We start from the raw sequence: 576,716 nt of genomic DNA, 5'->3' as shown, positions 1-576,716 counted from the left end.
TTTTAGGCTCCCCCACCCGCAAGAAAAGAATTTGGCTATTTACCATATCCATGCCCCTCATGATTTTAATAAACGTCTACAAAGGTCACCGCTCAGCCTCTGATACTCCAGGGAAAATACCCACCCAGCTTATTCAGCCTCTCCCTATAGCTCAAAACCTCCAACCCTGGTAACATCCTTGTAAATCTTTTCTGAACCGTTTCAAGTTTCACAACATCTTTCCTACAGCAGGGAGATTAGAATTGAATGCAGCATTCCAAAAGTGGCCTAATCAATCTCCTATACTCAATGCACTGACTAATAAAGGCAAGTGTACCAAACATAGTCTTCCCAATCCAGTCTACCTGCAATGCCATTTTCAAAGGAAAGTGTGAACCTACACTCCAAGGTTTCTTTGCTCAGCAACACTCCCCAGGAACTTCCCACTAAGTGTATAAATTCTGTCCTGATTTTCCTTTCCAAAATCCTTCTAAATTTCTGCCCCAACATAAGTAACACTTTTTTTAATTTCTTTGATGAAGAGGCCATAATGCAGTGAAGGATTATAAACATTCAGTTATATAAATTGCACATTCACAAATATTCCATATTACATTTTTTTCCTTCAATCACCTACTTAGCAACAATGGTATTCCTTTGGTCACCATGCAAATAAGCTGGCTGATCCAGCTATGTTACAAATAATGACTACTCTTAAAATATTTTAGTACATTATCACCCTCAATTCTGAACAGACAGAACTCAAATTCTTTAACATTGAGTAATGAGAAGCGAAACAGAGTCAAGGAAGCATTTCAACCAGACTATTCCATACATTGTAGACATGCACCTGCTGTCTAATCCTGCACACACTGATCCGCACTGAAACTTATGACTGATTTAATTCCTACTCTTTGATCCATATTTCCATTTTCTTCTGAAACTTCTGTTTAATATTTAGCTTTGAATACTATTAAATTCACCACTTACCTGGACAAGCACAGATCTAACATTTTTTTAAAAATTCAATAATACTCTGGGGGAAATCTTTCCACTGGCTGGAGTCATAACTGGCGCACAGGAAGATGGCTGTGGTTGTTGAGAGTCAATCATTTTAGCTGCAGAGATTTCTGCAGGAGTGTCCAGAGCCCAACCTTCTTCGGCTGCTTCACCAATGATCTTTTCCCAGTCATGAAAAGATCAGAATTCGCAATGTTCCCCAATGATTGCACAAGTGTTCAGCACCATTTGAAACTTCAGGTTACTGAAATAGTCCATACCCAAAAATCACAAGACTCTGACAATACTCAGGCTTGGGCTGAAAAGTGGCAAATAACATTTACCCCAATGTCAGACAATGACCATTCCATTACCACCCCTTGACATTCAATGTCATTACCATTGCTGAATCCTCCATTATGAACATTGAGGGTTACCACAGGCCAGAAGCTCAACTGGAGTAGTCACATAAATGCAATGGTTACAAGAGCACATTGGAAGGTAGGAATACTGCAGCAAGTACCTCATCCCCTGATTCCCCGAAACCATGACCTAACTTATGCCTTGTAGATGGATTGCGATGGAATATTCCCCACTCGCCTGGATGAGTGCAACTCCAACAACACTCAAGAGGCTTGACACCATCCAGAACAATGCAACCTGCTCGACTGCCATCACCTCCACAAATATCCATCCCCCCCATTACCAATTCTGAGCAGCAGCAGTATGTACTATCTACAAAATGCATTGGAAAAATTCACAAAGGCTCCTTAGAAGGCACTCTTCAATCCATGACCATAATATTCTAGAAGGACAAGGGAAGCAAACTTGGAAATACAAAGTTAAAAATCACAACACCAGGCTATCGCCAACCTTGTGTTGTATGATTTTTAACTTTGTACACCCCAGTCCAACATTGGCATCTCCAAAACATGGAAATACCACCACATGCAAGTAGCCACCAAATCACTCACCATCTGGATTTGGAAATAGATACAGTTCCTCTAATATCAATGGGTTGAAATCCTAGAACTCACTCCCCAGAGCACACCAAATAATTTGCAGCAACTCTAGGCAGCACCTCACCACCACCCTCTCAAGACCAACAAGGAATGGGTAATAAATCCTGGCCCAGGCAGTGTCGTCCACATCCCATGAATGAATAAAAGTAAGTAAATACCACCCACTCTTTGCCTCCATCAAAACAGAAAGGTTCTGCCCTGTTGAACAATGTCAGATGATGCTGTCAGAAGCTAGATTTACATAAGAGTTGTGAAGTCCCAAGGTTAGATCATTGAATACACCAGTAACACAGCTTTTAAAACACTGTGATATTAAGTTTCGAAGTTAATAGACTCAACTAGCTCTAAATGTCTCCCCTAATTAGTGTTTAATTTTACGGGCAGAACAAATGCATCCACATGGTAAAATTATTTCATATAAATAGTTTATCAAAGATACAGACAAATTTAAAGTTGTGATCATGACTTCCTTTGGTTATTCGCTGTTCTATAAGCACGTACATTGTACACTGTACCACCAAAATTCAACTTGTTAACTGGCAAATTTGATACTGGATTCATATATTAAAACAAATACTTTTTTTTTAATATCTATTACTTGAATACCATTAATCTTCAAATTATTATTGCATTCCTCTATTCTTGGGTCCACAAAAATACAAACTACCCACTAGTTTGCGATGGCAAATTGATTAAAATCAATGCATTTGAAATGATATTATTGTAGATTCCCAAATTCTCAAACTGAGAGGTCGATGTATAATTGTTTAGTTGCCCAGAAACATCAAGCATTACTTTGTGAATGCTTGATGTTGAATGTGTTAAAATTCAACAATACAATCTATAACTTCATAGAAAGACACAGCCACTCACTCTATTATTGTCAAGCAGGATAAGAACCCTGGTTCAAAGTAAAAGGCATGCCTTCCTGCACACCAAGCATATTTAAAATGAAGGGCCAACCTCATGAAAGTATATCAAATACGCAGAATGGATCCATTCCACAACCTACAGATTAAACCTAAGCTCTGCATCCTGCCATACCTACTCATGAATGGTGGTGGGCAAGTAAGTCATTAACAGGAGGAACTAAAAGTTCCACAACTGCAGCCCATTACATATGACAAACCTGAAATTTTTACATCCAACTTCAGCCAGCAACATCAAGTGGATGATCTATTTCAATCTCTTCCCAAGTGACAGTTTTCAATGTAATTCACCCCTCTGTAGATCAAGAAATAGCCGAAAGCACGAATACCGCAAAGGCTGTGGGTCTTGACAACATTCCAGCAGTTCTAGTGAAGTCTTGCACTCCAGAAGCTCTAGCTTAACAATCCTAGTATAGCCACAACAATAGCATTTATCCAACAAGGTGAAAATTGCTCAACTGTTTCCATGCACAAAGAGTAGGACAAATACAACGTAACTGCCACAAATATCAGTCTACTTTTATCATCATTATCAAAGTGATGAAAGTGGTGATCATCAGTGCTATTAGCTAGCACTTGCAAAAGTAATAAACTATTCATTAACACTCAGTTTCAGTCTGTCAGGGACACTCAGGTTCTGGTGTTACTTGAATCAAACATGAACAAAAAAAAAGTACGTGAACTTGTGGGTGAGATAAGAATGACATCAAGGCAGCATTTGATCAATAATGGCATCAAGGAGCCCTAACAAAACTGGAGTCAATGGGAATCCCAGAAAATGCTGCACTGGTTGGAGACGTATCTAATACAAAAGGAAGATGGTTGTGGTTGTTGGAAATATGCTAACTCTTCCAAATTAACCTTTTGTTAAATGATCAATTCTAACATGTCCTCTATGATAGACCAGAGACTTTAGTTTGTCTTTTAGACTCCCCACCTCACCACACCCAACCCCCACCCTTGTAAAATGCAATTCATTTTGTTAATTTCCAGCTTGACAACACCTTTCCAGAATGTAATGCATTTTGGAAAATTGAGATATCTATCCCAATTTTTGACACAAATCCATAGATGTTATTAAAGGGACTTTGCAGGATTGACTACATTGGATTTATGGAGTTTGCATTGTTTCTGTTGGTGGTGTTCGTGGCACCTAGGTCAATATCACGTAGGCCATTCAGTTTCATTCCTTTAAGCTTTGTAGCGGTTTTGATACAACAGAGTTATTTGCTTTGCCATAAGACACTGTTTAAGAACCACATGGACGTGGGAGTCACAAGTTAGCAAGACCAGAAAAGACAACAAACTTTCTTCTTTAAAGCACATTAGTGAACCAGTTGTGTTTATAAAATAAGACAATAGACCAATTTTTAATTCCAGAGTTTTACTGAATTCAAGTTTGATCTGCCACAGTGAGATTTGAACTGATGTCCCTAAAACATTAGTCTGGAGCTCTAGATTACTAGACCAGTCACGTTATCACGAACCATTGCTGCCACCCTCTAAAAACAAAAGAAACAGTGTGCTGGGAAGGAAATTTCAAAATTAGGTGGAGGTTCTGGATTTAGGTTTGCTCACGGAGCTGGAAGGTTCATTTTCATACATTTCATCACCATACGAGGTAACATCTTCAGTGAGCCTCCGGATGAAGCAGTGCTGATGTTTCCTGCTTTCTATTTATATGTTTGGGTTTCCTAGAGTTGGTGATGGAATTTCCTGGTTTTTTTTTCCCTCAGGGGGTGGTAGATGGGGTCCAAGTTAATGTGTTTGTTGATAGAGTTCCGGTTGGAATACCATGCTTCTAGGAATTCTCATGCATGTCTCTGTTTGGCTTATCCTAGGATGGATGTGTTGTCCCAACCAAAGTGGCGTCCTTCCTCATCGGTATGAAAGGATACTAGTGAGAGAGGGTCATGTCGTTTTGTGGCTAGTTGATGTCCATGTATCCTGGTGTCTAGTTTTCTGCCTGTTTGTCCAACTTAGTGTTTGTTACAGTCCTTGCACAGTATTTTGTAAATTGCGCTAGTTTTGCTTGTTGTCTGTATAGGGTCATTAGCTGCTGTTTTAGTGTGCTGCTCGGTTTGTGGGCTACCATGATGCCAAGGGGTCTGAGTAGTCTGGCAGTCACTTCAGAGATGTCTTTGATGCAGGAGCGATTGGCTAGGGTTTCACCAACCCAAGGAAACCCAAACATATGAATAGAAAGCATGAAACATCAGCAGTGCTCTGTGCGGAGGCTCAATGAAGAGGTTACCTAGTATGGTGACAAAATGTCTGAAAATGAACCTTCCAGCTCAGTCAGCAAACCTACATCCTATCCTTGTTTGTTGTACGGAAATGCAATGCCTCGCATTTATCCAGATTGAACTCCATCTGTCATTTATCAGCCCCCCATTGACCCATTTGCAATCTTAGATAGCCTTCTTCACCGACTACTATACCACCAATTTTAAGGTCATCGCCAAATTTACTAACCATGCCTTCTATAGTCTCATCCAAATTATTTATATAAATGACATCAAGAGGACCCATAACCAATCCCTGTGGAACATCACTGGTGACAGGCCTCCAGTTCGAAAATCAACCCTCCACTACCATTCAACCATTATGTATCCAATTGGCAAGCTCACACTGAATCCCATGTGACTTAACTTTATTAATTAGTCTACCATGTGGAACCTGGTCAAAGACTTTACCAAAATTCAAATAAACATCAACTATCTTCTTCGTAACTTCCTCAAAGAAAAACTCAATCAGGTTTGAGAGATGATTTTCCTTGAATAAAACCATGCTGACTATCCCTGATCAATTTTTGCCTCTCTAATTCGGAGGTTTAAACTCTACACCAACTTATTGTCAGATAGTTTGAAACTCCACATATCTAGGACATTTTTCTGGGCAGTAAGTGACGGTCTTTGAAATATACATTGTTGAACAGGTAGTTGCATATTAAATCAAACTCACTTTCTACAGTGATTTATGAAAGGTGCAAATGCCACAATTTCCATAAAAACTCTCAGAATCACAGAAGGGTCTATGGTGCAGAAGCAGGCCATTCTGCAAATTAAGGGCCAGTTGTCATTTTTTTCAACCAGTGGAAACATGCTCCCCTCAATCTTCTAAATTAGTGGGTTTAAAGTACTCAACCTCTCTTGATAGGACAAACCCCTTCACCGTTGGACTCACTCTAGTGAAACTGCTGTGAAGTGCCTCCAATGCAAGTATATACCTCAAATAAGGGGATCACAAATGGTTGCAATACTCGAAGTGTGGTCTCACTAATGTCTTGCACAGTTGCAGCAAGACTCACCAACTCTAATCCTTGAGCAATAAATGCCAAAATTCCATTTATCTTCCTTATTGCATAATATACTTGCATACTAGTTTTCTGTAATTCACGTATGAAGACACCCAGATCTTTCTGCACCCAAACAGTGAAGTTGTTCTCAATCTGGATAAGGAGTTGCCTTTCTAATCTTCTGACCAAAATGGATAAAGTCACACTTGCCCACATTAAAAATCTGCCAAAGTTTGACCCATTCACCTCACCTCTCCATATCCATTTGTAAATTTCTTATTTTTTCATTTCCACTTACACTATTTTTGTGGAACCTGCAAATATAGTTATACTTTCTATCCCTGCATCCAAGTCTTTAATAGATCATGAATAGTTAAGGCCCAAGGACCAAAGCCTGTGACACTAAAACTAGTTACATTTTGTCCACAAATAAAAGACCCATTTATCCCAACTTTTGCTTTCCGTTGGTTAGCCAATCTTCTATTTAAGCTAGTAGAATTACCACAAATCCTGAGAGATCCCACTTTGCATATTAGTCGTTTATGCGGCACCTTATCAAATGCCTTTGAGGAGGTCCAGACATACTGCATCTACAGGATCCCCATTATCCACTTTGCTTGTTACATCTTCAATGAACTTCAGCGAATTAGTCAAACACAATTTACTCTTTATAAAACAATGTTGACTAAGATTGCGTTTTGACTTTCCAAATGTCCTTTAATTACTTCCTTAACAATAGATTCTTACAACTTTGCAACAATAGATGTTAAACTAATTGATCTGTTGCTTCCCACTTCCCTTCAGAATACAGGCCAGAGCCTCAGTCTTGTCTATCTTCAATCCCAACAGTTTGCTCAGTACTTTGTCCCCTAAATGACAATGGCTGTTCTAAGTTCCTCCCTTTCTATAACCTCATTCTGTATGAAGTATTTTAGGTTGTTTACGAACAGTACACAATATCAGTGATTTGGATCCCACAAAATCATTTACAGCATTTTAGCCTCATTTAATGCTTGTCTTGAATTTAAAATGTATACTGCCTGTTATGTTTCAAATGTTACTCATGGCTGGGAAAGTGGTAGGGAGGCTCCGAGAGAAGGCAAGTGTAATTAGCATTAAGCACTCGTCATTCAACAATCAATATTGAGAGTTTACAAACGTAATAAAATTGCAACTTCTCTACATGATACAATGTGTTCAATGATATAACTGAAAAAGGTAAATAGTGTACAGGCAGATTTTTTTTTTTAAACTAGAGTTCAACACAATTAAACTAAACCAGCATGCTAAAAATGTAGCTTTGTGATTCTACAATTAAAGCTTCTACTTTATCCTAATGCATAGGTGATAATCCATTTTAACTGGAACAAAATCATTTAAAAGTAGTATTATGAATGGTTAAGATCTTTCCGTGATCTAGCCAAATGGAATGCGGGGAGTTAAATCATTTTTAAATTCATGTCACAATATGTTTGTATTGTTATTCATTCATTGTTCCTTACTGTAATAAAATTACAAAGCAAGCTACTTATCTAAGCATGACTCTATTCTCATTACTCCATGACTCACCAAGGAAATAAAAATAGGCTTCCATGGTAACAAAGCAATTCAGAATCTTGTTGCAATGAATAGATATGACCCAGTAGCTATATAATAATAGTTCTGATACTTTTAAAGAAAGTCTTAGTTACCATTAACATAAAATAGGTTAGTAACCTTTCTACATATTTCTCATATTAAATAACATACACACCTAAACCGTTCATTATTGCACTCAGGTGAGTGACCAAGAGATAGGATTTATTTTCATTCTGTATGAAGTATTTTAGGTTGTTTACGAACAATAGACAATATCAGCGATGTAGACCCCACAAAATCATTTACAGTATTTTAGCCTCATTTAATGTCGGTCTTGAATTTAAAATGTAAATAACTAGCCAGATTATGTAATCATAAAATTGTGACATGATAAAACATTTGGTCCATCATACCTTTGCCAACTAATGGCAATCAATATATAAATACAACAGAAGTAACTGTACAGGAGGTAAAGAAAGAATCATTCTAGCTTAATAAGGGACAAGATTTTCTTTTTAAAAAACAGGCAGAAAAGGACAGTTGAAGGATGGTTGGTAATCAATTGTTGGCATTTGCTGTAACCATGCAAACTCCTTGTCAGCTCCCTCAGCAGATCGAACTCTAACATTTCTTATCACCATTCTACACTTTTAAAGTTAAATTCTGAATCTGTACTTGCCAGTGCACACCCTGTGCGATGCAACTTGTATGTCACTGTCTAGTTTTTTTTCCACCCTATGATCTGTATATCCTTGCTTACTATGATCTGCTTGTAAACAAAGCTCTTCATTGTACTTACATACATGTGACAATAAATTAAATCAAAATCACATTCTTTTGGACATATCATAACTTCAAAAGATTGGGATCAAACCGATTACTGAAGGGAGAAAAGCCCAGAAGTTGCCAGGAACTTTGGCTGAGACTATGCCAAGGCTCCTCCTACCATTTAAATCAGCAAGTCATACAACATAGAAACAGGCTCTTTAGCCCAACAAGTCTGACCAACAAACACCAAACTGCATTAATTCCATTTACCTGCGCTTCGTCCATAGCCTATGCCTTGGCATTTTAAGTGCTTGCCCAGTTGAAATTATCTGCCCCAACCATCCTCTCAGGCAACAGGTTACACATTTCTATTATTCTCTTGGTGAAAAACAAATCTCAGATCTCCTCGAAACCACTTACATCTCATCTCAAACTCAGGCCCGCTGGTCTTGGACACATCTGTCATGGGTAAAAGATTTTCACAATCCAACCTATCTATGCCCTCCACGACACTCAATACTCCAATCAGATCCCCCAATCAGCCTCCTCCACACTAGGGAAAACCAACCCAGCCTATTCAGTCTCTCATCATAAAGGAGATTTTTCATCGCAGGCAACATCCTTGTGAAACACCTTTGATCAACATCCACATGCATGAAGTTTTGAATATATTACTGCCAGCCAACCATGTGCCATCAACTGAACAGCTTCTAATTGGCATAATTTCAAATTGGGGGTAATGTGCTCTCCCAAAAGGGAAAACAAAAATGAAATCTGTAAATGAAATGAAATCTGCAGACGGATGGTTTCTGAAAATGGTAAGCAATTATACCATTCCCATTGTATTAAATAACTGGTTTACATCAGCAACAAAAAAAACGTAGGAACAACGAACTCAAAAAAAGTCAAGGATGAGACATATCAAATGGCTTCCTCTTGGACATTATATTAAGAAAATAAAAGCATCAGCAAATGTCAGCAGATTGTAGTTCAATCGTGATCAGTGGCTTGATGCAGAAAACAAAAACAGTAAGCCTGGTATCAGTCAGAAATTTCATGAAATTCAGTGATGCAATTAGTACCTGACTGGGTATTCAAAGCATAATAGGATAAGAAAAATCAATCTCAAATATTGTGCTGGACCCAGTATTTCAACACTTTAGCAATATCCCCTTCAACAGCTCAAGGGGATCAACACTGCAGCAAGTACTCATCTTCTACCTCCACAGAGCCTATCCAAAATCAAAGGGCCCAAATCGGAGTATGATTAAATACCTCTTACTTGACTGATCAGATGCAGATCCAACAACATTCAATAAACTTCACACCATCCATGACAAAGCAACTCAATTGAATGGCACTCTATTCACCACTTTCAAAACGACAGCAGTGTACACTACTTGCAAGGTGAACTGCAGCAACTTGCCTGAGCTCTTTCAACAGCACTTTCCAAAGCCATGATCTCTTAGTACCTTTAAAAAGAGAAATGCAGCAGATACATGAAAACACAACCACCTACATGTTCCCCTCAAAATGAACTTCACTGTGACTTGGAACTATATAGTCACTCCTTAATTTTCGCAAGTTCAAAATCCTAGAATTCTCTTCCTACTCGTGGTTTCAGCATGAATGACCGAAGAAAGCAGCTCATCATCACCTTCTTAAGGGCAGGTGGGGATGGGCATTAAATATTAGCTTAGCCAGAGACATCCACATCCCATAACTAAATTTTTAAAAATTGCCCTTACCCCATTCCACAATAAAAGAAACATTAGACTGCTGATTTCTATGCAGTAAAGTTGTCTGATGGCAATTCAATTATTTAGCTTCAATTTAAATGACACAAATGTATGTCAATTAGGACACAAGAACATTGCCAGAATTTTGACTTACCACGTGGAAAGTGACCATCTCGTGAAGGCTCTCGGAAAACCTCATCAGACTGTTCTATTGGAAGCAAACAAAACCAACAAAGATGTCAATTTTGACTAGTTTTCATACAAGGAATTCTTAATTCATTAGCTAAAAATGTAACTGATTGTATTTAAAATTGCGATATTGTGCAAAGTTAAACACACTAAGAACCCACAAAATGACAAGAGGAAAAGAATTAGTGAGCCAAAGGATGAAGTCAAGAAAGTTGCTCAAAATTAGGAAACTTTAGGAAACTCTCAGACTGTACAAGATAGAGAGCAGGTGACCTGGAAAAAGAGAGCTATCATCTGTTAAAGCATATAGAGCAGAAGGAGGACTTAAATACAAGAAAAATAATTGGGTGTTCAGTAGCCAATGCACGTCTAGAACAACAGACATAGCAAAGAATTGGGACCTATTGAGGGATAGACTACAGGAAACAACTTTGGGTGAGCTATAATTTACAAAAAGTGAAGATAGAAGGTTGGCTATTCCAACTTTGTGCTGACCAAGTCTGGAAGTGACAAAGGCTCAGGATCAAGTCGGATTTCAAGATAGTCCAGATTATTCTCAGACAGAAGTAAAGAATGGGAACGGAAATGGGAACTCTGGACATTTGCCACTGATTCTAGTGAGATTCAAAACAAAAATTCAACACTTGTCAAACTGAAGTACAGGTAGTTCTCCTATAACACTATAGTTGACCCCCAGTGAAACCTCACTTAATATAAATAATGGGGCCTATGAGAATAAAAAGTGATGTTAGGACAGACCAACAAAAAAAAACACTCTCAAATCACTCAAAAATCACCCAAAAGTTAAACACAAAGTATAGCACAGCCTGAATGAAGGTATAAATTATATTTATCAATGAAATAAAAAGTAATTTTAACACTTCATTAGAAGTATTGTTAATGCCAGGATAGAGGGTCATCATGGTGTAGAAGGTAGACCCTCATTCGTCTTAAGCGAGCTATATGACATTCTCTCCTTAAGTTCACAACACTTATAATATCTAGCTTCTTTTACAGTGTTGTAGCCTGTCTTTTGTATTCACTACCTACAGTTTCATCACCAGGGCACTTCTTGCTAAGATCCTTGTCACTATGCCTCTCCAATTTTCAAAACAAGGGATAATTTAGGAGCAGCGTACCTTTCACAGGAAGCTGCTCAATGTATCCCTCTCGGAAGGCTGCTCTCTGTACAGTACTTCTCACAGAAAGCTGTGCTGTCAGCAGCTGACATCAGCACATGCACAAAACAGCACGAAGATCTGCACTGACATCAGCACATGCGCAGAACAGCACGAAGATCAGCACTGACATTGGCATATGTGCAGAACAATGCGGAAACTTTGGTGCAGATATCAGCACATACGCAGAACAAAGTGCATGAAATCATCACTGCTGGAATCGCGCTTTTATGAACACAGGCAAGTGTCCTCAAAACTCCCGTTGCTTAATCCCTCAGCAAAGTTTAAGCAAATTGCACTGCCCGAACACGCATTATCAAAGAACTACCCATAGTTCAAAAGAGAAGCCATTTTGTCAAAGCTTTTCTCTTGCACTCGTGAGGACATTTTAGTAAAAACACAAATTCAAGAGAAAACCAAGATTTATATTGCAGAAGAGGAGACGGTTAATTAGCCGAAAGTGGAATCTGATTGACGGATGTTGCCATGGAGAACACGTTGATTAATGCTGATTGACAATTAACAGTCAAGCTTTGTTAAATCTTAAGCTAGGTGTAGTGTGTGTGTGTGTCTGTATGGTCTACAAAAGAACAGGGCCCTGTGTATTTCTATATGTTGCTTCCAGTGCATGCACGCTTTCTATACTGAGCCCAATTTACAATTCGTTGCCACCATAATTCCACACAAATTTTGAATTAACCAAATGTTGCTCAATTGCTGAATCAGACCTCTTATTGATGACTCCCAGTGCAATTTGAAACCACAGGCTGGTTGGGTATAGTCAGAACCTTCTTTGTTGCAAACCGCCTAAGGGAAAAGGTGTTTGATAGAACTTGGGATAAACAGTCTAACATACCTGGCATCACACTGGCACTAAAACTATACCACGTTGCTCATTTGCATACATACGTTTTCTCTTCACAACAGAAAATTGTTAGTGGTGAACACCTAACTGATTGGCTGAATGGAGAACTTCAAAATAGACCCCAAGTTATTTGCTCTCTGTACAACTCAAAGTTGAAACAGGGCACATCAACACCACCCTATGGGATAATAATGACTCCAGATTATTTCTCGCTATATACTGTATGCCACAAGGCCAGTACTTTTATGCTAAAACATGCCCAATTTATCTCCCATTACCCTGGAAGTACGACAGAGCCCAAACATTTCAGCAACAAATGAAGCTAGCTGTTTCACACTATTAACAAGTAGCAGCAGCACTTGTCACAAGACCATAAGAAATAGGAGTGGAAGTAAGACCATTCAGCCTTCGAGTCCACTCCGCCATTCAATCATGGCTGATGCGCATTTCAATGCCACTTACCCACATTCGCCCTGTATCCCTTTATTCCTTTCGAGATTAAGAATTTATCAATCTCTGCCTTGAAGACATTTAATGTCCTGGCCTCCAATGCACTCCATGGCAATGAATTCCACAGGCCCACCACTCTCTGGCTGAAGAAATGTCTCCTCATTTCAGTTCTAAATTGACCCCCTCTAATTCTAAGGCTGTGCCCACAGTCCTAGTATCCCCGCCTGACGGGAACAAATTCCCAGCATCCACCCTTTCTAAGCCATGCATTATCTTGTAAGTTTCTATTAGATCTCCCCTCAACCTTCTAAACTCTAATGAATACAATCCCAGGGTCCTCAGCCATTCATCATATGTTAGGCCTACCATTCCAAGGATCATCCATGTGAATCTCCGCTGGACACGCTCCAGTGCCAATATGTCCTTACTGAGGTGTGGGGCCCAAAACTGGACACCGTATTCTAAATGGGGTCCATCCAGAGCTTTATAAAAAGTCTCAGAAGCACATAGTTACTTTTACATTACAAATCTCAAGATAAATGACAACATTACATTTGCTTTTTTAACCACGGACTCAACCTGCAAGTCAACCTTAAAGAGAACCGTGGACTAGCACTCCCAGATCCCTTTGCACTTTGGCTTTATGAATTTTCTCAGTTTAGAAAATAGTCCATGCCTGGACTATTTTTTCCAAAGTGCAAGACCTCACATTTGCTCACATTGAAGATTAGATTACTTAGTGTGGAAACAGGTCCTTCGACCCAATAAGTCCACACCGACCCGCCGAAGCGCAACCCACCCAGACCCATTCCCCTACATTTACCCATTCACCCAACACTACAGGCAATTTAGCCTGGCTAATTCACCTAACCTGCACATTTTGGGATTGTGGGAGGAAACCGGAGCACCTGGAGGAAATCCACGCAGACATGGGGAGAATGTGCAGAGAGTCGCCTGAGGCAGGAATTGAACCCGGGTCTCTAGCGCTGTGAGGCAACAGTGCTAACCACTGTGCCACCGTGCCGCCCATCAGCCATTTCTTGGATCACTCTCCGAAACTGTCTAAATCTTTCTGCAGCCTCCCCATCACCTCAGAACCACGTGCCTGTCTACCTACCCTCAGAACTCTAGGCCAGGAGATTTATCAATTTTTAGACCTTTTAGCTTTTCTAGCACTCTCTCTTTTGTAATGGCTACCATACACAACTCTGCCCCTTGACTCTCCTTATTTGTTGGGATATTACTCATGTCTTCCACCATGAAGAGTGACACAAAGTACTTAAGTTCTTCAGCTATTTCCTTATCGCCCATCACTAGCCTTCCTGCATCAATTTGGAACAGTTCAATTTCTACTTTTGCCTCTCATTTTGTTTCTTATGTACTGAAAGAAACTTTTACTATCATTTCTAATATTACTGGCTAGCTTACCTACATTTTTGATCCTCTCCTTCCTTATTTCTCTGTTATCCTCGGTTTGTTTTTGTAGTCTTCCCAATCTTCTGATTTCTCAGTGCTCTTGGCCACTTTATAGGCTCTCTCTTTTTCTATTACACATTTCCTGACTTCCTTTATCAGCCATGGCTGTTTAATCCCACCTCCCCCCACCCCTGCTCACTGCGATAAAGTTTCTTTTCTTTAAGATGAACCTCTGTACTTTGCCCTCAATTACACTCGGAAATTCCTGCCATTGTTGCTCTACTACCTTCCCCACTAGGCTCTGCTTCCAGTCAATTTTCATCAGTTCTTCTCTCATGCCCCTATAATTACTTGTATTTAAATATAACACTATTACATCAGATTTTGTCTTCTCTCTTTCAAACTGCCTACTGAACTCTACCATATTATGATCGCAGACTCCTAAGTATTCCTTTACTTTAAGATATTTTATAAAGTCTGGCTCATTACATAGCACTAAGTCCAGAATAGCCTGTTCCCTTATGGGCTCCATCACAAGCTGCACCAAAAAGCCATCCTGTAAGCATTCCATGAATTCCCCTTCTCTGGATCCACCAGCCAGTCCATTTGCTTATTGAAGTCCCCATAATCACCATGACCTGGCCTTTCTGAAATGCCCTATTTCCTGGTACATTTTGCGCCCCTGGTCCTGACCATTGCTGGGAGGTCTGTACATAACTCCTATTATGGTTTTTATGCCTTTGTGGTTCCTCAACTCCACCCACACAGGCTCCACATCATCTGACCCTTTGTCATTCAGTGCCATAGATTTAATTTCATTCTTAACTAACAAGACAACGCTGCCTCCACTGCCTACCTCACTCTCTTTTTAATAAGTTGTAAATCCTTGGATGTTTAACAGCATTCCTGAACCCCCACCAAACACCGGTTCCAAAACTGATGCCAATGCCCCATGAAGTAGAATCCCTCTTTCCCAAACCAATCTAAGCCACGTGTTTACTTCTCTAGTTGTCTTATCCCTATGCCAATTAGCACGTGGTTTGGGCAGTAATCCAGAGATTATGACCCTCGAAAAACCTGTTCTGCAATTTCCTTCCTACTGTTTGATACACCCCAAACAGGTCCTCCTTCCCAGCCTTGCCTATGTTATTTGTGCCAACGTAGGTCACAACAACTGGATCCTCCCCCTCCAATATCCTTTCAAGCGGTCGGAGATGTCCGGCACCCTGGCACCGGGCAGGCAAGACACACCATGCGGTACTCCCGATCCGGCTCACAAAGGATACTATTTGTCCCCCTAATTATAGAATCCCCTATAACAACTACTTGTCTTTTTGCTCCCCCTTCTTAAATAGCCTTCTGCACCATGGTGCCATGGCCAGCTGGCTCATCCCATCCACAGCCCCTTTCCTCATCCATACAGGGACAAAAATTTCATACCTGTTGAGCAAAGTCAAGGACTGAGGCTCCTCCACTCCTGAACTCAGAATCCCCCTACCTGCCTCACTTACTCTCACTAGAACATTTCTGATGAATCAAACTCTTAAAATAACCCAAAGAAATGACAAATATTGACTGCAAGTCAAGTGAGTTATTCATGCCTTAATAATTTGGCGCCACGCTTTTAAAATATTAAAGTATGTACTCAGAATGATGAATGCTCTCACTCTGCAACTTTTTACTGTGCCGTTATTTCCTATGATCAAACATTTCTCAAATACAAATCAATTACTTGGAAGAACATTATGGAGGATAAAGATGATGGCTCAAGTCTAACCAATGCTTGCAGAAAGTTTTATCTTGTCCAGGACTGGATATCACAAGCAACTTGACAGCAGAAAGACAACATATTGAGATATTGTCAAGAGGCAGCATGTTGATGAAAAACAGGAGACAGCCAAAGATTGTCATCTGTTGAAGTTTTCCCAAGAATCAGTGCAAACTGGAGAGAAGGCATCACTCAAAATGCTCTGTCTCCACTCAAATGTAGCTTTGTCAAAAAGAAAACAAGTTAGGTCTATGCAATTGAGTTGGACATGGGAGACTTATCACGCCATTATTTTCTAAACACTCTTCAATTTTTTTTCTCTAATTGAATTATAATTTAATCGAATGATGTCACATTTTACATTAAGAAAACTGTAAAACAGTGAAAAAGGTTTCAAATGTCACCACAATCTGACGCCATCTTTCATAATTTAAGAATAGGGAAAAAAAGATAGACCTTAAAGACAGTAAATCAATCCTGAGCCAGCTTGTCACCAAGGGCAGTTATCCCACTTCCACCACCTCACTGACATCTACACTGGACCCAACAAATGGCAAAGTCACTGATCTTCAGGTGCTCTCTTGCTGCTGGGCTGATTCTCCTCCACCTGCACCGGACCTACCAATGGACCACTTCGATGTCAATGTTATGCCATCCTGCCACTGCTTCGCTGCCGCCAGTGTCGGACCCAACAATCATGTCACCAATCCTCAGGTGCCATCTTTTACCGCTAAGTCTACATCGCCGATGTCACTTTCACAGATTCAGACGCCAGATCCCGTGCTCATCCCAGAAAGGAAGGAAGGGTTCACTTAAGTCCACACTAGGCTCTTTCAAGGTCTGTCACTGATCAAGCTCAAGTGGTAAGCAAGGAAAACGAAAGATAAAAGATGCAGTCAGGCTAGATGAGCTCTAGCTTAGAAGCTCTAATCGATCGCCATCTTGCAGGAAGTTTAAATAGAAATCTTACGAAATAGTAGCAGAAATAGACAATTCAACCCTTCGAGCCTGCTCAGCCATTCAATGAGATTGCGACTGTTATGTATTTCAAGTTGCACACGATCACAACTATCCCCAATAAAACCTTTGATAATGCAATTACAGCCTTACATAAATGAAAAAAGAAGAAAACTGCACACAGCATTCGAAATGCAGTCTCACCAAGGTCCTATATAACTAGGACATAATATTTTTACTTTTATCCTCAACTCTTCTCAAAAGGATAACATTTCATTTGCTTTAATGGCACTTTACCTGCATACAAATGCTGTATGACTCATACACTACAACACCCAAATCCCTTTGCACCTTGCAATTTCACATTTGGTCACTTAAGTGACATTCTGCTCTTTCATTCTGCATGCCAAAATGAATCACTTCATATTTTCCCATATTACGTTCCATCTGTTGGGTTCTTGCCCATATATTATCTGTATCCTTCTGTAAGCTCCTATGTCACTAAACTATCAGCCTGCAACTATCTTTCAAAAGAAACTCAGCCACTATTCTAATATCAATTTATTCAGAACAGGGTCTTACCTCAATAACTTCATCTTTGGTAGACTGATGGGCAAGCTCACGAATTCCATTTACAAACTGCTTGTTAGCATTACAAAAGTTCTTTCCAGCATCTATCATTCCAGCACACAGCTTAACAACCTATAACAGGAAAAAAAGTTATAATTTAATTACCTCAAGTTTAAAAAAAGTTACAATACAGGAGAGAAAATCAGAACTGCAAGAATACTCACGTTCAGAGGTAACAAAAAGGTTTCAAGAGAAGTTGTGTGGAAGTAGGAGGTTAAATGTAACACCAAGCTTGTGAGAAGACTAGCTTAATGTCAGATTGTTTCCAGGGAAGGGGATGGAGTAAATAAACAAAAGAACAGAGCTTGGAACAGGCACAAAAACATCAGCATTTCCAATATTTAATTAGAGAAACTTTCTGCTCATCTAGTAAGGGATGGTGGTTAAGCAATTAGACAACTTGGCAGTAGTAGAGACGTCTAAAGAAATCATGGTGAGGTAAAACTGGTACTTGTCAGTGTACATATGAAAAGTAATTTTGCATTTTGTATCCTAACACCAAGGGCAGCACGCAAATGAGAAATAAGAGCAGTCAAGGATAAATCCTTGCGATACGAAGGTAACTCAAGAAATAAAAGTGAGAGAAATATAAATAATGTTTTGCAGTGATAACAGGACACAGTGAATCCAATTATATCCAACTCAATTAAAAACTAAAAATGCTACAAACATTTGTAGTGGGGGGGGAGAAGAGAAGGGGGGCAGAGGAAAGAGATGGGGAGGATGAGAGATGAGATGAGATGAGAGGGGAGGGAGAGAGGGGAGGGAGGGAGGGAGGGAGAGAGAGATAAGGGACAGGGTGAGAAAGAAGGAAGAGGAAGAGAAGTTGGAGGAGAGTTATCAGGATGAGGAATGGAGTTGGTGGTAGAAACTGTCACAAGAATTAGAGACAGGGTTTTACATCTACCTAATTTTTAAACTGGATGAAATTTCTGGCAAAATCCTGCTATAGAATTTAAAGACAGTAGAGATAACAAAGTGCTAAGCAGGTAACGCTCAGTGTTGGTGAAAAACACTACCAATGTGCAAGGGAAGAAAAGTCAGTGGTGACAAATATCTGGCAACAATTAAATAGTTAAAACTGGAACCACATAACAAAAGCTTCAAAAGTAGACCACAGGATGATGGTGCAGAAGGATGAGGATGCTGTGATTAATTGCATCAAAAGCTGCAAACTGGCTGAGAAGGATGAGGCGAGGTAGCCTACTTTTAATCACGATTGCATCAGAGTCACAAGTGACATTCTGTAAGAGCTGTTTCAGTACTGGGCCAGGGCAATGCGATCAGAAAGGACTCAAAGTTTGAGCTTCAGGAAAGACTGACATGAAATTTAGGAAACAGAGTTAAGGACATCAGAGAAAGAAAGGAGATTGGAGATAGACCAACAATTGCAAGGACAGAGAGAGAGATCAGAAATTGACTTCATGAGAAACCAAGGTGATGATGGCAGATTTGAAGAACAAGATGGAGCAGACAGAAGCATTAGTAACATTAAATTTCCCTTCCTGACTCCAGTGTGAGGTAGTGATTTCTAATTTTGTAGGGTCCTGTAGCGTCAAGAGGATAGCAGGCAGGTCTCATGGAAAGTATAATTTCAGAAAGGGAACAAGGGAGATGGGAAATTTGACAATGATGCAATTTCAAGATGGAGGGATGAGGGCAATGGGGGTTTCTTAGTGAGTTAGGGAAGTGGCAACAATTGATCAATCTGGTCTCAATCTTGACAGCAAATGAAATCCACAAATTTCTCACCCTTGGAACTCCAGACAAAGGGCCAAGATAGTAGTTTAGGAAAGTGGGATGTGGGGCGGGATGCAGAAAAAAAAAAGGCTTGGTGTTATCTTTGATTTCAGGAATGTTCCAACAGGAAGCAGTTCTGGCAGACAAGCGCATGGCTTATCACTTTTTTTGCAATAGCTGGATCTGCTAGCAAATAAATAATAGGGCAAAAAGAGACATGAGATCACTTTGGCAAATAGGGTTAAGGAGAATCGAAAGGGATTCGACAATACATTAAAGGACAAATCAGTAACTAGGGAAAAGAACAGGGCCCCTGCAAACCCACTTATGTGTGGAACCACAGGAGGTGGGGGGAGATACTAAACAAGTATTTTGCAGCGTTTACTGTGGACAAGAATATGGAAGCTAGAGAACATGGGGAAATAAATAGCCACACCTCAAAAAATGTCCATATTAGAGAAGGGATGGTGCTGGACGCCTTCAAATGCAAAAAGGTGAATAAAGCCCCCAGGACCTGCTTGGTGTACCTGAGAAGTCTGCGAGAAGCTAGCGAAGCAATTACATGGTCCCGTGCTGAGATTTTTGGATCAGCAATAGTCACAGATGAGGTGTCAGAATACTGAAGGTTGGTCAACATGGTGCCACTATTTAAGCAACATGGTAAGAAAAAGCCAGGAAACTACAGGCCAGTGAGCCTGCCATCAGTCATGGCAGGTTGTTGGAGAGGATCCTGAGGGATAGAATTTATCATGTATTTGGAAAGGCAAGGACCGATTCGGGATAGTCAGCATGGCTTTGGACATGGGAAATCATTACTCACAAGCTTGATTGTTATGTAGTCTTCAAAAAATCAGAGAGGTTTGATGGAGGCAGAGGAGTGGGCATGATACATATGGACTTCAGCAAGGCATTCGACAAGGTTCTGGTAAACTGGTTAACAAGGTTAGATCACATAGAATACAGAGATAACTAGCCATTGGGATATACAACTGGATTGAAGGTAGGGTGATGTGGAGGTGCTAGAGTGTGACTGGGGCAGACAAAGTCAGAAGTTGCATGACACCAGGTTTAGTCGAAGAGATTTATCTGAAAAACACAAGCTTTTGGAGCACTGCTCTTTCGTCAGGTTTGAAAGCAGAAGACAGTGGCTGGTGATAGAGGGTTGCTTTTCGGACCGGAGGCCTATGACCAGTGGTGTGTCACCAAGATAGTGCTGGGTCCAATGGGGTTTTGTTATTTATATAAATGATTTAGATGTGAACATAGGAGGTACGGTTAATAAGTTTGCAGGTGACACCAAAATTGGTGGTGAGGTGGACAGTGAAGAAGATTACCTCAGATTACAACAGGATCTTGATCAGAATGGCAGAGGAGTGACAGATGGAGTTTAATTCAGATAAATGTGAGTTGATCCATTTTGGAAAGGCAAATCAAGGCAAGATTTATACACTTAATAGTAAATGTCCTGAAAGTGTTGCTGAATGAAGACCTTAGAGTGAGTGCAGGTTCATAATTCCTTAAAAGTGGAGTCACAGGGAAACAACATAGTAAAGGCGGCGTTTGGTCAGCACGTTGAGTATAGGAGTTAGGAGGTCATGTTGCAGCTGTATAGGACATTGGTTAGGCCACCTTTGGAATACGGTGTTCAATTCTGGTCTCCCTGCTCTAGGATGGATGTTGTGAAACTTGAAAGGTTCAGAAAAGATGGTTCCAGGGTTGAAGGGTTTGAGCTATAGTGGGAGGCTGAATGATTTGATTACTTAGTGTGGAAACAGACCCTTTGGCCCAACAGGTCCACACCGACCCACCGAAGCGCATCCACCCAGACCGATTCCCCTACATTTACCCCTTCACCTAAAACTACGGGCAATTTAGCATGGCCAATTCACCTAACCTGCACATTGCTTTGGACAGTGGGAGGAAACCTGAGCACCCAGAAGAAACCCACGTAGACACGGGGAGAATGTGCAAACTCCACACACTCAGTCGCCTGAGGCAGGAATTGAACCTGGGTCTCTGGCGCTGTGAGGCAGCAGTGCTAACCACTGTGCCACCGTGCTGCCCACGGACTTGGGCTATTTTCCCTGAAGTGTCAGAGGTTGAGGGGTGACCTTATCCAGGTTTATAAAATCAGGAGGGTCACAGACTTGATAAATAGACAGGGTCTTTTCCCCCCCAATGTAGCAGAGTCTAAAACTCGAGGGCATAGTTTTTAGGACAGCACGGTGGTTCAGTGGTTAGCACTGCTGCCTCATAGCACCAAGGTCCCAGGTTCAATTCCAGCCTTGAGCAACTGTCTGTATGGAGTTTGCACATTCTCCCAGTGACTGTGGGGGTTTCCTCCGGTTTCCTCCCACAGTCCAAAGATGTGCAGGTTAGGTGAATTGGCCAGGCTAAATTGCCTATAGTGTTAGGTGCATTAGTCAGAGGGAAATGGGTCTGAGTGGGTTACTCTTCAGAGGGTCGGTGTGGACCAGTTGGGCCAAAGGTCTTGTTTCCACACTGCAGGGAATCCAATCGTAAAAAAAAATTAAGGGACCTGTTCACATCCAAATCATGCAGAGGGTGGTGCATGTATAAAATGGGCTGCAAGAGAAAGTGGTGGATGCTGGTACAAATACAATATTTAAAAAGCATCTGGATGGGTATATGAATAGGAAAGGTTTGGAGGGATATGGGCCAAATGCTAACAAATGGGACTCTCAGTTTAGGATATCCGGTTGCATTGACAAGTTGGACTGAAGGGTCTGTTTCCATGCAGTACAACTCTGACTTGAATTGTACATAATATTCTTTTAAAATCTTTAATCCTTGGACTTGAGAGCGCAGAGATCAGGGCCTGGAGGAATCCTCAGAAAGTAATGCTGAGGCCAAAAGGTAGCGGTATGAGAGAGTCAAGCAGATCAGGAAGTGCAATAATATCATGGTGAACAAAACAGCTAGAGTCGAGGATAGCTGTGGTTCTGACTGCAACTGCAAGCAAGCTTCCCTGCCAAAGGTGTATGAAGAAGAAGGGTTTGACAGTAGCAACGAGAGAGTGGAAGGCGATTCAAGAAAAGCAAGCAGAGATTACCTTATTGGTATTACGAATTACTGCAGTCTTGAGGGCAGCAGTCAATAGAAGCATGGCGGCTGATTGGTTAGTACCGCTGCTTCAGAGCATCAAGGGCTCAGGTTGGATTCCAGCCCTGTGTCTATCTACAAGTTTGCACATTCTCCTGTGTCTGCGCAGGTACTTCAGTTTCCACCCACATTCCAGGAACGTGGGGGTTACATGGACTAATCATGCCAAATTGCCCATAGTGTCCAAGGATTGCAGGCTCAGTGAATTAGCCATGACAAATGAAAGGTTACAAGATTGGGTGAAGGGCTGAGTCTGGATGGGAGGCTTGACAGAGCATCTCCAGTGTAAGGAATCTAATGACATTGAGGGTGAAGTTACAGGAGAATAGCAGAGCGGTAAACCCAGAAGAGAACAGGAAGAAATGATTGGCTGTTGAAATCATTTGAAATAAAAAAAATCAATGCAGAGGCTAGGAAGGAAAGCTGTGAAAATAACCGAGAACATCAGAATGATATTCGGAGTGCATCAGAATGTCAAACAGGGATTTAACCTACAGCTTGGGGGCCACATGATACGAAGTGTTAGGAGGGAGGAATAAAAAAGGACCCAAAAGTGCAAAGCAGCAACAAGGAACTATACTGTGGCAGGAAAGAACAGAGTACAACTTTAAACAGTTCTTCAGCAAAAAGGCCCAGAGTAGGAAAGAAAATGCACTTAAGCAGTTGCAACTACTTAGATGAATTAACAGCACAACTGAAATAAGCGAGCACGTATACAAAATAGTCATTGCAGAAGCATAGTTGCAAGATGTGCAAAACATGAACTGCATATTCAAAAGATATTTGACATTTTGGAAAACTATTAAGAAAGGATAAAGGATATTGGACTGCTCAGTAGTACAGCAGAGAGAAACGATCTTAGCTCAAAAAGATGTAGAATCAATTTTAGTCAGATGAGTAGCAAGCGAAGAAAGTCACTGGTGACTGGTAGTCCTTCAGTAGCTAACAGTAGCTAACTGTTGAACAGAGTACACTTCAAGAAATCATGAAAGCGTATATTAAAAGGTACTGCATTAATCATAGCAAAATTTACCTTCAGGTGATTGGATGAATTAAATTGGCAAAGGTAGTCCAGGAGATGAGTTCACAGAGTGTATTCAAGTTAATTTCTTAGAAAAACAATTTTAGAATGAAATCAGTGAACAGGCCAATTTAGACCTGCTAATGTAAAATAAAAACAGGATTAAAATGAATGAGCTCATAGAAAAGGATTCTTTGGGCAAGAGTGGTTGCAGCATGACAGAATTTCATTTTCAGTTTGATAATCAGAAACTTGGGTCTGAAACTAAACTAGTGTCTTAAACTCAATAACACAGTCATGTCTTGCCATTTGCAGGCATGTATTCATGAGAATTCCACAGTTGATTTTTGAAAATTGTGAAAATGGCCGACTACACAAGCTCAATATGCAACTCAAGCACAGTGCACATTTACTCCTGGAAAACCATGGATTAGCAAACACGAGTCACTGTGGCAAACAGATACACAGTAAGTATTGCATAAATGAAGAATGCATTTAAATGGAAGGACTTCACATTTTTCTAATTTTCAGTAAGACTGACTTGCTATAGTAGACTGCAAAGTTAAAAGGCACAACAGTAGAAAAACAAATCAAGGTAACACCAAAAGACATATTCCACTTCTAAAGAATAATTTGATTTATTGTAGTCACACGTATCTAAATACAGTGAAAAGCAGTACAGGCAGATCATAACAAACAAGGCCACACAGATCACAGGGTGTAGAGAGCAAGACATACAAGCTTACGGTTACACAGGAGGTGCACAAAGCAAGACCAACATCATTTGAAGTTAGAGGAGGTCCATTCAGCAGTTTAATAGCAGGGAAGATGTTCCTGAACCTGTTTGTGCATGTATTCAAACTCTATACTGCTTTTTGCAGCAGAGAATGGCGGGTGCTGGGCAGAAGTGAAGCCAGAGCGCAAAGCTGGTTGGGAAGGTAAGTGATTGTTATTTGAATGGGTGTGTTTTAGACCCCAGGTCCTACAAAGTAGGGCCTCCCTCCCACCCTCTTCCAACCTAAATTAAAAGCCCACAGACTTGCCCCAAAAAGAGGGTCCAAGGAAGTTCCTGTGGATTGAAGTGTGAGGCTTTAGCTCAAGAGTCTTTGACAAGGAGGTTAAGTGAAGTGATTACGCCACAATTGAAAAGGGTGAAGACATGACTGCCAAGCTGGTTCAGTGTGCTACGTGCTTGATGTGATGTGGGAGGTCAACGACTGTGGTGTGTCTGGCTCATATAAGTGTGGAAAGTGCGTGCACGTTCAGCTACTGACAGAGCATATTGCAGCACTGATGAAAGAACTCGAGGACCTTAGGCTCATCCGAGAGAACGAGATCTTTCTGGACAAGACCTTCAGCGAGGTTATTATACCAATCGTACCAGAAGAGAGCAGACAATGAGGAAGGCAGAGAGGAGACAGGTGCAAGAGACCCCGGGGGAAGTACCTGTCAGGAACAAGTTGAATCTTTTGGAAACAATAGAGACAGATGACACTGCCAGTCCACGAGGCGGCCAGGTCTGTCAATCACAAGTTGGCATGGAGGCAGAGCGGAAGAGTCAGACATCGCACAGAGCCGTGGTAATAGGGGACTCCATAGTAAGAGGAACTGACCGAGGTTTTTGTGGCGGGACTTAAGGATGGTGCGTTGCCTTCCTGGTGCCAGGGTTAAAGACATCACAGACAGAGTGCAGGAAATCCTCAAGGACGAAGGTGAAGAGCCAGAGGTGGTGGTACATGTCGGCACAAATGATGTCAGGAAGAAGAGTAGGAACATACTACAGTGGGACTTCGGAGAACTAGGAAGAAGGCTGATAGGAAAATGTCCAGGGTGGTTATCTCCAGTTTGTTTCCAGTTCCTCAGGCTGGTGAGGCCAGAAACAGGGAGATAATGGATCTGAACCTGTGGCTGGGGAACAGGTGCAGGAAGTAAGGATTTAAATTCTTGGATCACCGGGGTATGTTTTCTGGTAAGCATAAATTATACAAGAGAGACGGTTTGCACCTTAATAGGTTGGGGACCAGCATTCTGGCAGGCAGGTTTGCAACTGCAACACAGCTATGTTTAAACTAATTACCGGGGGTGGACAAACTGGACGTTGAAGGAGGAAATTGAAGGGAAAGTTAGAACAAGGGAAGTCAAGAAAGACAACTGTATCAATGAAGCAGAAAACTCAAAAAAGGGATCATGCTGTAAGGTTGAGTGAAATAGGATTGATAGGAAGGTGAGGGCAGTAACAAATTAAAAATACTATATATGAATGCACGAAGCATTAGAAATAAGATGGATGAGCTTGAGGCTCTTTTGGAAATTGGCAGATACGATATTGTGAGGATAACTGAGACGTGGCTTCAAGTGGACAGGGCCTGGGAAATGAATATTCAAGGCTACACGTGCTATCGTAAGGACAGACTGACAGGCAGAGGGGGTGGGGTGGCCGTGTTGGTAAGGGATGATACTCAGTCCCTTGCCCAGGGGGACCTAGAGTCAGGGGATGTAGAGTCATTATGGATAGAGCTGAGAAATTCTAAGGGTAAAAAGACCCTCTTGGGAGTTATCTACAGGCCCCCAAACAGTAGTCTGGATGTCGGATGGAAGTTGAATCAGGAGCTGAAACTGGCCTGTCGCAAAGATGTTACTACAGTTGTTATGGGGAATTTCAACATGCAGGTAGACTGGGAGAATCAGGATGGTATTGGACCTCAAGAAAGAGACTTTGTGGAGTGCCTCAGAGATGGATTCTTAGAACAGCTGGTGCTGGAGCCTACCAGGGAGAAGGCAATTCTGGATCTGGTATTGTGTAACGAACCAGAATTGATCAGGGACCTCGAAGTAAAGGAGCCATTGGGAAGTAGTGACCATAATACAATAAGCTTCAATCTGCAATTTGAGAGGGAGAGGGTACAATTGGAAGTGACAATATTTCTGTTGAATAAAGGGAACTATGGAGCAATGGAGGAGGAGCTGGCCAACATTCAATGGTGCAATACCTTAGCAGGGATGACAGTAGAGGAACAATGGCGGATATTTCTATGTATAATGCAGAAGATGCAGGATCAGTTCATTCCAAAAAGGAAGAAAGATCCTAGGAGGCGGCATGGGTGGCCGTGGCTGACGAGGGAAGTTAAGAAACATATAAAGTTAAAAGAGAAAAAGTATAACATAGCAAAGATAAGTGGGAAAACGGAGGACTGGGAAGGTTTTAAAGTACAACAGAAGATTACTAAGGAGGAAATACGCAGAGAAAAAGTGAGGTATGAAGGTAAACTGGCCAAAAATATAAAAGGAGGATAGTAAAAGCTTTTTTAGGTATGTGAAAGGCAAAAAAATGGTTAAGACTAAAATTGGGCCCTTGAAGACAGCAACAGGGGAATATATTACGGGGAACAAAGAAATGGCAGAAGAATTGAATTGGTACTTCAGATCTGTGTTCACTGGGGAAGACACAAGCAATCTCCCTGAGGCAACTGTGGCTGAAGGACCTGAACTGAAGGGAATTTATATTTGCCAGGAATTGGTGTTGGAGAGACTGTTAGGTCTGAAGGTTGATAAGTCCCCGGGGCCTGATGGTCGACATCCCAGGGTACTGAAGGAGGTGGCTCGAGAAATCGTGGATGCGTTGATGAAAATTTTCCAGAGTTCAATAGATTCGGGATCAGTTCCTGTGGATTGGAGGGTGACTAATGTTGTACCACTTTTTAAGAAAGGTGGGAGAGAGAAAGCAGGAAATTATAGACCAGTTAGTCTGACCTCAGTGGTGGGAAAGATGCTGGAGTCTATTGTAAAGGATGAAATTACAACATCTGGATAGTAGTAACAGGATAGGTCAGAGTCAGCATGGATTTATGAAGGGGAAATCATGCTTGACTAATCTTCTGGAATTTTTTGAGGATGTAACTCTGAAAGTGGACAAGAGAGATCCAGTAGATGTAGTGCACCTGGACTTTCAGAAAGCTTTTGCTAAAGTCCCACATAGGAGGTTAGTGAGCAAAATTAGGGCGCATGGTATTGGGGGCAAAGTACTAACTTGGATTGAAAGTTGGTTGGCTGACAGGAAACAAAGAGTAGTGATAAACAGCTCCATTTCGGAATGGCAGGCAGTGACCAGGAGTACCGCAGGGATCAGTGCTGGGACTGCAGCTTTTTACAATATATATTAATGACATAGAAGATAGTATTAGTAATAACATTAGCAAATTTGATGATACTAAACTGGGTGGCAGGGTGAAATGTGAGGAGGATGTTAGGAGATTACAGGGTGACCTGGACAGGTTAGGTGAGTGGTCAGATGCATGGCAGATGCAGTTTAATGTGGATAAATGGATGGTTATCCACTTTGGTGGCAAGAACAGGAAGGCAGATTACCTAAATTGATTCCATTTAGGTAGTAAAGGGGCAGTACAAAGAGATCTGGGTGTTCTTGTGCACCAGTCAGTCAATGAAGATAAGCATGCAGGTACAGCAGGTAGTGAAGGCAGCTAATAGCATGCTGGCCTTCATAATAAGAGGGATTGAGTACAGAAGCAATGAGGTTCTTCTGCAGCTGTACAGGGCCCTGGTGAGACCACATCTGGAGTATTGTGTGCAGTTCTGGTCTCCAAATTTGAGGAAAGACATTCTGGCTATTGAGGGAGTGCAGCATAGGTTCACGAGGTCAATTCCTGGATTGGCGGGACTACCTTACGCTGAAAGACTGGAGCGACTGGCTTGTATACCCTTGAGTTTAGAAGACTAAGAGCGGATCTGATTGAGACATAAGATTATTAAAGGATTGGGCACTCTGGAGGCAGGAAACATGTTTCCGTTGATGGGTGAGTGCCGAACCAGAGGACACAGCTTAAAAATACGGGGTAGACCATTTAGGACAGAGATGAGGAGAAACTTCTTCACCCAGAGAGTGGTTGCTGTGTGGAATGCTCTTCCCCAAGGGCAGTGGAGGCCCAGTCTCTGGATTCATTTAAGAAAGAGTTGGATAGAGCTCTCAAGGATAGTGGAATCAAGGGTTCTGGAGATAAGGCAGGAACAGGATACTGATTAAGGATGATCAGCCATGATCATATTGAATGGTGGTGCAGGCTCGAAGGGCAGAATGGCCTACTCCTGCACCTATTGTCTATTCTCTGACCAGAGGTTGGAAGCGAGCATGAAATCGGGGCAGGAGGCCTTTGATGTTGGCAGCCTTTCTGCAGGGTTGGGAGGTTGTCTGTGATGGTCTGGATATCTGTGATGGTCTGGGTATGCACACAATCTTCTGTGGTTTCTTACTGTCCTGGACACACCAGCTTTTCCCTCATCACCTGTGGATTTGTTTTTTCACCAAATTCTATCCCTCAGACAGAAATGGATTTTGAAAGCCAAACTTTGATTTATAAACCAACCCAGCAGCCATTTCCGCTGCTAAACTTGCAGTTTTGACTTTGCTCTTCCACATGAGTTCTCACTGCCTTGTGAACTGAATTTTTGAACTCCTCCAAAGTAACCACCTCAATCAGAGCATCATATGTTTGATCTATTTTCAATGCCCTTATCCACCTATCAAAATTACTTTGCTTTGATCTCTTTCAAACTCCATGTACATTTAATCAGGTTTTTTCCTTAGATTCTTGAAATATTGTTTATCGGCTTCGGGCATGAGTTCATATGCACTTCAGATGGCTTTCTTTACCTCCTCTGATAATGATGCAAATAGCTCACAAGCTTTACCGATCAACACCACCCACATGGTCACCGGCCATTTCATTTGTTTAGCCACTTTCGGCATCCTTCTTGTTGAAATATTGGACATATTTAACAGATACACAATGATGGATTTGCTTGTCATCACTATCCTCCTCACTAAGCCCACCATCTACCTTCAGCTCTACCGTTTTGAGTCGACTTTTGTCTCTAAATGCCAATCTTTAAAGTTCAAACTCTCTTTCTGCTTTTATTTTGCTAAAGCAATTCTTTCCTTTTCATCTCATTCAAGAGGTTTCATTTCCTAATGAATTTTAGCCATGTCTAAAGATTTCAGATGGCATTTCTAGCAATTGTAAATGTTGAACTATTGCTGCAATTACTTCGCCTTTTCACACGGACAAAGGCAACCCCAACTCCAGCTGGTCTGCCAATTCTAAACGTTTTGCCTTGCTAACTTTCTGTAAAACTCCTGATTGTGATTTCTTCCACTCTCCAGAAACTTTTAATGGCTCCCAGCCACTACTAAACAAGGCAAACCCTGTCAACACCAATTGAATTCAAAAGAAACTAAAACTTACAACTTGCTGACTTTGAGTTCAATAATCCTAAACCTAACCTGGAATTAGAGATTTTGATCCCAAGAAGAATCCCAAATTTGTTTTGGACCAGACCAGTCCCCCTCAATATGGTAAGAAGGTAGCCTAGACCCTAACCTCTTATTTTAAAGGCAAATATAAAGTGCTGTGTTTCAGATGCAATGTGACTGGTCAAACTACTTGACTTTAAGCAAAATATAATTTATTCAAACAATATAGTTAAAATACAACAAAGAAGAACTTAGATAGTTTAACTCTATTAGAAAACTTAACAGAACAAATATAGTAAGTTACTAGTTAATTGTTCCATATAGCAGAATCTCAAAACACACCCCCTTGACCAAAAAGGCAAACTCTGAAGTCAAATTTTCTCACATGCAACACCTGCAGGAGGAAGAGAAACTCCAGCTTCTAGCTGTAACCGGAGGTTGCATGCTGCTGCTTCAAAATTCCAGTTGTTTCACCTGGATCTATAAATGTTAAAAAAAAAAGAACATCCTGTTCTGACAGCTGACTAGACCCATCCAGGCTGCTTCTATTGTTCCAACTGTTAAAAAAAAACAAGGCCACACAAGCTGTTTTTAATTACCATATTGAACAAGATGTAATCTCTCTCAAGAAAGATGAGAAATTACACCTCTTAAAGCCACAGCATTATCACACCCTCATTCTGTACATGCAGCCAGTTATTACATTGTCATACTATATGAGGGATAAAAATAAATTAGTAGCAAAAAAAAAGCTCTGAACAAAGCCAGATAAGATCACCATCTCTATCTCTAACTTAAGTTAATGAGCTCCACACAGTCTAGAATGATAGAGTGCTGAGACGAAATATGAGGTACTGTTCCTCCAGCTCGCACTGACTTCATTAGAACTGAGTAGCAGGCCATGGACAGAGGTCACAATAGGAACACTGTGGAGAATTGAACTGATAGGTACAGGGAGTCCAGGTCATGCTCCCAAATAAAGCAGAAGTATCTGCAAAGTGGTTGCTTAGTCTACATCAACTGTAGACGAAATGACATTTAGAAAATCAGGTGCAGTGTTCACAATCAAAAGGTGTACAAGCAAATAACCAAACTAGTAGTCAACCTCATATTTCCACCCATTAACAACTCCCACGTCATTTGTTTTCCACCCCACACTCACAACTTAGCTATGTCCCTTTGTAGATTGCGTCCTCCTCATAACTTTCTCTCCCTTTTTTTAGTAGGTGTATCATCTGGCCATGATTCACCAGGTCCTTTCAGGCAAGTCATTAATATACATGTTAAAATAGTCCCCCGCACTGATCCCTGTATCCCACTCTTACAATCTGCCATCCTGAAAGTGATGCATTGGTCCTAACACTTACTATTTTCCAGAATTATTGAGATGCCTTTTGTCTCTTCAATTGTGAAAATCGATACCAAATACTTGTTCCAAGCATCTGCCATTCATTTGTTTCCTATGGTTAACCCACAGTATCATCCGAGGCCAGCATTCACTAACTTACAGAAGTTCTTGATTTTTGTTTTTGTATTTTGTGCTAGTTTCCCAGACATTTTCTGATTTCTCCCCATAATACTCTAAATATCCTTTTGATTTTTAAAAATTCTGTCTTCTGGTCTACCGTGAACCTTTGATACGATCCTTAACTTCCTTAATTAACTACACTCGTCCATGGAACATCTGGACAACAAAGCCATCTAAGTCAGGCTCCTACCCCAACTACAGCTCTGCCTTTAACACCATAATCCCTACCAGGCTAATCTCAATTACACGATCTAGGTCTTGGCTCCACCCTTTGCAACTGGATCCTCAGCTCCCTCATCCACAGACCACAGTGAAAGATCGACAACAGTACCTCCATGATAATCCTCAACACTGGCACCACTGAAGAATAATGTTCTCAGCCCTCTACTCTACTCCCTGTACACCCACGATTGCTGACGACACCACTGTGGTACACATATCAAACACCAATGAGTAAGAATTCAGGAAGGAGTGTGTGCTTGGTGTCATGGTGTAACGATAACCATCTCTATCTCTCTCAAAGTTGGCAAAACAAAAGAAATGATCATAGACTTCAGGAAGAAAGGAGTACACACTACTATCTACATCAGTGGAGCCGAGATGGAGAAGGTAGAGAATATGAAGTTTCTAACGAGTGACGATAACGGACAATCTGTCCTGAACCTCCCATGTAGATGTGATGGTCATGAAGGCACAATGCCTCCTCCTCAGGAAGCTTTGAAAATTCAGCAAGCCCACAAAAGGATCCTCTCCAACTTTTACAGATGCACCATAGAAAGTCTTCCATCTGCGTGCATAATAGCCAGGTACAAAAGGACATCTCATTTAAGATAGTTTACCAAAGGTTAAAAAAAAGAAAAGCCATGAGGGGGAAAGTGAAGTAAAAAAGCTCAGGTGTTTTCACTGCAATAAAGTCTGCCACAGGAGTAAGTCGCGGTGTTGGTGGTTTAGAAAACGTACTGGCTAAATGAATGGGAGAGAAACAGGAAAAGCCAATGAGTTTTATTTGAAGGGGTAACAGGAAACCATGATGAGGGGGATGCAAAGCTGCATCAGAATGTACTATCTGGTCAAGGGCCGGTTCAGAAGAAAGTACCAGATCTCTTTAAAAGAATTTCCTTACAAGGGTAAGGGTTACTTATATGCCAGGAGGAACAGGTAAAGAAGTTAAGATTTTATGACATATGGGAGCATGTCAATCTCTGATGAGAGATGAGGAGACAGACAATTCAGAAGGGCTATTGAGAGAATAGAAGAATTGGTAATATGTGGAATTCATGGTGAGAACAGAAGTGTCTATTAAGTGAGGTTGCAGAATCCAGTGAAAAATGTGAAATGGTGGTAGCAGTACTAGAGAAACTCTTGGTTCCAGTTTTACAATTTGTCCTTGGTAATGATATAGCTGATCACAGGTGGGAGTGATGCCTATTGCGGTTGAAAAGTCTGTGGGGAAAAAAAAAAATCAAACAACTGAGTTATTATAGGAAGTATATCCTGGAATTTTACCTGACTGTTTGATAACAAGGTCAAAAAGCCACAGTATAAATAAGAGGAGAAATCAAAGAACAAAAAAAGTAGGGTGATTAAAGTTCAATTGTCAGAGATGATGTTTGATCAAGTAATTGAGAGAGAAAAACACTAAACCAATAGGTGGAGGACAAAGTGGATATTTTTAGTTCTGAGAATTACAACAGAAAGAAGGAAAACTAAAGCCATTATATTAAAAAGCATACACAGGAAGAATCTGAGTGTCTCCCAAAATGTTATTATCTTAAAAATGAGTGTTGAGAAGGAAACAGAGACCATACGGCAATATTGTGTCCAGTTTTGGGCCCCACACCTCAGGAAGGACATACTGACACCGGAGCGTGTCCAGCAGAGATTCACACGGATGATCCCTGGAATGGTAGACCTAACATATGATGATCAGCTGAGGATCCTGGGATTGTATACATTAGAGTTTAGAAGGTTGAGGGGAGATCTAATAGAAACTTACAAGATAATGCATGGCTTAGAAAGGATGGACGCTGGGAAGTTGTTTCCGTCAGGCAGGGAAACGAGGACCCGTGGGCAAAGCCTTAGAATTAGAGGGGGTCAAATTAGAACTGAAATGAGGAGACATTTATTCAGCCAGAAAGTGGTGGGCCTATGGAATTCATTGCCATTGAGCACAATGGAGGCTGAGATGTTGTGTGTCTTCAAGGCAGAGATTGATAAATTCTTGATCTCGCAAGGAATTAAGGGCTACGGGGAAGAGCGCGGGTAAGTGGAATTGAAATGCCCATCAGCCATGATTAAATGTGGAGGGGACCCGATCAGTCAAATGGCCTCACTTCCACTCCTATGTCGTATGGTGTTATCACATATTCAGTAATGTGAGAAAAATCAGCAGAAATTCATCAAGTTGTATTACCAGTGGGACATGGAAAGGCAGTGTTGAACGTAGACCATGCATTACCAGTAGGCCATTTGGGTGTAAGCTAAAATCCAAAAACAAAACAAAAAAAAAATTTTGGACCTGGACTGCATAAGGATGTGGTTGAATTTTGTCAGATATGTCATACATGTCAGGTAATTGGAAAACCTCAGGCAGCGATAAAGCCATTCTTAATACCCATTCCTGCATTTGAGGAACCTTTTACAAAAAGGTCTTGATTGCATAGGACCCTTACCTAAAACAAAAAAAGTGGTAATCAGTATTTGTTGACCACAATGGATGTGTCTACTAAATTTCTAAAGGCCATTCCATTATGCAGTACTAAGGCTAAATAGAATTGTAGTAGAGAGTTCATCCAGTTAAACTAGATATGGACTACCCACAGACATATACAATCAGATCAAGGGTCAAATTTTACATCCATGTCATTCAAGGATGTCATGGATAGTTTCGGACAAAAACAATTCAAATCCACTATGTGCCATCCAGAATCACAGGCAGCATTAGAACAGTGGCATCAAACTTTAAAGATCATTTTGAAGGCTTACAGTCAAGACTATTCAGAGGATTGGTATAAAGGAATTCCATTTGTACTTTTTTGCAATTAGGGATGCATCTAATGTTTTAATCAATTTGAATTAGTTTTGGGGCATGAGGTGTGAGGACCAATTAAATTAATTAAGGAGAAATTGGTGAATCTGAGTTCAGGGACCAGATATTTGGACTTGGTGTCACGTTTTAAGGAAAGATTAAACAGAGCAGGTGAGTTGCTCAACAGCATTTTATGGTAGCACAGCATGTGATGAAACAGGAACTCGACAAGAAATCAAAAATTTTGTAATTTTGCTGGTGGAAATAAAGTGTTGGTGTTACTTCAAGATGTAGGTGAACCTTTAAAAGCAAGGTTTAGTGGACCTTATTAAATCTAAAGGAAGTTGGGTGAGGTGAATTATTTAGTAAGAACGCCAGATAAGAAGAAATCTCTGTGTCACGTAATGTGTTCAAAGGGTAATTTAATAGGGAAGGAAAGTAGAAGGCAAATGTGTTACTGGTTACAAAACAAAGTGAAGACCCAAATTCAGATGATTCTGAATTGGACAACGAGGAAGTTCTCAAAAACTAGCATAAGTTATTTAGTTACCTTTCAGAGGGAAATCGAAATGACCTAAAGAAGTTTTACAACCACATGGGGAGAGATGTGGGAACACACTGGGAAGTATTAGACTATTTATGTATGGTGTAGAAGAAAATGTTGTTCCAATTAAGCAATATCCTTATGGGCTAAACTGTCTAAAATGGTGCTATAACCAGATGGTACCCAACGATTGGGTGGACTGTTGCAAAGTCAATGCAGTCACAAAATCAGGACTCCAACCACAATGCTGTGCTTCTTCTCCCAGCTTACAGGCTTAAGCAGGAGACCTCCTCGCGGATACAGGTCGGGTGCCAATCGGAGAAGACAGAGGATCAACTCCAGCGCTGTCGGGAATCAGCCGATTGTTCGAATATGTCCCAATCTGCAGGTATTTTGGTCGAATACGCTACAGACTTTATCAGCAAGTGTGTGGAGGACTGCATACCGAGGAAGTCAATCCAAGTGTTCCCCAACAGGAAACCCTGGATGAATCAGGACATACAGAACCTGCTAAAAACCAAATATGAGGCCTTCAGATCAGGAGACCCACTCAAATATAAGGAATCTAAGTATGACCTTCGCAGAGCCATTAAGACAGCCAAGGACCAATAATGATCCAAACTAGAGACCCAGACAGATACCCAGCAACTATGGCAAGGACTGAAGGACATCACAAATTCTTAAAAGAGGCAGTGCAAGATAGCAGAGTATGATGACACATCCCTCCCAGATCATCTAAATGCCTTTCGTGCTCACTTTGAGCAGAAATTTGGCAGAGAGGTAACACCTATTCCGACAAGTCCTGACAAACCTATCCTAACAGTCATTGCGTCAGAGGTCAGATCAGTTTTCCTTCATGTGGATCCAAGGAAAGCGATGGGACTAGATGAAGCACAAGGCCGTGAACTCAAAACATGAGCAAATGAACTGGCAGAGGTCTTCTCGGACATCTTCAACCTCTCCCCGCAGCAGGCCACTGTCCCTGCCTGTTTCACGAGAGCCAACATTATCCCTACATGGCATGTCTCAATGACTACCGCACAGTAGCCTTAACTTCAGCAGTCACAAAGTGCTTTGGAAGGCTGGTCATGGCATTAATCAAATTCAGCCTCCCCACTACTCTTGACCCACTCCAATTTGCCTATCAGACCGACAGATCCATGTCAGATGCCATATCACTTGCCCTTCACTCCTCCCTAGAGGACCTTGACACCAAGAACAGCTACATAAGAATCCTACTCATTGGCTACAATCCAGCCTTCAACACTACTATTCCCTCGAGACCAATTACTCAACTTAGTGATCGCAGACTAAGCCCCACTCTCTGCAACTGGATCCTCAGGCCACAATCGGTGAAGACTGGGGACAAAATTTCATCCTCACTAACACTCAACACTGGAGCCTCCTGGGAGTGCGTACTCAGCCCCCTACTGTACTCACTGTATACCCATGACTGCGTCGCAAAATACCAGACTGATGCCATTTATAAGTTCGCGGAAGACACCAAGGTCAGTCGAATCTCGGATGGCGACAAAACAGACTACAGACAGGAGGTGGAAGACCTGGAAAAATGGTGCACTGAGAACAACCTAGGTCTCAAAGCTGACAAAACCAAGGAACTGATTATTGACTTTGGGCGGGATCTTACTCATGCACCCCCTACACATTAACAGCAGAGCTGGAATGAGTGGAGAGTGTCAAGCTCCTGGGAGTGATCATCCACAACAAACAAGCTTTCTTGGACTCCTCATGTGGACCCGTTGGTTACAAAGACCCAACAACAACGTCTCTCCTTCCTCAAGCAGCTGAGGAAATTTGGCATAATGGCAAATTCCCTTGCCAACTTTTATAGGTGCGCCATAGACAGCATTCTGTCTGGATGTATTGGCATGGGTTGGCAAAACTAGATGGCATGGGTTTAAGGGTAGAGAGAAAAATTTTAAAAGGGACCTAAGGGGCAACTTTTTTCATGCAGAGCATGTATGGTGTATGGAATGAGCTGCCAGAGGAAGTAGCGGAAGTTGGTATAATTATTGCATTTAAAAATCATTTGGATGATATGATTAGGAAGGAATATGGGCCAAATGGAACTAAATTTATTTAGGATATCTGGATGACATGGACAAGTTAGACCGAAGGGTCAGTTTCCATGCTGAATATCTCGGACTTCAGGAGACATGCTTGGTGATAAAAGCTGGCTAACAATGAGTTCACAAAAGCCCAAGTCACATTCCTGGACATGGGCAGAGGGCCCCACGGGATGTGAAAGTGAGAAAAGGTTATTGGGGAAGGTTCCCATGTCAAAGATGAGGAGGGCAGTACTAGAATTCCTGGGATTGGGTGGGTTTTATTGGTTGTTAGCACCAAACTTTAGCATTGTGGATGCTCCACCGATTTAAATAAATCAAATCAATGCAGAAAATTTCAGTGGGCGGGGGACTGTCAGAAGGCATTTGACAGTTTGAAAGCTGTGTTAACCACTGCCCAAAATGTTAGCGACACCTAATTATACCAAGCCATCCAAGGTGGCTATTGTTGCAAGTGACGTGGGTGTCAGTGCTGTACTCTTGCAAGATGATGGAAAAACAATTGGGTATTTTTCTGAGAAAACTAAATGATCACCAACAGCAGTATCCCACAACTGAGAAGGAAACCTCAAGCTTGGTGTTGGCATCACAACATTTATATTGTTAATAGTGCATCTGAGAAGTGTTTAAGTCGATCAATCATAACCCCTTAATTTTTGGAGGAAATTTAAAGAAAGATTCCAGACTGTTGTTTCAATGGAGCTTATTATTGCATCCATTCAATTTGAAAATTTTACACGTCAAGACAAGAGAACGTAATTGTTGACTCATTATCATGACTTTGGTGAAGATAGATGGAAAAGCATTCGGTGGCAGGAATTAAATGGACCAAAACAGAACGTAGTAGTGAATGATTCTGAGCATGCAAACAATGTACTGTTGTGTATGAATAACGCAAGAAATCCTTGTGCTTTTAACCCTCGGTTTTTAAAAAAAAAATCCTTGTGTTTCTTGCCCTCAGTTTTTGAAAATCCTGGTGCTTTTTTCCCCTCACTGCTTTGTTTAAAATCCTTGTGCTTTTTACCCTCACTTTTTAAAAAATGTTTGTGCTTTTTACCTTTTTAAAAAAATCCTTGTGCTTTTTACCTTTGGTTCTTTTAAAATCCTTGTGATATTTTGCCCTCAGTATTTTTTTAAAAAATCCTTGTGCTTTTTGCCCTGAGTTTTTTTTTTAAATCCTTGTGCTTTTTACTGGCACTTTTTTAAAAAATCGTTGTGCTTTTTAACCTTTATTGAAAAATTCTTATGCTTTTTACCGTCACTGTTGTTTTGAATCTTGTGATTTTACCCTCACTTTTTTTAAATTCCTTGTGCTTTTTGCCCTCACTTTAAAAATTCCTGGTGCTTTTTACCCATTTTTTTGAAAAATCCTTTGCTATTTACCCTCTGTTTTTAAATCACTGTGCTTTTTACCCTCTTTTTTGAAAATCCTTGTACTTTTTGCCCTCACTGTTCTTTTGAAAATCCTGGTGTCTTTTATCCTCACTGCTTTGTTTAACATCCTTGTGCTTTTTACCCACGGTTCTTTTAAAGTCCAAATGTTTTTTACCCACACTGTTTATTTCAATCCTTGTGCTTGTAACCCTCACGTTTTAAAAAATCCTTGTGCTTTTTACCCACGGTTCTTTTTAAAATCCTTGCGCTTTTTGCCCTCCCTGTTTTGTTTTTAAAATCGTAGTGTTTTTTACCCACATTGTTTATTTAAATCCTTGCGCTTTTTACCCTCTGTTTTCAAAAAAAAAATCCTTGTGCTTTTTACCCTTTTTTTGAAAAATCCTTGTGCTCTTTGCCCTCACGGTTTTTAAAATCCTTGTTCATTTTACCCTTTTTTACCCTCTGTTCTTTTAAAATCCTTCTGCTTTTTACCCTCAGTAGTTTTTAAAATCCTTATGGGTTTTACCCTCACTTTTTTTGAAACATCCTTGTGCTTTTTCCCCCACGGTTCTTTTTAAAATCCTTGTGCTTTTTAACTTTTTTGAAAAATCTTTATGCTTTTTACCCTCACTGTTGTTTTAAATCTTGTGTTTTCCCCCTGTTTTTTTAGAATCCTTGTACTTTCTACCCTATTTTTATTTAACATCCTTGTGCTTTTTACCCTCACTGTTTTTTTTTTAAATCCTGCAAAGAAGATTGATGAGGGCAGAGCAGTAGATGTGATCTATATGGACTTCAGTAAGGCGTTCGACAAGGTTCCCCATGGGAGACTGGTTAGCAAGGTTAGATCTCATGGAATACAGGGAGAGCTAGCCATTTGGATACAGAACTGGCTCAAAAGGTAGAAGACAGAGGGTGGTGGTGGAGGGTTGTTTTTCAGACTGGAGACCTGTGACCAGTGGAGTGCCACAAGGATAGGTGCTGGGCCCTCTACTTCTTGTCATTTACATAAATGATTTGGATGCGAGCATAAGAGGTACAGTCAGTAAGTTTGCAGATGACACCAAAACTAGAGGTGTAGTGGACAGCAGAGGGTTACCTCAGATTACAACAGGATCTGGACCAGTCACATTGCAACTGAAACAACACTTACATTCATCGTTAAAAGTAGTTGTAGTTTTGGTCTAAGCTAAGACTTAACATATAACAAAGGGGTCTGGTCCATAACATGAGGCAGGAAAATACAGTACAAGCTCAAAGAATAACTCTGGGAAAGAACATGCCCCAGAAAAAGATCACAAATTATTGAAAAGGAATTCAAAGACATGGTCATAAACTGGTTTCAATCAGAATTTACAATTAAAAGCTCAGATTTCTGGGGGTTTCAAGTAATTGGATTGGAAACCAAGAAGAATGGATTCAGAGTAGCATCAACGTAAATCCAAAAACTGTTAGCAAACTGCAGTTAGTAAAAATAGGGCCTAACGTAAGACCATACAACACAGGAACAGAAGTAGGCCATTCAACCCATTCAATCTGCTCCGTATTGAAATCATGGCATTTCTATAAAACTCTTGATTCCCTTACGATTAAGATTTTGTCTATCTCAGCCTTGAATAACATAAATGACCCAGACTACTCTCCAAGAGATGATGTTCTTTGTTGTCTCTGTCTTAAATGTGCAATCCCTCAGTCTGAGATTTTAGGACCAGCGGACATATTCACCCACGTTTGGAGAAAGACAACCTTTCCATAGCTAACCTATCAACTCCTTCAGGAATCCTGTATATTTCAGTAATTATGCCTCTTATTTTTCTCTATTCCAAAGGAGTACAGGCACAACCTATCCTTATTAAGACAGTCCCTCCATACCAACCTTCTCTGGACTGCCACCAATGCCAGTACTTTGTGTCATCCACAAACCTGGCTATAGTATATTCACTTTCCTCATCAAATGCATGATAAATATTCTTCATATACAATTGCAGCCCCAGCGTTGAGTCCTCTGACCCACGAAGAGTTACAGGGTGCCATCTGGGGAAAACACTCCCCTCCCCTTATATCAACTGTCTATTAGTTAGCCAATCCTTTCTCCAAGTTAATATACTGCCTCCACCAATGGGCTCTTATTCAGCAACATCATGTGCAGTACCTCAAAAAGTTTGAAGTGGGATTGGCTGGGCAGCCAAACAAAGTCAAATACCATTTTTCAGATTTTCCAGTTGAGTCAGACTATGAAAAATGCATATATTACTTGGAAACAAAAAAAAATTAAAATTGGAGCACTGTTTTAAAATTTCCATAATTGGGAGATGTCAATAAGAATATCCTGTTGGGTATTGTAATTAAACAAAAATGCACAAATTTAAAAAGACAAGGACAACATTGGAGTTTTAAAACAGATGCTGGAGAACAGAGAATTCTTCAAAGTGAAAATGAGTGAACAGCAGTAGTCAGCTTTTTGACATCTTTCAGAAGAAAGGAGCAAGTTCTAAGGAACTGCTAGAAAGTTTAGCAAAAGGATGTTTTGAACTGTAATGCACACGAAGAAAAAGCAAAAAAAGAGTATGATGTGTTGTTACTTTGTATTTTGTGTTTTCATCATTATTTGTATATATCTTGATTCAAATAGAAAAGATAGAAGCTACTATCATCTGGTAGGATCTGGAAGGGATGTCTGAAACCAAATGGAGCTAGAGAACAAGTGATGAATATATTAAAGGGTTAGTTGAATGAGAACTGGGTGCAAAAATATGGTAAGCAAGTAATTGTGGTTGGAGTTTGTGGTATATGAACTAGAAATAAAATTCCTACCAAAGTAGATAACTGGACTTTGATATTTAACACAGAATGCATCATGAATGTTGTCGGTGCTATCGGGATGTTGCCGGAGGTCTGATTTAGTGAAAGTAACTATGTCTGCTGCTTGCAGGACAGCTCTCCCAATTTCAGCAGAAGCTCATAAATGTTAGGAGTGTCAATAGGGTTAGGGGTGTCATGATCATTTCTGACGCCTCGGTCGATGTCACATGGTCTGCCTGCCTGGTTTAATTCCTTTTGACTTCAGACAAAAGAAAAAGTCTGATACTACTGTCTGGTTTGCAAGACCATCTCAGGAGGCCAGTCAAGAGTCAACCACATTGCTGTTACTCACACTTATCACACATAAGCCAGTCCAGGGAAGGACTACAGATTTCCTTCCCTGAAGGGCAACAGTGAAAATATTTTTACAATAATCAATGACTTTATGGTCACAATTACTGAAGCTAGCTTTTTAATCCACATTTATGATTTGACTTCAAAAAGTTCAAAGCTACCATGGTAGAATGTGAACCACTCTCCCCAGAGCATTAGCTCAGTGATGTAACCACTATATCAGTCTTCCCACCTCACATTATTGGTTGTACATATTCACAATCAAAGGCAAATTATTTCAAAGGCCATCATAATTTTGTAAGATTAAAATACTTAACTGGACAATCTACACTTATCTTTAGAAATTCTTAACAGTCTTCAAGAAGATATGGTTCTGAATGTGTATATATTGACATTTTAGCATGATATATACATCCTGTTAAATATTTCTTGCTGAGAGCAAAGGATCTTTGGCTCATTATTTCTGAGACCTTGTTGGCATTACTGTGGCACAATGTCCCAACACTTACTGCAAGGAAATTTGCACGTAACTACACCAGTTTCTTACTTAGATATTATCATTTCCTCAATTATTTACCAATGCAAGGTAACATTGGTGTCACAAGTACCAAAGGTGATGGCAAATGATCCATAAAAAGATGTAACACTGTCACTTAAGTGTGACGATACACACCTTGTCTAGTTTTGACTCCAATTCAGCAAAATCCCCTTCAACATCTTCTAATCCAGCTCTGCAAAGGAAAGAACATAATTAGACTATTGTTGTCATTTTGCTTTGCTAATAGGCCAAATTGCCTCCTTCGTCATTAATACTATTATATAATGCTCACCAATTTTTAATCCTGCTATAAAATTGGTTACCATATTCCCAAACAATGGTTAGATGCATGATGTTCTCAAAGCATGCACCTGCCATAAATTACACTAATCAGCCAAAGAAAGAGCTTCCAACCAACCTTAACAATGATGTCAAAAGAAAATGTACTTGATAATACATATTAGTCTACTCACGAATACTGTCATTATCATTACTGGCCACTACTAAAAGGACGCAGAAACAAAGACAAGGTTTTGATGCACAAACTCAATTGACTGAACAGCAAAGAAGAAAAAAAATAAAATGACAAATCTAAGGTACACATATTGCTAGTCCAATCAATCAGCTTTTTAGACTCAGCTTGAAAATTTACAATATGGAACTGGTGATAAAAAACATTGCTGAGAAGTCAATTTGCAGCTGTTCAGGATATTGGTCAGACCACTGGTGGAATACTGTGTGCAATTCTGGTCTCCTATCGGAAGCATGTTGTGAAACTTGAAAGGGTTCAGAAAAGATTTACAAGGATGCTGCCAGGGTTGGAGGAGTGAGCTATAAAGAGGAGGTTGAATAGGCTGGGCTGTTTTCCCTGGAGTGTCAGAGGCTGAGGGGTAACCTTAGAGGTTTATAAAATCACGAGGGGCATGGATAGGGTAAATAAACAAAGTCTCTTCCCTGGGTTGGGGGAGTCCAGAACTATGTGGCAACTTTTTCATGCAGTGTGGAACTTGTATGGAATGAGCTGCCAGAAGTAGTGGTGGAGGCTAGTACAATTGCAACATTTAAAAGGCGTCTGGATGGATGTATGAATAGGAAGGATTTAGAGGGATTTGGGCCAGGCGCCGGCAAGTGGCACTAGATTGGGTTGGGATGTCTGGTCGGCATGGACACATTGGACCAAAAGATCTGTTGTTTCCATGCTGTACATCTCTATGACTCTATCTACCAACATAGGAGGCTGCCATTTAGCCCACTGTGTCTTCTCCATCATTCATGGCACACTATCCATACAAGACGCGTCTGGGCTGGAGGGTTTCAGCTGTGAGCAAAGTTCACACTTCCTTTCTTAGATTACTTAAGATTGCAGGTAGCACCTGATGGAGATGTACAAGGTTATGAAGAAAATGGACGAGGTGGATAGAAAGCCCATTTACCATTAGAAGAGGGTTCAATAACCCAAGGGCATAAATTTAAGCTAGGAGATAAAAGGCTAAGAGCAGAGTTGAGGAAAAATGTTTTTCCACTGGGGAAAAAAAAATCACTATCCAAAAAACAAAGGGCAGTTCAACCAGCAGTTAATTTAAAGCAGTATTTAGATATTCACTTGCATTGCCAGTCTCCAGAGCTATGGACCATAAGCTAGAAAATGGAATTAGTATAGTCAGATCTTTGAATTGTGCAGACAAATGAGCCACACAGCCTCCTTTTGTGTTGCAAATATTGAGGAGATCCAAAACAATTACAATATTTAAAAGGCATTTGGATGAGTACACGAATTGGAAGTGTTTAACAGGAATATGAACCAAATGCTAGCAAATGGGACTAGATTAGAATATCTGGTCGGCACGGACAAGCTGGACCAAAAAAGGGTCTATTTCTGTGCTGTATCTCTCTGATCAAGTAGCTCTGCCAATCTTTTGCACTAACATCCACATTTATCAATACTTGTAATATCCAGCAATCTACAGACCTCTTCCTTGAAGACACACAATAACATAATCTCTTTAATCCTCAGAAGTAGATAATTCCCAATATTTACAACACCCACCCCCCCCAACCCAATGAAGAAATTACTCTATATCTCAGTAGAGTACTAAGTAGTCTGTTATTCTAATATTGATCCATCTGGTTCTGGAGTCAAGTCAGACAGGGGAAGCCTCTCTATCCTCCAACTTCCCTATCAAGCCTTAAGAATTTATGTTTCAATAAGATCACCTCTCATTCTTCTAATCTAAAACTTAAGAGCAGGGTTTCCCAAATTGTAGGTTTCAACCCCCAGTGTAAAAAGATTCTGCAGTCACAAGATCCAAGGTAGCAATGGAGTTCAGAAGAAGGAGTGTAAAGAGCTGATTAGCCCCTTAAATCCACTCTTAAAGTGTTTGGCACAGTCCAGTGGACAGATTAGATCACTTAGTGTGGAAACAGGCCCTTCGGCCCAACAAGTCCACACAACAACCCACCCAGACCCATTCTCCTAACTCTACGGGCAATTTAGCATGGCCAATTCATCTAACCTGCACATTTTTGGACTGTGGGAGGAAACCAGAGCACCCGGAGGAAACCCACGCAGACACAGGGAGAATGTGCAGATCTTTGAAAGCTATCCCTGCTCCAAAAGTGGCCCATGAAAAAATGTAATTTTTTAAAAATAAAGACGCTGAAGTTTAAACACTTCCCACCATGCTCCACCTAACTACCACACTCCACCCACTTGTTCAAATGCATGTAGTTATTTGACATTCCTTATCATCAGGTGGAGAGAATCCAATTAGTGTGAAACTAACATGTTATATTGTGGATCTGAAAAGCCAAATTTGCGCTCCCAGCTGAAGATGAATGTTAATACTTCAACATTTCCTTTTGCACTCTCATACTGGATGCTTCCATCATTGGCAAAAGAATATTTTGCAAAAATCATATCTCTAGCCTCAAAAATCTTGTTATTGGATATTGCAAAATCAAAATAGTTAAAAATCCCTGCAGGTTAGGAATAATTATGTTGCCATGGAGACAGTTAGAAAATACAGAGATGCTATTTTGGCCCATACAAATCTGAGTCAGATGGCATTTATTTTCTCTCTCTCTCAACTGTAACTGGAATATTAAATCAAAGTAAATACCAAACCACACAGAGATTATCCATATAATAGGAAAACCGAGACTAGTACGAACTGATGGTGACATCAGCTAGTGGCTGATGACTTAATATTGCCCCAAAACAAAGAATACAGTCAGAACTGGGATAAAATAGTTGCATTGAGGAGCTCTTAAATAAAGAAGGTTATAAATAGCACCCGAAAAAAAAAAGTCATACTCTGGATAGAACATATTGTATCACAAATGAAATGTATATCTTCTAATTGGGTGTTTACATGCTAAAACTAAAATCAAAATAACCCCAGAGCCTTAATATAGTGAAACACTGCCATCATAGCGACTTCTTGAGTGAAAAACAGTGATCTGCTCTCATGCTGGAAACTTTGGCAATTTACCTTTGTCAAACATTTAAGCAGTGACAAAGGTCATTGCCCTGAACTCTGTTTCTAACATTTCCAATTCATTTTACATTTAAAACCATAGCAAACAGTTTGCTTCAAACGTTTTGCCAGCTTAGCCATTTTAGTCAACATTATTCAATTATCATTTTGTTATAGCTCTTTGGTACTATTTCATTGACAAAGCATTATTAAACAAAATACTTTTCACAACCCTCCTAATGCCAGATGTCACTGATGCAAAGGGTTGCACAATTCAAGAGGCCAACAGAAATCTAATCTGTTTTCTCTCAATGCGGTAGTATATTACACAAGTAACTTTTCAACGAGAGCAAAAGTATCAAGGCATAAAGCATACATGGAAGTATTTTGAAATATCAGCAATATGTAATCATTAATCCCAATATTAATCATGACAATAAATAGGGTGTAGGTTTGCTCACTGAGCTGTAGGTTTGATATCCAGACGTTTCATTACTTGGCTAGGTAACATGATCAGTGGGGACCTCCAAGAGAAGCGAAGCTGTTGTCTCCTGCTTTCTATATCTTTCTCCTGGATGGGGTTCCTGGGGTTTGTGGTGATGTCATTTCCTGTTCGTTTTCTGAGGGGTTGATTGATGGCATCTAGATCTATGTGTTTGTTTATGGCGTTTGTGGTTGGAGTGCCAGGCCTCTAGGAATTCTCTGGCATGTCTATGCTTAGCCTGTCCCAGGATAGATGTGTTGTCCCAGTCGAAATGGTGGTTGTTTTCATTCGCGTGTAGCCCTACACGCTAAGCAAAGACATGTCAGAGAATTCCTAGAGGCCTAGCACTCCAACCACAAACGCCATAAACAAACACATAGATCTAGATACCATGTATCAACCCCTCAGAAAACAAATAGAAAATGACATCACCACAAACCCCAGGAACCCCATCCAGGAGAAAGATACAAATAGAAAGCAGGAGACAACAGCTTCGCTTCACTTGGAGGTCGCCACTGATGATGTTACCTAGCCAGGTAATGAAACGTCTGGATATCAAACCTACAGCTCAGCGAACAAACCTACACCCTAAACCTCAACTTGAGCTACAAACCTTCACAAACCTTGCATGACAATAAATAAAAGCTATTCTCTTCATTATACTTCAGAATCAAAGTTCAAATTTGCAAAAAAAATGTCATTGGCAACATTTTGTTCAGCTCCTACACTTGTGCTTTCAGCATATTTGCAATTTTGTATTGTATCACTATGCATAAGTAATTTTGCCTCGTCAGTTGGGATAATAGTCAGTCAATGCTGTTAGTTAGGGATTAAAAAGATTCTAATTTTTAAATATTCTAATTAGTTTACTCACCTCTTGCCATTAATGCTTTCCCCTCAACCAACTCCACATTAACTGTAATCATGTTGCCATTTGTGGGTCAATGGGTTGTGCAATATATAGCAAATTTTTTTTTAAATTTCAAAGAAATTAATTATGCAAAAGAACTTTCAGTTGTTTCCATGTGTCACAACACTATACAAATGCCAAATATTAGTTTTTTTCTTAAATAATAACTTCATTTAGAATACCAACAAATGCAATAGCTGCACTATCTTGGTGAAACTACAGTATTCAATAACTCATTAAAAGTGGACATTTTTCAAGTGCAATCCAGCAACACAGGTTCAATTCCCCCACCTGCTGAGGTGCCATGAAGTTCCCATTTCTCAACTTCACCCCTTGCCTGAGGCATGGTGATCCTCCGTGTTAACTCACCGGCAGTTGTCTCTCCAACGACAGAACAGCCCTCTGATCCTCTGGGACTATAATGACTAACATGAGGACCTTGATAACAAATACAGTTGGTTCTGCTATAGTGCGATTTCTTCAACGCCAATTGGCTTTAACACGACTGAAGAATTTAGACTGTTTTGTAGAACATGAACTTTCCTTATCTATATTTGCTGTAATGCAATTCCGGCCCCATTAGTTCAAATGGGGTGGCTACTGCTCGACTTTCTTATGAGAGATCACACAAGTACGGAACTATCATGTCATATCAAAACATATTCTACACCTTCCATCAGATAGAGATTAAAGGAATAAACAGAAAAAAATTAAATTAGATATATGTTAATTAAAAGCACTAAATGGCATGCTCACAATATTTAGAAGGGTCACGCTTCTCAAAATCAAGTAAATAACAGGACATGTAGGCCATTCAACCAGCAAGGATATATGTTTCTCCTGCACTAAATCTTGGCATAAAATTGATCCATGAAACAGTAACACATTCCTACCAGAAGATATTGGAGTAGAAGTAGTCATTTGGTCCATACAGTCTGTTCTGCCATTTGATCATGGCTTATATGGTTCTCAAACCCATGCTCCTGCCTGCTCCCCATAATCCTGGAAAATAGGTGGCCCCTCTGTCTTAAATACACGATAACTTGGTATCCACCGCCTTCTACAGCAGTAAGTTCCACAGATTCACCACACTCTGAATGAAGAAATTCCTCATCTCTGTTTTAAAGGGTTGTCCCTTCAGTGACTGAATACCTAACATCACTCCATACTTTGATTCAGTCTTTCCTGGATATTGCAAGAAAGAATCTCAGAGGTGGGCAGAAAGCATGACAGGATCCAATAGGAAATGCATGATGGACTTAAGACACCCTCCACCACCACTCCCTCACCACCTGACGCCTGGAGGAAGAACGCCTCATCTTCCGCCTCGGAACACTTCAACCCCAGGGCATCAGTGTGGACTTTGCCAGTTTCCTCATTTCCTCTTCCCCTACCCTCGCCCCAGTTCCAACACTCCAGCTCAGCACCATCCCCATGATCTGTCCTACTGCCTATCTTCCTTTCCACCTATCCACTCTGACCTATCACCTTCATCCCTACCTCCATTCACCATTGTATTCTTTGCTACCTTCCCCAACCCTCCTCTCTGACCTATCACCTCCATCCCCACCCCCACTCACCTATTGTACTCTATGCTACTTTCTCCCCACCCCCACCCCCCTCTCATTTATCTCTCCACACTGCAGGCAGCCTGCCTCTATTCCTGATGAAGGGCTTTTGCCCGAAATGTCGATTTTCCTGCTCCTCGGATCCTGCCTGACCTGCTGTGCTTTTCCAGCAACACTCTAATCTAGAGACTCTGGTTTCCAGCATCTGCAGTCCTTGTTTTTACCTTAAGACACTTGGAGCCAATTACAGCTCATCAGAGCAGAGCCTCCGAGTCATGCTCCTCGCATCACCCAGGACTGAATATAGCCTCATTTCTCCTTCTTAAGAATATTAAGAATGAAAAGTTTAGGTAGCAAAACACCTTGTGCCTCAAGTACAACAAGCAGCTGTTCACATCAAGTCTCTGCAGATGATTAATTCTGTCAGGTGAAACATGATCATTTAGAACATATTACTGGAACCTTCAAAAAGGTTAGTAGCAAGGACTTTCCTAACAACGCTCATATACAGAACTGGAGTCTCAGCATTACTGTTTGCTGACCTTGGAGGTGGTTGTAGTGCTGAAGAGATAGACACCCACTTTCTCCTCGAATATGACTTTGCATTGTGCTCTGCAGATTGTTACAAGGATCACAGATATTTTAAAATTCTTTTGCAGAATGCTGACACCACTGGTTAGGAGAGCATTTATTCCCCTGAAAATGGCTTTGAATGTCTTGAACTTCTGCAATCTGTGGTGTTGATAAACCTACTATACTGTTAGGACAAGAGTTTTAGGATTTTGACTGAGCAAAAAGGAAAAGCTATATAGTTCCAAGTCAGGATGGCAGGCAACTCAGTTAGGAACTTAGGAGGTGGTGTTCAGATCCCTTTCCCTTTACAGTGGTAGAAATTGTGGGTTTGAAGATGCTGCCAAAGTAGCCTGAGAGTTGATGCAGTACATCTTGAAGATGTTGCGATTGTGGCAATGGTAATGGAGGGAGTGAATGACTGGGGATGTTGGAAAGTGCAGTGTTGAGTTCTTGAAGCTGCACTAATACAGGCAAGTAGAGAGAATTTCAAATCAATCATTCTCCCAATTTACGTCTTATAGATGAATAGGCTTTGGGGACTCAGGAGGCAAGTTACTAACCTATTGCTGACCTGTCCCTGTCGACGTGTATGGCTGATACAGTTCAGACTACTCCTACAACAAGAGCCAATATGGAGACACCTTTTGGCCTTGCTGATCTTCTAATATAGACCAAAGTCAAGCTTGTGGTTACTTCTGCAAAGGCTTAATGAGGAACTATGGCCCTCTGACGATAAAACAAAATGGACTAGAACCTGTGAAAAGACAGCCTTGGGCTGCATGCAGTAGATAAAATGTTTAACATATGGTATTGCACTTTAGCAGTTCACATTATCTATTTTATACAGATTTTAATACTATAAAAAAGTATAATAAAGGAGGGAAAAAGTCCAGGCAGGCCAATTACTGCTCCATCAGCCTACTCTCAAAACAGCAAAATAATAAAAAGGGATCATTAATAGTGCCAACATGTATTATTGAATATAGTGTCCACTGACACTTTGTATTGCATTACATAGACAATCCTTTATCCGAAATCTGATGGATTTTTTGTCAAGTTTTTTTCTCATTAACAAGGTTGTTTGGCTTGCAAACAGTTAACCTAACTCCACACCCACTCGGTGTGTCATTCAGATGCAATGTGTGGGAGTGTGGCCCAGCACTGGCAGGCCTCAATTCTGTTTCAGGGCCCATTTTACTCGGTGCATCTGCTGTTTGGTAAGATTTTTTTAAATTTCACCAAGCTGTCACTTATTCTGAAATTCAAAAACCAGCTGGTCCCTAGCATTTCGGATAAAGGATGGTGCACCTGCAACTGGATTTCAGAGATGAACCATGGTGAGAAGGATTCATCAGAGTGCAGCAGCTAGAATTACCGGTTTCACAAATTCCTTAGCAACTCTGTCACGTTTAAAGGACAGTACAGGTTGCTGTATACCAATCATCTCAGTATTAGAGAAGCATTGCAAGACTTAAGGCAGTGTCCTGGGTCTAAACAGCTTTAGCAGATTCAGAAGTGACTTTGCCCAATTGCACAACCTAAAAGTGAGATTAATCATTAAGTGAATATAATGTTTAGCTCTATTCACAATTCCTCAGATAAAGCATCAACTCCTAAAGCCGTTTAAATGATGTACAAGTTACACATCCGCTGCGAGGCAAACTATTCTTCACTTGCCAGGATGGATGCATAAGCAACAACTTTCAAACAAGCTCAACCTCATCCACACCAAAACACAATGAACAACATTTCAAATGGGCTAAGCATCTAATCCCCACCAGTGATGTACCCAGACTACAATGTGCATCATTTAAAAGATGCATTGTAGTAATGCTCCAAGGTTTCTTCATTAGCTCCTCCCAAACAACTACCTAGAAGAATTAAATTACAGTACTCCAATTTCCCCAAGAGATTCACATGTCATTGTCCTTTCATCATCGCTGGGTTAAAATCCTAAACTCCCTACTCAAAAACATAGAAACACTTTTCCTTCATTACACAATTGTAGCATGGCAGCAGTTCTACGTAGACATCTCAAAGCAATTATGGTAAATTCCAGCATTACGAGCAATACCAAGATCCAACAAATAAATAAAGAGATGTACTTACCTGTATTCTTTCTGAATTTACAATTAGCATTACCGAAAAGCACTTTGTCACACAAACTGTAAATCAAAAGGTTAGAATCTGGAATCACATGGAGCTATGGTATGATGCAGCATAAATTAAGGCAAGAGAATTGGGTTATTACCTGAAAAAGCAGCATGTGCAGGGCTACTGGCAGAAGGCATGGAAATGCTTCGAGGTGCCTTGCTCCTCCACAGAACCAAAAAACAACAGGCCAATGGCATCCCTTTGTAACTAATTATGATCTGCAGAACTAACTATGGAGGCTACACATTTTAGATAGATCAAGAGAAGGGTACACAACACAGGTGGCATAGTAGTTAGCATTGCTGCCTCAACGCCAGGGATCTAGGCTTGATTCCACTTTCTCCCTGTCTGCCTGGGTTTTCTCTGGGTGCTCTGGCTTCCTCTCACAGTCCAAAAAGATGCTCAGGTTAAGTGAATTGGCCATGCTAAATTGCTTAATAGTGTCCAGGGATATGCAGGCTAGGTGGATTAGCCAGAGTTACAGGGAGAGGGTAGGATACTCAGTCAGTGGCTGACTCGATGGGCTGAATGGCATGCTTCCACACTCTAGGGATTCAATGAAAATAAATGATAACTTTGAGAAGTACTTAAGAACCTTAGACAGCATGTGCATAAATTCCAGAAAGTAACATGACAGACAACATGATTAAGGTGGCATGTAGGGTACTTTTCTTTGCTAGCAGAGGAACAAAAAAAAACCCAAAAAAAAAAATCTAATATACAGACAGTTAGCACTCCAAGCAGTGACCTGTGTGAAATTGTGATCACTACATGTCAGAAGGATTTGATCACACAGACAAGGGTACAGAGGAGATTATTGAAAGGTCACCAATAACATTAGCTTTCAGAAAAGCATTGGATTGGCTCTCTGAAACTGTTGAGGTTGTGAGCAGATTTAGTTAAGGTACCGTCTGTTCTGATAGGAACTGAACTATGTTAAGAAAATAGCATAAAATCAGCACCATTTAAACCTATGGGACCAGAATCACATTATAGCCAATACAGGTAAGGAAAATTTGTGTTCTACAAATAATGGTCCAAATTTTTCAACTGCATTATAGCCAATTTGCATTGAAGAAACACGTTATAGCAGAACCGATTATATATAAAAATGGAGAGTGGCATAGATAGAGTGGATAAGGGATTTATTTACCTTAGCAAAGAGGTCAGTAGATATAGCTCATAGATCTGAAGTAATGACAGACGAGTAGGGAATTCAAGAAAAATCATGTTTCACCCAGAGGGTGGTGAAATTCTGGAACTCAGTGTCTGTAGGAAGGTCAATATTAAACGTCAATGAAGATGGGTGAATATTCTCGTTGGAGAGAGTAATTGCCGAGCAGTTGTGTACAATGCACAATACTTGCCATTTTTCAGCCAAAGCCGGAATAGTGTCCCTAAATAACTTGCTGAATATTATCCAAGTCTCCTACATGTGGGCAAGAACTGATTCTGAATCTTAGGACTTGCAAATGAAGTCTGTGCAATCATTAGTAAAGCTCCACTGCCCATTTGTGATGAGAAGGTAATCATGACGTTGCGAGGATGACAGGATATAGTGTCCTTGATCCTGAGGTGACTGGCATCCAATAACCCAAAATTATTAAACCATTGGTGAGCTTGGCCCCCCAACTCCCAGTGACTCCTGTTTTGGTAGGACAAAGGCTACCCTTAATCAAATGATGCCTTGATGTCAAGGGCAGTCACCTCCGGAATTCTGCTGAATAAAAACAGCCTGTCTTCAGCCAAGCTTTAGTTCGAATGTTTGAATCAATCCACCCAAATGGTTTGCTCTGGTCAATGGGTCGGTTAACAGATTTTGTAACGCTATGCTATGATTATCTATCGCAAGTTGTTTACAGTGGGACAAATTAGGCAACACTATCTGATTTGTTCCTTCCCTCCATAATTGTTTATTTTGAGAATAAATTAAAGAAATTTCTTTCAAGTTGGAATACAGTACCAGATCTGAAAGCTGGACAATTCTAAATTATTTCAATTTTAGGGTGTAGGTTTGCTCACTGAGCTGTGGCTTTGCTATCCAGACGTTTCATTGCTTGGCTAGGTAACATCATCAGTGGCGACCTCCAAGTGAAGCAAAGCTGTTGTCTCCTGCTTTCTATTTATATCTTTCTCCTGGATGGGGTTCCTGGGGTTTGTAGTGATGTCATTTTCTGTTCGTTTTCTGAGGGGTTGATACATGGTATCGAGATCTATGTGTTTGTTTATGGCGTTGTGGTTGGAGTGCCAGGCCTCTAGGAATTCTCTGGCATGTCTTTGCTTAGCCTGTCCCAGGATAGATGTGTTGTCCCAGTCGAATTGGTGTTTTTTTTCATCAGTGTATAGGGCTACAAGGGAGAGAGGGTCATGTCTTTTTGTGGCTAGCTGATGTTAGTGTATCCTGGTGGCTAACTTTCTTCCTGTTGGCCCTACGTAGTGTTTGTGGCAGTCCTTGCATGGAATTTTGTAGATGACGTTGGTTTTGTCCATGGGTTGTACTGAGTCTTTTAAGTTTGTTAGTTTTTGTTTGAGAGTGTTGGTGGGTTTGTGTGCTACTAGGATTCAGAGGGGTCTTAGTAGTCTGGCTGTCATTTCTGAAATTTCAATTTTAATATTATCAATTACAAAAGAGCACGGTGATAGAAAATGAATTAAAAACTCCATTCATATGTTACTGTGTTCAAACAAGAATTGTCTGTCCTTATTGATATACTATACAGAGGAACCGCGATTATCCGAATTTTGGATTATCTGAACAAGACTGCAAGATTGGCTAAACCGTGTTCTCCGGCATTCGATTATCCGAACAACAGCCCATCCACATCGTTCAGATAATTGAGGTTCCTCTGTACACAGATGTTTAAAATATTTAAGACCATGAATTTTATATCTTGTTGTGTACAATAATACCATTTCTTATGAATCACATTGACTCATAGATACCATGCCTTGAGGACCTGGCCTTAAAATCAACCCTTTACATTCAGGCAGAGAAAGTTTGGGAAAATTGTAGAGGCATTGGTTATGATTTTCAGTCTGCAGTACATCCAAGGATGGTTGCACATGATGAGAATTGCACTTACACCCTTGCTGAAATACAGGTGTAAAGAAAAGCCAGGAAGTTAAAGGCCAAAAAAGAACATCTTGTCTAAGTGGCACTAATTTTGTTCCAAAATTTGATTGATTATGGAAAGCCAATATTGATTTTAATAGGAAATCATGTTTAACTAACTTGCTGAATTTTTCAAATAACAGAGGGCTGATGAGGGCAATGATCTTAATACAGTGAACATGGAAGTCCAAAAGGCGTTAGGTCTGTAGTTCAGCACTGAATCTGTGTGCAAAGGGCTCATGAAACAAAGTAACAGTGGCAACATGGACACTTAATTAAAAAGATTTAAAGAAAACAGGTTAATTGATGTTATTGGAGCTGGAGGTGGATATGTTTTTGAAGTAGAGTTCCCTGGGAGTCAGTGTTGAGACTCTTATTTTCCATGACTAATATTAATGATCTGGATCTTGACGTATAGGACCCAATTTCAAAATTTGCAGATAATATGAAACTTTAAAGCATTGTAAACTGATGAGGATAATGCAGAACTTTGGAGAGGCAACAGATAAAGTTAGTGAAATGGGCAAAGAGGCATCAAATGCAATTCAAATATGAAAAAAAGGGGAGGTGACTCACTTTGCTAAGGAGAAAATGGAGAGGCAATACAAAATAAAAAAAGGGAGCTCAAAAGCAGAAAGACCTGGGGTGTACGCATACATAAGTCTCTAGTTGGCAGAATAAGTTGACAGCACAGTTAAAGATTAAACCACTTGGCTTTATTAATAGGAACATGTAGTCTACAACAGCAAAAGGAGGTTATTTTGAATTTGCATAAAGACACTAGTGTTGGTTGTCTTCAGTTGGGGCACTGAATCCATTTCTGGCCACCACACTTTTGGAAGGATCTGACAGCATTACAGAGGGTGCAAACAAAAATTAAAAGATTGCTTCCAGCATAAGAAAGACAAAATTGAAGAGGTTTAACACCTGAGCCATGTCAAAGTATAATTGGCTTTTCTGGTGCCTAATCAACATTACAATTTCTAATACTACCCTCGTGCTTATAAAAAGGAAATAAAAAAAAAAGGACCTCTTTAATGGCCAGTTTGTTTCATAGTCCCAAATTGCTTTCTGTACTTACTTTTTAAACTCCTTTTTGGATCTTCTACAGTCAGCTAATGCAGTTAAGATTTTGTGACACCAGTCAGAAGCAACTATTGTTCCAGTCTATTTAAGTCCATTCCCTGTCAGTTGATTATTCCTAACGTGGAATGACCAATTTAATTTTCTATAGTCATCATCCTAAAGCTTCAGACAATGATCAATGTCTCCTAAATATTTCCCCACTAACACAAACTATTTGGTCCACCTCATCCAAGAATGGAGTCAGAGTGTTTCCTAACTTCCACTGGATACTGTCGAAAATACTTCTGAACACAAAATGGAAAACACTTGTTCCTCAGTGCCCCTTTCATCATCATTATCCCAGTCAATGAGGGTAAAGTTCCATGATTGTGGGTGTAGGTTTGCTTGCGGAGCTGAAAAGGTTCATTCCCAGATGTTTCGTTACCTTACTAGGTAACATCTTCAGTGGACCTTGTGCCGGTACAATTGCAACATTTAAAAGGCATCTGGATGGGTATATGGATTTGGAAGGATAGGGGCTGGGTGCTGGCAGGTGGGCCGAGATTGGATTGGGATGTCTGGTCGGCATGGACAAGTTGGACCGAAGGGTCTTTTTCTGTGCTGTACAGCTCTATGACTATGTGAAGCAATGCTGAAAATTCCAGCTTTCTATTTATAGGTTTGGGTTTCTTTGGGTTGGTGATGTAATTTCCTGTGGTGAAGTCACTTCCTGTTCCTTTTCTCAGGGGGTGGTAGATGGAGTCTAACTCGATGTCTCTCAAAACTCACTATTACTTTATGGTGTTTACACTATTCTGGAATTTCCTTACAAATTGCTTCTCAATCATTCCCAATAGCTGATGATCTGTATATAAATGTTAAGGAATGTAGTTGCATTCCTTCCTAATCCATACCTCTAGCCAAAAAAAAAAAAACACTTCTATCTTTGCATCCTCAAAACATCCTTTTTCTTCAGTGCTACAATGCACTCAGAGCCCCTTTAGACCACTTAACCTATCAAGTCTGCTCCACCATTCAATGAGATTGTGGCTGATCCGATAATATTCAACTCCACTTTTCTGTCTTATTCCCATGACCATCAATCCCTTACTAATTAAAATTTTAATTTAACCCTTTGTCTAAAGGAAAGATATACCTAAGGCAGTCCATCAGAAGGTTCATTAGGTTGATTCCAGGTTTGTATAAATTCTAATGAGAGGAGGTTAAGCATGTTGGGCTTGTACTCATGATTTAATTTTACATATTTCAACAGGGCTTTACAGAGTAGATTTCTGAGAGAGTCGAGGACCAGAAGGCAAAATGTTGAGCAAGGGGTTACCCATTTAAAAACAGCAATCCAAGAGACTTCCACTACCTTCGGAAGATACACAAAACCAACACTCCCAGACGCCCATTCATATCATGCAACAGGACCCTGTGAGAGAATCTCTCTGGCTATGTCAAAGGCATCTTGAAACCCATCATACAAGGAATCCCTTTTTGTCATGACACTACAGACTGCTTACAGAAACTCCACACCCACAGACCAGTCAAACCAGGAACACTCCAGTACTCTAGACTGGTAACTATACAACAGTCTCAGTACTCAATACTGACAGCCAAATTTCCAGATACCATCCTAAAACTCATCCATTTCATCCTCAAAAGCCAGCCCTTCATACTGACACACGGAACAGCTATGGGGACGAAACGTGTACCCCAATACACCAACATTTTCATGCACATGTTCAAGGCTCCTTTTCCATGCAGGTCCTCCAACCAACACCATACAATCAGCATTTTCTTCTTTTGGACTCAGAAGAATCTCTGAAATCACTACGTGACGACAAAAGCTTCCCATCAGGATCACTCTTCAGAATCAGTCTCATTCTTGGACACGTCTCCAAGGAGGACAGACAGCTCAGTACTTCACTCTACTGCAAGCCCACAGACAACCTCAAAGCCTCACTTCTTTAGCTTCCATTCAAAACACATTCAAGAATCCATCCCTTACAGACAAGCCCTGCATATACATAGAATCTCAAACAAACAGAGGAAAGTAACAGATACCTACAACCCTCACAAGAATGGGACAGAACATTCAACTCCTCAAAAATCGGTATTTCTGACATGCCACAGTGAAAAAAATCACAATGGCCCCTCAGACAGACACAGGATAGACGAGTACTTCCCTGGAGCAGAGAAACTATGCCAGTTCTTTGCAACCTTCAGCAGGTCATTAATGATGACATCTCACCAAGACTACCCTTATGTCTCCACTATTTGCCTTCAAACAGCCAGCTAGCCTCAAAGCAAACTAGCCCCCTGTAAAAACGCCATCCCATATTCCCAATTCCTTCATCTCCGCCGCATCTGCTCCCAGGAGGACCAGTTCCAATACCGTACAACCCAGATGGCCTCCTTCTTCAAAGACCGCAATTTCCCCCCAGACGTGATCGACGATGCCCTCCACCGCATCTCCTCCACTTCCCGCTCCTCCGCCCTTGAGCCCCACCCCTCCAACCGCCACCAGGACAGAACCCCATTGGTCCTCACCGACCACCCCACCAACCTCCATATACAGCGTATCATCCGCCGTCATTCCGCCACCTCCAAACGGACCCCACCACCAGGGATATATTTCCCTCCCCTATCAGCGTTCCGAAAAGACCACTCCCTCCGTGACTCCTTCGTCAGGTCCACACCCCCCAGCAAGCCAACCTCCACTCCCGGCACCTTCCCCTGCAACCGCAAGAAATGCCAAACTTGCGCCCACACCTTCCCCCTTACTTCCCTCCAAGGCCCCAAGGGATCCTTCCATATCCACCACAAATTCACCTGCACCTCCACACACCATTTATTGCAGCCGCTGCACCCGATGTGGCCTCCTCTATATTGGAGAGACAGGCCGCCTACTTGCGGAACGTTTCAGAGAACACCTCTGGGACACCCGGACCAACCAACCCAACCACCCCGTGGCTCAACACTTCAACTCCACCTCCCACTCCACCAAGGACATGCAGGTCCTTGGACTCCTCCATCGCCAGACCATAGCAACACGACGGTTGGAGGAAGAACGCCTCATCTTCCGCCTAGGAACCCTCCAACCACAAGGGTTGAAGTCAGATTTCTCCGGTTTCCTCATTTCTCCTCCCCCGACCTTGTCTCAGTCAAATCCCTCGAACTCAGCACCGCCTTCCTAACCTGCAATCTTCTTCCTGATCTCTCCGCCCCCACCCCGGCCTATCACCCTCACCTTGACCTCCTTCCACCTATCGCATTTCCAACGCCCCTCCCCCAAGTCCCTCCTCCCTACCTTTTATCTTAGCCTGCTGGACACACTTTCCTCATTCCTGAAGAAGGGCTCATGCCCGAAACGTTGATTCTGCTGCTCCTTGGATGCTGCCTGACCTACTGCGCTTTTCCAGCAACACATTTTCAGCTCAAAGCAAACTACCCAGCCTTCAGGAGAACAGTGGCCATGACACCACACAATCCTGCCATGGCAACCTCTGCAAGATATGTCAGATGATCAATGTGGATACTATGTGAACATGTTAACACAACCCACCAGGTGCGCAGTACATACACATGTGACTCAACCAAGGTAGTCTACCCCATACACTGCAGGAAAGGATGCACTGAGGCATGGCATATCAGCAAGACTATGCAGACACTATGACAGCGTACAAACTAACACTGCACAACAATCAGGCAGGAGTGTTCCCCCGCATTTAGGGAACATTTCAGTGGTCAAGGACATTCACCCTTCAGTCTTCAGCTAAGCATCCCTCAAGGCAGCCTTAGAGATACACGGCAACGCAGAAATTGCTGAATTCATGAGGGCAGCCTCAATGATCTTGGGTTCATGCCATGCTATATGTAATTGCATGCTGTTCTGGGTTTGTAAGTTATTCCTTACTGTTCCGTTTTGACATCATTACCTTGATTACTTGTGATTACCTCTCTACCTTAGTAGGTACAGTTTTGATTATTTGTTACCTTGGTTAGAACCTCTTGTGATTAATATCTACCCATGTTATTCCAGCCATCTGGCTGGCCTGTAGAGATTATTTGTAATTATCTCTGCCTTAATTAAGCAGTTCATAGGTATTCCCTTCAATGGTCATTCAGCTATTGACACTTTAATCACACCATCTGATACTCTTGATCATCTGCAAAGACTTATTATTCAGCCTGTCGACACTCTACTCACACTGTTTGTACTAATCTGTTGACTCAATAACCTGCAATTACCTTGCCATTATCTCTGTGCCTATATATTCTGTGCCTGTGTGCTTCCCTCCACCTCACCTGGAGGAAGGAGCAGCACCCTGAAATCTTGTGATTTTAAATAACCCTGTTGGACTATAAACCTAGTGTCGTGCAACTTCTGACTTTGTCCACTCCAGCCCAACATTGGCATCTCCACAGTCTTTCACAATCGGTCATGTGCCTTGTAAACTTTTCAAAACACCTCCCTGTTTTTATATTCTATTCCCTTTGTAATTAAAAAAGGGAACATTTTATTTGCCTTCCCTATTACCTGCTGAACTCATATTCTAGCTTTGTGATTTATGCTCAGAGACACAATTTTCTGCTACAACGGAACTGGTCCAAAAAGCTGGAACTAAAGTTTGCTACGACAGGTGTCATGTAAAAATATGGTTGAGAACCAGAGTGAATTCAGAAGGTCAAAAAGGGAGGTTAAAAAGCAAATATGGAGATCCAAGATGGCGGCGACCCAGCAAGTCTGAGTCTACAGTGCTCTTCCCAAGACTTGGGTAAAGTGGGTAAATTGGGTCACCCACCCCCACCACACTCACCAAATCATTTATAATAGCTGTTTAATTTAATTAGTTGTTTAATTTTAAAATTTAAACAATCTAATCTTTAGTAAAAATGACTAAAGGGAAGGGAGCCCGCAGCTCTCAATAAGCAGGAACCTCTCCCCCACCCTCTCCAGCCGCAGCAGAGGCGTCCACAGCCGCCCCGGGGGACTTACCTACGGTGACAAGCCTTGTAGAAATGATCTCCAAACTGGGCGTGAAGATCGAAGAATCCCGAAGTCGATGGGACTCACTCTCAGCCGCGCTGCAAAAGCACGACCGAGACATTAAAGAAATCAAGCGCCGAGTCGGAGGGGCGGAGTTAAAGGCCGCGACCTCCGAAACGACAGCACAATCGGCCGTGGATCAGGTCCGGACTCTCGAACAGCGAGTCCGGACCTTAGAGAATCACATTGACGACCTCGATAATCGAGGTAGTCGAAAAAATATTCGTTTGCTAGGCCTTCCCAAACAGGAAGAGGAAGGCCAGCTTACAGCATTTCTCGAGCAGTGGCTGCCACAGATTTTAAATCTGGAAGCTGGATCAGGCCAGGTAAGGGTAGAATGGGCCTACCAGGTCGCAATACGCGGGCCCGGCTCGAACCAGCGCCCACGCCCGGTCCTGTTCCAGCTGCAGAGCTACAAGGAGAGGCAGATACTCCTAGAAGCCTCTAGAAATTTTGGAAAAGACCCCCAAGCTATAAAAGATCCAAGATCATGTTATTCCAGGACTTTTCCCCAGCTCTGGTCCAAAAGAGGAAGGCATTCAACAAGGCGAAGAAGCGTATAAGGGACTTAAATATTCAGTACTCCTTACGCTACCCAGCGATGTTACGCTTTAACCATGAAGGATCCGTATATAACTTCGGATCGCCAGAAGAGGCTAAGGAATTCTTGGACTCTCTAAGATAAACTGTAAGACATAATGGATGTTGGTTTGCCTTTCCCCTCACTTTGGTTTATATCCCCCCCTCTTTTTTTTTTCCTTACCTTACTGTTTAATATTATCATGGGGGGTGGGGAGAGGGATTTGATTTTCTCCCCCCCCCCCCTTGGGGTTGTTTTCTTTTATTATTTTATGTATATATATGTGGGATGGAGAGGTGTGTGGGGGGAGGTGGTTACCTTATTCAATTTTACCTCTGTCTTTAGGAGCAGGGTTGTTTGTCCCTTGTTATTTTGTATTAGTATATTTAATTATTATTTGTTGAGGTTGTAATTTTATAGTTATATGTTTATATATGGTATTAACATTACCAAATGTTGGTATGGATGGGGGTAGGGTGCTCACTGTTAACTCTAGCTTTGTATTATATCTGAATTCTCCTCATTTTATTGAGGAGCGCCTGAGTCAAGGGTGGGGCATTGGTTGGGAGAGGATATGATGGACTTTTGGAGAGGAAGTGACACCCCCTGGGAACAAGGGGGAAAATCTCCACTTAGATACATTTTATATTTTTTTTATTTAGAAATAGTTTTTTATTGTATTGTTGTGAGTGTATTAGAGAGGCTTTATTTTTGTAAATTTTATATGCTCTACGCTCGGGATGTTCTGGATAGGGTTTCCCCTCCCGAGGGGTCTCGGATTTGCCCAGATGATTATGGTTGATCAGTCGGTTAAGTGGTGCACCTGGAATGTCAAGGGAGTAATTCGCCAGTCAAAAGGAAGAAAATATTATCAAATCTTAAGAAGGAAAGAGTTGATATAGCTCTCCTACAGGAGACACACCTGTCGGATAAAGGACACTTGAAATTACGACAGGGTGGATTTGATCAGGCCTTTTTTTCTTCTTTTAGCTCAAAAAAGCAGGGGAGTTGTTATTCTTGTTCGGAAGAATTTCCCTTTCAAAATCCTAAAGCAGATAAAAGACGAATCTGGACGATATATTTTGATTAAAGCCCTCATAAATGGAGAGGAATATGGGATTTTAAATTTGTACTGCCCCCCCCGGCACACCCCTTTAAATTTATAACGGAAGCCTTTTCAAAATTGATGGCTTTTGGTGCCCGTCATACAATTATAGGGGGAGACTTTAATTGTATTATGGATCCGGAAATAGATAGGATTCCCAAAGGTACTGCAGGAGTATCTCCCAGATCTAGACAATTGATGGATCTGAACAAAGAATTAGGATTAGTAGATGTATGGAGATGTCTTCATCCACAGGGCAGAGATTTTTCTTTCTACTCCAATCCATATAAATGTCAGACCAGAATGGATATGTTTTTTGCCCCCTCGATTTTTTTAAATTCCATATCATCCTGTAATTTAGGAGTATAGCAATTTCCGACCACGCTGCTGTATATATGAAAACTAAGGCGAGGAACAATGGGACATCCCCTCGGCATTGGCGTATGGACCCCTTCCTAATAAAAGATAGTAAATTTGTAAAGTACTTCTCTCAAGAATTTAAAACTTTTTTAGAAATTAATTCAGGTACAGCTAGCAACCCATCAATGATGTGGGAGACCATCAAAGCTTACACGCGAGGTTTGATCATCTCCTACTCAGCGACCCAGAAGAAATTGAAGGGAGAATAACAGTGTCTGCTTGAAGCTTGCTTAAAAGCAGCTGAAACAGCATAGACCTTCTATTATTAAATTGCAAAGGATTACGGCTCTTAGGACAGCTCTAAACACTGCGCTTACTCAAACGGCTAAGAGGGAAATATTGTTTGCGAAACAAAGGTTATATGAATATGGCGACAAACCGGGTAGATACTTAGCATTTCTTGCAAAGAAAAAAAAAGGCCCCTCAGACTATTACGTCTATCAAGGAAAGTACAGGTATTTTGACTCCTGATCATAAAAAGATTAATGCGATCTTTCGAGAATTTTATTCTGAGTTCTATAAATCGCAGGATTGTGAAGATAGGACGAGGAGGATGCAGTCATTTTTAAAAAATTTGACCTTTCCAGGCCAAACTCCGGAACAGGTATCGGTCCTAAATGCTCCTCTAACAGTCCAAGTAATACTTGATGCAATTAGGCAACTTCAGAGTGGTAAGGCACTGGGCCCAGATGGTTTTCAAGCTGAATTCTATAAAGAATTTACAGAAATATTGGCTGATCCACTTATGGACATGTATAACTATGCATATAGTCAGGGCTGTCTCCCGCCTTCGCTGAAAGAGGCAAATATCTCTCTTATCCTTAAAAAAGGAAAGGATCCAGAAGATTGTACATCATATAGACCAATATCCTTGCTAAATGTAGATTTTAAAATCCTTTCTAAAACGTTAGCACTGAGACTAGAAAGGGTACTGCCACATATTATAAAGGAGGATCAGACGGGGTTTATTAAGGGCCATAGATCATCCAATACTATTAGAAGGGTTTTGAATATGATTCAAGCCTGTCATCAGGGAAAGATACCAGGAGTAGTAGTTTCATTAGACGCGGAAAAAGCATTTGATAGGGTTGAATGGTCATATTTGTTTTACACATTGGAAAGGTTTGGCGTTGGACAGGTGTTTACCAAATGGGTCTCAACATTGTACAGTGATCCCAAAGCAGTTGTGGTTACCAATAGATTAGGTTCGGATAGCTTCAGTGTGGGTCGGGGCTGCCGTCAGGGATGTCCCCTCTCGCCATTGTTATTTACGCTAATAATTGAACCACTAACAGATGCTATACGAGTTGATCCTAATATAACGGCCCCGAGGATTGGTACAGGTAAACATAAAATTACTCTGTTGTGGTTCTGTTCGCCGAGCTGGAAGTTTTTGTTGCAAACGTTTCGTCCCCTGGCTAGGCGACATCAGTGCTTGGGAGCCTCCTGCGAAGCGCTTCTTTGATGTTTCCTTCAGTGTTTATGGTGGTCTGTCCCTGCCGCTTCCGGTTGTCAGTTTCAGCTGTCCGCTGTAGTGGTTGGTATATTGGGTCCAGGTCGATGTTTTTGTTGATGGAGTTTGTGGATGAATGCCATGCCTCTAGGAATTCCCTGGCTGTTCTCTGTCTGGCTTGCCCTATGATAGTAGTGTTGTCCCAGTCGAATTCATGTTGCTTGTTGTCTGCGTGTGTGGCTACTAAGGATAGCTGGTCGTGTCGTTTCGTGGCTAGTTGATGTTCATGTATGCGGATTGTTAGCTGTCTTCCTGTTTGTCCTTCGCAGGAGGCTCCCAAGCACTGATGATGTCGCCTAGCCAGGGGACGAAACGTTTGCAACAAAAACTTCCAGCTCGGCGAACAGAACCACAACAACGAGCACCCGAGCTACAAATCTTCGTACAAACTTTGAATAAAATTACTCTTTATGCAGATGATGTTCTTCTATTCCTCAGTAATCCTCTGATGTCCGTACCTCGCCTAATCCAAGTTATTAATACATTTAGTGCATTCTCAGGCTATAAAATTAATTTTTCAAAACCGGAGGCTATGCCAATGGGTGGCCTTGCTATGACACCCCACTTAGTGGACGGATCCCTTTTTCCCTTTCGTTGATCCCTGGAGGGCTTCTTATATTTAGGCATTTTTATTACTCCAGTATTTGGTCAGTTGTATAAGGCTAATTTTGTGCATTTACTGGAAAGGATAAGGCAGGACCTCCAGCGATGGGGAGACCTTCCAATTTCCTGGTTGGGTAGAATAGCACTAATCAAAATGAAAGTCCTGCCCCGTCTCCTATATCCTATGAGAATGCTTCCGGTGATGCTGCCGAGGACGGCTCTATGTAAATTATATGGCTGGCTGGGTTCTTTTATCTGGAATCATAGACGGCCCCTCATTAAGCTGAAGAAGCTTCCACAGACAAGGGGAGGATTGGACTTCCCAGACTTTAGGAAATATCAGTTAAGTTCCCTATTAATTACATAGCTGATTGGGTCTTGTCTGATCCACAATCAATCTGGTTGGACATCGAGGCCTCTCAAATAAAATACCCACTTATTAACCTTTTATTCTCAGACAAGAGGAAAATCATTACAGATCACTATAAAAACCCTATAATACTAAACACAATTAAGGCTTGGAATATAATGCGGCAAAATGAAGGCAACTCACATAAAACATCCCCCTATGCACCGATAGTGGGAGCATGGGGATTCCAACCGGGGTTTACAGATGCCACTTTTAAACTCTGGAGATCCAGGGGTATCTCATGTTTAGGGGATCTATTTAAAGATGGGGTCCTGATGTCTTTTGAACAGCTGCGTCAGAAATTCGGATTACCAAATGGAGACCTCTTTCGATACTTCCAAATTCGAGATTATATACAGAAGAAGACTACGTTATTATTTAGTCTTTATAAATCAGATAGAGAATGTAGTGTCCTACGACCAGTGGGGGTATCTTCCGTCAATACTATTTATCATTCACTACATGATGAAGTATCGGGAGATATGGATAATCTGCTTAAAACATGGGATCAGGATTTGGGACTAGAAATCTATATAGAAACGTGGAATGATATTTGGGAAAACACTAGAAGAATTACTATCTGTAACAGAACCCAGGCTATCCAGCTGAAGATACTTCATAGAGCCCATATAGCACCGGTTCGACTGGCAAAATTTAAGGCAGGAGCATCTCCAATGTGTCCCAAATGCAAAATAGAGGTGGGCACTCTTGTTCATTGCCTATGGACTGTCATAAGATCTGTAGATATTGGACTAAAGTAGCAAGTACCCTGACAGAAATTTTAGGAACGGAAATTAAAGTGGACCCTGTATCTCTCCTTTTGAGTTTTTCGAACTTTCCCTCCCTGGACATGTACGGGAAGAGACTATTTTCTATTCTTTTTTTCTGTGCAAGGAAAAATATTTTGGTGAACTGGGTGGCTGAGGGCCCCCCTGGACTTTCAAATTGGCACAGATTAATTATGGAATGTATTCCCCTTGACTTCCTTACAAATATGGTGCACCGAAAGACCGAATTATTTTATAAAATATGGCAGCCCTTCTTGAATTACATAAATACAGATATTTCGGCTATCCTAACAAGGGCTTTTATTTAATTGAGATTACAAACCTGGCTGGTCCAGGGCCCCTTAGGAGAGGAATCCCGCACGAATACGGGTTTTATTACATCTGATGTTAACACATTCCGAGCATGTAAGAGACTTAAATATACACTCTGGTTAGTTGTAGGTTAGATTAGTAGATAGTTGAGTTTTATTTTTTTTTTTCTTTTTTGTTTTTTTTCCTTTTGTTAAATTTTGGCTATTGTATATTTGATTTAATTCTACATCAATGTTTATATTTGAGAGTTTTGTTTATTTTTGTAAACTTGTAAAAATGTTAAATTTCTAATAAAAATATCTATTAAAAAAAGCAAATATGAGACAATGAAAAACTGCCATTCCTCATTTAAATAATATTAAACACTCTTATTCTTCCAAGCAGAAAGTGCAGAACAACGCTCCCATATTATACTTCATCTGCCAAGCGTTAGCACTCCTCATGCCTACAGACTTCATGTTGTCCTTACAACATGTCTTGCCACTTCTTGTAAGGTCCACAAACCAGGGATGTACATTCATTTCCATCATCCAAGTCATGAATATATTGTAAATAGTTATGGTCTTAGCACAGATCTTTGTGGTATTCCACTAGTTATATAGTTTACCAACTGAAATGCCCCCTTTGTTCCAACTCTTTGTTCCTAGTTAGCCAATCTGTTGTCCGTGCTAATAAGTTTATTTCCTGCATCACAGTCTCTTCTTAAGTAGCTACATGTATAGTGCATTATGGAACACCACATTTCAGAAATCCAAATATTATATAGACTGTTGCCCTTTATCTATCTTGACTGTAACCTTAACATATTTTAACAAAACATGTACTGCATGATTTCCTATTCATGAAGCAATTTTGATTGCTTGATTGCATTATGCACTAAATGTTTGACTGTTACATCTTTTATAAAAAGAGACTCTGATCCTTTCCCAAAATCAGATGTGAAGCTGATTGGCCGACAGTTAACAGCTTTTTGACTCCCTACCTTTATTTTAGCAGTTTTTCAATTCTGGTCAGACTTTACCAGAATCTAAGGACTCTTGCAAGATTACATTGCATTACTATTGCCATTTTACCTGTTTTTTTTCCCCCGATTTGATACTATCCTTAACTTTACTGGCACTCTTAATTCACTGATTTTATTCTGAATGCACAAAGCATTCAAATACAAAGCCTTTAAATTAGTTCTATTTTCAAAATCTCCCTCCTGACATGATTCCTTGGTCAAATAGGACATCCACACATGCCTTTTTTTAAATTTTTTGCAAACAAATCAGCCTCATCTGCAACAAATCAACCTGCACTCTTGCCTTCTCCTTTAAAGATTGCTCATTGTGCCAGAAATAAGAAGCCTAAAGAAAGTAAACACAATGGAGTGAAGGGAAGTTTTGTGTCTACATTGGAGAAGCAGTGATAATGATGGATCTGAATGCAAGAAAAATAGTTCACAAGAGTAATAATTTACCTTGTCAGTCAGCACAGGGGCATAAAGGAAAAGATGGATGGTCAACAAATTGTGTGCAAATTACCACAGGTCTCAAATGACCTGAACTTGGAAGATAGTAGGCTTGAACAAGAAACCACAGAAAGCTCTGGGTTAAAAAGGACAGCGGAGAGTCTGGGGAATTTGGCTTTGTGGGCAAGTCAACAGAAGAGGCCAGCAGAAACTGCTGAACAAAATGGTCATAAGCATAGCCATTAAGTAGTTGTTTAACAACCTGTGTATACTGTTTCAGGTAAAGATGGAGAGAGCAAAGCAGTCAAAAGAGATTATTGTTTGTGTGAAAAGAAAGAGTACATGCTATACTTTCTCTCCAGGATCTTTCTTAAGTAAAACAATCACAAAAAAAAAAGAAGTGTGGGTTGCGACAGTGCCCGATTTGATCTAGTGAGACCTAGTGATGGATGTTTAAACCAGTTGTGCCTCAGATACACTTTCACCCCTTGAACTTGAGCATGGAGACAAAGCTACACCTGGGATTTAAAGATTTTCCTGGGAGTCAAAAAAAAGCCTGAAAATGGAGCAATTAGACCCATGATACAATAGACAAAGCAAAAACGGTGAACATCTGGTAGATCTAAATGAATAAAACACCAATAGACCGTAAGAGAACTGCGCAATTACATGATAGTGCTGGCTGTAGTCACCGGATATCTATAAAGATGTAAAATTACTCTCAGATGTTTGGCAGAATTCTTTTCCAAACTACCAAATGATCAGATAAAAAAAGTTTTCCAACAAATTCTGCCAAAAGCAATTCCAAACATTTAAGCTGCAACAATAATGTAAAGTTCATAACTAAATTGTTTTAATAACTAATTCAGTTAACTGAACAAAGTTAACAATGCATGAAGACCACTGAATATTCACTACCTTATAAATTTTAATTCTTTGAGCAATCAGTTCAATGCTTAACATCTGTAAAAAACATTACTCTGGAGAGGAGAGAAACCAACATACATGAAGATTGAATACCTCAATTTTCAGTATAAAATTATTAAATCATTGCAGGTATTTTTGCACGGCAACTAGTGATGGACAATAAATGCTGAATTAGTCAGTGACACACAATCCTTTGAATGATGAAAATTAAAAATTAAAACATTTGCAAAATGGAATAGTCATTTGTCAGACTATGCTGCGAAGTAATTAATCAGAAAAGCAAGGCTAGATTATAACTTCTGTTTTGTCGATCTTTGATCACATAGAAGGAGATAATGAGCCACCCCTCAGAAAAAGGGTTTAATCTTACTCAAGATTCCAACAACCACATCAAGCTGTCCCCCAGTAAAAAGAGAAAGATGCGCAACAGGAAGAAAATATAAGCTCTCTCTCTCTCTCTATTAAAATGTACAATACATGCATCAATGAGTCATTAAACTGTCAGCAGTAACTTGTCACCGCAACAAAATTTGGAGCTTCAAAACTACATCGTTGCACAACGGCTGTGGTATGAAAATCAGCAGCACTAGATAAGGAACATGTTCCAAACTTAGTCAAATTTTTTTTTAACTTGAATTTTAAAACACATTTTAAGTGTTGTACTTCTCATTTTTCAGTTAATTATAGCATTATGACAACACTGCAATTCCAGGCAAAATCCAAACTAATCAAAAGTGAAAAACAGAATTCACTGGAAGTATTCAGCAGATCAGATAGGATGTGCAAACAGGAACAGGAATTAGCATTTCAAATTGACAGACTTTCAATCAGAACTTTAAAACTGATAAAAAGAAAAGAATACATGCACTATGTTCCAGTTATGTTTTCCTCTATGATTTAATGCAGTTATAACATCAGAGAGAACTAGCATTCATGAAATGCAACTGATGATTATTATAAACAATCAACTGATGCTCATCCATAAGGAAATCTCTTATTCTCAAAAAAGGAGGAGAATGACTATGCTGGACATTTAATAGTAATTTTAAGCCAATTTCTGATGTCATAGTTTAAACAAAATATTAATGCCCAATTTTGTTCAAATAAATTTATGTATCAAGCTCAAATACATGCATTGCAAGGCTAAAATTGTATCATTAAAATGGATAGGTCAATGAAGTGGCTAGTTTTTTTTTCTTAAGGCAAATTATTAAACATTACAAAGAGATGTCAATGTAAAAAAAACTACAAAAAAGGTATTATTTGACTCATGTTCTCCACTTGAAAACCTACTCCAAAAATGTTTAAAAATTGAATCAATTAATGCCCATCAACATGTAGAAAACTCTCCTTGGGGTTAGTGATTTTTCATTTTGGAGATAAGATCATGGTAGCTCATTTATTGACTCAAGTGATTCATGGTCAACAAACACCAACAGGACAAGTGCTCTGATCAAGTGACAAGTCTTAAGTATACTATATTATGAATTGCTTTGCAGCTTTAATGTATTTCTAATTATTTTAACCCAATACTACAACCAGCAATCAAATTTGCAAACTCAACAAGTGACATTTCCCATAAATTGTTCAACGTCGTTGCTTGCAACTTAACAAGTCACACTCATTTGAGATCACTACACTATTAAACAGGAAATATCTTAGTTTCACATTTATAAACTGAACAGGCAAAATAAGGAATTAATTTTCTCCACTAACTTTGAAAGTAATGCAAAATGGAAGGGATGCTTCTTGGTGGGTTTTTTTGCTTGCTTGGAATAAAAGTATGATTGGACAATCTCCAAGACACAAAAAAAAATTCCATATACACAACTTTGAGACATTGAAGTAGTTAACAGTGCTCTTTTATCTCCAGAACCAGAGTACAAATCAAATAAACAGATTGAGAACATTTTCATATTTTACTTCATACTGCACATGGCCACACTTGCCAAAGTGAATAACCATCTCATGGTAAAACAAGGTTGACTGGTGTGAGACACTGCAATGTATACTGCCACTAAAAGAATTGGAACATTTCTTCGAGCCTAATGTCAAGGTATTTGGCCAACTTACAACTTGACTACAAGAACTGATATTGATACTGAAAAATAAAATGGGATTACCAACTGAATGACACTGACATTCGGGATCAGATCAAATTACACTTCAGAGTTTGAAATCAAAATATACACTATTAATTAATACTATGAATGTTCTTGCCAATAAAGATCCACAATCAACACTGCCAAAAATGAACATAAGAAATACAAGCAGGAATGGGCCATCCAGCCCATCAAGCCTCATCTGCCATTCAATAAGATAATGGCTGATCTTTTCATGTACTCAGCTCCACTTACCTACCTGCTCACTGTAACCCCTACATTTTTGAACAGTAAAAATTATCTTTGCCTTAAAATATTCAACAAGATAGCTTCAACTGCTTCACTGAGCAGGGAATACCACAGATTCACAACTCTCCAGGAAAACAAGTTCCTCCTTGACTCAGTCTTGAATGTGCTCCACCTTTTGAGACGACACTCCCTAGTTCTAGTTTCATCCAATGGAAACAATTTCCCTGCTTCTATCTTATCTATTCCCCTCAATTTTGTTTCAATAAATGATCCCCCCACCCCATAATTCTTCTAAATTCCAATGAATATAGACACAAACTACTCAGTTTCTCACAAACCAACCCTCTCAACTCCAGAATGAGTGAACCCCCTCCACTGGCAGTATATTCTCTCTTAAGTAAGGAGACCAAAACTGTACACAGCACCCTATACAGATGCAACATAACCTCCCGATGTTTAAATTCCATCCTTCTAGCAATGAAGGACAATATTCCGTTTGCCTGCAGCACCTGCAAAGCAACACTTTGTGAATCATGCAGAAGGACACCCAGGCCCTCTGCATGCTGCAAGTTTTCACCATTTAAATAAGTCAATTTTGCTGTTATTCCTTCCAAAATGAATCACCTCATATTTACCAACATTGTACTCCACCTGCGAGACCTTTGCCCACTCACTTAACCTATCTATATCCCTCTGCAGACTTTGGTGTCCTCTGCACACTTTGCTCCACCACTTAGTTTTTTTTTGCAAATGGTGACACACTACACTTGGTCAAAAGTGTGGTACTGGAAAAGCACAGGTCAGGCAGCATCCGAGGAGCAGGGGAATTGACGTTGAGGCATCAGCCCTTCATCAGATTCCTAATTACTAGTGACTAGTCTACAATCCTCACTTTCACCACACTACACTTGGTTTACACCTCCAAATCATCTAATTGTAAACAATTGCAATCCCAACATCGATTCAAACACTCACTACTGATCACCAACCAGAAAAATACCCATTTATCCCCACTCTTCCTTTCTGTTAGTTTACCAGATCAAAAAAGATCAAATGCTCATCTATGATGTTGTTTAGTGAAATCGTGCCAAGAAAGATGGCTGTCAAATTATTCACATCAGTCTGCTTACAACAGTTAAAGTTAATTTGAATGTGATGAAAAAAAATTTAAAGGGACATTTAAAAAGTTAACATTTTAGGTTTATTGTAAATTCAAGAATTACTTCCAAAGTCATTAAGTGCAACAAAATACTAATGCCAATGACATCAAAAAGATAGTTCACAGACTTCAAAAGTCCACAGTAGAAGCTAACAATGACTTTAACAATTTCAGCCATACAAAGTTCTTCACAATGAAATGTACAATAGGCACCTGTACTGACTAAACACTCGAATGTTAGCAAGGATAATAGGATTGGCACTACAAGAACCATCCCACTAAAAAAATGTTGATGGGATCAAACATTTACACTATAAACATGAGCCCAAAACATGGCCAAAAAAACTGACAGTTAACTTTAAAAAACTCAATAAATCTAAATTTACAACAAGAGTTTACAATTAAAACTTAACTCAATTATTTTTGATTAATTTGTGGAATTTTCTGAAATACGATTTAAAACTATGAAATAACAAACGTTAAACAAGATGGAAATAAAGCACTGATTCTCCACTTCAGGAGAGGCAGCCGGAGAGAGGGCATCAAGCGACAGAACATTCCTGCCCACAGAGACCGGGGATCATTCCTGGGACAACGGCCTACCTGAAACGGGGAGAGTCCTTCAGACACTCATCGAAATCCACCATCAACTTCATGGCGCCTGTGTACAACCAACCGTTTACCGCCGCCCTCGCTCACCGTCCGTCGTCGGTTTAAGGCGTGACCCCGTCCTCGGTCCCCGCCCGTGCCCCGCTCGCTCCCGTGCACCCGGACTCACAGGCACTGTGACTGACAGTGAACCAACCAATCAGAGCCGCCCCCTCCAACCAAGCCAACCAACCAGTTGGCGGGAGGCCGCACTAACCCCGCTCCCGAAGGAATTGACTCCAGCAGTCCGATCCAGTTCTATCCTGATCCTGTCCGGGATTCCGCTAGGGGTAGGTCCGATCCAGCTCGGCGTCTGGATCCAGTCCGGGATTTAGCCCTGGGGTCTGGCTCCACTCCCAGTTCGGGACTGGGATGCAGACCTGATTCGGAATTCTTAAAGAGTTAATGTTTCAAATACAAAACACGGCGATTAATCCGTCAAGAGATACATCAATGTCTACACCAAAACAACCGTGTGGGTAAAGGAAAAGTAACAATATTTACAAATAATGTTTTTAAGAATGATGTCATGCACAAACCATTTAAGAAGTAACAGTAAATAATGATTACCTATTAATGTTAGAATCATAGAGATGTACAGCATGGAAACAGACCCTTCGGTCCAACCCGTCCATGCCGACTAGATATCCCAACCCAATCTAGTCCCACCTGCCAGCACCCGGCCCATATCCCTCCAAACCCTTCCTATTCATATACCCATCCAAATGCCTCTTGAATGTTGCAATTGTACCAGCCTCCAACTATCTGCTGGGATATTTGCATTGTATCAGGTGTGTCTTCAGGACCTCTGAAACATCCTTAGGTTGAATAAGAACAAATTGCTGGAGAAACTCAGCAGGTCTGGCAGCATCAGTGCAGAGAAAGCAGAGTTAACGTTTCAAGTCCAGAGTCACCCAGCAATATTTGTTTCAGATTTTCAGCATCCGTTGTATTTTTTTCTTTTGTTGGTTGATGTAAAGCTATCTAGCTCACGGAAGTTTATTTTCATTTTATACATTTGCGCCGTCACCTACTTAACGCACAAACCATTCAAAAGTGTTAAAGCTGCAATGAAATCTCAGCTCTTTTATATGTTAGTTCTAACAAATTCCAGAATTTGGACAGAATTGCACATGAATTAGGAGAGTGAGTGATAATATGCTTTTACACAGGTTTGCAGTCAGTTGGGCAGCAAAATTCTAAATTAAGATGCTTGACGATACTGAAAAAACTATTGATAGAAAAAATACAGATTGTACACAAAATCTAAACAAGACCAATAGCTTTAAGATTGCCTACTATTGCTCCCATATTTCAACAGTCCTGTTAACAATAACATTAATGTTTACAACAAATTTTGAGCCAAACATTTTGGCTCCGTATAACATGTACAAAACTCAGCAATGCAAATACAGTAGTTCGCAGCAGTAGCGAAGGCATGGAGAAAGAAACATTGTACTGAAAAGTGAGCGTCCACTTTATTGATTTCTTACGATGAAATCGTTACACGGGCTGCAGGATTATGTTGGACTTGTAATGTCAATAGTTCAAACATACGCATTGTGCACAATGCTATGCAGCTGCAGTGCGATTTCCTATCCCACGATATCAGATTGTTACAGATATGAAAACATTTTGACCAGCTTCGTTCAACCGTGCAGTCTTAATTCGACCTGCGGTAATTGTTTCTTTAAATATTTTAAAGTTTTATTTTCACGCGGCTTCTTAGAACGCTACACGTTGATCAATGTGGGTGTAAAGAAAGATTTCCTCCTCTCAGTTAAACTAACCTTCGACGAGTTTACGTCCCTCTCTATCTTAGTGTCAATATGAAACTATTAATTTGAATTTAATAAACATAGATATATAGAAATACATTGTAGTTCATAAACAAGACTTTCATTCAACATAAAAGGGTTGATCTGTGTGGATTATAAACTGTGCGTGTGAATGTGCGTCTGTATAATGTCCCCAAGAAGGCAAGGTGAACTGGGAATTATCCTGAAAGACGGTTAATTGGTTTCCTGTTCATGACAGCATGAGGTTCCAAAAAATGCCCAATTGACCCTTGGTTGGAATGGGGATGACTAGTGAGAAAATGAGGGAATCAAGAACTACAACAATGCAAGAACGTAGATAAGTAAAAACACAAACAAAAGCAGAAGTTTTTGGAAAAGCTCAGCAAGTCTGGCAGCACCTGTGCAGCAAAATCAAAGCTAACGTTTTAGGTCTGGAGACATTCCTCAAAACTGGATAAGTAAAAACACATACTGAAAAGGAAACGTTCTGAGGAAGAGTGACCGGACCCGAAATATTAATTTTGATTTCTCTGTACAGATGCTGCAAGAGATGGAAATGTGTTGCTGGAAAAGCGCAGCAGGTCAGGCAGCATCTAGGGAACAGGAGAATCGAAGTTTCGGGCATTAGTCCTTCTTCAGGAAAGGGCTAATGCCCGAAGAAGGGCTAATGCCTGAAGAAGGGCTAATGCCCGAAACGTCGATTCTCCTGTTCCCTAGATGCTGCCTGACCTGCTGCGCTTTTCCAGCAACACATTTCCATCTCTGATCTCCAGCATCTGCAGACCTCACTTTCTCCTCACAGATGCTGCAAGACCTGCTAAGCTTTTCCAGCAATTTCTGTTTTGTTTCTGATAAGGAAACTCTATGCTATTATCTCACTGTCATACTGGAGGCAGTACCATCACAAAAAAAGTCACCCAACTTGATTGTTTATCCAAAATAAATTTTAAAATCTTGGAAACTGGACAGGTAACCTAATTACAATGGGATAATTACAATTATGGGATAACAATTACAGGTGGTTTATTATCAATCAAATGACCATCTTCTATGCCACTTTTTAATTAGATAACACCAGAAGATCCATTCATTATAGATATTTCACCTAATGTAAATGATTACATTCATTAAGGAAGAGATGTTAGTATCGGTTACCTTCACTTCAAACTCATTCTGAACCTAACACTTTGAAGGATCAAGGTAACATTATTTTGATGTTTGATGAATATCCTAACTTAATTTTAAAGTCTTGTACTTGTATTGAATAGAAGTTTAGATTTGCTCATAGAAATCAGAACAAATTATCTTATCCTTTTCAGGCAATGGGGTTTTGATTGCTGTATCTGAGAAGTGACTCTGAGCAAACCTGTACAAGAGAAAGACTTTTCACTGAACAGTCAGTAAGGAGCACAGTCAATTGTGAAGGAGATTTCTGTTGAGTGACATAAAGGCTGAGTAGTGAACTGGAAATTTGATTCGTGGGAAATTTTTGCAAGGTGAATCAGGTGCTTTAACTAACGTTTAGTGCAAGAAGTGAATGCAATAGAAAGAACTTGACTGGTAGAGAATAAAAGGAATGGATCGAGTGAGACAAGAGGCAGATAGAACGACAACGTAATATGAGAACCTGATTGATGAGTAGAATTGATGAATATTTCTAGGCTTTAAAGAAAACAAAAGATCTTCAGGTATCCAGTGTTTTTCTTCTCTCTTTTCTTAAAAAATGCTGGGTAAGTATAAAATCATGGTGGGTTTTTTTTAATTAAAACTATGATTATGGTAAAGTCTATAGAGCAGAAAAACTGGGGTAATTAATTTATAAATTAACTCATTACAGGAGTGATGGCAGGATAGGTGATGTGTTGCTGCTGTAACATGTGGAAGATTCTGGGCACCAATGTGAACCAGAGCGAACACATCTAGTAGTAAGTGTTTGCAGTTGAAGAATTTCAGATCAGAGTTGCGGAGCTGGACGCTAAGCTGCAGATATTGCACCACATCAGGGAAGGGGGAAGTTATCTGATCGCATTGTTCGAAAAAGTGATCCTATCCCTGCAGACTAAATAATTTAACTTTGTCTGTGACCAGGGACAGGAAGTTGTGACAGTCACTGAGGAAGGTATAGGGATGCAGAGGTTGCATTTGAGGAACCTTGGTCCTTACATTTGTCCAATAGTTACAAGGATTCTTGCTAGCTGTGTGGACATGAGTGGGGACTCCTGGGAGAATAAGACCACAGCACAATGGTCCAGGAAGCCATTCAATTGAGGAGAGGAAATAGAAATGTAGTGGTGGTAGAGCCACAACATTATTGGAGGGCTACATCATTTCCCTGCAGCTGTAACAGGGAGTCCGAAGGCTGTGTTACCTGCCTGGTGCCAGGCTTAAGCACAACTCCATAGGGATGGAGAAGAACATGGAGTGGGAGGGAAGGGATTAGAAAACTGCCAATGTAACATCTTTATTCAAAAATGAAAGGGGACAAAAATAGCAACTATAGGCCAGTTAGCTTAACATCTGTAATTAAGATAATGTTAGTATTGTAATGTAATAAATAAGTGATGTAATAGCAGAGTATTTAAAATTGCATAATATAATCAAGCAAAGTCAGCATAGCTCCATAAAGGGGAAATCAGTCCGAACAAATTTATTGGTATTCTTTGAGGAGGTAATGAGCAAGATAGATAAAGGTGGATTTAATACATTTGGTTTTCCAGAAGGCATTTTATTAGGTACCAGAACATGAGGCTACTTAATACAGTAAGAGACCTTGGTTCTGGAGGTGGTATGTTAGCATGAGTAGAGGATTGGCTAACTCATAGAAGACAGGGAGTTGGGATAAGGGTGGGGCATTTTCAGGATGACAACCTGTAATTGGTGGAATGCCACAGGGATCAGTGCTGGTGCCACAAATATTCACAATATGTTTAATGGCTTGGGTGAGGTGTGGTGATGCTGCTCCTTTAACAGGTTTATGGTGTCATTTGGCTTTTTTTTCCAGAGAGGTCATAAAAGACACAGGTTCTGAAAAGTCTGAGTTGGTTGGGTTTTGGGGCCAATTTGATTATAGCTAACAGACACTCTCCCAGGAAAAAGGTTTCAAGTTTAAAAAAAACACTTGTACAATGAAAGGGGAGTGGCCAGTTCTCCTGGTGTGATTTGAGTTTTGGCAGTTGTGAAGCTGCTGGACCCAATGAAACAGGTCCAGGCTGATCCTCTCTCTCCCTGACATCACTTCTCTAAGACCCTGTTTTTGATTTTACCTTTTGTGCCAAAGGGTGTTTATGGGGACTGTTGCAAGTATTTGGAACCGCATCATTCAGTTGGTATAATCTGTTTTTGGATAGATTAAGTTATTCTGTATTCTGTTCTCTTTTGTGTTTCAATCAGTATTTTGTAAATAAATTCTGTTTTCTTTGAAACCATGTGGTTTGACCAGCTGCATCCCTCATGGAATATCTGCAATATATCTGTTTAAAACAACTGGCAAAGTTAGGGTCGGGTCTACTTTCTTGAAATGTTTTGAAGGGGGTCTGGCCTGGTCCGTATCAGAGGTAAGTGAATATACTACCAAAAATAGATGGAAAGTCAACTGCTGAAGATGATGCCAAGAGTCTGCAGAGGGATAAAGTCAAGTTAAACAAGCAGGCAAAAAAACCTGGTAGATCAGATGGTTAGTACTGCTGCCTCACAGCATCAGGATACCAGGTTCGATTCTAGCCTCAGGCGACTGTCTGTGTGGAGTTTGCATGTTCTCCCTGTCTTTGTGTGGGTTTCCTCCGGTTTCCTCCCACAGTCCAAAAATATGCAGGCCAGGTGAATTGGTCATGTTAAATTGCCCATAGTGTTAGATGCACTCGTCAGAGGGAGGTGGGTCTGGGTGGGTTGCTCTCCGGCGTATTGGTGTGGACTTGTTGGGCCGAAGGGCCTGTTTCCACACTGTTGGGAATCGAATATAATGCAGGAAACTGAGAGATTACACACTAGAGGAGCTGAATATTATTCAAGTAGAAAACGTTTACAGAAAGAGACAGCACAGATGTCATGATTGAATCATAAAAAGCTAGCATATAAGTTCAACAGGTATTAGAGAAGGAAAATGAAATATTGGCCTTTATTTGAAAGGGAATAGAGTATAAATAGAGAGGTCTTGCAAAAACTATACAAGGTGGTAGTTATTGTACAATGGTAGTACCCCTATCTGTGAGCCAGGAGGCCTGGATTCAAGTCTCACCTCTGCCAGAGATATGTAATATCCCCTTTGAACCAGGTTGTTGTTTAGAAAATATACAAGGCACTGGTTAGGCCACACTTAGAACATAGAACATAGAACAATACAGCACAGAACAGGCCCTTCGGCCCACAATGTTGTGCCGAACATTTGTCCTGGCTTAAGCACCCATCCATGTACCTATCCAATTGCCGCTTAAAGGTCACCAAAGATTCTGACTCTACCACTCCCACAGGCAGCGCATTCCATGCCCCCACCACTCTCTGGGTAAAGAACCCACCCCTGACATCTCCCCTCTACCTTCCACCCTTCACCTTAAATTTATGTCCCCTTGTAACACTCTGTTGTACCCGGGGGAAAAGTTTCTGACTGTCTACTCTATCTATTCCTCTGATCATCTTATAAACCTCTATCAAGTCACCCCTCATCCTTCGCCGTTCCAATGAGAAAAGGCCTAGCACTCTCAACCTATCCTCGTACGACCTATTCTCCATTCCAGGCAACATCCTGGTAAATCTTCTCTGCACCCTCTCCAAAGCTTCCACATCTTTCCTAAAGTGAGGCGACCAGAACTGCACACAGTACTCCAAATGTGGCCTAACCAAAGTCCTGTACAGTTGCAACATCACTTCACGACTCTTGAATTCAATCCCTCTGCTAATGAACGCTAATACACCATAGACCTTCTTACAAGCTCTATCCACCTGAGTGGCAACTTTCAAAGACCTATGAACATAGACCCCAAGATCCTTCTGTTCCTCCACCTCACTAAGAACCCTACCGTTAACCCTGTATTCCGCATTCTTATTTGTCTTTCCAAAATGGACCACCTCACACTTGGCAGGGTTGAACTCCATCTGCCACTCCTCAGCCCAGCTCTGCATCATATCCAAGTCCCTTTGCAGCCGACAAGAGCCCTCCCCACTATCCACAACTCTACCAATCTTCGTATCATCTGCAAATTTACTGACCCACCCTTCGACTCCCTCATCCAAGTCATTAATAAAAATTATGAACAGCAGAGGACCCAGAACTGATCCCTGCGGAACTCCACTTGTAACTGGGCTCCAGGCTGAATATTTACCATCTGCCACCACTCTCTGACTTCGACCGGTTAGCCAGTTTTCTATCCAATTGGCCAAATTTCCCTCTATCCCATGCCTCCTGACTTTCCGCATAAGCCTACCATGGGGAACCTTATCAAATGCCTTACTAAAATCCATGTATACTACATCCACTGCTCTACCCTCATCCACATGCTTGGTCACCTCCTCAAAGAATTCAATCAGACTTGTAAGGCAAGACCTACCCTTCTCAAATCCGTGCTGGCTGTCCCTAATCAAGCAGTGCCTTTCCAGATACTCATAAATCCTATCTCTCAGTACCCTTTCCATTACTTTACCTACCACCGAAGTAAGACTAACTGGCCTGTAATTCCCGGGGTTATCCCTATTCCCTTTTTTGAACAGGGGCACAACATTTGCCACTCTCCAGTCCCCTGGTACCACCCCCGTTGACAGTGAAGATGAAAAGATCATTGCCAACGGTACTGCAATTTCCTCTCCTGCTTCCCACATAATCCTAGGATATATCCCATCAGGCCCGGGGGACTTGTCTATCCTCAAGTTGTTCAAAATGTCCAACACATCTTCCTTCCTAACATGTATCTCCTCTAGCTTACCAGTCCGTTTCACACTCTCCTCTTCAACAATACGGTTCCTCTCATTCGTAAACACTGAAGAAAAGTACTCATTCAAGACCTCTCCTATCTCTTCCGACTCAATACACAGTCTCCCACTACTGTCCTTGATTGGACCTACCCTCGTTCTCGTCATTCTCATGTTTCTCACATACGCATAAAATGCCTTTGGGTTATCCTTGATCCTATCCGCCAGAGATTTTTCATGCCCTCTCTTGGCTCTCCTAATCCCTTTCTTCAGGTCCCTTCTGGCTATCCTGTATCCCTCCAATGCTCTGTCTGAACCCGCTTTCCTCAACCTTATGTAAGCCTCCTTCTTGCTCTTTACAAGACATTCAACCTCCCTCGTCAACCAAGGTTCCCTCACACGACCATTTCTTTCCTGCCTGACCGGTACATACATATCAAGGACACGTCGTATCTGTTCCTTGAAAAAGTTCCACATTTCCACGACATCCTTCCCCGACAGCCTATGCTCCCAACTTATGCTCCTCAGATCCTGTCTTACAGCATCGTAATTACCCTTCCCCCAATTGTAAAACCTACCCTGTTGCACGCACCTATCTCTCTCCATAACCAAGGTGAAAGTCACAGAATTGTGGTCACCATCACCAAAATGTTCACCCACTAACAAGCCCATCACTTGTCCCGGTTCATTACCGAGTACCAAATCCAAAATGGCCTCCCCTCTGGTCGGACAATCTACATACTGTGTTAGAAACGCTTCCTGGACACACTGCACAAACACCGCCCCATCCAATCTACTTGATCTAAAGAGCTTCCAATCAATATTTGGGAAGTTGAAATCGCCCATGACTACTACCCTGTGGCTTCTGCACCTTTCCAAAATCTGTTTCCCAATCTGTTTCTCCACATCTCTACTGCTATTGGGGGGCCTATAGTAAACACCCAACAAGGTGACTGCACCTTTCCTATTTCTGACTTCAGCCCATACTACCTCCAAAGGCAGATCCCCCTCGAACTGCCTTTCTGCAGCTGTTATACCACTTCTAATTAGCAATGCCACCCCCCCTCCTTTTTTACCACCCTCCCTAATTCTACTGAAACATCTGTAACCAGGAACCTCCAACAATCATTCCTGTCCCTCTTCTATTCACGTTTCCATGATGGCCACAACATCGTAGTCCCAGGTACCTATCCACGCCTTAAGTTCACCGACCTTATTTCTGATACTCCTTGCGTTGAAGTATACGCACTTGAACCCATCTCTGTGTCCGCAAGTATTCCCTGTCAGTGCTACATTCTTCACAGCCTCCCCACACACTTGGACATCCTGACAAACAGCTAGCCTACTTGCTGGACTACAAGTCCGGATCCCATCCCCCTGCCAAATTAGTTTAAACCCCCCCGAAGATAGCTAGCAAACCTACCCCCCAGGATATTGGTGCCCTTCTGGTTCAGGTGCAACCCGTCCTGCTTGTACAGGTCCCACCTTCCCCAGAATGCAGTCCAATTGTCCAAATACCTGAAGCCCTCCCTCCTACACCATCCTTGCAGCCACGTGTTCAACTGCACTCTCTCCCTATTCCTTGCCTCACTGTCACGTGGCACCGGCAACAACCCAGAGATGACGACTCTGTCTGTCCTAGCTTTTAGCTTCCAGCCTAACTCCCTGAGCTCTTGAATGACCTCCCCACCTTTCTTCCTACCTATGTCATTGGTGCCAACGTGCACCACGACTTCTGGCTGCACACCCTCCCCCTTAAGGATTCTGAAGACACAGTCCGAGACGTCTCGGACCCTGGCACCCGGGAGGCAACAAACCATCCGAGAATCTCGCCTATGCCCACAGAATCGCCTGTCCGTCCCTCTAACTAGACTAGAAATACAATTTTGGGCCACTTATCTAATGAAAGTTATTCTGGCATTGGCGTCAGTGCAGATAAAGTTCACTGAGTTCATCTTTGGTATGAATGGACTGTGCTGTGGGGAGAGATGGAGTACATTGAGTCTGTACTCATTGGAGTTTAGAAGAATGAACATTATATAATTTAATAAACAAAATTCTTAGGGGAATTCACAGGATAGATACAGAGGGGTTGTTTCCACTTGTGGGAGAGTCTGGGACTAGTGTCCCAGTGTAAGGGGTCACCCAGTTGGGATAGAGATGAAAACACATTTCTTCTCTCAGAAGGTAATGGATATTGCTCGTTGGATATTGCGGACTCCAAGTTCCATGTCCTGGAGTTTACTGCCCTCTGGTGGAAGATGATGGAAATTAATTGAGAGACACTCAATTGCTAGGCTCCAAATAAGGGGCTAATAATGTATAAAACACCTCACTCAAACACTTCCTCTTTCTCAAGTATGGCAATGTGCTCCTTAATCAATATTGCCACCCCTCCTCATTTTTGTCCTTGACCATCCTTCCTAAACACTTTGTATTTTTTATAACAAAGTTGGAAGAATCTACTGTCTCTTTCTAGTCACATTAATGCATACTCTAAAGCATATATTTTAATGTTTAACCCAGTTGTCTGTTTGGCTATGTATATTATGTTCTGAATTTTAAAAATCTATCAAACAGATTTCTTTAGTAACAAAAAATTATTGATTCATTATAAATACAAAATTTATACACTAAGATGCAAAGCTTGAATTATGAAAGAATATTTATCTTCCTAAGTAACCCACACACAATCTAGCTAATAGAGTCATGGGGTTTTAGAGTCCTACAACACAGAGATAGGCCCTTTGGCCCAAACTGTTCCATACTGACCAAAATGTCTGCCCACGCTAGCCCCATTTCCCTGCACTTGGCCCATATCCTTCTACTGTGGAAAATAAAGACATTTCTTTGTGGAGATTTTTTTGTAGAAATATCTACCCAAATATTTGTTAATTCTTAGAGAATACAATGATAGGACGTGATATATTCCAGGTGAGTTTTGTCTGGTATCCTTGCACAAATAGATGCACGTCACTAGGGATTTTCACAGAAGCAGTACTTGCAGGAGATGTCAAAAGGATGTCTTCCAAAAGGAAGGAGAATAGCTGTTTCAGTTTCTCAGCTCTCACATGGGATCTTTAAGTTGGTCTTTTCAAAAAGCGCACAAAGGCTGAGCTGAGGATTTAATCTCTTCACAAGCTACACCCCCAACTGAACTTAAAATAAAATCAAATAGCCACAACTATCGCTAATCATAAACTCAGATTATGAATTCCACTAGGTTCAAACAATTAGCTGAACTCATGGACTTTAAGTTAGTGTCTTTCAAAAGAAAAGGATCCCATTATGTCCTTTCAGTGACCTTTTTTAAAAAAATGAACCAATTATCACAATCAATTAGACATGAATTGTGAAAAGATTTTCATAATGGTAGAGCCTTCATAAGTGTCCAACATTATTTAAATCCAGTCCAGCCTTTCTCGAGACAAGTCTCTCAAATAGTCACATTTCCATGGTAATGAACCTGTAACTCACAATCTCATTATCCTCGCTTTGCATTCAGATAAATGCACAGTAATCCTGATTTATCTTTCATTATTTTCTCCCTTGCTTTGACCTCAGCTTTCAAATGACTATTCTCTATTGTAGTGTTATCTACCTTCCCCTGGATTCTGTGGACCACAGTACTACTCTCTGATATTATCTACTGGTTCCCACCCCAAAGCTGAGTTAATTTAAAATATACCCCCACCCCCCCCCCCCAACAGGCCCATTAAGAATTCAATCCCCCAGCTCTGATCATTGTGTAGGTCTGCATATATCCCACCTTCCCAAAGCCTATCGACCATCGCCAAGGCACAAGTCAGGAGTGTGAGTGAATATTCCTCACTTGCCTAGATGCATGCAGCTCCAACAACACTCAAGGAACTCAACACCATTCAGGACAAAGCAGTCGACTTAATTGGCACCAATCCATAAACATCCACTCCCTCCACCACACCATCTAACTGCAGTGTGTACCATCTACACGTTGCACTGCAGCAATTCGCTAAGACTCCTTAGACAATCCCATAGCGACCTGGACTACACTTTCTCCCACCAAGCCCCTGTAAAAATGCCACCCCTTACTCCTAATTCCTCCAGCTCCGCCGTATCTGCTCTAAGGAGGAGCAATTTCACTCCAGGATATCCCAGATGGCCTCCTATTTCAAGGACCGCAATTTCCCCTCCCACGTGAACAACAATGCCCTCCCGTGCATCTCCTCCATTTCCCACCCCTCCACCCTTGAACTCCACCCCTCCAATCGCAACAAGGATAGAACACCCCGATCCCCACCTTCCACTCACTAATCTCCAGATACAGCACATTATCCTCTGCCATTTCCACCACCTACAATCAGACTCCACCACCAGAGATATATTTCCCTCCCCACCCTTAACTACATTCCGCAGAGACCATTCTCTCAGTGACTCCCTCCTCAGGTTCATGCCTGCCACCAACTCACCCTCCACTCCCAGCACCTTTCCTCGCAGCTGCAAAAGGTGTAAAATCTGTGCCCACAACTCCATCCAAGGCACCAAAGGATCTTTACACATCTGGCAGAGATTTCCCTGCACATCCAAACACTTCATCGACCGTGTCCGTTGCTCTCTATGCGGGTTCCTCTACATTGGAGAGACAGGATGCCAACTCGTGGAGTGCTTCAGGGAACATCTTTGGGACACATGCACCCAACAACCCCTCCGCCCTGTGGCCGACCACTTCAACTCCTCCAAGGATATGCAAATCCTGGGCCTTTTCCACTGTCAAATCCAAGCCACCCAATGCCGAGAGGAAGATCACTTCACCTTCCACCTTAGGACCCTTCAACCACATGGCATCAACATTGATTTCACCAATTTCCATATCTCCCCTCCCCCAACCTCATCCCAGATCCAACCCTCCAACTTGACACCACCCTCTTGACCTGTCCTACCTGCCTATCTTCCTTCCCACCAATCCACTCTACCTTCCCCGACTTATCATAATTACCCTCCACCTATCACCTTCCCACAACCTCCTATTTATCTCTCATCTCCACCTCTCTCCCCCCCCCCCCCCACATTCCTGATGAAAGGCCTATGTGCAAAATGTTGATTCTCCTGCACCTCAGTTGCTGCCTGACCTGCTGTACAATTCTAGTGCCACCCTTTTCTACTCTGACTTGCCAGCAACTGCAGTCCTCACTTTCGCCTAGTACTTTCCAAACCGACAACCTAGGAGGGCAACAGTCACACATACACAGGAACACCATCACCTGCAAATAAGACAGCTATTTTGCTGACGTCAAAAGTAAAGTAATTGGTTTATCGTTTTAGTGCTGTTTAATGGTTTGAGCTAATGTAAACAGGCTAAAACACAATAATGTTTTGAGGTAAAATGCTTTTACTTGAAGACACAGTTATGTTTTAAACTTGCTTAGTTATTGGTGTAGAAAAGGTCAAAACAATTACAAGGCTACAAGACTCACTGCAGAACCCGTGTTACCATTGGCCAGAAAGTGAACTGGACTAGCTATGTAAGTACTATGATGGAAGCTTGCAGTGAATAACTTCTTTCTGGACTCCCCTAAAGCCTGTCCACCATCTACAAGGCAGAGTCAGGAATGTGATGAAAGCTGCCCTATTTGTCTGAATGAGTGCAGCTCCAACAATATTCAAGAACCTTGATAACACAAATACTTTAGAAATAGTTCTGCAGTATTATACTCTTCTAGTTGCTTTGACCATTTTAGGTTTATCATTTGGGATGTTAGTTAATTGCTAGATAATGACACCAATGTAAAGTACTAGAAGGAAATTAATTTTCCATTCATGATCTCATTTGTTGATTAGTTATTTTTAAAAAACTCTCAATACATTTCATCCATAGCATATGTAATAAAGCATTTGGCTTTTATGCATCTTAATCATGAATGAGTGCGCATTTTGGGGATTTAAGGGGTATATTTACAGCTAGCAGTTAGAAATCTTTATTTTTGCTGTTCTTGTTAATTGAATTTTTGTTGCAAATTGCTTTTGTCCTGAGTAGCAGTTAGTTATGCAAAAGGGTTATTTTGCTGATCTCATGTCATGTTTTATAGATATCCACATATTGTGACAACTTGTGAAACAGTGAGGCATGATTATTTGTGTACTCTTTACAGTTAAGTCATGACACTAACATAAATGGCCTCATTGATGCCATTTCTGTGGAGATTTATGGAGCTAGTGAGCCAAGAGGAACAAGCTGTCATCAAAGTAATTCAAATGCTCTTACAAAAAGTGATTAGCAAGTCAAAGAATCACTCAGGAGACAATAGAACATGATATCACTAATACAACTATTACTTTTAAAGAAATCAATCAGAAATTGAGCACTTACTGTTCATTAAACTGCTTGCACATTAAAAAGCCAATTAGAGTTCAAGAGGTCTATGAGACAAGGGATCAATAAGTGTTGGTTTTTGGTGGTTCGATATACAAGGAAGAAAAAAGAACTTCAGTCAACAGAATAGAACGAAGAGACCTTGCCCAGTCACCAGTGTTGTGAACTGGCATCTAAAAAAAAGTGAAGTGACTGAAAGCACTACTTTTATTAACTTTTCTTCTACTTAGGATAAACATAATTTCAAAAGTAAACTTGGAATTGCTCTTTTAACTAATCAGGACAGTATAATTGATATCCATTGTCTCAAATTCAGTCTTTAATTGTAAAGAAGGGCTCTTGTGACACTGTGGTAGTGTCCTTATTTCTGACCAGGAGGCCAAGATTCAAGTCCCACCTGCTCCAGAGGTGTGTAACGACATCACTGAACATGTTTATTAGAAAACAATTGTAATTAGCTTTAATCACAAAACCTTGTCAAAGTTAGCCCAATTTATTTTTTATTCATGGGTGTCACTCGCTAGCCCAGCATTTATTGACCATCCCTAATTACCCAGAAAGCAGTTGAGTCAATCAAATTGCTATGGGTCTGGAGTCACATGTAGGCCAGGATAGGTAAGGAGGGTTGTTTCTTTCCCTAAAGGACATTTGTGTACCAGATTGAGTTTTATTCCCCCTAAGAGTTTTATGATCACAATTAGACTCTTAGTTTCAGATTTTTATCGAATTCAAATTCCACCATCTACCATGATGGGATTTGAATCCAGGACCCCAAAACATTTCCCAGGTCTCAGGATTAACAGTTTAGTAATAATAGCACAAGGTCATCACCTCCATTTTACATGTGTTAGATATTCACCTTTAGCCTATGTGTAAATGCTTTGAGATAAATTCTATTACCCAAAGACACAAGTTATGTTTTACAATAGTTCAGTTTTGTAATTTAAAATATAGGTCTATCTGTATTAGTTTTATTGGTTATTTAGAGCTTTACATATTTTTGTTATATGTTGCAATAGTACTTTAACTTTAGTTTAATATATTCAGTTTAGCAATAAGATATGATCTTGATTGTTGAGATCAGAAGAAGCTAGAATTATTTTTGAAAACAACTCTAGTTAATTTGCTTTAGACATACAGTACTCTGGAATCACACATGGTTCATTTAATCAAAGAATATTGATAGTTTTTTGTGAATACTTATTGTCACCTGGTGATACGACATAAATTGCTCTCCTGGTGTGACACTATCTTGTTGTGAAATTATGACATTTGGAGTGACAAGGTGTCCTACAAAGGGATGTGACTTACACTTTAGAGAATAAAGCAGGAAATAGTAGGAAATGTGTCAATAAGATTGTTATCTTTAACAAAACCAATTAGGAATTGGGAATACAATAATTAACCAAGCTAAGACGTCAATTAGAGTCTCTGATCATATGCAGGAGGTAATAGCTTGCACAGGTTAACATACATTATTAGCAGTGAGAGATTTTTAGTGGCACAGGGAGGACCGTCAGTTTTAGTCAACAGAAGGCGAGACTTGTACCCAGCCAGTTAAAGTGAATCCCAAAATCTTAAACGCACTGTGGGTGGAGCCCACCACAACGTCTAGAGCTTTCTCAATGGCAGTGCTCTCCTGAGGATATTACTTAAGGTAGGGTTTCACACACCTTTCCACCTGTTTATTGCAGTTGGTGATGGTCTCCCCTGCCTTTGTTTTCAAAGTAACAGTTTCCTTTGTTGATGGACTTACTGCCCTTTTATTCCTTTGTGCCCTTAGCATTCATTGTCAAAGACCACTTGGATATTCTAGCAGAGTTGTAAACAGTAATCACTGGTCTGTTAAACTTGTGGTTTGCAGAGTCACTTTGATTCCTCTTGTAATTAATAAGAGCAGATCACTTGTCTTCAATAACAGATTTGATCATGAGGTTAGCAGTCAGTATTTTTCCCCACACATTTCCCATAGGCTGCAAGTGCAGTATTTTGTAGATGATATTTCGAAATACTCTGTGGGAGAGTACCGGAATTGAAAATCATTAGACTGAAGAACCGTTCTTGTTTATCTTGGCCAGCACTGACATGACGACAGCATTTCTGCTTTGAAAAAAAGCTTCAAGGGTTGTATTCTAATCCTACTGCACACCAGGTAGCAATTTGTATCACAGTCAGCACTGTGTAGCTGCTTCTGTTAAGTACACTGCTGATGCTCAGATCCAGCTGGTGCAAATGTTATGATCTTAGATGTCTCCACGCTGTGGTATGGTATGTCCTGGAAAGAAGTGTAATACACAGTTTGTGGAAGTCTCTTCCTTTTCACAATGATCATTTGCAGGTCAAAACACAAGAGGCAGGAACACGTTGTCCGATGGCCAGTTTCAATCTTGCACTGAAAACCCCCAATAGGTTATGGCTTGGTATTCCAGAAGAATTGTCAATCTCCTCATAGAGATGTTCTTTTATCCCTGTAGTGAAGACAACATATTCATAAGGTAACTGTAGGAGTTGACAGGCAATGAGAGAGAATATGTTCTGACCTATTTCTTGCTGGAGTGGTACTACCATTCGGGAATAATGAGTTTCTAAGAGGCCTATTCCTTGTTCACATATTTCCTCTGATCATTACCCTTCTGATGTAATGTTGTTTGTTTCAGCAACCAATTGTTGGTGAGCCTGGATTCTTGTAGGGAAGTGAAATGTGTTCAAGCTATGAAGTTTTTGATTGATCACAACTATCTGACATACATGTTCAATCAGCTGCAAATCATCTGTCAGTCCTCAGCACAAAGGCAGGCTGGGACTTAAAAGCAATTGAAAATTTGACAACTTGAATTTTGTTTCTTTCCCCCCCAATCTGTTTACTAGGTCCATTCACCTTCTGAGCAGACTGTGATAATTGGTCACTGAACCAGCCCGGCATTGCCAATAAGGTGCTGCCAGTTACTGTGGCTGAGCAGTGAGGCACATGGGTCCTTACCACCAAAACAAATAACCTTCAGCATTAAATCTGTGCACCGATCTTGTTACTTCTAACTGCTGTCACCAAGTGTCAATAATCTCCAGTGATACTGCAGCATTGTCTCCAGGGTACATAAAAATTTAAAACTTCATGGTCCTCTCTCTTTCTCCCCCACCAATCTCCACTTTAACCTCCCCTGTTGAGTCAAAATGAATAAAAAGCACCACATTTGGCACTAAACTAGTTGCAGGTGTTCACAAAAAACAAAATAATTTAAACATTGTGGACCTTTGAGATCCACTCCAGATTTTTGTCAGCTATGAAGAATCCAGTTCCATCAAGTTACAAGGAGAACATGCATTTCAACAGGGAGAGTTTTACACTTTGACTTGTTTTTTTTTGGCATTGCTACTAGCCAGAAGTGTGTACTGAAAAAGGAGAAACACACAAAAGCACAAGCATTCCATCTTCACCCACATTCTAGATGCAATACAATGATTTGTTGGACAGGTAATTCAATCCTACAAACTCCTGACACCATCAGGCTAAATATGGCCAGGTAATAATTAGTCCTAAGCCCAGTACAGTGATATCATATAATTAGGCTGCAGGTCTTCATGTTGTTAACAAAGATCTATTATTAAAACAAATTTCAGATTAAAGCAAATGGCAAAACAAAAAAATAATTTGAAGAAATCTTATTCTGTTGCGCAGAGATAGAAAACACAAGTCTTAAAATCCAGCCTCAAAATGTTCCTGTTATAATCGAGACATTTTCTTTTGAATATGGAAAGGTTGGTCCTGTTCGGTGCTCATTGAATCCTTTTCTCCATCCACCATATTGTATGCAAAATCACATTACTGGCAATGAAAATTCTGAGTTCCTTTGATGAATCACTTTAATGACTTTTATTCACCCCATCCCCGTAAACATGTACGCCACCAGTGATCAAAAATCTCTGTAACCTTAAACATACTCAAAACATTGAGCCTCAACAGCCCCCTGTGGTAGGGAATGCTAAAGGTTTAAATTTCTCATCAATTTTAAAAGACAGCCTTCTGGTTATTAAATTGTATTCCCTCGATTGGGGTAACATTTTACCTGCACCAACCTAGTCTTTCCCTTAAAGAATTTTGAAAGTTTTGATGAGATCACCTTTAATTCTTTGAAATTCTGGAGAATACTGGCTCGGTTTACCCAATTTTTCTTTTACAAAGGACAGTCCCACAAACCCAGGAAGAATACTGGAGAACCTTTGTAGTATTCCTTCTATGGCAATAATATTGTTCTTCAGATAATACAATACTCAGACCAATGCAGACTAACCAAGGTCATATACAATTGAAGCAATAATTCAGTACTCTTTACTCAGATCCTCTTGCTATAATAAGGTCATGTAGGTCCCTTTGTACATCTACATTTTCCAAAGTCTTAGCATTTATGAAATACTCTGCCCACCTGCTTCTCTAACCAAAATGGATAAACTTTGTTACAACACATTGACAGACCACCAAATCAAATCAGCCACCTATCCCTATATACACACAGTACAATAAAATACTCAATGACCATCAAAATTGACACAAATGGTTCCTAAATTGACTTTTTGAAGAACCAAACTTTATATGAATAATTAATTCTGGACACCAGATTTATATCTTTGGCAAAAGACTTACTAGTTTATTAATAATGGCTTTAGCAAAGTTAAATCACATGGTAACCTAATTAATGTCAATGATTTAAATCCAGTCTTTTATTATTCTAGACCCCACATTCTAAAATACAAAGACACAGTTATGGGATAAATCAAAAACAAAAATGAAATGGAATTGGCCGGTTCACCGAAGCAAACACCACAATCTGCAAAATCACAGGCACATGGGATAATATCTTGTTTGGTTTCTGAAGACACCGATGCTTGCAGATAGCTACCAGTCAGCTCTGAGGATTTATTCAGCCTGTCGAAATCTCCACAAGCCACTTTACATCTTCCTTGCAACACACATTCCTAGTTAGCTTTGCAAATTTGGAAATATTACCTTTGGGTTCCAAATCCAAAACAATAAATATATGAACAGCTGGAGTCTCAAACACTGACACTTGCCATATCCCAATTGTAATGCATGCCTGCCAATGAGCAAATGACTTATTTATTCCTACACACTGGCTTTCAGACAGAAAACAAGTTTTAATCCATACCAGTACTTTACCTCCTATTCTGTTTTCTTTCGGGCTTCTCCCCAGCCTACTGTGGGGCTCTTTATCAAAAGTGTTCTGAAAATCTAAATATACTGTATCCAATGTATCTCCTTTATCAATTTCTTAGTAACAGCTTCAAAAATCAAAGTTCACCAAACACAATTTCCCAATCAAATCCATGCCGACTATGCCTAGTTGTTATTTACTTGTCTATTTAACCCATCCTTTATAATAATTCTATTATTTCCCTACTACTGATGTTAAGGGTAACAAATTCAGTCGCTCTGTTTTCTCTCTCGCTCCCTTCTTTAATAGTGGAGTGACATTTGCTATCTTCCAATCTTCAAAAATCATTCCAGTATAAGATGAGTTTTGGAAGATAATTACCAGTGCATCAACGATCTGTATAACCACCTTCGTCAATATTCTGGATGACAGCCATCAGATCCTGATGAGTCCCTTTAATTTCTCCAGTACTACCTTCTTATTAATGCTAATTTCCTTTAATATTTCATTCTCTCCAGACTTGGATCTCTACTCCTGGCAACTTCCTTAGTGAAATAGACACCACATAGTCAACTAGTCTGCCATTTCTCCATTCCCTTTATCAATTTTCCTAATCTGGCTGTAATGGACCCAAACTCATTTTAGCCAAATGTTTCCTTTGTACATATCTATCGAAGCTTTTAGTCCATTTTTATGTCTGTTGTTAGATTGCAAACAAATTTTATTCTCATCTTCCTTATCATTTTCTTAGTCCTCCTTTATTAAATCAATATAAAGCTCCCAACAGTCAGAATTGCTGCTATTTCTGAAAATCTTTATCGGCCTTTTCTTTTAAGCTTAGGTAATCCTGAACTTCCTTTGTTAGCCACATTTGGCTTAGATTGTGCAACTTTTATTACATAACTGACCCATGTTAGAGTCAAACTGAGTTTCATGTTAAACTATCTAGTTAAGAAAATTTATTGCATGCTGATCTAGGAGTAATCAATGTAGCATTACTTCAATACATTCAACTAATTTTGTAAAAGTTGTACTTAGGGAAATACACAGTACAGACTTTTGTTGCAAGTGCACAATTAAGTAAAACTACCAAGTCATAAATAATCTTGCTTTGTAATCACCATTATATTGCTTAATATAGGGGTACAAATTTGGGTTCTTTTGTAAAATTGAACAAATTGTAATTAAATTATTAACTTTAAAAAGTTTTCCTGGACAGAGTTGCACATAATTTTGGCTAGAAAATTTATACTCAAGTTCGGAAAGTTCGATGCATTTCTTAATTTAGTATCCTACTACTTTATTAACTAAGTTATTCATTAATGTTGACCAAGTGTGAAAATCTTATACATCAATTTTGTTTTATCTCATTATAAACATGCATTCAAAAGTTTGCTACTTCACACTTTTATAACAATTTACGCTGAACCGCATGGCGTGCAATTGGTGAATAATAACCTTTTCATTCTCAAACAAACCAGACAATAAAATCTTCAGTAAATCTACTCAAAGTGGAGGTACGTTTTTATTTTATATTGCTATTCACACAATAGTAGAGTTTTCTTATACTGAAATGAATACAATACTGGGTGAAGATCATAGGAACCAATGCTGTCAAGTCTAGAATTATAACATTGAGTACAGATTTGATAATTAGATGAAATACTGCAGGACAACTGTGATTTGTTAAACAGTGAAAATAGATGTTCAGGGAGTGTGCATATCTGTAAAATAAATTCACCTCAAAATGTTCCATCGAAAACCACAGACAAAATATTCCAGAGAAAACTACCCTTTGGACAATGGGACTATATAATCTATTTTGAATTATACAAATGGTTTGCATTACAATGGGTTTATCAATGATGTGCCTTTCAAATCTACAGGTCACAAAGAATTTCAAGGATTAAAATACAAACTTTGAGAAGCATAAACATTTTCAAAAAAACAAAACTACCATTTGAATCAAAAGTATGAAGAGTCATTATCCCTTTCATTGCCCTACATAAAACTGTACATTACACCAAATACACGTGACTTCATTTGAATTTTAATCCACTACCCAAAATAAAGTTTAGATACGTCTTGACAACGGTGGCACTTAGTAAACATTTTTACACTTGGTATTTGATTAGATTTTGAGCATTCAAAAACCGTTTATCAGTATCTTTAAGTGAATCCTATTAACATGAACACAAGTACAAATTATTAACTTATACCATCAGCAGCATTAAAGTGTTTTCAAAGTTTCAAAGACAAAATATTGCATTCTGTTGGCCAGTTATCAGTACTTTCATCTTGAGCATTTTCCAAATGTAAGCCCCACAGAAACCAAAATTACAAAATCCTCAAATATAAAAATATGAACTGGAACTGGTTACCTGATGCAAAACATGGAAGAAAAGTACTCTGCAACAAACCTGCAAAAGTGTATCAATGTGAATTGAACATGTGCACATAGCATTACACAGATATGAATATATTACAGGCTGATTATTGGGCTGAGAGCTGCTGGAAAAAGTGTTCTGTGCTACATATTACTGCATGAATTCTATGCTACTGTGGTTTCCAGGAAACAAGTTCTTTCAGTGATCCAACCGCAGTGCAAGCACAAAAAAAACAGGTAGACAGACAAATCCTGCCCACCTCTCAAGAGGATTTTTATTTACATTACTGCAGAAACACACCGACTGCAAAATTCTGAGTGCACAGGTAGAACGAGACTTCTCTGAATGTAAGGGAGATTGTAATTGAAACACCCCGGTGTTTGAATAAATTAAAACCCTTCATGGTAATTGCTGCTAGCTTGGATATTTTTGGGCCAGATTTAAAACATGGCTCTGTTCTATGAATCAATGTCCTCACTTTCAGAAAGGTCTTCATCTGTATCTGGTGGTAAAGAAAACACAAAAGGCAGAAAATTAAAATGTTTGAAAAATAGTACTGAGCATATTTTTATTTTAGTGATTTGTCCTAATCTGCAATTAAGCTATTAACATATTAAAGCTGGGCAATGTTGCTTTGTCTCAATTTAGTTATTGCAAGTACATTGTTACCCATGTTGGTCATATTTTATTTATTGTTGTCAATATGTTATCCCATAGAAATTCAGTACTAATTGGATTACAGACCAAATAGATTTTCTTTTAAAGTCACAAATTGGACTAAGTGCCTGATGGATAGATAATTGTAGTATGTTATTGTGGATCAAATAGCTGTTTGCGGTAGTGTTTAACAAGTTAGGGAGTCAGTTAACCCAAATCATCCATTTAAACTAATTTCAATTGGTTTTAATGCTGTACATCATTTAGTTTACTATTTGAAATTCTGTAGCTAATTTTATGACGACATATCTGGTCAGAGAATACAGACATGTATCATTTCATTACTATGTTCCTCGCTTCTTTATGTTTCCACTGACAACATATTATTTTCATTGAACCACCTACATCATTGGGTCTTGCAGATTAGCAAACATTATATATTCCAAAACCAGCAAAATAAGGTGAAGAATTACAACAGTGCATAATAAAAATAATTTTGAAAAGATGTGGATAAAATTAGTTCAATATCTTAATAATAAAGCTTCAGGGTAGGACCAAGGTAGTTAAAGTAGTCTTAAGACGACAGTACGAACAGGAAACAGTCAACTGCTTAGAGGGAATACTTTGGTACAGAGGGCTGGAGGCAGTTGCAGAGGCAGGTGAGAGGAAGACATTTGCACTCAAACGGAATGGGAACAGGGAACTAGTGAAGGTTAGTGCAAAAAAAACGTCAAGCAGAACTTAGAAAGGATGGCAAACAAGATTTATACAAATTGGACTACAATCTCAGCTGAAGACAACATTAAAGCAGGTAAGCTAGGAGGCAAGATGATGATTAATATGTCACCAAGTGAGATTAAAAATGCTACATGGGATATTGGGTGATGGAGCAGAATCAAAGAGCAATCTGAGTTATTCCTATGTGTTTACCTCAAGCAAGGAGCCAGGGAAAAGCAAAGCATTTGTGCTTGTGTGTGCAGTTTACAAAGAGATTAAGTAGAATGGTTTTAGCCTTGCAGATATTAAGTGAAAGCAAATACAGATATATCCTCAATGTTGTCACAATTGTCAGGTCTAGGAATTGTAGTCATATTTCAAATGAGTAAGCAATAATTCAGACTGGTGGGAGGAGGTAGCAATAGTGTTTAATTTTTTTTGCTGATTAGGCTAACATTTGCTGTCCATCCAAACTGCAACTTAAAATAGTGAGACCTTCTTGAATTGCTAATCCATGTGACAAAGGTACAGCACACAATAGGGCTTGTGGGGGTGGGTGGAGATCAAGATTGACTTTGGAACAGTGATGGAATATGATATTATTTTGAGTCAGGATGATGTGTAGCTTGAATGGAGTTGGTTGCATTCTTTTGCACCTGCTGACCTTTTCCTTTCAGGTGGTAAATATCACGGGTTTGATTGTAGCCACTGTACATTATATCAACAGAAGTCTTGAAACTTCGAATCAAGCTACAGCATCGTAACTTATCAAAATTTAGGGATAATGCTGAACAAGTTTTAACTCAAATGCTTGCACTTCTGAAGGACATGCATAGTATGCTTAGGCAGGTGAATGTACTCGTTTATTGGCTTAATATTGTTTAAAAATCAGTCCTCAGATGCATTAAATATTTGCAGTTGTTTCTTAAATGCATAAATGTGACATTATATCAGTCTACATTTGACATGGGTTTGAAGATTTGAATAGTCAGGAATAAATTTTCACTTTTGATCTGTGAAACTACTGTGAATTTTAAAACTGACACAATCAAATTTGTCCCAAATCATTTTAGTTTCAAAACAGATTATAAACAATATATTTAACATAAAAATGAGGCATTTTACTATTACCATCTTCAAAGTCCTTTTCCAGGTCATCAGCTCCTTTCATGCCATCTTCTTCTTCATCATCTAGCTCCTTGGCAATTAACTGTCTTGCTAATTTGATATTCATGCCTTCGTTGTAATGCATTTTTCTCTTCATCTCAAACTGCTTCTTGTTTTCTTCAAAGAAATGAAATATTTAAGTCTCATTGTGAAATTCTTTTTTTCTTCTTCAGCACAGATTGGCATCACATTTATTTACTGATTCTACAGAACTTTGCAAGGTTTAATCAAAGTATTTAATTTATTGTGAAGTAACTGAAAGATGGGCATCAGAATGCACACATCATATTCCACAAAAGGATACTGTGAATTGTAAGTAATTAAAACGTTAAGGAAAAAGATAGTTCATCTTCCAATGGCTTCACCAGCAAATCAACTATAAATAATACAACCAATTCAATTACCAAGTGACAGACAGTTGATAAAATAATACAGAAATCTCTCATGAAGTGCGAAACATAAATACCAATTCACACCCTGAATAATCACATATATTTGAGTTCTCAACTGCTCTCATAAGACAAGCCCTTCATTCCTTGGATCTTTCTTGTGATCCTATTCCAGACCCCGCCCCCCCCCCCAAACAAACCTGTTGGACTATAACCCGGTGTGGTGAGATGTTTAACTTTGTCCACCCCGGTCCAACACCAGCTCCTCCAAATCGTGACTGGGGGAAGGGAGGGGGGTCACTTCGGAAGTTTTACAGAAAATGAGCAAGGCAAAGTTTTTGGAACTGGCAGACCAGCTGGAATTGAAATTGCTTTCGTTTGTGAGGAAAAGGGGGTTAATTGCAGTAATAACTTGACATTTACAATTGTCAGAAATGCCAGTGGAATCTTTGGAAATGGCTAAAATTCAATTGCCAATGAAGCAGCTTCAACATAAATCAGAAATGAAACAGTATGAATTATGATTGAAAGCAGAAGAAAGGGAGAAAGACTTTTGAATTTCAAAATTTTAGAACAGAAAACTCAAAGTCGACTTAAAATTATGAAGCTGAAGGTGAAAGGTAGAAGTAGTGACGAGGAGTGATTGAAAGCAATTACATTATCGCTAAAGTCCTGGTGGGATTGGTTTAAAAATATCTGAACATTGCCTAAATTCGACGAGAAGGATGTAGAAGCCTTTTTCATTTCATTTGAGAAAGTGACTATGTGGGTATTGTTGATCAAAACAAAGTTGGTAGGTACAGCTGGTGTGGTATTTGCATCACTATCTGGGGAACATTAAGAGGTTTAAAAAAAAAAGCCGTCTGAAATGCATATGAACTAGTGCCAGAAGCCGACTTGACATTTTTGGAATCTAAGGAGAGAATGTGGTCAAGCATACATAGAGTTTGAAAGGATCAAACAAAGTAACTTTGACAGGTGGATAAAAGGACTGAAAACAGATCAAACACACAATACTCTTAGACTATTATTTTGGAGTTCAAAAATTCACTTTCTGAAGTAGTAAGAAATCATGTGGAAGAGCAGAGAGATAAGATTAATACTGGAAATGGCAGATGATTGAGTTGATTCATGAATCAAAGCTTGGCTTCCGACAGCAATTTCTATTTGAGAGGGATATAAATTGGGGCAAAGAGAAATCCTCAGGTAATAAGGGAAGTAAAAAAAACTTAGATGTTTTCATTGTTATAAAGTAGGCCACACAAAATTGCTGTGTGGTGGTTTAGTAAAAGCACTGACAAGACAGATATGGGGAAGCAGGATAAACCAGTGCGTTTTGTTGAAATGGTAAAGGAAAGCACAGTGGAAGCTAAAAAGCTGCAGAGAAACAGGAATAAATCAATATTTCATGGTGACAGAAGATAAGTAATTCAAAAGGAATATTGCCATAAAAGGTGGTTACTTGTGGAATTCATGGTGAGAAGAGCAGTGTTCCATTATATTGAGTGAGGTTGGAGAATCCAGTGAAAAATATATAAGTAGGAGCAATAGAAAAAAAATCTCAATTCCAGAAGTACAGAAATACATTCCTTTTTCCGAAATCCACAAAGCTCTGAAATCTGGCCTTTGTTGAGAGGTTCTTTCCTCTATAACAAAGCTGTTTGGTGTGCAAACAGTAAAGCCAACTCTACAACCACTCGACCCACTTCACTCATGTGACGTGGAGGCGTGGCCCAATTCTGTCTCAGCACTCTTAATACTCACAGGTGTGTCTGCTGTTCAATAAGACTTTTAAAAATTTCACCGTGAAACTGTCACTTATTCCAAAATCTGAAAAATTCCAAATTCCAAAAACCAGCTAGCCCAAGGGTTTCAGATAAAGGATTGTGTATCTGCATTGTTTATCCTTCGTAATGATATGCTGGATCACAGATGGGAGTGATGCCTGCTGTGGTTGAAAAAAACAGTGGAAAATCAGGCAACTAAGCATATTCTGGGACATTTTCCTGACTGTGCGGTAACAAGGTCAGAACGCTACATATTGAAACAGTAGTAGAAATCAAGGAGTAAAAGTAAGGAAGTTGAATTTCAATCAGAGACAAAATGGTTAAGAAAAAACAAGAACAGGTGGAGGATAAAGTGGATATTTTTAGTTCAGAAAGGCTAGCTGAATTACAGAGATGAAAAATTAAAGCGGTTGTATCAAACAGCATATCCAGAAGAATCTGAGCATATCCCAGAACATTACTATCTTAAAGTAAGATCTTGATAAGGAAATGGGAGACCATCACATCTTCAAGTAGAAGAAAAATGGGCAGATGTTCATCAAGTTGTATGCTGGTGTGTTATAGAAAAGCGATGTAATGTGTAGCACATAAATTACTAGTAGATGGTCATTTGGAGTAAGGTAAACATTTTTATTGGTCTCCACTGCAAAGAGATTTGCTTGAATTAAACATGGCGTACTTCCTGTAACACCTCAGCTGCCTGATTTTTCCCACTGACCTTTCAACCAAAGCAGGCATCACTCCCATCTGTGATCCAGCAGTATGGGCGGAGGTTAGAAACAAGATAGGAGAGTTGGGAGTTTTCTATAGGCCTCCAAAAAGGTCCAGAGATGTAGAGGAAAGGATTACAAAGTTAATACTGGATAGGAAAGAAACAGGATAGTTGTTATGGGATCTTTAACTTTCCAAATATTGACTGGAAACGCTATAGTTATTTACTTTAGATGGGTTAGTTTTTGTCCAATACGGGCAGGAGGCTTTCTTGACAGTATGTAGACAGGCCAACAAGAGGCAACGCTATATTGGATTTGGTACTGGGAAATGAACCAGGCCAGGTGTTAGATTTGGAGGTAGGCGAGCACTTTGGTGATAGTGACCACTATTCAGAAATGGAAAGGGATAGGTATATAACTCAGCACAAGAGTTATTGCTGGGGGAACGGCAATTATGATGCAATTAGGCAAGATTTAGGATGCATAGGATGGTGAAGGAAACTGCAGGGATGGGCACAATTGAAATGTGGAGCTTGTTCAAGGAACAGCTACTGCATGTCCTTGATAAGTATGTGCCTGTCAGGCAAGGAGGAAGGGGTTGAGTGAGGGAACTGTGGTTTATTAAAGAAGTTGAATCTCTTGTCAAGAGGAAGGAGGCGGCTTATGTAAACATGAATTGTGAAGGCTAGGTAAGGCAGCTTGAGAGTTATAAGGTGGCCAGGAAGGACCTAAAGACAGAGCTAAGAAGAATCAGGAGGGGACATGAGAAGTTTTTAGCAGGTAGGATCAAGGAAAACCCTAAAGCTTTCTATCGGTATGTCAGGAGTAAAAAAACCAGAGTAAGATTAGGGCCAGTCAAGGGCAATAGTGGGAAGTTATCCGTGGAGTCCAAAGAATATTTTTCATCAGTATTCACACTGGGAAAAAGACAATGTTATCAAGGAGAATACTGAGAAACAGGTTACTAGACTAAATGGGATTGAGGTTCATAAGGAGGTGGTGTTAGCAATTCTGGAAAGTGTGAAAATAGATGGGATAGGAGTCCTGGGCCAGATGGGATTTATTGGGAAGCTAGGATGGAGACTGCAGAGCCTTTGGCTTTGACTTTTGTCATCATTGTCTACAGGAATCGTGCCAGAAAACTGGAGGACAGCAAATGCTGTTCCCTTGTTCAAGAAGGGGAGTAGAGACAACCTTAGTAATTATACAGCAGTAAGCTTTGCTTCAATTGTGGGTTAAGTGTTGGAAAGGATTATAAGAGATAGGATTAATTTGATTAGGGATAGTCAACACAGTTTTGTGAAGGGTAGGTTGTGCTTCACAAACTTTATTGAGTTCTTTGAGAAAGTGACCAAACAGGTAGATGAGGGTACAGCAGTTGATGTGGTGTATACAGATTTCAGTAAAGCATTTGACAAGTAGGCAATTGCAAAAAATACAGAGGCATGGGATTGAGGGTGATTTAGCAATTTGAATCAGAAATTGGCTAGCTGAAAGACAACAGGGTGGTGGTTGATGTGAAATGTTCATCCTGGAGTTCAGTTATTAGTGGTGTACCACAAGGATCGGTTTTGGGGTCGCTGCTGTGTGTCATTTTCATAAGTGATCTAGATGAGGGCATAGAAGGATGGATTAGTAAATTTGTAGGTGACATTAAGGTCAGTGGAGTTGTGGACAATGCGGAAGGATGTTGCAGGTAGCAAAGGCACATAGATAAGCTGCAGAGCTGGGCTGAGAGGTGGCAAATGGAGTTCAATGCAGAAAAGTGTGAGGTTATTCATTTTGGAAGGAGCAACAGGAATAAAGAGTACTGGGCTAATGGTATATTCTTGGTAGTGTGGATGAGCAAAGATCTCGGTGTCCATGTCCATAAACCCCTGAAATTTGCCACCTAGGTTGATAGGGCTGTTAAGGCAGCATACAGTGTATTAGCTTTTATTGACAGAGGGACTGAATTTCCGAGCCATGAGGTCTGGTGCCGCCGCACCTGGGAGTATTGCGTACAGTTCTGGTAACAGTTTTATAAGAAGAATGCAGAAGCATTGAAAAGGGTGCAGAGAAGATTTACCAGGATGTTGCCTAGTATGAAGGGAAAGTCTTATGAGGAAAGACTGAGGGATTGGAGGCTGTTTTTGTTAAAGGGAAGGTTGAGAGGTGACTTAATAGAGACATACAAGATGATCATTGGATCAGAGGTTGGACAGTGACAGCCTTTTTCCTCAGATGACGATGGCTAGTACAAGGGGACATTGCTTTAAATTGAAGGATGATAGATATAGGTCAGATGTCAGAAGTAGGTTCTTTACTAAGAGTAGTAAGGGTACGGAACACCCTGCCTGCAACACTAGTAGACTTGCCAACTTTAAGGGCATTTAAATGGTCAGTGGATACACATATGGATGATAATGGAATAGTGTAGGTTAGATGGGCTTCAGATCGATTTCACAGGTCAGCGCAACATCAAGGGCCGAAGGGATCCCCCCGTAAAACACATCCATGCTGACCAGAATGCATGTGTCCACGAGGTTTCTAGAGACCATGCCATTATGTGGTATCCCGGCTAAAAGGATTGTAGAAGGTGTAATCAAACTTTTTCTCGCTAGATATGGCCTGTCTAAAGAAATATAATCAGATCGAGGATCAGATTTTACATCAAAATCAAAGAAGTTATGGATGGCTTCGGAATAAAACAATTCAAATTCACTGTGTACCATCCAGAATCAGAGGGAGAATTAGAATAGTGGCAAACTTTCAAGACCATGTTGAAGGCTTTTAGTCAAGACTATCCAGAGGATTGCGATAAAGGAATTCCATTTATACTTTTTGCAATTAGGGTTGCACCTAATGAATCAGTCCACTTGAATTAGTTTTGCAGCAGGTGAGAGGACCACTAAAATTAATTAAGGAGAAATTGGTGAGTCAGAGTTCAGAGACCATATATTTGGATTGTGTGTCAAATTTGACGGAAAGATTAAATAGAGCAGATAAATTGGCTTGACAACATTTAAAAGGTGGTGATGAAATAGGAAGCTGACAGAAAATCAAACAGTCATTGTCTTGCTAGCAGAAATAAAGTGTTAGTATTACTACCAGTGGTTCATGAACCTTTAAAAGCAAGGTTTAGTGGGTTTTATCAAATCAAAAGGAAATTAAGTGAGGGGAATTATTTGGCAAGAACGTCAGATAGAAAGAAATCTCAGTATGTCACGTGAATATGCTCAAATAGTATTCTAATGCAGGAGAAAGCAAAAGGAGAATGTGTTACTGGTGACAACACAAAGTGAGGAAACAAGTTCAGATTATTCTGAATTTGGCATTCCTCAAATTAAACTAGACAATGAAGAAGTTCCAAAAAAAATTGTAATAAATTAGTGAGTCATCTTCCAGAAGAAAATCAAAATGACTGGAAGAGTTACTACAATCCCATGGGGAGATATGTGGGAATAAGCTGGGAAGTACTAAAACAACATTGCAGGATGTAGACATAGGAAATGCTATTCCAATTCATCAACATCCTTATAGACCTAATACTCTAATGTTGGCACAGGTTTTAAAAAGTTGAATGCATGCTCAAAGATGATATAATCGAAGTTATAGTGATGGAGCTCACCCTTTGTAATGGTGCCAAAACCAGGACGTACTCAACGAATGAGTAGACTGTCCCAAAGTCAGTACTGTTAGAATTGGATATCTGTTACATATTGTATGTTTGGAAGATTGTATTGAGAAGGGCCGAGCAAGCAACTTACATTCAAAGTTGGACTTACTCAGAGGATGCTGGTATTCAAAAGAGTGAAGAAAAGTTTGGCTTTCATGACACCCAAATGGTCTGTACCAGTTCAAAGTCATGCCATTTAATATGAAGAGTATGCCAGACTAAACAATAGGCATTTCTGGATTACCCAATTGTGTGGCGTACATTGAAGATCTGGTGATTTTTAGTGATACATGGAAAGAACATTTGGAGTTTCTATTGGAATCACCCAGTCGATTTTGGGATGCAAGTTTTGTGATGAACCTGGCAAAGAGTGAGTTTACAAAAGCCCAAGTCACACTCCTGGACCATGTCATCAGACATGGACAAATGGCCCCTCAGCATGTGAAAACAAAGTTTATTGGGGAGCTTTCCAAGCCATTGAAGAAGGAAATACTATGAATCCTGGGGCTGAGTGGCTCGTATTGGAAGTTTGCACCAAATTTTAGCAGTGTGGTTGCTCCACTGTCTGCCCTGTTGAAGAATTGCAGAAACTTTCAATGGACAGAAAAGTGTCAAAAGGCAGTTGACAGCCTGAAAGCTGTGATAATCACTGCCCAATGTTAGCCACACCTAATTGTGCAAAGCCACTGACGGTGGCTATCGATGCGTGTGATGTGGGTGTTCGTGGGTACTGTTCCAAGATGAGGATGAAAAGATTGAAAAACGTATTGGATATTTTTCCAAAAAGCCCTTTCCTGGTGAAGGGCTTATGCCTGAAATGTCAATTCTCCTGCTCCTCGAATGCAGCCTGACCTGCAGTTCCTTTCCAAAACCACACACACACTACTATTTTTTTCAAATAATACTGGTGCTACAGACTGGTATATACAGATATTGGAACACATGGACACACAGATTCTTCCCTCCTGGGCTGGAGGATTGTCTTTGAAACAATCTATTTTACTGAATTTCTCTTTGCCAAGGGTGCGTTTATGTTATGTTACTATATTGGAACAGTTGCTGTTTAGTATTTAAATCATTCATTATTCTGTCAAGTTTTCCAATCGAGTGAAGTTATTCCAATTCTTCCTACCTTTGTTTGTATTCTTACCTTATAGCTAAAGTGTGTTTTGCTTCAAGCCTGGTAGTTTAATCAAACTGCATCCAGAACATACTACTTTACACTTGCCTTTAAAAATAAGAAAATGTTGGGGTCTAGGTTATCTTGATATATGTTGAGGGGGTTTTACTCTGGTCCAATACACTGGCAGCCAGCCTGAAAAAGACCCCTTTGTCCCCACTCTCTGCCTTCTGCCAGTCAGCCAATTCTCTATCCATACCAGCACCTTGCCCCTAATACCATAGAACATTATTTAGCAGCCTTCTCGACTTATCATAGGCCTTATGGTTTAACCATGAACAGGCATTAGAAACTTAAAAAACAAAGTGAAACACATTGCCTCAATATGAAAATATAGTTGGCTTGCCTTGTTCTTCTGGAGTTAGCTCTTCCTCCTCATCACTACTTTCTTCCTTTGGTTCAAAGATTTTAGGATTAACCCCCTCAGCTGCTGTAAGTCTAAAAAGGTAAAAGATCTGTAGTTTTACAAACAGTTTGAAAGTAGACCTGTTCATATGCTGTATGACAACAAAAAAAACGTACATTGACTTTTAAGTAGACTTACAAGCAATTTTGCAAGGGTATCTTTTCCATTTGAGAAGAACATAAGGGAATAGGCCATTCAGCCCTTCAAGCCCACTGTGTCATTCAATGGGATGAAGGCTGATCTTCTACTTAATTACTTATTTTCTTGGACTATTCCTATATCACTTTTTTTTTAAAAACCTTTAGAAATCTTTGCTTTGTCACTGCTTGCTAAAGTTACATGTCAGAAACATAGGAACAGGAAGTTATTCAGCCACTCAGTCCTGTTCTTCAATTCTAGATCATGGTTGATCATTTACCTCTATGCTACATTCCCAGATTATTCCTATTTTCCTTGCTATCATTACTAACTATAAATCTTTTAATGTCCATCTTGAACTGACTGACTGACTCAGCTTCCACTCCCCTGGGTTAGAGAATTCAAAAGGTTAACCTTTGAGTGAAGAAGTTTCCTCACATCTCACTCCGAAATAACTAGTCTTTTATTCTGAAACTGCCCCTTGGCTGTAAACCCCATTGCCAGGGGGAGTATTCTTTTTGCACCTACTCAATTATCATTTTAAGAATGTTGAGAGTTTTTAATGAGGTTGCCTCGACTTCTTCTAAACATCAGAGAGAGTACAAGTCCAATCTCCTCATCAGACATTTCCAACATCCCAGGAATCAAACTAGTGAACCTTGGATACACTCACCACAGGGGGAGTGTAGCATTCTTTAGGCAAGGGGACCAGAACCATACACAATATTAAAGAACGGTCTCATGAATACTCTAAGAGTTCTTTGCTTCTGTACTCAAATCTTCTTGCAATGATGACTAACATACCGGCTTGCCTTTCAAATTGCTTCCTATACCTGCTGGTAGGCTTTCAATTGCTTATGAACAAGACTATCTAGGTCGGTTTGGACTTCAACACTTTCTTGATCTCTCATTTAAGAAACCTGCATCCCATATATCAAAGCAGAAAACAACACATTTATTCAGATTGTATTTTATGAACCAAGCTCTTGCCCACTCACTTTGCCTGTCTAAATACGCTTGAAGTCTCTTTGCATCCTCCTTACAAATACATTTCCACCAAACTTTATACAATCTATAAACTTCACAATATTATAAAATGGACCTCACATCTAAATGATTGGCAGATTATGAATAGGTTAAGTTCAAAGCTGAAGATTGTGTCAACTTGTGGTCTCATTAATTACTCCAAAACTAGCCTTTTTACTAATATTTTATTTCAGTTTCAAGTTCTCACTAGACCCTTGAATCTTAATACTTGCAGGGAGATATCCTGTGTCTTTAACTATTTATTTCATTGCTTCACCACTTCTATCACAAATTACAGTTGGTTCTGCCATTCTTGTGCAACCCCGTGTTAAGGAAATCATGTTATAATAACACTATTTAAACTACTGTGGCCAGAATCACACTATAGCCAGTACACGCTTTAAAATTTCGTGCTTCAGAAAGTGTACCCAATTTGTCACTCACAATCCAACAAATCTGTATTAGCAAAACACGCGTTACAGAAGAACGACCTATATCCTGTTCTGCATGTAATGGATTCATATGTCTTTGTTACGGTTTTCTTTTATACATACCTATAAAAAATATAATCAATTATTTCTTGCTATTTTACATTTTTTTTTATTCTCTCATTCCTTACCATTTCTTCATTCTTTGAATTCTAACAATCCTCAGGATTACAGCTTTTTTTTAAGCACCTTTGTAAGTCTTTGATGTTATTTACTTAATGCTTAAAAATCCAGCATTAATTCTTTAAATGCTAACTATTGTTTATCTACTGTCATAATTTTTCAATGATTGGCTGTGGTAGATTGAACAATGTCCACATAGCTTCATAATTGCCTTTGTTTCGATTGTTAGACCCATAATTTCAGATTGAAGTACAACGTATTCAAATTTAAATGGAATGCTCAATCATTTTACGATCATTTTCACCAGTTTCTAAGGTTTCTTTTAAAAACAATGATGTTATTAGATCATTCCCATAGCATAATATTGAATCTAAAATAGTGCTGGTTCCTCAACATGTCACTCTTGGATTATCACAATCATGTCAAACAAATTCCAGGAATAACTCTTCCACAATATTGGTACTAATTAGATTAACCAGTCTATATGTAAATTGAAACCATTGATAAGGATTGTATTTCCCTTTTTACATGCACTTACATTTCCCGATTTATACTATGCCTATATTACCAAGGAGCAGGAGAATCGACGTTTCGGGCATGAGTCCTTCTTCAGGAATGAGTAAAGTGTAGAGGTAAAAACAATGACTGCAGATGCTGGAAACCAGATTCTGGATCAGTGGTGCTGGAAGAGCACAGCAATTCAGGCAGCATCCGAGGACAGGCAAAATCGACGTTTCGGGCAAAAGCCCTTCATCAGGAATAAAGGCAGAGAGCCTGAAGCATGGAGAGATAAGCTAGAGGAGGGTGGGGGTGGGAGAGAGTGGCATGCAATGAGAGAGAGACTCCCTGAGATTCTTGTAGAGAGAGGAGGAAAACTTCTTCAAGGCAGGCATCCTTGCAAGAGGATTCGCAGTAGGGTTAAAATCAACGAGGTAAAAACAATGACTGCAGATGCTGGAAACCAGATTCTGGATCAGTGGTGCTGGAAGAGCACAGCAATTCAGGCAGCATCCGAGGACAGGCAAAATCGACGTTTCGGGCAAAAGCCCTTCATCAGGAATAAAGGCAGAGAGCCTGAAGCATGGAGAGATAAGCTAGAGGAGGGTGGGGGTGGGAGAGAGTGGCATGCAATGAGAGAGAGACTCCCTGAGATTCTTGTAGAGAGAGGAGGAAAACTTCTTCAAGGCAGGCATCCTTGCAAGAGGATTCGCAGTAGGGTTAAAATCAACGAGGTAAAAACAATGACTGCAGATGCTGGAAACCAGATTCTGGATCAGTGGTGCTGGAAGAGCACAGCAATTCAGGCAGCATCCGAGGACAGGCAAAATCGACGTTTCGGGCAAAAGCCCTTCATCAGGAATAAAGGCAGAGAGCCTGAAGCATGGAGAGATAAGCTAGAGGAGGGTGGGGGTGGGAGAGAGTGGCATGCAATGAGAGAGAGACTCCCTGAGATTCTTGTAGAGAGAGGAGGAAAACTTCTTCAAGGCAGGCATCCTTGCAAGAGGATTCGCAGTAGGGTTAAAATCAACGAGGTAAAAACAATGACTGCAGATGCTGGAAACCAGATTCTGGATCAGTGGTGCTGGAAGAGCACAGCAATTCAGGCAGCATCCGAGGACAGGCAAAATCGACGTTTCGGGCAAAAGCCCTTCATCAGGAATAAAGGCAGAGAGCCTGAAGCATGGAGAGATAAGCTAGAGGAGGGTGGGGGTGGGAGAGAGTGGCATGCAATGAGAGAGAGACTCCCTGAGATTCTTGTCGAGAGAGGAGGAAAACTTCTTCAAGGCAGGCATCCTTGCAAGAGGATTCGCAGTAGGGTTAAAATCAACGAGGTAAAAACAATGACTGCAGATGCTGGAAACCAGATTCTGGATCAGTGGTGCTGGAAGAGCACAGCAATTCAGGCAGCATCCGAGGACAGGCAAAATCGACGTTTCGGGCAAAAGCCCTTCATCAGGAATAAAGGCAGAGAGCCTGAAGCATGGAGAGATAAGCTAGAGGAGGGTGGGGGTGGGAGAGAGTGGCATGCAATGAGAGAGAGACTCCCTGAGATTCTTGTAGAGAGAGGATGAGTAAAGTGTGCCAAGCAGGCTAAGATTAAAGGTAGGGAGGAGGGACTTGGGGGAGGGGCGTTGGATACCTATCGCATTTCCAACGCCCATCCCCCAAGTCCCTCCTCCCTACCTTTTATTTTAGCCTGCTTGGCACACTTTCTTCATTCCTGAAGAAGGGCTCATGCCCGAAACGTCGATTCTCCTGCTCCTTGGATGCTGTCTGACCTGCTGCGCTTTTCCACCAACACATTTTCAGCTCTGATCGCCAGCACCTGCAGTCCTCACTTTCTCCGAAATTACCACCACTGTTTGGTGACCTAGAAAACATTCCTATCAATGCAGGTTTTTTTTTTTTTTAAGATTACTTCACAGTGTGGAAACAGGCCCTCCGGCCCAACAAGTCCACACCGACCCGCCGAAGCGCAAACCACCCATACCCCTACATTTACCCCTTACCTAACATTACGGACAATTTAACATGGCCAATTCACCTAACCTGCACATCTTTGTGACTGTGGGAGGAAACCGGAGGAAACCCACGCAGACACGGGGAGAATGTGCAAACTCCACACAGTCAGTCGCCTGAGGCGGGAATTGAACCCGGGTCTCTGGCGCTGCGAGGCAGCAGTGCTAACCACTGTGCCACCGTGCCGCCCACCCAGAGTTTCTACATCTTATTCTTTCATTGCAAATTTTCTTTTGTCAACATACTGATCCCATTCTTTATTATTAACACTACTCACATCTTTCATTTTTGCCTAATCCTTCCAAAATATTAAATATTCTTTAATATTCAGTTCCCAGTTTTGGTCACCCTACGGTCAAATATGCATAATGGCAATGAAATCAAACCCTTTCTCTTTCATTAGAGTGATCAATTCAGCTATCTTGTGAGAATGTTGTTGGCATTCAAACTAAGTTAAATTCGTGATTCATGAACAAAGACATTCAAATCTCTTTGAGACTCAACATTTCCCAGCCTATCACCACTTAAGAAATATTCGGTGTTTCTGTTTTCCCTGCAAAAGTGAACAAACCATTCCTCTACATTGTATTCCTTCTGTCAATTTTTTGCCCGCTCACTTAATTGGCTGGCAAATCCCACTGAAGTGTCTTTGTATCCTCCTCACAACTCATACTTCTACCTAGTTCTGTGCCATCTCTAAATTTGGAAAATGTTAATGATTAATCTTGGAATCTAAATAAATGTTCGAGACTTGAAAAGTTGAAACCCAAACAACGATCATTTGCTATCCCATTAGTCACAGCCTGCCAATCCAAAAAGATTCATTTTTCCTGTTATCTCTTTTCTGTCCATTAAACAGTTTGCAATATTCTCTCCAATGTTGTAATATTGTTTATTAAACTCTTGTGTGGGACTTTTCAAAAGCTTGCTGAAAATCTAAACATACCACATTCACTGGTCATCTCTTATCTCTTCTGCTAGTCACATTCTCAAAAACACCACCAGATTTGTTAAACTTTAATTTTTTCATTAATGGATGTTGACTCTGCCCAATTCTATCATTATATTTTAAGTATATTGTTATCATGTGCTTTACTCAAGATTTTCACATTTTCTTTATGATTGATATTGGCTAAAAGATGTGGAAATCTTCTGTTTTCTCCCTCCCTCCTTAAATAGTGGGGTTATACTAGTCACCCTCCAATATGCAAGAATCGCTCCAAAGTCATTAGAATTTTGAAACAAAACTATTAATGCATTGACTATCTCCACATTCACTTCTTTCAACAGTGAGGATATAGATGATCAAATTCAAATAATTTGTCTACTTAAAACCTATTATTTTAGTAGTACATTCTTTTAAAAACAAAAATGAGTATTTCACAGCTCCTGGTTTATACTAGAAGCCTTATTATTTTGGGAGTTTTTTTTTAGTAATTTCCTCTTCTCTGCCTTTTCCTTTCTCTCTCCTGACTTGGCTTATAAAGAGTCCATATTTGCTTTTGCTAATCTTTTCCTTTCAGACTTATGAAGGCTTTTACTCACCATTTTTGTTTCTTACTAGTTTACTCTAATTCTATTTTGTTTACTCACAGCAGAAATTCAGTGTCATTCTGAAACTGTACGTTCAAAGCAATGTTAAACTTGCACTGTAAACTTTCTGCCAAGATCCAAATTGATTCCAGTGTCAAACAGGATGGAACTCCACCTTTGGAGAATCGCTTTCTTACAGGTTGGACATGAATGTCACCATCACTAGACAAGTAGCAGAAGACAAATAAATGGGGCTAAAGGCAGACAAGTACCCTGATTTGCATCCTAGGATACTTAAAGAGTGTGTGCACATTGGGTTGTAATTTTCCTAAAAATTCTTGAATTCTGAAGAAGTACCAAGGGATTGGAAAACTGCCAATGCAATACCCGTTTTCAAAAAACGAGGTAAAAAGTCAGTAACTATAGGCCAATTAGCCTCGCATCAATTGTTGAAAGAGTAGTGGACTCGGGCATTAAGGAAGCAATAGCAGAACATTTGGAAGATCAGACTAATCAAGCAAAGTCAACACAGCTTCATGAAAGAGAAATAGTGTCAGACTGTCTTTAGTTTATTGAGGAAGTCTCAACCAGAGTGGACAGAAGGGAAACCAGTAAACGTGTTGTATTTGGACTTAAAGAAGACCTTCAACAAGGTACATCACTAAAGCTCAAGTCATTAGTAAAGAGCCTCTGGTATTAGAGGTAATATAGATAGAGAATTGGCTAATTGGCCGGAAACAGCAAGTGGGGATAAGGGGTTCTTTTTCAGGTTGGCAACCCATAACCAGTGGGATTGCACAGGGATCAATACTCAGACCGCAGCTGTTTACAATATATGTTAGTGACTTGAAGAAAGTGAATATACTGTAGTCAAATGTGCAGATGACAAAAATACATGGAAAGGCAGGTTGCAAGAAGGATACCAACAGTTGAGAGAGACATCGATAGGTTAAATAAGTAGGCAAACGATGACAAATAGAACATGGCAAAATGTGAAATTGCTCATTTTGTAAGGGAGAGCAGAATATTGTTTAAATGGAGAAAAATTGCAACACAAAGGGTCTTATCAATGAAAAACAAAAAGCTAGCACAAATGTACTGTTGGTAAACACTAAGATTAATGAAACGTTGACCCTTAATTCAAAAGGGTTGGAGTATAAGAGTAGGGAGGTCTTACTGCAACTGCACGAGGTGCAAGTGAGACTACATCCAGTGTTCTGTCAAAGGTTACACAACACCAGGTGAGAGTCCAACATGTTTGTTTGGAAGCACTAGCTTTCAAAGTGCTGCTTCTTCATCAGGTGGTTGTCCAGAGTACTGTGAGCAGTTTTGGTCCCTTTATTTCAGTAAATACATCACTTCATTAGAAGCAGTTCACTAGGATGATCCTGTGGATGCAGGGATTGTCTAAATGGCAACGGCTAAACAGATTGGGATTCTACTCATTGACACTTAGAAGAATGAGAGGTGATCGCATTAGAACGTAACATTTTTACAGGGATTGAGAGGGTAAATGCTAAGAGGGTGCTTCCCCTCATGGGAAGTTTAGGACTGGAGTGTATACTTTCAGAATAAAGGGCCGCCAATTTAATACCGAGGTCAGGACAAATTTATTTTCTCAAAGGAATGTCTATGGAATTCTTGGCAACAGAGAGCTGTGGCCTAAGAGTCCTGGTGTACGTTTAAGGTTGAAATTGTTAGATTCTTAATCAGTAAGGGCATCAAGAGTTTTTTTTAGGATTACATTACAATGTGGAAACAGGCCCTTCGGCCCAACAAGTCCACACCGACCCGCCGAAGCGCAACCCACCCAGACCCCTACATTTACCCCTTACCTAACACTACGGGCAATTTAGCACGGCCAATTCACCTAACCTGCACATCTTTGGACTGTGGGAGGAAACTGGAGCACCCGGAGGAAACCCACGCAGACACGGGGAGAACGTGCAAACTCCACACAGTCAGTCGCCTGAGGCGGGAATTGAACCCGGGTCTCTGGCGCTGTGAGGCAACAGTGCTAACCACTGTGCCACCGTGCCGCCCACAGTTATGGGAAAAGTGCAGGAAAGTTGTCATGAGGAATGTCAGGTCAGCCATGATCCTACTGGATGAGCAGCAGGCTCCAGGGGCGAAACGGCCTAATTCTGTTCCTATTTCTTATGGTCTTACCATTGAATTGTAGTGCCTTTTGCACTGAACATTCAACGGCAGTGCAAAAGGAAAGGGTTTCATGTCTCTCTGGGGGAGCATACTGGAAATCAAGCCTAGTTATTCCAGGAGCCATAAGAAAATTTATCCAAGCATGTAAAGACCTGAAATTACCAATCAAATAGACCTAGGTTAATATAACATACGGATCGGGGACTCGACAAGATGGTGGAATTATTAGTTTAAAACCTTACAGAACACATTCATTAATATTTGGGAGTGGGAAGGATGCCAAAAGGAAAAGCAGCAAGCAAACTGCAGCAGGGAGGACACTTCCTTGGAGCACCGGGTACACCAGAGGCCGCAGCAGCAGCCTTTCCCAAACCCCCAGCGGACCTGACAGACTCACAGGAATTGGCAGCGGCGATGGCAAGACTTGCCTCGAAGGTTGGAACTACGATTGGGGAGATCAGTGAGGAGATCTGTGCCCAAGTCCAACCCATCACATCCATGCTGCAGAAGCATGAACGTGAGCTCCAGGGCCTCAGGGAGCAGATGGAGGGTCGAACCACAGCCTCAAAAGCGGCGATCGATTCCACAGCCAGTCAGATCCAGGTACTGGAGCGGGAGGTGCGGGCCTTACGAGGAGACCAGGTCGGAGGACAAATCTTCAGATTGTTAGACTCCCGGAGAGTGAAGGTGGGTAGCCAGTCAGCTTCTTTGAAAACTGGCTGCCGTAGATCCTAGGCCTTCAAATCGGGTCCAGCCAGCTGAAGATCGAAAGTTGCCTACGGATCGCAGTGCACAGGTCTGGTGGGCCTGCCCACTCCTAGTGCACTTCCACTCATACAAGGACAAGCAGAAAGTGATAGAATCCTCATCACTGGGAAAAGACCCACAGGCACTGCTGCACAAGGGGTCAAAAATCATGTTTTTTCAGGATTTCTCAGCAGCTGTAATTCAAAAGAGGAAGCCCTTTGATGAAGTTAAAAAGAGGCTGAGGAACCTAGGCATCCAGTACTCCATGAGGTACCCCGCAGTGCTCCATTTCAGCCACGAGGACTCAGTTTATACATTTGACTCAGCCGATAAAGCTAAGAACTTTGTAGATACTTTAAAATAGACAGTCTCCCTTTCAAGGTTTTATAATTGGTTTTCTTTGTAGTTATTTGGTAGCAATAGTTGTTTGCAGTTATGATAGAGTAGTTTTTGTATACACAATTCTGCGACTCTGTCTTTATTTACTTGCACCCGGCACCTTGTAAGGCTCTCCCTCCTGGGGGCGCAAGGGTGTCTTAAAAGGATGCGGCTAAGTGTCTTGTTAAATGGTGCAGCTGGTACATCAAGGGAAGTAATTTGCCTGTTAAAAGGAAAAAAGTGCTTTCTAGCTTTAAGAGCAAAATGGTTGATATCGCTCTGTTACATGGAACCCAGGGTCCTTACATACAATTCTAAAAAGGATTAATGAGGCATTTTTTAGTTTTTACTCTGAATTGCATCGGTCTGAAGGTTGTGAGGACAGGTGGACCAAAATAGAGCCTTTTTTAAAGAGACTGGACCTCCCAGAGGTAACCTTGGAACAGGCTTCTTAATGCCCCCATGACAGTTCAGGAAATACAGGAGGTAGTGAGGCAACTGCAGAGTGGGAAATCCTGGCCCAGATGGTCTCCCGGGTGAGTTTATAGGGATTCTGTCAGGGCCGATGCTGGAGATGTACAATCACTCCTATATACACGAATGCTTACCAACACCTTTGAGAGAAGCTAATATTTCCCTCATTCTTAAGGAGGAGGAGGTTCCTGAGGATCGCATCTCATACAGATCCATCTCTCTATTAAAATCAGATTTCAAGATTCTGTCTAAGATCTTGGCGCTGAGATTGAAGGAGGTGTTGGCCCATTTTTTCCAAAGAGAACCAGACAGGTTTCATAAGATGCCGTAGGTCTTCTAATAATTGCTGAATATACGGTTGCTGAATATACTCCAAGTTATGTCAGCAATGGTTGATTCAGGGGTTGGAGATTTCCTTAGATGCAGAGAAAGCATTTGACCGGGTGGAATGGCCATATCTCTTATGCTTTAGAGTTGTTTGGGTTGGGTAGGGCCTTTGCTAGGTGGGTGGAGGTTTTATATTGCCACCCTCTAGCCACAGTCATCACTAGCAGGGTGAAGTCTGGGAACTTTAGGATTGATAAGGGTAGTCATTAAGGTTGCCCCCTTTCACCATTGTTGTTTACGTTGATTTCAGAGCTGCTAGCAGAGGTCATGCGACAGACTGTCCACGTAACTGCTCCAGAAGTGAGATTGAGGGTATACAAGATTACACTGTATGCAGATGATGTCCTTCTGTTTTTAATCGGACCCGATGACCCCTGTACCCAATTTGATACAATGCATCAATTCATTTAGGGCTACTTCAGGATATAGGATCAACTTTGCAAAATCGGAGGCTATGTCTTTGGGGAACCTCAAGGAAGTACCAGAGATTGAAGGTGGCCCTAGCTTACCTTGTAAGTGGTCACAGGCAAGGTTCAGATATCTAGGCAATTTTACTATCACCCCCATGGTTGATCAGTAATTTCCGACTAACTTTGCTCACTTGCTTGACAATATTAGTCGGGATCTCCAGAGATGGGAGGCTCTTCCAATTTCATGGTTGGGCCGAATAATCCTCATTAAGATGAATATGCTTCCGCGTTTGCTTTATCCCATGCGTATGCACCCTATAATGTTTCCCAGGTCAACGCTGCGGAAACGTATGGGGTGGGTTAATTCCTTTGTCTGGCATCATAAGCGGCCCCTCAAACTTACTAAATTGCAGTTGCCTCAAAGATGGGGAGGAATTGATTTCCCAGACATCAGGTATCAATTGAGTTCCCTGCTATCTTTTGTGTGCGACTGGGCAGGTAACAATCCAGGCTGGATAAAGAGGCCTCCAGCAAAGTGCCCTCTCATTAACCTGTTGTTCATGGATAAGATGAGGACAGTTATGGACCACTGCCGAACCCAGTGTTATTAGTACAGTCAAGGCATGGATGGCGACGTGTCAGAGTGAGGGTTGCTTCTCCAAGACTTCACCACTCACCCCCATAGTTGGTATGTCGGGGTACCGACCAGGGATGATGGACTCAGGGTTCAAACTATGGGCAGTGAGAGGAGTTTCCAGTTTGGGAGAATTATTAGAGGGGGGAGGTTCTGATGTCTTTCGAGCAATTGAGCTGCAAATACGGGTTACCCAGCAGAGACCTTTACCGGTTTTATTCAGGTTAGGGATTTCATCCAGAAGACGACTTCACTTCTCACTAAGCCCTATAAGCCTGATACAGAGAGGTTGTTGCTACATTCCATAAGCATTCTCTCGGTTAGTGCCCTCTATCGCCTGCTGGGTGGCAGGGCCTGGCAGGATATTAACCGGTTATGAGGGGTCTGGGAGCAAGAGCTAGGAGTGGAGATCTCTTCTGAGACATGGGAGGACATATGGGAGAACATGCGAAAGATCTCAATCTTTAGTAGGACATGCGCTATGCAGTTAAAAGTTGTGCACCATCTGGCAAAGTTTAAAAAAAAGCAATGTGCTCCAAATGTAAAATAAGTGAAGATGCTCTTACCCATTGTTTCCAGACATATCAAAGACTGTTTATTGGAGCACTGTGGCGGGAGAGATAGGGAGGGTATTGAGGACCGAAGTTAAAATAGACCCGATATCTCCCCTCCTAGGTCTACTGTGTTTATCGTCTTTAAATGGGCATGGGAAGAAACTACATAATACTCTTACTTACTGTGCACTGAAGAATATTCTGATGAATTGGGTGTGTGAGAACCCACCAGGCTTGCTGGGATGGCGGAAATTAATTATGGAGCATATTCCCACTGATTTTGTTTTACAAACGTGATGCACCACACAACAGACCTTTTTTTATAAGGCACCGAAGCCCTTTGAGTTATTTGGATACAGATTTGTCTACTATCTTAACTTTGGCATTTGTTTAACCAGGATGGTTAGGTTTCCTGAGCCCTGGACCTTGGAAGGGGAACTCCTCAGTTAATACTGGTATATATACAACGCTCCCATTCTTTTGTTTGGGAGCTTTGCGCTGAGCATTGCTGTTGTGTTTTTGTGTGTTCTTTTGGTTTTTTTTGTTTTATTCATCACATTTATTGATGCTGTTTTACACAATGTTAGGTTTTGTTTTGTATTATACGATAGGTTAGTAGTTAGTAGATAGTAGTTGCATTGTAATTTGCATTTTTATTATACTAGTATTTGTTACATTTTCAATAACTTTATATTTTTGTAAAGTCAAAAAATGTTTTTCTCGCAAAATAAAACTACGGACCACGCTTCGGTACTTGACCGAGAACTATTATTTATTAGAAATAAGCAGATTCTAACCACGATAAACAACTATGAACTGTCAACATACATATTAGTTAAAACTCTAAACCTCTTTTAGCCCTAAATCCCTTACATACATACAGACAAAACAAAATTGGTGCTATATCAGTAAAATTGATCCTAGGCCAATACCTAGAACTCAACAACTTCAAGAAGGGTAATCAAAATCATCAGACAGCACACTTTCTTCCACAGCAAAAAAACTTAAATCATATGTTGGAAAAGATTCAAAAGAAACAAACATGAATGTTACCAAGTTATTTCAGAAAACGCGAACGGGTGTAGACCATTCAGCCGGTTGAGCTTGTCCTACCATTCGATTTGATCATGGCTGATCAAATACTTCAATGTCCTTTACCCACCCACCCAACACCTTTGCCCTGTATACCACTGGTAACCTATACCTTAAACGTACACAAAGTCTGAGCTTCTATCACTCTCGATGGTAGCAAATTCCAAAGATTCTCAACCCTCTAACTAAAAATATATTTGCCTCAGCTCAGATTATGTGGCATCCCCTTATTTTAAAATGCTGTCTCCTGGTTCTAGACTCCCACTCGGGGGGGGGGGGGGGGGGGGAGGAGATCTTATTTGCAAGAAGCCTTCAAGTATTTGTAAGTTTTAACAAGATAATTTCTCATTCTTTGAGATTAGTGAGAATACTGGTCCAATCTCTCCTCCTACCTTTCCCAGAAGAAGTCTGAACTTTTGTTGCACTCTCTCTATGGCAATAATCTTTCTTGAGATAAGCACATCAAACTTCTAGGTGTGTACTACCCAAGTTCACATGCAACTGAAATAACACTTTACTATTGCTGTACTCAAATCCTCTTGCAATAAAGACTAAATGTTTCATTAGCCTTCCCAAAAGCTTGCTATCCTGGTGTAAGTTTGCTCACTGAGCTGGAAGGTTCATTTTCAGACGTTTCATCACCATGCTAGGGAACATCAGTGAGCCTCTGGTGAAGCCTATCTGAAAATGAACCTTTCAGCTCAGCGAGCAAACTTACATCCAGAACCTCAACCTGAGCTACAGGTCTTCCCATAACTCGCTAGCTTGCTAGTCTTGAATGATTTATCTATAACATTCCCTAGCTTCCTTTGTACATCGACATTTTTCAATTTTTTTTACCATTTAAGAAATATCGGCACATCTACTTCTCCAACCAATGTGGATTTTTCCACATTATATTGTATATGCCATGATCTAAACCATTCATGAAGCTTCTCCCAAATCCTCCGAATGCTATTTTACAGCTTCCTGATAATCTGAATTTCCACTTAGCTTTGTATGTTCCACAAACTTGTAAATATTAAATTTGGTCCCAACTCTAAATTGTTGACATACATTGTGAACACCTAGGGCCAAATGCCGATCCTTATGGTTCCCATCTAATCATAGTCCGCTAAAACAAGAATGACCGATTTAATTCTATACTTAGTTTTCGGTCTGTTAGCCAATTATTCATCCACACCAGTACACTGACTCATTTCCAATGTGCTTTAACTTTTATAGCCAGGTCTTCTGGGGGACTTCATCAAAAGCCTTGTGAAAACCTAAAGACAATACACCATCGACCTCCTTTACCAATTTTGTCAGTAACATCTTCAAAAACCTCCATCAAGTTCACCCAACAAAATTTCCCACTCAATTGGCAGCTTGCCAATCAGTTCATTATCAGCCAACTATGTATCTTGTCCTCGATAATAGATTGTAACATTTTCCCTATTACTGATGCAAGAGTAACAGGTCTGCAATTCCAAGTTTTCTCTGTCACTCCTTTCTTAAACACTGGGTAAACATTTGCTACCTCCCAATCCGGAGGAATAGTTTCAGAATCTACAGAATTTTGGAAGACAATCACTACTGCATCAAATATTTCTCTACCTACCTCCTTCAACACCCTGGGCATTTACCAGTATAAAAAGTTTTTACTGACATTAATTTCCTTTAACCCCTCATTCCCCTAGCCATGGGGACCTCTCATTCTGGGAAATTTCTCCTATCTTCCTCAGTGAAAACAGACAAAGTTATCATTTAGCTTCTGGGCCATTTCTCTATTCCTCATAATGCATTTTCTTGACTGTGTTTTAATGGACTGATATTTATTTTACCCAAACATTTCCTTTTTACATACCTATACCTATGCAGGCCTTTATTAGTTTTTCTGCTAGATTGTATTCACATTTTATTCTCCCTTTCATTATCAGTTTCTTAGTCTTCCTTTGTTGCATTCTATAAACCTCCCAATCCTCAATTAATTATCATTTAGAACAAAAAGTAATTTCTCTGGACTTAGTTTCCAGTTCACTTTCATAAATCTACAGATGAGAAGATATTCTCACAAATCTGATGCAATAGGATCGGAATAGCATATACTGAAAAGTAAATTCTGAGGAAGGATCACCGCACTCAACGTTAACTTTGATTTCTGTTCACAAAGGCTTCGAGACCTGCTGAGCTTTTCCACGAACTTCTGTTTTTGTTATGGAAAAGTAGAACTGGGTTTTAGCCAGAGATTTTATATACTTGAGAATTAACTGTATACAACGGCAGAGAGAACCAGATTCTACTGTATAGAAAAGATGCCTGATTAGTAAATAAGCTTACTGGAAACCAATACGGTGCCCATTAGCACTAGTATTTGCAAACTAAATAATACCTTTCCACAACCAAACCTTTCAAAAGAAACTAATGTCGTCTTGGATACAGGGTTTAAACTTAAATTGTGTTAATCCAACATCTGGATTTGCAACAGTGCCTTTCAGCACACACCCATATTCCGATGGGTCCTATCTACCCATCTTAGGCAATCCTAAACTAAAGATGAAGGAACAAAGAAATCAGCAGGGATACTGGCACCTTAAAAAGATCTCACTACAGGCACAAACACTACAATATTAATATTTTTGTCAAGACTTTTGGTTTCATTATAATTTTTAGATTAAATATTCCTTAACTATATAAAGACTTTCAATTCTGCCACCGTAGATTCGTTCTATTTTCAAATTTACCAAACTTGCGAAAGCCAAAACCTAAATATTAAAAGTTTCCATCACATCTTTTAAACAGTTGCAGTTGTGTTCCCTTCAGTGTTATGGAATATAAACGCTGTAAATCTAAGAACACCAAAACAAGCACACAGTCATTTCCAACTGATCTAGTTCTGTACAATACAAAACGTGCAGCAAGGAAATATGAAACATGTTAATTGAGTTTACTTTATTTCCAGCCTAATGTTTTTAGTCAACATAATACAAAACTGCAAAAGAGAGAAATTCTTTTGCAACATCTTTCACTGAACACTAACCTCAAAGCATCCAAGTATATATATTTTTCAATACTATTTCACATCTCAAATCTGAAATAAAATAAATTACAGGAGGGCAACTTCACTGAAACCAAACAGAATTTTTTTAATATCAAAGGAATGTAACTCACACCAAGGAGATTCAGACCTTGAACAGATTACATACTCACTTTTTTGCTAGAATTTCTGCGGTAATATTTACATTTGATTCAGAGTCACTCATTGCAGATTCATCATCATCACCTACTATCATCCTGTGCAAAGAAGACACAAAAAAAAATTGTTCCCAATGACAATACAACATCATTAACAATTTGAAAAGTTAAGACTTCAAAATTCTTATAATAACATTTCATTCTGTTAGTATACATCTTTAAACCTATTCAAAACATTGGTTCTACTGTGACCTTCAATCCCTGCATATTGAAGTATTGCATATTACACAGTACACTTGTACTTTTTAATGAATGAATTATAAAAATTCAGTTTAACAAACCTAAAAGCAGAATGATTTAGTGGTAAAAAAATATTATTCGTGAATTTCTGGGTTTTCTGATTACTTAGTGTATATCTGGATGTATCATTTGGACATGAGTTCTTGCATGCTATAGAAAGAAGTCTTATGTTCCCGCGAGAAGAAAAAGCATTCAGAATCATGCCAGCAAAATCAAAGATTTTATGAAATCAAGGTATATGCATATCTTGGAGATGCATACCACTAAGTCCTGAAACTCCCAATAGATCTATTTGATTTTTCATCAATATAATATGAATAGTTACTTTCAAATGTGGGTTGAATCATAATGCTTAATACATAAAAATCAGAGTTTCAAAGAGATTCAAATGGAAAGGCTTCTAATGGGATAATTAAAAGAAAACTCAAGTACTACTTAATACTGGAGAAAAACAATTTTTAGGTTTACAGAATTCTTCTAAATTCTGATCGCTGTTTGCTCAAATTAAAATGTAATATATTTGCTAATGGAGTGTATGCTGGTGTAGTTCTTTAATTCTTATACAATATTTTATAAGTATTTTACCCAAAGTGTGCACTACTATTCAGCTATACATGCATACTAACAGACTTTGAACATATATATGGACGGCATGGTGGCACAGTGGTTAGCACTGGTGCCCTCACAGCGCCAGAGACCCGGGTTCAATTCCCGCCTCAGGCGACTGACTGTGTGGAGTTTGCACGTTCTCCCGGTGTCTGCGTGGGTTTCCTCCGGGTGCTCCGGTTTCCTCCCACAGTCCAAAGATGTGCAGGGCCAGGTGAAGGCCATGCTAAATTGCCCGAAGTGTTAGGTCAGGGGTAAATGTAGGGGTATGGGTGGGTTGCGCCTCGGCGGGGCGGTGTGGACTTGTTGGGCCGAATGGCCGGTTTCCACACTGTAAGTAATCTAACATATGTTTAAGAGGCTATTCAGGTTTACTTGGAAGCCATGCAAGAGAACTGTGCGATACAGAAATGAAAAAGCAGCAAATATTAAATTGTACCGCTTCCACTTAAACTATTGTATGCAATTGCGGCTAGAGGCCATGATAATACCCGTTTATTGGTTAAATGTTTTATTCACCCACGGAAGCTATGGAAAAAATACTCACATTCACTTATTCAGAATTATTCTCATCATAAACATACTGAAGGGGAAATTATCTTTCATTTGATGTTTTTTGTAACATAAACCAGCCAATCAAAATATTATCCTTTACAGTATAAATTTCTTTATTTTTTTCTTGGTCCAAATGTGAAAGTACTATGAGATAAAGAGCAATCAGTTCTTTCCATGATTCAATAAAATTACCATTGTGAAAAACTCTTTTTGAAAATAGTTGCTTTTTATGTTTGTTTTGAAAACCGTAATACTTAGCAATGTAACAAAGTGTGTTTGACAAAACTTTAAATATTCAAAATAAAAGAATGTAATAAAGTTTAAATCAGTACTTGTTTTTCCAATTGAAAAGAATCCCACTATCAGCTCAGAGTTCGTTAGATGAAAAAACAAATCACATTGACTTGTGCTCAATTGTCTAGTGCACATAGAAGTCCAACCAGCTTGGTATAATGTTAAAAGATTAAATGGAAATTTCTCTCTGGACATTAAAGTAATGTTAAACTGCACTGACTGAACATTCTGGAAGTGGGTGGGGGACAACAGGCAGGAATGCGAATGGCTCCCACTCCAATTAGACAGTCATTTATTACTATTACCCCAACTATTATAAGTTAAACTATCATTTTAATCTCTTCCATACTTTCATAGCCATCCCCAGCCAATCAGGTTCGCTTGCATGATCATCCCCGATGCCGAGACCCATCAAACCTACATTAGCAGAGGAAGACACAGAGCCAGAACTTACTTGCAGGGCCACCCCGAAGCTAGGACACATCTCACCTACATTTTCTTGGGGAGTCAGAGTCAGGAGATTGTCTGCATAACGATTCCCCAGGACTAGAGCATTAGCATTTGCATTATCCTAGAGAATGATCTCATCCTATCATTGCATCTGGGGTAACGTGTGGCGTTTCTTTGAGGGGGAGAATTGGCCAGAGCATCGGTAAGCATTGCCAACTGATATGTAAAAAGGGGATGCATTTTCTTTATTCAGAATCCTTTTTCTAACTCGACTTTGCACGCTTGCGAAGAGTATCAGAGGGGTCACCTAGCTTGTACAGCTTTAATAAACTTTAACTGTTTGCAGAAGCTGGTGTGCGCGAATTGCATCTCGTGTGTGAAACCTTGGGAAAAGAACCTAACGTTACCAGCTAGAGATAAAAAGTAAACGGTACCAACCAGTGAACCAGTGTGGAAGTGTCAAGTGAGGAAGGATCACATTGGACGGAGTGTCTATTAAAAACTGCCATTCTCTCCAATTAAGTTACTTTTCACAACTACAGAAATCTAGAAGTTGCAAGTTAAACTTGAATCAATTATTTGTAAAGGTATTTAATCCCGAAAGTAAAATCTGCATAACACAATGGTTCCAGGTTAAATTCACTGTTATACTTAGAAATATAAAAGAATATTGTTGTGGTGCTGTTCGCCGAGCTGGGAATTTGTGTTGCAGACGTTTCGTCCCGTCTAGGTGACATCCTCAGTGCTTGGGAGCCTCCTGTGAAGCGCTTCTGTGATGTTTCCTCTGGCATTTGTAGTGGTTTGTCTCTGCCGCTTCCGGTTGTCAGTTCCAGCTGTCCGTTGCAGTGGTCGGTATATTGGGTCCAGGTCGATGTGCTTATTGATTGAATTGATTGATTGTACACTACAGTACAAACTCCCATGCAAAGACTGCACAAAACACTACATAGGACAAACAGGAAGACAGCTAACGATCCGCATCCATGAACACCAACTAGCCTCGAAACGCCACGACCAGCTATCCTTAGTAGCCACACATGCAGATGACAAGCAACATGAGTTCGACTGGGACAACACTATTATCATAGGACAAGACAAACAGAGGACAGCCAGGGAATTCCTAGAAGCATGGCACTCATCCACAGATTAAATCAAACCACTATAAATGCCAGAGGAAACATCACAGAAGCGCTTCACAGGAGGCTCCCAAGCACTGAGGATGTCACCTAGACAAGAGATGTAACGTCTGCAACACAAATTCCCAACTCGACGAACAGAACCACAACAACGAGCACCCGAGCCTACAAATCTTCTCACAAACTTTGAATAAAAGAACCTATCTGCTCTATCAGACCTTCAGGATTTTGTCCTTTGTCTTATTGTTAAAGCTATAAGCATAAACATAAATTGTAATGATTTGTAACATTCAGTATTCAAACACTTCATACTACAGGAGTGCAATTTAAATTGTGCTTTTTTAAAATTTTTCTGAACTTAAGAGTCACTTTGTTGAGTTTGGAGATGCTTGCAACTTAAATAATGTATTTACCTGTTGTATGGCGTACTAGGTTCATCGATTTTCATTAATCCATAGTCCTTCCCTTCTGGATGATAAGTGGCAAGAATGTTCATTTCATCCCATTTTTGAGACTTTTTACTGCAAAGGATATATGTTCAAACATCAATAAAATCCACTAATTTGCTGCTGTACACTTCAAATCCTAGATCTGGAAAGATTACCACTGACGAAAATTCCCTTTTCATATTCTATTCAGTTATTTAACTACCTTTTAAAACACTAATTTGACAATGAATGATGTGTCTTCTCAAAAGTCCATTCATCCTCAAAACCCTACTCCATTCTCAAATATAAAATGATTGTCCAATTAGTTTCTTTTTTTTCCTATTAAGATCAGCTGAATTGTATATAATGTGATTTATGCCTTAAATGGTCGACAAAACATCAAATAACAGCATAGATATTGTTCAATTTTTAAAGTTAATAGAATTCCAACAGATTGCACCTGACTATTGTGACGCTAAACCTCAATTTATATCAAGCCATATGTACTGTAAATGTATGGAGCAATCTTACATCATTTTATATAACAATTGATTCCTGACCATATGAAATCAAAGCTGCAATGTAACTGTAACCACCTAGAGTAAAATTAAAATCTAAAAAGTTCCAGAAGCCAGACATGGTATTATTTAAAAAGTACCAATGATTCTATCCAAGCCAACCATTCCATTTCTTGGGAGTGTAAAAGTGCCAAAACAACTGTCATAACCCAACTTCTAACCCTTAGTATAGGGCAGTCATCTGAACAGCTCAGTAACCATCATTAATTTAGCCTTTTAGGGATTGAGAGTGTGTGGGATATTGGGTCTGAGGAAATAATGAGAATTTTTTTTATAACATTGATTTTCAGTTGTGGTCTTTTGCTCTGACAGCTACTTTTAGCATGACACAAAGAGAACAACAAAAATTACCATTTACCTTTCATTATCTGTCAGCATTTAAAAGCACTTCAGTCAATAAGTTAGAAATTATGGTCGCAAGGAGAAACTGCATAGTGAGCAAGTGTTCTTTGCTTCCTTTCACATGAACACAACCCAGCAAAGGTCACATTATTCTTGTCAGTATTGACATAATCTTATATTACATGCACTAACTATATTAAAACCTGAGCTCACTCTGGTGGTTTCATGTGGACGCATCAGTCCAGACTTTGCTGTATAAAGAGGCAAACAACAGAAAGATAATGTTTGTACACTTGAAATCTCATAATTCCACCCTTTTGAAGTGGTTTAGAATCATCTGTGACTTACCACAGGTCATAAAAGTGCTATAATTACATGATTGTTTATTTCAAGAAATGTCAGACTTTGCCTTCTTTGGTCGCTTTCATATAACCTGAAGCTCCAATAAATAGCCAAAAGCAGAGTATGGACCTCCTGTCAAGGTTTTAGATCCAAGCAAGTAGACGATTGAGTAGTAGCAATTGACATTTATAGAGTCATAGAGATGTACAGCATGGAAACAGACCCTTCGGTCCAACCATTCCATGCGAACCAGATATCCCAACCCAATCTCGTCCCCTGTACAGGACATGGGTTCAGCCATTGTCGGAATATTGCGTGCAATTCTGGTCTCCTTCCTATCAGAAAGATGTTGCAAAATTTGAAAGGGTTCAGAAAAGATTTACAAGGATGTAGCCAGGGTTGGAGGATTTGAGCTATAGGGAGAGGCTGAACAGGCTGGGGCTGTTTTCCCTGGAGTGATTTGGCATGAACTGTGATACTTTGCAGTTCAGACATAGTGCTTTGGACAGTTTGAACCAGAGATCAGCTAAAAACATGCAAGTTGAAAATCAAAAGTGCAGCAAGATGAAAGTCAGAAAATTATTTTGAAGGTGGAATCATATACAGTACTTGAAACATTAGAAATTTCTAATCCCCACTATGTGTCAGTCACTGTACAGTACAATAGACAAGCTGAACACAGCAAGACGCAACAAATAGCAATCAGACTGGTGACTGGAATGTTGATTGGGAGTTAAGTGTTGGCCAGAGCTCCCCTGGATTTGAAAAGTGTAATGGGGTCTTTTACATTCACCCGAGAGCTGAACTGCCTGTGACTAAGGAATAACAAAATATAGCAACAACAATGCTCAGTACTGCACTGAAATGCCATCCTATCTGAAAGTTTCAGGATGAGGAAGCCAAGATCTTCTGACTGAGGCAATCATGTAACCAATTCATGTTGCACCTCAGACCACAATTCATTATTGTGATCGCCAAGCAGTCAGTTGAGGATGCGAATGAGAATGCTCCCTGCTAGTGTCTTATTTAAGGCAAAGCTACATTATTATTTAACAAAGTTATATTGTAAATAAAGTATAACAGTGATGCATATACCTCCTAAAATTTGTTTCTCTCACTTAGTGTGTGTTTTTACGTTGATGACGTGGACCTCTTGACCAACCAGAATATTCAATATCCTGGTCCCATAGGTGCCAGTTATTAAAAAGTATGCTGCATTAACATACAAGCCAAACAAGAGGAAACTGCAATTAGGTACCAGAAACCAATATACATGCATGTCAAAAGAGGGTACGGTAGTACAATGGCAGCATCCCTAACTCTGGGCTCAAGTCCCATCTGCCCTGGCAATTATATGTCTGAAGACAGAGGAACCTCAATTATCCAGCAATCGATCATCCAAATATGGATTATCCAGCAAGATCACAAGGTTTCCAATGCTCGGCTAAACTGTGTTCCGGCATTCGATTAACCGAATGAAGAACCATGTCCTTCAGATAATCGATCTGTATACAGATCAAAAATAACTGTACACAATAAAAACATGCCAGACGTGAACAGATTTTAAATTTGGGCAGGTGCCACAACCTTAAAATTATCGTGGATTTATCGAGAGAATCATTTCGAAGCAATTGAAGTGCATGCTAAGCTACAGGACAAAGTGACTAACAATGGAAGTGCTGAGCAGCAGCTGCCTGAGGAATGATAAAAGAGTCTGCTGGGTAACGAAGAAAGCAGCGAGTGAGTTAAAGACATGCATCACTGCACAGTTCATTAACTCTTAGAAGATGACAGAAAGGGCAGGCAAGGTCAAAGCTGAGAACATGGTTTGCCAGAAGAAATCATTCAGTAATCAGTACATCAACTGCCTGCTAAAAATTCCTGCGTTCAAGTAATGGCTAAATCTAATGGGCAGCTTATCAAGGGTCTTAGTGTTACAAGTGAAGCAGATTTTATTTCAGGAACTCCAACCTCAGATGGGTGGCACCAGTCGGCATTGGTAACTCCCTCTTGATCCTTCACTCCCCTCATGATGCACTTTCTCCCTTACACACATTTAAATCAGTCTGCCTCTGATTCCCTCCATCTGATCAATCATTCCCTCCCACTCTGCACCTTAAACCGCACTTCAGCTGACACACCCACTCTCTCCCGATTGAATCTGGAAGGGGGGGGTGGGGAAGGAGTCATTCTCCAACTACCCTCCCTGCCCACCACATTTCACTCCAGGCTCTCCCCAACCCATCTCCACGCAGATCCCCTCCCTGCGCCCTCGCGCATCTCCCTCCACATTCCCTCCCTGCACCCCCTCCTACATTGCCTCCCCTCCTACACTCCCTCCACATTCCCTCCCTGCGCCCCCTCCTACATTGCCTCCCCTCCTACACTCCCCCCACCTCCCCTCCCTGCGCCCCCTCCTACATTGCCTCCCCTCCTACACTCCCCCCACCTCCCCTCCCTGCGCCGCCTCCTACACTCCCCCCCCCCCCACCTCCCCTCCCTGCGCCGCCTCCTACATTGCCTCCCCTCCTACACTCCCCCCCCCCCCACCTCCCCTCCCTGCGCCGCCTCCTACATTGCCTCCCCTCCTACACTCCCCCCACCTCCCCTCCCTGCGCCGCCTCCTACACTCCCCCCCCCCCCCACCTCCCCTCCCTGCGCCGCCTCCTACACTCCCCCCCCCGCCTCCCCTCCCTGCGCCGCCTCCTACACTCCCCCCCCCCCACCTCCCCTCCCTGCGCCGCCTCCTACACTCCCCCCCCCCGCCTCCCCTCCCTGCGCCGCCTCCTACACTCCCCCCCCCCGCCTCCCCTCCCTGCGCCGCCTCCTACACTCCCCCCCCGCCTCCCCTCCCTGCGCCGCCTCCTACACTCCCCCCCCGCCTCCCCTCCCTGCGCCGCCTCCTACACTCCCCCCCCGCCTCCCCTCCCTGCGCCGCCTCCTACACTCCCCCCCCCGCCTCCCCTCCCTGCGCCGGCTCCTACACTCCCGCCCCCCCCCGCCTCCCCTCCCTGCGCCGCCTCCTACACTCCCCCCCCGCCTCCCCTCCCTGCGCCGCCTCCTACACTCCCCCCCCGCCTCCCCTCCCTGCGCCGCCTCCTACACTCCCCCCCCGCCTCCCCTCCCTGCGCCGCCTCCTACACTCCCCCCCCGCCTCCCCTCCCTGCGCCGCCTCCTACACTCCCCCCCCGCCTCCCCTCCCTGCGCCGCCTCCTACACTCCCCCCCCGCCTCCCCTCCCTGCGCCGCCTCCTACACTCCCCCCCCGCCTCCCCTCCCTGCGCCGCCTCCTACACTCCCCCCCCGCCTCCCCTCCCTGCGCCGCCTCCTACACTCCCCCCCCGCCTCCCCTCCCTGCGCCGCCTCCTACACTCCCCCCCGCCTCCCCTCCCTGCGCCGCCTCCTACACTCCCCCCCCGCCTCCCCTCCCTGCGCCGCCTCCTACACTCCCCCCCCGCCTCCCCTCCCTGCGCCGCCTCCTACACTCCCCCCCCGCCTCCCCTCCCTGCGCCGCCTCCTACACTCCCCCCCCCCGCCTCCCCTCCCTGCGCCGCCTCCTACACTCCCCCCCCCCCCGCCTCCCCTCCCTGCGCCGCCTCCTACACTCCCCCCCCCCCGCCTCCCCTCCCTGCGCCGCCTCCTACACTCCCCCCCCGCCTCCCCTCCCTGCGCCGCCTCCTACACTCCCCCCGCCTCCCCTCCCTGCGCCGCCTCCTACACTCCCCCCGCCTCCCCTCCCTGCGCCGCCTCACTACACTCCCCCCGCCTCCCATCACAGCGCCTCACTACACACCCCCTCCCCGCCACACCCACCACTCCCCACCCCCGCTACACCCCCCTACACCCACCCCTCCCCGCCCCACTACACCCACCCCTCCCCCACTACACCCACCCACCACACACCCCCATCCCCGCTACAACCCTCTACACCCATCCCCCCCCGACCCACCGCCCACCCCCACGTTCCCACCCTGTACTTGCCCCCTACACCCATCCCCCCACGTTCCCTCCCTGTACTTGCCCCCTACACCCATCTTCCCTCCCTGTACTTGCCCCCTACACCCATCTTCCCTCCCTGTACTTGCCCCCTACACCCACCCCCCCCACGTTCCCTCCCTGTACTTGCCCCCTACACCCGCCCCCTCACATTCCCTCCCTGTACCTTCCCCCCCGCCCCTCACGTTCCCTCCCAGTCCCTCCCCCTCGCCCTTCACGTTCCCTCCCAGTCCCCCTCGCCCTTCACGTTCCCTCCCAGTCCCTCCCCCTCGCCCTTCACGTTCCCTCCCAGTCCCTCCCCCTCGCCCTTCACGTTCCCTCCCTGTACCTCCCCCCGCCCCCCACCTTCCCTCCCTGTACTTCCCCCCCCCCACCTTCCCTCCCTGTACTTCCCCCCCCGCCCCCCACCTTCCCTCCCTGTACTTCCCCCCCCGCCCCCCACCTTCCCTCCCTGTACCTTCCCCCCCGCCCCTCACGTTCCCTCCCAGTCCCTCCCCCTCGCCCTTCACGTTCCCTCCCAGTCCCTCCCCTCGCCCTTCACGTTCCCTCCCTGTACCTCCCCCCGCCCCTCACGTTCTCTCCCTGTACTGCCCCCACGTTCCCTCCCTGTACTGCCCTCCCGCCCCCCACGTTCCCTCCCTGTACTTCCCCCCCGCCCCCCACATTCCCTCCCTGTAACCACACCCCCCCCCTACATCTCCCTCCAGGTTCCCTCCCTGTAACCCCCCGCCCATCTATACATCTCCCTCCAGGTTCCCTCCCTGTAACCCCCCCCCCCCCCATCTATACATCTCCCTCCAGGTTCCCTCCCTGTAACCCCCCCCCCCCATCTATACATCTCCCTCCAGGTTCCCTCCCTGTAACCCCCCCCCCCCCCCTCTATACATCTCCCTCCAGGTTCCCTCCCTGTAACCCCCCCCCCCCATCTATACATCTCCCTCCAGGTTCCCTCCCTGTAACCCCCCCCCCCCCATCTATACATCTCCCTCCAGGTTCCCTCCCTGTAACCCCCCCCCCCCCCCATCTATACATCTCCCTCCAGGTTCCCTCCCTGTAACCCCCCCCCCCCCCATCTATACATCTCCCTCCAGGTTCCCTCCCTGTAACCCCCCCCCCCCCATCTATACATCTCCCTCCAGGTTCCCTCCCTGTAAACCCCCCCCCCCCCTCTATACATCTCCCTCCAGGTTCCCTCCCTGTAACCCCCCCCCCCCATCTATACATCTCCCTCCAGGTTCCCTCCCTGTAACCCCCCCCCCCCCCATCTATACATCTCCCTCCAGGTTCCCTCCCTGTAACCCCCCCCCCTCCCCCATCTATACATCTCCCTCCAGGTTCCCTCCCTGTAACCCCCCCCCCTCCCCCATCTATACATCTCCCTCCAGGTTCCCTCCCTGTAACCCCCCCCCCATCTCTCCATCTCCCTCCAGGTTCCCTCCCTGTAAACCCCCCCCCCCCCCATATCTATACATCTCCTTCCAGGTTCCCTCCCTGTAAACACCCCCCCATCTATACATCTCCCTCCAGGTTCCCTCCCTGTAAACCCCCCCCCATCTATACATCTCCCTCCAGGTTCCCTCCCTGTAACACCCCCCCCCCCCCCCCCCCCCCCCCCCATCTCTACATCTCCCTCCAGGTTCCCTCCCTGTAACACCCCCCCCCCCCATCTCTACATCTCCCTCCAGGTTCCCTCTAATTCAGTCTCCCCTATCCCAGTTACCCCCCATTGTTTCCCCTCATCCCCCCGATCGTTTCCGTTCACACTCCTCCCCCTCCCCTCCTGCCATTTGATCTCTCCATCCCTCCCTCCCTCCATCCTCTGGCCTGATTCCAGCAGCTCACTTGTACTCCTCCTCCTCGTCGGGACACAGATCCAACGCCGAGTTTTGCTGGGAAGGGACCGAGTTTCTGTTTTTTAAAATCCCTTTGATGGGTGCGGGAGTGGCCATGGCAGAGCGGTGTTCCGTGTCCTGGGAAAGCTGGCTCTGGAATCCGGGACAGGAGAAGCTATTTCGAGCTATTCCCCTCCTCCTCCTCCTGAACAACAACAACTTGGAGCAGCGCCCCTCAGGCGCTCCTCATTCTCCGATGGCACTAACTCTCGCGAGAGCGCTCAAGCCCTGCCCGGTGACGGCACAGGTTCTCGCGAGAACAAGGAGAAAGGGGGTGACGCGCATTGTGAGGCACCGGAACTGAGGACGAGAGCGTAGCTGTGCCTGCTCTCAGCCAGGCCTGATGATTGCTGCTTGGGTGTATCAACCTGCTGTGGTCACATGATTGCCGGTCTCATAGTATCACACATGACTTCTACTCCCAACCCTTGCAGGCCTAGTTAGGGCGAATACAAACAAAATACTTAGGATTGTGGATGAAAAAGTGTCACAACAGACTGCAAAAATGAACTGTGACCCCAGATCTTGACAGATGTGCTGACTTATCCTACAAAACATTAACACCTGCAACAATCTGATTGCTGCAAGATTTTTTTTATCACTGTCTAAGTGCCAGTCAAGACAGCTGGAGAATCCACATTCAGCTGTTTGTAATGTCGTACAGTCAGAGGTATATAGCATGGAAACAGACCATTCAGCCCAACGTAACCATGCCAACAAAGTTTCCTAAACTGAACTACTGAAATATGTGTTGCTGGAAAAGCACAGCAGGTCAGGCAGCATCTAAGGAGCAGCAGAATCGACGTTTCGGGCATAAGCCCTTCTTCAGGAGCAGCTCTCCTGGTCCTTGGATGCTGCCTGACCTGTTGCCCTTTTCCAGCAACACATTTTCAGCTCCCAACTCCTGTACTCAATATTCTGACCGATAAAGGAAAGCATACCAAACGCCTTCTTCACTATCCTATCTACCTGCGACTCCACTTTCAAGGAGCTATGAACTTGCACTCCAAGGTCTCTTTGTTCAGCAACATTCCCTAGGACCTTACCATTAAGTGTATAAGTTCTGCTAAGATTTCCATTCCCAAAATGCAGCACCTCGCATTTATCTGAATTAAACTCCATCTGCCATTTCTCTGCCCATTGGCCCATATGGTCCAGATCCCATTGTAATCTGAGGTAACCCTCTTCACTGTCCACTACACCTATAATTTTGATGTCCACTGGTCACAGGCCTCCAGTCTGAAAAACAACCCTCCTCCACCACCCTCTGTTTTCTACCTTTGAGCCAGTTCTGAATCCAAATGGCTAGTTCTCCCTGTATTCCATGAGATCTAACCTTGCTAATCAGTCTCCCATGGGGAACCTTGTCGAACGCCTTACTGAAGTCCATATAGATCACATCTACTGCTCTGCCCTCATCAATCTTCTTTGTTACTTCTTCAAAATACTCAGTCAAGTTTGTGAGACATGATTTCCCATGCACAAAGCCATGTTGACTATTCCTAATCAGTCCTTGCCTTTCCAAATACATGTACATCCTGTCCCTCAGGATTCCCTCCAACAACTTGCCCCCACTGATGTCAGGCTCATCGGACTATAGTTCCCTGGCTTGTGTTTACTACCCTTCTTAAACAGTGGCACCACATTTGCCAACCTCAAGTCTTCCGGCACCTCACCTGTGACTATCGATGATACAAATATCTCAGCAACAGACCCAACAATCACTTCTCTAGCTTGCCACAGAGTTCTCGGATACACCTGATCAGGTCCTGGGGATTTATCCACCTTTAACCATTTCAAGACATCCAGCACTTCCTCCTCTGTAATCTGGACATTTTGCAAGATGTCACCATCTACTTCCCTACAGTCTATATCTTCCATATCCTTTTCCACAGTAAATATTGATGCAAAATATTCATTTAGTATCTCCCCGATTTTCTGTGGCTCCACACAAAGGCCGCCTTGCTGATCTTTGAGGGGCCCTATTCTCTCCCTAATTATCCTTTTGTCCTTAATGTATTTGTAAAAACCCTTTGGATTCTCCGTAATTCTATTTGCTAAAGCTATCTCATGTCCCCGTTTTGCCCTCCTGATTTCCCTCTTAAATACACTCCAACTTTCTTTATACTCTTCTAAGTATTCACTCGATGTATCCTGTCTATACCTGACATATGCTTCCTTCTTTTTCTTAACCAAACCCTCAATTTTTTTAGTCATCCAACATTCCCTATACTACCAGCCTTCCCTTTCACTCTGACAGGAATATACTTTCTCTGGATTCTTGTTATCTCATTTCTGAAGGCTTCCCATTTTCCAGTGTCCCTTTACCTACAAACATCTGCCTCCAATCAGCTTTCGAAAGTTCTTGCCTAATACTGTCAAAGTTAGCTTTTCTCCAATTTAGAACTTCAACTTTTAGATCTAGTCTATCCTTTTCCATCACTATTTTAAAACAAATAGAATTATGGTCGCTGGCCCCAAAGTGCTCCCCCACTGACACCTCAGTCACTTGCCCTGCCTTATTTCCCAAGAGTAGGTCAAGTTTTGCACCTTCTCTAGTAGATATATCCACATACTGAATCAGAAAATTGTCTTGTACTTCCATGTACCTGACCAAATGTTTTTTTAATTTTGTAATTGCGTCCCCCTCTACCATTTGGTGTCTTCCTATACATACCAATCTCTGTGTGAAAATGTTGTCTGTCAGGTCCCTTTTAAATCTCTCTCCTTTTCACTTTAAACCTTCTCGCTTTAGACTTGCCTATTCTGGGGAAAAGACCTTGACTATTCACCTTACTTGGTAATAACAAGGACTGCAGATGCTGGAAACCAGAGTCTAGATTAGAGTAGTGCTGGAAAAGCACAGTAGGTCAGGCAGCATCCGAGGAGCAGGAAAATCGTCGTTTTGGGCAAAAGCCCTTCATCAGGAATAGAGGCAGAGTGCCCGCAGAGTGGAGAGGTAAATGAGGGGGGTGGGGGTGGGGAGAAAGTAGTATAGAGTACAATAGGTGAATGGGGGTGGGGCTGGAGGTAATAGGTCAGAGAGGAGGGTGAAGTGGATAGGTGGAAAGGAAGACAGGCAGGTAGAACAGGTCATGAGGGCGGTGCTGAACTGAAAGGTTGGAGCTGGAGTGAGGTGGGAGGTGGGAGGTGGGGGGAGGGGAAATGAGGAAACTGGTGAAGTCCTCATTGATGCCATGGGGTTGAACGACAAACCTCCCCGAGGTCCTACCATTAACTCTGCAAGTCTTACCCTGATTTGTCTTTCCAAAATGCAATACCTTGCATTAATCTGAATTAAACCCCATTTGCCATCGCTTGGCGCAGTTGATCAAGATTCCATTGTACTTTTAGATAACCTTCTTCACTGTCAATTTGGTGACATCCACAAGCCTCCTAAACATGCCTCCTCTATTCTCATCCAAATTATTTATATAAATAACAGTGAACCCAGCACTGATCATTGCATAGATTGGTCATAGGTCTCCAACCTAAAACGTCAACCCTTCACCACCACCCTCTGTCTTCTACCATCAAGCCAATTTTGTATCCAGCTGGTTAGTTCTTCATGGATCCCATTTCATCTAACCTGACTATCCAGTCTCCAGCTGAAAATGTGTTGCTGGAAAAGCGCAGCAGGTCAGGCAGCATCCAAGGAACAGGAGAATCAACGTTTCGGGCATAAGCCCTTCTTCAGAAATGAGGAAAGTGTGTCCAGCAGGCTAAGATAAAGGGTAGGGAGGAGGGACTTGGAGGAGGGGCGTTAGAAATGCGATTGGTGGAGGGAGATCAAGGTGAGGGTGATAGGCCGGAGTGGGGTGGGGGCGGAGAGGTCAGGAAGAAGATTGCAGGTTAGGAAGGCGGTGCCGAGTTCGACTGAGACAAGGTGGGGGGAGGGGAAATGAGGAAACTGGAGAAATCTGAGTTCATCCCTTGTGGTTGGAGGGTTCCCAGGCAGAAGATGAGGCGCTCTTCCTCCAACTGTCATGTTGCCATGGTCTGGCAATGAAGGAGTCCAAGGACCTGCATGTCCTTGGTGGAGTGGGAGGGGGAGTTAAAGTGTTGGGCTACGGGGTAGTTGGGTTGGTTGGTCCGGGTGTCCCAGAGGTGTTCTCTGAAACGTTCCGCAAGTAGGCGGCCTGTCTCCCCAATATAGAAGAGGCCACATCGGGTGCAGCGGATGCAATAGATGATGTGTGTGGAGGTGCAGGTGAATTTGTGGCAGATATGGAAGTGTCCCTTGGGGCCTTGGAGGGAAGTAAGGGGGGAGGTGTGGGCGCAAGTTTTGTATTTCTTGCGGTTGCAGGGGAAGGTGCCGGGAGTGGAGGTTGGGTTGGTGGGGAGTGTGGACCTGATGAGGGAGTCACGGAGGGAATGGTCTTTTCGGAATGCTGATAGGGGAGGGGAGGGAAATATATCCCTGGTGGTGGGGTCCGTTTGGAGGTGGCAGAAATGACGGTGGATGATACGTTGTACATGGAGGTTGGTGGGGTGGTAGGTGAGGACCAGTGGGGTTCTGTCCTGGTGGCGGTTGGAGGGACAGGGCTCAAGGGCGGAGGAGCGGGAAGTGGAAGAGATGCGGTGGAGGGCATCGTCGACTACGTCTGGGGGGAAATTGCGGTCCTTGAAGAAGGAGGCCAGCTGGGTTGTACGGTTTTGGAACTGGTCCTCCTGGGAGCAGATGCGGCGGAGACGAAGGAATTGGGAATATGGGATGGCTTTTTTACAGGGGGCAGGGTGGGAGGAGGTGTAGTCTAGGTAGCTGTGGGAGTCGGTCGGTTTATAGTAAATGTCCGTGTCGATTCGGTCACCCGAGATAGAAATGGAAAGGTCTAGGAAGGGGAGGGAGGAGTCTGAGACGGTCCAGATGAATTTGAGGTCGGGGTGGAAGGTGTTGGTTAAGTGGATGAACTGTTCAACCTCCTCGTGGGAGCACGAGGCAGCGCCGATACAGTCATCGATGTAGCGGAGGAAAAGGTGGGGGGTGGTGCCAGTGTCGCTGCGGAAGATGGACTGTTCCACATATCCTACGAAGAAGCAGACATAGCTGGGGCCCATGCGGGTGCCCATGGCTACTCCTTTGGTTTGGAGGAAGTGGGAGGATTGGAAAGAGAAGTTGTTCAGGGTGAGGACCAGTTCAGTCAGTCGAAGGAGGGTGTCAGTGGAAGGGTACTGGTTGGTACGGCGGGACAGGAAGAAGCGGTGGGCTTTAAGTCCTTCGTGATGGGGGATGGAGGTGTACAGGGACTGGATGTCCATGGTGAAGATAAGGCGTTGGGGACCGGGGAAGCGAAAATCATGGAGGAGGTGGAGGGCGTGGGTGGTGTCCCAAACATAGGTGGGGAGTTCTTGGACTCAGGGGACAGGACCGTGTCGAGGTATGCAGAGATGAGTTCGGTGGGGCAGGAGCAGGCTGAGACAATGGGTCGGCCGGGGCAGTCAGGTTTGTGGAATTTGGGCAGGAGGTAGAAACGGGCAGTGCGGGGAGGTGGGACTATGAGGTCAGAGGCGGTGGATGGGAGATCCCCTGAGGTGATGAGGTTCTGGATGGTCTGGGAGATGATGGTTTGGTGGTGGGAGGTGGGGTCATGGTCAAGGGGGCAGTAGGAGGAGGTGTCCGCGAGCTGGCGTTTAGCCCCAGTCTCCATGTGGTATCTTGTTGACAGCCTTGTTAAAGTCCACATTGACAATGTCTAATTCACTGCCCTCATCTACCTTCTTGATCATTTTGGTATTGGACATATACTCAAAAGGCCCAGTCTTGAGATTTGAGCTCATGTTTCCAGATCATTAGACTGGGCCCCTTGAGTATATGTCCAATACCAAAATGCCAGTATGTGTGAGAATTAATGATTAGCTCTGCCAATTTTAGCTGAAAATTGAGATGGATGCAGTTTGACTATTTTCACAGTTCCCACTGTGAACTATAATGGATGGTGAGATGCCTAAAGTCTGCTGCATATACTAGTAAAGGCAAAGTTATATCTGATAATTGCAAACTGCTAGCTGCAGAGGCTTTTGACAGAGCAGTGTGTACTGCTGATGTATTAAACAGCACAGTGGCTAGCACTGCTGCCTCATAGCGCCAGAGACCCAGGTTCAATTCCCGCCTCAGGCAACTGTCTGTGTGGAGTTTGCACATTCTCCCCGTGTCTGTGTGGGTTTCCTCCGGGTGCTCTGGTTTCCTCCCACACTCAAAAAATGTAATGTTAGGTGAAGGGGTAAATGTAGGGAATGGATCTGGTGGGTTGCTCTCCAGAGGGTTGGTGTGGACTTGTTGGGCCAAAGGGCCTGTTTCCACACTGTAAGGAATCTAATCTAAACCAAGTGGACGACAATGGAGAATTAGAAAAGGATGCAGAAACAAATACCATATGACCATTCAAAGGTTAAGAAAATTCCAGATATAAAAACCTTATCTTACCATTGTGTGGTGTTGTGTATCAACAAAATGCTACAACACCCCAAAGGCCAATGTTTTTAACATTTCTGTGGGCTGCTTATAAGATGAAATGTTTCAATGTTTTTATTGCAATTTTAAAATTTCTAATTGAATACAGCAAAAAAATACACAAACTTAAGTTTTATAAATACAGAGGAATTTTGATTATCTGAATATTGATTATCCGAAGAAGATTTCAAGGTCCTGCAAAAACATTGCATCAAAGAGGTAAGTGTATTTGATTTACCTGTACTGAAGAACATGTGAAAACGCTGGCAAAAACTAAGGAACATAAGCAGCTCAAGTATCGGCAACTGGATATTTTTAAGTAAGGATTATTATACAGCCCTTAAGTGTTTTACTGTTTTCTCTGCACTTTACCGGGCCGTTCATTTTTTAAAAAAAAGCCGAGAATTTAAACGCATGCGCGAGGCGGGGCTTCCGTCTTTGTATCGCGAGACCGAGTTCCCGGAAACTGATACTGTAAATGGTCTTGCAAACGCAGGGACGTTGTTTAATGCTGGGACTTCATAGTAAGGGTTTAGTTCTTCTCATGTTAACCTGTAATTTGCAGAATGCAAAGATTAGTTTGTTTAAATGGTAGACTCATTACAATTATGGATTTAAACAAAATCTCCGGTAGAGCATAGTGTTAGATCAGTATGGCTTCCCCTGTTTAAGCTAAAATCGATTATCCAAATAATAACATGAAATAGTGCCTGCCCATCTCATTCGGATAATCGAGGTTCCTCTGTAAATTAAATTTTAAGTGATTGAAGCGATATCCTTTGAAAATAGTCATGTTACATTAATTAGGAGCTGGGGGCAGAATCTTTTATAGGGGCCTGAATGATTGGCTATGGCAACATTTGTGGATGATCGCGTGAAAGTTGGGTGAGACCTTTCCAAACATTAGGAACAACTCATCCCATTTTCCAACAGAGTTCTGGACTTCAAGATAGATTCTTGCTAGGGAGTGGCAAGAAGCCTATTTCTTGTTATCAACTTCACTAAATAATAAAGTTAAAAATCACACAACACCAGATTATAGTCCAACAGGTTTAATTGTGTGCTTCCAATAAAACCTGTTGGACTATAACCTGGTGGTGTGTGATTTTTAACTTTGTACACCCCAGTCCAACACCGGCATCTCCAAATCATGACCTAAATAATATGCAGCTTCCTTCCTTCCTCCTACATGCAGTGAGGAAACTTGGCACTGATAATTCCCAAGTAACTACTAACATAAGCTTGCTGCTTGCTTTTCAGGCCACTATCTTTGACACAACAATATATTCTCAGGGCACCAGACACACGCACCCTGTGTTCAAGTTGTTAACATCCAACACGCCAGCTTCTCAGGACCCTCATGGCACATCACCAGTCTATTAATAGGATCTTTCTGCACTTTAAAGCTGCATTTTGCAGCACACTGGCAGCTAGCATTGCAATGCTCCTGAAAGGACATTCTTGCAGAGACAGGCGTCAAATCAACTGATTGAACCAGGCTGCATCTCTGAGATACTCATTTGCACTCCTATTGCTCACACCTTAAGTCTATATGGACACACACCTTCCATGCCTGCATTTCCCAGCCCACTCGCAGCAACAAGACCCACATTACTTCTGGCTTGCCTTGTTGTTTAGAGCAGGCACTAAGCCAGGAAGCATGGTCATGGATTGCAGCAGTCCTCAGTCAAATCATGGGCTACAATCTTCAGTTGGTGAGTCCCAGTACAGTAACTCAAAGGCAGTCACTGATATTAGTCCAGGCGCTTGATCAGGTCAGGTCGGAATCCGCTCCTCATGGGGGTGAGCATCCAAATGTCAGGAAACCCAGAAACCAACTTGGCTCTTTCTTCCATATTATGTGCTGTCATCTCCTGGAATGAGAAAAAGGGAAGGATCGAGTGAGATGAAAGCAAGTGGCACATGTAATAGTATTTGTGCTGGGGGGGATAGTTGATCCAATCAAGGGGTTGGTGGCAGAGAGGCCTTGTCGGGTTGGTTAGGAGTTTGGGATGGTTGAGAGCGAGAGAGGGAAGATATTGAATGTAGTAGTGAGAGTGGTAGACAATGAGCTATGTGAGATATGGGTGCACTAACAGAGATAAGGTGTGCCCGAGCAGAGAAGGTCATCAACCCTCTTCCTTCACTGCTGGGCATTCATCCAGTTGGCTCCGACTGCAAAGACCTGAGTGGCCAATGATTGATGTTGGCAGGGTCTGATGTCCTCCTCTGCTGGTCCTGAGGGAAGAGGACACCCTGCTCTGTACCACCCTATCCAGCAGAACCTCCTGTCCATGAAACAGGCTACAAAGTTCCCCTTAACTATTACATCTGCACAAATGTTAGGAATCACGCAGCTCTGGACTGACCATGTTTGTCCGGGTGCACAACAGCCTTTTTTAAAAATGGCACAGGCACCAGATGTACCAGTCCATTCCAGGATATTTGCGCAATGGCAAATTCTTCTGGGTACAGTGTGTGCTAGAATCATAAATCACACAACACCAGGTTATAGTCCAACAGGTTTAATTGGAAGCACACTAGCTTTAGGAGCGACGCTCCTTCATCAGGTGATAGACCTGATGAAGGAGCGTCGCTCCGAAAGCTAGTGTGCTTCCAATTAAACCTGTTGGACTATAACCTGGTGTTGTGTGATTTTTAACTTTGTACATCCCAGTCCAACACCGGCATCTCCAAATCATGCTAGAATCATGTTAGCATCAGATAAGAGGGCATCATAGGGGCAGAATACACACAGTTACATGAGAAAACCTACTATGTGTTAACTGTTGGGAATATACCTTTATTTTAGTGACTTAAACTGTGACTGTGAGGAACTAAAACTGTTTGGACATTCTGAATGAAAAATGGTTAAACAAGGCTTTGAAATACTTGTGATTTGCAGGGATTATTCAATTGTAATGTGAGCTGTCATTCACTTGTTAATTGGTGTAAAGTCAAGTAAGTTGAAAGAAGACAAGCAAAGCTTTTAAGAGAGATAATAAATTAAGTTTATTGCTTTAATTGCTGGACAAACACGATTTGAAAGAGACAGGGCTTATGTACTGAAGATTGTATAGTAACATTCTTCTAGATTTGGTTTCCATTTTCTCCATCTTCTGTGCCAGCAGACAGTGCAGTAAGCAAGTGTCTCTCTCTCTCACACTTTTCATGAAAATAATAATAAGAAATCTTGCAGCAGGACAAGCTGCCGAGATCTTTCAGTGAAGTACTTTTGGGAACCTGAAAAAGGTTCCAACATGATCTGACTACCTCACAAACTCCTGTAAAGCTGAACTGTTGCTCCTTTTCAAAGACCTGAGTCTAACTGACTTTCCATCAGGACTAACATCTGGTCTGAAGATTTTCCATCACTCTTTGGTGGCCAGAATATTGATCTCATCAATAGAAAACTCAGGGTACCACGCGGTCACCCTATTGTATCCTTTAAATTTGGACCTTGGGCCCACAGGGGTGTGGTTACCCCACATGCCTTTGTTTTTAAAAACTGTATCATCTCTGCAGAATTGTACAATGTATTTATTTAGGATTAATTCCAAAAAATAGTTCAGTTTTCAACCAGTTTTGCTACCTGTTTAAAGAATAAGTTTGTGTACAGTAAATATTATTTTTAGTTTATTAAAGAATACTGGTAAAAGCCTCTTTTATTTTGGATCATAGTAATAGAGGAAAACAATTTGGCCTTTTTTTGAATCGAAACATTTGCACCAATGGTATAGCTTGTGGAATAGTGGGGCTCAACTACCAATGCATGCCTCTCGTCAGAATTATAATACAGCAGTCAGGCTTACTCAAGCCTCATCTAATTTTTCCTCTTCAAAATCTAACATCATAATCTTCTATTCCCTCAAATTTTTTTTTTAGTTTTCCCTTAAATGGATTTTCCTCTTCAATTGACCACTTTGTGAGTTGGTAAGTTACACATTCTCATCAATTCTTGGGTAAAGCAGTTTATTCTGAATTTCTGGTTGGATTCCCTGGTGATTAGGCGAAAGTGAGGACTAGAGATGCTGGAGATTAGAGTCGAGAGTGTGATGCTGGAGGCACAGCAGGTCAAGCAGCATCCGAGGAGCAGGATTCCTAATGAAGGGCTTTTGCTTGAAACATCGATTCTCCTGCTCCTCAGATGCTGCCTGACCTGCTGTGCAACTGTCTGGTATTGGTGGCCTCGAGCTATTCTCTTCCCCATAAGTGGAAACATCTGACTGAAATATATTCTTATATATTTTTGGCTAAGTCATAATTATGTCATTTTTTTAAGAGGGATTTCCACCATGAATTGTAATATATTTTAACACTGTATGTTATGAAACTCATTTCATTAACTACCTACCCCACCCCTATCACGTATGATTCTTGTCCCATCTTACAGTGCAACAATCCCTAAGTAACTCACTACTCACCAGATATCCACTGAAAGACTTGCATCCTTTGCAGCTATGCCATTTTTTAAAAGTCTGCTGTGCACCCAATTGAGTGCTGGTATTCCAAAGGTGTCCTGCACATTGGTAGTCAGAATCTTGGAAAAGGGGAAGATGGCACTGCGATTCTCTGACAGGAACTAGACATCATGTTGGAGGGGGTGGTGCAAAGGAGAGGAGTACTTGTCATGGAGAACTGGCAAAGGAGGCCATAACACCAGACCCTAGCGGCCTAGACTGAATTTGTCAACGAGGACAGTGTCATCTCTACATCTGCAGACCAGCAGTGTCATAAGAAAGTCATTGCACCTTGCCACCTTGCAGGAGAGTAAGTATCGTACTCCTGCTACCTCACACTCTATCACTGTTATTTACCCACTTTCTACCAAGGCTCACGCTCTGCCACTCTTGCAATACCTTTCCATCACTTACTGTCACGCATCCCAATCTCCCACATAACTGTCCATGCATGCCCTCTGAGGTGCTTACCCTCTCGCTTGAAACACCTCACTACATTTTGCCTATTTGTACGAGGACTAACAGCCATATCACCGACTTTCATCTCACTCAATCCCTCCCTTACTCCCATGACATGAGAAGACAATCTATAACAATGCAGAGAGAGGTCTCATGGTGTAAGTATGCTGCACACTATACTCCTCTTACATCCTGGGCCTCACAGGAGAAACTTTTATGGACCAGACCAGACCCTCTCAAAATATTTTGAGAAGGTAGCCTAATCCTAACTTTTTCTTATTTTAAAGGCAAATTTAAAGACAAATTTAAGTGTCTGCTTCAGATGCAACTGATCAAAGTACTCAACGTTAAGAAAAACACCATTTATTTAAATGCTGTAGTTAAAATACAACCAAAAAAAGAGGAATTTAGCATAACTTTATTGGAAACTTAATAGAATAATAGATAAGAGTAATTATTACTAATTAACTGTTTCAATATAGTAACATCACATAAACACACTCCTTGATAAAAAGGCAAATGCAGGCTCAGATTTTCAAATGCAGTTCTCTAATCCAGGATGAAAAACATCAAGTGAAAATTCAGAGAGAGTAGTAGCCGGAGCTCATTCACTGAAGTCTCCATCTCCATTGAGACCCCTATGGCTTCTGATGCTACTGAAAAAATAAAATCCAGAAATCCTAATCTGTGAGGGCTGGCCACCCCCATTCAGGCTGTTTAAAACAAACAAAGGCCTCCCAATGTACGAATCTGTACTGAACAACAATTGCCGGCAGTCACAACAGATCAGACAGCATCCATGGAGAGAGAACAAGCTAACATTTTGAATTTGGATGATTTTTCATCACCCGTTGTGATCTCCAGCCAAGGGCTCCCAAGCTGTTTACTCAAGTGGTCTTAACTAAGCATCTTGGTATCTCTGCCTTACAACTTCTCTTCAAAAATAAATAGGACAAAATAACCTCTTAAACTGACAACATTCTTACAAAGACCAGAACTGCACTGTGAGCATATTGAGACATTCACATCCTATCAACTGCCTAAGCACCTCTCTTCATTCCATTGTAACTTTCACATTAAGTTCACAGTCAATGTCATTCATCACACATTCTAACCACTAGTCACAACTGTGAATGCCCACAGTGCAGTTCTGGTCTTTGTAAGAATGCTGTCAGTTTATTTTGTTCTATTTATTTTTTAAGAGAAGTTGTAAGGCAGAAATACCAAGATACTTTGTGGGCGGCATGGTGGCACAGTGGTTAGCACTGCTGCCTCACAGGCCAGCGCTCACAGCCTCAGGCGACTGACTGTGTGGAGTTTGCACATTCTCCCCGTGTCTGCATGGGTTTCCTCCAGGTGCTCCGGTTTCCTCCCACAGTCCAAAAATGTGCAGGTTAGGTGAATTGGCCATGCTAAATTACCTGTAGTGTTAGGTGTAGGGGAATGGGTCTGGGTGGGTTGCACTTCGCGGGTTGGTGTGGACTTGTTGGGCCGAAGGGTCTGTTTCCACACTGTAAGCAATCAAATCTAATCTAACTCCTCTTTCTTATATCTTGCAGGTAATGCTTGCACATTTATCACCCCCATGGTGAAATGGCCAGTTCCCCAAAAGCTGCTCCTTGACCTCCGAGGATGACAGTAGCAAGACTTCAGAGAAAGCATCAGCATCCCTCACCAGCCCAAATACTGACAGCTCAGTGGGAACATTAGGTTTGGAAAGTGTGAGAACACAATCTGAAAACAATTCCCAGTTGACTGAGGAAGAAGTGCCTCAGGCACAAGGAGCACTGACAGAGACCGGCACTTGCAGCCCCCGGAATGACTCTGTGGTGTCAGTGATGTCAGCATTCATCCACAAGCTCAGGGAAAAACAAGAACAGCAGACAGGCATGTGGGCTACAATGACCCTCATTGCTGTAAGCTGTAGAGGTCTAATAAATCACATGACTACCTGTCTGCCTCCATGACCCAGTTGCCAGCTACCCAGAAAGTAAGGTCCACCATCCTCAGGGTCTGCACGTACTCCGGGACTGCACTGTTCCAGCCACTGGTGTTCAGGTCTGAAGGCAAGGCAACAGGGGAACAAGGAACCTGGTATGCACTCCTTGGGCCCCTTCCTAACAAGGAGACAGGGTGGAGTCACTATGCACCAAGCCACATGAGAAACCACATATTTCCCCCCTCTAAAGTCTCTGCTCAGAACACTCCAAAGGTGGCTGAGCCCTTCATCTACACCCTGCCTGTATTTGACGTGAGTTGCTCCATGTCACTCACTTAGATTGCAGAAGCCCATTACATCAAGGGTAGAAGGAATTGATGTGAGATTTCTAGCTATCACTGGGATGCCAATTAGGCTCATCAACCCTTTGCCTATCAGAATTCATGGTGGCACAGGGATTTAATAATAGCCTGCACAGGTCTCCACCAATCTCAGAAAACCACCTCACAAAACATGTTGTGTTGGCCAGCAACCTCCGGGGTTGGGGTACGTGGTATTGGGAAGGGATCCCTTGCTATCAGGAATTGTGTGCTCAGTCAAGGCATTCAGTAAGGAGTGACTATTGGATGCTAACCTCTTTGCCCATGCCTTCAAACCTGACTCCCCACTCTTCCACAGCATCTACCATGTGATCCCCATCTGGCTTTGACTCAAACATGCCCTGAGATCACTCAATTAATCTGTGCACAGGTAGTGGCATCACCAATGGCCACCAGTGCCCCACTGGAGCTGACAATGGTGAGCTGCTGTCTTCTGATTGGCCAATGGGTCTGAGTAGCAGCACCTCACCACCAGACTTTCAATCATGAGATGCACTTGATTTCAATAGGCCTCCTCCATGGAGCTGACTGAGATTCCCTGTTGACATTGAGCGGTGGGTGAGACCCTTTTTGCTGACCAAAATCCCAGAATATATGTATGATGATAATGAAGCAAACTAAGCAAGCAACCTGGGTTCAGGAGACTGTCTAACTTAGCCAACTTGGTTGTTTCTTTTTGAATGCTGTTCTATTAATGGTCAGTAAAAGTATTATCTCATCAGTGACCTCAGTTAACTAATTGATGAATTGGACTCTCAGTGTCCCTCAACTTCCAACAGCAACCTCAGATTTAGGATCCAGTCTTCTTTTGGTGACTAAAGGGAATCATAATTAGTCAATATTTGTAAAGAAAAAGTCAAATACAACATAATTAATAATGTTTTAATGATTTGCAAAACATACTGAATTCATACATTATTCCACAATCAGAATTATGTAATTATTATTTACTATTGGCTCATTATTACTTTGATGATACCTTCCACACCTACAATTTCTAACCCCTGGAGTTCTATAAGTTGATGAATGGGAGCATCATCTCCTCCAGGTTCCCCTCCAAGTCACACATTTTCTGAATTGAAAATATATTGCTTATCCTTAACTGGCGTGGAGTCCAAATCTGGGAATCATTACCCAGCAGCATTGCACAGATTGCAGCCACCACAACTTCTCCAGGCCAATCAGTGATGGGCAATAAATGCTGACCTAGCTAGTGACACCCATATTTCATGAATTAATAAAATAAGTTTTCAAAGTTACCAAATATTAAAGAAAGTATGTTTCTTTTGCTACGTAGACATAAAAACATACAACATATGAATTATGATGAAGCATTAATTACTTTTCAATTATATTTGTAGAATTAAATGGAATTTATAATTTAAGGCAGTTAAACATTATATACAAAGCAGCTAAACATGCTTTAGGACTTGAGAAAATAAAGTGTCACCAGTAAAATACTGAGAAGATTCATAGGCTGGACTGAGGATCCACTGCTGGGACTTGGTGGACACTCCTTATATGGTTCAATACAAGCAGCATATGCAATCACATGGGCAATGTAATTCTCTTCATGGGTTTTGTGGAACAAATAAGCCATGGGACCTTTAGAAAAAATTGCTACATCTTCTCCTCCATGAGTTTCTGAATCTAGTAGAACAGCAGCTTGTTGTTCATAATTCTTGTTTTCTGCAAGTATCAGAAAATCTCATTAGATGCTTCCATTGTTTATCACCACCTAATCAATGTAATCTTCTTCAACCTCAGGTATTGGGTCCCTTTACATCCCTGCTTCACACTACCCCATTTTCAGCTATAGTATCTTCATTCCAGTTCCAAGTCCTGTGTATTGATAGCTCTCTCTTCTTCAAAAACATCAGTCAAATTTTTGGTTAGCTGTTCTAATATTTCAATTACACTGTCTGTACTTATAAAAAACTTTTGGACTTTTGGTTGTGTCAAGGCATTATACAAATGAAAGTTGCTGCACTTACACCATCTTGCCAAATTATATTTATGAAAAATAAACCAGTTACTGCACGGAATTACTTTCCCTAACCTCTTCAAAATAATTTCATTGTTATTTGATCCATGAGTTAATTTTTTGTTTTTGTTGTGTGCAGGCAACAGAGTGTCACTGTATAATGTTGAGTTTTATGTACAATTGTACCTAATGGAATGTATGTGTCTACATAGGATGTTTAACTTGTGATTCACACGAGAATTTCTTTCTCACAGTCTGCAGCTGGTAACTACAATCTGTCATTGTTCTCTCTTTTTTTATTCTTAGAAAGATTAGAGCTATCTATCGTAAACACAATTACCTTGTTGTCAAGCTAGCAAACTGCCTTAAGCTAGTGCTATGTTATACAAAACCTGACTTTCCAATGGAGCCATGAATGTGGTCCCTGAAGCATGACACATATAATTAGTTCCTGGCTAATTAGTTCCTAATTCATTTTACAGGCATTTGAACAATATATATAACTGCAATCAAACCTAACTGCTGCTGTCGTCGTAAAACTGCACTGACATGGTGAAAGCAATTGTATCCCTGATCCTCTGTCAATAAGAATCAGCTCAGTTCCATCCAATGTTGTTGATATTTCTTGGTAGTCCTTATTTATAGTCATTGTACCTGGACTGGCTAAAAGGTGTAATCGAGTAGGTAAAAACAATGACTGCAGATGCTGGAAACCAGATTCTGGATTAGCACAGCAGTTCAGGCAGCATCCGAGGAGCAGTAAAATCGATGTTTTGGGCAAAAGCCCTTCATCAGAAATACAGGCAGGGAGCCTGAAGGCTGGAGAGATGTGAGAGGAGGGTGGGGATGGGGAGAAAGTAGCATAGAGTACAATAGGTGAGTGGGGGAGGGGATGAAGGTGATAGGTCGGGGGGAGGGTGGAGTGGATAGGTGGAAAAGAAGATAGGCAGGTAGGACAAGTCATGGGGACAGTGCTGAGCTGGAAGTTTGGAACTGGGGTGAGGTGGGGAAGGGGAAATGAGGAAACTGTTGAAGTCCACATTGATGCCCTGGGGTTGAAGTGTTCCGAGGCGGAAGATGAGGCGTTCTTCCTCCAGGGGTCTGGTGGTGAGGGAGCGACGGTGAAGTAATCATTCAAGTTAATTTGCAACTTCTCAAACCAATGCTGATGTAACAAGCTGTCTTATGCCTCTAAGTAACAGGGTTTGTTCCACTGCAATCCTTGGAGGGAATAAACCAAGCCTTCAGAGAGCATTGTATTCTACTCAGTTGCCAACTTTTCTCCCTTGCCAAAACACTCCTGTTGTCACTTCCTAGGTCTGTAATGTAAAAGCCAGTGTGAAATCTTCCTCCACATTTCATATTCTTATTCTTCCCCTATACTATTTCTCCCCTCCCACTTACCTTTCCTCTTCACGGTCTCCTCATCCCATTTCTCATTTACCACCTCTTCTCCTTGTCCTGTCCCCTCTGCCCCTCGATGTCATAAGTTCATAATAGAAGCAGACCATTCAGCCTCTTGGTTCTGCTACACCATTCAATAAGACTATGTTGATCTGGTTGTGACCTTAACTCCATTTACTTTTTTGCTAGTCTCCCTTAACTCTTGACTCCCTTCTGATTGAAAGTGTACCTAACACAGCCTTGACATATCCGGGGACCAAACCTTCACTATTCTCTGGGAAAGGGAATTCCAAAGATTCCAAAGGAAGTTGGGGGAGGGGAGCCAGTAAAATGCGGGAAGTTGGGATGAAATGGTTTCCTAATGGAGTTCCATGTTTAAGGAAATGGCCTCCATCAGGCTTTCTACCTTAAGGAAGTGAGAAGCAAATTTCTATATAGATATGATTCACTAATGACCAGTTGCCCAGGCCTTTTGCCAATGGAATATCAATCACATGCCTCCATTCTCTCATGAGGATGGGAGGCCACTAGTTGAATGTAGGAGTCCTCCTCAACAGCAGGTCCTGGAGGTGGGTGTGGAGAAGAGCAGAATGCTGAAACATATTTCCATCAAAGAGTAGGCAGCATCTCTCGAGCTCCCTGTGCTTGTTTGAGGAATTTCCCTCCATCAATTTTGATCAATTTAAGTGCTTCCTTTTGTGAACTGAGCATTACATTTGCAGGACTCCATTCTGTTGGGATCCACTATCCTTGTGCCTTTCTCCCTTGATAAAATTTCTGACATTACACAATGTTCAATTATTCTAACTCCTACTTCCAGTTGTGCATTGACCTACAATGTAACTACTGATGGTCTTTCCATTCATTTAGAGTCATAGAGCAGCGTAGAAACAGACCCTTCGGTCCAACTCATTCATACCAACCAGATATCCTGAATTAATCTAGTCCCATTTGCCAGCACTTGGCACGTATCCCTCTAAACCCTTCCGATTCATATACCCATCCTGATGCCTTTTAAATGTTTTAAGTGTACCAGCCTCCACCACTTCCTCCAGCAGCTCATTCCATGCACGCACCATCCTCTACATGAAAAAGTTGCCTCTTAAGGTCCCTTTTAAATTTTTCTCATCTAATCCTAAACCTATGCCCTCCAGTTCTGGACTTCCCCACCCCACATCCATCTAACCTATCCATGCTCCTCATGATTTTATAAAGTTCTATAAAGTAACTCCTCAGCCTCCAACGCTTCAGGGAAAACAGTCCCAGTCTATTCAGCTTCTCCCTATAGCTCAAACCCTCCAACCTTGGCATCATCTTTGTAAATTTTTTCTGAACTTTCAAGTTTCACAACATCCTTCTGATAGGCGGGAAACCAGAATTGCACACAGTATTCCAAAAGTGGTCTAACCAATGACCTGTAAGCAACATGACTTCCCAACTCTTATGCTCAATGCTCTGACCAATAAAGGAAAGCTTACTAAATGCCTTCTTCATTATCCTATCTACTTGCAACTCCACTTTCAAGGAAGCATGAACCTGCACTCCAAAGTCCCTTTGTTCAGCAACATCCCCAGGACCTTACCATTAAGCATATAAGTCCTGCCCTGATTTGCCTTTCCAAAATACAGCATATGCAGGATGTGGTCTAGTATTGTAGCAGAAATAAATGCAGCCTAGTTATAATGAGTATCAGTATTCTGACAAATCAGTCTGAAGATAGAGACTGCTGCAAATCCCCATAAATGCTATCATGTATCCTACATACACCCACAATATCAACTCTCAGAAAAAAACTTGGTTTGCTCTACTCAACAAAGTCAAGGAGGTCCAATGAAATATGGAAATTTATATTATTTGCTTACAATTATCTAATAAATCAGTGCCAGACGAAATCCTTCAAAAAGTGAGGAAGGTTTTTAATCTAAAATTAACTCCTTTGAAATATTAATCCCTCAATAACTCATTCACCTGTGTCTCATAAATACTGTAAACTTAAATATGGAGTAGCATTATAAAAATACTTCAACGTGTCTTAGTTAATACTGTCAGTGTGGTAGAATTAGCATGGCATAACAAATTTGAGCATTTAAATATTACTATAGTGCTCATCTTAATCTATGTAACTACAATAAATATGAAACTCATATTGTCTTACGATAATCAGTGGAGTTTGGATTTGGTCGTGTGCCATTTGTGATTGCATAGCCTGGTCCATTTCCATACAAGATGGTTGTATATGGCTTTCCATCCAAAGCAAGTGCTGGTGCCAGTCCTATATTAAATAATTGAAAATATGGTTTATTATTCACAGTTACCTAACCAATGCGAAGTCAATAATTAATATTAGTTATAGAAACCCTGTCAACAAAATGTAATTCAATGTATTTCCTATTTAGCTCATTGGTTACAGATTAGTTTGGATTTTTCAAAAGCCCAAAATAAGCAGCAAAGCATGAACTTGATTGAGGACAAGTGAATTACTAAATTCTTCACAATAGCCTTCTGCTAAAGGTTTATAATTTTAACTTCAAGATATAATTTATGCTTAACCCTTTAAAGATATGCTGAGATAAAAGGTCAGTGAAGATATATTTAATGTGTGTATGAATGGTGATAATATTCTAGCTGTAACTTCCTTATACCAATTTTAAAAACTTTTTGAAATTTAATTGAGCATTACAAGACCAATTTGTAGAATTCACTTTCCTGCACAAATGGCACATACTGTATAAATAGATATCCCTCTGAGTGATTATTAATTAACATAATTGTAACTTTATATATAACGTCTAGATATGTACTATAAATAAGTTGGCGTGAAAACAGTGTCACAAAACAGGTTACATTTTGTAATCATTGAGGATCAGACAAGAGATCAGAAATACTCACCAATTTGGCAGATTCAAAACCAATCAAATTAAAAATCTAGTCAAATTTTAATTAAAGTACAATTTTAAAGAAGAAAATCAAAATCTGTAGAGCAGAGGACAATAGTCAAAATGATCGGTGTGACATTTCCTCTGTGCGTGGCATGTGGCAAATTTGTAAGACCATTTATATAGAATGTCTTTACAATTGTTCGTCAGAGCACGCAGAGGATAATGGTCCATCAATATTGAATTGTTAGACCTCAGCTGGAGTATTTTGTACACTTCTGAGCATCACATTATAAGAAAGATGTGAATGCATTAGAGAGAGTGCAGAAATGATTTACAAGAATGGTTCCAGGAATGTGAAACTTCAATTATGAGGATAGATTGAAGAAGTTGGGAACGCTGTCCTTGAAGAGAAAAAGACTAAGAAGAGATTTGAGAGAAATTTTTAAAATCATGGGCAGAATGAATCAAAAAGATAGGGAGAAACTGTTCCTGCTTGGAAAGAGAACAGGAACAAGAGATTGTAGATTGAATGTGATTCACACAAGAGGCAAGCGTGAAGTGAGGAAAAGCTTTTTAACTCAATGAGCAGTTAGGATATGGAATGCACCGCTTGGAAATATGTCGGCACGTTCAATGGAGGCATTCAAGAGGGCATTGGATGATCATTTGGATAGAAAGGGATATGGGTACAAAGCAGGACTAGGTAATAGGTGATAGAGTCATAGAGATGTACAGCATGGCAACAGACCCTTCAGTCCATTGGTGCAAGATGCCAATGGCCCCCTTCAGTACCATAACAATTCGGTTATTTTGTGAATTGGAGAATGAAACTAATTCAAAGGCTGAATTTTCACAATCATTTTAAAATTTATTTTAAATTAACTCAGATGCCAACATTCAAAGCAAGTAAGTTTGAATGAATATAGCTCAGCATAACTTGTAGCAACTTTATGATCGATTTTGCTAATGTTTCCTACAAAATTAAACCAAACTTCACACCAAAAAATTTGATTCAAAATATTTCGCTCAGTGGTTAGCACTGCTGCCTCACAGCTACAGGGACCCGGGTTCAATTCCAGCCTCAGGTGACAGGCTGTGTGGCGTTTGCACATTCTCCCTGTGTCTGCGTGGGTTTCCTTTGGATGCTCCGGTTTCCTCCCACAATCCAAAGATGTGTAGGTTAGGTGAATTGGCCATGCTAAATTGCCCACAGTTTTCAGGGATGTGTAGGTTAGGTGGATTGATCAGGGGTAAATACAGGGGAGGGGAATGGGTCTGGGAGGGTTACTCATCGGAGGGTCAGTGTGGGCTTGTTGGGCCAAAGGGCCTGTTTCCACACTGTAGAGATTCTAATTCTTGTAGGGATTCTAACTTTAGTGGAAATACATTTTTTAACAATTGAATTACAGTCAATAACATAATTTGCATTTATTTAGTGCCAACAATGTTGAAAACCACCACAAGGCATTTCACAGTAACATTGTCAAATAAAATTCCCTAATTCAAAGCTCAAATAGATATTTCTTTTATGACCAGAAGGAACATACTGCCACTTACCAAATATTGGATTGCCACGAAGTGCTTTTCCACCAAATGCGAACATATGTGAATGATCTGCAGTTACTACAGTGAGAGTGTCAACATCACTTGTCAATTTACTTGCTTTTTCAATAGCTTCATCAAATTTAACTGCTTCAGTTAAAGCTTGCACTGCCGTTCCATCATGGTGTCCATGATCAATTCTACCACTTAAAGAAACAATAATCAATGATTCAGTACTCATAGGCATATCTTCTCAATTCTGGTAATATTATGCAAGATTTTTAAATACATGGTTCCACTTTAATCCTTGGATTAAGGTGAACATCTGATTTTATCACAGGCATCAATGGCAAGATTGTCACTGTGCTACTGTGCAAAATGCTGCTGTGCCCTAGGTTAAGGAAAATGTTGCTCAGAGTTTCTGCTGGAGAGAGCTATTTACTGTGGCTTGCAGTAAACCACATGTCACCTTGTCAGCTCTTTTCATCTTTTGGAGGTGACATTGTCAAAACAGTGCAATTCCTGTACTGTGAATTTACCCCAGTAACATATAGTCATCAAAAAGAATAGACTTCCATCCCTTTTGTTCGTGCTAGATTCAACTCCAGGCCCCTATATTTGGCTATCAAATGCAACTCATGTCAACACTGGCACTTAAATATATAACCACAAGCAACCATTTCCATTGCATGTGTTCTTCCTTTAAAAGATTACTTCAACATTAATGATGCAAATGGAAAAATACCTCAGATAATTAACTTGAAAACTGTAAGTGACAATATTTTTAGAAGTAGATTGAGCAAGGGTTTAAGTTACTTATCTTCAACAAATAGGAAAAATCCGTTGGGATTTTTCTGGAGAATTTGAATGGCTTTGTCAGTCATTTCAACAATCGAAGGATCCATAGTCCGATTTCGATTTAACTCAAATTTCATATCCTTGGGTTCAAACAAACCTAACAATAAAACAAGATATGCATTAATTCATTACTTTGTGATATGAATATTTATGCTGGAAAGTTTGTCTGTGAGATGCTAAAAAGCAACTGGATTTTATGGTCTTAAATGTACAAGTCACAGAATTGCTGTTACTCGGAAAGAGACCATTCTATGTTTTAAATTCATGCTAACTTTTTACAAGAGTCACTTGTCACAATTCAGCTAGACACACTGTCCAGCTTTTTGGCAAAGCCCTACAAATGTTTTTTTTTCAGGCATTTGTCCAATTCCTTTTTGAAAGCAATAGTTGAATCTGCCTGGCTGAATGAGACTTGTGGTCTCATCAAAGTAAAAAGATGTCATTACTCCTGTACTAAAACCCTTCGTAATAAATATCAACTCATTACCTGTCTGTCCACTTCCTTGCTGTATGTACATAACTATGTTGCTTGCACAGTGAGAAATGTTTACGAACATCAACTTTTAATAGTTTGTCAGCATCTCGAAAGATTCAGTTTTTCTACCATTGCCAGCAAAATGAATAACCTCAATTTTCTCTGCATTTTACTCTAGCCATTACATATTTTCCCATTCACTTATCCTGCCTTTATCCCTTTATAAACTGTTTGTTGGGAAATTTGCCCAAGACCTTGGAGTTAGATTTGGAGGAAATGTACTGACTTCCCAAGATGGCGGTGTAGTAGGACTCCTCAAACAGAGCTCATTCACCCCATCTATTTCCTTTCATTTTTTTGTCTCTTTTCATATGTTGTCTTTCATTCTTTTTTCTTACCTCCCCGCCTCAGGCCTTGAGTGAAGTCATTGCAGACTTCCAGCCTCAGTATGGACTCCCAGCCTTGTAAGCCTAGAGGTAAAGCCAGTGCCCCTCCTAGCCTCAAAGTGAATCCAGACTGGACTCCCAATCTCGGTGATGCAGGTGTGGACTGGAGGGTAGGTGCCAGCACAAACTGGGTTGGAAGGACTGTTATCCTGAACTTGTTATTTCTTTTTTTTTCTAATTTATTTCTGTGATTTTCTACTTTTGTACTCAAGATGTCACAAAGGTCTGTAATGCTGGATTTCCATATTTTTGTAATTATTTCTTAAGAATTTGTACTTAAAAATCTGTCCCCCTAAGATGGCACAGTAAGTAGCAACTTGTAAACTTTTCACTGTACTCATGTGAGTACACGTGACAATAAAGATAATTCTAATTTTTAAAAACATGCACTGGGCCAGTTTGCCAGCATATTCCTGCCTTGAGCAGCTTTTCCAATGGTGAGTTGGTGAAGTTGGGACAGCAAGGCAATTAGAGCGATGAAAGAGCCTGCAGTTAGCAGAAGACAAAACCTTAGCAGCAGGGTTCAACCTCAGTAAAACCGATGTTGTAAAATTTTATGAGTGTGCTGAAGTGCTGCAGGAATGACCAGACTGAAAGGCTATCTCACAAAGCATGCCTTGTCTGGTGCTTGACAGGTGAATGCCAACTACCAGGATAGGGCTTCACCTGACCATCATTTCACAGACCCAGGCAGGACACTCTGCAGCCAGCCTTCAGAGCGGCTCAGAACAGTTTATGCAACTATGGCTGAGGGTTTTGGACAGGGAGCTTCCAACTGCAAATGCAACCAGATATCTTTTCCACAGCCACGTGCCCCTGCCAGTGCACATGAAGTGGTCAGCGAGATGCAGATGCAAGGAGTTGCTAATCAGATAGGTGTGAGCATCTGTGTATCCTGATACCCCTGAGGCAGTTTACTCCTGACATCTTCATCCTTATACAACAAAACTGCATTTCCAATGGGCCAGGTGGGAGGCATTGCCACTGACATAGAAGGTATCTATCACTGAAGGCCCTCAGCCCCCTGAATTCCATAACATCACATTTCTGACTCTCACTCATTTGACATAGGTTTAGGGTAAGAGGGGAAAGATTTAAAAGGGTGCTAAGGGGCAGCTTTTTCATGCAAAGGTGGTGCATATATGGAATGAGCTACCAGAGAAAGTGGTGGAGGCTGGTACAATTACAACATTTAAATATGCTGAGTGTCATTGAGAGTGGATGGTTCTGTGGGCATATTCCTGAAACATGGACTCTAGTGACTCAGGATTACTCATCATCACGTTCACACGTAGGGCCTCCTCACAGAATTTATTACCCACTTTAAAACAGTGTTGCTAAGAATAAATTTTGAGGTCTTACCCATCAAATACTTAGTTGTCTCCACATTGACAGCATCAAACTGCTCTTTATTCCACACATATTGTGCATCCTGAAAAATGTTAGAATGCAGTAATTCATAACTGGGCGCATCATTATTGGGTTAACTATTCAATGGAATATCTGGCTGGGAAAAATATTGATAAGTACTTTTTTGATACTGAGCCATTTTTCAATCAGATTTTGTTTATCTTTTCGAGTGCCATTTTGCTTGGGGTTCTGTGGATATTCAGGATCAGGTGTTCCTTCAGGAGTCATGTACTTTCTACCTCCTCCAAGTATGACCTGAAAAAAACAAACATTCAGTTTCTTTTTCTCACGTGAAATTTAAATGAGGACAAGCAAGAATAATTAACAGTCTGCAGTCCCATTGCAAAATTAGTTGCTGAATTGCGCATATGCAGCAATCATTTCTGTGTCTGGTGTAGCATGACCTACAGTTGTTCTGCTGGCTGCCATCACATTTAATGGAATTAAATTGGAGACAAAAAGCAATCTGTGATTTCATTTGTTCATGTCCAGTATTTATAACCCATGCCTATTTCCCCCGAGGACAGCTAAGATTCAACCATGTTGCTGTGGGCCTATTAGGTTTCCTTCCATAAAGAAGATCAGTGAACAAAATAGTTTTTGATTAGATTCCCTATAGTGTGGAAACAGGCCCTTCGGCCCAACAAGTCCACACTGACCCTCCAAAGAGCAACCCACCCAGACACATTCCCCCACATTTAGCCCTGCACCTAACACTACGAGCAATTTAACGTGGCCAATTCACCTAACCTGCACATCTTTGGACTGTGGGAGGAAACCGGAGCACCCGGAGGAAACCCACGCAGGCACGGAGAGAACATGCAAACTCCACACATACAGTTGCCCGATGCAGGAATTGAACCTGGGTCCCTGGCGCTGTGAGGCAGCAGTGCTAGCCACCGTGCCACCCATTTATGTTGGTTGACAATGATTTCAGTTACTAGCTTTTTTCAAATTTTGAAATTCCAGAATTTTATTGAATTCAAAGTTTACTATCTGCCTTAATAGGATTTGAACTCATATCCCCAGAACATTAACCCAGAGTTTTGGATTACTAGTTCAAGTGACATTGCCACTAGGTCACTATCTCTCCTTGGTTAATTTGATGTGAGAGAGAATATAGAAATAAATTTCTTTTGTATAATTAAATTTTGTCACAAAACAAATCCAGGGATGTTTATTCATAAAGATTCATTTTGACAAAATTGCCATCACTTGTACCTTATCAGTCAGCTCAGATAGCTAGTTGGTTGGAGCAGAATAGACCAACCAGGAGTTCAATCCTCATAACAGATGCAGTAACTCAAGGAGGCTTGCTACCTTATCTTACTCCATGTTTTAAAATGTTGTCCTTCAAGCAATATAACCAATTGTGTCCCTGAAATGAACAGAAATGCCTATGTCCTTGGTGGAGTATGTCTAATTTCTTGCCTGCCTCACCGCTGAGCAAGAAGGTGATAATTTGAACCACACTTTAAACTAAGAACACTATCGAGGCTGATGTAAACTGAAGTGTGATACCCACTGTTAGATTGACGCTATACCTGTCTGGATTGGTAATCATAGAAGATCTCAATGACACAATTCGAAGATCAGTAGAAACTCCATATTATCCTATTTCACGATGCCTTCTTCAACTAATAACACCATTGACAGATTTAGTAGACCATCATTTTGTCTGTAGGATAGCTTTTTGCAATTAGCTATTCTGTTTGCTAATGTGTTAACCAACTGCACCTAAAATGTTATTCTTTGGTTATAAAGCACTTTGACATGTCTTGAGAATGAAATTTGCATAGATCGAAATGTAAAATAGTTCTTTCGGATTATTTATTGAACTTGCTCTCACAGTTGAAGGTAAATTTAACATAAAATATAACTTTACATTAAAAACTCTAGAAATTGTATCTAACCTGAATCAGATAGAATCTACGTTTAACAAATACTGTATGTACCTACGATAGGTACTGGTGTAGGCCCAGGCACAGACATGGGAAAATGATCATTATAGTACCAGTGTGCTGTGTACATCTGTTACAGGCATGAAGGTAGCTTGTTCCCAATGGTGGAGTTGCAAGATTGTTCAGCTAAAACACAAGGTGAGTCTGGAGAGTTGGAAGCAATATGTAGCTGATAAATGCCGACAATTCTAATGTGTAGCTGGGAGAAGCACACCTGCTTCATCAGGGACTCTCAGTGACCTCTCTCTCGCCTGAACAGGCAACACAAGCATAACCCCGTTTAAAAAAAAACTAAAAACATGCCACCGGAGCCAGGAGAAGCAAGAGTGCTCCAAATGTTCCAAAGTTTTCTGACTAATCATGATGCACTCTCTGAAGTAAGTGGGAATAGAGTAATGCACTAATGTTCCTGTAAAGTAATGAAGTCAGAGAGTCACATATAGCATAGAAATAGGCCCTTTGGTTTATGCCAATCATGTTCCCAAATCTAACTTGTCCCACTTGCCTGTATTTGGTCCATATTCCTCCAAAGCTTTCCGATTCATGTACTTATCCAAGTGCCTGTTTAAGGTTCTAACTGTACCTATATCCACTACATCCTCTGCTAGGTCATTCCACACATGAACCTCACTCTGTATATAAACAAAAATTGCCTCTCACCATGTCTTTTTTTTTAATCTTTCTCCTCTCATCTTAAAAAGATGTCCCCTAGTTTTGAACTCCTCCATCCTAGGGAAAAGACCTTTGCAATTCACCTTATCTATACCCCTCATGATTTTATAAACCTCTACAAGGTCACCCCTCAACTTGCTATGCTCCAGCATGTCTTTATAGCACAAACCTCCCATTCCCGGCAACATCCCGGCAAACTTTTTCTGAACCCTCTCTAATTTAATTATGTCCTTCCCATAACAGGGTAACCAGAACTGTACACAATATTCCGGAAGAAGCTTCACCAAATCCTTTACTCAAATGACTTAGCAATGATGGCAAGTATGCCAAACACCTTCTTAACCATTCCATCTACATGAGATGCAAATTTCAAAGAATTATGTACCTGAACCCCTAGGTCTCTCTGTTCTACAACATTATCCAGGGCCCTGCCACTAATTGTATAAGTCCTGTCCTTGTTTGTTTTACCAAATTATAATAGCTTTCAATTATCCAAATTAAACTCCATCTGCCACTCCTCAGCCCATTGAACCAATTGATCATGATCTCTTTGTAATCTTAGATAACCTTCTTCGCTATCTTCTAAACCATCAATTTCGGTGTCATCTGCAAACTTGCTAACCATGTCTCCTAAATTCTCAACCAAATCATTTTGTGTAAATGACAAATAAAAGTGGACCAAGTACTGACCCATGTGGAACACCACTGGTCATAGGCCTCCAGTTCGAAAAACAACCCTCCACCACCACCCTCTGTAATCAACCATCAAACCAATTTTTTTATCCAATTGGCAAATTCTCCTTGAATCCTATGTGATCTAATTTTACTCATTAGTCTCTACAATGCAAAACCTTGTCAAAGGCCTTACTGAAGTTGATATAAAAACTGTCTACCACTCTGCCCTCATCAATCTTTTAGGCTATTTCTTCAAATAACTCAATCAAGTTTATGAGACATGGCTTCCCCCACACAAAGCAAGACAGTGAAGCAATAAAATACCAGTCAATATTTGAATGAAATGTATTTTAACTGGTCAGGTCATTGGACATAGACTTGAGTGAAGTTAACCAAATGAAGAAAGCAAACGGAAATTGTTTAAAAATTACATTGCAAGCATGAAAGTAGGTATAGGATAATATTTAATCCCTTACTTACCATAAATTTATAATTATAAGGTGAAAAATCTGATTAATTATTTTTCAAAATGCTAACTGTGATAAAAGTGTGTTGTGGTTTGATGAACCTTTATATCTTATAAAAATAAACAAAACTTACATCAATATCTGTGTTATTTATGAGCTGAAAAGCAATGTCCTTGCAACCTTTCTTAATTGCATCGGGTGGCATTTCACCATCACCATACCAATCTCTGTCTGCAACGTGGGCATATGTAGCAGCTGGAGAAGCATGTTGAACTCGAGTGGTTGTTACAATGCCAACCGATTTTCCTGTGCAAAATTAAAAATGTAAAGATTACTTAAGATTGATGAAAAGTAGTGAATAGAAAAATTCAGAATACATTTTGCTTTAAATCAGAGCTAGGAAACACAAAATAAGGTAGTTATTAATAAATCTATTGGGGAAATAAAGAGAACAGAGAGTAGTTAGGAAGTAGAGTCACTGTTCTACCTAATTACAATACCATGTAATGTTAATCACTTAGTTCTGAAAAAGCGTTTGAATTTAACAACAACCTTGCTTTGTGGCAATTACCTTCACAAAAAGTGGCTTTCAGTACTTGTAATGAAGCGGAGCATGGTACTCTTTGACAATGTACAATCTGTTTATCCGGGTAATCAAGAATATAAGTGTGTCAGTCTGTTTTTATCATGAAGTGAATAATATTCTAAACAAGCAGGAAAGGAGTGGAGGAGAAGTTTAAATGTTAAGTTTAATTTTCAGATTTTCCACCATTTAACTCCTTTAGTTTTGGTGATGTTTGAGGTTATCTTTGAAATTCTGTGTGAGCCTCATTAACACCTTACTGAAAAAACTTATAGGAATGATCAGGAGGAAAGGAATCTCTGGTCATCAACATCTTTCTAGGAGTTCCCCTTCATGTGCAGAAAGAGGAAATGAGGCCAGGTGGGGTAATATCAGTTTCTTCAAAAGAAGGGACAAGAATGCCAGATGGACTCTTCCCTTGCAGGATTTACCTCTTCCTTTGGACCTCCTCTACCATGAACTCCTATACCACATCAAAGAACGTGTGCACCCTCTCGCTTGGTTCCTGTATCATCCTGAAACATATACTGCCATGGCACGGTGGCTCAGTGGTTAGCACTGCTGCCTCATAGTGCCAGGGACCCGGGTTCAATTCCCGCCTTGGGCAATTGTCTGTGTGGAGTTTGCATGTTCTCCCCATGTCTGCATGGGTTTCCTCCCACAGTCCAAAGATGTGCAGGTTAGGTGAATTGGCCATGCTAAATTGCCCGTAGTGTTAGGTGCATTAGTTAGGGGAATGTGTCTGGGTGGGTTGCTTTTCGGTGGGTCGGTGTGGACTTGTTTCCGTACTGTAGGAAATCTAATTTTCACATCTTCTATTGAATTAGTTGCAAGGAGTTCTCATATACAGTAGAAAGCATTGTGCCTAAACAGTACTTCAGTGCTCAACTGTAGATGTATCTGCTTCAGCATGTCACTGGCAAATCCAAAGTATGGTAAGAAGCAACTGGGACAAATATTGCACACTAAAACCAGATTTTCCAATGGCACATAATTCTAACACAACATGTTTCCACAGTGTCACCAAAAAAAACTTACTCTATAAGTTTTTTTCTTTGAAGGTAGACCTGTAAGCTCTTAAGTATCCATGTAGATTATTTCATTCCGAAATCATTGTAATGCAATCAGGACTTGGTAGCACATAGACTTCAAGAGACTTCAAGTTACAAAACAAATGTGTATAAGCTATTAGAACTGGTCAATATTCTTGTTACTATATAGCAATAATGGGCCACTGAAATGGTTCTTTCCTCACTGCATCCGTATAGTGGTTCAAAAATTGTCACGGTCACCTTTATCATTTAACCTTTTTTTGGATTTTCCTCCCAGATTTTATTAATTTTTGAGATTAGAATAATTATTAAATGTAATTTTGTAAATGTACTTTCAAAATATACTATACCTGCATCTTTTGCCCTCTTAAGTACTGACATGACCTCATTGCCAAAAGTTGTGCTACATTGTCCTCGTCTAGCTGCTGCACTCAGTCCAATGGTTCCATAGTTTGCTTTGACCCCACAAAGGTAAGCAGTAGCTGTTCCTGCACTATCAGGGGCTTGGTGATCAACATTGTACGTCTAAATCAAGAAAAAGACGTTCTTTTCAGAGTGTTAGCGAATTGGCATTTCAATGCAATAAGTGATCTTATAACGATCCCAGCTGAAAGTAATACTGGACCTGTCAGATCCTAAAATGAAACCTGGCTTGATAGATCATACATTTAATTTTTTTACAGTTGGCTACTGTGGTAGTTAGTCACCAAAGGGTATTCACAAAAGGCTGCAGATGTTCTTTAATAAGAGGCATCCATTTATTACAGAAAAGAAGGGAAAAAAAGTTATAGAGAAAAGACAGTTTGAATGATTTGAACACAAACAGCAAAATAAAGTTGAAACCTGCTCCCCACTACTATTCTTTTCAATCGACTCAATTCCTGAGAAATTTTATCTAAACATGTTAAGTTTCAACTTAATTTACTCCTCCCAGTTTCTTTTCCTTGGAAGGGTTATTTTTACAATTCCACTCCAATTCTGCTGGCATAAACCGGTCATAATTCTGATGGCCTAAACTTGATCAGTTCTAACAACTTGAAAATGTTTTTCCAAAGCCTCCTGACTTGGAAGCTCCACAGCCTAGAAACCACTTTGGTTGGGGTCACTGGTTTCCCTGAACTAAAATCTCAATTGCTCTGAACTAGAAATTGAAAATTGTGTTTTGAAGTGAAAAACTAAAGCTCATGGCCTGTTCTGTTTACTCTCCCTGTCATAAACTCAGCATCATAAACATTTCATCTATCAAAACCAGAGATCTCCCAGGCACTTGATGACAATCACGTCTTCTCAAAACTAATGTACTTAGGTTGCTGTTTCAAATGGCTTTCTGACCTGATTAAAACAAATTTCCAGACTGATCAAAATGGTCTTTCTTTACTTTTTAATTAAATCTGAATTCCAAAAATGATAAGATTGTGCATGTTTATCAGAATATGTTCAATTGTGCATTTTTATGTTCAAGACATTTGTGGATTTCCATTTGTCTCCAAATAGCTCTATTATATCTAGCCATGTGTCTCTTCAAAAGATGATATGTCACTGAACTCTGTAAAAGTGATTTTATCTCAGTATGACAAGAGCAATCTTCTTCTCATAGCAATTAGAAGCTTGTGCAAGAAAATCTCAGATGTACTGACTCTGGGAGCATTTCCTAAGAATCAGACATCACCTAGTTCACAAACTAAATTTCAGCTTATTCAAGCAAATAGAACATGCTGCTTATTACTTTTCCAGGTGCTCACAGAGTTTCTGTGAGTTTTTGAGCAACAACAACCATCAAGAACCTGAAATAATGTGGTGTCCTCCAAGAGGAATCTGGAACATGTGTGGGCAGGGTAAACAACAGTATGTCTCTCCACCCAACCATATTAAAGAATTCCCTGAGGCATGCAAGTTAGAACGTGTGAATCATTGTCAAATTATGATTTGGAGATGCCGGTTTGAAGGAGCGTCGGTCCGAAAGCTAGTGTGCTTCCAATTAAACCTGTTGGACTATAACCTGGTGTTGTGTGATTTTTAACATTGTCAAATCAAGCAGAGAAGACAAAACAAAGAGAGAGAGAAAAGAAGGGACAAGAGTGAATAAAATAAAAGGGATATTTTCCTTCCATTTATGAAACATATTCCACTCAGACCATAACCTGATAAAATGACACTTTGAACTTGTAAAAGTTAATTTTGATTGTTACAGAGGTTGTTTGGCAGCCATGAAGACTTATTATACCATTAAAATTTCACCTACACTTGAATGGACAAGCTTAACATTTTTTTGTAGGTATTTAATAGGTATCAGCCAGTAAGTTTGTAAATTCATACTCTTCCTGTCACTTGAAGAGCAACTGAGTTGGCATAGATTGTGAAAGAACAGTGCAAATCAGACTGCAACACCTTCATTTACGTGTTAAAATGTGCATCTGCAAACACCAGATATTACTGTCCTCAATACTAGTGAGTAATGCTAACCTCACTGTTACTTCTATCACAAAATGCAGGAATCCCTGTAGTATGGAAGGAGGCCATTCAGGCCATTGAGCCCACACCCACCCTCTGAAGAGCATCCCATCCAGACACACCCCAACTCTATCCCTGTAACCCTGCATTTCCCACAGCTAATCCACCTAGCCTGCACATCCTTAAATACTGTGGGGCAAAGGGCCGCACGGTGGCACAGTGGTTAGCACTGCTGCCCCACAGCGCCAGAGACCCGGGTTCAATTCCCGCCTCAGGCGACTGTCTGTGTGGAGTTTGCACATTCTCCCTGTGTCTGCGTGGGTTTCCTCCGGGTGCTCCGGTTTCCTCCCACAATCCAAAGATGTACAGGTCAGGTGAATTGGCCATGCTAAATTGCCCGTAGTGTTAAGTAAGGGGTGAATGTAGGGGTATGGGTAGGTTGCGCTTCGGTGGGGCGGTGTGGACTTGTTGGGCTGATGGGCCTGTTTCCACACTGTAAGTAATCTAATCTAGTATGGTCGATCCATCTAACCTGCACATCTTTGGACTGTGAGAGCACGAGATGAAACACACACAGACATGCAAACTCCACACGGACAGTCGCTTGAGAGTGGAATCAGACTGAGGTCCCTGGCACTGTGAGGCACTGAGCCACCGTGTTGCCCCTATTTATAACCCAAGAGATGTGATATATTCCATCAGCTCTTATCACACTGCAATTCCACTGAACCCTGAAGAATCTTAAAAATAAAGATGCAGGCCATTTGGCTTAATTAGTCCAGAATGGTTCTTTTTCCTTTCAAGCTATTTTGTTCAATCACACTACCTATTCTCCATTTCTTTAGCTAACCTGAGAATGCAACTTTAAAAAAAAGGTTTTGTGATTTACACATGAAAGAAGTGAAACTATCACTGTATTCTAACAGATGAAAGGCTTAACAGACAATCAATTTTTCAATCAATTTCAGTTACATCACACTGCAAATTTTTGCTATAAATTCTGTGTTACGATCGAGCCCGCCACTATCACCTGATGAAGGAGCGTCACTCCGAAAGCTAGTGTGCTTCCAATTAAACCTGTTGGACTATAACCTGGTGTTGTGTGATTTTTAACTTTGTACACCCCAGTCCAACACCGGCATCTCCAAACCATTTCTTTAATATTGCACCATTCTAGTAACTGATTTACTTCTAAAAGTATACTTGTGTTCTGTTTTAGCAGTGGTTTGCCAAAGTGAATGCATTTTCCAATCATCCTCTATATAAGGAAATGTTTTCTAAATTTACTTTTGGAATGGAGGTCTCCCTTCACTGATCTATTGAGAAATGTTGAAAAATACAGTAAAAATGAAAAAAAAAAGGTCTTAATACTGAGAAAAAAGTTTTCATTTTTCCCTCAAGCCATATGTGGTGACTTCAGAATTTCTCATTGAGTGTAACTATTTTATTTCCATGTATTTGCATCCTACTAACACCTCAACTCATCTTGTTAATGTACTACTTCCAAAACTCTAATCCTCCACCATTAACTAGATGGCACAAATACCCTGACATGTAAATCAGAGCAGGTACCTGTTGGCTTCAGCTCACTGAATGCTGACCTGGTCACCGTGCAACTGTCTTTGCATGCTCCATGGCCACCATCTTCCTCAATCTTACAGCTGCACAAGTTAGCATCAGCAGCCTCATCACACCTGTCCTTAGACCAACTCACACACCACTTGAGGCCTTCAATACTTTGCTTTGTAGCTCAATGACAGCTATGACGTGCATGTGCCTGCCAGGTCACTTTCCACATAGGGGCACACATGCATCACATAACTTTCAGCTTGTTTTCCTAGTGCTCACTCACTTTATCTTTTATAGCGAAGCTGCCGTCCTGTATACCTCTGGTTTCTCAGTACACACTTTTTTTTCAACAGTAGTTTATTTTGTCTGTGAGACTCATATTCCTTTCTTGACACACATTGTCTTTAGTGCTTGTGTACATATTACAGTGGCTTGCATTGTTTCTTTAGCATGGAGGAGAAAGCTTATGACACTGGAGAGCACTAAACAGTCAATCTATCAGTGAGATAGAAGTTAAGCATTTTGCTCATGACACCATGCCACATCAATGCCAGTTGCTTACACAGCAAACACACTGCATGTGCTTCAAACAAATATCCATTATGCAAGTGTCAAGAAAGAGCAATCCTTAGCGGTTCATCCAGTTAGAGGAAGGGATTGGCCAGGGTCAGTTTGGTACTTGGAGAAAGCGAGGACTGCAGATGCTGGAGATCAGAGTTGAAAAGTGTGGCACTAGAAAAGCACAACGGGTCAGGCAGCATCTGAGGAGCAGAAGAATCAACATTTTGGGTATAAGCCCTTCATTAGGAATCAGTTGGGTACTTAGTCCTACCAAAGTCTGGGGGTTTGTATCTTTGCAATCCAAGGATTAAGCTACAGTCAATCCTGCAGGTTGATTGCAACTGCTTTGGGGATTATCAGTAGGTCAGTTGGCATCCTTTGGAGATACCATTCCTGGAGCTGGGCTGTGGTCAGTTGGGGCTGTCTTGTCAAGTCAGTCTAAGGTTGGGGCACGATGAGTTCTGGAAGTTTGGTCATTAGTTATGAGGGGGCTTATCAGGGAACAGTCATTGTAGTCCTGGGGAAAGCAGGCAACTGAAGTGTGGGAATGGGCTTCATTGTACTGAAGTAAAGGGCTTTTGCCCGAAACGTCAATTTCGAAGCTCCTTGGATGCTGTCTGAACTGCTGTGCTCTTCCAGCACCACTAATCCAGAATCATTCATTGTACTGAGTCATTGAGTGAAAGGTGACAGTGATTGGGGGCAATTTGAACTTTATAATGACTAGAAAAAGACTAGGGGCTCCAGGTAATGAGTTCACAACAGTCATGTTTAAACTGACCTATACATTAAGAGGGTGGAGAGCCATAGTCATAGGCTTTTCAAATATATTACTAGGGATGTAAAGAATGCCAATGGAAGTGGGGGTCCAAAAGGTTATAGGAGCCACAGGGATAGCAACACTAAAGGAAATTGAAAGGACTGGGGGAGAGGGGTGGGGGGTGTTAGGAGGTAGAATTTATGCATCTCAGGTACACACCAAAAATTGAAATGAACTTGGAAATATCGGATCAAATATCTACTGCACAATAATGACATAAAGTGGCTGCTATTTCAGTTTCTTTGCTTCAGGAGTGGAGTAAACACAAGAAATTGGAGAAACTTCTATAGGTAGTTGCTGTATTCAAGCCTTTACAGATTTAGTAATGTTACACTTCCAGCTTCAATTTGCATTTTACCTACAGGCTACTCATTTTCTGAGAATGCACATTAAAAATATGTCTGTAAGCAATCATGATTAATCTACCAGCTCTCTTCCTATACACATGTTCCTTTCCACTTCAGCAGAGCAATATCCAATTAAATCTGGTATATAAACTGCAGACCATGCATTGAAATGCTTATTCAATATGCACCTTCTTGTTCATTATCAACAAGTGAAACAACATTTATATATTTTACTTACAATCAGCTGCTAAAATCTCTTAGTTGGGAATACATTGTGAAATTGCAAGCATAGGATACTTGCAAGCATTTAATTATTCCAAGTATTTTTCTAACCATAATTCAAAACAGTAAATAAGCTATAATCCACAGAATGTAAATAATTTTTAAGCCTGACTTTGGAGAGACCAAGATGTGGAAATGATTCCATTGCTAGCACAGTTCCTTCTCCAGGTTTGCCATCAAGTTGCCCTTTTAGTATTCGGGTAGCGGTCACTGTGGGAACTCCCATTCCTACAAGAAATTATAATAAAATTAAATGTTTATTGATTCATTGGAGTACATTGCTCAATAGGTGTTTTTACATTCCAACAGAAAGCTGATAAGCAACACAAGAACTTTGATTGAGGCAATTTTACACTAAAATACAACATTGACTAATCACCCTTAGGAGTTGTCTTCTTAGAAAATTTCCTTTGAGTAATATTATTTGCCACGTACCATAGTGTAAACTGTTTTAGATTTTGCTATCACGTGAGGTAGCCTTTATCTTTAATGAATTTACAACTCCACTGGGCTGATGTCAAACAGTTAGGAGTATTGCTGAAAAGAAGACATTTTGTTGAAGCTTTTCATTTTACACTCACCAGGACAATTTGCAAGTATACCAGTTCAATGGGAAAATGAGCATATGACTGACAGCTAATAGCCAGGATCTGTTAAATTTTACACCAAGCAGGTTGACTGATTAGTCGAAGCATTGCCTGGAAAATGAATGAGAATAGTATCCATCACTAACAGGATGCACCATCCAGCAAAAAAGATATTCTATCTGTCACACAGGCAATATTGGTAAATAATTTTCAATGTTGGTATGATGCCAGGTAAGTAGGCCATACATCCTAAAGACTGAAGGATTGTATCAAACAGAATGTCCCTTTTGCTGTTTGCAATAAGCAAGGCACTGAACTCACACTTGTAAAACAGTGTCTAATGCTAGATGCTATTCCTCAGTTGGTCAAAATTTGCTGACTGTATGATGAATTACACTGACGAACAATTTAGGATAGTCAGTCAGACTCAATGTTGTCCACTTACAGATACAGGAAGCTACACATATGAAATTCAGAGTTCTGTTCAGACAGAAAGAAGATGTACATACACCAGGCCAGTTTCAACTCAACAGAATAGAGGCCAGCCATTCGCTGGTTCATTTCTCAGGACAATGCCCTGACCAGAGTCAATCTGCCTGGTTTAAAATTCAAACAAGTCTGGCTGTTAACTGTCAATTATCATTAACTGTATATTATCCTTGAAAGAACTATAATGCTGTAAATCAGAAACAAAAACAGAAGTTGCTGGAAAAGTTCAGCAGGTCTGGCAGCATCTGTGATGAGAAATCAGAGTTAAAATTTCAGGTCCGGTAACCCTTCCTCAGAACTGATGGTAGCTAGGAAAATGTCAGTTTATATTCAGGGGAGGGGGTAGGGAATAAATGATAGGGGGGATAGAGCCCAAAAAGAGAGAATAACAGTTGGAAGGACAAAGGAGTCAATAACGATCTGGCTAAGAGTGTCAATAGCTGTTAATGGAGACTGTTAGTGACTAAACTAGGTGGTGTGTAGTTGCAGACTATGTGATAACAAGGCAAAAGTGAGGACTGCAGATGCTGATGCAGATTCCTGATGAAGGGCTCTTGCCCGAAACATCGATTTTCCTGCTCCTTGGATGCTGCCTGACCTGCTGTGCTTTTCCAGCACCACTCTATATGATAACAAGGCCTCGTGTGAGGTCCTTGATAACACCTCTGTCAATTCAGTATAAATCTTGTTTTATCCCCCTTGAACTGGTATTTCTTATGAATTGTCCAAATGAATGCCTGATGAAAACTTTGACAAAATGTACCCTTTTTCAATGATACTCAGGTTTGGTTCTACCAAACAACAGTTCCAAATAGTTAGAGATGAAGCATATTTTCCCAAAATCTTATAGTGCTAATATCATTCAATTTTCAAAGGTATTTAAAGATTTCTATTCATTTATTTTGTAGCTTTAAGATATTAATGTGCTCCATAGAAAATTAAATACTTACGGTACTTTATTTATGGAACATCCCATCACCACATTCTTGTTTTGGTATTGTGGTAGGCTTGCAACATATGGCCTTCCCTCAATTTTATGCAACATAAACTGACTTAAAAATAGCACTGAAGTATTAGAAAATATCTAATTGTACCAGCCAGAAACATCACACCACTGCTCCACAGCAAAAACAAAAGAAGAAAAAAAATTGGTAATGAAGGGAACGAAGAAATTCTCACCATCCCCAAGAAACAATATAACATTTTTTGCTCTGTGTTTGACTGGTTGGAGTTCCAAAGCAATCTTCAGTGTTTCTTTAGCCTTCGCATTCCAGAACGCCGGGGCCTCTTCTTCTTCTACAATATCAAAAATGATTGTTTAGAAGTTTCAGTTTTGACTTTCATTATCACTAAGTATGCAAAATGCAAGTGCTTAATTTGTCAATAAATCAACAGTGTACTTTAAAATATCTTAATACTACAATCCTAATTTTGCTGGAACGTCAATATCACTTATAAAAATGAAAGTTATGATTAATTAATGACATTTATGCTGCATCTACCCAGTCTCAGCAAATTGTAAATAATCACAATTTGAAGCTTAATTCAACCTAAGGTCTCTATGGTATCAATGCAAGTAACACAAGTCTGCAGTGTATCAAAACCTTTCCTGCATGGGAATAGCCGTTTTAACCAAAACAGCGCAGTCTGCAACAAGGCCTGTAGAGGGAGCTGTTATATTGGGATACCTATTTTACTCTAACACAACCTTGTAATGCTGGACCAACTATTTCTCTATATCAACTAATCCAACCTGCCTCAGCATTTGTTTCTTTCTCTCCTGAGTATCCGGCTTTGGAAGGTGCACCACAATTTGCTGTGGCTGCCTATCTACTTATTCTTTTATATATCCTGCAAACTTGGGAAAGATTATTTGATTATTAATCCAAAACACAAACAGTTCTTTATTGTTGTTCATGGCTCAATTTAGAAACTGAATGATAAATACCTAAGAAGCCTCAGATTCGATCCTGAATCTATGCTGAGTTGGTCAGAAGGGAGGGAGAAGGTGTATTTGTGTTTGCTCACAAGTGCTTAACCAGCGTTCCTCACCCTATTGGTCTCACGTGCAGATATTTAGTTAGGTTAAGATGTGATATCCTTCGGAACCTGCTGTGTAACATCAGAAATAAGAAATGGCTTGGTCAAGGCAATTAGTGTCTATGGGAGTACACCCTTCAAAGATTCTACCCCATTACCAAAAGGAAATTTGTAAGACTTCCCTCTTCTGGAAGTTAAAAATCACAAAACACTAGGTTATAATCCAACAGGTTTAATTGGAAGTACACTAGCTTTCGGAGCGACGCTCCTTCATCAGGTGATAGTGGAGGGCTCAATCCTAACAGAATTTATAGCAAAGATTTACAGTGTGATGTAACTGAAATTATACATTGAAAAATTGTCTGTTAAGCCTTTCATCTGTTAGAATACAGTGATAGTTTCACTTCTTTCGTGTGCAAGAAAGAAGTGAAACTCTCACTGTATTCTAACAGATGAAAGGCTTAACAGACAATCAATTTTTCAATGTATAATTTCAGTTACATCACATCAAATTTTTGCTATAAATTCTGTGTTAGGATTGAGCCATCCACTATCACCTGATGAAGGAGCGTCGCTCCGAAAGCTAGTGTGCTTCCAATTAAACCTGTTGGATTATAACCTGGTGTGGTGTGATTTTTAACTTTGTACACCCCAGTCCAACACCGGCATCTCCGAATCATCTTTTCTGGAAGCTGAGTCCAATATTTATGCTTCAGTTTCCAAGAGATTTCAACTTTGAGCAGCAGCTGCCATTTTAATTCTTTAAGATTTTATTTAAGAAACTTCCTGTGACAGGAAAACAACATTTTAAAATTAATTATTAGTCTGAAAACGTGTTTATTAAAAACTTATTTGTTTATATATGGGGCAGCACGGTGGCACAGTGGTTAGCACTGCTGCCTCACAGCGCCAGAAATCTGGGTTCAATTCCCACCTCAGGCAACTGTCTATGTGGAGTTTACACATTCTCCCCATGTCTGCGTGGGTTTCCTCTGGGTGCTCCAGTTTCCCCCCACAGTCCAAAAATGTGCAGGTTAGGTGAATTGGCCATGCTAAATTGCCTATGGTGTTAGGTGAAGGAGTAAATGTAGGGGAATGGGTCTGGGTGGGTTGCTCTTTGGAGGGTCGGTGTGGACTTGTTGGGCCGAAGGGCCTGTTTCCACACTGTAAGTAATCTAATCATTTTAGTTCCTATGTTAGATATATATATATCCAAAATGAATTTAGTTTCCATAACTAAAATGTCCATTGCCCCAAATCAATCACTGATTGCACTAGCAAATACACAGAAATAATCTGTGCACTTGGTTCTGGTAAAATATTTATTTTCTGATCCAACTGTGTCCTAATTTAATAATATTCCCAGTATGCTGAAGTTCTATCATATTAGCCAAAAGCAGCAGAAACCTTTCCAAATTGTTACCATCTGTTAGCGATGGGATGTCAGACTGGGTATGTGTGTTTGTATAATACAGTTTATCTGTCAGCAAATGGTGTTCTTATAATTTGCAGCTGCTTAAGCAGCAAAATCTGAACAAAAAGAATTAGGACTACTCACTAACAGGACAAAACAGAATTGTACTTCTGGATTGACTTTGCAGAGATCATCTGACAATTGACTGATCTTGAAGGACTTTTTACAAAGAATGTCAGATGACGTTCACAAAAATAATAGGTAAAGCATCACATCTAAAAAAAATGAAACCCTTCCCAATTCTTTTGGCATCTTTAGGTCAAGCAATGATTACAGTCAAGAAAATAAATAGTTGGATAAACCGTTATAGATCTTCACAGTTCTAATGTGCTAAACATCCCTGAGATGGCTCTCCGTCTGATTTTACACTCAGCATTTGACAATTATGATCAGGAAATGCATGAAGAACCTGGTGTTGTTCTATCTTTTTGCAAGTAGTTTTATACTTTCTCAACTGTCAATCTCCGAACATCAATCTTTCCCTGTCAATTACTTCTTGAGATGCTCATGATGGGAAGAATGAGATAGGGATAAGTGTGGCTGAGAGGTTCCAAGCATTACATTCTTACTTTCTTCTAATGTAGTGGGGGACACAGCATAAAACCTATTTTGGTAAATTTTGTGTTCCTTAATGTATGCAAGTGAACAAATGTTTTAGATGCTAAGGACAGAACTTTTCTGCAGAATTCAAGACTCCACTATCAGACTCAAAGTGGGGGCAAGGGAAGGGCAGTCAGAAGTCAGACTGTGTGGAAAATAATCTATTACTTATGATTTTCAAATTTGGCTGATCAGTTGCCTGAGCATAGGCAGTCCAATTAAGAACAGAAGGCAGGGTCTCAAAGCTGGGAACCAATAGCTTGAACACAGCATTTGGATGCCATGATGGCAGGTAGGAGTCTTCAAAAGGAAGATAACCTTTCTCAAATTTTTACAAATTGGAAATGAAAAAGAAATCATAGTGTTTTGACCATCTCTGTTTTGCAGAATAAGGGAAAGGGGAATGTAGCAGTTACTGCTGAACCTTGGTAGGAAAGGAAGGCTGTGGTCTGTTGTTGGGAGGCCACTTATAGGCAGCTAAACTCTGCCTCAGTGGGGACCTGGAGGCTGAAAATCATTCAGGCCTCACTAGGTCTTAAATCAGTTCAATTGGTCATTCTTCATTGAGGGAATGCAGTTGGAGACCAGCACATTGGTCATTGGCACGATTTTTAGTGACATTTGACCTCTGTACCCAGCATCATATGGCTTAGAATTCTTGCTCCAAGTAGCTGGCTTAAGCATTCCCAATGTCAACTAGCTTCCTGTACTTTGTACTGTAGAATCATCTTCAAAAGCATTGCTTCATGTAGCATTCCAACATGTTGCAAACATCTATTGACTTTTCTGAAAGACATGACCTTTTTTGGGAAAAGTGGCATGCATTTGTTGGTCATTATGAACTGATTTTTATTCAAAAACTAATCCTTATAGAGTACTAATGTTAGCAAAGGACATTTTCTATTTTGTCAGTCATAAAGATTAACAAACAAAATTCAGCATTTGTTTAACAATAAAGAATGACAGTGTTTGACTGAACACAAAAACACAGTTTTGCCTCAACAAATTTTGGAGTTTGTTCATTCCTCATTTTACAAACACTGAAAGATAAATCATTCAAGTCAAATGATGCAATAGTTTGAATAAGGCTCTGGAAAGGCAATAGATTGACACTGTGGGTTACTCATGAGAGAAGGAAAACATTCAGTTGAAAGAGATTGGATTTGGGAAGATGATGCCTTCAAACTTGGTGAGACTTAGCTGGAGGAAATTGCATCCAGCTTTTATTTACTTAAAATAATTTGATCTCAAATACCGAAAAGGAAAGAAGGGATAATTAAACAGTGAATAAAATATTTACATGGCATGCGACTAGGTCCCAATTAGCTTATTACTATAATCCTCTTTTTTATTTATTCATTTGAGGTGTGGGCATGGCTGTTGCCTATCCTGAATTGCCCATAAGAAGGTGGTGGTGAGCTGCTCTCTTAAACTGCTGCAGTCCATTTGCTGTAGGTACATCCATAATGTTGGTCGAGTGGGAATGCCCCCTGACACTAAAGGAATGGCACTATATTTCCAAGTCAGGATGGTGGTGAGTGGCTTAGCGGGCTACTTGCAGGTTGTTGAGCTCCTGTTACGTTTGTCCTTCCAGATGGTAATGGTTGTGGGTTTGGCAGGTGCTGTCTAAGTAGCTTTAGTGAATTTTTGCAGTGCACTTGTTGATAACATACCCCTGCTACTAATGAGCATCAGAGTGAAGGGAGTGAATGTTCATGGATATGATGCTAATCAAGCAGGACATTTTATGCCTAGGATGATGTCAAGCTTCTTGGGTGTTGATGAAGCTGTCCCCATCCAGGCGAGTAGGGACTATTCCATCACTCTGTCGGCTTGTGCCTTGTAGATGGTGGACAGGTTTTGGGAAGTCAGGAGAAAGGTTACTTGCTGCAGGATTCCTAACCTCTAATCTCCTCTTGTAGTCGCAGTAATTACATGGTGAGACCAGTTCAGTTTCTGGTCAATTGTAATGCCCCAGGGTGTTGATATTGGGGATTCAGTTTTGGTAATGCCATTGAATGTCAAGGGGCAGTGGTTTGATTGTCTCTCATTTGAGGTGGTCATTACCTGACATTTGTGTGGCACAAATGTTGTTTGTAACTTGTCAGCCCAAACCTGGATATTGTGCAGGCCTTGCGCATTTCAGCTGCTTTGGTATCTGAGGAGTCACAAATGGTGCTGAACTTTGTGCGGTCATCAGTGAACATTCCCTCTTCTGACTTTATGGTGGAATGAATGAACTTTACATGAAAAGATTTACCTTACAGATATTCTATTATTTTCTTAAAAAGATGTATCAAGGTATTGGACACACAAGATATTTTCAATGAGGTATGGATAAGTGTCACAATATATGGAGTAATCTGGAAGATTTTATAGAGATGGATTTGGTGTTCTCTCACGAAAAATAAATTTTAAAATTGTTGAAGAAATCTGGCATTTTCCATGGTTTTCACATCAAAGCACAAAGTGACCTGGCTTGCCTGTGTAATCATGTGACCCTTCCATCTGTTATAAGTGTTTCAATTTGTTTTTGTGGCAGCTGTTAAACAAACTACTGAAACATGCAATCAGAAGTATGAAGCTGAGATTTAATGAACTTTCAGAGCTAGAAGAGAATCAACTACGATAAAGAGACAGCGGGGAGGAATTAAAACCACAGTTTGTAACTTTGAGTCAGAATTGTTGTGCATTTTCCATTCCATGCTGCTGTGAAAATGAAAGGAGATGTGAGACAAAATTAGAATTTGTTCCAGTCCCAGTGGCAAATCTGAGAAATGAGGGTTACAGAATTAAATAAAAAGAATGAGCAATTTAGAACAGTAACTCTGTAATCAGTGCTGGGGAAAGAATATGCCAAATTGTACTGTTTCCCAGGTTGAACTGATAAGCAGTGAAGCCAGTCTGGAGAAACTCTTAATGCTTTGAAGATCCATTTTGAGCCTTATATTAACCTTATTTCTGAAAGGTATTTGTTCAACAAGAGCACAGGGGAGAGAGCTGGAGACATTGATACATCTAACTAAAGCCTGAGAGTCTGGTCAACTGAAAAGTGATCTCATCAGAGACAGGATTGTCTTAGATGTAAGATATATCACTGTGAACACATGTCTGTTGAAAGAGGAGAAACCTACTCTCAAGAAAGTTATTAATGTGTGCAAAAGTTCTGAGTTTGGCAATTATCATCTGGAGTTTTTAATGGGAGAAGAGACAAGTGCTTTTTTTTTACATTAATGATATAGATGAAGGTATTAAAAGTAATATTAGCAAATTTGCTGATGACACAAAGCTGGGTGGCAGGGTGAAACGTGAGGAGGATGTTAGGAGAATACAGGGTGACCTGGACAGGCTAGGTGAGTGGATGGATGCATGGCAGATGCAGTTTAATGTTTCTAAATGTGTGGTTATCCACTTTGGTGGCAAGAACAGGAAGGCAGATTACTACCTAAATGGAGTCAAGTTAGGTAAAGGGGCAGTAAAACGAGATCTAGGTGTTCTTGTACATCAGTCAATGAAAGCAAGCATGCAGGTACAGCAGGCAGTGAAGAAAGCTAATAGCATGCTGTCCTTCATAACAAGAGGAATTGAGTATAGAAGCAAAGAGGTCCTTCTGCAGCTGTAGAGGACCCTGGTGAGACCACACCTGGAATATTGTGTGCAGTTTTGGTCTCCAAATCTGAGGAAAGACATTCTGGCTATTCAGGGAGTGCAGCATAGGTTCACGAGGTCAATTCCCGGAATGGTGGGACGATCTTACGCTGAAAGATTGGAGCGACTGGGCTGATACACGCTTGAGTTTAGAAGGCTGAGAGGGGATCTGATTGAGACGAATAAGATTATTAAAAGGATTGGACACTCTGGAGGCAGGAAGCATGTTTCCGCTGATGGGTGAGTCCCGAACCAGAGGACACAGTTTAAAAATAAGGGGTAGGCCATTGAGAACAGAGTTGAGGAGAAACTTCTTCATCCAGGGATTGGTGGGTGTATGGAATGCTCTGCCCCAGAAAGCTGTGGAGGCCAAGTCTCTGGACACTTTCAAGAAAGAATTGGATAGAGGTCTTAAGGATAGTGGAATCAAGGGTTATGGGGATAAGGCAGGAACAGGATACTGATTGAGGATGATCAGCCATGATCATAATGAATGGTGGTGCTGGCTCGAAGGGCAGAATGGCCTACTCCTGCACCTATTGTCTATTGCTAAGAGGCATTCCATGTTGAACAAGAAAAACATATTGGAAGAAAGGAAGAAATGTTTTCAGAAAGGTCAGCATAAAGATAATGACTAGAGGACAGGATGTACATATCAAGAGGGCATTACGAAAAAGAAAAAGTTGCATGTCCAGCATGGTGAAAGCACTATGAATCACTCTATACCATACAACACATTGACACTGTGGTGTGACGATACAATGGCTTTACGAGGTATATTTTGTCCTTTTTTTGTATGAAGAAAGGTTAAAATAGAAGAAATAAGCTGTCTGTTCAGAGCCAATGAAATCCTTAAAAGGCCTTGGGGTTTTTTTTAAAAGTTGGAACAGTTAATTGGCAGTAGTTAATATATACATAATTCTGTTAAGAATTTTGATAGAGTTACATTTAAGCCAATTCTTTTCTTTTTCTTTTTATTTTGTCTGTACTTTAACTGCAGTGTAAAACTGAAGTCTGTTTTGCTTAAAGCCGAGTAATTTGACCAATGAAATTGAATCTGGATCTAGGCTATCTACTTAATATATTTTGAGGGAGTTTGGTCTGGTCCATAACAAACTGGGGTCTTGTCTGGGATCAAAATCTCTGATTCCAGGTTGGCTTTAGGATTATTGGACTCAAAGGCAGTGAGTGGTGAGTGTTGGTGTTGCCTTTTTGAGTGTTGCATTCGGTTAGGGTGTGCCTTGTGTAGTAATGGCTGTTCCAGTCATTAAGAATTTCCTGGGGATGGAAGAAGTCACTTCAGGAGTTTTACAGAAAGTGAACCAGGTAACCCTTTTGGAATTGGAAGACCAGCTGGTGTTGGCCTTTATCCGTGTGAAAAGTGAAGGCAATTGCAGTAATAGTTCGACATTTGTGATTGCCAGAAATGGCACTGGAATCATTGGAAATAGCCAAACTTCAAATGCCAATGAACATGAAAAGGAAATGAAACAATTTGAATTACGATTGAAAGCAGAGGAAAAGCAGAAAGAGACAATAGCTTTAGCACAGGAAAAAAGAAAAGGAAAGGAAAGTGAGGCCCTTACGGAAGAAGGGGAGAAAGAGGGAATTTTTGAACTGCAGAGGTTGGAACTGAAAATTCCAAGTTGACTTAAAATGGCAGAGGTAGAGGGGAAGGGTAGGAGTAGTGATGAGGACAGCGATGGACAGCACTCTTCATAGTCAAAGTCCTGGTGGGGATTTGTTTAAATATGTCCAAGTGTTGCCGAGGTTCAATGAGAAAGATGCAAAAGCCTTTCTCCTTTCATTTTAGAAAGCGACTAAACAAATGAAATAACTGGTGACCATGTGGGTATTGTTGATCGAAACAAAATTGGTGTGTAGAACTAGTGAAGTATTTGCATCACTACCAGAAAAGGTACTTGGTGAATATGATGAAGTGAAAAAAACCATCTTACGTGCGTATGAGTTAGTACCAGAAGCTACAATACTACAATGTTCTGGGAATCCAAGGAGGGAACCTGGTCAAACATATATGGAGTTTGAAATGATCAAACAAAGTAATTTTGATAGATGGATAAGGGCATTTAAAATAGATCAAACATCTGATACTCTTAGAAAGATAATTAGTTTGGAGGAGTTAAAACATTCACTTCCTGAAGTAGTGAGAACTCATGTGGAAGAGCAGAGAGTTAAGACTGCAAGATTCGCAGTGAAAATGGCAGATGATTACAAGTTGGTTCATGAGTAAATGTTTGGCTTTCAATGTCAATTTCAATCTGTGAGGGATAGAAATTGAGAAAAGAAAAATCCTCAGGTGGTAAGGGAAAAGGATATCTCATTAAAGATAGTAAAGACAGTTTACCACAAGATTAAAAAGGAAATCCATGAGGGGAAAGGGAAAGTAAAAAAGCTCAGACATTTTCATTTTGATTAGGCCACATGAAGTCATAGTGTTGGTGGTTTAGAAAAAGCACTGGGAAGGTGGATATTGAAAAATAGGACAAACCAATGAGTTTTTTGAATTGGTAAAGGAAAGCACAGTGAAGCTAAAAAGCTGCAAAAGAACGTACCACCCGGTCAGGGATTGGTTGAGAAGAAACTGCCAGATCTCTTTAAAGAATTTACTTAGTCATAGTCATAGAGATGTACAGCATGGAAACAGACCCTTCAGTCCAACCCGTCCATGCCGACCAGATATCCCAACCCAATCTAGTCCCACCTGCCAGCACCCGGCCCATATCCCTCCAAACCCTTCCTATTCATATACCCATCCAATTGCCTCTTAAACGTTGCAATTGTACCAGCCTCCACCACATCCTCTGGCAGCTCATTCCATGCACGTACCACCTTCTGCGTGAAAAAGTTGCCTCTTAGGTCTTTTTTATATCTTTCCCCTCTCACCCTAAATCTATGCCCTCCAGTTCTGGACTAAGCCATGTTGACTATCCCGAATCAGTCCTTGCCTTCCCAAATACATGTACATCCTGTCCCTCAGGATTCCCTCCAACAACTTGCCCACCAACGAGGTCAGGCTCACCGGTCTATAGTACCCTGGCTGGTCTTTACCGCCCTTCTTAAACAGTGGCACCACATTTGCCAACCTCCAGTCTTCCGGCACCTCACCTGTGACTATCGATGATACAAATATCTCAGCAAGAGGCCCAGCAATCACTTATCTAGCTTCCCACAGAGTTCTCAGGTACACCTGATCGGGTCCTGGGGATTTATCCACCTTTAACCATTTCAAGACATTTTGCAAGATGTCACCATCTATTTCCCTACAGTCTATAACTTCCATATCCTTTTCCACAATAAATACTGATGCAAAATATTCATTTAGTACATCTCCCCCATTTTCTGTGGCTCCACACAAAGGCCGTCTTGCTGATCTTTGAGGGGCACTATTGTCTCCCTAGTTACCCTTTTGTCCTTAATATATTTGTAAAACCCCTTTGGATTCTCCTTAATTCTATTTGCCAAAGCTATCTCATGTCCCCATTTTGCCCTCCTGATTTCCCTCTTAAGTATACTCCTACTTTCTTTATACTCTTCTAAGGATTCACTCGATCTATCCTGTCTATACCTAACATTTGCTTCCTTCTTTTTCTTAACCAAATCCTCAATTTCTTTAGTCATCCAGCATTCCCTATACCTACCAGCCTTCCCTTTCACCCTGACAGGAATATACTTTCTTTAGATTCTTGTTATCTCATGTCTGAAGACTTCTCATTTTCCAGCCATCCCTTTTACCTGCGAACATCTGCCTCCAATCAGCTTTTGAAAGTTCTTGCCTAATACCATCAAAATTAGCCTTTCACCAATTTAGAACTTCAACTTGTAGACCTGGTCTATCCTTTTCCATCACTATTTTAACATGAATAGAATTGTGGTCGCTGACCCCAAAGTGCTCCCCCATTGACATCTCAGTCACCTGCCCTGCCTTATTTCCCAAGAGTAGGTCAAGTTTTGCACCTTCTCTAGTAGGTACATCCACATACTGAATCAGAAAATTGCCTTGTACAGACTTAAGAAATTCCTCTCCATCTAAACCTTTAACACTATGACAGTCCCAGTCTATGTTTGGAAAGTTAAAATCCCCTACCATAACTACCCTATTATTCTTACAGATAGCTGAGATCTCCTTACAAGTTTGTTTCTCAATTTCCCTCTGACTATTGGGGGGTCTATAATACAATCCCAATAAGGTGATCATCCCTTTCTTATTTCTCAGTTCCACCCAAATAACTTCCCTGGATGTATTTCCAGGAATATCCTCCCTCAGCACAGCTATAATGCTATCCCTTATCAAAAATGCCACTCCCCCTCCTCTCTTGCCTCCCTTTCTATCCTTCCTGTAGCATTTGTATCCTGGAACATTAAGCTGCCAGTCCTGACCATCCCTGAGCCATGTTTCCATAATTGCTATGATATTCCAGTCCCATGTTCCTAACCATGCCCTGAGTTCATCTGCCTTCCCTGTTAGGCCCCTTGCATTGAAATAAATGCAGTTTAATTTATTAGTCCTACCTTGTCCCTGCCTGCCCTGACAGTTTGACTCACTTCTGTTCTCAGCTGTACCCGTCTCAGATCGATCTCTTTCCTCACTATCTCCCTGGGTCCCCCCCCCCCACCCGACCTTACTAGTTTAAATCCTCCCAAGCAGTTCTAGCAAATTTCCCTGCCAGTATATTAGTCCCCTTCCAATTTAGGTGCAATCCGTCCTTCTTGTACAGGTCACTTCTACCCCAAAAGAGATTCCAATGATCCAAAAGTGTGAATCCTTCTCCCATACACCAGCTCCTCAGCCATGCATTCACCTGCTCTATCCTCCTATCCTATTCCTGCCCTCACTAGCCCGTAGCACTGGGAGTAATCCAGATATTACTACCCTCGAGGACCTCCTTTTTAAATTTCTGCCTAACTCTCTGTAATCTCCCTTCAGAATCTCAACCTTTTCCCTTCCAATGTCGTTGGTTCCAATGTGGACAATGACCTCCTGCTGGCCCCTCTCCCCTGTGAGAACATTCTGCACCCTCTCTGAGACATCCTTGATCCTGGCACCAGGGAAACAACACACCATTCTGCTTTTTCTCTGCTGGCCACAGAAACGTCTGTCTGTACCTCTGACTACAGAATCCCCTAACACAACTGATCTCTTGGAAGCCGTTACATTAGAGTCAGTCTCAAGACAGAATCTTGGCTGTTCGTGCTACGTTCCCCTGAGAATCCGTCACCCCCTACATTGACCTCTTTCCACCTATCACACTTCCAACGCCCCTCCTCCAAGTCCCTCCTCCCTACCTTTTATCTTCTCCTGCTGAACACTCTCTGCTCATTCCTGAAGAAGGGCCTGTGCCCGAAACGTCAAATCTCCTGTTCCCTGGATGCTGCCTGACCTGCTGTGCTGTTCCAGCAATAAAGTTTCAACTTAAAACAACAATTAACCTCTCTGATTCTGTGCTGTGAACTTCACCCAACAATTCCTCTAAGATTAGTTGTGAATTTCACTGTTTGTTAATTTTCCCAGATGCACTCCGATGTCCAGCAATACACGAATTCAAACAGCAAAGGCGGTAACTGTGCAGGTTCTCTCTCTCTCTCCTGCAATGACCTCACCATGTGCTTCCTTTGTCTGCTCTTCTCCCTTTTAAACTGCTGTTGTTTTGACTTTTTCTCCAAAGTTCCAAAACAATGCAACAGCATATAAAACAGTAATTGCTGCTCCTGGAATTTGAGGAAATCACCACCAACACCTAAAATATCTCAAAGAAAGGAACAGCTCTTATAGCCAGAAATTTTTCCTGTCCTCCATCTTGGATTACTCTTGGATGGGTAAGGTTTATTCTTGTACACTAGGAAGAGTAGGTTAAAAAAAAGTAAGATTTTAAGCGTTCCAGGAAGTTAATCTTTGATGGTGAGAGGTGAGAAGAAAAGTATTTAAAAAGGAATATTGGCAGAAAAAAGTGGCAATGTGTGGAATTTATCACGAGAAGAGCAATGCTCCATTATATCAAGTAAGGTTGGAGAGTCTGAGGAAAAATGGTGAAGCGGTTGTTGGAGTAATAGAGAAATTCTTGGTTCTAGAAATAGAGTTTATCCTTGGTAATGATATAGCTGGATCACACTGCAAGTGATGCCTACTGTGGTCAAAAAGCCAGTGAAAATATATCCTGGAATGTTTTCCGACTGTGTGGCAACAAGGTCACAAAGCCACGGGTCGAAACAGGAAGTGAAATCAAAGATTAAAGACAAGGAAGGTAAAGTTCAATTATCAGAAACTAGTTCTTCAAGTAGCTGATAAAAAAACAAGACTGGATATTTTTAGTTCAGAGAAATTAACTGAATTACAACAAACAGATGAAAAACTAAGGTAGACAATGAGGAGGCTGAAAGAACACAGTAAGCCAGGCAGCATCAAGAGATGGAGAAGTCGATGTTTTGGGTGTAACCTTTCTTCAGGACTGGGGAAGCAGAGAAAATTTGTCAAAATGGGCATTCCCTCATAGTGGAACAAACTTGGCTAGAGACAAAAAAAAACCTGCAGATGTTGGAATCCATAAGGGCTTGCTTTGGCAACTGCTCTGCCTAAGTCTGGAAGAAACTATAAACAGTTGTGCACACAGCCCAGACCATCACGGAAGCCAGTCTCCCATTCATGGACTCTATTTACACAGCTCATTGCCACGGAAAGGTAGTGCTCTCCTACAAGCTCTTCCATTAGGCAGAAGATATAGAAGCTTGAACACACCCACCAGCAGGTTCAGGAACAGCACCTTCCCAACTGTTATTAGACTGATGACTGGACTCTCTAACTTCAAATAATGCTGATCTTGCTAATGTTGATCTTATGTAGCGTACACGCCGTGCAATGTAACCTGTATGCCTCTGCCTACGTGTTTTTTCACCCTATGATCTGCATGTCCTTGCTTACGATGATCTGCCTGTACTGCTTGTAAACAAAGCTTTTCACTGTACTTAAGTACACATGACAATAAATAAATAAAATAAAATACTTCACATGGGACAATATATGGGAGCAAGCTGGGAAGTGCTATGATGCAGACATCGGAAGTACTGATCCAATTAAGCAGCATCCTCCAAGTTCAAAAAGTGATTGAATGCATGCTCAGAGATGATATAATCAAAGTGAGTTGTAGCAAATAGAGTTCATTCATGGTATATCTGCCAAAACCAGATGGTACCCAATGATTATGTGTGGACTGTCACAATGTCAATGCAGTTACAAAATCTGATTCATATCCTATTCCACCTTTGGAAGACTGCAATGAGAATGTGGGACAAGCAACTTCCATTTCAAAGTTGGACTTTCTCAAAAGGTACTGACAGATACCTTTATCCAAAAGAGCAAAGGAAATTTTGGCTTCTTTTTATGTCAAATGGACTGTACCAGTTTAAAATCATGCCATTTGATATGAAAAATGTACCAGCCACATTTAAAAAACTAAACAAAAAATCATTTTGGAATTACCCAATTGTTTGGTGTACATTGACGATCTGGTAATTTTTAGTCACATGTGGAAGGAATGTTTGGAGCATCTATTGGAGTCACAGAGTCATAGAGATGTACAGCATGGAAACAGACCCTTCAGTCCAGCCCGTCCATGCCGACCAGATATCCCAACCCAATCTAGTCCCACCTGCCAGCACCTGGCCCATATCCCTCCAAACCCTTCCTATTCATATACCCATCCAGATGCCTTTTAAATGTTACAATTGTACTAGCCTCCACAACTTCCTCTGGCAGCTCATTCCATACACGTACCACCCTCTGCGTGAAAGAGTTGTCTCTTAGGTCTCTTTTATATCTTTCCCCTCTCACCCTAAACCTATGCCCTCTGGTTCTGGACTCCCCCACCTCAGGGAAAAGACTTTGTCTATTTATCCTATCCATGCCCCTCATGATTTTGTAAACCTCTATAAGGCCACCCCTCAGCCTCTGATGCTCCAAGGAAAACAGCCTAATCAAACTCTTCCTATAGGGCAAATCCTTCAACCCTGGCAACATCCTTGTAAATCTTTTCTGAACCCTTTCAAGTTTCACAACATCTTTCCGATAGGAAGGAAACCAGAATTGCACACAATATTCCAACCAATATTGGTCAAGCCTAACCAAGTCCTGTACAGCCGCAACATGACCTCCCAACTCCTGTATTCAATACTCTGACCAATAAAGGAAAGCATACCAAACGTCATCTTCACTATCCTATCTACCTGCGACTCTACTTTCAAGGAGCTATGAACCTGCACTCCAAGGTCTCTTTGTTCAGCAACACTCTCTAGGATCTTACCATTAAGTGTATAAGTCTTGCTAAGATTTGCTTCCCCAAAATGCAGCACCTCGCAATTATCTAGATTAAACTCCATCTGCCACCCCTCAGCCCATTGGATCACCTGATCAAGAGCCCGTTGTAATCTGAGATAACCTTCTTCGCTATCCACTGCACCTCCAATTTTGGTGTCATCTGCAAACTTACTAATTATATCTCTTATGCTCACATCCAAATCATACATATATAAAATGAAAAGTAGTGGACCCAGCACTGATCCTTGTGCCACTCCATTGGTCACAGGCCTCCAGTCTGAAAAACAACCCTCCACACTACCCTCTATCTTTGAGCCAGTTCTATATACAAATGGCTAGTTAGATTAGATTAGATTACTTACAGTCTGGAAACAAGTCCACACCAACCTGCCGAAGCGCAACCCACTCAGACCCATTCCCCTACATTTACCCCTTCACCTAACACTACGGGCAATTTAGCATGGCCAATTCACCTAACCTACACATTTTTTGATTGTGGGAGTCTCCCTGTATTCCATGAGAACTAACCTTGCCAACCAGTCTCCAATGGGGAACCTTGTCAAATGCCCTACTGAAGTCCATATAGATCACGTCCCAAGGAAAAGGCATGTTGACTATCCCTAATCAGTCCTTGCCTTTCCAAATACATGTACAGCCTGTCCCTCAGGATTCCCTCCAACAACCTGTCCTCCAACAACAATTAGAATTGTTTGATTGACTTTGGGAGGCAGGGTTGGTGATAAACCTGGCTAAGTCTGAGTTTGCAAATGCCCAAGTCATATTTCTGAGCCATGTCATTGAACATGGACAAGTGGTCCCATGGGATATGAAAGCAAAGGTTATTGCGGAGTTTCCCATACCATTGATAAAAGTAGAAGTACTACAGTTACTGGGACTGAATGATTTTTATCAGAGGTTTATACAGAATTTTAGCAGTGTGGCTACTCCTGGCTGACTTGTAAAAGAAGTGCAGAAAATTTCAGTGAACAGAAGAATGTCATAAGGCATTTGAGAGCCTGAATTCTGTACATTGCTAGCTATGCCTAATAATGCAAAACCATTCAAGGTGGCTATTGACGCAAGTGATGGGGATATTGGTGCTGTACTGTTGTAAGAAGATAGAAAGACTTATTGGGTATTTTTCCAGAAATATTCACAATTAACACTCGACTCTGATCTCCAGCATCTGCAGTTCTCATTTTCTCCCAGCAATATTCAAAGCACCCCAACAAAACTGGAATCAACAGGGATTGGAAGAAAACTCTTCACTGGTTTGAGTCAAATCTAGAACAAAGAAAAATGGTTGTAGTATTTGGTGGGTAATCATCTCAGCTACAGGACATAATTGCAGGAGATCTTCAGGGTAGTGTTCTCCGCCCAACCATCTTCAGCTGTTTCATCACTGAGCTTCCCTCCATCGTAAGATCAGAATTGGGATATTTGCTGATAATTGCCCAACATTCAGCATCATCTGTGACTTTTCAGATGTTGAAACAATCTATGATATATGTCGTAAGACCTGTACAACACCCAGGTTTTCACTTAAGATCTGGACAACATTCAGGGTTGGACTGATAAGTTGTAAGTAACATTAGTGTCTAATAAATGCCAGACAATGATCATTACCAGGAGAAAGTGAAGACTGCAGATGCTGGAGATCAGATTCGAGAGTGTGTTGCTGGAAAAGCACAGCAGGTCAGGCAGCATCCAAGGAGCAGGAGAATTGACGTTTCGGGCATAAGCCCTTCTTCAGGAATGAGGAGGGTGTGCCAAGCAGGCTAAGATAAAAGGTAGGGAGGAGGGACTTGGGGAGGGGCTTTGGGAATGCGATAGGTGGAAGGAGGTTAAGGTGAGGGTGATAGGCCGGAGAGGGGGTGGGGGCGGAGAGGTCGGGAAGAAGATTGCAGGTCAAGACGTCAGTGCTGATCCGAGGGTTGGGACTGAGATAAGGTGGGGGGAGGGGAAATGAGGAAGCTGGAGAAATCTGCATTCATCCCTTGTGGTTGGAGGGTTCCTAGGCGGAAGATGAGGCGCTCTTCCTCCAGGCGTCGTGTTGCCATGGTCTGGCGATGGAGGAGGCCAAGGACCTGCATGTCCTTGGTGGAGTGGGAGGGGGAGTTAAAGTGTTCAGCCACAGGACGGTTGGGTTGGTTGGTGCGGGTGTCCCAGAGGTGTTCTCTGAAACGTTCCGCAAGTAGGTGGCCTGTCTCCCCAATGTAGAGGAGGCCATATCGGGTGCAGCAGATGCAGTAAATGGTGTGTGTGGAGGTGCAAGTGAATTTGTGATGGATATGGAAGAATCCCTTGGGGCCTTGGAGGGAAGTAAGGGGGGAGGTGTGGGCGCTAGTTTTGCATTTTTTGCGGTTGCAGGGGAAGGTGCCGGGAGTGGAGGTTGGATTGGTGGGGGGTGTGGACCTGACGAGGGAGTCACAGAGGGAGTAGTCTTTCCGGAACGCTGATAGGGGAGGGGTTGGAAATATATCCTTGATGATGGGATTTGTTCGGAGGTGGCAGAAATGACGAAGGATGATACAATGTATCATCAACTTCCCCTTTTTCTCTTTTTCTCTCTTTTTCATCTTCCGCCTAGGAACCCTCCAACCACAAGGGATGAATGCAGATTTCTCCAGCTTCCTCATTCCCCATCTCCCCACCTTATGTCAGTCCCAACCCTCGGACTCAGCACTGTCTTCTTGACCTGCAATCTTCTTCTCGACCTCTCCGCCCCCACCTCCTCTCCGGCCTATCACCCTCACCTTAACCTCCTTCTACCTATCGCATTCCCAACGCCCCTCCCCCAAGTCCCTCCTCCCTACCTTTTATCTTAGCCTGCGTGGCACACCTTCCTCATTCCTGAAGAAGGGCTTATGCCCGAAATGATCAGTACCATCACTGAAACCCACAGTCAAAAGTCTATGGGTTCCCATTGATCAGAAATTGAATTGGTTCAGCCACATAAACACTTCAGCTGCAAAAGCAGCTCAGAGACTAGGAGAATTTCAGTGAGGAACTCATCCCCTGAGTTCCCAAAGCCTGTCCACCGTCTAAAAGGCACAAGTCAGGAGTATGGGGAAATGCTCCCTATTGCCTGGATGAGTGCCACTCAAAAAGCTTGACACCATTCAAGACAAACCAGCCTGTTTGATTGGCATCAAGCAACATTCACCTTCTATCTCGCTGACAAATAATGGCAGCACTGTATACCATCTACACCACACAATGTAGTAACTCATTAAGGCTCCTCTGACAGTATTGTGACTCTACCACCAAAGAGAACAATGGCAATGGATGCATGGGAACCCCTCCAAGCCACATACTATCCTAACTTGGAACTATATCACTGTTCCCTCACTATCGCTTGGTCAAAATCCTGGATCTACCCTCCTAACAATATTGTAAGTATCCCTTTACCTCAAGGACTGCTGCTGCCCTAGAAAAATGGTGCACTGAGAACAACCTAGCTCTCAATGCTGGCAAAACCAAGGAACTCATTATTGACTTTCGGCGGGGTGTTACTCATGCCCCCCCTACACATTAACAGCACAGAGGTGGAATGAGTGGCAAGTGGCAAGCTCCTGGGGATGATCATCCACAACAAGCTTTCTTGGACTCTTCATGTGGATGCACTGGTTACAAAGGCCCAACAACGTCTCTTCTTCCTCAGACAGGTGAGGAAATCTGGCATGACGGTGAATACCCTTGCCAACTTTTATAGGTGCACCATCAAGAGCATTCTGTCTGGATGTATCACTACCTGGTATGGCACCTGTACCATTCAAGATCAGAGGTGGTTACATTGAGTGGTGAACCGCCGGACAATCACAAAGGCCAACATCCCATCTATAGAATCCATCTACTGGGACCAATGTCAAGGAAAGGCCTCCAGCATTCTCAAAGATCCATCCCATCCTGGCAATGTTTTTCTACAATCTTTACCATCAGGGAGAAGGTACAGAAGCCTGAACACACGCACTAGCCGGTTTCGAAACAGTTTCTACCCTGCTGTTAGAATACACACAATGGGCTAACAAAACTCTTAACATTCACATGTACCTGTGTTTTTGTTTTTGCAGCTGTTTACCTATTATTTACTTATCAATGCTATGTGATCTGCCTGTATTGCTCGCACGACAAAGCTTTTCACTGTGCCTTGGTACATGTGACAATAAATTCAATCAATTCAATTCAACTTTAGCAAGTTGTGATGAGCAATAAATGTGAGCTGATCTAGGAAAGCTAACCTCCCATGAATGAATAAAAAAAGCATCATGAATGACAAATGTCATTAAACACTTAATGGTGCTTCATGCTACATCATGTGCTCCACAGATCTTTGCAAAGTAGTTCAAGATGGCTCCCTAAAAGTGAAGCCCTGGAAGGTAAAACTGGAGTATGGGACAGATGATATTCAGGCTAAGAGGACAAATGAATGGACAGCCCAAAGCAAAGGGGAGAATGGAGATCCAAATTTCCTGGATAATTGGGTAAAATTCACTAATCTCAGCTGAGGCAAGTCTAACACATGGAATGGTAATGCTTTAAGTGCCAGAAGAGATTTGCAGCATTTTGCAGGCCCCTTAGCCATTGACTGTTGAACAGATCCTAAAAGATCACCAAGATATTCTTACAGTCTTGAATATGGTCCTGGTAAATATAATCTCAAAGTATTTGAGAGTGTGGGACTAGTTCGCAATCTGCTAAACAGAGTTCAGTATGTTTCAATACATACTGAAAGACCCAAAATAGAGAAATCAGTGCCCCTAATGAGACAGAACAGCCTAAAAAATGAAAAGAAAGAAAAGGAAACAGAGAAATCATCTGAGGAGCTGCCAGCTGATAATGAAGTTAATATCAAACAGACAGTTATCACAGAACAGCAGAAGAAATATTGTAAAAGCATATAATAAGAAGAAAAAGCGACAAATGAAGATGTTTGAAGTCAGATCCTAGGACATATACAGCAGCAAAAGGACTTTAACTGGATCCTGTTGTAGTGAGAGCTATCGCAGTGACCAATCATTATGAAAGCACTTTGTTGGATTTGTGAACGATGGAGCAAAGTTCATGCTCAGAGATATCAGAGTGTGAATATCTTTGCAGGTTCACAGCTAAGGATGTGCTGCAGTATTTAGGCACAAAACAAGAAACAGTTTTCACTTGAATTAAAAGATAGGAAGGACTTCTCAACATGCCATGGAAGTCATCAATCCAGCTGGGACACTGAATCTGAAAGTGAGGCATCTTGTTTTGATCAAGCACTCACCACATGTACATCATTCCCAAGGAAAGGAACATCTCCATAGGAATGAGCAGATACCAGTCAAACTGAGAACAACTCACACATTAGTCTTTAAAAAAACGTGAATGATTTCGAGATGATGAACGTAATACATGAACAGAGACTGATTGAGTTGGGCTAGAAATATCACAGTTTTGTTCATGAGTGCTAATTTTTCTTTGATGGCCATATGTATTGGGCAACTTATAATTGCAAACGATATAGATGCAAATTATTTTTAATGGAGATGGATGTTTGGAGAAATGCATTTATACATAGTAAATAGCTGGCTTTCTTTAATCTTGCAACCTGTACCCCTGTTGTAACTGCTTTCATTTTAGTTTGTGGCAACCACTAAACACATTACTTCAAATGTTGACATATATAACTTTTTTAGAATGAGCTTTTATTATTTTTAATACCACAGCTATGGTCAGCATGGGGTAAAGTTTCAAAAGTGGAAGCAGTTGAGTATTCTAGTCATTTGATTAAGCTCCAAGTGGTTTAGAGGGAAATGCCTCAACATTTTTTTAAAATCAATTTGTTTATGAATTGCAGATATATCTAGTTTGTGGCCAATTCTTCATTTTTACAGCGCTTTTGTACTCAAGTGCATAATATGAAAATAATTTTGCAATGATATTGAAGTTTTATATATGCACTTTGTATATGCCAATTGCTTTAGTGTTGCCTCCCCCACACCCCAACCAAAAGTAAAATCGTCAAAAGCCTTCAGAGCCACATCACCATAAGGGGCAGAGAGCTTTGGAAATTGTGGTGTACTGGTGTAAAGCAGCACCAGAAGTTCATAAATGAAGAGTTGCAAAATCAGCCTCTCTGTCATTATCCGATGGGTTGTAATATTACAATAGCCAGATTCCAACAGATCAGATATGAAGAAAAAAAATCAATGTTTATCAACATTATTAAGTGAAAAGCAATGAAAACATTTTTTTTCAGATGTGAGTATAGTAAACAATATCAAAATACATTACTTTTTTACCTGGGATAACAGCACTGGATCGACACACGATATTAAATAATAGTAGAGCAATCACTGGAAAGGTGGAAATCTTCATCTTGCTGTATTCCTATGCAATTTCCTTCTTGAATAGAGCCATTTATACAGGTGCAGATTTTCTTGCACATGTGCAGCTGTGGACTTATATCACTTACCCTTTGTACTACGGTAAAAGTCCAGATGCATTTACATTCTGTGTTTATGGCAACAGATAGAGAGAGACTACTTTATCACAGTTTCCACATTTATATCACAATAAAAATGCATATATTTTCTGCCTCGATCATTCTTTTACTGCTGAAATTGAAGTTCTACATGTTTCGGTAGATTCTTCACAAATCGACAGCAAGATAATTGATAAGGAGAGAACATCAAATTTTGTTGAAAACTTAAGAGCGTCATTTCGTCATGCATGGCTAGAAATCACTATAATTAGGAAAGTTTTCATTGGTTCTTCATCTCTTTCACATTGATACATTAGATTGCAAGCTCACTAAGATTGGTAAGAATTGAATTAAGTAATCACTAGATGTAACTACATATTTTGTTTTATGAAGAATCAGTGGAGTCACTAGAGGAGTCAAAATCAGGTGAAACTATTGATGAAAGGCAGGGTCAATTCCATGCAGTAGACCACATTTGAGAGTTGTCGGCTTTGGGTTAGACAACTTTATCCAATTGCAAGGCTTTTGTACTTGATTATCTCTGTCTTAATGTTTATGTTAAAATGTGAAGGCATGTCTCAATTACCTGCTACCCAACTTCAGCGCTCATAGAGACAGACGAGTGAAAATTCCATGTTGCAACAGAACCTCACATTTCCCTTTTGTATGCCACACTAATGCTGTTCTATGAATCCTGAATTGTGCCTCACCTTAAGTTTCCATTGCTCTTGTAAGGAAATTCAGTCAATCCTTTGTTATTTTTGTATAGGATTGGAATTTTTTGACCTCTTTGTGGATGTTTTGAAGGCAAGTGGTGGTGATAAATCAGGCCGAATTCTATTGACATGGATTTCACACTAGATTCAGGCTTATAATAGCAGTGGATGGTAGGTCAAGTAAAAAGACACAAGAGGCAATTAATAGGTAGTCAACATGATTAAAGTAGCTATTGGCTGATATTTTAAAAATTCAATACAATTTTCTAAAAAGCGTCTCCAGATTTTGGAGGAGCAGTGTCACTGAAGACTGGGCCTCTTGAGACAGACCAACACAGAGCTCTGTACCTTGATGGTAGAAGTTTTGAGCCTCAGTGGGTTTGGTGGTGACCCAGACCATGTAGCTAATATATCAAAATGGCAGGACATTGGTGAGGCAGGAGTACAATCACAGAATTTTGCAGTAAAGAGGAAGCATTCAGGTGCCTGCTGGTAATTAGGTTAATTGTAAGGAGAGGGAGAAGAGAGAGGTTGAGGTGGGGTCATTAGGGAATGTGTCTGAGTGAGTGGACCTTCAGGCTGGCAGTATTCACTTGTTTATTTCAAAGGTTGGGGAAAGAAGGATAACCTAAGATGACAGAGGTGCATCACCAGATATCTGAACGGCAACAACTCCAGAGCCACCTGCATGGTAGCTTGGGGTGGGGATGTGGTAGAATGTCACAGAGGGAACCATGGGCAGGTACTAACACAGATACAAGATGCACTTAGTGAGACAGAAGATGAGCTACCTCCAGGTATTGGAGTAAGTGTCACTGAAGACTGCCACAGATCTTTGTCCCAGTGGGGCGGACAATTGAATTCCACTGGGGAATGGTCACCCAAGGCAAGTTTTGGTAAAGATTGTCATGACCCTTAACTTGCACCTTCAGCTCATTGTAGGCATTCCCTTTAAAAAAATAATTCATGGCATGTGGATATGGCTGGTTAGGCCAGCATTTATAGTGGTGACTGATGTCCCTTTTAGGAGGGATAGATAGTGTGTTATCACACTGATCCAGATAGTTTCATAGAGACAAATGGATTTCAGGGCCTGTTCTGGGACCACCACACCAAAATGTAAAGAGTGATAGGCAGCATGCACGTAACTATCAAAGCTCTCACAAAGCATTCAGTATCAAGATTAAAGAACAGTACAGCACCTGATGCTTTTCTAAACTAAAAATCGTTTGCCTCTATGCTGTCTGCATCCCTCTGTTCCCTGCTTCTATTGTGTTTTCTCAATTTTATTTTGTGTGGGCCACCCCAGTGCTTCAGTGGAGGCCATCTTACGACTGCATTGGTATCCAACTTCGAGTTGTCTGAAGTCTGGTGGGCTATGGTGCAGTTGAAGTCACCTTCTTGAACTTCAGAGCAACTTGAGGGACTGATAAACGAGCTAAAAAGCCACTCTCCGGATGTCTCCAGATGCAGAAGGCATCCTTTGTCCAGCATCTTGTACCTCCCTGTGATCCTGTAAAAGGTCTGGTTCTGGGGGAGATTCCACATGTCCCATCTCCACCTCTTGACTTGCCTTTGTCACCCTGAACTTATGGACAAAAAAAATGGCATGTTGTTCTGCTCTTGCCTTTATCTGTCTACACTGCTGTTTCATCATCTGCCTTGAGATCGTCTTGAAATTTAACGCAGTTTCCATTACTAGAGGATGTCACTGGTCTGAGCTTTTTCATTTGCATTCGTGTCCTCTTTATTCACAGGAAAAAGAATGAAGAATATCCGTTTTTCCAAGAACAGGCACCAAACCTCAACAGGGTGCCCCTTAGCTGCTGATTTTGCCACATCCTCACACTTAACAATATTCTGGCACCCTAAGAGAACTGTGGCATGATTTTCGCCTTGGCAGAATAGAGGTCACTGTCCCAGTTGTGGTTCTGCAGTCAGGTTCTCTGGATGACCCTGTGACTGCTGACCTTCTCTGTAATCTCCATCTGAGCTTGCTTGGTTAGGCAGGAAGGTGGCCAGCTTCTGAACCTAAGGAATGAACATCCCTGCTTTCCAAAGTAGTCTGAGGAGAACATGCAGAAAGTCATTGCTGAATTGTGGGGTCATCTGAGATCTTTCTTTGCCTTCTTGATGAAAATAACAATTTCATTGAGATGTAGGTCATCTCACCTGGTAAGGCAGCACCACAGACTGGAACCACATGCAGGCGGATGGCTGGCTGGAATAAAGCAGGGCATAAGACGATGGTTGCCTTGACTGCAGAAAAATACATGTATTGAATTCTTGTTGCTGGAATCTCTTTAAAGATGGCTCCAGCACATCTGTTAGGGTCAGCTGATGCTGTAACTATCCCCAGCCCCCACTAGTTCATGATAGTTCGTGGGCGGCACGGTGGCACAGTGGTTAGCATTGCTGCCTCACAGCGCCAGAGACCCGGGTTCAATTCCCGCCTCAGGCGACTGACTGTGTGGAGTTTGCACATTCTCCCCGTGTCTGCGTGGGTTTCCTCCGGGTGCTCCGGTTTCCTCCCACAGTTCAAAGATGTGCAGGTGAATTGGCCATGCTAAATTGTCCGTAGTGTTAGGTAAGGGGTAAATGTAGGGGTATGGGTGGTTTGCTCTTCGGCGGGTCGGTGTGGACTGGTTGGGCCGAAGGGCCTGTTTCCACACTGTAAAGTAATCTAATCTAATATGAGAGAGCAGTATAGTCAGGGAAAGTCAACACCGCCAGATTGCAACCAAGTTCCTGCTGTTCAGCTATTGACTAAAATCCCAGCTCCATTATAAGCTTTACAATCAAATTAATTTCTGCTTGACTGGCGTTCAGCTATTGATTTTTATCTCAGTAGTCATAGTTTGTTCATTATCCTCTGAGTCACACAGCTTATTTAAGTGTTTACCTTTCTGCTATCTTGCAGTTGGGAGAACACTAGTGTTATAACAATTCCATTGAAGTGATTATCAGAGCAAAAGTATCGAACTAACTTTTGGGAAACAGTACATTATCAGGTATTGTGCACATAAGGACATCTTGGTTTGCAGACGGCCTGGTTTGCTTGAGGATATAGTCCTCCACATTCACCGTACAAGAAAGAACTGCATTTATCTAACAATCTTCACAACTCCTCTTACAAACTGCTTCATAGCATCTAATTACTTTTGATGTGAAGACATTTGTTCTGTAGACAGCTACACAATCAATTTAATTGCACAGCGGGTTCCACAAACAGCACTGAAATAATGAGCAGTTAATTTGTTTATATGTTGCAGGTTGAGAGGTCAATTTTGGTGAAGACAGAGAAAACTTCAATCAAAACAAAAAAATGCAGATGCTAGGAATCTGAATCAAAAACACAACAGTTTGCATTTCAAGTCGAAAGTGAGTATTGCAGATGCTAGAGATCAGAGTCAAGATTAGAATGGTGCTGGAAAAGCACAGCAGGTCAGGCAGCATCCAAGGAGCAGGAAAATCGACGTTTCGGGCAAAAGCCCTTCATCAGGAATGAGGCTGGGAGCCTCGGGGGTGGAGAGATAAATGGGAGGGGTTGGGGCTGGGGAGAAGGTAGCTGAGAGTGCAATAGGTGGATGGAGGTGGGGCGAAGGTGATAGGTTGGAGAGGAGGGTGGAGCGGATAGGTGGGAAGGAAGATTGACAGTTGGCACAGGTCATGAGGACCTGGAAGGTTGGAACTGCGGTAAAGTGGGGGGAGGGGAAATGAGGAAACTGATGAATTCCACATTGATGCCATAGGGTTGAAGGGTTCTGAGGTGGAAGGTAAGGGCCTTCTTCCTCCAGGCGTCAGTGGTGAGGGAGTAGCAATGGAGGAGGCCCAGGACCTGTATGTCTTCGGCAGAGTGGGAGGGGAAGATGAAATGTTCAGCTATGAGGCGGTGGGTTTGATTGGTGCGGGTGTCCTGAACATGTTCTCTGAAGCGCTCTGCGAGTAGGGGTCCCATCTCCCCCATGTAAAGGAGATGGCACTGGGAGCAACGGATACCATAAATGACGTGTGGAAGTGCAGGTGAAACATTGATGGATGTGGAAAGCTTTTCAAATCCAGTGACCCTTAACCATCAATGAACTTGAAACATTTGCACTGTTTTTCTTTCTATAGGTGCTGCCAGACCTGCTGAGTTTCTCCAATACTATGTTTTGGTGTTACAGAAAACTACTTTTACCTGGGAAAACAGATGGGGCCTTATATTTGAATGACATCCAACCAGACTGGTCTGAACATCTTTAGAATTTCAATACCAAGGAAATCCAGGACCCAACCCTGACCTCATCTTGATGATCCTTCAAACAAAAAACATTTTTTTGTTTGGCATGTGATTGGTTCCAGGGAACCAGTGTGAATGCTTGGCCAGAGACAAAAGTTTTATTGCTGAACCAAGACAGACACCACATGTGTGAGGCATTTGGTGAATCCTAAAAGCATGACATATTGTTAATACTTGTTATGTTATTTTGGCTAAGTTATATTTCAAGGTATTCATTTTTGTAGGCATTTAGTCCAAATGTGAAGCAAGAAAATGCGTTAAATGTTGATCAGGGCTATAAATGTACAACTGAAATGCAATTAATATTTGTCTAAGCAAGCATAACATTAGCTGTATTTTTAAAATCTTATTGACAACCAGATGTGTTTATAAAATTTATAGCTTTGTGTATGTGTAGACCAATATGGATTCCCAGAAATAAAAGATCACTATCATCAACACTAACAATTGACATTTTAACAATGGTTAATCATTCTTTAATGGTTTGAATGCTTTTCTTTTTCAAAAGTTAAACACTGTGATACTGTGATTTTGATTTATGTATTTTAAAATGCTCAATATACACATAAATTTTATATATTTCAACAAAGTTGCTCCCAAATCCTACAATCATGCAGAAAATGGCACTAGGAAAACCTTACAATCAAACGCTTTCTTTACCCACTCCTTTGGTTTTTCTTTAGACTCTATCCTTTTTTTTGAATGTTTCACTCTTTTACTTTGCTTCTAATTCTCTTTCCTCCTTTATTTGATTGACTCCTTTTCGATTACTCCTAAAACAGTACAGCAAGAGAGGGGGGAATTAACTGACATTGCATTTCACTTTTGTGAGGAAATAATAAGACTGGCAAAACCAATTTAGAACCATCATTTCTCCATGGATCTGCGTCAAAAGATAGGCCGCTACCAAATTAGTAGTTTTCCCAGTGCCTGAGTGAATTGCCTATTAGACACCTTGAATACTTCAGTTCTTTCCATTCTCCAACTTCTAGGATTTACAGACCCAGCTGGAGGTTGCCCAGAAAAAGGAAAGGGGAGCTTTTCATTATTCCACATCTGTGAAGGGAGGAGAAACATGATTTATCTTGATTTCAGAAAAATGTGTCCTCCAGGCCTCACCTCCCTGCCACTGCATTGCTTCATGTTGTCTTCCCTGCTCAAAAATTACCTTGCTTTGAAACTGGACAAAATTCCCAAGGCATGCTAACTGATTATTCATTCACATGCAACTCATGGGCTAAGTTAGATAAGGCCGAAAGCCCAATTTCAGATGTTATTATTGTGACCATTGTGTTTTGCTTCCTGTGATGCATTGGCAGTTGTTTCTGTGTAGACTTGAATTAATATTGGCTAAAAATTTCCCCAAAGCAGCTTTGAAATATCACATGTGAAACAAATGATGTTTCTACAAGACATCCAGAGTGATTATCATGGGAGAAGATCAGAGAGAATTTTCTAGACATGTGTCTACAGACTTTGTGGACAACTTTTGTGTAAATGATCATTTCTGTTGAGTGAATTAATAAAGTAAATCTTTGTACACGTAACCCAATCATCTTCAAATGTTGACAGGCATTTCCATTAGTGTGCTCTCAGCATCAACCCTCTATGATTAGCCATAATCATGAGAGAGACTGCCGACATATATTCCCTGCAATTCTGGAAACACCTGCCATTGCTCCCTCCATCCACTTTCTGATGTCATTCACTGATCCAGTCCTTCTCCAACCTGGCCTATTCTTTCCTGGTGTTTCACCTTCAATTGTCACCAACACCATTTTCTCAACCAGCTTTTCATGTGGTAGTATTTCCACAAGTACTGCTTTTCACCTCAACTAAAAGGTTACAAGTTGTTGGGATTCAGACTGTCACATGGACAAATTCATTGATTCTTTGCTCTCCAGCTGATTCGAAGGCTCTGACTAAACATATTTATCTGCTGTTGACTTATGAGCAATGCAGACAAGACAGCTATTAGTGCCTCACTCCAGTTGGTCTGTTACAGGGCTGGGATTCCATTTTCAATGGCTGCAATGCTTGTGTTACACGTGCTTTAGAAATCGTTTTAGGTGGAGTGTTCACAGGTTCTGACTTAACAACAAAGAAGAAACAGTCTAAATAAATATCCAAATCATTATGGTGTGTGGCATGAAGGTGATGTTGGTCCCACAATATTGTTTCTCTTGTCCATCATTTGTGGCAGCAGTTGGAAAGGAATGGAGGTACTAATGAAGTAACTGCAGTGATTGGTGTAGAGCATTCTGTAAATATTGCAACTGCCCCTGTCAGTGATGAGCACTGATTCCAATATTGATATTGATTAAGTGAAAAGCTCTTTAAAGGTGGGTTGAATTGGAACAGTCATCATGAATTTCTATAGGGGAAATCATGTTAAGTGACTAGCTAAAGTTTTTTTTTGAAGTGGTAATAGAAATGCCCAATGAGGGGAATGCTGTTGATGTAACATACATGGATTTGCAGAAAGTGTTTGACTCAGTAATACACAACAAACTTGTGTGGAACGTTATAAGTCATGATAAAAGAGACAATAGCAACATGGATCCAAAATTACAACAAGAGTAGGCCACTTGTCCCTTTGAACCTGCTCTGCTATTCAATACAATGTGGAAACAGCCCTTCAACCCAACAAGTCCTCACTGACCCTCCAAAGGGTAACCCACCCTCCTCCAACCCTATACTTACCTCTGACTAATGCACCTAACACTATGGGCAATTTAGCATGACCAATTCACCTGACCTGCACATCTTTGGATTGTGGGAGGAAACCCACGCAGACACAGGGAGAATGTGCAAACTCCACACAGACAGCTGCCCGAGACAGGAATCGAACCTGGGTTCCTGGCACTCTGAGCCACCATGGCACTCCTATATATCATGGTTAATCTGATTTTATCATCAACTGTATTTTCCTGTGTAGATCATTGAAGGAGGAAGAACAGATGGGGGGAGCAGTTAGTAAAGCATTCAATGCCCTCAGTTTTATTAATAGGGACAAGGAAGTGATGTCAAACTTGTAATGGACACTTATTAAACTCAGCTGGAGTGTTGTGTCCAGTTTGGAGTCTTCTCCTTGGAGTGAAGACGGTAAGAGGAGATTTGAAAGAAGTTTTCAAACTCACGAGGGGGTTGTATAGAGTAGCTAGGGAGAAGCTGTTCTTGATCATAAAAGGTATGACAGCAATAGAGTATAGCTTTAAACTGATGTGAGAAAAAAGCTTTTTACACAGAATGTGGTTCGGATGTAGAATGCATTGGCTGCAAATGTGGTGAAGGCAGGTTAAAACGGAGCATTCAAGATGGCATTGGATGATTATGTGGATAGAAATAATGTGTAAAGGTATGGGGAAAAGCAGGGGATTGGCACTAGGAAATGATGCTTGTTTGATGATGGTGCTGGTACTGGAATGATGGATCAAATGTCCTCCTTTTGTACTGTAAAATTTAATGATTCTGTGAATGGGGTTACACTTCCGTAATTTCGGTGTGTAGTATGCCATCATTGTCAATTTGAGGAGTACAGATAATAGTTCTGGATTCTGCCATTCTTTGCCAACCATTGCCTTATTGCGTTGGACACATTTTTTTGTGACCACAATGATGTTGTCTGCAGAAGACACATTGTTGATGACGTGGAGGAGCATCAAGCTAAAATTACCTTTTTCTTCTTTCTCTTGCTTTAGATGACTAATACATGAAATCCAAATATGCAAATCCTAATCCGTTGTTATGGGCTTAGAATCATACGGAATGAAAACAGACCCTTACGTCCAACGCATCCATGCCAACCAGACTTCCAAAATTAAACTAGTCCCATTTGCCTACATTTTGCCCTATCCAAATGTCTTTTAAACATTGTAACTGTACCTGCATCCACCACTTCCTCTGGCAATTAATTCCCCATACGAATCACCTGCCATGTAAAATAGTAGCCCCTCAGGTCCCTTTTCAATCTTTTTCTCTTACTTTAAAAGTATGCCTTCTACTTTTGAACAGCCCTATCTTAGGGGCAGCCAGTTACCTTATCTATGCCCCTCATGATTTTATATACCTCTATAAGGTCACCCATCAACCTCCTGTGCTCCAGGGAAGAAAGTACCAGCCTATCCAGATTCTCCGTATAACTCAAACTCTCCAGATCCAGTAGCATCCTTCTCAATCTTTTCTGCACCATTTCCAATTTAATAATTTCCTTCCTATAAATTCTCTGAGGAGTTATGAATGGAGCTGAACACTGGTGGTGTGGTGGCTCAGTGGTTAGCACTGCAGCCTCACAGGCCCAGAGACCTGGGTTTGATTCCAGCTTTAGGTGACTATCTGTGTGGAGTTTGCACATTCTCCCTGTATCTGTGTGGGTTTGCTCTGGTTTCCTCCCTCAATCCAAACATGAGCAGGTAAGGTGAATTGGCTATGCTGAATTGCCTATAGTGTTCAGTGATGTGTAGGTTAGGTGCATTAGTCAGGGGCAAATATAGGCTAGGGGAATGGGTCTGGGTGGGTTACTCTTTGGAGGGTCAGTGTGGACTTGTTGGGCTGAAAGGCCTGTTTCCACACAGTGGGATTCTAATTCCAAAATTGTCTGAGAATGGGACTGTTCTTTGATGATTCTAGTGTTCAGCTCTATTCATAAGTCTTCTGTATGGGGCTGTCTTGATTTTGCTTTTAAATCCTTCTGTCACAGTTATATATGAACAGTGGATGTGCTGATGTTAAGCCCACAACGGGGTTTACACTGAGATACAGCTGAAAATGGAAAGTATCCTGATGAAATCTGCTGAGGTGCTATTTAAATTTGAGGTTAGTACTTTTCATTGTCCTTTTATTTAATTAAAGCTAAAAGAAAAATCAATTTGAGGGATGCAGGCAAGCAGTAACAATTTGGAGTTGAACAGGGTGATGACACAAGGAAGAGAAAAGCTGGCTCTGCGTAGCTGCTAAACCATGTCCAGCTTCTTTCAAAGGTCTCATTTCCTTGCGAAACAGAGCTGCATCAAAAACACTTTGTTCAGCAGAAGGTGTAAAGGGCAACACAAGGAAATTTATGCTTCTCATTTTAGAACATTACTCACTTTTCTATCCATTTGTGCTGGATGTTTCTCAGATGTTTCTTATTACTTCAGTTAGAACACTCTGTGCATACTACTCAGGTCACCATCCTGTTTTTTTTTTCCCTATTATACATCTAAACAGTGTAATTGCTGATGCAGAATTATTGAAAAGCCACCATGAAAGAAGGTTAATAAATGTAGACGTGGAATAGAGATAGTTACATTATTTGCACTTATTTGTTAACAGGTAAACAAATAATTGATTAACCTAATGCATTTGTTGTAACATAATTAATTTGTTGAAGCAGCTAGTGATACTCTGACCTATGTAATAAAACACAAATGATTGAGCTACTGTGGTGCCAAGGGTTCAAGTCCCACCTATTCCAGAGGTGTGTAATAACATCTCTGAACAGGTTGATTAGGAAACTAGGTTAAGTAAAAAAAAAAGACTGATAGGGCTTTTGTGGTGCAATGGGAGTGTCCCTTTCGCTGAGCCAGGATTCAAGCCCCACCTGCTCCAGAGGTGTTTCATAATACATCTTAACAGTTTGATTGAAAATATCCTGAAACACAACAGATGACGCTATTTGGAATTGCAGTTCAACGCACAACCAGTGCACTGCTGCACATGTTTTCTGTGTTGAGTGGGGTTAATGGTGGAGGCTGTTGGGGATAGTCTAAGGGCAACTGTAGCCCATATACTACTGCTGATGACTCTTAAGAGAAGTCAACTTTGAATATGTGGTTCACACATTTGCATCACTCTCACTATTTTGGCTTGCAGTCAAAATGATTTGTCTGAGGCTTTCTGGGCTGTCCTGTCCTCCCACAACCCACAATACAATTGTCTGATAACTTTAGATAGAACTAACTTCAATCAATAATGTTTTATTGAACGAGTGGTATTTTTGCTGCTTTTCATTGCATTTGAACTGTAGAAACAGGTGAAGCAGTGACATAGTGCTCAAGTCACTGGACAAGCACTGGCCTTGGCTAATGTTTTCATGACAGTAGATTAAATTTTAAAGTCAAGCCCTTCAGAAGTTTGATGAAAGGGGCGTACAGGCATTTTAAATTTCTTTGAAAGGTTAGTCAAATCAATATCATGCCAAACTAAAAGAAAACTAGACATTGGTTGTGCAAAGCCAGCTGATAGGAAGAGCTCATGAAGTTTACCCTTTGCTTTCTCAGAGCAGACTGGGTAAAACAGTTACATTTATTTGGAGTACTGGGATGAGAGAAAGACAGCACACCCCCATCTCTGTCAGAACACCTCAGAGACATTAAGAAGTTTCTTTGTAATTATCTTTTCAATTATCCCCTCTACACATCACCTAGATTTTGACACTTGTTCAAGATTTCATATTGTACTTCTCTGAAAGTAAATATCGTTCTATTGAAGAAAACATGAAATCTGTTGGCTTCAAGTAAGCCTATTAAAGCTCCAGAAGAAACCCAGAACACTCTGCTAATGTCTTTTGAAATTGGGGCTACTTCCCCCAAAGATTTTATCAGCAATGTAGGTTTCTTCCTTTTACACCTGGACTAAGTATTATCTGCTCTGATTGCCCTTACATTTCATATTCATATAAGTTTATTTGGAGCTACAAATATTGACATCAACCCTTCCTTTTTTTTAACAAAAGAAGCAAACTAGTATCCTTGCTGGAAATCTGGAACACAAATGAATTGGATGCGAGCATAAGAGGTACTGTTAAACAGTTTGCAGATGACACCAAAATTGGAGGTGTAGTGGATAACGAAGAGGATAACCTCAGTTTACAACAGGATCTTGATCAGATGAGCCAATGGGCTGAGGAGGGGCAGATGGAGTTTAATTTCGATAAATGTGACATGCTGTATTTTGGGAAAACAAATCTTAGCAGGACTTATGCACTTAATGGTAAGGTCCTCAGGAGTGTTGCTGAGCAAAGAGACCTTGGAGGGTTCATAGCTCCTTGAAAGTGGAGTCACAGATAGTGAAGAAGGCGTTTGGTATGCTTTCATTTATTGGTCGGAGTATTGAGTACAGGAGTTGGGAGGTCATGTTGCGGCTGTACAGGATATTGGTTAGGCCACTGTTGGAATATTGCATGCAATTCTGGTCTCCTTCTTATCAGAAGGATGTTGTGAAACTTGAAAGGGTTCAGAAAAGATGTACAAGGATGTTGCCAGGGTTGGAGGATTTGAGCTATGGGGAGAGGTTGAATAGGCTAGGGATGTTTTCCCTGGAGTGTCGGAGGCTGAGGGATGACCTTATAGGAGGTTTACAAAATTATGAGGGGCATCGATAGGGTAAATAGGCAAAGCCTTTTCCCTGGCTTGGGGGAGTCCAGAACCAGAGGGCATAGGTTTAGGGTGAGAGGGGAAAGATATAAAAGAGACCTAAGAGACAACTTTTTCTCTCAGAATTGCAACATTTAAAAGGCATTTGGATGGGAATATGAATAGGAAGGGTTTTGGAGGGATATGGGCCAGGTACTGGCAGGTGTGACTAGATTGGGTTGGGATATCTGGTCAGCATGGACGTGTTGGACCGAAGGGTCTGTTTCTGTGCTGTACATCTCTATGACTCTATGCTGGAAAAACTCAGCAGGTCTAGCAGCAACTATAAGAGAGAATCAGAGTTAACATTTCAAAGCCAATATGATTCTACTTAGCAGCTCCAAATTTTGTAAAAAATAGACTGCATACATGAGAGCCAAATTTTGATTTGTTTCTAAAATGGACAGACATTTTAAATATAAGGATTGAACTGCTGACATTCCTATGGTAGAGATTATTTTTTAACATTTCTAAATAATCTGAACTAGAACCTAAGTATTCTGAATTTGCTATAACCTGTCAAGAAATTAATACTCCTTCTTAAGATTGCATGTTTTAAAATGTGTTTCTTTGTGAACTGTGAATAAATTTCAAGATACTCAGCATTGTCCAACTTTTATTAAAATATAAATCAAAATCACAGAAACCCCACATTGAAATTCAAGTCAAAACTGGTGTGGGACTTCATAAGATGCCTCATCTCGTTTCATTGACATTGTACTTATTACGGATTCAGTTTTAGTCAGATTGCTTCTGTTGTGAGTCTGAACAGGAAAGAAAACCCATCACCAAAGAGTTATTAATCATTCTTGAATTCAGTTACATAGTCCATACTCATTTAATTTTTAAAAAATCTCAAATCTCAGGCTTATTAAGTTACATAGCCGGGAAAGAATACTCCATTAGTAATTCTGCTCTCACTCTGTTGGATCATTTTTCAAGGCCACCAATGCTGGTACAGACAGTGGAAATTCTAGTCGTGGAAAAGAAGCTGAGGTACATTGGCCCAGCTCCAAAAACTGAACCTTTCAATCATACACTTCCTAAAAGATAAGTATCACTTTCTGCTAATTTTCCTCCATACACTAATATTGCATTTAATCTGCCTCCTATGTCTGTTTGGACAGGTCATTCTGGCTTTGTGAGATATTTTCTAATCATACTATTCAGAGATAGGGTTAGGGTTAGTGTTGTTGCACACCTCTGGAGTTGGTCTGACCCTTATTACAACATAGCAATTATGTCTCCCAATTCTACAGTTTGTGACCATCTTATATAATTATTACCTGTATATTCAGATGTTAAATATTATCTGTGTTGTTGAATGCATTAGGAATTATATATACTTTTAAGCTTAATTCATCTTTTGTGTTTTAAGTGTGTTAAGAAGCAGGTAATGGAGTGTAATTTCCTCCTCGCTGGTGTGGTGTAACATTGAGAAAGATGGGAAACTACAGAGATGAAAAAGTCTGATTCTAAATGCAGACAAACATTTTCCTGATTTCCTCCTTAAGGCATAAATAGCAAATGGTGCATTTCACCATAAAGCTGTGACTACCTTATTTCCATGATTATGCATCTCATTAAAATTTCATCTCATCTTATTTAAGTGTCTCTTTAAATTCATCTCGCTATTGAGAAACTAGACAGCGCAGATACCTGACATGGAAGTCAGAGGGGATACCTGGCTGCTGCTCCTCACTGTCAGCCTGTCATGGCCAGCATACAACTGTTTCTGCAGAACGACATGCTCCATGGCCACTAAAATCTTTGGCTGTACATCCAACACAGTGACACTGGCATTAACAGCTCATCATGCCCATTCTGGGACCAATTCAGCCATCACTTCAACACTTGACTTTGGGCTCAGGGACACAAATGCCTTGTGTGCCACACTCCCTGACTCACAGGCACATTGTTGTTGAGCAGAGAAAGAGGGGGTGGGGGGGGGGGGGGGGGGGGGGGGTGCAGTTTATGAATTCTTCTCATGGTTTTATTCCATTTTGACTTTTCTCTCAGTATCTTGGTGCCAAGATGTCTGGAGGCTATTTATTTGCATATATTTTAGTGAGGTTTTACAATTCTTAAAGTGAAAAAACATAAAATCCTGGAACAAGAAAAGGCAAGAAAAAAAACCTGTTGTTGCCTAGTAACAGGGGTCTAGGAATACAAAGAGAGACAGAATTATCCAGAAAGTTGTCAGTCTGTGTGTGTCAAAAAGTGGAGATTCTAATGTTGAACTCTCCTGTAAGAAAGCAGGCAAGACTATTAGAAACTGTGTTTAAGGAACTCATGTTGCTCTGAAGTTAAAGTAATAGCGAAGTTAGTTTGCAGGTTTAGTTTAGATGCCTCAGGAAGAGGTACTGACGTTAAGAAAATAAGGTCTGGTGAATGCAGAGAAAATAAACTAATGGCAGCTATTGACACTCTGAGCTCAAAAGCTTGGTATGGAGATGGTGACAAATCTTTGTTGGGGTTTTGGTTTGCCAGGATACTGTTGGGATGAAAGGAATAAAGTTAGTTTGAATCAATTTCTGGTGTTTGTCGTGAAAACATTCCAAACTTTTTGTCTAGTGTAATATAGTTCATATTTTCCTTATCTTGTAAATATTTTATTCTTTTTCCTAAAAACAAACACTTGCTGATTCTTGTGTATCTGTTCAATAACTAAAACTCGAAAGACACAACAAAATGTGGGTGTGGCTGAAAAGGTAAAAAGAAGCAACAAAGCCAGAAACTGAAATGAACTTTGTGGTCAAGTAAAACAGATTTTTTCAGAAATGATTCAAGACATTGTGGACATCATAGGAGCAGCAGAAGGCTGGAAAACAGACCTGGAAGCTTCAATCAATGACTAAGCAACTGACTGGTGCATAAATATTGGTAGATACAGTAATAGTCCAGGAGAAGCATAGAAACCAACCGACCATTCCCAGAAAAATTCCACATAATTGAGGCACTGCATCAAGCTCAGGAATGGGAAAATTAGCAGAAATGATTCACTATTTCTTCAGGATTAGATAAGAAAGGGCAGAAGGATCTGGTCAACGCATTACTTTACGCTGTTGAAACCTTCAATAATGATGTATCAACAAGACAGGGCATTGATGGAGAATGCAACATCCAATGAACAGATATTACGGGCATGCAATACATATTTTATTGAAATTTAATTATTGAATAAACTAGGTTTAACAGAAGCAAACAAATGCCAGGAAAAGCATGGATTCATTCATTAAGGAGTTGCACAGGCTGACAGAGAACTGAACTTAATAAAGATTGGAGGCAGAGTTGATTTGCAAACGGATTGTTAGTGGGGTAGGAAACAAGACCCGGTCAGACCTATCATAACACAGGGAAGATGGTAAAATTAGAAAAAGCAGAACTTGGGAAACAGAAACAGGTGCCTGTTCAAAGGTGAAAACTGAAACGCCATGGAATAAAGTCAAATGAGCTGAATTACTTTGTGGGCCGACCTCTATGACTTATGTCTTTTGCATTAAATCCACAGCTGTGCCTGGAAATGTATTTATTGAAATTCAAAGGGGAAAAAAAATCATTGACTATTACTCAAGATGGTTTGATGTCAACCGTCTGCATTGTTCACACCAGACACAATAATTGAGCCACTCAAGAGAATCCACCCAGCACATGGAATTCCAAACATTGCAGCATCAAACAATGATCCACAGTTTGTAAGTGAGCAATTAAACAGATTGACGCACGAATGGGATTTCATTCACGTTAGCAGTCCACCTCATTATCCTCAAATAAGTGAAGAAGCTGAGAAGGGGACGTGCAACAATTAAAGCATCACTAAACTAAAATCAAAATCAAAATGTTGTGCTACAATTGATCCTCCCCACCAGAGTCGACTGTGAACATCTTCCATCACATTTGCATATATTTATACTTAAAATTCTGAAGAATTACTATGACACAATGAAACAGCACAAAGAGGAGCAAAGGAACAACTAGGCTCAAAACTTTAAGAAAAGGTATTGAGCACAATGTTGCAGTCTGGACAGAAAGCGGGAGTAAGGGAATGGTCAGTTGGAGAGGGAATGATCACTGAAAACACATCAACAAGATTGAATACAATTGAAGCAGATGAGGAGAAATCATAATGCATTTATATGATTAAACAAGAATCCATCAGAATTTTTTTTATTCCCTTGTGGAAAGGAGGCATTATGGGCTGAGTGACAATTTATTGCCCGTCCCCAGTTGTCTTTAATATGGTAACATATTTCCAAATCAGCATGGGGGGTGGTTTGGAGATGAACTTGTAGGGGGTGGTGTTCTCATGTGTCTGCTGCCCTTGTCCTTCTTGATGGACATGGTCATGGGCTTTTCCTTCTTTTTAGTAAAGTGACAAGTAGGCATCTTTAAAAGCTTAAGGCTGTTGGCTTCCACCAGTGAGAAAGTCTACCAAATCAAGAGCCAATCAGGCACTTAAGTGGTGATTGGCAGCCTTCTCAGCCACTCAAATCCTGTGGTTGAAAAGACTCGCACCACTTGACTACTGCTGGCCAATTGGATGCTGGCAGCAACAACTGAAAGAAGGCCCAGAGTTGTTCAGGGAGAGGTGGGCGCCGCAGGGAGTGGAGTGCATCATTTCTCCCTCCAATTCTATTTTGATTTAGTCCCTACCCTCCCCTTCACTGTTTTTGATCACACAGCACTGCCTTTTGATGAGAAGGGCAGTGTTTGTCACTGGCCACCCGGGTGTTTTCCTATCTTCCTGGTGGTGGAAATTGAATAAAGATTCGTGCACTTTGTGTCTCTCACTGTGTCTCACACCTGCACACACACACACCATGGGTGCTGGGGATAAAATAAACACTACCGCACTTAGGTGGTAGTGTGGGGTTAAAAGAAAGAAAAAAAAAAAAAGAAAGAAGGCCCAGAGTTGTTCAGGGAGAGGTGGGCGCCGCAGGGAGTGGAGTGCATCATTTCTCCCTCCAACTCTATTTTGATTTAGTCCCTACCCTCCCCTTCACTGTTTTGATCACACAGCACTGCCCTTTGATGCGAAGGGCAGTGTTTGTCACTGGCCACCCGGGTGTTTTCCTATCTTCCTGGTGGTGGAAATTGAATAAAGATTGGTGCACTAAAAAAAAAAAAAGAAAAGAAAAAAAAAAAAAAGAAAGAAGGCCCAGAGTTGTTCAGGGAGAGGTGGGCGCCGCAGGGAGTGGAGTGCATCATTTCTCCCTCCAAATCTATTTTGATTTAGTCCCTACCCTCCCCTTCACTGTTTTGATCACACAGCACTGCCCTCTGATGTGAAGGGCAGTGTTTGTCACTGGCCACCCGGGTGTTTTCCTATCTTCCTGGTGGTGGAAATTGAATAAAGATTCGTGCACTTTGTGTCTTTCACTGTGTCTCACACCTGCACACACACACCATGGGTACTGGGGATAAAATAAGCACTACCGCACTTAGGCGGTAGTGTGGGGGTTAAAATAAAATTCAAAAAAAGGAGTGTACCATGGGTTCTGAGGATAAAATAAGCAAAAAAGAAAAAAAAAATAAAAAAGGAAAAAAAAAAAGGATAAACAGGAGATCCGCAGGGAGTGGAGTGCATCATTTCTCCCTCCAACTCTATTTTGATTTAGTCCCTACCCTCCCCTTCACTGTTTTGATCACACAGCACTGCCCTCTGATGTGAAGGGCAGTGCTTGTCACTGGCCACCCGGGTGTTTTCCTATCTTCCTGGTGGTGGAAATTGAATAAAGATTGGTAAAAAAAAAAAGAAAGAAGGCCCAGAGTTGTTCAGGGAGAGGTGCGCGCCGCAGGGAGTGGAGTGCATCATTTCTCCCTCCAACTCTATTTTGATTTAGTCCCTACCCTCCCCTTCACTGTTTTTGATCACACAGCACTGTCCCTTGATGTGAAGGGCAGTGTTTGTCACTGGCCACCCGGGTGTTTTCCTATCTTCCTGGTGGTGGAAATTAAATAAAGATTCGTGCACTTTGTGTCTTTCACTGTGTCTCACACCTGCACACACACACCATGGGTGCTGGGGATAAAATAAGCACTACCGCACTTAGGTGGTAGTGTGGGGGTTAAAAAGAAAAAAGGGGAGTGTGGAGAAAAAAAAAAAAGGGGGTGACAAAAAAATAAGCACTACCACACTTAGGTGGTAGTGTGGGGGAAGAAAAAAGAAAAAAAAAGAAAGAAGGCCCAGAGTTGTTCAGGGAGAGGTGGGCGCCGCAGGGAGTGGAGTGCATCATTTCTCCCTCCAATTCTATTTTGATTTAGTCCCTACCCTCCCCTTCACTGTTTTGATCACACAGCACTGCCCTTTGATGCGAAGGGCAGTGTTTGTCACTGGCCACCCGGGTGTTTTCCTATCTTCCTGGTGGTGGAAATTGAATAAAGATTGGTGCACTAAAAAAAAAAAAAAAGAAAAGAAAAAAGAAAAAAAAAAAAAGAAAGAAGGCCCAGAGTTGTTCAGGGAGAGGTGGGCGCCGCAGGGAGTGGAGTGCATCATTTCTCCCTCCAACTCTATTTTGATTTAGTCCCTACCCACCCCTTCACTGTTTTGATCACACAGCACTGCCCTTTGATGCGAAGGGCAGTGCTTGTCACTGGCCACCCGGGTGTTTTCCTATCTTCCTGGTGGTGGAAATTGAATAAAGATTCGTGCACTTTGTGTCTTCCACTGTGTCTCACACCTGCGCACACACACCATGGGTGCTGGGGATAAAATAAGCACTACCGCACTTAGGCGGTAGTGTGGGGGTTAAAAAAAAAGAAAAAAAAAAAGGGGGAAAAAAAAAAAAAAGAAAGAAGGCCCAGAGTTGTTCAGGGAGAGGTGGGCGCCGCAGGGAGTGGAGTGCATCATTTCTCCCTCCAACTCTATTTTTATTTAGTCCCTACCCACCCCTTCACTGTTTTGATCACACAGCACTGCCCTTTGATGCGAAGGGCAGTGTTTGTCACTGGCCACCCGGGTGTTTTTCTATCTTCCTGGTGGTGGAAATTGAATAAAGATTGGTGCACCTTGTGTCTTTCACTGTGTCTCACACCTGCACACACACACACCATGGGTGCTGGGGATAAAATAAGCACTACCGCACTAAAAAAAAAAAGAAAGAAAGAAGGCCCAGAGTTGTTCAGGGAGAGGTGGGCGCCGCAGGGAGTGGAGTGCATCATTTCTCCCTCCAACTCTATTTTGATTTAGTCCCTACCCACCCCTTCACTGTTTTGATCACACAGCACTGCCCTTTGATGTGAAGGGCAGTGCTTGTCACTGGCCACCCGGGTGTTTTCCTATCTTCCTGGTGGTGGAAATTGAATAAAGATTGGTGCACTTTGTGTCTTTCACTGTGTCTCACATCTGCACACACACACCATGGGTGCTGGGGAAAAAAATAAGCACTACCGCACTTAGGTGGTAGTGTGGGGGTTAAAGGGGAAAAAATAAAAGATTGGTGCACTTTGTGTCTTTCACTGTGTCTCACACCTGCACAACAGAAAAAAAAAAAAAGAAAAAAGAGAAAGAAGGCCCAGAGTTGTTCAGGGAGAGGTGGGCGCCGCAGGGAGTGGAGTGCATCATTTCTCCCTCCAACTCTATTTTGATTTAGTCCCTACCCACCCCTTCACTGTTTTGATCACACAGCACTGCCCTTTGATGCGAAGGGCAGTGTTTGTCACTGGCCACCCGGGTGTTTTCCTATCTTCCTGGTGGTGGAAATTGAATAAAAGATTGGTGCACTTTGTGTCTTTCACTGTTTCTCACACCTGCACACACACACCATGGGTGCTGGGGATAAAATAAGCACTACCGCACTTAGGTGGTAGTGTGGGGGTTAAATAAAAAGAAAAAAAGGAAAAAAAAAAAAAAAAAAAGAAAGAAGGCCCAGAGTTGTTCAGGGAGAGGTGGGCGCCGCAGGGAGTGGAGTGCATCATTTCTCCCTCCAACTCTATTTTGATTTAGTCCCTACCCACCCCTTCACTGTTTTGATCACACAGCACTGTCCCTTGATGCGAAGGGCAGTGTTTGTCACTGGCCACCCGGGTGTTTTCCTATCTTCCTGGTGGTGGAAATTAAATAAAGATTCGTGCACTTTGTGTCTTTCACTGTGTCTCACACCTGCACACACACACCATGGGTGCTGGGGAAAAAATAAGCACTACCGCACTTAGGCGGTAGTGTGGGGGTTAAAATAAAATTCAAAAAAAGGAGTGTACCATGGGTTCTGGGGATAAAATAAGCAAAAAATAAAAAAAAAAATAAACAGAAGGTTCTTCCTGGTGGTGGAAAAGAAAAAAAAAAAGAAAAAAAGAAAAAAAGAAAAAATAAAAATAAAAAAAAGGACAACTCTAGTATTCGTGCACTTTGTGTCTTTCACTGTGTCTCACACCTACACACACACCATGGGTGCTGGGGGAAAAAATAAGCACTACTGCACTTAGGTGGTAGTGTGGGGGTTAAAAAGAAATAGGAAAAAAAAAGGGAGAAAAAAAAAAGGACAACTCTAGTAGAAAAAAAAAAGAAGGCCCAGAGTTGTTCAGGGAGAGGTGGGCGCCGCAGGGAGTGGAGTGCATCATTTCTCCCTCCAACTTTATTTTGATTTAGTCCCTACCCTCCCCTTCACTGTTTTTGATCACACAGCACTGTCCCTTGATGTGAAGGGCAGTGTTTGTCACTGGCCACCTGGGTGTTTTCCTATCTTCCTGGTGGTGGAAATTGAATAAAGATTGGTGCACTTTGTGTCTTTCACTGTGTCTCACACCTGCACACACACACCATGGGTGCTGGGGAAAAAATAAGCACTACCGCACTTAGGCGGTAGTGTGGGGGTTAAAGGGGAAAAAAAAAAAGAAAAAAGAAAAAAAAAGAAAAAAAAAAGAAAAAAAAAGAAAAAAAAAGAAAGAAGGCCCAGAGTTGTTCAGGGAGAGGTGGGCGCCGCAGGGAGTGGAGTGCATCATTTCTCCCTCCAACTCTATTTTGATTTGGTCCCTACCCTCCCCTTCACTGTTTTTGATCACACAGCACTGTCCCTTGATGTGAAGGGCAGTGTTTGTCACTGGCCACCTGGGTGTTTTCCTATCTTCCTGGTGGTGGAAATTGAATAAAGATTCGTGCACCTTGTGTCTTTCACTGTGTCTCACACCTGCACACACAAAAAAAAAAAAAAAGAAAAGAAAGAAGGCCCAGAGTTGTTCAGGGAGAGGTGGGCGCCGCAGGGAGTGGAGTGCATCATTTCTCCCTCCAACTCTATTTTGATTTAGTCCCTACCCTCCCCTTCACTGTTTTGATCACACAGCACTGCCCTCTGATGTGAAGGGCAGTGTTTGTCACTGGCCACCCGGGTGTTTTCCTATCTTCCTGGTGGTGGAAATTGAATAAAGATTCGTGCACTTTGTGTCTTTCACTGTGTCTCACACCTGCACACACACACCATGGGTGCTGGGGATAAAATAAGCACTACCACACTTAGGCGGTAATGTGGGGGTTAAAATAAAATTCAAAAAAAGGAGTGTACCATGGGTTCTGGGGATAAAATAAGCAAAAAAGAAAAAAAAAATAAAAAAGGAAAAAAAAAAAAGGATAAACAGGAGATCCGCAGGGAGTGGAGTGCATCATTTCTCCCTCCAACTCTATTTTGATTTAGTCCCTACCCTCCCCTTCACTGTTTTGATCACACAGCACTGCCCTCTGATGTGAAGGGCAGTGTTTGTCACTGGCCACCCGGGTGTTTTCCTATCTTCCTGGTGGTGGAAATTGAATAAAGATTGGTAAAAAAAAAAAGAAAGAAGGCCCAGAGTTGTTCAGGGAGAGGTGCGCGCCGCAGGGAGTGGAGTGCATCATTTCTCCCTCCAACTCTATTTTGATTTAGTCCCTACCCTCCCCTTCACTGTTTTTGATCACACAGCACTGTCCCTTGATGTGAAGGGCAGTGTTTGTCACTGGCCACCCGGGTGTTTTCCTATCTTCCTGGTGGTGGAAATTAAATAAAGATTCGTGCACTTTGTGTCTTTCACTGTGTCTCACACCTGCACACACACACCATGGGTGCTGGGGATAAAATAAGCACTACCGCACTTAGGTGGTAGTGTGGGGGTTAAAAAGAAAAAAGGGGAGTGTGGAGAAAAAAAAAAAAGGGGTGACAAAAAAATAAGCACTACCACACTTAGGTGGTAGTGTGGGGGAAGAAAAAAGAAAAAAAAAGAAAGAAGGCCCAGAGTTGTTCAGGGAGAGGTGGGCGCCGCAGGGAGTGGAGTGCATCATTTCTCCCTCCAATTCTATTTTGATTTAGTCCCTACCCTCCCCTTCACTGTTTTGATCACACAGCACTGCCCTCTGATGTGTAGGGCAGTGTTTGTCACTGGCCACCCGGGTGTTTTCCTATCTTCCTGGTGGTGGAAATTGAATAAAGATTCGTGCACTTTGTCTTTCACTGTGTCTCACACCTGCACACACACACCATGGGTTCTGGGGAAAAAATAAGCACTACCGCACTTAAGTGGTAGTGTGGGGGTTAAATTTAAAAAAAAGAAAAAAGAAGGGAAAAAAAAATGGGGGAAGAGTGTCGTTAAAAAAAAGAAAAAAAAGACAAAAAAAAAAAAAAAAGAAAGAAGGCCCAGAACCAGAAGGTGGGTAGGGGCGGGCTGCCTTAGAGCGGTCGGAAGGTGGGAGGGGCGGGGGCTTGCTGGGTCTGTATTGTCTGCACTTTTGTATGTAACGGTATTGTCTAATGTATAAATGTCATTGTCACTGTCTTGTCACACGTGGAACTGGGATTTGAGGTTTGTCCTCCTCTCCCTGTAAAATGGTTGAACGGTAGGGTTCGGGGCCTAGCTTTGCTGCTCCCCTCCCTTGTAAAACTGCTGTCTTTTGTGTACAGCTGTCAATGTTTTTTGTAAACTGTTTTGTAACTTGTTTAATAAAAAAAAAGAAAGAAGGCCCAGAACCAGAAGGTGGGTAGGGGCGGTCTGCCTTAGAGTGGTCGGAAGGTGGGAGCTTGCTGAGTCTGTATTGTCTGCACTTTTGTATGTAACAGTACTGTGTAATGTACAACTGTCATTGCTATTGTCTCTTTATATCTTTGTGAAACTGGGATTTGAGGTTTGTCCTCATGTCCCTGTAAACTGTTCCAATGGTAGGGTTTGGGGCCTGGCTTTGCTGCTCTTCTCCCTTGTAAAATTGCTGTCTCTTGTATGCAGCTGTAAATGTAACTGTTTGTTGTAAACTGTTTGGTAATTTGTTTAATAAAATAAAAAAAAAGAAAGAAGGCCCAGCCGACTGCCTGCCCCTCTTCCGCGGTTACGTTAGAGCACGGGCGTCCTTGGAGAAGGAGCACGCAGTGTCCACCAACACCCTGGAGTTGTTCAGGGAGAGGTGAGTGCTGCAGGGAGTGGAGTGCATTATTTCTCCCTCCAACTCTATTTTGATTTAGTCCCTACCCTCCCCTTCACTGTTTTGATCACACAGCACTGCCCTTTGATGTGAAGGGCAGTGTTTGTCACTGGCCACCCGGGTGTTTGCCTATTGTGAGTGTATGTGTAAGGACTCTCCTTGAAGGCGACTATCCCTAGACCAGCTGCCTACAGGAAAGGAGAAGGAGAAGGAGAAGAAGGAGAAGGAGAGACCAGCACTCCCACTGCTGGTCTCTGGGACCCCGCCCAGACTTGCCTCAGCTGTTGCTGCTTGGGGCCTACCTCACTGCTGCAGCCTGGGACTTGCCTTGGGGCCCTCCCAGGACCTCCACCACTGCTGCTGTTACTAGAGGCCCACCTCCACTGCTGCTGCCTGGGACTCAATTTTGGGGCTGCCTGGGACTTGCCTCGGGGACTCTCCCCAACAGGTCTGCCCCCACCACTGCGACCAAGGGCCTGCCCAGGACTTGCCAGAGGCCTGCCTCCACTGCTGTTGTCTGAGGCCCGCCTCCACCACCGCTGCCTGGGACTCGCCTTGGACCCCTCCCCAGGATCTCCACTGCTGCTGCCTGGGACTCAATTTTGGGGCTGCATGGGTCTTGCCTTGGGGACCCTCCCCAAACAGGTCTGCCCCACTACTGCTGCGACCAAGGGCCTACCTGGGACTTGCCTGAGGCTTGCCTCCACTGCTGCCGCTGCCTGAGACTCTCCCTGGGCTCCTCCACCACTACTGCCTGGGACTCAATTTTGGGGCTGCCTGGGACTTGCCTTGGGGACTCTCCCCAACAGGTCTGCCCCCACACTGCGACCGAAGGCCTACCGTAGACTCGCCTGAGGCCTGCCTCCACCGCTGCTGTTGTCCGAGGCCTGCCTCCACCGTCGCTGCTGCTGCCTGGGGCCTAACATTCGGCAGCAGAGTATGGCGAGCCCGAAGGTCGCGGGGCCCAGCCGCACCTACGCCGGGGTAGCCGCTGCTTTGGGCTCGGCTGTCCCAACCCCGGCTGCGACGTCGACCCCCTTCAGGCACCTGACCAAACGCCTGGGGGTCAAGGCCTATCCCCACCCCAACATGACCATCGAGGCCTGCAGCAAGGCCATGGCTAGTGTGGTCGGCCCACTGGCCATCGTTGCTGCGGCCCGCATGTACGGGAAGGCCGTATTTTTCCTGAGGACCGAGCAGGCGGTCCACCTGGCCGTGGAGAGGGGGCTCACTGTGGGCGGGACACATTTGCCCGTCGACCCTCTGGAGGTTACGGCCCAGAGGGTCGTGATCTCTAACGTCCCGCCCTTCATTGCCAGCGAGCTCCTTCTCCCCCATCTCACCACCTTGGGGGAAATCCGGTCGGGTGTCCAGCCGCTCCTGCTCGGTCTGAAGGACCCTGCCCTCCGACACGTATACTCCTTCCGGCGCCAGGTGTTCATTTGCCTGGCCCGGGAGGAGGTCACCGAGGGCTCTTTCACTGTCCTCCATGAGGGCGCAGCGTATCGCGCCTTCTGGATGGCGGACGGCGTGCGGTTCCACCTGTGCCGCGAGGTGGGGCACATAAGAAAAAACTGCCCCACCCAGAAGGATGCCCAGCCCGCGCCGTTGGCTGATGGTGGTGCCGCCGCACCCACTCCCCCTCCCTCGAAGCCAACAACTCCAGCCCCGGCACCGGAGGCTAAGCCGGGGGCTTGCATTGCTCCAGCCTCTGGCAGGGAGGGGGGTGAGCGTCCGGCCGGCCAGAAGGCGCAGAAAAAGACGCGGCGCGTCAGGCCAGCCCACGGGGAGACCACCCTATCCCCTTCCCCGGAACCTAGCCCACGACCTGCCCTGCCCCGGCACGACAATGCCCCTGCGGCCGTGCCAGCGTCGCCCCGGCGCGGGACCCCTGACCCTCAAACCCCCGAACCCTTACCTGATCCTAACCCAGCTGACCCCACATCCACCACCCACCCCGATAGAGAAACCCCTCGGGATTTAACACCCGACCTTGGCGCCGTGACACCTGGCCCGGGGGCCCCTGAGCCCGAGCCCTGCCCAACCCAGCCACGCCCTGGCACTAACCTGGGGGAGGCCACCGCTGGTCCGCCTCCTGCAACGGCCGTGTCTCCGGGCGCCGGAGAGGGAACCGGGCCCCTGCCCCGCCCCGCCCGCCCTCACCTGATAAACCCAGGGCGGGGCAGGAAGTGACACGGCTGGCCCTCCCCACCTTGGCCACGCCCCCTGTCTTCCCCCAGCCGTTCGTATTCCTGGAAAGGCTGGGGGGAGGGACCCCGGGCCCCGTGACCACCGAGGCGGGCGGGGAGGGGAAGGCCCATAAACCCCCCCCGGTCTCTCTGGGGAAGAGGCACCGGCCCTCGGAGGGGAGGGACTCTCCTGCAGCGCGCCGGCGGGAGTGAGTGACTGTCTGTGTGCTGGGACTCTCCTCTGCTATTGCCTCACACAGGAAGGGAGAAAGGAGGAGAAGAAGAAGAAGAAGAAGGAGGAGAAGAAGAAGAAGAAGAAGAAGGAGAAAGGCAGGAGGTGGGAGCCTTTTTGGTCTGGCTCCTGGTCTTGGAGCTGCGGCCTAGGCCTCGCCACCGCAGGTCTCTGGGGCTCTGCCCGGACCTGTCTCGGCTGTTGCTGCTTGGGGCCTGCCTCCAATACAGTCTGGGACTTGCCTTGGGGCCCCCCGCGGGACCTCCACCGCTGCTGCTGTGGTCTGAGGCCTGCCTCCGCAACTGCTGCCTGGGACTCGGCTTGGGGCTGCCTGGGACTTGCCTTGGGGACTCTCTCCAACAGGTCTGCCCCCACCACTGCAACCGAGGGGACTTCCCAGGACTCGCCAGAGGCCTGCCTCCACCGCTGCTGCCTGGGACTCGCCTTGGGCCCATCTCCACCACTACTGCCTGGGACTTGCCTCGGGGACTCTCCCCAACAGGTCTGCCCCCACCACTGCGACCGAGGGCTTACCTTGGACTCGCCCGAGGTCCGCTTCTGCCACCGCTGTCGCTGCCTGGGACTTGCCTCTGGCGACTCGCCTCGGGCCCCTCCACCACTGCTGCTACCAGGGGCCCACCTCCACCGCTGCCTGGGGCCGAAGTACAAAGCGGCAGAATATGGCGAGCCCCAAAGTCGCCGGGCCCAGCCGCACCTACGCCGGGGTAGCCGCTGCCTTGGGCCCGGCTCCCACAACCCCGGCTGCGACGTCGACCCCCTTCAGGCACCTGACCAAACGCCTGGGGGTCAAGGCCTATCCCCACCCCAACATGACCATCGAGGCCTGCAGCAAGGCCATGGCTAGTGTGGTCGGCCCACTGGCCATCGTCGCTGCGGCCCGCATGTACGGGAAGGCCGTATTTTTCCTGAGGACCGAGCAGGCGGTCCACCTGGCCGTGGAGAGGGGGCTCGCTGTGGGCGGGACACATTTGCCCGTCGACCCTCTGGAGGTTACGGCCCAGAGGGTCGTGATCTCTAACGTCCCGCCCTTCATTGCCAGCGAGCTCCTCCTCCCCCACCTCAACACCCTGGGGGAGATCCGGTCGGGTGTCCAGCCGCTCCTGCTCGGTCTGAAGGACCCCGCCCTCCGACACGTTTACTCCTTCCGGCGCCAGGTGTTCATTTGCCTGGCCCGGGAGGAGGTCACCGAGGGCTCATTTACTGTCCTCCATGAGGGCGCGGCCTATCGCGCCTTCTGGACGGCGGACGGCGTGCGGTGCCACCTGTGCCGCGAGGTAGGGCACATACGAAAAAACTGCCCCGCCCAGAAAGCCGCCCAGCCCACACCAATGGCTGACGGTGGTGCCGCCGCACCCACTCCCCCTCCCCCGAAGTCAACACCACAGGCCCCGGCACCGGAGGCTAAGCCAGAGGCTCCCAATGCTCCAGCCTCTGGCAGGGAGGGGGGTGAGCGTCCGGCAGGCCAGAAGGCGCAGAGAAAGACGCGACGCGTCAAGCCCGCCCATGGGGAGACCACCCTATCCCCTTCCCCGGAACCTAGCCCACGACCTACCCCGCCCCGGCACGACAATGCCCCTGCGGCCGTGCCAGCGTCGCCCCGGCGCGGGACCCCTGACCCTCAAACCCCCGAACCTGTACCTGACCCTGACCCCAATGACACTACACCCACTCCCCACCCCGATGGAGAAACCCCTCGGGCTTTAACACCTGGCCCGGGGGCCCCCGAGCCCGAGCCCTGCCCAACCCAGCCACGCCCTGGCACTAACCTGGGGGAGGCCACCGCTGTTCCGCCTCCTGCAACGGCCGTGTCTCCGGGCCCCGGAGAGGGAACTAGGCCCCTGCCCCGCCCACCCTCACCTGATAAACCGGGGGTGGGGAAGGAAGTGACACGGCTGGCCCTCCCCACCCTGGCCACGCCCCCTGTCTTCCCCCAGCCATTCGTATTCCGGGAAAGGCTGGGGGGAGGGACCCCGGGCCCCATGACCACCGAGGCGGGCGGGGAGGGGAAGGCCCAGAAATCCCCCCCGGTCTCTCTGGGGAAGAGGCACCGGCCCTTGGAGGGGAGGGACTCTCCTGCAGCGCGCCGGCGGCGCTGCCCCTCTCCGGGGGACGAGCCAACGGTGCCCCTCGACTGTCCCGCACCGCGGCCCGACTCGCCCAAACCCCTGGGGGCTACAGCAGGGCCTCCTGCTGCCTTGACTCCTCCGGCCCCTGGGGAGGACCTCGATGACCACGAGGGCCGTGGTGCGGGCGACGACGGAGGACCCTCTGCTGGGTCGTCGAGCGGTGGAGGGGAGGAGGGTGTTATCCTCGCTCCTCCCTCCCAGACTGTTTTTCCGGGGGCCTTGGCCCTGGGGGATGACCTTTTCCTGGGGGATGACCTTTTCCCCGAGGAGCCAGGCGTCCCGGTGTCGGGAGAGGAGCGGGGCCCCGAGCCTCTGCCGCCCGACGACCCGAACTCGGGGCGTTCCGGGAAGGGGTGCGTCGAGGAAGGTACCGCCGGTGACCCTGGGGGTGGGGTCGCCGGGGGTTTGAGGCCGGTTGGCGGCGCCGGACCAGCCCCCATTCTCTCGGTGGGGGAGGGGTCGGTGACCGAGGGCGACCTCCCGGAGGAGGGTTCGGGATCGGTGGCGGACACCGGGGACGACGCGGACTCCGTCTGCAGTGACTTTTTTGAGTCCCGGGTGCCCCCCACCGATCTCTCCCTCATCCCCCTCGAGGAACTCCGGGAATTTGTCGAGGAAACTCGGAGTCGCCGGGATAGAGCCCAACTGGCGCTCGACCGCTGGAGCTCTTTTGAGAAAGTTTACTGGTCGGCCCTCGCTGCCCGCCAGGCGCCTGGGCTCGATGTCAATGAGCGAAAGCGAGTCAGGAACTTCCTGGGAGCACTCCTGGTGAGGGCGAGGGACTTCAGTGCCCCTCCCTCGTCCTCCCTGTAAATATATACACGGGTTTGTTAATTGTACTGGTGGTGGTTGCACAACGCTTCCGACATGGAGACAACTATAGCCAGCCTCAACATCAACGGCAGCAGGGAGTCGCAGCGCAGATTCCAGACCCTCTCGGTCCTTCGGGACGGGAGGTATGCGGTGTGCTTCCTGCAAGAAACCCACACTACCCCGGGAGACGAAGCCACCTGGCTCCTGGAGTGGCGAGGGGGGGTCTACATGAGTCACCTCACCCGCAGATCTGGCGGGGTGGCTATCCTGTTGGCCCCGCATTTTCAGCCGGAGATCTTGGGGGTCAGGGAGCCAGTGCCAGGCCGTTTGCTTCACCTGACGGTTCGGCTGGGGGGCGCGGTGCTTCACTTGGTGAACGTCTACGCTCCCCCGGCCGGGCCGAGGCAAGCGAGCTTCTTCCAAGAAGTGTCCGCTCATCTCGCTTCCATCGACGAGGGCCAGTGCGTCGTCCTCGGGGGAGATTTTAATTGCGTCCTCGAGGGCAGGGACCACGGCGGTGCCCGCACTGACCGCGCGTCAGGGAAGAGGTTGGGGGACTTGGTCAAGTCCTTCGACCTGGTGGACGTCTGGCGGAATCTCCATCCCGACTCCATCGCCTTCACCTTCGTGAGGCCTGGGGTCGGAGTGTCCAGAATCGACCGCCTGTACGTTTCGCGGGCGTACGCCTCCTGTTTCCCGAAGGCCTCCATGCGGCAGGTGTCGTGCACGGACCACCACCTGGTGTGGGCGGAACTCCTTCCGTTCGGCGCCAGGCTCGGCTCCGCGTACTGGCACTTTAACAACCTGCTGCTGGAGGACGAGCGGTTCCGGGACTCGTTTCGTCGCTTCTGGGCCGGCTGGAGAAGGAAGCGGGGAAGCTTCCCCTCCCTGAGGCTATGGTGGGACGTGGGCAAGGCTCACGTCCGCGTCTTCTGTCAGGAGTACGCGAGGGGGTCGACGAAGAGGCGGAAATCCAGGATCCGGGAGTTGGAGAGGGAGTTGCTCGACCTGGAGTCACGCCTCGGTCAGCCCGACGCGGACCCGGCCCTGCGCGGGGTGTACGAAGAGAAGAAGGCCGCGCTCCGGGACCTGCAGCTCGTCGGGGCTCGGGGCGCGTACGTGAGGTCGCGGATCCAGCTCCTCCAGGACCTGGACCGCGGCTCCCCCTTCTTCTACTCGCTGGAAAAAAGGCGTGGCACCCGTCAGCAGCTCCTTGTGCTGCTGGCCGACGACGGGTCCCTCGTCTCGGATCCGGAGGGCGTCAGGGCCCACGTCCGAAACTATTACACAGCCCTGTTCTCTCCGGATCCGTCCAGCGAGGATGCTCGCAGAGTTCTGTGGGAGGACCTGCCGCAGCTCGGCCCGGAGGACGCCGGAAGGCTCGACGCTCCCGTCACTTTGGAGGAGCTGACCGGCGCCCTCGACCGGCTCTCGAGGGGCAAAACCCCGGGGCTGGACGGGCTGACTGTGGAGTTCTTCAGGGCGTTCTGGGACGTCCTGGGGAGCGACTACGCACAGGTCCTGGGGGAGTGTTTAAATGCCGGACAGCTGCCCCTTTCTTGGCGCAGGGCGGTCATCGTCCTGCTGCCAAAGAAGGGGGACCTTCGTTCCTTAAAGAACTGGCGTCCGGTCTCCCTCCTCGGCACGGATTACAAAATCTTCGCCAGGGTGTTGTCTTCTCGCCTGGCCTCCGTGCTGGCCCACATGATCCACCCGGACCAGTCCTACACGGTCCCGGGCCGGAGGATACACGATAACGTCCACCTGGTCCGGGACCTGATCCATTTCTGTCGACGGGCTGGTCTGCCGAGCGCCTTCCTGTCTCTCGACCAGGAGAAGGCGTTCGACAGGGTCGATCACGAGTACCTGCTCGGGACTCTGCGGGCATTCGGGTTCGGGGCGCAGTTCGTCGCCCGGATCCGACTTTTGTACGCCGCCGCAGAGTGTCTGGTTAAAGTTAACGGGTCCCTGACGGCGCCCCTTCGCTTCGGGAGAGGAGTGCGTCAAGGCTGCCCCCTGTCCGGCCAGCTGTATTCCCTGTGCGTGGAGCCTTTCCTGCGCCTCTTGCGGAGGAGGTTGTCGGGGCTGGTTCTGCGCGGCGCGGGCACGGGGGTGGTCCTCTCGGCCTACGCCGACGACGTGCTCCTCACTTTCACCGACCCGGCTGACCTGGGGAGGATGCGCGAGTGCCAGGCCGTGTACTCGGCGGCGTCTTCCGCCAGGATCAACTGGGCCAAATGTTCCGGACTACTGGTCGGCCCGTGGCGGGTGGACTCTCTGCCGGAGGAGTTACGGGGGTTCAGCTGGAGTACCACCCATCTCCTCTACCTGGGGGTCTACCTCAGCCCGGCTGAGGAATCCTGGCCGGCCAACTGGCAGGAGCTGGAGGCCAAAGTCTCGGCTCGCCTAGGCCGCTGGACAGGACTGCTCCGAGTGCTATCTTACAGGAGTCGAGTGCTGGTCATGAACCAGCTGGTGGCCGCCATGCTGTGGTACCGGCTGGTCACTTTGGTCCCTCCTCTTGGCTTTGTCGCTGGCATCCAGAGAACGTTGGTCGATTTCTTCTGGGACAAAAAGATGCACTGGGTCGCCGCGCAGGCTCTGAGTCTCCCTATTGAGGAGGGCGGTCAGTCGCTGGTGTGCGCCCGCACCCAGGTCGCGACGTTCCGCCTTCAGACCTTGCGGCGATACCTTTACGTCGAGCCTCCTCCTAGATGGTGCGCCCTGGCGACGTATTTTTTCCGCCAGGTGCGTAACCTCAACTACGACACGCAGCTCCTGTTCGTCGACCGTGACGGTTTGCAGGTCGCCCTCAAGACGCTGCCTGTCTTTTACCAGGACCTGATCACTGTCTGGAACATGGTCGAATCGCGTCGCGCCTACCCTCCGGCTGGAGTAGCGGCTGTCGTCAGGGAGCCGTTGCTCAGGAATCCGCACCTCCGTACTCGCGGGTTCGAGTGGCTGTCGGAGGAGAGGGCCGCGGCGGCGAGGGTGACCAGGGTCGGGGACGTGCTGGGTGCCGGGGGCCTGGGCTGGACGCTGCCGCAGGACATAGCAGGCAGGGCGGCGGTAGACGTCCAGTACGTGGCCACCGCCATCCGACGCCTCAAAACGGCGGTGCTCGGACCCGACGTAGTACACCAGTTGGAGGACGCTCAGGTGTGCGGTGGGATCCCGTCCAAGCTCACCCCAGCCCGGACGGAATTTCACATTGGCCCCAAGGTCCCGTACTTCCCGCGGGAGCCTGTGCCCCACAACCTGAGCCGCCTCCGAAATTTTAACTTTGTTTCGTTTAGGGAGGTGAACAGGAGAGCCCTGTACAGACTGCTGCTGCACACCGTCCACCTCTTCTCCCTCATCCACCGTCCGGACACGCCTTGGCGTGCCCATTTGCCACCGGGCGGTGGGGATCCCCAGTGGAGGGCTCTCTACGCGGGAGTCCTCCCCCTTTCTCTCGGGGATCTGGGGTGGAGGGTGCTGCACGCAGCAGTCCCCTGCAACCGCAGATTGCGGTGGTTCACGGACTCCCAGCCCAACTGCTTGTTCTGTGGCGCTGTGGAGTCCGTGGACCACGTGTATATTGGGTGTGGGCGTTTGCACTCCCTTTTTGATTTTCTGAAAAACCTTCTCCTCTGTTTTTGGCTGCACTTCAGTCCCACGCTCCTGATCTTTGGGCACCCGGTACGGAGGAAGGAGGACAGGTCTGAAGACCTCCTCGTGGGTCTGCTCCTGGGCCTGGCCAAACTGGCCATCAACAGGTCCAGGCAGCGGGCCGTGGAGGGGGTCGTTAGGGCCGACTGCCTGCCCCTCTTCCGCGGTTACGTTAGAGCCCGGGTGTCCTTGGAGAAGGAGCACGCGGCGTCGACCAACACCCTGGAGTTGTTCAGGGAGAGGTGGGCGCCGCAGGGAGTGGAGTGCATCATTTCTCCCTCCAATTCTATTTTGATTTAGTCCCTACCCTCCCCTTCACTGTTTTGATCACACAGCACTGTCCTTTGATGTGAAGGGCAGTGTTTGTCACTGGCCACCCGGGTGTTTTCCTGTCTTCCTGGTGGTGGAAACTGAATAAAGATTCGTGCACTTTGTGTCTTTCACAGTGTCTTACACCTGCACACACACACCATGGGTGCTGGGGATAAAATAAGCACTACCGCAGTTAGGTGGTAGTGTAGGGTAAAGAAAGAAAAAAAAAGAAAAAAAAAAGAAAAAAAAAAAAAAAAAGAAAAAAAAAAAAAATAAACCCCCCCCGGTCTCTCTGGGGAAGAGGCACCGGCCCTCGGAGGGGAGGGACTCTCCTGCAGCGCGCCGGCGGCGCTGCCCCTCTCCGGGGGACGAGCCAACGGTGCCCCTCGACTGTCCCGCACCGCGGCCCGACTCGCCCAAACCCCCAGGGGCTACAGCAGGGCCTCCTGCTGCCTCGACTCCTCCGGCCCCTGGGGAGCAGCTCGATAACCACGAGGGCCGTGGTGCGGGCGACGACGGAGGACCCTCTGCTGGGTCGTCGAGTGGTGGAGGGGAGGAGGGTGTTATCCTCGCTCCTCCCTCCCAGACTGTTTTTCCGGGGGCCTTGGCCCTGGGGGATGACCTTTTCCTGGGGGATGACCTCTTCCCCGAGGAGCCAGGCGTCCCGGTGTCGGGAGAGGAGCGGGGCCCCGAGCCTCTGCCGCCCGACGACCTGAACTCGGGGTGTTCCGGGAAGGGGTGCGCCGAGGAAGGTACCGCCGGTGACCCTGGGGGTGGGGTCGCCGGGGGTTTGAGGCCGGTTGGCGGCGCCGGACCAGCCCCCATCCTCTCGGTGGGGGAGGGGTCGGTGACCGAGGGCGACCACCCGGAGGAGGGTTCGGGATCTGTGGCGGACACCGGGGACGACGCGGACTCCGTCTGCAGTGACTTTTTTGAGTCCCGGGTGCCCCCCACCGATCTCCCCCTCATCCCCCTCGAGGAACTCCGGGAATTTGTCGAGGAAACTCGGAGTCGCCGGGATAGAGCCCAACTGGCGCTCGACCGCTGGAGCTCTTTTGAGAAAGTTTACTGGTCGACCCTCGCTGCCCGCCAGGCGCCTGGGCTCGACATTAACGAGCGAAAGCGAGTCAGGAACTTCCTGGGAGCACTCCTGGTGAGGGCGAGGGACTTCAGTGCCCCTCCCTCGTCCTCCCTGTAAATATATACACGGGCTTGTTAATTGTACCGGTGGTGGTTGCACAAAGCTTCCGACATGGAGACGACTATAGCCAGCCTCAACATCAACGGCAGCAGGGAGTCGCAGCGCAGATTCCAGACCCTCTCGGTCCTTCGGGACGGGAGGTATGCGGTGTGCTTCCTGCAAGAAACCCACACTACCCCGGGAGACGAAGCCACCTGGCTCCTGGAGTGGCGAGGGGGGGTCTACATGAGTCACCTCACCCGCAGATCTGGCGGGGTGGCTATCCTGTTGGCCCTGCATTTTCAGCCCGAGATCTTGGGGGTCAGGGAGCCGGTGCCAGGCCGTTTGCTTCACCTGACGGTTCGGCTGGGGGGCGCGGTGCTTCACTTGGTGAACGTCTACGCTCCCCTGGCCGGGCCGAGGCAAGCGAGCTTCTTCGAAGAAGTGTCCGCTCATCTCGCTTCCATCGACGAGAACCAGTGCGTCGTCCTCGGGGGAGATTTTAACTGCGTCCTCGAGGGCAGGGACCACGGCGGTGCCCGCACTGGCTGCGCGTCGGGGAAGAGGTTGGGGGACTTGGTCAAGTCCTTCGACCTGGTGGACGTCTGGCGGAATCTCCATCCCGACTCCATCGCCTTCACCTTAGTGAGGCCTGGGGTCGGAGCGTCCAGAATCGACCGCCTGTACGTTTCGTGGGCGTACGCCTCCTGTTTTCCGAAGGCCTCCATGCGGCAGGTGTCGTGCACGGACCACCACCTGGTGTGGGCGGAACTCCTTCCGTTCGGCGCCAGGCTCGGCTCCGCGTACTGGCACCTTAACAACCTGCTTCTGGAGGATGAGCGGTTCCGGGACTCGTTTTGTCGTTTCTGGGCCGGCTGGAGAAGGAAGCGGGGAAGCTTCCCCTCCCTGAGGCTATGGTGGGATGTGGGCAAGGCTCACGTCCGCGTCTTCTGTCAGGAGTACGCGAGGGGGTCGACGAAGAGGCGGAAATCCAGGATCGGGGAGTTGGAGAGGGAGTTGCTCGACCTGGAGTCACGCCTCGGTCAGCCCGACGCGGACCCGGCCCTGCGCGGGGCGTACGAAGAGAAGAAGGCCGCGCTCTGGGACCTGCAGCTCGTCGGGGCTCGGGGCAAGTACGTGAGGTCGCAGATCCAGCTCCTCCAGGACCTGGACAGTGGCCCCCCTTCTTCTACTTGCTGGAAAAAAGGCGTGGCACCCGTCAGCAGCTCCTTGTGCTGCTGACCGACGACGTGTCCCTCGTCTCGGATCCGGAGGGCATCAGGGCCCACATCCGAAACTATTACACGGTTCTGTTCTCTCCGAATCCGTCCAGCGAGGATGCTCGCAGAGTTCTGTGGGAGGACCTGCCGCAGCTCAGCCCGGAGGACGCCGGACGGCTCGACACTCCCGTCACTTTAGAGGAGCTGACCGGCGCCTTCGACCGGCTCTCGAGGGGCAAAACCCCGGGGCTGGACGGGCTGACTGTGGAGTTCTTCAGGGCGTTCTGGGGGAGTGTCTAAATGCCGGAGAGCTGCCCCTTTCTTGACGCAGGGCGGTCATCGTCCAGTTGCCAAAGAAGGGGGACCTTCGTTCTTTAAAGAACTGGCGTCCGGTCTCCCTCCTCAGCACGGACTATAAAATCTTCGCCAGGGTGTTGTCTTCTCGCCTAGCCTCCGTGCTGGCCCACATGATTCACCCGGACCAGTCCTACACGGTCCCGGGCCGGAGGATACACAACAACATCCATCTGGTCCGGGTCCTGATCCATTTCTGTTGGGCTGGTCTGCCGAGCGCCTTCCTGTCTCTCGACCAGGAGAAGGCGTTCGACAGGGTCGATCACGAGTACCTGCTCGGGACTCTGCAGGTATTCGGGTTCGGGACGCAGTTCGTCGCCCGGATCCGACTTTTGTACGCCGCCGCAGAGTGTCTGGTTAAAGTTAACGGGTCCCTAACGGCGCCCCTTTGCTTCGGGAGAGGAGTGCGTCAAGGCTGCCCCCTGTCCGGCCAGCTGTATTCCCTGTGCGTGGAGCCTTTCCTGCGCCTCTTGCGGAGGAGGTTGTCGGGGCTGGTTCTGCGCGGCACGGGCACAGGGGTGGTCCTCTCGGCCTACGCCGACGACGTGCTCCTCACTTTCACCAACCTGGCTGACCTGGGGAGGATGCGCGAGTGCCAGGTCGTGTACTCGGCAACGTCTTCTGCCAGGATCAACTGGGCCAAATGTTCCGGACTACTGGTTTTCCGTGGCGGGTGGACTCTCTGTCGGAGGAGTTACGGGGGTTCAGCTGGGGGTCCATCTCCTCTACCTGGGGGTCTACCTCAGCCCGGCTGAGGAATCCTGGCCGGCCAACTGGCAGGAGCTGGAGGCCAAAGTCTCGGCTTGCCTAGGCCGCTGGACAGGACTGCTCCGAGTGCTATCTTACAGGAGTCGAGTGCTGGTCATAAACCAGCTGGTGGCCGCCATGCTGTGGTACCGGCTGGTCACTTTGGTCCCTCCTCCTGGCTTTGTCGCTGACATCCAGAGAACGTTGGTCGACGACTTCTGGGACAAAAAGATGCACTGGGTCGCTGCGCAGGTTCTGAGTCTCCCTATTGAGGAGGGCGGTCAGTCGCTGGTGTGCGTCCGCACCCAGGTCACGACGTTCCACCTTCAGACCTTGCGGCGATACCTTTACGTCGAGCCTCCTCCTAGGTGGTGCGCCCTGGCGACGTATTTTTTCCGCCTGGTGCGTAACCTCAAATACGACACGCTTCTGTTCGTCGACCGTGACGGTTTGGAGGTCGCCCTCAAGAAGCTGCCTGTCTTTTACCAGGACCTGATCACTGTCTGGAATATGGTCGAATCGTGTTGCGCCTACCCTCCAGCTGGAGTAGTGGCTGTCGTCAGGGAGCCGTTGCTCAGGAATCCGCATCTCCGTACTCGTGGGTTCGAGTGGCTGTCGGAGAGGAGGGCCGTGGCGGCGAGGGTGACCAGGATCAGGGCCATGCTGGGTGCCGGGGGCCTGGGCTGGACGCTGCCGCAGGATATAGCGAACAGAGCAGCGGTAGACGTCCGGTACGTGGCCATCGCCATCCGACGCCTTAAAACGGCGGTGCTCGGACCCGACGTAGTGCACCAGTTGGAGGACGCTCAGGTGTGCGGTGGGATCCCGTCCGTGCCCAGCCCGGACGGAATTTCACATTGGCCCCAAGGTCCCGTACTTCCCGTGGGAACCTGTGCCCCACAACCTGAACCGCCTCTGGAATTTTAATTTTGTTCCCTTCCAGGGGGTAAAAAGGCGGGCCCTGTATAGACTGCTGCTGCACACTGTCCACCTCTTCTCCCTCATCCACCGTCCGGACCGCCTTGGCGTGCCCATTTGCCACCGGGCGGTGGGAATCCCCGGTAGAGGGCTCTCTACGCGGGAGTCCTCCCCCTTTCTCTCGGGGATCTGGGGTGGAGGGTGCTGCACGCAGCAGTCCCCTGCAACTGCAGATTGCGGTGGTTCACGGACTCCCAGCCCAACTGCTTGTTCTGTGGCACTGTGGAGTCTGTGGACCATGTGTATATTGGGTGCGGGCGCTTGCACTCCCTTTTTGATTTTCTCAAAAACCTCCTCTGCTTTTGGTTGCACTTCAGTCCCACGCTCCTGATCTTCGGGCACCCGGTACGGAGGAGGGAGGGCAGGTCTGAAGACCTCCTCGTGGATCTGCTCCTGGGCCTGGCCAAACTGGCCATCAACAGGTCGAGGCAGCGGGACATGGAGGGGGTCGTTAGGGCCGACTGCCTGCCCCTCTTCCGCGGTTACGTTAGGGCCCGGGTGTCCTTGGAGAAGGAGCACGCGGTGTCCACCAACACCCTGGAGTTGTTCAGGGAGAGGTGGGTGCCGCAGGGAGTGGAGTGCATTATTTCCCCTCCAACTCTATTTTGATTTAATCCCTACCCTCCCCTTCACTGTTTTGATCACACAGCACTGCCCTTTGATGTGAAGGGCAGTGTTTGTCACTGGCCACTTGGGTGTTTCCTTTCTTCCTTGTGCTGGAAATTGAATAAAGACACCTTGTGTCTCTCACTGTGTCTCATACCTGCGCACACACACACACACACCATGGGTGCTGGGGAAAAAATAAGCACTACCGCAGTTAGGCGGTAGTGTGAGGGTAAAAAGGAAAAAGAGAAGAAAAAAACAGAAGTGTCAGAGGTTCTCTTCACTCTGAGCAGAAAAAGAAAAAAATTTAAAATAAAGAAAAAAAGAACAGGAATGTCCTGTATCTCACACCTGCACACACACACCATGGGTGCTGGGGAAAACAAGCACTACCGCAGTTAGGCGGTAGTGTGGCTAAAAGAGGAAAAAAAAGGTGTTGCAGATGTTGTTAAAAAAACAAAAAAAATGTTAAAAACAGTAACGTCAAAGGTTCTGTTCACTCTAGATCTGGCTCTGAGGAAGCTGGGTCAGTGTCAAGGGCTCTCCATTTGTAAATAAAGGGTGACTTACTGATGGGATGCCAGCCTCTGTGGAGTTATTTCAGGGATGACGAGAGAAAAGCACACTCCTGAAGAAATTCACTCGCAACAGTCGTCTATGAATTAGGGTAAGCATTTCTGGCATCATGCTGTTGTTTGGGAAGCTTGACTCATTCAATCCTGCTGTTGAAGACTGGGCCAGGTGTGTATAGAGAATGCAATATTTTTTCTAGGCAAATGACATGGGGGCAGATGAAAAGCAATGATTAATTCTCCTTCCAGCTTGTAGACCTGCAGCTTTTTCGGTCATTAGAAGCCTAAATTTCCCTGAGGCACCAGATACTAAAACTTTTCAAGAATTGACAGATATAGTTAAGGAATATTATGACCCAAGTGTCCTGTAATTCAGGGACGTTACTATTTTTGCTCGGCAATTTGAGAATCATGGGAGTTTTGACCACGTTAAAACAACTGGCAGAGGCATGTGACTTTGGGTTAACTCTTTATGAGATGCTGACAAACTGTTGGTATTCAGAATTAGTGATGTAACTATGCAGAAGCGATTACTGGCTGAAGCCCAACTGGACTTCAAATTGACTTTATCAGTGGAAAATGCAGCAAATGGAGCATGAGTTACAGGGTAGTCTGATGGAAGTAAACATCCTTACCAGGCCAATGGAGCTTGGGGAACACCATTTGAGTGAAGGCAATTGCATACCACACTCAGTCCATTATCCTGAACAAAGGGATTCCAGGACAGCTCACAGCAAAACCCCAAAACAAAACCCAGCCTTGGCCAAATGATTAAAGTTTTCTTCAGGATCCAGGCCACCAAGCCATTGTAGCTGCAGTTGCTGAGCAGACTTGAGGCAGCAAGTCCTATTAGACTTAAATTGAGCAAGAGAACTCATGGGCCATTATCCAGGAATGTCCAGCAACATCTGGTTTGGAACAGTTAAATTGCTTAGCAACATCCAAAATCAAATCCAATCAAAATGAACACCTGGTTAAATGGTCACCTGGTTCTGTGTGTGGTTGATATCAGTGGCAGTTGGCCTCTGCCAGATGTTTTAACGTGGTCAAAACTCACATGGTTCTTGAATTGCGGAGTAAAAACAGTAATGTCTCTGAATTATAGGATGCTTGGGTCATAATATTCCTCTAATTTGTCAGTTCTTGAAAGGTTTTAGTATCTGGTCCCTCAGGGAAATTTAGGCTTCTAATGACCAAAGAAGCTGCAGGTCTACGTGGTAGTATCAGTGATTGCGGACCCAGCCCTTACCAAAATTCACTCTGGACTGCAACACTTAAGAATCTACACCAGGGAACCATTACAGATTAAGGGGACTAATTCAGTTTCAATCTTTAATGAAAAGCAGCTGGTTCAGTTATCACTGCTTGTAGTAAAAGGCTTGGGCCCAAGTTTGACGGGGCAAAATTGGTTAAGAAAGATTTGCCTGGATTGGCTCAACGTTTTTCAATTAGAAAATGGTTGCATGAGTGAAGTCCTAATTAAATTCCTGGAAGATTTTCAGGAAGTATAGGGACTATAAATGGAGCCAGGACCACCTTGCATGTTGACCAGGAAGCAATTCCACAATTCTCCAAGATCACTTGCCTTAGGTGCAAAAGTAGAGGCAGAAATCAGAAGGCAGGAAAGTGAAGGAGTCATGAAACCATTCCAGTTTGCAGATTGGGCCAGCACTGGTCACACTGATTGTGAAGCCAATGGATCATTTTGCCTTGATGGGGATTTTAAACAAATTGTAAACTGCTTTTCACAGCTGGATAAATACCCAAACCCTGGCATAGAGGATTTATATGCAAAGCTGGACATGAGCCATGCATACTCACAATTGTGATGAGATGAAGATTCCCAGAAGAATGCTGCAATTAATATCCATAAGCATTTGGACCAATATACGAGACTGCCATTTGGGGGATCATCAGCCTGTGCAATTTTTGAGCAGACAATGGAGAACATTTTACAAGGTCTACCCTAGGTCGCTATTTATCTGGATGATGCACTAGTAACAGGGAAGACCAATAAAGAGCACTTTGAGATCATGGACATAGTCCACAAATGTTTCTCTCAGGCGGGTGTACACCTTAGAAGGGTAACATATGTGTTCCAGGCACTTCAAGTCACCTACTTAGGCTACAGAGTTGACAAGTGAAGAAACAGCTATCATCCTCTGAGCTGTTGGCTGACTATGATCCCAAGAGATCAGGTAGTGACATGCCCATTTTGCAACAGGGGATTATTTGCTCATAGGTGGCCCAATGGAGAGGAATGCCCAATAGTGTATCCATCCAGGGCTTTGGCTAATGCAGGCCATAAATAAGCCCAGATAGAGAAGGAGGGTTTGTCAGACATGTTTGGAGTCAGGAAGTTCCACCAATATCTTTTAGTAGTAATTAGGGACCACAAACCCCTGTTGACTCGACTTAGAGGACAAGGCAGTCCCACCCATGGCTTCAGGACAAATTCAGTGGTGGGCCCTAATACTAAGTGTGTATAATTACAAGTTGGAATACTGTCCGGGAGGCCAAGTAGCGAATGTGGATGCACTGAGCTGCCTCCCGCTGTTAGATGCACCATCAGTAGTATCATCACTGGAAGAGTCTGTAATGGTTTAAAATTTTCTGGACACATTTCCAGTCACAGCTGATAATATCAGACTTTAGATACAGAAAGATCTGGTCCTGGCAACTGAAACAGCTGGTGGTGATGGAGGGAACCAAACTGCCATCACAACCAGAACTGAAAACGTTTTGGATCAGAGAGACCAGATCACAGTAGATGATTGCATATTATTATGGGGAACAAAAGTGAATGTCCCAAGGAAAGGTCGTCATGGGATACTGGCTGAACTCCATATGGGCCATCCAGGGGTTTACAAAATAGATGTGGTGAGAAGTTATGTCTGGTGGCCAGGATTAGATGCAGACATAGCCGGGTTGTAGGGGCAGTGCCCAGAGTGCAAACAAGGACAAAAATTACCGCCAGTAGTTCCTGACATTCGTGGGAATGACTGGGTAAACCCTGAACTCAGTTACATGTCAACTATGCAGGTCCTTTCATGGGCTCAAAGTTCTTATTCATTTTGGACACCTGTTCAAAATGGCTGATTGTGCATGGTGTTCATTTGACAAACTTGGGGACGATGTTAGCAAAACCATGCATATCTTTTGGGCTCCCAAAAATGCTGGTCACAAATAACAGGCCATCATTTACCAGCAAAGAATTTGAGTATTTCCTAACGTGAAATGGTATTCGACTTTTAAGGACAGCTCCATACCATCCATCATCCAATGGTGTGGCAGAAAGAGGAGATCAAACTTTGAAGGCAGGCTTAAAGAAACAGCCTACAGCTTCACTCAATGCCAAACTGTCCTGGTTTCTACTTGATGCTCGGACTCCTCCTTATGCAACTGCAGGGATGGTTCCAGTAGAGTTACTGATGGGGTGAAGAATCTGCACCAGGTTAAATCTGCTCCTCTTGGACCTGGTGGGTGGGGGTGGGGGTGAGGGAAGGAGGTTCAATGGCATCAGGAACACCAATGCTGGTCGCAAGACTCTGCTAAGTAAGAGAGCCAATTTACTCCAGGGGATAAAGTTTGTTTTAAGAACCACGGGAATGCTCCTGCATACATAAGAGGCGTGGTTGACGTGAGATCAGGTCCAGTAACGTCTAAAGTTTGAACATGTGCGACAGTCCTGAACAAGCATGTGGACTGTTTCCAGAACCTGTGGGTTCTCCCTCTCTGTTAAGCATTGAAGGTTACTTCGGATCTTGAGATAGACCCAGTGGATGTCACCACTTTGATGCCTTTGCTGCCTGAAGAGGAGAATTATTGTTTTCTGAGATGCTCCGGGTTCAGTGGGCGAACTATTGTGTATTACACACTGCTGTATCTGAGGCAGAGTTGGAGGAAGTTGACATAGGAGGAACTACAAAAATAGGCCTCAGTCTCAGAGAGGGAGGGGTGCAAGCAGGTTTAAGTGAGTAGGCAAAAACATTGCAAATGGAATAAGATGTGGGTAAGGGTGAAGTTATCCATTTTGCAGAAAAAACAACTTTGTCTTAAAAACTGTGGAAGACTGGGAAATGTTGATATTGAAGGAGATTTGGGTGTACTTGTATATGAATCACAATAAGTTCTTACCAGGTACAGCAAGCTATTAGGAAAGCACACGATATGCTTACATTTATTACAAGGGGATTGGAGAACAAGAACGAAGAAATCTTGCTACAGTTGTATAAGGCCTTGGGGAGGCCATGGGTAGAATTTTACGAAAAATAGTGTCTGTTAACTTTGGAGCATTTCAGGGAGGATTTTGATCAGTGAACTCTTGTCTGTTATGTGTCGCAATTCTGCACTGCTCACCTCATTAAGTATGCACTTGACCTCCATGATTCTGTTCTCACACTATCATGCACTCACCAGCAGCAGACATACTCAGCACTGCCAGGACATTCTGGGATTTGAGCCACTGTGTCATATTTAAAGCCCAGCTGTGCACCAAGTTAAACACTACCCGCCAGGAATAGCCCTTCACAGTAGATGTAGTGGAGTGGGAATGAAAGGAAAAAGAAAAGTTTCTGATAATATGTATTTTGGACAGGTGACACTTACTTCAAAATACATCAGCATCTTAAATATATCACCTCTTTACATCATTACTTGACTGATGAACTGTCATTGTAACTGCGGATTTAACATTTAGTATGACTCAGAAATAGTGAGGCTCAATTTTACAGTGGGCTAACCCAGTGAGTCATAACATTTTACAACTACAGTAATCCTTCAGCAAGCATTAGTTTTTAAGAGTTCTTTCCCTTTGCGGTCCTCAATTTAAAATCCAGAAAAATAAAAAGACACGGTCTTTACAAAATGAAGCAGTAACTTGGGAGTTATCAAGGATATGGACATCATGGCAGCTTCCAGGGTACATGATGCAGAGTTTAAGTAGTACTGGTGGTGATGATAGATGCCAAATATAACGGTGGAATGGAAGCCTTTTCTATTGATGAACTCAGATGTTATGATATGGGTCCCTCAACATGATATAGGTATGGTCTATAGCTCCCTGAACCTGGGGGAAGTCAACTTTGTTGGCACAGCCTACTGCCTGGGCTGTAGCATTGACCTTATTATGGGGAAGCAAGGTGAAGCAATTTTTCCAAAAATTTCATCAATACAGCCTTAATACACTTGTGGGCAGAAGTTTGTGAAATCCCGCACAGGTCCATATTGACTCCTTGGAAGCAGCAAATGTATAAAAATTTAGCTTGTTGTCACCTTAACAACCACTGACATAGGTCACGAGACTTGCTCTTGCAGTTGGCACAATTCTGACATCCCCGGTGTGTGGCGACACTGCACCTCACTCTTTTGAATCCAAAAGCATAAAGGACGATACATTCTAGGATTCTTCCACATCCTCAGGGACCTATTTGCAGTGATTTCTTCATGTGGAAGCATCAACCGCTACTGGAGGTTGCTGTTGCTTCTGGACTTACTGGTGCATTTGTTCCTCCTCAGTTTCTTTGTGACTTTGTTGTATAATAGTGACATAAATGATAATCCCTGATGTGGCATATCCACTTGCTCCAATGATGGTATGTAGCAATATCAGAAATAAAAGGTCCTCAGTAATGTGAAGAGTCAACATTTGCATTAAGACACTTGCCTGGATGGGTGCAGCTCCAACAACATTCAAGAAACTTAATCCCATCTAGGACAAAACAGCCCACCTGATTGGCACTACAACCAGAAAGATTCACTCACTCCACCATTGATACTCAGGAGCAGCAGTTATTATCTACAAGATACACTGCAGAAATTCACCGAAGCTCTTTAGACAGTATCTTCCAAATCCATGACCATTTCCATCTAGAAGGACAAGGGCAGAACACACATGGGAACACAAGCAAAGTTCCCTCTAAACCACTCACCATCCCAACTTGGATATATATTGCTATTCCTTCAGAGCAGAGTCAATATCTTGAAATTCCCTCGCTAACAGCATTGTGAATCTGCCGACACAAAATGGACTGCAGCAGTTCAAGCACCAGTAGCATAAGTAATGGCCAATAGCAATGCCCGCATCACATGAATGTTTAAAAATGTACTGTGTAAGTGCCTGATTAATACAATTGTCTTGAAGAGCCCTCGCATTGATTACAATTGGAGCCTGCAAGCTTAAACAGAAAAAAACCCCCACCTGCTCTCAAAGTGGTAGCAGCCATTTTGCATTTCCATTGCAGATTTGTTACTCATGACAATGGAAGGCAACGCTGAGTCATAGGCTCAGCATCTAAAGGATCTTCAATCCTTAATGTTCTTTTCTTCCCTGCATCAGTACTGAGTTTCCACATGTTCATATTCAACTCTTTTGTTTAAGTCTTCATTGTTCCATATTACTTCCTTAAGCCCCATGCCGACAACCTGGTTATATTAACTATCGTGATGCACTGTCCTCCAAACCCATTGAAGATAGGGACATGATAAGCATTGATGACCCCCTTCCCCTATACTAACCTGTGTTAACTGTCACTAAACTGTTGCGAATGCACTTTCATATTCCACTGTTGATTTATCCTCTTTCACGATAATTGCCCCTTTTGCATCTTAGCATGTTGTCTCCACAATTGTGATTGCCCAACTTGCCCCCACCTTGAATTTCAGTGAACATATCCCTAGGACAGACCAAGGACCACCCATTGACTGATTTGGAAGGACAGCCCCAACCCATGAGTGACCAGAGCCCTGAAGGGTCTTTGTGCAGCTCCCTGACTGACTTCGGCGATTCCCCAGATGGCTGCTCTGGGCCTGCTGGCCCTACAATGGTCTGTTGGACTGACTCTTTGGTCTGTAGTGATGCAGAACCTCTGACCCTGAATACCCCAAGTGGTTGACAGACCATGTCCGAGCCTTGGAAATGAGATCAGATGCCGTTCTTGACTATGGTGGCACCTGCTGATTGGCAACACCCCTCCTTGACTGGGTGGAGGATTCTCCCCTCAGACTCTGAGCTGGGTTAAACCACATAAGCTGCTGGATATGTTGCAGGTGTAGTATTGATGTAATACTGTACCTTAAACCAACATTTTTGCACCCCCTTGACTGATCACTGCTGACAATGATGATAAGCTATTTATTTTTGTGTTTACACTAAAAAGCAAGACAGAAGCATTGTGAGGTTCTACATTCAGAATAATGCAGCAATCTGCAAAAAGGCAAGGTTGAGATGCTGTGAGAAACCAAGTCTGCACAAACTGTGCACGCTAAAAGAGCAAGCTATGAGTCCTGTGGTACAACCTGTTCCAAAGCACAAGATGAGTGCATGTCCTCGTGAGCTAAGTGGTCTCGCAATAGCATTGCAAAGTAAGGTTTTCGTGGGTTTCAAAGAGTAATATTGAAATGGGAAGTTGTATTCTAAATGAGTCAGAGCTGTGTCACAAGGATGTGGAGAGACTGGTGTACTTCTGATATCAACCTTCTTGGATGAAGGATGCACGTGGTCATTGCATTCCCCAAAATGTTCAGGAACGCTGGTCAGTATAGCAGGCTGCAGGAGCAATGGACGAGTTGGACTTGCCAGGTATCTGTTCAGATTTTCATGCTGGGAACTGATGCTTTCTATTTTCTTTACGTTGCCTGGGAAAATAGCAAATGGTATATAAATTAGGTAATAATGAAATGTTAATGCATCAAATAGGTCACCACTCATTTGCGAGAAACTGATTTTTCAATCTTGCCGCATGTTTTCAACGGACTCACCATTACCCACTTTGTTCAGGGGCTGGGAAGATTCCCTTCCACACTTTTGTAAAGTCTTCATCTCCTTAACTCAGAAGAATAAACTTGCATTACAATGGGTGTAACTGGAGGTCATTATGCTGATTGCTGGGATGAGGGATTGTATTGTCGAGGCCTATGAAAAACAATATTTTTTCCACTCTAATAATTGCGAATCTTGGAAAATCTCTATTTGAGAGAGCAATAGGCATTCAGCTGTTAAGTAACTTCAAAGCAGAGATCACTAGAACTTTGAATACTAAGGAGAGTAAGAAATATGAGGACAGTGCAGAAAGATGATTTTGATTGCAAAGATCAGCCATAATAGCAATGAATGGAAGAGTAATGTCTTATCTGAAAGAGAGCAGCATCAGCAATGCAAAACAAAACTTGAAATTGCTGATGAAAACCAGTAGGTCTGGCAGCATTTGTGGGAAGAAAGCAATGTTAGCATTTTGAATCCAGTGACTCTGCATCAGAATTGTTAGCAGCTGGGAAAAAATTGGTATTTATACTGAAGACAAAGTTGGGGGAGGGTGTGGGGATAGGTAGAGATGGAGTCCAAAGAGAGAGGTATGAAAGGGGTAGGCACATAAGGAGATAACGGAAAGTAGGCAAGACAGAATAAAAGATGAACAAGTGATAATGAGACTATAGGCCTAGAAGTATGTGAGGATGAATGACCTGCGTTAAAAGCAACCCATTTCAGAATAGGACCGGTTGTGGGGCTGAGAAAAAGCATGGAAGGATGAAATCAGGCTCTTAAGTTATTAAACTTAATGTTGAGTCCTAGAGGCTGCAGAAAGAGCAAGATTTGATGCTATTTTCCAAGCTTGAGCTGAGCTTCACTGGAGCGTTGCAGTAAGCCTGAGACAGAGATGTTGGCCGGTGGACAGGCAACTGGAAGCTTAAGGACATTTTTACAGACAGAACATAGGTGTTCTGCAAAGCAGTTGCCCAGTCTGCGTTTTGTCTCCCCAATGTAGAGGAGACCACATTGACTAGATTGAAGAATTGCAGGTAAATCACTACTTCACCTGGAAGGTATGTCTGGGGTCTTGGATGGTGAGGAGGGAGGAGGTAAACTGGCAGATATTGCATCATTTGCAATTGCATGGGAAGGTGCCATTGGGATTTAGGGGATGGTGTTCAGAAAGCAGGAGTGGACAAGGGTATCCTGGAAGGCGTGGTCCTTGTGGAATGCTGAGGTGAGGGGAGGGGAATAGCTGCTTCAGAACTCTCAGCCTTGGAACTCCTGGCCTCAGCACAGACCTGATGAGGTGGCCTCTCAGCCCAGCTCAGAAACTCTTGGCCTGGCGTGGCAATCTGCTGGCCTGGCGTGGCATCTTCTTGGGTACCCGGCAATCTCTCAATGGAGGCCAACATGCTGGCCTTTGGGCAGTACATGGTGGTTTCTTGGCCTGGCATGGTCTGGATCAAGACTCAGTGTGGACCGGTGGCTCAGTGTTAACATGGACTAGGTCGGAAGACCGTCTCTCTCTGTATCGGTTTTATTTATTCCTAAATCTTCAATGCTGGACTTTGTTTTCTTCTCCATTTCCCCAGAACTATAATTGAAAAAGCTGTACCTTGGGACCTCTGTACTTAAAATGGCACCATAAGCAGCAACTTGTAAACTTTTCACTGTACTCATTTGAGTACATGACAATAAAGCTAATTCATTAATTCAGTGATGTTATTGATGTACTGGAGAAAGTGTTGTGGGTGGGGATCTGAGGATGACTCAAATAAGGGATGTTCTATGTACCCCACAAAGAGATAAGCATAACTAGGGCCCACGGGGGTACCCATGGCTACACCTCTGAGCTGAAGAAAGTGAGAGAACTTAAAGGAGAAGATATTCAAAGTGAGAATGAGTTCATCAGGCAGAGAGTGAGGACATTTCAGGCCTTTTCTCTGGGGAGAAGTGGAGAGTCCCGAGATCATCCTGATGGGGGGGTGACATATAAAGGGACTGACTATCCACGGTAAAGTGGAGACACTTGGAGCCTGCAAACTGAAAATTCTGAAAGTGACAAAGAATTGCAGATGTAAGTGGAGAGGGACTGGATAAGGAGAGAAAAAAGAGTTGAGGAAGGAAGAAATAAGTCCTGTGAGGCAGGAACAGGCAAAAGTTAGATGTGCGCTAGAGTCGTAGAGATGTAAAGCAGAGAAACAGACTCTTCAGTCCAACACATCCCTGCTAACCAGATATCCTAAACCCTTCCTATTCATATACCAATCCAGATATCTTTTAAATGCTATAATTGTTCCCACTTCCCCAACTCCTCTGGCAGCTCATTCCAAACATGCACCATCCTCTGTGTGAAAATTTGCCCCTTCAGTTCCTTTTTGAATTTTTCCCCTCACACTATAAACCCATGCCTTCTCGTTTGGATTCCCCTACCCTCGGAGAAAGATCTTGGCCATTCACCCTATCCATGCCCCCTATGATTTATAAACTTTTGTTAGGTTCCTCCCCACAACCTCTGATGTTCCAGGGAAAACAGCCCGCGCCTGTTCAGCCTCCAACCCTGGCAACATCCTTGTAATCTTTTGTGAACCCATTCAAGTTTCGCAACATCCTTCCTATAGCAAGGTGACCAAAATTGAATGCAGTATTCCAAAAGTGGCCGAACCAATGTCCTACACAGCTGCAACATGATCTCCCAACTCCTATGCTCAATGCACTGACCAATAAAAGCAAGGGTATCAAATGCCTGCGTTACCAGCCTAACTACCTGCGACTCCACCTTCAAGGAACTATGAAACTGCACTCCAAGGTCTAAACAGAGCAACACTCCCCAGGAGCTTACCAGTAAGTGTATAAGTCCGGCCAAAGTTGATGAAACATTGCCAAAGTTGTTTCCAGTTGAAGCACTTTGAGCTGGGAGGCTGTTGCAGGGAGTATTCCAGGTGAGATAACGTTCATGAAAGTCGCCAACAATGCAATAATTTGCTCAACATTATGCGGAAGTATCAGCTTAGATTCTCAGTTCAAGTCTCTGGATTGGGGCTATTGCTGGAAAAGGAGGGCATGTCCTGTCTTCCACCCCACCCACCCAAACTCAACATTACTGTGATAGTGTGCTCTGTGGGAAGTATGCTTCACATTTCTGGGAAAGCCAGGCTTTTAAGATTTGGCAAGTAATGCAAAGTGGCTTCAAAACAGGGTCAAGTTCAAATAAGTGGTAATCATGTGAAGGCCTAGGCTATTGAGAACATAAACTGTTAACCAGTAAAAATTGCAAAAACTGAATATTTGGAGTGAGGCATTGTTTTATTATTTGCTTCAGAATACATTACAACAGATAGTTCTCATTACTCTGTGCACAGTGCTGGTCGAAATACATATTCCAAATCATACAACACTTGACTTAAATATCACTTCATGTTTACCACACTCTGGTTTCAAATATTATTGCTTGTCTCTAACCTCAGTTTCTAACAACATCGAAATGCACTATGAAAATAATACAATTGTTAAAACATATGCAACAAAGTGCATTTTTGAAGTTTCCCACCAAATACAACACATTTGCACGTAAACTAAAACTTGCCCCAATAGCTCTATGCAGCTAAAACTTAAAATTACCATTAAAATGTTATTGATTTTTAAACAATATTTAGTGTATTTAAAAAAAAAACTTTCCAGTTAACAGTAACTTTGGTTTCAGCAGCATGTTTCAGCGTTCATATAAGACTATTCACGAGCTCCACTTGGTTTCTTGAGAATGGCACTGTACTTCAGGGCTGTGCTGTCTGACTTTAAGACTATGTCCACCAATGCAAAAATGGTTACTACCTAAAAGACAAGGTTCATTGCCAAGTCAATAAGGGTTGCTCAATAAATAAAGTGTAGGTGCCATTATAAATACATTTCTTTTAATTGCAGTACTCTTTCACAAATGATAGTTATCTTATGCAATAAAAGAAAATGTGTGAACCTTGAACACGACTTGCAAAAGTTCATTAAGTGCACTCAGATTGTAACCTCGTGAACTCAACATAGTTAAATCAACTATCCAAAGAAATTAGCATTTTTCATTGAATTTAGATAATTTAAATGTGACACTGTAATGCTGATCAAAAAAAATGGAAGAAGGAAAACAAGGGACTACAGGCCAGTTGCCTCGACATTTGTTGTCAGTATATTGCTGGAAGCTGTTTGTCAGTATTTTTGGGTATGTAGTTCATAGTAATGTACTGTAACAAAAACAGAAGTTGCTGGAAAAGCTCAACAGATCTGGCAGTATCTGTGAAGAGAAATCAAAGTTAATGTTTCGGGTCAGGTGACCCTTCCTCACAACTGGCAGTTCTTTCGGTTTTTATGGAATATACTGTGCTTGGATTTCCAAAAGGTGCCGCACATTAAGGCAAATTCGCAAGTCAAGGGCACATGCAGTTGGAATATTACATTAGCATTGATATGGGATTGGTTAACTGACAGGAAGCTGATTATAAAGATAAATGAGGCATTTTCAAGTTGGAAGGCCAGCAATTTTCCTGATATCACACATTATAATTTAAACTAATGAGTTAGACAGAGAGATGAAAAGTAAATTATTAAAGTTTCCTGATAAAACAAAGCTTGTTGAGAAGCTGTGAGAGGGTACAAAAGTGCTGGTTAAGTGGATGGGCAGCAAGTTGACAGATGGGAGTATAATGAGGGCAAGTATGAGGTTATTAATTTTGGTTCTAAGAACAGAAAAGTACAGCTTCTAACTGTTGATGTTCACAGATCCTTGGGCGTTCTAAGTCAGCATATAGACACAGTAAGTAATTCAGAAGGCAAATGGATGTCACCCTCCATTGTCAAAGAATTATAGTACAAGAGAAAAGTACAAACAAAAGTTCATTAAGTGCACTCAGATTGTAACTTTGTGAACTCAACATAGTTAAATTAACAATCCAAAGAGATTAGAATTTTTCATTGAAGTTAATTGAAAACAGTTATATCGGACTTTGGTCAGACTACAACATTGTTTGGATTTACCTTTATATTTAAAGAAAGGATTTCTGCATGGAGATGGTGCAGCAAAGTTCAATAGATCTCAAGTCAGGTACATGGGATGAGAGGGTTGCCTTATGATGAGGAGTTGAGTAAAGTGGGCCAATACTCCTGAAGTTCAGAAGGATGAGAATTGATGTTATTGAAACACGCATGATTCTAAAGGGGATTGGCCTGGTAGACATTGAGAAGTTATTCACCTTGTTGATAAATCTAGAACATGGGGCACTGTCTCAGGATAAGGGGCTGAACATTTAGGATGGATATGTGGAGAAAATTCCTTACTGAAAGTGTTGTGAATCTTGGACTTTTCTAACTCTGAGCATTGTGGATATTTTAATCTTCATTATGTTTAAGATTAATATGTAGATTGTTGGTCCCTAATCAAGAACCATGAGACACAGGTGAAATAGTGGAGTTGAAGCAGAAGAATAGCCATAATCATCTCAAAATGGTCAAATAGGCTCAGGAGACTACATTGTTTCTTCCTGCACCTACTTCTTAGCTTTCCATTTTCACCCTTCTTGACAAAACTCAGAGAATGCAATTATGTCGAGAATACACTTTTAAAAAGTAACAAAATGGAAAATACATTTGCAGATCTAGTGACAAAATAATTTCAATAATTCAATAGATATTTGTTGCTCGTCACAGAGCCATAAACAAATACCTGATAAATTGGCTTCTGGTCCGATGTTTCTGGTTCCCACATCAATCTTAGTTCAGGCTTCTTTCCTACTTTGTGAAAAGTAAATCCTTGGAGAGGAAGGCCCTACAGCAAAGGCAAAGGAGGAAGTGGATACTTAACATTAACTGAATGGAAGAACACTTTTGGCAGTGGCAATGAAGAAGAAAAGTGTACACAATGAAATGATTTATGTTTATGCAAAATGTTTCCACACATTTCAAAGCTGGAAGTCAGGCTTGCAACTTCAAATGGAGGAAAATATTTCCCATGCACATTTAACCTTTCCACAGGTTGTACTTAAGTGCTTAAATCACTTGTATGATCTTTTGGATGGATAACAGCCTAGTGAGATTCCAGTATGGAAATTTCTATTCATAACACTTCTAAATTACCATAGCAATGTGCCTCCACATTTAACCAACATAAATTGACTTAAAACATTTGAAAATATTCTGTGCTGACTAAGCAGAGCAATAGAGTTTTGAAAAGATTAATTTTATTCTTCAAGTAAATTTACAGTATAATTCAGAGCAACACACAAGTTTCCCCAAAGTTTTTGCAATGATTTGCAGATTGAAAACAAAACACTTTCAGATTAGGGAACACACTTAATCTTCCAGCTATCAGTATGAATTGAAAACTTTAATTGCAGTTGTATGAATACATTTAAGTTTCCAATACATCTTATTTTCTGAAGTACTCATTCTCAAAAGTGCAAATCAGCCTTACAGAGGCGACAACTACAAAAATTCAGCAAGTCCCTCTGAATGAACATCTCACAAGATATTATCCAGATTGCAAATGAGGCTAATCCAACGTGATGTTACAACACTGGTACATACCAGGTAGATTGATGGAGTGTTTAGCACAGCATACCAATGGATTAAAGACTACTTTGGCTACACTCATTTATTATGTTATCATGGTGCTTAACTTGACAGAAACAAAATAGTATAAGGATTAAAAAGTCAAAGAGAAGTCATCTTCTCAATTGACATTCGGTTTATGCTACAACAATTTGATTTAATAATTCAATGCCGCGTAAAAACTTAATTTCTTAAAATTCTTACCAGCACATAAAAATCAAAGCAGCTTTCTGAAATAAATTCACAGTTGCTGAGTTTAATTTACAGAGAGAAACAGAACCAATTACAAACAGTGGCAGTACTAATTTTCCAACAGCATTCTCGAAAATTGCTTTCATCTTCCATGCTTGAAAAATCAAACCTTATTTCATCTGGTGATACATAATAAAATAAATTCACCCACAGGTATTTTGTTTCACTTTGAATCCTAAGACCAGGAAGCTGTGATGACACATCTGAAGATCCATGGAAACAGAGTCTCGTTACCACAGTATCCCAGGTAATCGACAGTGAATTTCATTGACATCACCATGTGAAGTGAAAGTGTGTTTCTTGGATAACAACTGGAACCAACAGAATGCTTCAGAATCCATTACATATCAAAAGTACATTACTGCCACCTACTAGTATGGCCATAACTGGTTGGGCCAGCCGATGATGTACCAGCAGTGTGCTTTAACTTATGAAATTATATCAACTTCAGAAATGATCTGAACATCCAATGCATGGTATTGTCATATAGGAACTGGAGAAGGATATTCAGTCCATCAAGCCTGCTCCACCAATTAATACCATCATGACTGATTGAAGTCTATCCTCATGACTCCGTCTGGGATTGAAATCAATAACTTGCCAACCAGTACTTAAAATATACTCAAAAACAGAGCTATCACAGCCCTCTGGGGTAGAGAAGTAAAAGATTAACCACCCTGGGTGTAAGCAAAAAAATCTCCTAATTTTAGTCCCAAATAGCATTCCCCTTGTTTTTAAATCGTGCATCCTGGTTCTAAACTCCTCAAACATGAGAAACATCTACGTTGTTTATCACTGCAAGTATTTTGTAGATTTCAATTAGATCATCTTCCATTCCACAAAACTGTAGAAAATACAGCCCCAATTTGCCCAATCTCTCTTCATTTCCATGCTACCATTTCAGGAACAGGTTTGCTGAAACTTCATTTCTCTGACAATATCTTTCCTAAGATAAGGAGACCAAAACTGGACAGAGTATGTCGGGTGTGATCTAACCAAAGCTCTAGACTTAACTACTCCTGTATTGAAATCCTCTTATGATAAAAGTTAACATGGGACAGCACGGTGGCTCAGTGGTTAGCACTGCTGCCTCATCGCCAGGGTCCCAGGTTGATTTCCAGCCTTGGGCAACTGTCTGTTGGAGTTTGCACATTCTCCCCATGTCTGTGTGGGTTTCCTCCATTAAAAACAGAGTCACAAGAATTTATAATAGGTAATAAAGAAATGGCAAAGGAGCTACTTTGTGCCTGTTTTCACTGATGAAGATACAGGAAATGGTCCAAATTGAGAGATCCAAGTGTCTAGAGAAAATGAGGAGTTGAAGGAAATTAGTATCTAAGAAGATTGTACTGGAGAAATTAATGGGACTGAAATTCAATAAGTCTCTGAGACCTGATATTTCATCTCCCAGAGTGTAAGGGAGTTAGATAGTAAATGCATTAATAATCATCTTACAAAATTCCATCATACTGGAACGATTCCTGCAGGTTGGTTTCCTCTGGTTTCCTCCGGGTGCTCTAGTTTCCTCCCACAATCCAAAGATGTGCAGGTTAGATGAATTGGTTGTGCTAAATTGCCCGTGGTGTTCATGGAAGTATAGGTTAGGTGCATTAGTCAAGGGTAAATATAGGATAATAGGGTAGGGAAATGGATCTTGACAGGTTACTCTTTGGAGGGTCAATGTGGACTTGTTGGGCTGAAGGGCCTGTTTCCACACTGTAGGGATTCTACGATTGTATTAACTTTCCTAATGCACCTACATGTTAGCCTCCAGTGACTTAGTGACAAGGACGTCAAGCTTACTTGCATATCTACATTTTGCAACCTCTCACCATTTAAGAATTACTTGACATATCTGTTCTCCCTGTCAAAGTGAATAACCTCAAATTATTCCATATTTGGTTCCAACATTCAAGGTACCGATATATATAAACAATTGTGGCCCTGTGGTACCTAATACCAATATGAGAAAGACACAGTTGTTCTGACTCTCTGTTTTCTGTCCATTAGCCAAGTTTTAATTTCATGTCAATACCTTACTTCCTGCACCATATGCTTCAATATTCCTAACCAACTTCAAAAGCTTTCTTAAAGTCATGCTTTTTCCTTTGCTCCTTTCTTAAATGGTGGGGTGACATTTATAGGCATTCAACCTGCAGGAATCGTTCCAGTATGATGGAATTTTGTAAGATGATTATTAATGCATTTACTATCTAACTCCCTTACACTCTGGGAGATGAAATATCAGGTCTCAGAGACTTATTGAATTTCAGTCCCATTAATTTCTCCAGTACAATCTTCTTAGATACTAATTTCCTTCAACTCCTCATTTTCTCTAGACACTTGGATCTCTCAATTTGGACCATTTCCTGTATCTTCATCAGTGAAAATAGGCACAAAGTAGCTCCTTTGCCATTTCTTTATTACCTATTATAAATTCTTGTGACTCTGTTTTTAATGGCGTCCATTCTCCTTCACCAAACATTTCCTTTTTACATACCTGTAGTGGCTTTTACAGTCCAATTTGTATGTGATTTTGCAAGATTGCATTTGTAATCTGTTCTTCCTTTCCCTATCAGTTTCTTGGTCCTCCTTTGCTGTATTCTAAGAATGTCCCAATCCTCATGTTTAGTATTTTTTCTGGCCACTTTATAAAAGTTTTCTTTTAATGTTATACAATCCTTAACTTCCTCCTTTCAGTCACACTGAACTGGCATGTTTTGACTTTGTACATCTTGAAAGAATGTATAGTTGCTATAACCCATGTAATAATTTTTAAAAGACTGTCCATTGCACATGTACAGTCATATCTTTTAATACATTTTCCCAATCCAGCTCAGCCAATTTATGACTCATGTATTCATAATTTCCTTTTCTCAAATATAATACTCTTGCCTTTGACTGAACTACTTCATATAATATAACATGAAACATAATGTAAAAATTCTAAGGTAAAGTTGCCATAATCCTGAAGGGTCACAAGGCTGCTCTCTCTTAAGAAAGAGATAACTGGTGATGAGTTTAACCTGAGGTTCACGAAGCGGTGAGGTTGAGAAGGCATGGAATTCATGTTAACGTCAACTGGTGTGGGAATTAAACCCCCGCTGTTGGCATCACTCTGCATCGTAAACCAGCTGTCCAGCCTGAGGTAACCGACCTCTGCCAAAGCCTTTTTACAGATAGTGAAATTTTAACTTGTTGAAAATTTAGTGGATCCAATCTGTGACTTTTTTTTCCAAGATCACTAATATTTTAAACAAATTATCAATCTTTACAGGACAAGTTTCATTGGCTTATGACCAGTGTAGGGTGAAAAAATCTAAGGCCTTATGAGGAATTCAGCAATAAAATGTTATTAAGTACAGGCTGTCTACTGCACTAATTCTTCAGCTTCAGCACATCCCAGTGATCTAAGGTAATCTCTTGGGGCAATTAAACAGCCACCACTGAATCACAATCATATGATGAGTCTCAGAACAGACTATTCTTAACAACAAAACTCATGTTAGCAATTCACCTTAGCAACATATTGTTGTCTGATGTATTTAATGAGCTGTTAGATACAGACTATTTGGTTTGGTTTACATTAATGCACTCAATTAAATGTGTACATAACTCCATTTAAGAGCAATCTGTCTCTCATTTGCCAGCTTTGGGGTTAATCAGTTATAATGGAGGGGTGACATCTTGATAATTGTAGTTACAAAGTTCTTTTGTTGAGTTGGAAAATTCTGTTGGTTTCTAAGAATTGCCTACTCTGACAAAATTAGTTTTAAAAGTAATGGATTTAACAGTTCTATATCTGGAAACTGCTATAAAACAAACACCAGAATATAATCTGAGTGAATGACTAATTTGGAAACTATTTAACCTTTCAGACATTTTTAATAAACAATACTTACATTACAGTAGACTCGTTTCTGGATACCATATCGTAGAACCAATACATCAAAGGATTGATCCAAAACCCCCATTACCATGGCTTCAGATTCCAGAGGGCCACATTCCTAAAAGAATACATTAAATGTCAAAGCTATTGAATAAAGTGCAATTTTTTAAAAAAGCATGATTCATACTATTTCCCACAAGACATCCATGGCAATATTCTATAGTTCGGTCATTTAAAATTGAAGCAATTGAGGCATTTAAGTTAATTTCAAAATAATTACGATCTTATCCAGCATTGCTTTAGCATGTGCTGCTTATGAATCTGAGTATCATGTATTCAATTTACATCTCCCAGTTTTCCACTATTGTGAAACTAGTCAGGAGAAACATAAGTGAACAATAGGAGGAAAAAAAAGTGTTTCACCAGTTGCATTTCTTTAACATTGCAAATCCATGACGCATTTATGGTTTAAGGTTGCTTGCCCAGCATTTAATCACAAAGGCGCTATAACCTAATCCAACTAAACATTGAAATGACTAAAGCAAGTCCATTGGCATTCCAAAAACTCCATAGGATTACCATAAATGCCAACTTGCAAAAATCCAAAAATCTCAGTTGACATCTTGAAAGAGCTGAAACAGTAGCAAAATACAATGGATTTTGGAAATCTGAAATAAAAGCAAAATGCTAGAGAAACCCAGCAGTTTTGGCAACATCTGTTGAGAGAGAACAAACTTAACGTTTTAAGTCTGATATGACTTCTTCTGAATTGAAAGGAACTGGAAAATGGTGATTTTTATGGCGGGAGAAGTGATGCAACTGGAACAGATTGCAAGTGTGACCAGAGCAAAAGACAAAGGGAGTGCTAATGATGATAAAGAAAGTAGATAAAGTAGTACAATTAGTATAAATTATAAGTATGACAAAGAGAAAATGGTGCAGTTTGCTGAAAGTAAAAGCAATGACAGTTGGAGGTGGCGAGTTTGGAGAGAGGCGGGGGGAAGAGAAGAAAAAATGGAGGACAGAGATCATGCTTTGAAGTTGTGAAACTCAGTACTGTGTCCTAAAGGCTTATACTATTTTGCTGTTTCATTACCATATGCTGTTCAGTTCCTTTTGTTCTTACCAAAAGCCTTGTAATCCATCTATCTTGAAATACGTTCTATTTCTCCACATAAACAGTTTCTTGCTCTCTCTCTCTCTGAGTCAGTATAAAAGCTATGTTATATTCCATTTTAATTTATTGCATTTATAAGTTTTGAACACATTTTATTATCAATCCCACATATTGGGCCTTCTACCATTAGCAGAAAATTACTCAAATCTAAAATTATACTGCCTTTGATACAATTTAATTTGTTTTCAATTCTGCTTGATTCAGGTCTTCATAGACTGTGATTTTGTTGAACAGCAATGGAGAAACAGCACCTTAATGAAAACAGTTATGCTGGTAGAGAGAGAGTTGCAGGGCCAGGAATAGCATAAATTGGAAGAGAGCCAGAACTTAGCCCACCTATGGTCTTGATCCTCATTAGGCTTTGGTTTAGTTACTCAACCAGAATAATTTACTCATAATAATAAATCCTTCATCATGGACATATCTTTTTTTAATATTACTCATTTTAGTACATCTAATGTATGGTTCCAGGGTATACTTGTATAGTGACTAGAATGTTGGACTAGCACCCTATAGGTTGAGTTCAAATTAAATGATTGTAAATTGTGTCAATAAACCCAACAATTTGTACACTCGCGCAGTAAAACAAAAATGACCATGAAAAGCTGATGGATTTTTGTGAAATCTGAGCCTATTCCCCAATGAAATAATTACTACTCTCATGATAATGAGTAATGGCTCATAAAGGCATCATCCAAATCTTGAGAACAAGCAGCATGTTAACATCCATCAACCATGGTAATAATCTCTGAACCTACTTTCATAAACCAGATTCTGGCACAGCATTCTAAACAGACTTATGGGGATTGTATTATTTAATCTGGCTCCTTTATTATGTTGGCAGAATCACAGAACCAGAAAAAAATTCATGTATAGCTCAAAATCTGGGGCAATTGAGTTGAATTTAGTTGTGCAAGCTGTGTGGGCTGGCTCATGGACTCTGTTCTCTGATAACTGACCTAAAACAGTGTCAGTATAAAAGCTATGTTCTGTGAAATTTTAATTTAGATTAGATTCCCTACAATATGGAAACAAGCCCTTCGGCACAACAAGTCCACACCGACCCTCCGAAGAATAACCCAGCCAGACCCATTCCCCTACCCTATATTTACCCCTGACTAATGTATCTAACACTATGGGCAATTTAGCATGGCCAATTCACATCTGACCTGCACATCTTTGGATCGTGGGAGGAAACCAGAGCGCCCGGAGGAAACCCACGCAGACACAAGGAGAATGTGCAAACTCCAGACAGTCACCCGAGGTTGAATCGAACCCAGGTCCCTGGCACTGTGAGGCAGCAGTGCTAACCACTGAGCCACCGTGCCACCTTAAATTTATTCCATTCGCTCTCTCTCTTCCAAGTTCAAAGCTCTCATTTTTATTCTTTCATAGGATATGCATGTTGCTGGAATGGCCAACATTTATTACCTATGTAAAAACCGTATCTTTTTGCTCTTTTGCATTTTTGTTTGAGGATTGAAATGGGAAAAGGACTGTTTTAAAAACCAAGGACTGTGGTAAGGATTATTGCATTTTTCAAAAGCAAGCTACCTGCCACTCATTGTAAGTGCAATTTACACTAGTGTTTGTTCAATCAGTGGAGAGGTTATTACAGATGTGTTGGAACCAGTTAGAGGAGCAAAAAGTATTTGTATGTGGTGTTAGCTGATACCAGATTTGAAGGAAAGTACAAGATTCTGTATTGCATTTTAGACATGGCAAAGGATTTCCTGAAGGTAACAGAGTTGACCTAAACCTGCTAAGGGAATTTTCAAGGACCAGACAGATTGACTTAGTGGATAAATTAGATATAGTAATTTTTGGCAGAGTTCAGAAGTCAGAGATAATTGAGGTACTATGATTTACGAATTATTTATTTATTGCCACTTGCATTTTACAGTGAATAATACAATATAATACAATGAAAGACTTCAACAGTCGCCAGAATCTGGCGCCATTTTGAATAGTTTAAGAATAAAAGATATATCTGAAAGAGGGTCCTGAGCCAGTCCACCAATGAAACCTGTGCTGAAGTCACATCTACCCCACAACCAGGAGTTCCTGGCTCCACTGAGCTGGCTCTCGGCATACCATGCTGCTGATGCTGCAGCCGCTGCCTCTCCAATGCCCAGAGTCCCCACTGGAGTCCCTGGTTGCACTGCTCAGACCAGGCTGCCACCTCGCCCTCCTCTGAGATGTCACCTTGCTACCATTACCATCTTGAAAGGTCTGCTGCTGCCACTGCCTCTGATCTTTGCAGGAGCTTTGCTGCTTGCTGCCATCGCCAGCTCCGAATGCCAGGAGGACATCCCTGCTACCATCACCAGCTCTGAATGCCAGGAGGACATCCCTGCTACCGTCACCAGCTCAGAATGCCAGGAGGACATCCCTGCTGCCGTCACCAGCTCCAAATGTCAGAAGGACATCCCTGCTGCCATCACCAGCTCTGAATGCCAGGAGGACATCCCTGCTGCCGTCACCAGCTCCAAATGTCAGAAGGACATCCCTGCTGCCATCACCAGTTCTGAATGCCAGGAGGACATCCCTGCTGCCGTCACCAGCTCCAAATGTCAGAAGGACATCCCTGCTGCCATCACCAGCTCTGAATGCCAGGAGGACATCCCTGCTACCGTCACCAGCTCTGAATGCCAGGAGGACATCCCTGCTGCCATCACCAGCTCTGAATGCCAGGAGGACATCCCTGCTGCTGTCACCAGCTCCGAATGTCAGAAGGACATCCCTGCTACCGTCACCAGCTCCAAATGTCAGAAGGACATCCCTGCTACCGTCACCAGCTCCGAATGTCAGAAGGACATCCCTGCTGCCATCACCAGCTCCAGTCGCCATGAGGAGTCAACATTCTGTGCATGGTGCATTGTAGTTGCCACACTAATTTCACCTACTAACCAATTGCAAAAGGTTCCAAGGCAAAGAAAAACAAAAGAAAAACATGGAAGTAAAAGAGAAGTAAAAATAAAAAAAAGCATGCAGGAGCAGATGTGCCCCAGGCAAAGTGTCCATACATAGCTCGACTGGCACAGCATTTGAATGATCCAATAATGATGGTATTGAAACATCAGAATCAGGTGATATTCAGTTACAGGGAGCGGCCTGACTGCGAATTCCATTTATCACAAGCTCCTAAAGGACTTCCCTCCTCATCATATTTCCCTCCTTTTACAAAGTACTTTTGAAATACAAGGAATGGATTTGCAATAATTCCACATATTGTAATCAATCTTCTTTATAAGGTTTAAATGTACAGATTCGTGAATGCTTCCAAATCTGTGATGAACATGTTTACTGGATTACCGTTGTTTAGTTTCATCTGAATAAATTCCAACAGATGCGGGACACATGGTTTCTGGTTCTGAGCCTGATGACTATTCCTTAGATTGACTGTAAAATGCAAAAACCTTTTTCCACTAATGACAGAAATTAATTATTCATAACTCTTGGTATTGTGCCTTACTTTAACTGTGAATCTAATTCACAACAGTTAGAAGGAAGGGTTAAAGAATATGCATATAATCATACATTTCTTTAAACCAACTGAAAGTCATCTTAAAATGAAACTGTTACCCTTTTTATAAAAGGTAATTTATGAATACAACAACCCTAATTATTAAAGTTAATGAAGTTGCCCTTCATATCCTGTGTTGAATGGCCTATTGGGATTATTGCTGGACTGTTAATCCAGAGACCCAGGTTCAAATTCTGCCATAGCAGATGGAATTTGAATTAAATAAAAATCTGGAATTAAGGATTTAATGATGACAATGAAACAGTTGCTGATTGTCAGAAAAAAAACCCATCTGGTTCACTAACATCCTTCAAGAAGGGAAAATGCCATCTCTCCTTCGTCTGGCCGACATATGACTCCAGACTCTCAGCAATGTGGTCGACTTTTAACTGCCCTCTGAGCAATTACAAATGCACAATAAATGCTGGGCTAGCCAGGGATGCCCTCAATCTCATAATTTAATTTAAAATAAAAATACCAGACTCTATCATGGTAATGGGATTAATTCTTATATCATACTAATATTTGCTGTGATTTTCCCAAGTGCTTTTCCATTTTGCTTATACAGCAGTTACTTTGGAAAAAAGTACAGTTCTGTCCAACATCAAACCTAAGTTCTAGAAAGAGGTTTTTTTCTCTTACGAACTAAATATAACCGATACTAGACTCCTTTGATGTTTCATTGGGTAAGTGCATTTTCTGTGTGGTACTGAGAGATATAGACTATGAAAGGACACAGGCTGAATCCATTATGTGTAGACAAGTTTAAGAGATCTCAGAATTATAATAAGGAACCTTTATGCCTCAACTTATTGAAAGAATGCTGAATTGGAATTGCGATTGGAATTCCTAAAAATGCATATGAATATGTGATGGAAGACAGGATTAGGTTCAGTTGTGATAACTCCTATGACCTTACAGTCTACTGGCACTGTGGAGCTGCATCACACCACTGGTCAGCTTGCAAATGGTGGAAAAGAAAGGAAAATAACATTCTAAACTAAAACTCTATAGAGCAATATTGTCTTCACATTGATTAAATATATGCATAAAGAAAGTTTCCCTCAGTAAAACAGATTTCCCAAAGCATGAACTGGGTTAAAAATAACATTTGTTAATGCTTATAAGTAATCTAACAGAAAATAGAGTTTCCGTATGTTGTCATGCAAATTGCCAAGGATTTCTTTCCCCTTTTGATTAAAAATTAAAAACAACTTTCACATTGGATGTAGCACTAGCAATCTAAACTCTTAGTTCAGGCCCAGTGTGGTTGGAACAGTTCTACTGAAGCCCAGCTAAATATGCTGTCAAAAAGTCATACCTCAGCACAAGCCAGCCTGATCTTCATTGATTACATTTATAACTGTTATATATTAGACAGTTATTTATCTGAAATTGATTATATAAACATATCATTAATAACTGTACTTTTCAATGATCGAATCTCTCATGGTATTGTATGTATTAGGGTCATTATGTCAAGCAACATAACCAGATACATGGTATCACTAACATTGGGTAGCTATGAGATCTCAAAGCAACATCAAGGGGAAAGGGTTTCTGTCTAACGGTAATTAGAGAAGTATAGTGTGGGGAATTTGGGTTTCTTTAAATACTGGAGAGGAAACATCTTCAAATGCTAAGGAATCCAGTGTCAAAGGGAGATAGAAAACTTGTCTACTTTGGCAGGAAGAATAGAAAGCAACATATTATTTAAACAGAAATAAACTTCATAAGTCTATGTGATAGGGGGATAAGGGTGTCCAAGTATATGAGTTCCAATGATACAAAACTTGGACAGTGGCTTAGGATGTGCTAGTTATTTTGGGAAAGGGAGAACTGTGCACTTTTGCAGGAAGCACAGGAAACAACATATTATTTAAACAGAAAGAGATTGCATAAACATGGTACAGAGGGATCTGGGTGCCCAGGTTCATGAATCTCAAAAATGTCGATATGCAGTTACAGTGAGTGATAAGGAAGACAAATGCAATATGACCACTTATTGCAAAGGAAATGCATTATAAAAGTAGGGAAGCTTTGTTAGAGTTGTAGCAGGTATTTGCAACACCACACTTGAGTAATTTGTAAATTTTTGGTCTCCTTATCGTTAAGAAGGTCATAACTGCGCTAGCAGTTCAGAGAAGGTTCACTTGACGGATTCCTGAGATGAAGAGGTTGTCTTATGGGCAAAGGTTGGACAGACTGGGCCCATGGACATACATACGGATAATAATGGAACTGTGCAGGTTAGATAGGTATCAGATTAATTTCACAGGTCAGTGCAACATCGAGGGCCAAAGGGCCTGTACTGTGCTGTAACATTCTATGCTCTATATACACTGGAGTTCAGAAGAAAGTGAGGTAATTTCATTCAAACATACATGATTCTGTAAGAATTTGACAGGGTGAGTGTTGAAAGCATGAGTCCTGGTACAGAAGAGAATACAGCTAGGGACATAACTTAAAAATAAGAGGTCCTAACTAACAATGGAGTCAAGGGAACAGGGAACAGATAGGAAAATAGAGGCCACAATCAGATCAACCATGAACTTTATCATATGGCACTGCAGACCTGAGAGCCAAAATAAACTACTCCTGCTCCTAATTCGTGTCTTAAAAGTCTAAGGATCTGGCAACACTGAAAATGGTTGAGATCATTGAAACATGTGTTAGTAATTTATGATCATTGAGAGGAGATGTTACAGTTCTGGAAGGGAGACATTTTGGTAAAGAAACTTTTAAGTATAGGAAGAATGATTAGAGTGTTTTGAAACATGAAGAGTAGAACATTCTCGGTGAACTTGACAGTTATGCAGGTTATTAGGATCTAACTGCATAGGGTGATAGGTAGCTACTTGGGAAAATGAGATGCTAACTACCCATGACTCTTCCAAACTGTCACAAGCAAAGCTTCCCGCTGATGCCTTCAGTGCCTGCAGCACTGCCCCAATATTCCTTATTATCTGAGAAATTCAGCAACCAGCATATATTCTGAATACACAGTTATGATAGAAAGCTTTGTTCATACAAGATAATCAGAGGGTTAGATCGGGTGGACAGGGAGAGCCTTTTTCCAAGTATGGAGATGGCAAACACGAGGGGACACAACTTTAAAGTGAGGGGAGATAGGTATAAGACAGATGTCAGAGGTAGTTTCTTTACTCAGAGTGTAGTAAGGGTATGGAATGCTTTGCCTGCAACGGTAGTAGATTCGCCAAGTTTAAGTGCATTTAAGTCGTCATTGGACAGGCATATGGACGTACGTGGAATAGTGTAGGTGGGATGGGCTTCAGATTAGTATGACAGGGCAACGCAACATTGAGGGCCGAAGGGCCTGTACTGCGCTGTAATGTTCTATGTTCTATATATTCATCTTGTGAGGTAAAAATAGTCTTTCAAAGCCCAGATTTTGAAACACACAGAGGCCCAGAATTACAATTTTATGAAGGTATTAAATGACACAGAAGACAATTCAGCAAGTAAACATAATCATATTTAGAAACACTGAAAATAGGAGGAGTCGCCATTCAGCCATGCTCTGCCATTCAATATGACCATGGCTGATCATCCAACTCAACAGCCTGCTTTTCCCCCATGACCTTTGATCCCTTTTAGCCCCAAATGCCTTATTCAGCTCCTTCCTTATACATAATTCTGGCCTCAATTGTTTCTGGTGGTAACAAATTCCGTAGGCTCATGACAGTTTGGGTGAAAGAAAAATTCTTCTCATCTCAGTGCTAAAAGATTTACCCCTTATCTTTAGACTTTACACCCGGCTTTGGACTTTGCATCATCGGGAATATCCTTCCTGCATCCAACCTGTCTAGTTTTATTAGACTTTTATAGGTTTCTATGAGAACTTCCTCAGTTTTCTGAACTCCAGTAAATAAAATCCTAACAGATTCAATCTCTTCTCATAAATCAGTCCTGCCATCTCAGGAATCAGTCTGGTAAACATTGACTGGATTTCCTCTATAGCAAGAGGGTCCTTCCTCAGGTGAGACAAAAATGCACATAATATTCCAGGAATGATCTCAGGAAAGTCCTAAATGATTGCAGCAAGACATCCTTGGTTCTGTACTTGATTCCACTAGCTATGAAAGCCAACATATGTGAACACAAACAACATGATCTGACAACATCCAGGCTCCAAGTGATAAAGTGGCAAGTTATATTCCCAACACGCAAGTGCCAGGCAAAGACCAGTACCGTGTGCTAGTCAGTACAGAAATAGTAATACTGAGCAAAAGAACACATGGCTTTTGGCTGGAAAAATGAGGCAGAAAGGGGGGCTTTAGATTCTGGGACCTTAACAAGAAGGATGGATTTCCCCTTAACAGGATTGAGAACACCTTCCTGGCAGCCAGTGCTGTTATGAGGGATTTAAACCGCCTTGTCAGGTGGATGGGAGGGGATTCTGATAGAACAAGAGAAAAGGTGCTTATGGAAAGTAGGAAAGCTGTAAATGAAAATGGAAAGCAACAGGAATAAATCATGGAATCAACCAAGTTCAAACTTTAGAATAGTGTTAAAAAGGCAGAATTAAAAGTATTCCATCTGAATGCACACCACATTTGCTATGAGATAGAAGAATTAAAGGTGCTAATACAAATAAAATGATCTGATGAAACTGCCAGTATGGAGCTGTCGCTACAGCGTGACCAAGACTGAAAATTTAATATTAAATGCTATTTGACAATTTGGAGGAGTAGGGAAAAAGGAAAAGGAGGTGAGGTAGTACTGATAATAAAGGACAGGACCAGTCTATTAATGAGATGGGATGTCTGATTAAAAGAACAGCATGTTGAATGTTTGTGTGGAGCTAAGAAACAGCAAGGCACCACAAACATAGTAGGAATGGCTTATAAGGCGACAATTAGTAGGGATATTGAAAAGTATGTACAGAGGAACCTCGATTATCTGAATGAGATGGGCGGGCACTATTTCGTTCAGATAATTGATTATTCGATTAATCGATTCAATGCCTCTCCTCTGGGGTTCAGCGTTTTCTGTTAAGTCGGCTCCCTATTCAGGAGACTGCAGCATATGGTGCGCGTGCGAGCGCCCATCCCTGCCCACCACTCCATCTCCATCCAACAGTGCCCCCTCAACCCCGCCCACCTCCCCAAATGCCACCCCCCCCCCCCAACGCCGTCTAAACTGCCCCACTTGCCTGCCCGCCCACCCGCAAACCTGGCTCAGCACCGCGCCCCCTACCCCACCATCCAACCCCCTGCCCTGGCCGCCAACCCCCCCCCACCCCCAATTTCTCCCCGCCCCCATCAGCTCCTCCCCAGGCAGCCAGAATGGACACCAACAGTAAGACTGCTGCTGCCTTTGTGGGGTATATCTCAAAAAGTGCGCGAAAACACACACACACACACACACACAACTTTTTGACAAGTTCCACCTCTGCCCTGTACAGGACAATGTTGGAGAGATTATCTGGGGAAGGAGAATTTAGGGTACACGCCAGTGTAGAACTCCAGGGAAAGTGTGGAGAGAGGGAGAGGGCAGGAGGTCAGTCATTTGGAGCCGGTGTCTGGGCTCCCATCGATGTCTAGGACTATTCTTGGCAGCATTTTAGTGAGCCGAGATAGTTTTTAATCATTGTAAACAAAAGACGCAATCAGGGTTGAAACAGCTCTTTGATGTAATGTTTCTATTGGGATCTCGAGATCTCCTTCAGATAATCCGATATTTGGATAATTGATATTTGGATAATCGAGGTTCCTCTGTAATAAATCAGGAAATTAGTGATGCATCTAATCATAGGTGACTTCCATCTACACATACATTAGATAAATTGAATGAGCACGAATGTGGCAGATGAAAAGATGAAATCCTGGAATATGTTTGAGAGTTTTCTGGAGCAATATATTTAGGAACTAATTAGGGCACATGCTATTATTTATTGTCACTATATTTTCAAAAAACATTTTCTTTTAAGGCAAAAATACCCAACATGAAAAGTGAATACCAGCCTATGAGTTATTTTACTCAATTTAGGTCTAGTGGGATGCTTTTGCTGTTTCAAGTCTGCATACCAGCAGCATTAAAAATGGCTTGCCAGCCTGGATCCTGAAGAAAATTTTAACTGTTTGGGCAAGGCTTGGCTTTGTTTTGGGGTTTCGCTGTGGACTGACCTAGAGTCCCTCTGTTCAGGATACGTTCTGAGTGATGCTACACAATTGCCTTCATTCAAGTGGTTTCCCCCAAGCTCAGCTGGAATGAAGAGGGTGTCTACTTCCATCGAAATGTCATGCAAAGCTTATGCTTCACTTGTCGCATTTCCCAGTGATAAAGCCAGTTGTTTGAAGTCCAGTTGGGCTTCAGCTTGTAGGCGTCTTTGCACAGTTCCTTCATTAATCTCACATACCAAACAGTCTCTGAGCATCTCATTCAGGGCTAAACAAAGTCACAAGACTCTGCCAGTCATCTTAACCTAGTCAAAAATCTTGATACAGATTCCTCTGATTCTCGAATTGCCGAGTACAAACAATGGTGACAATAGAGGCGGCTTGGAATTGTAATATTCCTTTTCTAAATCCATCAACTCTTGAAAAGGTTTAATATCTCATGCCTTAGGAAAAGTTAGGCTCCCAATAACCAAAAAAGCTGTTGGAGCACAAGCGGTCAGGAGAATTACTTGTTGCTTTTCATCTATCCCAATGTCATTTGCCTGGAAAAAAAATTGCTGGCTTTCCACATACTGAGCTCAGTCTTCAAAGGCAGTATTGAATGAGTCAAGCTTCCCAAATAATGGTATGATGCCAAAAATGCTTACTGCAACTTAAAGACAACTGTTGCGAGCAAATTCCTTTGGAGCATGTTTTGCTTTCGTCACCACTGAAATAACTCCACAGAGGTCAGTATCCTGTCACCAAGTAATCATTTATTTCCTTGTGGAGAATCCTTGACACTGGCCCAGTTCCTTCGGAGCCAGTTCTCAAATAACAGGATGTCTAACATCCTCATTCTTATCTGTCAGCCAGGACTCCCCAATTGGAACAGATTAACAGCCCCAATCAGGGAACTCAGTCTATAAGGTTCACCTGGCTGACCTCGTTACAATCACTACAGCAGCAAATCTAAAAGCTGTGCCAGCCATTTTCATTTCACTCAATCCCTCCTTATGTCTCATTGCAAAAGAAAACAGCCTACAATATGGCAGAAATAGTGAAGATGAGTGTATTGATGCCTGACTAATGGCTCCTCACCCCCCCAGAAGGCAGGATCCTGACCATGACAGTTCCAAGTGTCCAACTGACCATGCTACAGTCCCTGGACTGACACTGGAGGGTGTCCTTGACTTACTGCTCTGGAACATCCTCATTTAAGGATGCTTTGACTTGACTGAGGCTAACTCTTCATTAACCTTGAGACATGGGCATTTGATTGAGGTATACACAGTGTGAATGCAGTACATGACAGCACTATCTGCACAAGTGTGAGACTGATGTAGCACAATGCCATAGAGAAAAGGTCGACCCCCTTGTCTGATGACTGCAGGCAGCCAAGGCATATTATCTGGTTTTGTGTCTGTGTTAAGAAGCAAGTCAAGATAGAAGTACTGTGAGCCTGTTAGCTCTGGCTACGAGGGCAAAGTTTAAAAAAAAGCAAGGCAAGGCACGAATGCTATGAGAACAGAAGTAGGCATAGAGTGATTGAGCATTAAGATAGTGAGCAAGCAGCCCTGAGATGCTCCCTGGTTTATTTCATGAGCTATTTGCTCAACCCTTTACGAAAGTGTTCTGCAGCACCATTCCAATGATAGCTGCCAGTGAGCTATGAAGTGCAACATTGAATTGCAGATCCTTATCCATACTGTAAGTTGTTTGGAGATATGCCACAATGATATTCTGAGGTGATATGTCGGGTGTCAAGGACAAAGGCAGCCTGTTTGATTAGCACGCCACCCACCATCCAACTTCATTTTCACCACCATCAATACGCATACAGCATCAGCAGTGTGTACCATCTACAATCTACACTATGGAAACTTACCCAGGGTTCCTTTGGCAGTACGTTCCAAGTCTGTGATCTCCCCAACTACAATCAGATGGAGAAGAATAGAAACTGCATGGGAACACTATCTACAAGTTCTCCTCAAAGTCACACCTGAAGGACATGGGGGTTCAAGAAAGCAAACACACCTTCTTTAGGGAAATGAGACATGGGCCATAAATTTTGGTCTAACCAGCAACACCCATATCCCATCAACAAATAAACAGAAATTAGGTATTTCTGAGATGTAAAGACTCATACAACTTCATTTGGTATATATTTAATTATAACAAGTTATTTGCATGTTTTATCTATAACTAAAGTCTGAAAAAACACCCTTGACCCTGATCACTAATAATTTCATTGTATTACTCCACCCATATTCCATGATGCAACTGTAATTCCTGCTGTATTGGCACCCATCAAAATCTAACCCAATTTGTTCATAATTGCACTTTCAGTGTCTGAACTTTGGGCCAATACTCAGCCTTGCATCTCTGCAGCTACTAACTTGCTAAGCCACATCTTCACTTCAGCATTTAACAGCACACTCCCAACTAAACACATTACTTGTTTATCCTAACCCTCCCTTGTCCATCACACAACCCTCATCTCCACATCCTTAAATCGAAGGGATATAAATTTGAATTAACATGGATAACTGGTTTAGCCATTCGCTGCCCAATCTGGCAGGTCCAGATGGTGAGTTCTATTATTCTCTGCTAAAATCCCTCTCCCCTTTTGAGGGAATCCTTCTGGAACATCAGAAGAAGCTTGCCCATGTGGACTGGGGGAAGGTAGAGAATTAGACACAAGTGATTGGATGGTTTCAGTCTTAATTGTGAAGAAGTCCATGAGCTCCACGAGTGCATTGTTCGAGGTGGATGTTGTAAAAGACAGGTGAATTGATTTTACAAAGACAGTCTGCAGTAGAGAAAAGAATGTTTGCAATCCGATACGATCTTGGCATAATGAACAGTTTTAGAAATGACAATAGGGCTTAATAACACTTTTGTGGTTCACACAGATCATGAATGCTGTATTCCTGATGAAGGGCTTTTGCCCAAAACGTTGATTTTACTGCTCCTCGGATGCTGCCTGAACTGCTGTGCTCTTCCAGCACCACTAATCCAGAATCATGAATGGTTGTCAGCCATTTCAATTTGAATAATTTATTTAAGCAAGTTAAAATGAGTCCTCACAGAGGAGATAGTTACAGTGAGAGCAAATTCATCCCAAGCACTTCACAGAATGTCACACAGAATTTGTATCTCAAAGAAGTTGACATCAATCCACAAAAACAAAAAAGTAGGGCAGGTTAGCAAACATTTGAGCAAAAAATTGTCTTTAAAAAACCTTAAAGGAGGACAGAATGGGAGATAAGTTGAGAAATTTAGAGAAAAAAAAACACAGCTTGGGGCCGATGCAGTTGGTGGCATGGCTGTTGTCAGTGGAGAGATGGAAATTAAGGATGTATAAGAAACCAGAACTGGTTGACTATAGAGATCTTGAACAGATTGTAAGACATTGTAGAGATATAGAGTGGCAAGGAGTCTGCAGGTGAGAATTTTAAACATGTTAGTCGGGAGCAATGTGCATTAGCAAACAAGTGATGGGTGAATTGGACTTGGTGAAAATATCCATTTATAACAGTATAATTACACGATAAAATACATAGTTCTAATAAATCCTTCTTACTACATGAACCACTGAGCCATTGTTCTCCTGCAGAGGCCCACATCCCTTTTTAACACATTTCTCCAATTTTAACTGTTCAGTATAAGTTAATACTCCTCTACCTTCCACTACACATTTGTTAATGTTAGCACCCTTTCTCACCACTTCCTACTGCTGGAGTTGACTTTCGTTCACCACTCAAAGCGCAGTTTCTATTCTCCCTTTTTTCCTTTCAATGGTTATGTCTGATAGCTTCTGCTTTATTTTCATTTACTTTACTTTCCTCTATTCATTGCCATTAATTTCTGCCTTCAATTTTCCTTCAGTGCCACTCCTTCCAGAAAACTGTTGCTAACTGTATTGACTTTGTTTCCTACATTCACAATAATTCCTATCTGTATCCAGTGACTGAAATCACGTTGATGAACAGCATTACTTCGGCAGAAGTGACATTATGTGGCAAGAGGGATGGTTTGCACTAATTTTTGTCAGCAAACACTGATGTGGACTTGGCCCAAAAATACTGATGGTGGGCATGTATGCAATAACTTCTTGGCCCAAGTACCCTAAAAAGATCACTTTAATTGCTAACTCCAAAGTGATTCAATGCTTCACTCTCCCCACTCCTGCTGTTCTAACGTACATTTCATCAGCAAAGCAATTGCAAGCTATCAAATAAATAATTGTAAGGCTTCTTACCTTCACAAAAACAGAGAAGAAAATATCAGTGCTAAGCTCTTGTACTTTTTTCGAAGCACTCTTTTTTGCATTGCAATGGTCTGCTTGTTTCTGAATGTCACTTTTCTCTAAACCAAACTGATGGCCAGAACCTGAATAACAAAATTCAGAATACTAAGTACACATAAAATCACCTTTTTTTGCCACATTACTAAATAATGGTCAGTGGATATTTTAAAGTGACTCAAAAATCACGCAATTAGGTTTGAAGCTGTTCGAGAACATAAGCAAAATATTGCAGACGTTGGTGAATAGAAATTTACGCAGAAAATGCCAGAGATTCTCAGCAAGTTAGGCAGCAACTGTGGAGAGAAAAATAGTGAACTTTTCAGGTTGATGACTTTCAACAAGCTCTGCCTGACTTGCTATTTTCAGCATTTTCTGGCTAACAATTTGAATAACTCAGTTTAAATACTGAATTTACAAAATACAATAATTTTGTTGGCACAATATTTAAGTTTATTTTACAACTTCTGGAATAATGTAATGGATAAATGGTTATTTGAGTTTGGATATAACAAAAAACTTAAGTAATATGTCATTTAAACAGAACAGAGCACCATCTAAATCTGTTCATAGCAGTTAAGTGAGAATCCATACAAAATGACTAATTTAGTGAGTGAACAACTGGCTTTCAAACGAACTGTTGCTTCGAATGCCAGTAATGCATTTACCAGTCAAAAAAAACTATTTTGTAACTTCAGTACTATTTATTTCAATTGTAGTCTAGATCATCTGTACCATGAGTTATGGATGTTTTTAGATCAATAATTAGAAGAGATAAAATAAAGGAATGCAAATAATGCTGACACAGTAAAACCTACTTTCACAAACGCATACTTTTAATTGTGCTCTGCGAGATGAATGCTTGATGAGATCTAGACTATAGCATTTGATGAATGTTAAATTGACGTCCAGTTGGAAAGCAGTTACTTAGTACAATTTCTCCAAATGAAACAGAATCTACTTTATAAAGGGTACATTGTATTGGTTAAAACTGAATGCATATTCAATAATCCATATGGCTTTCTTAATTGGCAACAGGAACCAATCTCCCATGCTTCAATACAGATAAAAGAAAAACAAACAATTCAAAAAGTTCAGAAATATTCATTTAAAAATCGACTGTGCATATCAACGCAATTGCATTTTTGAGATAAAATTTTTAGTTAGTTAAGAGATTGATCCAAAGAAAATTCAATAAATATCATGTCATGAAAACAGAAGCAGTCGATATGTAGAGGCAGCTAAATACATTTTCATGTTCAGAATTACACATCGGAAGGTGCAAATAATTTAAATGAAAAACTGATAGTTGTAAAAAGATATTAGTCACTAATAGAAATTCAGGGCAAGAATACAACCTAATTATTTTTCTTCCTTCCTGAACACAGGAATTCTGAAAACATTTAACAGCTGTGTGGCAAAAATAAGGCCTTCTTTGGCTGAAAACGAACTCCAAAGGCCAAATTTGAGATATAAGACCCTGCTTAAAAATGGTACCACCCTGCAGTACAAATCTATTTTAAAACACTAAAAGCAGTTCAAGAGAAATATATATTTATTCAATACTTAGTTTTATTTCACTATGGACACACACACTTTAAGCAAAGATTGTGTTACCTACCAAGTAATGCTGCAAGAAGTCGATGCACAATAATATCAGCATAACGACGAATGGGGGAAGTGAAGTGAGTGTAGAAAGGCACATTGAGTGCATAATGGCGGAATAATGTTTCATCACGAAGGACTCCAGTACAGAAGTACTGTGCCATCTGGAAGGAGATTAATTACATTTGCACTGTGGTTGTTTTCATTTAGGAACATATAAAACATATGGCAGAACTTGTTTTTTTAATATATAAAAATCTCACAATTTATGCTATAGCTTTCTCAGATATTTCAGGACATTGTAGTCCCAAGAAAACATAAGCCACAAGTCTATCAATAGAGTAATCCTATAGATGAAGGGAGGTACCCTTCCCTTCAAAGAACGAAGATGACTCAGAAGTACCTTTTTTCATTTCTGGAATCATTATAGAAGTAGATTCACTGATTAATGACATTAGGGGTGGATGAAGCCTTCTGCAAAAATGTCCCAAGTCAACTGGATGTACACTTGTCTATGTTCTACACAACAGTTTAACAAAACAGCATTTATAAATAACCTCAATAGGCAATCACAAATGTGTAAAGAGCAGCTACAGAATGAGACTGCAGAGGCAGCATGGTGGATCAGTGGTTAACACTGCTGCCTCACAGCAACATGAACCCAGGTTCAATTCCACCCTTAGGTGACTGTCTGTGTGGAGTTTGTACATTCTTCATGTCTGCCAGGTGCTCCAGTTTCCTCCCAAAATCCAAAGATGTGCAGGTGATATGGATTGGTCATGCTAAATTGCCCATAAATGTCTAGAGATGTGCAGGCTAAGTGGATTAGCTATTGGAACTGCACAGTTACGGGGATAGGGTAGGTCTGGGTGAGGTACGCTTTAGAGGGTCAGTGTGGACTTGATGCGCAGAATGGCCTGCTTCCAGATTCTATGATTCATTATTCAGTATCACAGGTCAAGAAAACATATTCAAGATCACAATACATAAAGAAGTGAATGTAATTCTGATAATCAATAAAAACTGGGACAAACTTGCAGTTATTATTTGAATAAATAGATTTAATTTCAAAACACCTTCAGCCAGATTTTCTGGTGAGTGGCAATCTCACGCAGATTGTTACTCTGTCCTTCATTTTTTTAAGAAAGAAGAGAGCTCTACATTTTTGAGAGGAGATTCTGTTCATCTCTTCCTCATAAATGAGCATGCATACTTTCATCCTGACAGTTCTTTCTAAGTTGAGATAAAAAGATGGAGCAGATAAATTTACAAATTTGGGAAAGCAAGATTTCTTGTTTGTTTGCCATTGTGATGGTGGTGAAGCGGTGATGGCAGTGCTGTAAACATTTTGTCTATTTCGATTTTTGTAAGGCTTTTGACAAGGTTTCACAAGCTAGACTAATTAGTAAAGTTAGGTCACATGGGTTCTAGCTGAGCTTGCCAATTGGATACATAATTAGCTTAATGGTCAGAGACTGAGAGTAATAGTGGAGGGTTGTTTTTTCGGACTGGAGGCCTGTGTCCAGCGGTGTTTTACAGGGATTGGTGCTGGGTCCTCTTTTGTTTGTCATTTATATAAATGATTTGGATGAGAATATCAAAGACATGATTTGTAATTTAAGGACGACACCAAAATTGGTGGCATTAAAGATAGTGAAGGTTTTCTAGATTACAAAAGGATCTTGATCAAACGGATCAATGGGCTGAAAAATGGCAGATGGAGTTCAATTTGGATAAATGCAAGGTATTACATTTTTGTATTGTTATAAAGCAGAGGTCGACCCTCTTCTGATAACTAAACCCGAAACACCCTGAGAGGCGTGCCCCATAATCTGTTGAGTGAAGTGTGGAAAGTAGTATAACCTACCTTTCACCCCTAATCTATTATAAAGGAGTGGTTAAATGAAATGAAATCCTTTCACTCACTTTACAACCAACAAGCAACAATTTATTTATCTAACTCCCACAGGGAACAAATTAACGGAACCCACTAACAAAGTGAACACTTGCCCTCAAACTACTAACTATTCCCGAATAAACAAAATTCTAATGGTACACTGTTCCAATAAATGTAAGTCCCGCCTATATAAAATACAATAAAAATTTTAGAACCTAATCTTTCAAAATTACAGCCAGGATACGTATTCTGGAATGCTGCGCATACTCTCTGCTGATCTCTCAGGAATGCCTCTTCATTTGAATGTGTGAGTCAGGAACACCTCTCTCTGTCAAATTATTGTGTCAGAAATATAAAATTGTCGCTGTACCTTTAATCGGATAGCACTAATCTTTTCAGATGGCAGTTTGTTCTCTGCCAATTTCAAACACCCTCTTCTTTTATACCTTTGATGACCTATTAATCTCTGTACAATCAGTTATCAAAACCATCGGATTTAAATTTAATTGGTCCTTAGTGTCCAAGTGCCTGGTTAAATTAATTGGCTAAATCTAAAAATCTGTTGTCTTGGTAAAAATGCTGCTTTGCTTTCTAATAGTATAGCCTTTTGAAATAAATGTTTCAATTTGAGCACCTGCAAACTGGCAAGTTGCTGCCCACAGACACTCAGTAGATTAAGTATAAAATAAAGTACCTTTTAAAAGGATTGTACACTTCTACCCCCTATCATTTTACCAACATCAAATTCTAACATCCTGCCTTTCAATCCACAAATATTCTACCCAACTTTGCAACAGTACAACAAACAAGGGTAGGGCTTATACAATGAATGGTAGGGCCCTGGGTAGTGTTGTAGAGCAGAGGGATCTAGGGGTGCAGGCATAAATCTTTGAAGTTTGTGTCACGTATAGACAAAGTGATCAAGAAGGCATTTAGCAGGCTTGCCTTCATTGCTCAGAGCTGATAGTATAGGAGTTGGGAAGTTATGTTGAGGACATGGACAAGGCCTCTTCTGGAATATTATGTCCAGTTCCAGTCGCCCAGTTATAGGAAGGATATTATCAAGTTGGAGAGGATTCAGAAGAGATTTACCAGGATGTTGCCAGGTAGGGAAGATTTGAATTATAAAGAAAGGCTGGATAGGTTGGGACTTTTTTCACTGGACTGTAGGAGGTTGAGAGATTGCCTGATACAAGTTTATAAGATAATGGTAGTTGTCTTTTCCCGAAGATGGGGGAATTAAAGACTAGGGGGCACATTTTTAAGATTAGAGTGGTGCTGGAAAAGCACAGCAGGTCAGGCAGCAACCGAGGAGTGGGAAAATCAATATTTCGGGCAAAAGCCCTTCATCTGGAATGAGGTAGGGAGCCTCCGGGGTGGAGAGATAAGGGGAGAGGTGAGAGATTTTAAAAAAGACATGAAAGGCCAAGTTTTATTACACAGAGGGTGGTTCGTGTGAGGAAGAAAGCTCCTGAGGAAGTTGTGGATGCGGGTACAATTACAACATTTAAAAGACATAGATACATGAACAGGAAAGGTTTGGAGGGATATAGGCGAGGAGCAGGCAGGTAAAACTAGTTTAGTTTGGGATTATGTTCATCATGGACTAGTTGGACTGAAGGGTCTGTTTCCGTGCTGTATGATTCTATGACCAGTAATCCAAATGTCAAGGTCAGTCCTCCAGGGACATGGGTTCAAATCTTACCAACTCGTTGGGGAAATTCAAAGTTAATTAATAAAGCCCAAATATTAACAATTATTTGGTAGTACTGAACTTGAGTACAGCTGAAGAAAGGTTCATTTTATCAAATATTTACTGTGTTGCAAAAATCTGAAGGGATCTGCCGTTTGATACGATGTGCCTGTTTTTCTGATGCTTACAGACCTGGCATCACACTCCTAGTTAAATTCAGGAACATTATGCATTTGTGTGATACACAGCAACATCCTGTTAGTGATAAGCACCAACTGCGTTGCTATCACTGGGGGTGCAATGGCCTAGTGGTATCATTGCTAGACTATTAATCCAGAAACTCAGCTAATAGCAGATAGTGGAATTTGAATTCAATAAAGAATATGGAATTAAGGGACTAATTATGACTATGAAACCATTCTCGTTTGTTGGAAAAACCTACCTGGTTCACTAATGTTCTTGAGGGAAGGAAATCTGTCATCCTTACGTGATCTTGCCTACATGCAACTCCAGACACCTAACAATATGTTTGACTCTCTGGACAATTAGGAATAGGCAATAAATGCTGGCCTAGCTAGAGATGCCCACATAATTAAGAAAATTAATAGCAGTATAAAACAACCACCTTTCCCGTTGTTCAAGCTTTTGAGACACCTTATGCCAGAATAATGGAGATCGACTGGGCAATATTCAGTGATGGTGATAAGGCCATTTGAGTTTGCCCAAAGTCATCCTATGGGATAGTGGTTATATAGACCATATAATTTCTTGCTCTATTTCGTGCAACAGTGCACACCATTAGATGTTAAACATGCCATCCTTACTTTTTTTATTTATTCATCTTGTGGGATGTGGGCATTGCTGGCTGGTCAACATTTATTGCCCATCCCTAGTTCTCCCTGAAAATGTGGTAGCCAGCTGCCTTCTTGAATCACAGCAGTCCACCTGCTATGGGTTGACCCACATGCCACTGGGGAAGGAATTCCAGGATTTTGACCCAGCGACAGTAAAGGAACGGTGATATATTTCTAAGATAGGATGATGAGTGGCTTGGAGTGGAACTTGAAGGTGGTGGTGTTCCCATGTATCTGCTGCCCTTGATCTTCTAAATGAAAGTGCTTGTGGGTTTGGAAGGTGCTGCCTAAGGATCTTTGCTGAATTTCTGCAGTGCATCTTGTCCATAGTACACACTGCTGCTACTGAGCATTGGTGGTGGAGGAAGTGGATGCATGTGGATGCAGTGCCAATCAAGCAGGCTGCTTTGCCCTGGATGGTGTCAAGCTTCTTGAGTGTTGTTGGGGCTGCACTCATCCAGGCAAGTGGGGAGTATTCCATCACACTCCTGACTTATATCTTGTAGATAGTGAACAGGCTTTCAGAAGTCAGGAGGTGAGTTACTTGCCGCAGTAATCCTAGCCTTTGACCTTCTCTTGTAGTCCTGCACTTAAATGGTGAATTCAATTGAGTTTCTGATCAATGATAACCCCCAGGATGTTGTTAGTTTGGGTTTCAGTAATGGTATCACGGAATGTCAAGGGATGGTGGTTAGATTGCCTCTTATTGGTGATGGAGATAGCCTGGCATTTGTGTGGCGCGAATGTTACTTGCCACATCAGCCCAAGCCTGCATATATTGTCCAGATCTTGTTGCATTTGGACATGGGCTGCTTCAGTGTCCGAGGAGTTGTGAATGGTGCTGAATATTGTGCAATTATCGGCAAACTTCCCCACTTCTGACCTTATGACAGAGGGAAGGTCATTGATGAAGCAGCTGAAGATGATTGGGCCTAGGACACTACCCTGAGGAATTCGTGCAGAGATGTCCTGGCCTATGTGTGACTCCAGACCCATAGCAACTTGACTAACTCTTAACTGCCCTCTGAAATAGCCCAGCAAGCCACTCTGTTTAATGACAATTAGGTGTGAACAACAAATGTTTGCTCAGTTAATTTAAATTTCATCAGCTGCTTTAGTAAGATTTGAACCCACGTGCGCAGAATATTAGTCTGGACCTCTGAATTACTAGTCCTGTGACCTTACCAGCAGGCCATCATCACCCATACCACAAATACGTATTCTATATCTGTGTTACAATGTATCATAAATGCATGACTACTCAATTGTGAATAGTAGTGCAGTTTGGGCAAACTTATTATTTGTGACTGAGTTAGGAATGTAATGCCTTGTACAGAACTTAAGAACGTGACAAAATGAACACTGACCTTTGCTAATCAAGACTTCAAAGTACACTGTAATGAATTTCCACTGAACATTCTGTTTGTACAGTCAACTTAAATATGAGCATAGTACATTAATACATTAATTTGTGTCGGCTCACAGAAATGTAGATAAATGTAAAGAATATAAAGTTCATTTCTAAATAACAGTGCATTTGTAATTACACGAATGCTGTCACAGCTGTATATGCAAGTTTATTTTCTTGAAGTCTGGAATCACGTACATTTTTGTTAGCAGACTAATATATTATTCTTGTACAAACAAGAGATCTTTATACCATTTAAATCTCTTTTACCTGCATTGGTCGAGAACACATATGGGTCAGTACTTCTTTTCTGGCAGCAGAATACTCGTCGTTCCCAACAGTTTCATTTAAGGTCTTCTGTTTGGCAAGTCAGCAAACAAAAAAAGTTAGCTTTGAAATCATACCATCTGGAAGCTATGCACTGAATCAAAACAAAACATTTAACGTTACATGAACATTGATCAAAGGTTTATTTCTTCATATTCTTCCCTGGTAAACAACAAGTAAATATATTTTAAAGTGATTTTTTTTGTGAGACAGTGAAGATATAATCAAATCAGGTTTTATGTTAATTTTTATTGTTGTTTGAAAAGTGGGTGCTGCTATTCCATTATGCAATAGCTGGAAGTTTCAGATGATATTCTTCCACCAAAATGAAGGAAACATTAGATTGGGTTTCCTCTTGTATCTAGGATTTGGCTTGCTTTGATACACCTGAAATAAATCAAAAGAATATATACTCTGCCAGAATTTATATTTTGTCTACTCTAGTAAGACTGCAGCACAATACTGGGTGAAATATATCTCAACTTCACTTTTAAGTAAAAACATCAAGGTAGCAGAACAGGAAGTGGTGGAGGCAAGTACAATAAAAACATTTAAGAGGCATCTGGTTGGGTATATGAAGAGGAAGGGTTTAGAGAGATATGAGTCAAACACAGGCAAATGGGTCGAGGTCAGATTGGGATGTCTGTTCGTCATAGATGAGTTCGACTGAAATACAGTGCAACACTTACTTTCAGAACTATAAGCAGATTGCATTAGCTAGGTAACACACAATAACTATATTAAAAACTAGGATATCACAAACCCAATAGTTTTAAGTTACTATAGTTTCCTTCAAAGGCAGAAATTACATCCTTGACCCACTGGATAGTTTTTAGCTTCTATCTTTCTCTGTGATTTCTGTTTTCAGCATCTGGTGGCATTTCACCTGAAGAAGCAGTGCTCAGAAAGCTTGTGATTTTAAATAAACCTGTTGGACTATAACCTGGTGTTGTGTGACTTCTGACTTTGTCCTCGCCAGTCCATCACTGGCACCTCCACAAGATGTATGAAGGAGAGGGTGAAATGATCTCCAGATCTGAATTGCAGACCACAAACACAATTTCAGTAAATCAATTTTGAGAGATTCAAAGAGAACTGTTTAGAAGCAGGGACTAGGGAAGAGTAAAGAGTTTTTAAAATAGCATTCCCCTTTTAGCTGGCTCCTCTAAAATTAACTTTGAATTAATATCAAGAGTAAAACTATCAGATTTTATTTCAGAGACGCCTGCTTCAATGGAGCCTCTAGACCTGAAGCAATTTCAGGAATGATCTGGTCCTTAATCAATATGTTGTAAACGTAAAACTAAATAAACTAAACAAAATATAACTAAAAACTGCCTTAAAAATAAACTGCCAAGGGAATTTGTATAAAAAGACTTCTTAAACAACTCAAGCAGGCTGTATTGCTTGTGTAAAATATATAGAAGTTCTGGATTTTCTAATCAAGTTTTATATTTATTTAATTATGATTTTGAAAACATTCATGTTATGATTTATCATTGTGTACGTGATCAAAATCAACCTTACACATGATAACTCAGGATGCAAAACAAGCCATTGCCAGCTAAATTCTCACAGAGGATGGTGCATGTATGGAATGAGCTACCAGAGGAAGTGGTGGAGGCTAATACAAACGCAACATTTAAAAGGCATTTGGATGGGTATATGAATAGGAAGGGTTTAGAAGGATATGGGCCTAGTGCTGGCAGGTGGGACTAGACTGGGTTGGGATATCTGGTTGGCAAGGACGGGTTGGACCGAAGGATCTGTTCCCGTGCTATACACTTCTATGACTCTATGCTCAGAAACAGCCTTTATTAATCTTCATGTATAAACTACCTAGTCACTAAGGGAAATGTCTTTCAAACTTGTGTAGAATGTCTCAAATTTGTATGAGTATATACAAATTATAAAATGAAAATAGGTACTACTGCTTATATTTTTGACTAAGTTATTCAATATTGTTTGCAATAAACAGTTTCAACAATTAGAGAAGGACTTAGACAGTTATGAAACAAATCCATGCATACTGACCATCTCCTAATAGGCTGGAGAAAATGAGGACAGCAGATGCTGGAGAGTCAGAGTCAAAAAGTGGGGTGCTGGAAAAGTACAACACGTCAGGCAGTATCTGAACAGCAGGAGAGTCAACTTTTTGGGCAAAAGCCCTTCATCAGGAATGTGGATGGGGAAGGGGGCTGAGAGATAAAGAGAAGGGTGGAGGTGGGGCTGGGAGGGGGAAGGTAGCGGCAAGGTGATAGGTGGATACGGGTTGAGGTTAATTGTGATAGGTCAGTGGGAAAGAAGATGGACAGATAGGACAGGTCAGGTCAAGAGGACAGAGCCGAGATTTTGCTGCACATCCACTCATCTCATCTAATCTACTGTGTCCGTTGCTCTCGAATTGTGGTCTCCTCTCCATTGGGGAGACAGAACGCCAACTCAGTTCAGGGAACATTTCTGGGACACATGCACCAAACAACCCCACTACCCTGTGGCCAACCACTTCTACTTACCCTCCCACTCCCCTAAGGACATACAAATTGTGGGCCTCCTCCACTGCCAAATCAAAGCCACCCACCAACTGGAGGAAGACCGCCTCATCTACTGCCTCAGGACCCTACAACCTCACGGCATCAACATCAGCTTCACTAGTTTCCAAAGCTCCCCTCCCCCTCAACTCATCCCCGATCCAACCCTTCAACTTGGCACTGGCCTCTTGACCTGGCCTGCCCTACCTGTCCATCTTCCTTCCCACCAATCTATCACAATTACATCCCCCCACCCATATCCATCTATTGCCTTCCCAGCTACCTTCCCCCCAGCACCACCCTCACTCCTCTATTTATCTGTTAGGCCCCTTCCATCTCCACAGTCCTGATGAAGGGCTTATGCCCGAAACATCAACATTCCAGCTCTTCGGATGCAGCCTGACCCACTATATTTTTCCAGTGCCCCACTTTTCAACTCCGTCTCCTAATAGGTTGTCAATTCTCCCAGAATGTCCAGCTCCATAGAAAAGTACTTTGTATTCATGACGTGCGCCTATATGCCCACTCCTTATGGATTAGAGATACACACAAAGCGCAGCCGAAGAATTCACAATAAAGATTGAATGGATTGATTCCCTGACAAAATGGGATTTTTAATCAGTACATTCAAAATGATCTTTGGTTTGAGATTCTGGACATTTTGCAAAACTGGGTGTAATATTAAACCTCCAGAAATTCATCAAACAAGTGCAGACATTTCATAGAATGATCACTTAATAGTACACAAGTAAGATTTTAATATTACAATTGTACTTAAAATTTGAAACATAATTGGAACGCCAGTTTACTTGACAAATTTTTGATTCAAAAGTGTTTCAACTCATCTGTTTTCAATTAAAGACAGAAGCTTAAACCATCACATAGTTTTGTACCCAATTTTTCTGTAAACTCACGTGTAATGCGCCTGCAGTTCTGAAGTCAACCTTAAGTCCCAGCTCCTTAAAGAATGCAGCGAGGTCATCAAGCATGTTTGTTTGTGGTGGTGGATGTCGGCGCAGTAAAGCTTGTTCACTGAATTTACTATAGATCGTGTGGGCAACTGCCATGTTTGCCAGTAACATGAACTCTTCAATCAACCTAAAAAATGTGCAAAATATTTTCAGGTAATAAAAACACAACATGTACCTTAACATTGCCATTAATAAAAAGGAAAAGACTTTCTTACAAATGTGAACTCCTCCTTTACTGTTGCATTGTCATTTTATCCATGTTTCCTTTGATTACTTTTAGGTGTGGGATGAGGGAGGGCAAGGGAGTGAACACCAGATAAAACAGTGTGAGGAGAAAACATATGCATGCTGCAACAGGAAAGTTGTGAGTTGATTGATTGTTGAACAGTTACTATTACAGACCGTGTTTCAATTTTAGTAATTTTGAAAACACATTTCTAAACTAGTACAGGGCAAGAGAAAAAAAAATCATAGATACAGGAGAGGGAACTGACTGGTGAGTAAGGGGTAAAGAATTTCTTTTTTTATAATTTATCTCCATTTTTATAGATAATAGTACAAGAGTAAGGTAAAGTAGATAAAGTCACAGATGATAAAGTAACAAATAAAGTATAAGTTGAGGTATGGCAATTCAACTTAGTCAAGTGAAATGGTCATCCTGTGGCAGGTGGGGAATCGTGCATGCCTTTCGGTAGATGAGCCCTTGTGCGGAATCTGTCACGAGCTGTACAAGCTTGGCTCCAGGATTCAGAGCTTGAGCAGCAGTTAGCATCACAGAGGTGAACCTGTGAGGCACAGAACTACATGGATAGCACATTCAGAGAGATGTCACGCTATATGTTAGACAAGCAAGAGGTTGGGAATGGAATACTGCAATAAAGACCAAGAGAAATCGGCAAGTAAAGTAAGTTTTCCCAGAAGCCCTGCAGGTCATGAGGCAGTTATCTTTACTGGATGTCAAAGATTATTGGATCTTTGAAGGAATGCAGCAAGAACCAAGGCAAGCCACTGGCACTATGGGTGGCAGTTGAATAGGGGAGGAGAAAGAAGAGCAAAGAAAGTACTGACAGTGAATTCTTGAGTTAAGTGAACACACAGGTGTTTTTGCAGCCATCAAAGTAATGGCATGTTGTCTCCCTGGTGCCAAGGCGGAGGATGTCATGGAATGACGATATGACATTCTTCTTCTGGATGACAAACAGTCAACAGTCATGGTCCACATTGGTACTAATGACCATAGATAGAAAGGATGACTCTATCTGCAATCACAGAGAGCAGGATATAAAGCTAACAAGCAGGGCCTATAAAGTAGTAATCTCCAGATTACTCTCAGCGTGCCAAATACAGAATGGGGAGGACAGATGAATATGTGGCATGATATATGGTGCAAGAGGGAAAGCTGAGATCCTGAGCTAATAGAACTGGGTCTGAGGAATATAGCGTTTGTACATGCCAAACATGTTGTATCTGAACAGAGCTGGGACTGAGTTATTTGTGAGGTATTTGCTAAGTTCTATTAGCAAGGGTTTAAACTAACTCAGTAGATGTCTCTCAACCAGAACAGAATTTTAGAAAGTAATATCAGGGTATGTGAAATACTGAGAGAGGCAGATAACCCTAAAATAATGAATGATAAGTTAATGGGTAAAGTTGGAGTAAACGGGGAAATAGTGAAATCTAAATCAGGGTTACACTGTACATATGTGAATACACACAGTTTAGGATGGCACAGTGGCTCTGTGGTTAGCACTGTTTCTTCATAGCGCCAGGAACCCGGATTTAATTCCACCTCAGGTGATTGTCTATGTGGAGTTTGCACATTCTCTCCATATTTGCGTGGGTTTCCTCTGGGTGCTCTGGTTTCCTCCCACAGTCTAGAGATATACAGGTTGGGTGGATTGGCCATGCTAAATTGCTATTATGTCCAGGGATGTGTAGGGCCATGGCAAGGGCAGAGACACAGGGATAGGGTAGGGGTTGGGTCCGGCTGGGATGCTCTTTCGGGTGGAGGGGGGGTTGTTGACATGAATTCGATGGACTGAAGGGCCTGCCTCCACACTGTAGGGATTATTTGTTGATGATAATTAACAAAATTGGGGGCAGGCAGTTTGTATAAAGGGAATAAGATGTGATAAAGATAATGGAGACCTGTCCAAGGGAAAGGCAAATCTATTCATTAAATGTTTCTGTTTACAAGGTGTTTAGAAAGATTAAGAAAGGGAAAAAAATGGAGAAGGGGTAGTGTTTTTGGTGAAAGAGAGTATTGCAGTACAGGAGAAAGAGGGTGTTTCAGAGCCCTCAAGGACAGAATTGATTTGGCGAGAGCTACAAAATAATAAATGTGAAAATTCATTGCTAAGTGTAGTATACAGACCACCAGGTAGTTTGAAGGATAATGAGGAACAAATCTGCAAGAAAATTACAGAGAAGTGAAACAGGGAGGTTTATAATGGAACACCTGAATTGCCCACATATCGACTTGGATAACAGTAGTATAAGGGACTGCAAAGAACAAGTGTTCTTAGATTTTGTTGAGAAGCATTTCCAAAAGCAAAAAAGTGAATTGGCCAATAAGAATGGATGCATTGTTAAGATCTGGTTCTTGGGAATGAGATGGGTCAAGTAGATCAAATGACAGCAGGCAAATATTTAGGTGACAATGATCATTGTATCATAAGGTTTAGAATGATGGTAGAAAATGACGTTAGTCAAGCCAGAGTATAAATAGTCAACTGGCGAGGTACTTAAGCTTGATAATGCAGCAAAACCAGATGAGAAGCATTTAAGGATACTGAAGGAAGCAAGAGTGAAAATTGCAGAAGCACTGGTAATAATCGTCACTCTTCCCTGGATTTGGAGTGGTGGGGGAGGATTGGAGAATAACCAACATGATCCCCTTGTTCAGAAAGTGGAGTTAAAGATCAGCCCAGCAACTACAGACCAGTCAGTTTAACTTCAGTGGTGGGGAGAATTTGAGAAACATTACTATAAAAAATTTTGGACTGATTCAGAAAAGTCAGCATGGATTTGTTAAGGGAAAATTATATCTAACTACCGCTTCCAAAAGCTCCAATAAGTTAATGAGGCAAAGTATCGACACACAGTCTCACTTTACGTAAGCCATGTTCTGGAACAATTCTTGCATTGCCTAACCCAGTTCCAACCTTCCAGCTCAGCACCATCCTCATGACCTGTCCTACCTGCCAATCTTCCTTCCCACCTATCTGCTCCACGCTCCTCTCTGACCTTTCACCTTCATCCCCACCTCCATCCACCTATTGTATTGTTTGCTACCTTCTCCCCAGCCCCACCCCCCCTCCCATTTATCTCTCCATCCCGGAGGCTCCCTGCCTTCATTCCTGATGAAGAGCTTTTGCCCGAAACGTCGATTTTTCTGCTCCTCGGATGCTGCCTGACCTGCTGTGCTTTTCCAGCACCACTCTAATCTAGACTCTGATTTTCAGCATCTGCAGTCCTCACTTTTCCCTACTCCAAACATCCCTGTAGCTGCAGGGTGACCAGCTTCTGCAACCTGCCCTCCAGGAATCTCCCAGTTTCCTGTTTGATTTGCACTGACTCCAACCATCCCTCAAGCTCAGAAACCCCAAACTCCAAACTGAAGTTTGAGTAACAGGAGACATTTCCTGCGCATATCCTTATCATTTGTTCCTGTAAGGTACACGAATTGAAGACAACTGGTCTCAGCATTTTGCTTTAAAAATCCCTTTTCTATTGCTATTCTCATTATTACTCTTAGTGGTCACCATTTAACTGTAATAAATGGAAAACGAGAATCTACACTATTGGTTGATGAGCTTTTATTCTGATGATAGGTAATCAACCTGAAACACTAAATGTTTTTTCCTCTCGAAAGATGTTTCCTGGTCTGCTGAGTCTTTGTTTTCACTTCAGATTTCCGGCAGTTGCATGTCTTGCTTAAAATTGCATTACATTAGTATTTTTCAAAACACCTTTTGCTACCTTGTATATTTCATTCTTTATGCTTACTGCATCCTGGTGAAGTATGACTTCATGTAACTTCCCTAGTTTTCTTTTTCCAAACTCAAGCTCATGTATTTCTTGTACCTTAATACTGTAGGCTAACCTTCTGTCAAGCAAACAGAAGCACTAAGCACGTATCCATGGTCTTGCTTTGCCTTTGGGACTTGAACTCAAAAACATTCCAGGTTGGTGAGATAACAATCATGGTTCTGTCCACTTTCAAATTCAAGTTTCCAAATAAAAACATATCCAAAAATCTTCATCACAATCTTCTCTGAGAGTTGTGGAGACTTATTTGAACGGAATGTGGAGAATTTTCAAACTGCATTTGTTCAATATGCACCAGAAGTATTGAATGCACTTTCATTTTTGGTCACCTCACAATAATGGGGGTCGTAAAAGGACATAATGTATGAGGAGGCTTGGCTTTATTAACTGCACAAATTAGGTTGAGAATAAAACTATGAAGGATGATGATAACATTAAATTTATACATATGGTTAACAACAGGTTTCATTTGTAAATAGTGCACAGACTTCATGTCCCCGTACCTCTGGAATATTCAAAGGTGCCATCCTTCACTCTCTTACTTCTCATCAATTTTCTGCCTCCTGAATGACATCATCCAAAGGCATAAACTAAGTTTCATATGTATCCTGAAAACAGAATTCTACCTGACCATCAACCCATACAAAATGTTAAAATCTGTGCTGTTAAACTGCTTCTCTATCACTCTGTCTCATGAGACAAAATTTCCTCCAGTTAAAAACATCGGAAAGAATTAAACCATTCTTTTTGACCCCTATCACAAAGTCCATTCCCCAACAACCAATTGTATCCCCCATCACACTGAACCAGATTGTTGACAACCCTGTTATCCAAGACCCTGATCCAAAACTCCAAACCCATATTCCCTCTATCATATAGTTCATCTTTTGCTCAAACTCTAATTTATGCTTATGTTACTCCAAAACTTAAATGCTTTCATGCTATCCTAGACAGCCTCCCATCATCTACTCTTATCCAAGTCTCTGCTGTTCATACCCTGGCACCAAATCTTACTCACCCAATACTTCTCTTCTCACTAATTAGTACTGACTTTAGTCTAGCACTGTCCCAATCTTAAAATTCTCATCCTCATGTTCAAATCATGACACAACCATGCTCCTCCCTAACTCTGCAACCTCCTCCAATCCAATAATTCTGTGAGATCTGTGAACATCATTCTGGTGTAGTGCATATCCCTGATTTTTATTGCCTAAGCATTGCCAATCATACCTTCAGCTCCCTGTACCTCCTTCCTCACTTCAGTGACTGAGCATTTCCTCATGAGGCTGAATGATCTGTTGTTTTAAAATACTTCCATGAAGCAACTTGACATGTTTTACAGTGTAATTTCTTGCTGATGATAAACTCAATGCCTATAGACACTTTTAAATCACAAAACACCAGGTTATAGTCCAACAGGTTTAATTGGAAGCACTAGCTTTCGGAGCGCCGCTCCTTCATCAGGTGGTTGTGGAGGACACAATTGTAAGACACAGAATTTATAGCAAATGTTTAGAGTGTGTTGGAACTGAAATTATACATTGAAAAATACCTTGAATGTTTGTTGAGTCTTTCATCTATTTGAATACCATGTTAGTTTCACTTCTTTCATGTGTAAATCACAAAACTTTTTTTTAAAAAGTTACATTCTCAGGTTAACTGCAACAATTGGCGTTAGCTAGACAATATGTTGAAGGTGTTAGCCTCCTGTGTTCTCTGTTTGTGCCATAATATTTAGACTGATTCTAATCTAAAAAGTGAGATAACAGAGTTTTACATGAATCCATGCAGTTTTTCAGCAAAGTACAATTTAACTCTGCAAGTACAAATTCACCCCACAAACGTATATGTGTGCATGTAGGTCTTTGTGTGTGTAAGTCTGTCTGTCTGGGGTGGGGGGTTGTGAGTGTGAGAGAGAGTGTATATGTGAGTGTAGAGTGTCTAAGTCTGTGGGGGAGGGGGGAGTGCATGTGTGAGTGTGGGAGTGTGTGTGCCTGTCTGGGGTGGGAGATTGTGAGTGTCTGTGAGAGAGAGTGTATATGTGTGTGCGTGAGTGTAGAGTGGTCAAAGTCTCTGAGAGGATGCATGTGTGAGTATGGGAGTGTGTGTCTGTAAGGGTGTGTGTGAGTGTCTATGTATACGTGTGTGTGTGTATACGTGTGTGTGTGTGTGTGTGTGTGTATATAGGAGTGTCTGTGTGTGTGTAGGAGTGTCTGTGTGTGTGTATAGTGCAATGGTGGTCACCTGTAATGTGACATGAACCCAAGGTCTCAGTTGAGGCCCTCCCTATGGGTACAGAACTTAGCGGCACGGTGGCACAGTGGTTAGCACTGCTGCCTCACAGCGCCTGAGACCCGGGTTCAATTCCCGCCTCAGGTGACTGACTGTGTGGAGTTTGCACGTTCTCCCCGTGTCTGCGTGGGTTTCCTCCGGGTGCTCCGGTTTCTTCCCACAGTCCAAAAAAGATGTGCAGGGTCAGGTGAATTGGCCATGCTAAATTGCCCGTAGTGTTAGGTAAGGGGTAAATGTAGGGGTATGGGTGGATTTCGCTTCGGCGGGTCGGTGTGGACTTGTTGGGCCGAAGGGCCTGTTTCCACACTGTAATGTAATGTAATCTAATCTAATCTATCAGCCTCTGTTTGGCCACTTTTCGCTGCTGCCTGTCCTGAAGTCCACCTTGGAGGATGGTCACCCAAAGGTCTGAGGTCAAATGTCCTGGACTGCAGAAGTGTCCCCCAACTGGGAGGGAACACTCCTGTCTGTTGATTATTGTGCGGTGCCCATTCATCCGTTGCCGTAGTCTTTGCTCGGATTCCCCAATGTACCATGCCTCAGGGCATCCTTGTCTGCTACGTATAAGATAGACAACAGTAGCTGAGTCACATGAGTACCAGCCATGTACATGGTGGGAGCTGTCCCCATGTATAATGGTGGTGTCCATGTCCACACTCTGACACGTCTTGCAGCGCCTACTCTGACAGGGTTGTATGGAGTTGTCCTGAGAGCCGGGCAGCTTGCTACGAACAATGGTCTGTTTGAAGTTTGGGGGTTGTTTAAAGGCAAGCAGTGGAGGTGTGGGAAAGGTCTTGGCGAGGTGCTCATCCTCATTGATAACATGTTGCAGGTCACGAAGAACATGGTTTAGTTTTTCAGCTCCTGGGAAGTACTGGACAACAATCAACACAGAGAAGTGTTCCCTCCCAGTTGGGGAACACTTCAGCGGTCCAGGAAATTTGACCTCGGACCTTTGGGTGACCATCCTCCAAGGTGGACTTCGGGACAGGTAGCAGCGAAAGGTGGCTGAGCAGAGGCTGATAGCTAAGTTCTGTACCCATAGGGAGGGCCTCAACCAGGACCTTGGGTTCATGTCACACTACAGGTGACCACCATTGCACTATACACACACACGGACACTCCTACACATACACACACACACACAGGCACTCCTACACACACATACACATGGACACACGTATACACAGGCACTCACACACACTCCCACACTCACACACGCATCCTCTCACAGACTTCGACCACTCTACACTCACGCACACACATATACACTCTCTCTCACAGACACTCACAACACCCCACCCCAGACACACACACACACACACACTCCCACACGCACACCCCCCCACAGCCTTGGACACTCTACACTCACATACAAAAACATATACACTCTCTCTCACACTCACAACCCCCCACCCCAGACAGACAGACAGACGGACGGACGCATGCACACACACACACAAAAACCCACATGCACACACATACATATACATATACGTTTGTGGGGTGAACTTGTCCTTGCAGTGTTACATTGTACTTTGCTCAAAAACTGCATGATTTTATGTAAAACTCTGTTATCTCACTTTTTAGATTAGAATCAGTCTAAACATTTTGGCACAGACAGAGAACAAAGGGGGCTAACACCTTCAACATATTGTCGAGCTAACACCAATTGTTGCAGTTAACTTGAGAATGTAACTTTTAAAAAACGTTTTGTGATTTACATATGAAAGAAGTGAAACTAACATGGTATTCAAATAGATGAAAGACTCAACAAACAATCAAGATATTTTTCAACGTATAATTTCAGTTCCAACACACTCTAAACTTTTGCTAGAAATTCTGTGTCTTACAATTGTGTCCTCTACTACCACCTGATAAAGGAGCAGCGCTCTGAAAGCTAGTGCTTCCAATTAAACCTGTTGGATTATAACCTGGTGTTGTGTGACTTTTAACTTTGTACACCCCAGTCCAACACCGGCATCTCCAAATTATAGACTCGTTATGTATGTTCACGTACATGATGCAACACAAAGGTTATGGTTATGAGAAATAAAATAAATTTCTGCATTTGTGAAGAAATAATTTGCACATTATTCTTAAAAAAACACCTAATTTCAATGTAGTTTTTGATAAAAGAAATGTTATAAAATTAAAGAGAGAGAATTTTTTCCAAAATATAGAACAAGAATATTCCACCAATAATGTCCAAGTTCAAGAAAGATCTAACAGCATACTTTCAGAACTATGGACCTTCCAAGGAAATACAGCAGAATTTACCATGGAGAGAAAAATATTAAAGAAATGTAAGGATGCAAATGAAATACATTTTATTCACATTTTCTATAATATATCATTAAAAGTATGTATATTGTACAAAAAGCATTTCAAATGCAGTTATCTTGCATTCAGAAATATATTGGCTCATGTGAGACTAGATGATGGAAAGAGGCAGTAGTATTCCAAAAACAGGAACAATTGCAATACCTTAACTAGTTTAAAAGCTTCCTTTATAATGTCCGATTTGCTGGCATCATGTAACATATTAATCCATTAACAGTGGGCAGTATGTTATCATTTCACTAGATGGCAGTAGCTAACTGGCTACAGATACCAGGACTGATTGCCAGAATAAAGCAAACTTTAATCCACATACATAGAAGAATTCTTCATGAATCCAACACTCAAAACATAACAAAATGAAAACAGCTGTTGGCATATTGGTGTTGGAAATTGTACCATCAAGATTAGATATGTTTTATTTTAATTTATCTGGAGCTTTAAATAGTGATTATCATATCAGCAAAAAAAAGGGTTCCTGTCATTAGATACATTGATGAAACTAAAATTTATGATACATAGATAAAACTAAACTAACTATGCCATCTAAGAAAAACCCTTGCAATCAGAGGGAGAAATCTCATTTTAAGTTAGCTTTATTTGCCTTTTAATATATTTAGAATTATACAGAAGAGATCCACAACATTTCAAAGGGTCTGCTTTTATATCTGTTCATACACCAAAACAAACTTTAGGAATTCTCACCAGGTACTTTAGTAGTTCCGAGAGATTGTCGAGAAACTGAAAAACGTTTATTAACTTCTTGCGAATTTGTTTGAGTTTAGTTTCCAAGTGTTGCGTTGTTTGATTATCTTGGCATTCTTTTGGTTCGAACATTGAAACTCCAAATTTGAGAAAAGCTTTTCAGTTGAAAATACTGGTGCAGCAGTGTGCTGTGTTCCACCTTTGCAATTGATCTGAGAATGGAGCATGTATTCTACATGCTCTCTGTTAAGCACCACACAATTATTAGAGGTTAACTGTTAAACTTGGGTAGCTAAACTGCATATGAAGTGAATAAGAGTGCAGATATTGTTTCACAAAAGCAATATTGTTTTATAAATGTGTACTGAAGCTGCCTTTTAATTGTAAATGCAAGGAAAATTATAAGAAAACAGACTAATATTTTAACCATTACCTTTGTTCCTTTAAACTTCCTACAACTGCTCATGGAGAAGGAGTCTTAATGGCACAGTTGGAGGCCATTCAGACCTTGGAATCTATGTCCGTTCTTTGTAGAGCGATCCAGACAGTTCCATTTCCTTCCCATATCCCAATGGCCCTTTAAATTTATTTTCCTCAAGTGTTCATCCAATTTCCTTTTGAAATCATTCATCATTTTTGCTTCTTCAAATGACGTTCTAGATCATTATCACACACTACATAAAAGAGTTCTTCCTCACATCCGCCCTGCATTATTTGTCCAAAAATCTGAGTCCCTTAGTACTTGTGCTATCTGCTAATGGAAACATTTCCTTTGTTAACCTTTTCTAAACCTGTCATAATCTTGTATACCAACATCAAATCCCCTTCAATCCGAAAAATAAAATAAAATCCTATGGATGCTGGAAATTGGAAATTAAGAAACAGCAATTGATGGAAAAACTCAGCAAATTCGCCTGCACGTTATTAACAGAAAAAGAATTAATGTTTTCCCCCAGTTTGATTTTATTTTGAAGTGGGGAGGAAGAAATATGGTGGGTCTTGTGCTGTTGATAGAATAGTGAGGGTCAGGTAGAAAAAAGGGAAGGTCAAGGCCAGATTAGAGGGTGGGAGAGTTAAAATAACAAAGATGTCATGGATCAAAAGGCAAGGGAGTTGTAATGGCTGTGGTTAAGAAAAGAGATTTGTCCAGATTAAGTGTTAACTGTAGAATAAAGGACAGCTTTGCCTGAGAGCAGAAACATGAAAACATGATACTTTTCAAAAGGGAAACAAAGATGGAGGTCATGGTTCATGGTCTGACACAGTTGAACTTAGCACTGATTGCACAAAATTGTAAAATGCCAACAAGATGAGATACTGTTCCTCAATCATGCACTGGGGTTCACTTGAACATTGTAGCAGGCCTAGGACAAAATGTGTGAGACAGAAAACAAAGTCCTTAAACTGCAAAATAAAAAGCCGAAGAACTGAAAGGTAAGGATTATGCTTGGGGGTTGAGTGGAGGTGTTCCATAGGTGTGTGTGCGAGCGAGAGTGAGCGAGCAAGCAAGCAAGCAAGCATGCGAGCATGTGTGTGTGCATGCATGTGTGTGTGTTTGGTATCCCCAGTGAAGAGGAGCAAAAGCAATGTACTAAATTGAAATACGAACAAGTAAAGCACTACTTCACTTGGACAATGATGAGAGAGGAGATAAAATGACATCACAGATTCTAAAAAGAGACAGTGCAAGATAGCAGACAATGGCATATCCCTCCCAGATCGTCTCAACGCCTTCTATGCTCGCTTGAGCAGAATTTCAGTGGAGAGCTAACAACTATTCCGACAAGTCTTGACGAACCTATCCCAACATCACTGCATCTGAGGTCCGATCAGTTTTCCTTCATGTGAATCCAAGGAAAGCAATGGGACTTGACGGAGTACCAGGCTGTGCACTCAGAGCATGCGCAGATCAACTGGCAGAGGTCTTCTTGGACATCTTCAACCTCTCCCTACAGCAGGCCACTGTCCCTGCCTGTTTTACGAGGGCCAACAGCATCCCTGTGCCTAAGAAGGCTCATGCAGCATGTCTCAATGACTACAGTTCAGTGGCCCTAACTTTGGTGGTCATGAAGTGCTTTGAAAGGCTGCTCATGGCATTAATCAACTCCAGCCTCCCCACTACTCTTGACCAACTCCAATTTGCCTACTGGACCAACAGATCCATGTCAGATGCCACATCATTTGCCCTTCACTCCTCCTTAGAACATCTCGACACCAAGAACAGCTCTGTAAGAATCCTACTCATTGACCCCAATTCAGCCTTCAACACTATTATCCCCTCGAGACTGATTACTAAACTTAGTGATTTCGGACCAAGCCCCACTCTCCACAACTGGATCCCCAGTTTCCTGAACCACAGGCCACAATCAGTGAAGATTGGGGACAATATTTCATCCTCACAACACTCAACACTGGAGCCCCCCAGGGGTGTGTACTCAGCCCCCTACTGTACTCACTGTATACCCATGATTGAGTCATCAAATACCAGACTAATTCCATTTACAAGTTTGCTGATGACACCACCATAGTCAGTCAAATCTCAGATGGCAATGAAACAGACTACAGACAGGAGGTGGAAGAATGGTGCACTGAGAACAATCTAACTGTCAATGCTGGCAAAACCAAGGAACTCATTATTGACTTTAGGCCGGGTGTTACTCATGCCCACGTTAACATCACAGAGGTGGAACGAGTGGAGAGTGTCAAACTCCTGGGAGTGGTCATCCACAACAAGCTTTCTTAGACTCTTCATGTGGACCTACTGGTTACAAAGGCCCAACAACGTCTCTTCTTCCTCAGACAGCTGAGGAAATTTGGCTTGACGGCGAATACCCTTGCCAACTTTTATAGGTGTGCCATCGAGCGCATTCTGTCTGGATGTATCACTACCTGGTGTGGCAACTGTACCAATCAAGATCGGAGACAGTTACAGAGAGTGGTGAACTCGCCCCGGACAATCACAAAGGCCAACCTTCCACCTATAGAATCTATCCACCAGGCCCGCTGTAAAGGAAAGGCCACCAGCATTCTCAAAGATCCATCCCACCCTGGCAATGTTTTTCTACAATCTCTACCATCAGGGAGAAGGTACAGAAACTTGGAACACACGCACCAGCCAGTTTTGTAACAGTTTCTACCCTACTGTTGTTAGAATACTGAATGGATCACAAACTCGTAACATTCGCCTGTATCTGTAGTTTTGTTTATGCCGCTGTTTACCTATTATTTACTTATTTATGCTACTTAACTCTGTGATCTGTATTGCTCACATGACAAAGCTTTTCGCTGTGCCTCAGTACACATGACAATAAATTCAATTCAATTTAAATTCAAATGCGTTATATCTCCTGCATAGGAAGATTGCATAGGAATGGGATGAAGTGTTATCTTTCAATTTTTGAATTCACAGCCTTATGAACGAAATATTGAGTTCAAACATTTCAGACAATGAACTCTCTTCTGCACTTTCATTTTTTTTTTGAGCTACATATCTTTTTTTCATATTTTTGCTTTCAGACCAAGCTGTCCTTTTATTCTGCCATTAACACTCACTCTGGACCAATGCTTTTTTTCCTCACCATAATCATTACCACTCCCATTGGTTTTTGTTCTATGACATCTTGGTTATTTAATCTTTCCTGACTTTTAACTTATTCCTGACCTTCCCCTTTGATCTACCTCACCATCCTTTATTCCACAGTATAAGATGGCACGATGACTCTGGTTACCAGTGCTGCTTCGTAGCGCCCAAGTGTGATTCCAGCCTCAGGCGACTGTCTATGTGGAGCTTGCATGTTCTCCGTGTGTCTGCGTGACTTTCCTCCAGGTGTTCCAGTTTCCTCTCACAAAGATGTGCAGGTTACAAAGAACAAAGAAAATTACAGCACAGGAACAGGCCCTTCATTCCTCCAAGCCTGCACCGGTCCAGATCCTCTATCTAAACCTGCCGCCTATTTTCTAAGGATCTGTATCCCTTTGCTTCCTGCTCATTCATGTATCTGTCGAGATACATCTTAAATGATGCTATCGTTCCCACCCCTACAATCTCCGCTGGCAACGTGTTCCAGGCACCCACCACCCTCTGCATGAAGAACTTTCCGCACATATCTCCCCTAAACGTTTCCCTTCTGACTTCGAACTCATGACCCCGAGTAATTGAGTCCTCCACTCTGGGAAAAAGTTTCTTGTTTTCCACCCTGGCTACACCTCTCGTGATTTTGTAGGCCTCAATCAGGCCCCCCCTCAACTGTCATCTTTCCAAAGAAAATAATCCTAACCTACTCAACCTCTCCTCATAGCTAGCACCCTCCATACCAGGCAGTGTCCTGGTGAACCTCCTCTGCACCCTCTCCAAAGCATCCACATCCTTTTGGTAATGTGGTGACTAGAAGTGTATGCAGTATTCCAAATGTTGCTGAACCAAAGTCCTGTATAACTATAACTTAACCTACCAACTCTTGTACTCAATACCCCGTCCGATGAAGGAAAGCATGTGGTATGCCTTCTTGACCACTCTACTGACCTGAGTTGCCACCTTCAGGGAACAATGAACCTGAACATCCAGCTCTCTCTGTACATCAATTTTCCCCAGAACTTTTCCATTTACTGTATACTTCACTTTTGAATTGGATCTTCCAAAATGTATCACCTTGCACTTGTTCGGATTGAACTCTATCTGCCATTTCTCTGCCCAATTTCCCCATCTATCTATATTCTGCTGTATTCTCCCAATACTTCCTCCCTCTTATACCGACTTGACCAAGAGTAATCAAAGATCTATCCCTAACCTCAACATCCTCCATGTCCCTCTCCTCGGTGAATACCAATTCAAAGTATTCATTAAGAATCTCACCCATTTTCTCTGACTCCACACATAACTTTCCTCCTCTGTTCTTGAATGGGCCAACCCTTTCTCTAGTTACCCTCTTGCTCCTTAAATATGAATAAAAGGCTTTGGAATTTTCCTTAACCTTGTCTGCTAAAGCTATTTCATGACCTCTTTCAGCCCTTTTAATTCCTTGTTTCAGATTGGTCCTACATTTCCAATATTCTTCCAAAGTTTCATCTGTTTTCAGTCATCTAGACCTTATGTACGCATCCCTTTTTTTCCTTTCTTGGCTAGTCTCACAATTTCACATGTCATTCACAGTTCCCTACGTTTGTCATTTCTATCCCTCATTTTCACAGGAACATATCTCTCCTGAACCCTAATCAAACTCTCTTTAAAAGCCTCCCACATATCGAATGTGGATTTCCCTTCAAATAGCTGCTCCCAATCTACATTCCCCAGCTCTTGCCGAATTTTGGTATAGTTGGCTTTCCCCCAATTTAGCACTGATTCTTTAGGACCACTCTCGTCTTTACCATGAGTATTCTCAAACTTATGGAATTGTGATCCCCTACTAAAACTTCAGCCACCTGGTCGGGCTCATTCCCCAACACCAGGTCCAGTACGGCCCCTTCCCGAGTTGGACTATTTACATACTGCTCTAGAAAACCCTCCTGGATGCTCTTTACAAATTCTGCTCCATCCAAATCTCTAATACTAAGTGAATCCCAGTCAATGCTAGGAAAATTAAAATTTTCCACCACCTTGCTGCTCCTACATATTTCCATGATCTCTCTACATATTTGTACCTCTATCTCACACTCGCTGTTGGGAGACCTGTAGTACAGTCCCAACATTGTTACCGCACTCTTCCTATTTCTGAGCTCTGCCCATATTGCCTCACTGCTCGAGTCTTCCATAGTGCCCTCCTTCAGCATAGCTGTGCTATATCTTCTTTGACCAGTAATGCAACTCCTGAGGTTGACTGGCCATGCTGAAATTGTCCATAGTGTTCAGGGGTGTGTAGGCTAGGTAATTACTCTTGGTAGGTGTAGGATTAGGGGATATGATTAAATCTAATCTAAAAGGTGTAGGATTAGGGGATATGATTGGGAGGGGGAGGGGTGCTGTCTCTGGGTGGGATGCTCTTCAGAGGGCTGGTGTAGACTTGATGGGTAAAAGGCCTCATTCCACACTGTAGCAATTCTGTAATTCTACAAAAAGATATTCTTACCACTTAAATTCTAAAGAAGAGTGATATTGTGATTGAAAAGTTAGTTCTGCTTTTCTCCCAACAGCTGCTGCCTGACCCGTTCAGCTTTTTCAGCATATATTTTGTTTTTATCTTTCAATTGCCTTTGTTCCATGGAGAGCCACCTCAGGTTCTCTAACCTTAGCCTGTAGCAAAAATCCCTTTTTATCAGGATTATTGTGCTAAGTCTCCTCTCCACAATGTCTAAGATACTGACATTCTTTCTAAAATTCAATAACCAAAGCTGATGGCATTACTTAACAGGATCAATCTAAGTACCATATTTTTATATTCAATATATTTATTTATCAAGCCCAAGATCCCAAATGCTTTGCTAACTGCTCTTGAAGTGTGTCCTGCCATTTCAAAAGAGATATGCATATGGACCTCCATCTGACAGTATAAAATCATCAGATGGCTACCATTTATTCCATTCTGCCTTTCCGAATCTCTTCTCTCAATATACATCAAGCCAGTTTTCTGTAAGAAATTCCAGCTGTCACTTGCCAGCTCATTCTGCGAGCCGATTCACGTCCTGTTGCAGTCAACAGGTATCATTTTCACTGTTAGCCATTCCTCCAAATTAACATTATTAGTTGATTAGTAGATAGGTACTCCATATTCCAACATCCAAAATTTATACATGTCAAGAACTTACTTGTGTAATTACCTAAACGCAGGTCTGAATCTGCATTTCAGCACTCGACTATAGGTTGGCACCTTAATTCCAAATTACAATATGGTCAATGTAGATTCTGTTTCATTCATACATATCAGCTTTGCAGAGCAGCAACATTGATGACAATACAATCATATAATTAATGGTCTGACTAAAATTTGCAAAGAAAAATTTTAATACATAAACAAAAGGAAACAATTCCCTACAGATGGGTTAGTTTAAAATTACCCTTTGAACTTCAGGAAAGAGACCTTAAATGTAGCAGAAAAATAAAGGATAAAAGGCCTTGAATGGCCTTTTATCCTTATAAAACATCATACTATTCAACTTACAGCAAATGCCACCAAGGGGGAACTGTTAATTATATTAAAAATTGTACATCAAAACAGAGGTATCACACACTGTTACAGATGTAAAACAACATTAAAATGCTGGGTGTTTATAAGCTGTAAGTTACATGGCAGCATGGTGGCTCAGTGGCTAGCACTGCTGCCGCACAGTGCCAGAGACCCGAGTTCGATTCAAGCCTCGGGTGACTGTCTGTATGGATTTTGCACGTTCTCCCCTTGTCTGCGTAAGTTTTTCTGGGTGCTCCAGTTTCCTCCCACAATCCAAAGATGTGCAGGTTTGGTGAATTGGCCATGCTAAATTGCCCACAGTATTCAGGGATTGTAGGTTAGGGGCATTAGTCAGGGGTAATATAGGGTAGGGGAATGGGTCTGGGTAGGATGCTCTTCGGTGGGTCAGTGAGGATTTGTTAGGCCGCATGGCCTATTTCCACACCGTAGGGATTCTATGATTTTATGCAAGATCAGTCATAGTCTGCAAAGCTGCTGACTTCACCAAATTATTAAACTTGCAGCTCCTTCAGACTGTGTTTATTTGTAGCAATTACATTTGCTGACTGTAACAAAATAACCTGCTGAAATACAACTTCATTCAAAGCAACACCATAAGACATGTTACATGAAACACTATTTCTGTTCTTATAAAGCAAATATCAAACATTACTATCTGTAATGGTACAGGAGGCTTGTTCGTGTGAGACTTTATTGTACATGGGAACACTGGAACAGGATTAAGCCATTGAAGCAAGGTAAACTAATCAATCATGGCTGAACATTCTATTTATTCGACTTTGCTCCAAACCTTTGATAACTTTAGCTAACAAAAACATTTCTCAAACTCAATCTGCAATTTCAATAGACTTAGCATCCACACAACGTTTGGGAAAATGAATTGATCCATATTTCCACTACTTTTTTTGGTGAAAAACTGCTTTCAACTTGCTAAATGGTCAGTCATCGGGTTTATAATGACCACTGACTCCAGATTTACCAATTTACTCCAGAAACATTACCCTGCAAATAAAATACCAAATTCTTTTGTGACTTTTTAAAATAACTTGATTATGTTAAGCATCAATCTCCTACACAAGGAAATACAAGGTAGCTTTATGCCCCACACTTTTATGATTTAACACATTACACCAAATATAATTCAAATATGGCAGCAACGGACCATTATCTAACATAGCAAGTTGATGATTTGGAAAACTTCTGACATCAATTATAGGTTTATGCTACAATGTATCTTGGTTAACTGGTGAAAAAGCATTTATTGCTTATTGCATTCTCACAGGATCCACTTAGCTTCTTAGATGTAAAACTTTAAACGGGGAGTTCAAAACTAGGGGGCAAATTTTTAAGGCGAATAGAAAAAGATTTAAAAGGGACTTGAGGGAGAACTTTTTCATACAGTTTTGTATGTGGAATGAACTGCCAGAGGACGTGGTAAATGCAGGTATAGTTACGACATTTAAAAGGCATTGGATAGATATATAAATAGGAAAGGTTGAGAGCAGTATGGGCGAAATGCAGAGAAGTGGGATTAGTTTAGTTCAGGAAACTTAGTTGGATGGACGAAGTGGACCGAATGGTCTGTTTCCATGCTATATGACTCTATAGCAGTTTTTATTAGCCACAAGTTGGGTGGCATTCTGCTAGTTTCCCTAGAAATTAGATAAAATAAACAATGTATATTTGCCTCACATGAATAAACATTAAATTATGCCAGTTAGAAAAGCTCTGAACTTGCAATGTTTGGCTTAAAAATACTGTTTTTAATAGTGTACTTTGGGGCTTTTTGTTTGTTATAAAGTTAGTGTGATGTCTTCCGTTTCCCTTTCATCATTGGAGTTGTGTCAGTCTTTGGCAGCCTATCTAAAGTCAATAAAATTCAAATTATAATCATGGTCATAATTTAATCTATACTTATCACAAATGCATCTCATTTTTGTAATGATATTTGTATGTCTTTTCATCATACTGTAAATTCTGGCAATTGCAGAACAGTTTCTGCAAACAGACGAAAGCATTCTCTGGGAAAGGTATGCAACATCTCAAACAAACAAAAAAATTTGAGAGACGAACTGTTTCATCAGCAACAAAGGTTACAGAACCACTGGTCATAAGCCTTGCAAAATTACTTGAAAAATTATTTTTTGTATTAAGGAACAAAGATATTTCCAGCAAAAATGATGTTTCTATCTGTATTGCAGTTTGTAAGCATAGTTTTATCTGTCCTATGATTTTATTTCATTACTCTTAGAAACTCTTCCATAGAATTTGTAAATGAACCCTTACATACAGCTTTGCTACATGTAGTAAGGACTGTGTCTTTTCATTTTTGTTTTTAAAACTGCAGACTGAAAAGAACTGTTTTAAAAACAATTTTGAAAGAGTGGCTGCAATTTTGAAAGCAAGCAATCTGGTACCCATGGCAGGCATTGGCAACAATTGCTTGAACAAGCAGTTAACTGCAGTTCAGATTGGAGAAAGTTAAAAATCACATTACACTAGGTTATAGTCCAACATGTTTATTTGGAAGCACTAGCTTTCGGAGCGCTGCTCCTTCAGCAGGTGGTTGTGGAGTATAAGCTCGTAGGACACAGAATTTCTAGCAAACGTTTACAGTGTGATGTAACTGAAATTATATATTGAAAAAGACCTGGATTGTTTGTTAAGACTCTTATTTCCTGGAATGAACATGTTGGTTTCAGTTCTTTCATACCTAAATCCCAGAACTTTCTTAAAGTTATATTCTCAAGTGAACTTTAACAATAGGTCCCATGTTGGCCCAGATAATGCATTTAAGGTGTGAGGTGCCCTGTGCGAGGCTGTCTGTGACCCAATATTCAGACTGTTTCTAATCTATACAAGGGATTTACAGAATCTTACGTGGATTCATGCAGTTTCTGAGCAAAATAAAATGTAATTCTGCAAGTACAAATTCACCCGACAAACCAGTGTGTGTGTGTGAGCGCGCGCGCACACACACATGTGGGTGTATGTATGTGGAGGGTATGAGTGTCTGTGAGAGTGTGTATGCTTGTAAGTGAGAGTGTAAAGGGGTATAAGTCTGTGAGAGGGTGCGTGTGTGAGTGTGGGAGTGTACGTGTGTGTATGAGAGAGAGCTTGTGTATGAGAGAGGGATTGCGTGAGTGTATGGGTCTGGAGGAAATGTGTCTGTGTGTGTAGTGCAGTGGGGTCACTTGTAGCGTGACATGAACCCAAGGTCCCGGTTGAGGCCATCCCCATGAGTACCGAACTTGGCTATCAGCCTCTGCTCGGCCACTCTGCGTTGTTGCCTGTCCTGAAGTCTCCCTCGGAGGATGGTCACCCAAAGGTCCGAGGTCCCAGGAGAAGATCTAGAGCTGGTGCAGCTCTTGTTGGTAATAAGAAGCTGATTGGTCTGTGGATTAGTGATAGTTACTAATGACAAATACCTTTTGCTAACCAATTACTCTGTGATTAGGTCTCAGGTGGTGAGCAGCTTGGAACTAGAAACAAAATAGAGGCAAAGAGCGTGAAAGAGAGAGAGAGAAGAAAGTAAGCAAGCAGATCTTCTCCCAGCTGCCTGTTCTCTGCATTCAAAAACTCAGTTTATGTCTGAATAAAATCAGTTACTTTTCCTGCAGTAGTTGCTATGAGTTGTGACTTTTGAATTGATGAATCAGAGACATTTCCAAGTGAATCAGCTACTCTGAACTTACAATTCAGAGGAAGCATCCAGGGAAAGACATCTGAACAAGGGGTCTAGTTAGCCGAAGAAGGGAATAGCAGGGCTTGATTTACAGTGCACTAACCAGTGAGTCATAATAGTTAACCCCAAGTTTTCATGAGAATAATGAATCCTATGTCAATAATCAAGGGATATTAATTTCTGGGAACCACAGAAATTTTCAAAAATTACACAGTTCTTGTATGAAACATTCACTGACTATAGCCATAACAGCTACCACACTGCACTGGAATGCAAAAATGGGCACATTTCTTTCAACAGCTTTCAACAAAATGTACCAATTACAATAGTAACCTAATGCATCAAAGGGAATGTTTATTGGTATGTGCAATTAATGTGAAGGGCGAACAGAAAACAGTGGCACTGACATTCATTTTGAAGCTTTTTGCTTTGTAAGCGGGAATGAAGTGAACCGAACAGCAATTGTAGTCTCAGAAAACATGCTTTTGTAAGTGAACAATATCTTGGCTACATCTATAATTTATTACAAAAAAGAACTATTTAGTCACTGACATAAAAATAAATGACAAAATTGAAACACTAATGGAGACTTAAATTGACTGTGTTGCAGTTAATCATTAATACAGATAGAATAGTTTGCCTTTTGTTGCCAAATGTGTACACATCTTCTAAAAGTTTTAGCTTTGTACTAGATTGAAGCACAATAGTAGGGCAGTTAAATACAGCGATATAAATCAACAATTGCAAAAACAGGTCTTTTTATTAAAACTGTTTTAGCTTTTCTCTATAAATTTGATATTTTCTTATTGCAAGATAAATGTAAAAAAGTGTTTTGACTATTTTATAAGCATCAAACTAATAAATTATTATTGGTAGATTAAAAATAACTATTACAATAGGACTGAGCAAGACTGAATTGTCTTCTTCACATCTTCTAGCATTCTTAACATAATGTTTTAATGAAATTGAATTAAGAACAAAAATATTGCAAAACAATTTATCTTTTTCATAAAATTCAAAACCCTGCTACTTTCATCTCTCTTAGTGTACATATAAAAGATAAGCATGCTCTCAACCATTCAATTAGCTTAACTCAAACATGTGGAAATTTACATGTTGTCATTTAAGTAGCTCTGCCTGAAGGCAAAATTTAATACATTAAAAGCTAAACTGGTAATGGTTGTTAATGAAGTTCATTTCTGAGTACAATGTCATTAAACGTACTACATCTCTTACAGATTACACATGCACAATTGACATTTTCTGATGTTTCAAATTAGAGATTTATTTCAGTAATTTTATAGCTGCAATGAGCCAACCATTCAATAACTTAACAGGCTAATTCGAATGGAGAAAAACACATTTTACCAGAATAACAACGAATATAAGCATTCTGGCGCAACAATGGAAAAATGGCATGCCTTGAATACACTGAAACAGTCTGCTGACACCTCTTATAGAACAATGCACCAAAACAAAGTTTCAAAATACATTAAATTGAATAACACTATGCTGATACTTCTTAGGATGTATATTGTACAATAGCACTCTAGCTTGGTATTTATGAGAATTGAAAAATAAACATCACATACTTATATTAGGTATTAATACGTTACCAGGTAGGACTTCCTATTATTCAGAGAAAAATGTGCCACTAAGTATATTTTGTTACAGCACTTTTGCCACTTAATACTTTATTGTCACTTTTTAAGGTGTTCAAAAGGTCTTGACAATTCCTTTATACTTTAAGCTTGCATATCAGCTGTGTTTCAATTTTTTTCAAGTGCTTTATTTTTAACTCTAAGTCAAAGGTTCTGGGTTCAAGTATTACTTAAGCAAAAAAACTTATGCCTGACACTCCAGTGCAGCACCAAGGCAGTACTGCTGTTAGATGTTTTATTATTGTATCTCAGAAGCAATAAACTAATTAATTAGGAGCCAACTGTATGGTTAAGTGTTTCAGTAGGTAACTACCATGGCTGCATTGTAAAGTCAAATCATATGTAACAGAACAGCTAAGCTGTTTTCTTGCAAGAAACAGGGCACACTGGATTGGTGACAAAAAAAACTCTAAGATTTGTAAGCCAAAAGTCTCATTATTTTTAATATATGATAAGACAATTAGAAGATATACCATGGTGGTACTATTAACGTAACCTTGTTTCTCTGGCCTCAGATGCTGTCAGACCTATTGAGTTGCTCAGACATGAATTAGGCAAGCCTATTGCCCACATTGTAATAAGACTGAAAACAGAGGTATGATACTTTCACTGTTTGTACCTCTGATTACAAGGAAAAGACAAACACATAACCTCAACACCAAGGAGAGGGAAGCACTAAAATCACTAAGAAACGATAAGAACATAATCATACTTCCAGCAGACAAAGGCAGAATGACGATCATCCTTGACAAAGCAGACTACATCCAAAAAGCGCAACAACTACTTGTAGATATCAACACCTACGAAAAGAGGGAGTTTGACCCCACCCCACAGCTCACCAATAGGATAAACAACACAGAGGAACCTACAAAAAAAACAGACAGATAACCAGATCTGACCTACAAATAATGAAACCTGAAAGCAACAACACCCCCAGATTCTATGGACTACCTAAAGTGCACAAACCAGACATCCCACTCAGATATCCCTGGTATCACTACCAGGGACACCATCACACAAACTGGCTAAAGAACTACAGCAGAAACTGAAACACCTGATCAGCGGATCCAGACACTCTATACAATCAACACAGGAATTCTTGGACATCATCAGAAATACACACATAGACAAGGAAGAAACCATGGTCTAATTCGATGTAACGGCACTGTTCACCTCTATCGACAAAACTCTAGCCAGAGAAACAATAGTCAACCTGCTGGACATACAGAACAGACAACAGGACGTTGAACCTAACAACAAAGACGGCATACTCAAACTACTGGACCTGTGCCTCACAACACACTTCACATTCAACAACCAAATATATGAACAAATCAACGGCACACCCATGGGCTCACCCATCTCTGAACTCATAGCAGAAGCGATAATGCAAAGATTAGAACAAACAGTCTTACTGCAAATTCAAACCAAACTCTGGGTCAGATAGGTGGATGACACCTTTGTAATCATTAAAAACACAGAAATAGAGAACACACACCGGATCATCAACACCACACTCACAGGAATCCGATTCACTAGAGAGGAAGAAAAGAACAACCAACTCCCATTCCTAGACGTGATGGTACAGAGAACACCTAATGGAGAATTCACCACAAAGGTATACAGGAAAGCCACACACACAGACCAAGTCCTGAACTACAAAAGCAACCACCCCAACACACACAAAAAAAGTTGCATCAAGACACTATTGAAAAGGGCCACAACACACTGCAGTACACCAGAACTGCAAAAAGAGGAAGAAGAACACCTATACAATGTATTCACCAAAAATGGATACCCGCGCAATTTCATCAACAGATGCCTAAGGGAAAGACAACGGAATGAGGACATGCCGCAACCCAAAGGACTATCCACATTACCACACATCAAGAGCATTTCCGAACTGACAGCCAGACTACTGCGATCACTAGGACTCATAACAGCACACAAACCAACAGCCACTCTCAGACAACAACTCACAAGAACGAAGGACCCGATACTCAGCATGAGCAAAACCAATGTAGTGTACAAAATCCCATGCAAGGACTGCACAAAACACTATGTAGGACAAACAGTAATACAGCTAAAGATCCGCATCCATGAACACCAACTAGCCACGAAACGACACGACCAGCTATCCTTAGTAGCCACACAGGCAGATGACAAGCAACATGAATTCGACTGGGACAACACTACTATTATAGGACAAGCCAAACAGAGAACAGCCAGGGAATTCCTAGAGGCATGGCACTCATCCACAGATTCAATCAATAAGCACATCGACCTGGACCCAATATACCGACCACTCCAACGGACAGCTGGAACTGACAACCGGAAGCGGCAGATTCAAACCACTACAAATGCCGGAGGAAAGATCACAGAAGCGCTTCACAGGAGGCTCCCAAGCACTGAGGATGTCACCTAGACAGGGGACAAAACGTCTGCAACATAAATTCCCAGCTCGGCGAACAGAACCACAACAAGACTTACAGTTGCTCATCAAGAGGACAATCAGTTTTCCAAAAAGAAACAAAGGCAATGGGTAGTCTTCTTTAGATTGAAAAAGTTCATGATTTGAAGTGTTATAAGGCTAACAGTAACTCCAGCAACACTCAAGAAGTTTGACACCATCCAGGACAAAGTAGCCAACTTGTTTTGCAACTCATCTCCTCACACATTCACTCCCTTCACTACCAGTGCACAGTAGCAACAATTTGTACCATCTACAAGATGCATGGCAGAAATTCACCAAAGGTACTTACACAGCAACTCCCATATTCACAATAAAATCACAAAGGCAGCAGACACAACTGACCACCAACTGAAGTCTCCTCTGTGCCACTCATCATCTTAACATGGAAATATATTGCAGTTCCTTCTGTGTCACTGGATCAAAATACTGGAACTCTCTTTCTAATAGCAGAGTGGGTCTGTGTAACCAAATGGAGTGCAGCAGTTTAAGAAGGCAGCTCACCACCATCTTCTCAAGTGCAGGGAGGCAAGGGCTGGGTTGGCCCAACCAATGACACACAATATACCATGAATGAAAGAATATGTCTAAAAAAAGGTGGCTAAATATTATAGCATGATCATAGTAATATCACAGAGCAGAAGAGGCCTTTGGACCATTCCTGAACACCAAAGACACCAAGATAGAAGAGGACAAAATAGTGGTCTCCTTTGACGTAATAGCCTTATTCACATCAATTAACATCAGCATGGCCAAAGGAACACTGACAGCATTACTAGAGGAACCAAGGACAGAAATACCAACTTCATCAGCAAGGACAACATCCTCAAGCTAGTAGACCTGTACCTCACTACCCATTTCACCATCAAAGACACAATCTACAAACAAATCAATGGAATACCCATGGGATCACCAATATCAGGCTTCTTAGCAGAAGCAGTATTGCAGAGACTTGAACGAACAGCCCTCCCCACGATCTAACCCAAACTTTGGGTCTGCTACATGAATGGCACTTTGTCGTCACAAAACGGAACAAATCAGAGGAAACCTATAGCATCATCAAACAACATCCTTACTGGCATACATTTCACAAAAGAGAACAACAACAAACTCCCCTTCCTATGTGTCACATTGGAACGAACAGTTAATGGAGAACTGCAGACCAGCATCTACAGGAAAGCAACACACACAGACCAGATATTCAACTACAGGAGCAATCATCCCAAAACCCACAAACGGAGCTACATCAGGACATTATTTACACAGGCCACAACATACTGTAGCACCAGGAAATATGAGCAGAAGAAAAGCACCTATACAGCGTATTCAAGAAGAACGGATACCCAAAAAACACAGTCTGCTGATTATTAAACAACAAACAAGCAGACACAGCACACCCAGAAACTCTAGCCACACTATCATACAAAGACATCTGAGATGACTACCAGACTACTCTGACCCCTTGGCATCATGGGAGCCCACAAACCTATCAACACACTGAAACAGCTACCGATGAACCTAAAGGATCCTATACAAACAACCAGCAAACGTATGTCATTTACAAAATACCATGCAAAGACCGTAACAAACACTACATCGGATAGACAGACAGAAAACTAGCCACCAGGATACACGAATACCAACTAGCCACCAAAAGACATTACCCACTATTGCTAGTATCCTTACATACAGATGGAGAAGGACACCACTTTGACTGGGACAACACATCCATCCTAGGACAGGCTAAACAGAGACATGCACGGGAATTCCTAGAGGCCTGGCATTCAAACCAGAACTCTATCATTAAACACATCAATTTGGACCCCATTTACCAACCTCTGAGAAAAAGAATCGGAAATGATATCACCCACCTTAAGAGACCAAAAGACATAAATGAAAAGCAGAACAGAACACTAACTCTTCACCAGAGACTCACTGATAATGTTACCTAACATGGTGATGAAATGCCTGAAAACAAACCTGTCAGCTCAGTGAGCAAACTTACAATCTAGACCATTATGTCTGCACGAGCTCTCCAAATGAGAATTGTGACTTAGTGTCAATCTCATCTTTTCCCATGAACCTTGTATCCATTCAAATAATCTAATGACAATTGAATGCCTCAATTGAACCGGTCTCCACTACACTTCCAAACAATGTATTCCAGATCTTAAGTGCTCACTGTGTGAAGTTTATTTTCCCAATTTGCATTTGCTTTATTTACAATGTACTTTGAACTTGTGTCCTTCTGATTTTGATTCTTTTATGAGTAGGAACTGTTTGTCCCAATCAATTTGTCTAGAGTCATCATGATTTTGAAAACTTGTCTCAGATCTCTTCTTAGCCTTCTCCTCTCCAAGGAAAACACTTGCACCTTCTCCAATCTACCCTCATTAAATGAAAGTAAAAGCCTCATGCGTGGAACCACTCTTGCCAATATCACTTGCACTCCCTCCAAAACTTTCACACCCTTCCTTTAGCATCTAAGACTATACACAGTACTTCAGCAGAGGTATAATGTAAGCAGACAAGCTCATCATAACTTCCTTAGTCTTGTTTTCTATGCCCCTATGAATAAAGCTTAGGATACTTTAAGCTGTATTAACTACTCTAGGATATTTTAAACTTTATTAACCACACTTTCTCCACCTGTACTATTACCTTTAATAACATATGAAGATATATACCCAGACCTCTATTCCCCTACACTCTTTCAAGTAGTACTCTCTATTCTGGTTTTCATGGCTCTCTACCAAAGTACCATTTTGAACATGGATCTATTGGATTTAAAGTGACTTAAAACTATAATAATTTTTGCTGCATAATTAAAGGCTTTATACATTTTCTTTTTATTGATATCTATTTAAGACACCTTACTGTTTTTGCAGATCTCAATTTTTGGAAAATATAGATGAAACACTTGCTGCGGGTAATCAATTATGAATTTCTACTGATCATAGCAATGGAAAGAGAAATAAGGAACCAGCATGAGTAAAAGAAAAGTTTAAAGGAAATTAAATTTCCTATGACAAAATTAAAATCTGCCAGAACATGAAACAGGAAGTGCAGAGATTGTGGCGTTCTCAGTCTTTTTTTTAAATTACCAAATACTTAAGAAGGAAATCAGGAGGGCAAAAAGGGGACATGAGATAGCTTTGGCAAATAGAATTAAGGAGAATCCAAAGGGTTTTTACAAATACATTAGGACAAAAAGGTAACTAGGGAGAAAATGGATCCCTCAAAGATCAGCAAGGCGGCCTTTGTGTGGAGCCACAGAAAATGGGGGAGATACTAAATGAATATTTTGCATCAGTATTTACTGTGGAAAAGGATATGGAAGATGTAGACTGTAGGGAAATAGATGGTGATATCTTGCAAAATGTCCAGATTACAGAGGAGGAAGTGCTGGATGTCTTGAAATGAGTAAAGGTGGATAAATCCCCAGGACCTGATCAGGTGTATCCGAGAACTCTGTGGGAAGCTAGAGAAGTGATTGCTGGGTCTCTTGCTGAGATATTTGTATCATCGATAGTCACAGGTGAGGTGCCAGAAGACTGGAAGTTGGCTAGCGTGGTGCCACTGTTTAAGAAGCATGGTAAGGACAAGCCAGGGAACTACAGACCAGTGAGCCTGACGTCGGTGGTGGGCAAGTTGTTGGAGGGAATCCTGAGGGACAGGATGTACATGTATTTGGAAAGGCAAGGACTGATTAGGGATAGTCAACATGGCTTTGTGAGTGGGAAATCATGTCTCACAAACTTGATTGAGTATTTTGAAGAAGCAACAAAGAAGATTGATGAGGGCAGAGCTATAGATGTGATCTATATGGACTCAGTAAGGCGTTCGACAAGGTTCCCCATGGGAGACTGATTAGCAAGGTTAGATCTCATGGAATACAGGGAGAACTAGCTATTTGGATACAGAACTGGCTCAAAGGTAGAAGACAGAGGGTGGTGGTGGAGGGTTGTTTTTGAGACTGGAGGCCTGTGGCCAGTGGAGTGCCACAAGGATCGGTGCTGAGTCCTCTACTTTTTGTCATTTACAGAAATGATTTGGGTGCGAGCACGAGGTACAATTAGTAAGTTTGCAGATGACACCAAAATTTGAGATGCAGTGGACAGTGAAGAGGTTTACCTCAGATTACAACAGGATCTGGACCAGATGAGCCAATGGGCTGAGAAATGGCAGATGGAGTTTAATTGAGGTAAATGCAAGGTGCGGCATTTTGGGAAAGCAAATCTTAGCAGGACATATACACTTAATGGTAAGGTCCTAGGGAGTGTTGATGAACAAAGAGACCTTGGAGTGCAGGTTTATAACTCCTTAAAAGTGGAGTTGCAGGTAGATAGGATAGTGAAGGTGTTTGGTATGCTTTCCATTATTGATCAGAGTATTGAGTACAGGAGTTGGGAGGTCATGTTGCGGCTGTACAGGACATTGGTTGGGCCACTGTTGGAATATTGCGTGCAGTTCTGGTCTCCTTCCTATCGGAAAGATGTTGTGAAACTTGAAAGGATTCAGAAAAGATTTCCAAAGATGTTGGCAGGGTTGGAGGATTTGAGCTATAGAGAGAGGCTGAACAGGCTGGGGCTTTTTTCCCTGGAGCGTCGGAGGCTGAGGGGTGACCTTATAGAGGTTTACAAAATTATGAGGGGCATGGATTGGGTAAATAGGCAAAGTCTTTTTCATGGGGTTGGGGAGTCCAGAACTAGAGGGCATAGGTTTACGGTGAGAGGGGAAAGATATACAAGAGACATAAGGGGCAACTTTTTCACACAGAGGGTGGTACGTGTATGGAATGAGCTGCCAGAGGAAGTGGTGGAGGCTGGTATAATTGCCACATTTAAGAGGCATTTGGATGGTTATATGAATAGGAAGGGTTTGGAGGGATATGGGCTGGGTGCTGGCAGGTAGGACTAGATTGGATTGGGATATCTGGTTGGCATGGACGAGTTGGACCAAAGGGTCTGTTTCCGTGCTGTACATCTCTATGACTCTAATTTCAGCCTTGATGTCAAAGGCTGTCAGTCTCATCTCACATCTGGAATTCAGCTCTTTTGTTCCTGTTTGAACCAAGGCTGCAATGAGGTCAGGAACTGAATGCTTCTGGTGGAACCCAAACTGCGCATCACTGAGCAGTTATTACTTGACAGTACTGCAGATGACACCTTCGATCACATTACTGATGATCCAGACAAGCCTGATGTGGCGGTAATTGGCTGGGTTGGATTGGTCTTGCCTTTTACGTACAGGATGTACCTGGATAATTTTCCATGTTGCTGGGTAGATGCCGGTGTTGTAACAGTACTGCAACAGCTTGGTTGGGTGAGCAGCAAATTTTGGAACACAAGCTTTGACGGAATGTTCAAGGCCCGTAGCCTTTGTAGTATCCAGTATCTCCAACTGTTGCACAATATCACGACATGAATTGAATTGGATGGAGACTGGTATCTGTGATGCTGGGGACCACTGCAGGAGGCCAAGATGGATCATCCACTCGCACTTCTAGCTGATGATTGCTGCAAAAGTTTCAGCCTTATCTCTTGCACTGATGCAAACATGACATTTATGTTTCTTTTAAAATGAACTCCTATTTTAAATTTGACCTCCACAGATCGCCAACAGGAAAGTCAGAAATTTCTATTTTTCTTAATGAGATTTTTGACAGTGCTGATATAATTCATTGAGCATTGAGCTGAGTTGCATGGATCTATGAGATTTTTATGCTGGCAGAAACAGCTTCCACCATTGAAAAAACCATGTTTTTTTTGTGACTCTGCTGAGTGACTTCAAGACCTGCAGTAATTATGGAATTCCTCTTCCTTGATGTGACTCCATGTTGGTAAACTGCTTGGTGCTCACTCACAAGATTCAAATTAGCTAAATCCAAAAGCATAGCGGGAGTCAAGAGCTCAAGTCAAGCAAAGGTAATGCACACAGCTCCATTTGTGTGGTACAATTTGAGAAAGGAAATCATCTCAAATTTCACAAGCAATTGCACAAAACAGAATCATTTTAACAAAATGTGCTACATAATTTTTAAAAAACTTTTTCTGTTCTCCCTATTGAATAAGCTATAAAATTTGCATTATGCAAGGAAGAAATCTGTTGTTTGAGAAAAGCAACATTGAGTACTGACTTCTGAAAGAAGATGATAAATTATACCATCAATCAAGTTGTCACAAAACATTAGCATAAACAGAAGACTGTTTAACTTCAACATCTTAGTCCAGTATATGCAGTCCTCACTTTCTCCTCACCATCAAAATGGTTTGCTGGTAAATACTTTACAATTATATTCTCAGTGAAGCAAAACTTACACAAACAACTTGTTTGGATTACCTACAAAACAAGAATAAATCTTGAATTAGTGTCATACTATTGGGTATTTGACTATAAATCTTATTAGATAGGTTGACCTAGGAGACATCTCACTGGGTTGTTTAACTGTGGGTATTTGAGCACCAGGCATTATAGTGAGGGTTGTCATGGGGCTACTTATTAATCCAGTATACATAATTGATTCTTTACACTCCATTTGTTTCTTTGATGTTGTATTATACAACAAAAGGTTATTTTTTGCATGTTTTTCTTAGAAGTATTTATGCAAAATTTTTAGTGTATTGAAGAGTAACAGATATTTTAATAAGCAGCTAAGGAAGACATGCTGTGAATTTTAAAATCATTAATAAACCCTGCAGTTATGGCTTTAAGTGAGGTATGTAAAATAAATTCCATGTCACTGATAGCTTGTTGAGAGCAGTTAATTTTATATGATCAGTCAGTAGAAATGAAAAGTTTTAATTTTGGTGAACTGGACTCATCTTAAGCAGAATAATTGTAGTTGCTTGTCTTTGTAGTCATGTCCTAAGTGCAGTCTTTGCAAATTATTTGTTTATTTGCATCATTTTAAAATCAAAAAGAAGTACTTACAAGTTAACTAGGTATTTTATCTCATAAGCATGATATATATCATTTTTGTGAATGAATATTGGACAGCAGTTCATGCTTTTGAAAGAGTATCAAACTGATCAGGATAATTTCTATTAATTGTAGTGACATTCAAGTATGATATTTATATTTCTCTGATTCTACAATAATTCAGCACTGTGGTAAACTGAATGTTGTTTTTCATACAGTTGAGTTTATACATCCTTCTAAAACGTTGATACGAATCAACATTTTGACTTAGTAAGACATGTTTTCTTACAGTGCAAACATTCCTTGCAAGTGACTGAGTTTTACAAGGGAGTAATCCCCAATAAGTATTCTACAGACTCGATATTCCTAGTTGACTCCAGTCGAGAGGAATTGAGCTTCATTTCAAGATTATTGAAATTGCATCCACAACTCTGCCTTGCTACTCATTTCCCTGAATGCAAAAATTGAGCTTATGAGGCACTCTTCGTCTTACTGAGAAGAATAGTTAATCTAGACTCACTGGACGTAGAGCAGAATCCAATATTAACAGTGCACATTCACATTATGCAAAAATTGCTTCAGCTTCCTCATGTTCTTCCTCTAACAAAGATTCCATTTCCTCTGCATTCAATTAGGTCTCTAGCAACAAGTATCAGGTGCTTGTTGAGTACTGGCTGGAGGAGGCAAATACTAAATATTACTTTGCTGATGTCTATAACAATATTAGTTTCCATTTGATATATCATACTTTTCACATAAAATATCCCAAATTATTTGTTACACAAGAGCAAGGAAGAGATATGTTTGAAGCTATATTCAGAATTAGAGAGATGGCAAGGCAGAGAGCATTAAGAAGGCATTCTAGAATAGGGTCATGATGTGGAGGTGCTGGTGTTGGACTGGGGTGCACAAAGTTACAAATCACACAACACAAGGTTATAGTCCAACAGGTTTATTTGGAGGTACTAGCTTTCAGAGCATTGCACCTTCACCAGGTAGCTGTGTAGCAGAATCATAAGACACAGAATTTATAGCAAAAGACCAGTGTCATGCATGCAACTGATACAATATATTGAACAACCCAAATTGCTGTTAAGTCTTTCATCTTTTAGAATGGGTTGCAGGTTTTGGTTCATTAATATGTAAATCCCAGAACTTCTTTCAAATCACATTCTTGAGATAACTGAAGGTTTTATAAAAAAGAAAGTGACACCTCAGCTCCAGGCAATGCATTAAAGGTGTGAGGTTAGAGTCTGTCTGTGTCCTCATCTTGAGTCAGACTGGTTCTATTTCCGAAATAGGAATCTATAAAATGTTACATGGATTGACTACCTGAGACTCTAACCTCACACCTTTAATGCATTGCCTTAGCTGAGATGTCACCTTTCTTTTAAAATAAAACCTTCAGTTATCTTGAGAATGTAATTTGAAAGAAATTCTGGGATTTACATATTAATGAACCGAAACCTGCAACCCATTCTAAAAGATGAAAGACTTAACAGCAATCTAGGTTTGTTCAATATATCGTATCAGTTGCCTGACACTGATCTTTTGCTATAAATTCTGTCTTATGATTCTGCTCCACAGCTACCTGATGAAGGAGCAGTGCTCTGAAAGCTAGTGCTTCTAAATTAACCTTTGGACTATAACCTGGTGTGTTATTTTTAACTTTTGAATCGAGGCCAGTGTCTTAAAAGGAAGACTAATTATACTGGAAACACTTAGGAAGTTGTGCAAGGACAGCATTAGCTATCAACTGCAATAGCCACTTCTGGCCTCTTTATTTACATAGCAAGTCCAATTGACTTCATTTGTTTTTAGCATTAGCTATCCTCGACCATGACTTCTCTTCATCTTAGAACAGTTTACACCACAACTGTTTATAACCTTTTCTTTATTCACTCATGGGATGTGGATGTTGCTGGCCAATCTAGCACTTATTGCCATCGCTAGCTGCTTGAGAAGCTGCGTTCTTAAACCACTGCAGTTCACATGCTGTAGGTTGACCCACAATGCCCTTAGTGAGGAATTGCAGAAATTTAAGCCAGCGACAGTGATTTCCAAATCAGGATGATGAGTTTCTTAGAGGGGAACATAGAATCATTGAATCTTAAAGTACAATGTTGTAACTCCAGTAATCTTTCAGAACTAAACACCTCTGCCTGATCCTCTATCTGTTCAGGATTTTCCTTTACCATTTCATCAAATAAGGTGATCGCTAACCGGACCTTAACATCTTCATCTTTCTCTTTGATTTTTACTTCTAGCCTTAACTTATGACTATGGGATCTTGTTACCACAGTGTCTGGAAAAATTCCCAGGTATTTTTCTTTTAATTCATGGCTTTCCTTCAGCTTCTCTACTACAAAGGGCATCACTCCCACCTTTGATCCTACTAGGTTGTTTTCAAAAAGAAACTGTATTTCTGGAATAGACACTCTTTCAAGCACTCCCACTGTCACTTCCCCAGTCATGAGTGGACTTTCCCACCTGATCTTGCACAGGGGATTGCTAAATTTCATCTATCCTGCAGATCATCTTGGTCTCAGGTAATATTTCAGGCAGAGTGCAAATACTTTCATCTCTTACTGTTACAGTCTGACTAGCCCCGTATCTCTCAATATTTTAACTTCTTTCTCCCCGTTCTTCCTAAGTAAACCTTACCAACAGAGGTGAAGTCTTTGAAAAGATTGGGTGCTATCTTACTTTCCAGTCCCTGACTAGGCTGTGCACTCTCCTGCAGCTCCTTGACATTTTTTGGGATTTTTTTCACTAATTTAAATAATCCCACTGGTATAACCTCTTTTATTGAATCCTTTTCTCCAGTGCCTTCTTCAACTACCAGCATTGTGACTTTATGTGTCCCATCTTATTGTAATGAAAACAGCTTTTCCCAGTATCTTTCTTAAACCACCAGCACTATGACTGTGTCCCCCACTCCGTCACAGTGAAAATATCTGAGGCCTTTCACCTCCTTATTTCACCTGTGGTAAACTATTCTCAGTATGTTCTATTTTTTTGTTTTTCAGTGAAGGATCTCCCTCTTTCCCAATTTCTATTCCTCACGGAATGAAATTCCTGTCGGATGCTAAGTTTTGATTTATGCACTAATGCATATCCATCCGCCATCTCTGCAGCTCTTCTCAATGCTTGAACTTTCTGTTCCTCGATGGGTTCTTAACATTTCTGGAAGTGAGCTTTTAAACTCCTCCAACAGTATAATATCTCTAAGATCCTCATATGGCTTGTCTATCTTTAATGCTCTCACCCATCTATCGAAGTTATGTTTTTTTTATTTTTATTACAGTGTGGAAACAGGCCCTTCGGCCCAACAAGTCCACACCGACCCACCGAAGTGCACCCACCCAGACCCATTCCCCTACATTTACCCCTTCACCTAACACTATGGGCAATTTAGCATGGCCAATTCACCTAACCTGCACATTTTTTGGACTGTGGGAGGAAACCGGAGCACCCGGAGGAAACCCACACAGACATGGGGAGAATGTGCAAACTCCACACAGAGAGTCGCCTGAGGCGGGAATTGAACCCAGGTCTCTGGCGCTGTGAGGCAGCACTGCTAACCATTGTGCCACCGTGCCGCCCACAAATTCTTTCAAACTTGGTATAAGTCTGACCCGATTCCTCCTTTGTTTCTGAATCGTTGTCCATATGCTTCTGATACCAATTTGTAGATACTCAAAATAGCTTGTTTAACATCTTCACAATCTCTTTAAACTTCATTTGACAGTGTTGCAAACACCTCACTAGCCCTATTGGACATTTGGTCTGAATTAGCATTACCCACACAGTCTCTGGCTAATTCATCTGCCTAGTCAGTTTCTCAAAAGAAATGAAAAAGGCTTCTACATCTTTTTCATCCAATTTTGGTAAAGCTTTGATATACTTGAATAAATATCTACCAAGATGTTGGCTATGATGGGTTTGCACCTCATCACCCTCCTGTACTTTTACTTTTGCCACTTGGAGTCTTTTTGCTTCAAATTCCAATTTCATCTTTTTCAACTCAAACATTTTTTCCCTTTCTGTATCTTCTGCTATGTCTTTTCCTTCCATTTCTTTATCTTCCACTTTTAACCGTAATTCAAACTCTCTTACCATCCTTTCATTCTCTAACTCCACTTGTCTCATATGCAATCTAATTTTTCCTAACTCCATCACACTTGACTGTTTCTCTGATATACCTAACTACTTGGCTAACTCCGTTATAATTTCAGCTTTCCTATTATTCATAGTTAAACACAATTCTAACTTTTCTGCTGATTTGAAAAGTTTCTCTTTTCCTGTCTTTCTAAGCTTTCTTGGCACACTTTGATACCAGGAAACCTGAAGAAGGGCTCATGCCCGAAACGTCGATTCTCCTGTTCCTTGGATGCTGCCTGACCTGCTGTGCTTTTCCAGCAACACATTTTCAGCTCTGATCTCCAGCATCCGCAGTCCTCACTTTCTCCTCTTCATTTTGAATACCTCACAAAGGTCACCACATAATCTTCTCTGCTCCAAGGAGAAGGGGCTGAATTTCTCTAATCTTTCCTTCTAACTAAAATCGCTCATCTCTGGTATCAATCTACCTCTTTGAAGGTGGTGGTGTACCCATGTATCCATCTAGATGGAACTGGCCATGGGCTGAGAAGGTGCTATATAAAGATCTTTGGTGAATTTATGCAGTGCATGTTGTAAGTAGTGTACACTGCTGCTACTGGGCATCAGTGGTGGAGGGAGTGGATGGATGCTTGTGGATGTGGTACCAACTAAGTGGACTGTTTTGACCTAGATGATGTCAAGCTTAAATTTTGTTGAACCTGCACTAATCCAGGCAAATGTTTTGAAAATGTGATTGCAGCCGAATGTGGATTCTCTCCCTGAAGCATATTTTAGAGAGTTCATCCAACATGTAGATATGCATCCTCTCCGTCCAGGATGAGGAGAAAAGTATCCACCCCTATAATTGGCAATCTTATCCCTGAGTAGCACAAGGCTATCAGATCTCTCCCTGCCTGCTACAGCAGAAATTTGGTCAGGGCTTTCAAAAAAAAAATTGTGGTATGTGGGTTTGATTGGCTCAGTCAGCATGCCATCTCTGGTTGCTATGAGAAGGTGACAGTGAGCATCCTTCCTAAACTGATGTAATCCACTTGATGTAGGTAGACCCACGAATTCCATGACTTTGAACCAGTGACAGCGAAAGAACAGTGAGATTTTCAAGTCAGCTTGGAAGGGCTGTTGCAAGTGGTGGTATTCCCATTCATCTTCTGCCCTTCCAGATGGATGTGGTCATGCATTTGGAAGGTACTATCTGAGGATCCTTGTGAATTTCGGCAATACATCTACAATATTGGACACACGTTTGCTAATAAGCATTGGTGGTGAATGAAGTAAATACCTGCGAATATGATGCCATTCAAGCGAGCTGCTTTGTCCAGGCTGGTGTCAAACTTCTTAAGTGCATCACACTTCATTGGTATAGAATGCTGCAAATCAAGCCCTACTATTCCTCGTATCATCACAAAGTTAAATATTTTTAAAAAGCATGAAGGATTTCACCAATTTACTTGCCTTTTTACAAGCTTAGTTGATAGAAAGTCTGAATCAGTTTCTGTACTTAACAATAATTGCCATATTTTACAAGTAAATAGACTCTAGCCACAAGCAAACAATTATGAACCGTATCCCCTTATAAACACACACAGACAGGAAAAAAGAAAGGATGTTATAGATTAAGGGAAAGATTGGGAAGGCAGTTCAGTAATCTCTGTTTGTATGGTTGTTAAGGATGATTCTTATACTTCTGGTGCTGGCCAGAATATTACTTCTTGACCTTCCTTTTCCAGATGTTTCCACTGGTTTGCAAGAAACACAGGATGGCTGATTTACTTATAATAGGTTTCTGACTTATTCATTAAAGGCCACAGCTTACAGCAACCACTGAAGGAGAAATAAACTCTTTTCTTCAGGCTTTTAACAAAGAATAGAGAGAGTTCCTGAGCTGGTAGGGATCACTGGCTTCTCACTATTTTATTCACAGGCCCAAGCTGTTCAGCTGCTTAAGAATAAATCACTTAGTTTTTGGCATACAGAAAAGCTTTGTCATCAATAACTGGTTAACAATACACAGATCAATCAACACTTGTTGTCAACCAAAGTTACCTTTGTATATAATCCTCCAGCTCGAACTTGTCTGCAAACTACAATACAATTACTGCTTAAACAAGCAACTATGTAAACAATGCTCACAATGAATAACAGAAACAGAATTGCTGGAAAAGCTCAACAGCTGTGGCAGCATCTGTGAAGAGAAATCATAGTTAATGTTTTGGATCTGGTGACCCTTCCTCAGAGCGGAGGCAAGATCACCAGATCCAAAACGTTAACTCTGATTTCCCTTAACAGATGCTGCCAGACCTGCTGAGCTTTACCAGCAACTTCTGTTTTGTTTCTGATTTATAGCATCTAGAGGTTTTTCGATTTTTACTTACAATGAGTGCCAGGTACTTACTTTTAAAAACTGCAGTATTCCTCGGCAATTCTTGGTTTTCAAAAGAGATATTTTCCCATTTCCATCCACAATTGAAAACACAGAAAAATTAAATGACACGGTTTTCACAACTGTTGTTGGGGCTATACTCATCTAGGCTAATATTGCATCACAGTCCTGCAGCTGGTGGACAGGCCATGTGGAGCGACGAGGTGAATTGCTCGCTGTAGGATTCATAGCTACTGACCTGCCTTTGCACCATATTATTCATAAAACTGGACCAACTCGGTTTCTGGTAAACCTCCAATATGTTGATCGTTGGGGATTCAATGATGGTAATGTCAGCGTGTCAAGGTGATATGGTTTGATTTTCTCTTATGAGAGATGGCTATTGCCTGGCACTTGTATGGCATCAATGTTATTTGCCACTTCTCATCCCAAATCTGGATATTGTTTGGACTTTGCAGCATTTAGATACAGACTGCTTCAATATCTGAGTCACTGTGAATGGAGCTCAACATGGTGCAATTGTTAGTGAACATCCTACCTTGACCTTACAAAAGAGGGAAAGTCACTAATGAAGCAGCTGAGGATGATTGGGTCTAGGACACAAACTTGAGGAATGCCTGCAGAGATGCTCTGGAACTCAAATAACTTACCTCTAATGACCACAACTCTTTATACAGGTCCAACCTGTCCAAATATTTTCTCCTGATTCTCACTGACTCTAGATTTTCTAGGATTCCTTGATTGCACATTTGATCAAATGCAGCCTCAATTTCAAGACAGTCACTCTTTGATCCAACTGACAATGACCTTGGAAAGAATTTTGAAATCTATGTTCAGCAAGGAGATGGATTGCCAAATCTAATTTCCTCTCACTTCCCCAACCGCGTGTAAATAAGAGTGATTATGTATTTTGAAGCCAGACCCCCTCAAAACATTTCAAGAAAGTAGCCCAAATTAATTTTGCTAGTTGTTTTAAGCAGGTGTAGAGTGGATATTCCTGGAGAGATACAGCTGGTCAAACCACTTTGTTTCAAATAAAAAAAAGATTATTTACAAGATTAACAAATGAAACACAAACAAATGAGAACAGAATACCAAATAATTTAACCTACCCAAAAACTCAACAGATTATCCCAACTCAATGATGCTATTCCAAATTCCTGCAACAATCTCTATAAACACCCCATGGCAAAAAAGGAAAAGTCAAACACAAGTTCTTTCAGGACAGAGGTCAGAGAGAGAGAGAGGATCAACATGGGCTATCTTTTTGCATCCAGCAGCTTCACAACTGACTGACTGCTTAAAATAAACCAAACTAAAGAAAAACTGAGCTTGGAGAACCAGCCACTCCTCTTTCATTGTATATGTGTTTCTTTTAAAAACTTTAAAGCCTTTTGCCTGAGGCAGTATCTGTTAGCTATAATCAAATTGGCCCTCAAGCCAGATTTTTCGGAATCTCTGTTTTTACAACCTCTCTGAAAAAAAAAAGGACAGCATAACATTGTTAAAAGAGCAGCATCATCACAATGTCTTTCCTCCTGGATTCTGACATGATGCCAGCCAAATGAATGTTTTCATACACTTAAGCTGATCAGGGTTGATCCAGTCCCACACAGTCAAATACAACTCAGCTGGTAAGCTGTGACTCTAAGCTTTATACTTTCCAAGGGCTTAATGGCTTTGCTCAGCTCATCCAGACAAACTACCTACATGAAGACCCAGCTCCTACAACTCAGCAAATTCTAATTCTTTCAGGCTGTCTCATAAGGTTAGTGTAATCTTTTAAGTCCCATGCAAATAGATTTTAATATCGTTGAAAAAAGACACATTTTGTTGAATTTTTTTATCTTCCAGCCATCAGAACATTTTCCAAGAATACAAATTCAAGGGAATAACCAAAATTTATATTGCAAGACAGGACAGTACTGAACAGCTAGAAAGATAACTCTGCTTGATGGAGGCATTGCCATGGAGTATGCAACTGTCAATAATGACTGATAATTAACAGCCAGATTTTGATGAGATTTAAACTGGGCAGGTTGACTTTGATTGGCCAGTGCATTGTTCTGAGAATTGAACTGGCAAATGGCTGCCACCTATTCATTGAGTTTAAACAAGTGCAGTGTCTGTACATCTTCTTTCTGTCAACTATGATATTAGATTAGATTACTTACAGTGTGGAAACAGGCCCTTCGGCCCAACAAGTCCACACCGACCCGCCAAAGCGCAACCCACCCAGACCCATTCCCCTACATTTACCCTTCACCTAACACTACGGGCAATTTAGCATGGCCAATTCACCTAATCTGCACATTTTTGGACTGTGGGAGGAAACGGGAGCACCCAGAGGAATGCAGCCGACAAAACAGCTAAGTGTACCAGATCGCGAGCTCTGTTGACAATCCTAAATTGGTGGCCAGCGTAATATTTCACATATCTGAATTATCCAGCAAATGTTCCCCATTGCAGAATCACATCTAATCTTAGACACTGTATTCAAAGCATTGCACATGCTATGGTCAGATCTTTGCTGGCTGAGAACAACTGAAGGGACTTTCTGTTTGATATGATCTGCTAGTCTTTGGGACTTAAGACTGACATACCTGGCATCACAACAACACTGAAATTCATATATAAATCATGTTTTTAACAGGCAGAATGTTAACGGAGAAGAAGAAAAAAACAGGAATGTAAGATGTATGAAGACCAGCAACTGAAGTGGGGTCAATGACATGCTAAAGGAGTGGCATACACCACTAAATCCAGGAAACTGTCCCAGTCAAGATGGGAATGCTGAATGGACTCCTTTCCTCAATGCGCCAGAGCAAAATTTAAAAAACTAAAGTGAAACTGTCAAAACTTTCTACAACCAATACAAGATGTGAAAGCTTTTCAAGTTAGTATTAGCAGATTCTGGAGCAGAAAGAACTTGTTACATTTAGAGCAGTGAAAACACTGCTGAATGAGAGTGGAGCCATCAGGGAATACAAGGTGGCAAATGATTACATATTTTCAAATGAATTCATGTACTGAAATCCTTTGACAGACATATTTACTGCCTTAGTAATGTTCCTCTTCCTGATAATGAGCCTTCCTTAGGTACTACTAGTACACTTTCCAGACTGACCACTTTTCTTCCAATCTAAATTCCAATTTCTGCAAACGTCTGTCGCATACATTTTGCCCTACCCTATATTTCATTCATCCATCAATTAGCCTTGTTGACATACTTAGTGGTCAGTTCTTTGTTTGCCAAGATCTTAAATCTAAAAATCTTGTCCTTGACTTTACATCAATCCATTGGCTTGGTCCATTGATTTATTGCAATCTACACTCGCCCTATAATTCCCTTATCTGCCAAAGAACGTGCATTACATTATCTCAGGCAATCTGTACATCATTTCCTCTCTTTGTTTGATTGTAATGACCAAAACCCTTCCTTCTCTAAAAACCTTAGGTCACCTTTCCCATAATCAATCTTTTTGACATGTTTGTATTCCTTAAACCTATTAATGAAGGTCTTTGGGATGGTTTTGCGTTGAAGATGAAAACTGTTGTTTTCAGGAGGTTTACTCATGAAAAATGTAACTTTTGACAATGACGTCTATCTTTTTTTTTTACAATCAACCATTTCTATAAACTGTGAGAAAAACAACTGCAACTTCTACTTAGGAAATTGTGACCAAATATATAAATAATAAGGTCCGAGTTTGGACATTGGTAATACTGTCTAAGTCACATGGCATCAACTTCAAATTCAAGAGACAATAAAAACTACCATACCAAAAAAATAAGATTTAAATGCATTGGAGGCATATCAAAAAATGTTTATTAGAGCATTGATGTCTTGCCTCAAACTTATAAGATCCTGGATGGTCTTGACAAGGTGGATGTGGAAAGGATATTTGCTCTTGCGGATCAGTTCAGAACTAGAGGCACTGTGACAGAGATGAGAATTTCTTTCTCGCAGAGGGTGTGCAACTTTGGAACTCTGCCTCAGAAGGTGGAGAGGCAGGGTCAATAAGTATTTTTAAGACAGAGGTAGATTGATTCTTGTTTGACAAGGAAATCTAGAGTTACTGAGGATAGATGGGAATGTGGAATTTAGAAAAACAAACATATTGTGATGGTCCAATTGAATGGCAGACCATGTTTGTAGGGTCAAATGGTCTATTTTTGCTATTTCATGTGTTCCTAAGAATTGGACACCATAACCATGCAAAAACATCTGAATTGCAAACTAAATTTTGAGAGATTGATAAAATGTAGTATCCAATTTTCTGACAAATCTGTACTGCAACATTAGAAGAGTTAGTCAGTGTCCTATTATGGAGCTACATCCAATTTTCTGAACAGCAACATTTTATTCTGACAGGGAAAATTAGCTGAGAACACGATCAAACTGTATATTTCATGGAAGGAATATTCTATTTTAGGATAATGTTTTAATATTCAAAGCCAAAATACAATTAGGTATCTCATTTAAGTCCCAATTTATGAAACCAATGTGCCACGTCTGATTATAGAACATTGCTGATCACGGATGAAATGTTTTCCTTTCAGAATTGTGAATAGTACTAAGCCAAAAATAACAACGTTCTAACAGAGTTTTTCTTTACTTGGTTCAGCCATAGCTCAAAGGTTTCCACAGTACAATAGCAACCACATTGTAGATGTTTAACCTTTTTGAATACCTTTTACAGTAATTTTAAAATTGCTTTAATACTGCCAATATGTGGTATGAGTCCAACAATTTTTGTCTAATTCATTACTTCAGATATCCAAACAGTTATCTTATTACCGATTACCTAAATGGCACATCACTACGAACTACGTTTCTTGTAATACTGCAGGACATTTGAGTTTGAATGATGTGGTGCATGTGTCATAGAACTATAATTAGATTAATTTAACTCAATCCATTACTTTGTAATGAGCAAAGAGGTATCAGACAAAGTCTAAACATTCAGGCACATTTGGCCTTTGAGAACAATGAACTAAAAATTGACAAAGATTGAATCTTTTTTGCTCTTGCTCTTATTTTGTCATTTTGAATTGATTTCATTTTATCTTCCTGAGATAAGCACTATTCAAAGTTCAAGAAGTGGCTTTGGTGGCAAAACTCAATAATTGTTTTTCCAAGAACAATTAGAATTAACTCATTACGAATTTCAGAAAAATTCAACTATTTTGCACCATCAAGAACCTTACAGGCACTCGAACCTCAGTTTAGAGTCACTCCTATCCCCACACTAAAGATGTTTTCAACTTTACTTCACAAAGGTCAGTACATTCAGTTGATGCTACTCTCTTCTAAAAACATTGCACCTCGAGACCTCTACACAAGCTGCTAAATCAGCTTACTATTAATACTAAATACGAACAAAGAAATCTTGGAGTGCAGGTTCATAGTTCCTTGAAAGTGGAGTCACAAATAGATAGGACAGTGAAGGCGGCATTTGGTATGCTTGCTCTTATTGGTCAGTGCATTGAGTATATGAATTGAGAGGTCATGTTGTGGTTGTACAGGATATTGGTGGAAAACTGCATGCAATTCTAATCTGCTTGCTAGAGGAAGGATGTTGTGAAACTTGAAAGGATTCAGAAAAGATTTACAAGGATGCTGCCAGGGTTGGAGGGTTTGAGCTATAGGGAGAGGCTGAATAGGCTAGGGCTGTTTTCCCTGGAGTGTCAGAGGCTGAGGGGTGACCTTGTAGAGGTTTATAAAATCATGAGGGTCATGGATAGAATAAATAGACAAGGACTTTTCCTCAGAGTAGGGAAGTCCAAAACTCAACAGCATAGGTTTAAGGTGAGTGGGGAAAGATTTAAAAGGGATTTAAGGAGCAACCTTTTCACACAGACGGTGGTGCATGTATGGAATGAGCTGCCAGAGGAAGTGATGGAGGCTGGTACACTTACAACAAATAATAGGCATCTGGATGGGGATATAAACAGGAAGATTTTAGAGGGATATGGGCCAAATGGAACTAGCTTCACTTAGGATATCTAGTTGACATGGACGAATTGGACCAAAGGATCTGTTTCTGTGCTGTAAATTTCTACCACTCTGTGTTTCTTGAATTTCTTGATCCTCTGTGTCAGGATCCTCTCTCTGCGTTGTAAAACCCAAGTCATCCCAAACATCTTAGCAATTATTTCCCTGGGGACTTGCTGACATGCAGCACCAATCTGGTGATTCCTTGGAAATACAGTGTTTAGTGCACTGTCCCAAATTACTTGCTCACCTTTTTCAAAGAAAGCAACTGAGCCATTTGCAGAATAGAAAAACAGTTACAATTTTCCTTCATGTTAGAAGCTAAGGGTTTATAAATAACTAACTGTGAGCCCTTATCACAGTCTTCGGTATAAAAAAAGTACTTTTCTCTCAAATTCCTCATTACTATTTCAATTTTGCTCATACAGATTTCATGTTAATAGAACACTATATTTACATTAAATATACAAAGACTTTCCAAAACTATCATATTCTGGACAAGTTTTTTATCATGACATTTATTTTACTCCATTTGCCATGTTTCTAGTTTCTGAGCAATCTAGAACAAAAGGTGAGGGAAACAGGTGAGAGATTTAAGAGAGAAGAAGATGAATTACTTCTCTCAAAGGATTGTGAATCTGTGGAATTGCTACCCCAGAGTGCAGTGAATGCTGGGATATTTAGGAAATTTAAGGTGGAGAATAACTCATTACCAATTAAAAATCTGTCAAAGGGTTACAGGAAGCAGGCAGGAAGTGGAGTTGAGGCCAAAATGAGATCAAACAAAATCATGTTAAATGGGACAGCAAGCTCAAAGAGTTGAATTGCCTACTGCTGCTCCTGGTTCTTATGTTAACCATAGGACCATAACATATATGAGCAGAATTAGGTCACTTGGTCCATCAAGACTGCTCCACCATTCAGTCATGGCTGATATGTTTTTCTCAACCTCACTCTTCTGCCATTTCCCTGTAACCATTGATCCCTTTACAAATCAAAAAACTATCTATCTTTGTCTTAAATACACTCAAATACTTGGCCTCCACAGCCTTCTGCAGCAATGAGTTTCACAGATTCATCACCACCTAGCTGAAGAACTTCCTTCTCAGCTCAGTTCTAAAGTGCTGTCCCTTCACCCTGAGGCTGTGTCCTCGGATCCAAGTCTTTCCTGCTAGTGGAAACATCTTTGCCACATCCACTCCATCCAGCACTCTCGTATTCTGTAAGTTTCAATGAAACATTCTTGTGTTCTTACTTGCTCTTGATAAAGCATACACTGATACTGACTCTTTCTGCAACATGAATGATATTACAATTGTATGGCTGTAGCATTTAATTGCAATTTTATTTTGCATTGACAAAGTCACATTTAGCTAAGACCAAATAGTCTCTATGTAACTGATCAAAAAAGTTGTTCAAGTGTTGTAAATGTTGTTCCCATGTTTGGTTTTGTAAGTGGGGCTTACAAAAGCTTTCTTTAGCATATCAATAGAACTTGCCAATATCCCTCTAATAAATTTAATAACCCTAACCTGTATGCAGTTGTAGTAATCTATGAAGTTTCAACACCATCATAATAGGTAAGCTCAGACTGCTGTGACTCTATTCAGTAATTTTCCCATATTTAACGTCTTTCCCCACTTTATAATAACTTTTTGCTTATATTAATATTAAGTACAACCAAAAACATTTTTCCCGGTCTTTTTACACAAAATGATTTATGATTCTGTAATAGCTTGTGTAAGTCACTTTGATAGCTTTCTATGAGATAGCCTAATATTCAATCTAACCTTTTAAGCAGTTTCATATTTCCCAATCTGATTACTGGACAGTGGATTTTAGAATTTTCAGTTTTATATTCATTCTCAAATAGTTCTGATTTTTTTATTTCACTCCTTATTTCTTTCATCATTGTAAATACACTGTTGTCTTGACTATCTTCCCTATGATAGTATATCACTTTAACTAACAATACATTGATTTTTTTCAACTGAGTATTCACTACATAATGCACACTATTGAGTTTCCTTCGGATTTAATTATTTCCCAGTATTGTACAACTTGTTTATCAACACTATCACCTTGAATCCAGCTTCAAACTTGATAGTGTTGACCTTATCATCTGCTCCATTTTCCATTGCTTATTGAGCATTCTTCAAGTGCTTTCTGACCAACACGTGCACTTCTGTTAGTTTCTCTTGAAAACTTGACACATTGGTCAGAAATGTGAGTTGGTATTTAAATTTTTCATTCATTAATTTAAAGGATTGTCTTGCCTTATCCCCTCATACCAGTTCAAAAGGAATGAATCCTGTGGACTCATTAATGGCAAACACTAACAAGGGAGTTCCTTTGCCACGTAGTATTTATTTATTTGCAAACTATTCATTATTTTTGAGTATTCCCGACATAATATTTAAACCTTTGAAAAACGTGACAACCTGATTTTTCTAAGTAACTGATATCTTGGGAAAAAGAAAGATGAATGAACTCTTCCAGCCATTACTATTTTTGTTTAATTTTGCTGAAAAAAAGTGTCTCAAGAAATCCAGTTGAAATATCCATAATTGTTAACATTATTGATTCCTACTCTCGGCTTTAGGTTAGGATCCTATTAGCTAAATGGTATTTTAAAGGCTTATAACTGAATTAAAGGCACAGATTTAATTGATGGCTGGGGTTTCCTACTGTTGACCTGTACATGGAATTGTACAACAAAATTTAAGCACATATACACATACTTCTTGTCAATAAAACTATTTTAGTATTTTAGCTTGTGTTTTCCTAACACGTGTTTCAACATTGAAATTTGATGAGCCACTTGTAAAAGGTTCAAATAGGACTACCACCTGATGGACGATTGGCCATTACTCATTTGCTCATATTTGAAGTGGTCTGCATTTCCTCAATAACCCTGTGTCTTTCAAGTAATAACACTCAGGTATTTCTTCTGATACAATTTCTGACTAGGCTGTTTCATACAGCTCTCTCAACTCAGGACCTATCTGTTGCTTTTTCATTGAAAAAGATGGGACAAAAATGTTAGCCTCATTCTCTTTAACTGCCCCCTTTTTAAAAGTGTCAAAGCAACTGAATATACACATTGTACCCCTTTGCATAGACGCTTCCCCTTTCTTCCTAATCCTATGGGTCTGAGATCTGAACACAGCAGTTAGAAAACAATTCAGACTTTTGCTCCTGTAGTTTTTCAGTTTCTTTTACTTGCACTGGTTGTTCCAACATCCATGGTGATGTCAATATTTTTGAACCAAGGAGATCATTCCATAATATAAAATCGATTCCTTCCACAGAGATTTGCACTATTCTAACAATAGCTTCTCTCCTCTTTAAAACTATGTAACGAGTCTGGATTATAAATTCCTTGTATTTCCAAATCTGATTACGGGATAGTGGATTTTAGAATTTTTAATTTCACATTCAAAGAGCTCTGATATTTTAAATTCACTCCCTATTTCTTTCATCATGAAAGATTTTGCCTTCATTACTGTCTCTGGAAGACAAATTGTATTATCATCAGTAGCTAACTTGCTCAAATACTTGTTGCATTATTATTTTGGTGTTCTTTTGATTAATTCCCTAATATAAATATTTCTTCCATCCCAGACTTTCTATTTTGCTAATTTCCTGGTTGATTCTCATTTGGCCATTTCACCACATGTAATTGACTGAGAAATATATGACAGCTATCCATCAGAACAGCCATTTCTCAGCTCTCTGACAATTAATGCTCATCTAAAGAGGTCTTAGGGATTTCTGGAATATTATATTACAGTTCTTCCATAATTACAATTTTTCTCCTATTCTCAAAACCTTTCCCTAATTTTAGAATTCCACACCACTAATCCCACAGCATTTACTTTTCTCTTTGAAATTCTACAAACATCTGAATAAGTTTCCTTTCTATAGTCCGAGACTTTAATTGATATGATGCAGGGACACTCTCATAAACATAGAATTTTGCTCTTTTAACAGCTTCATAGTCTGTAGATTGCTCTTCTCACAAACTGGCATAAAATTCATAGCTGTGCCTATCCGAATCTTTTAACATTAAAGCGCAAGCATGTTTTGGTCACATTAACTTCACAGTCATCTTTTCAAATGAAGTGAAATATCTTTTAACTCCATTTGTCTGTAAATTTGAAAGTTAAATACAGACTTTTTTGTTAAGGCAAGGCAATGACCTCATCATATTATCACAAGACTATTTTACAGGTGACAAATTGGAAAAGGGGGGGCTGGTCAACACAGGACTGAGGGATTTGTACTTAAATGCATGCAGTACATGAAACAAGAGAGATGAGTTTGTAGCACAGACTGAAATTGGTGGACACAATGTTGTGGGTATCACAGAGATGTAGTGCAAGGAGATCAGGGCTAGGAATTAAATATCCACAAATATGCTTCTAATTGAAAGGACAGGCAGATGGGCAAAGGGGGCAGGGTTACCTTGTTAGTAAGAAATGAAATTAAATCAATAGCAAGTAATGATATAGGGTTGGAAGCCACAGAATCTGTGTGGGTAGAGTTGAGGAACTGCAAAGGAGAAAAAGATACTAATGGGAGTTATGTACAGGCCTCACAGCAGGAGTCAGAATGTAGGGCAGAAAATAAATCAGAAGCTAGAAAATGCATGTAAGAAAGGCACTATTAAAGTGATCATACTGCACTTCAATATGCAGGTAGACTGGAAAAATCAAGTTGGCAGCAGATCCCAAGAAAAGGAATTTGTGGAATGTTTACAAGATGATATTCTGAAGCTATTTGTGGTAGAGGGAATCAACAGGGAACAAGCAATTCTAGAATTTGGTGATCAGTAATGAGGCAGACTTGATTCAGGAGCTTAGGTGAAGGAACCCCTAAGGGGCAGTAACCAGAATATGATAGAATTCAACCTGCAGTTTGAGAGAGATGAACTGGAATCAGATGCAACAGTATTACAACTGAATAAAGGTAATGACATGAGGGAGAAACTAGCCACAGTTGATTGGGAGGGGAGCATAGAAGGGAAGATAGAGGGACAGCAATGGCAGGAGTTTCTGGGGTAATTCAGGAGGTACAGCAGATAGTCATCCTAACAAAGAAGAAACATTACGGGAAGGATGAGACTATCATGAGCTGACAAAAGAAAGTCAAGGACAGCACTAAAATAAAGAAAATGCATACAATATGGTGAAGTTTAATGGGAAGTCAGTGGATTGGGAAGCCTTTAAAATCCAATAGAAGATAATTTAAATAACAGTAAGGGTGGGGGCAAAGGGAAGAGAGGAAATATGAAGATAAGCTAGTTAATAATATAAAAGAAGATTGCAAGAGTTTTTTTGGATATCTAAAAGGTAAGACAGAGGCAAGAAGGGACATTGGCCTGCTGGAAAATGACGCTGGAGAAACACAATGGGGAACAAGGAAATGGTGGAGGAACTAACTAGGTACTTTGCATCAGTCTTCACAGTGGAAGACACCAGAACTTCAAGAGGGTCAGGGGCACAGATTTTAATGTAATGGCTGTCAGTAAGCAGAAGCTATTGGGGAAACTGAAAGGTCTGAAGGTGAATAAATAACCCGGACCAAATGAGCTACACTCCAGAGTTCTGAAGGAGCTAGCTGAGGTAGATTGTGGATGAGTTGGTGGGGAACGTTCAGGCATCAATGGAATCAGGGAGTGTCTGAAAAGACTCCAAAATGGCTTATGTACCACCTCTGTTTAAGAAGGGAGGGAGACAGAAGTTGGGAAACTATAGGCTGATTAGTCTGACCTTTATCATTGGTAAGGTTTTCTAGTGCATTATTATGCATGAGATTAGAGTACTTGGAAGTTCATGGTAAAATAGTGTTGAGTCATCACAGCTTCGTCAAAGGGAGGCCTGACAAATCAGTTTGAATTCTTTGAAGTGGTAATGAGCAAGTTAGACGAAGGAGAGCCAGCAGATGTGATCTATTTGGATTTCCAGAAGGCCCTTGATAAGGGGCTAAGTAAGAGCCCAGGGTGTTAAGGGTAAGTGACTGGCATGGATAGAGAATTGGCTGACTGGTATAAGGCAGAGAGTGGGAATAAAGTGGTCTTTTTTCAGGATGGCAGCGATGATTAGTGGAGTTCATAAAGGTCAGTTTTGGGACCACAACTATACATTATACATTAATGATCTGAGCAAAGGAACTGAGGGCATTGCTGCTAAGTTTGTAGATAACACAGAGACATGTTGAGGGACAAGTATGGTGAGGTGGCAGGGAGGCTGCAGAAAGACTCAGATGGGCTAGGAAAGTGGGTAAAGAAGTGGCAGAGGGAATACAAAAGGAGTAATTGTGAGCTTATGCACTTTGGTTGGAAGAATGGAGGCACAGAATATTTCCTAAATGGGAAAAGGCTTCGAAAATCTGAAGCACAAGGGACTTAGGGGTGTGAGCTAGACTACAAGAGCAAAGATGTACTGCTGAGGCTGTACAATGCACTGATCAGATCGCCTTTGTAATATTATGAGCAGTTTTGGGCCCCAGATCAAAGAAAGGATGTGCTGGTGTTGGAGGAGGTCCAGAGGGGGTTTACAAGAATGATCCTGAGGATGAAGAGCTTGTCATGAGAGAAGTGGTTAAGGACACTGGGTCTGTACTTGATGGAGTTCAGAAGGATTAGAGGGGATTTGATTGAAGCTTACAGAATACTGAGAAGCCTGGATAGCGTAGATATACACAGGATGTTTCCACTAGCAGGAGAAACCAGATCCCAAAGGTATAGCTAGAGAGTAAAGAGATGATTCTTTAAAACTGTGATGAGGAGGAATTTTTCAGCCAGTGTGTTCTCTGGTGGTGGATCAGTGGAACTCATAGCCGCAGAAGGCCTTGGAGGCCATGTCCTTGAGTGTACTTAAGACAGAGATAGATAGGTTTCTGATTAGCAAGGGGATCAAAGATAACAGAGAGATGGCCAGCTCCAGTAGTCCCCAGCATTACAGATACCAGTCTTCAGTCCATTTGATTCACTCCACATGATATCAATAAACAACTGGGGGCACTGGATACTACAAAGGCTATGGCCCTGAAAATATTTCAGAAATAGTACTGAAGACTTATGCTCCAGAACTTGTTTCTCCCTTAGCCAAGCTTTTTCAGTACAGTTACATTGGCATTTACCTGATAATGCACATAACTGCCCAGGTATGTCCTGTACATAAAAATCAAGACAAATCCAACCCAGCCAATTACAGCACCAATCTACTCTCGATCATCAGTAAAAAGTGATGGAAGGTATCAATACTGCTATTAAGCCACATCTGATCAGCATTACCTGCCAAATGACACCTAGTCTGGGTTCTGCCAAGGCCACTCAGCTCCTGACCTCATTACAGGTTTGATTTAAACATGGACAAAAGAGCTGAATTCCAGAGGTGAGATGAGAGTGACAGCCCTTGACATCAAGGCTGCATTCGACCAAGTGTGACAACAAGGAGCCCCAGCAAAACTGAAACAATGGATATCGGGGGCAAATATTCTCTGGTTGGAGCCATATCTGGTATATAGGAAGATGGTTGTGTTTGTTGGAAATCAGACATCTCAGCTCCTGGACATCTCTGCACAAATTCCCTAGGGTAGTGTCCTAGGCCTAATCATCTTCATTTGCACCATCAACTACCTTCCACCATAAATTCATAAATAGGAATGACTACACAACATTCAGTACTATTTGCAAGCTCTCAGATACTGAAGCAGTCCATGTGCAAATACGAGATCTGGACAATATCCAGGCTTGGGCTGACAGGTGGCAAGTAACATTCAAGCTACACATTTGCCAGGCTATGACCATCACCAATAAGAAACAATCTAACCACCATCCCTTGACATTCAATGGTTAAGAAGGGTGGCTAATGATGAGCTAAATGGGTGAACAATAAAAGAGAAATTGCTGGAGAAACTCAGTAGGTCTGGATCTGAAAAGTTGACTCTGCTTTCTCTCCACAGATGCTGCCAGATGTGCTGAATTTTTCCAGCAATTTATTGGTGTTTCAGATTTCCAGCAGTTCTTCATTTTTTGTTTAATGAAATAGTTGAGAAGGAGACAAACGCATGACAGAGGATTTAAACTATCAGATGAGCTGAAGTAGGGGAGGGACTGGATGTTGTTTTGGAGGTGGAATTGGTAATAGAGGGTATGGCGTTTGAATCTCAGTTAGGGGTCAAATAAATGGCAAGATTGTGAACAAAATGGTTTGGTCTGGAACAGGATTTTGATCCTGGCAAAACTTTAATAAAGTAACAATTGCAGTAAAACTTGGACTACTCCTTTTCAGAGATTAGCCTTCCAGAGTCATAGATTCGCATCACCCAAATATGAACTCTGTATATTTGAGCTGAATATAAGTGCCAGTAACCATTCTCTTGATCAGACATTTCCTGTACAACACAATTTTTCCTGTAGTTTGATAGTTTAATTGTGTTTCCTGCATATTAAAAACAGTTTCCATACTTTTCTTAAGTTGCTTTCCATATGTGCATATTGGAAAAAAATTTGATCCAGGTTTATAAATAACATGATTAGTTGTGATGTACATATACATAAGATCTTCTATGGCATTACTCACTAACTTATAATTAAAGGAGGTTTAATGCTGCAAAATTCTGGACTACATCTCCATCTTTGTTTATCGATCCATATACAACTACAACTCATTTGTGGCATTACCCATAATTAGGAGACAGACTTTTTTTTGAGTATACAAAATAACGACTAAACTGTTAGACTTCAGAAACTCACTCTATCAGGCAAGTTAGTAGCTAGGAACTGAAGCTGTAATCTGTTGAGTGATACAGCAAAATTAAATGGGACACAACAGCTCATTATGATAAATGTTAAAAGAACTTCATGACCAAAGATTGCAGAAGTGGGATGTATGATGTGACCTGGAAGTACATGCCCTGTGCAAGATTGCTTCGTAAGTATGAATGACAGAAGCAGTGATCTAAATTTCAAAGAAAGGGGCAAATGAATGGCATTTGCTGTCAGCAATGCTTACAGCATCCCACAGACGTTTCACAGGGAAATATATGATTATTGGATACTTGAAACAACATGGCACCCCTTAGGAACTGGGACAAGTCTGAGCAGGACAGAAAGCATGTCTCCTGAACCAGACTGAAGAATCCTCACTGAGACATGCAGGGTCATTCAGAAATGTAAGTCAAAATATTTAAATCAAAGTAAATTTGTATACACAGTGTGGAGGAGAGGAGAATGAAAAATCGAATTGAGACAGAGGAGAAAGAGAAAGTAAAAATATAGAGAGCTTCCTTGGTGCTTTTTCTTTGCAGGCTGAGTGGTTTTCCACTGTACTGCTCCCACATCAGCCATCGGTGTTTGCTCATGAGTGAAGCAGAACATTGTTGTCAAGCATCTTTCCTTTCATTCAGAACCCACCAGCTCCATAGCGATCTTCTCGTTCCATTATGTTTACATGAGGCGTGGCACGGTGGCTCAGTGGTTAGCACTGCTGCCTCACAATTTGATTTCACTTGTAGGCGACTGACTGTGTGGAATTTGCACATTCTTCCCATCTGCATGCGTTTCCTTCAGATGCTCTGGTTTCCTCCCACAGTCCAAAGATGTGCAAGTTAGGTGGATCAGCCATGCTAAATTGCCCGTAGTGTCCAGGGATATGCAGACTAGGTGGATTAGCCATGGAGAATGCTGGGTTACAAGGATAGGATGGGGGTGCGGTGGGGGTGGGGGGAGGGGAGTGGTGTGGGTCGAGGTGGGATGCTCTTCTAAGGGGTCAGTATGGACTTGCTGGGCTCTGTTCCAACACTACAGAGATTCTATGATTTTTGATAATCTCTAATAATAATTAAAATTTGAAGGAATGGGATTTGACACATAAGATTACTTCATCAAGGCTAGAGTGTGGTATTAATTGTCATTTATTACACTTAAAACAAATCACTTACTTCTGAATGCAAAAAACGCTTTCTTCCACTTCGCTCTGAATTCATACCACCGTATTGATTTCAGTGACATATCTATCAGTGAAAACTGATACAGTATTTCCTCTATAGAAATGGGCTATTTATGACAGCAACAAGATTTGGGGATTTCTGGGCTAAGCTGCCCACAATTGTTACTGTTAGCTGCCAAGGACTGTTTTCTGATTTACTCCATTAGCGAGTGCCACTAACCTCACCATGATTATCTGATTATCTACACAAAATCTGGACCCAATATTTCTCTCCCCTAATTCCAAATGTAGATGCATTGTTCTTGTTGAAGCCAGAATTTGCAAAACATTGTCCAGGAATATTTTTGTCCAACTGACCACGGTTTGAATAGATGCTTGTTCACCACAGACTGACTCTGGTCCATTATGCATACTATTAAACCCGAAGAACTTTCAAACAGTAATGAATACTGTGTTCATTTCTTTTCTTGACATGTTAAGTAAAAAAAAAACCAAAACACGTGGTCTAAATATTACAGGAGAAATGCAGAAATAAATATCTTTGTGGGAAAATTTTCAATAAATTCTTCATTATTTGCATTTAAAAGTTTTCCTGATTTATCAAGAGGACTGCATTAAGAAATGATATTCGGGTAAGCTACAAAATCAAAGTGGTAACAAGAATTATGGTTCTAGAAAAATTATTTTACTGGAACCTACATATTTTTAAAAAAAGGAGAAAGTGAGAACTGCAGATGCTGGAGATCAGAGCTGAAAAACGTGTTGCTGGAAAAGCGCAGCAGGTCAGGCAGCATCCAAGGAGCAGAAGAATCGATGTTTCGGGCATAAGCTTGAAGAAGGGCTTATGCCCGAAACATCGATTCTCCTGCTCCTTGGATGCTGCCTGACCTGCTGCGTTTTTCCAGCAACACATTTTTCAGCATATTTTTAAAAAACTCCACTTTGTGTGAAATAACACCAGGGTTGTCCTTTCCATAGTGAATGCAGTATGTTGTACTGTCTTGGCACTCTTCAAAACTTAAAATCTACAATGGAACATTTTTTTGTTGCCAAAGCTAGTCAACTAATGACTGGAAATATCAATTGTATTTCAAACATAGCAGTTGTTCTTGTTTTACTCAACTTGTCTCAGGTTTTTGATTAAATGTTCCAAATCTTATGCTGCTATACAGATTTCAGGAAGGCAGAAGGCTTCATACAACAAATCTATTTACATCCATCTGGATTACACATTTCTGGATCAGGTAACAGGGAGGAAACAAGAGAAGGAGGTATTTTCTGCAGGAGTGGACCACCAGTATCTGAAGCAGGTGCCAGAGTATTCAATTATAATTCTTGTAGTAGCCTGCCCTCTCTCTTTTTAAACATGAGCAGATGTTTGTTAAACTGTCTTTCAAGAAGATAGCCTAAATTACTTCTTCTGTCTTATGCAGTTTATTTATTTATTTGCTATAATACATATGGCCAAGTTTATGACAGGAGAAAAAGCAGCATTCAACATATCAAAAGGAAGAATTAAAACCTTCTTTGCAAGTTAATGAGGACCACAAATTTCCCATGAACAGGATCATGAATCATCATGTAGATCTTTAAATGCCATTCTGTGTGTCTACACTGGAAGCTAATCCAGACAAACATTCCCATCAGGTTTCTTTCTCTAGCACAGTGCTTCACATTGTACCTTGGATTCTCCTATGATAATTAATTCAGTGGACCAAAGTTAACACTCAAAATTGCCTCAGAATGTACCCCTTCATCCCAAATTTACCATTTTGCAAAAACCAACATTGATCATAGATCATAAATCACAATATCAATCATGTAACTGTCAACTTTGCAGACTAAACTATTTGATTCATCTTTATCAAAGTTAATAAAATAAGTATAAAAACTTATAATAACTGTAACTTGTTACATTAGTACATATTATGAACATTCCTCAGAAAGAGGACAAGTGCAAAATGAAGACTTACATACTTTTGTCAATTTGTATCATCTGCTGTTTCAACATATACAATGTAGAGATTGAAAGCTGATTAAAACATAGATAAATACTGCTAGTAGCACTTCCAAAAAGACTAACTTACTTATTGCTGTCCTTATATTGATAGATGTAACATCCTTGAGGCATTCCTGTCTCTGTATCCAAAGTGAAAGCGATCTTCGACTGTAAAAGAGGGACATTCAACAGCACTGGATTAATTCTACAAATTAAAATAAAGGAATGCTTTCAGTTCTGATGGGCATGGCGGCTCAGTAGTTAGCACTGCTGCCTCACGGCAGGTAAGCTAGATTGGTCATGGTAAATTGCTCCATAGAATACAGGCTAGGTGGTTTAGCTATGGCAAATACAGGGTTATAAGGATAGAGTGGGAGTCTGGATCTGGGTGAGATGCTCTTCGGAGGGTGAATGCAGACCCGATAGGCCAAATGGCCTCTTCCCGCACTGTAGGGATTCTATGATTCTAATCTATGAAATGAAAGGACTTTACAACACAATAATTAAAAATAGAGGTACTCTTCCTACTATATTAAATGTTGTACAGTCTCCATCTCTGAAATAAATGGCTTAATCAACATATCAGAAAGGCAGAACCACTGAGATTTAACCTTTGAATTTGTTTGCAATATGCAAGAGCTGTAAAATGATAGAAGACACTAGCACAAACTATTAATGATGAAGAGCTCCAATTAAGAGACACTATTGTCACAAAATAAATTGCCTCAGAAATTTATGGCAATTTGTGGTACAACGTTCAAGTCTGCAACCTTACAAAATCTTAATCAAAATTATATCACCTCAGGCACTCAGCTTCAGCTCATCTATTGATGAGATCCTCATCTTGTTATTTCCAGAATTAATTATTCCAATGCTCTTCCATCTTCCATCATACAAACATGTGAGCTCAGCCAAATCCTGGTTGCCTACACCCTAATCCATGTCAAGTCTCTTTTTTCTTTAGTCCTTTGCTTGCCACAATTTACGAATATTTCAGATTTAAAAATCTAATCCTGGCATTCCAAACTATCAACAATCACATCTTTGTAATGTCCTTAAGCCCTGCACCCATGGAAAACTTTGTGTACCTCCATTTCTAGCTTCTTGTGCATGCCTGACTTTTATTGCCCAAGCAACTGCCATCTGTTCATTCAGCTGTTTTGGTCCTAAGATCTGAAATTCCCCATCTAACCCTCCTCACTTATCTCTCGTCCTTTAAGGATATCAATTTAAAGCCAAGTCTGACTAAACAACTAGCTCATCTTTTAGCTCAGTCTCTATTTCTTAATTGATTATTCTCTTTTAACGCAGGAAACTTGGGAATGTTCACTACATTTATAATGCCATGTATGGATTTCAATCATCAACTGGCCTTGCTCTCACTCAATAATACAAAAAGACTTGAGGGGTTAAGTGCCCTACTCCTGTTTCTGTGTTTGCATAAATGGAAATTGTTATCGGAATAAATAAGAATCTTCTCTTTATATTCAAACTTTTCTCAATTTAGTTGCCTCTCACTCTTCTGAACTGCAGAGGATTCAGGCATAGCCTGTCTAGATTTTCCTCAAAAGGCAATATGCTCATCCCATGTATTAGTCAAGAAAACCTTCTCTGAATTGCTTCCAATGCAGTAACATCCTTCCATAAGTACAATGATTGGTACTGTACTCAATACCACAGATATGTTCTTACCAACATCCTGTATGACTAAAGCAATGACCTCCTTACTCTTGCATTCAATCCCCCTCATAATAAAATATAATTCTATTAACTTCCCAGATTACTTGCTGTACCTGCATACTAATCTTCTGTGATTCATGCACGAGGACACCTAGGACACTCTGTATCCTCTCACCATTTAGATAATATTTTGCTTTTAATTTGTTCTGTCAAAGGGGATAACTTCACACTTTCCCACATTGTATCTAATTTGCTAGATCTTTGTCTACCTACTTATGACCTACCTATATCCCTTTCCAGGTTCCTTACATCCTCTTTACAATTCACTTTTCCACCTATTGTGGCAAGTTTAGCTATCATACCTTTGGTCCCTTCATCCAAGTCATTTATACAAACTGCAATGAGTTGAGGTCCTGCAATTGATCCTTGTGGCACACCATTTATGATTTCCTGCCTCCCCAAAAAAAGAGAAATGTCTTCCTACTCTCTGCTTCCTGGCAGTCAACCAATCTTCTATCAATGCCAAAACATTATCCCCTATATCAAAAGTTTTTAATTTCTGCAAGAAACCTTCGATGTGGTATTTGATCAAATGCCTTCTGGAAATCTAAGTACACAACATCTATTGATTCCCCTTTATCTACAGTATAAGATATTAGTTCAAAGGCTATGTTATAATGTCCTTAATAATAGCTTCTAATGTTTTTCCTTAGTAAGTTTTCTCTTCATTGCCTGCTCATAGATAGCCTTCAGATTTTGGGAACTTCTCATACCTACACAAAACCATGAATAAATAGCCGATCCAGGCTGAAACTTCTGTTTATTCTTTTGTGGTATGTCAGCATAAGTGGTATAGCCAGTTACATAACTCTAGTTGTCTTTAAATGGATATCATGAGTCACTTTTTGAACAACTACAGTCCATCTGGTGCAAGTACACCCAGAGTACTGTTAGGAAGGGAGTTCTAGTTTTTGACCCAACCAAAGTGAAGGAACAACAATCTTGTTTTAAAAGTTCAAAAAACACTTCCTATCAGGTTTGCAACCCAATGGTTACCCTTCCTTCCACCCATTCCCACTTCATTTCATGCTCTACCGTTCTAAACATTAAAGATGTGGATGATAAACAATTAATTTGTGGGTAGCAAATAAACAAACCAAGCAGAATGGAAAACCAGTTTATGATTTATCCCATTCTGTGACCCCTCCATATTACATGGACATTGCTATTCTTGTCTCAGTTTTGAATGATATTCTAGCCTGCATTGCTGATGCTGCAAATATAAAGCATTGAGATCAAGCCACACTGCAAACCATGTTATTATTATATGTGCTATACACATGACCTTTTTGGGCCAATAATACACTTTTATGTACCAACCTAATTATGATAGTTTACATCAAGTTCACATGAATGAAATGTAATCATATCTCTCTTTCCACTGTTGCATTTAGTTTTTAATGCACCACACACAAGTATTTTCCAAAAGTTGTAAATCTTCATATACAACAGTGTTGGAGTTCACTGCCAGTCAAAGGCAAATGGGGTAATAAGTCACAAGGTAGTGATGGAAGTCAAAAGTTATCTTATCATATAAGACAATTCTTAAATGGATACTATATTTGACTGATATCTCAATGTTGTGAAGAATTTGGATTAAATGCTGCTAATTGAGAGCCTTGATAAGTGAAGTCAGCTGCCATCTTTGCCTACTGACAACTGCTCTTCAAATTCAACTGGTTATCAAGTATAGCACATTTGTTTTAACCGGCACCTTATGAATTGGCACTCTCGAAAAACAGCAAAAGTTATATACCTCAAAGACCGGACGTTCACCATATTATTGTGATCTTCATGATGTCCATGTAATCAGTTGAGTGTGTGAGTGAAAAGGCTGTCTATCAATAAGTTTTATTTACAGCAAGGTTGCATTATTAAGAGATTTATGCTGTAAATTAAGTAAAGCGGTAATATTTACATCCCTGCATTACATTTCTTCTACTTAATGTGGGTTTTTACATTGATTATGTGGACCTTCTGATCAACTGGAATATTTGATCAACCAGCACCCTCCTGGTCTATTGTTGCCGGTTAATAAAATGTTTGCTGTACTATGATGATCACAGTAAGAAAGAAATGCACTTTTTTTCCTTTCGGGGAAAATTACTGGCTTTCATCTAAATTTTCAATATTTTTCATCTGTATTGAGGAAAAATATATTACCTGCCCTCAAATACAACAATCATTGTGCTGAATGATCTATATTCATGTAAATCTCAATACAGAAAAAGAGAACCCATTACTTGAGGAATAAACAGTGGACAGAGAAGACAGAGAAAATTCAACTCTTTGCTGACATGCATAGTGTGCGCCTTTTTCAATGCAAGTAGATAAAGGATAAGCTCAGCATTTACGACCAGTATATTTAATTCTGGTGTGGGGCAAACATTTAGAAACAATAATTCAGGAGAAAACTAAACTTCACATGGACAAGTGGAAGTCAATTAAGAAAAGCCAACATGGATAACAGTGGGCAATGCTGCTAATGTGGTCAATATAGACTTCTTAAAGACATCAGATACAGCACTGCACAAAAGACATATGAACAAACTTTTAGATCATGGAATAATAAAGGACCAAACAAACACAGATACATAACTATTTGAAAGAATGAGACAGAATATTAGTGAATAGATATTTTTCAGCCAGGAGGAAGGCTCTTCTGCAGCATTCCACATAGACAATGATGTAACTTTTGCACTTTTTGATGAATATTACACCAAAGACTAAAACACTTAGTAAAGAATCACGCCACTCCATTCACTCCATCCAAGAATTCCTGAACACCAAAGACACCAAGATAGAAGAGGATGAAGTTATGGTCTCCTTTGACGTAACAGCCCTGTCACATCCATCAACATCAACCTGGCCAAAGAAACACTGACTGCACTGTTAGAAGAACCAAGGACACATACACCAGACACCACCGACTTCATCAGCAAGGACAACATTATCAAGCTAGTCGACCTATGCCTTACCACCCACTTCATTTTCAACAACAAAACCTACAGACAAATCAATGGAACACCCATGGGATCACCGATATCAGGGTTCTTCGCAGAAGCAGCAGTGCAGAGATTCGAACAAACAGCTCTGCCAACCATCCAAACCAAACTTTGGGTCCACTACGTAGATGATACTTTTGTCATTGCGAAATGAAACAAATTAGAGGAAACCTTCGAGACCATCAATAATACCCTTACTGGCATAATGTTCACAAAAGAGGAGGAAAACCACAACAAGCTGCCATTCCCAGATGTCAGAGTAGAACAAACAGTCAATGGGCAACTTCAAACCAGCATCTTCAGGAAAACAACACATACAGACCAAATACTGAGCTACTGAAGCAATCATCCCAACACCAACAAATGAAGCCACATTAAAACATTATTTCAATGAGGCACCATACACTGCAGCATCGATAAACACAGTCCATCGATTTCTCAGCAACAAACCCAAATAAGCAGACACAACGCATCCAGCAACTTTGGCCACTCTCCCCTACATCAAAGACATCTCAGAAATGACTGCCAGACTACTCAGAGCCCTTGGCATCATGGTAACTCACAAAACCACCAACACACTAAAACAGCAGCTAATGAACTTAAAAGACCCTATACAGCCAACAAACAAAACACCTTGCAAGAACTGTAAGAAAAACTACATTGGACAAACAGGCAGAAAGCTAGCCATAAGGGTACGTGAATGTCAACTAGCCACAAAAAGACATGACCCACTATCACTAGTATCCTTACATACTGATGAGGAAGGACACCACTTTGACTGGGACAACACATCCATGCTAAGACAAGCCAAATAGAGACATGCACAAGAATTCCTAAAAGCATGGCATTCCAACCGGAACTCTATCAACAAACACATATTTGAATCCCATCTATCACCCTCTGAGAAAAAGAACAGGAAGTGACATCAACACAGGAAATGACATCACCAATCCAAGGAAACCTAAACCCCTAAACAGAAAGAGGGTCATAACACTAGTGCTTCACCAGAGGCTCACTGATGATGTTACCTAGTATGGCGATGAAACATCTGAAAACGAATCAGCCAGCTCAACATGCAAACTTATATCCAGAATCATGAGGGGTCTGCACAGAATAGATTGGAAGAAATTGTTCCCAGCCATTAAATGATCAAGAAAGATAAGACACAGAGTTAAATTAACTAGCAAAGCTTATTATCTCATAAATAGTTAGAATGAGATCAAAATATTTTGGTGCTGACATTCTTTACTGGCTTAAAATGGCTGCCTAAATTCTGCAGAAACTTCACAAATCATTATTAATCCAGCCATTCAGTATCTCAGAACATAACTTAATATGACCCTGGGAATCAGACTGAAGATATATTAAGACCATTTACAGAACCCCAACAGAAAAATAAATAAGTTTAATATTTTATAGTTTGTTTTTAATCAAGCATTTCTTCATAAAATTCCTATATTTTCTTCCATGAATGAAAGTTTTTATTCTTTAAGTGTGTTCTTCTTTCTGCATACAAAACAAACACACAAACATGTTCAGAATTACACTGAGAGTCCATGTGATCTTGCTGAATCGACTATTATTTGTTGTGAAAAGAGGTTTATAAAACTTAAAATTGCAATCAGAATTTACCAAAATTTGAACTTTAGAATTATGCATCAAATGTAAACAGAATCTTTCATTTTAAGTAATGTGGTCAATTATCTACGTTGAGTTTTCTGTATATACTCAAGAGTTGAAAGTTGAAATTTAAATAACCTCATACACCTTAATTGTTTATTGTATCATATTTCAAGTTGTCTTGCATTTCACTAAAAAAACATATTACTGCTATGAGCATTGTAGCTTTGTTAGTAACACCACTTATTTTTCTATTCCTCTATCGAGGAATTTTCAATAAATTTCCTTGGAAAAAGATCTGAAGAATAACTAAAAATAAACTAGATTTTTCAACTGCCACCTTTATGAAATCTAATAAAGGAGCATAAAAATAAACTTTCAAGTAGTAAACTTGTGAATGACTAGTTAGTACTATTTATTTCAACTGAATTGAGTGTACAAGAGCCTGGTCAGGGTTTTATTTCCTGTAGCATTGCCAATCTGAGATGTGTTTGAGTGATGCAGTTTCATTACCTGGAAATAATGGCACCCCAGTTAGTTCTCATGACCACATTGCTCTATGCGGCATTGAATAAAAGCTTCAACATTTCTAATTATCTCTACATAATATAATGCTTGGCTACACCACAAAACGCAAGTTATCAATCAGTTAAAGATCAAAACAACTGCCAATATAATGTTAGAAAAGCAACAGCCATTGTGGTAAACTTTAATATGATTATGTTAAGAAATTTACAACATGTTCAAAAGCCATTGCTTCATTATTTAAAACTTTCATCCTCTGAGTTACTGGGAAACCACCATTTCTTGGCAATGGGTGGAATGAGGTGCCAAAATCAATTTTATTCTTTTGAAAACTAAACAAAATAGCTATTCACATCAGGGCATTACTGAAAGTGGTATTGTTTGAGCTATTCCACATCACCAGCAGGGGTAGTCTCCAGCATGGCTTAAGTTGACATTAAGGTCATATCACGTGCCACTTAGCCACACAATAAAACTGCAGTTGAAAACAGAGTGCATTAAGTTAAATTTATGTTCAGATTCTCAGATGTAACAAGTGTATTTTAAAAACGACAGAAGCTCATCTATCATTTATAGAGATGATTTCAAGTTCTCATTCTTAAATTGAATTTGTTCCCAGGAAAAGGGCACATGGACAGAAATCAGGATAAACCACTAAATGCTTGCCTACATTCTTTTCATACTGTGTGGAAGTTTTAATTCAGCCTGCGCTGTATTGTAATACCCAAATAAACAGGAAACCAACTCAGTGGTACTAATTTGCAGTAAGAAAACAATCTTAACTCTGCATTAGTACTAGCACAGAATTTCTGAATGCCAAGACAATTTAGACCTAACTTGTTAACATTGTATTGTTTTCATATATTTCAATGTTTAAAAAATATAGCTTTCTCACAGAATGTATGAATTTTAATACATCTGAGTATGGCCAAGATTTCAGAACATATAAACTTCAGTAATACCTTGAAAGCAAGTCAAAGCAGAACTACAAATGCAAGTTCACTTCAGATAGGAAATTGGTATGGAAGAGATCAATAATTTTCAAAGTATGTGAAAAAGAACCAAAAGAGGTCAAAACGTCTGAGATTTATCATGTGTTTTATATAAAAAAAACTGAGAGAAACTGGCCCAATGTAAATTGGAAAACCTTCCTCAGGCTAAAGCACTTTTGTTCAAAGGTAGATATTAAATATGAATATTTAATATTTATGTATAAGTTTCCTATTTAAAAATTTATAGAAATATTCTTTTAATTTTGAACCAAATGAATTGGAATAAAGTACAGTTTTTTGCTTTGTTTTGTAGCAGTTATATTCAGTCTGGCGTCATGATTACCCGTTATGATTCCAGCTGATTTTACGACTGAACAAATCAAGAACACAGAATGCGAACTGGTTTGACAGATCATAATTTATTCTTTAAGTTAATGTGGCAGTTTGAGATACAAATGTAAAATGCTGCAGATATTGTTTTCCCAATAAAAGTTTATCATGCAAGAAAAAATAAAAAGGTAAATATCTAAATATAATGCTGTTTGGAAGATTTCAGAACACAGAAAAAATAAAGTCTACTCTCTAACACTTTCATAAACATAAAAAAGAATAAATGGTATTTTTCCCTGACCTATCCATAGATCTGACTTTACTGACTTCCCTGTCAACTGCTGTCCTGGGAGATGTGAAATCTTTTCCTTCAGCCCTCATATCACTGAGATCTTAAGACTTCCTCAAATTTGAATAACCAATGCAGACTTCTAACGAAACACGACTAGTTTGAAAGTTTGCAAACTGAAACCTACCCTAAGGTAACTTATTCCCTTAACTAGTCTGAACAAACTTGCTTCTTAGGAGAAACTATTCTCGCTTCTGACTTCAGTCAGGCTTTTATTTAAATTGAATTCAGAAGCTTTCAATTCAATGTTAAAAAAAACTCTGCTCATCTCAGCTTCTGCTAAACGAATTGCTTAACGCTTTTTTGCTTCTTTTGTTGTAAAACCACACAATATAAACAAACTTTCATTCACACTCCAGGAGGCCTCTAGTCATCTGCTCTCTGACCCGTAATGATTTGAAATTATGGTTCCAAAGGGACTGACCTAATTAATTATCAGACCCCTTCACATTAAAAAAAGCCAACACACATATGGCACTAATTTGAAATACAAACTTGGAAAAAGGATCATATATGTATATCACACACTTTTCTTCACATTCCCAACTCTAGTGTATCAGCATATGTAAATTTAGATCACGAGTACACCTAAGTTATGATTTCTAAGTGATATCAAGATTTATCTTCCCATTGAGTCTATAGACATGGCAGGAATTGCTGGTTTTGCCAGAACAGAAAACTCTTCACTCAGTGAAAATTTTCATCGCCTGTATATCAGAATAAGTAATGTTCTAAATAAGGAAAAAGTGAGGACTGCAGATACTGGAGATCAGAGTCGAGAGTGTGGCACTGGAAAAGCACAGCAGGTCAGGCAGCATCCGAGGAGCATGAGAATTGATGTTTCGGGCATAAGCCCTGATGAAGGGCTGATGTCTGAAACGTCGATTCTCCTGCTCTTCGGATGCTGCCTGACCTGCTGTGCTTTTCCAGCACCACACTCTCTACAATGTTCGAAGTAAGGTAACGTTACATCCATGGATATTAAGTAATTATAAAGACTGTTTTGGACATGTCCAATATATTAATAACAAACGAGTAAAGTGACTGCTTTGCATACTTCATGCATTGTTTTTAGACATGTCAGAATTTGATATAATATCTTATTTAAATAAAAGGTAGAAAAATGAGGAGACATCTAAATGACAAAGATTTTGAATGAGATGCATTTAAAGGAGGTAAGATTAGAAGTGATATTCAGGTTTACTTTGGACACAATACAGGCAACAATATTTGAATAGATTGGAGTTTGTGTAGATTGAAGCTTGGATGACCAATAGAGTCGAATATTGGCCAAGTTGAGGCTGGAGATAGCAAAGTATGCATTTTGTCTCATCTGTGCTGGCAGGTGAAGAATAGATGATGTCATGAAATAAATAAATAGTGCAACTGAACTCAGCAATTTTAGTGAGGGATACAATGAGGTTTCTAGCTTTGGTTAGACTAAAAACAAACATTAAGATTACACAGCAAATGATTCTGTGTTAGCAAGCAACTAAGAAAGTAATAGGGTGAGCATAGAAACATAATTTTTGGCATTAGTTAAACAAAATTGTCTTTCAACTGAAATGGTTCATCATAACTTAATGCTAACAATAATAGGCAACAACAACCTGAATTTCTGGAACACCTTTAATTGTCAGAAGATACCTTCAGGCATTTTCTAATGAAGATACAAGTAGAAACCAAAGGAAAATGTACCAATTAATTTTGAGGACCAAAAGTGTTGTACAGAAGTTTTTTGTCATACGAGTAACATTTGTACCATTAGTAAATTCTAACACCTGAGTTAGATAGAAAACAAGCTCAGCTCCAATAAAGATCTCTGAGGTGTACTACCACCCATATCATGCCAAATCCAACTTCACTCATTTCATTCACGTTATTGACTTGAAAGAGTTCAAAGTTCCTTGTAACTTCCTTATTTTAAAACTCCATACCTCTATTTATAAAGTCAAAAATACCATTATACTAAGTCCCCTTCACATGTACCATAAATTATTGTAACTATTTAAAATTTAACTCGTGTTTGACCTGGTTAATGCTCGATCTAAGGTTTACCAACATATCTCTCTCTAAGGTTTGTACTATGCCCAAAAGATTTTGCACTTACTGTGCTCCTAGCTGAGCTTGAAAGTGTATTAAATACCAGAGAAAAACTATATTCTTGTATATTACGTTTAATCACGTCTCCTGGGGAAAGACATGTTTCTGTAATCTCTGACATCATAATTTTCTCTAGTTAGGAACTAAGTTGAAACAATACAAATTTATTTCACAGAGTACTCTTCAGCCAGTACAGAGGGCAGACTAGGTAATCTGGGCTGGATTCAAATAGACTGTAATGTGAAAACTGCATTACATATATTTCAAAGGAAAGATTTCAATCCTAACTATAACAAGTGCAGGCAAAATACAGTGCAAGCATAAATCTAAAATGATTATTTGTAACTGACAGATCTATAACTTTCAAAGTAATTGCATATTTCAGTCTCAGTGAATTAAACTGTATGGACTTTGGCCACTATAAGAATATTAGACTGCGTGTTTTGATTTTGGACCAAACTATAATTAGGCATGTCTAGACTAGAATGAAACTAGTGTATTACAATTTCAGGCATCCTCAGAAATAGTATGTATGTTATTATTACAAAAATTTTCTGAGATTATTATAAAACTCATTTAACAAAGGTTAGACAATAATGACTGATTTATATAAACCAAAGGAAGAAATTGTTAACGTGAGACATTAGCTGCTCATTGGATGCTTGACAAGCATAATGCACGAGAGCGAGCTCAATTGTGAAGTACTTGCATAGAATTTTCCTTATGAGGTCAACATTATGTCCATGGAATCTGTTGATAAATTGGTTACTTCCTCAGTGAAATACTGGCCCAAATATTTTGATATCTGGATTGATAGAGATGGGACAAATGTGTCAGTACCTCATGGAGGTCCAGGCATAGAGATACTGGAATTTCCCAGGAGGTTTAATCTGGACTACTGTAGACACCCCACGAACCTCTTCAACCCTGACCTCAGGGTGGAGACTTAGGCCTGATACGTAGGACGTTTGTATACTGTTGTGGTTTCATGTTTACTTACACAAACATACCAATCTCCTACCTGGACTGATAAGATAGATAAAGATTCTGTATATTTGAAGATATGTTATAAAATTACTTAACAGGTATATTTATTCTAATTCCTGTTTTACAGGAAAACACAGCAGCACTTCCGTGGGAGTATCATTGCAAAGCAGTCTGAAAAGTGTCCTGCTGCAGCAACATTACAGTGAAGCAGTCTGGCAAATGCATTGCAGATGCAGCAACAGCATTGCAATGAAGCGGTCTGGGAAGTGTCCCCTGCACAACACTGCAGTAAAGCAGGCGAAAGTGAGGACTGCAGATGCTGGAGGTCAGAGAAAAGATTAGAGTGGTGCTGGAAAAGCACAGCAGGTCAGGCAGCATCCGAGGAGCAGAAAAATCGACGTTTCAAGCAAAAGCCCTTCATCAGAAATCATTTCCAGACTGTAAAGCAGTCTGAGAAAATGTCCTGTGCAGCAGCATCACAGTGAAGCAGTCTGGGAAATCTCCTCTACAGCACCAATGTAGTGAAACAGTATGGGAAGTGTCTCTTGCACAAAACTGCTAAGCAGCATCTTGGGAAATGCCCTCTGCACCAATATTGCAGTGAAGCAGTGGGAACTGTCCCTTGCAGCAGTGTTGCAGTGAAGCAGTCAGGGAAAGTCCTCTATAGCATCATCATAGTAAAGCCATCTGAGAAATGTCCTCTGCAACAGTTTTGCAGTGAAATAGTATGGGGAGTGTCCCTTGCACAACACTGCAAAGAAGCAGTCTTGGATATGTCCCTCTGCAGCAGCACTACAGTGAAGCAATCTGGGAAGTGTCCCTTGCAGCAACATTGCAGTGAAGCAGACTGAAAAGTGACAGCTGCACCAGGATCGCAGCAAAGTAGTTTGGAAATGTCCCTTGCAGCAGCAGCATTGCAATGAAGCAGTCTAGGAAGAATGCCACAAAGTAGGGCAAGAGACAGCAGCTGATTGGGTGAGTAAGGTTGGTTGAGTATTTATACAATTTGTATTGGTTATAATTTGTCAGGTCTGGATGTATAGTTTGTACAACAGAAGACCAGAGAACAATGGCCCTAGAGTAATTACATTATTTGATTTTAAGGACAATTAAGGTTAATTTAAAGGGATAAGTCATAAAAGCAGAGCTCAAGGCCATGGTATTAAGCTCAAATTTTGGAACTACAGTGGCAGATGGGGACACTTTTTGGAAAATCAGTGAGGCTGAAGGTATTCTGGATAGCAAATACAGAGGTGGTTACATCACAGGCTAAGACTCCACAGGCAGGCATGGTTTGGATGAACACCAGACAAAGAAAGAGCTAGGCAGTCAGTGCAGGCAGCAGTAAAGGTACCGCTATAATTATATCTGCATATAGATTGAGCAAAACAAACCAGTAGCAATGGCACAGAGGAGGAATCTTGAGTGTGTACTAAATGATTTTCAAGATTAATATATTGAGAAATCAACTAGAGAACAGGCCACCTTAGACTGGGGTGTGATGTGTGCATGAAGGAACTGTGACAATTGTTAATTCCTGTCTGATACAGAAATAAAAAGGGAGAGGTGGCCTGACCATGGCTAACAAGGGAAATCAGTGATAGTATTAGATCCAAAGATGGAGCATATAAATAGGCCCAAAACAACAGCTGACCAAAGGACTGGAAGCAGTTTAGATTTCAAGAAATTGTTGAAGGGGGGTGAGTAGAGTAGGAGATTAAGCATGCGGAGAACATACAAATTGATTGTAAAATGTCTACGAATATGTAAAGAGAACAAGATCAATGAAGGCAAATGGAGGCCTCTTACACTCAGATATGGAGAAGTTACAATGGGAAACAATGAGATGGCAAACCAATCAAACACAGTTTGGTTCTGTCTTCACAAGAGAGGACACAAAAACATCCCAAAAATGTAAGGGAACACAAGGTCTCGGAGAGGAACTAAAGGAAATCAATATTAGTAGGGAAACAATGTTAGGGAAATTGATAGGAATTAAGACCAATAAATCTCCAAGTCTTGGTAATCCACATCCTAGAGTACTTAAGGAAGTCAGTTCAAGAGCTTTCCACCTTGAGGGTGAAAATATTCTCTTTAGCTCCCTTCCAGTCCTTCTACCAATTGTTTCAAATCTACACTTCCAGGTTCCTGACCTCTCAATGATTAAAACTAAGTACTTCTCTTCCATTTTATCTAAGGCTCTTTGTTTCAATATACTTAGTTTCCCCATACTGACTCTGTTCCGAAACAAAAAGATTCTTAATTCATGAAAAAAAGGGTAGAAAAGAGTACCTTTTGAGGGTGGTTAGATTTATTTCAAAGTCGATGGATGATGTACTTTTTTTGAGGAACAAGCAGCTGTTGGTTCAAAAGGAACATGCCAGCATGTTTAATGAAGATATAAAACTGGTCAACAAGATAAATAAAGACGACAAAGAGCAGCTTGATTAACTGCTTCACTAAATCAGCTACAGACTGATCACATGTCGTATGACTGTAAGCAACCAAAACATTCAGTCACAATATCATAATCTATTCATCCTATGTCTGAAGACAAAAATCCAAATAATAAAGTGAATTAGAAACTACCTACAATCATACTTTACTTCATTATTCTAAAATAAAAGAACTCATTTAACTTAGTGATCATGCCTTACATTTGACATTCAGGTTAAAATTTCAAACACAATGAGGACTAGAATTTAAACATTGGATTATTCAGAACATATAACTCAAGTATGTTAAAAAAAGTAAACTGAGAGAAAGTGAAGATGTCAAGTGCTGGAGATCAGAGTCAAACTGTGGCACTGGAAAAGCACAGCAGGTCAGGCAGCATTCAAGGAGCAAGAGAGTCGACATTTCAGACATAAGTTGATGAAGGGCCTATAGCCAAAATCTCAACTCTCCTGGTCCTCAGATGTTGCCTGACTTGTTGCTCTTTTCCAGTGCCACACTTTGACCTAAAAAAAGTAAACTGTCTACTTATCAACTGTTTCAAGAGATTATAGGCCACAATGGCAAAATTGATCATATTTTAAAATGCTTTATTAATATTCAAAAGCGTATACGCAAACGAACAGTTGCACAATCTTGTATGATTAAGATTTATCTTCGACTAAGACTTAGGAGCCATTTGGCCCATCAAGTCTATTCCATCATTCAGTTAACATTAAAGTTAATCTGATAATCCTCCACACCACTATTTTGCCATTTCCTCACAACTCTTGTTCTCAACCTTGAATACAATTAACAACATAGTTTCAACAGGCTCTGAGGTAAAGACTTCAAAGTCTATCATCAGAGAAGATATTCTTCCTCATTACAGAGGAGGAAGTGCTGGATGTCTTGAAACAGTTAAAGGTGGATAAATCCCCAGGACCTGATCAGGTGTACCCGAGAACTCTGTGGGAAGCTAGAGAAGTGATTGCTGGGTCTCTTGCTGAGATATCTGTATCATCGATAGTCACAGGTGAGGTGCCGGAAGACTGGAGGTTGGCAAACGTAGTGCCACTGTTTAAGAAGGGCAGTAAAGACAAGCCAGGGAACTATAGGTCGGTGAGCCTGATCTCAGTGGTGGGCAAGTTGTTGGAGGGAATCCTGAGGGACAGGATGTACATATATTTGGAAAGGCAAGGACTGATTAGGGATAGTCAACATGGCTTTGTGAGTGGGAAATCATGTCTCACAAACTTGACTGAGTTTTTTGAAGAAGTAACAAAGAAGATTGATGAGGGCAGAGCAGTAGATGTGATCTATATGGACTTCAGTAAGGCATTCGACAAGGTTCCCCATGGGAGACTGATTAGCAAGGTTAGATCTCACGGAATACAGGGAGAACTAGCCATTTGGATACAGAACTAGCTCAAAGGTAGAAGACAGAGGGTGGTGGTGGAGGGTTGTTTTTCAGACAAGAGGCCTGTGACCAGTGGAGTGCCACAAGGATCGGTGCTGGGTCCACTACTTTTTGTCATTTACATAAATGATTTGGATGCGAGCATAAGAGGTACAGTTAGTAAGTATGCAGATGACACCAAAATTGGAGGTGTAGTGGACAGCGAAGAGGGTTACCTCAGATTACAACAGGATCTTGACCAGATGGGCCAATAGGCTGAGAAATGGCAGATGGAGTTTAATTCAGATAAATGCGAGGTGCTGCATTTTGGGAAAGCAAACCTTAGCAGGACTTATATACTTAATGGCAAGATCCTAGGGAGTGTTGCTGAACAAAGAGACCTTGGAGTGCAGGTTCACAGCTCCTTGAAAGTGGAGTCGCAGGTAGATAGGATAGTGAAGAAGGCGTTTGGTATGCTTTCCTTTATTGGTCAGAGTATTGAGTACAGGAGTTGGGAGGTCATGTTGCGGCTGTACAGGACATTGGTTGGGCCACTGTTGGAATATTGCGTGCAATTCTGGTTTCCTTCCTATCGGAAAGATGTTGTGAAATTTGAAAGAGTTCAGAAAAGATTTCCAAAGATGTTGCCAGGGTTGGAGGATTTGAGCTGTAGGGAGAGGCTGAACAGGCTGGGGCTGTTTTCCCTGGAGCATCAGAGGCTGAGGGGTGACCTTATAGAGGTTTACAAAATTATGAGGGGCATGGATAGGGTAAATCGGCAAAGTCTTTTCCCTGGGGTCGGGGAGTCCAGAACTAGAGGGCATAGGTTTAGGGTGAGAAGGGAAAGATATAAAAGAGACCTAAGAGGCAACATTTCCACGCAGAGGGTAGTACATGTATGGAATGAGCTGCCAGAGGATGTGGTGGAGGCTGGTACAATTGCAACATTTAAGAGGCATTTTGATAAGTATATGAATAGGAAGGGTTTGGAGGGATATGGGCCGGGTGCTGGCAGGTGAGACATTTGGTTGGCATGGACAGGTTGGACTGAAGGGTCTGTTTCCATGCTGTACATCTCTATGACTCCATCTCTTTCTTAAATAGGTGACTGCTTACTCTAAGATTAGAACCTCTGGTCCACAAGGCGAAAAAACCTCTCCACATCTGCCATGTCAAGAAGCTTACATATTTCTGAAATATCACCTTGCATTTTTCTGAAATCCAAACAGTACAAGTCAAACCTACTCAGCTTCTTCACAGAAGTAAATCCTTTTCTACCAGAATCAACCTGGTCAAACTTCTCTAGACAATCTCTAATGCCATTATATATTTCGTTCAAGAAAGAGACAGAACTGTCAAAATTCCAGATATGGTCTGACTAATGCTTTATATTGTTTTCAAAGTTTGTGCGAAGATTTGTAGCTCGGGTGCTCGTTGTTGTGGTTCTGTTCGCCGAGCTGGAAGTTTTTGTTGCAAACGTTTCGTCCCCTGGCTAGGCGACATCATCAGTGCTTGGGAGCCTCCTGCGAAGCGCTTCTTTGATGTTTCCTCCAGTGTTTATAGTGGTCTGTCCCTGCTGCTTCCGGTTGTCAGTTTCAGCTGTCCGCTGTAGTGGTTGGTATATTGGGTCCAGGTCGATGTGTTTGTTGATGGAGTTTGTGGATGAATGCCATGCCTCGAGGAATTCCCTGACTGTTCTCTGTCTGGCTTGCCCTATGATAGTAGTGTTGTCCCAGTCGAATTCATGTTGCTTGTTGTCTGCGTGTGTGGCTACTAAGGATAGCTGGTCGTGTCGTTTCGTGGCTAGTTGATGTTCATGTATGCGGATTGTTAGCTGTCTTCCTGTTTGTCCTATATAGTGCCCTTCCTGAAGAAGGGCTTATGCCCGAAACATCGATTCTCCTGTTCCTTGGATGCTGCCTGACCTGCTGCGCTTTTCCAGCAACACATTTTCAGCTACCCATCTATTATTGTACTATCCACAAACTTGGTGATAGTATATTCACTTCTACCATCCAAATTATTAACATATATTGTAAATAATTGTGGCACACAGTAATTGGTTGTCATTTTGGCCATTTTCTTCTTTTTTTATATATTTTTAAAGAAACTCTTATTATCTGTTTTTACATTACTTGCTAGTTTATCCTCAGTTTATTTTCATCCTCTTTTTTTGAGTTTGTAGAACTTTCACAATCCTCTTGTTTACCACTAATCTTTGCTGCATTATACATTTTTTTCTTTCAATTTGATACTGTCTTTAACTTCCTTGGTTAACAATAATGAGTTTATTTCCTTTCACAAGGATCCCTCTTCCTCATTGGGATATATCTATGTTGAGTAATCAACTATTTCCTTAAACATGTGCCATTGTTCCTCAACTGTCTTTTCTAATAAACTCCTTTCCCAGTCCACTCCAACTAACTATGTTCTCAGTCCTATATAATTACCCACATTTAGGTTTATCACAATTGTTTCTGACCCAAGTTTCTCAAGTCTCAAACTAAATGCTAAATTCCATAATGCTATGGTCACTGTTGTCCAAGGGATCTTTTTCTCTGAGATCATTATTAAACCTGCCTCATTACATGTTCCCAGATCCAAAATACCCTGATCCCTGGTTGGATCTACAACATATTGTTTTAGTAAATCCAAGTACATTATAAAATTGAAACTTGTGGTTACCTTTGCCAATTTGATTTTCCCACTCTATCAGATTATTAAAACCACAATAATTAATGAACTGTGGTTTTTTTTCTTGACCTCATTATTTCCTGATGCCTTCTTGGCCATTCAAAACAGGAGTCTACAGTCTACTCCCACCAGTTTCATCATCATCTTGTTATTTCTTCCCCCAGTGGATTCTGCATTATCTGATCCAAGATTGTTTCTTGTAATTGTACTTATTCTATCTCGTATTAACAAAGCTACCCAACCACCCTTTCCTTCTTGTCTTTCTTTTTCAAAAGTCACATACTTTTGAATATTTAGTTCCCAGCTTTTAATTCCTTATAAGATTTACCAGTAAAAAGATTAAACAGCAATTCTTCCCCTCTTAGAATTTATAGATCTTTTCATTTTTTTAACTAAGTCTTTTAAGATTTGCAATATATATCTACTGACCCATCACAGGAATGTTATTCAGCAAAATTTTGCCTCGTTTTCAAGTTTAAACCAATTAATAGGTGGATTGTAAGAATCAATTAGAATTAAGTTTATGATTTTAAAAAGTATACATGTTGTTGAAGATATTCATCTTGCTCACATCAGAAGAATCACAAGAACATCAATTCAAGGGAAAAACCAAGATTTACACTGCACAAGTTAGCATGTGGGCTCTGAACTGAGAGGAGGGCTGCCCATGGGGAGTGCTACCATTAATAATAATTAAGTTATCTGCCAAGCTTTGTTTCTATTTTAAACCAGGCAGATTGACTTTGATTAGTCAGACGCTGCCCTGAGAAACCCAATCAATACTGTCAATCATCATTAATTGTTACATACTTCATGGCAATACCTCTCCTAATTGGAGAAAATTCTGAAGGAAATAATTTATCTTCATTTACAAAGGCAAAGTTTGACTAAGGACAGTCTGTGTGGCTTTGTCAAATGACATCATATCTAACAAACCTGGTTGAATTTTTTCAGGAGGTGACCAAGTGTGTAGATAGTAGTTTATACAATTTCAGCGAGGCCTTTGACAACGTTGCACCTGACAGACTGACAAAGAAGGTAAAAGCGCATGGGATTCCAGGGTAACTTGGCAAGTTGGATCCAAAATTGGTTTAGTGGCAAAAGATTGAGGGTGGTGGTAAAAGGTTGTGTGACTGGAGGCCGGTGTCTGGCCAGTGCTGGGTCTCTTATTGATTGAAATGTATATAATATATATACACAGTGTAGATAAGAGAGTGGGAGGGATGATAAGTTTGCAGATGAAACAAAGATTGACTGGGTGAGTGACAGTGAGGAAGAAAGTCTTAGGTCACTGGAAGATGTAAACAGATTGCTTCAGAATTTGATTAACTCAGTAGACCATTTGCCTGGCTTGCAATGTGGAGTGACGCCAACAACATGGATTTAATTCCCACATTGGCAGAGGTTAGCATGAAAGACCCACCTTCTCAACTTCTCCCCTTGCCTGAGGTGTTAAACCACCACTAGTCACCTACCTAATTGTATGGTGAGTCTACGGACTGATAAGATATACCTTGCCTTCAGTGGACTAGCTTGGATTTATCTTACCTATTGTGGATAGAACATACCTGGTAGCTCTCCACATTTCAGGGTAGATGTCAATCTTATAGCTAAAGTGGAACAGCATGGCTAGGCAGCTACCGAATTTTGAAGTACAAATCTTGCCAAATTGTTGTCAGGGCTTGTAACCTTTGTGGTTGTTTTCCAGTGCTTTCAGCCGCTTCTAAACATTATGTGAAATAAATTAAATTGGTTGAAGATTATGCTGCTGGAGACCACAGGATAAGGCTGAGATGTAACTTCCGTATGGTATCTCTAGTTGCAGACAAATGCTTGTCTTGTCTTTAGTACTGATGTGTGAGTGTTGCCTTTCATTGCGGATGTGGATACTTGTGGAGCCTCCTTTTACTTTTTACTTGCTTAGTTGTCCATAATATTCATGACTAGACATGGCAGGACAACAGATCTTAGATCCGACCCATTCATTGTGGGTCGGCTTGGCTCTACCACAAACTACTTCATCTGTGTGGCATGCAAGGAGCAGTGTATCGAAGCATCAAGTTGACACCTCATTTAGGTATGACTGGGGCTGCTCTTGGCATAGTCTCCTGACCTCTTCATTGAACCAGTGTTAATCCTCTAGCTTGATGGCAAACAGGACGTTAGTGGTGGAGTTGGAGTATGCCAAGTTACAGATTGTGGTTCAATACAATTCTGCTGCTGGTGCTGATGCCCACAGCGCTAATTCTAGTTGTTTGGGCAACAACAAAACTGAGTCTATTTGAAAGTTATCCTGTTTAGCTTAGTGGGTGGTACCACTCAATACAATGGAGGGTATTCTTAATGTGAAGACAGCTTTGTGGCACCACAGGAACTTGGCAGTGATAATTCCCAACAAAAGAAAACCTTTGTGGAAAAAAGAATCTGCAACAGCTGGATTGGTCAAGAAAAGATCAAGTAGGTTTTTCCCTTCCATTCATCATCAATTGCAGACCCAGGTTAATAACTATGTTCCTTAGAACGCAGTAAGATCAATCAGCAGTAGTATGTCTTAACCACTTTGACTTTGTAGGGTTGCAGGGCTGGGTATGCCATTGGTATTTCCAATGCCTATATCAACGCAGTACTGCGTCTGGTTTCATTCCTTATATTATTTTAAAATGGTATGCTTGTAGCTCAGGGTGTACGCATTCAGAAATGGAATTTTGTAGCCTGCCTCTCCAAGTATTTAAGGAGTTATATCTTTATTATATAAAATGTATTATTTAAAACTTGCACAATAAATCATGTATGAACTTTCACTTCATCATTTAGACAGTTACGGGGTAAAATGTACTGAAGGGTGATCCATTACAAACATACTAATCAGGAGCAGGAGAAGGCCATTTAGCCCTTTGAGCCTGTTCCGCCATTTGGCTCTTCTGATTATAATCTCAAATCCACAATCCCACCTATCCCTGATAACCGTTCAACACTTGCTGAGCAAGAATCTATCTCAGACTTAAAAATATTCAAGGACTCTGCTTCCAGCCACCTCATCAGGAGGAGGGTTCTAAAAACTCATGTCTGCCAGGAAAATTAATTGCTTCATCTCAGTTTTAAATGGGTGATCCTGATTTTCAACAGTGGCCCTTAGTTCTTGATTCTCCTGTAAAAAGGAAATATCCTCCCCATAATCTAAGATGTCAAAATCCCTCAAGATTTTAGGTTTCAATTAAATTACTTCTTATTCTTCGAAATTCCAGTGGTGACATATCTCGCCAAATTTCCTCATAAGACAATCCACTTATTCCACGAATTAGTCTGGTCAGACTTCCCTGAACTGCTTCTAACATCATTTTAATTTACTGGCAATACAATCTGTCATTGTTAAGTATTGCCATCTAACGTGGGCGGCACGGTGGCACAGTGGTTAGCACTGCTGCCTCACAGCGCCTGAGACCCGGGTTCAATTCCTGCCTCAGGCGACCCACTGTGTGGAGTTTGCACGTTCTCCCCGTGTCTGCGTGGGTTTCCTCCTGGTGCTCCGGTTTCCTCCCACAGTCCAAAGATGAGTAGGTCAGGTGAATTGGCCATGCTAAATTGTCCGTAGTGTTAGGTAAGGGGTAAATGTAGGGGTATGGGTGGGTTGCGCTTCGGCGGGTCGGTGTGGACTTGTTGGGCCGAAGGGCCTGTTTCCACACTGTAATGTAATCTAATCTAATCTAATCTAACAATATCTTAATGTGATAAAACAATTAAATTTTGTGTTTCCTGAAAGATTCCACTTGCAAACAGCATCGGTGTAGACTTTTTCTTTGCAATTTATCATCTCAAGTGGAAATAAGCCAAAAGAACTGTGGAATATTACATTAACAAAAACATGGTGGAGTTTTAATTTTATCTTTTATAGATAAATCTGAGTTATTTAAGCATCCAAAGGGATCCAGGTGAAATGTTCTAAAAGTGTATTTATTCTCCACTTAAGAATTTATTCTTTATTTATTTGTCAGTAATAATAGTAAGATGTCTCAAAGCGCTTCCAATGATCAACTATTTTTGCAGTATATATTCTATTGTCAAGCATGAATGTCATTCCCTACCAATAATGGCATTAAAATAGACAATAAAGAAAATGATCAAATAAATGTTTTGAATTGATTGAAGGAAGACATGGAATTGTGCAATTCAGTGTGCTGCTCTAACACTTACCTCTGGTGTTCCTCAAAAATCTGTTCAGGGCCCTCTCCTATTTCTCATCAGCCTGCTTCCCCTTGATAACTTCACTCTGCAAATTCTAAACTAAACTAGACAGAACAAAATTATTTACAAAATTTGGAATTTTTAGTACTCACAGAAGAAAGTTTTATAAACTTCTGCTGATGAAGTAGCTTCTCCTAGCTGTTTCAAGAAATGTATCAAACGTAACTGCTGTAAGTGACAGACCTTTCTTCTTTTACATTTTTTCATACTACGTTCAGAGTGGAAGTTCGATCAGAATGCAAAATTACTCTAAGAGATATGATTACAAGAATGTGCAGGAACAAGAATAAGTAGGAAGAGAAATCTGGTTCTTGCATGTCAGACAGGGAAAATGAATAAACATAGTATGCTTTCTTGTTGCATTTTAATGAATAAATATTACTCAATGAATAATTAAAAATAGCTAATACAGCGTACTATGAAATTTGAATATATTCCAGATCCTGAATCGTTCAGAGGTATAAATCTGATTGAGATCAATGGGACAACTGATGACGAGATGGCTCTTACAACCAACTTTATATTTCAGAATTCTTGTCTTTTGACACAAATACCTCCATATTGTTATTTTAAGTAGAACTATTGTGAATTTAAAAAAAAAAAAATTGACTTCAAATGTACCCCCTGAAAAACTGGATCTCAGTATGATAAGCACCATCTCCAACCTCTTCAGAAGAAAAATCATTTTAGATTCAAACATTAATTGTTTCTCACTCCACAGATTCTTCCAGATCTGCTCAGTTTCTTCATCATTTTGCTTTTATTTCAGATCTCCATCACTCACATCTCACTTCCATCTCTCTCAAATGTTTATATTACAATCTATTCTATTCAGCTTGTCAATGCCCCTAGGAATACCTTCAATAAAATCTCTTTACCCATCTGCCTTATTTCAGTCAGCATATCTCCAACAATCACTTCATCTCACACACAAATAACTGTTTTTGAATTATGTCCAGGGTTCAATTTTTGACATCTAAACTTTCCTCTTTTCCATGCTACCCCAGTAAAGCTTGAGTGATTTTCTATTACGTTAAGAAATCGATTGAACAAACTTCCCATTTTTGACCTTTTGAATTTGCACTACAGCCCACTATAGTGTTTCTTTTATCATCTTGTTTTTTTTTTAAAATAAGAAAACCATCTCATCTCTGCTGTATTGTTTTGTCTGTCATGTGAATATGTGTGTTTGAGATTAAGAGAATGATAGTTTAATTCCGAATAGTAGTTTAGTCGTTAACCAATTTTACCATTTCTTGTACAAATAGGTTTGCTTCTAAGAAATGCGTTCTTTGAATTACTTCCTGAAAATTGGTTTATGTTTTTTTTATTTTGGATAGTAATACACAAGAAAAATACATTGACAATTGTGTGATTAAATAAATATTTTCATTTTTGATATGGTCTGTGGAATAGTGCTGTTTGATTACCAGTGCACTTCTCCCATTACAGTCGTAACAACTTACATGTGAATAACTAATTTGATGCCACCAGCATCCTCTCACTAACTCCACACTACATGTGTTGAGAGTCATCAGGAATCCTGATGAAGGACTCCGGCTGGAAATATCGATTTTCCTGCTCCTTAAATGCTGCCTGACCTACTGTGCTTTTTCAGCAACACACTTTCAACTCTGACCTCCAGCATCTGCAGACCTCACTGTCTCCACACTACATGTGCTCTACAGTCTTTCAAAAATTGATAATACTATTGCTGGAATGTTCACAAAGCTTATCGCCTTTGCAGTATCTTCAGCTGTTTTCGATATCCTGTGGAGTAATGCTCAAAGATCAGTCTGTGATGCTCAAGACCTCAGCAGAAAGGCAAGATGGATCTTCCATTCAGTACTTCTAGCTGAAGATGAAAATACTTCAGCCTCATCTTTGACATAAATTTGCTGAGTTTCTGTATTGTTGAGGTTATGGATATTCCTCCAATGAGTTGTTTGATTGTCCACCACACTCAGGCTTGAATTTGGCAGGACTACAGAGTTTAGTTTGGATTTGTTGTTTGTGGGATCATTTAGCTCTGCCTACTACATGCTGCTTCTGTTGCTATGCACTCTAGCTTTACCAGGTGGAATTCATCATTTTAAAATATGCATGGTGCTGCTCCTAACATGTCCTTTGCATAATGTATTGAACTAGTCTTGATGGGGCTGGTAAAGTGGAGATATGCTGGGCAAAGTAGACACAGATTTGGTTAGAGAGAGTTTTGGTGCAGTACCCTATAAACATCAATATTGGTTATATTGTGTCTGTGCCACCCACAGTGCTTCTTCCAAGTGGTGTTCAACATGGAGTACTATTCATCAGTTGAGGGGTGAGGTGGTCCAAGGTAACCGGGAGACAGGATATACACAGGTAAGGTGATAGAGGTGCCTGGGACACTGTTTGTGCACAAAGATTCTGACAGTAGGACTACATCAGGCTGTTGCTTGACTATTCTGTGGGGCAGTTTTCCCAATTTTCGCAAAAAAACCCAAAATACTACAAAGTTGTGGGTCAAAAAGGCTAGATTTGCTGTTGCCATTTCCAAAGCCTAAGCTGATGTCAGGTTCCCAATTCAGTTTCATTATTTTCTTTATAGATGCAACAATGTCTTGCTCATGAACAAGATGGGTTGTTTTGTGACTATCCACATTAGACTGCCTTGTAATTCCATGTTTTATGAAATCAAATGTTAACATTTCCTCCCACAGTCCAAAGATGTGCAGGTCAGGTGAATTGGCCATGCTAAATTGCCCGTAGTGTTAAGTAAGGGGTAAATGTAGGGGTATGGGTGTGTTGTGCTTCGGCGGGTCGGTGTGGACTTGTTGGGCCGAAGGGCCTGTTTCCACACTGTAATGTAATATACTCTAATCTAATCTAATTATCCATGGTGGGATTTGTACCCACGTCGCCAGATCATTAGCCTGGGTTCTGGATTACTAGTGTAATGACATTATGAATCCTCCCAACGTCTCCCCCCTCAGTAGAATGCTTTGGGATATAAATTATGTGAAAAGATGCTACGTAAAACTAAGTTGTTAATGAAGCTCATTTCTTGCCTTGAAAGGGAGATATAGTAAATGTTCACTGGCTTGAACTCTATTTAGAAGTGAAGAATGCATTAATCAATTATAAATTTCATGCTTTGATAATATTTAATATACAAGTCATGAAAAAGTGATAAAACATCAGGGAAAGTATCCCTCAGCGAGTCGTTAGTTCATGGAATGCCCTGCCAGTAACAGTGGTGGACTCTCCCTCTTTATGGGCATTTAAGAGGGCATTGGATAGGTATATGGAGGATAGTGGGTTAGTGTAGTTTGGGTGGGCTTGGATCGGCGCAACATCGAGGGCCCAAGGGCCTGTACTGTGCTGTATTCTTCTATGTTCTATGTTCTATGTAAAACAATTAAGATGACTGAAAATCCTTTTAAAAAAACTTCCTCTTACTACCAGAACTACTTGAATTGATATAGCACTTTTAATGTACTAAAATGTCCTGCAGTGCTTCATAAGTAAAAATAATGATCCAGAAAACTTATAATCACATAACTGTGTATTCCAGATGGAGAGAAAATCCAAACCTTTCTTTTAAAATTAATACAGCACCAGGTTTTTCAGACTGTAAGTTATGATGTCAACAGCAAGGACATGAACTAATTATTACTACAAATGCAAATTTGTACACTGAGGCAAAAAGATGAAAAACAAAGAACTAATTAAGTTAGATTTCATTAATGTATTGTTAGACATTAAGCGGGAAGATTCAAAATTCAGGTAGTAAATTAAGAATATACAATTGAAATTGAAACAAATTTTGAAGCAAACTTAAATAATATTAAAAAAAGTTATGTGAATTATGTTTCAAAGATGAATCAATATAACTATTTTGAGGAAAAACAAATACTAGCTCTTCTTGGGGCAAGAAGTAATATTTTAAAAAGTTAACTTATTCACTAAATTGTTTGGATCATGGCCTGCCAGGTTTGCAGCTGAGTCTCATTTGAGGTTCACTGTTTTTATCTCGTTCCTCCAATCTCTCTTTGGGATACTTTCACATTCCAATCCTTCCCAAGTCTGGTTTAACACTCATTTTTGTTTTGTCCAATCTTACCTTGCTTCTCAGAATTATAATCTAATACTTTCCAAGTCAGTATTGATGTGGAAACAAAACAGCAAGGAAAAGACAACATTGGTAGGGCTGGTGTACAAACCCTCCAACAGAAACCACACTGTAGGAAAGGCTATATAAAACAAATAATAGGAGCATATAAGAAGAATACAGCAATAATTATGGGCGACTTTAATTTTCATGTTGATTGGGTTAATCAGGATGGAAAGAGTAGCTACAACGAGTTCATTCTTTACATTAGGGATAGTTTCCAAGAGCAATATGTCATGGAGCCAACCAGGGAGCAGACTATCTGAAGGATTCTCTTTCTCAACCTCTCTCCTTCCCGAGGACTCTCAGGTTAAATCACCACCAGTTGTCTCTCTCAGATGAGAGGGGAACAGCATAGTCCTCTTGGATTATGGCATTTACCTTTATCATCACAGTATTGTCACATATTCTGTCCTCCTTCACTGATTGTAAAGTGATTTAAGGTATTTATTGGTTGTGATTGTGAAAAGGACTATATGAATGCAAGTCTTTTATTTTCTATTCTAATGACATCTTTAAACTCTTATGGAAATCATTCACAGTGCATCACCATGTACATGTTCTCAACTTGAAGAACTCACATCGGTTCATAGTTAGTAGAACACTTAATTCATTATTTTCCTTACATCATTCAATAATTTAATAAAAATACAAGTTTCTTCTTCTCAGGTATAAAGGACCAGCAATTCAAATACTGTTGAAAGGCACTCAAACTTGGTCCCAAAACTCCAAACATCAAAAATGCTGCTGCCCAGTTCACCAAAAACCAGTGTTTCTTGACCCAGTATTCATTGGCCAGTACTTTGATTTTAAAATTTCCATCTGCAATGAAGTAAACTTTTGTATCTTTTTTTGCACTGAAAAAGCCAGCAATTTATGACTGGTAACATTTATCAGACAGTTCCAAAAGTCGCTAGATCGCAACACTCAGTTTTGCCCAGCAATAAGGCTTTAGATAGGGTACTGAAGAGGAGTTCAGAGGTTACAGTTAGTTGGAGAGAGAGAGAGACAGACAGAAGCAGTCAGAAGTGCTGTAATTAGCTGGGAATGTAGAAGTAATACACAGAAGTTGTGTGAGTAAAATAACTCTATGTTGGGGGGTCAGTATAGAGACAAGAGCAACTGGATGGATCTATGCTCTGAGAACTAAGGAAGACGTTTTCAGAGTGAATTGATAGTGAAGTGTTGAAGTCAGAACTCAGAAGATATCCTTGGCAGAATGGAAAGTGGAAGGATGGGCGGCACGGTGGCACAGTGGTTAGCACTGCTGCCTCACAGCGCCTGAGACCCGGGTTCAATTCCCGCCTCAGGCGACTGACTGTGTGGAGTTTGCACGTTCTCCCCGTGTTTGCGTGGGTTTCCTCCGGGTGCTCCGGTTTCCTCCCACAGTCCAAAAGATGTGCAGGGTCAGGTGAATTGGCCATGCTAAATTGCCCGTAGTGTTAGGTAAGGGGTAAATGTAGGGGTATGGGTGGGTTTCGCTTTGGCGGGTCGGTGTGGACTTGTTGGGCCGAAGGGCCTGTTTCCACACTGTAATCTAATCTAATCTAATCTAATCTGATTCTTTGAATTGTGTGAGGGGAAGCAATGAGGGTTCAGAAGTAGCCTGTGAACATTAATAGTTCAGTGCAGTTGAGAAAGTTGCTGAAGCTAGCTGTTAGTGATGATTTGGAGCTATGCTCGTGAATGAGTATTGGAGTGCAGCAAGGGCCAGCAGACCGAGAAGAGGGTGATTGGTTAGAACAGATGTGGTTATTGAGACGTTGTAAAATGGAGATTTAATGCCACTAATCCCATTTTCTACTTTTGGTTTATAGCCCTCAAGACTATGGAAACACAAAGGAATATCTAAGTACAGCTTAAATGATACAAAAGTTTCAAACTCAACCATACTTTTATGCAATGAGTTCCAGACTTCCATCGCCCTTTGAGTGAAAGAATTTCTCCTCTCCTCACCTCTTTGCCTTCTACCTCTTACCTTACACCCATGTCCACAGTTATTGATCCATCTACTGATAAGATCAACGCATTTCTATCTGCGCCCCTCATAATCTTATACACATTTATCAGGTCAATTGCAACCTTCACTACTCCAACGAAGACAACTCTGGCCTACCTAACCTTAACTCATAGCTCGGTTCCTCCAGCCCAGGTGATTTCCTCGCAGCTTTTCTCTGCACTCCCTCAAGTGCAATCACATGTTTCCTACGATGAGGTGACTAGAACCACTTGCAGTTCAGTACTTCGGTCGTGGCCTAAATAGTATTTTCTACAGTTTCAGTGTATTACTTCAGCTACTAAAGTCAAGATTTCTGTATGCCTTCTTACCTACCTTATCTACCTGTCCTACTATCTTCAGCAATTTGTGGATCTGCACACAAAGATTCCCCCTGATATTCAGTACTTTTTAGGGTCCACACATTCATTGTGTATTCTTTGTCTTGTTAGCCTTCCCCAACTACATTAACTCTCAATTTTCTGCACTGAATTCCATTTACTTCTGCTCTACCCACCTGAGCAGTCTATTGATATCTTCCTGCAGTTCAGTTATCCTCCTCACTATTTACCACCTGTAGTGATTGGAAGCAAGTGGCCCTCATTGACTACAAGTTCTTTGATTGGGATTGTTAACCTGGGACAATCCGGAAAGCCTGGATGACCAATAAAAACAGGAGATTTTTTAAAAATTTCTTTTTTTCTTCTTTCCCACACTACCACCTGACAGCGGTGGTGTTTATTTTATCCCCACACACATGTCGTGTGTGTGCAGGTGTTGGACATAGTGAAAAACAACAAGTGTGTAAAGCTTTATTCAATTCCCACCACCAGGAAGAAAGGAAGAACCCGAGTGACCAGTGACAAGCAGTGCCCTTCTCAAAGATTAGAATCTCTTCAGCCCAGGGGACTGTACTGTGCACAAGCAAACAAAGGGTGACTTGGTGATGGGATACCGGCCTCTGTGCAGTTATTCCACCACCTAAACAATTTTGGTATTATCCACACACTTCTTGATCATACCCCATACAATGAAGTCCAAATCATTATTCTATTCCACAAACAGCACTGTGCCCTGTGGAACACCACTGGAAACAGTCACCAAACCATTTGTCCAACTTCACAGTCTGCATCCTGCCTCTTAGCTAATTTTGGATCCAATAAGCCACTTAACCTTGGATTCCATGGACTCTTACTTTCTTCACCAGTCTACTAATGAGGGACTTTGCAAAAAGCTTTGCTAAAGTCCATGTAGGGCACATGAAATGTAATACCCTTATAACACTGCTGGTTACCTCCTCAAAATATTTGATGAAATTTGTCAAACATGACTGATCTTTACCAAATCTATGCTATTGCTGATTAATCAAAGTGCAAAGTATCTCTCAATGTGCAAAGTATATTCAGTCTAATAACTTCTTCAACATGAGCCTACAATTTCTTGGTCTATCCTTCCTCCCTTGTTTTACATACATAGAACATAATATGTTACAGCACTGCACAGGCTCTTCGGCCCTCGATGTTGTGCCAACCTATGAAATTATTCTGATGCCCATCTAACCTACACCGTTCCATTATTATCCATATGCACATCCAATGCCCACTGAAATGCACTTAATGTCGGTCAGTCTACTAGTGTTGCAGGCAGGCCATTCCACGCCCTTACTACTCTCTGAGTAAAGAAACGACCCCTAATATCTGTCCTAAATCAATCACCTTTCAATTTAAAGCTATGTCCTCTTGCGTTAGCCTTCGGTACTATCCATAACTCTGCCTACCTTAGTGTCATCCGCAGATTTACGAACCCATCCTTCTACACCCACATCCAGATAATTTACAAAAATGACAAACAGCAATGGCCCCAAAACAGATCCTTGCGGCACACCACTGGTAAATGAGTTCCAGGATGAACATTTGACATCAACCAACCCTTCTGTCTTCTTTCAGCTAGCCAATTTCTGATCCAAACTGCTAAATTACCTTCAATTCCGAAATTCCGTATTTTGTGAAATAGCCTACCGTCTGCTACCTTATCAAATGCCTTACTGAAGTTCATATACACCACATCAACTGCTTTACCTTTATCCATCTGTTTTGTCACCTTCTCGAAGAACTTAATAAGGTTAGTAAGGCATGACCTACCCTTCACAAAACTGTGTTGACTATCACGAATCAAAGTATTCCTTTCCAGATGATTATAAATCCTATCTCTCATAACCATTTCCAACACCTTACCCACAACGTAAGTAAGGCTCACTGGTTTATAATTACCAGGTTTGTCCTGACTCCCCTTCTTAAACAGGGGAACAACATTAGCTACAGTCAGAGGAAAACTTTTCGTCCAGAGAAAAATCCATGACCTCAGATAACAGTTCTCTACACCAACCACACTAAGTAACAGCAAAATATCCACTGATACTGGAAATCTGAAAGAAAAACTGAAAATATTGGAAATATTCACAAGTCAGGCACCATTTGTGGACTGACTCATGGGGTTCAAGTTTCAGGGTGATCAGTTGATCTTTTGTCAACTCTGAGAAGTTAGAGATTTAACAGGCTTTGGACAAGTGCAGAGACAGTGGAGGGGGATCAGGGACAAGAAGGTCTGTTGTGGAAGGAAGAAAAGATTAAAGGGCAAAAATAATCACTATTCCTTTGACATTTGCTCCCTTCTGTATTTCATTCCAGTAGAGACTCTCTGATGATCTTATCGTGTTACTGTCCTTTCTCAAGACATTTCAACAGTTTTCAGTTTTGATGAAAGGTCAGCGACCTGAGCTGTTAATTCTGCGAGTTAACAGGATTTTGGTTTCAGACCTGTTCATTTCCAGCATTTCCTCTTTTTCTATTGGCTGAGTATTATGTGGGGTGGAATAACTGTGAGCCTGACTTGTTCAAATTGTAGCTTCCTTTAGAAAAACAGTGACTGACATCACAAGTAAATAACTGGCTACAAAGCACAGATTTATTCTGGTCATGAAAGCACTACATAACTGCATTATACAGTACTGAACTTTAGTGTTACCATATAATGTTTCATTTCTTTTTAGTATAAAGTACTTGGTGTGCCTCTAGCTAAAACAAAATGTTCAAAAATATTTAAAAAGTACTGTAAATGCTCAGCAGGTCAGGCAGCAACGACAGAAAGTTAACATTTTATAGGGATTACCTTTTCCTCAGTTTATTTTTGTTTTTATTTTGGATTTCCATGCATCTCATCTTGCTTGAAATGCAACGGTCTGTTATTCTCAAACTTTTTAAGGCTTAGCTTTCAAAGTTTTGTTAAATACAGATCTGAAATCTGATATTTTTCAGACATTTCTTTTAGTTTTTTAAAATATGTTTAGCATAACAATGTTTTTACATTGATACAGTTAAAATTGTAATTTCTCGCGTATTCTTTACAAAATAAATGGTGCTTACCTGGTCCAATCGTAAAGCTCCATCATCAAACCTTTGTCTACGGAGGTGTTTGGCAATGTTATGAAGATTTATTACAGCAGTTTTTATGTCTGCAATGCAATGCTCAGGTGAAACAGGCGGTAATTCATCAGGGGTGAATATCTTTTTTGGATCCTCAATTATACTTTGTGCATGATTATAACTCAATTTTACACAAGAGCGAATAATAGTTCGGCCATACCATTGACTGAGGATCTGCAAAATACAATTAGACAGGCAAGTTATTTAAAAATTTGTTATCCAGTGGCTCATTAATTTTCCCGGAATTGAATGACTGATGAGTAACATGTACACCTTAAAATATAACCAAACCCTATCCAATGATCTTCCAAAATCACTACTGTAGTAACAAAAGTAGATGCTTTGAGGCAAAATAACAATTCATTTGTTTAAATTCTCTCTTTTATTTTTCATGATTGTTTTCACACGGCAGAGTATTCATTTAATCCAGTCAAGGTACATCTATGATAAAATGATAAAATGTGCAATATGCATAAACACGCGCTATAAAAACACATACTACACATTTTTGTATATTTTGATGATAATCCAAAAAACCTCCTGCATACTCTTTGAGCTTTCTAAATGCACTGACTGAATTTGAAATTGTAAAATTGCAAAATACGTGGCTCTTTTAGAACAGTTTTAAAGTTACCAGCTTCCATCCTGGATTATGGTATATATAATCATGATAGATCACGTACCATTTTAAAAAGACATGAAACATCAACAAATTACTTAGACTCAGTTAAAATAAATACGGAGTTCAGTATCTGCACTGAAGTAAACTTAAAAGGATGTAGAATTCAAATGCATTCCTTAAGATGTTGAAACAGAAGTAGACCATTCAGCCCATTGAGTTTGGTCTGCCATTCCATAAGGTCATAGCTAATCAGATATTCCTCAATTCCACTTTCCTGCCTTTTCCCTATAACATTTACTGATTAAAAATCTGTCTATCTCAGCCTTGAATACACTCAGTGACCCAACCTTGACAGACCTTTACAATAAACAATTCCACAGATTCACTACTCTCAAAAGAAATTCCTTCTCATTGCTACCTTAATGTGCAATCTATTAGTCTAAGACTACAGCCTTTAGTCCTTGACCACCTCCCCAAACAGCCTTTCCACAATAGCCTGGTCCAGTTCCTTAAAATATTTGTATGCTTGAATTCTTCTATATTGCAATGAGTACAGGGTCAATCTAATCAACCTTTCACATAAGGCAGTACCTCCATATCTCTATATCAGCCTAGTGAAACTTCTTTGGACTGCCTCCAATACTAGCATATCTTTCCTCAGATAAGGATCTAACGTTGTTCATAGTATTAGAGATGTGGTCTGACTAATACCTTGTACAGTTTTAGAAAAACCTCCCTACTTTTATACTCCATTCCCTTTGAAATATAGGCCAACATTCCATTTGCCTTGTATTCTCCACTGGAGTTTGGAGAATAGACAATAGACAATAGGTGCAGGAGTAGGCCATTCAGCCCTTCGAGCCTGCACCACCATTCAATATGATCATGGCTGATCATTCCTAATACAAGGCAAATGGAATTTTTTTTGTGATTCATGACAAGTACTCCAAATTCCTTCTGTTCTGAAGCTTTCTGCAGTCTTTCTCCATCTAAATAATAGTCAGCTTCTCTTTTTTTTCTGCATAACCTCACAATTCCCCACATTCTACTCCACCTGCCAAGTTTCTGGGCACTCACTTAACCTGTCTATATTTTTCTGCAGACTCATTGTGCCATCTTCACTGCTTGGTTTCCCACTTATGTTTGTGCCATCCTCACTTTCTTCATCCAAGTCATTAATATATATTGTAAATAATTGTGGTCCAGTATGGAGATCGCCCTCCTCTTCACGTGATTGCATTGAATTTCACCTTCTCACCCTGCAATGGTACTGAAATTGACCTACTTATCCCGCCACTGTACTGAGATCGTCCTCAGGGGCTGAACATTTGGTTGCACATTTCTTAATTTTGTATAAGTCAGATAGAAAATTGCCCCTTCAGACCTTTATTGTCAACAAGACCACTTCAGATTCCTTCCCAGCAGTTCTGCAGTGTGCTGGGAAGAAGTACAAGACTCAATCTATTGTTTCTTTTTGATTATTAGGGATTATTATTTTGCAGTCCATGTTTCAAATATAAAATGGAATCTAAATTCAGCCACAAACTAATTTTTGTATCCTAGTGCAAGCGGGCATCAGAGCCGCCTTGCTTTTGCCACGGGACTATGCCTACATCAGGAAACTATAAGAATTCATTTTGTGTTTTAAACAGCAGTCGCAGCTTTAAACCCACAGAACTCAGCAGCTGCCAGTCCACCCAAGTGACCAGGAGATAGGAGACAGAGGACAGATAAAATCCACACTATACCAACATTACCCATGACTCATAGACCAAAACTCCGGAATTAATTAATATGGAAACCCATCTCCTAATCACATCAAGAGACTGATATCAGACCAATACACACCAACACCCCAAGGGAACAAAGGGGGTGCTAGCCCCTGCCCTCACAAAGAGAGACAAGCAGATAATACCCGGACCCGTTTTACATAAACCAATTAGCACCCTATTGTGCGTGCCCTGCAACTCTTCTGGGATGGCAGGAAACATTCTATTTGCACCTACTCCAGTGATGATGGGGAACTATCATCCCATTCATCCTCAAATTCCACACATCCTGACAACTAAAAGTATATAATCTGTAGCAGCGCGCGGGAACAGGAGAGCAGCCAAGATTCGGACCTCGGTTGGTCTCCACCGGCGTTACTGTAGCAATAAACGTTACCGATTGTTGAACCGCACTCTGGGCTCGGACTGATATCATTTCATCCACGCTAACAATTGGGGGCTTCGTCCTGGTTAACGACGGCTGCTGGATCCCTGCGACGGCACTGGGTGAGTATCTTTACTCTTTTACTTCTCATGTAAAAGTCTCCCAGTGCCCCGCAAGGGACTTCACTGCCGGCCGTTATCTGAACCTGTGAACAGAGTGAGTCCAACAGTCGTGTAACGGTAGAGTACTCTTTAAAAGTGTTTGTGTGTGTGTGTGTGTGTGTGTGTGTGTGTGTGTGTGAGTAATCCTTCGCGGGTGGGCGATTGGGGTCGCGGAACACTAGTAAAAGTGTGCGTGATTATTATTATTGTCGTTTATTGTCAATGTGCTACTATGACTGACGGACTATCCTTGGACTGACGACTTTAGGTACGAGACCCCGACAGATTGACCCCCCTGTTTAAAAACCGACCAAACAAGCCTTCCTGGTTGACCTCTGCAGTGGGAGTTAGGGGACCCCATTGTACGTTGAGCCCGGTTTTAGCGCCTTCCTTGCGTACGCGGTAGAGGCTGGGAGGTCTACGCGCGCTACAAGAAGGGAAGTCCTCCAAACCAGCCCGAGACGCGGGGCCTTTGGGCCAACCGGCGGTTATACGCTCTGCCCATTGACCTCGCGGTCCCGAGGTATTGGCCTCTGTAGGATCAGGCGCGGTTAGGTCTGACTTCATGCCCCCCCTCTTGCACTCGGGCCCCTGGTTCACGCCCAGTGTTTGTGGGGTACACACGGCTGCTGAACGACTGGCGGTGAGAGAGAGACTCACGGACCCCCGGGGTTGCGCGCTCGGGAATCGACACGTGCCCCGTCTGTAACTATCCCCCCCCGCCCAGGTTGACCCGCGGGGCTAGGGTTCGACTTACAGGGAGTGGGCTTCCCGACTGGGAGATTAATAAGCCAGTGCCAGCAACATCCCTTAGCACGCCTGCTAGCTTTACTTTAAAGTAGCTTCTGTTAAGTTACACCCGCTGCGCCCCTACCATGGGTGGGAGCGCGGCCGAAGACCTAGATTGGGGGCCAGAGGGTTCCCTTACCCGTTTTATAGCCGACAAGAATAAGAAACTTATTAAGGCTATGCTTCATTTCAATCCTGATGAGGGCAAGCCAAAAAGCTTCAACCTCATGTCTCTTTTTAGACATGTTTTAAGTTCAGTACTACCAAACAATTATTTTTACAAGATGGTTACATTTTGGGGCTGTCAGTAAATTAGGGTAACATGGAGGCAGATTTGAATTTCACCGACAGCAAACTGGATTGTTAAGATTAAAGGTGTCCCTTAGTTGTTTTCGTGGGAAGGTATTCACACTTGTAGACAATGGTAGATTGTGTTAAAAGTGAATAGACTGTTCGTCTCCAAGTCTCAGGTATTGAGAATGCCAGACTATAATTTTTTTTTGCTTTAAATTAGTTACTTGAGTCCAATAGTTGGAAACTAAAGGTTAGCTAATGAACATTTCTATCTGGCTGGATACAAGAAGACATCCCAGAAGTTCACAAGTTAATCTGCCAGAATCGAAGAGGAAGCCAAATAGCAAAGTTAACAAGAACAAATTTCTATGTTTACCTTGCGGGAATGCAGATGCACCTCATGCTCAAATTGGAAAGGCCAAATTTTTAAGGATTTAAAATGAGGCTGCAAGATTTGCTTAACTTGAGCTGGGGAGATAACATCCAGGAAGCTGCTGGAAAGGAAGACTATTAGCAAAAATATGACAGAACAATTAGAATTTGAGTATGAATTCCACATTGATTAGACCCAAATACTCCATACAATGAAGGTGATGATTTAATTGGATTGTTTAAGATAACTAAAAGAGTTGAAAGGGCAGGCAGAGAGAAACGATTTCCTCTGGCAGGAGAATCAAGAGCAAGACTGTGTAAAATTAAAGCCAGACAGCAAAAGGATAATGTCAGGAAGCATTTCTTCACACAAAGAGTAGAAGAAACCCTAACCTTTCACTTTGTAAAAAGCCTTGGACCCTGCAGGTCAATTCAAAATGTTTAGACTCAGACCAGGGCACGCACTTCATCGGACGCGCAATGAAACTGGCCTGCCGCCTCCTAGGCATCAGACAGCGCTTCCACGTCCCGTTCCATCCCCAGAGCTCCGGGATGGTCGAGTGCATGAACCAGACCCTCAAAGCTGCGATCGCCGAAACAGGGCAGGGCTGGGTGGACGTTCTGCCCTGCATACTGATGTGCTTAAGGGCCACCCTAGGCCGCTCCGCTGGCCTCACTCCCTTCGAGCTCATGACGGGGAGGGCCATGCGACTACCAGAGAATGTCATGGTCGGGGGGGAAGACATGGCCCCCCTGAGGGACAGGGTGACGTGCTATATCAGGCAGCTGGACACGCAGCTGCGGGCCCTTAGACAAACTGCGCACGACCAGCAGGACATTAGGGACCAGGCAAAACTGCTGCCGCATCTGCCCGCCCAACCCCTTCCCGGCGTTGGGGACAAAGTCCTGGTCAGGGCCGCCCCCGACCGACCCAGCTTTGCCCCCCGGTGGCTGAGACCGTACGAAATCATCCTCACCAGCGACACGTGCGCCTGTGTCGACATGAAGGGAAAGGGCAGGTGGAAACACTGGTCCCAGCTTAAACCCTACCCTTAAGCCCCGACCGGACAGACTCCGCCCCCCCCCTTTTGACTTGACTCTAACCGCCCCTCTTTCTCCTTACAGTGCAACGGGTGGACCAGTTCCAGGGAGACCTGCTCCTACACACACTAACCTTACACCCTTGGTAAGAGTGCCTCTCTCCCTTTCTTCCCACAGATCATGCTTCACCGGTGCACCGCTCTCCTCCCTGCTCTCCTCTTCGCCCTACAACTAGTGCCTTCCTTCTCCGAAATACATGACAACTTCTACCGCCACGGTATTGCCTTCAACACGTCCGACGCCATCTGTATTCCTGCAAGGGACAAGCCCGATGTGATCGATGCGTTCTACAACGCCTGGCTGGAAGTTCTCCCAGGCGTACAGACACTCTGTTTATTCTGCACGTCAGAGCGCAACCCGCGGCCGACCTGCCTCCGGCGTGCTGAGGCGATGGACTTGGGGGGTTGCATGTTCGGGACAATGTGTGCCATGCCAGAGGACCTCTCCTCTGCCCCGGCCTTTGATGCCTTTACTGTACGGGATTTGTATGTTTGCGGATATTACGAGCCTACTAATGCCGCGGTAGTCTCTTTGTATTTGTGCTTTCCACCCGCTCCGACCACACCGCCCCCGACCACGACTCCCGAGATATTGCCATGCCCCTCTCTGGGACCGGGGCCCGCAGGGGGACTGGTATTGTGGGATGAGGGAGAGGCCCTTTATGGCAACGTCCGACATGAGGTCGTGCCTGTGCTGGTCAATATATTGGGCATCCGGGTACCGGACTATTGCACAGCACAGGTACGCAACCTATACGCCATGATGGGGAAAGAGATTATAGAGAGGGCCATAGACCCATGGGGGCAACCCACTACCGAAATGACATACATAACACGCACACACAACGACACAGACGGGACATAGTCAACGATGCTCTCACAGGACTCAACATGGGAACATCCGTAGTAAACTCCCTAGACATCCAGGGCCTTAACGAAAAGGTCGAGCAACTAAAAGGGGTAATGAGGGACCTGCTACAGAGGTCTCTCACAAGTCAGGCAGACCAGGCACGCCTGGGGGAAGAGGGAGCATACACCCAGCTCGACTGCATTGCAGTCCTGGAGACACATGCCCACACCATTAACCGCCTTATAGACCGGGCCATGCGTATGGCCTGCAGATGGTAGCCCAGATCCGGCATAATCTTGACCAGGTCCAAAGGGGGGAGGTGCCTGACTGGATCGACAGTGCCAAACTGGCCTCACTCGCGGGGGCTCCGGGCTGCTCGACAATCAGACTCTGAAGGGTATGAGTTGAAACTTTATTGCTGGAACAGCACAGCAGGTCAGGCAGCATCCAGGGAACAGGAGATTCGACGTTTCGGGCACAGGCCCTTCCTGAAGAAGGGCCTGTGCCCGAAACGTTGAATCTCCTGTTCCCTGGATGCTGCCTGACCTGCTGTGCTGTTCCAGCAATAAAGTTTCAACTTTGATCTCCAGCATCTGCAGACCTCACTTTCTCCTCTGAAGGGTATGAGCAGAGTATACCCAGTGATGCCCGACTTTGAGGTCAGTGAGGCGACAGGAGTCGGGATTGTCCTCCTGATCCCCGTGGTCACCCCAGAGTCGGGGCCATTTCCCCTGTTTCACATTGAGAACATCGGAGTCATACGGGAAAACGCTTCCCTCAAATATCGATGAGCTCACCACACAGCCATATCTCGAAACGGCGCTGTGTACCGGATGCTGCTTACAGGCTGCAAGCAGCGGGGGACAATTACCATCTGCCCTCACCCCTTACGAAGGAGTGAAACAGCGGACTGCGGGTTCAACCTGACACAGGGCTGCACCCTTGAAATCGAACCCATGGGCCCCCACTTCACTAGGGCGGGGTATGGTGGGGGGGGGGGTGATATTGTGTCTCCACTCTTGAAACCTCATTTTGGTATAATGGACTGCAGTGCCCGATTCCCCAGCACGAGTTCTGCTTCGCCCCCAGGCGCCCAGTCACGGTTGGGCAAGCTCACATCTCAGAGGTCCGACGACGGGACCCCGAGTCCATACAAACTACTGATAAATTCAGGGACACCCTCAGGGAATATCAGGAGCCTGAACAAGCCCCCATCCCACATTTGGCTGAGGTCTTATGGGAGCTTAGGACCCGGGTAGGACACTCAGTGAAATTGTATCACCAGTTGCAGTCGCATGTAAAGGACCTAGAGGAGGACACAGACACAGCTCTCCAGTCCCAGGGGTGGGCACAGAGGGTGTGGGATTGGGGCCTGAACATAAACATCCATCCCTGGATCCAAATCATCTCGCACACCATTGTAGGCATACAGTTACTGCTAGCTCTGGCCTGGCTGCTGCTGGCGTGTCATTCATGCCGCCAGCACAAGAAACGAAAGGCCAGGAAGACCATGCTCCACGGCATTGACTCCTGGCGGGCGATCAGGCACCGTGAGCTCACAGGGCTCAAGTTAATGTGACCATCTCCCGGGACTATCCAAAGGCCCCATGCCTGCAGCATGACGGCCAGCGGAATGTACCGGGCGAGGAACCGACTTTTAAAATATCGGCATCGGGGGTGTGGACGTGTCCAACCCCTTGCCGAAAGGGGGGACTGCAAGCGGGCATCAGAGCGGCCCTGCTTTTGCCACGGGACTATGCCTACATCAGGAAACTATAAGAATTCATTTTGTGTTTTAAACAGCAGTTGCAGCTTTAAACCCACAGAACTCAGCAGCTGCCGGTCCGCCCACGTGACCAGGAGATAGGAGACAGAGGACAGATAAAATCCACACTATACCAACACTACCCATGACTCATAGACCAAAACCCCGGAATTAATTAATATGGAAACCCATCTCCTAATCACATCAAGAGACTGATATCAGACCAATGCACACCAACACCCCAAGGGAACAAAGGGGGTGCTAGCCCCTGCCCTCACAGAGAGAGACAAGCAGATAATACCCGGACCCGTTTTACATAAACCAATTAGCACCCTATTGTGCGTGCCCTGCAACTCTCCTGGGATGGCAGGAAACATTCTATTTGCACCTACTCCAGTGATGATGGGGAACTATCATCCCATTCATCCTCAAATTCCACACATCCTGACAACTAAAAGTATATAATCTGTAGCAGCGCGCGGGAACAGGAGAGCAGCCGAGATTTGGACCTCGGTTGGTCTCCACCGGCGTTACTGTAGCAATAAACGTTACCGATTGTTGAACCGCACTCTGGGCTCGGACTGATATCATTTCATCCGCGCTAACACTAGCTTTTCCTAAGTGGCAATACTGCAACATTTTCTGCATCTGAGTCTTACAGACTTTTTTAAAAGATCTTAAATAGTCAGTATTAATGCTCCAAATGGTGAATTAAAAGTGATTTCTTGTTCAAGCAAGCTCCAAACTGAAATTGATATACGGATAGATAACTGAAAATACAATAAGACCATAAGATTTAGAAATGGAGCCGACAATTCACCATGAGTTTGCTCTGCCAATCAGATCATGGCTGATCTGATAATCCTTTACTCTACTTTCCTGCCATATTGCCACAATCCTCAATTCTATGATTGTTCATAAATCTGTCTATTCAGTCTTGAATATACTTAACAACCTAGCGACGACACCCACTGTTGTAAAATCTGCACAGATTGACTACCCTTAAGAGAAGAAAATCTTCATCGCTGCTTTAAATGGTGATCGCTTACTCTGAGATTATGCCCGCTAGTACTGGACTTTCCCACAAAGGGAAACAACCTTCTTACATCAACTTTCTCAAACCCCCTAAGAATCTTACATATTTCAATAACATCTGCAACTATGTACAAGCCCAATCTACTCAACCTCTCCTCGTAAGAAAATGCCTCCACACCAGGAATCAACCATGAACCATCTCATGACTATCTCCAATTTCAGTATATTTTTTCTTAGATAAGGGGACAAAAATTGTTCACTGTATTTCATATGTAATGTTGACACAGTACACTAATTATACACACTATATGTATAGTGATTCATTTGAGTAGGCAGAGTTATTAAATTGCATCTATTCTCAAATTCCAATATAGAATACAATACATTTTAATCATCAGTACCAATATTTTCTTTAACAGTTCATTTAGGTTCAGTAAGGAGGATTACACTTGCTATGATACAATAAATACAACAGCTGAACATACATGCAGCAATCATTTTGGGGAGATCACTGATATCACAAGTTCAGCATGCCTACAATAATAACGGTGTTAAGGCAAACAAAGAGAGCTCAGTGTGATGAGATTAGCAAAGAAAAATGCAACTTTAAGCCAACATAAACGATACAAATATAGAGGTATAAGTTGAAAGGAATAAAAAAACCAATCTTTTTAAAACGTTAAATCCTCATAATATTAGAATTGTCCTGATACTTGTTTGAAATTTTTGAAAATAGAACAGACTGAAGTAAAACTCACTCCACCCAAAATTCCAAGCACAGCCACAATGAGATAATTCATTGTGAGATCACTGTATCAAAGCATGGTCCCATCCTCAATGAATACACATATCCATAATATGCTAAAAAATATCAAATCTGTGCACATTTCCTGCTGTCAAAATCTTACATGTTCCTACATTGCTGATATTATCATTGCCAATTCCTATATCCACATTCTCAATGGAATCTGCCAATGTAAACACAACACTAATAGTACAACCTCACCGGCAGAATGTGCTACAATATCTGTTCTCCACAAATTACAAGAATTTTATGAAATTGTTCAATCTTTTCTCAACCTGAAATGTTAAAACTCAAAAGAAACATTTAAAAAAAACAATTCACACTAACATGATAAAATATTCTGATGAAAGATTATTAGTTGAAATATTATTTCTTCCTTTCTTCATGGACACTACCAGACCTAATGAGTAAATCCAACTTTTAATGTTTTTATTTCTGATTTCCAATATTAGAAGAATTTTGCTTTTGGATTAGTAGCTATATGTCCATTGAAGAATCTATTATATTCGTTCAAACAACAAAATGTTTTCTTGGAAGCCTCACCTACTTCAAAAGGATGAAGCAGAGAAGACAGGAAAGAAGAGACGATAAAGAAAATGTCAGAAGTAACGCTGAGGGGTCAAGAAAAAAAGTGAAGGAATGGGAGTGAAAGACAGAAAAGGAATAGGCTGAGAAGTGGCAGATAGCGTTTAATTCCGATAAATGTGAGGTGCTGCATTTTGGGAAAGCAAATCTTAGCAGGACTTATACACTTAATGGTAAGGTCCTAGGGAGTGTTGCTGAACAAAGACACCTTAGAGTGCAGGTTCACAGCTCCTTGAAAGTGGAGTCGCAGGTAGATAGGATAGTGAAGAAGGCGTTTGGTATGTTTTCCTTTATTGGTCAGAGTATTAAGTACAGGAGTTGGGAGGTCATATTGCGGCAGTACAGGATATTGGTTAGGCCACTGTTGGAATATTGCGTGCAATTCTGGTCTCCTTCCTATCGGAAAGATGTTGTGAAATTTGAAAGAGTTCAGAAAAGATTTACAAGGATGTTGCCAGGGTTGGAGGATTTGAGCTATAGGGAGAGGCTGAACAGGCTGAGGCTGTTTTCCCTGAAGCGTAGGAGGCTGAGGGGTGACCTTATAGAGGTTTACAAAATTATGAGGGGCATGGATAGGGTAAATTAACAAAGTCTTTTCCCTGGGGTCAGGGAATCCAGAACTAGAGGGCATAGATTTAGGGTGAGAGGGGAAAGATATACAAGAGACCTACGAGGCAACCTTTTTTACACAGAGAATGGTACATGTATGGAATGAGCTGCCAGAGGAAGTGGTGGAGGCTGGCACAATTGCAACATTTAAGAGGCATTTGGATGGGTACATAAATAGGAAGGGTTTGGAGGGATATGGGCGGGTGCTGGCAGGTGGGACTAGATTGGGTTGGGATATCTGGTTGGCATGGACGGGTTGGACCAAAGGGTCTGTTTCCACGCTGTACATCTCTATGACTCTACGACCAAGGAAAGCGAAGTAAGGAACATGTGTAAAGCAGAAGGTGGCAGGCATTATACAGAAGAGAGGAGGACCTGTGTAAAAGAGAGGAGGGAATGCACATAGAAAAAGGCAACGGCACACAGAAAAGAGAGGAAACAGAAAGACTGGGAGAAGGAAATATTGAGAGGACATTCCAACTGAGACACAAAAAAGTAGAATGACTTCGATTAAAAATCAATTGTATTTAAATATATAGAGGTGGTGCTCATTAACCAAGCATTCACTTGAGCTTAGAAATACACCAAAACTGGGTTTAAATCAGGAGGTGGAACTCTATACTTGCACTTGACCATTGATTATCAACTACACTTTCTCACTGTAAGTTTCTCTTAGCCAATTATCAAAAATATGCAATACCGTTGCAAAATACCTGGAACCAGCATGAATAGAGGAAACAACTTTGTATCTCCTTAATCATTCAGATTAAAGGATAATTAATGAACAGTGCAACGTCCAACTACAAATCACCAATTAGAATATTTAATTCTAGGGAAAGATAGGTATAGAGAGTCAACTAAAGATAGGAAAAGAAAGAGTGAATGAAGAAAAATTGACAGAAAGAAAAATGAAAAAAAAAACAAAATAAACTGCCAACAATAAATAAAATATGAAGGAATGGAACTCCAAACTTGCTTAACACAATTTTCAGTGCCAGCAGGATAGTTTGTTGGCAATTACTAATTATTCTTTTTTTTGCAATTTATACATTCATAGGATGAGGGCATTGCTGGCTAGGCCTGCATTTATTGCCCATACCTTGAGTCAATCACATTGCTGTGGGTCTGGAGTCACATGTAGGCCAAATGATAGTAGTTTCCTTCCCTAAAGGACATTAGTGAACAAGATGGGTTTTTCCAACAATCAACTATGGATTTATAGTCATCATTAGACTCTTAATTGCAGATTTTTATTGAATTCAAGTTCCACCATCTGCCAAAGCAGGATTTGAATAGAGGCTCCCAGAACATTCCTGAGTCTCTTGATTAACAGCCCAGTGATACGATCACTAGGCCATCACCTTCCCTACGATACAACATAAAACATAAAAAGAGACTACAAAAATATGACAAGGAGGAAAAAGTGCCATGCAGTGGCAGTGCACTGCGCTAGAAGATCCAGCTTCAAGTCCTGCCTTCTCTAGATGTGTCGCAAAAATTTTAGGTCCCTTAAATAATAAAAGTTGTCCTGAATTGGAGGCAGAGATGGAAATGTGTTGCTGGAAAAGCGCAGCAGGTCAGGCAGCATCTAGGGAACAGGAGAATCGACGTTTCGGGCATTAGCCCTTCTTCAGGAATGAGGAAAGTTGGTCCAGCAGGCTAAGATAAAAGATAGGGAGGAGGGACTTGGGGGAGGGGCGTCGGAAATGTGATAGGTGGAAAGAGGTCAAGGTGAGGGTGATAGGTCAGACTGGGGTGGGGGCGGAGAGGTCGGGAAGAAGATTGCAGGTTAGGAAGGCGGTGCTGAATTTGATGGATTTGACTGAGACAGGCTGGGGGGAGGGGAAATGAGGAAACTGGTGAAATCCGAGTTCATCCCTTGTGGTTGGAGGGTTCCTAGCCGGAAGATGAGGCGTTCTTCCTCCAACCGTCGTTTCGCTGTGGTCTGACGATGGAGGAGTCCAAAGACCTGCATATCCTTGGTGGAGTGGGAGGGGGAATTGAAATGTTGAGCTACAGGGTGGTTGGGTTGGTTGGTCCGGGTGTCCCAGAGGTGTTCCCTGAAACGCTCCGCAAGTAGGCGGCCCGTCTCCCCAATATAGAGGAGGCCACATCGGGAGCAAAGGATGCAATAGATGATATGTGTGGAGGTACAGGTGAATCTGTGGCGGATATGGAAGCTTCCTTTGGGGCCTTGGAGGGAGGTGAGGGGGGAGGTGTGGGCGCAAGTCTTGCACCTCCTGCGGTTGCAGGGGAAGGTGCCGGGAGTGGAGGTTGGGTTGGTGGGGGGTGTGGATCTGACGAGGGAGTCACGGAGTCTTTCCGTAAAGACCACTCCCTCCGTGACTCCCTCGTCAGATCCACACCCCCCACCAACCCAACCTCCACTCCCGGCACCTTCCCCTGCAACCGCAGGAGGTGCAAGACTTGCGCCCACACCTCCCCCCTCACCTCCCTCCAAGGCCCCAAAGGAAACTTCCATATCCGCCACAGATTCACCTGTACCTCCACACATATCATCTATTGCATCCTTTGCACCCGATGTGGCCTCCTCTATATTGGGGAGACGGGCCGCCTACTTGCGGAGCGTTTCAGGGAACACCTCTGGGACACCCGGACCAACCAACCCAACCACCCTGTAGCTCAACATTTCAATTCCCCCTCCCACTCCACCAAGGATATGCAGGTCTTTGGATTCCTCCATCGTCAGACCACAGCAAAACGACGGTTGGAGGAAGAACGCCTCATCTTCCGGCTAGGAACCCTCCAACCACAAGGGATGAACTCGGATTTCACCAGTTTCCTCATTTCCCCTCCCCCCAGCCTGTCTCAGTCAAATCCATCAAATTCAGCACCGCCTTCCTAACCTGCAATCTTCTTCCCGACCTCTCCGCCCCCACCCCAGTCTGACCTATCACCCTCACCTTGACCTCTTTCCACCTATCACATTTCCGACGCCCCTCCCCCAAGTCCCTCCTCCCTATCTTTTATCTTAGCCTGCTGGACCAACTTTCCTCATTCCTGAAGAAGGGCTAATGCCCGAAACGTCGATTCTCCTGTTCCCTAGATGCTGCCTGACCTGCTGCGCTTTTCCAGCAACACATTTCCATCTCTGATCTCCAGCATCTGCAGACCTCACTTTCTCCCCTGAATTGGAGGCAGTCCAGAGAAGGTACACTGGACTGATACTTGGTATGGAGGGCTCGTCTTATAAGGACAGGTTGAGTAGGTTGGTGTCTATAATTGTCGGAATATAAAAGAATGAAAGGCGACTTTATTGAAACATGCATGATTCTTAGGAAACTTGACAGGATAGGTGCTGCAAGTCATTTCCCCTTGTGGCAGAGTCGAGGACCACAGGGCATAACCTTAGAATGAGAGGTCACACATTTAAGACAGAGATGAAGAGGAATTTCCTCTTTCAAAGGCTAGTGAATCTGAAGAATTCTTTACTTCAGAGGGCTGTCGAGATTAAGTATATTCAAGGCTGAGATGTAGATTTTTAAATCAATAAGGGGATTAAGGGTCACGAGAAAAAGGCCAAGAAAGTGGAGTTCAGGATTACCAGATCATCCATGGTATAACTCCCACCGGTTTATCACCAATTCTAGTTATATTAGGGCTCCTTGGTGAGCATGAGAATGACAGCCCATGATTTAGTTAAATTCTGCCTGGATATCAAGGGCAATCACTGTAACCTCACCTCTGGAATTCAGCTCTTTTGTCCATCTTTGGAAAAGTTCTGAAGCTGAATGGGCCAGGCAGAACCCAAATTGAACATAATAGGTTGGTGATGAATAAGTGCCACTTGATTGCACTGTTGATCACAGTGTCCCATCACTTAGTTTATGAGCATGAGTAGACTGATAGGGCAATAATTAGCTCGGTTAGATTTGTCCTGATTTTTGTGGACAGGATATTCTTTGGCAGTTTTCCACATTGATGGGTTGATGTCAGCATTGTAACTATACTGGTAAAAGTTGGCTTGGGATGTGACAAATTCTGCAATACAAGGCTGCTATATTATTACTGCAAAGTTGTCAGGGCATCACAGCCTTTGCAGTGTCCGGTGCCTTCAGCCATTTCATTATTTCACACATAGCAAATCAAATTGACTGAAGACTGGCATCTGAGATGCTGAGGACTTAAAATCCCAGCGAGGATGGAGTCCTCCCAACTTGATGATAATGTTAGAATTGGGGATATGCCAGGCCACAATGTTCACAGATTGTGGTTGAGTACAATTCTACTGCTGGTGGCCCACAGTTCCTCATGGATGTCCAGTTTTGAGTTGCTAGATTTGTCTGAATTGTGGTGCAAGATGTGTGATTTGTATATATTTTCATATCATTTAGATTAGTTTTTTTAAATTAGATTACTTACAGTGTGGAAACAGGCCCTTCGGCCCAACAAGTGCACACCGACCCACCGAAGCACAACCCACCCAGACCCATTCCCCTACATTTACCTTTTCACCTAACACTATGGGCAATTTAGCATGGCCAATTCACCTAACCTGCACATTTTTGGACTGTGGGAGGAAACCGGAGCACCCGGAGGAAACGCGCGCAGACATGGGCAGAATGTGCAAACTCCACACAGTCAGTTGCCTGAGGCGGGAATTGAACCCAGGTCTCTGGCGCCGTGAGGCAGCTGTGCTAACCACCGTGCCAATTTATTTCAGTGTTTCAATTTTTGACTAATGGCATGAGTGTTTTGGTCTGTAGGAGGGAGTTTAATGATCAAATTGTCAGTTTTATGGAGCCTTCTGAAGTTTCACAAATTCATCACCTTCTGGCTGAGGAATTTCCTCACCTCAGTTCTAAAGGGTTGTCCCTTTGCTCTGTGGCTGCCCTTGAGCCCTAGTCTTTCCAAATAGTGATAACACCTTCCTAATATTCAGCCTATCCAGGCTTCTCAGTATTCTGTAAACTTCAATGAGATCCTTCTTCATACTTCTAAACTCCTTCACGTTCAGTGTCATTTCTGATTCTTGCATGGCTGACCTGCGGAATGTATCTCTGAATTTTAGCACAATACCCTAGGATCTACTGAAAAAAGCTTTTCAGGATCAGCAGAGCTAGATATGCCAATGTAGCTTCCAATGCCTCCTTGGTTATCTGGTGGTCTGTCCAGTTTCTTTTTTAAAAAAATACTTCTAGCAGTTTGAGACAATTGATGGTTAGCTAGGCCATTTTAGAGGGCATCTAAAAGTTAAAGATATTGTTGTTGGTTTTGAGTCACATGTGGGTCAGGGCAGACCGGGTCAGGACAGCCAGGGTGTTGGGAATGGGGTACATCAGGGGCCAATAACCTGGCCTTGGAATCTTGGGGAACGAGTGTATACGGATCAGGGGCTTAGACTAAGAACAGCATCAGGTCCAGTGATTTATATAGGAAATAAACTTTGCTTAACCTGAATGGACCTAAAAGTGAAGTTTTATTTCCAACAGGTTCAAACTCATGTCTACTGTTCTGTTTAGGTCCTTTTAGGCCTTTTGGAAAAAAGCTTCACTTTTAGATCTGTTAGGACCAAGCAAAATTTATTTTTAAAGGGCCCAAATTGACCCAAACAAATCAATTATATCTGAAAACTGAAAATATTCTTTATCCAAAAATTATTTGGTCCCAAGGATTGTAGATAAAGGATTCCTAATCTGTATCTCAAAAACTGAAGAACCGATTTCAACAAGAGATAGCAGATGGCTGGGTCCAAGTTTACCTGAATGTATTTTTGTTTTGCATTCAATGAAAACTCCTATAATAGACTAGACAGTGTCCAAATGGCCAAATAGCATCTCCTGTCTTCTCAACTCTGAAAAAGCTAATGCTCCATGAGTAACCAAAACGAAATACGGCAAAGAAAATGTGAAGTCCTCCTTGAAATGCTGCAACATTGACATCAATAACTGGGAGTATCTCGATACAAATTGTTTCAAATGGTAATTCAAGCTACATCACACTCTGAGTTCAAATGCCTTAATGAAGCAGCAGGGCAGTGGCTGAGAAGGGTAGAAAGGGATCCATATACTGCATTCCAGATGCCACTTCCTCATTGGATGCTTGGTTTGACATACCCAAAGATCTGCAGGTTGACAATCAGCCTGCTCTGTCACTGAGGCTTGAAGACCTCTGGCAGCAATTTTTAATCCTGAGTAAATATTATCCTTGAATCAGTGGACTACCAAATGGCTGTCCCGAGGATCAACTGATTAGTTTTTAGCAAAGATGTTGATCTAGATCTTGGATTTTCTTTTGAAGGATACATTGACAAGACATTGGGAGAGAGAGAAAACTTACTTGTTGTAAAAAAAATTGCCGTGGATTACTTAATTACTTCCACCTTTGGAAGTAGGTGGAAATACTGTCTGAGTCTGCTTTATTAGTTTGTTGTCTGTAAACATTATATCTCAACTAATTAATGGATTCTAATTAACTTGGAACACAGTCACAACAGAGCCTGTGAAAGAATTATTGTTTTTTTGGAAAAGTTGCAGGTCTGGATCATGAAATATTATAAAGGATCCTTTAACACTGGAAGATTGGGCTAATTGAATTTTTTTAAAGCATTGCTCTATTTAGAATGTTGCTGATCACTTTAGAAGGTAGAGAATTGTCTCAGCTGTTGTGGTGGAATTTGTCACAGCTGTCAAAATAGGAACTGTTTTCAGAGCATGTAGCTCGATATGGATTGGCCTGAAGCCTCCTCAGTGAGATGGAAACTCTGAAAATCAAAGAAAATCATGTTTCAGCTTTGTAGTTGAAGAACATCAACCAGACTGGGGAAAATATCAAGGAATAGCTGCACTGAGATCATAACGTTGAAGTAACACAAGGTGCTAATAGAGTGCTCTCTACCAAGTGCCCTTTTCATATGTATATCAGGTGTAATGTCAAGAAATCCTCTCAAGTACTCCAGTTATAACTGAGCAAGACTTTGTACAGTTGTTGCATGCTTTCTATATCCAGTTATTCAGGAATACATAATTTGACTATTACTGAAAAACGTTTACTGCTAGTCATTAACTTGTACCTCACCATTATGATACTTTTATTAGAGTCCATTGCCAAACAATCAGCATGCTCCTCTCACAAGGTATAATTGTTGTTCTTTTCTCTGTTCATGGAGTTAAAGATCTGTCCACACACCACACTCTCCTGTCAAGTCTCTAGAGCTTTTCAAATTTAGTGGGAGCCTAATTCTATTCCGTTGAGATTCAAAGAAGACAATCTCACATTTATATCCATACATTAGATTAGATTCTCTACAGTGTGGAAACAGGCCCTTCGGCCCAACAAGTCCACACCGCCCTTCCAAAGAGAAACCCCCCCAGACCCATTCCTCTACCCTATATTTACCCCTGACTAATGCACTTAACACTGTGGGCAATTTAGCATGGCCAATTCACCTGACCTGCACATCTTTAGATTGTGGGAGGAAACCGCAGCACCCGGAGGAAACCCACGCAGACACAAGGAGAATGTGCAAACTCCACACAGACAAGCGGGATTGAACCCAGGTCCCTGGTGCTGTGAGGCAGCAGTGCTAACCACTGAGCCATTGGGTATGTATATTGATATGCATTTGCAAACATTTTACCAATCATTTTAACAATCAACAACTCTGCATATTTATCTGCACTATTTACAATGCTTATCACGTTGATATTTGTGTCATCAGCAAATTTGCATATGCGGCTTTCTAAACTATAATCTAAGTGTTTATAAATATAAAGAATTGTTGAGCACCAACTCAGGTCCTTGTGGTACACCACTAATCATATCCTGCCAATTAGAGTAGTTGCCCATTATCCCTTCTCTATTTCCTGCTGCTCAGCTGATTTCCTAACCAGGTCAATAATTTATCTTCCATTCCAAGAGTTTCAACTTCAGCTAACAGCCTTTTATGGGAGAGTAAACGCTTCTAGAAATCCACATAAAGAACATTCATGGACATTCTGTCCACTACTTAAATCATTTCTTCATAAAATTCAATCAGACTTGTAGTAACTTTTACAAATCCACGTCAACTCTCTCTAACTAGAAGTAATTTTGAGGTGTTCAATCATTACAGATTGAAACAATCTCCCGTGAATAAACGTTAGGTAAACTGGTCCAAAATGCCTCAGATTTCCTCTGTCATCTTTCTCAAATAAAAACAATGCCACACAAGATACTCCAATCTAAAGAACAACTCCTGAGTCAAGAGAACTTTGGAAGCCTATAGTTCAGACATCTGCAATGACATCTGCTGTTTCTTTAAAACCCTGGTCCAGTGGCTTTGTCCCTTTAAGGGACAGGTTAAATTACTGGGTAGAGGTTGAAAGACATTTATACAGATAAAGGAAACAACAAAACTGCTGTTCTAAGTCCCATGAGGAGTCATGAGGAAAGCAGGTTTTACAGACAATTACACTTTGATCTATCTGCTTATTTTGAAGAGAGAATGGAATGGGCTCCAGAGGAAAGCTAATGGGATTAGTCGTAGTAACTCAGATTGGAAGAAACTGAAACTGGAAACAGGAAGTCAAAAAGATGCTGAGGATGTAAAGGAGGCAACGTTAAGGGCACTCTGCTTGAATACACATAGCTTTAACAATAAGGCAGACAATTTAAAAGCACTTTTAGAGGTACATGGGTATGCTCTACCATATATACTCAACTAATAGTCAATCTCATGTAAAAGATAACCCCCTACCTTTGGCCAAACAACCTGGAATTTTCCATTTATCTCATGTAAAAATCAATCCTCGTTCTTCACAGATAACAGATCAATGTTTATGAGTCAGTGTGCCAGCTTTCACACCCTGCTCCAGTATTCAAGTCTGCCAGTTGTTCTGTTCTGCTGCCAATCCTCCAGTCCACTGGCTGTGGTTTTCCACTCCGGGTTTTCAGAATTACCATAATTCACATTTTTTTCTTCATTCATTTAAGAGATCAATTGGGATTCTGCTAATGACGCAGTATGAATTTTGACAGACATGAATTTCAAACCCCTTAAAAGCAGTATCAATGTAATAGTCGACCCGATAAATTTAACCTTAAAAAGTAGTCAAAAAAATTCAACTATTACTCAAGTATATACGGTAATTGCCAGAAACTGTTTGGTAACCAGCATTAGGAACTGAGTTCACAAGGATATTTGAAGTTTCAGCTAGACAGACAAAAACTGAAATTGTACTGATGATAAGAGATGGGATTAATAAGGGAGGATCCCAGATTCGATGGACACTGGGTGGAACAAAGTAATGACGAAGGGCAGCAGACATTGGATGCAGTTATTTATAGACCACCAAAAAGTGGTACTAGCGTGGGTCATTGTGAGACGAGAACCATATACCATAGGCAACACGGGACTTCAATCTTCATGCAATCTGGACACGAAAGCTGTGAAGGCTAAGTTTCTGGACTGTTGTAGTGATGGTTTTCGACAGCAGTATATTGAGGAACCAAGTACAGGACATGCTATTTTCAATCTAGTATTATGTAATGAAAAGGGTCTAAGTAACAATGTTGTGCAAAAGAATCTTTAATGATGACTGACCACAATATAATAGAATCTTACATTATGTTTGAAAGTGAGTTAGTTCATTCTGATGGAGAGGTGTTAAATTTGAATAATGGAAATTATGAAGGGCAAAATTGTTGAGGTCAATCAAGAAAATACATTAAAAGGCATGAAGGACATAGATAATGGTTAACCACTAAAGAAGTATTGAATGACTTACACCAACTGTACATTCATTCAAAATGTTAAAATTCAACAAAGACAGACAAAAGTGGCAACCAAAAGAAGTTCAAGATTGTATAAAAAAGTATCTGAAGTGCCATAAATAGCACAAATCTGAGGATTGGGAAAGTTTATAAAATACAACAAAGGAAGTTCAAGAAATTGATAAAAGGAAGGGAGAATAGATTATAAATGCAATTTTGCAATAAAACATTAAAATGGACATATAAGGTACATAAAAAGACAATATTTGGCTAAAAGGAACATGGGTCCATTATAGGCAGTTTCCGTAGAATTTAAGGGGAGGGTCAGAAAAATGGGAAGGAAATTAAATGATTACTTTGTGTCTGTTTTTAATGAGCAAATCTCCCACACCCAGAGATCCAAATAGCTAGGAAGAATGAAGAGTTGAAGGAAATTAGCATCAGTAAAAAGAATACTAGAGAATTTAATGCAGTTGAAAATTGATAAATCCTCAGGACCCAATGGTCTGCTTCCCAAAGTGTTGAAGAAGGTGGCTATAAGATCTACTTGATGCACGAGCAATTATTTTCCAAACTTCTATTGCTTCTGAAATGATTCCTGCAATTGTGAAGATAGCAAATGCCTATACTCTATTTAAGAAGGGAGCAGGAGAGAAAATAGGGAACCACAGACATGTTAAGTCTTACAACAGTTGTAGGGAAAATGCCAGAATCTATTATAAATGATGAAATAAATGGACACCTGTTTGATGGTGATTTGATTGTGCATAGTCAGCATAGATTTGCAAATGGGAAGGCTTAGTAAATGGGCAACCATATGGCAGATGGACAATAATGTAGAAAAATGTGAAGTAATCCATTTTAGTAGGAGAAACGGATGTGCAAAGTATTTCTTAAATGCTATGTGATTGGATTGTAGAAATTGATAAAGGGGCCTTGGTGTCCTAGTCAATAAATCAGTGAAGACCCCAGGGCATCAATGTGGACTTTACCAGTTTCCTCATTTCCCCTCCCCCCACCTTACCCCAGTTCCAACCTTCCAGCTCAGCACTGTCCTCATGACCTGTCCTACCTGCCAATCTCCTTTCCCACCTATCCGGTCCACCCTCCTCCCTGACCTATCACCTCCATCCCCACCCCCATTCACCTATTGTACTCTTTGCTACCTTTCCCCACCCTCCTCCCTGACCTATCATCTCCATCCCCACCCCCATTTTCCTATTGTACTCTTGCTACCTTCTCCCCCCCCCCCATTTATCTCTCCACCCTGGAGGCGCTCTGCCTCCATTCCTGATGAAGAGCTTTTGCCCAAAATGTCGATTTTCCTGCTCCTCGGATGTTGACTGACCTGCTGTGCTTTTCCAGCACCACTCTAATCTTAACCAATAAATCAGTGAAGTCCAACAAGTGAGTGTAGCAAGCTTTAAGAAGGTTTAATGGAATTTTAATCTTTTTAGCAAGAGGATGAGTGCAAGAATAGTGGAGTCTTGTTTCAACTGTATAGGAGCTTTGTTAGGCCACACCGAGTGTACATTGTTCAATTCTGGTGTCCTTATATCAGGGAAGCTTTATCGCTATGGAATGAGTGAAACAAAGGTTCACCAGACTTGGTCCCAGGATGGCAGGTCTGTCCTATAAAGAAAGATTGGCCAAACTGGGCCTGTATTCTCTAGAGTTTCAAAAAGTGATGTGACCTCATTGAAACTTACTCAAATACTTGAAGGAAAGATGCAGGTAAGATGTTTCCCCTGGATAGGGAGTCAACAGCCAGGGGCATAATTTAAAAATAAGAGCGATGCCATTTAGGTCTGAGGCAAGATTACTTGCAGGGATATGGAATTCTCTAACAGAGATGGTTTTGGAAGCCCTGTCTTTGAGTACGTTTAAGGTAGAGGTTGATAAATTTCTGATTACCAATGATGCACAGGGTTATGGGGTTGGGCAAGTAAAAAGCATTCAATTGTTTAATCAGAAATGATCATACTGAATAATGGGACAGGCTCAACAGCTGAATGGACGACTGTTCCAATGTTCTTAAGTTCTATCTGGATATAGGATCCATACATAGTCATAGAATCATACAGAATGGAAATAGAAACTTTGGTCCAATCAATCCATGCCGACAATGATCCCAAACTAGGCTAATCCCACATTCCTCCACTCCATATCTCTCCAAATATTTCTTATTCATGTACTTATCCAAACTTTAAGTGTACCTGCATCCACCACTTCCTCTGGAGGTTCATTCCACAAGTGAATTACCTTCTGTATGAAAAGTTGCCCCTCATGTCCTATTGAAATCCTTCTCCTCTCACTTTAAAATTATGCCTCATAGTCGTGAAATCCCCCACCATAGGGAAAAGTCATCCACCATTCACCTTACCTATACCCCTCACGATCTTATGAACCTCCATACATCACCCCTCAATCTCCTATGCTTCAATGAAAAAAGTCCTAGCCTACCCAGCCATCCTAGTAACTCAAACCCTCCATTCCTGGCAACATCTTGGTTGATCTTTTCAGACCTTCTCGAGTTTATTAATATACTTCCTATAAGAGGGCAACCAGAACTGAACATAGTATTCCAGAAGAGGCCTTACCGATGTCCTGTACAACCTCAATATCCCAACTCCTATACTCAAAGGTCTGAGCAATGAAGGCAAGTGTGCTAAATGCTTTCTTAACCACCTGTCCACCTGTGTCACAAACTTCAAATAATTGTCCACCTGAACCGCCAGGATGTCTCTGTTCTACAACACTTCCTAAGGTCCTACTTTTAATTATTTAAGTTCTGCCCTTGTTTTATCAAAATTAAACTCCATCTGCCACTCCTCAGCCGATTGATCAAATTGACCAAGATCTCTTTGTAATCTTAGCTAAGCTTCTTTACTGCCCACTACACTACCAATTTTAGTGCTATCTGCAAACTTACTAACCATGCTTTCTATATTCTCATTCAAATCGTTTTTATGAATGACAAACAAAAGTGGACCAAGCACTAATCCCTGTGCAACCCGCAGGTAGGAGAAATGGATGTGCAAAGTCTGAAAAACAATTCTCCACCACCACTTTATTTCCTGCAGTTCAGCCAATTTTGTATCGAATTGGCAAGGTCACCCTGAATCCCATATGATATAACTTTACTAATTAGTTTACCATGTGGAACCTTGTTAAAGGCTTTACTAAAGTACAAGTCAACAACACCTACTGTTCTGCTCTCAATCTTCTTGGTTACTTCCTCGAAAAACTAAATCAGGTTTGTGAGACACAATTTCCCTGGCACAAAACCATGCTGACTACCCCAATCATTCTTTGCCTGTCCAAATGCATATAAATCTTATATTTCAGAATCACCTCCAACAGAGTACCCATCAATGAAGTCAGACTCACAGGTCTATAGTTTCCAGGCTTTTTTTTTAATATCCTCTCTTTAACAAAGGCATAACATTAGGCACTCTACAGTCATTCGCCAACTCATCCATAGCTATAGATGATACAAATATTTCTGCAAGCAGCCCTATATTTTCTTCATAACTTCTCACAATGTCCTTGGATATACTAGATCAGGTCCCAGAGATTTATCCATCTTTACATTTTCTAAAACCTCCAGCACGTCCTCTTCTGTAATGTGAACTGTTTTCAAACATCTATTTTTATTTTTCTGAGTTCTCTAGCCTCCATTTCTTTCTCTATTTAATATCCATATTTAATATTTCTCCTATCTCTTGAGATTCAACTGAAAGACAACCTCTTTGATCTTTAAGAGGTCCTACTCTCTCTCTAGTTGTAGTCTTGCTCTGAATGTCCTTGTAGAATCTCTAAGGATTATCCTTCACCTTAACTGCCAAGGCTAGCTCATATCTCCTCTTTGCCTTGCTGATCTCCCTGTTTAGAAAGCCCCTACACTGTTTATACTGATCAAGAGATTCATTTGAACCAGTTATCTACATCTAATATATGACTCATTTTATTCTTGACTAGAACCTCAATATCTTCACTCATCCATTGTTCTCTGATCCTGCCGGCCTTACTTTTCATTCTAACAAGAACATAATGACTCTGAAGTTGTGTTGTGACACTTTTGAAAGCCTCCCACTTATCAGACGTCTCTTTAACTGCAAACATTCTATCCCAATCAACTTTTGAAAGTTCTTGTCTCATTTGCCTTAATCTAATTAAAAGCTTTAACTTTTTTTGGAAGGCTAATCCTTTGCCATTACTATTTTAAAACTCATAGATTAGACCCAAAGCGTTCTCCTGCTATAACTTCAGACACTTACTATGCCTTATTACATAACAGAAGGTCAAGCTTTGCTCCTTCTCTCATAGGAAAATTTACATTTTGATAAAGAAAATTTCCTTGAGCATATTTAGCAAATTCTTCACCTCCAAACCTTTAATACTATGGCAGTCCCAGTGAATGTTTGGAAAATTAAAATCACCCTGTTACAACCTTATTATTCTTACATTTATCTGAGATCTCTCTACATATTTGTTCCTCAATTTCCTTGTGACTACTGAGGGGACTATAATACAATCCCATTAAGGTGATCATTCTTTTCTTATCTCTAATTTCAATCCATGTATTTTCACTGGAAGATGCTTCACAAATATCTTTAGTTACAGCATAATGTCTTCCTTAATCAAAACGCCAGTCCCCCCCTCTCTTGCCTCCCTTTCTATCTTTCCTATGGAATCTGAAACCCAGAACATTGAGCTATCAGTCCGCTCCATCCCTCAGGTACATTTCTGTAATAGCAATGACACCCCAATCTCATGATCTCAAAAATGCTGAAATCATCAGCCTTACTTGGAAGAACCCTTGCACTGAAATAAATGCAGTTTAATTCTTCAGATATAGTTAGTTCTCTGATTTGTTCTTGTCTGTCTTTTCAAATTAACTTGTTCCATTCAGATTCAGAACCAGCCTCATCGATTTACTGTGCTACTTAAGATCCCTCCAATCCTGCTCTTTAATAATTTACAGTCTCCCTTTTTCTAATTGTAAAAAGGGGATTGTTTTTGAGTACTACAATAAATACAAAACAAAACAATTCAAAGAAACCTACTAATTACATAAATAAATAATACATAATAACTAACAACTAACTAATAAATCATGTCAGTAATAATAATAATAAAGCTCAGCGAAACAAAGTAACGATCCTCGACCATTAACAATATAAATTTATAGATATTCATGAGTTCATAATTCTTCCTGTCTGGATAGCAGATTCACTAAACAGAATCGTTTAATATATAAAGGCCCTTATTAGTATGGCAGACAAATCTGTACCCAAGTAGTCCAAAAAGGGCTGCCACATTTTATAGATAATCTCAGTTTTATGGTGCAAAGGATTGTGTTCCATGACTAGCTTATGCCAACCCGACAATCCTGGGGGGGTTAAATACTGGATACTTCTTCACCTCTGTCCCCAAGACCCTCTCTATTTCACCTACCACAGTGCTCCAGTATGCCCGTAGCCTATGGCAGGACTGTAGACAATAAGTTAGCATACCTGTACTCATTTTGCATTTAAGACACATTTTAAATTTTGAGAGACAGTCTGGAGCCAAGTGGACCCAATGAAGAATCTTCAATTGTAAGGCATGGGTTCTGTTGCAAATCAAGATCCTTCTTGCATTTTCCAGATACCCTTCCATACTCCAGAAGAGATCTCAACATCCAGTTCCCTCTCCCCTACATTACAGAGCTGCTTGCACTCATCCAAGGGGCCCTCTCCCAAAAGGTGATAGACATTACTGACAGAAAGTGTTACAGTCTCTCTTAATAGAACTAGCAAATCTCCCCACCACTAGCACATTGGTCCCCTTCCAGTTCAGATATGATTCGCATTGCCACGTGGATGAACTTTGGATGGGGAAAGTCTATAGGAAGCCATTGTAGTGTTGATTACTGACTAAAATATTGCTGAAACTCTCGTGTTGTGAGTTAGTCTGCAGCCAAGTGAGGTGCAGAGACCAGGAGACAGAACTAGTGAGTGCTATGTCAATGCAGAGAAAATGTTGAATATATAGTTCACCATGCAAAACCAGAGTTGAGAACTCATGTTTGGATTGAAGAAACAGAATTCAAATGGATCTAAAGGAACTGGAAGATTCCCCCAGCTTGGCTGGAGGGAAGGCATCTCCAGCGTAAACTTAAAAATGGAAAATAACTTTGTGATGAGAATTAACCTATTTGGGAAAGGTAAAAGAAGGGGGCTACTGAAGCTTTATAAAACCACTATTCTGGTTCGTGGAAGTGAAATAACCATTTAATAAACAACATAAAGTTCAACTATGGCACTGTGATCATGCTAATGCTACGAAGTAGGTGTGAGTAAAATTGAAAAATTGTAAAATGAGGTCCCTTTAAAAGATGGTGTTTTTCTGTGCTTAAGAGTTAAAATGAATTAAAATTAAAATACTAGCTTGAGTTTGCTAGTACACCGACTACCCAAACTGAAACAATTAGTATCAAAAGGCCAATCAGTACTTCTTTCAAGACAGCAGGTTTTAAGTTTAGCCAATCAATTTCAATCAGGCCCTTAGCTACCAAAAACCTATTAAATTTAAGTCTGATGGTTTTGACAACTTAGAACCAATCCGATTGTAAAAATATTAATGGGTGATCAAGGGTATAAAAGATGAGAGCCAACTGCTATGTGCTAAGAGGTAACAGCTCTCAGTTCTTAGAGAAAGCACCACCTATTGACCATGGTACCGCAGCACACCATCTAAAGTCCTGACAGAAGAATATACAGAAAAAAAAACAGTCCTGACAGGAGAATCGGCAGAGAAGACACAAAGTTCTGGAAGACATGTAACCTGGCTGTATTTTTGACAGAATAAGTTCTAGTGAGTTTTGAGAAGATTTGTAACTCAAGTTGAGTTCTGGATGTAGGTTTGCTCACTGAGCTGGAAGATTCGATTTCAGACGTTTCATCATCATACTAGGTAACATCATCAGTGAGCCTCCGGTGAAGCACTGTTGTTAGCAACCCGCTTTCTAGTTATGTGTTTAGGTTTCCTTTAATTGGTGATGTCATTTCCTGTGGTAGTCATTTCCTGTTCTTTCTCTCAGAGGGTGGTAAATGGGGTCCAAATCGATGTGTTTGTTGATAGAGTTCCAGTTGGAATGCCATGCTTCTAGGAATTCTTGTGTGTCTCTGTTTGGCTTGTCCTATAATGGATGTGTTGTCCTTGAAGTGGTGTCCTTCTTCATATGTATATAAGGATACTATTGGGAGTGGGTAATGCCTTTTTGTGGCTAGTTGATGTTCCTGTATCCTGGTGGCCGGTTTTCTGCCTGTTTGTCCAACATAGCAGTTTTTGCAAAGTATTTTGTAAATGACGTTGGTTTTGCTTGTTGTCTGTATAGGGTCTTTCAAGTTCATTTGCAGCTGTTGTAGTGTGTTGGTGGCTTTTTGGGCTACCATGATACCAAGGGGTCTGAGTAGTCTGGCAGTGATTTCTGAGGTGTCTTTCATGTAGGGGGGGAGTGGTTAGGGTCTCTGGAAGCATTTTGTCTGCTTGTTTGGCTTTGTTGCTGAGAAATCAATGGACTGTGTTTATTGGGCACCCATTCGTTTTGAATACACTGCATAGATGATTTTCCTCTACTCTTTGTAGTTCCTCTATGCTGCAGTGTATGGTGGCTCATTGAAATAATGTTCTAATGAAGCTTCATTTGTGGGTTTTGGGATGATTGCTTCTGTAGTTCAGTATTTGGTCCATATGTGTTGTTTTCCTGTAGACGCTGATTTGAAGTTCCCCACTGGCTGTTTGCTTTACTGTGACATCTGGGAATGGCAGTTTGTTGCAGTTTTCCTTCTTGTTAGTGAACTTTATGCCAGTAAAGCTATTATTGATGGTCTTGAAGGTTTCCTCTAATTTGTTTTGCTTAGTAATAACAAAGGTGTCATCCACGTAGAGGACCCAAAGTTTGGGTTGGATGGTTGGCAGAGTTGTTTGTTCGAGTCTCTGCATAACTGCCTCTGCTAAGAACTCTAACATTGAAGATCCCATGGGTATTCCATTGGTTTGTCTATAGGTTTTGTTGTTCAAAGTGAAGTGGGTAGTAAGGCATGGGTCCACTAGCTTGACAATGTTTTCCTTGCTGATGAAGTTGGTGGTGTTTGGTGTATGTGTCTTTGGTTCATCTAATAGTGCAGTCAGTGTTTCTTTGGCCAGGTTGATGTTGATGGATGTGAACAGGGCTGGATCAGAAATTCCTGGATGGAGTGGGTGGAGTAGCATGAGTCTTCTACTAAGTGTTTTAGTCTTTAGCATAGCTCTATGGATAATCTGTATGTTGGTGTTCCAGTTAATGAGACTATGGATCTGAGGGAGGCTTCTGGTTTGTGAATTTTGGGTAATCATATAAGCTTGCTGTGTTGACTACACTATTAGAAGAACCAAAGAAACATCACCACAGGAAATGACGTCATCAACCCAAAGACCTAAGCACATAAATAGAAAGTGGGTCACTAACACCAGTGCTTCACTGGAGGCTCACTAGTCTGGTGACAAAAGGTCTGAAAACGAACCTTCCAGCTCAGCGAGCAAACTTACATCCACAGTAAGTTCTATTGTTTTGTTCTATAAGTGAGACTTATATTTATCAGAACAACATACCTTGAGAATTGTTAGAGGGGAATTGTTCGGTCTGTTGATAGTTTAGTTAATTTGTTCACAGTTACAGTTAGATCATAGTTACTTATGGATTGTAAACTGAGCATAAGGAATTTCTTTTACTTAACCATGAGAAGTTGCTGAGAAGTATTACACCCCTTTTAACAGGTCAAGGTGATCCCCTTTGGGTGATTCGGTTATAGTTCTCAGAGCGAGGGGTCAACCTCCTCTTAGTAACACTAAGAACTCAAATGGGGAATTTTTAGCGCATAAATTTATCATGTGAGCATCACTGGCTATGTTTATTACTGCCAGGATCAATACTTGGACCCCAGCTACTCATACTGTATATTAATTGTGTGTAATATCTGTAAGTTTGCAGTCTACACAAAGCTGGATGGGACGGTGAGTTGTGAGAAGGATGCAGAGGTGCTTCAATATGCTGCAGTCCAGGTAGGGTATTCACAACATAGTGCTGAAAGAAAGGAAGTCCCATGATTCCAGAAATGATGGAAGGACAGCAATACAGTCCCAATCAGGATGGTGTATAGCTGAATTGAATGTGCAGATAATGATATTTCAACACATCTGCTGCTCTTGACATTCTTGATGGCAGAGAACATAGATTTGAAAGATGCTGACTGAGAACCAAGGTGCTGCTGCTTTGCACCACGCATAGTACACATTGCTACCCTTTGCATTGTTAATAGAATGGCAAAATTTGAAGGTCACAATTTCTCCTTTGAATCCTCACACTTCCTCCAGACCAAAGGGGTAGCCATGGGCACACGTAGGGGCCCCAGCTATGCCTGTCTCTTTGTTGGCTATGTAGAGCAGTTGATCTTCCGTAATTACACCGGCACCACTCCCCACCTCTTCCTCCGCTACATTAATGACTGCATTGGCGCCACCTCGTGCTCTCGCGAGGAGGTTGAGCAATTCATCAACTTCACCAACACATTCCACCCTGACCTTAAATTTACCTGGACGATCTCGGACACCTCCCTCCCCTTCCTGGACGTCTCCATCTCCATTAATGACGACAGACTTGACACTGACATTTTTTACAAACCCACCGACTCCCACAGCTACCTGGATTACACCTCTTCCCACCCTACCTCTTGCAAAAATGCCATCCCATATTCCCAATTCCTCCGCCTCTGCCGTATCTGCTCCCAGGAGGACCAGTTCCACCACAGAACACACCAGATGGCCTCCTTCTTTAGAGACCGCAATTTCCCTTCCCACGTGGTTAAAGATGCCCTCCAACGCATCTCGTCTACATCCCGCACCTCCGCCCTCAGACCCCACCCCTCCAACCGTAACAAGGACAGAACGCCCCTGGTACTCACCTTCCACCCTACCAACTTTCGCATAAACCAAATCATCCGCCGACATTTCCGCCACCTCCCAAACAGACCAAACTACCAGGGATATATTTCCCTCCCCACCCCTTTCCGCCTTCCGCAAAGACCGTTCCCTCCGTGACTACCTGGTCAGGTCCACGCCTCCCTACAACCCACCCTCCCATCCTGGCACTTTCCACTGCCACCGCAGGAACGGTAAAACCTGCGCCCACACCTCCTCCCTCACCTCTATCCAAGGCCCTAAAGGAGCCTTCCACATCCATCAAAGTTTTAATTGCACATCCACTAATACCATTTATTGTATCCGTTGCTCCCGATGCAGTCTCCTCTACATTGGGGAGACTGGGCGCCTCCTAGCAGAGCGCTTTAGGGAACATTTCCGGGACACCCGCACCAATCAACCACACCGCCCCGTGGCCCAACATTTCAACTCCCCCTTCCACTCTGCCGAGGACATGGAGGTCCTGGGCCTCTTTCACCGCCGCTCCCTCACCACCAAATGCCTGGAGGAAAAACGCCTCATCTTCCACCTCAGAACACTTCAACCCCAGGGCATCAATGTGGACTTCAACAGTTTCCTCATTTTCCCTTCCCCCACCTCACCCTAGTTCTACCCTTCCAGCTCAGCACTGTCCCCATGACTTGTCCAGACTTGTCCGACCTGCTTATCTCCTTTTCCACCTATCCACTCCACCCTCTCCTCCCTGACCTATCACCTTCATCCCCTCCCCCACTCACCCATTGTACTCTATGCTACTTTCTCCCCACCCCCACCCTCCTCTAGCTTATCTCTCCATGCTTCAGGCTCAACGTCTTTATTCCTGATGAAGGGCTTTTGCCCGAAACGTCGATTTCGAAGCTCCTTGGATGCTGCCTGAACTGCTGTGCTCTTCCAGCACCACTATTCCAGAATCTGGTTTCCAGCATCTGCAGTCATTGTTTTTACCTCTAAAATTTGAAGGTAGTTGATGTGGTTTCAATCAAGTGGGTTTCTTTGTCCAGGATAGTATTGTGCTTCTTGAGTGCTTTTGGAGTTGCATTCATTCATGCAAGTGGAGATTATTCCATTATGCTCCTGATTTTGCACATGTTTTGAGAAGTTAGAAGTTGTGTTAAGTGCTGCAGAATTGCTATCCTTTGACCCGTTCTTGTAATCACAACATTCATATGGCTAACTCAGTTCGGTTTCTGTCAATATTGCCCCGAGGATGTCGGCAGAAGAGGTTTCAATGATTTTAATACCATTGAAAGCAAAGTGAATCTGGAATACATTTTCTCTTGTTAAGAGATGGCCAGTGCACTTCTTTGGTACCAATGTTCGTTGCCACTGAACAGTCCACGTCTCGCTGCATTTGGACATGGACTGCTTCTGTCTTAGGAGTCAGGATTGGTGCTGAAAATTGAGCAATCGTGAGTGAATACTCACACTTCTGATGGTTTGACAGAATGAAGGCCATTGATGATACTGTCAAGGATTGGTGGGCTCTTGGACACTACCTTGAGGAACTCCGACAGTAATTTCCCAGGACTAATTCACTTCCAACAACTGCAACCATTTTCCTCTGGTGCTTAAAACAACTGTGATACTTCTATATTCGATCTGGGTACAGGATCCATAATGATTCAACATCATATGAATGTGTGAATGAGCTTTGCATAGGAAAACTCTATAGGAAGCCTTTCTGGTATCAGCTACAAGCAAACATATTGCTGAAACTCTCAGTCATGATTTATTCCCAGCTCGAGAGTCATAGAGATGTAGAGAGTGGAAACAGACCCTTCGGTTCAACCCGTCCATGCCGACCAGATATCCCAACTCAATCTAGTCCCACCTACCAGCACCCGGCCCATATCCCTCCAAACCCTTCTTATTCATATACCCATCCAAATGCCTCTTAAATGTTGCAATTGTACCAGCCTCCACCACTTCCTCTGGCAGCTCATTCCATACAGGTACCACTCTCTGTGTGAAAAAGTTGCCTCGTAGGTCTCTTTTATATCTTTCCCGTCTCATCCTAAATCTATGCCCTCTAGTTCTGGACTCCCCGACCTTGCCTATTTACCCTATCCATGCCCCTCATAATTTTATAAACCTCTAAAAGGTCACCCCTCAGCCTCCGACAATCCAGGGAAAACAGCCCCAGCCTGTTCAGCCTCTCCCTATAGCTCAAATCCTCCAACCCTGGCAACATCCTTGTAAATCTTTTCTGAACCCTTTCAAGTTCCATGACATCTTTCCGATAGCAAGGAGACCAGAATTGCATGCAATATTCCAACAGTGGCCTAACCAATATCCTGTACAGCCGCAACATGACCTCCCAACTCCTGTACTCAATACTCTGATCAATAAAGGAAAGCATACCAAACGCCTTCTTCACTATCCTATCTACCTGCAACTCCACTTTCAAGGAGCTATGAACCTGCACTTCAAGGTCTCTTTGTTCAGCAACACTCCCGAGGACCTTACCATTAAGTGTATAAAGTCCTGCCAAAATTTGCTTTCCCAAAATGCAGCACCTCACATTTATCGGAAATAAACTCCATCTGCCACTTCTCAGCCCATTGGCCCATTTGTTCAAGATCCTGTTGTAATCTGAGGTAACCCTCTTCGCTATCCACTACACCTCCAATTTTGGTGTCATCAGGATGCTCCAAAAACTGTGCTTGCATTGCTGCTGAAGATTTGTACTCCAGAACTAGCTCCATCCCTAGCCAAGCTGTTCCAGTACAGCTGCAACACTGGCATCTAACCCAGAATGTAAAGAATTGTCCACAAAAAGATGGAAAAATATAACCTAGTGAATTACCACCATTTAATCTACTCTCAATCATCAGGAAAGTGATGGAAGGTGTCATTGACACTGCCAACAGGTGGCATTTATTCAAGAATGACCTGCTCATCATTCCTGATGCAGGGCTCTTTCCTGAAACGTCGATTCTCCTGCTCCTCGGATGCTGCCTGACCTGATGTGCTTTTCCAGCACCACACTCTCGACTCTGATCTCCAGCATTTGCAGGCCTCACTTTCTCCTTGTTATTCACAGCTTCCTATCAAGTTTGCTTTTGCTATGTGATACCATACTGAAGTTAAATGACAACTTGATGTCGAGGCAATTACTCCACATTACCTCTGGTGTTCAGCTCTTCTGTCCCTGTTTGGACTAAGAGAGTAATGGAGTCAGAAACTGAGCGGCACTATGGAACCCAAATTGAACCAGTCATTCCTGAGTAAATACCATTTGCTGGAAGTGTCAATGACACCTTGCATCACTTTCCTGATGATTGAGAGTAGATTAAGTTGTGTAATGCACTAGGTTATATTTTTCCATCTTTACATTGTGGGTTAAATGCCGGCATTGCAGCAGTACTGGAACACTTTGACGAGGGATGCAGCTAGCTCTGGAGTACAAATCTTCAGCAGCAGTGCAAGCACATTTTTTTTAGAGCATCCAGTACCTTTGGCAATATTTTGATATAATGTAGAATTAATCAAATTGGCTGACAGCTGACTTCTGTGACGTTGGGACCCTTAGCACGAGGCCAAGATGGATTGTTCACTTTGCACTTTTCACTGCAGGATGCTTCAGCTGTGTTTTTGCATTAAGTTTCAGGTTTCCCTACATTAATGGTGGGGATATTCTTTGAGTTTCCTTTTCTTGTTAGTAGTTTAACTGTCTGTCTCCATTCATTGCTGGTGTGGGAGGACTGCCATGTTTCCATCTGATCTGTTGGTTGTCAGATCACTTAGCTCAGTTTATTTCATTATTCTTCCACTGTTTGGCATGTAAGTAGCTCTGCACAATTGTTTCATCCAGTTGACTCCTCATCTTTTGGTCGATTTGGTGCTGTTTCTGCCATGCCATACTCTTCATTGGAACAGACTTGATTTTAATGGCAGGAGTGGAGGATGGGTCAGTCAATGAGGTTACACATTGTGGCTAAATACAAGCTTGGCACTATGGATTGCCCACTGCACCTCATGGATGCCCAGTTTTGAAGTGCTAGATCTGTTTGAAATCTAAAGAAATCAAAAAAAATATGGATGCTGGAAATCTGAAACAAAAATAGATATTGCTGGAGAAATTCAACAGGTCTAGCAAATCTGTGGAGAAAGCAGAATTAACATTTCAGGTATGAAATAACTCCACAGAGGCCAGTATCCAGTCACTAAGTTATACTTTGTTTACAAATGGAGAGTCCTTGACACTGATCCAGCTCCCTCAGAGCCAGCCCTCAGAGTCAACAGGATGTCTGACACCCTTGTTCTCATTAGTCAGCCAGGGCTCCCTGATTGGGTTGTTAATCTCTATGAGGTCCACCTGGCTAATCTTGTTACAATCACTGCATCTCTCCCCCTCTTAGTCAGAGGACATATCCTGGTTTGTTTTATTTTGTAGCATTTTAGCATGAGATCAGGTTTCTTCAACTCTGATATAGTAGCTCACTTCTTATGCATGGAGCGTCTCAAAGGAAATTTCTTCAGCAGCAAAGGCATCAAGGTGGTGACATCTGCCATGTCCACCTCAGATTCTCCTTGACAGAGAGGGAGAACCCAGGGGTTCTGGGACAGTCGGAAAGGCTGTTGAGCAGCCGGGCACATTTTGCTCTGACATTGTTTGCAAATATGCAACTTCCATATGCTTGTTCAGGACTGTCACACCAATCCAATCCTTACACGTCATTGGACCTGACCTCTCATCTTAGCCAAGTAGGGCCATTCCCATGGTTCCTACTTCAAACTTGGTCACTTGAAGTAAACTGCCTCTTTCGCTTAGTGTAGTTGTTGGTCCAGCATTGGCATTCCTGATACCATTCACCCTCTCCATTCCCAGGTCCAGGAAGATCAGATTTAATCTGGTGTGGAGTCTTCTCGTTAGTAGCAACTCTGATGGAGCTATCCCTACAGGTGCACCAAGAGTGGTCCTGTAATCAAACAGCAATCAGGACAATTTGCTCTCATGAAGCAATTGGGTGTTGCTTTAAGCCTGTATTCAAAGTTTGGAATGCTCTTTCTGCCAGACCATAATCTCATAACCAGCTGCAGCACCTACGTCTGTCATAGTCAGTACCGTTTAGATTAACTTTAAAAGAAAGAATAAAACCTGTACCTTTCCTTGGGGAGTCAATGTCCAAATGACAGAAAAGGCCAGTTTGTCCTGCATTGGATTCAAGCTGCAGAGCTCTTCACAGAGAAGCCTAGGAAGCATTGGGATAACCTGTAAGTGAACATAACCAAGAGGAAATGAAGATAAGTTTAAATAATTAAAGGTCCGACAAAAGATCACCCTTGTATTCATGTCAATGAGTGTTCTTGTCTAACAACAAAATTGTTACAGTACAGGAGTGCTGATTCAGTCCATTGTGTCTGCACAATGACAGTTTTCCTTATACTTTTACACCTTGCTTCTATTCAAATAATTATTTAATTTCCTTTTGAATGCCTTAGTTAACTCTGTCTCCACTACACTTCCAGATAGTGCATTCCAGACTTGCTGAACCATTTGCTGAAAACATTTTTTTCTCGCATCTGCATATCATTCTAAACTTGTGCCCTCTTATTCCTAATCCTTTTCAGTGTGAACAGTTTCTCCCTATCTACCTTCTCCCAATCCCAGAGATATAAAAAACATTTCATAGATCGAACCACAAAAAGTGGATCTCTCTACATTTAATAGCATGGATTTGTTTACAAGTAACAGCTGATCTCTCTCACCACTGCTCAATGAAAGAGTAAAATAAATTGTAAACCAATTGCTAAAACCCCAGTCTGCGTTGCCTATTTGGCTTTCTTGCTGTTGGGCCCTTATGTTCCTCTCAATATTGGCTCTAAATCCATTTAATTCTTCACTCTAAGTCATTATTTCTCCATAATTTCACACATTTAAATTTAAATGATTTTACTGTGATCAGTTGGAGTTTCAGGGTAACAAGATTTTGAACATTAATGCAAAGGTTTATTGACAAATATACACACACATCACAAATACTTTTGTAGATATTATTCCTAGGTATTTTCCTCCCAGCTACATTGTTTGCTATAGCAGAGAAGCTTACTTATTTTTAGTTTTTCTATGGGAATAAAGTGGGCTGGTTAATTTAGTTAGCCAGATGGCAAGCCTATGGCTTGGAATAAACCAACAGTGCAGTTTCACTTCCTGGACTTAGCACCTACCTCCTTGTCCTGCCTACTACTGAAAAATGCTATCAAGATCAGCTCAGGATTCACCATATGCCAAGGAGCACACTTTGGGCAGAGCAAATCTGATCAAAACATATGGGTACAGTTGCTGAATTTATCCCTGAATGCCATCCAAAAGCCCTTGAAACTTCAAGAGGGCCAATCAGTCAGAGAAAAGCTGCCCTCATAAGTAGAGCTGTCATCGTCAGTAAGAAGCTGCTCTTGCAAAGACAGACTGGCTCTTTGTAGCATATTCTGCTGTCAGGCTCATAGAGAGTTGATCAGCAGTGAACTTGGGAGAGAAACAGTTTGTGATTGTAAAAGAAGCGAGATGGTGAATGGCAGCAGACAGCAAGACTAGAGGTAACAGGGTCATAAAGGTTTAGAGATAGAAGTAGCCGGATTGGAAAGAACGAGAAGATAAACAATGGATAATAAATGGGTTAATTCCTACTAAACTCTGTAGGTGGAGACAGTGGTGCATTAGTAATGACACTGGACCAGTAATTCAGAGACCCAAACTAATGCTTTAGGGGCAGGTGTTCAAATTCCACTTGGAAGCAACTAAGTTGTTAATAAATCTGGAAAATTAAGCAAGCCAAAATACAAGTCTCATTAATTATTTATAAAACCACCTAGTTTCAGAAAGTGAATCTGTCATCCTTACATAGTATAGTCTACATGTAACTCCAGACCCTCAGCAACATGGTTGACTTTTAATTGTCTTCTTTAATGACCAGCAAGCCTCGTAGTTTAAGGTTAATTAGGGATGGCCTCGCCAGAGATGCCACATCCCACGAAAGAATCATAACCTGGAATTTCCTCAGATGCATACCCAAAAAATGGATCTTTCTTGATGAAAATATTATGTCTGTTTAATTCAGTTATATTTAATATATCTTTGGAATCGCACGTGTTGTAAGCCTCCATCGGTAAAATAAATGAAACTGATCCTGATTTATCGTGCAAATCACTGGTCTACAAGCTAAACCAATTAGAATCCAAGAAGGTGCAGGATCAATTTGATGGAGCTAAGAAACAGCAAGGGTAGCAAACATTGGTAGGAACCATTTGTAAGTTGGAATCTATTTGAAGCCTTTGATAATTAGACCTTTAAGAAAAATTGACAACATGGATATATGAAAGGAAAAGCCTGTTTGACAAACTTGTTGAGCTTTTTGAGGATGTGACTAGCAGAAGGTATGACACAGAATCAGTGGGTACAGTGTATTTGAGTTTTTAGAAAGCTTTTGATAAGATTCCATATAGGTGGTTAGTAAGGAAAGTTAAAAGTGCAAGGAATTGGGAGTATGTTCATGAGTTGAGAATTAGTTAACAGACAGAAAACAGAATAAATGACTCATTCTCAGGTTAGCAAGCTGTGACTACTGTGGTACTGTAAAGATTAATGCCTGCCCTCCAGCTATTCACAAAGTTTATCAATAATTTGTATGTGAGGACCAAATGTAATGCTTTCAAGCTTTCTGATGACAAAATGTTAGGTGGGAATGTGAATTGTGAGTCTTCAAGGATATTTAGACAAGCTGAGTAAGTGGGCAAGAACATGGTAGACGGGATAGAATGTGGAAAAATATGGAATTGTCAACTTTGGTAGGAAAAACAGAAAAACAAAGTAGTTCTTAAATAGAGATTACAGTGTTGATGGCCAAAGGTACCTTTCTTGGTCAAAAGTGACTGAAAGCTAACATGCAGACACAGCAAGCGATTAGAATGGCATCGTGATAATGTCTCTGGTTTAGCAATCCAGAGAAGCATGTTAAGCCTCTTAGGGAGATGAGTCCAAATCCCACCACAGCACCTCTAGACATAATCTAGAATTGAAATTTGGATTCAGTGAGTGTGATCATGAAACTATCATCAATTATCATAAAAACCCATACGGTTCATTAATGTCCATTAGGGAAGGAAAACGATCATCCCGACCTGGTCTGGCCCACAGGCATTTTCAGGCTCTCAGCAATGTAGCTCTTAACTGTTTTCAGAAATCATATGACAAGCCATTCAGTTCATGGGTAATCCAGAAAGGGCAAGGAATCTGTTTTTACCAGCAATACCCACATTCCGTGAGTAAATATTAAAAACATGCTGTATTGGTCTTTCTGGCAAGAGGATTTGAATACAGGAGAGGTGAAAACTTGCTGAAACTGAATAGAACCTTGGTGAGATTGCATCTAGAGCATCATATACAGTTTTGCAACTCTTTAACTAAGAAAGAATTTAGTGAGTGAGCTTTGAGAAGATTTGTAGCTCAGGTTGAGGTTGTGGATGTAAGTTTGCTTGCTGAGCTGAAAGGTTAATTTTCAGATTTTTCATCACCATACTCAGTAACATCAGTGAGCCTAGAGTGAAGCACTGGTGTTATGACCCACTTTCTATTTATGTGTTTAGGTTTCCTTAGGTTGGTGATGTCATTTCCTGAGGTGATAACTCACAGTACAGCAAACAGCCAATAGGGAACTTCAAATCAGCGTCCACAGGAAAACAACACATACGGACCAAATACTGAACTACAGAAGCGATGAATCCCAACACCCACAAATGAAGCTGCATTAGAACATTATTTCAATGAGCCACCACATACCGCAGCACAGAGGAACTACAAAGAGCAGAGGAAAATAATCTATACAGCGTATTAAAAAAAAATGGGTACCCAATGAACACAGTCTGTCGATTTCTCAGCAACAAGCCCAAACAAGCAGACAAAACGCATCCGGAAACCCTAGCCACTCTCCCCTACTTCATAGACATCTCAAAAATGACTTCCAGACTACTCAGATCTCCTGGCATCATGGTAGCCCACAAACCCAAAAACACACTAAAACAGCTGCTAATGAACTTGAAAGACCCTATATGGACAACAAGCAAAACGAACGTCATTTACAAAATATTTTGCAAGAACTGTAACAATCACTACATTGGACAAACAGGAAAAAAACCGACCACCAGAATATATGAACATCGACTAGCCACAAAAAGACAGGACCCACTCTCACTAGTATCCTTACATTCAGATGAGGAAAGACACCACTTTAACTGGGCAACACATCCATTGTAGGACAAGCCAAACAGAGACACACATGAGAATTCCTAGAAACATGGCATTCCAACCAGAACTCTATCAACAAACACATTGACTTGGACTCTATTTACCACCCTCTGAGAAAATAACAGGGAATGACATCACCAACCCAACGAAACTGAAACACATAAATAGAAAGCAGATCACTAATACCAGTGCTTCACCGGAGGCTCACTGATGTTACCTAGTATGGTGATGAAACGTCTGAAAACAAACCTTCCAGCTCAGTGAGCAAACTTACACCAAAAGAATTTACTTGTTAAAGAGAGTGTGCAGTAAAGATTCAGCAGACTGAGAACAGCAGTTAGAATATTCTGAGAGACGAGATGGGGCCTATACCCTCTTGAGATTAGATGGATCAGAAATGATTTCATTGAAGTATACAAACTTCTTACAGGTTTTAATAAGCTGGATAGCAAGGGTGTTTCCCCTGACTGGGGTGTCTAGAATAATGAGTAGGCCAATTAGGACTGAGCTAACAAGTAATTTCTTCACCCAGAGGAGGTTAAATCTTTGGAATGCTCTTCCCCATAGAGGTATGCAGGCTTCATTGTTGAGTGTATTCAGGGAGAGATTGTTAGGTTTCTAGATATCAAGGGATATGAGGATTGCGGGTGAATATTGCACTGAGGTAGAAATTCAGCCAAAATTTACTTGAATGTAGAGCAGGGATAAGCAGCCAACTGTCCTAGCCCTGCTCCTATTTCCTCAGTGCCAGCAAGGAGACAAAGTTTTAAAAACATCAAGCTGTTGATTAAGTGACATGAAAATAATGATATATTTGTTCATTTTTTGAACAGACATTGTTCAATAGCATTGGCAGTCAAGTTTCACCAATTTGGCAAATCGTTTCATCTCTCAAGGCATCAAACTCTAAACCTCTCAGAGAATGTAAATTCTACAAATTAAATGAATTGAAATGATTAATGTTTTATAATTAATAATTTTATAGTTTATAATTATAAGATTTTCATATTTTTATAGTGAGCTCCAAAGAGCATTTCTGTTAAAACCAAAAGTTCAATTCTATGTTGCAATCAATTTCTGGTTAATTGAACAGTTAACAGAAGAGGTAATTTTGATGATCAATTAGCTATTGAAAACATAATCAAATGTTATCAGTTATCAAAAAATCTGCCCTTTTCAGTCATTGATTATGGGATGAAGCAATTCCAAAGTGAAATACATGTAATGATGCATTATTCATTTAGTTAGAAACCTTATCTACCCAATTGCTCCTTCTCTATAAATACTTGTCAACAGAGAAACTAGACTTCTTTGCTGCACTTTTCTCTTTAATTGAACTTAAAGTATGATTAAATTAATTTTTATTTTAAATGATTTTTTTTCTAATTAGAAGTGGCTCTCATTAAGACAAGAATTCAACACAAATTTGGTTTATACTGGGAAATTAATTAGAAAAGAGTGTTGAGGAGTGAACATAGGGGAATATTTTGGCAACAACAATCACACCATAGTAAGATAAATATTGCCAACAGCGTAAATAAGACAAAAATTAGAGTAATAAATTGAAGAAAAATTATTTTAAGGAGATGCAAATAGACTTAAGAAAATAAGCTGAAGACATTTATTGACAAAAAAGTAGATAAACAGTGAGAGACAGTTAAAATGGTGAACAGAGTGTAGGATAAATATATCCAATTGAAAAGTTTAAATTATGTATACAAAGCACAATATTTGTAATATAAACATGTTTATAACAAAGGGAGTGATGAACTCATTAACTTAACATCAGTGATAAAAATGAGAAAGATCCTTAATCAATTGTTCACAGATATTACAAATCTATCTAGAGACTGAAAAGGTAATACAGAGTGGTCGGTTCATAGAGTCATAGAGATGTACAGCATGGAAACAGACCCTTCAGTCCAACTTGTCCATGCCGGCCAGATATCCCAACCCAATCTAGTCCCACATGCCAGTACCTGGCCCATATCCCTCCAAACCCTTTCTATTCATATACCCATCCATATGCATTTTAATTGTCAGATTCGAATGTATAAGTCATATTTAATCATCCTCAATGAATTATTTGAAATAACTTTTTGATGAAAGGTAGTTACTCTGACTGGCAAGGGTGAGAAATGTTGAGCCACAAAGACTGATGCTGAGTCTACTGCTGTTCACTACTTACATAAACAATTTTGATACGCGAATCAAAAGTATGATTTCAAAGTTTGTAGATGACTTTCAATTGGGAGATGTAGTTAATTTGGAAAAGGATTGTAACAAAATACTGGAAGGCATGAATAAACTCGCAGAACAGTGTGCAACTGTCAAGTTAACTTCAATGTAGCTAAGTAGGTAGTACACTTTGTTAGAATAAGACGCCACATAATTCATGAAATATAACTGTAAATGGAGTACAGGAATAGAATATTACAGGTTCAGAGACCACTAAAAATAGTGATGTAGGATAATCAATCCCTAAATAAAAAATACAAAACAGTGGGATTTACTTCTATAGGTGAAATACATTAAAGTTAAATAGGAGTTTGGCTAGACTACATGGGTTACAGTGAATAGTTCTGCTCTTCATCCTATAAATAGGGTACAGAAACATAGCAAGGGTGAAAACCAGATTTATTGGCTGTCCATCATCAAGTAGTTTCAACAAAGACAGAGACCATTGTATCCACACTCGCTCCTCGTAAGAGGAGTTTGGCTATTTTCACTTGCCCTTTATCCAGAATCCTGTAACTTTGTTTCTCTTTTGATACCCATCAATTCACTGTTGAACCCCAAGATTTAATTCACATCCATTCTCAGGCAGATCCCCAGCATATTCTGCAGAAAAAGGTTTTGCCTCATTTTCCCATTGAGCAATATATCAGCACCCACTGGTTCTGGGCCCCACCAAAGAGAACAGTCTTTCTTCATTTAGTTTCCTCTCAACATTCTCTAAGGAGAATAAACCCAGCTTTGCCAATCAATCCACTGGGTGAAGGACTTCATCTTTAGGAGCATACTTATAAGGGACCCCTATTGCTTTTCTAACTTGTTCTACCATCTTTAACGTTTTGCTTCCAATATACTTGAACCAAATGTTTTTACACCCTGTGGAAATGGGTCCTTAATTATTTTACTCTATTGTGGTCCATGTCCTTTCCACACCTAATCTAAACTCTATGCTAAAGAATCACTAGTCTTTAAATATTACCCAATAACACTTGATCCATTTGACCTATCTTAACTAATCAGAACTATATCCATCGATGCCTCCTTTCATGTTGGGTTTAAAACATACTGACAAAATTCTCCTTAATATCTCCCCCTCTCTGCCCTTTATACAATCAATATATCAATTTATATCAGAATAATTGAAGTCCTGCCTTAATTCCACTCTATATTTTTGCCCCTTTCTATAATCATAATACAAGATAGTCACTAAAAAATCCAAATCAGGAGAAACCTGTTTGCCCAGAGAATAAGTAGAATGTAGAACTCACTACCAAAGGAGTAGTTGGAGTAAAAGTAATGGATGCTTATGAGAGTTAACTACCTAAAGCATACGAAAGAGAGAGGAATATGAGGATGTATTAATTCCATTAAAAAAAGAGACATGGAGAAGGCTTAAGTGGTTGTAAATACTTTATGGAGTACAGAAAAAATTAGTTTCAATCATTTGAGTACAATTTGACACATGGTATTCTGAACAGTTTTAAGTAGAAAACCCTCAACACTGCAAACCTCTCACGTATATGTAAACTGAAAATGATTAATAATTCAAAATTTTAATAACTTATTTTTATTCAAGCAGTGTAAGCTATGTGTTTGTAAGTTCCGTTTACTTACCTGTATCATTCACAGTAAAAGAGTGCACACTTAAATGTTCAGGAACTGAATTTATCCATCAGCTGATAAACTCATTTGTAGGGTATGTTTAAGAGATTAACCTATCTGTACTTTTGTTACAATGCACTCCTAATTTTTAAAACCGGTTTTAGATAACTATTAACTATTTCTCTACACTGATCATCATTGGTTTAACTTCACATTCCTTACCTTCTGAACCAAGTAGACGCTGGTTGCCCTCTTACTGGCCATCGTATCAAGAGCAGTCCCTTCATGAACAAAGTAACTCACATCTGCAATATGCACTCCAACTTCAAAGTTTCCTTTTGAATAAATTATGACAAATATCATCAATGAGTATACAATCTATATGCACAGAGTATTGCTGAACCAGATGTGTTTTTGTGACAATTGACAAAAGTTACACGATCGCAGTTAGACAGATTTTAACTTCCAGATTTTATCGAATACAAAGTTCACAATCAGCCATGGTATTCAAACCCATATCCTCTGAACATTTGTCTACCTCTCTAGATTTCTAGTCTAGTAATATTACCATTACAGTACTCCTCCCCATGATATAACAAAACGTAACAAAAGCATGCTTAAGTGTTTCAAACAAAAATGTGACACATTGTGGAGCTTGAGAATATAATGGAGAATATAGAGTTAGAATTTTACTTCAGATTTATACAGGTATGGGGTGTGAACCAATCTGGTTCAGCCTCAGATATAGATTAGGAGAGGAGTGAAAACATAATCAAAGAACTAACACTGAACCAATGATTAGATTAGATTAGATTCCCTACAGCGTGGAAACAGGCCCTTTGGCCCAACTAGTCCACACTGACCCTCCGAAGAGTACCCACCCAGGCCCATTTCCCTCTGACTAATGCAGCTAACACGATGGGCAATGGTGCATGGCCAATTCACCTGACCTTATCATCTTTGGACTGTGGGAGGAAACCAGAGCACCCAGAGGAAACCCACACAGACACAGGAGAATGTGCGAACTCCACACAGACAGTTGCCCGAGGCTGGAATTGAACCTCGGACCCTGGTTCTGTGAGGCAGCAGTGCTAACTGCTGAGCCACCGTGCCGCCGATTGAGAAAGCTTTTAATCATTCCTAATATCAAAGATGTTGGTTTTAAGAAGTGTTTAAAAGGAGAGAAGAGATGAGAAACAGAGCTTCAGTACCTCCAATCATCTTGAAACAGAATCAGAGAATTGTTACAGTGCAGAAGAGCCTTTTAGATTATACCTTCAAAGTGTTTGTCTCATTTTACGCACATTTTGTGTGCACTGGCCCTCTGCGTTTTCAATTACGTTGTGGATTTCATAATATTCCTGGTTGCTGACACCCCTTGTTATGATCCCAACAAATGTTTTTACAGACAAGTCATATCCCAGACTGAAACTTGGCTTGAAGTATCATATTTTGATTTGTTTTGGTTTTAACAAAGTGGTCTCTCACTGAAATATTAGTGTGCAATGCTGCAGATTTTGCTTTAACAATAAAACTGAAATTTATTAAAAGAAATGAAAATTAAAATAAATACATTAAATCATCTACTTATAATACAAATTCAAAGATTTTTTAAACACATAAGGAGGAGAATCCTATTCATCCCAAAACACTCATTTTTAGTTTGGAAAAAGGACAATTTTTGTATGCTGACTCAAAATACACTCCTGGTACAGTACCCAAAAATATTACTAATACTCATACCAGAGTCCCTGTATTTAATGTATTGGCAAGTTTAGTCTCGTGACTTCAACTCCAACTTAATATATTGCCGTTTCTTCACGAGCACGGAGTCAAACTCCTAATGGCATTGTGGATCAATCGACAGCACATCAACTGCAACAGTTCAAAAAGGCTGCTCACCACCACCTTTTCAAGAGCAACTAGGAACATCAGTAAGTGCTGGCGGCTAGCAATGCCCATGTCCCATGAATTTCAAAAGGCTTCTGCAATTCCATTGCCTCTCAAATCCTAATAACAAGATTCAACTCTTTGACCTCCCAGCGACTGACAGTGTCAATTTCAATTCAATCTATTCCTGTTTTACAGTTATGTTGTCCAGCTGCAGCCTGGTTCTCTAAAAGCTAGTGATAAAGCTCATCACATTATTCTTATAAACCAACACTGAAGGATGGACAATTAATGCTACTTTGCACATGACACCCAAATACTATAACTGAATGAATAAAGAAGAGATTTCTAGCTGGTCTGCCCGGAGATGTTCCCACTCAACTCCAAACACACAGAAATATAAATCTATATATATAAAAATTTCTTGCATAATACACGGGAAAAAAATGATACTGCCTTTACTTCTGGAGATCCATGTGATGTATTTTTAGGATTCATTGCTTTGAATAAATACAAGTATCATCCATAAATGATATTTAGAACTCTTGATTATTCATAATATGAAACAAACATTTTGAAGATTTAAGTAATTTACATGCCAGTTTTCTACCATTAATTTTGCTTTGGACTCCTGGCACATTAATTCCAAATGAGGAAAAATACAAACCAGAATATCAGAATGAGAAGTTTATTTCTAAATTACATTCAAACCTTTGATGCAACTTGCACAACATTGCCAAGTTTAATAAGCCCAACAAGTTACTTTCCACTCATTTTATGGAACCAATATAAATGTTCTGGAAACTAAGTAGAAGAAAAATATTCTTCAGTTCCCTCAACCAAAATGTAGTTGTAAAATTTGAAAACTGAATTTTGTAAGATCAAATTGGAAGGAAAGGTTTTGTTTTGACATTTTGCTTAAAAGCTTTGATAGTTGAATTACAATTTAAAATAAGATTTTATATTTACATGCGCTTTTCATGACTACCAGACATCTCAAATCACTTTATAGTTAAAGTAGTACTTTTTGAAGTGTACTCACAGCTGTAACATAGGAATCACAGGAGCCAATTTGTGCCCTGTAAACACCCACAAATTCAAAAATGCGATAATGATCTGATAATCTGTTTCCTTTGAGTTAACTTAGGAAGAAATGTTGGCCAAGGCGACCAAGATTATTCTCGTACTCTTCTTTGAATTAGAGCTGAGAGATCATTTACTTTCAGCTAAGCAGATAAATGGGGGCTTGGTTTAACACCAGAAAAAATAGATGATGCTTCTGACGTAGGGTTCATCCTTAATACTTCATAGAAATGTCAGCCATGATTTAGTGCTGAATACAGAAAGTGAAAATTAATTGAAGAATGCAGAGCAACAGGTGCTCAGTTTAATTCAAAGGTACAACATTATTTCATATTGCAACACAAAGTAGATGAGCCAACATTAAGCATATATTCTTGAGCTGAAATTATTTTTGTTACTAATATGGCAAAGTTTTCTGAATTATATCATAATGGTCTCAACCACCAATATTACTTCAAAATACAAAGCTCTAGTCAAACTGGCTAATAACCCCAGCCACAGGACATAATTTACTCATTAAAAAAATTATTTCAGTCAGAACTTCTGCTACTGTTTCCATGATTTCTTTCTAAAGCACAGTTGCCCACCATCAGAGTTACATATTTATGTAAGTGTGTATATATATTATATATCATTTATACATCCTTTGGATGCTCTTTAATAATTCAGCTACTATCATGGTAAGGCTAACATGCCTGTAGGTCCCTTCATTATCTCATATGTTTTGAGATAATGTCCAATCCACAAGCATAATACTAGTTTCTTAGGATTTACCCATCACTCAAGCCATCTGTTGGAACATATGAAAGCTTGAACCTGTCAAATTTTTAGATCATGTACTTCATAAGTACTTGAAGACGTAATAGAAATTCGACAATACAGTATAGCCGCTTCGGCTGTTGATGTTGTGCTGATTTTGTTTCCTACTCTAAGATCAAACAAACTTACATACCTTCAATTTACTATCATGCATTGGCCTATCCAAGAGTCAGACCTTAAGTGTCTCTAATGTATCTGACTTTACCATCATTGTTGGCAGTGCTCTCCATGCACTCACCACTCTCAGTGTAAAGAACCAACCTCTGACATTTTTCCTGAACCTTCCTCCAATCACCTTTAAAATTATGCCCCATTGTGACTGTAATTTCTGCTCTGGGAAAATGTCTCTGACTATTCACTCTATATCAAAGCCCTTGGCTTCTTCCACCATGTTCCAAATTTACAGAGGTTGTAAGTTAGTTTGGCCAAATGAACTGCAATTCCCATGGGATGTATGAACTCATGGATACATCATGTATTTCAGAAAAATACATCTACAGGAAGTATCACAGGTTTAACAAGCTTAAGCTCCAGGTTTAGAGTTTGAGTCACTACTGTGCATCCACGAAGCAGAGAACTACATGGATAGCATGTTGAGGGATGTGGTCACATCACAGCTTTAAAGCATACAGAAAAAGGAGTGAAGCTGCAAAAGCACAACAAGTCAGACAGCATCCAAGAAGCAGTAAAGTCAACATTTTGGCTCAAAACATTCACTTTCCATCTCCTCGGATGCTGTCAAACCCACTATACTTTTCCAGCTTCACATCTATTGACTCTGGCTTCCAGCATTTGATCCTTACTGTTTCCCAGACAGAAGAGGAATTGGTCACCGCTAGGCAGTCTATGAAAACTAGATGGCTATTGCAGGAAACCTCTGAATCTATCTTGTTTCCTAATCATCACTCATTTTGTAAATTAGCGAGGGCAATTGTTCCTTAGGAGAGTGCAAGCAGAGCTAAGTTAGTGGCACAATGAAAGGCTCAGCTAAACTAAGGGTGAAGGGGAAGAGAAGAGGAGCAATAGGGATATGGGATTCCATCGCCAAGAGATCAGACAGGCATTTCTGCAGCAATTGATGTGACTCCCAGGACAGTATGCTGCCTCCCTGGTGCCATCTTAAAGGGTACAACAGAATGACTGCAGACATTTTTCTAACAGAGGGTGATCAGCCAGAGGTTGTGGTCCACATTGATAGCAATGACAGGGAGGACTGCAGATAATGTTTGGAAAACAGACTTTAGGTAAGAGTTTGAAAGATAAGGTCTCCATAGCAGTAATCTCTCCAGTCCCATATGCTAGTGAGCACAGCACAGGAGAATAGAACAACTGAAAAGCTGGTGTCGGAGAGTGGGCAGACTTCTGGGGTATTGGGACCAGTTCTGGGAAAGGTGGTACCGGGATAAACCAAGTGGCAAATGCAGATAGACAGATGGCAGCTCATTATCATTAATGGAAATTTGGCTCAACGAGAGGCAAGCCTGTCAGCTCTATGTCTACAAGTTTTCAGGTAAGATAGAGGTGGTGATAAAAAGATGAGGTGCAGCTTTATTGACCAATCAATTACAGCTGTGAAGAGCTATGATATACTAAAATGAAGAATCAAATGTGTTAATGTGAGTCGAGCTCATGACAAAAAAAGGGATAGTCACATTGTTAGGTATATATTACAAATATCTGAAAAGTGGGAGATGGTTAGAGGAGCGAATATGTAGGGAAATTTCTGAGTTTAGTAACAATAGAGTAATAATAGTTAACTATAATTATATAAATATTGCTCATATTATTATTATTATAATAAATGGAGGGACTGTTACCCCTTACACCTTCATAAAATCTCCCCCTTTCAGAAAGTAATGAACCATCATAATGAAAAGATGGCTTCATTTTTTTCTATTCTTTAAACACATTACCCTAACATAATGATAACTTTAATCTAAGTTCACCTTAACTTCTTCACATTTAACGTTATATATGTATAGAACATTAAATAAATACAAATCTCATCTAAACTTTATTAGTTAACTCCACGATAACGCATTTGCGATTACATTCTTATGATCCATAACATGTACAATTTTTTTAAGTAAAAGTTCGTAACATAAGACTCCAACAAAATAGCCTCATATGTTTGTCTTTAAAATGTTGTAAGAATGTAAGCAGATTGTGAACTGTGTACACAACCGTCTCCGACACATTTTAATGTCTATGTCACGAACAATGTTGTAAGGCCAATAGTTCTTTTTCGATCGTGGAGTATTTCTTCAAGTGGATGTTGATCTTCTTCGAAAAGTAGCCAACTGGCAGTGCAATCCCATCCTCATCTTCCTGTAGGAGTACAGCTCCAACTCCTATGTCACTCACATCGATGGCGACTTTAAAAAGTTTTAAAACGTTTGCCGTAGTTAAAGCTGGTTTGGTGGTTAATATGGCTTTCAAGTGGTTGACTGCCTCCTTGCATTGTTCTATCCACTGAAACTTTGTGTTCTTCTTCAGCAAATTGGTTAACGATGCCACTACACTGCTGAAGTTTGGAACAAACTTCCGATAGAATCCACTGAGTCCTAAGAACTGAAACAACTCTTTTTTTTGAGGTTGGTAGTGGAAATTCCTCGATGCCTTCACCTCTGCATTCCTTGGGGTTAACCTTCTATGACCAATGTTATGTCCCAAGAACATCACCTCTGCTTTCGCAATTCAGTTTTATTTAAGTTTATCACCAGTTTTGCTTCTCGTAGCTATTCAAAGAGCTCTGCCAATTGTACCATGTGATCTTTCCAGGACTTACTAAAGATTACTACACCGTCCAAATAGACTGCACAATTTGTTAACCCAGCCACAATTCTGTTCATGAGTTTTGGAATGTGGTAGGTGCATTCTTCATTCCACAGGGCATCACTTTAAATTGATATAGCCCATTTGGGGTTAAAAATGCAGAAATTTCTTTCGCCGTCTTGGATAAAGGTACCTGCCAGTAACCACACATTAAGTCCAACTTGGTGATGAACTGGCTTATCCGACTTTCTCGATACACTCCTCCAATCTAGGAATTGGATTTGAGTCCGATTTTGTAACAGCATTAACTTTTCGATAATCCACGCAGAATCGTTGAGAACTGTCCGGTTTGGGAACTAAGATGATGTGCGAACTCCACTCACTCTGGCTTGGTTCAATTATGTTCTTGTCGAGCATGGCTTCCACCACCTCCATCTGGACCTGTCTAGCTTTGAAAGGATTAAGCCGATAGGAATGTTGTTTTATCGGAGCAGTATTCCCATGTACTTCATGTACAATAGCATTAGTCTTCCCCATCTGATTCTTACATATGTCCTTATACTGCAGTAACAAATGTTTCAACTGCATTCTGTATGCTACTGGCAACACAATCTGGTGCACTTGGGCTCATTTCTCCTCGGCACTAATCTGCCATGGCCTCCATTTCCCCCTCAAGATTTTATCTTTCAGATAATAAACCTCTGGAATATTCTCTGCCTCCTTTTCAGAGCACGCATCCACATATATAACTTTTATTGTCTTGTTGCAAGTCTCTTAGCCTTTCAGGAGTAAACATTTCTGTCTGACCCTCTGCCTGTTTAGGTTTCTCATGCACCATTATGTCAAACAGGGTATCCACTAACTGAACCTCAACTCCTTCAACTTTCTCTTTACTTTTCGCTTCGTGCAGTGACTTATGATAGTGAGATCTGGTTAGCACACAGTCTGGGAAAATACCAGGATATTTCTGTTTTAACTCCTCAGTTTATTAGTCATCCCTAGGCTTCTCCACCTTGGATCCTGCCAGATTATTCCCGAAAACAAACTGAATTCATGGAACTGATACTTTGTCAATCACTCCCGCTGTAACTTCCCCAGTCTTGAGTTGGCACTCCAACCTAATCTTCCATAGGGGAACACTAAATTTCTGTCCATCTATTCCACAAATTACCACACTCTCTGGTAACAAATCAGAAAGAGTGCATAATTGCTCATCCCTTGTTATAGCGACTGGTTAGATCCTGTACTTCTAAAAATTATAATGTTTTGTCCTTCTCCCCCTATTCTTTCTGAGTTAACTTTACCCACAGAGGCAAATTCCTTGACGAGATCAGGTACTAACTCCATATCCAGCCCCTGCCTAGGCTGTGCACTCTCCTGCAACTCCTCAGCTCTTCTTGAAGTCTCCTTTACTACCTTCACCAATGCCACTGGCTTAGCTCCTTTTACCATATCTTATCCCACAGTCCCTTTCTTTAATGACCAGCATTGTGACTATACATGTCCCACCTTCTAGCAGTGAAAATAGTTTATCCCAGTACCCTTCTGAAACCACCAACACTGTAATTTTCTATGTCCCAGTCCATTACAGTGAAAACACCTGAGGCCTTTCACCTCCTGTTCACCCTCTTGGGCTTCTTTTTTATCCTGTGCTAAATTCTACCCTTGGTTTTGTAGTGTGGGATCACCACTTCTCCCAACTTGTATCCCTCACAGGACGAAATTCTGGCTAAAAGGTTGTCTTGTGCACCAACATGTATTCATCTGCAAATTCTGCTGCCCTTCGCACTTCCTGACTTTCTGTTCCGCCACGTGAATTCTTACCATTTCTGGAAGTGAGTTTTTAAACTCCTCCAGCAAAACAACCTCTCGTAGGCCTCAAAGGTCTTGCCTATTTTTAAGACCATGCACCCATTGATCAAAATGACTGTGTTTAATTCTTTTGAATCAACATAAGTCTGATCTGGTTCCTTCTTTGTGTTTCTGAACTGTTGTCTGTATGCTTCTGGTGCCAATTCATAAGTACTTCAAATAACCTGCTTAACCTCTTCACAATCTCTTGACCCCTCATCTGACAGCGTGACAAATACCTCACTAGCTCTGCCTACCAATTTAGTCTGAACTAGCATCACCCATAAATCATTGGACCACTCCATCTGCCTAGCCAATTTTTCAAATGAGATAAAAAAAAAGGCTTCAACATCTTTTTCATCAAAATGTGGCAGAGTTTTGACATATTTGTATACAGAGGAACCTTGATTATCCAAACGAGATGGGCGGGCACTCTTTCCTTTGGATAATTGATTATTCGGTTAATTAATTCAATGCCTCTCCACTGGGGCTCGGAGTTTTCTGCAGTTTCCTTTTTCCTCGCTCTGCCTGCCTTGCTCCCTTGCTCTGACTTAGGGTTTGTTTCTGAGCAAAGACACACACTTGTGTGGTAGGGACCTACTGCATTGCTAAAGCCTCACTCCCTGCCCCCTTGAGTTCAATGGGATTCACACAGTGTGCACTTGTTAAGTCCACTCCCTGTTCAGCAGACTAGGCAGCAGCACACTATGCGCGAGCCCCCCCCACCTCACCTCCCTCCAGGGGCAGCTGGACTGTAAGACTGCTGCTGCCTTTGTGGGGTGAGTCTCAAAATAGCGTGCACGTGCGTGTACACACACACACACAGCCACACACACACAAACAGCCACACACACAACTTCTAACTGCAATTTTCTGACAGGTTCACCTTTGCCCTGTATAGGACAATTTTGGAGAGACTATCTGCAGAAGTGGGGTTTAGGGTACATCCTTATGTAGAACTCCAGGGAAAAAGTGTGGGAAGAGAGAGGGAGAGAGAAAGAGAGAGATAGAAAGGATAGGCGGTCAGTCATTTGAAGACGGTGCCTGGGCTCCTATTGATGTCCGGACAATTCTCAGCAGCATTTCAGTAAGTTGAGTTCATTTTTAGTCATTGTAAACAAAAGACGTGATTAGTGTTGAAACACCTCTTTGATATAATGATTCTATCAGGATCTTGAGATCCTCTTCAGATAATCCAAAATTCAGATAATTGATATTTGGATAATCGAGGTTCCTCTGTATATCACTACCTTCTCGTTTAATCTCCATCCTGTTAACTTTGCTGACGAAGTCCCAACTTCACACGTTCAAATACTCTCTTTTTGTCTCTCCCTTTCTTCTCTCTCTCTTTCTTCTCGCTCTCTCTCTTTGCTCAGCTAAGAACCTTCTCTCTCTTTTTCCTCTCTCTCTCCCTCTCTTTGTTTATCTTCTATCTCCATTTTCCTCAATTGTAATTTAAGTTTTTCTACCTCTTCTGCACTTGTCTGTTTCTCTGACACACCTAAGTATTTGAGGTAATTCCTGTACAATTTCAGCTTTACGTTCGTCTTTGGTTAAACCCAAATCTAACTTATTTGCTAATTCTAAAAGTATGGCCTTTTTCTTTCCTTCTAAACTTATGTAGAAAATTCGAGAATCATCTTCAAATCCCAGAAATTCTTTAGCAATTTTAAGAGCCATTTCTCTCACTTTTAATTTAATCAACCACAAGTCACCGAAATAAAACAAATGGTCTCACCTACGTTTTATTTAAAGATCTAGGACACTAACCTGCAGGTGTTTAAATTTACTGGGCTTTTTTGTACCCCAAATTTATTAAAATATGTCTAAATCTGTGCAAATCACAAATCCAATACCCAAACTGTTCAAATCATGGACAAAAGTGCCCCCAACCGATACCATTCAAATCCCGGACAAGCCCCAAACTGTTATGACACAGGGTAAAATCTCCTGCTTAAGTTAAACCAGCAACACAGAAAAGATTTATCCCATGCAATAATCTGTGAAAATCCGAGAGGTCAAGAACTATTTAAAGTAAAAATTAACAACTTCATTTCTTAAAGTATAACAAAGAATAATTAACTAACAACAATTTCAACTCCTTCCTCTCACCTATCTTTTACTTTCCCTTCTAAAATACTAGTCCGATAAAACCCCTGATTAAGATTTACTGAAAAATTCAAATTTTAAAAACCAGCCAGCTGTCGAATCTTCTCGTTATATCTTCCTCTATAGAGCTGCTCTCTAGGTCTATCTTGATGTTTTTCTCTGTGCAAATTTCTGGTTTTGACTGGCAGCCTATATCTGTTGGTCTTTTGCTAGCTGTTCAATTTTTCATTGTCTTATACCCCCAAAGCATTGGACTCCCAAAGCATTCGATTGTGTCATTGGCTTTTAATATTGTCAATGTACTAAATTCAAACTTGATTGGAGGTTGGTATTTTTTGGGGGTATAATTTAAACTGATTGGCCTAATTCAAATTTGTTTTTCTCTCCAGGCAACCAGCTACCCAAGCTGCTGGAGCAAAAGGTTACATTATTTCTTCTTCAGAACACTTGGTGCTGTCAGGTAGTTCTGCTAGCTTTTCACTCTCTTAAAGGTACAGTGCCCCTTACACCTTCATAATAGAGACCAATCGCCTTACATATGGGTAAGGAACCAGGGCCAGATGAATTGTACCCTTAGTTCTCAAAGGAAGGCAAGGAAGGAAGAGTGCAAGGATATGCATCCTATTGAAAGGACAGGCAGATAGGAAGGAAGAGTGGTGATAACTTAATTTCATTTCTTACTAATAAGGCAACAGGAAGAAGTGAATTAGAGATGAAGCTGAAGAATCTATATGGACAGAGATGAGTAACTGCATAGGAAAAAGACACTTATGGGAGTTATGTATAGACTGCCTAGCAATAAACAGGATGCAGGGAAGGAAGTAATCAGGAGATAGAACTCCTTCCTGATGAAGGGCTTATGTCCAAAACATCGACTCTCCTGCTCCCCGGATGCTGCCTGACCTGCTGTGCTTTTCCAGGACCACACTCGCAACTCTGATCTCCAGCATCTGCAGTCCTCACTTTCTCCTAGTTATTCCCAGCTTCCTATCAAGTTTGCTTTTGCTATATGATAGAATAGGCATGAGATAGAATCGGCATGCAAGAAAGGCAGTATTACAATACTCATAAGGGACTTCAAAATGCAGGTCGACCTGCATAATCAAGTTGGTAGCGGACCTCAAGAAGATGAGTATGTGGAATGTTTACAAGCTTTTTTGGAGCAGCTTGTGGAGAGGAAAGGGAAGTTGGAGATGGTATGATAGGTTGCAAGGACAAAGGATTCTGCTTTGAGTAGAGATATAATGACAAACTTTTGAATGACACAAGTATTTGAGGGGTACCAAAAGAAAGAGAGCTGTCTGCAATATATCAAACATGGAAGCCAGGAAAAGGTCAGTGGATAGCAGTTTAAGTGGAAATAAGAGGAAGGGAGCAGTGAGTGGATTCATAGGCAGATATCTTTCTCCAGACCCAGCCTGCTTAAAATATCTGAGGACAGAAATCCAAAAGTCTTAGATGTTGCTCCTTTAAACTCATTTAATTTTTCCAAATTATTTTTTGTTCTGTTTGATATTACATTTTGAACCTAAGACATCAATTTCTCGCCCCATAACTTCGCTAAATGAAGTAATTCACTTTAAAATATCAATTTACATAAGTACGTAAAACTATTTAAAATTCAACACCAATTAAATTCTGTGCACATCCAAGTCATTTAAAAGATGGTTATTTTAACATTCCTCTATTTTATCAGATTACTTGTCATATTTAAATAACTTTATTACATTCAAATAATTTCTATTTTTAAAATGATTAAAGAATTTATTTAAAACAAAATTAAATAAATAATCTTGAATTTTCAATTCTCACTTTAACCAAATTACTTATTTCATTTAATTTTAATATTTAGTAATGAATTCATGATTATGAGATAAAGATGTCATAGGACAGAGAATCATATATGACTGTTACCATAATACTCAAAATGAGTTACAGTGCAAAAGACAATAACGTCAGTAACTCCACAGAGACATCAGCTACACATTAATGATGGACTCTATCCTCTGACTCATTGTTGGCAATGTCACAGAAGGTGAACGAGTTTAATCATTGCACTGCTTCACAATTTCAGCAGCAGTACCACAGCCTCATGCCATGGAAATGGAACATTTCTTTTCTCCCCCAAAAACAATTTTTTTCCCCGATCTTTATTAGTTATAAATCACTGAACTATATTAATTTATAATATACATGCCAGGAAATAATAGTGCAGTCAAGGAAAGGTCGGTTAAGACGCCTTCGATCTATACACACCCAGTCATAAAGTAGTGTGGTCTTTTTACAGATGTGTCTAGCCTGCTGTGCATTTTTTGCATTGTGTGTTTTTGTTTTCAGATTAACAGCAGTTGCACTATATCCTTCTTACCTTTTTGACAATTTAAGCATCCTCCAATGAGGATTCTTTCAAGCCAACTTTTATGAAAGATTAAAATGTATGCAACATATGAATGATCTTTCATACTTGTAATATGCATTAAAAATTATTTATAAATGTTCAAAATCATTATATGCATCCAGTTACTTACTATAAAATAGAATATTCTGGAGATGACAGGCAAATAGTAATTTTATTTCCAGAAGAATGAATGACACATTTGGAGTTTTTTCACCTGCAAGCTGTACGCTTGGATTTTAGAAAGTAATGATGGCAAAACCATCAATATTCACTGTCATTACCACACTGAACCTGGCAGCAACTGCTGGAGTCCACACATGTGCAAGATAATGCAGGGTTTCAGAAAGTGCTATCAGCGTCTGATCTTGAGGTCTCTCCAGAAGTAATCAAGCAATTTAACAAAACTGGAATAGAAAGCTTCTCCATTATGAAGTTTAAAAAGTACATATATTTTTATTTAAAAATGTTTTGAAAAAACTGTTTTATTTCAGTTTGTCTTTTAATTCAATCATAACCATTTATGTTACTAGCTAAAATTCAACATTAACAGTAAAGAATAAGTGATTTTTAACACCCTCGTTTTGCTGTGCATGGATACTTTGGTGTGATTAGCTGCTTGTTGATATCACTGGGAGCTGCATGCCAAACCATACCCTTGACTTGATGACAGGTTTGAACTGCTGTCAGGAAAGGGCAAATCATCTTACAGAAGTTGTTGGATCATTATGTCGAGCTTTCTTCAAATTTAGTGGCAAGTAATATCACTTCACTCTTGACTACAAAACCTAGGCCACATTGTTTTCTCAGTCATACTAACAAAAACACGACACTGCAAATCGATTTAGAAGTCATGTGGTTTGACCATTCTTAAGTGTTTTATATTTCTTCTCAAATGTTATAGAAAGGAACAATAAATTTCATTCATGCATTGCAGAAAAAAAAGTGTTTAAAAAAAAACATACCATCTGGAAGTTCGCGACAAGACAATGCATCATCCAAATCTCTCGCAGTGGCTGGATCAATTGTGAATATGCACTCTTTCCTTTAAAATAAATGGCAAATTTATTTCATCTTGTAGTATTTCATAACTAACCAAAAATAGACAATGTTTCTAGAAAACTATTAGATGTTTAAGAATGCATAGTCTGTACATTCTTCAAAAATATTGACACGGAAACTCTGTTTTGTCAATCACAACTTTAATCTCAACGTTTCTTAAGTTTCAAAGGAAATTTCTGGACCTTGCTGTTAGAACAAAGGATACAACTCTTCAAAGCACAAGCAATGATCCTTGCTAGAATATTAACACTTGTAAAGATATATTTCATTTCTTGCATCTCGATATATGTGACACTGGAGTTTTGGATGGTCAATAAAATATAAATGGGGTGGGAGGGTTGAAGCTTAGATCAGTTTTAGCAAAACAAAGAAAAGATAACTACCCAAAGATAATTTTTTCATACTTCAATCAAGATGACACAGCACCCTTTCAAATATTACTTCATTACTTTGACAAATGGAGCACATAGCTACTTAAACTTTAGCCTTTTGGACAGTCAGCAGTAGAGACAGTCAATTATATGATTCATCTTTTAAAATTATACCAAGCAGATTTAATTAAGAGGCATATCTATGATTTTAGAAAAAAGCTCTTCCTCACATTCCCTCCTGCATCACTTGCCTGAATTCTTTAATCAGCACCCCTGAATTGTTGTGTTATCAGATAGAGACAATAGCTTTTCTTTGTCAACCTTATCTAAAACTGCATTATCTCTTACATCCATATCATATTTCCCTCAATCTCCTTTCCTCCAAGGAAAATAGCCACACTTTCTTCAACTTATCTTTGGAGCTGAAATCCATCAATTTGAGAAAGGAAGCAGAGATAATCCAGGAAATTATTGGCCAGTCAGCCTGATGGCTGTGGTGGGGAAGCTCTTGGAGAAGATACCAAGGGACAAGACATGTGCACATTTGAAAGAAAATGAACTAGTGAGTGATAGGCAACATGATTTTGAACAGAAAAGGTCATGTTTCACCAGCCTGATTGAACCTTTGAAGAGGAGATAAAGATAATTGATGAGGGAAGGGCTGTGGATGTAGTTTACATGTACTTTAGTAAGGCATTTGATAAAGTAGGGCAGTACGGTGGCTCAATGGTTAGTACTGCTACCTCACAGTGTCAGGGGCCAGGTTCAATTCCAGCCTCGGGCGACTGTCTGTGTGGAGTTTGCACATTCTCTCCGTGTCAGTGTGCGTTTTCCTCCCACAGTCCAAAGAAATGCAGGTCAGGTGAATTGGCCATGCCTAATTGCCCATAGTAATAGGTGCATTAGTCAGAGGGTCTCGGTGGGTTACCCTTCGCAGAGTCGGTGTTGGCTTGTGGGGCCGAAAGGCCTGTCTCCACACTGTAGAGAATCTAATCTTAAAAAAAAAGTCCCACATGGCAGATTGGCAGAAAAACTAAAATCACATGGGATTCAGGGTGGGTTGGCTAGATAGATACAAAACTGACTTGGTCATAGAAGACAGAGGTCGTTTTTCAGAATGGAGACTGGTAACTTGTGGTGTTCCACAGGGATCGATCTTAGGTCCTCTGTTGTTTGTAATACATATAAATTATCTGGAGGAAAAGGTGGTTGGTCTGATTAGTAAGCTTGCAGATGACATGAAGATTGATGGAGTTCCTGATAGTGCTGATGATTGTGAAAGGATACAACAGGATATAGATATATCGGCAACTTGGGCACAGTAATAGCATATGGAGGAAGTGAGGACTGCAGATGCTGGAGATCAGAGCTGAAAAATGTGTTGCTGGAAAAGCACAGCAGGTCAGGCAGCATCCAAGGAGCAGGAGAATCGACGTTTCGGGCATAAGCCCTTCTTCAGGAATGAGGAGGGTGTGCCAAGCAGGCTAAGATAAAAGGTAGGGAGGAAGGACTTGGGGGAGGGGCGTTGGGAATGCAATAGGTGGAAGGAGGTTAAGGTGAGGGTGATAGGCTGGAGAGGAGGTGGGCGGAGAGGTCGGGAAGAAGATTGCAGGTCAAGAAGGCGGTGCTGAGTCCTAGGGTTGGGACTGAGATAAGGTGGGGGGAGAGGGTAAATGAGGAAGCTGGAGAAATCTGCATTCATCCCTTGTGGTTGGAGGGTTCCTATGCAGAAGATGAGGCACTCTTCCTCCAGGCGTCGTGTTGCCATGGTCTGGCGATGGAGGAGGCCAAGGACCTGCATGGGAGGCCACATCGGGTGCATCTCTAAATCGGCCTTCTCTACATTGGGGAGACAGGCCGCCTACTTGCGGAATGTTTCAGAGAACACCTCTGGGACACCCGCACCAACCAACCCAACCACCCTGTGGCTGAACACTTTAACTCCCCCTCCCACTCCGCCAAGGACATGCAGGTCCTTGGCCTCCTCCATCGCCAGACCATGGCAACACGACGCCTGGAGGAAGAGCGCCTCATCTTCTGCCTAGGAACCCTCCAACCACAAGGGATGAATGCAGATTTCTCCAGCTTCCTCATTTCCACTCCCCCCACCTATCTCAGTCCCAACCCTCGGACTCAGCACCGCCTTCTTGACCTGCAATCTTCTTCCCGACCTCTCCGCCCCCCACCCACTCTCCGGCCTATCACCTCACCTTAACCTCCTTCCACCTATCGCACTCCCAACACCCCTCCCCCAAGTCCCTCCTCCCTACCTTTTATCTTAGCCTGCTTGGCACACCCTCCTCATTCCTGAAGAAGGGCTTATGCCCGAAACGTCGATTCTCCTGTTCCTTTGATGCTGCCTGACCTGCTGCAGTTCTCCAGCAACACATTTTTCAGCAATAGCATATGGAGTTCAATCCAAACAAATGTGATGTGCTGCATTGTGGGGGATCAAACTTAGGTGTTAATTATACTGTAAATGGAAGAGCCCTGCGAAACATTAACACACAGTCAGATCTGGGTGTGCAGGCCCACAGTTCACTATAAGCTGCAATATCGGTGGCCAAGTTGATTAAGAAGGCAGATGGCATGCTTGCCTTCATCGGCCGGGGCATGGAGTACAAAGATTAGCAAATCATGTTGCAGCTCTATAAAAACCCTTGTTGGACCATGCTTTGAGTAGTGTGTGCAGTTTTGGTCACCAGACTACTAGAAAGATATGGAAGCTTTGGAGAGAGTGCAGAGAAGGTTCATCGGGATATTGCCTGGTCGTGAGGACATTGATTATGAGGAAAGGTTAAAAAGACTAGGACTGTCCTCACTGGAATGACAGCAGCTGAAAAGAGATCTGATAGAGGTCTACAAAAGTATGAAAGGCATAGATAGGGTGGATTGTGAGATTTTTTTTCCCCAAGGTTGAAGTTTCAATTACAAGGGGGCACAGGTTCAAGGTCAGGGGGGAAAGTTTAAGGGAGTTGTGAGAGGGAAATCTTTCACACAGAGAGTGGTAGGAGCCTGGAACCCATTGCCAGAAGAGGTGGTGGAAGCAGGCACGTTGACAACATTTAAGAGTCATCTGGATGGTTACATGAATAGGGAGGAAATAGAGGAATACAGACCGAATAGGAACAGGTTTGTTTTTTAGTTTATTTAGGACATGATGATCGACACAGGCTTGGAGGACCGAACAGCCTGTTCCTGTGCTGCACTTTTCTTTTGTTCTTCAACTGGAAGCATTCTTGTAAATCTCCTTTGCATCCTTTCAAGGATCTTTCCTACAGTGTGGGGACTAGAAATGGATGAAATCTTCTAGTTGTCACTGAATCAGACTTTTATACTGGTTCAGCAAAACGTTCCTGCTTTGCTTCTATTCAGAGGTGCCCATCCGCACAACATCAGTGAATCTTGCTGCAGGCACATTAGTTCCAGTCCAGTGAAAGGAGCTGAAAACAATAGCTAGTGCATCTGTTCTCCTCTTTCTTTCACTTTTCAACAGCCAAGGATGCAACAATCAGAAGTGAGCGACTCATGAACTAAGTTCCTCCATTTCACTAAAACTATATATGTTCTCACTTTCACTATCCTTTGTAAATATTAATGCAAAAATTAAATATCTCCCCCAAAATTGGTAATTACATCCTCCCACTCAGATCTACCCCCCCCCCCCACCCTATCCTTGTAACCCTGCACTTACCATGGCTAACACAACTATCCTGCACATCCCTGGACACTATGGGTAATTTGGTATGGTCAATCCACCTAACCTGCACATCTTTGAACTATGGGAGGAGACCAGAACATCAGAGGAAACCCATGCAGACACAGGGAGAATGTGTAAACTGCACACAGACAGTTATCCAAGGCTGGAATCGAACCTGGGTTCCTGGCACTGTAAGGCAGCAGTGCTAACTACTGAGCCACCGTGCCACCCACCTGACCGTACCAAATCAAAAGGAAACTCAATGATGTGAATTATGTATTGAATACTTAAGACAGGAAGAGAAATTAGTGTAGGTTCATGTTCAAATGTTAAAATGGTACTGTGAAAGGTCAAGTTAGAAGTGAATTTACAATGGTGAAAGGAATAGGGAAATAAATAAAAATATCATAACCATTTAAGAATGAACCAGAAATTAAACATTTTAAAGTCCACCCTCCACTAATCAGACTGAAAATACGCATATACTTAAAATGTTAGATGGAATATCATGTTACAGAATGTTATCCACCAGTAAACAATCACAGTGATTTAGGAAAGCTATTACTGGTTCAAATCAATTAGTATACATAGGCCAGTAAAAAAGTCTTGGGTTATACATGATATTAGTAAAGAAGTTGTATCACCCATAAAGCAGCATCTTTACGTATTCTAGCCAGAGAAGCTAGCTCATGTGAGGAAGAAGATCAAGTCCATTATGGAAAATTATATTATTAAAGTCACAGTAGCTGAAGCTCACTTATTGGAATGTTACTGAAACCAGATGGATCACAATCATTATGTATAATTATCAAAATGTCAAATGATAACAAATGAGGATTTACATCTATTTCCATGACTGAAAGACTACATTGACAGTAGAAAATAAATATTTGTGACAAAGGTTGATTTATTAAAAGAATATTGGCAAGATCCATTGATCAATACAGACAAACAAATATCAGCTTTCATGATCTCGGCTGGACTTTATCAATGTAAAGCTATGCTGCTGGCAATGCAAAATACACCAGCGTATTTTCAAAGATAAATCAACAAAAGCAGTGAAGGATTATGCAATGTGTTGTACAGTTATGATTCAGTTGTGTTCAGCCAAACCTGGGAAGAATATTTGCAACAATGTAACAATTTCGTTGGCTACAAAGAGCCTGTTTAATCATAAACATGTGAAAAAGTGATTTTGCCAAAGCATATTTGGGCTATACTGTGGCACAAAAGCAAATATCTCCTAATGAAGCAAAAGTAAGGGCTATGTTGGATTTCCAGTGCCTAAGACAATACCAGAGATTTTAGTATATGTGGTTATGACTGGATTCTATTGAACATTGTTCAAATTTCAACACTTTAGTGGCTCATTTAACAAAGCCAAGAAATTTATCTCGACAGAGGTGGGGTCGGAGTACCTTTCACCACTTGCAACCAGTACTGACCACTGTGCTGATTTTAGTAGCATCACATTATGCTAGGCCATTTAAGCTGGTTATTGATGCCAGCAATATCTGAGTTTGTGCAGCTTTATTATAAGAGGAAAGAGAGGGAGAGGTCAAAAGCCAAACAGCATCTTTTCTCAAAAGTTGAATTCTTGCCAGGAAAAATACTCAAGTATGGAAAAAAAAAAGTCAAAGTCTGGTATTAGACTTCAGAATGTTGAACAGCCATCTATCCAACAACTCTGCAGAGACTATAAACTATACAGACTATAATCCTCTAATCTTCTAAGCAAAGTTTCATACCAAAATATCACTGTTTAGCTGGAGTTTTATATGACAACTATACAATTTGAAAAGTAAATTCACGTGCCAGGAAGGGACAATACTACGGAAGATGCTTTACCAAGAGCATATATGGAGAAAAAAAAATGTTATAATCAATATGGAGTTGTGTAGAATGTGATTTTTATGAAAAGTCTTTATATGGTTGATGTAAATACATTGTTATGGTTACAGTAAAATCTGTAGGTAAAATAGGCATAAGTATTGTAAGATGAAAATGCCTTTTAAGGATATATTTTCATTTGTTTCTCCCGTGAGGTGTTGTTAAAACATTGTATAACTTTATATTTCATTCATACTTTGTATGTTAATAAATGAAGACATAGTTAGTCACTGTTAGAGTTCCATGGTGAGTTTGGAAAGCTTGGTGCCAAGGAGCCTGGAGACCTATTTTGTTCCCATTTATTTTAATGAAGTTCTAATCCACTGAGTTGAACAGTTCAGTGCATTTCAAAAGTTTTAAAAATTACTGTTATTTAGTGACATGGATCCAGTGATACAGAGGAACAGAACAATCCTGAAAGTCAGCCTGTATGTGAGTGCATACAAAGAATGGAGGCTGAAGTATTAAGCTCTGTTGTAAGAATTCTGATAAGAAAGCCTTTGGAAATTGTGTCTTTGGGAATTACATATTTACTTGGAAGTTAAACTGATAATTAGTTTAGTTTGCAGTTGATTTTAGGTACTTCATGGGAGGGATACCAGATGGGAGAAAAGAGCTTTTAGACAATCCACCAGAAATTCACCAAAAGACAACCAATTACTGCCATGACAGGCTGAGCAAGAGTATGGAGATATTGGTCACTCTTTGATGGGCAATGCTGGAATAAAAGAAATAGTTTCAAGTTGAATCTTTTTCTCATAATGAAATTTTCAAACTTCTTTGACTCGCGTTATATATTTCATGTACTCTTTTCTGGTTTTTCTTTGAGCTACATGTTTTATTCTTTGAGCTAAATGTACAGTAAAAGCCTCTTCTAGATGTGTTCAATAAATCCATGGTTAAAGAAAAACAAAGTTCGGATCTAACAAGTCAGGTTTCACTTTGGGATCTGACTTGTCCAGGATTATCAGCTGGGATCATAACAAATTCAACAATTAAACTATGATCAGTGAAATAAGACAAGAACATCAACTTGGCCTGAAATAAGACAAGAGCATCAATTGCCCTGGATAGCTAATTTGAAAAAAGATGTTTCCAGATTTCTTTTCTTGAAAATAGCATTTGTATTTCCAAGTTTCCTAAAATATCCTTGCACCTAAAAGCCATCATAGTAACTGCTGAATGCTGTCCAAAATACTTTTTCAAGTGACTGCTTATATGGATGTCTTGCACAACACAGAGATTAACATAGCAGCAAGAGGACTACTTAAGTATTGTAGTGAACAAAGAAAAACTAAATATCTGTAATGCAATACCTCTAAATGTTCTATTCTTAATATCTAAATTATCTCTATTTTATATCTTATCTTGCAACTTGGAATTTATTTTAAACTCTTTCTACAGTGATCCAAATAATTACAAGTTGTTTGTAAATACACTTCATATGAACATAGTGAGGATTTTGAATATATAGCCGAAAAAGCTCTATTTGACTTTAACACACACATTTGCAGCCATCCATTTCATGAGAAGATGATTCGTACCTTGACGAACAGTTGTGTTCAACATCACCTGCTGATAGCTCAAATCCCTAAATTTGGCATGGTAGTTTCTGCCATTTTTCTATGAATGAAGACAGAAAGCTCAGAAGGTGTCAGATTTGCTGGTTTCTATTTTCTTAAGATCCTCTTCTCTAATATTCCAAGCTTTCCTTTTCTTCTTGCCTTTTCCAATGTCCATTCAAAAAACAGCCTCCAGAGTTCATGGCCATTGCTGAGTATCTTCAGGTATCTGTGCCAAAATCTACTATTTTATATTTCTGTTGCAGGTTTCCTTGCAGTGAATTTATGGATGTGCAGGAGGTTGTGAACCAGTTATGGCCAGTTCACTACATAATAAACCTTTGGGTATAAGGTCATTCTTCATCTAACTAGCATGACTGAGTTCATGCTGCCACTGTTGCTTTCATAATAAGCACATGCTGATCAAATTAGCACACTACAGGATCTCTGAATTGGTGACCTTGTTCTAGTAAAAGATGTTGAGGATGGGTCTGAAATGAAGATGATGGAAACTATTCAGCTTTTGTGCCTTCCTAGCATTTATTGTCCAGGTCTGTCAACAGTACAGGAATACACTGAAGACATTGAAAGCTTAGTAGACGTGCAGTCCTTCCTGATGAAGGGCTTTTGCCCTAACGTCGATTTTTCTGCTCCTCAGATGCTGCCTGAACTGCTGTGCTTTTCCAGCACCACTCTAATCTAGTGCAGTTTTGTGTTCTCAATCAAGTTCCTACTATGACACACTCTCTTATTTTGGACATAACAGCTGCAACATTGCAATGTGCATGCTGATTTCAGCATCAAGTGATATAATGTTTGTGACTTTGGAACTAAATGAGGTGAACCAATCATCAATGGCCAGCATCATCAATGGTAGTACATGTCCACGACTGATGTGAGTTTAACACACGAGTTCTTAAATTCACTAAAGGTCACCGATGAAGTGTTGACAATATTGTCTTTGTCTTCTACTCTTTCTCTATCCTTATACAGTATGCATATTTTATCTGGTTTGTTCTTAGTATCCTGCACCAAGTTTTGCAACACAGTTTCTGTACTCGATACACAGATCTTCTAATTTTTCTTTTTACACATCCTACGCTGTATACTGCTTTTTCTTTCCCATGTGTTGCCTATTATCTCTCCTCTCCTAAAGGCAAAATTAAAGGATACACCTTTAACTAATACATTTAGTGAGAAACTCAATAGCACAATCTTGATTTTATATCCTGTATAATGGGGAAAATTTTGATTACGTTAAAGCACTCGGAAAACTGACTTTTTGAGAACAGTATTGATTGTAAACTCCAGCTGATTTTGTTCTGTAAAAGCAGCATTCACCTTATCCTGTGCTGTAAAGTTTTTATGATTCCATGAACATTCAAACCAAAATACTCCTTGCTTTTAAAATTCATCTGAAAGAAGACACTTTAACAAGTTAATATCATACTGAGGTATCTACCACAATTATTTTCTCAAATTCTGGAATAAGGCTTAAATCCACATCTTATTGGCTCTTAACTGAGCCAAACCAAACACATGATACCAACTGACACACCTTCCAAAATATGTCTTTAGAAAGAGGTCAATTGCATGATTCTAAACTAGGGAGTTATGTAGTAGTGAAGTCTGTATTACTCACACAATCAACAGTCGTGTGAATACATAATACATAGTTTGGTATGAAAACTGACTTTATGTTCTTGCTTTGGAGGACTGAAGTCTGATATATCGGATTCCTGTATGAAGAAAATACTTTGTTCATTTCAAATTGAGTCCTCACCATCCAGATTCAGATTCCATGAACAGCTAGATCCTGAAAGTATTATGTAATAATTTCTCAAATGAACTACTTCCAAAGCTGGTCAAATTTTCAGTTTCTAACAAAATGCATAAATCAAATCTACTGTAATGCTCAAAAAACACAGCATTCATTTTTATATTTTTATTGTACTTGCCGTAAATCTTTACGTTTTTGCAATTCTTCTTTCGCAATAGTCCATGGTAGAGATTTTGGTAGACAGTCCAGTACCTCATCAGGGAAATCAGAGAAATCCACATCGTACTCAGTAAGGATGCCCTCAGTTTCAGGTTCAATTTCACCTGCTTGTCCAAGACTTTTGGTCAAATGCCTGTTTACAATCAAACACAAAACAAGCTAGGTTGTACTATGCATTTCACTTCATCATTAATTTTCTTGCTTACCATTAGTTTCTAAGGATCTCAAACCTTTAATAGATTTGACGTGATTAGCCAAATTGGTTAGGTTAAGTATTAAATCACAGCTAACAACAGATCAACTTCTTTGCATCATTAGATTCTTTAACTCTACATTATGTCAACTTTTAAGGCTTCTGGGTTACTTGCCTTTATTAGCTGAGGCACTGAATATAACAGCAGAAACATTTTAATGGAGCTGTATCAGACGTAAGTCAGGCCATACGTGGACTGCAATTCTGGTCACCACACAACAAGAAAGATATGATTGCATTATACAAATTACAGAAGTGATTCACCAGGATATTGCCTAAGCTGGTGCTTTTCAGCTCTGAAGGGAATACAAGATAGGCTGGAGTTGTTTTGCTTAGAGCAGAGAAGACTGAGGGGCAACTGACTGTGATATGTAAAATTACAGGGTAGATAGGAGGAAACTTTACTCTTCAGTACAGGGATCAATAGTCGGGGCATATATTTAAGATAAAGAGAAAGAGGAATTAAGCAACTTTTTTCACTCAAACAATGGTGGGTATCTGGAACTTCAAATGGTAGTAGAAGCAGGAACCATCACAAAAGCATGGTGGCTCAGTGGTTAGCACTGCTGCCTCACAGCACCAGACTCCCGGTCTTATTCCAACCTCGGACGACTATCTGTGTGGAATTTGCACGTTCTCCCTGTGTCTGTGTGGGTTTCTGCCAGGTGCTTGGTTTTCTTCCATAGTCCAAAGATGTGCAAGTTCGATGAATTGACTGTGCTAAAATGCCCATTGAGTTCAGGGGTGTGTAGGTTAGGTGCATTAGCCATGAGAAATGCAGGTTATAGGGTAAGGGGATGAGTCTGGGTGAGATGCTTTTCGGAAGGTCAGTGTAGATTAGTTGGGCCGGATGGCCTTTTTCCACACTGTGGGGGTTCTCTCATTCTAATATTTAGCAAGTATTTAGATAGTCACAAAGCACCATACCTTGCATGGCTATGGGCCAAATGCTGGGGAAAGTATATAGGTGCTTGATGACTGGCAATGACGAGGAGCTGAAGGGCCTCCTTCTGTATTATAAAACTCTATGATCATCATTAACAACTAGTTAATAAGTATTTCTAGAGGCATGAGGATTTCTTTGTAAAAGAGGCCTTTGATGTTCTTGAGAAGAGAAGGATGTGTAGTAAAATAGGTTACATCGGTGTTAATCAGAGACCAGGAGTGTTGAAATAAAACCCTCAAGAGGTACTTAAAGTCAAGGTATGCAAGAATCTTCCTGGAGCTATATCTGCAGTTCCAGTCTAAATGTTGAAGTCACAAGTCACAAGTGACTTTAACCTACAGAGTTTTCAGATACAGGGAATCAGGGATAAGTATTGTACATATAGTATTTTGGATGGTGTGTGGGGCTGTGCTTTGGGAACTACACTGTTGCTGTCTTGTTCCTTCTCAATTTATAAAGGTGTGTTTTGGGATTAATGAGTCATAGAGATGTACAGCACGGAAATAGACCCTTCGGTCCAACTTGACCATGCCGACCAGATATCTCAACCCAATCTAGTCCCACCTGCCAGCACCCGGCCCATATCCCTCCGAACCCTTCCTATTCACTTACCCATCCAGATGTCTTTTAAATGTTGCAATTGTCCTAGTCTCCACCACTTCCTCTGGCAGCTCGTTCCATACATGTTCCACCCTCTCCATGAAAAAGTTCCCCCTTCGGTCTCTTTAATATCCTCTCCCTCTCACCCTAAAACTATGCCCTCTAGTTCTGGACTTCCCCATCCCAAGGAAGAGACTTTGTCTTTTTATCCTATCCATGCCCCTCATGATTTTATAAACCTCCATAAGGTCACCCCTCAGCCTCCAATGCTCCAGGGAAAACAGCCCTAGCCTATTCAATCTCTTCCTGTAGCTCAAATCCTCCAACCCTGGAAACATCCTTGTGAATCTTTTCTGAACACTTTCAAGAGATTATACTTTTACTGTGTGGTTAAAAATTGTTGAATTTTTATTATAATTAGTTTGATTTATTCTATTTTATCTTCATTCCTTTTGTTTATAAACTTCTGTTTATTGTTACATCAAAATCTGCAGCATTTCGCTCTAAGGTTTCAATAAGAGACCATGTTGTTAAAAACAAAACAAATTCAAATATGATCTATCAAGCTATGTTTCAGTCTGGGATTTGATGTATTGAGTAGTAATAACATCAATTGGGAACATAGTTTTAAAATAAGGGCTCTCCCGTTTAATACAAAAACGTGGAGAAATTTCTCCTCAGGGAATTAAGTGTTTTTATAATTTCCGTCCATAGAGATCTATGGATGCTGGATCATTGAATATTTTCAGTGTTGCAATGGACAGGTTTTTGATCTGCAAGAGAGCTCAGGGATTTGGGGAATGTTATGTTATCGCCTTTAGAGTGATGTCTCTTAAAAGACATACAAATAAGCCAAGTACCTAGATGTTGACCACAGGATCTGAATACTGCAGCATACGAGGCACAATGTGTCACTGGAAATTACTCGAGGGTATATATAATTTAGCTGTAGATGGTCAAATTATTCACACAGTTAAGTAAATCAAGAACATATTTACTGAGGGCAGGCATAAAAGTGAAGTTGAGATCACATCAGAACAGCCACAATTTTATTAACTAGTGGAACAGGCTTGAGAGATTATTTGACCTACTTCCTGCTCCTCCTTCTTATATAAGTACTAATTGAGAACAAACACTTTTTTCAATATCATATCTCAAGGTTCATCAGGAACTAAAATGAAGGTATTTTCTGACAGAAATTTGACACAATAGTGGAAACTTCTGTATACAATGCAATACTCTGCAAATTGTTGGTATTTCTGTTTAAATTATGCATAATTTAACAGCAAATTGTTCCTACCCATCTGCAAAACTACTGTCATCCCTCCAATCCACAATACGGCAAATAAAAAGAACGTTCTCATAATCTGAAGGCCGAGCCATGAAGTCCTTTGGGCATTCTTCTGAAGGAACCAAGATTCGAGGTACTCTATGATCAACAGGTGAAAACATGAAGAACCTCCTGTAAAGTTCACTGCTTTTGTCAGGTAATGGTTTGATAAATCCAGTCACAGCTCTGGAATGTTTCTTTTCCACAATATAAATTACCTATATGCATGAGAAAAATAATAGTGGCATTCTTTAGTCTTTAGCCATTTTCACATCTACAAGCAAATCAGGAGTAACATTTTATGAACAAGCATTCAACATTTCACTGTGAACTGAAATAACTTGCTAACAGATTAATGTAGTAGGTGCTCACAAGTTATCCCTTCACAAAAAAAATTGAACTTTAGCAAAGCGCAGTAGGGAAAAACGTACCCTGTGCCTTGAAGAGATTTAACTTTCGAAAGCAAGATTAATGACTGGATAATTTTCCAACGACACAGGATAGTTCAATATTGCCATGTTTAATCTTCATTAATACAATTTACACCCAGCATTCTAGATCCTTGGGTCAAATGTGGGCGGCACAGTGGCACTGCTGCCTCATAGTGCCAGAGACCCGGGTTCAATTCCCACCTCAGGCAACTGACTGTGTGGAGTTTGCACATTCTCCCCGTGTCTGCGTGGGTTTCCTCCGGGAGCTCCCACAGTCCAAAAATGTGCAGGATAGGTGAATTGGCCCGTAGTGTTAGTGGAAGGGGTAAATGTAGGGGAATGGGTCTGGGTGGGTTGCGCATCGGCGGGTCAGTGTAGACTTGTTGGGCCGAAGGGCACACTGTAAATAATCTAATCTAAAAAAAATGTGGCTTGAATTGTCACAAAATAATTCACTATCCAATATGGTTGCATTGCTCCCCAGGAATGCAAAGAGCTTAAGGAACATCTCCAACATGCAGAGGTCTGATTCCATCCATCCTATGATATTGTCTCACATTTTAAATGCTTCTGGCATGTTGCCATATAATTGGTGTGGGTTCCAACAATAAAGTCTAAGTTTTTCATATAGGATAACTACATTCTTTCATTTCCAATAACATCTCAGTGAAGCCATGTTGCACTTTCACTGAGACTGCAATATTCTTTCTATAATTTAGAGCCCATTACTGTACATAATACTCTGAGGTCTTGAAGCTTTTTTTTGCATAAGATCAGCATGACCTCTAAATATTTATAATGTACCCCATGATAAAGCTTAGAATGTTGTGACTTTTTTCTTTGTTTACAATCTTAACCAACCTGAGGGACGATCATTTATGTTTTGGAAATCTGTAATCCTAAATTCCAACACTCGTCACAGCAGTAAGCCCACTTCTGTTCACAACATAATTATGGCTGAGCTTTTGTCTAAAATGTAACCTCTTGCTGACACTGAATTCCACCTGCTACTCTTCAGCTCATTCTGGCATCTCTTCAATATCCCTTTAAAGCTTCTGTTGGTTTTCTAAAGAATTAAACAGACTAATTTTTTGGAATTATCTGCAAATTCCAACACCACTTCCAACAGGGCTATATCCACATCAATAGTATAAAGTGAACATTAATGGCCCCAGAACTGAATTTGCTGGGAAATCCCAAATCATTCCTAATTAATAAAAAAAAGCCTTTTAATCCTGCAGTACTACTGAAGACTTGTACTCAAGGTCAAGCCACGCTCCTAGCCAAGCCTTTCTAGTGCAGCTACAACACAAGCATCTACATGGCCATGTTCAAAACTGCCCAACATGGTCTGTACACAAAACATAGGACAAATCCAACCTGGCCAATTATAGTACCCACAAATACAACTCCTAACCAGTGTAATTTCAGAGCTTACTGATGTCTTGGCCCAAAGGAGCTGTTTCTGGCAGAGCGCCAGAGACCCGGGTTCAATTCCCGCCTCAGGCGACTGACTGTGTGGAGTTTGCACATTCTCCCTGTGTCTGTGTGGGTTTCCTCCGGGAGCTCCGGTTTCCTTGCTCAATCTAAAGATGTGCAGCTCAGGTGAATTGGCCATACTAAATTGCCCATAGTGTTAGGTGAAGGGGTAAATAGAACATAGAACATAGAAGAATACAGCGCAGTACAGGCCCTTCGGCCCTCGATGTTGCGCCGATCCAAGCCCACCTAACCTACACTAGCCCACTATCCTCCATATGCCTATTCAATGCCCACTTAAATGCCCATAATGATGGAGAGTCCACCACTGCTACTGGCAGGGCATTCCATGAACTCACGACTCACTGAGTAAAGAACCTACCCCTAACATCTGTCCTATATCTACCCCCCCCTTAATTTAAAGCTATGCCCCCTTGTAATAGCTGACTCCATACGTGGAAAAAGATTCTCACTGTCGACCCTATCTAAACCCCTAATCATCTTGTACACCTCTATCAAGTCACCCCTAAACCTTCTTTTCTCCAATGAAAACAACCCCAAGTGCCTCAGCCGTTCCTCATACGATCTTTCTACCATACCAGGCAACATCCTGGTAAACCTCCTCTGCACCCGTTCCAGTGCCTCCACATCCTTCCTATAATATGGCGAGAAAACTGCACACAATACTCCAGATGCGGCCGCACCAGAGTCTTATACAACTGCAACTTGACCTCAGTACTCCGGAACTCAATTCCTCGACCAATAAAAGCCAGTACACCATATGCCTTCTTCACCGCACTATTTACCTGGGTGGCAACTTTCAAAGATCTGTGTACATGGACACCAAGATCCCTCTGCTCATCCACACTACCAAGTATCCGACCATTAGCCCAGTACCCCATCTTTTTATTACTCTTACCAAAGTGAATCACCTCACACTTAGCTACATTGAACTCCATTTGCCACCTTTCTGCCCAGTTCTGCAGCTTATCTATATCCCGCTGTAACATGCCATATCCTTCCTCACTGTCTACAACTCCTCCACTTTTGTATCATCCGCAAACTTGCTCACCCAACCTTCTAACCCCTCCTCCAGGTCATTTATAAAAATGACAATCAGCAATGGTCCCAAAACAGATCCTTGCGGAACACCACTAGTGACGGCACTCCAAGATGAACCTTTGCCATCAACTACTACCCTCTGTCTTCTTCCAGCCAGCCAACTCCTAATCCAAACCTCCAACTCACCCTCAATGCCATACCTCCGTATTTCTTGCAGTAGTCTACTATGGGGAACCTTATCAAACGCCTTACTAAAATCCATATACACCACATCTACCGCTTTCCCCTCGTCCACCTCCTTAGTCACCTTCGCAAAGAATTCAATAAGGTTTGTGAGGCACGACCTGCCCTTCACAAAACCATGCTGACTATCCTTGATCACATTATTCCTATCCAGATGTTCATAAATTCTATCCCTTACAATTCTCTCTAAGATTTTGCCCACAACAGAAGTGAGACTCACCGGCCTATAGTTACTAGGGTTATCCCTACTCCCCTTCTTGAACAAGGGAACCACATTTGCTAGCCTCCAATCTTCTGGCACTACTCCTGTAGACAACGAGGACATAAAAATGTATGGGTGGGTTGCGCTTCGGCGGGTCGGTGTGGATTTGTTGAGCCGAAGGGCCTGTTTCCACACTGTAAGTCATCTAATCTAATATGTAAGTAATCTAATCTAATCTAATAGTATCATCAGTCTACTCTTGATCATCAGTCAAGTGAGGAAGGAGACATTCACAGTGCTATCAAGCAGTAATGGTTTAGTAAAAACATATTGACTGATATTCAGTCTGGTTTCTGTCAGAGCCACTCAGCTTCTGATCTCACTACAACCTTAGTTCTGAAGTGCTGAACTCGAGAGGTGAAATGAGAGCAACTGCCATTGACACGAAGGCTGAATTTGATCTAGTGAGGCATCAAGGAGCCGTGGCAAAACTAGTCAATGAGAATCACGGGAAAACTCTCGCTGGTTGGAGTCACACCTTGCATACAGAAAAATGATTGTGGTTGTTGGCGGTCAGTCATCTCAGCTCTGAGATATCACTTTCCTCAAGGTAGTGTTCTAGGCCAACATCTCCTGCTGCTTTATCATTGACCTTAAGGTCAGACTGGGCATAGTCACGTAATTTCACCATGTTCAGCATTTGCAATTCCTTAGATAATAAAAGTAGTCTATGTCCAAATGCAGCAAAACCTAGACAATATCCAGGCCTAAGCTGACAACTGACAGGTACGATTCATGCCATACAAATGCCAAGCGATGAACATCTCCAACAAGATAGAATCTAACTAACATCCACTGACATTCAATAACATGACCATCATCAAATATTTCTCCAACAGCATCCTGGGGATTACCGTTGACCAGAAACTGTACTGGACCAGCTACATAAATAGTGTGGCTTTCAGAACACGTTAGAGGCTAGGAACTTTTCCAGCAAATAACTCCTGACTCCCATAGCCTGTCCACCATCTACAAGGTACAAATCAGAAGTGTGATGAAATATTCCCACTTGCCTGGATGATCTAGCTTTAATAGGTCAAGAAGCTGGATAGAGCTACCTGCTTGATTGGCACCATTTCCAATACATTCACTTCCTCCAGTCACAGTTGTGTGAACTATCTACAAGATGCAGTGCAGAAATTCACCAAAGATCCTTTTACACCACTTTCCAACCTATGACCTCTACCATCTAGAAAGACAAGGACAGCAACTATGTGGGAGCAGCACCAGTTGCAAGTTCCTCTCCAAGCCACTTATCATCCTGACTTGGAAATATATTGTCTTACTTCAGCATCACTGGGTCAAATCCTGGAATTCCCTCCCTTACAGCATTGTGTGCAGTCCTATTGCATTTTTCTCCATAACTGCCAATTGGACTGACATGGTATTCAGAGAATTCTGAACTAGTACTACTAAATCCTTTTGTGGTTTTGATTTCTGAAGCCTTTCCCCATTTACAAAATATAGAACAACCTCAATTATCCAAACAAGACGGGTGGGGAGTATTTTGTTTGATAACGGATTGTTCAGATAATGGAAAGCATTTTTATGGGACCTTGAGAACATCAATTATCTGAAATTCGGACAACTGATGTTTGGATAATTGAGGTTGTTCTGTAGTCTACACCTCTATCCTTCCTACCAAAGTATATAACCTCACACTTTCCCACATTGTATTCCATCTGTCACATATTTGCCCACTCTCCTAACCTGTCCAAGTCCTTCTGCAGCCTCCCTGCCTCTTCAACACTACCTGTTCCTCCACTTATCTTTGTGCCATCTGAAAACTTAGCAACAATGCCCTCAGTTCCTTCATCCAAATGGTTAATGTATAACGTGAATAGTTTTGGGCATAACACTGACTCCTGCGGAACTCCACTAGTCACCTGCTGCCATCCTGAAAAACACCACTTTATCCTCATTTCTGCCTTCAGCTCGTCAGCCAATCCTCGATCCATGTACCTATCAGCATTGTCTCTTATTTAGCAGCCTCCTGTCAAAGGCCTTTTGGAAATCCAAATAGATCACATACACTGGCTCTACTTTGTGTAATGTGCTCATTACCTCCTCAAATAGTTCTAACACATTTGTCAGGTATGTGCTTCCCATGATTAAGCTGTGCTGTCTCAGCCCTATTTTACCATGCACTTCCAAGTATTCTAGAATCTCATCCTTCATAACAGACTCTAAAATCTTACCAAGGACTGAGGTCAGGCTAACTGGCCTGCAGTTTCATGTCTTCTACCTTCCTCCCTTCTTAAACAGGGGTGTTACCTTAGCCATTTTCCAGTCCTCTGGTACACTCACCGACTCCAGTAATACATTAAGGATCACATAAACACCTCCACAATATCCTCAACTGTCTCCTTCAGAACTCTATGACGTCCAGGTTGTTTATCCGCCTTCAGACCTTTCAGATTTCCTTGCACCTCAACATCCTAGCTGGCCCCAAAGAAAAGTTCTATCCCATATGCATTTAGTCCATCACCCAAAACCACTAACATTGACCTCAATAGTATCGCACATCCTCCCTCACTCTGTTCATCTGGTTTTATATCCCTCACCCCTGCCCTGATTATCTCTGGAATAGTCAAGTCATATCTAATGTTCTCCTGCTGGCTTCCCATTCTCCATATACTTGAGTTCATTTACAATTCTGCTGCTATCATACTCACAAATGTATGCTGGCATCATTTTTACAAGCTTCAACATTGCTTTCACAACCTTGAGTAGTTCAGCCCCAGCAAACTCAGCAACCTCTCATAGTCTTACAACAGTCATCCCCACCACACCCTCTGTCTCACCCAACCCACGTAAGATATCTGCTCTTCTCCAATTCTGGCCTCTTTCACATTCTGCTTGCATGTAATATAAAATTGATGAATTGAAACTAAATTGTTCACAATTTTTATCACATACTGAAATAATTAAGAATACATCAATGCTTCAATAGTATTTCATAAATCCGTGAACAACAGGGAGAAAACTTTCAAAAGCATGCTTGAATTGGGATGGAGTAGAAATAAAATAAAGAAGAAATCAAGAAAATTTTTCCAACAATTAAAGAAATTCCTATTAACAATATGTAACAAGATCAGTCATTTAATTCCGAGGTCCTGATCTGCAGGGTCAAACATGACAAAAACTATCAAAATTGGCTACAAAAACATGTTTACTCCAGTATTAAAGTTGGCATTAAAAATAGGTTTCAAAATCAAACAATAAGTCAATGGAAAATAGGGGAAAATGGAAGAATGAGGGAGATAAAAGGGCACCCATTTCTTGAACAGGACAAGCTATTTTCAAAAAAATCTAGAGTTGCCTGCAAGTTACTGTGACTTCAGACCATCAGCCATGTGTAGATGATTGAAACAAAATCAGGTAAACTTTTCATGTGTATTTACCTTGCCCGTTTTTTGAAGAAATTTATCTGGAATGCTTGAATCATTTACAAGATTGCAATGTTTTCCGAGTTTCAAAGTTTGCGTTCTGGCAGCACTCTTATCAACCGTCTGTGTTCCACTACATCCAGTAGCTATAAAAATCAATGTTTTTATAATTACAATTTCATATAAATTGGAATGTTTCACTTTGTTCTTTTGTGAAATAAAGGTAGGGTATTGATCAATTTTTGTTTACATTCCACATTTAAATTAAAGTTTTATCTAACTGTCAAATAAAAGAATAAATTAATGAGTATGAAGGCCTGAAGACAATACCATAAAAACCCTAAAATTCTAACCATTTCCCAACCAAGTAACTTGCAATATATTGATGATATGGTTCAACCCAGCAACAAGTAATTTGAACCCTGCTTGACAAAGCAATGAACAACAACTCAGTTTGTACACTGCTCCCACATGTTCCTGTTGGTACAGAAATTGAAAACCAAGGGAACAACTTAAGGATTTATAAACAATAATGACTATAACTGCGCACAACCAAGTGAGGAATCATAGAATCCTTACAATGCAGAAAGAGGCCATTTGCCCCAGTGAGTCAGCACCAACCCTCCAAAGAACATCCTACCCAGACCCAGACTCAGATTCCAATCCCCGTAACCCTGCATTTCCCATGGCTAACCCACCGAGGCATCACATCCCTGGACACTATGGGCAATTTAGCATGGCCAATCCACCTAACCTGGACTGTGGGATTCAGGAAGCCCACGCAGACACGGGAGAATGTACAAAATCCATACAGTCAGCCAAGGCTGGAATCAAACCTGGGTCCCTTATGTCGTGAGGCAGCAGTGCTAACCTCTGTGCCACCATGTTACCCTTGAATACAAAATAACAGATAAAATGGATATCTGAGCTCCATAAATCAATAATTCAGTCTCGGTTCAGTGCACAGAAGCTTTATCTATCACGTATGGTACTGTGTGAACACAGCTTTTTGATTTTGTCAACTTGCAAGATAATGTTAAGTAATTTAATCAATCCCAAGTGAAGGAGAAATGAAAGTCAATTTTCCAGATAGCCAAACAATATTAAAAAAAACCTAGCCTGTCATCACAAAATCTAGTGGATAATTCTAGAAAGATAAAGCTTGCCAGATAACTCAACCTGGGAAAGCTTTAAAGGGACAACAACAAGTTCATTCCTAATACATGAACTGGAGGAATACTGCCAGCTCTGTTGACAATAGACCCAAATGCATTTTCAAACACACTTAAGACTAGATTTTTCTGTTGTGCTGCGGTTAAACAAAGAAGAGGTGAAGAGTGGCGGCTAATGAGAAAATAACACTCTACAGTTTTGTGCACTAAACAAATGGGCTTGATTGGGAAAAGAACCCTTAATAGCATTGCTATTCAGAAGTTTCAGTCTGGTCAAAAACCCTACATATAACTAATATTCAGCTGAAGAGGAGCAATTAAAACAGTACCTAGGATTTCAAGGTACCACATTCTAAGTATTTGATGTGGCCAACCATCCAACTTACACGAGTTTGAGTTACACTGCAACAGTAAATAAAGATTTATTTTCCAAATGATTTCACATCAAGCTGAGACATGAACTTTAGAACCGTTTCTGAGGCAACTTTTGCCAAAACAATTTTCAAGTGCTCTTTTACTTCAGAAACAGACATAGATGATTACATACATGGCCTTTTTGCTGTTTATACTGGAAGTTTAACAAAAACTATGGTTCACCAGAAATATTTATGCAGCTGTGGTGTTTATTTATCCATATCAAAAACACTTGCTCACAACCCCTGGGTGAAATGCTTAAAAATTTCTTTCCAAAATCCTTTACTCATCTTCCCCCACCAAAGAACTCCCCACCAACCTGTATGAACGGCATGACCCCTACTTCAAAATAAATAATTGTCCGTAAGTTCTGCTCTAATTATATTAAACTGTGGATCTCAGCATGCAAATATATCACACTTCTAGCAGAACACAAATATTATGGACCTGACTGTCTTAAATTTTGCATTCATAAAACAAATCATTAGTAGGAAATAGGTACACTACTGTACTTACAAAGTACTGTACTGCTAGCACTAGTGAAGTTCAATACTGCAGAAACCATAAACAGGTAGTCAGTTATCAATGTCAATGATGGGGGAACAAAAATCACACAGTTGAGGAAAATAAAATTCTTCTAGACACTGTCCATTTATCAGAAAACTGAACATGCTTCTGTAAGTTAATTTGGTAACAACAGAAAATTATAAAATGTTGAAAAATAACCTGATCACACAATTTCCATGTTTCAGAAAGGTACCAAGTATCTGTTCTATGAGAGGTCTGTGTTTATGGGAAATGAGAAGCTGAAATGATCATGAAAACAAGATCAACTTGTATTTGTACAACATCGACGTATGTTAAAAGAAGTACCAAGGTTTTTCACTGGAGCATCCTAAAACAAAATTTGACATCAAGCAACAGGAGGTGCTATCAGGATAGGTAGCCTGACAAAAGCTTAGTCAAATATGTGAGAAGTATCTTAAAGAAGGAAAGACAGAAACTAAGACAGAGATGTTTAGTGACAGAATTCCACAACTTAGGAACTAGGCTGCTGAAAATTCAGCCACCCAAACAAAACAGTAGAAAAAGAAGCAGGCCATACAGCCTGGAGTTTGCTCCACCTTTCAATGCAATCTGACAGATCTTTAACCGCCACTCTGCTTTTCAGCCCAGTCCCAATATGCTTTCATTCCTTTGGTATCAGAAAATATATTAATCTCAGTATTAAATAATGCATTAGCTAAGTATCCAGAGCCTTCAGGAGTACAGAGTATCAAAGATTCACAATCCCACTATCTAAATCACCATATTTTAATCCTAAAACGACAATCCCCTGACTCTTGACTCTCCTACCAGGGTAAGAGCTTCATAGCATTTGCCTTCAAGTGCCATCTCACAATCTCATACCATCTGAACAGGTTCATTCTGCTTAATCTTATCTTTTAGGACAACCCTCTCATCCAAGGAATCAATCTCAAGAACTTTCAGCATTGCATCTCCACAAAGGCAAGCAACCTATTTAGGGACAGAGACAATAACTGTACATAAGTAATTAGATTTAGATTAGATTAGATTACAGTGTGGAAACAGGCCCTTCAGCCCAACAAGTCCACACCGACCCGCCGAAGCGAAACCCACCCATACCCCGACATTTACCCCTTACCTAACACTATGGGCAATTTAGTATGGCCAATTCACCTGACCCTGCACATCTTTGGACTGTGGGAGGAAACCGGAGCACCCGGAGGAAACCCACGCAGACACGGGGAGAACGTGCAAACTCCACACAGTAAGTCGCCTGAGGCGGGAATTGAACCCGGGTCTCTGGCGCTGTGAGGCAGCAGTGATAACCACTGTGCCAGCGTGCCGCCCACAAAGTAATCCTGGCACAGTTTCATCATAGCTTTGCATAATTGCAGTAAAACCACCATGATAGTATTTTACACACCAGCAATCAAGTGCAATATACTATGTGTATTCTTAATTGCCAGCTGGGCTTGCACCTTAACATTGTGCTTCCCTGACTGGAGAGCCTAGAAAAGAGGGCAATGGTCTTAAGAAAAGGCATTGGTCATTCAATCTGAGATTAGACCTTATTCGCTCAGAATATCGTGCATCTTTGAAATTATCTACCAAAAAGGAGGTAGATAGAATTCAGACCCAGTAAGACACCCAAATAAACCTTAGTGAATGGCCTATTCCTGTTCCTATCGCTATGTTAATGTATTGTCATGATAAACTTCAGAAAAGATGGAAGAAATATTCCAATAACTGAAATAAGTGCATTTCATTGAAAGCTAACTTATCCAGCACAAATAATTTGATAATATTACCGTATCTCAAATGTTTCTCAAGTCACTGAAAAAAGAAAAAAATACATATCTGATATAAAACTATAGTGTAAAAATTATGTCAAAATTAACTTCAATATTTAAAAATAACGCAAAGGTCCATGTAGATTCTGATTTCATCAGTCAAGTAACAATTTTGTGTGGTTTTGCATTGCATAATTTGCAAATACTCTACTAGAAATAGTTTGTTCTTGTGTTAATTTCCTTGCAACTTTCAATTCTCATTCTTCAAAGTGAAAGCTCAGATTAGATGGATGTTTGCAAAGCCATTGCTTCTTTCTAGTCACCCTCCGTGGTTTAATCACACAATGTGATAATCTCTTGCACTAACAGGTAAATAGTCTCCTGCAGTAACTAAATTAGAACTGCCAATAAAGTAATGACATTTACATCACAAGCAAACTAGTGGTAATTATAATTTTAAACATAGCAATTTTATTTATAGTCTTATCAAAAAAGAAAGCAACATTTAAATATTGTTTCAATATAGAAAGCAATTAACAGCCTTAAACATCAACATCACTTTGCCTGACAAAGGAGCAGGGCTCCAAAAGCGTTTGTGATTCAAATAAACCTGGACTATAACCTGGTGTCATGTGACTTCTGACTTTAAACATCAACTGCAGGCTTTCTCCAAAAATCTCCAATGGCATTTATATAGCACCTTTAACATAAAATATCTCCAGGCACTTCACCACCATTTTAAAACAACATTCGACACCAAGCCACATAAGTCATATTTGGATGCAAAGCTAAAGCTTGGCCGAAAGGTAGGTTTTAAAGTGTGGCTTAAAGGAAGACAGAAGTGGAGAGGTTTGGTTGTGAATCCCATAGCTTAGGATCTCAATAGCTGAAGACAAAATCACTAATAGTGAAGCAAATAAAAAAAAAGGTCATAATTGGATATTTACAAATATCTCAGAGGGTTTGAAAGACTCAAAGAGATTAAACAGCAAGCCAACAGAGGACTTTGAGAACAAAAATTAAATTTTTACAACTAAGGGCTTACATAATTCTGAGTCAGCTAGAAATGGTGAACAAAACTTGCTTCAAATAAAGGCATAGGTAGCAAAGTTAAATTGTATTTGTTCATTGAATGTGGAACTGCTGTCAAGGCTAGTATCTTTTGTCCATCTTTAATTGCCCTTGAGGTAGTGGTGGTAGTGAGCCACCTTCAGGAATCACTGCAGTCTTTGTCATTTAGTTACATCCATAGTGATGTTGGGAAGGGATAGCAGGAATTTGGCTAAGGTCAATGAAAAGTACAGTGATATAGTTTTAAATAAAGATGAATATTTGATTTAGAAAAGACTTGCAATTAATTTGGAGGACCTCAAATTTACAGAGAAAAGAATCTGGAAGCAGGTCAAGAGTTTGTTGAAACAGAAAGTCTTTGGGTTATTGATAAATTGGGTTATAAATAGCAGGTCTAAATAAAGAGTGGGAATTGGTGCAGGCTCAGTGGGCTGAAGGGTCTGTTCCTATGCTGTATTGCTTTGTAATGAGAACAGGAAAAAGGCATTCATTAGCCACAAAGCTGAAACAGGGGTAGTGTCCAATGTCAGAAAGATAGACGTTTTGACTAAATATCCTCACACCCTATTTCCTGCAAGTTCTTCATTCCATTCTTCCACTTTCCCCATCTCCATTGCATCTGTTCTGATTTTACCAGCTTGCACAAGGGTGCCTCCAACACATCCTTCTCTTTCAACACAGGATATCTCACAGTGGGTGACAGGGTTCTCAGTCATGTCCAATACATTTCTCACACTTCTGTTCTCTTCTTTCTCCTCTCTCCCAGAATGATAGGATTACTCTTACCCTCACTTTCCACCAATAGCCTCCACATTGAAAGGATCCTCCACTACTCATGTGACAGCAAACTCAGCTTCTCTCCTTTCCCCTGTTTAACATTCCATTTGTGACACCCTGATCCACTCCTCCATCACTTCCTCACCCTTCCATTTTCCCATGCAATTGCAGAAGGTATAACTCTTGCCCTTTTAACTCCTCCTTCTTAACTGTCCAAGGTCAGAAACACATCTTCCAGGTGAAGCTGCAGTTTACTTGTACTTCTTTCAATCTAGTCTTCCTCATTCACCGTTACCAATGCACTCTCCTCTATACTGGATACAGGAAATATAGACCTGCTTTCCAGGATACCTCAACTCTGTCCTTAAGAATGACCCCCAACCTTACAATTGTTTGCAATATCAACACACATTTTGCCCTCATAATAGCATTTCTGTCTTGGACCCACAGCAATGTTCCAGCAAAACCCATTGCAAGCTGGAGGAACAATACCTCATTTTCAGCTTAAGCATTCATATAGCTTTCAAGTTCATTTAGTTCAACAACTTCAGAGCTTAAACCTGTCATTCATTTTGATTACACCCCCTTTGCCCTCAACCATGTCTTCTTTGCAATGATTTGCTCTCAACAAAGGTGATCCATTTTCTTGCATTTATATCCCTCCTCTACTACTATTAACACTCTTTTTTTCTTTTGCTCTGTGCTCCACTTCCCCTTAATCAACAGAATAGAAAACACTGTTTACCAGCAGATTCTGCCAGTTCTCCTGCACTTTGTTTTTATTTTGGTTCTCCAGTGCACAGTACTTTGCTTCCATTTGTTAGAGATGGAAACAGACAGTTTTAGTAATGGTGCAGATGTGTGCTCAAAAGTTCAGCTCCCAGTTAAATATAACTCCAAGGTTGTAAACAGACAGTTCAGCCTTAGGTGGTTGCTATAGAGAGGGTCAGAGCTTAAACATGTTAACAGAGTTTGCAATAGTAACCAAAGACTATGGCTTTAGTCTTCCCAATATTTAATTGAAGAGAATCTATACTCATCTAATACTGGCTGTTTAAAAAACAATATGATAATCTGATGGCAGTGAGGATTCCACGGACGTGCAGCTAGATGAGAAATTGGGATTCCAAGCCTAGATCCATGGGGGACAGAAGAGGCAGTGGTATAGTGCAGCATCAGGAAGGGAAGCCATTGCAGGTGAAGCTCTTAATCAGAGTAGATAAAGAGGAATGAAGTTCCACCCAGCTGGATGACAATGGAGGAGACTGGTGTGATAAAATATGCTCAAGGTTGCAGACAGAAGAGGAAGGATAGCTTAATCTTTGGCACAGTCATAGTGGGTCGTTTGCAAATTTGATGATAGGCACTGAAAGCAAAAACTGCTGGAAATCACAGGTCCAGCAACATTCATAGACAGAGAGGAAGCTAATGTTTGGAATGTAGATGACTCTTCATCAGAGCTGACGTCAAGTGAGGAGGGGGCAGCATTTATGCAATGTTGGGAGTGGAGTGCCGGGATAGAAAGAATGTAGATAGTTCAGATTAAATGATTGTAATAGAAGAATGGCAGAATATTGGTGTGTCTAACTGCCAAACTGGAAAGAACAGACAGTCCCACTGGAGTAGGAGGGAGGGGAGAGAGGACATGGAGACAGAGAATGTAACAAGTAAAGCTAAACAAAAGGGAAGGAATGGGAGTAAGTTCACAATCTGAAGATGTTGAACTCAACATGAAGACCAAAGGTTGTCAAGTGCCCAGTCTGAAGATAGATGTTGCTCCTCCAGTTTTCACTGTGATTCACTGGTGCATTGCAGCATGCTGAGGACAGACAAGTGGGCATGCCAGCAGGATGCTATATTAAATAACCAGCTACGGGAAAGTTAAGGTCTTGTTTGCGCATGGACCAGAGATGCTCTGCAAAGTGGTCACCCAGTCTGCATTTGCTTTCACCAATGCACAGTTAGCCACGTTGGTGCAGTGGATACAATATACCAGACTGGAGGAGGTACAGGTGAAATGCTGCTTCACCTGTAAAGACTGCCATGAGAAATGCAGATGGGGGAATATCTTTTGTTGGGAACTGATGAAGTCCTTGAAGTGTATATGAAGTAGACAAGCAGGAGGCTGGAAGAACGCATCAAGTGTCCTTACCTACCACAACATCGACGTATGTTAAAAGAAGTACCAAGGTTTTTCACTGGAGCATCCTAAAACAAAAAACAAACAGCCGGAAAAGATGCAAAACCTGTCGATATACCAACTCCTTGTTGGGGAGATTTCACTGGGGTGTTTAATGTAGGGCTAGGGAGGGTGACACTAGTTCTGCAACAGACACTTCTAGCCCTGAAATGGTTAACAACAGCTAAGCGAGCTGCTGCTGGCGACTGCATGACTACCTAGCTGGAGCTTGTAAGGGATATGCATAATGTTAATTAAATCTTGGAGCCTGTAAATACCAGCCAGTATCAATTGCCCCGTCGAAACTCGGGATTAATAGAGAAACCGATCGGAATCTGTAACTGTTAGACAAGTGTGAATTGCTCTATCGGAACCTGTAACTGTTAAGTGTGAATGGCTCTATTTAAGTCTAAAGTTGACAAGTGTAATTGTCAATTTAGTTAAACTGAAACTATTGAAAATGGCTAGCCTGTCAGACGCATAGTAATTCCTTGAAACAATGAACTATTGAATACGGGATCGGAACCGCTCCCGGGGATGGCTGAGCCATTGTCAAGCACAGCAGGAGCTGGACAGGCACTTCGATGCAGCCAATAGGAGGACGGATCCCCAGCGCGCGCAGATGAATGGACCAATGGGGAAGGCGAACTGACCGGGGACTCCAGGCAGTGCGAAGTATAATTGTGTCAAGTTTGAACGAGAAGACAGAACGCCTTCTCCAATGAATGCATGCTTGTAGATTCATTGTACCAGTTAAGATTCTGTGAATAAACTGCTGTCTGCGTCTAACCATAGTTGCCAGTGTGAGTCTCTCCTTCCGAAAGAACACGCAAAGGCGGGACCCCGCGGGTCCGTCTTAACACCCTTCACCTCCATCCAGAGCCCCAAACAGTTCTTCCAGGTGAGAAAGAGGTGCACCTGTCTCTTCTCCATCTAATTTACTGTATCCAGTGTTCCAAATGTGGTCTTCGCTACATCAGGGAGACCAAACTCTAATTCAGGGCACATTTCGCCAAGCATCTCAGCCAGGCCTGCAGGAGCTGACCTGACCTCCCAGTCACCACCCATTTTAATTCCTCTTCCACTCCCTTTCCGACATGACGATCCTTGGCCTCCTCCATTGCCATAGAGAATCAGACTGCAAATTGGAGGAACAACACCTCATCTTCTGCCTGGTCAGCCTACAGTCCAGAAGACTCAACATTGAGTTCTCCAATTTCAAATAACCTTCCTTCCCATCCCTATACTCCCCTCTCTTCCATTCCTCTGATCAACCCTTCCTTCTAATACCAACCGAATTCATTCCTCCCATCAATCAACCCGTACCCTCTACCTGTGTTCATCTATCCCCACTTCACCACCCTGCGCTCCCTCCACCATCCCCTTTATCTGTAGCTCCCCTTACACTCAAGTCCTGAAGAAATGTTGACTTCTCCACCTCTTGATGAGGCCTGGCTTGCTGAGTTCTTCCAGCCTCCTGCTTGAAGTATACAAGGTAAATAGGAAAGAACTTAAATAAGAAATTAGAAGGGCAAAAAGGGATCATGAAATTTCATTAGCAAACAGGATTAAAGAGAATCATACGGCTTTTTATACATATATTAAAAGCAACAGGGTAGCCAGGGGAAGGGCCGGCCCACTAAATGACAAAGGAGGGAATCTATCTGTGCAGCCAGAAGAGGCAGGGGAGGTCCAAAGCAAACACTTTGTGTCAGTATTCACCAAAGAGAAAGAATTGGTGGAGGATGATCTCAGAGAAGGGAGTATCGAATTTCTAAGCCGTTGCTATGAGAAAGGAAGAGGTGTTGTGCGTCTTAAGTAGTATTAAGGTAGGTAAGTCCCCGGATCTTGATGGGATCTATCCCAGAATACTAAGTGAGGCAAGAGAACAAAGTGGTGGAATATTGACAGACATCTATGTATCCCTTTGGCCAAGATGAGGTCCCAGAGGACTGGAGAATAGCCATTGCTTAAAGGGTTGCAGGGATAATCCAGGAAATTATCAGCCTGTGAGCCTCACATCAACTGTAGGGAAATTATTGGAAAAGATTTTCAGGGACAAGATCTATACGCATTTAGAAGCAAATGGACTTATTAGAATAGACAGCATGATCTTGTGCAGGGATTGTGCCTCATTAACTTAATCAAGTTTTTTGAGGAGATGAAGAAGATGATTGATGAGGGAAAAACGATTAATGTTGTCAACATGGACTTCAGTAAAGCTTTTGACAAAATTTCTCGTGTAAGACTGGTACAAAAAGTGAAGTCACATAGCATCAGGGTGAGCTGGCAAGATGAATACAAAACTAGCTTAGTCGTCTGAGACAGAGGGTAGCAATGGAAGGATGCTTTTCTGAATGGAGGGTTGTGACTAGTGGTGTTCCACACAGATCAGTGCTGGGACTTCTGCTGTTTGTGGTCTATATAAATAATTTGGAGGAAAATGTAGCTGGTCTAATTAGTACGTTTGTGGGCGATAGACAGATTGGCGGAGTTGCGACACAAACTGTTTAAATCTGCTGGGATCTTTCGTACCCAAAATCTGTTCAAATCTCCACCAATCCATCCAGGTCCTGGACTTGATCCATCCAGATCCATCTAAAACTGTCCAAGTCCCAGACTGGATCTGTCTAAACCTGTCCAAATCCAAGACAAGCCCTCAAACACACGGATGTCGAACTCCTCTGTTAATTCAAATCAAACACCCAGAAAAGCTCACCTCACCTCGTAATCTGTTAAAACGAGAGTGACAGAGAACTCCTAATTTCCACTATTTAAAGAAAAAAAAAATTATTTTCCTAACTCTAATAGTGAGCACTTAACAACAATTATTAACAAATCTAAACCCCTCCTTATTCTTCAATACTTATTATCTTAACCCCAACTCTATAAAAAAAATGCTGTTCCAGTAACACACTTATTAAACATTACATTAACTTAGTCTCAAAACAACAGTCTTTGTCTTCTCTGGGGTCTTCAATCTATTGGCTCTTGATCTCCCGGGGTCATCATCTTTCTTTTTAATGTGAGTGAGTTTTACATGAAAAGGTACCTTTGATAGAGAACATTTTTTAATTTCTTTGAGAGCAATATGTTAGGGGCAGTTAGCTCTCTGATTCTACGGCAGTTACTTATATTCTCAATCTTAGTGATAAGGAGATCCATGAGGTGCTCACACCTATTAGTGGTTCGATAACAACACGTCAAAGCTAGTTTTAAGGAAAATATGAGCAAGCTTTGTTCTATAAAGCTTGAGAGAGGAATATGAGGGCATAGTAACCTAAATCAAGTTTCAATTGGTTTAAAACCACCTGGCTGGGGGGGTTCTCGGGGGCGGCATTGGATGGGGTTGGGGTGGATTTGGGGAGCGGGTGGGGGCGGTGTTGGATGGGTTTGGGGACGGGCAAGGAGCAGTGTTTTGTCGGGTTTGGGGGTGGGGGTGCGGTGTTGTTCGGGTTTGGGGGGCAAACAGGGGCAGGGGCAGTGTTGGATGGGGTTTGGGGGTGGGCAGGGATCAGGGACTTGCGTGTGGTGTGCTGCTGCCTCGTCTCCTGAATGGGGAGTGGACTGAACAGAAAACTCCAAGCCCCAGAGGAGAGGCTTTCAATCAATTAACCAAATAAACAATTATCCGAACAAAGCAGTGCCCACCCATCTCGTTCGGATAATCGAGGTTCCTCTTTAAATGGAATTTGGCTTTTGTAGCAAGAGGATTTGAGAACAGGAGCAGGGATGTCTCACTGCAATTATACAGGGCCTTGGTGAGACGCACATGGAGTACTGTGTGCAGCTTTAGTTTCCTTATGTGAGGAAAGAAGTTCTTGCTGTGAAGGGAGTGCACAAAGGTTTATCAGACTGATTCCTGGGATGACAGGACTGCTGTTTGAAGAGACCCTGGATCGGCTATATTCACTGGAGCTTAGAGGAACAGGGAGGAGAGAAATTGCATAGAAACCTATAAAATTCTAAAACAACTAGAGATGGTAAATGCAGGAAGGGTGTTCCTGGTGACTGGTGATTCTAGAACCAAGCATCATACCCAGGCTTAAAGATAAGTGGTAGGCTATTTAGGACTGAGAGAAAGAAACATTTCTTCACCCAGAGCATGATGAGCCTGTGGAATTCTCTACTATAGAATGCAGAGCAGGCCAAAACATTGAATGGTTTCAAGGAGTTAGATATAGTTCTTAGGACTAATGGGATCAAAGGGGCATGGAGAGAAAGCAGGAATATGGTAATGGGTTGGATGATCAAGCCACGATCGTGATGAAACGGCTGAGCACTCATGAAAGCCAAATAGCCCACTCCCGCTCCTATTTTCTGTGTTGAACAAGGGGACACTCATTTAAAACAGAGATGCAAAGGAATTTATTCTCAGAAAGTAGTGATTATTTTGAATTCTCTGACCTAGAGATTTGGGGAGGCGAGAACACTAGAAGTATGTAAAGAGGAGGTAGACAGATTTTAGAAATATTAAGGAATAGAGGGCTATGAGGGCTCGCACAAAACAGGATTTGAGGCCTGGGACACATCAGCAATGACCATATAGAGTGGTGGGGAGGATTTGGGGGGTGCTCAATAGCCTTCTATTCTATTACTCTTATTTCACCTGAGACGCAAAATGCAAATCTCAATCATAAAATTGTTAAATAAGAAAAGACAAATGACAGGAAAATTCTGGTACAATAACACATTTTGCATTCATAATATTATCACATTCATTTCTTGAAATAATTCCATGTACTTTTTTTACACTATGAAATCAGTACATAAGGCAACAGTTTACATCACCAATGTCAATGAACTAAAACAACAGTCAACTCAGCTTGCATTAGGTTTGAAAATTTCTTTCAAGCAGTTTGAGCAGAAAATTAAATGTTGCACCTTGAATTTTAATTTGTATTCCAACACAAAAATTGTGAAGGGAATTTTTCTTGTGTCACAGGAATACTTTAAAGCTCCTAAGCATTTTTTTTAAATAAAGGAAAAGTTGGGAGCTCAAAAAAAGTCAAATGCAGGAGTTCAATTACAGTGACATTTTACATAAGCTGCAGATGGACTCTGTAAGTGGTCTCCTTACTTCAAAGGATCAATGCCAGAATAAACAACTGTGTAAAAGCACTGTGTAAAAGTATGGTGATGTGTGAAGTTAGTTACCTAATATATTCATCATATGTAACTCAAAACAATACAATTCCTAGTGAAACATTGAATTGTTGTGTGTAATGAGAGTGAGACATATCTGAGGAGGAGCCAGATAGAAGATAAGAGAGGAAGCAAAAACAAAACAAGAAGAATCTCTTTGCAAGATAAAGAAAACAAAAGTAGAAAGCAAAAAGCAGGTAGACAAGGACATGTGAAAAAGAAAGACAGAATGAAAAAGACAGATGAATGAAAATGACAGTAAAAGACAAAGCAAGAGGAAGAGAGGAGGGTTACAATAATGTTCAGGACAGGGGTTTTGAAGAAAAAAAGGGAAAATAGGAACATAGGAGTAGGTGTACACCATTCAGCCCCTTCAGCCTGCTCCGTCATTCTAGATCATGGCTAATCATCTAATGCAAAGCCATGGTATCATTAGAAAAAGAAAAACTATCTTGAATTTAGAAACAACCCTTCCACAGTACTCTGAGATAAAGAATTTTATCCTCTCAGTCAAGATATTCTTCCTCACCTCAGATTTAGATGGCTTGCATTTTATTCAGAAATTCTCCCTTCTGGTTCAGGAGGCTACTGCCAGGGAAATATCCTTTGTGCATCTAAAGTCTAACTGCATAAGAATTTTGCACATTTCCATGAAATTGCAACGACTCATTCTTCTCAACTTTACAGAATAATAAACTTTACTCAGTCTCTCCTCATCAAAAAAATCCCATCATCACAGGAATCAGCTTGATGAAACTCTACTGCACTCCCTTTGGGGGTCAGTTAGTTCAGTTGACTAGACAGCTGGTTTGCAATGTGGAGCAATGCCAACAGTGTGCCACTCTGGCTGAGGTTACTACGAAGGATTCTCCTTCTTAGCCTGTCCCCTCAACCTTAGGAGTAGTGACCCTCAGGTTAAACCACCACTAGTTGTCTCTCTCTAGTGAGAGACCAGTCCTATGATCTACTAAGACAATGGGTTACTTGACCTTTTCTCATTGTACTCCCTCTATGACAAGAAAATCCTTCCTTAGGCAAGATTGGTAAAATGCACACTATACTTCAGGTGTGGTCTACCAATGTTCCATCGATCTGAAGCAAGATGTTCTTGCTGCTGGACCCAAATCATCTTATGATCAAGGCGATTATCATTGCTGGCTCGCTGCACCTGCAGTGAGTTATGAACAAAGACATCTTGGTCCCTTAAGATATCAACACTTTAAATCTCTTAACCTTAAGAAATAACCTGTATCTGTGCTCACTGTACCAAAGTGATAGCCTCACATTCATCCACATTATATTCAATTTGTCAGGCGCTTTCTCATCATAAATCAATCTAAAACATATTTTTGCAACCTCTACATTATTACTTTCCCACTAAGACTTAAATCATCTGCAAACCTGGAATCATTACAATCAGACTTAACATCGAAAACATTGGTATGGATTGTGAAAGCCGAGGTCCAAGCACTGTTCTGAAGAAAGGTCACCGGACCCAAAACATTGACTTTGCTTTCTCTCCACAAATGCTGCGAGACCACTGTTGAGATTTGCCAGCAATTTCTGTTTTTGTTCCAGAGACTCCCACCTTGTTTACTAATCTCCTCAGTAGGTCTTTATCAAAAGCCTTCTGCAAACTCAAATACCATATCCAATGGATTCCCCCCTTAATAACTCTGCTAATAACATCCTCAAAAAACATTTAGGTTTATCAAACGTGAATTATTCTTGAATAAATATTTTGTCCAATCAGATAATTGTTTCCAAACATCCAGTAATCACATGCTCTTTAATAGATTCCAGGAAAATTTGAGGTCCTGCATTTTGGAAAGGCAAATCAGAGCAGGACCTATACACTTAATGGGGAATGTTGCTGAACAAAGAGACCCTGGAGTGCAGGTTCATAGTTCCTTGAAAGTGGAGTTACAGGTAGACAAAATAGTGAAACCGATGTTTGGTATACTCTGCTTTATTGGCCAAAGGATTAAGTATAGGAGTTGGGAGGTCACGATGCAGCTGTAAAGGACATAGAATCCCTACAGTGTGGAAACAGGTCCTTCAGCCCAACATGTCTACATCGACCCTTCGTACAGTAACCCACACAGACCCATTCTCCTACCCTATTTTCCTATATTTAACCCTGATCAATGGGCAATTTAGCATGGTCAATTAACCTAACCTGCACATTTTTGGACTGTGGGAGAAAACCGGAGAATCCAGAGGAAACCCATGCAGACACGGGTAGAACATGCAAACTCTTACAGACAGTCGCCAGAGGCTAGAATTGAACCCAGGTCCCTGGCGCTGTGAGACAGCAGTGCTAACCACTGACCTACCGTGCCGCCTCTTGGTTAGGCCACTTTAGGAAAGTTGTGTCCAATTCTGGTCTTCCTCCTATCGGAAGGATGTTGTGAAACTTGAAAGGGTTCTGAAAATATTCACAAGGATGTTGCCAGGGTTGCAGTATTTGAGTTACAGGGAGAGGCTGAATAGATAGGGCTGTTTTCCCTGGAGCATCGGAGGCTGAGGGGTGATCTTATAGAAGTTTATAAAATCATGAGGGGCATGGACGGGATAAATAGACAAGGTCTTTTCCCTGGGGTGGGGGAGTCCAGAACCAGAAGGCATAGGTTCAGGGTGAGAGGGGAATAATCTAAAAGGGACCTAAGGGTCAACATTTTCATGCAGAGGGTGGTGAGCTATGGAATGAGCTACCAAAGGAAGTGCTGGGGGCTGGTACAATTACAATATTTAAAAGGCATCTGGATGGCTATATGAACAGGAAGGGTTTAGAAGGATAAGGGCCAAGTACTGGCAAATGGGAGTCGGCATGGACAAGTTGGACTAAAGGGTCTGTTTCCATGCTGCACATCTCTATGACTCTACTGACGACAGAGTAAAAGCTCTATAGCTTTCTTTTTCTCTACCCAACCTTCTTTAAGCATTGGTAAACATTTTCAATCTTCCAATCTGCAGGGACCACTGGAACATGAATAGAATTTTGAGAGTTGATCACCAATGCATCCACTATCTCTGTAGCGATCTCTTTCAACACTTGAGGATGAAGCTTATTGCTCCTGTGGATTTGTCACATTTCAGTCCCATTATCTACTCCAGCACTACTTTGTTTTTTTTAATAATACTAATTTATTTCAGTTTCATACTTTCACTAGACCCTTCAATCTTTATTATTTCTGGTTTTCTTGTGTATTCCTATGTATTGACAAATACAAAGTAGTTGTTTAGCTTTTCTGCGTTTTCTGTATATTGTTTTTCAACTCCTGTTTCTCATCTTCAATGGACCAACATATCCATTTTGCATTCATATTCTATTCTATTTCTCAATTTATTTGTCCTTTTTGCTGAATTTCAAAATTCTCCAAATCCTCAGGTTTACAATTTTTGGCAACTTTATTTATCGCCTCCCTTGATCTATCTTTAACTTCCCTAGTTAGCTATGACACACTCACTTTTCTTGTTGGATGTGTTTGGGCATGTTTCTTGAAAAGTAGATAATTTATTAAATACAGCATTTATTTTTATATACTGTCAAAGCTTTGAATGTATATTTCCAATCCATCACAGGCATTTTATCCTCGCACCTTTATAACTGTCCTTGTTTAGATTTAAAATGAATACCTTCAAACTGAACTACATTGAATAGATCATTAATTGGCCATTTCTCATTGCAGTCGAGAGTGTGTTGCTGGAAAAGCACAGCAGGTCACGCAGCATCCGAGGAGCAGGAGAACCATGTCTCAGATTTCAAGGCTTACTATTGAATTACTAGTCCAATATCAAAATTAATGATACTCACACCCGGTTTACCACACTTTCTTGTACAATGCACTTGTCACCATTAATTAGCTTGAATAGATTACACAGTTAATCAAAATTAACATTTTGGATGCAGTGACCCTGCTTTTTCTGCACAGACACAGTCAGATCTGCAGAGTTTTTTCCAGCTTTTTTTTACCCCATTTCCAGCATCACAGTTCTTAAGTTTTTTTTTAAGATTAAATAGTTGCTTGTCACAGACTTTGACATGCTCACACGACGAACATAATTCCAAAACTACAGGGCATAGGTTTAGGGTGAGAGGGAAAAGATTTAAAAGGGACCTAAGGTGCAACATTTTTATACAAAGGGTGGTGTGTGTATGGAATGAGCTGCCAGAGGAAGTGGTGGAGGCTGGTACAATTACAACATTTAAAAGGCATCTAGGTGCGTATATAAATAGGAAGGCTTCAGAGGGATAGGGGCCAAGTGCTGGCAAATGGGACTAGATTAATTGAGGGTATCTGGTTGGAATGGACGAGTTGGACCGAAGAGTCTCTGTTTCCGTGCAGTACATCTCTATGACTCAAATAACTTGCAGGTGCAACAAGCAATTGTTATTTAATTCATTCATGGTATTGTGGGTGTCACTGACTAGGCCAGTATTTATTGTCCATTCCTAATTGCCCAGAGTTAGGCTGTTTCCTAGCCCAGTTAGGAATGAATCACTTTGCTATGGGTCTGGAATCATATGTAGGCCAGACCAGGTAAGGATGGCAGTTTCTTTACTTAAAGGATCTTAGTGAACCAGATGGGTTTTTCCAATAATCAACAATGGACTCATGGTCTTCATTAGACTCTTAATTCCAGATATTTATTGAATTCAAATTCTACCATCTGCTACAGCAGGATTTGAAACCACACCACCAGAACATTAGCTTAGTTTCCGGATGAATAGTCTAGCGATAATACCACTAGGCTGTTGCCTCCCTCTTGAGAAAATTAGAAAAGCAAATGACAGGTCAGCCTTTATTGCAAACAGATTAGAATAGAAGAATAATGATGGGCAGATGTGGGTACTGCAGATGCTGGAGATTAGAGTCAAGATCAGAGTGGTGCTGAAAAAGCCCAGCAAGTCAGGCAGCATCCGAGGAGCAGGAAAATCAACATTTCAGGCAAACGCCCTTCATCAGGAATGAGACTGGGAGTCTCAGGGGTGGAGAAATAAATGGAAAAGGGTGGGGCTGGGGAGAAGGTAGCTGAGAGTGCAATAGGTGGGTGAAGGTAATAGGTCAGAAAGGAGGTGGAGTGGGTAAGTGGGAAGGAAGATTGACAGGTGGGTCAGGTCATGAGGACAGTACTGAACTGGAAGGTTGGAACTGGGGTAGAGAGGAGGGAGGGTAAATGAGAAAACTGGTGATGCCATGGGGTTGAAGGGTCCCGAGGCAGAAGCGTTCTTCCTCCACGAGTCCAGGTGGTGAGGGAGTGGCGGTGGAAGAGGCCCAGGACCTGCATATCCTCAGGAGAGTGGGAGGGGGAGTTGAAATGTTCGGCCACCTGGCGTTGGGATTGATTGGTACAGGTGTCCCAGATATGTTCTCTGAAGCGCTCTGTGAGAAGGTGTCCAGTCTCCCCAATGTACAGGAGACCGTATCGGGATCAACAGATACAATAAATGACATGTGGAAGTGCAGGTGAAACTCTGATGGTTGTGGAAGGTTACTTTGGGGCTTTGCACGGAGGGGAGGGGGAAGATGTGGGCGTAGATTTTGCAATTCCTGTAGCGGCAGAGGAAGGTGCCGGGAGGGGAGGGTGGGGGTGGGGCGTGGACTTGACCAGGTAGTCATGGAGGGAATGGTCTTTGTGGAAAGCAGATAGGGGTGGGGAGGGAAATAGTGATGGACGTGTCGGCGGATGATATGATTTATGCAGAGGTTGGTGGGGTGGAAGGTGAGGACCGGGGGGGTGGGGGGGTTCTGTCCTTGTTGTGGTTGGAGGATGGAATTCGAGGACGGAGGAGCAGGACATGGATGAGTTGCGTTGGAGGGCATCTTCAACCATGTGGGAGGGGAAATTGCGATCTTTAAAGGAGGAGGCCATCTGATGTGTTCTGTGGTGGAACTGGCCCTCCTGGGAACAGTTGCAGAGGTGGAGGAATTGGGAATATGGGATAGCATTTTTGCAGAAGGTAGGGTGGGAGGAGACGTAATCCAGGGAGTCGGTGGATTTGTAAAAAATGTCAGTGTTGAGTCAGTCATCGTTGATGGAGATGGAGAAGTCCAGGAAGGGGAGGGAGGTGTCAGAGATGGTCCAGGTGAATTTAAGGTTGGGGTGGAATGTGTTGGTGAAGTTGATGAACTGTTCAACCTCCTCGTGGGAGCATAAGATGGCGCCGATGCAGTCATCAATGTAGCAGAGGAAAAAGTGGGGAGTGGTGCCAATGTAACTCCGGAAGATGGACTGTTCTACATAGCTGACGAAGAGACAGGCATAGCTGGGGCCCATGCGGGTGCCCATGGCTACCCCTTTCATCTGGAAGAAGTGGGAAGATTCAAAGGAGAAATTGTTGAAGGTGAGGACTGGTTCAGCCACACGAATAAGAGTGTCAGTGGAAGGGGAAGAGGAATAATGATGACTTGCAAGAATTGCATGGAACTTTGTTGAGATCACACCTCAATCAGTATGTGTAATTTTGCATGGCAGGTAGTATAACAAAGGTTCACCAGATTTGTTTCTGGAAGTGTGAGGGCTGATTAATTATAGAGACTGAGTAAGTTGTGTCTATGTTCCCTTGGAGTTTAGAAAAATGAAAAGTGGTCTCATTGGAACACCCAGGAGTACAAAGGGCTTGATAGGGTATATACTATGATGTTGTTTCTCGTAGCTGGGGAAATCTAGAACAAAGGGGCACGGTGCTGGAGATGCTGGTGTTGGACTAGGGTGTACAGAGTTAAAAATCACACAACACCAGGTTATAGTCAAGAGGTTTAATTGGAAGCACTAGCTTTCTGAGCACTGCTCCTTCATCAGGTGGTTGTGGAGGACACAATTATAAGACACAGAATTTATAGCAAAAGTTTACAGTGTGATGTAACTGAAATTATACATTGAAAAATACCTCGATCGTTTGTTAAGTCTCTCATCTGTTAGAATGACCATGTTAGTTTCACTTCTTTCATATGTAAATCACAAAAAAAATTTTAAAAGTTACATTCTCAGGTTAACTTTAACAATTGGTGTCAGCCCAGACAATGTATTGAATGTGTTAGCTCCCTCTGTACTGCTGTCTGTGCCATAATGTTTAGACTGGTTCTAATCTAAAAAATGAATTAACAGAATCATGCAGTTTTTGAGCAAAGTACAATGTAACTCTGCAAGTACAAATTCACCCCACAAATGTATATGTGTATACGTGCATGTGGGTTTGTGTGTGTGTATGGGGTGGGGGAATGTGAGTGTCTGTGAGAGAGAGTGTATATGTGTGTGTAAGAGTGTAAAGGGGTCTAAGTCTGTGAGAGGGTGCATGTGTGAGTGTGGGAGGGTGTGTGAGTGTGAGTGTGGGAGCGTGTGTGAGTGTGAGTGTGGGAGCGTGTGTGAGTGTGTGTGTGTGTGTGTGTGTGGTGCAATGGTGGTCACACTGAACCCAACTTTCAGGTTAAGGGATTGATCATTTAGAACTGAAAGAAAAATTAATGTCTTCCCTGAAAGGACTGTAAATCTTTGGAACTCTCCAGCACACAAGGTTGTGGGTGTGCAATCATTGAATATATTTAAGACTGAAACAGGTAGATTTTTTAGTCTCTCACTGATATAGAATGTGGGCAGGGAAGTGGAGTTAAAGCCCAAGGTCAGTCATGAACATCTTGAATGATGAGCTGCATTATCTTCTTCTATTCCTATTTCTGAAGTTCTTACCTTTGAAGGTTTTTGAGTAGTCTGTTCACATATTCACAGAATTGCTACAGTGCAGGAGGTCCTTTGACCCATGGTGTCTGCACTGGCTTTCCAAACAAGCATGATGACTAAGTGTCATTCTTCTGCCAATTCCCCATTTTACATGTGGAAACAGTTTCTTCCTGTATCCAAGTCCCTCACAATTTTGAAAATTTTAATCAAATCCCCTCTTAGTCTTTTCACCTCCAAGAAAAAAGGCCACAACTTCTCCAATCTATCTTCATCAATGAGGTTTTACATCCTTGGAATCATTATCATAAACCTCGTCAGTACTTTTGACAATGCATTCATATTGTGCCCAATGTGTGGTGCCAAAAAACATACACAATACTCCGGATGATTTGTAACTAATATCTTGTATTGTGAGAGGTAAGGTGTGTGATTTACATATTTTTTAAAATCATTAATTTTTTAGTTTAAATTTTTGAATTTGAACTATTGGCAAATGGGTTTTCTGAGTGTCTGAAGGAGTTTAATGATAAGCATGTAAGTACTCCTGTAGCCATGGGGATTTCTATTTAAAAGCAGTCTGAGTGTGTGTTTTTTGGATGCCCTTGGTAATTTGTTTACATTGAGACAGTTCACAAGTAAACAGTCTAGGCATTAAGTTTGCAGACAGAACATTCTGATTTTATTTTGCAATGATTTCTTGGGGGAAATACCCACAATTTGGAAAATAACTTTTTAGTTCCAGTTTGAGGAGCTCTGCAGAGTTCTTAGCTAAAGCTAGATGTGTAAAGCAGTGGCTTCTGAGAAAAGAAGGTAGTTCTGGATGGTTAAAAAACTGGTTTCCTTAGCATAAGGAATTTACTTTAAAAGTTCCAGACCAGAGGTGTGTGGATAAACTTCTGGAGAGGTTTTATAAAGGTGAAAAAGTCTAGGCTTGGTTATGTGACAAATCTGTGACAATGTTCCTTCTTTAACAAGGTCAGGTTGTCCTTGGGTTTTTTTTCCAGAGGGGTCGTAAAGACAGATGTTCTGTTTTATCTGTGTTTATCTACTTGAAGCTTTTAAGTTTAAAAAAAACTCTTGGACAATGAAAGGAGAGTGGCCAATTCTCCCAGTTCAGCTTTTCTCGGGTTTGTTTTGATTTGGTTTTAGCAATCTGGCTGTTCAGAGCAAGCAGTCAGTTTGTTTTTGAGGCTGATAGTCAGTTGTTAGCTGGCAATTCAAAAGAAACAGCGACATGAAAGGTGTTCCATGCTGAATTTCTCTAACATCTCTCTCTCGCCTGTCAGAGCTGGTGTTTGATTTTACCCTTTTTGCCAAGGGTTGTTTATGGGAACTGTTGCAGGCATTTCAAATAGCATCATTAAGTTAGGATAGTCCATTGGCTTTTCAGATAGATTAAGTTATTCTGTATTTTGTTCTCTTTTGTTTGTATTTCAATTGGTACTCTGCAAATAAATTCTGTTTTGTTTAAAACAGAGGGGTTTTGATCAACTACATCACTCATGGAATAACCAATTTACACCTGCTTAAAACAACTAGAAAAGGTAGGGTCTGGGCTACCTTCTTGAGGTGTTTTGAGGGTGTCTGGCCTTATCCTTAACAGATTGGGTGCACTTTGCAGGATTTGTTCTATAATTCCAAATTGGGTTAGGGTTGCTGGATTCAAAGTGGTAAGTATTAGTGTCTTTTCTTTTGGATGTTGAATTCAGTTGATTTGAACACTTCTTGGGATAGCAACGACTCTTTCAGTCACTAAGAGTTTTATGGGGGTGGGAGAAGTGACTCTGCCGGCTTCACAAAAGGTGAACAAGGAAAAGCTACTGGAGTTTGCAGACAAGCTGGAGTTGGAGCTGCTTTCTTCCATGAGGAAAGGAGAGAGAATTACAGCAATAGCTCAGATTTAAATTTCTTGGAACCACCATCAGAATCTTTGGAGATGACTAAATTTCAATTGAAAATGAATCAGCTTGAGTTAGAAGCAAAAAAAAAGTAAAAGAAAAACAAATGAAACTGTTTGACTTATGACTAAAGGCAGAGGAAAGAGAAAAAGAACGAATCACTTTAGCAGAACAAAAAGAAAAGAGATAAATGGAGAAATGAGAGAGTTTGAACTTCAGAAATTGGCACTTAGACAGGAAAGTCAGTTTAAAGGATGAAGATGGAGGTAACTTAGTAAGGATGAACAAACCCATGGTAGCCACAGTTCGGATAAGAATCTGTTTAAATTTATTCAAGCATCCAAATATGTGCAGGTCAGGTGAAACTGGCCATGCTAAATTGCCCATAGTGTTATGTGCATTAGTCAAGGGTAAACATAGGGTAAGTGAATGGGCTGGGTGGATTACTCTTCGGAGGATCGGTGTGGACTTATTGGGCCGAAGGGCCTGTTTCCATACTGTAGAGAACCTAATCTAATCTAATCATTGCCTAAATTTAATGAGAAGGATGCGGAAGCCTCTTTCATCTCATTTGAAAAGGTAGATAAACAAATGCAGTGGCCAGTGACCATGTGGATTTTGTTGATCCAAACAAAACATGTAGGTAAAGCTATTGAGGTATTTGCATCACAATCAGAAGAGGTATCTGGGGCATATGAGGAGGTGAAGAAAGCCATTTTAAGTGCATATGAGCTTGCGCCAGCAGCCGACAGACAACTTTTCAGGAATCTAAGGCGGGACCATAGTCAAACCAACATTGTGCTTGAAAGGATCAAACAAAGTAATTTGATAGGTAGATAAGGGCATTACAAATAGAGCAAACCAGAGAGATGATTATTTTGGAGGAGTTCAAAAATTCACTTACTGAAGTAGTGAGAACTCATGTAGAAGAAGAGAGCTAAAACAGCAAGATTAACAGCTGAAATAGCTGATGATTATGAGTTGGTTCATAAATCAAAGTTTAGCTTCCAACATCAGTTTCAATTTGTAAGAGATAGAAATTGGGGGAAAGAGAAATCCTCATATAGTAAGCCAAAGGTAGATATTGGTGAAGATCATAAGGAGAACTTACTATAGGATAAAAAGGAAACCCTTGAAGGGAATAGAGAAGATAAAAAGCTCCTGTGTTTTCACTGCAATAAAGTAGGCCCATGAAATTACAGTGTTGGTAGTTTATGAAAATCACTGGGAAGCCAAATGTAGGAAAACAGGATAAGTCAGTGAGTTTTGTTGGAAAGCACATTGGAGGCTATAAAGCTGTACAAGAATGTACACCCTGGTTGGAGGATGGTTAAGGAGGAAGTGTCAGATCTTCTTAAACCATATACCTGCGAAGGTAAATTTACTCACATAGGCCAGGAGCAGCAGGTAAAGAGCTTGCAATATTAAGAGATAGAGTGTCCTCTCAGTCTTTGATGTTGATAGATGAGAGGATATGTACCTCTGAAGGACTACTGCCAGAAAAGGTGCCAGACAAGAAGCACTCAATTACATAGAGTGAAGAGTAGAGAAGTCATGGTAGAAGTACTGGTTAAACTCTCAGCTCCAGGAATACAATTTTTCCTTGCTAACGATAAAGCTGGTTCAAGGGTAGGAGTGCCACCTACTGCGGTTGAAAGGCCAGTCCAAACTCAGGCAACTAAACCATTACAGGACACACATCCTGGGATTTTTTCGAACTGTGTGGTAATGAGATCACAAACTCACCAGTGGAAACAAGAGAGATCAAAGAATACAGATGCCAAAGTTGAAGTGGAATTAGTAGAAGCACTGGTTGATCAAATGGTTGAGACAAACCAGGAGCAGATAGATGACAAACCAGACATCTATTGTTCACAGAAATTAACTGAGTTACAGCAAAAAGAGAAGAAACTACACCAATTGTATCAAAAAGCATACACAGAAGAATCTAGATGTATCTCTGAATGCTGCTATCTTAAGAATGATGTCTTAATGAGGAAATGGGATCATCGCATATTCAGACAGATGAGAAATAGGCTGAAGTTCAGCAAGTCGTGTTGCCAGTGGGTTCTAGACAGGAGTTATTGCAGGTGGCACGTGCACTATCAGCAGGTGGTCACATTTGGGGGCAAGAAAAACACAAGCTAAAATACATAGAATCCTTACAGTGTGGAAACAAGCCCTTCAGCCCGAACAGGTCCACACTGATCCTCCAAAAGCAACTCACCCAGACCCATTCCCTCATCCTATACTTACCCCTGACTAATGCACCTAACCTACACATCCCTGAACACTATGGGCAAATTAGCATAGACAATTCACCTAACCTGCATATCTTTGGACTGTGGAAGGAAACCGGATCACCTGGAGGAAATCCACGCAGACATGGGGAGAATGTGCAAACTCCACACAGACAGTCACCTGAGGCTGGAATCAAACCCTGGCGCTGTGAGACAGTAGTGCTGACCTCTGAGCCACCATGCCGCCCTGGCCTGGACTGCACAAGGCTGTAGTTGAATTTTGCCAAACATGTCATACATGTTACGTAATTGGAAAACCACAGGGAGTAATAAAACCTGAAACTCTAATACCTATTCCTGCATTTGAGGAACCTTTTACAAGAGACTTAATTGATTGTGTAAGACGCCTACCTAAAACAAAAAGAGGGAATCAGTATTTGTTAACAATAATGGATGCATTCACCAGATTTCCAGAGGCCATTCCATTATGCAATATTACAGCTAAAAGAATTGTAGAAGTTACTCAAATTTTTCACTCAATATGGATTACCTACAGAGAAACAATCAGATCAAGGGTCAAGCTTCACATCAAAATTATTCAAGGAAGTTATGGACAGCTTAGGAAAAAACAATTCAAACCCAATAGAAAGGTGGCATCAGACACTAACGACCTTGTTGAGGGCTTATAGTCAAGACTATCCAGATGATTGGGATATGGGAATTCCGTTTCTACTTTTTGCGATCAGAGATGCACAAAATTAAGTCAAGCAAATTCAGTCCATTTGAATTAGTTTTTGGGCTTGAAGTGAGAGGACTGTGAAACTTGATTAAGGAGAAATTGCTAAGTTAGAATTCAGAGACCACATATTTGGACTGTGTGTCAAGTTTTAGGGAATGGTTAAAAAGAGCAGGGGAGTTGGCTAGACTGCATTTAAAAGTATCACAGCATACAATGAAACAGGAAACAGACAAGAAATCAAAAACTCACAATTTTGCTATCAGGGTTAAGATGTTACTGTTACTTCCAGTGATAGGTGAACTTTTAAAAGCAAGGTTTAGTGGACCTTATCAAGTCGAAAGAACATTGAGTTGGGTGGAATATTTGATATGGAATCCAGACAGAAAGAAATCCAAGAGTGTATCATATGACTATGCTCACAAGGTGTTTTGACAGGAAAGGAAAGCAAAAGGAGACTGTGTTATTGGTTACAACACCGAAGGAGGAACCAAATTCAGAGGATTCTGAACTGGACATTCCTCAAGTTAAATTGGACAATAAGGAAGTTGTCAAAAACTGGGAAAAATTATTGAGTTACCTTCCAGATGACAATCGAAATGACCTGAAAGAGTTATTGCTATCTCATCAGGAGATATGTGGAAGTAAACTGGGAAGTACTAATCTAGTTATGCACGATGTAGATATAGGCGATGCTGTTCTGATTAAGCAACATCTTTATGAGCATAACTCTCCAAAGTTGGCACAGGTTCAAAAGGAGATTGAACACATGCCCCAAGATGACATAACTGAAGTGAGTTACAGTGACTGAAGCTCACCTATAGTATGGTGTCAAAACCAGATGGTACCCAACGGGTTATGTATGGACTATCTCAAAGTCAATACGGTTACAAAGATTGATGCAGATCTGATTTCACATGTGGAAGACCGTGTTGAAAAGGTGGGATAAGCAACTTATATTTCTAAGTTTGATTTGCTCAGAGGGTACTGGCAGGTACTTTTGTCCAAAAGAGCAAAGACAATTTCAGCTTTCGTAACGGCTGTATTGAAATGGACTGTATCAATTTAAAGTCATGCTGTTTGGTATGAAAAATGCACCAGCCATATTTCAAAGACTAGCCAATAAGGTAATTTCTGAATTATCCAATTGTGTCATACGTTTAGAAGACCTGGTGATTTTTAGTCACACATGGAAGAAACATTCTGCAACATTTATCCAAATTGTTCAATTGACTTCAGGAGGCAAGCTTGGTGATAAACCAGGCTTAAAAGTGAATTTGCCAAAGCCCAAGTCACCTTTCTGGGCCATGATATTGGACATGGAATGCAAAACCAAAGGTAACTGGGGAGTTTCCAACACCATCGACAAAAAGAGCAGTACTACGATTCCTGGGTTTGAGTGGACTTTATACCAAATTCATACCAAATTTTAGCAGTGCGGCTGCTCCACTCATTGAATTACTAAAGAAAGGCAAGAAGTTTCAGTGGACAGCATTTGAAGGCATTTGACAACCTGAAAACTGTGTTAACCACTGCCCCAGTGTTAGCCACACCTAAGTACACCAAGTCATTCAAGGTGACTATCTATGCGAATGATGTGGGTGTCCGTGCTGCACTCTTACAAGAAGACTATGCAAAGGTAGAAAGATCTGTCAGCTGTTTCTCCAGGAAACTGAACATTCACCAGCAGAAATAGTCAACAGTTGAGAAGGAGACTTTGAGCTTGGTGTTGGCATTATAACATGTCAATGTTTACGTTACCAATAATGTATTGGAGATCATATACACTGATCATGACCCATTGAAGTTTGTGGAGAAATTAAAGGACAAACATTTTAGATTGTTTAGATGGAGCTTGTTGTTACAGCCATTTAATTTGAAAATTGTGCATGTGGCTGGATGGGAAAACGTGATTGCCAATGCATTGTCGAGACTTGGACGAGAAATAGAGACGTTCAGTAGCGAGAGTAAAATATACTACTACATTCTGTTTCAGTCTATGTTTGCATGTTTATAGTCAATGTAATGTATATGGTTGGCGTAGTGTACTAACAGTATAAGATTAAGAGATTTCAAAATGGAGTGAGCTTTGGATATAGATGGGTTTTTTTTAAGGGGGACGTGTGATGAGGCTACTCATTTACCAAGGTTAGGTTGCCCTTGGGTTTTTAATCAGAGGGGCTGTAAAGACAGAGGCTCCATTTTGTCTGTGTTTATCTACTTGAAGAGGCTTTTAAGTTGAAAAAAAAATTGTATAATGAAAGGAGAGTGACCAGTTCTCCCAACTCAACTTTTCTCTGGTTTTGATTTGGAGGTGCCGGTGTTGAACTGGGGTGTACAAAGTTAAAAATCACACAACACCAGGCTATAGTCCAACAAGTTTAATTGGAAGCACACTAGCTTTCGGAGTGTCGCTCCTTCATCAGGTGGTAGTGGAGGGCTCAATCCTAATACACAGAATTTATAGCAAAAATTTACAGTGTGATGTAACTGAAATTATACATTGAAAAATTGATCGTTTGTTAAGCCTTTCATCTGTTAGAATACCGTGATAGTTTCACTTCTTTCATGTGTAAATCACAAAACCTTTTTTTAAAAAGTTGCACTCTCAGGTTAGCTTTTAAAAAATGTAACTTTCTAGAAAAAGGTTTTGTGATTTACACATGAAAGAAGTGAAACTATCACAGTATTCTAACAGATGAAAGGCTTAACAGACAATCAAATTTTCAACGTATAATTTCAGTTACATCACACTAAATTTTTGCTATAAATTCTGTATGTAAGGATCGAGCCCTCCACTACCACCTGAAGAAGGAGCGACGCTCCGAAAGCTAGTGTGCTTCCAATTAAACCTGTTGGACTATAACCTGGTGTTGTGTGATTTTTAACTTTCTCTGGTTTGGTTTATTTTGGTTTTAGCAGTCTGGCTGTTCAGAACAAGCAATCGGTTTTTTTTAGGCTACTGGTCAAAGAAACAGCTACATGGAAGTTGCTCCATGCTGAATCTCTCTGACATCTCTCTCTCCTGTAAGACGCCATGTTTGATTTTATCTTTACTGCCCAGGGGGTGTTTATGGATACTGTTGAAGGCATTTCAAACAGCATCATTAAGTAGGGATAGTCTGTTGGGTTTTCAGATAGGTTAAGTTATTCTGTATTCTGTTCCTGTTTGTTTCATTCGGGTACTCTGTAAATAAATTCTGTTTAGTTTAAAACTGAGGGTTTTTGACAAGCTTCATCACTCCTGGTATATCCACTATATATCTGCTTAAAACAACTGGAAAAGTTGGGTTTTGAGGGGGTCAGGCCTGGTCCTTAACAAATCAAGGAAGAGACCATCAAATTTTCACAACCTGGAAACTGAAGCTACAGCTGTGTCAAATCCTATGTGTGATAGAGAAAGGCAGAGAGATGCTGTTGGGATTAATGGCATTACACTTTTGGTTGTGTACTATCATCTTTGTATTACATACAGATAGTTTAGTTCATTTGATCTTTATTTCTTTTGCATAAAATATTTTATTGTTAAAACAAATCTGCAACATTGCATGTTTATTGCTTCAGTGAGTAACAACCTCATTAAAGCCACACAAAAATTATCTATCAAACCAGACATCAGTCTGAGATGTGACTTGTCCAGTATTAACATCAGCTGGGATCATAACAATAGATTCAACATATCTCCCTACTCTCTACTCTTACTAAGAAAGCCTACAATACTGAATGCTTTATGAACTGCTCTCCAACTGTTCCGCCATCTTCAATGGCTAATGCACATATCCATCCAGATCTTTCTGCTCTGTATATCCTTTATAGTAGTAACCTTGTTCTTTCTACCAAAATACATCACCACACTTTTTTAGCGTTGAACCTTGTCTGCCAGCAATTTATCCACTGCACCAACTTGTCCATACCCTTTTGAAGTTCTATACTGTGCTCATCTGTGTTTTTTACCCCTCCACTTGTTGCACATTGGTAGCATTTCCTGTTTACTACATTTGAGTTATGGAAGAAGTCACACATCAAATTTACTTATTACCCAAACAAAATCTCTTCCAAAGCTATGAAGTATCTTGTTAACTTGCTAACTATGTCATTACCACTTGGAATACTTGACATTTTGATGATTGTACAAATAAATTCCAAAGCTCTGTTGGCTGAAGTTTTGAAAGGAAATCCAGAGACCAAACTGCAAAGTATCAATCAAGCATTCTATAGCAACTGTCAGTTCAATGCATGTGATTACTACTGGAAACTATTTCAAGATACCATCTGTCTAGGATGTTACCTCTCACTATTATAATCAAGCTAATTGTTAATCAGAGTTATTTCCAAGGGTTTGTTTTCATTAAAATGTCCAAATATTGATTAATTTTTTAAGTTCTAGTGTAATATGTGGTTCACAGTCCAAGTAAACAATATCTTAAACAGACTAAGCTCATAAGAATTAATGTCAAAAATAATGTCAAAACATAAATAACTACAAATTAATCAGAATATTTATCGTATACTTAAAATCTGCTCGACATTTAAAGGAAAATTGCCACTTAATAGGTTGCAGTATTTCCAATATTAATTGCAATACCAAAATAACACAAAATTATCAACATCTTCCTATTTACTTCTTAGTGTGAAATAAATCATGGGCCCAAAATACAACCATGTTTTAAATTATAAAAATGTATTAATTAACCATGATAATCTCACCATTATCTGAAGGACTGAACTTTGTCTTGTTCACACTTCCACCATCTACAATTTTCTGCAAATCACTCGATTCATTTTCGCTTTCAACTTGGCTGTCATCATATTGCTCCTCAATAATTACATCAGGACTGGTTTCGATTATTTTAACTTTATCCTGAGCTGGAAGATCCTCACAGGCAACATTATCAACTGTACCAAGTACACCAGATTGAGCAATTGTATTAGCTTCTGAGCCATCTCCATCAGGTATGATGATCTGGAAAAACATATAAAGATCATGAAGATTCTGCACATTAGTAATAAAAGCGAAATTGCACCAACTTGATTAAAATACTAGGAAGCAGTAAGGATGGCAGAGCATCTGTGCACTGTACACACTAACCAACCCGACCTTCCGGTTGTCATCCACTTTAATTCCTCCTCTCACTCCCCCAGCGACACGTCCATCCTTGGTCTCCTCCAACATCAGAGTGAGGCCAAACGGAAACTGGAGGAACACCACCTTATATTTCATCTGGGAAGTGTACAGCCCAATGGCCTCAACACTGACTTCACCAGCTTCAAAGTCCCTCTTCCCCGAGCCTTATCGCGTATCAAGCCTGAACCCTCCTCCTCATCTCCCTGACCTATTCTAATCTTCCTACTCACCTATCTGCTCCACCCTTCCCACTGATCAATCACAAAACGCCCCTTCCTGCATCCACGTATCACCATCCCACCTACCCTTCCCCAGCCCCCCTCCTTCTATTTATTTTCAGGTTCCCCTCCGCCTTCCCAGTCCTGACAAAGGGTTTCATCCCAAAACAATAATTTTCCTGCTCCTTGGATTCTGTCTGACCTGTTGCGCACTTCCAGCTGCACATCTATTCACCTTGTTTAAAATACTGTTTAATAGACCATTTATTTGCTCTGCCCAAGCCTGCTCCTTGTCTCATAGTCTGCTGATGCTTCAACCTGAGAAATACTATTGGTTGCTTCTTTCAATGGTAGTTTGTCATTGTCTTCCACTCAAACAAGAGGCAGATCCCAAGTTTACCTCAGCTGGAACAGGAATTGAGCCTGCACTCTTGATATTATTCTGAATAGTATATGAGATATCTAGCCAACTAAGCTAAGTGCTCCATAGGAGACAGTCAATAAACAAAATCAAATCATTCAAAATTCTTGCCTATAATATTGCAATTAAACAAACGGCATTTCAAACGTAGAATAAGATAGCACAATTAATTTTGACAGCAGAGACATAAATTTGTCTGCTAATCAGATCATCAATACCTGAGGATGTACAAGAGGGCACGGTGCGAAGAAGAAATGTCTATATTTATTTGGAACGTTTAATATAATGACAAATTCAAAAGGCACTTCACAGAAGCATTAGAAAATGAGGTATGGCATCATGCCGCAAAAGGAAGAAATTAGATTAGATAACTAGAGTCTGATCAAAGAGGTAGGTTTTAAGAAGGAAATGAGGAAGCGAGCTTTATAGAGGGCGTTTCAGGCCTCATGGGCCTCGGCTAATTGCTAGTTAAGACACAAGTGGTGTCTTACCAGTAGTAAGTTGACTTCAAATTTGAATGTGGGAGACCAGCCAAGTGTGCATGGAAGTAGTCAAGTCTTAAGACAACAAATGAATGAAGGAAGCTTTGAGCAGGAGATGAGTTTAGATGGAATAACACCATGCAATGTTATGAAAGTGATCTTAGTGTTGGCACTATTACAAGGATGGAAGTTTATCTTAGGATTGAATGTGGTATCAAGGTAGCCAATCTCAGGCTATTGTCAAGGTGAGGGACGGAATTGGTAGTCCAGGAACAGAGTTTGGAGTGGTGACCAGAAATAATGGCTTTAGACTGGTATTGGCAAAAGCCAAAATATAAGGAAAGTACAACAAAGGAAACAAGACAGCCAAAAGGATGCCAAAAAGCAAAATGTCAGGCTTTAAAGGAGGTCCTAAGCATGCGGAGAAATATGAACTGGTTAGAGGGCAAGTTCTACAATTCAAAGCACAGGTAAAAATTAGGTTGAGAGGTTGTGGCAGAAGACGAAAACTTTGTGCATGACTAATTGTCCTGGAGAAGGTTGTGTTGAGCTGCCTACATGAACCATTAGTCCTTAGAACATAGGGATGTGCACAGTGCTGTTAAGAAGGGAATTCCAAGATGCTGACCTAGCGCCAGCGAAAGCACAGTGATGTAATTCCAACAGAGGATGTCTTGTGGGGACAGGAATTTACAGAAGGTGGTACTTATGTGCACCTGCTATTCTTGCCCATTCAGGAGGAAGTGGGCTTGGAAAGTGTGATTGGTTTTGCTAAGAATCCTTGGCATCATATTCAGTCAAATTCTACCTTGATGTCAAGGGTAATCATTGTCATTTCATCTGCTGAGTTCACGTAACGCCACTTGTGACAATATTATGACTTTTTAAGAGATGTAGTTCATTTTTTTTGTGGAGAGGTTTTGAGCCAATCGCACCAAGTTGTCCCTTCCAACCAATGAAATAAACAACTTGTTAGGCTTTTGGCTTCTTTTAAGTTAGAATAGTAGAAGCAGCATGAATGGGTGGACGCAAGCTCGCACAGAACTAGTTTTAGTTTCACTTTCAGCATTTGCTGGAGTATAGAAGTGCTCTCTCCCTGCTACAGCTAAAGCCTCTTTCTGCCATCAAAATCGCATGAGAGACAATCTGTTTTACTGACTTTGCCTTTGCCAAGGGTGTGTTTATGGGATGATACCATATTGGAATAGTTATTGTTTAATCGTTAAATTATCTATTATTCTGTTATGTTTTCCAAAAGAGTTAAAGTTAGATCAATTATTCTTTCTCTATTTGTATTCTAACTGTAGAGGAAGAATAGAGTGTGTTTTGCTTAAAGCCAAGTAATGTGACCAATCAAGTTACATCTGGAACACAGAACACTACACTTGTCTTCAATTAAGATAAAATTTAAGGTCTAGGCTGTCTTCATGATATATTTAAAAGGAGCTTGGTCTGGCCCATAATATGGTGGGGGCTCATCTCTAATGCCAGGTTGGGTTTAAGATTATTTGACTGAAAAACAGTGATGGTTGATGTTTTTCCATTTCACGTATTGCACTTGATTGGTTTAAATAAGGTGTGACTTGTGTAATAATGGCTCTTTCAATCGCTAAGAGTTTCCTGGGAGTGGAAGAAATCAAGACGGAGAGTCATAGAAATGTACAGCATGGAAACAGACCCTTCAGACCAACTCGTCCATGCCAGATATCCTACATGATTCGGAGATGCCGGTGTTGGACTGGGGTGTACAAAGTTAAAAATCACACAACACCAGGTTATAGTCCAACAGGTTTAATTGGAAGCACACTAGCTTTCGGAGCGACGCTCCTTCATCAGATGATTGTGATTGTCACAATCACCTGATGAAGGAGCGTCGCTCCGAAAGCTAGTGTGCTTCCAAGATATCCTACATTAATCTAGTCCCATTTGCCAGCACTTGCCCCATACCCGGCTAAATCATCCATATTTATATACCCATCCAGATGCCTTTTAAATGTTGTAATTGGACCAGCCTCCACCACTTCCTCTGGCACTGCATTCCATAGAAGCACCACCCTTCTCATGAAAATGTTGCCCCTTAGGTCCCTTTTATATCTTTCTCCTCTCACCCTAAACCTATGCCCTCTTGTTCTGGACTCCCCCACCCCAGAGAGAAGACCTTGTCTATTTACCCTATCCATGCCCCTCATGATTTTATACACCTCTATACGGTCACTCCTCAACCTCTGACGCTCCAAGGAAAACAGCTTCAGCCTATTCAGCCTCTCCCTATAGCTCAAATCCTCCAACCCTGGCAACATCCTTTCTGAAAAATCTTTTCTGAACCATTTCAAGTTTCACAACATCATTCCGATAGGAAGGAGACCAGAATTGGACACAATGTTCCAAAAGTGGCCTAATCAATGTCTCATACAGCCGCAACATGACCTCTCAACTCCTACACTCAATGCTCTGACAAATAAAGGAAAGCATACGAAACGCCATCTTCACTATCCTATCTACCGGAGACTCCACTTTCAAGGAACTATAAACGTGCACTCCAAGGTCTCTTTGTTCAGCAACATTCCCCTGGACTTTACCATTAAGTGTATAAGTCCCTGCTCTGATTTGCCTTTCCAAAATGTAACACTCACATTTATCTAAATTCAACACCACCTGCCACTCCTTGGCCCAATGGCCTATCTGATCAAGATCCTAGTGTACTCTGAGGTAACCTTCTTTGCTGTTCTCTAAACCTCCAATTTTGGTTCCATCTGCAACTTAAAAAGTATACCTCCTATGTTCATAACCAAATCATTTATATAAATAACGAAAAATAGTGGACCCAGCACCAATCCTTGTGGCACACCACTGGTCACAGGCCTCCAGTCAGAAAAGCACCCTCCATCACCCTCTGTCTTCTATTTTCAAGCTAGTTCTGCATCCAAATGGCTAGTTCTCCCTGTATTCCATGTAATCTAACCTTGTTAATCAGTCTATCATGAGGAACCTTGTCGAACACCTTGCTGAAGTCCATATAGATCGCATCCACCATTCAGCCCTCATCAATTCCCTTCATTACTACTTAAAAAAAACACAATCAAGTTAGTGAGGCATTATTTCCCTAATCAGTTCTTGACTACCTAAATACGTGTAAATCCTGTCCTTCAGGATTCCCTCCAACAACTTGCCCACAACTGATGTCAGGCTTTTCCTTACCATCTTTGTTAAATAGAGGTACCACATTAGCCAACCTCCAGTCTTCCAGCACCTCACCTGTGACTATTGATGATACAAATATCTCAGCTAGGGGCCCAACAATCACTTCCCTAGCTTCCCACCGAGTTCTAGGGTACACTTGATCAAGTCCTGGGAAGTTTTCACCTTTATGCGTTTTAAAACATCTAGCACCTCCTCCTCTTTAAATGGACACTTTTCAAGATGCCACCATCTATTTTCCCACATTCTGTATCTTTTCTGTCCTTCTCCACAGTAAACACTGATGCAAAATTCTCATTTAGTATCTCCTCCATCTCCTGCGGTCCCACACATAGGTGGCCGAGCTGATCTATTAGGGACCCTATACTCTCCCTAGTTACCCTTTGTCCTTAATATATTTTTAGAATCGCTTTAGATCCTTCTTAATTCTTTTTGACAACACTATCTCAAGTCACCTTTTTGCCCTTCTAATTTCCCTCTCTTAAGTATACTCCTACTGCCTTTATACACTTCTAAGGATTCACTTAATCTCTGCTGTCTAAAACTGACATATGCTTCCTTCGTTTTATTTAGTCATCCAGCATTACCTACATCTACCAGCCTTGCCTTTCACCCTAACAGGAATATACAGTCTCTGGACTCGTTATCTCATTTTTGAGGGCTTCCCATTTTCCAGACGTCCCTTTACCTGCAAACATCCACCTCCAATGTTTTACAGAAAGTGAGCACAGCAAAACCTTTGAAATTGGCAAACAAGTTGAAGGTGAAGTTACATGTATCTCTGAGGAAAAAGGAAACAATTGTGTCAATAGCTCAGCATTTACAATTGCAAGGAATGCAATTCAAAATGATGGGAAATAGCTAAAATGTACTTGCAAATGAAGCAGCTTGAATTAGACGCAATGGCAAGGATAAAAGAAAACGAAAGAATAACCCTGACAGAACAAAAAGAGGGAAAAAGGAAATGAAACAATTTGAATTATGATTAAAAGCAAAGGAAAAAGAAAAGCATAGTCCCAGAAGAAAAAAATGTAGAAAGAGGGAGAATGTGAGAGTTTTTGAACTTCAGAAGTTGGCAATGAAAGAGAAAAGCCAACTTAAAATTGCAGAGCCAACAATAGAAAGAAGCAGAGGTGAGGACAGTGAGGAAGAGCAAACCCATTGTAGCCAAAAGCCTGGTGGAGATCTGTTTGGAGGGAATCCTGAGAGACAGGATATACATGTATTTGGAAAGTCAAGGACTGATTAGGGATAGTCAACATGGCTTTGTGCGTGGGAAATCATGTCTCACAAACTTGATTGAGTTTTTTGAAAAAGTAACAAAGAGGATTGATGAGGGCAGAACGGTAAATGTGATCTATATGGACTTCAGTAAGGTTTTCGACAAGGTTCCCCATGGAAACTGGTTAGCAAGGTTAGATCTCGTGGAACACAAAGAAAATTAGCCATTTGGATACAGAACTGGCTCAAAGATAAGACAGAGGGTGGTGGTGGAGGGTTGTTTTTCAGACTGGAGGCCTGTGATCAGTGCAGTAACACAAGGATCGGTGCTGGGTCCACTACTTTTCATCATTTATATAAATGATTTGGATGTGAGCCTAAGAGGTATTGTTAGTAAGTTTGCAGATGACACTAAAATTAAAGGTGTACTGGACAGCCAAGAAGGTTACCTCAGATTACAAAGGGATCTTGATCAGATGAGCCAATGGGCTGAGAAATGACAGATGGAGTTTAATTTAGATAAAGGTGAGGTGCTGCATTTTGGGAAAGCAAATCTTAGCAGCACATGTACACTTAACGGTAAGGATCTAGGGAGTGTTGCTGAACAAAGAGACCTTGAAGTGGAAGTTCATAGCTCCTTGAAAGTGGAGTCGCAGGTAGATAGGATAGTGAAGGCGGTGTTTGGTATGCTTTCCTTTATTGGTCAGAGTATTGAGTACAGGAGTTTGGGAGGTCATGTTGCGGCTGTACAGGACATTGGTTAGGCCACTGCTGGAATATTGCGTGCAATTCTGATCTCCTTTCTATTGGAAAGATGTTGTGAAACTTGAAAGGGTTCAGAAAAGATTTACAAGAACGTTGCCAGGGTTGGAGGGTTTGGGTTATAGGGAGAGGTTGAATAGGCTAGGGCTATTTTCCCTGGAGCTACGGAGGCTGAGGGGTGACTTTATAGAGATGTATAAAATCATGAGGGGCATGGATAGCATAAATAGACAAAGTCTTTTCCCTGGGGTGGGGGAGTCCAGAACTACAACATATAGGTTTCGGGTGAGAGGAGAAAGATATAAAAGAGACCTGAGGGGCAACGTTTTCACGCAGAGGGTGGTACATGTATGGAATGAGCTACCAGAGGAAGTGATGGAGATTAGTTTGATTGCAACATTTAAAAGTGATCTGAATGGGTATATGAATAGGAAGGGTTTGGAGAGATATGGGCCAAGTGCTGGCAGGTGGGACTAGGGAGAGAGCATTTCTACACTCCAGCAAATGGAACAGTATCATTAAGTTGGGATAATCTGTTGGGTTTTGGGATAGGTAAAATTATTCTATATTCTGTTGTCTTTTGTTTGCATTTCATTCAGTAATCTTGCAAATAAATTCTGTTTTGTTTAAAACTAAGTGATCAGGCCAGCTGCATCACTCCTGGAATGTCGACTCCACACCTGCTTAAAACAACTAATAAAGTTAGGGTCAGGACTACTTTCTTGAAATGTTTTGAGGAGGTCTGGCCTGGTCTATAACAGGAGATATGTACTTTGAAAGGAGTATTGTCAGAAAAGGCAATAATGTGGAATTGAAGGTGAGAAGAGTTGTGTTCCATTGTACAAGGTGGGGTTGGTGAATCTAGTGAAAAGTGAAGAGGTGATAGGTGTAAAAGAGAAATTATTTATGTGTTGATTATAACAAAGTCAGTGCAGTTACGAAATCTGATTTATATCCAAGTTCATTCCTGGAAGACTATATTGAGAAGGTGATACAAGCAGTTTATTTTATTCAGTTAAATTTACTGAAAGGATACTGAACTTTATTGGAGACAGCAAAGGAAATTTTGGCTGTCGTGACACCAAATGGACTTTGCCAGTTTGAAATCATACCATTTGGTATGATAAATTCAGTAGCTACATTTTAAAGATTAACCAATAAAATCATTTTGGGATTACCCAATTGTGCAGTGTACAATGACAATCTGGTGATTATTAGTCACACATAGAAGGAACATTTGGAACGTCGAACAGAATTGTTTGATTGACATCAAAAGACAACCTTAGTAACAAACCTGGCTAAGAGTGAGTTCACAAAAGCTGAAGTGACATTGCTCTGCCATATTATTGGACATGGAAAAATAGCCTCACGGAATGTGAAAACAAAGGTCACTGGCAAGTTTCCCAAACCATCGACGAAGGACGTTATATGATTCTGGGGACTGAATACGTTTTTTCGGCAATCCATACCAAATTTCAGTTCCAATGACTTGAAGGTGAGAAGAGTTGTGTTCCATTGTACAAGTAGTATAAAACATTTCAGTAGCCAGAAGAGTGTCAGAAGTCATTTGACAGCCTGAAAGCTAAGTGAACCAATGCCCCAGTATTAGCCACACCTAAAAGCCATTCAAGGTAGATACTGATGCGAGTGACATGCATCTCATTGCTGTATTCTGGCAAGATGATGATGAGAAGAACACTGGGTATTTTTGCAGAAAATTGAATATTCATCAAAAGAAATATTCCACAAGTGAGGAGGAGACCGTGGGTGTACTGTTGGTGTTGCAACATTTTCAATATTTATGTTGCCAGTAATGTATCTGAAACAATTATATATACTGATCATAACTCTTAAATCTTTTGGAAAAATTTAAAGATTAAAAATACCAGACTGTTCAGATGGAGTTTATTGTAATAGCCATTTAATTTAAAAATTATATGTGCGGCAGGATGAGACAGCATAATTGCTATTGCTTTGTCGAGACTTGATGACGGAAGATGAAGGTGTTCGGTGGCGGAAAAAATGGACTGCAGTAGTGAATATTTGCATGCTTGAAGTCAATGTAAAGTATACGTATTGTAGTGCATTAATAGCAGAAAACTAAAAGGATTTTAAAAATGAAGCCATCATTGTATATCAACAGTTCTTTTTGTTTTAAGGAGGTATGACTTTAAGTGGTACACATTGTCCTTTTTTACCAACCAACCCCACCGCCCCATGGCCGAACACTTCAACTTCCCCTCCCACTGCACCAAGGCCGTGCAGGTCCTAGGCCTCCTCCATTGCCACTCCCTAACCACCCAAAGGAAGAACGCCTCATCTTCCGCCTCGGGACCCTCCAACCCCATGGGATCAATGTGGATTTCACCAGTTTCCTCATTTCCCTTCCCCCCACCTTATCCCAGTTCCAATCTTCCAACTCGGCACCGCCCTCATGACCTGCCCCACGTTCCATCTTCCTTCCCAACTATCCGCTCCACCCTCCTCTCTGACCTATCACCATTACCCACAACTCCATCTACCTATTGCACTCTCAGCTACTTTCCCCCCAGCCCACCACCTCCCTTTTATCTCATCATCCCCTCGGCTCACAGCCTCATTCCTAATGAAGGGCTTTTGCCCAAAACGTCGTTTCTCCTGCTCCTCAGATGCTGCCTGACCTGCTGTGCTTTTCCAGCACCACACTCTTGACTAAGAATAAAGTACGTTTTGTTAAAGCTGAGTAGTATAACCAATCGAAATACATCTGTAGCACAGCACCTAACATTTGCCTTTAATTAAGATAAAAGTTAGGGTCCAGGCTATCTCCTTGATATATTTGAAGGGGGTTTGGTCTGGTCCATAACATATTGGAAAAATAATCCAAAGGTCCAAGCTAATGCTCCGAGAACATGGAAGCATTCAATAAATCTGAAATTGAAAACTAGTTTCAGTACTAGTAACTGTGAATCTATTATTACTTGTTGCACAAACCCATTTGGTTCATTAATGTCCTTCCAAGGAAAAGAAATCTACTGTTCTTACCCAGTCTAGCCTACGTGTGACTTCAGACCCACAGCAATATATTTCACATTATATTACAATTGTGAACAGCAGAACAAGACACAATATTCAAGTAGGAATGGGGAACAAATGTTAACCTCACAAGTGATGTCCATATTCCATAAAAGAATAATCAAAAAATGGGATGCCAAGGTCAGGAACAGTTTAGTTCAATATGAGACAATGCCTGAGAAATGGCTGGACTCACTGCTGAGAATGCAGTTTTATGGCAATGTGGAAGAGACCATAGTTTTGGTCTTCCTAAAGTTAAATGCAGCCATTGCTGTTCAACCAGGAATAAAAAAGGCTTATGAGATAGAAGCAGTAGCGTGAGGTTGAGTTGACAATATATTTGGATGACATCACTGAGGGCCAATATATTAATGCAAAACTGGAAGAGGTTCAGCATCGATTCTGGTGGATTCCTAAGATCTTCTGAATTACTCAAGTGTCAAAATCTGAGCATGTTCAGTTTTACTAAGGAACAACTTTGTGATCCGAAAAGTAAAACACAAACTAAAGTACTTTGTTCATCATTCACTCATTTAAATTTCATTTACAGGACTTATTATTACAATGATAAATACAAATATAAAGGACATTCTTAAAATTCACAATCAGCTTCACTATAAAATTCATTGCACTGAATATATGTTCAGATCTTGTCTTATGTTGGATAAGGTAACATTGACACAGCAATGTTTTCAATGACTCCTCTACAAAATCTATGAAATACCTCATCTTATTGCCACAATTTCTGTTCAAAAGTGAATCTGAAAAGCACTAAACACTTTTGTTATAGTAGTATTCTATGTCCCATTAAGAGCTGTTTTAAAGGTGCAGCGATACACAGCAAAGGAAAATTGTGCAGATGTTTTACTAAGCACTAATCTCGCTCAAAGTATGAATTTTGGAGAAAATTGGTTAGTCTCTCAACACACAAGCTTATCCAACTGATGGAACCAGATTGAATTTAACTTATGATTTTTTTTGTGATTGTTGTAACTAAAGCCCAGTGTAATAAAAAACCAAATTCACAAAAAAGAGAAGATCCATACAAATAAAATTCAAGATCTGAGAAAAAACATGCACTCAATAAGTCCATCTTAAAATAAATTAACTATTTTGAAATTCTACGGTATGTATGTATTTATGTATGTAAGCCACACATTTATTTTCTCACAATTGCTGGGAGAGCACAGCAGTAAAAGTTGTCCAAATAGATATTTCTCTTCTAAGAGAAGTTCAGTACCAATAACTTCTGAATACAAGCCATTATTCCTATTATATGAAGTTCCAGCATCTTAATGAAGCCCAAAGTACACGCATTTTAGCACATTTTACAAGCTCAGCAAAGAAACAAAGCAAAACACTGTTGAGAAAGTTTAGACAAAAGCCAAGAAAAGCAATTCAACTTTCCACAGTTCTCTTTGCTTTCTGGCAGTAGCTCTTTCCTGTAAAAGCTAGATTTGAAACCTGTCATATTAAGTAACAATTTATGGAAGTTCTCAAGGGTATTCATACTAGTGGGAACTTCCTTTTGGTGGTCTACTCTCAGTTACAGTAGCAATTATTTATTTATTTATTGGGAGCGGTAGGTTATTACATTTGTAAGGGTTGGATTCTGACTAATCTTTTAGTGTATCTGGTCTTAACTACAGTTATATCTTGATATAGATAGATATTTTGCCATGTCATTGTATGCTTGGATATGGACTTGTACATACAAGGAGACAAAGTATTTTACAACATTATATTTTCTCCAAAGGAAGCTTAATTTTGATTGTAAACTTAATTAATTGTAGAATCTACTGTTGACAATCCATTCCTGTAACAAAATACACTCAAGTTTTTTAAGACCTTTCTGTAGGTAAAGATTTCTTTTGTTGTTACTCTATATCCGAATGGGAAAGTCTACAAGCTGCACAATAGTTACTCAGTTGACTTAAAACTCAGCTTTGTAAATCAACTGGTTTTGTTACAGAGGACTCAGATATTTATGCTGAGGGCACAGTTCAGACTCTCATACACGCAGAGAAATGCTTGATAGACTGGGTGTCTGCACAAAATAGAGGAGTTTAACTTGTTTCAAACCTTTGAGTAGGGCATGGCAACGGCAACCATTTCGTCCAATACTGACTGAGCATCCTTTGAGTATTTTGACAACTTGTCGTGAAAATTCAAGTAACCTCTTTTACAGATCACAGTGACAGCACAGCTTTAACCTTGGCTCTGTTGGTCGACTTTTAAATTCCAGCATGTTGCACCACTTTTTCACTCTTCTATAAAATCTCTAGGAAGTGTTAAAAATAGCTTTAACTCTATGCATCACCAATCATAGAATCTGTACAGTGTGTAAGCAGGCCATTCAGCCCATCCAGTCCACATAAACCCTCTGATGAGCATCCCACTCAGACCCACCTTCTTACCTTTCATTTACCATGGCAAATCCATCTAGCCTGCACATCACTGGACACTATGGGCAACTTATCATTGCCAATCTACCTAACGGCGCACCTTTGGACTGTGGGAAGAAGCTAGAGCACCCAGAGAACACTCATGCAGACATATGGAAAATGTGCTAACTCCACACAGACAGTTACCCAAGGCTGGAATCAAACCTGGGTTGTGAAATAAGTTCAATAATTTTTAGTTAAGGAAAGCAATCAGATAGTTATTGCAAGATAACTGGTCGGGGTTTAGAGTAAATGATGAATGGAAAGGCACAATTAGTACAAACACTTCTCAATGAGCTTCTCTCAGAGCTGGATGTCCACTGCCGCTCTGCTTGGCAACTCTTTGGTAGCATCTAGCCAGGACTCAGTCACTCAACATGTCGCCAACTGTGCCACAGCCCTTCCTTCCAGCCACTCTAACCCACAATGATGGAGGTTTGGACTCCTGAGCACTGTCTGGCTCTCTGACAGTAGCTGCTATTCCTGAGGGCGAGAAGACACGCCATGAATCAACCATGTTCCAGATACTGATCGGGTTCTGGCCAAAAAAAGCAGCAGCATCCTGAGGAATACCTGAAGATCCTCATAGTCTATAAATAGGAACTGCATGTCAAACATTAATGCTTTTCCAATCAACCTGGACAGAGATATCAATATACTGCTCTGGTGAAAATGTGACTTGAACTCAGTCTTCCTGGTTCAGTGGTAGGAACATTACCACTTCTCCACAAGAGTCTCCACAAAGATTTATATCTTTATATTGGAGCAAGTCAGAGATGAACCAATTCCACCTAGTTTGGAGGTAGGGATGTTAACACTGCACCACAAATACTCTAAAACATAACTTTCTCTCTCTTCTCTTATATCCAGAATGCTCTACACACAACTGAACTTTTCTCCCCCAGTCACCAAATCACGACTGTTACTTTTCATCTATTCACCACCAGTAAGTCACCAATTTTTCAATTCATTAGTTTACATGTCAAGCCTATAAAGAGCAAAACAGACCATCAAATGTGAGGAAGAGGGAAGGAGAGGGAGATGGGGCTAAAATAGAGTTGCAAGGGCAGATCAAGCACTCTACCTCCTGGGATGCCCATCTCACTTTAAAGGCATTAAGAGTATTAATGGATACCAGGGATACCTGAGCACAAACATAGCCATCAAAGAGGGGCAGACAGTCGGCAGCTATAACCCTGAAAAATGGTCCAGAAGCAGATCCACAAGAAGGTTCTCGGACTTTCCCATACCCCTCCACACTGGATGCCCAAAGATCAGGAGCGTGGAGCAGAAGTGCAACCAAAAACACAATAGAGGATTTTTCAAATAACTAAAAAGGTGGTTCAAAGGCCTACAACCAATATATACAATGATGGTATGAGGTGTGCGTTGGCTATCTTAAGCTGGCCAAGGATACTTCAAAGGTTTACGGTGGATAGACAATGGCAGACATTTAAAGAACACATGGATGAACTTCAACAATTGTATATCCCTACCTGCCATTAGAGTAAAACAGGGACTAAGCTGGGTGGCAATGTGTGCTGTAAGGAAGATGCAAAGAGGCTGCAGTGTGACTTGGATAGAATGGCTGAGTGGGCAAATACTTGGTAAATGCAAAATAATAAATTTGAGGTTATCCACTGTGATTGCAAAAACAGGAAGGCAGATTATTATCTAAATGGTGGCAATTTAGGGAAAGGTAAGATGCAACATGACCTGGGTGAAATTGCTGAAGGTTGGCATGCAGGTATAATAGACAGTGAGGAAGCTAATGGCAGGTTGACCTTCACAGCAAGAGGTTTTGAGTATTGAGTAACTGCCTTGCTGCAGTTACACAGAGCCTCAGTGAGGCCACACCTTGGGTATTGTGTGCAATTTTGGTCTCCTAGTCTGAGGAAGGACATCTGAGGGAGCCCAGGCAACGTCCACCAGACTGACCCCTATAAAGGCAGGTCCGACATATGAGGAAAGACTGAATCGACAGAGCTTGTAGAATTTAGAAGAATAAAGGGGGGAGGTGGGGGGTAGAGTCTCATAGAAACATATAACATCTTGATGGGACTGGACAAGCTAGATGTGGGAAGAATATTCCCAATGTTGGGGAAGTCCATAGTCTAAGAATAAGGGGTAAGCCATTCAAGACTGAGATGAGGAAGAATTTCTTCACTCAAGAGAGTTGTGAACCTGTGGAATTCTCTCCCACAGGAAGTTGTTGGACCAGTTCATTAGATATATTCAAAAGGGAGCTAGATATAGCCCTTGCGACTAAAGGAATTAAGGGAATAGGGGGAGGGCAGGAATGGGATACTAAGATTGAATGATCAGCCATGATCGTATTAAATGGCTGAAAGACCCACTCCTGCACCTATTTTCTATGTTTCTATATATAACCGTGGACTCCATAGCACTGCAAATTAAACTATTGGGTTGAGTGTCTGCGAACCACTGTAATCTGAAGATAACATTGACATAGGCTGTGGACTACAGGACTGCTGTCCCATGAAAGAGTTGACTGGTAGTTTAACCTGAAAGTCACCGCATCTCAGGCAGAGGGTGAAGTTGACAAGATGCAACCTTCATTGGAAACTCAGCTGGCATAAGAAATGATCCCATCACTCTGATCACAAACCAGTCAACTAAGCTGACCGATCCCCTGATTATGGGTAATAGTCTGTGATAAACTACCCTCTCATATACGTCAAATAGCAAATGTGATCAAGATAGATGCCACACATTTCTCAGCATGAAGACTTAAACTCAGGCCTTCTGGCTCAGAGATAAGGAACTACCACTGCACCACAACAACACAAACAAATTTCTGGGCTATTATTTAAATACAAGTCATCTGCGCAATCTCAATAAGCTGATAAAGCATTGAAGGAAAACTCTCATCAGTAAAACATTACTTTATACTCCACCCAATAATGTTCCTTTGTGATTCCTGTATTTAAATATCTCAGGCAAAGAAAAGTTTTTCACTTGACCTTCCAGCTCTGGTCTCCTGAATAATCTTAAATTATTACATAATTCTGACAAAGCAATTTCTCTTTCCTGTGTTTTCTCACTTTGAAGTCTCTGGAATACTCACCACCACACCTAACTAATCATATACTATTGCGGAATATTGTCAAATGTGTCACACCCAGGGGAAACAGATACTAATAATCTACAAAGATAAGTCAGTATATACACAGCATTACATTTCCCATATAAACAGTAATTCAGTCTAGTTCATGGCTTCTCACTATCTTCCTCTACAGAATATCCACCCTTCCTGGTGAGGAAATCCAAAATATTTGGAAATTTTCTTTTTTAAAAACCATGGCAATTTGTATGTCGGTACCAACTAACAAATATTTATTATGTATACAGTTAAAATATTTTATTCAACATTTTAAAATTTACAGAAATCAACCATTGAGGAATCTAGTCTCAGCACTAATACTCATTAAACACAAATCAAGCCTGAAGGGTAAACAAGGATCATTTATATTCAGTATGACCAACTATCATTATTTATGCTGTGACTTTCAATTATGATAGATGATCCAATAGTAAATGTACATTTTCTCATTACAGTCCTTCCCAAAATGCCCATTTGAATAGACAATGATTTATCAATCATTTCATTCTTTTTGACAGAGCCAAAATGTTTAATAAATAATTTTCTATAACACATTTATGTAATTGTTTTCAACATTTACAATTACTGTCTTGTCCTATACTTACAAAGGTTAGGACAATTTTGCCAGGATAAAAGGGACTTCCATTGTAGGAGGAGCAGGGAGGATACTCCTGTGGGTTACAGTCAAACCAGAGGGATCAACAACAACTCAGGAGCTGCTGAGTGTGGATGGGGCTGTTGGTAAGGCGATTGTGGGACTTCACCCCAATTATAACAAAAAAGGACCTCCAACCCTCACACTCCCACGCAATACCCCCCTGCCCTCAAAACAAACTCTCTGGGCACAGATACTCCCAAACAACCCTTATGGCTCATGAATCCCAAACAACTTTAATGGACTCTCATACCCAACTTTTGTACTTCTATGCCCAATCAACCACTGAACACTGGATAGAAGTAATGAAGTCTATAATGACAGTGGATCTGATAAAAAAATTCAAAGTAAACAATTGAAAACATTCCATAATGTTTAACAAATCTCTTCTTCTACAAGTTAATTGTCCAGACACAGTATAGTTGAATCTGCAAGTACTTGAAAACTTTTAACCTTATGTAATTTTCAACTCTTGGCCAAGATCCGAGAGATCCTTTATTGTCTTGAAAGACACAACCCCTACCTCGATTGACAGCTCTCAGTTTTATAATTTTTATTTACACAAGGTTCAAAGGTATATTCTAGTTCTTAAAATAAACCTGTTGTGAATAATTAACTTTTTTCTATTTATTTATCAAAATATTTGTGCACTTCCAGTGAGGAAACTCAATCTTATCTACCTTACCACAACACACCCTGATCTAAAATATCAGACTGCTTTTCTGAAATCCACTTTGATGGTACAAGGTCAGGTTGAAGGAGATGGGGGACAGAGCTGAAAAATGTATTGCTGGAAAAGCTTTTCCAGCAACACATTTTTCAGCTCTGATGTCCAGCATCTGCAGTCCTCACTTTCTCCTAGGAGATGGGGGACACAAAGTTAAGATTTGGGTCAGAGATGCTGGGGACTTTGGAGAAATTCCTTTGTTCGAACAATGAGTAGTAATGGCCTGGAATTGTTTACAGGGTGGTGGAAGTGAAAACAATCAAAGAAATTGATAGATACTTGAAGGAAATGACCTTCAGAACTTTAGAGATTGACGGAGGAATGTGACTTATAACATCACTCCATGGCGAGCCAGCATGGATTCAATGGGCCAAATAAACTCCTTCAATGCCATAAATTATGCAATGACTCAGAAAGAAACTTACGTTTCAAATGGTATGCTCATGCAGACTATAACTTTTAACACCTCCGAAGTTTACATGAACCAGGACTATGAAATTTATGGAGGAACATGTCATGTTGATCTCTATAATGGAGTCCCCAGTGTGGACTCACAAACCAGTCTGCACTCAGTGAAAATCAGAAAGCAGGGTAGATTTGCAAAAGCATGACCAAGCAGTTCAATTATTCATTTAACATTGTGGACAAATGTGAAACTCTGAATGGAGCATTGGATGAGCATACAGTTCATTCAATTCTGTGGTTGTAAAAAGACCTTAATAGTATATAAATCACCACTTCCCATGTGCCAGAATTCTACAAAAATAAAATGCATTGGAAGTCTGAACCCAGTTCCTAATCCTTGGGGCATTAGTACAAAACAATTCGGACTTGAAAAAGTCAAATGTCCTGAGGATAGTGAGTATTTAAATTCCAAAATGGAGGACTCAATGGTCCAGCAGCCTCTTCATCTCTGTGTTTGTGAGCCAGGAACTGAATTTCTCAGCAATGACAATAAAAATATGTGCCTCACAGCAATAAATAAATTTCATATTATTATTTACCACCACTTTACAAAACCTGTCTTAAGATATAAATTAGTTCAATTATTCTCCACTTAAATTGTTTTATCTATATTTATATCCAAAATCTAATGATTGCAAACACCTTCTGTCCACAGAATCTTACTTCCTGTGGTATGCTTTCGTCAAAACATTCTGTTAATGCTTCACACTAAAAAAATCCTGTTTACAGGTATAATGAAAACTGTCTCTGAAAACATGTTGCACCTAAAATACAATTCTCAGTTTGAGTTTCCCAGCTCCCTCAGCTGCAGAAAACTGCTATTCTCTAAACAACTCCACTCCTTGGTTTCCTAAATTGTTACAATTTTTGATTTTCAATTGAAAACAATATTGAAGATTATTATGTAAAGAAAGGGTGTCTAATTTTAATAAATTAACTGAAATACATCCACATGCACTGGTCCAGTTATCTGCCACTGAATAAATCTCATTTCATTCACTGAATATATATGGTCTCTTACATATGCAATAGTACAAAAGGCTGATTAGAAAAGATTCACCTTCCATTGCATATGGCAGTTACTCAAGATTTCATTGTTTCTCCCCTTCTATAAAGGCATCCAATGTTTCATATAGTTAATTATAAACTTTTTTTTTCACATTACTACCAATAGTGTTTGGTTCTGAATTATTGTGGAACAGAACGTCATGTGCTTTTCCACAGTTAAGTCTCCAATGACTAGCATTTTAACTATTCTAAATTATTTTCTCGAGCCTATATACACTGACAGCAACCAGACAAAGCTTCATCTCTCATTTTCTATTCTTTTCTGCTGAAACCACTGCTCATGCTTGAATGCATGGGTACTGTCCATCTTCCAATACCTTGTTCAAGTGGTTATATGTAAGGTTAGGCAGTGACTCTTGGCAAGCTGTTCTAACAAACTAATATTAAACAGAAGTTACATTTCCAATACTGTCCTCAAAGCCCTGGTGACATCTTTCGTTCCACTCCACATTACAAATAAAAGCCAACATCCAAAATGCCATATGCTCAGATGTTAATCATTTAAACTGCATAAAGCATTCTATTTTTCAACCACACACAAATTTTATTTTTGGTTGTCACATTTACAGTGCAAGTGTGGCTGCCTGATAGAAACAGGGTGAAAATTACAGCTGAAAAATTTACATGTACCCAGGCAGATTTGCAGGTGCATTGTATTAAAATTAGGGTTTAGCCATGTAGAAGGACTTCCATGAAGGAGAAAAGCAGCAGCTGAAAATTGGACCAACAAAAGCTTCAATCAGATTTTTGCCTCATTCAAGAAGGGCAGTTCTTTATTTAAAGTATACTAGGTTTAATCAAAATATGGGCAAAATATCTTTTTCTGATTCATTCAAGAGATGCTGGGTCAGCATTTATTGTCCATTCTTAATTGATCTTGAGAAGGTGATGGTGGGATGCCTTCTTGAACTGCTGCAATTCTCTTGGTACACACACAATGCAATTAGGGAAGGAGTTCCATGAACATGAGCCAGCAACACTAAAGAAATGGTGATATATTTCCAAGTCAGGACATTGAGTGGCTCGGAACAGAATTTACATAAAGAAGGGTTGGGGTGAGGATATGTGGTCACATTTGAAAATGAGTCCTTCAATGAAAAACATTTGAAAGCTATTCAATTACAAAAAACGTGATGGAGATCTCCAAATTATGACTGGGTTGAATAAAGTAGAGATGGAATCTTTAACTAGGTAGTATAAATTATAAGCCAACCACTCATCAGTCCATTACAGTTATAAAGAGAAATGTTTCCTGATCTTCGGGCACCCGGTACGGAGGAAGGAGGGCAGGTCTGAAGACCTCCTCGTGGGTCTGCTCCTGGGCCTGGCCAAACTGGCCATCAACAGGTCCAGGCAGCGGGCCGTGGAGGGGGTCGTTAGGGCCGACTGCCTGCCCCTCTTCCGCGATTACGTTAGAGCCCGGGTGTCCTTGGAGAAGGAGCACGCGGTGTCGACCAACACCCTGGAGTTGTTCAGGGAGAGGTGGGCGCCGCAGGGAGTGGAGTACATTATTTCTCCCTCCAACTCTATTTTGATTTAGTCCCTACCCTCGCCTTCACTGTTTTTGATCACACAGCACTGCCCTTTGATGTGAAGGGCAGTGTTTGTCACTGGCCACCCGGGTGTTTTCCTATCTTCCTGGTGGTGGAATTTGAATAAAGATTCGTGCACTTTGTGTCTTTCACTGTGTCTCACACCTGCACGCACACACCATGGGTGCTGGGGAAAAAATAAGCACTAAAAAAATGGAAAAAAAAAAGAAAAAAAATAAAGAGAAATGTTTTCACACTTAAATGGCTAGAATATGAAACTTGCTATCACAGGATATGGTTGAGGCAAACAGTTCACAGAATTTTAAAAGTTCTTGCAAAGGAAGAGAATAGAAATATGAACTAAAAGGTTGAGATGAGGTAGCTGGATTGAGATGAAATTTGTGAACTATAAAAGTACAGGCTTGATGGGCAAAACTGCTGCTGTATATTGCTGTATATTCTATGTAATTCTTTTGAACTTATTTGAGCAAATGTGCTAGTTAGCTTTGAAGTACTTACTGATATACAACAATGTGTTTTGTAAACTGAGCAGTGACAAATGCTTCCACAGCAGCTCACTCAATCCACAACAGTTCAAAGTAATCAATAACATTCCAGTGTTGGGCCCAGTGACCATTCACATAAGGACTCAAAACATTAACTCTGCTTTCTTACCAGAGACTTGCCAGATCTGTTGGGTTTCTCCAGCAATTTCTATTTTTGTTTGGTGCAATTTAAAACACTGTACTGACTACCGCTGTCCTCAAGGGACACTCCCAGCACCTCCAGTGTTATGGCAGGCTGTGGTTTAGCTTCCACTGTACTGTTTGCTGTACTGGAAATTCCAGTGAATGGCCAGCATGGGAAGACTGGTCATAAGGAAACATGTTAATATAAAAGTTGAAGTTCTAAATTGGAGGAAGGCCAATTTTGACTGGATAAGGCAAGAACTTTCAAAAGTTCATTCGAGGAAGGTGGACACAGCTAAAGGGATAGCTGGAAAATAGGAAGCCTTCAAAAATGAGATAACAAGAGTCCAGAAACAATATATTTCTGTTAGGGTTAAAGGAGAGGCTGGTCGATGCAGGGAATGCTGGATGACTAAAAAAATTGATGGTTTGGTTAAGAAAAAGAAGAAAGCATATGTCAAGTATAGATAGCAGAGATCGAGTGATACCTTAGAAGAGTATAAAGACAGTAGGAGTATACTTAAGAGAGAAATCAGGAGGGCAAAAAGGGAACATGAGATAGCTTTGGCAAACAGGGTTAAGGAGAATTCAAAGGGATTCTACAAATATATTAAAAACAAAATGATAACTAGAGAGAGGATATGGCCCCTCAAAGATCCACAAGGCAGCCTATGTGTGGAACTGGAGGAGATGGGGGAGATACTGAATGAGTATTATGCATTAGTGTTTAATGTGGAGAAGGAGACAAAAAATACAGGATATGGGGAAATAGATGGTGACATCTTGAAAAATGTCCATATTACAGAGGAAAAAATCCCCAGGACCTGATCAGGTGTACCTGAGAACTCTGTGGAAACTAGGGAAGTTGTTGCTGGGCCCCTTGCTGAGATATTTGTATTATCGACAGTCACAGGTGAGGTGCTGGAAGACTGGAGGTTGGCTAACATGGTGCCACTATTTAAGAAAGTTGGTAAGGAAAAGCCAGGGATGGAGAGACTGGTGTTCCAGACGTCGGTGGTGGGCAAGTTGTTGGAGGGAATCCTGAAAGCCAGAATTTACATGTATGTGGAAAGGCAAGGACTGATTAGGGATAGTCAACATGGTTTTATGCATGGGAAATCATGTCTCACTACCTTGACTGATTTTTGTTTTGAAGTAGTAACAAAGAGGATTGATGAGGGCAGAGCGGTGGACGTTACGTACATGACTTCAGTAAGGCGTTCGACAAGGTTCCCTTTGGGAGACTGGTTAGCAAGGTTAGATCTCATTGAATACAGGGAGAATCAGCCATTTGGATACAGAACTGGCTACAAAGGTAGAAGACAGAGGGTGGTGATGGAGGGTTGCCTTTCAAATTGGAGGCCTGTGACCAGTGGAGTGCCACAAGGATCGTTACTGGGTTCACTGCTTTCCGTCATTGATATAAGTGATTTGGATGTAAAGGCTGGTATTTGGTATGCTTTATTGGTCAGAGCATTGAGTATAAGAGTTGGGAGGTCACGTTGCGGCTGTACAGGTTAGGCCACTTTTGGAATATTGTGTGCAATTCTGGTCTCCCTCCTATTGGAAAGATGTTGTGAAACTTGAAAGGGCTCAGAGAAGATTGTTGCTGGTGTTGGAGGATTTGAGCGGTAGGGAAAGGCTGAATAGGCTCGGGCTGTTTTCCCTGGAGTGTTGGAGGCTGAGGGGTGACCTTATAGACGTTTATAAAATCATGAGGGGTATCAATAGAGTAAACAGACAAGGTCTATTCCCTCAGGTGGGGGAGTTCAGGATTCAAGGGCATAGGCTTAGGGTGAGGGGGTACAAATTTAAAAGTGACCTAAGGGGCAACTTTTTCATGCAGAGGGTGGTGCGTGTATGGAATGAGTGGCCAGAGGAAGTAGTGGAAACTGGTACAATTACAGCATTTAAAAGGCATCTGGATGGGTATATGAATAGTAAGGGTTAAGAGGGATATGTGCTAAGTGCTGGTAAATGGGACTAGATTAGGTTAGGATACCAGGTCGGCAGGGGCGTGTTGGACCGAAGGGTCTGCTTCCGTGCTGTGCATCTTTATGACTCTGTAAACTAGATAGAGCAGTTTTTCCTATAATTGGCTTAGTTCTGAACAATTCTGACACCAATTGTAAATTCTGGGCTTGGACCAATTAAAAGACCTTCAATTTATATTGCAAATTAAATATACAAGATACTCTATTGTAGCATGATGCAAGGTCATAACAATAACTCCAGTTGGAAGAAATCTATATTAAAGGGCAATTCCTGAAATGCTTTTTAAGTGTGGACTGAAGAACAATGGAGAAGATTAGATTAGATTAGATTAGATTACTTTCCGTGTGGAAACAGGGCCTTCGGCCCAACAAGTCCACACCGACCCTTCAAAGAACAACCCACCCAGACCCATTCCCCTATATTTGCCCCTTCACCTAACACTATGGGCAATTTAGCATGGCCAATTCACCTAACCAGCACATTTTGGACTGTGGGAGGAAACCGGAGCACCCGGAGAAAACCCACGCAGACACGGGGAGAATGTGCAAACTGCACACAGACAGTTGCCCGAGGTGGGAATTGAACTCTAGCGCTGTGAGACAGCAGTGCTAACCACTGTGCCACCGTGCCGCCTTAAGAGTCGAGAACAATCGCAAGCAATTACAAAAAAGTATCAGAAACCACTGGAAAAGTAAAAACCTTGTTTTGTTTAAAATGGAACAGATTTCATGATTGCATTCACACCACTTGTCCTGGACTTGTACCTCTAATAACCTTTCTGCCCCCTACTGTACAAAAATATATACTGTAAACCTATTCTGAAGCAATTGACTATTTAGGGTGATTACATGATCAAATGAGAAACAAGTAATTTTATGTTTACCATTTTCTAACGCTAAAATTAAGTTAGCATTGTAAAGTTGAAAAACTAGATGAGACTTGTAAATCGCACACCAAAATGTTTAATGCAACTCACATTAATCCAGATTTTATAGGGGCCAACTATACAATCTGACAATTCATACAGGAGCACTGAAGCTTTAACAGACATTTCAAAGTAATTGTACACCAATAATTACAAGCATATAGTTCATAAAAATAAACTGCACTTTTTGCTAATCCTCAGATAAATTTATAAAGGCCTTCTTTTTTTATTTTCAGATTTTTCAAGACATGCTATAAATGGTTTAAGTCTCAATTTTGATTACACAAACTGTAACGTGCACTTCCAAATAATGCAATAAATTCTGAAGGTAAAGGTTAGGTTATAACATTAGTTAAAATGAAGAAACTGTTTTCACAAATTTAGATTATCAAAAATAAACAATTCAGCAGGGAATAGCAGAAAATCTCTAAAGTTTTTTTTTAATGGAACAAGTAAAGAACTCATCAAAAATGTAAAAAGAAAATAATTAAATACACAAAAGTGTCCACTATTAGGAAGCAAGGGCAATACTCCATTCTGATGAGCTCTTGATCTTAGATGTGGGAATGGTTTAAGGTGCAATGCAATCAACTTCTCACGAATAATGAAGTGTTGATATGTTACTGTGAACAGTTTACTGTGATAGCTTATTACTATCACTATAATTAGATGATGAACTCTCCAACAACAAATGATATACCAAGCACAACTTGAACATTGTAAAACATCCTAAAATTCTTCTAAGAAGAACAACCAAACAAAATTGGACACTGAGCCACATAATGAGATATTATAGTGAATGATTATGAGATTTGTCAAAAAGACAGGTTTTAAGGAATCCTTTGAGAGAAGGGAAAACAGATAGAGAAGTTTAAAGGAGAAGTTTGAGAAATTAAAGCCTCAGTACCTGAAGGTTGAGTTACCAAAAGTGAGAAAGAAGAATTGAGGATGTACAACAGAACAGATGTGGAGGAGTGCAGATATTTCAAAGGGTTATGGGCTACAATTCCCCGCTGTTTTTCTGCTGCATGAACCTCTTAAGTCTATGCACGGCAACAAATTCTGCACACACGAGTCAACGCATCAGCATTCGAATTGGCATGCATGGGGTCTTCAAGCAGCTGTGCAACTGCACAACCTAGAAGGAAGGTTGATTGTGACCCCGGAAAAGATTAGAGACAGGGAGAGGCAAGCCATAGAAGGACTTGAAAACAAGATGAAACTTAAAATCAAGACACTGCTCAACCTAAAACTAACGTAGATAAGCAACTAAAAGGTAATAGGTGAATGGGTCTGGTGTCAGTTATAATTCGGCAGTGTTGCATAAGCTTAATTGGTCAAGAGTGGAAAATGGGAGGCCAAGGAATATACTGGAACAGTCAAATCTAGAAGAATCAGGGACATTGAAGAGGGTTACCACAGTAGATAAACTGGAACAGGGACCAATCTGGGCAATGTCATGGATTTGGAATTAGGGTATGCAATACTGTGGATAGAAACTTACTTTCAGGGCAAGTCCAATACCATGATTGAGAGGAGTCTTCTTCAGCTCAAGAAAGTTGATATTCAGAACAGCATTAGAACAGTGGTGGGAACAAAAGATCACTCATGCAATACTTCTGATCTTTCTGAAGTTCCTACGCAGTGAAACAATTCCAATAGATTGCAAAGGAAGCAAGCATAACTTCAATATTCAAGAAACAAGAGACAAAATAGGGAAAGCCAAGGATGCTTTCTCCTAAAACTTCAAGGACGATGGAAACAATATAAAGACACTGAGTTGAGGTAGGAGATGAGCGATGATCTCAGTGAAAGGCAAAAGAGGTTCAAAGGGCTGAACATTTATGTTCTCAGAAAAGAAGAAAGGATCTGGATGAACCATCTAGCATCAACCTAGGCACAGGAAACAACAATGGCAGAAACAACCCTGTCAAACCCGTAAAGTATTCGTTACTAACAACTGTCTAGTATTGCTAAAACAGGGAGAGCTGTCTCACAGACTAACAAAGCTATAGCCTGACATAGACACACTCACTGAATCATAACATATCTGACATATTCCCAGACACTAGAATCACCAAATATGTCCTGTCCCTTCAGACAGGCTCAAATGTTGTGGTGGCACAGTAGTATACAGTAGGGAGTTGCCCTAAAAGTCCTCAACATTGACTTTGCACACCTCGCATCTCATGGCATCATGTCAAACACAAGCTCAGAAACCTCTTGCTGATGACCATATACTGTTTTCCCACAGCTCGTTATTCAGTGCTCCTCTACGTTGAACAGCACAGAGGGTGGCAAAGATGCAGAATGTACTCTGCGTGGGGGAATTAAATGTCCACCACCAACAGTGGCTTGGCAGTAGCACTAATGATGAGTTGGCCAGGTCCTAAAGAACATTGTTGCTAGACTGGATCTGTGGCAAGTGGTGAGGGAACCAACAAGAAGGAAATATATATTTGGCTTCAGCCTCATCAATTTGTCAGTTTCAGATGAATCTGTCCATGACAGTGTTGATAAGAGTGACCACTGTACTCTACCATTACCATCATTACCATCTACCTGGTTCAATGAAGAGTGCAGGAGACATTTCTAGCTTACCTACTAATGAGATGTCAACCTAGTGAATCTACAAAACAGAACTACTTGTATGCCAAACTGCATACGCAGCAAGCGACTTAAGCAACATACCAACAGATCAGATTTAGATTCTGCAGCCTTGCCACATCCAGTCATGAATAGTTGTACACAATCAAACAATCACTGGAGGAGGAAGTGTCACAAATATCCCCATTTCAATGACAGGAAACCCCACCAATACAAAAGATAACACTGAAACATTTGCAACAGTCTTCAACCAGAAGTGCCAAGTTTTTGATCTGTTTTGGTCTTTCCAATGGTCCTCAGCATCCAGATACCAGTCTTCAGTGATTAAATTCACTCCATGTGCTATCAAGAAATGGTTGGAGGCATTGGATACTGCAAAGACTATGGGCTCTGACAGCATTTTCGTAATAGTACTGAAGACTTGTGATCCAGAATTGACGCACCCCTAAAATTGTCCAGATATGCCATCTGCACAAAAAAAAGATAAATACAACCCAGCCAAATAGTGCGCATCAGTCTACCCTCGATCATCAGTAAAACGAAGGTGCTTGATAATCACTCAATGGCAAGTATGATTGTCCACTGAGGAAATGGTCACTGGTCATGGGATCCTGGACCTCCTCTCCAACCACCATTTGGCAGATATTTCTGGGAGGTGTAATTGGTCCTTGGCCTTGAGATTGTTAGAATCCCTTTTTCTCGTTTCTTTTCTCTACTTCCTACTGCTGACGGGTGTTCTTAAAAAATTATATCCCTTCATACAGGAGCTTCCTCTAAGTCAATTTTTTCTGAATAAGGGTCTCCCATATGTTAATATCTATGGTGCATTTCTTGAGGGAAACCTTTGGGATGTATCGAAATGTTCCCATTGTCCTCTTCACACTCAAGTATCTTGCTTGCACTGGGTGAACACGATTTGCATTCGTGGTCAGAACTCAGACACCCGGAGCATGCAGCCAGCCCAGTGGAGTTGGGTTTTGATTGATCATGGCCTTGATGCTGGTGCTGTTAAATACTTCGAGGATGCTGTTGTCAGTATGCCTGTCCTCCCAGCTGATGCAGAGAATCTGTCTCAGACAGTGTCAATGGTACTTCTTGAGGTGGCATCTTTATGCAGTCCAGATTTGGAGCCATATAGAACAGTTGGAAGGATGACAGCTTTACACACAAGGACCTTGGCATCAGCACAGAAGTCACATCGAAGACTCTCTGAAGGCATTGTTCACAGATTTGATGTGATATTGAAGCTCTGCATCAACGTCAACCTTAGATGAGAGGTTGGTAAGGGAAATGTTGCATTTTTGAAAGGAATTACCTCGAAGTGAAGGAAGGTATCAACAACAGCACTATCAAGCAGCACCTACTAAGCAATAACCTACTCCATAATGCCCAATTTGGATTCCGCTAGGGCCACTCAGTTCCTGACCTCACTATAGCTTTGGTTCAACATGGGCAAAAGAGCTTAATTTCAAAGGTGAATGAGAATGACTGTCCTTGATATCAAGGTCGCATTTGACCGACTGTGATATCAAGGAGCTCTGGAAAAATTAGACTCGATGGGAATCAAAGGCCCAAGCTCTACTGGTTGGCATTCAATTTGCAATTGATACAAATCATCACGCATGGAACCAGAGAAGCAAAACCAGAGAAGCAATCAGTTTGCTTGCAGCTCCAAGACTGAATCCCTCACTGTCTGACACACAGTCCCTGATTGAAGGACTTGGTGCTAAAAGCCACAAACCTATCCCTGCTCCCAACATTCACATGCACATTCCATCCCACCAACCTGTGGTCTGGGTGCCAGGTTGATCCTGGGTCTTTGGTGGGTTCATTTCCATCAGTGCTCCCACTGATGCACCCTGCAATAAAATTCTATCAGTCTGAGGGCAGCAGCTTTGAAGGATAGAATTTCCACACCCCCTCTGGGGTACTTGATTCTGGGGAAGACATGTTGCTGTCCACTCAAGCGCTTGATAAGTATTTAAAAATATTGGCCTTTTCCAAAGACAGCAATGCAGAGATCCTATCAGCTCTCCAGGCAAAACCCAGTCAACTGGATTAAATTTCACCCTGCAAAAGCACCTAATTGCTACTAAGAATTTCCAGATATTCGGAATTGTTATTGGTAGGTTTAGGGGTGAAGAGATAAAGATATTTCTTTTTCATTTTAGATCTGAAACTTACCTTCCACTTCTCTTTAGGCAGGAGCTTTACCACCACTATGTCACCATTCAAGGCTCTATTTCGGGAAATGACACCATTGATAAAAATATCTCTGTTTCCATCCTGAAAGGAAGAATATTAAAGGAATTAATGGCAAAAGCAATAAAATCAAGACATTGTCAAAGAACATTAGATTAGTATTAGAGAACTAGGTTGCACAAAAACAATATCAAGTTATACAGGGGTAGATAATGTATGGCCATAACCACTAGTCAGTTGACAATGCACATCTGTGTACATTTAATCTAATTTGGACAGTCTTGTCAGGGTTCTTCCTAAATCTGAAGCAGCATCATGCCATTAAAAAAAACAACAGGCACCCCAAATCACTTTCAATAAAAAACAGAATTATCCCAAGCCAATGGAATAGAGAACACTTCAGACAAAGAAGGAAGAACACTAACTGATGAAAGTAATTCACCATTCTGTCATTTTCTCAGTTACAACCGATTAGAAAACACAATATATCTGGGTCTGTAAACAATTCTGGAGCACAGTTGAGCTGAACCACTCATCATTCCCTTGATATCATGAAAAAGACATGAAACTTGTTCCAAGTAGCTGCTTTACATGAGGGAAAGTTAAGCCAAGTGGATTGAACTTTACCTTGCTTTGCTGCTCCTAACCAATCAGGGAGTAACACAAGAAAGACAGAAATACCAATGTTCATATTCACTGGGAGGATCAAATGTAAAATCACAACTTTCTACCTGATGATGATTTTGCAGTACTGACGAGGCCAGTTTCCCCATTATCCATACAAAGAAAGAGCTTACTCAAATACAAGAACTCTACATAATGGGAAAACCTTATTTCACATTTACACAGAATAATCCCACCACCAAATAATACATTTATACCCATAAAGCCAATGTATATAAATTCTTGTTAATTTTGGGGATGTGACCTTTACAACTCAGTGAGTATTTATTGCCCATCCCTAAACGCTCTGAAAAAGGTTACGATATTTACGATATTTATTCCCTACAGTATGGAAATAAGCCCTTGGGCCCAACAAGTCTACACCAACCCTCCGAAGAGTAACCCACCCTGACCTATTCCCTTATTTCTCTACATTTCCCCTGACTAATGCACCTAACACCATGGGCAATTTGGCATGACTAATCCACCTAACCTGCACATCTTTGGATTGTGGAAGGAAACTGGAACACCCAGAGGAAACCCACGCAGACACGGGGAGAATGTGCAAACTCCACACAGACAGTCGCCCGAGGCTGGATTCGAATCAGGGTCCCTGGAGCTGTGAGGCTGCAGTGCCAACCACTGAGCTACCGTGCCACCCCATGAGCTACCTTCTCGAACTGTTGCAGTTAATTTAGTGTATGTGGACCCACAAAGCTGTTAGGGCAGGAGTTCCAAAATTTAGACTCCAAATCAGTGAAGTAATAGTGATTATATTTCCCACTCACTGAGCTGACATGGAAATAATCCGATGGCACTTTACTTTAAGAGATGCTACACCTGCCCAATTACATTGGACTTTTTAATCATCCCTTTCAAGTTGAACACAATTCACATGTACTTCTTTCAAGTAAGTATTCTGCTGCGTGGTTTCCCTGACATTTTTTTACTTTTTCGTGGGATGTGGGCAAGACTAGCAAAGTCAGCACTTGTTGCTAATCACTAATTGCTCTTGAACAGAGTGGCTTGTTAAGCAATTTCAGAGCACAGTTAAGAGTCAACCATATTGTTGAGAGTCTCAGAGTCATATGTAGGCCAGATAAAGTTGGCAGATTTCCTTCCCATAAAGTAATTAGTGAACCAGTTGGGTTTTTACAACAATCACTACTGACACCATTACTGGCGAGCCTTATAATGTCAAAACGTTTGTTATTTGAATTTAAATTCCACTAGATGCCACGTTGGCATTTGAACCCAAGCCCCTGCAGCATCAGCTTGGGCATATGGACTACTAGTCCACTAACATTATGACTATGCCACCAACTCCCCTTACCATTAAACCAGCATCTCCCCATGGTATGGTGGAGAGACCAACTGTAGATTGAGTGACCTTTATGCATGAGGTCTCTATTCAGTCCACAAGCTGTAGCATAAGCATATTGTCATTTAGCATGTTAATTCTCAATTATGTTACCACTATGATGTTTCAGTCCTTTGCCTGCTGTTCCAATTAAATTCAGCCAAAGCTTCATAAACAACACATCATCTTCCTAACTGACATCTACAGTCTGCTGAACTCAACAATTTTAGATCATCATCTCTATTTCCACTGGTTTTTCTGGCTTGGTTTCTAACACATCTTTTGTCTTCCTTCATTTTGCATTTGGACACCTGCTGTTCAGTCATTTACACCTTATTTGCTCACATCTTTGTTTCTGCACTTTATCCATTCCCACAAAACAATTTGCTATTTAATCTTTTCTACCTTCTATCTAATCACAAACCTGCTCTTTGTTCTTCCTCCACATCTCATTTCATTTTTTCAAAGCACATGACATTTCCCTCTTTCCCATATTTTGATGAAGGGTCAGCACCAACCTGGAACAATAGCTCTGTTTCTCATCAAACAGGCTGCCTAACTTGCTATGTACTTCCAGCTTTTGCTGTATCTTATTTGCACATAAAGCCATACTTAAAGTGATGAATGGCTGCACATTAATGAAAAAGGTAACACAATCAACATATTGGCTCAGAGTCATAGAGATGTACAGCATGGAAACAGACCTCTCGGTCCAACCTGTCCACGCCGACTAGATATCCCAACCCAATCTCGTCCCACCTGCCAACACCTGGCCCATATCCCTCCAAACCTTCCTATTCATATACCCATCCAAATTACTTTTAAATGTTGCAATTGTACCAGCCTCCACCACTTTCTCTGGCAGCTCATTCCATACATGTACCACTCTCTGCGTGAAAAAGTTGCCCCTTAGGTCTCTTTTATATCTTTCCCCTCTCACCCTAAACCTATGCCCTCTCGTTCGGGATTCCCCCATCCCAGAGAAGAGACTTTATCTATTTATCCTATCCATGCCCCTCATAATTTTATAAACGTCTATAAGGTCACCCCTCAGCCTCCAACACTCCAGGGAAAATAGCCCCAGCCTGTTCAGCCTCTCCCTATTGCCTCTCCCTGGCAACATCCTTGTAAATCTTTTCTGGACCCTTTCAAGTTTCACAACATCTTTCTGAAAGGAAGGAGACCAGTATTGCACACAATATTCCAACAGTGGCTTAACCAATGTCCTGTACTCAATATTCTGACCGACAATGGAAAGTATACCAAACGCCTTCTTCACTATCCTATCTACCTGCGACTCCACTTTCAAGGAGCTATGAACCTGTATTCCAAGGTCTCTTTGTTCAGCAACACTCCCTAGGACCTTACCATTAAGTGTATAACTCCTGCTAAGACTTGCTTTCCCAAAATGCAGCACCTCACATTTATTTAAATTAAACTCCATCTGCCACTTCTCAGCCCTTTGGCCCATGTGATCAAGATCCTGCTGTAATCAGAGGTAACCTTCTTTGCTGTTCCACTACACCTCCAATTCTGGTGTCATATGCAAACGTACTAACTATACCTTTTATGCTCACATCCAAATCACTTACATAAATGACAAAACGTAGTGGACCCAGCACCGATCTTTGTGGCACTCCACTGGTCACAGGCCTCCGGTCTGAAATTGGGAGGCATTTTGCAGCTGTACAGGATATTGGTTAAACCACCCTCTGTCTTCTATCTTTGAGCCAGTTCTGTATCCAAACAGCTAGTTCTCTCTGTATTCCGTGAGATCTAATCTTGCTAACCAGTTTCCCATGGGGAACCTTGTCGAACACCTTATTGACGCCCATATAGATCATGTCTACCGCTCTGTCCTCATCAATTCTCTTTGTTACTTCTTCAAAAAACTCAATCAACTTTGTGAGACATGATTTCCCAAGCACAAAGCCATGCTGACTATCCCGAATCAGCTCCGTGCCTTTCCAAACACATGTACATCCTATCCCTCAGGATTCCCTCCAACAACTTGCCCACCACTGGTCTATAGTTCCCTGGCTTGTCCTTGCCACCCTTCTTAAACAGAGGCACCACGTTAGCCAACCTCCAGTTTTCCAGCACCTAACCTGTGACTATCAATGATACAAATATCTCAGCAAGAGTTAATGGGCCCAGCAATCACTTCCCTAGCTTCCCAGAGTTCGCGGGTACACCTGATCAGGTCCTGGGAATTTATCCACTTTTATACGTTTCAAGACATCCAGCACTTTCTCCTTTGTAATATGGACATTTTTCAAGATGCCACCATGTATTTCCTACATTCTATGTCATCCATGTCCTTTTCCACAGTAAACACTGATGCAAAATACTCGTTTAGTATCTCCCCATCTCCTGTGGCTCCACACAAAGGCTGTCTTGCCAAACTTTGAGGGGCCCCATTCTCTCCCGAGTTACCCTTTTGTCCTTAATGCAAAAACCCAATGGACTCTCCTTAATTCTATTTGCCAAAGCTATCTCATGTCCCCGTTTTGCCCTCTTGATTTCCCTCTTAAGTATACTTCTACTGCCTTTATACTCTTCTAAGGATTCACTCGATCTATCCTGTCTATACCTGACATATGCTCCCTTTTTTTTCTGAACCAAACTCTCAATTTCTTTAGTCATCCAGTATTCCCTATACTACCAACCTTTCCTTTCACCCTAACAGGAATATACTTTCTTTGGACTCTCGTTATCTCATGTCTGAAGGCTTCCCATTTTCCAGTTGTCCTTTTACCTGCGAACATCCGCCCCCAGTCAGCTTTTGAAAGTTCTTGCCTAATACCGTCAAAATTGGCCTTTCTCCAATTTAGAACTACACCTTTTAGATCTGGTCTATCCTTTTCCATCACTATTTTAAACTTGTTTCTCAATTTCCCTCTGATTATGAGGTCCATAATACAATAATGTGATCATCCCTTTCTTATTTCTCAGTTCCACCCAAATTATGGTCGCTGGCTCCATAGTGCTCCCCCACTGACACCTCAGTCACCTGCCCTGCCTTATTTCCCAAGAGTAGGTCACGTTTTGCACCTTCTCTAGTAGGTACATCCACATACTGAATCAGAAAATGTTTTTGTACAGACTTAACTAATTCCTCTCCATCTAAACCCTTAACACTATAGCAGCCCCAGTCTATGTTTGAAAAGTTAAAATCCCCTACTATAACACCCTATTATTCTTACAGATAGCTGAGATCTCCTTACAAATTTGTTTCTCAATTTCCCTCTGATTATGAGGGATATAATACAATAATGTGATCATCCCTTTCTTATTTCTCAGTTCCACCCAAATAACTTCCCTAGATGTAATTCCAGGAATATCCTCCCTCAGTACAGCTGTAATGCTATCCATTATCAGAAACGCCACTCCCCCTCCTCTCTTGCTTCCCTTTCTGTCCTTCCTGGAGCATTTGTATCTTGGAATATTAGGCTGCCATCTCTGAGCCATGTTTCTGTAATTGCTATGATATCCCAGTCCCATGTTCCCAACCATGCTCTGAGTTCATCTGTCTTCCCTGTTAGACCTCTTGCATTGAAATAAATGGATTAATTTATCAGTCCTACCTTGTTTTCTGCTTTGTCCCTGCCTGCCCCGACTGTTTGACTCACTTCTGTTCTCAACTGTACAAGTCTCAGATTGATCTCTTTCCTCACTATCTCCCTGGGGTCCTCCCCCCCCCCCCCCCGCCAACCTTACTCGTTTAAATTCTCCCAAGCAGCTCTAGCAAATCTCCCTGCCAGTATATTAGTCCCCTTCCAATTTAGGCGCAATCCGTTCTTCTTGTACAGGTCACTTCTACCCCAAAAGAGATTCCAATGATCCAAAAGTGTGAATCCTTCTCCTATATACCAGCTCCCCAGCCATGCATTCATCTGCTCTATCCTCCTATTCCTGCCCTCACTAGCTTGTAGCACTGGCAGTAATCCAGATATTACTACTCTCGAGGACCTCCTTTTTAAATTCCTGCCTAACTCTCTATAATCTCCCTTCAGAATCTAAACCTTTTCCCTTCCTATGTCATTGGTTCCAATGTGGACAATGACCTCTTGCTTACCCGTCTCCCCCTTAAGAACATTCTGCATCCTCTCTGAGACATCCTTGATCCTGGCACCAGGGAAGCAATATACTATTCTGATTTTCATTGCTGGCCACAGAAATGTCTGTCTGTACCTCAGACTACAGAGTCCCCTAACACAATTGATCTCTTGGAACCCGACGTACCCCTCATTGCAATTGAGGCAGTCTCAATACCAGAAACTTGGCTGTTTGTGCTACGTTCCCCTGTGAATAGATCACCCCTACATTTCCCAAAACAGCATACTTGTTTGAAATAGGGACAGCCACAGAAGACTCCTGCACTACCTGCCTACCTGTCTTACCTTTCCTGGAGTTAACCCATCTATGTGACTATATCTACGACTTTTCCCCCTTTCTATAACTGCCATCCATCACATCCCCTTGCTGTTGCAAATTCCTCATTGCCTCTAACTGTCTCGCCAACCGATCCATTCGATCTGATAGGATTCACAACCAATGGTATTTATTCCAGATATAATCTGCAGTAACCCGTAAACTCTCCTTAAACTCCCACATCTGACAAGAAGAGCATATCACTCTACTAAAGGCCATTTTTGCTCCTTCACAATCGACAGACCCAGAAAAAAATACCATGTTCTTCCTCTACAAAACACTGCTCCGGATTAAATTAACAGATGACTTATATTTTAAGTTTACTCAAAAGACATATCTCAAAAGCATATAATCAAGAAAGAACCTACTCTACTCATTACTGCAGACTTTCTTAGGCCACACTTAAAACTATTCACTTATCTGTTTCTGTGCTGTGACCTCGTCCAAACAGGTTCCTCCAAGCTCAGTTGTGAATTTCACTTTGTTAATTTTCCCAGACGCACTCCGACGTCCAACAATACATGATTTCAAACAGCAAAGGCAGTAACTGTGCAGGTTCGCTGTGGTGTCAGTTTCTTTTTCTTTCTTTCTCTCTCTCTCCTGCACTGACCTCACCTTTGTCTGTACCTCTCTCTTTTTAAAACTGCTGTTGTTTTTACATATTTTTTCTCCAAAGTTCCAAAACAATGGAACAGCATATAAAACAGTAATTGCTGCTCCTGGATTTTGAGGAAATCACCTCCAACACCTAAAATACCTCAAAAAAAAAGGAACAGCTGTTACAGCCAGAATTTCTTTCTGTCCTCCACCTTGGATTACCCAGAATCTTATGTAAACAAGTACTGAAAATTAAAAAGATTTACTGGTTTCATAGAAATGAATGGAAAATGTCCAGTGATTGCAGTAAAGGATATTAGTTTACATTTATCTGGAAGGCAATCCACAGCAAACTGTGTAGAACTTTCCTTGCTGCTTTGCTTTCTTTGGTGAACATTGCATAGTGCAATTACCAAACAGCATCATTTATGCACGCTACAAAGAAAACCAAATTTTACTTCAATCTCATGCGTATACTACTAGAAACAAAGTATTTAACACACATCTGAAACAATAGACTGCAAGAGGAACAGAGTACTGTGCCAAAATTAACTTTAACTCATCTTTACTTACAGGGGAAGGAACAAAAGCCTCCTGGTAATTTTTCGGATTTATTCTCAGTGGGCCCTGTAAATGCCAATTGATAAAGTGAAGATTTTAATTTTTCAAACCATTAAATATGGAATAGTTTTTTTTTAAAACATTCATTGCTCAACATAATTTATTCATTTTATTGTTCACCAGTAATTCAGCATGGATGACAATTATAATTTTTAACAATCTGTAAAAGCAAGTAAAGAATGCATAAATGTTGGAAATTAAAAATTGTTCACATTAAATGGTTACCACAATAACAAACTCCCTTTCATTAGTCATTCAACATTACTGTATTTCATCAGCTGTAAAGCACATTGTAATGGTCCTGTGATCATGTAAAGCATAATATAAATGCAAAACACACTATAGTCTATAATAACATAAATATTGTTAATTATTCTCTGACAAAGGAAGGTTCTCCATCAAACCAAATAGCAGCTCTCGAAAGGTTTCTTTTTATTCGTTCATGAGATGTGGGCCTGGCTGTTAGGCCAGCATTTACTTCAAAACCCTATTGGCCCTCAGAAGGTGGTGGTGAACTGCTCCTATCGATTTGGTGTTGGGCAACTACAATGCTCTTCAGGAGAGAGTTCCAGGACTTTGACCCAGTGGCACTGATGGAAAAGTGATAGATTTTAGACTTGAGTGTGGTTTAGAAGGGAGCTTGTAGGTGTTGGTATTCCCATGTATTTGCTGCCCTCATTCTTCATGATGGTAGTGGTCATGGATTTGAACAGTGCTGTCTAAGCATTTATTGAGTTATTGAAATGAATCTTATATATGGTACGCACTGTATTGATGGTGGAGTGAGTGAATGCTTGTGGATGTGGTACCAATCAAGTGGAAAGCTTTGTCTTGGACGGCGCAAGCCTCTTGAATACTGTTGGAGCTATGCTCATCCAGGAAAATGGAGAGTATTTCATCACATTGCTGACTTGTGTATTGTAGAGAGTGGACAGGCTTTTGGGAATCAAGAAATGAATTACTTTGAACAGGATTCTCAGTTTTTGACCTGCTATTCTGGCCACAATATGTATATGGCTAGTCCAACTCAGTTTCTGGTCAATGGCAACCTGAGGAGGTTGACAATGGGGGATTTGACTGTGGTAATGCCACTAAATGTCAAAGAATGATGGTTAAAAGTCTCTTTTAATTGGAAACGGTCATTGACTAGACCTGGTGTAGCTTGGATATTACTTGCCACTCGTCAACCCAAGCCTGAATGTTGCTACCTCTGGGCATGGATTGCTTCAGTATTTGCAGAAGTAAACGAGGAGGCTGGAAGACCACTGCAAGCCAAGCAGTATCAGGAAGCAGAGAAGTCAATGTTTTAGGTATAACCCTTCTTCAGGATACGGGTTGGGATGAGGAGACCTGCATATAAATGGGAGGGGCAGGGGAGGGTTTTGGGTGGGTTGAGCAGTGGGATGGTGTGGCAGTGACAGGTGAACACAGGTAGAGGGTACAGCCTGGTTGGTCAATGGGAGGAATGAATCTGGTTGGTTGCTGGAAGGAAGGATAGGTAAGCAGATGGAGGGGGTGTTGCTGGAAAGGAAGTCGGGGGAAGGGAAGAGAAGTATTTGAAATTGGAAAACTCAATGGTTAAGTCATTCTGGCTGTAGTCTGCCCAGGCATAAGATGAGGTGTTGTTCCTCCAATCTGCAGTCTGATTCACTGTGGCAATGGAAGAGGTTGACGGTGGTCATCTCGGAAAGGGAGAGGGAAGGGAAATTGAAATGGGCGGTGGCTGGAAGAATAGGTCAGCTCTTGAAGAACTGGCTGAGGTGCCTGGCGAAATGTACCCCTAATTTACATTTGGACTCGCTGATGTCAAGACGACACATTGGGAGCACCAGATACAGTAAACTAGGTTGGAGAGACAGGTGAACCTCTGTCTCACCTAAAAGGACTGTTTGGGGCCCTGGATAGAGGTGAGGGGGGGGTGGGGTTACATCTTTTATAATTGCAGTGGAAGGTACTGGGGATTTGTGGTGGGGGGAGAGCTGTTGTGGTCAAACCAAGGACTGTCCAAGGGAACACTCCTTGCACAAAGCAGAGGGATGGGAAGGGGAAGATGTTCTTGGTGGTGGGGTTTAGTTAGAGTTGGTGGAATTATTTAAGGATGATACAGTGGATGCGGACATTGGCAGGATGGTAGGTGAGGACAAGGGGGACCGTCATTATTACATTTGGAAGCAGGAGGACAGGGTTTAGAGCAGTGAAGCGGGAAGTGAAGGAGGTGCAGTGGACAGGTGTCTGGATGACAGAGGGGGGAAAAGCATATTGTTCAAAATGGGTGGACATCTGGGATGATTGGGAGTGGAATGTCTCCTTGTCCAAGTAGATGTGACAGAGAAATTGGGAAAATGGTATGGAGTTCTTGCAGGATACCAGATGGGAGGTGGTGTAGTCCAGGTAGTTATGGGAGTCTGTGGATTGAAAGTAAATATCAGTCCATAGACTGTCACCAGAGATGGAAAGTGATAGGTCAAGAAAGGGGGGGCAGGTGTCTGAGATGAACCACGTGAATTTAAGCGGGGGTGGATGTTGTGGGCGAATTACTGCTCCAGTTCAGCTTAGGTGCAGGATGCAGCCACAATGCAGTCACTGATGTAATGGCGGAAGAGCTGGGGAATAGTGCCTGTGTAAGCACCGAAAGAGGGACTGTTCAATGTAGCCGACAAAGAGGCAGGCATAGCTAGGGTCCATCCAAGTGCAAAGGGCCACACCCTGGAATTGGAGGAAATGGGAAGAGTTGAAGGGAAAGTTATTGCGTCAAAAATGGTGCTATAATTGTGCAACTTGAAGTGAAAATCTCACTTCTGACTTTATTACAAAGCACTCCTGCCACCAATACCCAGTGGCATCAGTGTGTACCATCTATGAATGCACTACAACTATCAAGACAGTTTGCACATCACTTTACAAAACCCTATCACCTGGAATGACAATTGCAATAAATGCTTAGGAACACCACCACCTGTAAGTTTCCTTTCAACCTGCAATACGCTGCCTCAAACTAAATAGCCCATTCCTTTATGGTTGATGAGTTAAAGCCCCAACACCCTTTGCTGGATTCCAAATTTCTCAAATCTTCAGGCTTATCCCTTTTGCTGGCATTCTTATAAGCCATCTCCTTTGTTCTAATGCAATCATCAAGGCCAAAAGACCGTAAGGCGTAGGAATAGAAATAAACCATTCAGCACATCAAGACTCGCTGCAATTCAATGGGATCTTGATACATCTGATAATCTTCAATTCCACTTTTTTGCTTTTTCCTCATAACCCTTATACTGATTAAAATCTATTTATCTCAACCTCAAATTTTCTTAATGATGCAGCCTCAACAGCACTCTGCTGTAAAGAATTCCACAGATTCACGACCCTCTTAACAACTAACATTGGCCCTCTGGCTTAATAGCAACAACAACAGGAGTTAACCAAAAGAGAAAATGCTGGAAAATCTCAGCAGGTCTGGCAGCATCCCATGAGGAGAGAAAAGAGCTGATGTTTCGAGTCTAACTGACCCTTTGTCTTTTCTTTTCTCTCCTTACAGATGCTGCTCAGATAGTTGCTGAGATTTTCCAGCATTTTCTCTTTTGGTTTCAGATTCCAGCATCCGCAGTAATTTGCTTTTAAGTACAGGAGTTATGCTGGTCATCAAGGTTGCAAAAGGCAGTGGAATGTAATTTTGTTGCTGCCAATTGCTTCATGGATGTCAAATTTTTCAGCTTTAAGATATGTCTGAATCTGTTCCACTAAGCACAGTGGTAGTGTCATATAACATGATAGAGGATGAATTCAGTATAAAGATAGGAATTTGGTGTTTCCATGGGCTGCAAGTTTAGCACAATATCAGTTGGAGTGACACGAGGAAACAGTTCTTCACTTAAGGGATTGTAAATCTTTAGAAGTCTTTAATCCAGAGGATTCTGGATACTATTATTGAATAAATTTAGGGCTGACACAGACCAATTTTGGGGAATTAAGGGGAGCAGACAATGGAGGTCAAGTTAAGGGTGATAATCAGTCATGATCGTATTGAATGGCCATTTGAGAAGCCAATAGGTTTCCCAGGGTTATTTCTTATGTTATGTTACTTTGTGCTAAATAAAAGCCTACTACTTTGTGACCTGTATCTAAATTCAATTCCAGTTTAAGACTAATTGGATTAAATTTAATGCGAACCAAAAGCTACCAATAATTCAGTTAATGGCAATTCCATGTAGTACAGTCATACAGCATAGAAACAGGCCCTTCAGCCCATCATGTCTACACTAACCAACAAACTCCAAACTACATGAACTCCATTTACCTGCACTTCATCCATAGCCTATGCCCTAGCATTTAAGTACTCATCCAGATCATGAATGTTGAGAAAGCCTGCCTCACCACCCAAACTGGCAGCATGTTGCATATTTCTACCACCCTCTGGGCAAAAAAAATTGCTTACATTTCCTCTAAACCACTTGCTCCTCATCTTGAACTTGTGCCTTCCGATTTTAGAAATTTCTGTTATGGGGAAAAGATTCTCACAATCTACCCAATCTCTGCCTCTCATAATTTTGTATATATCAATTATATTCCCCCTCAGCCACCTTTGCTCCAGAGAAAACAACACAGCTTATTCAGTCTCTCCTCATAACAGAGACTTTTCATCCCAGGCAACATTCTCGTGAATCTCCTCTGCATCCTCTCCAGTGCAAACACATCCTTCCAATAGCATGTTGACCAGAATTGCACACTGCATTCCATCCATGGCCCAACCAATATTTTGTAAAGTTGCAACAACACTTCCTTGTTCCTGTATTCTACAGCATGGCATGAAGGCAAGCGTCCTGTATGCCTTCTTCAACACCCTGTTTACTTGTGCTGACACCTTCAAGGATCTATGGACTTATACACCAAGGTCTGCTTTTCCCTCAGTGCTCTCTTGGGACCTACTATTCATTGTGTATATCCTTCCCTTATTAGACGAACAGAAAAGATACAAACTGAAACCACAAGATAAAGGAAGATAAACAATCCACTCCCTATGGCCTCATTTAGTTTTACCAACATCACTGCATCTATTATGTGTGTGCTACTTCTGGCTTTTCTCATGTTTCAAATTAAAATTGAAGTGGGCAAATTAATTACAGCTGAATATTGCTACTGCTTCTTCAAGAACTCCATTCATGTCCACAATATGTTGATATTACATTCTTTACAATCATGACTGAACTACATCAGTTTAAAGTTTTGATGAATCATCTACAAAACAGCTCGCTTACACCATTGTGCAATCAAATTTCAGCAACACTGGTTTTGGGTTTTGAGATTCAACAGGAAGTCATACGATTTTCATTTTTACCTGTACGCCTCTCAAATAAATTACCTGTATAAGTTCTCCTCTCTTTAAGCCAACTGAAACATCACTGCTTAACAAATGATTTTCAAATATCTTCTTCTTCCCCCAACCAGGCCTTCTTCGATTTCGCTTATCATTAGGAGTTGAATGTATACCTAGATTTTCCACTGCAAAGAGAGCAAATCATCAATAAAACTGTATATTTACCTCACACTTTGGTTGTGAACTACCTTGGATTTTTTTTTTAATTTGTTTTTTAACCATGCTTTTTAAATGTAACTTATCTTGTAGCTAAATCTTTTTTTTACAGACTTGCACACAAAAGTTGTATTGAATGTCACACATTCAAATCAATGCAAACCAAAGATATGAACAGTACATTCAAAGCTATCTTCAGACAAAGTTAAAAAATCAAACAGCACCAGGTTATAGTCCAACAGGTTTAACTGGAAGCACCAGCTTTCGTAGCACTGCTCCTTCATCTGGTGGCTGTGGAAAACAAGATTGTAAGACACAGAATTTATAACAAAAGTTTACAGTGTGATGTAACTGAAATTATATATTGAAAAAGACAAGGATTGCTTGTTAACTCTCTCATCTTGTAGAATGACCTTGTTGTTTTCAATTCTTTCATATGTAAATCGCAAAACCTTTTTTTAAAAAGTTAAATTCTCAAGTGAACTTTAACAATTGGTGTCATGTCGGTCCAGATAATGTATTGAAGGTGTGCGTTTCCCTGTGTCCAGACAAAAAGGCAGTTTTTCCAGTATTTCTAACAAAACAGGAGAAACAAACTACTGACCTTTTGTGGCATTCTTTTGGCAAGGTAGCAGATTCTCTGTTTTATAACAGGATTGTTTATGCACATTGGGATAATCTTTACATCACTAATTTAGTGAGTAAGTCAGTCAAATTCCACTTCTACTAAATGCTTCCCTGGGATTTTACCTGTGCTTTGGGGATATTTGTCTTTATAAATTATAAGAAAAGCAAGACACTGTAAATGCTGAAGATCTGAAATGAAAAAGTCCTGGAGAAACTCTACAGGTCTGGCAACATCTATAATGGGAGACAGAGCCAACTTTTCAAAGTTCGGGACTCTTCCTCAGAAACAAAGAAGGGGAAATTGTATGGGTTGCATGTTATTGAGAAAAAGGGAGTGTCAAAGGAAAACTAGAGGGTAATGGAAAGTAGAAGTCAGCAGGCTTTGAGATTTGTAACTCAGGTTGAGGTTCTAGATGTAAGTTTGTTCACTGAGCTGGAAGCTTCATTTTCAGATATTTCGTGACCATACTAGATAACATCATCACTGAGCCTCTGGTGAGGCACTAGTGTTAGTGACCCACTTTCTATTTATGCATTTAGTTTTCTTGTGGTGATGTTATTTCCTGTCCTTTTTCTCAGAGAGTGGTAAATGGGGTCCAAGTCAATATGTTTGTTGATAGAGTTTCGGTTGGAATGTCAGGCTCCTAGGAATTCTCATGCATGTCTCTGTTTGGCTTGTCCTAGGATGGATGTGTTGTTCTATTCGGATTGGTTTACTTCTTCATCTGTATGTAAGGTTACTAGTGAGAGTGGGTCATGTCTTTTTGTGGCTAGTTGATGTTTATGTATCCTGGTGGCTAGTTTTCTGCCTGATATTACCTAGTATGGTGATGAAATGTCTAAAAATGAACCTTCCAGACAGCAAACTTACATCCAGAGTAGAAGTCAGCTACACATTTGTGTAAGTATGGTGGACTTAGAGTGTGACATCATTGGCCATTTTGAGCAAAGAACAGCTTCTTCTAAACTTGCTGCCTGTACAGTAAACATCTTTTGATAAAGCTCTTGCTGTTCAATGCTTCAGCATCTCGGTCCTTCTGGAACATTAATGCAAGAAGAAACCTTACAACAAGGATAAAAACTTCTTCAAGATCCACTGGATCAATCCCCTAATTTATCAAATAAAACAGGATTCTCTCTGTAGATCTTGGGAGTGCTTCAATAAAAAGAAATAAAAACTTGCCATTGCTACTCCGAATCAGTTACAGTCAATGAGAAGGAAAAATGTTCACCCCAGAGAAGAGGGGAATAGTTTAGAAGCAGCTCACCACATGTTCCACCCTGCAGCAACACTGCACGAGTACCCTACACGGACAGAATTGTTTTGAACGAGGAGTCTAGTCTCGGGAAAAAATGTCTCAGGAATATCTTGTTTAAGACTTATTGGAGCAACACACTGCTAAAATTTTCATTGAACATTATGCTACGCAGGCTGTACACATCTTAAACTTTTTTTAAAAAAACCGTGAGAAATTTTGGTTCTCTAAAACCATATGACAAAAATCATGAGATCTAGCAAAGGTGAGTCAGCTAGAGTTCAAGATTTATATGTACCTGAGAGGATGAAGACCAAGGTTGGCAGGAATAGGGAACCCTGGATGACAAGAGATATTGAGGCTTTGACCAGAAAAAAAAAAGAGGCATGGGAATCTCTGGAGTGGATACAGGAGTTTAGTGAAGAAGGCAATCAGGAGAGCAAAACATAAGATAGCCTTGGATGAGAAGATTAGGGTGAATCCATAGAAGTACATTAAAGAAAAAGAATAACAAGAGAGAATAGGACCCCTCAAGGACTAAAGTGGACACGTATGTGTAGAACCACAGGAGATGGGCGAGATCCTCAACAAATATTTCTCCTCTGTGTTTAGTGTGGAGAAAGACATGAAGACTTGGGAAATTGGGAAAGTTAGTAGTGATTTCTTGGGGATAGTCCATATTGCAGTAGAGGTGGTGTTGGATGGATTAGAATGGATGAAGGTAGATAAATTGCCTGGTCCTGACCAGATATATCCAAGAACGCTACAAAAGGCAAGAGAAGAAATTGCGGGGGCACTGGCTGATACTTTTGCATCATCATTAGCCATGGGTGAAGTCCCAGAAGACTGCAGGATAAGACATGTTATGCCATTATTAAAGAATGGCTATAAACAAAAACCTGGAAACTATAGACCAGTGGGCCTAACATCTGTGGCAGATAAGTTCCTTGAGAAGATTCTAAGATAAGATATACATGTATTTGGAAAGACAGGGTATGATTAGAAATAGTCAGCATGTCTTTGTTGCGTGGGAGATTATGCCTCACAAAATTTGTCAGAGTTCTTTGATGAAGTGGCCAGGAAGGTTCACGAGGGGAGTGCAGTTAATATAGTCTATATAGATTTCAGTAAGGCCTTTGGTAAGGTTCCACATGGTAGGCTGCACTGGAATGTTAAATTGCATGGAATCTAGGGGGTGCTAGCAAATTAGTTACATAATTGGCTTGATGGTAGAAAGCAGTGGATAATAGTGGAAGGATGCTTGTTGGACTGGAAGCCTGTGACTAGTGGTGTGCCTCAAGGGTTGGTACTGAGCCCATTATTGTTTGTTATCTATATCAATGATTTGGATGAAAATGTACAAAACACGATTAATAAGCCTGCAGATGACACTAAACTGGTAGGTATCGTGGATAGTGAGGAAGGTTATCAGAAATTGCAGCAGGACCTTGACCAGTTGGGGAAGTAGGCTGAGAAATGGCAAATGGCATTTAATATAGATAAGTGTGAGGTCTTGAATTCTGGAAAGTCAAATCAAGGTAGCAGTTTCATGCTGAATAGGAGGGCCTTAATGAGTGTAATAGATCAGAGGAACCTTAGAGTTCAGGTGCACAGTTCTCAGAAAGTGGAGTCATAGGTAGACAGGGCAGTGAAGGCGGCTTTTGGCACACTGGCCTTCATCAGTCAGGGTACTGAATATAGAAGCTGAAAAGTTATGTCGCAGTTATGCAGAACGTTGGTGAGGCCACATTTGGAATATTGTGTTCAGTTTTGGTCACCTTGCTATAGGAAGGATGTTATTAAACTGGAAGGAGTACAGAAGAAATTTACGAGGGTGTTTCCAAAGTTCAAGTGTCTGAGTTATAGGGAGAGATTGGACAAGCTAGGATACTTTTCTTTAGAGTGTTGGAGACTGAGGGAGGATCTAATAAAAGTGTATAAGATCATGAGAGGCATGGATAGGGTGAATGCACTCAGTTCCAGGGTTGGGGAATCAAGGACTAGAGGGCATCAGTTTAAGTTTAGAGGGGAAAGTATAAAAGGGAACCTGAGGGGCAATATTTTTACACAGGGAGTGGTATGCATATGTAATGAGCTGCCAGCAGAAGTGGTTGAGGCGGTTACATTAACAACATTTAAAAGTCTTTTGGACAAAGACATGGATAGGAGAAAGTGAGGACTGCAGATGCTGGAGATCAGAGCTGAAAATAGTGTTGCTGGAAAAGCGCAGCAGGTCAGGCAGCATCCAAGGAGCAGGAGAATCGATGTTTCGGGCATAAGCCCGTCTTCAGAAACGAGAAAGGTGTGCCAAGCAGGCTAAGATAAAAGATAGGGAGGAGGGACTTGGGGGAGGAGCGTTGGCATCAGTTGGCCTGCTTGGCACACCTTCCTCATTCCTGAAGAAGGGCTTATGCCCGAAACGTCGATTCTCCTGCTCCTTGGATGCTGCGCTTTTCCAAAGACATGGATAGGAAAGGTTTAGAAGAATGTGGGCCAAATGCAGGGAAATGGGGCTCGCATGGACAGTCATATTGGTCAGCATGGATCAGTTTGGGCAGGAAGGCCTGTCTCCATGCTGGAGGACTCTATGGCTCAATGGAACTCCTGCACTCAGAAATTCTATTACTTGGTTCAAGTTAACAAAATTGAAGCACATATAGTCATCCCTATGTTCCTGAGTATTATGCACAGGCATGGGGAAATGCTTTTAACCTCCTGAGTAATCTGATATAGCCAGAATAGCAGGGTTCCAAACCTGACGAAACAAATAGTAGAAATCCAACATTTTTCTCCAAAACGATTCGCGATTGCTGGAAAGGTCAGCTTCCATTAACACAACCAACATGAAGGTGAATCTATTTCCTAGTTTCATAGCAACTTTTAAGGTGTCAACAGAATTTTGTGAATTATGAGATAACTTAAAATGGTGACAGCAGAGAAAGACCACTGTGTGGTTTAAGATGTGATCCAGAAGAGATTACTGATGGAAAGAATTCTAGACTTAAAGAACGAACTGGAAAATACCATTTTGATGGAACTAGCAACTAAGGAAACTCAACAGCTAAACTCAAGCATAAGAGTTCACAAAAGGGCAGCTGAGAGGCAATCATCAATGTAAACTCAAAACGAATATCAGTGGGGAAAAACAGATTACGCAGCAGCAAATAACTAGGAAACCTAAACACATAAATAGAAAGCAGGTGACTAACACCAGTGCTTCACTGGAGGCTCAATGTTACCTAGTAGGGTGACGAAACCTCTGAGACTGAACCTTCCAGCTCAGCAAGCCAACTTACATCCAGAACTCCAAGCTGAGTTACAAATCTTCTCAAAATAAAATATCAAAATAAAGATGCCGTTTGCGGAAACTTCAGCAAAAAATGAGTGCATTGAACAGGTTCGTTGAACAAGAAATCTGAACAACATACATCAAAAGCGCAGAAATAAAACCTACACAGTACAAAAAGGTCATGAGAAAAGCCTAATGCTCAGTCCAAAAAGAAGCTGTTATTAAACACACTGATCATTGACAGGGACACCAACTGATACCCCTAGTGGACACTACAGCAGTAGTTTCAGTGGTATCTCAGTGTGTATCAAAAACAGATGAGTCACTTTGTGCTACATACTAAGAATACTATTTATTTATCAAAGAATAATTCACTGTAGAGAATAGAACAAATCTATTTGATAGAATCTGTAAAATGTTCTATTAAAAAAGCAATGTTCCAATTCATTTCTAATCAGAACTGTATTCATAATGATTGCTAAACTAATAGAACACTTTGAGGAACAGTCACTCGTAAAATGATATGGTTTTAATTACCTCACTAATGTTAAGGCTCACCTTGTATCTCAAAACTTAATTTAGGACAACTGTCTAGTTGCAAATGATAAAGTCACAGACTGATTCATTGTAACTGGCACCAAGGGACAGATTTTTATTCCCGGATTGGGTGTGGAAAGACAGGAGAATTTGTCTCCAAAATCCCAACCTTAAAAATGGCAGCCCAGATGTTGGATTTTCAGTCCATGGGGTTGGGCAGATCAGATAATGAGGTGGTTGATCCAGAAGAATTTAAGAGGCTGCTCAGTACAGAGGTGGGTTAGTTGGAATGCCTGTCTATTGGATCCAGCACTGTGAATTAGGTTAAAAGTAGAGAAGGAAACATGAATATACATCTATACCTAGGAGAATTTTTTTTTAAAAAACTTACTATTAGCGATCACAGGTTTAAAATTCATCTCATCAGCTCCATCCAATGATTCAGATTTCTTTCTCCTGTCAATGGGTTGATTGCTTTTGAGTGAGTCGTGACTGTGCTTAGATTTTGGACCAGGTCGCCTGTCTATAACTTCATCTGAAAACAGACAATCAAAATATTTAACATATATGGTATTTTCTTACACCCAAAGGTGTATGTCAACAATTTGAAATACAGAAAAGAATGAACCACAAAACTTCACAGTTTATATCGTCCATCCTACAAACTAAGTTCTTCAAAGTGAAGAAAATAATGGAAATGCAAAACGCTTTGTTCTCTGGTACAAGGCAAAAAGTATGAATTGTTTCATCTTATCTATCCTCACTTTCTCTTATCAAATTGTTGATGCAAGACAATAAACTGATTAAAAGTAAACTACCTGTGCACCTGTCTCTTCTGAACATAAGCTTGCTCTCTCCAATTTGTTGCCATCTCAAAGCAACTACTTTGATTCAATTTATCCATTCCCTTAACTGGCAACAACACCTTCCCTCACTATTCTCCCTTCCAGAGTAAAAAAAAGTTTCTTGGTTTCACCTCATATTTTAAATTTGATTATTTTGGGGTTTTTTTGTTGCTATCCCTCAAATATCCAAATTATCTTTGGATGATGGTGTTAAGCTTGTTGCATGAAGAAAAAAGAAACATACAGTAGCAGATGGGATTGCACTAAAATTAACCACCTCCTGAAATTTGTTCTTCGCTCTGACTACTTATCCCAAGATCCAATAAATTTCATTACTCCTGCTATAATGTGTATTGTTCATTTTAGACAGATATCCACCAAAAGCTCCAGATTCCCCTCTCAAATTGTATCCTGCACTCGATGCCAATTAGCTTATATTTCCATTGCTTATTTCCTTTACTCTGGTGTCATTAATTTTCCATTTGTCCACATTATGTACAATTTGCCATTCAGCAAACTATATTCAGAACCTATCCAGATCCTGTTATATTAGGTTTGCCTTATTATTGTTTAAATTTCATTCCTGCAGTTGTGTTATCTATATGCTTAAATATTTTTTGTTAGGGCAAGACCAGGCTTCCACTTTCCCTAAAAGTGAAATAAAATATATCTGCTTGATCGTTTTTGGTCCTTGTTGTGGTTCTCAACTATCTTCACTTGGCAGCGACAGCAGAATGGGTTACCATTCCAGACACCAATTAAATTACCAGTTAGTTCATGATTTTGACATCAGGGCTAACACACGTACATAATAACTGATCTCACCAAGTTTGAACAGATGTTCCTTCCATCTGCTCATTAAAGCAGATTAAAACTTAGAATGTAGCTTCGGGTGGCTTTCAGTCCAATAAGTATCATGGCTGCATTTAATTGCCCTTTTCCCAGTTCCAACAGGGAGGTGGGATTTAAAATGTCCTTATGATCTTAGATGGTAATAGTGGATAACTCTAATCCCAGAGTGAAACCTGACTTTATAAATCACAAGTTTAATTTTTGCAATTAGTTACCATGGTGTTAGTAACTTAAATTTCACAAGAGGCTGTCAATGTTCTTTACCAAAATAAACAATAAAGTTATGGAACTAAAGGAAGAAAAAAATAAATAACACTCATTCTCCACCTACAGATTAGAAAGATGCTATCACCAAAAAAATTTAAATGTTTTCCCCTTTCCATATGCTCAATTCCATTGAGTATCAAGCCCATTTAACTCTTTACTTTATTCTTAACAGACTCTTTCCAAAGTATTTTGTTTCCACTTCAATGGCCAAAATCTCTTTTCAGATCCAACAGCTGGGAACTTCACAAACTTACAACCTGGAGATTCTACAAACACAAAGACTATCCTTCATCTAGAATGAGAAGTTCTTTTGCACTGAAACTTGACTCTCCTGAACTGATACCTGATTCTAAACTGAACTCAAAGAAACTAGGAGGTCTTGGACTATTTTCTCTGTTGATCAACTTTGTGAACACTTCATCAATCAACATCATAGATACCCTACTATGCACTTGACTGAATTTACATGCTTTCTTGGAAATGATATATTTATTACATGGTTCCAAACATCAATGACTTCTTAAAATAAATACCTTCATTGAACTGAAACCAAAATTTATATCAACTCTATTTTGAAAACACAAATTCCCAAATGATAATAAACTTTCTCACAAAATAATTGGATAAATTCATTTTATAATGTTAGTGTGAGATGTCATTTTTGATGTCCTAAACATCTATTTAAATTTTATTTTGGATGTTAGAAATTTGAATTTCTGCAAGAAATGGGAACTGAAAGCTTCAGGTGAAAATGTACAGAAAACAATGATTTACAAGTTTCCCTGATGTATGTGCAGAGCAATACTTCAAATTCATAATGGAAAGAAAGCACTCTTTTTTTTTATCAAGATATGTCTGGCTCCAACATTGTCACATTTATTGTCCACTTCTAGATGCCCTCAAGCTAGTGGTGAGTATTCTCTTTGAGGGACTGAAAGTTCTTGAACAACTGTGCTCCTACAGATGATGCCTAAATTTGGATTTGCAACATGATAGCACAGTGTCAATATAGTAAAAATGACACATGTTGTAAGTTTGCTCACTGAGCTGAAAGGTTTGCTTTCAGATGTTTCGTCATCATGCTAGATAATATCAACGAGCCTCTGGCGCAGCACTGGTGTTACATCCCGCTTTCCATTTATGTGTCTTAGTCTCGTAAGGTGGGTGATAACATTTCCAGTTCTTTTCTCAGAGGTTGGTAAATGGGGTCCAAGTCGATGTGTTTATTGATGGAGTTCCAGTTTGAATGCCAGGCCTCTAGGAATTCCCATGAATGTGTCTGTTTAGCCTGTTATAGGATGGATGTGTTTTCCCAGTTGAAGTGGTGTCCTTCTTCGTCTGTATGTAAGGATACTAGTGAGAGTGGGTAATGTCTTTTGGTGGCTAGTTGGTGTTCGTGTATCATGGTGGCTAGTTTTCCGGCCTTCTGTCCGATATAGTGTATGTTATAGTCTTTGCATGGTATTTTGTAAATGACATTTGTTTTTCTGGTTATTTGTATAGTGTTCTTTAGGATCACTGTTTAAGTGTGTTGGTAGGTTTGTGGGCTACCAATACAAGACAGATCGCCAAAACATGAAACCGGATGGATCCACCACACCCCACATCTACGGACTATCTAAAGTACACAAACCAGGGGCCCCCCTCAGACCCATTGTCTCACTACGTGGAACACCGACATACAAACTAGTTAAAGAACTCCACCACAAACAGAAATACCTAAGAGAAGACTCATGCCAGTCCATTCACTCCACCCAAGAATTCCTGAACCCCAAAGACACCAAGATAGAAGAGAACAAAATAATGGTCTCCTTTGATGTAACAGTCCTATTCACATCACTTAACATCAGCCTGGGCAAACAAGCACTGACTGCACTACTAGAGGAACCAAGTACAGAAACATCTGACAGCATCAACTTCATCAGCAAGGACAACATCCTCAAGCTAATAGATCTGTGCCTCACTACCCACTTCACTTTCAATGACAAGACCTACAAACAAATCAATGGAACACCCATAGGATCACGAATAAAAGGCTTCTTAGCAGAAGCAGTAATGCAGAGACTCCAATGAACAGCCCACCCCATGATCCATCCCAAACTTTGGGTCCGCTACATGGATCACACCTTTGTCATTACAAAATGGAACAAATTAGAGGAAGCCTACATCAGCAACAATATCTTTACTGGCATAAGATTCACAAAAGAGAACAACAGACTCCCCTTCCTAGATGTCACAGTGGAGCAAACAGTTAATGGAGAACTTCAGACCAGCATCTACAGGAAAGGAACACACACACACCAGATACTTAACTACATCCCAATACCCACAAACGAAACCGCATCAGGACATTATTTAAATATGTCACACTACAGAACCCAGGAACGGCAAGCAGAAGAAAAATTCCTTTACAGCGTATTCAAGAAGAACGGGTAGCCAATAAACACGGTCCACGGATTCCTAAACAACAAACCCAAACAAGCAGAAACAACACACCCAGAAACTCTAACCACATTACCATATATCAAAGGCATCTCTGAAATGACTACCAGACTACTCTGGCCCCTGGGCATCATGGTAGCCTACAAACCTACCAACACACATAAGCAGCGGCTGATGAACCTAAAGGACACTATACAAACAATCAGCAAAACAAACATTTAGAAAATACCGTGCAAAGATTATAACAAAGACTACATTGGACAGATAGGCAGGAAACTAGCCACCAGAATACATGAACACTAACTAGCCACCAAAAGACATGACCCACTATCATTAGTATCCTTACACAGACGAAGGAGGACACCAATTTGACTGGGACAACACATTCATCCTAGGACAGGCTAAACAGACTCGCATGGGAAGTCATTGTGGCCTGGCATTCAAACCTGACCTCCATCAATAAAAACATTAATTTGGATCCCATTTACCAACCTCTGTGAATAAGAACCAGAAATGATATCACCCACCTTAAGGAACCAAGACACACAAATTGAAAGTGGGACCTAACACCAGTGTTTCACTGGAGGCTCGCTGATGACGTTACCTAGCATGGTGATAATACATCTGAAAACAAACCTTCCAGCTTAGCAAGCAAACTTACAATCCAAACCTCAAACCTGAGCTACAAATCTTCTCAAAAATCGCAAAAGTCATGCATGTCTAAGGTACAATGATATACAGTCATCGAGATGTACAGCATGGAAACAAACCCTTTGGTCCAAATCTTCCACACCGACCAGTTATCCCAAATTAATCTAATCCCATTTTCCAGCATTTGGCCCATATCCCACTAAACCCTTCATTTACCCATCCAGATGCCTTTTAAATGTTGTAATTCGACCAGCCTCCTCTGACAGCTTTTACATGCACCGCTCTCTACAAGAAAAAGTTGCACCTTAGGTCCCTTTTAAATATTCCCCCACTCACCTTAAACGTATGCCAGTTTTGGACTCCCCTACCCTGGGGAAAAGACCTTCAACAACGCCACCACAGATCTACTTTTAAAGTCCTGCCCTTGTTTGCATTACCAAAATGCGATATCTCACATTTATTCAACATTAAACTGCATCTGCAACTCCTCAGCCCATTGACCCAATTGATCAAGATCTCTTTGGAATCTTAGATAACTGTCTTAAACGTCTACTGAGAATGCGTATTAGTTATGAGCAGATAGGGAAAGAGTTACATTTTGTGAAACAAGAGGTTCTGCTGAGCATGGCTCAGATCAGATAAGAACTTGCAGTTAACAATGGGGTGCTGGAGGCAAAGGTAATGAGTTAACAAGGTGGAAAAGCATTCATTATGTAGAGTCATTTAACAATATTGGAAGCATTCAGTATGTAAGGTCAGTTTAACAAGCTGAAAACTATTCATTATGTGAATCCAGTTATGGTTAAGAATTCATTGTGTAACAGCAGATGGGCTTAATCTTTGGTATTGATACTCGCTGATTGTAACAGTCACCCAATCAATATGTATGTTGCCTTATCTGGGTGCTCCACCCTATAAAATGACGATAAAATTCATTAGGAAACTGCTCTTTCAGAGAAGACCGAGAACTCATGTCTCTGTGCACATGGGCGATCATTCTCTCTCGCTCCAGGGCATGGGACAAAGATGAAGGACGTAAAACTATACTGTGTCTCTGAGCATTTTGCTTTGACTAAGGAGGGAAGCGGGACAACACCACTATACCTCCAATTTTGGTGTCTTCCACAAACGTACTAATCAGGCCTCCTATGTTATCATCCAAATCATTTATATAAATGGCAAATAAAAGTGGACCCAACACTGATCCTTGTGGAACGCCACTGGTCACAGGCCTCCAGTCTAAAAAACAACCTTCCACCACCACCCTCTGTCTCTTACCATAAAACCAATTTTGTATCCAATTGGCAAGCTCACCCTGAATCCCATGTGATCTAATTGTACCTTATGAAAGGGTTTACTAAAGTTCAAGTAAACAATGTCTACCACTCTGTCTTCATCAATTGTTTTTGTTGCTTCATTAAAAACTCAATCAAATTTGAGAGATATGATTTTTCCTCACACAAAACCATGCTGATTATCCCTAATCAATCCTTGTCTCTTCAAATGAATAGAAATCCTATCCTATGTTTTCTAAGACCTCCAACTCTTCCTCTTCTGTAATATGAACTGCTTTTAAAACATCAATTTTTTTTCCCCCAGAGTTCTCTAACCTCTATTTCTTTCTCAGCAATAAAAACTAAAGCGAAATAGTCATTTAATACCTGTCCCATTTCCTGAGGTTCAACACAAAAGACAACCTCGTTGATCTTTCTGTGGTCCTACTCTTTCTCTCGCTGCTCTCTCGCTGCTCTCTCGCTCAAACTGATCAATCTTTCATCTTGAGGCAACCCCTTCATCACAGGAACCTTCCAAAGTAGCCTGTTACATCCTCAAAAAAACTTTAAATTTGCTAAACACAGTTATCCATTTATAAAATCATATTGATTCTGCCCGATTATGACCCTTTAAATGTCCTGCTACTACTTCCTTAATAATGGATTCTCGCATTTTACTAATAAAGACAGATGTTAGGTCTCTAGTTTCCTAATTTCAATGTCACTCCTTTCTTGAAGAGAATACTTAAATTTGTGGTTTTCAACTAATTTCTGTAATCGAGGAAATTCTGGATAATTATAAACAATGCATTTGACATCTCAACAGCCACATTTTCTCAAGGCCTCAGATATAGGTCATCAAGTCCAAGTAACTTGTTGATTTTTAATCCCATTAATTTTCCTATCACTTTTTATCAAGTGAGCTTTCATTCTTTACATATACATCTTGATTTTCTACCAGTCTCGAACTCAGAGTCGCAGTTTCAGCTAAACAGCCCATCATTTTGGGATAAATTGAGGCAAAATATCAGAATCACAAAGATTGGAGTTGGATTTGTCATCTATCAAAAATCAAGGTCTACAGGGAGCAGGTGGGAATGTGAATTGCAACAAATGATCAGCAATGGTCTTATTGAGCATCAAGAAGGCTTAAAGAGTGTTATGGTCGACTCATTCTTATTTTGAATGCTCTTACTCTATTATTTGACACTTTGATTCCAGAAAATTATGCAGACATCTTCTTAAAGGCAAAGGTGAATTCAGAACAGAATTTCAAAGAAAACTCAAGAAGGTAAATTAGGATTGGCATCAAGAAGCTTGTTTCTCTCCAGAAGCATGGTTATGAGTGGACCTCCAGATAATGCACTAAAGGCAAAACAATCCATGGAATCATCTCAGTTGGATGCCAAGATTATCAAGGGGATCGGCTCCTTCTAAATAATGGGCTAATTTATACCAGGATAATATTCAACTGCATTTAGCAGCAGAATCAAAGGAATAAATGTTATTTAGGAAATTACATTTTAGCAATCACTGCACTATTCTTGACTAAATCAGTACAAGTTCTTACTTCAGAAAAATTACATTACAACTTTTGTCATCCAAAATACAGTTTTTGCATAAGCCCATTATAATCAAAAATTATTAAAATTGCTCCATCTGTAAAACACTAAACTAATAATTAGAACATAGAACATTATAATATAGTACAGGCCCTTCGGCCCTCAAAGTTGCACTGCCCTGTGAAACCAATGTGAAGACCATCTAACCTACACTATTCCATTCTCATCCAAATGCCTATCCAATGACCATTTCAATACCCGTAAAGTTTGCAAGTCTACAACTGTTGCAGACAGTGCATTCCACGCCCTTACTACTCTCTGAGTAAAGAAACTACCTCTAACATCTGTCTAATATCTATCATCCTTCATTCTAGCCATCACAAGGCTCTCACTGTCCACTCGAACTACAACATCCTTTGGCATGATCCACAACTGAACCAATCACAGTGTCATCTGCAAATATACGAACCCATCCTTCTGTGCCCTCATCCTGGTCATTTATAAAAATGACAAACAGCAGTGGACCCAAAACAGATCCTTGTAGTGCACACTAGTAACTGAACTCCAGGATGAACATTTCCCATGAACAACCACCCTCTGTCTTTTTTCAGCTAGCCAGTTTCTGATCCAAACCGCTAAATTGCCCTCAATCCCATGCCTCCATATTTTGTGCATTAGCTTACCATGAGGAACTTTATCAAACGCCTTACTGAATGTTCCTGCTCCTTGGATGCTGCCTGACCTACTGTGCTTTTCCAGCATCACTCTAATCTTGACTGAAATCCATATACACCACATCAATGGCTTAACCCTCCTCCACCTGTTTGGTCACCTTGTCAAAGAACTCAATAAGGTTTGTGAGGCATGACCTACCCTCCACAAAAAAGTCCTGACTATTCCTAATCAACTTATTCCTACCGAGATGATTATAAATCTTACCTCTTATAACCTTTTCCAACCTTTTACCTACAACTGATAATTCTTAACTATAGTGCCTTAATTGTCAGGAAATTAGGATTTACACTAAAGATTTTAGCAGCTAAACTAAGGGAGCCAATTTAAATTCAATAAGTATAACTGATAAAACACAGTTTAGAGAACATACACACAAAACGAAATTACTTCTGCTGCCACTTTAAAACCAGAAATACCCATATAACCTACAATTCTTAGAATAGTTTCTGGTAGTCTGCATTTTAAAATTAAACACATATGCTATATTATAGAAGGACTACTTGAACTATCTACTTAATACAAACAGCTTTTAAATGGAGATATTGTTGGATGCAAGGCATTTCCAAGCAGTAGGTATACAACACCTTATAAGTCACATGGGCAGAAATCCAAATGAAAATAAAAAGTACGGGTATAAATCGATTCAAAAATGCAAAGTGGAAAAACACTATTATAAATTTAAAATTGCAACTTCAAAAATCTTGCAATTCAGCATTACACATTGCAACAACTCTGTTAGTTTTGGAGAAAATCAGGCTTTTTGTAAAAACAAATATTTAACCTGCCACATTTCCATTGGTATAAAAGCCAAGCAACAAGACAAGAGAATGATTTGGTCAATCCAATACTTGGGACATCACTCAACTATTTCCAACCCAGTGCTGTCTGTGACTAAAATAAGTTGATGCATACACTGTTGCTCCACAAGTCAATCCCATCCCTCCTGAGTTAATTCTATAGGTGCCAACTCTCCAAAAAAGGACCATGGACGAACATAATGTTAGAAATACACTAACGCACAATGGAAAGACAGCTTACAGGTTAAAAAAAAACAGACTGGTCATAATAGTATATTCGACATTTAAGCTGAAACCAATTTGGAGTGGCAAAAAGTACTCTTATTTTTAAAATTATATCCATTGAAGAAAAGACAAAACTACATAGTGCCATGGTTATACTAAATCAAAGATACCAGGGAAACATATAAGCCAAAAATCCAAACAGAAAGAGGCACAGGGCTAACCCAAATATCGGAAGACTGAGATATAATTAAAGATTTGAGGAACAAGACTTCTGCAGTTTCAAAATATTCTTCCGTAAACTAAAGTAAGTGTACATGATGGCCCAGATCTTCTTGCTGGAATCTCCACTTCTGACTCAGATCAGATGATAAGTTATTTTTCAAGGAGTCTACTAACCAAACCTCAAGGCCAGGAGCCTTTCCAGCTGAAGTAGTAGTCCACACAGGCAGCAACAAATTGGATCATCAAATAAGTCACACTCACTCTTTCACAATAGCTGCTGTATTCCACAATTTAAAGGTGTTAAAGCTACTTGTTACTGAGAGAAGGTAGACAAGGTAAGTGAGGGGCTACAGATACCAGGTGGGAGAAGGGTACAGGTCATGGATGATGTTAGCAACAATATCAACATTATTAAGTAAAATATGTTCAACTTACTTTGCAGTCTGTCAGGACTATTCAGGTTCTGACCTCATGACAGCCTTGATCCCAATATGAACAAAAGAGTTGGACTCAAGAGAGGTGAGGGTAACTGCCCTTGACATCAAGCCAGCATTTTACTGAGGGTGGCATCAAGGAGCCATCACAAAATTAGACTCATTGGAAATAGAGGGAGAACTCTGCACTGGTTGGAATCATACAAAGGATAATGTCTGTAGTGGTCAGAAGTCAATTATCTCAGCCATAGGACACCACTGCAGAAAGTCGTCAGCGTAATATCTTAGGTCCAGCCATCTTCAGCTGCTTTAACAATGACTGTTCCTCCATCACAAACTCTTAAGTCACTTTAATTGCATAATGTTCAGTACAATTTATGATCTCTCTCTCTCTCTCCACACTTTCCCTGGAGTTCCACACAGGGGTGAACCCTAAATCCCCCCTTCCCCTCATAATCTCTGTCAAAACGTTCTGCGCATGTGTGCACGCACGCTATTTGGTGACTTACTCCACAAAGGCTGCAGCAATCTTACTGTTGATATACAGTCCGGTTGCCCCTCGGGGCGGGGGAGGTTGTTGGGGTGCGGACGGGGGTCAGACGGTGGGTGTGGATATATGAGCAGTGGGGAAGGGTGAGGGGGGCAGGGTCTCGCACGGTGTGCTTTTGTCTAGTCTCCTGAACGGGGAGCAGACTTCACAGAAAACTCCGAGCCCCGGAGGAAAGCAATTAACTGAACAATCAATTGTCCGAGCAAAATGGAGCCCACCCATCTCATTCGGATAATCGAGGTTCCTCTGTATTGGCCCTTAGCATTGCTGAATTCTTCCATTATTAACATCATGGGGCTATTATTAACCTGAAGTTGAACTCGACTCGCCGTATGAATACCATGGCTACAAGAACCGATCAAAATGTAGGAGTGCTGCAGTGAGTAATTCAACTCCCAACTCCACAAAGCTTGTCCACCATCTACAACAAACAAGTCAAGGATGTGATGGAGTACCCCCTACTTGGATGGATTAATGCAGCTCCAACTGCAATCACTAAGCTTGGTACCAACAAGGACAGAACAGTCAGTTAATTGGCATCCATCCAACACTTCTAATATTTGCCACAATGCAGTAACAGCAGAATATCCAGTCTACAAGATGCATTGCAACAATTCCCCAAGATTCCTTCAGCAGCACCTTCCAAACCCACAAACTCCACGAGCCAGGAGATGGATAACAGATACATTCTGGAACTTCCTAACAAAACTATGGAAGCACATACACAACATGGACTGCAGATGTTCCACGAGGCAACCCAATGGCAGCTTCTCAACATCTATTAATGACGGGCAATAAGCATTGGTCTAGCCAGTGATGCCCATAATGTGAATTCATAAAAATATATGCAGGTGGGTAGGAGGTATCTAGGAAGTCTTATGACTTGGAAGAAGGCCAATCGGTCAGTCAAGTCTGCATCAGCTCTTCAAATAAGCACGATTACTTAGTGCCAATTTCCTGCTATATCCCAACATCCTTGCACATTATTTTTATTCATGATGACTCAATGAACCTACCTCCAAACACTTCAAGGTGGAACATTTCATGCTCTAACTACTCGCTGAGTGAAAAGGTTTATTTCTCATATCACTTTCGCTTCTTTTGCGAATCACTTTAAATCTATGTCCTCTCACTTTCGTCGCCTTTACAATAAAAGCACTTTCTCCATATCTACTCTATCCAACTCACTTTGATTTTGAAAACCTCTATCAGATCTTCTCTTGGCCTTCTCTCCAAGGAGAACAGTCCCATCTTTTTTAATCTATCCTCATAACTGAAGTTTCTCATCCTGAACCATTCTCATGAATTGCTTCTGCATTCTCTCCAATGCATTCACATTGTTCCTAAAACACGGCACCCAGAACTGTGCACAATACTTAATAGAGGTCTAAAAGTGTCTTACACAAGTTCAATATCAATTCCTTGCTCTTGTGCTCTAAGCCCCTATTAATATAGTTCAAGAAGGGTGTGGGATATTGGCAGCAGGTCAGTAGGTGATGGTTGAGGGTGGGAGTGAGTCTCAATATAGGAATTTGGATCTTTGGGGGTCAGCAAGAAATGCATTGGAGGAGAGAATTCGGAACTGGGAAGGATACTTGGGGGAGGTGGGTCATGTTTGGGCTCAGAGGCATTCAGGTATCCATGGGGTAGTTGGGAAGGAGATAGGATGCTGTTTTATAGTCAGCCAAGAGTTAGAACAGGTTTTATTCCCACTAACTGATCCTGACTAATTATTAAGGAGACTAAGTTGTAACTCCTTAAAATCTCCATTTCTAATTCAGTGTTGGGCACCTTCTCAGAGGGTTCAAGATGTTAGTTACTTCCCTTATGGAAATTTTGACTTTCCAGGCAATCATGATGAGTCGGTTACATACAGACTTTCACACTGCCATAATGTGCAACTACAGTCGACACTTCAATAATGGTTATCTCCCATTGAAGATCCGCGCCAACATTCGAGGTAAAGATCAAACACACCAGAGCATAACCTCAAAATGTACAACAATAAGTACAAGGTATCTTACGATAAAAATGAAGAATTTAGGATAGCTGTCAAGAGCAAACCTACATATGAAGAATAATTAATGCTTGTAAGAAATTTATAATGAAAATAACTGTTTAATAATTTAACAATGAATGAAAACACTTTTGACTCCTTCAAAAGACAGATGATATGGAGAAAGTAAAGCGTCTCTTTTAATACTCCAAGTAGTTTTGCTCAATCATATTGGGATCTTCTAAATCTATCTCAATGCTGTGCAATTAAAGAATAGATACCGAGCTAATATTTATCCCTCCAATCATAATTGTTTTAGCATTCATTTAACAACTAAAGATGTATACAAATGTCAAATACCAATAAGGTCACTTACATTAAGTAACAAAAGCTAAAGTTTTTGCCTTATACAATGCGCCTTTTGACCATTCTTTTCCAAACTTTCTAAGGGTATACCTGTAAAGGTACAGGACAGAGAAGATTTGTAGCTCGGGTGCTCGTTGCTGTGGTTCTGTTCGCCAAGCTGGAAGTTTTTGGAAGTTTTTGTTGAATTTGACTGGGACAACACTACTATCATAGGGCAAGCGAAACAAAGAACAGCCAGGGAATTCCTAGAAGCTTGGCACTCATCCACAAACTCCATCAACAAACACATAGACCTGGACCCAATATACCGGCCACTACAGCGGACAGCTGAAACTGACAACCGGAAGCGGCAAGGACAGGCCACTATAAATGCCGCAGGAAACACCACAGAAGCGCTTCACAGGAGGCTCCCAAGCACTGAGGATGTCACCTAGACAGGGGACGAAACGTTTGCAACAAAAACTTCCAGCTCGGCGAATGCAACAAAAACTTCCAGCTCGGCGAACAGAACCACAGCACATGATAACTTTGCCAAGACCTGATAGATGGAGTTAGGTCCAACATCAAAGATATGAAATTTGGAACCATTTCCCAATACTTATTTACCTCCCTGTACAAATAAAATTTTCTTAACATATATAGAGATGGCAACGAACTAGTGATCACTCAACCAGGTGGGGAGTCTGGTAAAGGAGCTATAACATTCATTATGGCAGTCACACAACAGAACTTATCTTATGGGGTCTTTAAGGCCAGTCACATATTTGAATCACTGTGAGCAGAATAAGGAGGCTGGAGTTACTGAATCAAGTGTAAGCAATATATGACCCAAAAGAAGGGCCTAACATTTGTGAGTAGTGCAGACTGCTATTTGAAATCACAGCATTATATAATATCCAAGTGCTGAAACCCTTGAAAACCAACAGTGAAATAGCTGTTGATATTTGGCCATTAGAAAAGACATTTAAAACTGTACAAATAGGCCCCAGAGAAGGAGATAATCTCTGGTGGCTTAATTTGTGAAAGCAGTCTCAATTACTGCCTGTAAGGGAATTCTATCTGCCCAGCAAAACATCAAGCTATCTGTTGGGGCCTGATGGGAAGACTCAATGTATGTTGATGAGGCCTCAGAAAAAGTGATGCAATAGGCCATGCAGAACACTGCAGAAATTGCTCATGAATAAATCAGGTCCTCCAGAGAGCAGACTCATAAGGGACAAATACAAATAAATCGAGCCACCCAAACTGGCAGTGGCTGAAACAATGTAGGACCCATCACTGGTGGGATTTTCTACTGCCAGGGACTGCAGGATGTCATGTATCTAATTGGTGGAAGGTAACCAATATGTGTCTGGCCACCCAAACGGTCATAAAGGTAGCTTCAACACAAAATTAGTTATGTGGTTAAACCACCGGCTGAAAAGAGGGGCTGAAAGGGTTAAAGAAAAACCTACCCTGCAAAGCAATAGTTAATGGCACACAGTTCAGAGCTGCGAGCTGTGTATAAACTCAAGGACACAAAACTGTTAGCTAAACGATATGAAGGAATAAATGTGGGATCACCCATTCCATCGATTCTAAGAATCAACGTATCTGCAAGATATCAAAGGAATGATAATGATAATGCATGCAACTACATATAGGTTGGTTATTCTTTGAATCTCTGTGCCTTTAAAGATGTCATTAGAACACCAGGAACATTGGACAGAGGAAGATGATTGATATACATAAGCCAGACATGAGCTGTTATGTTAAACGCAAAGTGAGGCTTGTAGTGCAATCAGTGTGGTGCTGGAAAAGTGCAGCAGGCCAGGCAGCATCCGAGGAGCAGGAGAATCGACGTTTCGTGCATAAGCCCTTCTTCAAGAATGAGGCTGGTGTGCCAAGCGGGCTGAGATAAAAGGTGGGGGGGGCTAGGTGGGGGAGTTTGGGGGAGGGGCGCTGGGAATACGATAGGTGGAAGGAGGTGAGGGTGAGGGTGATAGGCCGGAGAGTGAAGAGGTTGGGAAGATGATTGCAGGTCAAGACGGCGGTGCTGAATCCGGGGGTTGGGACTGAGATAAGGTGGGGGTAGGGGAAGTGAGGAAGCTGGAGAAATCTACATTCATCCTGTGTGGTTGGAGGGTTCCTAGGCGGAAGAAGAGGCGCTCTTCCTCCAGGCGTTGTGTAGCCAGGGTCTGGCGATGGAGGAGGCTAAGGACCTGCATGTCCTTGGCGGAGTGGGAGGGAGAGTTTAAGTGTTCAGCCACAGGGCGGTTGGGTTGGTTGGTGCGGGTGTCCCAGAGGTGTTCCCTGAAACGTTCCGCACGTAGGCGGCCTGTCTCCCCAATGTAGAGGAGACTACACCGGGTGCAGCAGATACAGTAAATGATGTGTGTGGAGGTGCAGGTGAATTTGCGACGGATATGGAAGGATCCATTGGGGAGGGAGAGTGTTGTCCTGAGCTGGGGCAGGGCTGACTGCAGGGAGTGTAGGTAACGGCGCATGGCTGCGAGCGTGGAGCGGAGGATCCGGAGGGAGGTCTGTTGCTGGAGGCATTAACTCCCCCTCCCACTCCGCCAAGGATATGCAGGTCCTTGGCCTCCTCCATCGCCAGACCCTGGCCACACGATGCCTGGAGGAAGAGCACCTCATCTTCCGCCTAGGAAACCTCCAACCACACGGGATGAATGTAGATTTCTCCAGCTTCTTCACTTCCCCTCCCCCCACCTTATCTGTCTCAACCCTCGGATTCAGCACCACCCTCTTGACCTGCAATCTTCTTCCCGACCTCTTCACCCCCATCGCCTCTCCGGCCCATCACCCTCACCTTCCACCTATCGTATTCCCAGCGCACCTCCCCCAAATGACCCCCACCCCCACCTTTTATCTCAGCCCTCTTGGCACACAGCCTCATTCCTGAAGAAAGGCTTATGCCCGAAACGTCGATTCTCCTGCTCCTCGGATGCTGCCTGGCCTGCTGCGCTTTTTCAGCACCACACTTTTCAACTCTGGCCTCCAGCATCAGCAGTCCTCATTTTCTCCTTGCAGTGCAATCAGACATGATAGTATGTACATGCATGTACGCTAAATGCATACTATAGTTAGACTGGCATACTTTCATAGTGATCAGTTAATTGTACTCCTGCAGTGCATGATGCAAACCAAATAAACAGTAACAATGGATTTAGATAAGTGTACCCCTCTTAATTAATGACAATTTCCTGCAACTGAATTTGAGAGTATAACTGCCTCTGTAATTCTTTGTTCAGCATCTTCAGTGTGTTGAGTTTAGATCGTTTAGAGTGCCTTGCTATAGCAAGTAATAAAAGCCTTTTTAAGCACTTTGTAGATCTCCGTGGGTAAGGGTCAGAAGATAGCAGGATGACTATTAGACCCTGAAAGTACCACAACATATTTCATTTATGATGAAAGTATGTTGTTTTAGTAACTTTGTCACTTTAGCCATTTTGTTTGTTCATACAGACTTATGCAGAAAAATTACATTTTTACAACTTCAAATGTCCATTTCATGACACTGATGAATGCCAATTATTATAAACTTTGCATTTGCAGCTGAATGCTTTACAGATTGAGAATTTTTAGTAAATTCAGCAAGACTATCTGAATACACATCCCTGTACTGGTGAAAATGACAACATTATTGTAGCATTTCTTATGAATTCAGAATTTAATCATCATTATAACAAAGCTACACTTTTAGCATGTGGGATCAATAAACCAGTCATGACTGTGTCCCTTTTGTTCACTGCAGAAACGTCTAATTGGAAAGCTCAGACATTTTGCATTAAATTAGCAATGATGAAATCAGTACACAAAATGCCTTATGATATGATGTATATTGGTGATCTCAGCCTTGCAGAAAATTCCATCCCAGTAGTTTTGCTCTTCTTTATTCTCAACTTTAAAAGAATTCAGTCTCTGCCATTAGTTAATGTTAAAGAGACACTTAAGACTTGGGAGGTGTATAAATGTTACATGTTGAAGCAAAATTAATATACAAATTTAAAAGCCAACCAACTATGGTATTTAAGGATTTTTGTCAAAGCTGGACATAAAGTCATAGGGATGTACAGCACAGAAACAGACACTTCAGTCCAACTTGCCCATGCCGACCAGATATCCCAACCTAATCTAGTCGCATTTGCCAGCACCCAGCACATATCCCTCTAAACCCTTCCTATTCATGTACTCATCCAGATGCCTTTTAAATGCTGTGATTGTACCAGCCTCCACCACTTCTCTGGAAACTCATTCCATACACGCACGACTCTCTACGTGAAAAAGGTGCCTCTTAGGTCCCTTTTAAATTTTTCCCCTCTCACCCTCAACCAATGCCCACTGGTTCTGGACTCCCCCACCTCAGGGGAAAGACCTTGTCTATTTATCCTAGCCATACCCCTCATAATTTTATAAACCTCTATAAGGTCACCCCTCAGCTTCTGACACTCCAGGGAAAACAGCCCCAGCCTATTCAGCCTCGACCTGTAGCTCAAATCCTCCAACACTGGCAACATCCTTGTAAATCTTTTCTGAACCCTTTCAAGTTTCACAACATCCTTTCAATCGGAAGAAGGAAACCAGAATTGCACATAATATTCCAAAAGTGGTCTAACCAATGTCCTGTACAGCCGCAACATGACCTCCCAACTCCTGTATTCAATGCTCTGTCCAATAAAGGAGAACAAACCAAACGCCTTCTTCATTAAAGTTTGTGAGAAGATTTGTAGCTCGGGTGCTCGTTGCTGTGGTTCTGTTCGCCGAGCTGGAAGTTTTTGTTGCAAACGTTTCGTCCCCTGTCGTCCCCTGACAACCGGAAGCGGCAGAGACAGGCCACTATAAATGCCAGAGGAAACACCACAGAAGCGCTTCCCAGGAGGCTCCCAAGCACTGAGGATGTCACCTAGTCAGGGGACGAAACGTTTGCAACAAAAACTTCCAGCTCGGTGAACAGAACCACAGCCTTCTCCATTATCCTACCTACCTGTGACTCCACTTTGAAGGAACTATGAACCTGCACTCCAAGGTCTCTTTGTTCAGCAACACTCCCTAGGACCTTACTATTAAGTCCCACTCTGACTTGCCTTTCCAAAACGCATAGCAACGTGCAGTATATCAGTTTAGTATCAAAACGGTGACAAGGAAAATCAATGCAATTATCCTGGATTCATTAAACAAATAGTGAAGAATGTACTCAGTTGAGCACATACCTCAACCACACGGTCTTACTAAAATTCCTGGAAATATGCAGCTCTTCATTGAGGCTTTTCGCTGCATGGGATGGCACTGTAACAACAAAACTAAAAACAACATCTGTTTAATAAGAATTTCCCTCTCACCGAGTATGCTCTAAGTTGATACATAGGCAACAATCTGCTCCAAAGACCCTGGTCACATTTTGTGTCAAATTCCACCATAGCTGCTGAGGGAACCCACAATATTTCAAAACAAATCAACATTTTCAGTAGAACAACTCAATGTTCTAACAGAATGTCATTTCATCAAATGTGCTAATGATAATGATCCTTCAAAAAAATCCAAAATCCAGATAGGCATCCAATGCCTAAACCACTAAATGATATTAATCAGATATTAGGCGCAACACACAACCCTTAATAGAAAGTGTTTGAGTGCCCTCCCTGTACCAGAATGCACAGCAAACCAGCAATTTAAACATTTAGTTAGGGATTTTCCTATTGTAAAAACTTCTAAGTGATGATAATATTTGTGGTGAGGAATTTATATGCAAAATCAAATGCAATTGTTTGCAAGGTCACAATAAAGAGGATACATTTAATTTTTTTTTACGAAAATCAAATTATTTTCTGGAAAGTTTTAAAGCTTTATTTTCTTTTTGGCTCAGTTTGGGTGAATTTTATTCCCACCTGCCTTCCTGATTAAGAGACACTGTCTTGACTTTGAGCAATTGCAAGGGTTTAACAAATTACATCAGCATGTCTAAGCATCTGAATTTTGAGAAAATTAATTTTCAAATTGTATTAATTCTTTGAGCATTTTCCCATTAGATAAAAATATTTAATACTCAAAGCATAAGAATTCAACAACGTTTAACAGGAAAAAATATCTTCTATTGCCTTACTTTGCAAATGGTCGATATTGATTTTCTCTGGCACAGTAGGTCCTAAATCATGAAGTGCAGTAATTTGGTCTCCAGCATATAGTCCACCAGAACACTGAGTTACACCCAAGCTTATGTCATTTTTTCCTTTGCTCTTTCTTCTGTTTTTCTTTTTCTTATTGTTCTGTATTTCCATTTCATTAATTATTTGCACATGACTTTCCATTCTCCCTAGATCAATATCTTGACTACAACTGTCAAAAGATGGTTTATGCCTTGGCAATACAGACTCAGAGTAATGATCACTATCTCCAGCAGCTGCAGTTTTTTCAAGCCCCACAAACTCTTTATGGTGATCTGCATGTGGTTTTGGATGGTCTTGTTTAGGCCTAGTTTCCTTGAACATAACTTCATTTGCTGATTCAGTATCTTCATCCTGGTTGACATTGATGCCTCTTTGCTTGTTTTCCTTCCTGGTTGTCAAACCCTGTTTCTTCTTCCAAGGGTCAAACATGTCTGACTCACCAGTATTCCCAACTTTTTCCAAAAGACTAAGAGGCATGCTTGTCAACACAGCAGGTCTGTTATTCTCCACAGACTGGGTACATTTATCTCTTAGATATTGTCCAATATTAAGATCTTTTTGTTGCATCATTTCTACTTCCGAAGGATTCAAATGAGTTCCAGGAGTATTTCCATTTTCATCATTTTTGTCTATGCAATTGATTTGCTGAGCAAATTGGTTTAGATATGCTCTAAACCTTCCACTACGATGCTGATTTACCAGCCTGGAATAAGCATTTTTTTGTGGATAGCAAATCTTACTAACACTATATCTTGCATCAAAAGAGGGAAATGTTTCCTTTGTTTGTCCTGAATGATCCATTGGTGATGTTGGTAGCCACAAAAGAGAAAAGTGAAGCTGTAGAAAAAATAATACTCATCAGATGTATATAATATATTATCCTGGAATATCCAAAAGTAAATGTTTAAAATAGCTTTAAAACAACAGCCCATCAGTGGTATCAGGACAAGTGATCAAAGAGGCAGGAGAAAGAGTGAAACTTGATGGGAAAACTACTATTAAAGAACATTATATTTGATTCACAAAATTACTGAGGTGAATTATTTTAAAAGTGAAACTCATTTTTTTAAAAAACTGCAGTAACCTTCATGAGTTCATTTTAGATTATCTTACTCTCTTTTGTATAGCTTACTCCCTTTTCCTAAAGGTTTATAATTCCAGAGTATTTCACCTAAATTAAAATCATTTGACTCCTCTCTATCAAAGTGACAGTTGAACCCAACCTTGCTTTAATGCAATCTTCACACATCATTATTTTCCACAGATCACTTGGACAGTCATGAGGAAGCAGACCCCCTGTTAGATCTCTCTATACTGAGGAAAAACTGAAACAATCATAACATTCCCCATTATTGCTGCAGCTGACATCTGCTAATTTAGCACAGACGAGATGGAAAATAGTACTCTTCTGATGTCTATGATTCAATAGCACACCACAAAGTATTAAGTCCAACAATGAGTGGATATTTGTTTACTTCAAAATGACTCAAATTTTGGATTAGAGCTGTGCACATTTGGGGTTAGCTAATTTATATATCCTCAAGGCAGATTTTCCCTAGAATGTCAGAGGTTATGGGGAGAATCTTACAAAGATTTATAAAATCATGAGGGGCATGGATGGGATGAATAGCCAAGGTCTTTTTCCCAGGGTAGGGGAGTGTAAAACTAGAGGGTATAGGTTTAAGGTGAAAGAGCAAACATTTAAAAGGGGCAACATTTTCATTCAGTAGGTGGTGCATGTATGGAGCTGCCAGAGGTGGTGGTAGAGCAAGCTGGTACAATATCAACATTTAAAAGGCATCTGGATAGGCACATGAAGAGGAAGGGTTTGGAGGGATATGAGCCAAATGCTGGCAAATGGGACTTTATTAGTTTAGGATATCTCATCGGCATGTACAATTGGACCGAAAGGTCTGTTTCCATGCAGTACATTCCTTTGACTCTATGGCTCCAAATGAAAGTGATCATATGTCCAGCAATTATATCTAATCATAACCTTGAAAGATACAACAGACACTGGTTGGTGAGGAGGTGCACAAAAAAGACTAGGTAAGAGAGCTGTAACTATTAATTGTTTCGAAAAGAAATTAATCTATAAAGAGTGATGAATTAGTGTCACAGAGAAACAAGTGTTCATGTACAATTTTGCTTTAAAAAGGCACAACAAATAAGTAGTGTAAAGTTTGACTTCAACAGAGCAAAAAGAAACTAACAAAAATAAATAAGAATTAGTTACTGTATGTTTCTTACATACTCCATTCTGTCTCATCAGTGTACAAATGTGTACAAGACCACAGAAGCAAGGCAAGCAGACAGCTTACCCACTTTGCTCAAATTTTTCTCAACTGTCATCACCCAATCAAGGGGTAAGCTGAATAGGTCACTGAATATGCCCATAGTAGCCAAAGATCAAGGTCCAACTACCTTCGGCTGCTTCATCAATGACATTTTCTCAATCATAAGGTCAGAAGTGGGATACTGATGATTGCACACAGGCAATTCCATCCATAACTCCTCTGATAATACAGCAGTCCATTCCTGCATGCAGATAGGTCTGCACAGTCAGGCTTGAGCTGTTGAGTAGAATGTAACATGTACACCACATGAGTGTCAGTAAATGACCATCACCAACAAGAGAAAATCTAAACATCTTCCCATGATGCTCAATGATGCCAACGTTTCTGAATTTCCCCCATTATCAACAGGCTGGAAGTTACCATTGATCAGAAACTTAATTGCACCAGCTGCATAGATACTGTGGCAACCAAGCAAGTCAGAAGCTGAGAATCTATGGGGAATGACTCACTTTTTGACTCCCAAAGTCTGCCCACCACCTCCAAGGCATGAGTCAGGAACACAGTGGAATATTTTCCACTTGTCTGGATGAGTGCAACTCAAACATTTATACTATTCAAGCCAAAGTGATCAAAACCCACAGCAATCACCTCAAATATTCATTCCCTGTCACTGGCAGTACAATGTAACATTTCTAAGGTGTAATACAATAACTTAGAAATGGACCTTTTAAATAGCACCTTTCTTAATACCTAACAACAGGATTAGAAGATTTTGGGAACTTCACTGTCTGCAATGACACCTCCACTCACCATTTTGACATGGAACAATAATCACCATTCCTTTACTGCAAATATCTTGGAGCTCCCTCCTTCACAATACTAAACAAACTATTAAAGCATGCAATTCACCACCATCTCCTAAAAGACAATTAGGGATTAGCAATATGAAATGCTGGTCGTGTGATTGATGGTTACATCATATGAACTGTGGTTCAAATACCTTCAAGTGATTAAAATGGGTTTGTAAACGCCCATGCTTGACAAAAAAATTTAGAATACACTCAAATAAGCTAGCAGTCTGTCAATCAGGGCAATGACCTTGGATGGCACCAGCACAATGAAGGACTCCCAGATTGAGTCCAACAGCGGGCCCCCTACCACCAGTGCCATACGATTAGCAACTGGAGAGACAGTTAGCTGTCCCAGTGTAAGGCCGTGCGCTCCTTTAACCAGGAAGGCCCATGAAATCAACAGATGCAGACTCGGCGCAACTCAAAGATGAGTTTTCTCCTTCAAGGAAAGGGATCGGTCATTGTGATGTACTGAACAAAACACCCGCTCCCAGCTCCTGTGACTTACAGAAGGGAACAGCTAACATGAAGGAAGTGCCATTCCTCAGTCAACAGCAGCTGGAGCCTCTCGAGCGCTGCACGGCAGCGAACTCCTTCCAGGTCACATTGCCCGGAAGCTGGGGGTGGTGGTGGGAGGCATTGCATTCTGGGAGATGTGTTCTGGTCCATCCCTCGCGTCGGTGCCCCGTCGCCCCAGAACCTTGAACGAGTCTTGCAGCCCCCCCCTCCCCCGTTCACATCTCTTACATCTAAAATGCAATGCCTTATAACATATACATTATTCCGATAGTTTCCAAGATTCATTTTTAGAAAAGGCAGTTTGAAGTGTCGACGTTTGCCCCACAATTGAGGTCATTGCCAGTTTTTAACGACGATCAATCATCGTTGCCACCTTGGACAGCAACTGCACAGACAACAAAGCAGCCGACAATAGGAAGCGTCTGGTTTGATATAAATGTATTATTTAGAAATGAGACAGATGGTATATCGTAATACAGGAAAACACATTAAAGCTGACATCAGCCTACCTTCCTTTGCGTAGATATAGCGACTTCCTCCATTATTTTTAGAAATAGTTAAATATTAGAGAAAAAACAGCCGGCAATTCGAGTAAATACTGGAACTGTCCTCATGCCTCCAAGTAATCGGTTTAACGCCTCCATAATATTGTCAAATTATTTATGTAATCAGTATTGCATGTAAACCATCTTCAAATCCCAAATCTTAACTTGCTCAGTTTTTGATCTTGTTTTCACAGATCTGTTGGTGGGAAATTTTGATTTAGGAAGGTAACCTCCGAGCAGGTGACATTTTCAGTGCCACATTATTATTATTCTGCTGCTAATATACAACAAATCCTGGGTGAAACCCCTGAGGTTCCCATGGGAATGGACGCTGCATTTAGGTTCTCACCGTTAAATTTGATTCACTCGTGCATATTTATTTCATACATACTGACAATCGACAGTATAATATTATCGTCAAGAAATGGTTACGATAATACTTTCGGATGGGACATAACCTCGTATGTATTACCACGGACCGTTGCTCTCTGCAACGCCTCGTAATGCGTACATGTACAGCCGGTAAAAATAAGAGGCGATAATAGTTGATGTTTAGTTGTGATCACCGTTCAATATTAAGTGTATCCGTGATCCGTCAAAACTACCCTCATCAACTTTATTACCTCGCTGCTGTTTAGCTGAAATTAATGCAGTTTACTTTGCTATGAGGCATGGACAAAATGTTGTTTAATAACAAAATTGTATGGCATATCAACCGCTTGCCTTCGTGTTTAAATTAAGAGTTCTAGGTGTAAACGTTATTCTTACACAATTTTTATCCCTATTTGAAGATGCAGCTATTGACAAAATAAGCAATGGTGAAAATAAATTGATTTTAAAATGCAACAAACTAAATTGAGCCACGATCGAGTCTACTATTTACCATCAAGACTAATCGTAATCCCTTTCATGTGATTTAGTGAAACTAATAAGAGGGGATTAGCTGTGGGTGACCAGTGTCAATTTAGGAGGTTTAGCATAAAATGAACAGAATAAAATGCCCTTTTTGGAGCAAAGGGGGCTATTGGGTTAAGTTGTTTTATAGTGTTATAGTGGGATATTTTCTAGTAAATTATTTATCTGGATATAGCAAGAAAAGACGTAAACGTTTTGATACATTCTTCCGAGGTCAGATCGATGGTCCTCAGAACACAAATGGAGTCACGCTTGTGCCAACACGTAACTATTAAAATTAACAAAAAAAGAGGAACGAAGGAATTAAACTAAATGTACCATTTAGGGTATGCCATATACATAAGGATCATTTAATGCTTCACATTAAGAAGTTTATGCAATGCTTTTAATTTGGCATTGACTTTATTATTTCATTATGTCAATTAACCATATTATACCTTCAAGGCTCCAGCAAAAATTTAGTCCACCTCATACTCTTTAATAGTATAAAGAATGTAGGGTAAATATTAAGAGGGAGATTAGGAAGACAAAGAGGGGAAATGAAATAGTCTTGGTTGATAAGATTAAGGATAATCCAAAGAGATTCTACAAATACATTAAGAGTAAGAAAACAACTAGAGAGAGTCGGGCCCCTGAAAGATCAAAGGGGTCGTCTTTGTGTTGAATATCAGGAGATGGCGGAGATATTAAATGAATATAATGCTTGGTTTTACTGCGAAGAAAGAAATAGAGGCTAAAGAACTCAGGGAAATAAATATTGATGGTTTGAAAACAGTTCACATTACAGAAGAGGAGTGCTGGAGGTCTTGGCAAATAAAAGGTGGATAAATCTCCAGGACCTGATGAAGAGTATCCCAGAACATTGTGGGAAGTTAGGGGAGAAATTGCAGGGCCCCTTGTAGAAATATTTATATCATCTCTAACTGCAGATGAGAAACCAATAGACTGGAGAATGGCTAATGCTGTGTCATTGTTTAAAAAGGGATGTAAGGAGAAGTCAGGAAATTATAGACCTGTGAGTCTGATGTTAGTAGTGGTTAAGTTGCTTGAGGTGATTCTGAAAGATAGGATTTATATGCATTTGGAGAGGCAAGGCATGATTATGGATAATCAGCATGGTTTTGTACATGGGAAATCATATCTCACAAATTATTGAATGTTTTTAAGGAGGTAGCCAAGATGATTGATAAGGGCATAGTGGTAGACATCATTTACTTGGACTTTTTAGTGAAGCCTTTCATAACGTTCAGCATGGTAGACTAATTAGTACAGTTAGATTACATGGGATTCAGGGTGAGCTTGCCAATTCAAAATTGGCTTAACAGCAGTTTGCTTTTGTTTTTCAGACGTTTGTTTTTCAGACTACAAACCTGCAACCAATGGTATTCCACAGAGATCAGTGCTCAGTCCACTTTTATCATTTATATAAATGATTTTGATAGGAATATAAAAGGCTTGGTTAGTAAGTTTGTGGATGACACCAAAGTTGGTGGTACAGTAAACAGTTAAGCAAGTTATCTAAGATTCCAAAAAGATCTTGATCAATTGGGTCAATGGGCTGAGAAGTGGTAGATGGAGTTTAATTTAGATAAATGTGAAGTATTGCATTTATACAATTAAAATTTGGGCCTTGGATAGTGTTGTAGGACAGAGAGAGGCTTCAGATACATTGTTCTTTGAAATTTGCATCACAGTAGACAGAGTGGTAAAGAAGGCATTTAGCACACTGGGCTTCATTGCTCAAACCTTTGAGTCTAGGAGTTGGGATGTCATGTTGATGTTGTACAGGATGTCAGTGAGGCCTCTTCCGGAGTACTGTGCCTAGTTCTGGTCACCCTGTTATAGGAAGGGTATTATTAAGCTGGATAGGGTTCAGAAAAGATTTACCAGGGTGTTGTTGGTAATGGAGGGGTTGAGTTATAAGGAGAGGCTGGATAGGCTGAGACATTTTCCCTGGAGCTTAGGAGATTGAGGGGTGACCTTACAGTGGTTTATAAAATCATAAGGAATATAGCTAAGGTGAATGGCAAGTGTCTTTTCCCTATGGTGGGGAATTTCAAAACTATGGGGCGTGTTTTTAAGGTGAGAGGAGAAAGATTTAAAAAAGACATGAGGGGCAAAGTTTTTACACAAAGAATGGTTCATGTTTAGAATGAGCTTCCAGGGGAAATGGTGCATGTAGGTACAGTTAAAACTTTTAAAGATGCTTGGATAAGTACATGAATAATAAATTTTCAGAGGCATACTGGGCCAAGCACAAATAAGTGGGACTAATTTAGTTTGGGATTACAGTCGGCATGGACTGCTTGGACCAAAGGGTCTGTTTCCGTGCTATATGACTCTATGGCTCTATGACTCTATTACAGTGGAAATGATGCACCATTTCCTTCAACTCAATTGAATAATGTCGTCTTAGTCACCACAACTCTGTGAATGGATCTCTGTTGCCAAGACATACAGAAAACCAGGAGAAAAAGACACAAGACAGAAATATCATGTCACATATTGCTAATAGAATATAAATAAAACATGAAAATGTGTGAGACACTATAGTTTTATTGCATTTTGTAGGAAAAATCAGTCGTCTTGACATAAATGGTTCTAACAGCATCGAGTTTAGTGTTTTCTTTCTCACAATGCGATGTAATCAAAACCCAGTTGGCTGTCGTGTCGTGATTCTGTCCAGTAATTCAACATTTTACGTGACTCTTCCTGGTGTTTCAAGGACCCATGGTTTGCTATATACCCTAATCTTATCTCCCTAATGAATCATGGCATCTATTCCAACATCAGAAGGAAGTCTTTTTCTGTATTCATCCCATGTTTGGGGTGATGAGCATCTTAATTAGATATGAAACATTATCAGTCCTATATTTATTAGTTAACTTAGTTTGGATGGTAAAAGGTATGTTTGTTATTTCACAGATAACGAGCGTCCTCCAGCCTTTGGGACGGAGCACCCAGCGGCAACCTCTATTTGAATAACACTCTTGGAGTGGTATCGTTATAGTCTCAGAGAAATAAAACAGTTCAAAGAGCCATAGCATGTCGGGGGTGAGAGAAACACGGTAGAGGAATGTTTTAAGGTAATCTTTAAAAGTGAACTAGACTGTTAGGTAAAACATCTTTTATTGAGATGGAGCCTGCGCTTGGGTAAGTAAAGGATTTTGCCACGGAAACGGAAAGAGGGGGAACTGCAAGCAAAACCAGCGGTAGAAGGGAGGGAACCTATCGGTGGTTACAAGACTGGAATGTAGAGGCAAATACTTTGGATTCAATATTTTAGGAGAAGTGGTAAATGCAAGAACAGTGGAGATAGTGGAGCAAAACAGAATGTAGTGAACAGAAATAAAATACAAAATGTTGGGGATACTGAGCTGGTCTAACCAGTGGGGAGGGGAAAACAGTGGTAAAGTTTGAAGAACACGTGTCTGAAGAAACAGCAGAATAGTCAAACAGAAAGATAATCAGGAGAGTAAAATCCAGTCTAAGCAAAATGAGGTCAGAAGTGAGGACATGAACCTTTTGAACTCGGTTTTCGGTCTGGAAAGTTGAGGTGTGCCAAATGGAGACTTGGGGAGATGTTCCTTGGGCTGACATTGAGCTTCACTGGAAAATTGCTGGAGACCGAGTCAAGAGGTGAAGCGCCGGAGGAGTGGCAGACAGAACGGAAATTTTATTGAAAACAATCACTTATCCTGCAGTTGATATCCCCAATACAGAACGAATACAAAACGGACGTTTGTGAGATGAAGTCACCCTCCCATACAGGGTATCGTGGATAGCACTAAACAAACTAAATCTAGAATTGACCAAGGAATTAAATTTCAGTGTAAATGAGTTTAAGTTGAGGGGAAACAACCGATTAGGTAAAACAATAATGTTGAGAAAACAATCAGATAACTAAAGCAAGTGAGCATTCTAAAGATTGCGGCTGTTTATTAATTTAATACCAATTCCCAATCTGGAAATCCACTGCGGATCAAGAATTCGAACAGAATAGAAAATCTTGACCTAAACCCTTGCGACAAGTCCTTTCCAGCCGTTCAAATGTTGATAGTAGGCACAGTTTTCACAATTCCACAAACAACTTTGTCAAATATTTGAGTAAAAGGCAACTTTTTTTTTCAGATAGGGTGACAGTCATCGCTTTTTTTTTGAAGCGACAGTTTGAAGAAATTAGAATTCACCGGAAATGACAATCGAATCATACAGAGTCAATAAGAAGTCATACCGGACCTGAAATGTTTAACTCTGTTTTTCTCTCCACTGGTGCTGCCACACCCGTTGAGTTTCTCCGGCATTCTCTGTGTTTATATTCGTCATACATTTATTAACTCAACTGTTTCGGCACTTCCTAAATTGAAAAATGATCCCTATGTTATAAACCTGACTGAAGATTGGCCGCATTGGGTACTTACTTCCGACTGAGCCTCCATTTAAGTTAGATTGATCATCCGAAGAAATGCTGGTATTCTGGTTTAGTTTTATTCCAATGAAGCAGATGCATTAGAAACAATGTTTTCCAATGCTCGGTACCCATAACATTAAAATGGCCCATCCTAAAACAAAGTCTGTCAGAGTTAAGGATTACAGGCAGCTGGGGTGGGGGAAACCTGGTTTATAGATCATCGTTTGAATTCCCCCAGTTGAGAGTCGAATGTGACAGTGGCTTCCAATCACACACACACCCCCACACACCCGATAGACCATCGATAGCCAGGATAGAGCGGAGTTTCTGCGAGATCTCTTAACAAAAAGAGACTTCTCTCAAAAATGCAGTGAAACATCGAATCTGACGTTCTTTTAAACGTTTAATAAAGAACATCCGGATATATAGTCATATAGAAATATGAGCAGCGACAGATGGGAAAATATCCAGGCGATCCATTAACACATACCCAGACAACACAGGTTGATGAGAATATCAGGTCCATTAGCATTTGTGTTGAATGAATATGAAAGAGGCACAACACAGACATTGCCCTGAAAATTCATTGCAGCGCATTCTTCCCGCTGAGAATCTTCTTAAAATGTCTGTTCTACCGATGAATGGAACTGGCCCCTAATTTTCATATCTCTCCAAAAGAAAATAACGACTTTTGACGGAGAAACGACTTGATATGCCTGGTTCCTAATATGTGTAGGTCTATATTTCAAAATTTTCTAATTAAACTTTTATCCTTCTTAAAAATGTATCTCGCAGGTAACACGTTGATGGGGTGTACAATACTTGATGCGCAGTGATTTATGAAAGGCAGAACAAACCCTTCTGCTCTCCAGTCTCAGCTCTGAAACAATGGAACTGAACTTGGTTCCACTGACCTTGCATTCTAATTGACAATGGGCATCTTTTTTATGCAATTAAAACGGATAAACATTTATTTCCCATTGATAATTTTTTTTTGTTTGCAAATATTTACATAAATCATTATTGGTTTAATAAATGAGATCGCAATTTGTCCCCATTCTCAGAAAGTTGTTCTTTTGAGACAGCGAATTACCTTAAATCCAAGATCAAACTATTCATTACGGGAACACTAATAGTCTCCGGGGTTTGCCGTGTGTCTTTGCAACAATTTGTCTCTGGCAACGTATGTTATCGATGATATCAGCGCGATTTTTCTGTAAAATCTCACATCCTTACTGTTGAATGAAACATAACTGTTTTCCTCAAATACAAAGCGTTGCAGCTTTTATTACAGTTAACGAATAAATCGAATCCTCCCAATACAGCGGATCGTTTTCAAGATATTAAGGATTAATTCCAATTTTTAGAGACAAGATGTGTCAGTTTGTGCAATATGCTTTGGCTATCTAAAGGTATTCGGTTCCGTCGCCGATTGTGTACGCTTTACTTCTGTGTAAAGTGAAGATATTTCAGGCTTTTGTTTTGCATCCTTGCTACCCCAGACCACTCCCTAGGCGGTTTGCAAACCTAAACTCCAAATCTGTGTTCAAAGTGTTACATCCTATTCCACGAATACATATTAGACGATTATTTGTAGATTAAAATAAATGAACTTACAATTGTATTACATTCATCGTCACTGTTTCATTGTTCAAATGGTTTTAATGGCAATTGGTAAATAATATAGATTGCATCAAGCATTCCGAAAAAATGCCAATACGGTTCGTAGCCAGAATTGTTTATTGCAGTTCTTCCACATTGTTCTCGCCACATCTGAGTTACTGTGGCGTGGGAATAGAAATCAGACAATAAAGCTGTCAAAGGAACCTGTGATTTCTGATTCATTCCACGTATGTCGAAGCCACCCAACAATCTCTCCATTCCTGGGTTTATTAAACTCCCCGTACCAAAATATAAGCAACTCAATATAGGTATGGTACTACAATATAGGTATGGAAATTCTGTTTCGCATATGTGAGTTAGCTTGTAGAAGGAAAGGGAGAAAGTCATAATCAAAGTGAAATCCTCTCCGTGCACAGTGTTTTCTATATATATGAATAAATGGTTTGTCAATCCATCCGCCCATTCTTTCTTCTTAGTGTAAAATAGCCAGTGTTTCCACTGGCTGGATGCCAACATTTAATTATTTACTTATAGACCCACTGTTGGAGAATCATCAAAGCTTGCAATTTTTAAAGGCAGCAATTTGCAGTGAAGCAGCAGGGGAAAGATGATGATCTAAACTCGTAAAGGAAGAAGAAAAGGCTGGGCTTTCCTTCCTCTGATTGTCCTTAGAAAGTTCCAAAAAGAGACGCGTGGTGACGTAATTTCACATTATAAAATGATTGAAAGGAGCTGAGAAAACAACAGACGAGCGTTGGTCCACAGGCAGACAGAACTCTGAACGTGACCAACGAATTTTCATTTTATTGTATCTAGGCGTAATATTGGTCATCTAATCAAACGAAGATGAACATCGCTTGGATGTTAGTTTCTGGACTATTCTTGGTTCTTTTGCACACAAGGACGGCAGCAAACCCCTTGTTTCGCTCACAGTCAGTAAGTTGATGATAATTGTGAAGACAACAAGTCATAGGGAATCCGAATTGGGGAGCATACATAAATGTTTGTGTAATCCAATACTACACTAGTAAATTGGCTAGAAAGAATAACTGTAGAAACGTATTGCCTACTCTTGCTGTCTTTTAATTTGAATATTAAGCAAGTAATAACTCGTATGTTCCGTGTTAAATCAACTGTAAAAAATGTTTACAAATAATAGCATCCTAAAAAGATATTGCAATTTGTTTTTAAAACAGATGCATTTATTCAATTGTATCAACCTCTATATACCAATTATTGAATTGCATGTGAATACCTTTTTGTGAATGGCCATGCTATGTTGATATACGCTGATTATCTGATGTTATGTGATCTCATGTTCAACTCCAACTATGTCTTGGTGAAAATTTTGGGTATAAACATGCAATACTGTTTACTATGTTTATTATGGAAAGCAATGTCATTGAACTACTTTAGACAAACCTTGATTTAATGTATTGTCTATTTCCGCTACCCTTTACAGGATCATGCACATGTATTAGATGAAGAATTCTCTGAGTACCTTTCCTCAGAGGAAAGAGATGTCCCTGCAGTTGTGAATCCCAAGGTCCGGTTTTTACGGGACCTCAGCCCCGACACCAGGTCAAAGAGCACCTGGGCTCGGCGGCTTTTCAACGACTACAACAATCCAAGGAAGTTCCGAGGAATCAATAAGAAAGGGTCGTCCAAGGGCTGTTTTGGACGCAAACTGGACAGAATAGGAGCGATGAGCGGTCTGGGCTGTTAGATCTACGACACCTAGCGACGGTGAGTGCTCGCTACAACAAAACAAAACACCAATTCGTTTGATTTTTTTTGCTAGTAGTTTACGAAACTCCAAAGCTGAAAAAGAAATGTTCTCTCCACCCTACCTATTGCGTTCCATTACATATTTGCTGTTGATTCTACTGTAGCTAGACATAACACTGACTTCAATTCGCAGCAGAGAAATCCAAGATTTTATTTTCAGAATCACTTAAACTGTGATTGCAACAGGAAAACGTAAAGCGTTTTAGTTATATCACGACAATTTTCGACAGTTTTTGTTAACTAGCAAGTTTCCAACACCTAACCTAGAGGTCGTAACCGAGTGTAGTTTGAAATGTAAGTTTTGCTGAATATTTTCATCCATTTCAGATGGGGTTATTGCTTCGATCTGAACTTAGTCCAAACATATCCACTTGCACAGGGCCCAGTTAACTAGAGTTGCGCTCTCAGACGGCCACACTAACGGTATATTTCTCTTAACAGGTCACCGCGCTGATGATGGGCCCTGAAACCTACTATGCGTCTTATTGTCTCCGTAAAAGTACCGTTTAATAAGAAAACGATGCCAATACGTATTCCCGGTACGACGAACTACATCATCAGCGTCTTTAGTGGAAAAGAACATGAAGGAAAACGTTGTAGGAACTAATGCAGCTGTAAATTGTCGCTACTATAAATTGATAATTTCATTTCTGCATAAATGTATTTATGTTTAAACTATTTATATGTTTATAAAGAGAGATATTTATAAAAAAAATCTTATTTATGTAACAAACTGAAGAGAGGGTGAACTGCAGGAGAAAGAAACACAAAGTTTGTAACATTTGTCCTAATAGCTGTTACGTGTTAAATTGCATTTCACAAAAGTCTGAGAAGCCTCCTTATTTATTACAATCCGTGCAATACATGAAAATACTCCATGGTGGTAATTTCTTGTTGTGTTTTGCGGCGCTTGTTTAAATTCAGCGCGATGTTCTTAGTATTTGTTTTCATTCAAGCAGAATTATTTCAATAGAAACCTGGTCCTCTTTTCCTTTGGTCACTTGCATCTCAGCCTGCACTAAGTATCTCAACAGAGATCTGCCATTGATCGACAGTCGGTATTATTGAGCGCGCTTTTTTCAAAATAGCAAGATGGGAACTTCACAGAACACCAGTCTGATGACCTATTCACACCCATCTTCTCTCCATTATTCAGCTTTTCGTCCAGCATTCTAGCCAATTACAATAATGATTATAATTGCAATGCTATTTAACATGGGCTAGGACTGAATCAGAATGGTTTCAGACTTTTCTAAATAATTTGAGGGGAGAGCTTGCTCAAATGTTCCGAAATTACATCTTTTTCTATTACTCATCAAATGGAAGGGCTATTAATAAGAATATTTTCCACTAATTAAGATTAACAATCGAGAAAGCATCAGTTGGAAAACAACTTTACATCTGACAACCTTCCCTACACTCAAATCTTAAAAGTTTTTTTTCAAACTCTTATGTATTCTTAGAAATTAAAAGCCAAGTTTCAAAATTTTAAAGTCATTTCTGTGTGACGAACTCCATATACCAGGAGGTTGAGTCTTGTGCAATTCAGATTTTATGCATCCACAGAGAGGGACAGGGGTCAGCTAGATTGAAACCAGAATATAAAAGCTAACCTTGGCTGGAGGATTTGAACTATAGGGAGAGGCTGAATAGGCTGGGACTGTTTTCCCTGGAGCATCGGAGGCTGAGGGGTGACCATATTGAGGTTTATAAAATCGTGAGAAACAAGGACAGGGTAAATAGACAAGGTCTTTTCCCTGGGGTGGGGGAGTCCAGAACTAGAAGGCATTGGTTTAGGGTGAGGGGGGAATGATTTAAAAGGGACCTAAGGGACAACGTTTTCACAGAGGGGGTATGTGTTTATAAAGTGAACTACCAGAGGAAGTGATGAAGGCTGGTACAATTGCAACATTTAAAAGGAATCTGAATGGATATATGAATAGGAAGGGTTTAGAAGGATATGGGCCAAGAGCTGGCAAATAGGACGAGATTAATTCAGGATATCTGGTCGGCATGGACAAGTTGGACCTAAGGGTCTGTTTCCATACTGTACATCTCTATGACTCTATGACTTTATAACCTGACCAGAGGCTAATAAAAGCAAAAAACACAGCGTGCATCACCAGCAGCAGGTTTTTAAAAACAAATCTGTATTCTAGGCAAAATAAAATTGCACTTGTTTGACTGTAATGGAGTAGTTTCAAAATAGGCATTCAATATAACAATACTACACAGGATATAAATTCCACCAGGATCATTATGTTTCATATTTGTTAATTGAGTAATTCAAAATGAAGAAGCAAATTACTGCTGATGCTGGAATCTGAATTGAAAACAAAACGTGCTGGAGATCACAGCAGGTCAGGCAGCATCCATGGATAGAAAGAAATCTAATATTTCGAGTCAAGATGACTCAGTAGTCTAGACTCTTCAGCTCTGATGAAGAGTCATTTAGACTCGAAACATTAGATTGCTTTCTCTCCATGGTTGCTGTCTGACCCACTGTGATCATCAACAGTTTTTGGTTTTAGTTTAAAATAAAGATGCTTTTCTCAGTCTCACTGTCAGAATTTTTTATTGACTTGATAGACTCAGTAGAGTTTATGACCTTGTTTTTTGTGATTTTTTTGAGTGACGTCTTAAGCACTTTACTCTTTTTTTTCCAATCCATACCTAACATTTCCTTGTGTCAAGACATCAAATTTTAACTTCATTTCAGAAAACAGAAGTAGCTAAATATAGGGTACACATCCTGATTTATATTTGTGATATGGGCAAACACAGAAGTGCATTAACCAATTTCACACAAAAAATATATGGCAGAAACACCTCAAATGTTTTCTGTCAGATACATTTTGGAATTTTACATGGTATTTCTGCTTAAGAATGTCTACAAGTGTAGAGGACATCTTCAATTTGTAGTTCCTGGAACAGCACTTCCTCCTTCTTGCATAGAAATATGTTACCTTATAACCATACAAATTTGAATTGGTGAAAGAAAGATTCTTGTAATGAAAATCCCTTATTCTTTATCCAGGCAAAAAAAAGATTATCTTTAAAATTAAAGTACATGACCGTTCAGCACAGCAATATTTTTCTATGCATATCATACATTTTTTCAATCACATAGAGACTTTTCATACTCCATTTTATACACCATTATGAATTTTAAATATATTGACATAGCTTCATAAAATGTTGCAAGTACTTACAAGATATGCCACATTCAGATTATTTAGTTGTGTATTTCCACAAGCTAATTTGTTATTTAAGTTCATAGACAAAGTATACTATTTCTCTGTTGCACAATGCAATAAAAAACTGACATCATTACAATTCAAATTTTGTTACATTAATGTTCCATTTCAAATTACACAATTCAGTTGGCAGTTTTGCCATTTGTTAGCTGTCCACCATGCATCCATTGCCAGCATTATCAAAAAAACCTGTAAAAATAAAACACTACAAATTTCACCTTTATTCATAATTTCCAGTAACACAATCCAAAGATTCTAACACAATAATGTTTCCATAACATTTCATGACATTTTCTGAACACTGTGATAGAGCATATGTTCCTACAAATATTAACTTATGCACATTCTTTTACAATTAAAGAGCTTCATTATTAAATCAAATGTATGATATTATCAGGATATGAAGGTTCCTCCAATTTAGAGTATTCAACCAAAGATAAAGGTGATTGGCCATTAGGAAATCTTAAATTAAAATGTATAATGATTATCTTGTGGAACTTTGTTATTTTTGATCATTAGCTAAATAAGAAGCTACACAGTTGACATTTGTGATAGAGTCATAAAGTGTGGTGCTGATAAAGCACAACCAGTCAGGCAGCATCCTGGACCAGGAGAGTCAATGTTTTAAGCATAAGCTCTTCATCAGGAATGTGTCTCCAGCATCTGAAGTCCTCACTTTCTCCCAGTTATGACAGGCCCTACCAGTGAGTAATACGACATCAAAGGTTTCCTCCATGTCTTTTTTTTTATTGATTTGTAGAAGGTTTCACCTAGATGTTGAGAGTCACATTTTTATTTTCTGCCAAATTACCAAAGTTCACACTTAACAATTGTTCTTTGTATTTTATGATGTGTTTGCTGAGGAACATGTAGAATGCCATATCTTGTCTTAATCCATATGACAGAAAATTTTACAACCTAAATCACATAGAACAAGTTGAATAAGGACTGCATTTATTTATACTCAAAAATAACTCTCAGAAGAAAAACATAAATAAGTTAAAGCATGACACATGCATGAGAAGTGATAATGGTACTCCAAGGGTTACTATATTTTTTTGAAAATACTGCTTTCAGCAACAATGTTATAGTTTCCATGGATAAAGCAGGCATTTTCCTATTTTATGATTCATAGAGCTGTTAGTTGGGATGAGATGTTACACCCATGAATGTTACATTAAGAGTCAATATTAAATCATTCACGTTTCTGGGTTTTTACTGATGGAATCAAAGTGAACAAAAATCATTAAATTTAAAGAATGCAATAATGCCCTGTCATCCTTGTTCCAATGAGACTATCTTCATATAAAGTAATAATCAAAGTTACAGATTCATCTGACAAATCTTGCAATCATTAAAACTTAATCAACTATCAAAAGAAGCACTTTATCAGTTGATTTATGAACGGCTTTGTTTGGTTCTCCCAAAAGGATACCTGCAAGCCACCATTTTGTTCTCAGCAATGAAAGAGACTTCAGTTGAAATCATAAATATTAAAACAATCAACACCAAATTTAAAAATCGTTACTATTTATCCATTTATTCTCTCGATGGCCACGGGCATCACTGGCTAGCCAGCATTATTGCCCGCTGTAATTGCCGTTGAGAAGGTGGTTGTGAGCTGCCTTTTTGAATGATTGCAGTCCCTGTTCTATAGGTAGACCTACAATGCCCTGAGGGAGTGAGTTCCAGGATTTTGAACCAGCAACAGTGAAGGAATGGCGCTATATTTTGAGGTCAGGATGGTAAGTAGCTTGGAGGTGAACATGCAGTTGGTGGTGTTCCCATGTACCTGCTGCCCTAGTCTTTATAGGTGGAAATGTTCATGAGTTTGGACGATATTGTCTAATGATCTTTGGTGAATTTTGGCAGTGTATCTGGAGATAATACATGCTGAGGCCGCTGAGAGTGGATGTTTGTGGATATATTGCCAATCAAGCCTGTTGCTTTGTCTTGGATAGCTTCAAGCTTGCTGTTGTTGGACCCACACTTGATCAGTCAAGTGGGGATTATTTCCAATTATTTCATCACACTCCTGACTTGTGCCTTGTAGATGGTGGACAGGTTTTGGGGAGTCAGGATGTGAGTTGCTTGCTGCAGTACTCCCAGATCATGACCTGTTCTTGTAGCCACTGTATTTATGGTGAGTCCAGTTGAGTTTCTGGCCAGTGGTAACCCACGGGCTGTTAATGGGGGATAAGAGGTGATTATTGAAGATGGTCATTGTCTGGCATTTGTGTGATGCAAATGTTTCTTAACACTTGTCAGTTCATGACTGGATATTGTCCAGATCTTGTTGCATGTAAACATGGACTGTTTCAGTAACTGAGGAGGCATGAATGGTACTGAACATTGTGCAAACATCAACGAACATCCCCGCTTCTGATCTTATGATGGAGGGAACCTGAAGATGTTTGGGCCGAGGACACTCTCTTGAGGAACTCCTGCAGAGATGTCCTGGAACTGAGGTGACTGATCTCCAACAATCATAACCATCTTGCTATGTGCCATATATGACTCCAACCAGTGGAACAATTTCCCCTTGATTCCCATTGATTTGGTACCAGTTTTGTTAGGGCTTCTTGATGCCACATTTAGTCAAATGTGACTTTGTTGTGAAGGGCTGTCACTCTCACCTCACCTCAGTAATTTAGCTCTTTTATCGATGTTTATACCAAGGCTGTAAGGAGGTCAGGAGCTGACTGGCCCTGGCGGAATCCACAATGGATGTCAATGAGCAGGTTCTTGCTAAACAGATGTTGCTTGATAGCACTGTTGATCACACCTTCCATCACTTTACTTATATGAGCAAGAATAGACTGATGGGATGATAATTGGATAGGTTGGATTTGTCTTGCTACTTGTGTACAGGAAATACCTGGGCAATTTTTCAAATTGTCAGGTGGATGAAAATGCTGTAACTGTATTGGAACAGCTTGGCTTGAGGAACAGCAAGTTCTGGAACACAAATCTTCAGTACTATTGCTAGAATGTTGTCAGAGCCTATAGCCACTGCAGTATCCAGTGCCTCAAACTGTTTTTTGATAGTGGAGTGAGTTGAATTGGCTGAAGATTGGGGTCTGTGATGCTGGAACCAATAGAGATGGCTGAGATGGACCATCCACTTGACACTTTCAGCTGAAGATTGCTGTGAATGCTTCAATCATATCTTTTGCACTGATATGCCGGGTTCTTTCATCATTGAGGATGGTGATATCTGCGAAGGCTCCTGCTCCAGTAAATTGTTTAATTGTCCACTACAATTCACAACTTGATGTGGCAGACTACAGAACTTAGGTCTGATCTATTGGGTGTTGGATTGCTTAGTTCAGCCTATCACTTATGGTGTATGGCTTGCATGTAGTCCTGTCTGATGGCTTAACCAGGTTGACACCTTATTTCTAGCTGCTGCTCCTGACATGCCTTCTGCAGTCCCCAATGAACCAGCGTTGATCCTCTGGCTTGATGGTAATGGTTCAGTGGGTGATATGCCAAGGCATGAGTTCGTCGACATTTTTAGGGTACAATGTCATAAGAAGCTGCGTTGTGTGCAATTAACTGTCCTTCCCATTCTTACGTAACAATTATTACAAAAGTACAGTAGAAGTTTAAAAGTCAGTAACTGGGATTCTTATGTTAGTAGGATTAGATGACAGAAACCTCATGTGAAGCGCAAATACTCACAGAACCATTTGGACTCACTGATATATGACTCTGGTAAAACGCATGGAAAGATGGGTACTCCAATTAAAAACAAGATAATACTACAAATCTTTCAGCTTTCACTACTGGTTTACATATGTTCTGTATTAGCCAAAACATACAATGGGGACATAGACAAGCTGAATAGATTAGATTCCCTACAGTGTGGAAACAGGCACTTCAGCCCAACAAGTCCACACCGACTCTCCGGAGAGCAACCCTCCCAGACCCATTTCCCTCTGACTAATGCATCTAACACTATGGGCAATTTAGCATGGCCAATTCACCTGACCTGCACATCTTTGGACTGTGGGAGGAAACTGGAGCACCCAGAGGAAACCCACGCAGACACAGGGAGAATGTGCAAACTCCACACAGACAGTCACCCAAGGCTGGAATCGAACCTGGGACCCTGGCACTGTGAGGCAGCAATGCTAACCACTGAGCCACTGTGTTGCCCCTAAGCCCTAAGCCAAGCTCTTTTCCCCAGGTTATGGAGGACCAAAACTAAAAGGTTTTATGTGAGTGGGAAAAGATTTTTAAAAACCCTGAGGTGCACCTTTTTCACATAGAGGGTGGTGTGTGCATGGAATGAGCTGCCAGAGGAGGTGATAAGGCAGGTACAATTACAACATTTAAAAGACTTTTGGACAGGTACATGAATAGAAATGTTTAGAAGGATATGTGTCAAATACAGGCAAATGGGATGAGTTTCGTTTAGGATACCTGGCCAACATGGAAAAATTGGACTGAAAGGTCTGTTTCCATGCTGTATGACTGTATGCTTCCATGTAATGAAAAGGATTAAGGCAATTCAGGATCAATAATGTACTCTTGAACTGCTGAATAATTGACCAAAAGTGTTAAGGAATGTCCAATATAAGACCTGATCCTTTTAGAGTCATAGAGATATACAGCATGGAAACAGACCCTTCAGTCCAACTCGTCCATGCTGAGCAGATATCCTAAATAATTACAGTCAGCATTTGGCCCATATCCCTCTAAGCTCTCCCCATTATGTACCCATCCAGATGCCTTTTAAATACTGCAATTGTACCAGCCTCTATCACTTCCTCTGGCAGCTCATTGCATATATGCACCACTCTGCATGAAAACGTTGTCCCTTGGGTTCCTTTTAAATCTTTCCCCTCTCACCTTAAATCTATGAGGTCTAGTTTTGGACTCCCCCACCTCGGAGAAAAGAGCTTGTCTATTTACCTTATCCATGTCCCTCATCATTTTGTAAACCTCTACAAGGTCACCCATCAGCCTCCGACACTCCAGTGAAAACAGCCCCAGCCTGTTCAGCCTCTCCCTATAGCTCAAATCATCCAACCCTGGCAACATCCTTGTAAATCTTTTTTGAACCCTTTCAAGTTTCACAACATCCATCTGACAGGAAGGAGACCAGAATTGGTCGCAATATTCCAACAGTGGCAAAACCAATGTCCTGCACAACTGCAACATGACCTCCCAACTCCTGTACACATGCACTGACTAATAAAGGCAAGCACACAAAACATCTTCTTCACTAACCTGTCTACCTGCAAATCCACTTTCAAGGAACTATGAACATGCACTTCAAGGTCTTTTTGTTCAACAACAATCTTCAGGATCCTACCATGATCCTGAGTAAACAAGTCCTGCTCTGATTTGCCTTTCAAAATGTAGCACCTCACATTTATCTAAATTAAACTCCATCTGCAACTCATCAGCCAATTGTCTCATCGAATCAAAATCCCATTTTTCTCTGAGGTAACACCTTCACTGTCCACTAAACCTCCAAATTTGGTGTCATCTGCAAACTTACTAACTATACCTCCTATGCTCACATCCAAATCATTTATATAAATAACAAAAAACAGTGGGCTTAACACCGATCCTTGTGGCACACCTCTGGTCACAAGCCTCCAGTCTGAAAATCATCCACTATCTCCTACCTTTGAGCCATTTCTGTATCCAGATGGTTACGTCTCCCCACATTTCATGTGATTTAACTTTGCTAACCAGTCTACTATGAGGAACCTTGTTGAATGTCTTTCTGAAATCTACTTAGATCAAGTCCACCACTCTGCCCTCATGGTTTCCCACACACAAAGCCATGTTAACTATTCCTAATCAGTCCTTTCATTTCCAAATATGTATAAGTCTGTCCCTCAGGACTCCATCCAACAACTTGCCCACCAATGATGTCAGGCTCACCAGTCTACAGTTCCCTGGCTTTTCCTTACTACCTTTCTTAAATAGTGGCACTATGTTAGCCAACGTCCAATCTTCTGGCACCTCACCTGTGTCTATCGATGATACAAATATCTCAGCAAGGGGCCCAGCAATCACTTCCCAACTTTTCATGGATAGTTCTAGGATATACCTGAGCAGGTTCTGGGGATTTATCCACCTTTTTGCATTTCAAGTCATCCAGCACCTTCTCCTATATAAATGGACATTTTAAAGATATCACCATCTATTTCCCCACATTCTATAGCTTCCATGTCCTTCTCCACAGTAGACACCAATGCAAAATACCTGTTTAGTATCTCCGCCATCTCCTGTGGTTCCACACACAGGCAGCCTTGCTGATTTTTAAGGGGCCTGATTCTCTCCCGAGTTACCCTTTTGTCCTTAATGTATTTACAGAATTCCTTTTGATTCTCCTTAACCCTATTTGCCAAAGCTACTTCATGACCTCTTTTTGCCCTCTTGATTTCCCTCTTAAGTATACTCCTACTGCCTTGATACTCATCTAAGGGTTCACTTGATCTCTGCTGTCTATACTTGACATATGCTTCCTTCTTTTTCTTAACCAAAACCTGAGTTTCCCCAGTCATCCAACGTTTCCTATACCTACCAGCTTTGCCCTTCATCCTATCAGGAACATACTACTTCTTGTTGTCCCATTTTTTTGAAAGTTTCACATTTTCCAGCCATCCCTTTACCTGCGAACATCCATCCCCAATCAACTTTTGAATGTTCTTGCATAATTCCGTAAAAATTGGCCTTCCTCCAATTTAGAATTTTAAGTTTTAGATCAAGTCTACCCTTTTCCATCACTATTTCAAAACTAATAAAATTATTGTTGCTGGTCCCAAAGCGCTGTCCACTGACACCTCAGTCTCACGCTCTGCCTTATTTGAAAAAGAGCGAACAAACACTTCACATACATCAGTTTTTCACACTGGATTTAATTAATGTATCATATTTTGTAAATGTCATTATTATAGGAAGCAGAAGATTTAAATGGTGCAAGAAATATCTCTTTTGAACACTTCATTTCATTTTAAGACCCAGTGTGAAGATCCAAAAACAGATTTCTCTACTTAAGTTAGCTTACAGGCAGGGTTAACTGCCTCATTCAATAATAAAAATAGAAAGTGCTGGAGAAACTCAATAGGTCTGGCAACATCCATGGCAAGGAAAGTTTGTTTCTCTCTCCACAGATATTAACAGACTGCTGAGTTACACCAGCACCTACTGTATTTATTTCAGATCTTCAGCATCTGCAGTACTTTGCTTTTATATTAATCTGTTATTCCTTGTGTAAACAATCATAAAACAAATTTTTAAGCAAATCTATGACTTCTTTTTGGCTAATGAAAGCGTGAACGACTTCCTTTTTGCCATAATCAGCACAGAATGGAGATAAAAGCAAAAATTTAAAAAGATGTATAGGATTAGTAATCTTTGAATAACCAAAGAAGGCATTTTTGTGAAAGGGAAAACTTTCTATGTTCCATTGTATAAATTGGTCATATGTATTTACTAAGTTGGTTGTTCTTTCAGGTAAGCATGTTGCTCTTTTCTGGTCAAAATTAAGGCATCAATTCACTTAGGTGAATTTTTTTGTTTGGAAACCTTTAAGTGAATTTTGTCAAAAATGTTACTTTTGTCAGTATTGTGTTTATGAACAGTGTACATACATACACGTTGATGATGCCAAACAGCTGCAGGTCATGTATTTTATGGATTAAATGCAGTTTTGTGTTCCTGCTATATAGTAAGAAATTCAAAAATAGAAGACAAAGGAGTGATCAATATATGAAATGAACACTTCAGTTGACTAGTGGAAACGAAAATGCTGGAAGTGTTTTAAAAAATAACTGCTAGGTTGAGCATCCAGAGCTTATCTAGCTGAATAATCTAAGACTTTTGGCCATTCTCATCCATATTTATTTTAACAAACAAGGTTAGATCTCATGGAATACAGGGAGAACTAGCCATTTTGATACAGAACTGCCTTGAAGGTAGATGACAGAGGGTGGTGGTGGAGGCTTGATTTTCAGACTGGAGGCCTGTGACCAGTGGAGTGCCACAATGATTGGTGCTGGGTCCACTACTTTTCATCATTTATATAATTTGGATGTGAACATCGGAGGTATATTTAGTAGGTTTGCAGATGACACCAAATTCGATATATAGTGGACAGCGAAGAAGGTCATCTCAGATTATAACAGGATCTGGACCAGATGGGCCAATGGGCTGAGAAGTGGCAGATGGAATTTAATTTAGATAAATGCGAGGTGCTGTATTTTGGGAAAGCAAATTTTAGCAGGACTTATACACTTAATGGTAAGGTCCAAGGGAGTGTTGCTGAACAAAGAGACCTTGGAGAGCAGGTTCATAGCTCCTTGAAAGTGGAGTTGTAGGTAGATAGGATAGTGAAGAAGGCGTTTGGTACACTTTCCTTTATTGGTCACACTAATGAGTGTAGGAGTTGGGAGGCTATGCTGCAATTGTACAGGACATTGGTTAGGCCACATTTGGAATATTGCATGTAATTCTCGTCTCCTTCATATCAGAAGGATATTGTGAAAGGATTCAGAAAAGATTTACAAGGATGTTGCCAGGGTTGGAAAATTTGAGCTATAGGGAGAGGTTGAACATGCTGGGGATGCTTTCCTTGGCGCGTCAGAAGCTGAGGGGTGACCTTACAGAGATTTATAAAATCATGAGGGGCATGGCTGGCATGGACAAAGTCCTGAGGTGGGGGTGTCCAGAACTAAATTGGAGGTTTAGGGTGATAGGGTAAGATATAATAGGGACCTAAGGGGTAACCTCTTCACGCAGAGGGTGATGCGTGTTTGGAATGAGCTGCCAGAGGAAGTAGTGGAGGCTGGTACAATTACAACATTTAAAAATCATCTGGATGGGTATATGAATAGGAAGGGTTTGGAGGGATATGTGCCAAGTGCTGGCAAATGGGACTAGATTACATTGGGCTATCTGGTTGCTGGACGAGTTTGACCGAAGGGTCTGTTTCCATGCTGTACATCTCTATGACTCTGTGACTTGCGAATGGTTTCAGCAAAGTAAAGTTATATGAAATGCAGTCAGTATCTGTGAGGACTATGCTTCTGCTTTTCCCAGTCTATGTGCTGGAAGATAATTGGAGAGACTATAACAGACTTTGTTTATCTTTAGTTTTGTTGTGGGGTCATGGTCAAAAAGGTAAGCATGTAAGATCAAAATGTAAGATTCTGTTGGGGTATTTATGATACATAATTGAGAGTGTTTGTTAAGAATGGCTAAAGAAACAAGTTTAGCTAAGGCTTAGTTGCTGTCAGAAATTAACTAAAGTCACCACATTGATATCAAATTTCAAATACGATGCAGGTTGACATGCAATCACAGGGGAACCTCGATTATCCGAACGAAATGGTCAGGCATTATTTTGTTCGGATAATCGATCACTCGGTTAATCGATTAAATGCCTTTCCTCTGGGTTTAAAGTCTCCTCCCCTTTCAGGAGACTAGCAGCAGCACACAGCGTGTAAGACCCTACCCCCAAAACCGCGCTACACCGCCCCTGCTTCCAACATTGCCCTTGCCCTGGCTCCAGAACCCCTTCTGACACCACCACAGCTCCCAAACCCTGTCCGCTCCACCCCCTCTCTGCGGCAGCCGGACTGTACAGCAACAACAAGTCTGCTGCTGCTGCAGCTGCCTTTGTGGCATAAGCCTCCAAAGAGCGCGCACACACACACCCTTTTTACTGCAATGTTTTGACAGGACAATGTTGGTGAGATTATCTAGGGAAGGGGGGATTAGGATAACTCCAGGGAAAGTGTGGGGAGAGAGAGAGGGCCGGAGATCAGCCATTTGGAGACAGTGTCTGTTTAATCACTGTAAACAAAAGACACAATGACTGTTAGAAACACGTCATTGATGTAATGTTTCTATCGGGACCTCGAGATCATCTTCAGATAATCCGATTTTTGGATAATTGGTATTCGGATAATCGAGGTTCCTCTGTAATCATCCTTTTTCTTCAATATTACTTCTAATCATTACAAGAATAATCAGCATTGTATGTACAAGGCAGCATGCACTTAATTTATCTTAACATGGCAAAAGCTGTCTAGGATTATAGAAACACACCAGTAGCTGGATTTAATTTTACATAGTGTTTCATTATTATTAAATATATGTTTGACAAAAGTATCCCCTCTCACTTTATATAGTGAAGCACAATTATAACTGTGCTTTTCTGATTGTTTCAAAAGTTTTTTAGTGCACTGTTTCACATCACATAACATACTATCAGTGAACACTCTGTCTTTTTGATTTCTCAGCAATATTTTAACTTATAGATTCATAATCATAGTCATACAGCACAGAAACAGTCCAACTAGTCCATGCTGAACATAAACCCAAACTAAACTAGTCTCACCTGCCTGCTCCTGGCCCATTTCCCTTCAAAACTTTCCTATTCATGTATCTATCCAAATGTCTTTTAAACATTGTAACTGTACCTGTATCCATCACTTCCTCAGGAAGTTCATTCTACATGTGAACCACTTTCTTTGTAAAACTTTGCTCCTTATGTCTTTTTAAAATCTCTCTCCTCTCATCTCCTAGTCTTGAAATCACCCATCCTAGGAAAAAGACAATTACCATTATCTCTATCTACACCTCTCATTATTTTATAAACTTCTATCAGGTTGCCTTTCAACCTTCTACACTCCAGTGCAAAACGTCCCAGCCAATCCAAGCTTTTCTTTGTAACTCAAAATTTCCATATCCAGCAACATCCTGGTAACTCTCTTCTGAACTCTCTCCAGCTTGATAATACTATAGGCGGCATGGTGGCACAGTGGTTAGCACTGCTGCCTCACAGCGCCTGAGACCCGGGTTCAATTCCCGACTCAGGCGACTGACTGTGTGGAGTTTGCACGTTCTCCCCGTGTCTCCGTGTGTTTCCTCCGGGTGCTCCGGTTTCCTCCCACAGTCCAAAGATGTGCAGGTCAGGTGAATCGGCCATACTAAATTGCCCGTAGTGTTAGGTAAGGGGTAAATGTAGGGGTATGGGTGGGTTGCGCTTCGGCGGGTTGGTGTGGACTTGTTGGGCCGAAGGGCCTGTTTCCACACTGTAATCTAATCTAATCTAATCTTTCCTATAACTGGGCAACCATAACTGGACACAGTATTCTAGGAGAGGCCTTTTCTTGTGCTCAAGGTAATTAGTCTATCTAGTAAGCTGTGCTTAAGCATATTTCAAAAAACATAATTGTGGGATATGTACTCACTTGAACTATCAAACCTTTGCAATTTAAGACAAAGCCTTCCATCTTTACTTTATTATCTCATGAATATTAAAACCTTGCTCAAGATAACCTGAATTCACTTTGATTAAAATTTTCATTCACTTTTGCAATAAATTGAAAACAAGTGTATTAAACATTTTGCTGCAAAATGGGATCAGTTTCCTTTTTGTAAATGCATGGAATTCCACAATAGGTTTTTAAAGACTTCAGTGTTATAATGAATTTTGAAAAGAGTGAAGCTGGTGATTAAACATTTTCCACAGAAGAATACAATATTATTTAAGTGCAAGTAAACCAAGTTTAAAAATGAAAAGTTTTGTGTCTCAATCAAGTAAGAGGATGGCATACTCACTACTCATGAATTCCAATCATCATCATTGGTCTGGCATGTGAGTTCAATTACACAAAGAACTTCTGTATGTACAATTATTGCTTTTCAATTGTCAAAAATATCATTGTGAACTTCAATTGCATAATGAAAATGGTATGGGTGAATGTTCTTCTTACAAATATTTCCTGAAACAGCAGTGATATCAAAAGAAAGAAAAAATCGAATTCATATTGTGCCTTTCATGAGCCCACTATGTCCCAAGGCACTTTACAGTCAATTATATGCTTTTGAAATGTAGTCACTTGTGATGTAGGAAATGGGATTCTGATTTGTTCACTGCAAGTACTGACAAATAGTAATCTGCAGATAATGGCTTGGATTACGTTGTTATCAAGAAAGCTGCCAATATTCACTACCCATTACACTGCAAAAACCCATACGCAGTTCAAAGTGGCAATTTAGAAGTTGCTATCAATCATACCTGTTTCTCTGTAAAGTGCACCCATTGAAGTTTTACTGGCCAAAATCTTAGAAATCAAATTCAAACTTGAAGTTTATCGTTACAAATATCCTTGGAAAAGTTAAATCTTGTTGAATGAAATAACGATCTCTGTGGGGAATTATAAACCAAAGCAACAAATTTCACCAAATGACTTCAATGAAGAAATTACCAACAAGATTTAATTTACTGTAATCTTTACTTTAGCACAAATCACAAATCAATGTAAATTATAGGCAAATGATACTCCAATTAAATGAGTAAATTTCACTTCAAGTAGGTGACACAACAAAGGTAAATCTTAAATAACAACATAAGAAGCAGAAGCAGAAGCTTTCTGGCCCTTTGAGCCCGCTCTGACGTTCAATAAGATCATGGCAATATTTTTTGTGGCCTTAGCTCCATTTACTCACCCTCTCACTATAACCTTAATTGCTTACTGTTCAAAAACTTACCTGTCTTAGCTTTAAAACCATTCAATGAGGAAGCCTCAACTACTTCACTGGACAGTGAATTCCACAGATTCATAGCCCTTTGGGTGAAGAAGTTCCTCCTCAATTCAGACCAAAATCTCTTCCCCCTAATTTTGAGGCAATGCCCTCTTGTTTTAGTTTCACCTGACAGTGGGAACATCCTCCTTGCTTCTATCTTATCTATTCCTTTCATAATTTTAAATATTTTGATAAGATCACCCCTTATTTTTCTAAATTCCAATGAATATAATCCCAGTCTACTCAATGTCTCCTCATAAGCCAACTGTCTCAACTCCGGAATCAGCCTCGTGAAGCTCATCTGCACGCCACTCTCGTGCCAGTACATCGTTTATCAAGTAAGGAACCAAAACTGCTCACAGTACTCCAAGTGTGACCTCATGTGCACCCTGTATAGTTGCAACATAACCTCCCTGCGTTTAAACTCCCTCTGGCAGTGAAGGACAAAATTCCATTTTCTTTCTTAATTACAGCAGCAAACCAACCTTCTGTGATTCATGCACAAGGACACTCAGGCCCCTCTGTATAATAGCATGCTGCAATTTTTTACTGTTCAAACAATGGGGTGACACAGTGGCTCAGTGGTTAGCATTGCTGCCTCACAGCGCCAGGGACCAAGGTTTGATTCCAGCCCCCAGTGACTGTCTGTGTGGAGTTTGCATATTTTCCCTGCGTCTGTGTGGGTTTTCTCCAGGTGCTTTGCTTTCCTCTCACAATCCAAAAGATGTGCAGGCTAGGTGAATTGGCTGTGCCAAATTGCCTGTAGTGTAAATAGAGGGTAGGGGAATGGGTCTGGATGGGTTACTCTTCAGAGGGTTGGTGTGGACTAGTTGGTGTGGACTAGTTGGGCTGAAGGGCCTTTTTCCATACTGTAGGGAATCTAACCCTAATAGTCCTTTTTACTGTTATTCCTTCCAAAAAATGGGTGACTTCACATTTATCATTATTGTACTCCAACTGCCAGACCTTTGCCCACTCACTTAAACTATCTATGTTCCTCTGCAAACTTTCAGAGTCCTCTGCGCACTTTGCTTTCTTATTCATCTTCGTGTCCTCCACAAAGTTTGACATACTACACATGGTCCACAACTCCAAATCATCCACATAAATTATGAACAAGTACAGCCCCAACACTGATCCCTGAGGCACACCACTAGCCACTGACCGACAACCAGAAAAGTGCTCATTTATACACAATCACAAGCATTTACTTAATGCACAAATGTTGAACCACAAGTTCTGAAGAAGGGTAACTGGACCTGAAATATTAATTCGGATTCACTCCACAGATGCTGCCAGCAATCTGAGTTTTTCCAGCAATTTCATTTTTGTTTCTCATTTCCAGCTTGTGCGGTTTTTTTGTTTTTTTTATTTGAACCACGTAGTTACAGATCTACAATATGCTGTTCTTTATTCACACAGGATAGGTCAGGAATCCCATCGAACAACAGTTTTTACCTTCAAGTTTATATAATTATCATTGGCAGACATATTTCTATAAACTTTTCCCCCTTTGATCACAACTGTCCTGATGGTGTAGCTTTCTAGATCTCCTTTTCCAACTGAACAACTAATAATACCTTGATTTGCAACTTGGCTACTTCAAGGAAAGTACGCACTTTAGCACCGTGGAGCTATTCAGTCAATTTACCAGGATGCCTTTTTATTGCGGACTCCAAGATCTTTATTCTCCTTTCCCTTTGAAGCGGAAAGGTGTGGAGGTGCCGCTGTAGCACTGGGGTGGACAAGGTCAAAAATCACATGACACCAGGTGCAGTGAGAGAGGGCACACTAACACAGAGTTTATAAGTAACGAGATCAAAGGATCATACAATTAGTGTAAGTGGAGTGAACAAACCTAAAATTGCTGATGGAGAACTCTGTTAGAAAGGAAATGCAAGTTTCGATTAAGATGCAAATTCAGAATCTGTAACGAGTCACTGTCCCAAGATAATTAATGGTTTTATCAGTGATTGCCTAACTTTCCAAACTTCAGTCAGGCAGAGATACAAAAGGTGACATGTCAAGTCAAACACTGAATTGTAAATGTGAAGTCTGTCTCTGAGTTTTAAGTCAGACTGGTCTTGTTCCAAAAGCATGAAATGCTACACTGACCGACTTTAACTACAAACTGGGAGAAAGTGGAAACTGAAGATGTTGGAGATCAGAGTCGAAGAGTATGGTGCTGGAAAAGCACAGCCTGACAGGTAGCATCCGAGGAGCAGGAGAATTGATGTTTCGAGGATAAGCTCAAATGAGGGGGTGGCCCAAGGGAGCTGAGAAATAAATGGGAGGACGGTGGGGCTGCGGGTGAAGGTAGCTGGGGATGCGATAGTTAGATGAAGGTGGGGTGAAGGTGATAGGTTGGAGAGGAGGGTGGAACAGATAGGCGGGAAGGAAGATTCCAACATTTCAAAGTCTTTTGGATAAGTACTTGAATAGGAAACATATGGAGGGATATGAGCTAAATACAGGCAGGTGGGACTTGCTTAATTAGGGAACATGGATGGTATGGACAAGTTGGACCGAAGGGTCTGTTTCCACACTGTCTGACTCAATGAGTGGCTTGCTAGGCTATTTCAGAGGACACTTGAGAGTCAACTACAAATACACAACATACATTGACTAATAAATATTTATTGTACAGCTGAAAATTATGAAGAACATGAAAAACATTTTCTTTCATTAAAAAGGAGGAGATGAATCAATTGGGAAATGTTATCCATTTTGGTGCAAAAAGGTGGCAAACTGATTAAGAACAGCAACATTGTGCAAAACCATCATCTTAAATTTTTATATCAGGAAGATAAAGTTTTAATCACCATAAGATTAAAGAAGATTTTTAAAACATCAAACACTTCAAAATACAATTAAATCTGTGCCAAAGAAATATTTTCATAACTGAAAGATTTTAAAACTTTGACAATTTAAAATACTTTATAGTTTCACATATTAACAATAATTAAAATGTATTTACAATTTCAAAGAAATTTCTTAAGGATAGATATTCACTGGCAACTTTTACTGCGAATGAATTAAAACCACAAAATAAACTTAAAGAAGAAAAAGAATAAACTGCAGATTTTAAATAACTTTAAATCTTTCGAAATTTAAAGTGAGTAATTTAACTTGAACAAAGAAACTGAGAAAATTCTTAAATGTCCATGCAGATTCAAAGATACAGATACATCAGACAACTATATTGATCAACATGGAAAAAACAATTCACGAGATATAGAATCATTTAAAGTCTACACACCAATTTACAAGCAGAAAATGTTAAACTACTGCTTTATTCTATGGCACCATGAGCAGACCATGCTATTAACAAACAAAATGCTAAGAAAGATACTGATACCTCTGATATTACCTTAAAAATATCTAAGAACTATTTTAGTTCAAAACCAAATTGTGTTATGGAAAGAACAAGATTCCCTCAAAGAATACAGTTAATTTGAGAACCTGTTGATAACTTCATCCATCATCTTTATACTTTATCTGAATCTTGTGAATATGGGGCACTACAACAGGACTAATTAGTGACAGCATTGTCATTACAATTTCTGATTAATCGCTTTCAAATCTTTTCCAATCAAACATTTCACTCTGGAAAAAGCAATCCAGATTGTGGTAGAAGCTGAGATTTGGAACTCCACAGAAAATCTGGAGAACAGAAAGACAAATTTATTCCAGAAGACAATTGAAGCCTATCAACTTCATAAAGTATAGACACTCCAAGCAATCACATGACAAATTAATGCAGAGTATTTAAACCTTCGGATATTAGGGGTTTTTGTCTAAGATGTGGAGCAATGAAAAACACGAACAAAAGCGATGTTCAGCACTGTAAAGGAAACGCATTTTTGCAAGAAAATGGACATTTTCTCAAAATGTGCAAAAAACAGAAACAATCTTTACACAACAGCCACAATCATGTTCACAAACAAGTAAACTTTGTACCAAACACTATTAGAAAAAATTTCTGACTCAAAAGATAAACTTCCATTAGAATATGTATCTTTAAATGATGACATACTTCCTTTAAAAGAAATACCACAAGCATTTCTAAGGGAAACAGGCAACTCACATGATCCAGGTATGACAGAGCACATAATGGCAAATGGATATACAACTCAATTCAAGCTTGATACAGGAGATAGTATCATTGTACTATCTGACAAAATTCCTTCATTGAGAAGCAAAAGTAGAACTTACTGATCTGATATTATATAAGAAAGCTCAAACTATTAAGATTAAAGACACATCAAAATATTCTTTAGGATATACAGATGACCAATTTGCAGAACATACTTATATTGTCCAGAACCAGACAATTCCCTTCTGAAGAATGCATATTTTGCTAGCAATCTCTTTTACAAAGTTGAAGAGCTAAGTGGTAGAGAACAAAATATTTTTGTGATTGAATATCTTAAATTGTTTGCAGGGATGGTCCGTTCTTTAAATAAAAAATCACAAGGCTGGAATTGGGATACACCTCAAGAAGGTGTTTTAGAGGTGACAGCCAATTGCTGGTTCATTTCTCGGTGTAATTCCTTGATCAACCAGAGTCAACCTGACTTATTTAAAATGTGTTAGAAGTTTGGCAGTTACTGCTAATCATTATTAACTGATGCATTCTCTATGGCAATGCCTGCTCCAACAGAGTATTCTGACCAATCAAGTTGCACTGTCCTCTCATACAGTATAAATGTTGTTTTTCCTTTTGGTATTCCTTGCAGATTGTCCTGATGAATACAAGACAAATGTCTTCAACAAAGTGTGATGTTTTGCTCAGCAAGACCTACACTATCAAATGATGAAAAGATGCTTTTTGAAGAATCAAAGACATGCTGGCTTCCACACATATCTTGGCACACTGTAATTTATCATTTCCAACCATTATTGCCATGAACACTTCAGAAAAAAGATATGGACAGTTTTTTTTTTATCCCCAGGGACAACCAAAGTGATCTAGGCTACCAGTTTATTATGCTATGAGAGCATTGCTAACACTGAAACACATTACACAGTTATTGAGAAAGAAGCTCTGTATATCACAAGGGTGTGAGAGAGGGTTACAGATTATATTCTGAGCCTCAAAGATTTTATTAAGAGTGGCCAAAAACACCATTCTCCCTCTTAAATGTTAAAAAGTTGTCAAAGCCAATCTGAAGCCTATCTATCCTACACTATTCATTTCGAACCATATGTTTATCCAATGATATATTGGTATTTGGTCATTCCACCTTCACTCAGCTGTTCTCCATGATAACATGCATTAGAGACATTTAGATATGAACAAATGCAGAACCAGAGCTCAAGTTTATGTAGCTTAAAAAAACTAGATGATCTCATAGTTGATTATGAAACATGGGCTATACATAGACCAGAACACAAAAATTCATAATTTCTTTCCTACTAGACCATAGAAAAGAATGGGGACTGAACTATAAGCCTTCAAATGGATCTTTCATCTCATTGCTGTCAATTATTTCTCATAGTGAACTGAGGTAAAACAAATTACATTCCACTGTCACTAATGTAGTTGTCAAAGTCCTTGATGGACTATTAACCAAACAGGGGATTTCTGGTGTGATCATATCAGATAATGCACCAGATTTGTTAATGAGTTTTTTGACAAGTTTGAAGCCATTTTGTTACAAAGGGGATAAGGATTGAACCTCTGATCATATAATCAAGACACCAGCCCCAATCTGTCATTGTGGGAGTAGAGCTTCCCTTGTAATAATTAAATCCTATACACCCAGAAAAGCTCTCATTATTCCTCATAATCTGTTAAAAGTGTGGTTAAATGAAAGCAATCCCTACTATTGACTTTATAAGTAACAATTTATTTAATAAATTAACAATTACTGACAAACTGAACAACCCCCCACCCCCAAGTACTAACTATTCCCTTATTTAACTAAATTGTACTGGTATGCTGTTTCAATAAACATGAATCCCACTTGTATAAATCCAAATAATAAGAAAACAATAAATTGAAACTTAGTTTCTCAAAGTTCACACAGAATATGTCTTCTGGAATGCTCTGCCTTCTCTTCTGTCTCTCCAGCCTTTATTCTGCTGATCCAGCTGTCAGGGATGTTTTCTCTGTAATTTCATCTGTTCTGAATGCCTCTCTCTGCCGAATTCTGGTGTCAGTGATATTATCTAAGAGTGCTGTATATCTTTGCGAATAGATGATGCTTCTTTTAGCCAGCATGAAGATTTTTGCAAGAGCGAGATGTTTATTCCTCAGATGGCGGTTGTGCTGTCCCCAATTTTCAAATACCGTCATCTTTTAAACCCTTGATGACCTATTAATTTCTTGACAATTGGATTGGTTCCAAGTATTCAAAATCATCAGATTTAAATTTTAATAAGTTTTCAGTATCTAAGGGCTTGGTTTAAATTAATTGGATGTTTAAAGCCAGTTTCCAAAACATCAAAACAAGGCTAAGGTTTCCAATCACACAGCCAATTTTTACAGGTGTCTGCAACTGCTTGCAGGCATTTTCTGGTTCAAATCTTGAAGGTCAGAAAAGCACTTTATCTATTAAAGGGACCATGCAATCTTTCCTCCCATCATTTTTACAAATTCCAGCTTCCTGCTTCACTTCACATGTACTCTCCTCAACTTTGTAACAATTTCCAGATTTCAACATATCACTAGCTTGTCAAGATACCCACAGTAGAGAAGCTGAGCAAGGGATACAAATTTTTAAACCCCTCATGAAAAAGAAAGGATTTTAGCTTTGCTGAACTATTGATTCATTTGAATTCCAATAGGGAATATCACCATCAGAATGATCAATGGGGAGAAAACTGAAACTCAGCTCCATATCCTCTTAAACAGTTGATTCCAGAGGTGAAGACCATTAGAATGTTTTCTATAAAGATAGCATTAACAATAGCAAGCGACTGACCATGATAAATATCACTGCAGTAAACAAGTTTCCACAGTTGAAGCTAATGCTATGAGAGTAGCAAAGAGATCTCGATAGACATTATATGCTAGGAGAACTACTGGTGGAATGGCAACCTTTATATATCTTATCCACACAGAGGGAGCAACACATAGAAATCACAGAAAGATTGCATCACTGCACAACCATATGCCAATACAAGCTTTGTGGAATGCATTTAATGATGAACATCAGAAAGACAATCAATCATTCACAAACCATTCCAGCTTGATTAAATTGTAATGTCTGTGACTTACAGGGATAATGATTAGCTTGATATACCTCTTTAAGCAAGTACATAACAAATGAAACATAGGGGAAAATGCTTGTGGTAGATGTTGTATAATGTAGTTGGTCTGAAAGGAATAACCAGGACATTTTGAAATAGCTATATGACTGCGCCTCTGATACAGCTTGTCTGCTTTCAGTTTGCTATGTCGTCTGCAAACACGATATATTAGGTATATATACTAACTCTTAGACAGTAATGCCTTTTACTTCATGTTAATGTACTAAATTGTACTTTATTATATAGTAATAAAGCAAGTTACAGTAAACTTTTCTTGTTAATCAAGAATATCCTCCTTCTGCTAACACTTCCAAGTACTAGAAGAGAGATTAGTGGCAGCATTTTACCAAAGATCTTCCTACATATTTAATGTAAACACCTCGTAAATTTCCCCTTACAACAAGGAGCCAGTTGCATCTCTTACAAAACTCAACTTAGGAAAAAGTTGGCAGGATCTGTTCCAAGGTTGGGGGTGGGAGGGGTGGAATGGAATCAGGTCCATCAAGTCAGGATGCAGATCAGAGTAATCACAGGGGCTGTTGATTATCAAGATCAATTGGTTTAAAAAGTTCCTCATGTTTCAATGGTTTCCATTGTTCAGAACTAGCTGAAACAAACACCTCATCCCTATTTTGTTATATTGTCGTGGCTGGAATATTCAAACAAATGGGAAATATTTTTCCTGAAAAACAATGAGTTAGCTTTTGCTTTGCTAATTGATGAAAAGTTTACTAATAGTCTACTTGGCTATTCTGTAGTCCTGCAGAGTTACACCCGAAACATTGACTTTATCTTCTGATGCTGCCTGGCTTGCTGCGCGCTTTCAGCCTCCTGTCTATATTGCAGTTGATAGCATCTATTTTAAAATCACCCAATATTCAATTTAAAAACAAATTATTTGAAAATAAAATTTCTGCCCTCTTGGCGTTACAGTCTGTATATGTGGTCTGATCAACTTCATCCTCCAGCTCCTCTGCTTATTGCTTTCCTTTGAGTTCGCAGTCTATTTGTACTGCTTTTAGTCAAGGGTTCCAGCTCACCTGGAACCATATTTATTATTACCCACAAAAATTACAATGGATCCCTTTACACAAACTAACCTTACATGTGTACAATATCAAGTTTTCCCCTGTATAATAAAATTGCATAAATTGTTAAAATAAAACGTACATATTTTGAAACATTCAGTGGGCGGGGAACGGCTATGAGGAGCAGAACAAAGTTCATGCTTCACGTAGTAACCTCTTATAAGAATTAAGTAAACGAGATGTAAGGAAAGAACAAAAGGTGGTTCTTTTACTTAATATCTTCTGCCTTTCAACCTATAAGAGGGCTACTGGTTCCAAAGCTAAAACCAGCATAATAATGGAACAAAGAAACTTACATATCACAAAAGTTAAAAAACATACTGTAAGATGGAGTCAGTAAAAGATATACCTACATTAAAATGAAAATTGCAAATTCTTTGCATTATCTGAACATGTTTAATCTAACTAGTAAGAATAGTAAAAACATGATGTTTGTTTCCCTCTAGTGGCTCAAAATTATTCTGTTTCATAACTTTTTGGAACTACCGTGCAACTATTTTATTAAAAAAAAAGCTGATAATAATCAGTAGGTCAGGCAACGGCTGTTAAGAAACAAATCATCCAGCTGGTGTTTCATGTCTTCAGACTCATTCTCAGATTTCCAGAATCTTTAACATTTTAACAAGGAATATTTTAATAAGTTATTCAAATTTACCATAATATGGGTCAAGTGCAGGCAAATGGAATTAGATTAGTTTAGATATCTGGCCGGAATGGATGAGTTGGACTGAAGGGTCTGTTTCTGTGCTGTACATCTCTATGATTCCATTGACAATAAAAAATGTTGGAAATCACAGTGGGTCAGGCAGGAGAGCAAGCTAACGTTGAGTCTGGTTGACTCTCCATCAGAGCTCTGATGTAGTTATTTAGACTCAAAATGTTAGCTTGCTCTCTCCATGGATGCTTCCTGACCTGCTCGGATTTTCAGCATTTTCTTTCAGTCCCGATTCCAACATCTGCAGTAATTTGCTTCTAAAATAAATATTATTATGACCAGAACGGTTCAAAGAACCACTTACTCCGCAGTAGCCTAAGTGGTTTCCACACACAAAAAATGAACATTTAGAAAATAAATATGAAATAAAATCCAGGAAATAACTAATAGCACTACAAGACTGCAGTGGTTTAAGATGCCAGCTGATCATCACCTTCAGCAAGAGATGGGCAGCAGCTACTGGTTTTGCCGCTGATGAACCCATTACATGATTTCTTTTTTAAAAAAAAGCAGTTTGCTCAGTTTTGCAGGACTTATTTTAGAATCTAATCTGACCACTTGGTTTAGAAATGTTTTGCATTCCAAACCCTTATTCCTTCAACTTTCTGTTGAACAAGGAATCAATTCAACTCCTTCTGAATAATTCAAATTAGCATTATTGCCAATTTGAAAATAATATTGTTATAATAAACTAACAGTCATCCACCATTAGTTCTCAATTATCCATGTAGATTTTCCAATCCCTCAATATACAGGCTTCTTTGTAATCCCAGTCAGGAAGCTGCAAGTGGTGAAAAATATTCCTGGCTCAATCTATAATGGGAAGACTTAATATGTTCACTATTTATAGCCAATTATATTAGCCGATATAAAATGCAATTGTTACAAAAAGGTATTCTGCACAAATTGTCTGTTAGAGCTTTTGATGCACTTGGTATATTAAGCTTCTTTACAAGGAGCTAAATCAATCATGATCCTCAAGGATCAAGTATTTGAAAACATTTGACATCATTAGTGTCATTTATTATTGAAATGCTCCAGAAAATAATACATATACAATATCAAATGGAGGCTTAAACGCAATTTTTAAAAGTGATAAAGGGAAGGTCTGTACATGGAACGAAAACTTGCAACAGCCTTGGCAGTAGCAAAATTGTGTCTAAGAATCAGTGACATTTTATTCAAAGGAGTAGGTATTTCTTCCAAAATGTATTTACCATATCACCTCTTCCTAAATTAAGCTGCACCCAATTCATCTATAAGAAAACTTTTTTTGAAGAGAAAAATAAATGCTTTCTTCATTTCTGGAACGTGGGCATCACTGGCTTCATGAACATTTAATTCCCATCCATAATTGCCCTGGATGTTGAACTGCTCCAAGTCATTACGAATGCACAGACACCACAATGCTGTTAGGGAGGGAGCTCCAGGAGTTTGATTCCACAATAATGAAAGAAGAGTGATATAGTTCCAAGGTGGGATGGTGTGAGACTTAGGGCAATGTTGGAGGTGCTGGTGTTCTCCTGCATCTGCCATCCTTGTTGTTCTACGTGGTAGAGGTCACAGAA

The 576,716-nt window shown here is 41.0% G+C and overlaps 5 protein-coding genes and 1 pseudogene across 5 annotated transcripts in view; 1 reads left to right on the top strand and 5 right to left on the bottom strand.

The window, feature by feature from the left end:
- LOC122556380 (arf-GAP with coiled-coil, ANK repeat and PH domain-containing protein 2-like) overlaps positions 1–72,948 on the bottom strand; it is a 181,625-nt gene extending 108,677 nt beyond the window's left edge. Inside the window, exons 1-4 of the mRNA XM_087993958.1 lie at positions 72,791–72,948; positions 42,305–42,362; positions 17,718–17,837; positions 10,467–10,520 (exon numbers count right to left, since the gene is read on the bottom strand). Of these exons, the coding sequence (XP_087850084.1) occupies positions 10,467–10,520; positions 17,718–17,837; positions 42,305–42,362; positions 72,791–72,843 (285 nt within the window). The 5' untranslated portion in view covers positions 72,844–72,948. The remainder of the gene's footprint in view (positions 1–10,466; positions 10,521–17,717; positions 17,838–42,304; positions 42,363–72,790) is intronic.
- A 20,607-nt stretch (positions 72,949–93,555) lies between these two features.
- On the bottom strand, positions 93,556–132,039 carry ppp1r2 (protein phosphatase 1, regulatory (inhibitor) subunit 2). Its single transcript, XM_043702285.2, has 6 exons — positions 131,817–132,039; positions 124,703–124,810; positions 120,964–121,047; positions 105,051–105,142; positions 96,942–97,094; positions 93,556–94,938 (listed from the first exon to the last, which is right to left on the bottom strand). Exons 1-6 carry the CDS (start codon positions 131,921–131,923, stop codon positions 94,895–94,897), a joined length of 588 nt encoding a protein of 195 aa, XP_043558220.1. The 5' UTR covers positions 131,924–132,039; the 3' UTR covers positions 93,556–94,894.
- Positions 132,040–146,666: 14,627 nt separating this feature from the next.
- On the bottom strand, positions 146,667–191,591 carry LOC122555968 (intestinal-type alkaline phosphatase 1-like). Its single transcript, XM_043702287.2, has 11 exons — positions 191,439–191,591; positions 170,249–170,365; positions 168,106–168,221; positions 162,314–162,488; positions 160,462–160,634; positions 156,674–156,808; positions 156,506–156,575; positions 154,185–154,319; positions 153,380–153,571; positions 151,099–151,215; positions 146,667–147,244 (listed from the first exon to the last, which is right to left on the bottom strand). The coding sequence occupies exons 1-11, from the start codon at positions 191,512–191,514 to the stop codon at positions 146,979–146,981; spliced, it is 1,572 nt and encodes a 523-aa protein (XP_043558222.1). The 5' UTR covers positions 191,515–191,591; the 3' UTR covers positions 146,667–146,978.
- A 49,830-nt stretch (positions 191,592–241,421) lies between these two features.
- Positions 241,422–541,073, bottom strand: dis3l2 (DIS3 like 3'-5' exoribonuclease 2). Its single transcript, XM_043702288.2, has 22 exons — positions 540,975–541,073; positions 537,255–538,155; positions 518,328–518,471; positions 512,057–512,196; positions 506,656–506,709; positions 499,011–499,112; positions 470,822–471,077; positions 440,497–440,627; positions 433,586–433,833; positions 430,446–430,619; positions 420,868–420,947; positions 407,203–407,315; positions 399,007–399,114; positions 362,980–363,213; positions 331,078–331,157; positions 275,230–275,413; positions 271,728–271,814; positions 265,622–265,769; positions 263,956–264,086; positions 248,880–248,984; positions 243,842–243,943; positions 241,422–241,965 (listed from the first exon to the last, which is right to left on the bottom strand). Exons 2-22 carry the CDS (start codon positions 538,117–538,119, stop codon positions 241,864–241,866), a joined length of 3,588 nt encoding a protein of 1,195 aa, XP_043558223.2. The 5' UTR covers positions 538,120–538,155; positions 540,975–541,073; the 3' UTR covers positions 241,422–241,863.
- Positions 391,528–396,604, bottom strand: LOC148148306 (uncharacterized; annotated as a pseudogene).
- Positions 541,074–549,224: 8,151 nt separating the features above from the next.
- Positions 549,225–551,094, top strand: LOC122556310 (C-type natriuretic peptide 2-like). Its single transcript, XM_087993557.1, has 3 exons — positions 549,225–549,415; positions 549,942–550,225; positions 550,709–551,094. The coding sequence occupies exons 1-2, from the start codon at positions 549,326–549,328 to the stop codon at positions 550,203–550,205; spliced, it is 354 nt and encodes a 117-aa protein (XP_087849683.1). The 5' UTR covers positions 549,225–549,325; the 3' UTR covers positions 550,206–550,225; positions 550,709–551,094.
- The last annotated feature ends 25,622 nt before the right edge of the window (positions 551,095–576,716 follow it).

Source organism: Chiloscyllium plagiosum, unplaced genomic scaffold, assembly GCF_037043375.1.
Source record: "Chiloscyllium plagiosum isolate Xiang-an unplaced genomic scaffold, Cpla_swu_hap1 HiC_scaffold_13, whole genome shotgun sequence".
In the NCBI taxonomy this organism is placed as follows: domain Eukaryota; kingdom Metazoa; phylum Chordata; class Chondrichthyes; order Orectolobiformes; family Hemiscylliidae; genus Chiloscyllium; species Chiloscyllium plagiosum.
The sequence above is the reverse complement of the archived record's forward strand: the minus strand, read 5'-3'. Positions and strand labels throughout refer to the sequence as shown.

Excerpts from the sequence above, each read along its gene's own strand:
- ppp1r2 (XM_043702285.2), bottom strand. The coding sequence starts at position 131,923 with ATGGCCACTCCCGCACCCATCAAAGGGATTTTAAAAAACAGAAACTCG. Across the intron at positions 124,811-131,816 it reads GACGAGGAGGAGGAGTACAA|TAAAAAGTCTCAAAAATGGG; the intron begins GTGAGCTGCTGG and ends TATCCTTTGCAG. Across the intron at positions 97,095-105,050 it reads GCTAACTCCAGAAGAACAAG|AAAACAAGAAGCAGTTTGAG; the intron begins GCAAGCCAACTA and ends ATTTCTTTGAAG.
- LOC122556310 (XM_087993557.1), top strand. The coding sequence starts at position 549,326 with ATGAACATCGCTTGGATGTTAGTTTCTGGACTATTCTTGGTTCTTTTG. Across the intron at positions 549,416-549,941 it reads CCTTGTTTCGCTCACAGTCA|GATCATGCACATGTATTAGA; the intron begins GTAAGTTGATGA and ends TACCCTTTACAG.
- LOC122555968 (XM_043702287.2), bottom strand. The coding sequence starts at position 191,514 with ATGAAGATTTCCACCTTTCCAGTGATTGCTCTACTATTATTTAATATC. Across the intron at positions 170,366-191,438 it reads ATCCAGTGCTGTTATCCCAG|AAGAAGAAGAGGCCCCGGCG; the intron begins GTAAAAAAGTAA and ends TTGATATTGTAG. Across the intron at positions 162,489-168,105 it reads CACATCTTGGTCTCTCCAAA|ACGTACAATGTTGATCACCA; the intron begins GTCAGGCTTAAA and ends TTCTTGATTTAG.
- dis3l2 (XM_043702288.2), bottom strand. The coding sequence starts at position 538,119 with ATGGATCATTCAGGACAAACAAAGGAAACATTTCCCTCTTTTGATGCA. Across the intron at positions 440,628-470,821 it reads GTTCAGTCCTTCAGATAATG|CTACTGGATGTAGTGGAACA; the intron begins GTGAGATTATCA and ends TGATTTTTATAG. Across the intron at positions 331,158-362,979 it reads GAGCTTTACGATTGGACCAG|TCGAAGATCGCTTTCACTTT; the intron begins GTAAGCACCATT and ends CCTCTTTTACAG.